The sequence below is a fragment of the Chiloscyllium plagiosum genome, unplaced genomic scaffold (genome assembly GCF_037043375.1).
Source record: "Chiloscyllium plagiosum isolate Xiang-an unplaced genomic scaffold, Cpla_swu_hap1 HiC_scaffold_33, whole genome shotgun sequence".
Taxonomy (NCBI): domain Eukaryota; kingdom Metazoa; phylum Chordata; class Chondrichthyes; order Orectolobiformes; family Hemiscylliidae; genus Chiloscyllium; species Chiloscyllium plagiosum.
Window position 1 is genome coordinate 2,401,768 of NW_028270171.1, and position 564,592 is coordinate 2,966,359.

Sequence of the window (564,592 nt, forward strand, 5' to 3'; positions counted from 1 at the left end):
AATGCTATTATCATAAAGGTACCTTACAAAACACAGTTATTATTAGTTTCTTTATTACAGATAAGTGACCTGGACTTTTGTATTGGAAATACAATTTCAAAGTTTGAGAAAAATACATTTGACCAAATAATAAATAGCAAGCAGGATTGCAGCAGCAAGGACAGAGGCAAAATGGTGAAATGGGGAGACAGGCAGCAATTTATTACAAATTATTGAGGGAGAAATAGCAGAGGTAGTGTCATCGAAATGATAGTATTCTGGGATGGGAAAGGAAGAGGGAATGAAGGTGCAAGGACATGGACGTGTATATTCACAAATCTGAGGTGACAGGACAAATTGATCAACTGAAAATGCATGTTGGGACACTTGGCTTTGGAAATAGAGGCCATTGAATAGAAAACCTTCCTAATACTGGCAAGGCTTCAGTTGGAGTACGACATACCAGTCTGGACAGCATCGTCAGGAAGTCAAAGCCTTGTAGGCACTGCAGAGGACATTTCATAATTGGTATGAGGAACTTCAGGATTATTCTCAGAGTAGAGATGGATAAGGGAAGATTTAATGGAGGTGATTACAATAATGAGGATTATTGAAGGAGGGCAAAGAATGCAAATTGTTTTCCACTGTAATGCCATTTTGAAGTTGAAAATTATTGTGACCCTTGAGTTAGGATGGGGATGGGGTGGGTGCAAGGGGAGGTGGAGGCTAGAGTTGTGAGAGTGAGGTGGGGTTACAGATGTATGGTGTGGAGGTTCCATCATGGAGGTGGAAAATAGAACTGTGAGAAACGCTAACGGAGGAAGCTGTGGGAAGTACAGGAATGGAGGAGGAGGAGTTGTTTGGGGGGATAGAGCTGTGAATTGGTGTGGGGGGAGAAATGGGGAGAGAAACAGTTTCCTTTGGCAGGTGAGAGTTAACCAGAGGTCATAGATTTTAAAAGGTTGACAGAAGAACTGGAGGAAACAGAAGTGAACTGATTGTAAATAGCAATTTGTAATCTGGGACACAGTGAATGAATATGCTAGAAGGAGATTTCTTTGGAAAGTTTGAAATATAAATGTGCAGAGTTTTGCCTGATTACCTTCCTGTTTCCTACCCTAGTGTGGCCCTGGGTGATAATACTGACTATTCCATTGGCTGTTATTGTTATCCTACACCTGGTTGTGATCTTGGTGTGGTGCAGGAAACCTGGCAACAAGAAAGATCTGAAGATTCAAGGGACCTACATGCAAATGAGTGAGCTTATATCAAGTGAACTGAAACAATCTGAAAATGAATACAGCATAATGACGAAATAGTTAATCTCTTTAAATGTTTGTTGATTCTGGTGGCACTCACAATATGCCTTCAAGATGAAATAATTTAACAAACATTTAAAAAGTTCAAACTGTATAGTGCTGTAAGGCTTGGCGACAGTATTATGAAATCTTACTGTCTTAACATTAGCGCTGCCGCTCTGTTCTTCAGAAGGATAAGTGTGGCTGAATGGCCCAGCAACAGTTAACAAAACTGAAAGCAAGATGTGAATGTTCAGTGTTTGCGTTTTACAAAAAGATTCAATTCTGAAAAGCTGTCAATAACATTCTCAATGTAACCGCTAGCTTGGTCAATAACTTGGAACATAGGAATGCATTAATACTGGAACATCATGAAGAAAAATGTGCCCAAAACTGACCTATTCTAATATACATCAAGGTCTCGTTAGAAATTGCTGGAGAAACTCCATAGGTTAGGCAGCATTTGTGGAAAGAAATCAGAAGTTTCTCAGAAGAAGTTCTGAAGAAGAATCACTGGACTTGAAACGTTACCTCAGTTTTCTCTCCACAGATGCTGCCAGACCTGTTTCTCCAGCAACTTCTGTTCTTGTGTTTTCAGAACTTCAGTATTTGCAGTTCTTTGTTTTAGTTTAAAGCCCATTTGGTGTCTGTGAAGATTGACAATGGTAACTATACCATAAGCTTAAGTAATTATCACACTTTTCAAAGATTAACTGAGATATAATCATTTATGATGTTGAGCTTGATATGGAATAAAACGACATTACTGCATAATTGAATCATATTTCTTCAATCACAATTGAGAGGTAGAAGTTTACAGTATATTCATTATACTGTGGCAGGTTGTCTATGATCAGTGTAATCTGGACTAACAGTTAACTTTGGCTTTTTTTAATCATTAAGCAATGAATAATTGATTAAAGTCCTGTCCATACTGCTGAAGATGTGTAACACATCTTTTGAAGGTTCAAAATCTGCATAGTCCTGTAATCATTTTAATGAAAGAAAACACAAGAAAAGGAACGCAATCTATGTGGTTGATCAATTCCCTTTTTTTGTGCCCCCCACTGCAGCTGAGTTTCACCATAACTGTACAGTTTATTAACGATGACCAGAAGGACATAGATGGGAAAGACTGCTGACAAAAATGGAATTATAACAGATGTGTTCAAATTTAGGATGGATTTGCCATATTGATGCAGCACTCACATCAGATGCTAGAGCATTTATTGGGTTAATGAGCAAGGTATGATGATCACAATGTCAAATAGGTCACAACATGCGTTGGGGGAATAGCACAAGACAGGTTTGTTGGTCAGGTCGATAAATGGTGGTAAGAAAATGCAGCAAACTAGATTAAAGAGTCAAGATGATCAATTAACCCCATAATTTGATTTGATCAGTGTTCATAGACAGGAGAGTGCACAGAAGCCTCAGATATTTGCAACTGTCCAACAGGTTTGAGGCTCTTTCAGCTTGTCTAGATGAGAGGGGCATGAGCTAACTGACCATGGCACTGTGGCACAGGAAACTACTCAGAAGAGGGCAGTAATAAGGAATGTAGCAGTAGTTGGAGCAGTATAGCGAGGGGATTGACATTGTTCTCTGTAGCAAACAACATGAATCTAAATTTTAAACATGAGTCTGAACAGCAAAGTACCTGTCTGGTGCCCAAGGTTTGGGACATTGGTGTAGGGCTGGAGAGGAGCTTGGAGTGGGAGGAACAGGATGCAGTTGTCATGGTCCATATTGTTACAAACAACACAGGCATGACAAAGAAAGAAAGACACAGCATGAGGAGCTAGGTGTCAAGTTAAGCAGCAGAAGCCAGAGGTAAACATCTTGATTACAACCTGACTGACAAGTTATTTAGCATAGGGTAAATCAGATAGAGAGATGAATACCTAGCTCAAAGACTGGGGTCAGAGGAGTGGGTCCTAGTTCATGAGACATTGGCACCAATACTGGAGGGAGTGAGATGTTCCAATGGGATAGTCTTGATCTGAATCATGCTGGGACCAATGTTCTGGTTGATTGCATAACTGGAAAGTATCGAGGATTTTAAATTGAAAGTGGAGGCAAGCAATTAAATTTAGAAAGATGTGATAAATCAGAATACAGTCAAGGCCAAAGAGAAAGGTCTTCATAATGGGAAATGATAAACAGATCATGATAGGAAGACATAGAGAGTTTTCACCAACCAGCAGATAAGACCAAAATTTACAGACAGTGAAAGAATAAAAGCAAAGGCTCTGTATGTGAATGCACATAGCATTAAAATAAAACGGATGATCTCTCAGTGCAAATTGAAATAAAAAAGAGCAAACTGGTCACCATTACACAGACATGGCTGCAGGATGACATGAATTGTGAACTGAATCTTGAAGGTACAGAATATTAGAAAATGACAGGAAAATAGAAAACGTGGAGGGATGGCTTTGTTACTTAATGATTGTATTAGTACAAGAGGGAGGAATAACCCAAGTTCAAGAAACCAACACATGGAAACAGTTCAGAAATAATAAAGCCAAGAAGTCATTTATGGGAATATGTACAGGCCCTTTAACAGTAACCACACATCAGGCTGGTGCATAAGGAAGAAATAATGACAGCTTGTTAGAAAGGTATGGTAATAATCACAGGAAAATTTAATAATCACAGGAAAACTTAATCTGTAGATCAACTGGAAAATTAGATGGACAAAGGTAGCTTAGATAAGGAGTTCAGAGTATGGTTTCAGCAGAGTTTCTCAGACCAGCACGTTCTGGAGCCAACCAGAGAACAGATCTGACTACACACAGTGTTGCACAGTGAAATATGATTAAATTTTGACCTCACAATGAAGGTGCCCCTAGGAAGCAGTGATTATAATATGATTGAATTTCACATTCAGTTTGAGGGAGACAGAAGTGGGGATTATCTCTTCAAATTTAAATCAAGGTGATTATGAAATCATGAAAGCAGAGAGACTAAAGTGAATTGACAAACTAGGTTAAAGAGTAGGTTAGTAGAAATGTAATGTCAGTCATTTAAGGGGACATTTCAGAATAAATAGAATAGATACATTCCATTGAGTGAGAAAAATCCCAAGGGACAGACCCACCGTGCATAGTAACTACAAATGTTAAAGATAGAATCAAATCAAAAGGAAAAGGAAATAATGAGCAGACAGGTGGCAGGTCAGACAGTTGGACAAAATATTTTTAAAAAGTTAAAAGAGGGAAAATCTAGAGTACAACAGAAAGCTAACCAGAAGTATAAAAGCAGATAGTAAGTGTTTCTATAAGTATTTAAAGTAAAGTTATCAAAATGAGTGTTGGTCCTGTAGAAAATGAGAATGGAGAATTAATAATGAAAAATAAATTCATGACAGATGAATTGGAGAGATATTTTGCATTAGCCTTCACTATGGTGGAGGAGCAAGTGAGGTCTGCAGATGCTGGAGATCAGAGCTGAAAATGTGTTGCTGGAAAAGCGCAGCAGGTCAGGCAACATCCAGGGAACAGGAGAATCGACATTTCGGGCATAAGCCCTTCTTCAGGAATGAGGAAAGTGTGTCCAGCAGGCTAAGATAAAAGGTAGGGACTTGGGGGAGGGGCATCGGAAATGCGATAGGTGGAAAGAGGTCAAGGTGAGGGTGATAGGTCAGACTGGGGTGGGGGCGGAGAGGTCAGGAAGAAGATTGCAGGTTAGGAAGGCGGTGCTGAGTTCGATGGATTTGACTGAGACAAGGTGGGGGGAGGGGAAATGAGGAAACTGGTGAAATCCGAGTTCATCCCTTGTGCTTGGAGGGTTCCTAGGCGGAAGATGAGGCGCTCTTCCTCCAACCGTCGTGTTGTTGTGGTCTGGCGATGGAGGAGTCCAAAGACCTGCATATCCTTGGTGGAGTGGGAGGGGGAGTTGAAATGTTGAGCCACAGGGTGGTTGGGTTGGTTGGTCCGGGTGTCCCAGAGGTGTTCTCTGAAACGTTCCGCAAGTAGGCGGCCTGTCTCCCCAATATAGAGGAGGCCACATCGGGTGCAGCGGATGCAATAGATGATGTGTGTGGAGGTGCAGGTGAATCTGTGGCGGATATGGAAGTTTCCTTTGGGGCCTTGGAGGGAGGTGAGGGGGGAGGTGTGGGCGCAAGTCTTGCACCTCCTGCGGTTGCAGGGGATGGTGCCGGGAGTGGAGGGTGGGTTGGTGGGGGGTGTGGATCTGACGAGGGAGTCACGGAGGGAGTGGTCTTTACGGAATGCTGATAGGGGAGGGGAGGGAAATATATCCTTGGTGGTGGGGTCCGTTTGGAGGTGGCGGAAATGACGGCGGATGATGTGCTGTACATGGAGATTGGTGGGGTGGTAAGTGAGGACCAGTGGGGTTCTATCCTGGTGGCGCTTGGAGGGGCGGGACTCAAGGGCGGAGGAGCGGGAAGTGGAAGAGATGCGGTGGAGGGCATCGTCGACCACGTCGGGGGTGGAAGTTGTGGTCCTTGAAGAAGGAGGCCATCTGGGTTGTACGTTTTTGGAACTGGTCCTCCTGGGAGCAGATGCGGCGGAGACGAAGGAATTGGGAGAATGGGATGGCGTTTTTACAGGGGGCAGGGTGGGAGGAGGTGTAGTCCAGGTAGCTGTGGGAGTCAGTCGGTTTGTAGTAGATGTCCGTGTTGATTCGGTCGCCTGAGATAGAAATAGAAAGGTCGAGGAAGGGGAGGGAGGAATCTGAGACTGTCCAGGTGAATTTGAGGTCGGGGTGGAAGGTGTTGGCGAAGTGGATGAACTGTTCAACCTCCTCGTGGGAGTACGAGGCGGCGCCGATACAGTCATCAATGTTCCGGAGGAAAAGGTGGGGGGTGGGGCCAGTGTAGTTGTGGAAGATGGATTGTTCCACAAATCCTATGAAGAGGCAGGCATAGCTGGGGCCCATGCGGGTGCCCATGGCTACTCCTTTCGTTTGGAGGAAGTGGGAGGATTGGAAAGAGAAGTTGTTCAGGGTGAGGACAGTTGAAGGAGGGTGTCAGTGGAAGGGTACTGGTTGGTACGGCGGGAAAGGAAAAAGCGGAGTGCTTTGAGTCCTTCGTGATGGGGGATGGAGGTGTACAGGGACTGGATGTCCATGGTGAAAATAAGGCGTTGGGGACCGGGGAAGTGAAAATCATGGAGGAGGTGGAGGGCGTGGGTGGTGTCCTGAACGTAGGTGGGGAGTTCTTGGACTAAGGGGGACAGGACCATGTCGAGGTATGCGGAGATGAGTTCGGTGGGGCAGGAGCAGGCGGAGACAATGGGTCGGCCGGGGCAGTCGGGTTTGTGGATTTTGGGCAGGATGTAGAAATGGGCAGTGCGGGGTTGTGGGACTATGAGGTTGGAGGCGGTGGATGGGAGATCCCCCGAGGTGATGAGGTTATGGATGGTCTGGGAGATGATGGTTTGGTGGTGGGGGGTGGGGTCATGGTCAAGGTGGTAGTAGGAGGAGGTATCTGCGAGCTGGTGTTTGGCCTCAGCGGTGTAAAGGTCGGTGCGCCAAACTACTACCGCGCCTCCCTTGTCAGCTGGTTTGATAGTGAGGTTGGGGTTGCAACAGAGGGAGTGGAGGGCTGCGCGTTCCGAGGGTGAGAGGTTGGAGTGGGTGAGAGGGGTGGGGGAGTTCAGGTGGCGGTTAATATCGCGGCGGCAGTTGGCTATGAAGAGGTCGAGGGCAGGTAGGAGGCCAGCACGGGGTGTCCAGGTGGATGGGGTGTGTTGGAGGCGTGAGAAGGGGTCGTCAGAGGGTCGGCGAGAGTCTTGGTTGAAGAAGTAGGCACGGAGGCGAAGGCGGCGGAAGAATTGTTCGATGTCACGCCGTGTGTTGAACTCATTAATCCGAGAGCGTAGGGGAATGAAGGTGAGGCCTCTGCTGAGGATTGATCTTTCATCCTCAGAGAGGGGTAGATCTGGAGGGATGGTAAACACACGGCAGGGATGGGAGCTAGGACCTGGTGTGGGGCTGGAGCTGGGTGTGGGGGCGGGGTTAGGCCTGGGGGCGAGGACGGAGATCGGCGTGGGGGCGGGGTTTGGCGTGGTGATGGAGATCGGCGAAGGGGCGGGGTTTGACGTGGTGACGGATATAGGCGTGGGGGCAGGGTTAGGCATGCAGTCGGAGATCGGCGAAGGGGTGGGGTTAGGCGTGGTGACGGAGATCGTCATGGGGGCGGTGTTAGGCGTGATGACAGAACGCGGCGGAGGGGCGGGGTTAGGCGTGGAGATCAGCGTGGGGCCGGAGACACATGCGGCGTTGTGGTCGCGTAGGTTAGTAACGTCACTGGGGGCGGAGGTGGCTGTGGCGACCGCAGAGATAGAGTTATTCCCCATAGCTGCGGAGGTCGCGAATCTGTCGGCGATTGTCTTCATGGCGATCGCGGAGGTGGTTGTCTGAGCGGCAATCGCGGAGGCGGTTGTCTGGGCGGCGATCGCGGAGGCTGCGAGGTCGGTGGGGCGGAAGTGACGTCATCGGTGGAGTCAGGAGTGTGGTGCTAGAAAAGCACAGCAGGTCAGGCAGCATTCGAGGAGCAGGAGAATTGACATTTCGGACATGAGCCCTTCATCAGAGTTCCTGATGAAGGGCCCATCAGAGGCAATGGCAACGGATGAAGTGACACCGCATAACAATCAACAGACAGGAGTGTTCCCTCCCAGTCGGACAACACTTCAGCGCTCGGGGACATTCGACCTCGGACCTTCAGGTGACCATCCTTCAAGGCGAGCTTCAGGACAGGCAACAATGCAAAGTGGTTGAGCAGAGGGTGATAGCCAAGTTCGTTACCTTTGGGGATGGCCTCAATTGGAACCTTGGGTTCATGTCACACTATAGGTGACCCCACTGCACTACATACTCACTCACTCACATACAGACACACACACACTTCTACAGACCCATACACTCATGCAGACCTTCTCTCATACACAAGCTCTCTCTCATATGCTCACATATACACACCCACACATGCACCCTCTCACAGACCTTATACCCCTTTACACTCACACATAAACACATACACACACTCTCTCACAGACACTCATACTCTCCCAGACACACACACCCACATGCACTCGCACACATTTACGTTTGTGGGGTGAATTTGTACTTGCAGAATTAAATATTGTTTTGCACAATGTAAGATTATGTAAATCCCTTTTTTAGAAACAGAATCAGGCTGAACATTAGGGCACAGACAGCCTCACACAGGGCACCTCACACCTTCAGTGCGTTATTTGAGCTGACATGACACCTATTGTTGAAGTTCACTTGAGAATGTAACTTTAAAAAAATATTTCTGGGATGTACATATGGAAGAACTGAAACCAACAGTCATTCTAAAAGATGAGAAAGTTAACAAACAATCCAATTATTTTTCAATATACAATTTCAGTTGCGTTACGTGGTAAACTTTTGCTATAAATTTTGTCTCTTACGATCCTTTACTCCACAACCACCTAACGAAGGAGCAGCGCTCCAAATGCTAGTGCTTCCAAATAAACCTGTTGGACTATAACCTGGTGTTGTGTGATTTTTAACTTTGTACACTCCAGTCCACCACCGGGATCTGCAAATCTTAATTATACAGAATAGTGATGAGTTTGTACCTGGAGTACGGTGTACAATATGGGTCAGCTTATTTAAGAAAGGAAGGAGAAGTAAATGCTTTGGAGCCAGTTCAGGTAAGCTTAACTAGATGAATGTACAGAATAGGCAGGTTGTCTTATGCGGACAATAAGGGCAGTCCAGGCTGTATCTGCTCGAGTTTAGAAAAGAAAGAGCGAGATTGAAACATGTAAAATCCTGCAGGGTCTTGACAGGGTAGATGTGGAAAACGTGTTCTCTTGTGGGAGAATCTAGAACTCGGGATTGACAGTTTAAAAATTTGGGTAGCCCATTTAAAATAAAGATGGGATGATATTTTTTCTCCTCTCAGTGAGTCATGATCCTTTGGAACAAGGTGATGGAAGGTTATCAGAGATAGGCAGCAAGGTGGATTGGATGATACAATCAAATCAGCCAGACTCTTATTAAATGGAGGAGTAGCCTCGAGGCGATGAATAACAAACAACTGCTCCTAATTCATCTGTTCGTTTGTAAATCTCTAAACCCCTACTTCATTCATGAAAAAGGCAAAATTATAAATGTGCTAACTACAAAACAGATTTATGGAGAATAGGATCACTGCAACACGTATAGAACAAGTGGAGAAGGTACTTCATAGAGCATATCCCTCCACTACACGGGATAACACAATGTTATTACAATATGCAAGAGTCGGATTCTTTCTTGAGACTCTACCCTAACTGGGTGCTCTAACCAGGAGGAAGTGAGGACTGCGGATGCTTGAGATCAGAGTCGAGAATGTGGTGCTGCAAAAGCACAGCAGGTCTGGCAGCATCCAAGGAGCAGGAGGATCGACGTTTCAGACATAAGCCCTTCATCAGGAATCAAGGGCTTATTCCCAAAACATTGATTCTCCTGCTCCTCGGTTGCTGCCTGACCTGCTGTGCTTTCCCAGCACCACACTCTTGACACTGGTTGCTCTAACTGCAAAGCTAAGAAAAGAAATTTCTATTAAGAAACTCCATTTCATTAAGGACGCCTCAGGTTAATCCACATTGAACAACCAACTCTGAAAACTCTGCCCATACATTGACAGCTGTGACAATTTTTACCACAGCAGCCAATACAGACACAACATTCTAAAATAATCAATAACACCCAAATAAAATAACCCACAACATCCTAAAAATAATTCAATTTTACCTTATTTCATAATGTTAACGGGTCCTTTTAAAAATTTCAATTTCTAATCTGCATCCAGATTGGTATATTTGATAAAAACTAACTCCTGTAGTCCTTTCCCTAATTTGTGTAGTCAAAATTGTCCACTTGCTTTTGAGATATACTGTTTACAAAACAGAAACAGGACTCAAAGCTTTATCTCTGCCTCCCCTCCGTGGTGGAGCAAAGGACACTTGCTTGGGGCTCAGCCTATGACTGAGCAAACTGGGCTATGTAAAACAGTTTGCGTATGAGATAAATAAGAACACTTCCAAGACAACATATGGTGCAAAGAAATTCCTTGCTACAGAAGTGTGGCTGAATTGAACTCAGGGATATTACTCAGCTGCCACAAAAAGTGACCATTTCTAATGGTGAAGTTTCTCCCAAAAAAAAGAGACTTTGTAGTTTGCAGATTTTATCCCATATTAGGTAATCTGACAGAAATGGACAACTCTCGTGCTTCACTTGGGATGTAAATATGATTTATCATGTATCCATTTAAAGTACTAGTATTATATCAGCTAACAATTTATATGTAAAAGATGTGTTTACCAAAATAAAATGCTGTTATTTTTTCACTCAAATCTGTAGTTTAAATTACGATTACTGAAGATTAAAAAAAGCAAAGGAGAAATCTAAAGGAACAACTACAGCACTGTCTTACATAATATCCTTGAATATTAAGCATTTCCAAAACAAACTTTCCTGCCACAATTGTCTGACTTTTACAATCTATTTTAAACATTAACTGGAATATATTATGGCAAAATTATCACTTATTAACTATTTAACACCTTAGTATTTTACATAATTAGCTTCCATACAGAAAGACATGTCAAGAATCTGTTGAGCAATTTTGAACCTGATTCCTACAATTTGTCAATAAAAGCTTCGGGTACATCTCTATGACTTCATCTCTGCTTCTCACCACTACTGCGATTCACGATGGCTTGATAGATACTATAGTGAACAAGTCCCCCAGAAAGAGTTTTTTTCAAGAAACAGATATAAAATTTTGTTTGCACCCTTTCACAATTCCTATCTTAGGATTGTCTTGATGATTTGATTTTACAATATAGACATACATCCTGGAATTTCAGCGAAAATCAAACATCGGTGTCAACAAAATCATAGTCCAGATACTAAGTTAATACTAATGATGCTTTTAGTATTCAACCATAAAATATTAAATCAATCCCTGTTATTACCTCTCACCAAAGTACTTGAGTTATGCTCTTAATTTGTAAGAATGACAAAATCAGTCATTTAGCCCATCAGGTCTATGTTGGTTCACTGAATGACCTATTTACTTACTGCCATCCTGTAACCCTGAACATTATTCAGTTTCAAATATTAGTCTAAATCCATTTTGAATGTCTCAACTGTACTATATTCTCAGATACCTGTGGCATTCAGGTTTGGGTAGTTCACTACCACTAATCCCCCTTCCTTTATGCTGAGGCAAGGACATGCAGAACCATTCCAATTAATATTTTGTGAATTGTTTCCATCGGGTTTGACAAAGTTTCTGTATCTTGGCATGTTATTGTTGTTGATGACCCAGGGGATTCTGGGATAACATGAGACATTGACTGTGCCTGAGGAACCGGAACCGGAAACGGAAAGAGCCGGGGGAGGTGAAAGGTCGTCACCAGGCAGAAGATGGCGGCGGGGTTGTTGTGAGTGAGGCTGAATTTGAACATTGAGGCGGATTACAGTTACTCTCGTATTCGCGGAGAAAGAGTGAGAGATACACCGCCAAGATGGGGCGGCGGTCCACCAGCTCCACTAAGAGCGGGAAATTCATGAACCCGACAGACCAGGCCCGTGAGTACCGGGAACGGAGAGAGAGAGAGAGAGAGATATACGGCGGAGGCTGCTTTAGGGAGATGTCTTGAGGGGGGAGGTTTTTTGGGTGGTTGTTTTGGGGACAGGCGTTTTGGAGGGGAGGGGTTTTTTGGAGGGCTATTTTGGGACAGGTCAGACACGGGCGCAATGGAAAGAGATACATGTTCCCACCATCCCCACAACATCACAGGATAAGAGGAAAATCTGAATTCGAAGGAAATGCCTCAGATCTCCTTTAATAACTGAATTCAACATTGCATCAGTGAGTGCATTTCAAAGAGTGCTGTATTTGCTGGAAAGAACTTTGAAATGATTTGAGGATGCAAAATATGTTATCTCCCTCTCTTACTTTCCTGCCTAAATCTAACCTGGTCCACGTATTTTTTTTTAAACAGGAAAGGAGGCCAGGAAACGGGAACTGAAAAAGGTGAGGCATTTGCTTTACGTTGTTTGCAGCATGCTTGTTCTTTGCTACTTCAATGTCTGCCTGTTCTGTTCTTTATTGCCTTTTGTTTTCCTCCCTCTCTTTAATCCTGTAACTTAATTTCTTTTCTATTGTCTTGACTTCCAAAGGTTTTACTGTGATATCTCTCCACCCACCTCCTTCATCTTAGTTGCCCTTCTCATCCTCATGGTCTCAAACAGTAAAGAGAAGATATAGGATCAGAAATGTAATCAAATTTCAGAGAAGTGTAAGAATAATAGGGCAGTAATAGTAAAGAATTCTATCTATGCAAATATTAAAAGGGCAAGTTTTGGTGTGCAAGGTAGGGAGAAAGCAAAATTCTTAGTCTATCCAGGAGAAGATTTTTAGTTAGTATATATAAAAAAAACAACAAAGGTCGGGGGGAATTTTGGACCTAGTATTTGTGAGTTGAACTTGACCATTGGAAGGTATTTAAGTGGGGGAACATTTTGGAGATAGTGACCATAATTCAATTAGATTTAGGATAGTTATAAAAGAGGATAAGAATAGGTTGGAAATAAAAGTTCTAAAATGAGGAAAGGCTAATTTTATTGAGGTGAAATCGAAGTGCATTAGATTATACTGGCAAGTAAACCTGTCGAGAGTAGTGAGATCTGTTTAAAGAGGAAATCAAGAGAATACAGGGTGCACTATGCTCCCATAAAGACAAAGGATGGGAGGGAGACTACATACCCTGAATGCCAAAGGACATAAAGATTAAGCCAAGAAAGAAAGAAGCCTTTGGCAGGTACAGATGGCACAACTTTGTAGGGTCCCTAGGGGGATATAAAAAGTGGAGGTGGAACTTCAAAAAAAAAACAGTTAGGAAAGTTAAGAGAGTGCATGAGAAAGAATTGGTGGCAGAATAAGTGAAAATCCATTCAATCTAATTCATATGCAAGTTACAGCAAAGGAATGTACCATTCATCCCATAATCAATGTCATCACTTTCTTTGTATGCTTGTAAAGGTTCTAGTCTAATTTACTCAGCATATATCCAGATCCCTGAACCTCTTTTCAATCTCCATTTTTCCTGTATAATCTTGTGTTCATATTGCTGCTGCCTCAACTAATAACTTTCTGTAAGATGTTCCTTCTGGCCTCTGTTCTAAATTTGTCATATTTAATGTTGTGTTTGTGCCATTCCTTTTTAAACCTCCAGCTATATAACATTCTGTTCAAACTGACAGCTTAAAGGCAACTAACTGGCATGATTCTGAGCCATTCCCGATGTGAAGATTGAAGGCTTACTCCTTCCATTATGCTGAATTATCTGATTTGAGCTTGAAAAGCAGTCAAGGACTTAAGTTGTCCTTCATCTTCCTAGACATGAATGGTTAAAATAGATTGAGCAAGTGTTCTCACTCCTGGTTGTTATTCCAATGATTGCTACTAGGTGAGGACAGAATCAAACTTGACTGCAGTCTCCTCCAGATACTGTCTTCCCTATCATTGTCATGAAGAGAAGGAACTTGCTATCAGCCTCAATTTCAAGGTCGTGGTGGGAGAATTACAGGGAAGAAATGCCATTGGTGTATGGAGAGCAAAGAAACCAGATACATTATAAATGGAAAAGAAGAGATTGAGATTAAACAGTTGCCTATCAGGTTAAATACACTAGGTTTGTTGAACACAGAAGAATTAGCCATCGTAGCTTCCTGTTTCTTCAGTTAAATTGCCAGGGATTCTTTTGTTAAATCAACTGCAAATCATGAAAGTGTTTTTGGTGTAAATTTGAATTATTGATTGATTCCTGTGTAACTTTTATGCCGACAGAACAAGAAGCAGCGAATGATGGTGCGAGCTGCTGTGCTCAAGATGAAGGATCCCAAACAGATAATCAAAGATATGGAGAAACTGGATGAAATGGGTAAAGCAGAGGAATTAGGATATTCCAGATGAATCACTGTGCATTTGGTTTTCCTTTTTAAAGTTACTATTGTATTGGAAAACATGGTTGCTTCCCAGTTGCATTCTTGGGGATATAGGGGTTTAATTTTGATATCTTTGTGTGCAATTCAATATTCCAATCACCTTTGAACTACACAATTCCAATTGATTAGATTAGATTAGATTACTTACAGTGTGGAAACAGGCCCTTTGGCCCAACAAGTCTACACCGACCCGCCGAAGCGTACACCACCCAGACCCATACTCCTACATTTACCCCTTCACCTAACACTAAGGGGCAATTTAGCATGGCCAATTCACCTAACCTGCACATTTTTGGATTGTGGGAGGAAACCGGAGGAAACCCACGCAGACACGGGGAGAATGTGCAAACTCCACACAGAGAGTCGCCTGAGGCGGGAATTGGTGACTGAGCAGCATCCTTTTCGAAACTGGTGGTTTTAGAATTTCAAATGGTCCGATAAGACTTATGAGCAGTGTAGGCTTTTTGGCCCTTCAAACTTGCTCCACCACGAAATAAGATCTTGACTGATTTGTGATGGTCTCATCTTCACTTTCCTATCTTACTACACAACCCTTGATTCCCATGTCTATAATCTTGAATAAATTTAAGGACCCACCATCCATTGATATAGAGTAGACAATTGCATACCCTTAACAACCTTTTAGTGAAGGATAAGAATCTCTATTATTGGAGAGCTTTCATTGTTTTAGCTCTCCTCATGAGAAAATGTTCTACTGGTATCTCACCACATCCAATCCCCTGAATATCTTGTATGTCTCAGTAAGTCACCTCTCATTTTTCTAAATTCCAATGCTTATAGCCTAACTTGTGTAACTTTTCTTCATAAGATAAGCCATTCATCCTGGGATTGTTTCCTGTTTGCTTGTAATTGAAAATATCAAAATGTTGATGAATTTATATCAAATCTTTGTGTGAACCAAAATGCATTAGGAGATCAAAGGGATTTATCACATTTCTGGGCAAAGATTAAGATTTGAATTTAGTGAATTTTATTTTAATATGCTGCAGGAACTTTTAAAAATTGTGTCTAACATTCAGTGTGATGCTCAGTGCTGTGAATATGCTCAAGTGATGTTGTGAACTGCATGCTCTGCTTTGTTTATTCCTTCACTCCCTTTTGTCAGAATTCAATCCTGTGCAGCAGCCACAACTTAATGAGAAGGTGCTGAAAGACAAACGGAAAAAGTTACGAGAAACATTTGAGCGGATCCTGCGTCTGTATGAGAAAGAAAATACTGATTTTTATAAGGAACTGCGGAAACTTGAGACCGAATATGAACAGAAGCGATCACAGCTGTGCCAGTTCTTTGATGCTGTCAAGGTGAGGGTTGAGTTGAACTACTTGTGTTCTGTATCACAGAAATGCTTGTGCATAAATCTTTTATTAACAAAATGTCCCTCCTTTTAATTTCTGTGGAATGAATAATAGTCCTTCATAGCACAGTTCAGAATAGATAAATAACAACAAAGCTTGATTTGTTGCATTAAATATGGAAGTGGCAATGTCCAGTAATTGACGATCGCTCTGGTTTTGTGCAACTCCACACGTGGCCTTGATCTCCTAATGTTAGTTGATCCGTATGTTGGGGTGGAGTGCATTAATTCAAGAAAGGTGTGAAACAAATGTGCTGGAGAAACTCAACAGGACAGGCAGGTCTGTGAGAGAGAAACACAGCCAACATTTTGAGCCTCATCTGACTGATCATACAGACTCAACAATAACTTTGTTTTGCTAACCATGGATGCTTCCAGTCCTGCTGAGTTTCTCCTGCTTTTTATGTTTGTTTCAAATTTCCAGCATTTGCAGTACTTTGTTTTTATTGAAGAAATGTTTGAGTTTGCTGTAAAGTTTCTAGGGAGTTTAGGCCAAATTTGACACTAACAATTTTGCTGACAAAAAGGGGCATCTGATGTGAAAACTTTCTGCCCTAATGCAGTGAACTGTTTCTCTTAGAGTTGGGCAAGTAACAGAAAATTGCTGTGGCAATATTTTTGGGTTCATGCACAGGATATAGGCATCATTGGCAGGACTAGCACTTATTGTCCATCCTGATTATCTTGGCAAATTTAGTCCATTTAGTGTGGGTATATCCATAATAATGTTAGGGAGGAGTTACAGGATTTTGATCCAGTGATGCTGAAGGAGCGGCGCTATCATTCCAAGTCAAGATGGTAGGTGCCTTGGAGAGGAACTTACAGGTGATTTGATTTTGATTTTATTGTCACATACTCAAATACAGGAGTACAGTGAAAAGTATATGTTTCCACACAAGGTGCCATCTTCTGTACAAGTACCTAGGTACAGAATCTTAAGATCAAAGTCAAAAGTTAGGTGTTGAGGTAATTATAGTATAATGTAACACATATAAAATAAGGTTAAAAGTTGCACATTGCAGACCCTCTAAGTTTTAAGTGGAAATTAAAGAAATGAAACTGGTGATTATGGCATTGACTGAGAGATGATAATATTTTCTTTTAAATCTAGTGCTCTCCCTTTTAAGTGTCTGATTTCATCTTTATATAAGCTCGTTATTACTGTGCTCCAAAAAATACTTTTTAAGCTAAATGCTGCATGGTTGAGAACACCTTGGATGGATGTTCCATTTTCTCTTGCTTTTGGAGCAGTATTAATCCTTTATCCAAACAGGGAAGTATCTGAAATTTAACTGGTAGTTAAAATCGGAGAGTCACTGGCAAATAGCTGGTGTCCTCTGATTCTATTATCAACAGTCCCCAGGGATGTGCCACCACTGACCCTGAGTCTAGTCTGTCCAGGGATTGTGGAGCTTTGGTCTGAATTTGCTCCCAATACCTTTTGTTTTGCTTTACACAAATTGTCAATTAAACAACTGCCATTTACAAAGCAGCTGCAGTGACACAAATAGAGCTGATGAATGGATCTCTTGTTACTCTGTCAGCAGACAGCATTTTGTTAATGCATTTGCTTCTGTTCATGGTACTCCCCTCCTTTTCCACCATCTTTTGTTAAAAATGGGTAATGCTTTGATCTGTACTGGTGAAAGATGATAAGTCCATAGTAAGATTGTCTCTTACAGTTACTACCAATAGTCCTTTGGCAGAGCTATCAAATGAAGTGCAGGAGCTACAGAAAACAAATCCTGTATGGGTTTCACTTGCATCCTGGGGTTGAAGTGCTGACCTATCTTTTGTTACCTTTCAGTTCAAGACAGATATAAACAGACTTGGTGTTTTGAAAGAGGAATTACACTGAAATCAGTGAGATGAGTGCAGCTTTCTGTAGAATGGCTCTGCTGAACACAGTTCAATGCTGAGAATTCAATAAACAAAGACATTTCAAACAATCTCAGGGCCTTATATGAAGCAGCAAGAACTGGGGAACTTCTTAGGTGATGCTGAGATAAAAGTGCAGGAAAGTGTTTTCTTCAAAAAAAAATTTCAGCTGACATTATAAAAACAGAACTAAACTGTACTTTCTGTCTGAGAAAAGGGTAGATTCGTTCTAAGGTGTCTATTTAAAACAAATTCTCTTTTGTTTGGAGAGTCTGTAACAGTATCAAGTGTCTGGACTCATCTGAATATTTGCTATTAACTTGAGTTATTTTCTGACAAATTTGCAGTGCAATTGGCAATTCACAAGACTCCCCAAAACTGACCTTACTGCCATCAGATATTTATAATTCCAAACGCAGCTATTGTTAGGGGTAGTGCACACACATCATCTTTGTCTCTTTTGTAATAGTCTATTGACTAAAGACATAACTCTTCTTGCGGTAGGAAGCCAAAATAGATGAATGAAGGACCATACTTATTCAAGATGCTGTAATTCTGTATTCATTCATACTGTGTAAGCATGCAGGTGTTTTCTTGTTTGTACAGAATGCCCAGCATGTGGAGGTAGAGAGTATTCCACTGCCAGACATGCCTCACGCTCCATCAAACATCATGATTCAGGATATCCCTCTCCCTGGAGCACAGCCACCGTCCATATTGAAAAAGACATCAGCTTATGGGTGAGCAGCAACTTATTTGTAACAAGAGCCTCTTTATATACAAAATACGGAGACGTGGGAACGGGGGTGATTTAGCTGTTTGAATCAGAAGTTGCCTAGCTGAAAGATGACAGAGGGTGGTGGTTGATGGGAAATATTGATCCTGGAGTTCAAGTTACTAGTGGTATACTGCAAAGATCTGTTTTGGGGCCACTGCTGTAGATGAGGGCATAGAAGGATGGGTTAATAAACGTGAGGGTGTCACTGAGGTCAGTGGAGTTGTGGATAGTGCTGAAGGATGTTGCAGATTACAGTGGGACATAGATAAGCTGCAGAGCTGAGCTGAGAGGTGGTAAGTGGAGTTTAATGCAGAAAATTGTGAGGTGAATCACTTTGGAAGGAGCAACAGGAATAAAGAGTACTGTGCTGATGGTAGGATTCTTGATAGTGTCGATGAGCAGAGAGATTAGATTAGATTCCCTACGGTGTGGAAACAGGCCCTTCAGCGTAACAAGTCCACATCAAACCTCCGAAGAGAGGTTTCCCTCTGACTAATCCAGCTAACGCTATGGGCAATTTAGCATGGCCAATTCACCTAACCTACACATCTTTGGACAGTGGGAAGAAACCGGAGCACCCGGAGGAAACCCACGCAGACACGAGGAGAATGTGCAAGCTCCACACAGACAGTCGCCCGAGGTTGAAATTGAACCTGGGTCCCTGGCACTGTGAGGCAGCAGTGCTAACCATTGAGCCACCGTGCCGCCCCCTCGGTGTCCGTGTACATAGATCCCTGAAAGTTGCCACCCAAGTTGATAGGGTTGTTAAGAAGGCATACGGTGTGTTAGCTTTTATTGGTAGAGGGATTGAGTTTTGGAACCACGAGGTCATACTGCAACTGTATAAAACTCTGCTGCGGCCGCACTCGGAGTATTGTGTACAGTTCTGGTCGCCACATCATAGAAAGGCTGTTTAAGCTTTGGAAAGGGTTCAGAGGAGATTAACTAGGATATTGCCTGGTATGGAGGGAAGGTCTTATGAGAAAAGAATGAAGTACTTGAGGCTGTTTTCGTTAGAGAGAACAAAGTTGAGAGGTGACTTAATTGAGGCATAGAAGATAATCAGAGGGTTAGGATGGTGATGGCTCGCACGAGGGGACATAGTTTTTAAATTGAGGGGTGATAAATATAGGACAGGTGTCATAGGTAGTTTCTTTACTCCGAGAAATAGGGGGCGTGCAATGCACTGCCTGCAACAGTAGTCAACTCACCAACTTTAAGGAAATTTAAATGGTCAGTGGGTTCCAGAAGCAGAAGCCAATGAGTCACCATGAATAGAACTATGCAGCAGTCTCTCACCTCAGAGGGAATGTTGACTGTGGATGTACCTATTCCAGCAACTGCAGCATTTCATGTTAATTATTGTTTTCTATCATATCTACTGGTGGGAGGAAGGAATTACAAGGTACATTTACTTGGGCAATTTTCTATTATAAATGAAATCAGAAATTTGTAATGAAAACGACAAATGTAAAATGCGGATCTAGATTTATAATCTCTCCTGACCCACTTGGGAAAGGTTACTGATTCTCAAGCCTCACTACTCACAAGGTCTGTGTAGGAGTTAATGATCCAATCAAAGTGCACAAAGTCCATTGGATTTAAGCTAATACAAAACACTGAACAGGTTCTTGAATTTAACAAGAATGACTGGGTTTCCTCCGGGTGCTCCGGTTTCCTCCCACAATCCAAAAATGTACAGTTAGGTGAATTGGCCATACTAAATTGCCCGTAGTGTTAGGTGAGGGGGAAAATGTAGGGGAATGGGTCTGCGTGGGTTGCGCATCGGCGGGTCAGTGTGGACTTGTTGGGCCGAAGGGCCTGTTTCCACACTAAGTAATCTAAGTAATTACTGCTTAGTAGAAATAAGTAAATTGTAATCACAAGTAGGCAACAAGAGTTCTCAACATTTGGCTGTGTTTGTTAACACTTTAACCCCCTTTTTAAAACCCCTACACATATAGCAGAAAAATTGAGTTATGGAGAGAGGGAAAAGTCTGGGACCAGTAGTTCTTTCGGGTTCACTGAGATGATCCATTTGCTGACCATGATTTTTGGTTCTTCAGTTTCCTTTCTCCAGGTTCATACACTTTCCACAGGAAGCACACCAAGATCAATACATTTGCAAAGCTCTTTTCAGTTTAATAGTGACAGTTTTACAGAAATTGGTGGAAAAAATAGCTAGCTTTCTCCAGGTGTATTTTCACTATAGAGAGACACAGTAGCTTTTCAGCAGTCTGAATGTTTCTCACTGTATCATTCATACCCACAGGCTGTTCAGCTACCCAGGAACCAGTCAGAGCTACCACCAGGCTGATGACTTTCGGCATCCTCCCCTGGTCACAATTGCCCAAACCAATCTGCTGCATGTTGCTGACCAAATCTTGTTCTGCATTCCCCCTGGTGCTGGGCTATCCACAAACAGAGCCTCAGTATGAACACTACACGCAATGAGGTTCAGTAACTTGTTTTTAATAGTGCAGCAATTCCTTCCACGATCTTGGTTTTAGTCCTTGTTCCATTTCAGTCCACAATCAAAAATGCAAAAAAATAAAATGATACAGTCTTTACAAATGTTGCTTCAACAGTGTCATAGAGATATACAGCACCGAAACAGACCCTTTGGTCCAACTTGCCAGTACTGACCAGGTTTTCTAAATTAATCTAGTCCTATTTGCCAGCATTTGGTCCATATCCCTCTAAACCCTTCCTATCCATATACCCATCCAGGTGTCTTTTAAATGTTGTAATTGTACCAACCTCCACCTGTACCAACTTCCTCCTGTACCAACTTCCTCTGGCAGTTCATTCCATACATGCACCACCTTCTGCATAAAAATGTTGCCCCTTAGGTCCCTTTTAAATCTTTCCCCTCACCTTAAATCTCTGCCCTCTGGTTTTGGACTCCCCTACCCTGGGGAAAAGGCCTTGACTATTCAGCCAACCCTTGCCCCTCATAATTTCATAAACTTCTATAAGGTCACCCCTCAGCCCCCGAGGCTGCAGAGAAAATAGCCCCAGCCTATTTGACCAATTTCAATAGTTTAAACCTTCCAACTCTGACAACGTCTTTCTAAATTTTTTCTGAACCCTTTCAAGTTTCACAGCATATTTGTGATTTTGGGTTTAATCTTCCTCATTTAAGATTGTACTTTGGTAATATATATCATGTTTGTTTGAATTTTGGAAGTTAACGATGTGTATCAAAATGTGTTGCAAAATTTGGATTGATACTTTTAGTGGACCTTTACTGAAAAGACCTTGATTCTTCTTCCCTGCAGGCCACCCTCTAAGCCTGTCACACTCATGCCTCCTCCTTCTCATGGCGTTCCTCGATTACCACCTGGTAAGAAGCCTCCTGGCCCACCCCCAGGGCCACCACCACCTCAGGTATTAGCGCTTTATGTAAGAAGGATGGGCCCTCCTCCAGGCTTACCTCTGAAAGGAAAAGATGAAGATAATATTTATGATCCTGAGACTGGTAAGATATCATTTACAGGTAAAACTGTATATTTCTAATAATATCCATTTTTACAGCAACATTGAGTTACTATAATTCTGTGAATATAGTTCCACAATGAATGAAGAGAGTTGTATACACAATCCTGATATTTACTTTGTCATTTTAGCGATTCAGGATATGCAAGAGGAGGATGAGGATGATAGTGCGGATGATGATTACCCTGTGGGCATGGAGCAGGATCAAGATGGAAATCGAGAAGATCAGGATGAAGACAGTGAAGATTCAAAGGATAAAGATAGTGATGATGACGATGATGATTTTCGGCATCGCGATGAAGATGATGAAAATTTAAGAGGAGATGATGATAAACCCGGTATGTTGTTGTTTTATTTGGTTTTTGCCAGGTGCGGTTCATGCACAGAATCGGGTCATGACCCGGACTGCTGCAGTAATGCACAATGTTCTCAATATACTGCAGCACCATGCTGTCTGTTGATTGTTCCCAGTCCGTAGACTGATTGATATCCAATATTGTTTCTGTAAACTTGATTTTTGATCAACCTCTTGTTAATGTAGACTTTGAGGTTGTTTGCTGAATTAATAAATTTGTTGATAGCCTTGCTGACTAGGTTGCTATTCAAAAACATTGAGAAGGACAAAAGATTCAATGACTATATTAAGATATAGTCGCGTATTTCCTTGTGTTGCTATTTACTAGAGCAAGGAGACATGTTGTTTGAGCGTGTTTTGCTTTCTCAAAGGGCGCATTGTGCGGTTTGCTGATGTGCAAGACAAACTAAAGAGAAAGAAGAAGAAAAACCTGAAGGAGCTGACTCCTCTACAGGCGATGATGCTTCGAATGGCAGGTGTGTAATCGATGGGCTTTAAGAGCTTCCGTTGAAGGCTGCTCCACTACAGACAGAGAATGCAAATGATCTGTAAATGATAAGGGTACAATACCTATGTCATCCACATTAGAGAAAAATATGTCTTAGATAAAGAGTCTAGTTTTCTCCAGAAGCTTAGAAAGACACTATTGCTAGTTTTTACATTGGTGGTTTTGGCGCCTGAGCATCCTGAATTTTAATCATTCCATTATTGGTAGCTATATAAATATATGTTGTTGCTAAGCCATATAGCCCAGAGGGGTCCTAAGCTTAATCCACAGCATATGCTGTTTTAGCTGACTTATGTAAGGCAGGACTGTTAGACATTACAAATCAGGAAAATTATAAAGGAACATTTGCAAATAGAAGTAAGCAGGAACTTGTAAGCAGATAGAATGGTCTTCCTTTATCTTACCTATTGTTACGTCAGGTGTGTCTATGTCCTGGGGCTAGAGATTTAAAGTCATTGGCAAAAGATCTGGAAGTGGAGATGAAGAAAATTCTTTCACTTAAGCAGATGTCATAATCTGAAACACCTTTGCCTGAAAGCATGTTGGAGTTAATTCCACAAATAATTTCAAATGTAAGTCAGACATTTAATTGAAGGTGAAGAATTTAACAGGTTTGTGGACAACAAGCAAGGACATGAGACTGAACAGGACTGCTTTTTCGAAGAACTAACAGAGTCATGTGTGACAGGCTAAATTTCCCTTCCTGTGCTGTAATTTCCCATTTTACTAGGAAATTTAAAGTCTGTCATGGTTTAAATGGAAGTTAACAAATTACAATTGAGAAATGGCCTCAGTTCCCCAGATTCTGGAAGTGTAAAATCAGCTGCTGTTCAATATCTAGTAACTCTTGTTAGAAATTGTGAGAGAGAATGTTGCTGAAAGTGAGTTTAAAGTCCAACTGATAATCTCACCATGGTGAACCATTTGTCACTCACGACCAAAACCTGAGGAATGTCCGATTATCCCTGCTGCCAAAGGTTTTCCAGGATTGGGTAACTGTAATGAGATGATAATTGGTCTTTTCAGGACAAAATATGGTTGTATGGGTCTACGATGAGAAGAACTGAATGATGTATCAAATTATCCTGAGCTAGATACCTACAGATCCCATTCTGAAGTGGCTGATACAAGACCCAGGGTCCCTACGTTTCCAGATGCTTCCTGTGAATTTAGCAGCTAAATCACCAAAGATTTATTTTTAAAATGCAATTTATGTTCCCAGTATTACAGAGGAAGCTCTAATGTAATTTCAGTGTAATGGCACTTTACACTCATGAAAAACTACTCACAATATACACCAGGACAGCATGTTTGGTAAAATGCCCAGGTGGCATTATTGACCTTGGGGTGACAGTTTGTCTTCTCTATACTAATATTTCACTGGTGCATGCTGAGTTTTAATTTTCTTTCCTGTGTTGCTGTAATGATGAGTGACTCGCCAGTAGCCATGTTGTCTCTATAAGAGGAATGTGTGGTTAACTTGAGTGGGGGCCTGTGTAGACTCTTGATTCTTTGGTAGCAAATCCATCAGTTTTGTATTTTTCAAAGTTGTGTGTGCAGAATATGAAGTTGATTCTGTACCTTCTAATAGGTCAGGATTTCCCCGATGAAGAGGAGGAGGAGGAGGAGGAAGCACATACTGAGGCAGCTGCAGAAGAGGAAAAGATGGATGCTGAAGAGCAGAATCGAGAAAAGCGGCAACGAGAGGAACCACGGCCAGAAGGGCCGCAGGTTCCACCACCGACTCCGATGCCCCCCCGGGCACCAATGCAGGCCCCACCAATGCCTGGGCCTCCACCTCTCGGTCCTCCTCCTGCACCTCCACTGAGACCCCCAGGACCACCATCTGGTTTACCACCAGGACCACCTCCAGGTAAGAAAACAAACACAATGGATGCTCCTCCAGTGTGACAGTATGATTAATGTCATTTGGAAAACAAACACTTAGAGGGTTAGTATAAAGATATAATTTGGAAGCAGAGGTGGGCTATTTGGCCTCTCAAGTTTGCTCTGGTATTTGTGATGTTGCCTGATCTATTTATGCTTTGAATTCTTGAATACCAACTAACCCCAATAATTTTTAATTCCTTAGCCTAATATGAATCTATCTACCATTGCCTTAAAAATATTCAGAGACCCAGCTTCCACTGCCTTCTGAGGCAGGGAGTTCCAAAACTGTACAACTTTTCTGAGAAAAGATTTCTCTTCCTCTCAGTCTATAAAATGGCAATCCCTAACTGTAGAGCAGTGCTGGATAGCTCTGAACTCACCCTCAAGAAGAAATGTCTGTTTAGATCCACTTTATTTTACACATTTCATTTAAGTCACACTTAATTAAGCTTCTTTTGTAAACTGCAGTGACAACAAAGCAAGTCTTTCCAACCTCTTCTCATAAGACATACCAGTCAATCTAGATATCAATCTAGTAAACCTCTTCTGAACATGTGTCCAATATATTTACATCTTTCTTTCAAAAAAAAGACCAAAACTTCAAACTCTATGAAATGTGGTCTCACTAAGGTCATTTCTAATTGATGCATACCATCATTACTTTTATGTTCAATTCTTCTAATAAATTCTATTTGTTGTCTTAATTACCTTGCTGTGACTTTGCATTAGAAAATTTCTATTGAAGTAATATTCTGGTTTATTGACATTTCTGTCAAAATGAGCAACTTCACATTTACCTACATTATTTTCCAGCTGCCAGTTTTTTGCCCATACACTCAATCTATTGACAGCTTTCTGCAATCTCCTTGTTTCTTTCACTACCTATGTTCCTATTTATACTTATGGGATTTACAACTTTAGCTATCATGCCTTTGCTCCCTTTATCTAAGTCATTGGCATAAATTGTAAAAAGCTGAGACCCCAGCACAGAGTCACCGCAGAGAATCCACTTGTCACATCCTCCCAGTCAGAAAGAGACCCATGTATAGATACTGATTACTGCCAGCCAATCTTACCATCCATTTTTGTGCCGCCTGTTAGTGGAATTTGAGTAATTGTTCAATTTGACGGAAAATACTTGCCACCGATGTGTTTAGGACATTTTGCAGAGTACTTGGCCTTGAGTAGCTGAAGGAAAACTTTTCAAAGTAGTTTGTTATTCCCTCCATGGAGATGCTGAAAAAGGAAGAAAAAGATTTTGTCCTGTCTTTCAGAGAAGTAGGTGAGAATCAGTTCTCTACAGTGGGCTAAGGGATACTAAGATGCGAATATTTGAATGGTGAGATAACTAATTGGATGGCAAAATGAGCAAGTGTATTTAAACTTTTTTGTCCTAAGTTGAATTTTTTATTGCAGTTCTAAAGCTAGGGATTGTTCTAGGAGCAGAGTAGAGGGATTTGTACTTTGCATTACTGATTGCACATGATGAAGAACTGCATCTTGCCAGAGGTGCTTAAAATAAAGCCCCTTGCCTTACTCAATTATCACAAAATTATATTAATAGAAAAATTTCCTGTCCCTAATAAACTTGCATTTGTTCCAGGATTAATAAATCACTTGGACTCTCAGGCTTTGCCACAAATGCAGAAACTGAATTTGTTTTCTAATTTTGTCTTCTTTGAAATAAACTTGAAATTTTGAAAATGTGTCAGAATTGTCATGGGACACTGACACTTTGTGAATATTTTTTGAAAAGGAGGTCCAAAATAATACCTCTGACAGGGAGGAATTTATTACTGTGATCAGTTATGTGCAGTCTGATTGTAATTGTTTGTCGTTGATTACAGGTGCACCTCCATTCATACGACCACCAGGATTGCCTGGCATTAGAGGGCCAATTCCACGATTGCTTCCTCCTGGGCCACCTCCTGGGCGACCTCCAGGCCCACCACCAGGACCCCCACCGGGCCTTCCTCCGGGTCCACCACCACGGGGACCTCCTCCCAGATTACCACCACCAGCACCCCCAGGTAAGATATTAAACTGATATTGATTCTGTTTGTATAACCTGTAGTGACAGTACTCTAAGGGTGTACCTGTAGGTGGGGCTGCATGAATCAGTTGACATAGTGAGACTGCCTGAAATGTTTTATAGTGGATTGCTGCATTTGTTTCAAGGTCCCTCTTCCATGACCCTCTATAGAATTTAGGGAATCCCATATAGAAGCAGAGATTTTTCCTACAGCTGTACTAATTTTCAGTAACCTGAAAAAACTTCAGAAATTCTCAAATCACTTTAAACATTGTTAAATTGACAAAAAGGGAAAATATTCAAGTGTACTTGCTGTTATCATACAGGAAACACGGCATCATATTTGCACGCAGCAAGCACCCACAAACAACAATTTGATAATGACAAGATTTTTTTTTGTTAATTGAGGGTTAGAAAACTTCTTTGAGATAGTGCTATGGGGTCTTTAGCATAACATAAGCTAGCAGATGTGACCTTGCTTTAATGTCTCATCTCATCTGAGAGACAACATTTCCAACAGTGGCAGCATTCTCTCGGTGCTGTATTGGAGCTGGTGATCTTGATTTTTGTATCAAAACCTGAGAGTGGACTTTAGTCCGAGTTGACAGTAGTATACATTATACCACAGCTGATGCTTCAGGAATTTGTAAAATACATTGAGAATTTTGAAAGTGCACGGAGACTCACAGTATTAATTCTTTTAATTTGCTGGGGCTGTAATATGTTGGGAATTACTGCTGTTTTCCAAAGATCATATTTTATTTCATTTTTTTGAAACTTCAATTTTAATAACCCTCCTCGGGGAATCTTAACAAAATCACTGATTTGATGACTCCTGCAGTTTATCAGATGTACATCAAAACAGCACCCTGACTGATGATTAACTGTGCTTGATAAACAGAGCTAGGCACCTATAAAATGATCTGTGGATGTAAATAGTTCATAGACTCAGAGATGTACAGCACGGAAACAGACCCTTCGGTCGAACTTGTTCATGCCGACCAGATATCCTACCTGCCCATATCCCTCCAAACCCTTCCCCATCCAGATGCCTTTTAAATGTTGCAATTGTACTAGTCTCCACTACTTCCTCCGACAGCTCATTCCATACACTTACCTCTGCATGGAAAAAGTTGCCCCTTAGGTCTCTTTTATATCTTTTGCCTCTCACCCTAAACCTTTGCCCTCTCGTTCTGGACTCCCCCACCACAGGGAAGTGACTTTGTCTATTTATCCTATCCATGCCTCTCATGATTTTATAAACCTCTATCAGGTCACTCCTCAGCCTCCGACGCTCCAGGGAAAACAGCCCTAGCCTATTCAGCTTCTTCCTATAGCTCAAATCCTCCAACACTGGCAACATCCTTGTAAATCTTTTCTGAACACTTTAAAGTTTCACAACATCCTTCCTATAGGAAGGAGACCAGAATTTCACGCAATAATTTAACAGTGGCCTAACCAATGTCCTGTACAGCTGCAACATGATCTCCCAACTCCTGTACTCAATACTGTGACCAATAAAGGAAAGCATACCAAATGCCTTTTTCACTATCCTATCTACCTGCGACTCCATTTTCAAGGAGCTATGAACCTGCACTCCAAGGTCTCTTTGTTCAGCAACACTCCCTAGGACCTGACCATGAAGTGTATAAGTCCTCCTCAGATTTGCTTTCCCAAAATGCAGCACCTTGCCTTTATCTGAATTAAACTCCATCTGCCACTTCTCATCCCATTAACTCATCTGATCAGGATCCCGTTGTAATCTGAGGTAACTTTCTTCGCTGTCCAGTACACCTCCAATTTTGATGTCATCTACAAACTTACTAACTATACCTCTTATGTTCACATCCAAGTCATTTTTATATAAATGACAAAAAGTAGTGGACCCAGCACCAATCCTTGTGGCACTCCATTGGTCACAGGCCTCCAGTCTGAAAACAACCCTCTACCACCACCCTCTGTCTTCTAACTTTGAGCCAGTTCTGTATCTCCCTCTATTCCATGAGATCTAACCTTGCTAATCACTCTCCCATAGGGAACCTTGTCGAATGCCTTACTGAAGACCATATAGATCATGTCCACCGCTCTGCCCTCGTTAATCCTCTTAGTTACTACTTCAAAAAACTCAATCACATTTGTGAGACATGATTTCCTATGCACAAAGCCATGTTGACTATCCCTGATTTTTCCTTGCCTTTCCAAATACATGTACATGCTGTCTCTCGGGATTCCCTCCAACAATTTGCCCATCACCGATGTCAGGCTCACTGACATATAGTTCCCTGGCTTGTCCTTACTATTCTTAAAAAGTGGCACCATGTTAGCCAACCTCCAGTCTTCCGGTACCTCATCTGTGACTATCGATGATACAAATATCTCAGCAAGGGGCCCAGTAATCACTTCCCTAGCTTCCCACAGAGTTCTAAAATACACCTGATCAGGTCCATTACACAAACATAGTGCTGATTGGGAATGGCATTGTTCTACGTGAAAACTAGCCTCAAAGACCAGTAAGATCCTAAATCCTCTGGGGCCTACAGACTTTGCTGAGTAAACTTATCCCACATAAGGATGTAGCAAGAGCTCTCCAAATGAACTCTTCGCGTCAAGCTAGCTATTTAGATATAACAGAAACGTTCAACATAATCAGGCAGAGTCGACATGGTTTTGTGTGAGGAGGAATAATCTATTGGAGTTCCTTCAGGAGGTAACATGCGCCCCAGATAAAGAGAAACCAGTGAATGTGTTAAACTTGGATTTTCAGAAGGCATTTGATAAAGTGCCACATAGGCTATTGCAGAAAATTAAAGTTCATGTGTAGTGGGTAGCTTTTTAACATGGGATAGAAGGTTGGCTGGTTAACAGGACATAGAGATTAGGCATAAATGGGTCTTTTTTAGGTTGGCAATATGTAACAATTGATGTGTCTCAGGGATCAGTCCTGGGACCTCAACTGTTTACAACTCATATAAATGACTGATGAAAGGATTGAAGGAATGATTGTGATATTAGCTAATGACATAAGGTTGGTAGAAAATTAAGTTGCAAAGAGGACATAAGGCTACAAAAGGATAAAGATAGGTTAAAGGAGTGGACGAAGTTCAGTTAAATAAAGTTTTAAATACAAACTTATGTCCATTTTAGTGTAATTTATTTTTAGTCATAATTGCATCTCACTGAAAGTTCCATGAATGACCCTTTTGCATCTTTTGCTTGTTGAAATGATATTAATTAAGAGAACAAGTGAGATACATCTGTTCAGTTGAACCTTCTAAATGTTCTTTGAAGGGTAGTGAGATTCTAATGATTTTCTGAAACTTTGTTGCCCAAATCTAACAAATTGGCTTTCTCCCCAGGTATCCCACCTCCTCGACCAGGTATGATACGTCCACCAATGGCCCCTCCACTGGGACCTGCGCCACCAGGATTGTTCCCCCCAGCGCCAGTGCCAAACCCTGGTGTCCTCAGTGCTCCTCCAAGTCTCATCCAGCGTCCAAAAATGGATGAGACTGTGACCACCATCGAGAAGAAAGCAATTGCCACCATCAGTGCGAAGCCCCAAATCACCAACCCCAAGGCTGAGATCACTCGCTTTGTCCCCACTGCGCTGCGTGTAAAACGAGAAAGCAAGAGTCAGGCACCTGTGAAGAAGGGAGAGGAAGAGATTGTTGCTCCAATAAAGCCAGTACCAAAAACCACACCTGCTGTCTCTATCCAAACAAAGGACGATATCTACGAATCATTCATGAAAGAAATGGAAGGACTTTTATAAGTAACCCAGATGTGTGCGCTCTTCTTGTCCTAGACCTACCAACGTCTTGGTATTTGTTTGAGATTTGTGTATATTCATTTCTGAGCCTGCTGTGTATTCTTTTCAAACATTTATGAAATCTGCTCATGTGATGTACAGACTGAACAAACATTATACATGCGGTAAAGCTCAGCCTGATGATATATTATGGTTGAAGTTCAGTAGTTGAGGGTGTACTCCCATTTGTGACTTTATAAACACTGTACCCGAAGATCAGACTTGCTGCCCGCTTATAGACTTCAAATGAGGGAAGAACTGGGGTTCAGTACATGTCAGCATATATAAAAATGTTTGTTCTGAGAATGCTCCTCCAGACATAGCCTAGTTTACTTAGACATTGTATGAGTATTTTAAGTATTTTCCCTTTCATATTATGGAAATTCTGGTGACAACATGCATTAGTCCATTATTCCATGGACCTGAACAGTAAGGCACTGCAATCCTAAAGAAGTTCATTGTGGTGAATTATTGTTGTATTATTTGATTCCTTTGGGTTTGTTTGAATAATCTACATGATGAAGTAAACCGAATTGGTCCAATGATGGTAGCTGTCAATTTTATTTATTTAAAGAATCAGGAGTTTGATCGCTCTCATAAAGTACTTGCCGTTTTTTGGTAATAGTATATTTATAACTTTCCTATGGGTGGTGTACTATACAAATATTCAAAGTTTGTGCGAAGATTTGTAGCTCGGGTGCTCGTTGTTGTGGTTCTGTTCGCCGAGCTGGAAATTTTTGTTGCAAACGTTTCGTCCCCTGTCTAGGTGACATCCTCAGTGCTTGGGAGCCTTCTGTGAAGCGCTTCTGTGGTGTTTCCTCTGGCATTTATAGTGACCTGTCCCTGCCGCTTCCGGTTGTCAGTTTCAGCTGTCCGCTGTAGTGGCCGGTATATTGGGTCCAAGTCGATGTGTTTGTTGATGGAGTTTGTGGATGAGTGCCATGCTTATATAGAACACTATATATAGGACAAACAGGAAGACCGCTAACGATCCGCATCCATGAACATCAACTAGCCACGAAACGCCACGACCAACTATCCTTAGTAGCCACACACGCAGATGACAAGCAACATGAATTCGACTGGGACAACACTACCATTATAGGGCAAGCCAAACAAAGAACAGCCAGGGAATTCCTAGAAGCATGGCACTCATCCACAAACTCCATCAACAAACACATCGACCTGGACCCAATATACCGGCCACTACAGCGGACAGCTGAAACTGACAACCGGAACCGGACAGGCCACTATAAATGCCGGAGGAAACACCACAGAAGTGCTTCACAGGAGGCTCCCAAGCACTGAGGATGTCACGTAGACAGGGGACGAAACGTTTGCAACAAAAATTTCCAGCTCGGCGAACAGAACCACAACAACTATACAAATATATTTTTAACTTTTCATTCTAACTGCACTTAATATTCTAGGTATCCAGATTTTATTTATAATGTAGGCTATGATGTTGTCTTTCATTTGTAATATTTTCCTCAAAAGGGCAGGAATGTTACAGTAAAATATAATTGCACTACTTTTGTTGCATATGTGGCACCTTTTACAATCTCAGCATGGCCCAAAGTGTGTTGCAGTCAGTGAAGTATTTCAGCAATAGTTTGGTAGTACAGAAATTCGGTACTATTTTGTTGAAGTTTTTAATCTTGAACTCTCCAGGATCATTTGCAAGAACACCAGTTTAAGGATAATACCAACATTTGCACTCCATGAAAGGAGAGTGCTGATTTGTTGGCAAGTATGTTATGACTGGTAGAGTTTTCCAATGCAGCTACTGTAGGTGTCGCTAAACCCAATCAATTGTAATGGTTCAAGAAGGCAGCTCATCACCACCTTCTCAAGGAGCAACTAGGGTGGCAATATATTCTGACCCAGTCAATGATACCCACATTCCATGATGATTTTAAAAGGTCTAGTCCAACAAAGGATAAACATGTAAAGAAACTCAACAGGTCTGGCAGCATCCATAGATAGAAAGCAAAGTTAAGTTTCAGCATTGGGTTCTGAGCATCTCTTTCACTTCCCGCTCCTCCGCCCTTGAGCCCCGCCCCTCCAACCACCACCAGGACAGAACCCCACTGGTCCTCACCTACCACCCCACCAATCTCCATGTACAGCGCATCATCCGCCGTCATTTCCGCCACCTCCAAACGGACCCCACCACCAAGGATATATTTCCCTCCCCTCCCCTATCAGCATTCCGTAAAGACCACTCCCTCCGTGACTCCCTCGTCAGATCCACACCCCCCCACCAACCCAACCTCCATTCCCGGCACCTTCCCCTGCAACCGCAGGAGGTGCAAGACTTGCGCCCACACCTCCCCCCTCACCTCCCTCCAAGGCCCCAAAGGAAACTTCCATATCCGCCACAGATTCACCTGCACCTCCACACACATCATCTATTGCATCCTCTGCACCCGATGTCGCCTCCTCTATCGTGGGGAGACAGGCCGGCTACTTGCGGAGCGTTTCAGAGAACACCTCTGGGACACCCGGACCAACCAACCCAACCACCCTGTAGCTCAACATTTCAACTCCCCCTCCCACTCCACCAAGGATATGCAGGTCTTTGGACTCCTCCATCGCCAGACCACAACAACACGACGGTTGGAGGAAGAGCGCCTCATCTTCCGCCTAGGAACCCTCCAACCACAAGGGATGAACTCGGATTTCACCAGTTTCCTCATTTCCCCTCCCCCCACCTTGTCTCAGTCAAATCCATCGAATTCAGCACCGCCTTCCTAATCTGCAATCTTCTTCCTGACCTCTCTGCCCCCACCCCAGTCTGACCTATCACCCTCACCTTGACCTCTTTCCACTTATCACATTTCCGACGCCCCTCCCCCAAGTCCCTCCTCCCTACCTTTTATCTTAGCCTGCTGGACAAACTTTCCTCATTCCTGAAGAAGGACTCATGCCCGAAACGTCGATTCTCCTGTTCCCTGGATGCTGCCTGACCTGCTGCGCTTTTCCAGCAACACATTTTCAGCTCTGATCTCCAGCATCTGCAGACCTCACTTTCTCTTCTGAGGAAGGGTCACTTGACACAAAATGTTAACTGCTGCCAGACCGACTGATTTTCATTAGCAACTCCTGCTTTTGTCTTGGATTTCCAGCATGTGCAATGCTTTGTTTTGTTTTTAAAATTTAAGATTCTGTCTGCGCTGCTTACTCTTGGAAAGTGTAGTTCTTCTAATACTGTGTCGATGTTACATTGCAAACTTTTGAATGGTGAGGAATATTTAGGGCTTTTTGGGGCCTTTATCTTCAAGACATTTAAGCAGTATTTAGGTGAATACTTGAAACACCATCAGGTAGACCATAAGAAATAGGAACAGGAGTAGGCTGCTCAGCCTATAGAACCTGTTAGTTACTCAATAGTCTTGTGATAATCTGATACTCCTCACTTCCACCTTCCTACCTTTCCCAGTAACTGTTGATCTCTCCCAGTGACTGAAGATACAACGCTGGAAAAAGGGGTGAGGATAGTCCTGGTCGCCCTGCTCGAGTAAGGGTGTTCTTAAATTGGAAAGGGTGCAGAAAAGATATACAAGGATGTTACTAGGACTTGAATTATAACGAGGATCTGGGAGCTTTTTCCCTGGAATGTAAGAGGCTGAGGGGCCTTTTTTAAGAGAGATTTGCAAAATCATGAGTATAGATATGGTGAATATCAACCTTTCACTCGGTAGGGAGGTTCAAACCTACAGGGCGTAATTTTAAGGTAAGAGTAAAAATATTTAAAAGGGCTGTAAGAGGCAGAGAGTGGTTAGTATATGGAATGAAATGCTAGCTCGGGTCTTTGTTCCGGTGGGCGGGGGTTGGAAGGAATATGTACCAGTTAGTTGGGGGGTGGGGTGCGGCGGAATGTCCCGATGAGGTGGTTTGGGGTGTGGGAGGGGACATATGTCAAGGTGAGGGAGCTGTGTGTCCTGGGGGGAGGGGAGGGGGAGGGGAGGGGGAGGGGCATAGCCGGGTGTGGGTGTGGCCTGATGACGCCGCGGTCTCCTTGGTAACGGAGATGCCGAGATGGTGAAGCTCCGTGAGGTAAAGGGTGGCGGGTTTCAGCCTTTTCACCGAATTGTTTACTTGGAGCGGAAAGCAAAGCGTCATCTGTGGCATGCGGTGACGGCGGGTGTTTCTCTCCGCTCGGGATTAACGAGTTAAATCGAATCCGCGGTTTCATTTCCAACCGGCAGGCCTCTGGCCCTGGTCCCGCCCTCACTGTGCTCCTATTGGACCGAGCGGCTGTCCATCGATTTCCGACCCGCCCTATCTTGTCCCTATTGGTCACATTCTGTGAATGGCGTCGGCACCTGTGTTCCCATTGGCTGCCGCCGGAGTGAACGTTTTACTCTTGTTTTGAAATTTCATCCAAAACCTCCACCACCCCCCACTACCGACTGTCTCCCAATTACCCCCCCAAACCACCAGGAACAGTCCCCCAATTACCCTCCAAAACCGCCAGGAACAGTCCCCCAATTGCCCTCCAAAACTGCCAGGAACAGTCCCCAAATTACCCCCCCCCCAAACCACCAGGAACAGTCCCCCAATTACCCCCCCCAAACCACCAGGAACAGTCCCCCAATTACCCCCCCAAACCACCAGGAACAGTCCCCCAATTACCCCCCCCCAAACCACCAGGAGCTGTCCCCCAATTACCCCCCCAAACCACCAGGAACAGTCCCCCAATTACCCCCCCCAAACCACCAGGAACAGTCCCCCAATTACCCCCCCCCAAACCACCAGGAGCTGTCCCCCAATTACCCCCCCAAACCACCAGGAACAGTCCCCCAATTACCCCCCCCCCAAACCACCAGGAACAGTCCCCCAATTACCCCCCCAAACCACCAGGAACAGTCCCCCAATTACCCCCCCCCCCCAAACCACCAGGAGCTGTCCCCCAATTACCCCCCCCAAACCACCAGGAACAGTCCCCCGAATTACCCCCCAAAACCGGCAGGGACTGTCCCCCAATTACCCCCCAAAACCGGCAGGGACTGTTCCCCAATCCCCATCCCTCCTGCCTTTGTTGGACTAACCGCCAACCTCGCCCTCCTGGGGGCGGTCCCTCGCACCCCCTCCCCTTGAAGTCTTATCCCCAGTTTTGACCCCCTCCCAAGATTGACCCCAATCCTCCACCCCATCTTTGAGGGACCGTCCCCAATCCCTGGACACTGCCCCCTATTTCCCCGTTCTATCCCGTGGTCTATTCCCCAATTTTCTCTCCCCCCAACAAGAAGTGACCAACAATCATGTTCCCAACCCCCATGCTCAAGAAATCACCCCCATCTTAAGGGACTGTCCCCCAATTCCTCCTCCCCTCCCGAGCCCGCCTCCACAGGACTGTCCTTTATCCGAGTAGTCCCCAGGGCATTCCCCTAGCACCTGGCCCCCAATGCTCATTGAATGGGATTGGGATCAGCCACTGCCATCCGACCTCTTCCCACGCCAGTTGGTGAGACCTGACTCCAGGGGACCCAGGGAGGGCATTGGGAGCGTGGGATCCATCCTGAGCTCCCAGCCCTGGGGGAGAGGGGTACCTGCCTTAGACCCCCAGCTCTAAGTACAATCTTTGGGAAGCTCGGTTTGATAAAACAGTATTTTCTGACACCATCTCGGTCTGTCTGCATCTCATTCTCTGTGAACACATGTTTACATTCCAGTCACTGCACGTTCACCGGGCAGTTTTAGCATGTTTTTTTTTAAGTTTAGGGAAGGCAAGAGTTGATACTGATGCACAATAAATTATTATTACTTGGCACAGAATGAATAGCTTCCTTTTGTGGCAGAGACAGATATAAATAAATACACGGATTGCAGGAAAAGCTCAGCAAGTCAGCGTTTGTGCAGAGAAATCACGGTTAACATTGCGGGTCCGGTGACCGTTCCTCAGAAAAGAGACATAGATTCTCGTTAAGCAAGGAGGTAAAAGATTTTGAGTGGAAAAGTAGGGTTGAGATTACAGTCAGATAAACCAGGACCTGTTAGGCGGAACAGGATCGAAGGGCCGAATGGTGTGCTCCTGTTCATATCCATTTGTTACAGTAATGCAGAAGACAGAAGATATATAAAGTTACATTTTTATGGCGTCAGATTCCAGCTCTCAGGCCTTCGCATGTAAATAACTTCGGCTTTTACGGGCGATTCGCCAGATTTTACCGGCTCGTACTCAAGGTCGTGAGCAAGATATGCAGTTGTTTTTGGTTACAAGTGAAACTAAACGAGGTTTAAGACGGATAGAAAATCATGAAGTTACATTGGTGATCGCCCAACCCAACCTACAGTGATGTTACCAGCAGTGTTACCGTCTCCGTCCATTCCAATACAACTTGTTAACGCTTTCATTTCCCCCCAATAGCAACAGCCAAGTCCACAGCAATCTCACATAGAGCAAGGTGAGTCATTGTACTACCTTTAATTTTGCCTTGGGTAGCATTCTTACCGATTGGAAGCGATACTTTTCATAATAAAAGTGTGATTTGCAGCAAGTGCTACAGTGTAATTTATTCTTAATTTATTTGAAATGAAAAACAAGTTGCTGTCATTTCCTTGGGGTTTCTGCTGATCGTTAACTTCGGTGGGTGATCGGATTAACGTTGTCAACAGTGGTGCAGCGTTTGTTTTACCGTTACTTGTATATTCATTGTTGAGGATATTATTGTAACAAAGTTTGGAAAAAAATCCTCCACTGGTTTTAAGAGGATGTAACGCTGTTTGGTAGCTTTGCTCTCCAGACTTTCTCCAAGAACAATCTTTCTGTGTGTGTGGGGGGGGGGGGGGGAGGTGTTTGTGTGCGTGTGTATCTGTGTATGGGTGTGTGTGCGTATATGGGGTGTGTGTGTGGGGGGGGATATGTGTATGGGTTTGTGTGTGCGTGTTATGGGGGTGCGTGTGTATGGGTATGGGTGTGTGTAGGGGCGCTGGTGTGTGCGTATGTATGGATGGGGATGTGCGTGTGTGTGCATATATGGTGGGGTGTCTGTGTATGTGTGTGTGGGGGGGGAGGTGTGTGTGTGTATACGGGGGTGTCTGTGTGTTTGTGCATGTGTGTATGGGGTATGTGTATGTAAGGGGGTTATCTGTGTTTGTGTATATATGAGGAGAAAGCGAGGTCTTCAGATGCTGGAGATCAGAGCTGGAAATGTGTTGCTGGAAAAGCGCAGCAGGTCAGGCAGCATCCAGGGAACAGGAGAATCGACCTGAATAAGCCCTGAAGAAGGGCTTATGCCCGAAACGTCGATTCTCCTGTTCCCTGGATGCTGCCTGACCTGCTGCGCTTTTCCAGCAACACATTTCCAGCTTTGTGTATATATGGGTGTGTGTGGGGGGAGGGTTTGTAAGCGTGTATGGGTGTGTATATGGGGGTGTGTATGTGTGGGTATGTAGATGTGTGCGTATATGGGGTATATGTGGATGGGGGTATATGAGTGTGTGTGTGGTTGGGGGTCTGTGTGCATGGGTGTGTCGTATATGGGGGTATGTAGGGGTGTGTGTGTATGGAGGTGGCGATGTGAGTGTCAGTGTGAGTATATATGTGTATGGTGGTGGGTGTGTAAGTGTCTATGGGTGTGTCTGGGATATGTGTGTGGAGAGTTTGTGTGTGTGTGTATGGGGTGGATGTGAGTGTGTATATTGGGGGGTGTCTCTGTGTGTGCGTGTGTATGTCTATCTGTATATGTGTGTGCAGAGGGAGTCTCTCTGTGTTTGTCTGTGTGTGTGTGTGTGGGGGGGGTGTCTCTGTGTGTTTGTCTCTGTGTGTATGGGGGGGGTGTCTCTGTGTTTGTCTGTCTGAGTGTGTGTGGTGTGGTGACTCTGTGTGTGGGGGGGGGGGAGTGTCTCTGTGTGTTTGTCTCTCTGAGTGTGTGTGCGGTGGTGACTGTGTGTGTGTGGGGGGGGGAGTGTCTCTGTGTGTTTGTCTCTCTGTGTGTGTCTGGGGGGTGTCTGTGTGTGTGTGTGTCTGGGGTGGGGTTGGGAGGAGGGAATAGGTGTCACTCCCAATTCGGAATCCCAGTCAGCGCAGTGCTGCCCTGCAAAGGTGTGTGCGCGGGGGTTTGACCATACCATACCGTTCTCGACCACGTAACACAGCTCCGATTGTTACGGGAATCCTGGTAGCGACGGATTCGGTGGAGCCCCTGCTCGTCCCATTGCTGTTGGGTCATTTACACTGAACAGGCAGAGGGGAGCTCGGCTTATTGTATTTCATCAGACAGCATCCAAAGCTCGATCAAGAGACGTCTAACCTTCCTGGCCGGTGCCTGCTCCTCTTAGTAACCAGCTGCACAAACATCAGGGCTAAGGGGCTGCCTGCCGTTCTCGGTCCATGAACCTGCAGGTATCCACACATTCCAACAACACAAACACTTCGGAAAGTAATTCACTGGCTGTGAAATGTTGTGGAATTGTGAGAGGTGTGCTAGACCTGGTGTGATAGTGTTCTGTGTGGTGTGCGGTTTTTGAAAAGGCATCTCCTGTGAATAACCCCCTGAAAGGGTTGCTTCATACCTCAGTCAGAAAGGATGCAAACTGCAATATTTCTTTCTCCTAGTCCCAGCCGCCCTTATTGAAGAGGAAGATGAGGAGGGGGCTGCAGGAGACCCACCAGACCACACACCGACCACAGGCCCCAGTCTGAGCCAAATGGGAATTGAAACAGCAACACACGAACCAGGTGAAAAGGGCACAGGGGCTTGCATGTGAATATTAGCTGTGTATGTTAACAGTGGCAAAGACTCCACTGAAAGCACCACTCCTCCCTCAAGCTCAAATCTGTTGTCACTCACTCATTTCAGAAACTTACTAGCATCTTTTTGAGTAAGTTTTGTTACTTTGCGTGCATCGACCAGCCTGAGAGTTTGAGGCTGGAGTGGAGTGAGTGCCAGGCAGAATGGGGCTGCCTGATTATAGACAGGGAGGTAGGCCTCACTAGCAGTCATGGAGCAATCCTTACTTCCATTGGATGTTCCAGTCAGTAATGGTGCCCTCGACCAGGGATAGCCCCGCTCCCTCATCATGGCGACTCTGTTCTGCTGAAAAGCACGTAATTGTTTCATTTCTCTACGCCATTGCAGGGATCAATCCTGGCACTCCTGCAGGAGAGGAGAAACTTTCTGAAGCTGTGCAAGAGAAGGAAATGGTCAGTGATGTGAAAGAAATAAACTTTCCTCCTCCCAGCGATGGAGCAAGCCCAGACATTCAGGAACAGAAAGGTGATGACATACCTGAAGAAATATTAAAGAGAAAAAGGGAACCAAGTAGCAATATAGATATGTTTGTCTGAATAAAGACAGAGAGCATTCAGAACCCCATCAGAGCATGGCAATGGCTGAGTGGTTGCTTTCTGCTGGTGACTTTTCCCTCCAAGTTTAGCTGTCAAACCAGCTAATGAAGGAGAATGTATTGACAGAATTCCCCTTTTCCACTTCGGATGCTGTTGATGTTCTCCTGTAAATCAGAGCGATTCCTGAGTTATAATAATGACTAAAGTGAAGGAATCTACTCGAAGATGTGCACAGGATAGGCGGAACAAAAAGGGCAGAAAGAGTAGAAATAATAGATACAGCATCTTGCATTCTCTACTGAAGGGACAATCGGTTGTTTAAATTCAGAATAATGACCTGTTTGATTTTTTAAAAAGTTAATGAACAAAAAAAAATCTTACATTAGTGAAATGTCATAATTATAATAACTTTATAAAAAAAACCTATATTAAATCTTTAACTAAGTCTGCAATTCCAGGACCAGCTGCAAGGTCCATGCTGTCCGTTCTCTGGAATATTTTGAAGCCACCAGGCTGAAGGTGAAGGCCAAAGGCATGATCCCGGCCACCAGCAAGATTGAAAAAGACAACATAAACAGACCTAGAGAGCTATGATTAAAATATTAGCAAGGCTTGAATCTTCTAAACATGTATATTATGGGGGAAGGAGAGGCTAAGTGAGCTGAGGAACTCCGTAGTATTGAGATGCGTGGAGAGATGTTAGACTGGGATGTAGAATGGTGGGTCTTGATTTCAATGTTGGAGACATCACAGAGAGGAGACAGAGAGCATGGTGTCAGGAGAGTAAGGGGCAAAATTGGTTGGACAAATTCTCCACAATATGATTTAATTATCTTTCAACTTGATTAATGTAAAAATAAAAATATTAATTGTGAGTCTTTTAATTCTGAAGGATTAACAACTGCTGAGCTGGAAATGACTGCTGTGAGTATTTGCTCTTGCTTTTACAACATATTCAAACAGTGATAAGAAAACATATCATCTATAAACAAATTCTTATGCACATGTTTATAATTACCTTGCCCATGATGATCTACCAGTCTATAATAATATTCGAGTGCCATTGTCTGCAACTCCTATCTCTTCAGTCAGTTGCCACCAGTTCGATCTCCCTAACCTCTGCAAGTTATGCCCTGCTGTTTCTGTATTTTTTGTCTGATATTTACTCCTGTATGAAATAAAATTCTCTCCAATTAAAAATTAAGAAGAACAAAGCTATTGCCTTTAGTATCTGCCACAAATTGTGTTCCCCTTTTCTGGCCACTGTCTTTGTCTGAACCAGAACAACCTCAGGGACCCATTTGTCCCTGACTGAACTGCTAAGCTGACAAGCCAATTCTCGACATGAAGAACTGCCTAATTCCACCTCCATAATACCACCCGTCTCAGTCGATCTCCTGCTGAGATCCTTACCATTTCTTCTGCTAAAAGTAAAAATTTTAAAAAGTTGGAAATTCAGGAAATACTGAGCAGATCCATGGAGAGATGTTTCAGGTCATTGAATTTTCATCAGAACTGTTTTCGCACAATTTTCGTGATGAGATTCCCAACCTGTTTAGCCTTTGCTCATAAGACAATCCCTCCATATCAGGGATCATCCTGATGAACCTTCTCTGAACTGTCTCCAATGAAATAATATCATCCCTTAAGTAAGGGCATCAAACCTGCTTGCACGACTTCAGATGTTGTCTCAACCAGCATCTTGCTCAGTTGCAGTAAGACTTCCCTAGTCTTTCTTGAAGTAAGGGCCAACTGTGTGGAGTTTGCACCTTCTCCCCATGCCTGCATGGGTTTCCTGCAGGTGCTCCATTTCCTCCCACAGTTGAAAGATATGCAGGATAGGTGGATTGGCATGGGAGGTGCAGGGTTGCACGGATAGGATAGAAGGAAGGAGTGGATCTGGTTGGGATGCTCTTCGGAGGGTTGGTGTGGACTCGATGGGTTGCTTCCACACTGTTGTGATTCTATGATTCCACTAACCCTCCTGATTACCTGCTGCACCTGTGTGTTCATTTTCTTCGTTTTGTGCACAGTACCCTCAAGTCCCTTTGTGTTGCAGCTTTCTACAGTTTCTCTCCATTTAAGTAATACCTTGTTCTTTTGTTCTCCCCCCAAAATGAGCAAGTTCATATTTTCCCACCTTTTATCTATTTGACAACTTTTTGCCCACTTACTCAACCTATCAAAATGTCTCTGTTAACTGTATCCCTCTTGCAACCTGACCTTCTACCTATTTTTGAGTATTCTGCAAATTAGCTCAGTACAATCAGTTCGTTCTTCCAAGCCATGAATATATATTGCAGACTGTTGTGGATCCAGCACTGATCCCTGTGGAACCCTACTGGTCACAGGTCACCAACCTGAAAAAAGAACCTCTTAGCCCCACTTGCTGTTTTCTGCCCACGAGCCTTTTCGCTATTAATGCGGATATGATTCCTCCAACACTTGGGCTCTTATGACTTAACTTTTTGTGAGGTACCTTGTCGAATGCCTTCTAGAATTCCAAATGCAACACATCTACTGTTCCCCTCTACCCAGTCTAGTCAGGACTTTGTCAGATGCGACACATGCTGGCAGTACATAATTAGGTTATGATTTTCCAAATGTTCTACAATTACTTCTTTAATAATTGGTTCCAGTACTATTCCAACAATCCTGTTTACCCAACACCCCTGATCACTGGCCCGACAAGGCTTCCATATTTTAACTTCTCATCCTTGTGTTCACATCCCTCCACGACATTACCCTCTGTACCTCTCTAATCTCCCCCAAGTCTATAACTTCTGAAATTGCTAACAATGTCTCACTTCATTTGTGAGGCAATTAGTGGACATGTATTCACACTTCTTGGTCTTAAGTTCTGCAATTGCCCCTCTAAGCTTCCCTGTCTCCCACTTCCTCATATCTTTTAAAATGCATTGTAAAGTTTATTGCTTTGCCTAATCATTGAGACTCACTACATCGTTGATTGACACCACATCAACAAGCATCTACTGCCTCCACCAACAATATTTCTTTCTTAGTTCAGTTGCCTGAGATTCCAGAATTTAAATTGGTCTTTAAGAGATCCTGCTCCAAAATTCTATTTGTCTGAAATCTGCAAACTGGTTGCTTTGAACATAGTTGCATCGTTAAAGCTATTATTGGTTTTAGTTACCAATGCATAGGCAGTGGCCATTGGTTTGCTAATAACTAACTTTACTATTGAAAGTCTGCCTGACAGACACAACACTGCCACTGGTGGGAATGCATCCCTTCAGTTTAATAACTGTGCATGGCTGTAGAAATTAACCCCAAGGTTAAACACCCAAAAAATGCTGTATGAACAAAATAGGCAATAGTTCAATAATATGTAAACTCCAAAAATCAGTATTCAAATGTGGTTGCTATGTATGTGCCAAGTATGAACACTATGCTAACATTACTAAAATAAAATGTCAATTTTTATATAAAATGCCCTAAGATGGTCATTGGTCATTATTATACTGGATTGGAGGAAGCCTGATATTCACTCCAATTCACACGCTGCAAAAGCATCTTTCAAATTCAGATTTCAACCCTGCTACCATTTCAATCAGTCTGATACACATTGTTTCACTCAACCTTTTCTATCATTAACTAGCCTGAAGAAACAAAAGAAATGGAGAAGACCACATCACCTTTGCCCACTAGTATGACTTTTTCAGAAGGGGAAAAGGAAGAACCACTGACTATAATCGGTGAAGATTTAGCACGTGATGATGATCCTGCAAAAGAGGAATTTTCAAATGGTCCACCAATCTTAGAACTTGGAACACCAGAGAGACAAGGTATGATTACATGGCAGAGGATGGTACTCTGAAAATTACATCAGTGCAAAGGTATGTCATACATTTGGATCAGATGGTAAGGTTATCATGAAAACCAGAACCACAATGATTGAATGGCATTAAGTTAAGGAAGGAAGGTACAGCTTGCAATGAATCGTGAAGGAAAGAGGATAATGTCTTGCACCTGGATGAAAATATCAACTTGTATTTAGAAGCACTATGGATATTGGGAAGAAATCAAGAGCAAGCCATGATTAATTTATTGGGAGCTATAACTTAGGAAAAAATTGCTGCCACAGTGATTTATTAAAAATGGATATTCTACCCATTAGCAGGTTTGAATGTAGGACCAGCAATAGGAGAATGATTTCAGGCACTTGGATTTTTAATAATCCCATAGTGGATTTTCCTAGTTCTTTGTCTGGTGTAGCGTAGTACACAAGAATGTCAGGCAGTAAGAAGCTCAAACACGTATGGGAGCTTATCTGAGATTTCATCCATCTAAATTAATAAGCACACATTGGTTGGGTTCCCTTACTGGCATAGATTGCTCCCTGATGAGGTGTTGTGTACAAACAAATGAAGCTGAATACAGGATCAGGAGAATTCATCATCCCATTTTGCTGAGCTTTGTAAGTTTGTCACTCATCTCCTCCACACTTGTTGAAGCTCTCCAGAAAAGAGTCTGACTTTATTTTACAAATCAGAACAAATGTTTCTAATGCTATTGCAAGGAACACACATTAGAATTCAAAAGAATTCTGATCAGATGCCATGACAGAAAATATATAATTTTAAAGGGTGTCTTTCATCTTCTGTTAGCGACACCCATCAATGAAGAAAAGATTGACGATGAGGTTGAAGATGAACAAGCAACTTTTGAACGAATGGAGATGGAATACAAATATCAAGTAAGTCCTTTTGTTTTTTGATTTGTTTTTCTCTTCTATTTACATTATTTCCCAGTCTTTTACTCTCTCAGTAGTTTGTTAGGTTCCCTATTTCACTCTCTCTTTATTTTAAACAACCTCTACTGTAGGGTAGTTGTGTGCGTACAAGATAACTGGAGCATTGTGAGTCACCATGGGTTTAAGTCCCAGTTCCTTCTTGAAGTAATGTTAGAGAATCAGCTGGCATACATTTCCAAATGCTCACTATTCTCTTTACCTAGGAAAATGAAAATGCCTAAAGTTCAGTCTATTCTTATTCTTACCTTGGTTATCTATAAATAGTGATGGAAATGTGTTGCTGGAGAAGCGCAGCAGGTCAGGCAGCATCTAGGGAACAGGAGAATCGACGTTTCGGGCATTAGCCCTTCTTCAGGAATGAGGAAAGTTTGTCCAGCAGGCTAAGATAAAAGATAGGGAGGAGGGACTTGGGGGAGGGGCGTCGGAAATGTGATAGGTGGAAAAAGGTCAAGGTGAGGGTGATAGGACAGATTGGGGTGGGGGCGGAGAGGTCGGGAAGAAGATTGCAGGTTAGGGAGGCGGTGCTGAATTTGATGGATTTGACTGAGACAGGCTGGGGGGAGGGGAAATGAGGAAACTGGTGAAATCCGAGTTCATCCCTTGTGGTTGGAGGGTTCCTAGCCGGAAGATGAGGCGCTCTTCCTCCAACCGTCGTTTCGCTGTGGTCTGACGATGGAGGAGTCCAAAGACCTGCATATCCTTGGTGGAGTGGGAGGGGGAATTGAAATGTTGAGCTACAGGGTGGTTGGGTTGGTTGGTCCGGGTGTCCCAGAGGTGTTCTCTGAAACGCGGTGTCCCAGAGATGTTCTCTGGTTGTTATGAAACAGATTCAACTGTACAAAATGCAAAGCTGATTAAAATCCTTGTTCCTCCCATTGTTGCTCAGGCATTATTTGTGGAACGGCAGACATTGAGGAACCATAATAACCAAATACAGAATAAGTTAGCAGATTACTACCGAAAGAAGATGACAGAGGAATCAAAGGCCGAGTTAAAGAAAGCCCATTCAGACTATGAGCAACGATATGTGAAGTTCATGGGTAAGGGAGATTGAGGTGTGAAGAGCATATCTGACATCATGTCAATTCTAGAAACGAATATAAATCCAATATTTGCAGAGAAGACTAAATTAATAGAGTATTTGTTCCCAAACAATAGATAACCTAGAGTGCTGTCATTAAAGCTAGTCAGTGAGATTGAACTGTGCATGCACAGTTGCTTTGGTGAACTATCTATATGGTGAAGTGTAGCTTGTAGTTTAAAAATTGCATAGTTTTGATACACTTTTAAACATTAATTTGCTTTTAAACAGAAGCAAACCCCAAGTTGTCTTTACTGCAATTTCTCTGAAAATGTCATGGATTTTAATGTTAAAGATTTCATGTAAAATATGGTCAGACTGATTTCAGCAGAATGTGCAAGTAGCTGTCTCCCAGAATAGCCTGATGTCGTAAAATTAAGGGCAAGGTGCAGAAATTGGGCATGTGCAGGACAAATAGGGCAGCCTCTTAATTGAGTTGGGAAATAAGAGTAAAGTACAGAATGCCCATAAAACACGATTGGTACAAAATTCTAAACATGGTCCACACTTCAAAAGATACTTTCAAGGGCTCGCCCCAAATGTATTTCATTGCTTTAGCCCTGGTGACCTTAATTACACTTACCTATGATCCACAAGGTGTTTGTGCTTTAAAATTAGGGATCACTCTTTCAGGTTTCACAATCCTGGTCCGCATGGATGAGTTGGACCAAAGGGCCTGTTTCCATGCTGTATACCTCTATGATAGATGAGAAGAATTTTTTCTCTGAGGATTGTATGACTTTGGAACCCTTTGCTTTAGATGGCAATGGAGATGGGTTTTTGAATATTTTTAAAGTAGATGTGGGTAGATTCTTGTTAGACTAAGGAATCAGGGCTTATTGGGTTAAATGGGAATATGGACTTTGAAACACAGATGTGCAGGCATAACCTTATTGACCGACAGAGCAGGTGTGAGGGTTCTGATAGCATGTATTGAGTATATGGTACTCCACATTGTGCCAAAATGAAACTATCTTGCGATGCTTCAGAATGCCAAAAGTAACCAGCTGAACATGAACAGGAAGTTGGTCACATACACAGCCTTAACCTAAAAATCCAAGAACCAACTGATGTGCTAGGTAAGGGCATGTCTATGGGTGTTATTTATATGGACCTTTTGAAGGCATTCAATAAGACATTCACATCAGAGAGTTATACTCAAGTTAAACAGTTCTAACAATGACTGCACTTCCTTTCAATTATCCCATCCCACCTAAGTCCACATCTTATTTAAACCTTTCAGTAAGCAGCTGTTTCTTAACAAAGGTCATGTTCAGTCAAGACCATGTTCAGCTGGTTACTTTTGGCATTCTGAAGCATCGCAGGGTAGTTTCATTTTGGCACCAAAAACCAAAGGGTGCAATAATAACTGGGCTGCAGGAACAGGTAGACCCGGTGGTGTAAGTTTATAGATCTGTGGAGATGGCATAACAAGTTATGATGGCTGTTAAATAGCACCAAGGAGTTAGTGAAGAGCCTGAATGAATGATACTAATTGAAGTTTGCTTGTTGGGCACAGATTCTCTGGCTAAATTGCAGGCCATGTATAGAGAGGAGGTTGAATCCTACCAGGAACAGATCGCTGATCTCTCTGCTCAATGTGAGGAGAAGCAGCAGCTGACAGAATATGCATGGAGAATGTTTACGTCTAGGAAGAGATCTGTGGCAAAGACCATAATAAACAAACGGCCGGGGAGACATGCAGCATTACTGGTAGGTCAACTTTTTTTTCTAGTGAGTAAAACAAAGAACTGTGGATGCTGAAGATCTGAAACAAAATCAGAACATGCTGGAGAAACTCAGCAGGACACAAAACGTTGCGCTGCTTTCTCTCTCCACAGATGCTGCCAAACCAGATGAATTGCTGGTTTGCTGGAAAAACTCAGCTGGTTTGGCAGCATCTGTGGAGAGAGAAAGCAGAGTCAATGTTTCAAGTCCTGCTGACTTTCTGCAGAAATTTATATGAGTAGTTTGCAGGAGTGATATTGCTTTTTAAATAGAAATTGGACAAATTCTCAGCTGCTTGCAAATATCATCTTATGCACCTATCCTTTCCTCTTCCCACCATTCCCAACTAGACAACTTCTTAAGGACCAGCTAAGATGGCTTCTTACATAAAAGCTCCATGTAATAAAATCAATGTTTCAATTCCAGTGTGTCTTTTCAAATTCAGAAAGTCGGATGAAGGGACAAGGTGTGTGATAAAGGACATCACCGAGGTTGAAGAGAGAAACCAAGATACATTAAAAGTGGTATTAATTTGGCTGATGGCTGAGGTTTTAAACATTCCATGGATGAAGGGAGAACCTAAAGATGATATGAGGCTCCACTGGTAGTCACAAGTCGGACTAGGCCTCACCTGGGCCTTCATTGTGTGGCAGTCTTTGTACCTGCATTAACTTAAATGATTATTTAAGTAGAAAAATGCATAGAATTATGGGGAAAAGGCAGTAGATTGGCACCAATCCAGAGAACTGGTGCAGACACAGTGGGCTGATGACATTCTGTGAATTAGACAAGAAAAACTGGCAAATGCCTTATGGGAGTGCGCTGCTCAGATATGCACCCAAACCTGAACCTCACTCAAATTCCCTAGCAGTATGCTGTAATTTGAATCATATATTCACCTTCTCATTGGGATTAGTCTTTTGCTTACCATCCAAGCTGCCCAGTCTGGCAGTTAAGACTGAATGAATGAGCACATGTGTCTGTACTGACTCTGTGAATTTGTGAAAAGCTATAAAAGCTGCTGCCTCATTTGTTTTTTCTGATCACTCCCTTCTGATCATGTACAAATGAGTGTGCCCAATTAGATGGTATACTCCATTCTTACCAAATCAAATTTGAATGCAGTGACAAGTTGGAGAGTGTAGTTGGAACTTAGTAGGAATAAGACTATAGCAGTGCAGAGAAGTTGGAAAAAGACAGGAACTATTGAGATAAAGATAGAATGGAGACAAGACATGAGAGAACAAGGCTTTCTTTGAATGTTATCATTGTTACTGAAGATGGTCCTGGTTATGGGTCAATATATTATTTAATGCCACCATTTAAGCTGTCTTCAAGGGGAGCAGAATCCAAACTCTAAAATAGGAACCTGCATTCCCTTACCTGATGCCCACATGGATGTGAGTTTCTGTGAGGGGCAGTAGGTCATGGAATCTCCCTTACTTGGTCTTCCACTGAATAAACCTATTAGAGAATTGACTGTTCTTGTTGAGGGACAAATTCAACTCCACTATTTTCATTTGGGAAAACTCCAAGGGTATTCACTGGTAATTTTACAATCTCGAGGGAGTTGCAGAATAATGGGAAGCTATTTCAATTAGCTTCCCATTTGTTCACTTGCAAGAAAGTAGAATAATGAGACCTAGACTCTTTGACATGGTCTCAAGCTGATCCTGGAACTAGAAGCTGCAAAATTTCAAAATTTAGTCATTAATCTTCAAAATTGATTGGGATCTCTTTGCCAGGATACTTTTTCTTTTGTTAATATTATGCTTATCAGCTGAGAATGAGGCAGTCTCTATTGTAGACTCCGCTGTCAGTATCAAACACTCTAAGCTCAAACAATACATGACTGAGAGCAAAGCTTCAATTCTCCCCCCACACCAATATTCATTCATTGTAAACTCATAAAAAGTAACTAACACCATTTGTGTCTGTAGGAATTGGAACGCATTCAGAATATTGAGGAGCAGAAAGAGAAGGAGATGAGGCAAATTCGATTCCTAACTATCAAGATGAAGAATAAACTGAAGTATTATGAGTATCAGCTGAAGGCGAAGGAGGAGCTGGCAGGTGGATTAAACCTGATTGACTACGAGCAGCTAAAAATCGAGAACCAGTCTTATGGGGAGAAAATTGAGGAGCGCAATGAGGTAAGGAGGAAGAGAGCTGTCAATGTCCTCCTCAAGCTGGATGGACTGTTTAAATTGCTGTTGTGAAACACTTGGATCAATACTCTCCTTACTTAATCAACAACTATTTCTTGCCCTCGGCCATCTGAACATTAAAGAGAGTTTCCTAATTGAAATGTCAGCCGATCTCAGCCTGACCTTTGGATTGTGGAGGGGAAGCAAAATCTGCCTGAATTTCACTGTCCACTGATGGGATTTGTTGATGTCAGGTGGGGGTCAAAATTTGAAGTACATCCAGATGAACAGAAGGACATGCCAGACAACAAGGGTTAACAAATTTAGGTGAAAGTGAGGATTGCAGATGCTGGAGATTAGACTCGAGAGTGTGGTGCTGGAAATTTAGGGACAGAGGAAACAGACCATAAAAGAGCATTAAATGTTTTCAAGGAATGTAAATATACAGATTGATACAAACAGGCTGTTCAGATGGGCTGAATGGTGGCAAATAGAATTTAATCCTGAGGTGATGCATTTGGAAGGACTACAAGGCAAGAGAGTACACATTGAATGATAGGACCGTGGGAAGTCTAAAGAAGTTTAGGTTCTTTGGTGTGCATGTCCATAGATCCCTGAAGACAGAGGACAGGTATATAAAGTGGTTAATAGGCCTTATGGGATTCATGCCTTTATTGATCAAGGCATAGAATAGAAAAGTGGTTAGTGGAGGTGGGGGGGGGGGGGGGGGGGGGCAGGAGAGGTGGTTATGGCAGAGTTGTGTAAGACATTAGGCCACAGCTGGAACACAATATACTGTTCTGGATTCCACACTATAGGAAGAATGTGATTGCACTAGAGAGGGTGCAGAAGAAATTCACCAGAATGTTGTCTGGAATGGAGCATTTCAGAGATGAAGAGAGTCTACACATGCTGAGATTGTTTTCCTCACAGCACAGAAAGCAGAGGGGAAATATGTTGGAGGTGAACAAACTTCTAAGGAGCATAGTTGGGTAGATAGGGAGAACCGTTTCCCCAGGGTAGAGAGTTTAATTCCCAAAGGGCACAGTTCTAAGGCATGGATCAAGAGGTTTAGAGGGAATTTGAAGAAAGTTTTTCACCTAGAGGGAACTGGAACTCATTATCTGAAAGGCTGGTAGAGGCCAGAGTTCTCATAACACTGAAGACACATTTAGATGAGCGTATGAAACACCATTGCAGACAAAGTTATGGGCCAAGTGCTGGAAAATGGGATTAGAATAGATAGATGTTTAATGACCAGAATGGACATCATGGACCGAAGGACTCTTTTTTCATGCTGTAAAAATCAACTCTGACTCTAAGTGTTGGATTAATAGTGAAACTCTTCTCGCTTTTAGCTCCTTTCTCTTTCTCTGTTCTTAAAAGTTCTAATGCTAGTGTTATGAAGATGTGGGTGTACTGTACCTTTAAGAGAGTAAAAGCCAGCAGTGACAGCACCAAGTGATCTCAACAAGACACAATGCAACATGTGCTCCAGCTACTGAAGTAGCTGGTTGCCTGGAAATGACAAAACAGATTTGAATTCGACCAATCAGTTTAAATTATTCCCTGAAAAATACCAAATTCCAATCAAGTTTGAATTGAGTATATTGACAATCTGAAAAGCTAATGACACAATCCGATGCTTTGGGGTATAAGACTGGGGAGAACTGAACAGGTGAAGGGGTGGGTGGAGAGGTACAGTGGCTCAATGGTCAGCACTGCTGCCTCACAGCACCAGAGACCTGGGTTCAATTCCCGCCTCAGGCAACTATCTGTGTGGAGTTTGCACATTCTCCCCGTGTCTGCGTGGGTTTCCTCCGGGAGCTCCGGTTTCCTCCCACAGTCCAAAGATGTGCAGATCAGGTGAATTGGCCATGCTAAATTGCCCATAGTGTCAGCTGCATTAGGCAGGGGTAAGTGTAGGGGAGTGGGTCTGGGTGGGTTGCTCTTCGGAGGGTCAGTGTGGACTTATTGGGCCAAAGGGCCTGTTCCACACTGCGGGGAATCTAACCTAATCTAAAGAACTGCCACCAGACCAACAGCTGTAGACCTCTCTCTGAGAGGTACCTGTCTAGAGAAGGAATTTGCCCAGAGAAAAACCTCAACACTGACCTGGAGAGCCAATCCACTGACGAAGATAAAGAGAAGATTTGACCGCTAGCTTGTTTTAAATATTGAATTTTCCCCTTAATCTTAATTGAGAGTTTTATCGGACCAGTACTATAGAAGGGAAAGTAAAGATAGGTTAGATAAAAGATGTGTAAATAGCTGTCAGTTAATTGTTCTCTGATTTACTTTAAGGAAGAAAGTTGCAAATTCTCACTTTAAATTGTTCTCGGCCTATCAAATTTTCACAGGTTACTGCACGGGATAAATCCTTTCTGTGTTGCAGGTTTAAATTAAGCAGGAGGGTTTATCCTGTGTTGTAACACTAGGGAAATCAGGTGAGGTTTTTCTCTCTCTCTTTAGTTTCTCAGTAAGGGAGGTTAGCAGGGATGGCAGCGCAGGCAGTGTGATGTTCCTCCTGTGGGATGTTTGAGGTGAGGGACATGACTAGTGTCCCAGCAGAGTACACCTGCCAGAAGTGCACCCAACTCCAGCTCCTTGAAGACTATGTTAGGGAATTGGAGCTTGAGCTGGATGAAGTCAGCATCATTCAGGAGGCAGAGACAGTTATAGATAAAAGCTACAGGGAGGTAATTACTCCTAGAAATGAAAATACTTATGTAACTGTTAGAAAGGCTAAGAAGCAGTTAGTGCAGGGATCCCCGTGGCCATTCCCCTGTGAAACAACATACCGTTTTGGATACTGTTGGGTGGGGAGTGGTACTTACCAGAGGTAAGCCATGGGGTAAGCCATGGGGTACAGGTCTCTGGCACAGAGTATGTCCCTATTGCTCAGAAAGGAAGTGGGGAGAGTAGTGGAGATTAGTCATTGGGGACTCTATAGTTAGGAGGACAGATAAGAGGTTCTGTGGGAACGAGAGAGACTCACGGTTGGTGTGTTTGCTTCCAGGTGCCAGGGTTTGTGATGTCTCTGATTGTGTTTTCAGGATTCTTACAGGGTAGGCGGAGCAACCCAAGTCATGGTCTACATGGGCACCAACGACATAGGTAGGAAAGGGGATGGGAATGTAGGACAGAAATTCAGGGAGCTAGGGTGGAAGCTGAGAGCTAGAACAAACAGAGTTGTTATCTCTGGTTTGTTGCCCATGCCATGTACTAGCGAGGCAAGGAACAGGGAGAGAGAAGAGTTGAACACATTGCTACAGGGATGGTGCAGGAGGGAGGGGTTCAGATACCTGGATAATTGGGGCTTATTCTGGGGTAGGTGGGACCACTGCAAACAGGATGGTCTACGCCTGAACCAGAGGGGTACCAATATCCTGGGGGGGGGAGGTGGTGGGAGGTTTGCTAGTGCTCTTCGGGAGGGTTTAGATTAATTTAGCAGGGGGATAGGAACCTGAATTGTAGCTGCAGTGTACAGGAGGTTGAGAGTAGTGAGATCATGAATAAAGTTTCAAGGTCGCAGGAGTATACCGGCAGACAGGAAGGCAGTTTGAAGTGTGTCTGCTTCAACGCCAGGAGCATCCAGAATAAGGTGGGTGAACTTGCAGCATGGGTTGGTGCTTGGGACTTCAATGTTGTAGCATTTCGGAGACATGGATAGAGCAGGGACAGGAATGGTTGTTGCAGGTTCCAGGGTTTAATATTTTCAGTAAGAACAGGGAAGGTGTGGCATTGTTAGTCAAGGACAGTATTACAGTGGCAGAAAGGATGTTTGACGAGGACTTGTCCACTGAAGTAGTATGGGCTGAGGTTAGAAACAGGAAAGGAGAGGTCTTCCTGCTGGGAGTTTTCTTTTGGCCTCTGAAAAGTTCCATCGATGTAGAGGAAAGGATTGCAAAGATGCTTCTGGATAGGAGTGAAAGTAACAGGGTAGTTGTTATGGCGGACTTTAACTGTCCAAATATTGACTGGAAATGCTATAGTTTGAATACTTTAGATGGGTCAGTTCCCTGACACAGTATGTGGACAGGCCAACAAGAGGTGAAGCCACATTGGATTTGGTACTGGGGAATGAACCAGGCCAGGTGTTAGATTTGGAGGTAGGTGCGCACTTTGGTAATAGTGACCACAATTTGGTTATGTTTACTTCAGTGATAGAAAGGGTAAGGTATATACTGCAGGGCAAGAGTTATAGCTGGGGGAAAGACAATTATGATGTGATTAAGCAAGTTTTAGGAATGCATAGGATGGGGAAGGAAACTGCAGGGGGATGGACACAATTCAAATGTGGAGCTTGTTCAAGGAACAGCTACTGTGTGTCCTTGATAAGTATGTACCTCTCAGGCCGGGAGGAAATGGTCAAGTGAGGTAACCATGGTTTACTAAAGAAGTTGAATCTCTTGTCAAGAGGAAGAGGGAGACTTATGTAAAGATGAGACATGTAGGCTCAGTTAGGGCGCTTGAGAGTTACAGGTTAGTCAGGAAGGAGCTAAATAGACAGCTAAGAACCAGGAGGGAACATGAGAAGTCACTAGCAGGTAGGATCAAGGCAAACTCTAAAGCTTTCAACAGGTATGTCAGGAATAAAAGAATGACCCAGGTAAGATTAGCGCCCGTCAAGGACAATAATGCGTCAAGGAAGTTGTGCATGGAGTCCGAGGAGATAGGAGAGGTGCTTAATGAATATTTTTCATCAGTATTCACATTGGAGAAAGACAATGTTGTCAAGGACAGTACTGAGATACAGGCTAGTAGACGAGATGGGATTGGGGTTCACAAGGAGGAGGTGTTAACAATTCTGGAAAGTGTGAAGTAGCTAAATCCCTGGGCAGGATGAGATTTATCCGAGGATTCTCTGGGAAACCAGGGAGGAGATTGCAGAGCCTTTGGCTTTGATCTTTATGTCGTCATTGTTGACAGGAATAGTGTCAGAAGAATGGAGGAAAGTAAATGTTGTTGCCTTGTTTGAGAAGGGGAGTAGAGATAGCCCTGGTAATAATAGACCAGTGAGCCTTACTTTGGTTGTGGGTAAAGTGTTAGAAAGGATTATAATCATTTAGAAAGGAATAATTTGATTAGGGATAGTCAGCATGGTTTGTAAAGGTCATGCCTCACCAACTTTTATTGAGTTCTTTGAGAAGGTGACCAAACAGGCGGATAAGGGTAAAGCAGTTGATGTGGTGTATATGGATTTCAATCAAGCATTAGATAAGGTTCCCCATGGTAGGCTATTGTGCAAAATATGGAGGCATGGGATTGAGGGTGACTTAGCAGTTTGGATCAGAAATTGGCTAGCTGAAAGAAGACAGAGGGTGGTTGTTGATGGGACATGTTGATCCTGGAGTTCAGTTGCTGGTGGTACATAGAACGTAGAACAGTACAGCACAGAACAGGTCTTTTGGCCCACGATGTTGTGCGAGATTTAATCCTAATGTAAAATATAGTAACAACCTACGCACCCCTCAACTCGCTGCTATCCATGTGCATGTTCAGCAGTCGTTTGAATGTCCCCAGTGACTCTGCTTCCATCTCCACCGCTGGTAACGCATCCCATGCATTAACAACTCTCTGTGTAAAGAACCTACCTCTGACGTCTCCTTTATACCTTCTTCCTAATATCTTCAAACTATGACTTCTCATACCAGTCAATCCTGCCCTGGGGAAAAGTCTCTGGCTATTGACTCTATCTATTCCTCTCATTATTTTGTACACCTCGATCAGGTCTCCTCTCTTCCTCCTTCTCTCCAGAGAGAAAAGTCCGAGCTTATTCAACCTTTCTTCATAAGGCAAGCCCTCCAGTCCAGGCAGCATCCTGGTAAACCTTCTTTACACCCTCTCCAAAGCCTCTGTATCTTTCCTATAGTAGGGCGACCTGAACTGGACACCGTATTCCAAGTGTGGCCTCACCAGGGACTTGTAGAGCTGTACCACAAGAATCTGTTTTGGGGCCATTGCTCTGTCATTTTTATAAATGACCTGGATGCGGTCGTAGAAGGATGGGTTAGTAAATTTGTGAATGACACTAAGGTCGGTAGAGATGTGGACAATGCGGAAGGATGTTGCAGGTTACAGAGGGACATAGATAAGCTGCAGAGCTAGGCTGAGAGGTGGCAAATGGAATTAAATGTGGAAAAATATGAGGTGATTCACTTTGGAAGGAGTAACAGGAATACAGAGTACTGGGTTAATGGTAAGATTCTTGGTAGTGTGGATGAGCAGAGAGATCTCGGTGTCCATGTGCATAGATATCTGAAAGTTGCCACCCAGGTTGATAGGGTTGTTAAGAAGATGTGCAATGTGTTAGATTTTATTGGGAGAGGGTTTGAGTTTTGGAGCCATGAGGTCATGTTGCAGATGGACAAAACTCTGGTGCAGCCGCACTTAAAGTATTGCTTACAGTTCTGGTCACCACATTATAGGAAGGATGTGGAAGCTTTGGAAAGGATGCAGAGGAGATTTACCAGGATGTTGCCTGGTATGGAGGGAAGGTCTTATGAGGAAAGGCTGAGGGACTCGAGGCTGTTTTCATTGGAGAGAAGAAGGTTGAGACGTGACTTAGTAGAGACATACAAGATGATCAGAGGATTAGATAGGATGGACAGTGAGAGCCTTTTTCCTTAGATGGTGATGGCTAGCATGAGGAGGTATAGCTTTAAATTGAGGAGTGATTGGTATAGGACAGATGTCAGAGGTAGGTTCTTTACTCAGAGAGTAGTAAGGTGGTGGAATGCCCAGCCTGCAACAGTAGTGGACTCGCCAACATTAAGGGCATTTAAATGGTCATTGATTAAACATATGGATGATAATGGAATAGTATAGGTTAAATGAGCTCTAGAATGGTTTCACAGGCCAGCGCAACATTGAGGGTTGAAGAGCCTGTACTGCCCTGTAATGTTCTATGTTCTAATGCTGAGGCTTATTTCCAGAACAGCTGTGTTTGAGCCTGGAAAACATGAAGGGAAAATAAAAGGTGTGTTTTTTCTCAGCACTATGTGTTTTTGGTAACAGATACCAGACTTGCTGTATGTAAAATAAAGTTTCAGCAGTACTGTCTCAATAAAGACGGTTTCTATAATTAAACTAAGGTCCTGCATTTCTTCCAGGAGTGAAACCTAATATGTCAGGAGGACAGGAAATCAGGTCGGATTGGTCTGCACTGGCCTGTCAACAAACAGTGAACCTGAGGGCCTGGCATGTAGGAAACCTGTATCCATTGTGTACGTGACCTGATTTGGACACCCTGACTTTATATACCACAAATAAACCAAGTTAGAACAATCTTTAGATTGTACTTAACTTCAACTGCTGCCTATCATCCTGGAACAGTGCAATACCATCTATGTGTAAAGATTAAATGGAAAACAACAGACACACCTTGATGCAAGGATTCCATCGTGGCCAGCACAGGACAATATAACTGGTGTCAGTGGAGCAGATGAGGCCAAGATTGTTGTTACTGGTGCTATTCTTGAATTGCTACTGGTAGAAGTATGTTCTGTCACTAACTCTAACTCATTGTCAGCCAGTACCTTCTCCAAAGTAAGAGGAAAGGGGAAGGATGGAAAATTAGATGACGTATGGAACATTTAGGTGTAAGCTGGAGTTCAAATTCTGAAGTGTCGAATTCAGACACAACTGTTTCATATGTTACTTCACTTTTAAATGGACTTTCAGAACAATGTGTTCATTTACAGGAAGTCACAAAGATGCGGAAGAAGATTGCAGTTACCGTTGGGATTATGACCCATATCAAGGAGAAGCTGGAGTATGTGGAAGCTGAGAATGTTGAGAAGAAAAACCAGCTCATGGACCTGGAGGCTGTCGTTGCCCAGGTAGCACGATGGGGCTGGGCGGGGACCACAGCTGAGGTGTTAAGGGTGGATATTTCAGGGTGGGGGCTGTGGGCAAGTGTCGCACTGTGGCGTGGGGGCATTGGGGAGCAATGAAAAGCAGGTACTGGGATGAGGGAATCAATGCCAAGGAGTGGGCTGGCCAAGAGTCTTCATTGGTCTACTCCTGCTCTTGAGTCCTAGGTTCCAGTATGGAATGAGCAGTATAGAATGGAGTGATAGAACACAGCAAAAACATGAGGTTGTCATGCAGTACGTATGGGGATTGTTTTTGTTATAAACTGGGGGTGAGGTGGACAATGGATCATGCACCACTGAGCACTGAATACTGTGTGTAGACAGAACCTTATACCTGAGCTCTTTGATACAAGGATATGCCATTAACATATATACCTCATGTCAAAGCAAGAACAGAACTGAAACAATTGCCCAGAGCAGAATGGGAGAGAACATTCAGCATCCAAAATGTATACCCAGTGTGCAACATTAGCAGAGACCCACATGGAAAGATTGAGAATTGCAGCTTTACTTTTTGACGTGTCTGAATAGTTTGCTCAAGAGGAAGAGTGCTAGAAATAAAAACAGAAAATACTGAAAAAACTCAGCAAGTCTGACAGCATCTGAGGAGAGAGGGAAATAGAGTAACATTTCAAATTGATGAGTTTTCACCAGAAAATTTGATGAAGAGCAATTGACCTGACACATTTACTCAAGTTTCTGTTCAAGAATGCTGCCTGACCTGCTGAATTTCTCCAGCACTTTCAGTGTTTATTTTAGAGTTTCAGCATCTACAGTATTTTGCACATGTTTTAGAGGGAGGGTGCTTGTGCTATGAATGGATCACTTCCCATTACTTCCCAGTGTCAGCATCAAGCGCTCCCTGGATAGCTACAACTGGTGAGATGGAGAGTGGAATTCCATCATTCTGCTCCAACAATATTCCTCCTTCTCAACTTCAGGAGAGGCTGACATGTTACTTCACTCAGTATGTCACCAACCATTGTTGTGGTTTCTCCGAATCAGCTGGAGTTGTTAGCAATATTAACAGGAAAACATTATTAGATTGTCAAAAATAAACCCTGTTAGAAATTTCTCAGAGAATGTGGCACTCATGCCCACAGAATGGCTTGATGTGAACAGCAAATGTATATTTAAGTTGTATAAACATGAGGGATAAACACACAATGGACAAAGCAATGGAAGGAGATGCTGATAGATGATGTGAATACATGGAAGGAACCTCATGTGATCACAGAGTGATTGGGCTAAATGCCCTTTCTGTTTGTAAACTTTGTCTAATTATCTGTGCCACTGAATGCGAGTGGAGCTTATATTCTTACCCCTATTTGTTAGTCTATTTGTCTATAAAAAAAAAATCACAAAATCTTTTCGATGGACTTCAGTGAAATTTAATACACAGATCAGGAAACATGGCCCAAGGAAGAACTGATTACTTTTTGCAAAGATGCACACCTGGATTCACTTAAAAATAAATTGAATTTGAAGATTGCAAATTGAGACTTTTTAAAAGAAAATTAAAGATGTCTTAGTGAAACTTGTTACAGTTGTCAAAATATGAACAGAGTTTTAAGAGCACATAGTTGTATTTAGATTGACCTGAAACCTCCCCAGTAAGATAGATGCACTTATTAAAATGATTTCTTGTTTCAGATTTGAGAGCATCGACCAGGGAAGGGCTCAAGCTACAGCTGCCCAGTTGTCACTTGGAAATATGATTGTTTTTCAGGAAGTTTTAATAATCCTTTTATCTTCTCTATGTTAATATCTGTGATAGAATCAAAGCCTATGCTAAGTGATACTGAAATCAGCCCAGTCATATTTCAGTTTTAATGAGAAGGAAAGGGTCTGCATTTCTACAGCATCTTCCATGAGTACTGGATACTCAAGAGCACTTTGCAGCCAGTACAGTACTTTTGAAAGATAATTGTTTGAAACATTGGAAACACTGCTTCATTATGAACAGGTTTGAGCAAAGATCAGACCTAGTCATTTTGGATAGCAACTGTATTTTTTTTCCAACATTATCCATTGATGTTTGATTTTGTGGTGTGGCTTTGCCTGCTATGACTCTGTAACTCTATTTGTGTTTGTTGTAGAAACGGGAAATTCTGACCAAAACCAAACAAGCACGGGACAGAGTCCGTGCAGCCAATTTCAAACTGAAGGAGAAGTGTGGCCTCCTGTGTAACAAAGTGCTCCTTCGTGACTATGAGGATAATGTAGACACCAGCGACAGACTGCGGCAAAAGCTGGAGGTGCTGAAACGGCAGCACGCTGATCTGACACTCGACTCCTACGGTATCAAGAAGAAAATTGAATGGGTGAAGATGGGACAGTTACAGACTCAGTAACAGCCCCTAGAGGGGAGCTTTTCCGTTTTATTCTGTTATGATAAATATTAAATCAACTGGCATCTACACATGGGTGTTTCCTTTTGTTGAAGTAAGAAACAGAGACAATGGGGCAGCTTCTAATGATGTTCATGATTTGGAGATGCCAGTATTGGACTGGGCTGTACAAAGTTAAACATCACACAACACCAGGTTATGGTCCAACAAGTTTAATTGGAAGCACCAGCTTTCAGAACACTGCAACCACCTGATGAAGGAGCAGTGCTCCAAAGCTAGTGCTTCTAATTAAACCTGTTGGACTATAACCTAGTATTGTGTGATTTTTCACACTATAATGTTGCAAGCCATGAGCACAGATCCAAGAGATCAGCTTCTAAACACTCTCAATGTTCTAGATTTGTAGACAGAGAAACAAACACCACCATCTTATTCAATCTGCAGTTTTCTAACCTGATTATTACCAATTCAAGCCCAGCATAAAATGTAAAGTTCATTCTTAAACTTCAGTAGATGTTAAAAATCACACAAGACCAGGTTATAATCTACCAGGTTTAGTTGGAAGCACTATCTTTTGGAGTGCTGCTCCCTCATCAGGTGGTTCCTTCAGTAGATGTGAATGTAATTGTCTTGACAGAGTGCTTCTTCCTATTTAGTTATAGTCACCGAATCAACTCATTGAGAAATTATATTCTATCTCTCTCATCTTGCAGGAGAATCTAAATTGACAGTTTTACAGAATGAATACAGATGATGATGATGATGATGATGCAAAGATGAATGTTTTGCAGGAGCTAGGAGTAACTGTTTAAGCTCACAACCAAATGTCACATAAGCAACATAAACGCACTTAAACTGTACAAACATTGTCTAAAAACTGACACTGACTTTTATGTTCATGCTAATGGAATTGAACAATAATGTGAAGTACTGTGCACAGCGACGTTAGTAGTAATCCAGCTTCATCTGCTTCACTGTAGTTGCTGTTTCAGCTGAAGTGTGGGCCAGTTACTAAGGCCTGTTTAGCATTACCCAGTATCAAACGATACCATACTGAGCCAGTTCATGCAGCTCCAAGTGGCTGAATGCCTCCCAAGGACAGATCACAGTGATATCTGTAAAAATTAGAGGTACTATTAAACACTCTTTTCTCTATCCATTTCTCCGTGCTGATTTTCAAAAGTGAGGACTGCAGATGCTAGAGATCAGAGTCAAGAGTGTGGTGCTGGAAAAGCACAGCAGGTCAGGCAGCAGCCGAGGAGCAGGAGAATCGATGTTTTGAGCATAAGCCCTTCATCAGGAATTACTGAGGCCTCATTCCTGATGAAGAGCTTATGCTCAAAACATCGATTCTCCTGCTCCTCGGCTGCTGCCTGACCTGCTGTGCTTTTCCAGCACCACACTCTTGACTCTGATTTTCAAAACCACCAACTCTGAGCCACAGAGCTCTCTACTGCCCTGTCTCAGGGGTCATTTAACATGTTTGTGTGTAAGTTCAGCACTAATCTGACCTACAGAGTGAGTGTGAGATCAGATTAAAATTCAGTGCTTTTGAGGGAGGGGTTGAGAATGATTTCTGTAACATACCTGTGCCAAGCCCCTCCATTCCAGGAATATCATCTCCAAACCTGCAGGAGAATGACAATCAGAGGCTGAAACCCCACTTAGCACAAAGCTGCTGAAAACAACATCGCATTGCAAAACTATCACATGCATTATTTTCATAAATTATAAAGACTGAGCTCATTCTACAAGTTATTTGTGTGATGTAACTTTATCAGGTGGGGTCCCTCCTCTGGTGAAGTAACAGGCAGAACAATGTCATGCAGGCACTTTAAATATTTGTCCATCGATATTGCAATCTTTTCTAGGTTAATGGCTGTATCAGTGTTTGGTGTTTAAATTAATACAGTTAGATTGTTCTTTTGATGCTAGAAATTGGAATCCTGCACTGTCCCAGTTTACAGAAAACAATCAGTTGCACTGTGTTGTTTCTAACACTGGCCCAACTCCTTGTGATGTGGTTTTACTGCTGGTGTTAACCCCGTTTATCTCTCTCCTAGCCTTAAAGTGAGCTAACAGAAAAATTCAGTGATACACCACAGTGACAATATGTAACAAACAGTTAATAACACTGTTAATAGCTCTGTTACTAGGCAGACACAACCCTGACTTCTGAATGGAACAGAACACGTTCCTGTCCCATTCTGGGGAAGTTGAATGGTATTAATGCCAGATTGTTAATCCAGAGACCCAGGTAAGGTTCTGGGGACCTGGGTTTGGAACAAGAACACGTTCCTGTTCCATTCTGGGGGAGTTGAGTGGTATTAATGCCGGACTGTTAATCCAGAGACCCAGGTAAGGTTCTGGGGACCTGGGTTTGAATCCCAACCATCTTAGTTGGTGGAATTTGAATTCAATAATTTTTTTAAAAATCTGGGATTAAGAGTCTAATGATGATCATAAATCAATTGTCAATTGTTAGAAAAATCCATCTGGTTTAGTAATGTACTTCAAGGAAGGAAATTGCCATCCTTCGTTGGTCTGGGCTACATGTGACTCCAGACCCACAGCAATGTGGTTGACTCTTAACCACCCTCTGGGCAATAAATGTTGGCCTACACCAGTGACACCCTCATCCTGTGAATGAATAAAAAAAACTAAGTAAACTCAGAGTTCAATTTTCATTTTAGTCTTAATGCTAAACATGGTTAGTGGAACAACAGACAAAATGTTACAACAATAATTTTAAGGAAAACATTACTGGTTACGTCTGGGATTATGGAGATAGTGGGAGAGTTTGACCAGCTAAGTTTTTGTTCCCTTTGCTGTGATTTGCACCTCTCTGATATACAAGAGATGTTGGTGAAATAGATAGGGCAGTCATTTCCAGACTGTCCACAACTTCAAAACTGGCTTTCATTGAGTTAGAGACACCAAGGGGTGTTCAGAATGTGGGCAAAAAAAGCAAAAGTTCACCAATGCCCCTGTATTGAGGAAGCTGCAACTTGTGTAGTACTGGTACACGGAGAAGGAGCAGTTTCACTGGAACAGAGTTCAATTTCACTGCTAAAGGGGTTAAAGAGACTCTGCCCAGGTCAACGATGCCCGTCTGTCCGCTGTGGATTGTGGGTAACCCTCCAACAATCTCATTCTGTCAGTCTGCCCACAGGGAGTGGGGCAGAAAGGCTGGTACTGACTCCAGTCTGTGTGTGTGTGTGTGTGTCTGTGTGTGTGTGTGTCTGTCTGTGCGTGTGTGTCTGTGTATATGTGTGTGTGTGGTTGTCTATGTGTGTGGCTGTCTGTCTGTGTGTGTATGTGTGCGTGTTTGTCTGTGTGTGTGTGTGTGGCTGTCTGCGTGTGTGCGTGTTTGTCTGTGTGTGTGTGGGGCTGTCTGTGTATTCCTGATGAAGGCCTCCGGCTCGAAGTGTCGATTTTCCTGCTCCTCGGATGCTGCCTGACCTGCTGTGCTTTTCCAGCACCATACTCTCAACTCGTGTGTGTGAGAGTGTGTGTATATGAGAGTGTCTGTGTGTGTGTGTGTGGAGAGAGGAGAAGATCCTAATGTCATTTCTATTAAAACTCCAGCAAAATAGTTCTCAGACCCTTGGATTCCAAGGCTCAACCTGTAAATCAAAATTTCTCAGTTATACCCTTTCACGCCTGCTTTGGGGGGTTTGCTCTTGAACTGTCGAGTCGCTCTTTGCTTGAACTTTGGTGGCCCCTTCCTAGGGGACGTGGCACCTCCAGAAATATTAGTTGGTGAAATATTCATTTCCACAGAACAGGGTTACTGAGACAGGAAACACTCACTGAAAGACAAAATGTCACAGTCAAACCAACGATTCTGGACACACCATCCCTGGTTAGAAAGGGAGGAATTTTCTGTCAATTATTTGTGGGGATTGAAGGTGCAACAGCTACTGTCTGATCCCTTCAGTAGCCATAACAAAGAGTTTATTCACAACTTACAAAACTGTCAAGTCAAGAACAGCCACCCATAATGTCCGTGAAGTGTGGCAGTATAGTATTACCAAAGAAATGCACTTAGACCTTGCTCAGTCATTTCAGCTGCAGCAGACCCTAACACTTCCAACAAAATGAATCAATGGCACAGAAACGTCTGGAGTGAGCCTTGACTCCACGGGAGCATTCTTGCCCAGAGTCTGGAATCCATTCCCGCCATCAGACATTGGGTAGAAAAGGTCTAATTCCTAAACACTGGGAAGGTATTCAGCAGATCACACCAACAATGTCAGGAAATCCATCTCTGTCTGGCACTGTAACACCCCCAGTCATAGAGGAGTACAGCACGGAAACAGACCCTTTGGTCAAACCTGTCTATGCCGACCAGATATCCCAACCCAATCTAGTCCCACAGTCGAGTTGTATTTTTGCCCTCCTGACCTAATTTGTAAATAACGAGTGGTAAAACTTAATACTGAGAAAGTTATTCTGCAAGCTGACACTTCCAAGTCCCACAGCCCCTCGTTATATTGGAAATGGACAGGCTGCTTTGTTTAAGATTCCTCTGACAGATGACATTGAATCCTCTTACAGGATGAGCTAAGTGCTTGAATTGGGCTTAGCCCAGTTGATCTCAGTGACATCTTATTCTGGTTCTTTCTTATTTTGCAATATTTTTCCAGGTGGGTCTCTGGACAAATAGCAACATTACAGAGTTAAAGTAAAGGGAATGTGATTGGGAGACAGCGGAACATTTTCTTTTTGTTTGCCAGCATGGGGTATTGAGCCCATTGGCTGTTTCTGTGCCACATCCCATGCATTCTATGTATAATATTTGGATACCATTGAATCTGTATACAATATGCTATACAGATCCTATATACACCATACATTATATATTTCCTTGGGGTCCTGTGGTTCAGTGAGGGCCTGGGTTCAAGTCCCACCTACTCCAGAGGGTGTCACAACCTCCTTGAACTGAATGATTTAAATTATTTACAATACTATCTGTACATGCTGGGAGAAATTACATTGTACATCTTGGCTTACAATGATTTTGTCTTTGTTGATTTTTTTTCTGTGTCATTGAATTACAGCAAAGGCTTACATTTATGTAACATCTTGGAAAATTTTCCAAAAGAACTTCACAGCAAAATGATCAAACAAATATCACCATGACCCCAAAGGTGGAGTTATTGGGGATGGGGAGTTCACTACACGTTCGGCTAAAAAGTGTTTTGTGGAGGTTGGAGGGATCAGATAAGGGACAAAGAGATGGAGTGAAGAAAGGGACTTTAGCGTTGAGACTGCTGGGGATTGGCCAGTAAAGGAGTGATGGGAAGAACTGCATAAAGGCTGGTTTTAAAGGAAGGACATGTTTCTGGAGGTTTGTATGCTGGAGAGATTTGCATAAATGCAATTTGCAATCTCCTTGGGAGAAGGAGAAAATATGATGGTCAGTAAAAAGTCACTTCTAACCTGTTTCATTACACACTGGGGATGTTTAATGAGGGGAAAGAAGCTAATATCAGGGAATGAATGTGTTTAGCTATTTTAAAAAGATTATTTAAAAGAAACACAGACACAAAAGCATACACACACGAACAAGCACTGATGGCTACACAGAGACAGAGATATGCATGCACAAACACACATCATTTTACTTACTAAAGTATAGAACCTCAATATCTACAAACTGGCTGGAAAAATATCATAAATCCTTTTGCATATATCACTGTTTGTTGAGAAGCTCTCAATCTAATGCATTTGTTCACTTCTTTGTATGTTCACACGTAGTACCTCTCTATTTAATCAATTGCTTATGGTGGTACTTACAGATTATGTAGCAGATTCCATCCCTAGTAAATTGCTTGAATGTAAACTGACAGCTACCCCTGCTGTACATTGATACTACAAGCTGATTTTCTTATGGAAGCAATCTCTATAAATACCATGAAGAAAGAGCACACAGGAAAATATGAACATAGAACAGCACGGCACAGTACAGCACAGCACAGGACCTTCAGTCCACAACGTTATGCGAAGCATTTTTCTTAATCTAAGATCAACCTAATCTACACACTTCTCAATTTACTGTCGTCCATGTGCTTGTCCAGAGGCATGATTCATCACAAATCTACCTCTCACTCAACTACTCAAGAAAAGAGTATGATGTTCAAAACATGTTACACTCTGCATAGGTGTTATTTTTCACATGAGCCCCCAGTCTAATCTCATCTCTATCTCACTCAGTGCAGCTTTCAATAATCATGAGAAAGTCAGAACCAGGAGTAGTTCAGCTGCATGAGCCTGCTCCCCCATTCTATCCCATCATGGCTGATCTCATCTCAGCCTCAACTCCATTTTCCCCTCTACCTTCCATAACCCTTCAATCTATTACTGATTAAAAATCTATCTCCTCCTCAAATTTACTTAATGTCCCAGCATCCACTATACTCTGAGGTTGTGAATTCCACAGATTCATAACTCTTAGAGAAATAATATCTCCTTGTGTCTGTTGTAAATCTGATACCCATTATCCTAAAACAAGTCCTTTTTTTGTATCCATCCACAGATGTATGTATTGCTGGCTGGGCCAGCACTTATGGCCCATTCCCAATAGCCCACAGGGCAGGAGTCAACCACGTTGCTGTGGGTCTGGAGTCATATGTAGGCCAGATCAGGTAAGGACAGCAAATTTCCTTCTCTGAAGGACATTAGTGAACCAGATGGATTTTTCCTGACAATGGTTTGATTGTCATCATTAGACTTTTATTTCAAGCATAGCCCCTTCGTCAGGTGAAGTGATAAAGGAGCAGCGCTCCAAAAGCTTGTGATTTCAAATACATCTCTTGGACTATAACCTGGTGTCGTGTAACTTAAGTCATAGAGATGTACAGCATGGAAACAGACCCTTCAGTCCAACCCATCCATGCTGACCAGATATCCCAACCCAATCTAGTCCCACCTGCCAGCACTTGGCCCATATCCCTCTAAACCCTTCCTATTCATATACCCATCCAAATGCCTCTTAAATGTTGCAATTGTACCACCTCCACCAGACTTCTGACTTTGTCCACCCCCCGTCATCTCCACATCAAAATTATTACTAAATTCAAATTCCAGCAATCTGCCATGGCTGGATTTGAACCTGCATCCCCAGAACATTACCTGGATCTCTGGATTAATGATATAATATTAATATCACTAGGCCATTACCTCCCCTGTCCATATTTTAATATTCCTTTTTTAGAAGCAAGTGTCTAATTTCATTTTCTTGGAACCATTGAAACTGGTGGCAAGAATTTTAAACAGAAACTATAAACCATAGAACAGTGCAGAAAGCTCACACAAACTACAAATCGACACCAAATTAATCCCATGATCCGTTCATAATTTACTTAACCCATATCTGGATATGCGAATGTTACAAGTAATGATAAGAAGTTAAAAAAAATGCAGTAAAAGGGAATGGGTAGTGCAGTGGTAGTGTACCTATTTCTGAACTGGGAGGTCTGCATTCAAGTCTCACCTGCTTCAGAGGTGTACAACAACATCTTAGAGAAGAATGATTAGGTAATAAATGTGAAGCATCAAAGGGGTGTGATTACAAAACAATCTGATGTTAGGAGAACCAAGTGGACGTGTTCTGTGGACTTGGATCTCGTTTCCCAGCCATTCATATTGCTTCAGATTTTGATTTGATTTGAATTGAACAGAATCATCAGCCCCCTCCCAGTTTGGTATACACAGCACTTCATGTTTCAGTAAAATTGGATTTACTAATCTTCTCACAGAGCTTCCCATTCAATATCTCAGGAGCACATGTTCGCTAATCGACTCAGTTCCTGATGATCCCAATTAGCAGCAGTGAATCCAAAAAGCTCCTGATGGACAGATACACTTGGATTGGGATTACTGCTACAGGCTGTCACTTGCAAGCCTGACTGTCACTGACACAAAAAGATGGAACACATTGGAAATACTCAGGAAATCAGGCAGCAGGAGGAATTCCAGTCTTTACCATCTTCTGATAGACACACGGCTGATCAGTGGGAATTTCAGATACAGGCACTGCAGGGAAGGTGTATTCCTCTAAGTAGTCCTGAAAACCATAATGGAAACAAATCTGCAAAACGTGCTACAGCTTATCATCTGAAGTGAAATCATAGACAAGTTCTGAGAATTAAACCCAATATTGCCGCTTCACTGAGCAAGATTGATTTGGAGATTCCAGTGTTGGACTGGGGTGTACAAAGTTAAAATTCACACAGCACCAGGTTATGGTCCAACAGGTTTATTTGAAAGCACTAGCTTTTGGAGCGCTGCTCCTTCATCAGGTGGTTGTTGTATCCTTGGCATGTTTTGCATTTCTACACAACAAACAGACTCCCCACAAATTCCCTGGGGAATCTCAGTGGAATTATGAAACAGTGGGACAAATAGAGTTGTGAACAAATTCTCGGTTAATGCTTTCATTGTTCATGAGCATTTCAACAATACAAGATTCTTTGGGGATGCGACAGGAGATGTTATTTCCCCTTGTGGGAGCGTCTAGGACCAGAGGCATAATAAGGAGTCAGCCATTTAAGACAGAAATAAAGAGGAAGTTCTTCTCTCAGAGAGGATGAGTCAGTGGAATTCTTTACTGGAGAGTTGTTGAGGCTGGGTCATTAAATACATTCAAGACTGAGATAGAGAGATTTTAGTCAGGAAGGGAATCGAAAGTTATGGGGGAAAGGCAGGAAAGTGGAGTTATCAGATCAGCTTTGAATGATACAGCAGACTTGATGGGCTGAATGGTGTAGAATCCTAAAATGTCTACAGTGCAGAAAGAGGTCATTTGGCCCATCAAATCTACACTGACCCTCTGAAGAGTATCCAGACTCACCCACACACCTTTTTAAACTATGGCTACCCCACCAAACCTGGACTGCACCATTCATACATCTTCTGGTCTGATTTCAATATTTGTGAATCTTGAAATCAGCATTTGACCCTTCATTGTTAATTGTTGATATTATATAAAAACTGGCAAGTGACCAAATTTAAGTCAGTAAATGTGGGATTGCACTGACATTCCACTGACTGGTCGCTGAGCTGAAGGGTACTGAAGGGTACCAGGATCCCAACACTGCAACCTCAAGGAGAACAATCAGGGGCATTGCAAATCCTCTCAAGATCAGCTGCTCAGGTCCCAGGAAACTGACCAAACTGAAGTCACGTAATTGATAGTCATTCAATACCAATAACATCTGTACATTACAAACATCATCAGCTTGAGAAGTCCCGCACTTTCAAAGGGTCAGTACCAAGGGAATTCTGCACTGTCAGAGGGTCAGTGCTGAGGGAGTGCCGCACTGTCGGATGGTCAATACTGAGGGGATGCTGCACCGTCAGAGGGTCAGTACTGAGGGAGTGCCACACTGTCAGAGGGTCAGTGCTGAGGGAGTGCTGCACTGTCAGAGGGTCAGTGCTGAGGGAGTGCTGCACTGTCGGAGAGTCAGTGCTGAGGGAGTGCCGCACTGTCGGAGGGTCAGTGCTGAGGGAGGGCCGCACTGTCGGAGGGTCAGTGCTGAGGGAGCGCCGCACTGTCGGAGGGTCAATGCTGAGAGAGTGCCGCACTGTCAGAGGGTCAGTGCTGAGGGAGCGCCGCAATGTCGGAGGGTCAGTGCTGAGGGAGCGCCGCACTGTCGGAGGGTCAGTGCTGAGGGAGCGCCGCACTGTCGGAGGGTCAGTGCTGAGGGAGCGCCGCACTGTCGGAGGGTCAGTGCTGAGGGAGCGCCGCACTGTCGGAGGGTCAGAGCTGAGGGAGCGCCGCACTGTCGGAGGGTCAGAGCTGAGGGAGCGCCGCACTGTCGGAGGGTCAGAGCTGAGGGAGCGCCGCACTGTCGGAGGGTCAGTGCTGAGGGAGCGCCGCACTGTCGGAGGGTCAGAGCTGAGGGAGCGCCGCACTGTCGGAGGGTCAGAGCTGAGGGAGCGCCGCACTGCAGGATAGATTGCTTCCTGTGACAATGTTCTGTCTATCTGCCAATATTTCAAATGATGTCTGCAAGTTTGTATTCTGAGCCAATTCTTATTCTTTTATTGAAAAGGGGATGAAAGTATCACTTTACTTACAAGAAGCAGCAGCAGCAGACAGTATTGAGGCTGGGCTCTGTCCCTTTCTCGCTGTCCCTGCAGATTCTCTGACTCCCTCTCCTTAAATCCTCTCTCAGTCACGCTATGCTTTCACAATCCTCTTCCAGCTGCCTTATTGGCTGCACCCTGAGCTCTCCATCCCACTTCAGGTCAAGCTTCATGAACCTTTCCAGAGAATACCCTCCACCCCCAGCCCCTCTGCTGCTGAACATGAGCAGAAAGCTGTTCTTAAACAGAGCAACGTGGAGGTTGGGGTGAGCCCCTGATCTTGGGGTTTGATACTCAGTGCAGCCCAGTTTCCCCTCCGCATCCACACTCTGGTTTTAGGGATCAGTCCTTGCCTTTCGAAGTCTGAGTGTATTAGAAGTGGGCTTTGACTCTGCTTTGATTGAGTTTCTGGGACTAGGTCTGAATTTTGTGAAATAGATGTGTGTTTGGAATAAAACAGTCAGATCCAGTGCTGGGAAAACACTGCTTCTGTGTGCAGATGTAACTCTGAATGTTTGATTTGAAACTGGAGACTGCAGAATGACATTACCAGAAAGTGGTCCACGCATCAGAGGCTGAATGTTTTTTTTAAATCTCGGTGTCATTAAGTTCAGTTGTACAATGTTAAACTCACAAGGATTAGCAGTGAAGCTTAGAAATGTTCTGACTGTGGTGGGTATGACGTCACAGTGAGTTGGTGTTGGAATGGTGTAACACATCCCATACTAGGGAAAATGTGACACTAATGGGTGCGACGCTGATGAGTGTGACACTAGTGACACAGACAGTCCTACACTTTGCTATACATTTGACAAGATCATTACATCTGCACTGAAGTGTAAGTGAATTCTGCACACTGTTATAGTGACCTGTGTAAATGGGATGATTATTAGAACAGTACAGCACAGAACAGGCCCTTCGGCCCTCGATGTTGTGCCGACCTTTTATCCTACTCTAAGATCAGACTAACCTACGTACCCTTCATTGTACTATCATCCATGTGCCTATCCAAGAGTGGTTTAAATGTCCCTAATGTATGACTTTGCAATCACTGCTCTTAGTGAATATTCTGATGGAGACTCTGTTAGTCCATTTACAGAGGATTATTGTTGCGACAATCACCTTACTGTTCAGGCAGATTAGTGAGGTGAAGCTGCTACTAATCTGTTTCAGCAGGAGAGGACATTACTGATTAGACAATCCCCAGCAGATTAAATCATGTCTCTGAGAGATTGGTTCATGCGATATCTGGCCAAGTCACTTTGTAAACAGTTGGTAACAAATCCAGAATGATGCTGCTCAGGCGACTCTATTTTACTGTGTTCCTGCGAGAAGATGAGTAACTGATGGAGATTGCCAGAGACCGTGGTGATATCAGGGCTGACCATTTATCAAAAAATCAATCCAGAGCAACATTAATTTCACAAATTGACTGACAGGTAGCCCCTCTGACAGTGCAGTATTCCCTCGCTGTTGGACAGAGCCCCTCTGACAGTGCAGTATTCCCTCGCTGTTGGACAGGTAGCCCCTCTGACAGTGCAGTATTCCCTCGCTGTTGGACAGAGCCCCTCTGACAGTGCAGTATTCCCTCGCTGTTGGACAGGTAGCCCCTCTGACAGTGCAGTATTCCCTCGCTGTTGGACAGAGCTCCTCTGACAGTGCAGTATTCCCTCGCTGTTGGACAGAGCTCCTCTGACAGTGCAGTATTCCCTCGCTGTTGGACAGAGCTCCTCTGACAGTGCAGTATTCCCTCGCTGTTGGACAGAGCCCCTCTGACAGTGCAGTATTCCCTCGCTGTTGGACAGAGCTCCTCTGACAGTGCAGTATTCCCTCGCCATTGGTTGGAGCTGTCATCTTAGACTCAGTATCTGTCTGGCAGTGGGATCAAAACAGATGACCGTCCGCTCCACAGCACCAGCTGACTCAGGAAAGAGCCATGCAGCAAACAAACTGATCCATGCAGATGTTCCTAGAACAGGAAATGGCTCTGGATAAATTCAAACTTCAGCAGTTCATGGAAGAATATAAACATGGGACTGGAAGGAAATACAGACACTGAAATCATCTGATTTGATTTGAATTATTATTGTCACAGGTATCAAGATACAGTGAAAAGTACTATTTTGCATGTTATCCAGACAATTCATATCTTAGATAAGTACAGAAGGGTAATAGAACAGAATGTACTATATAGAGAAAGATATTTGAGAGGTCTGCTCACAAGTCTGATAACAGCAGGAAGAAACTGTTCTTAAATCTGTTGGTACATGTATTTAAACTTTTGTATCTTCTGACTGATGGAAGAGGGTGCAAGAGTGTATAACTGGGGTGATTGTACTGGCCGCTTTCCCAAGGCAGTGGGAAGTCGAGATGGAGTCGATGGATGGAAGGCTGTTTTTCAGGATGGACTGAGCTATGTTCAGGACTCTCTGTAATTTCTTATGTTGTTGGGCAGAGCAGTTGCCATACCAAGCTGTGATGGACCCGGATAGGATGCTTTCTATGGTGCATCTATTAAAATTCCTAAGAGTCCTTGTGGACATGCTGGATTTCCTTAGCATTCTGAGGAAGTAGAGGCGATGGTGTGCTTTCTTAACCATTGTTGCAATCTCTCTTTCGATGCCATCCAACCTGCTGAGTATTCCTGACATTTTCTGTTTTGTATTTTCCAATGCTCACCATTTGGTTCGGGGGGGAGGCTGAACTCAGTCTCAGGTGAACTCTCCTCCAACTTATCTGAGAGCCAGGTTTAGTCAAGACAATCGCTTTGGAATTTTTAAAATGCCAACAGGTCTTGCAGAGAGAGTGATAACTCCATGGCAGAGTACATCCAGGCTGCAGAAACAAGCGAAATGCTGAAACCAGTTATTTATTACATTATACAGCATTATTTGAATTTCCGGAGGTTTTTGCTATAATTGTCAAGGGGATTGTTCAGGCCAACATTGAGATAAAATGCAAACAAAACTACAGATGCTGGAAATCTGAAAGATTGCTGGAGAAACTCCGCGGGTCTAGTAGTCTCTCTGGAGAGAGAAAGATTCTATAGAGCTGCGGAGTTTCTCCAGTAATACCTCTTTGACTCTAAGCTGGTGGGGCTCCTTCTACCTTCGTTCCCAGGACAGTCCCAGAGTCACAATGGTCCCAACACGACAGCAGGCTGCAGTGTCCTGACCGTCCGCTGGATGGCAGACGTGAGACGGGCTGCAGTTCTCGTTGTAGCCGTGGGAGGCGGCTGTGAGGCCGGGCTGTGGTTCCCCTGGTGTCCGCAAGGAGCGGGTGTGAGACCAGGTTGCAGTTCCTCTGGTGGCCTCGGGGAGCGGGTATGAGACCAGGTTGCAGTTCCCCCGGTGGCCACAGGGAGCGGGGCTGAGCCGAGTTGCAGTTCCCCCGGTGGTCGCGGGGAGCGGGTGTAAAGCCGGGCTGCAGTTCCGCCGGTCGGCGCGGAGAGCGGGTGTGAGACCAGGTTGCAGTTCCCCCGATGGCCGCGGGGAGCGGGTGTGAGACCAGGTTGCAGTTCCCCCGATGGCCGCGGGGAGCGGGTGTGAGACCGGGTTGCAGTTCCCTCGGTGGCCAGAGGGAGCGGGGCTGAGCCGAATTGCAGTTCCCCCGATGGCTGCGGGGAGCGGGTGTGAGACCAGGTTGCAGTTCCCCCGATGGCCGCGGGGAGCGGGTGTGAGACCAGATTGCAGTTCCCCCGATGGCCGCGGGGAGCGGGTGTGAGACCAGGTTGCAGTTCCCCCGATGGCCGCGGGGAGCGGGTGTGAGACCAGGTTGCAGTTCCCCCGATGGCCGCGGGGAGCGGGTGTGAGACCAGGTTGCAGTTCCCCCGATGGCCGCGGGGAGCGGGTTTGAGACCAGGTTGCAGTTCCCCCGGTGGCCATGGGGAGCGGGGCTGAGCCGGGTTGCAGTTCCCTCGGTGGCCGGTGGTGTCGCGCGTTCCCCTTGGTACAGGCACGCCGCCATTTTGTGACCGTGTCTCAGCCGTGGCCCCGGATCCGGCTTCTCCCGCTCGGTAAGTTCCGACGCCGCCACCCCGGGCCTCGCTTCTCCACGGTTCCAATTCCTTCTGCACCCTGGTGGCCATCTTGTGCCCGAACCTGGCTCATTGGTCGCAGGTCAGTGCTGCCCGGACGGGGCTCTCGAGCAGAGAGAATGGCAGAGCCTGAGGCCTGGGCCCTGGTCAGTTTGAGGGGCTAAGGCGGAGGGAGGGGGTGGTGTTGTGGAAATGGAGCGAGGCCAAGCCTTGGGTTTGGCATTGACTCCGATACCGTATACTTCTGGATCCTGAGTGTGAGCAACACGATTCAGCCCTTTATGCCAGCATGGTGTCGCCTTGGCAACGGTGCTTTCCAATCTGGAGTTATTGTTACCGAGAGCACCGCCGATGGGGGATGGGGGGGGGGTCGGGTCGTCCCACTACCCGTGGCTCCGTCCTCAGCCGGTAACGGCAGGGACCCGTGCTGTAGAAACGCCAGCACACAAAAAAAGGAAGGCCTCGGCCCCTCAACCAAAATCACCCGAAAACGGCCACTTCTCACCCGTCCCCCGGCGCTGCCTCAGTGCTGTGTAGCTCTGGCACTTTGGGTTTTAATTTATTTCGATGAGCGATAGGCCTGAGGAAGAGGAATTGGGGGAAAGTAGAGAGTGCCCAAGCTCTGCGCTGGGAGCCTGAAGGTCTTTGTGCGGTTTGTGCATTCGTGCTGGCTGCTTGAGGGAAGCTGTTGACAAAGGAAGATTCGTATCCTGTGCATTCGTATCACATCTTGCTGTCTGCAGAGATCTCGAAGTCTTTCATACAAAATTCATCACTTTCTAGACTGCAGGTTGCTATTATAGCAAAATCAAAGTTGACAAAATCCATTCTGTGCATCAGCAAATCATTAATGCGGTACTGTTACTTTCACAATAGCTCAACATTTTCACCAAGTGTTTCATAAACAAGCCCCTTCTTGTCAAATGTAATGAGTAGCTAGGAACTTTGTGATTTGGTTCAGTAAATTGGAGTATATACCTATGAAACCGTGCTAACAATACTGCTGCACATCACAGGCCCCACAAGTGAATTGTGTTGTTCGGCATCACTTATCCCTCTCCCCTTTTACGGTATTCAGAAAGCTTGTTGTCCCTGTAATGCATACTTGGCGTTACAACATTCTTAGATGTGTCCCTGCTTCTGTCGACATCTTAGCATCAAGGCTAAAGTGAAATTGGTGCTTTTCTCTCAGTTTTGTAATTTTTGCAACAGACAGCAGTTAGTTTTACAGAATTGAGAAGCAAGATTTAGATTTGATCTCATTCAGGGAAAGGGAGGTTGGTGAATCAATACAGAAGCTGATACTAGCTAGATCTTGTACTGATCGAACACACACATGGTGAGTCAAGTGCAACAATATTCAGAAGGGACTCTCAGTTCCTGCACATTCTACACTGAAAGCAGATGGTGGTAGGGGATGGGTGTGATGGCGATGCAAGGCACAAAATACTAACTTGAGGCAGTCTATTGCATGCCCAGTAACCAACTTGACATTGTGACCCTCTTAATGCCGATCTCTCATTTTTTTTTGTAGAGATCTTTCAGATCAGAGAGTGCTTTCTCTATTATCACAGAATTCTCCACAGAGTAGGACAAGGAGTGACTGCCCTAGTGTTTTTGTGGCTCAGTGGTTAGCACTGCTGCCTCACAGCGTTCAATTCCCGCCTCGGGCAACAGTTTGTGTGGAGTTTGCACATTCTCCCCGTGTCTGCGTGGGTTTCCTCCCACAGTCCAAAAATGTGTAGGTTAGGTGAATTGGCCATGCTAAATTGTCCGTAGTGTCAGGTGAAGGGGTAAATGTCAGGGAATGGGTCTGGGTGGGTTGCTGTTTGGAGGGTCATTGTGGACTTGTTGAGCTGAAGGGCCTGTTTCCACACTGTAAGTAATCTAATCTAAAAAAAAATGCCAGTTTTCAGGGCAGAGTTGGAGATTTTACTGGGAACTGAAATGAACAACAGTCTTATCAATGGATCTGTGATTACCTATAGCATATATCAATGAGAGCTGTGATTTGGTTCACACACACACTGTAAAATATGATGTGCAGGAACCGCTTTTGGACTAGGGTGGGCAAAGTTAAAAATCACACAACACCAGACTATAGTCCAAAAGGTTTATTTGGAAGCGTTTGCTTTCTGTTATGACATGCAGTAAATCACTCAGCTAATTTAAACCCGACACACAGAGAAGCTCATCTCGCGCTGTAATCTATTAAATTTCGAAAGGCAAAAAACTATCTCAGAGGTCGCTATTTAAAGTAAAAATTAACAATTTTATTCTTTAAGTCCAAAAGAGAACTTTAGATAACTATTTACAACACCTTTCTCTTAAACCTATCTTTTACCTGCCACTCTATAATACTGGTCTGATTTAAAAAAGAATCCCATTTAAATATTACAGAAAAAATCACGTTTCAAAACCAGTCAACTTTGTTGATTCGCCTTTATAGATTTTCCTCTGTAGACTTTTCTAGATCAGCTTTTCTTTGGTCTTCTGCTGCTCAACTTTTCTGATGGACAGATACTTTTCAGAGAGCTATTCAGCTAGCAGTCTATACTTGTTGATGTTCTTGACAGTTCTCCCCCTAACTGTTCAAAATGTCTGGTTTTATACCTCAGCATTAGATAATTTTGTTGGTTTGATGTCATCAAAACATTCAATTCAAATTCGATTGGATTTCGGTATCTGAGGCATAATTTAAACTGATTGGCAGAATTTGAATTTGTTTTTGTTCCATGGCATTTGAACCCCAGCGATTTGTTTCAACCAATGTTACATTTTTAAATTGTTCAGTACACTGTGCTTTCAGTCAGTCCTTGCTAGCTTCCTCTCTCTCTCGAAGGTATAGTACACACCTACACCTTCATAACACCTCCCTCTTAAGAAAACTTGAACGATCATAATGAAAAGATGGCTTCATTTTTTTCTCTATTCCTTAACCACATTACTATGACATACATAAGACTTTAAGTTCGTATTAATTTCTTCCCACCTATATAACATTGAATAGAAATCAATCTCATCTATACTTTCAGTTAAATCCATGATAACGCATCTGCGATTACATTCTTACAACCCGCTAAATGTATGATTTGTAAATTAAAACTCTATAACATAAGACTGCAATGAAATAGTCTCATATTCTTGTCTTTAAAGCGTTCCCAGAATATAAGAGGATTGTGATCCGTCTCCGACACATTGTTCGTGACGTACACATTAAAATGTTGTAAGGCCAGAACCAAACTCAATAGCTATTTTTCGATCGTGGAGTATTTCCTCTGGTGGATGTTGAATTTCTTCGAAAAGTGCTCAACTGGCAGTTCAATCCCATCATCTTCCTGTAGCAGTACAGCTCCAACTCCTGTGTCACTAGCATCGATGGCAAGTTTGAAGGTTTCAAAAAGATTGGTGTGGCTAAAACTGGTGCAGTGGTTAATATTGCTTTTAACTGGTCGAATGCCTCCTGGCATTGTTCTGTCCACCGAAACTTTGTGTTGTTCTTTAGCAAATCGGTTAATGGTGCCACTACACTGCTGAAGTTTGGAACAAACCTCCGATAGAATCTGCTTAGTCCCGAGAATCGAAGCACTTCTTTCTTTGAGGTTGGTTGTGGAAATTCCTCGATGGCCTTCATCTTTGTGTTCCATGGGGTCAACCTTCCATGTCTGATGTTATGTCCCAAGAACGTCATTGCTGCTTTCATGAATTCAGTTTTATTTAAGTTTATCACCAGTTTTGCTTCTTATAGGCGTTCAAAGAGTTTAACAACTGTACCACGTGATCTTTCCAGGACTTAGTAAAGATCACTACATCATCCGGATGTAACCCAGCCACAACTCTGTTCATAAGTTTTTGGAATATGGCAGATGCATTCTTCATTCCAAAGGACATCACTTTGAATTGATATAGCCCATTTGGGGTTACAAATGCAGAAATTTCTTTTGCCATCTCTGATAAAGGTACCTGCCAATAACCATGCTGTAAGTCCAACTTGGTGATGTAACTGGCTTGTCCAACTTTCTCCATATAGTCCTTCAATCTTGGTATTGGATATAAGTCCAATTTTGTAATGGCGTTGACCATCTGATAATCCTCGCCAAATCGTTAAGTCCTGTCCAGTTTGAAAGCTAAGACAATTGGCAAACTCCACTCATGCTACCTTGGTTCAATGATATCCTCACTGAGCATGGCCTCCACCTCCTAGACCTGTCCGGCTTTGAATGGATTAAGCCGATAGGGGTGTTGTTTTATTGGAACAGTATTCTCTATGTCTACCTCATGCACAATAGCATTATTCCTCCCCATCTGTTTCCTACATATGTCCTCATACTGCAGTAACAAACCTTTTAACTGTGTTCTATGCTCCTATTCCACTCCTCAAGGACTTCATTTTTTAACATATTTTGAGGCACATCAAACTCCACAATATATGGATTTGATCCTTCACTCTGCGGGGCAGTAACTAACACATGTTTCTCCAGTTCTTTCTTCTAGTTCTCTGGAGGGGACCTACACAATCAATTATTACCCGCGTGAAAGGTTCTTCGAATGCAGAAATTGGCAACAAAGGTGCTGGTTTTATTACCGTCTGTGGCTTACGTACCATTTGGTATATATGACACTATGGCAAAAGTTAACCACATCCTTGTGCATTCCCAACCAATAAAAATGTTTTTGTATTTTAGCCTGAGTCTTTCATACCCCTAGGTGACCTCATACAGGTAGTTCATGTGCTACCTATAACACTTCCTGTCTGTATGCTACTGACAATACAATCTGGTGCATTCAGCCCATTTTACCTCCGCACTAACCTGCTGTGGTCTCCATTTTCGTCTTAGGATTCTATCTTTCAGATAATAACCCTCAGGAATATTCTCCGCCTGCTTTTTGGAATACACAGCCACATATACATCTTTTATCATCTTGCCTTTCTGTTGCAAGTGTCTTAGCTCTTAAGGACTAAACACTTCAGTCTGACCCTCCTCCTGTTCAGGTTTTTCCTGCACCATTATGTCAAATAGGTAGTCTCTTAACTGAACCTCAACTCCTTCATCTTTCTCTTTAGTTTTTGCTTCATGATGTGACTTATGATTTTGGGATCTTGTTACTACACAGTCTGGGAAAATACCAGAGTATTTTTCTTTTAACTCCTCAGTTTCTTGTTCTTCCTTGGGCTTCTCCACAACAAGAGATGTCACTCCCACCTTGGACCCTGCTAAATCGTTCCCAAGATCAAACTGGATTCCTGGAACTGACACTCTGTCAATCACTCCCACTGTAACTTCCCCAGTCTTGAGTTCACACTCCAACCTGATCTTACATAGGGGAATGCTAAATTTCTGTACATCTATCTGACAAATTACCACTTTCTCGGGTAACGTCAGAAAGTGTGCAGATTCACTCATCTCTTACTAGTAGAGACCGGTTAGATCCTGTATCTCTCAAAATTTCTTGTGTCGTTGCCTGCCCCTCTTTCTGAGTAAACTTTACCCATCGAGGTGAATTCTTTATAGAGATCAGGTACTAACTCCATACCCAGCCCTTGCCGAGGCTGTGCACTCACCTGCAGCTCCTTGGCTCTTCTTGGGGTTTCCTTTACTACTTTCACTAATGCCACTGGCTTAGCTTCTTTTACCACATCTTTGCCCATTATGCCTTTCTTTAACGGCCAGCACTGTGACTTTACATGTCCCCCTTTACCACCATGGAAACATCTGAGGCCTTTCACCTACTTGCCACCCTCTTGGGCTTCTTTTTTAACCTGTTGTAAACACTTAGAAGTGTTCTCTATTCTTTGTTTCTTGTGTAGGATCTCCCCTTCTCCCAATTTCTATCCCTCACAGACAAAATTCTGCCCGGAATCTTGGCTTATGTACCAACATGTATTCATCTGCGAATTCTCCTGCCCTTCTCATTTCCTGAACTTCCTGTGAATTAAACTACCCCAGCAGAATAATCTGTCTTAGAGCCTCATAGGTCTTATCTATCTTTAATGCCCACACCCATCAATCAAAGTGACTATGTTTAATTCTTTTGAACTCAAAATAAATCTGACCTGGTTCCTCCTTTTGTGTTTCTGACCTGCTGTGTGTTTGCTTCTGGTACCAATTCATAAGCACTTGAAATAGCCTGTTTGACCACTTCATAATCTCTTGACCCCTCATCTGACAGCATGGCAAATACCTCACTAGCTCTGCATACCAGTTTAGTCTGAACTAGCATTACCCATGAATCCTCGGATCACCCCGTCTGCCTCGCCAATTTTTCAAATGAAATGAGGAAGGCTTTGATATCTTTCTCATCAAAATGTGGCAGAGTTTTGACATATTTGTATATATCACTACCTTCTCTTTTAATCTCCATCCTGTTAACTTGACTTTGCTTACTAAGTTGCAACTTCTCAAGTTCAAATTCTGTCTCCTTTTGCTCAGCTAAGAACCTTCCATCTCTTGCACCTTTCTTTTCTCTCCTCTCTCTTTCTTCTATTTCTCTTTCCCTTTTTTCTTTCTCTCTCTTTGCTCAACTAAAAACCTCCTCTCTCTTTTTCCTCTCTCTCGCTTTGTTTATCTTCTAACTCCATTTTCCTCAATTGTAATTTTTTTTTTAACTCTACTGTACTTATCTGTTTCTCTGGCATGCCTAAGTGTTTGAGTAATTCCCTACAATTTCAGCTTTGTTTTTGTCCTTGGTTAAACCCAATTCTAATCTCTTTGCTAATTATTAAAGTATGTCTTTACTTTTCTTTCTAAACTTTCTTGGCAAATTTGGGAATCATCTTCAAACCCCAGAACTTCTTTAGCAATTTTAACAGCCATTTCTCTCACTTTTAATTGAACCAACCACAAGTAACCGAAATTAAACAAATTGTCCCCCACGTTTTATTTAAAGATCTAGGACACTAATCGGCAAGTGTTTAAATGTGCTGGGCTTTTGTCAAACCCCAAATCTATTCAAATCTGTCTAAATCTCAGACTGGGTCTGTCTAAGCCTGTTCACTTCACGAATCCGAGACCCAAACTGTTCAAATCCTGGCATGGAGCCCCCAAACTGTTATGACATGAGGTAAAACCCTCTGCTAATTTAAACCTGACACAGAGAAGCTCACCATGCGCCATAAATCTGTTAAATTTTGAGAGGCAAAGAACTATCCCAGCGGTTACTATTTAAAGTAAAAATTAACAATTTTATTTTTTAAGTCCAAAAAAGAACATTAGAGAGCTATTTAAAACTGCTTTCTCTTAAACCTATCTTGCCTCCCACTCTACAATACTGTTTGGATAAAAAAAAATTACGTTTCAAAACCAGTCAGCTTTGTTGACTTGCCTTTGTAGGTTTCCTCTGTAGATTTTTCTAGAGTTAAGGAGATGTCCAGCATGGAAACAGACCCTTCGGTCCAACCTGTCTATGCCCCACCTGCCAGCACCCGGCCCATATCTCTCCAGACCCTTCCTATCATATATCCATCCAAATGCCTCTTAAATGTTGCAATTGTACCAGCCTCCACCACTTCCTCTGGCAGCTCATTCCATACACGTACCACCCTCTGTGTGAAAAAGTTGCCCCGTTGATCTCTTTTATATCTTTCCCCCCTCACCCTAAACCTATGCCCTCTAGTTCTGGACTCCCCGACCCAGGGAAAAGACTTTGTCTATTTACCCTATCCATGCCCCTCATAATTTTGTAAACCTCTATAAGGTCACCCCACATCCTCCGACGCTCCAGTGAAAACAGCCCCAGCCTGTTCAGCCTCTCCCTATAACTCAAATCCTCAAACCCTGGCAACATCCTTGTAAATCTTTTCTGAACCCTTTCAAGTTTCACAACATCTTTCCGATGGGAAGGAGACCAGAATTGCACGCAATATTCCAACAGCGGCCTAACCAATGTCCTGTACAGCCGCAACATGACCTCCCAACTCCTGTACTCAATACTCTAACCAATACAGGAAAGCATACCGAACGCCTTCTTCACTATTCTATCTACCTGTGACTCCATTTTCAAGGAACTATGAACCTGTACTCCAAGGTCTCTTTGTTCAGCGGTACTCCCCAGGACCTTACCATGAAGTGTATAAGTCTTGCTAAGATTTGCTTTCCCACAATGCAGCACCTCGCATTTATCTGAATTAAACTCCATCTGCCACTTTTCAGCCCATTGGCTCACGTGATCAAGATCCTGTTGTAATCTGAGGTAATCTTTTTCGCTGTCCACTACACCTCCAATTTTGGTGTCAACTGCAAACTTACTAACTTTACCTCTTATGCTTGCATCCAAATCATTTATGTAAATGACAAAATGTTCTAGGTCAGCTTTTCTTCGGTCTTCTGCACAACTTTTCTTACGTACAGGTACCTTTCAGTGAGCTATTCGGCTAGTAGTCTATACTTGTTGGTGTTCTTGGCAGTTCTCCCCCTAACTGTTCAAACTGTCTGGTTTAAACCCCAAAACATCAGATCATTTCATTGGTTTGATGTTATTTCAAATTTGTTTGGATTTTGGCACCTGGGGCATAATTTAAACTGATTGGCCGAATTCGAATTTGTTTTTGTTCCATAGCATTGGAACTCCAGCTACATGTTTCAGCCAAGTGTTACATTTTTAAATTGTTTAGTGCTGACTGTGTTTTCAGTCAGTCCTTGCTAGCTTCCTCTCTCTCTTGAAGGTACAGTACACACCTACACCTTCATAACACTTTTGGGACGCTGCTCCTTCAGGTAGCTGTTTAGCAGGATCAGGGACACAGAATTTATAGCAATGCATTACAGTGTCATGCAACTGAAATTATATATTGAACAAACCTAGATTGCTGTTAAGTCTTTCATTTTTTAGAATGGGTTACAGGTTCGGTTCTTTAATATGTAAATCCCAGAATTTTTTTAACTCACATTCTCAAGATAACTTAAAGTTTTATAAAACAAAGTGACATCTCAGCTCAGATAGTGCATTAAAGGTATGCGGTTAGAGTCTGTCTGTATCCCCATCTTGAGTTGGACTGGTTCTATTTCCAAAGTAGGAATTTATAAAATATTGCGTGGATTGATTGTGCCTGCATTGACTGCTTGTAGATTATGTGCTTTTTGAGCAAAATAGAACATATCTGCAAATATAATTCTGCAGATGCAAAACCCCCATAGACTTATATGTGTGTGTGCATGCATGAGAGACTGAGAGTGTGTGTTTGCATGTGTGCATACTTGGTAAAGTGTTTGTGAGTGTGATGGAGTATAAGCCTGTGACAGGGTGTGTGCATGGATGTGAGTGTGGAGGGTGTATGTATGTATATGTGTGTGTGTGTGAGAGCGTGTGTATATGAGAGAGTCATGTATATGGGTGTGTGAGTATGTAAGAGTGTGTGACAGAGAGAGAGTATGGTACAGTGGGGTCACCTGTAATGTGACATGAACCCAAGATCCTGGTTGAGGCCATTCTCATGGGTTCTGAACTTAGCTATCAGCCTCTGCTCCATGACTTTGCGTTGTTGCTTGTCCTGAAGTCCGCCTTGCAGGATGGTCACCCGAAGATCCAAGGCCGAATGTCCCTGACCGCTGAAGTATTCCCTGACTGGGAGGGAATACTTCTGTCAAGCAATCCGTTGTCGTAGCGTCTGCTTGGTCTTGCCGATGTACCATGCCTCAGGGCATTCTTGCCTGCAACATATGACATAGACAGCATTGCCCAAGCCTCATGAGTACCTGCCGCATACATGGTGGGTGTTGTCCCCACATGTAATGGTGTACATGTGGGGGCACCACCCACCATGTACACGGCAGGTATGCATGTGACTCGGCTAACCTTGTCTATCTCATATGCTGCAGGCAAGGATGCCTTGAGAAATGGTACATTGGCGAGACCAAGCAGACGTTATGACTGCGGATGAATGGATACTGTACAACAATCACCAGACAGGGATGTCCTTTCCTAGTTGGGGAATACTTCAGCGGTCAGGGACATTCGACCTCGGATCTTCAGGTGACCATCCTCCAAGATGGATTTTGGAATATGCAACAACGCAGGGTGGTCAAGCAGAGGCTGATAGCTCAGTTCCAAACCCATGAGAATGGCCTCAACTGGGACTTTGGGTTCATTCACAGTACAGGTGACCCCACCACACTATTTGCTCTCTCTCTCGTGCGCACACACACACACCCTGTCACATGCTTCTACTTCATCACACTCTCTCAGACACTTTACCAAGCATGCACACAAGCAAACACACACTTTCTAACGCACACACCTCTCTTGCTCATGCATGCACACACACTTAGAAGTCTGAGGTAAATTTGCATTTGCAGAACTATTTTTGTAGATATATTTTGCTCAAAAAACGTACACGTCTGCAGGCAGTCAATCCATGCAATATTTTGTAAATTCCTACTGTGGAAATAGAATCAGTTTGACTCAAAATTGGGATACAGACAGACTCTAACCTCACACCTTTAATGCATTGTCTGAGCTGAGATGTCACTTTGTTTTATAAAACCTTAAGTTATCTCAAAAATATGACTTAAATGAAGTTCTGGGATTTACATATTAATGAACCGAACCTGTAACCCATTCTAAAAGATGAAAGACTTAATGGCAATTTAGGTTTCTGTTGCATGACACTAATCTTTTGCTATAAATTCTGTCTTATGATCCTGCTCCACAGCCACTTAATGAAGGAGCAGTGATCTGAAAGTTAGTGCTTCCAAATAAACCTGTTAGATTATAACCTGGTGTTGTGTGATTTTTAACTGTAAAACATACCAATACACTATTTAAATGTCTAAAAATTGCAAATTATCTGTTAGTTTATTTCAGCATTACTTATGGGAGCTTGATGTTTACAAACTGACAACTGCTTTTTCTACATGACAGTAGTGACTGAACCTCAAAACAATAACATCTCATTGGCTGAGGTAGGATTTCCTGAAGCACTATATAAACAAATTCACTCTTTGGTCTTTTATCCAATGTAGTATTTGTGTTTATTTAATAATATTCAGTAAAGCCAGTTCTGCTTACTTACTGTTATTTGGTAAAGTGATTGTTTACTGAAGTAGTGAAAGTGAACTTCATTTGCTAGAGACAGCAGAGTTTAGAGATGAATTGACTGTTCGTTTCAAGAAAAAATATAAAGAATACCAGAAATGCTTCATTGCATTCATTGATCTGACCAAAACATTTGATTTATTAAAAATTAGGAGGTTCTGTGGATTATGTTCCCAGGATTAGGATGTCTAACAAACATCCTCACAATCTAGCAGCTGTTTCATGATGATATGACTGCAACCATCTTGAGTAGGAGATCTGAAACAGATGGCAAACTCTTTAACCGCAATCACCTCTGTGTCCCAAATTGAAATAACTACTGTAGACATGCATGATTTACAGTTTGTGGATGATTACTGTGAAACTGCTCATTCTGCACCACGTTTGCAGGTCACTCTGAATCTTTTCAACTTTGCACACAGGAAGCTTGGTTTGACCATGAGTGTTTCCAAAACAAAACTTATGTCAACCCATACCTGGTCAGACAAATATTCTACCTTCCTAATGTGCTCAATGAGGGAAATGTTGAGCATATGCCACCTTTGATGAAGAGATCCAACATAGGAGCGGTTGTGTCTGTTCAACTTCCTGCAAATTACAACAAAAGTGCTGACAGCAAATACCTCAACAAATTAACAGAAGTCCTAGTGTACAGAGCAATTGTATTCACCAAATCCCTATACTGCAGTGGGATTCAGATAGCATATTAGTCATGCACAAAAACATAAAAGAAATTCTGTCAGCAATCTCTCTGCCACATCCTTCAAATTCAATGGAAGGATTGTTGAATAAATGCAATGTCTTCCTTGAAGCCAGTTCCACAGCATTAAGTTAAAACTCTTGCAGAATAATGTTCCATGGGCTGGACATTCTATCTGAGTGACTGGAAACTATCTTCCAGATGAGGTTGAGGAAAATGCTTCAAAGAGACTCTGAAACTCTCTTGAAGAATGGCAGCATTGATCACCAGGTGGGGCTTTCTGCCAATCACTGGTGAAATTCATCTCTCGCTGTATCAGGTGTTGAGGCCAAGTGATGGTGAAGGAAAGAAAAGGAACAAACCAGGACTGTGGTTTACTTCGCTCGTTTTGTAAAATATTCTGTGGCACCTCTCTTGACCTCAAACCTAAAAATGATTAATTCAGCACTCTAGAATCTTGCTGTGCACGGATTGACCACTGCAGTTCCTATGTTACAATATCTTTGCTACTGCTCCCACATGGATATCCTACCCTGTCTGTCCAAAGATTGAAGGGTTGCGAATTGACCTGTGAAGTCAAATGAAAGCATCATCCACAAATGGAGGGACAACTAATGATGGCATCATGTGGTGAGAATTATGATAAATCATAATGTGTGGTGATCGATGATTTATTTACCAGACATATTTATTTGGGGTATTGACGACTGCTGCTCCATTCAGTACCTTAAACTTTCATTTCTTCCAATGTTTGCCCTCCACAAGATATACGGCAACAACTCACCAAGATTCTTTTGACAGTGTCTATATCATCTGGAAGAATAGGGCAGCAAGCACACACGCCATGTTGCCTTCATTGTTGCTGAAAAGCCTGGAACTTCTTCCTTAACAGAATTGCACACACAGCTGCATCAGATGGACTGCAGTGGTTCCAGAAGTTAGGTAATCCCCAACTTTTTAAGGACAATTAGGGATGGACAATGAATGCCTACAAGTGACATTGACATTTCAAGAACAAATAAAGTTGAAGCTAAAGATTGGAGGTATGGATAAGGATGTTAAAAAAAATGAGGTGAAAGGTTAGGAAAATGAAGGGCAGGAAATTGAGGTGAAGGAGAAAATGGAGGTGAAAATACTCATGTCTGAGTGAATGAGACAAAAGATTTGTTCATTCCTAGCATCTCATGGGAATGAAGTTTAGCATTGTTTTAGCATGAGACATTGAAGGATTCCTTGCAGCTATCGAATTTCCTTGAGAGATTAGGTCGTATGGAATATTTTGTCCCCAAATAAATTTGAGCAGAAGTTTAACCTGGATCCTACAATGCATCAGCACTGTCACAAAACTAAATCCTGTTTGATACTAACAGAATATGCATCACGCTAGTTACTTCTATGGGGAATTCTCAATTCCATTGAACTATGCTGGTCTGTTTGTGAAGTGGGAATATTTCTTGAATTATTTGGAAAATCCCTCACTTCAACCCTAAAGTGGAGATGCTGGTGTTGGACAAGGTGTTGGACTGTGTTGGACAAGACCTTGTGTGATTTTTGACCTTGTTGAACCCTGAAGTAAGCTACTAAATGACTTTTGTCTATGCTGGGAAGGTTGTTTCGATGATTTGGAAAGTGACTGTGTTATATCTGGAGATGTTGACTCACCTTACCCACAGCATGTACCTGTACCATCATTGAATCAAATTATTGTTTAGGTATCATGTTACCACTTAAAATTAGTAGTTATTTTTACAGCTCCACTGTGCTTTTGACACTACTTATAATGCAGTGTAAATGTGTGTGCACTTTGTTACACAGAGATGTACACGGATTGGTGACATAGCAGCTGATACTCCCATCATACTGCTCAAGCATTTCACAGCGTAAGATCACTTTTTACATTCTTTACCATTCTTAACCAAAGTTCAGTGGTTAGCATTCTCATCTGAGAGTTGCAGCATTTGAGAGGTCAAGTCCCACTCCCGGACCTGAGTACAAGAATATATACTCTGGCTCTGTAGCACTGACGTGAGAGAGTGCTGTACTGTCATATCTCAGATAAAATGTTAAACCAAAGCCCCATCTGCCCATTCAGATTATTGTCAAAAATCCCATGGTAGTATTTTGAAGAGAAGCAGGGAAGTTCACCCTTGTGTTCTGATCAGTATTTATGCCTCAGTTACCATCACAATGTGACAAATTATTTGAACATGGTTACATTGATTATGGGATCTTGCTGTTTGTATATTGGCTGCTGCATTTCCTACATTGCACCAAACAGGGATTACACTTCAGAAGTACTTACTGGCTGTAAATGATTATTAAATGTTTAGTAGCTATGAAAGTGCAGTATAAAATGTATTTTTTTCAATTGCATTATATACAGGGCTCTGTTTCTGTTGGTCCTGCCCCATGGAATTCATTTGTTCCTTCTTTGACTTGATGTTTTCTTCCCATGTCCAGTCCCTTTTCACTTTAATCCATAATTCCTCTGATGCTTTATATCAGTTTCAGAATTTCTAGATCCAGCTGCCTTCTCTTTACTATGAACATCCAAGCCCTTTACACATCCTTCCCCTCATCAGGATGGTCTCAGGCTGTCCGTTTTTTCCTGGAAAACAGGCCTGAACTGTCCCCATCCACCACCACCAACTTCCTTCACCTGACTAAGTTTGTCTTCTCTCTGAAGAACTTTTTTTAACTCCTCTCGCTTTGATCTGGTCTAAGGGATGGCCATGGGTACTTGGGCCCTAGTTATGCCAGTCTCTTTGTGGGTCATGTAGAACATTCCTTGTTCCAGTCTTACTCCAGCCCCCACTAATAACTCTTTCTGCAGCATATCGATGATATCATCTATGCTGCTTCCCTCTCTTGTCCAGAATTAGAGAAGTTTATCTATTTCCCTTCCATTTTCCCCCTTGCTCTCCCAGCTTCACCTGGTCCAACTCTGGAGAGAAGAACAGTTGGGCAGGCAAAGGAATTGGTAAAAGTCAGTTTGGGAGAATCAGTAAGTGTCAATGGGGACCAATAGTGGCTTGTTTGTGAATGCAGCCCATGTGATGACAACGTCTGGTGTGTGGCACTTGGGTGAGCAATTTGGAGAAGATGCTGAGGCCCTAAAATTATTGAACTCAATATTGGGTCCAGAAGACTCAAAATCGGAAAATGAGATGCTCTTATTCCAGCTTATGCTGAGCTTTGCTGGAATGCTGTAGCAAGCCTGAGACAGAGATGTTGGCCAGGGAATGTGTTAGTGGGTTGAAGTGGCAGGCAACAGGAAGCTCAGGATTATTTATTTATTTATTGCCACATGTATTTTGCTACAGAATACTGTGAAAAATGTTGTACAGTATCACTCCTCTCTCGCGCCATCTTAAAACACACAAATAAACCAAAAAATAGAACACAAATGCAGAAAATAAAGAAATAGTGTTCAACTTTACAGTCCTTCAAGTTAAGTGTTCTGCCATGATCCTGGTGGCCACGTGTGAGTTCCCTTCGCTACACTACTGCTGCTCTCGCAAGAGTCGCCACTCTTTGATGTCGTCTTGCCTCAACTGATGCCCTTGCCACTCTCGGTCCTCACTGGACATTGCCAGTACAGTCGTCACTGATGCTGATGAGTACTGCACCAGCCCAAACTTGACTCTGCTGCTGTGAATTCGCTTCATGCCCACCTCGTGATGCAGCCTCTGCCATTGGTTCTTGTATGGGGCCTAAACCCACCTCTGCTGTCTCCTCCATGAATCTGTGTGGAAAGCAAACGCCGCCAGGGACCCAAACTCGTCTCCGTAACACAAACATGAATCAATGCCAGGTCCACCTTGTCGATACAGAAGCTCTGGGCTCACTTCGAGTCCGCGCTGGGCTCACTTGCCAATGTCGTCTCCTCGACTGAGCAAGAGGTAAGTAAGAGAAAGGAGAGAAAAAGGAAAAGAAACGAAAACAGAAGCCGACAGAACAGGCAGTCCCCGAGTTCAGGAGCCCTACTCTACTGCCATCTTGGATCTATTTGCATTTTTTTTAGACAGAACGTAGGTGTTCTGCAAAACAGTTGCCCAGTCTGAATTTCACCTCCCCAGTGGACAGCAGACCACATTACAACCAGCGAATACAGTAGACTAGATTGAGTGAAAGTTCATGTAATGCTGTTGGAGATTGTGTACGTGTTTCTAGAACCTTGATAGCAGGAAGCCCATGACCAATATATTCATCACACTAACTTCAGTTTTTTGCCTCAACTTTATGCAAATTTCAACAACTTCAATTTAAAAGTACTGAAACTTCAGAACTCACTGATTTTGAGCAGACAGAGAATCAGCAAAAAAAAAGTCTGCATGCTTGAAAGTCAAGCAGGATAAATAAAGAAATAATGAAAAAGTGACTCTTCAGTTGAACAGAATAAAAGATACAGAGAGGTAGATGAGTGTGGAATGCAGTTAAGATTTGTGAGTTCTGAAATGAAGCATCCTGTATTTCTGCCCTCCACCTTCAGCAGTTTGCATTTGGACAGCACAGACGTGAAATCAGGCAAGAATGAATGGCAAAACAAAGAGGAGATTAGGAGAGGTGGTTGAAAGCTTCATGAACAAGATGGATTTTACAGGGCTTTAATAGAGAGGATTGAATAGGGGAGGAATTTTAAAAGAGATTCACTACATGTGTGGCCTAAACCTGTGAAGGAACAGCATTAGAAAATCCAGAGGTCTGAAGATTACAGATAAAACTGAAGGGATTTATACGTGCAAATAAGAATCCTAAACCTTTGCAAAACTGGCAACTATTGTTCCTTAACAGAGACAGTAATGGGTTGTGAGCAGGCTGGTGTAGTGTAAGATAAAGAAGAAAGCAGAGGTTTTGATGAAATGCAATATTGAAGTTAGGGAATGGCATTGTTGAGTGTGGGAGATAATATAAATCTGGAAGAGATTTTCAGTGGTAGTTGAACTGAAGCTAGGGTATGGCCTACGAATAAATTGGAGCTGGGTATTGCTGAAGATTCTCTGGCTACAATTGGATTGAGAAAAATGGAACCAAGTGTGAGTAGTTTCACCTTGCTGCATTATGGAGGAAATGATTGGTATGATCGAGTGTGTTGAGACTGCAGAGAGGTTCAGATGAGATAGTTCACCACACTCACAGTGGGTATCATGCTATTATGATTAGGACCATTTCAAGGCTACAGCAGTAACAGCACATTAGTTGAGTTCATTGGTCACAGGCACTGTGATTTTGAAGAAGCTAGGTTGTTAAAGACCTTTGTGGTGATCAGAATGTTGGAGGTGAAACATTAGTTTGCTACTTGTTATTGTCTGCATGCATACTTTACTTTAAATCTACTCTCTAACCCACTATACCCAAAGATTACTATTGGTCATGTCATCCTGTGTGGAGGGTCAAATGAGGTCAACCAGTACATTGACATAATCAATCAACAAATAGCATAGTTTAGTGTGGCTCTTTATCCAATTGTCAGAATGCCCTTAAGTAGCTGTTGAAGTGTAGTCACTTTATAACAGATAAGGTCCTATAAATCGCATTGCAGTGAAAGACCAGATGTATTTATTTTTGGCAATGTTGAAACAGGGGAAATGGAGGTCAGGATAGTGGAAGAGGTCCCTGGTCTACAAACAGTACTGTATGATCTTTATCATCCATTTGAATCGCTGGTCTAGGAAGATGGTCTCCATTTAAGGTTTCAACATTACTTCCTTTGTATTTCATTGGAACATCTGTTAAGATAATGTGCTTCAGTCTTAGAACACAACATTGCATCAGTATAACATTCCTATTTCTCAAGCCACTACTACTGAGATCTCTCCAAATGAGTGATCGTTTTGACTTAATTCTGAACAACATAAAAACATAGTATATAGGAGCAGGTGTAGGCCATTCGGTCCTTCAAGTCTGCTCCACTGTTCACTATAAGAATGGCTGATCATTCAACAGTCTCCTGTTACTGCTTTCTCTCCATATCCCTTGATGCCTTTAATCCAAAGCACTATATCTACATTATTCTTGTGAGTCTTCAAAACTTTGGCTTCAACAGTTTCCTGTGGCAGAGAATTCTACAGCACACTCTGGGTGAAAAAATTCTTCCTCGTCTCTGACCGAAAAAACCTACCCTAATCCTTAAGCCTGTGACCCTTTGTTCTGGACTCCCTGGTCATTGAGAACATCCTTCCCGAATCTAAGTTGTCCAAGCCTGTTAGAATTTTATAGGTTTCTACGAGATCAACCCCCCCCTCCCCCCCCCCGCCCCCAACCATTCGCTAGTGAATGTAGGACTAACCAATCCAGTCTCTCTCCAAATGGCACTCGTATCTCAGGAATCAGTCTGCCTAAATCTTCTTTACACACCCTCAATAGTCAGAATATCATTTTCAGATAAGGAGGCCAAAACTGCACACAGTACTTCAGGTGTGGTCTCGCCAAGGCACTATACAATTGCAGCAAGACTTCCTGGCTCTTGTACTCAAATCCTGTATGAAGGCCAACATACAATTTGCATTCTGCATCACCTGCTGCACCTGCATGCAAAATTTCAGCCAAAAGAACGGCGAATGCAGTAAAACAGAAACAAAAATAGAAATTGCTGGAAAAGCTCAGCAAGTCTGTCAGCATCTGTGGAGATAAATCAGAGTTAACATTTTGGGTTAAATGAAGGGTCACCCAGGTCTGGTTGCACCTCCCTCTTTCCCAAGATGCCTCCATTCAGATGATATTTTGCCTACTTAGCTTGTCCACATCTCACTGAAGCAGCTCTGCATCTTGCTCTCAAATCACCCTCTCATCCAGCTTTGTATCATTTGCAAAGTTGCAGATATTACATGTGGTTTCCTTATCAAAGTCATTAATAGATATTGTGAATAGCCACGGCCCAAGCAATGATCCCTGCAGTACCCCCACTAGTCACTGCCTGCCTTTTGGAAAAAGACCCATTTATTCCTACTCTGTTTTTTCTCTCTTTGCCAGCCAGTTCTCTACACATTTCAGTACATGACCTCCAATCCCATTCACTTTAATCTTACATGGGAATCTCTTATGTGGGTCCTTATTAAAAGTATTTTGAAAATCCAAGTAGATCACATCTATCGGCTCCCCCCTTATCCACTCCACTAGTCACATCCTCAAATGATTCCAGCAGATTTGTAAAGCATGGCTTCCCCTTGTTAAATCCATGCTGATTCTTTCTGATCTTGTCACTATCTTCCCAATTGTTCTGCTATTATATCTTTCTAATGAACTCGAGCATTTTTTTCCACTACCAATGTCAAGCTAACCGATCCATGATTGTTTTCTCTATGCCACCTTTCTTAAATAGTGGGGTTACATTAGGCATTCTCCAATTCAGAGGAACCCTTCCACAATCTATAGAATTTGGAAGGTGATTACTCGCCCCTCTGCTATTTCTCTGGCCACTTCCTTAAGTACTTTGGAATGAAGCATAACAGGCCCTGGGGATTTATCTGCCTTCAATTCTGTTCGTCCTTCAATACTATTTCACTACTAATATTAACTTCTTTCTGTTTCTTCTTCCAGTTAGATCCTGTAATTCCCCCATATTTTTAGTATGTTACTTATGTCCAAGTTCAGTATGAGCATGTTTGAGGGTTATAAACCTACCTTTACAGCCAGAAAAGAGAGAGAGGTTTTCACATTTTTTTTGTTGGAAGTTAGAGGTTCCCAGTTCAATTTGTATTTGACCAAAGACTCCTAAATGAAGGTTACGTGCTGATCCACCATATCAGCCAGTGCCTTTGTACCCCATGTCACCCTACGTGTCACCTCTGTGTCTCTGTAACCCATACTACATCATGTCTGTCTGACTTGTGTTGCCCAATGTCTCTATGACCCCTGTCACCTAGTGTTTTTAAATCAAAACAGACAAGTAATGATTTCTTATCGGTGGGCTTTATGATCAGTGTGACAGGGGAGAATGGGCTCAATTGCTAATATTCTACTAAAGCTCAGAGCTGAACAGGGAATGAACTTCCTGATAACATTATATAACACACTGTCCGGATCATTTTGAAAGGAAGCCAAGAATAAGCTGAGTTTTCCTGCCAGATCATTACATGAATATGGAACTTTGCTGTTTCACTTGTATATCCATGGGTACATTTCACTACACCAAGAAATGTATTTCACCCACATTTTCATTTCTTTCAGTCAACTGTCTGTGTTGGTTTGTGGTGTTTATCCATTTCAGTATGTGGAAATGCTAGATGTAATGCAGTATAATGTCCCAGACTCCTATTCCAAGCAATAGGAAATGTACAGTATAGTGTTGTATCCAGGGTGAATGAATAGAGTTATAGAGTCATACAGCAAGGAAACAGAGCTATCGGTCCAACTGGTCCATGCCAACCATAATCCTAAATTAAATGAGTCCCATCTGCCTTTGCTTTGCCCATATTCCTCCAAACATTTCTTATTCATGTACTTTTTCAAATGGCTTTTAAATGTTGTAACTGTACAACATCTTCGCACAAACTTTGAGTTGTAACTGTACTCTCATCCGCCACTTCCTCAGGAAGTTCATTCCACACACGAACCACTCTGTGTAAAAACATTGCCTGTCATGTCTTTTTAAATCTTCGTCCTCTCACCTTAAAAATATGACCCTTTGTCAAGGAAAAGATACCCACCATACCGTTAAATGATTTTATAAACCTCTATGAGGTCACCTCTCAACTTCCTACGCTCCAATGAAAGAAGTGCCAGCCTATCCCTCTTCACCTTCTAAGTCAAAACCTCCATTCCCAACAACATTCTGACACATCTTTTCTGGACCCTCTCCAGGTTAGTAATATCCTTCTTATAATAGAACTGGACCCAGCACTCCAGAAGATGCTTCACCAACACCCTGTACAACATCCATGTGACTTCCCAACTCCTGTACACCAAAGGACTGAGCAATCGTGCTAAACACCCTATTGACATGTGACGCAAACGTCAAAGAATTATGTGCCTGAACCCCTATAGGTCTCTCTGTTCTACAACACGACCCAGGGGCCTACCTTTAATTGTATAAGTTATTTGCCCTTATTTGTTTTACCAAAATGCAATACCTTGCATTAATCCAAATTAAACACCATCTGTCACTCCACAGCCTATTGACTCAACTGATAAAGATCAGTTTGTAATCTTAGATAACCTTCACACCAATTTTGCTGTCGTCCACACATTTACTAACCATGCCCTCTATATTGTCATCTAAATCATTTATATAAATAACAAACAAAGTGGACCCAGCACCAATACCTGTGGAACACCACTGGTAGCAGTCCTCCAGTATGAAAAACAACTGTCCATCACCAGTTTCTGTTTCCTGCCATTAAACGAATTTTATAACCAATTGGCAAGCTCACCTGGATTCCCATTTTTTAAAACTTTACAAATTAGTCTATCATGTGGAATTTTGTCAATGGCTTTACTAAAGTCCAAGTAAACAATGTTTACCACTTGTCCTCATTAATCTTCTTGGTTACTTCCTCAAAAAACTCAATCAAGTTTGTGAGACACGGTTTCCCTTTCACAAAACCATGCTGACTATCTCCCACCATTCCATTCCTCTACCAAATGCATATAAATTCTATCTTTCAGAATCACATGCAACAACTTGCCCACCACCAAAGGTTCCCAGGTTTTTCCTTACATCCCTTCTTAAATAAAGGCACAACATCATTTGACTCCTCACCAATATTTATAGATGATGCAAATATTTTTGCAAGAAGCCTCACAGTTTCCTCCCTAACTTCCTGCAAAGTCCTGGGATACATTAGATCAGGGCCCAGAGAATTATCCACCTTTATATTTTCTAAAATCTCCACAAATTCCTCTTCTGTAATGCGAGCTATTTTCAAAACATCAATGTTTATTTCCCCGAGTTCTCTAGCCTCCATTTCTTTCGCTGCAATAAAAAGTGACACAAAATATTCATTTAATATCGCCTCCCACGTCCTAAGGTTCAACAAAAAGATGACCTCTTTCATCTTTAAAAGGCCCTATTAGCTCTCTTGCTGTTAATGTATTTGTAGAATCTCTTTGGATTATCCTTAAACTTATTTGCCAAGACTGTCTCATATTCTCTCCTGGCCTTCCTGATCTCCTCCTCAAGAATGCCAATACACTCTATACTGTTCAAGCGATTCATTTGAAGCCAATTGTCTGTTGCTAAATGTGGTTCTTCTTTATTCTTATGTGATAAGCTCTTCATCCCTGTGGTAAATCTTGTGATTGACCCTCTGGACTCCCTCCAACACCAGCACGTCTTTCCTTAGATACAAGATACTACTCACAATATTCCAAATGAGGTCTGACCAGAGCCTTTTATAGCCTCAGCAGTACCTCTCTGCTCTTCTTTTCTAGCTGTCTTGATATGAATTCCCAGATAAGGACAGGGATTGGTCCATTTAAAAAAATCAAGTGAAAATTGTTTGTTCTTTGTGAGATTCTGGAAGAAGTTTGAGCATTTGGTAGAGTTTGATGGAATGGCACTATTATAAATTCTTTGTAATTTTGAACAGTTGGAGCAAACAAAATTAAACGACAATGCAAATATGTTAGCATACCAGGATTAATAGTGTGTCGGATATGCCAGACTTGATAATGAAAGTGTATATAAAATACAAGGATTGACAGTGTGAGTAACATCAGGATTGACCATAAGGCACAGGAGCAGAAATAACCCATTTCCAGCCCATCGAGTCTGCTGCACCATTCGACATTGCTGATATGGTTCTCAACTTTTTTTCCTGCCTTCTCCCAACCCTCAATCCCCTCACAAATCAAGAACCTATCTGTCTGTGTCTTAAATACATTCAAAGATTTGGCCTCCAAAGCCCTCTGTGGCGATGAATTTCATAGATTTACCACACCTTGTTTGAAGAAGTTCCTCATCTCAGTTCTGAAGGGTCTTGCCTTCATTTTGAGGTTGTGTCTTGGGTGGAAACATCTTCTCCGTGTTCACTCTATCATGGCCTCTCAGTATTCTGTAAGTTTCAATGAGCTCCCTCCCCTCAGCCTTCTAAACGCCAGAGATTATGTATTTATTAACCAGGATTGAAAGGCAGTGTATGGTATTCCAGGATTGATAATGAGAATATGGGATGTACTGTGATTAACAAACAGTATGGCATAATGAGAGTGTGTTAATAAATGAGAATTAACATTTATTGGTAAACCAGCATTAACAATGAAGTGACTTGGAAATCTAATACAGGGAGCTCATATTTTGTATGATTTTTGCATTTTATTAATCAAGAAAGTATTAGGAACGTGATTGACTGGAAGTGTTTTCACTTGAAGTGACTCTGAAAAAAATTCTCATATTTCAGTATACAGTGACTGCAGTAAATTGTGGTAACATAAATTCAATAAACCACAGGCACAGGAGATGATGTTGTTAGATATCCCATATATTTGAGGTTTATCAAGCCTTATGTTTATTTGGGACTGAGGGAACATGAGATATTTTAAAGTTTCAAAAGAAAACAACTCTAAAATCATGAGCAGCACACGAGCAATTTTCCTTTACTCCTTTTAAATGTTTGATTGTTTAAGGAATACTTTTAATGTGAACATTGCACAATTTTCATTGACACGGGGAGGGGGGGATCTTTCTGGGGTAAAGGGGTCCTGGACAAGAAGTGGGAAAGAGGACAGGGTTTGATTGCTGAGAGGAGGGTCTGGCCATAGGAAGACTTGGTTTTTTTGGGGTTTTTTTCCAGACAACTCTCTGTTTTAAGAAGCTGCAGACAGGAAGAAAACTTGAGGCCGCGTTTGTTTACAGAAAAGTTCCCTCTGGAGTTGAGCTTGAGCAATAAATGTGCATTATCTTGCTTGCAATTGAGGAAAAGCCAATCTGTGCAAATTAACCCAACTTTCCGATGGAGTCTGCTTTGTAGGCAGAGACTGGTATTTCTGACATTGTTGGTGTATTTAACTCATCAGATATGAGCTTTAAAACACGTATACTTCACAAGCATGCTCTTTAATCAGTACAGAGCAGACAATCACTTCGAGCAATAAAATAGCTGCTTCACCTGGGAAAAGGATTGTAGAAACAAAACATGCTAAAGCTTGCTTAACTACTGCAAAATAGGATTAGAATAATTAGGTGATTGTTTTTGACCAGCACAGACTCAATAGGCTGAAGGACCTTTTTCTGTGCAGTAGCCCTCTATGACTGTATAAGCACTCTGCAGTTTATCATTTCCCCTTTCAGTTGGATATTGTTCAGGAGATTTGGAAATATATGTAAGTCAGATGAGAACAGGAATGTGCTATTCTCATGGTTAAATAGCAATTGTAAATAGGGGAGACTTCATTCAGATATTGGTTGATTCATAGTAGCCATGGAACCATAAGCTTGCAAGGAATCAGGTTTGTAAGATCAAGGAAGGGAAAATAGGGATGCATTTAAGAATATAAGCATACAGTGGATGAAATTGCACAAACTGTTATGTGTCAAATCAGATTTTAGTGGCCATCATCACTGAAATCAGAAAGGAAAATGTACAACGGTGATTACGGTGTGGAGATTTCATTAAAAGTTGTTGCTGGAACAGGGTTAAGGATATTTTGTGAACAGAAATAATGCAGTTTAGTTTCAGGTGCTTTGGACCAAATGGTTCATGTGGAGAAAATGCTGGCATCTACTTCAAGATTATTGGACGATGTGTGTAACTTGATCCAAGTTACAACGTGTAATTAATCAGATGCTGAAGTTAGTTTACCTTAAAATTTGTTTATCTTATATGTGTAACTAGACTCTCAACAGTGTTGTTGTTTTTAACTGAATTCTGGAGACCCGTTTAAAGTGCACTCCATATTAATTAAAAGCACTAACACATCTCCAAGAAGAACTGGTAATTGTAAATCAGCTAACAGTGCAAAACCAGCCATAAATATATGCTTGTGAAGAAAACTGCTGATTTACAGATGAATAATTCACATTCCATTTGTATTAAGTGGGGAAGGGGGGATTTTGCAGGTGTTTTGGAATTGTAAGAGAAAGTGGTTCGTAAGCACAGACAGAACTTTCTACATAAACAAATTGGATGCACTCAATGGCCCCTTGTTCCTAATGTTCACCCCATTATATGCAGTCAGAGATCTAGAAATTTCTCAGTGTGAGCTTTGAAGGAATAAGATTTCTCATTACCCCAGCTTTACTTGCCCCACATCTAAAAAATATTTCTCTTGATACAGTTTGTAGTAGATTCAGATATACTTGCGCACGCACATTTCACCATCACAACAAAAGAATTTGCAAAACACAGCTGGCAGGAGGGAATTTTCTGATCAATATTACTGTGGATTACATTGGAGCACTGGTCTCCACCTGTCCATCAGTCAGAGATTTCACAACCAAACCACAGGCCAGACTGCTTTACAAATAAGGAATTTAAAGTGCAAGCTTATAATTTGAATATTAATTAATGGTAAATGACTCAATGCTAGACCAATGCACATTTTGAAATTGTGACAAGTTAGCAATCTTGTTTTAATATTTGAACAAGTTTTTAGTGTACTTGAATAAAGTATAGGAAATGCAATGAGTTTATAATGACAGAAACTGAACTAATACCAGGAAATAAAGAGACAATGTAAATCGATGTTTTAAACCTGAAAATGTTTAAACTTAAAAACAATCTGTTGTATATATTTTGTAGAATGTCTGTGTATTCTTCCAGAATCCTGTAAGTAAGATGTGAGGTAGTTGGCTGGACCTCCAGTACAATATTACTGGGTTCACATACTTATAAGTGGATTGAGTTAAAATTCACACAACACCAGGTTATAGTCCAACAGGTTTATTTGGAAGCACTAGCTTTCTGAGCGCTGCTCCTTCATTAGGTGGTTGTGGAGTATAAGATCGTAAAACACAGAATTTATAGCAAAAGTTTACAGTGTGATGCAACTGAAATTATATTTTGAAATTACCATGTTGGTTTCAGTTCCTGGTCATTCGAAAAGATGAGAGACTTAACAAACAATCCAGGTCTTTTTCAAAATATAATTTTAGTTGCATCATACTGTAAACCTTTGCTATAAATTCTGTGTCTTACAATCTTGTACTCCACAACGACCTGATGAAGGAGCAGCGCTCAGAAAGCTAGTGCTTCCAAATAAACCTGTTGGACTATAAGCTGGTGCGTGAATTTTAACTTTGTACACCCCAGTCCAACATTGGCATCTCCAAATTATAAGTGGATTGTAATTCACACAAGACAATTGACATTCAATTCAGTATCTTTCTGCACGTATATTGACTGGGAAAAAAAATCAGAATAAATTTAAATGTCCCAGTCTGGTTATTTCAAAATGTCCTCTACTGTGTCATTTTGGTGGGGTGAAAAAGTCTAAAAAAAGTAAACAGAAGATTAAATTGAAATCTGCTGCGCTGAGATGGTGGGGTGAAATGGCCATGGCATCTTTGGAGGACCCGATGAAAAGAATGGATTGGAGTAGGCTGGATCCAAATGGAATGACGACTGATGTTTTATTTGTATGGTTGAGAAAACAGTTGTGTTTTGAGATCAAATCCAATCAACAATTTCAGCTGGAGTGTGACTGGTTGTGATGTCATCAGAGTGGAACTCTCAGGTGCACGAGCTCTGTCTGTGTATAATGGCGTGTTTGATAGCTACCATCATGGTTTGAGCTATTGAGATATTCACCATCTTCCCGGCCACATCCTCAAGTGGTTAAGAGTTGTCCACAATTTCCTTAGAAGGTTGAAACCTGGATCTTCTCTATTCAGTTCGGTTACCAGGTTGTGACTGGTGATGTTTGTCGTCACCTAGATGGTAGAACATGGAAAGGCTGTCAACAGTTTGTAGGGTGAGGAGTATATTCCAATAAGAGCTCTGGGAATTCAGATGAGTACATGATTATTTTATGTGTTTCTGAATTATTGGGAGTGTTTTGTTAGCTGTGGCTGGTTGTGCTTTTGAAGAGGATGTTTCCCCCTTTGCACGAATGTAGTTCACTTTGATAAATACACAGATATTAGAGTGTCAGTTCTCCTGAAGTTATCACAAAAGTTAAAGATTTAATCAAATTACTCAGTTTAACTGCCAGATGGGCTTAGATTAATAGAAAACACGGTCCAGCTTTCTGTATTTACCATGGTGATATAGTGGACAGTGAAGAAGGTTATCTAAAATTACAAAGATATGTTGGTCAATTGGGTCAGTGGGTTGACGGGTGAAAAAATTGAGTTTAATTTGGATAAATGTGAGATACTGTTGGATTTTGGGTAATACAAACAAGGACAAGACTTACACAACTAATGGCAGGGCCCCAGATAGTTTTGTAGAACTGAGACACCTCAGAGTTCAGGTACATAATTCTTTTGAAATTTGTGTCACAAGTACACAGTAGTTAAGAAGACATTTAGCACATTTATCTTCATTGCTCAGACCTTTGAGTATAGGGGTTGGGGTGTCGTGTTGAGGTTGTACATGATGTTGGTGAGGACTCTGTGTGCAGTTCTGGTCACCCAGTTAAAGAAAAGATATTATTAAACTGGAGACGGTTCAGAAAAGCTTTATGAGGATGTTGCCGAGAACCAAGGGTTTGAGATAGAAAAATAGACCGAGCATGGGAGATTAAAGGATAACCTTATTGGAGTTCATAAAATCATGAGGGGCATAGATAAGGTGAATGATAAGGTATTTTTCGTAGGGTGATGGAGTTCAAAACTAGGGATATATTTTTAACGTGAAATGAGAAAGATTTAAAAAGGACATGTGGGGCAACTTTTTTACACAGAGTGATTCATGTGTGGAATAAACTGCCAAAGAAAGTGGTGGATGCAGCTACAGCATTTAAGAGAAATTTGGATAAGTTAATGAATAGGAAAGGTTTGGAGGGATATGGGCCAAGCGCAGGCAGATGGGACAGCTTCAGTTTGGGAACATCGTTGACATGGACTGGTTGGACCAAAGGGACTGTTTCTGCATTGTATGACTCTATGAGCTACTATTTATTGCAAGTAAATCAATTCTAACCACAAGCAATCACAAATGTGAGTAATCAACATATAGCTCTATGAGTTGAAATTCTTAACCTCTTCCGAAACCCTTACATACATGCAGACAAGCGCAATAAACATAATATTATTCGAAATGGAGGGAAAAGTATTGGGAGATGCAGGTGACAGGATTTGATAAGGCACCACTTCTGTTTCTAAGAAGTCTGATCTTCGATCTCCTTACTTCTGGATTTTTTCAGTTCTTTGCTGAAGGCACACAATGGTTGATGCATTAATTGCTCAGTTTTCCCATCACTGGATAGTCAACAGCTTACAGCAAATGGTGGAAGAGTATTGCTTGCTCTCTTCCAGTTTTTGATAACTTCACTGCAGGGAGAGAATAAGAAAGATGTAAAAAGTGCAGCAGCTCCTTCCATAGTGCTTGGTTTACAGCTGTTTCCTATGTCCATTTTGATTCACAGTCAAAAATAAAAAAAAATACAGTCTTTACAATATCAGGAGGCTCATTGCATCCTCGCACAGGAAGCTACACAATCTGTCTTGGTCTCAGTACTCCAGAAATAATCCTCGTGACTTCCTGGAGAGGGTTATCCACCATGTTTATGTAACCATTCCTGAGCCAGATTGAACAACAATACTCTGCTCTTGGATAAAACAATGCAAGTGAAGCAGAGTGTTCAGTCTGTTGATTCACTGTCCCCTATGATATACCTATGAACTTCCCAATATGACAGGCTGTGGCGATAGGTAACGTCTGAAGACAATATGCCCATTGCTCTTTAATTTAGACAATTAAGTACAATACACCTGAAACCAATAACAGATCTGCTCAACGAGGGAGTCAGCATCATCGTCTCCCTCCAGGATGGTACAAGCTTCTTCAGATTTGTTCCTGGCAAGATGACTAAATTGCTTCATGTAATCTCATTCGTCAGGGATGATGTGGAGGTGCCACTGGGGTGGGCAAATTGAAAAATCACACAACACCAGGTTATAGTCCAACAGATTTATTTGGAAGTACTAGCTTTCAGATGAAGGAGCAATGCTCTGAAAGCTAGTGCTTCCAAATAAACCTGTTGGACTATAACTTGGTGTTGTGTGATTTTTAACATTTTTAACCATACTGTGATTCTGTCATAATACATCCAACATACATCACTTAATTTCATGATGTTGAGCTGTTGTGAATAGTAACATGGTATTGTAGTCACACAATACTCCATTGCTTTAAATATAGTCAAGATGTTGCAGGGAGCAGTTGTAATTTAAATTTCTGTATGGAAAATGGTATAGTCATTGTGAGTGAGAATTATTTACAGCCTTCCTGTGGAGAACCCAGTCTGGTTAGAGCATTGTATTAGGTTTCATTTCACTGGTTTCTGTGCTGCTAAATTCAATAGTGATTGCTCTATCTCTGCATCACACATTCCTGTGCCTTTCACTTGGCTATCTGCCAAAGACAACTGGTCTCTCCACCAAGTGCAGCAATCATATAGCCCAGTAGTGTGAATGAAATAGAAAGCAGTAGCTCAGGAAATGTTCTGAACAGAAAGTTTGTACTTGTGTTTAGCAGCAAATGCAGATATTAGTCTGATATTTGCAAGCACAGATTCCATATTTAACTGATGCAATTGTTTATGGTGTCATTTTAACTAGAACTGTTTAACTAGTGATTCATGTTTAATTGGATACCTGTATATTTTTCTTTGTAGTAATGGAGAGTTTTTGATTGTTATCTGGCTGATAATGATTAAAGGTGTTTGCCAAGATTCGACTTTAGAGCTATTGCTTTTTCTGATATTTCTAAAAGCCTGTCTTGGGTTTACAGGGCATCATTGCAAAGTTTGTAGGTGGCACAAAAGTTCAGCAGTGCAGTAAGAAATGAAGATGCAGTAAGAAGATATTAACAGACTTTAGGAATACATAAACGAGTGGAATGAACAGGCATGTGGCAGATGTGATTCAGCACAGAGGTTTGTGAAGTGATATTTATTGATTGGAAGAATGGGAGAGGTAATATTAACTAGATGTAATGATTTTAAAGTGGGAGGCAGGCATAGAGAGACTTGGGTTATGTATACAAATCTCTGAGGTTGGCAGCACGAGTTGAAATAGCTGTTTAAAAAATAGACATGGATTTTGCAAGTTATCCTAAACTTTTATAAATTATTGATTTAGTTTTAGCTGGAGTATTGTGTCAATTTCTGAGCACCACAAATGTGTGAAGTCTGAGGGAGGTTGCAAAGAAGACTACTCAAATGGCGCCTGGGACTTGAATATGTATAGAGACTGGGTTGTTCTTCTTAGCAAAGAGCAAGTGAAGAAATTTAATATAGGGATTCAAGCTCCTTTTTTTGACAGAGTAAATAAGGAGAACCTGTTTTTACTCAGAAACCAGAAAACACAGGTTTTGATTTATATTATGCTAAAAGGGTGGTCAAAGCAGATACAGTAGGAATATTCAAAATGGAATGGGATAAATGCTTGAAGGGAAAGAACAGGGTCATGGGACTAAATGCATGTATCTTTCAAAAAACTGGTAGAACCACGATGGGCTGAATGGATACATCTTGTACAAATTGATAGTCAATGCAGAAAAATTATACTTTCAGGAATTTAGTTCCTGATATTGTAACAAGGAATCTCTGATATATTGTGCTTTTCTGATTCAATGGTAGATCTGATTCCTGGGCGTAATGCTGATTTGTTAATATTAGATAAGTCAGATCCTGGAGTGAATGTGGTCTCACAGGCTCTAACTTTGTTTTTTTAAAACTGTGGAGACTAGTTACTGAATTCATTCACAAGCATACTTAGAATAAAACATATATTACACTAGACAAATAGTTTGGAAAGATTTAGTTATGAATACTGAAAAGGTTTCAAGCTCACACAATTCCTTTTGTCCTGTGTCCAAAGACAATGAGATGTGGACACCATTCAGGCTTGGGCTGATAATTGACGAATAAAATCCACACCACACAAGTGCCAGGCAATGACCATCTCCAATGAAAATGAATCTAACCATCACCTTTGATGTTTAATGGCATTATCATAGCTGAACCCCACACCATCAACATCTTGGGAGTTATCTTTAATCTGAACCTGAATTGGACCAGCCATATAAATACTGTGTCTGCAAGAGTTGGTCAGCAGCTAGAGCTTCTGCAGAGTAATTCACCTGTTTCCCCAATACCATCCACAATCAACAAGGGTACAAGTCAGGTGTGATGGAATGTTGTGGTTCTGTTCGCCGAGTTGGAAATTTGTGTTGCAAACATTTCGTCCCCTGTCTAGGTGACATCCTCAGTGCTTGGGAACCTCCTGTGAAGCCAATGCTTCTAGGAATTCCCTGGCTGTTCTTTGTTTGGCTTGCCCTATAATGGTAGTGTTGTCCCAGTCAAAATCATGTTGCTTGTCGTCTACGTGTGTGGCTACTAAAGATAGCTGGTCGTGGCGTTTCGTGGCTAGTTGATGTTCATGGATGCGGATCGTTAGCTGTCTTCCTGTTTGTCCTATATAGTGTTTTGTGCAGTCCTTGCATGGGATTTTGTACACTACATTAGTTTTGCTCATGCTGGGTATCGGGTCCTTCGTTCTGGTGAGTTGTTGTCTGAGAGTGGCTGTTGGTTTGTGTGCTGTTATAAGTCCTAGAGGTCGCAGTAATCTGGCTGTCAGTTCTGAAATGCTCCTGATGTATGGTAGTGTGGCTAGTCCTTTGGGTTGCGACATGTCCTCGTTCCGTTGTCTTTCTCTTAGGCATCTGTTGATGAAATTGCGCAGGTATCCGTTTTTGGCGAATACCTTGTACAGGTGTCCCTCTTCTTCTTTTTGCAGTTCTGGTGTGCTGCAGTGTGTTGTGGCCCTTTTGAATAGTGTCTTGATGCAACTTCATTTGTGTGTGTTGGGGTGGTTGCTTTCATAGTTCAGGACTTGGTCTGTGTGTGTGGCTTTCCTGTATACCTTTGTGGTGAATTCTCCGTTCGGTGTTCTCTGTACCATCACGTCTAGGAATGGGAGTTGGTTATCCTTTTCTTCTCTCGTGAATCGGATTCCTGTTAGTGTGGCGTTGATGATCCAGTGTGTTTTCTCTATTTCTGTGTTTTTAATGATTACAAAGGTGTCATCAACATATCTGACCCAGAGTTTGGGTTGAATTTGTGGTAAGACTGTTTGTTCTAACCTTTGCATTACTGTTTCTGCTATGAGTCCAGAGATCGGTGAGTCCATGGGTGTTCCGTTGATTTGTTCGTATATCTGGTTGTTGAATGTGAAGTGTGTTGTGAGGCACAATTCCAGTAGTTTAAGTATGCCGTCTTTGTTGATAGGTTCACCGTCCTGTTGTCTGTTCTGTATGTCCAGCAGGTTGGCTATTGTTTCTCTGGCTAGGGTTTTGTCAATAGAGGTGAACAGTGCCGTTACGTCGAATGAGACCATAGTTTCTTCCTTGTCTATGTGTATATTTCTGATGATGTCCAAGAATTCCTGTGTTGATTGTATAGATTGTCTGGATCCGCTGATCAGGTGTTTCAGTTTCTGCTATAGTCCTTTAGCCAGTTTGTGTGATGGCTTCACAGGAGGCTCCCAAGCACTGAGGATGTCACCTAGACAGGGGATGAAACGTTTGCAACAAAAATTTCCAGCTCGGCGAACAGAACCACAACAACGAGCACCCGAGCTACAAATCTTCACCCAAACTGTGATGGAATGTTCTCCACTTGCCTGTCTGTGTGCAGTTCCAACAACACTTAAGCTCAAGACAATCCAAGCCAAATCAGCCTGCCTGATTGACATCAAATCTGCCAGCTTCAACATTCAGTCTCTCCACCACCAATTGACAGTAGCAGCCATTTAGAAGGTGACTCACTATCACCTTCTCCAAAGCAATAAGGATGGGCAATAAAACAAATTAAAAATAAACTCTCTGTTGCTTAAGATGTTAGGCATACATGAGTTCAAACAGTGTCAGTTTCCAGTAGTCTTGCAGGATTTCTTACTCGGGAGTTTAACATTTGTTCTTCTACTCTCATTACAAATTGAAGTGTCAAACTGTGGGCAGGATTGGAAGATATTAGTGAGGTTTTAATGAATCTTTTACACTTGTAATCACGATAGAGAACAACGATGTATGTTTCAAAGTCATGGAAAAGGCTGTGACATACTTGACCAAATTACATTTGGGAGGAAGGAGCTATTAGCGGTTTAGCAGACGCCCAGGTCCAACTGAGATGTATTCCCCACTGCTATGTGAAGAAAGGGAGGATAGGGAGCATAGGATGGCTTTTTGGAACAGCTTGTCATGGAGCCCACAAGAGAGCAGGCTATTCTGGACCTAGTGCTTTGCAATGAACCAGACTCTATAAAAGATCTTAAAGTAAGGGAACCCTTAGGAAGTAGCGACCATAATATGGTAGAGTTCAGTCTGGAGTTTGAAAGGGAGAAGGCAAAATCGGATGTAATGGTGTTACAGTTGAATAAAGGTAATTATGAGGGCATGAGAGAGGAACTGACTAAAATAGACTGGAAGCAGAGGCTAACCGGGAAGACAGTAGAGCAAAAATGTCAGGAGTTTGTAGGTATAATTGAGGACACTGTACAGAGGTTCATTCCCAAGAAAAGAAAGATTAACCGGGGAGGGATTAGACAACCTTGGCTGACAAAGGAAGTCAGGAAATGTATTAAAGAAAAAGAGAGATCCTATAAAGTGGCTAAGAACAGTGGGAAATCAGAAGATTGGGAAGGATACAAAAGCAAACAGAGGATAACAAAGAGTGTAATAAGAAATGAGAGGATCAAATATGAAGGTAGGCTAGCCAGTAATATTAGAAATAATAGTAAAAGTTTCTTTCAGTACATAAGAAACAAACGACAGGCAAAAGTAGACATTGGGCCACTTCAAACTGATGCAGGAAGCCTAGTGATGGGAGATAAGGAAATAGCAGGAGAACTTAACAAGTACTTTGCGTCAGTTTTCACAGTGGAAGACATGAGTAATATCCCAAAAATTAAAGGGTGTCACGGGGCTGAGTTGAGAATGGTTGCCATTACGAAAGAGATAGTGCTAGAAAAGTTAAAAAGTCTTAAAATTGATAAATCTCCTGGCCCCGATGGGATACACCCTAGAGTTCTGAGAGAGGTGGCTGAGGAAATAGCAGAGGCATTGGTTGAGATCTTTCAAGAGTCACTGGAGTCAGGAAAGGTCCCAGATGATTGGAAGATGGCTGTTGTAACTCCCTTGTTCAAGAAAGGATCAAGGCAAAAGATGGAAAATTATAGGCCAATCAGCTTAACCTCGGTTGTTGGTAAAATTCTAGAATCCATCATTAAGGATGAGGTTTCTAAATTCTTGGAAGAGCAGAGTCTGATTAGAACAAGTCAACATGGATTTAGTAAAGGGAGGTCATGCCTGACAAACCTGTTGGAATTTTTTGAAGAGGTAACAAGTAGGTTAGACCAGGGAAACCCAGTGGATGTGGTCTATCTAGACTTTCAAAAGGCCTTTGATAAGGTGCCACACGGGAGGCTGCTGAGCAAGGTGAGGGCCCATGGTGTTCGAGGTGAGCTGCTGGGATGGATTGAGGATTGGCTGTCTAACAGAAGGCAGAGAGTTGGGATAAAAGGTTCTTTTTCAGAATGGCAGCCGGTGACGAGCGGTGTCCCGCAGGGTTCGGTGCTGGGGCCACAGCTGTTCGCATTATATATTAATGATTTGGATGAGGGAACCGGGGGCATTCTAGCGAAGTTTGCCGATGATACGAAGTTAGGTGGACAGGCAGGTAGTACTGAGAAAGTGGGGAGGCTACAGAAGGATCTAGACAGGTTGGGAGAGTGGTCCAGGAAATGGCTGATGGAATTTAACGTGAGCAAGTGCGAGGTCTTGCACTTTGGCAAAAAGAATAAAAGCATAGACTACTTTCTAAATGGTGAGAAAATTAATAAAGCCAAAGCACAAAGGGATCTGGGAGTGCTAGTCGAGGATTCTCTAAAGGTAAACATGCAGGTTGAGTCCGTGATTAAGAAAGCGAATGCAATGTTGTCTCTTATCTCAAGAGGGTTGGAATATAAAAGCAGAGATGTACTACTAAGACTTTATAAAGCTCTGGTTAGGCCCCATTTGGAGTACTGTGTTCAGTTTTGGTCCCCACACCTCAGGAAGGACATACTGGCACTGGAACGTGTCCAGCGGAGATTCACACGGATGATCCCTGGAATGACAGGTCTAACATATGAGGAACGGCTGAGGATACTGGGATTGTATTCGTTGGAGTTTAGAAGATTAAGGGGAGACTTAATAGAGACGTACAAAATAATACATGGCTTGGAAAAGGTGGATGCTAGGAAATTGTTTCAGTTAAACGAGGAGACTAGGACCCGTGGACACAGCCTTAGAATTAGAGGGGTCATTTCAGAACAGAAATGCGGAGACATTTCTTCAGCCAGAGAGTGGTGGGCCTGTGGAATTCATTGCCACGGAGTGCAGTGGAAGCCGGGACGCTAAATGTCTTCAAGGTCGAGATTGATAGATTCTTGTTGTCTAGAGGAATTAAGGGCTACGGGGAGAACGCTGGTAAGTGGAGCTGAAATGCACATCAGCCATGATTAAATGGCGGAGTGGACTCGATGGGCCGAATGGCCTTACTTCCACTCCTATGTCTTATGGTCTAGGTTGCAGGGGCTATGACATTAATTTTCAAATCCTTACTGGACAGAGTGATGCCAGAGAATTGGGGGATAGCTCGTTCAAGGAAGGTGATATGGATCTATAGGCAGTGAGTCTAACATAAGTGGTGGGGAAACTCTTGGGAAAACAATTTCTGAGGGACAGAATTAACTCAACTTAGAGAGGCAAGAATTAATCAAGCATAACTTTGTTTGGGGAATCAGTATTTTGTGGGACTGCTAGATGTGTGCACGAGGATAGTGTAGTAGATGTAGTCTACATGGACTTTGGTAAGGCTTTTGGCAAGGTATTGCATAGGAGACTGGTCAATAAAATAAGAGTCCATGGGATCCAGGACAGTTTGGCAAATTGGATCCAAAATTGACTCAGCAGGAAGGGTGTGATTGTTGAAGGTTGTTTTTGTGACTGGAAGCCATGTGCATTGGTGTGCAGCAAGACTTGGGACTGGGTCCTTTACTGTTCGTAGTGTATTTAGACATGAATGTAGAAGGTTTGCAGATGACACAAAAATTGGTGGCGTGCTAAATAGCAAAGAGGAAAGCCTTAGACTACAGAAATATTTAGACAAGCTGGTCAGTTGGGCTGAATAGTGGGAAATGAAATTTAATCCTGAGAAGTGTGAGGTAATGTTCTTTGGGAAGACTAACAAGCCAACAGAGTACATGAAAAATGTGAGACCCTAAGAAGTGCAGAGGATCAGAGGTACCTCGGTGTATGTATCCACAGATCCTTGAAAGCAACACGTGAATAAAGTGGTTAACAGGGCATATTGGGATATTTGCTTTTGTTAGTCAAGCCATTGGAGGTTATGATGAATCTGTGTAAGATTAAAATACACATTATCCTGGCTTGGAATTATATCGCCATTCCTTCAGAATCTGTGGTGCACAGCTAGAGCACTATGTGCAATTCTGGTCACCAGGAGAGGAAGAATATGATTGCATGCGAGAGGGGATAGAGGAGATTCCCAGGATGCTGCCTGAAACTGCGGCGATTCAGCTATGAAGTGTGATTAGGTAGGTTGGGGTTGTTTTCATTATAGCAAAGAAGGCTGAGGGGTTCCTGATTGTGGTGTACATTTTTTTACTGTATCTTTTTCAAGACAAAACTACTAGTCCATCTCACTTCATTTTAAGAGTTGAAAAACCTCATTAAAAATTAATGTAACCAAACTGCCCTCAGGTTTCTCACCAAGCTTACAAGAGCAACTCTCAGAAATAAAACTATAATCTTGCCCCCACCCTCCCCCTTCTATTTAATACACACAATACAAAATACAAACAATGTTGTTGTGGTTCTGTTCGCCAAGCTGGGAATTTGTGTTGCAGACGTTTCGTCCCCTGTCTAGGTGACATCCTCAGTGCTTGGGAGTTTTGAGGATGTCACCTAGACAGGGGATGAAATGTCTGCAACACAAATTCCCAGCTCGGCGAACACAACCACGAGCACCCAAGCTACAAATCTTCTCACAAACTTTGAACAAACAATGTTCCTAATGGTACTCCAAACACAGAGTACACACACCCGAAACAAATTTGAATAAAGCCCAGTGTCAGGCAGTTTGTTTATGTGGTTATATATTGGTTCAATGTCACAGATTCTTGCATCAACTGAGTCAGAATGTTTAACGTCACTGGAATGCTTATCAACATTAAAGGTGCAAAACAAATTAAAATTGTGGTGTATAGGCCATTGGACCAGGCCAGTCTTTCTGCTGTGAGGCCATGCATGTTAAATAGAGACACATTTTTTCTTTTCACTGTTTTTGTGAAAAGTAAAATATGCAAAAATTTTACCTGTTTAACTTTACTGCATGGCAGATAAAATTATCATCGAACTGTGGAAAATTTGGTATCACTGAATTTCCTGTTAATTTGAAACTTTCCTGTTTTTGAACTGTCAGCCAAGAATGCAACCTTCAGTTTCTACATTTATATGCTTCAGAGAAAACATAAATCTCTGCTGTATGACAGTATTGTTATAAGTTTAGAACCAAGATTAATTGGAGAAACGTCCATTACTGACAACAGCCTGGTATAGTAAATTGAAATGGTGCTCTCACAACTTTTGTTACATAAGGAGTTCCAGTATTCCAATCCAGTGATGATTTTATTCAAGTCCTTGTGGTAAGCCAGAATGGGTTGGTTCATTTTTTTGTTTTGTTGTCAACTTTACTGCATTATGTGGTGCAGTTACAAACTTAAGATTCCACATTGGCGACTAGTTATTTCTCTCACTACAGGTTTGGTATTCTACATGCAGACTTTTTTTTATTTTCCATCTTCTGAAGTAAAAATATAAAATAACATTTTGATGTTTTTGAAGATGGCAATACATCTAAAAATATTGCTTGCAGGTTGCAATAGAACCAGCCACACCTGTTGGCAATTGCTTCTTCAAAAGAATTGGAGGATCTGAGCTAAAGTGAGAGGCTGAATTGGGTGGGGCTGTATTCCCTGGAGCGTCAGAGGCTGAAGGTGACCATATAGAGGTTTATAAAATCATGAGGGGCGTGGATAGGATAAATAGACACAGTCTTTTCCTTGGGGTGGAGTAGTTCAGAACTAGAGGACATTGGTTCAGGGTGAGAGGGGAAACATGTAAAATGGACCTAAGGGGCAACTTTTTCACGCAGAAGTGGTGCATGTATGGAATGAGCTGCCAGAGGAAGTGGTGGAGGCTGGTACAATTACAGCATTTAAAAGGCATCTGACTGGGTATATGGATAGGAAGGATTTAAAGAGATATGGGCCAGGTGATGGCAAATGGGACTAGATTAGGTTGGGATATCTGGTCGGCATGGATGAGTTAGACCAAAGTGTCTATTTCTGTGCTGTACATCTCTGTGACTCTATGATTGCTCAGGCAGTGGTCATATTAACCTTATAGGATCACTTGAAAGTCTATGATGGTCCCTTAAAGGCAACAATTTTCCAGGATGACCAGTGAACGTCACGGCAGTTTGGAAAGGCTGAGATAGGAAATGCTGGAGCACAAGCCACAGTCAGTCTGTCTTCTGACAGTTCATCCATATCAGAATAGCATTAATATCTTTTAAAGATGTTAAATCTTGTAGGGTCTTCTGTACGCCACGGGCAACATCATAGTGTTGCAGTCTATAATATGTTCATTCATGTAGGATTCTGAATGCACTTGTCAGCTCCCAGCTCCTGACCTAATGTAAAAGCTATGGTAATTGATGAAACAGCTTTCAGTGGTTGGTGCATGGAAACTTTGCTGAGGAATTTCTATAGTGATGCTGTGTAGATTGATGTTTGAAACATTTTCCTTTGGTTTAGGTAATAGCCCATGACAAAAGATTTTACTTTGACCTGCATTGACTTCATGTTTGAGATGAAGTGTTTTAGATTAGATTAGATTAGATTCCTTACAGTGTGGAAACAGGCCCTTCGACCCAACAGTTCCACACCGAAGAGTAAACCATCCAGACCTATTTCTCTCTGACTAATGCGCCTAAGACTATGGATAATTTAATATGGCCAATTCACCTGACCTGCACGTCTTTGGAATGTCGGAGGAAACTGGAGCACCCGGAGGAAACCCACACAGACACGGGGAGAATGTGCAAACTCCATACAGACTGTCGCCCATGGCTGGAATCGAACCTGGGTCCCTGGCGCTGAGAGGCAGCAGTACTAACCACTGAGCCACCGTGCCGCCCATTGAAACTGATTTTTTTTCTGTCTAATCAGGTGACTATAATTGATTCTATGAACAACAAGAAGAAAAACAAAGGAGTTTTAGAATCTTGGCTAGCATTCTTCCCAAATTGAATATCACCAGAGCTTTTCATTTGATAATTCATTTTGTTTCTGTTTATGGGATTTTGACTGTCACTTCTGCTTTGAACTGCTGCACTCTGTTTGGTGTAGGTACACCCATGGTGCTGTTAGGCAGGATTTTGCACCACAGATTCTGAAGGAATGGCGATATAATTCCAAGCCAGGATAATGTGTATTTTAAGAGGGACTTGGCAGTGATGGTGTTTTCATGTATCTGCTTCCCTTGCCTTTCTTGATGATAGTTGTCACTTGTTTGGGATATGCTGTTAAAAGAGTCTTGCCGAATTTCTGCAGGGCATCTTGTGGTAAACATTGCTGCTACTAAGCATCAATGATGCAGGGAATGAGTGAATGTGGATATGGTATCAGTCAAGCGGGTTGCTTTGTCCTGGATGGTGGCAAGTTTCTTAAGTGATATTGATCTGAACTTATCCAGACAAGTGGGGAGTATTCCATCATACCGTTATTTGGTGCCTTACAGATGATGGACAGGCTTTGAGGAGTTGGGAGTTGAATTACTTGCTGCAGTATTTCTAGCCTGTAATATGCTCTTGTAGCCGCAGTACTTATAGGCTGGTTCAATACATTTTCTGGTCAATGATAACTCCATGGATATTGATATTGGGAGATTTAGTAATGGTACTTCTACTGAATGTCATGGGACGTTGGTTAGATTCTCTCTTCTTGGAGATGGTCATTGCCTAGCACTTGTGTGGCAGAGATGTTATTTACTACTTATCAGCCCAAGCCTGGATTGTCCAGGGCTTGTTGCATTTGGACAGAGTCTACTTTCGTACTGAAGAGTTGTGAATAGTGCTTATCATTCTGCAATCATTAAAAAAATGATTCCTCATGATTTCATTAATCTCCAAAAATATGTAATCTGATCCTTCTGTTATTGAAGATATTTTCTTCTTATTTACTCTTGAAATCATTCAGGATGTTGAGCTCCTTCATCAAATTCTCTACTCCAAGGAGAACAACCTGAGCTTCTCCAGTCCCTCTTTAACTGTGGAGTGCCTTATCCCGACTAAATCCCATCAGCACGGTATCAAGGTCTTGATATCCTTCCAAACGTGTATTCCCCAAAAGTAAATTATTTACCCAGTTATTTTAATTCATTAAGAATAGGTTATGTTTGATCAATGAGCTTATTATGTATAATTACCCAGAATTTGGGATCAAGGAACTGTTTGAAAGGAACAGTTAACTGTGGGATAATTTGCCCACACATTTCGTAATTATGATCTCTCAATGTCAAAATGCCTGTTTATAACATACGTTATGTTGTTGAAAAGAGACATGTTGCCATAGGTTTTTGTCATGTCCGCATCAGGATTACACAAGAATGCAAAATTTCGAATGATCATAACAATTTATACTCGAGGAGAAAAGGTGCTGTTCGATTGATAGCCTGACAGCGATTGGCTCAGATGTTGCCAAGGAGAAAGCAACATGTTCCTCAAGCTCTCAGGTAATTCTCACAGAAATTGCAAGTTGAGAACATATTCCTTGAGAATATATGTCACTTCCAGAAGTGTAAATAAACTATGTTATGAGCTCAACTAATTGTCTAAATAGATTGTTAGTACATTCCGGACTACTCAGCAAATGCAGCCAAAATGCAGAATCACATCCAACAGTGCATGTTGTATTTTGGGTTTTGATTTTGCACTTGTGGGCTAATTGAACCAGGCTGTTGCTTATGAACAACAAAAGGGACCAGCAATAAAATGAAGAACTGTGGATGAAGACCTGAATCAAAAACAGAAATTGCTGGAGAAACTCAAGGTCTCAGTAGGACCTGCAATTGAATTTGACTCATGTACATGGTACTGCACACGTGTCAAATATATATAATATTTGGTAGGATCTGGAATGCATTGTCTATCACAGTGGTAAATGCAGTATTAATTGTGATTTTTAAGAAAGATTTTGACAATTATCTGGAAAAAGTTATTTACAGAGCTAGAGATAAAGGACACGATAATGGGATTAGGTGGGTAACTCTTTGCAGAGAGGATAAGTGGCCTATTTTTCTTTACTGTAGTCATTCTATGAAAATTATAAAAGATTGTAACTATTCAAGATGCTCTGGAAATAACTGCAGCATATGTTATGATGCTGTGCAACATAACTGAGATTTACTCTGCATTTATAGTGTAAACGTAACTGAAGGACAAAGGGAATGAATGATAAAAGTATTAGTCACTTGGCAGGAAGTCAATGCTCTTATTCAGTTGCAGGATTTAGATGGAAGTCATTGTAAAAGTTAGAAAAAAATCAATTAAGGAGGCTCAGGTCGCATCATATTCCAGGTTTATGATGCAGTTGATTCCCTGGATTGATTACCAAATCCCAGGAGACAGCCTCCTTCTGTTTATTCCCTCCCCTTCCAGTTGTAGACAATCATGCTCTGCATGAGATGAAAACTTATACGTGTACTTTCAGAGTCATCTCTCACGCAGCTTTCCTTTATAGACAAGTGTTATAGTGCTTCTGATTGGTACATCAATACCAAACATGTTAAATCTTTTTTCTGTTAGCATATATCTGATTGAAAATCTCTTCCAATCGATGCCATTGTGTAATCTGTTTCCCTAAATGTAATCTCCCTACTAACTCCTGTTTTCATCTAATCATGGCAGGCATCCCAATGGAATATCACAGTGTTTAAGTGGTAGAACTCATGTCTGTGAGGTTGGAGGTTGTACGTTAAAGCCCTGCTCGAAGATTCAAACAAATAACCTGAGCTGGCACCTGATACATTGCTAAGTTCTTGTCTTCCTTCTCTGGTGATTTCGGTGAATGTGAAAGTCTTAAAAAATAGTTTGAAGATGGTCAGGGTGTTCTCATGCTGTCTTGACCAATGTTATTCCCTCAGTGAACACCTGTATGATTTGCAACGTGTTGCAGTATTTGCTGTATTGACAATCACTTTTTTGCAGTGATTAGATTAGATTAGAATACATTCCCTACAGAAATGAAACAGGCCCTTCAGCCCAACAAGTCCACACCGACCCTCCGAAGAATGTCCAAACAAGACCTACTTCCCTACCCTATATTTACCCCCAAATAATGCACCTCACACTATAGGCAATTTAGCATGGACAATTCACCTGACCTGAACTCCTTTATGTATTGCAGGAGGAAACTGGAGCACCTGGAGGAAAGAGCTGAAAAATGTGTTGCTGGAAAAGTGCAACAGGTCAGGCAGCATCCAAGGAGCAGCAGAATCAACGTTTCGGGCACAAGCCCTTCTTCACGAATGAGGAAGCTGTACCAAGCAGGCTACGGTAAAAGGAAGGGAGGAGGGACTTGGGGGAGTAGTATTGGGAATGCGATAGGTGGAAGGAGGGTGATAGGCCGGAGAGGGAGTGGGGGCGGAGAAGTCGGGAAGAAGATTGCAAGTCAAGAAGGCGGTGCTGAGTCCGAGGGTTGGGACTAAGATAAGGTGGGGGGAGGGGAAATGAGGAAGCTGGAGAAATCTGCATTCATCCCTTGTGGTTGGAGGATTCCTAGGCAGAAGATGAGGTGTTGTGTTGTCATGGTCTGGCGATGGAGAAGGCCAAGGACCTGCATGTCTTTGACGGAGTGGGAGGGGGAGTTAAAGTGTTCAGCCACGGGGTGGGTGGGTTGGTTGGTGCGGGTGTTCCAGAGGTGTTCTCTGAAACATTCTGCAAGTAGACGGCCTGTCTCCCCAATGTAGAGGAGGCCACATCGGTTGCAGCGGATGCAGTAAATAATGTGTGTGGAGGTGCAAGTGAATTTGTGATGGATATGGAAGGATCCCTTGGGGCCTTGGGGGGAAGTGAGGGGGGATGTGTGGGCGCATGTCTTGCATTTCTTGCAGTTGCAGGGGAAGGTACCGGGAGTGGAGGTTGGGTTGGAGGGGGTGTGTGGATCTGACGAGGGAGTCGCGGAGGGAGTGGTCTTTCCGGAACGCTGATAGGGGAGGGGAGGGAAAGATATCTTGGTGGTGGGATCTGTTTGGAGGTGGCGGAAATGACGAAGGATGATACGATGTATCTGAAGGTTGGTGGGGTGGTAGGTGAGGACCAGTGGGGTTCTGTCCTGGTGGCGATTGGAGGGGCGGGATTCAAGGGCAGAGGAGCGGGAAGTGGAGGAAATGCGGTGGAGAGCATCGTCAACCACGTCTGGCCTCCTTCTTCAAAGACCGCAATTTCCCCTCAGACGTGGTTGACGATGCTCTCCACCGAATTTTCTCCACTTCCCATTCCTCTGCCCTTGAACCCCGCTCCTCCAATCGCCACCAGGACAGAACCCCACTGGTCCTCACCTACCACCCCACCAACCTCCAGATACATCGTATCATCCTTCGTTACTTCCGCCACCTCCAAAGAGACCCCACCACCAAGGATATCTTTCCCTCCCCTCCCCTATCAGCATTCCGGAAAGACCACTCCCTCCGCGACTCCCTCATCAGGTCCAAACCCCCCACCAACCCAACCTCCACTCCTGGCACCTTCCCCTGCAACCGCAAGAAATGCAAAACTTGCGCCCACCACCCCCCTCACTTCCCTCCAAGGCCCCAAGGGATCCTTCCATGTCCGTCACAAATTCACCTGCACCTCCAAACACATCATTTACTGCATCCGCTGCACCCGATGTGGCCTCATCTATATTAGGGAGACAGGCCGCCTACTTGCGGAACGTTTCAGAGAACACCTCTGGGACACACGCACCAACCAACCCAACCGCCTCGTGGCTGAACACTTTAACTCCCCCTCCCACTCCACCAAGGACATGCAGGGTCTTGGCCTCCTCCATCACCAGACCATGGCAACACGACGCCTGGAGGAAGAGCGCCTCACCTTCCACCTCTGAACCCTCCAACCACAGGGGATGACTGCAGATTTCTCCAGCTTCCGCATTTCCCCTCCCCCCACCTTATCTCAGTCCCAACCCTAAGACTCAGCACCGCCTTCCTGACCTGCAATCTTCTTCCCCAACCTCTCCGCACCCACCCCCTCTCTGGCCTATCACCCTCACCTTAACCTCCTTCCACCTATCACATTCCCAACGCCCCTCCCCCAAGTCCCTCCTCCCTACCTTTTATCTTAGCCTGCTTAGCACAGCTTCCTCATTCCTGAAGAAGGGCTTGTGCCCGAAACGTCGATTCTGCTGCTCCTTGAATGCTGCCTGACCTGCTGCACTTTTCCAGCAACACATTGTTCAGCCCTGATCTCCAGCATCTGCAGTCCTCACTTGCACCTGGAGGAAAGCCATGCAGACACGGCGAGAATATTTGAGATGTCTGTTATAGAGATGAACTGCTGTATAAAGCAACACCTTTTTAAATAATGCAGTGTCTATGTTGTGTGTCAGATTGCAATGTTGTGTGCTTGTTGCTGTGTTCAGTTAGTGTGTTGAATTGTGTCTGTTGCAGTGTCAGCCTGTAGTGTCCGTTGATTGCACAGTGTCGGCCTCTAGTGTCTATGTTGCAGTGTGTCGGGCTGTCTCTTTGTTACAGTCTGATACATTGTTCAATCTAATACTTGCACAGAACTATGCCTCTGTCACAGTTGTGTCTGGGTTATGTCTCTGTTTACAGTCCTTGTGTATTGGCTATCTGTTTAAAATTCTACTGTGTGCTTAATCCTAATGCTTATTTTTTAATGATGTTTTCCATGGTCACTAATTACAAATGTTTTATTTGTTACAGCGCTCTGGAGCATGGTTTTAAGGCATTGACTGGTCGTTCAGTCATGGCTGATAAAAGGAAGTTGCAGGGTAAGATATCAGTGGGGATTATTGTATTTTCTTGGGAAAGGAGGGAATTAACACTGTCAGTGCAGTCATTCTGGTTCTTGTCCGTCTGATCTGAAATCTTGTATATATGTTTGCATATTTGCATGTTGAATAGCTGACTTCTGAAGGAGGATAATATCGGATTCAAAATGTTAACTATTTCTCTTCCAATAGATGTTACCAGAACTGCTGAGATTTTCCAGCAGTTGCTATTTTTGAAAAAAACACTAAATCCTGAGTCTCAAATGTATTATTTGCAGTAAACATAAAACAGGGATAAGTATGTAAGTTAGCTCGCTGAGCTTGAAGGTTTGTTTTCAGATGTTTCATCACTATACTACATAACACCATCAGCAAGAGTCTCCAGTAAAGCACTGGTGGTATATCCCACCTCAGTATTTATAGGTCTTGGTTTCTTAAGGTGGGTGATGTCATTTCTTTTTTTTTCAGACAAGCAGACTCAATGCAACCAAAACCTATACCCACATTACTTTACATCAAAGACATATCGGAAATGACTTCCAGACTACTCAGACTCCTTGGCATAATGGTAGCCCACAAACCTACCAACACACTTAAACAGTGACTAATGAACCGAAATGATCCATTAGATACTACCAGCAAAACTAAAGTCATTTACATCAGACAAAACACTACATCGAACAAACTAGCAGGAAACTTGCCACCAGGATACATGAACACCAACTGACCACCAAAAGACACGACCCATATCACTAGTTTCTATACATACAGCCAAAGAAGGACACCACTTTGACTCAGACAACACACGCATCCTAGTTCAGGTGAAACAGAGACATGCACAAAAATTCTTAGAGGCATTCTAACCAGAATTCTATCAATAAACACATCAATTTAGATCCTATCAACCTTCCCTTGAAAAAAAGAGCCAGAAATGACTTCACCCACCTTAAGAAACCAAGACCTATAAATAGAGAGGCAAGACATAGCACCAGTGCTTCACCGGAGGCTCTCAGTGATAACGTTACCTAGTATGGTGACAAAATGTCTGAAAACAAACCTTCAAGCTCAGTGAGCTAACTTACATACTTATCATCAACATGAGCTACAAATCTTCTCAAAAATCAATAAAATAAAGATTTCAGTTGGATCCAAGGGCTCTGGGAAATATCCAGGTGTGCGGCGACAGTGACGAGGGGGTGAAAGACAGTGAGCCGGGGTTGAGGTGACAGTGAGGAAATGCTGCTGTTACTATGCGCAGGGAGTTGTGTGGATGTAGGCCCAGAGATTTTGAGACGAAGGAGCAGTGAGGAAGTGAGAATTATTTGTGTTCCAGTGAAGAAAAGCATGGTTTGCAAAAGAGTTTTAGTTTTTGGGATACTGTGGAATATTTCTGTGTATCTAAACTTTGAAAAAGTCCATTCTCCTTTGATGAAAGCAAAGTGGGCATTCATAACATGGTTGTGTGTACCTGGGGTTTATCTGAAAGTTTCCTTTAAGCGTTTGATTAGAGGTAAAGTCACCAGACTCGAAGTGTTAATTCTCCTTTCTTCCCACAGATACAGAATTGCTGAGTTTTGTCAACAATTTCTGTTTTTGCTTCAACTCTCTAGTATTTGCAGTTCTTTGTTTTATTAATTTTTTTCCATCGGTTTTAAGGTTAATGTAAAATATAATTAATGATATGAGCTCACAGTGGATACTGAAATTCAAAAGAAATGTTAACAACTTCAATTTGCTGTCATGCAGGGGAAATTGATCGCTGTCTGAAGAAAGTCAGCGAGGGTGTAGAAACCTTCGAAGACATCTGGCAAAAGGTAGAGTTGGTCAAAAATTGGCTGCTTCCATTTTGCGGCAGGGTGAGATCAGATCCCTCTCGGTTATTCACATGCGGATGTGCTTCTTTTCTGTTATCGTGATTGAGAACAAACCATTAAAGGTTTTACATCTCACAATAAGTAATTTCTTATATTTGTGTGTCTCAACAGCAAAATTAATAATCAAAATTTCTTCAGGAAAGCTAATTGCATCTGTTGATCCAGTCATCTCTTGTCATCAGCAGGCACTTTTGGCCCTGTTTCTCAAGAGTCCTTTCAAGAAGCAATCATTTTTGAAATTTAATAAATATTTTTGACAATTAACTGCTTACACAAACCACAGGCTTTGTTAGCAGCATTTTCTGATATTCTTGTCCCATAACATCAGGGTACAATTTGTGCTTTTTGTTGTAAAACAGAAAGAATTAACATTGCACCTATGATTTTTTTTTTTATTAAGGAAACTAAACTAGATACGAAAGGCTGAAGAGGGAAGTGTTACCACGTTTGAAGGAATCTCTTGTGTGACTAGAAAGAGAAAATTTGGTAGTATATAGAACTAAAAGCTGGTATATAACTCAACCAAGTTTAATTTGACAAAGGAAAAATTACTGATGACAAGAATTTCTGGAGAAACTCCCAGGAATATAGGGTGTTCTTCACCTCTGTTAGATTTGAAAGTTGCCCTGTGATGATCTAATATTGCGCTTTGAGGGCAAAGGACACCATTATTGGTGAGTCCAGGTTTTCTTCATCTCTGTGTCTTCCTTTTCTTTCAGTTGTCTTAAATCTCTGCTCTTTTTGTTCATTCTTTTTGCTTCACCCTTTTTCTCTTCTCCAACCTGGCTTGACATTATGGTGTGGGGCCTTACCCGATGACGGTGAGATTATGAGATCTGAGGGCAGAAAGAATAATTTGAATTGTTAAAATTAAATTCTGTTTGTGGTATTTCAGTCCTCTCTTGAAACTGCTATATGATTGTAGATGCCACAGAATTGTAAGAACTAGCTGCTCCCCAGTTACCGGTGGCTATAACTTTATGGTTTTGTATGATGGTATTCTGAGGTTCTTTCCATTTATTTTAAGTCGTGTATAATTTGTTGAGTTTGTACTTCATGGCTAATTTATTTTCATTTACCAATCTGAGTAATTTTACACAAACTCACTATTTTAAGGCTTCCAAGCTTATGTCCTTCCAGCAACAGATGCTGTTACTCCCTGATGTAGAATTAAGTTTACCCTCTCCTGTCTTGTATAGAATCAGGAAAACCTCTACAATCTCTAAACTAATGGCAGGTAAGTGACAGTGATGGAGAGCTTGAGGATTCTGATATTGAATATTAGAATCTCTATAGTGTGGAAGCAGGCCACTTGGCCTATCAAGTCCACACTGACCCTCCAAACAGCATCCATCCAGACCCAACCCCCACCCTATCCCTGTAACTCTGCATTTCCCATGCCTAATTCACCTAGCCTTCCCATCTCTATGGGCAATTTTCCTATGGCTAATCCACCTAACCTGCACATCTTTAGACTTTGGAAGGAAAGCGGAACACCCGGTGGAGACCCACGCAGACATGGGAAGAATGTACAAACTCCACACAGACAGTCACCCGAGGTTGGATTCGAACATGGATCCATTGTGCTGTGAGGCAACAGTGCTAACAATTGACCCACCATACCACTGTTACAATGTGGATTGTAACTAATGGGATTTCATTTATGGGTTGCATTCATGTCATAACTGGAAGGTAGCCAGAATGGACTGTCGAATATGGATGTGAGCAAAAATGCTTCTTCTATTTATTAAGGCCAGTAAAATATTCCAAATTCAGTTGCTAAATATAGTGTGTATTATCGATTCATACCGCTGAACATTTCATTAGCTTGCAAAGTGAGTGATTAACTATTCAGGTACAGACAGTTCAAGACTTCTGATGCAATGCACGTGAGCTTTAAAACTATCAGTCTGATAGTTTCATGTCAATTAAAGAATCCACAATGTGAGTTTTAGACAGAAGAGCGGTGTTCGCAGAAATTGACTGTGGAGGAAATCCAACTGGAAAACTTAAATATTAGTTAAGAGACAATTCTTAAATAACCAGTTGAAGTTTTTATGATGTCTAAATATAGCACAAACTAAAACACAGGAAACTGAATTGATCAATTTCATGTTTTTGTGATAGAAAGTCAGTGATCTGCTGTAAGCAGAGTCTTGGTGGCTTGATCTGGGTTGTCAAAATGCGATTTAGCTGTTCCTACTTCACAGAGCAAAGCTAAATACTGAACTAGTGACACATACCATTAAGGGTTTGGTTAACAGTGACAACACTGCCCATTTAACGGCATCTTCTTATAAACAGGTTCACAGTGCAGCGAACGCAAATCAGAAGGAAAAATATGAAGCTGACCTGAAGAAAGAAATTAAAAAACTACAGGTGAGAGGAAGGGCCCAAAGTGAAGGCTTTTATTTTGCAGAACATGACTCTACCAGAAGGAGTAATATGCAGTCAGGTCACTGCATTTACTCAGCTGATCGCTTCAAAACAGCTTGTATCTTTGTAAAAATAATGTTTCCTTATCTTCAAAGTTGGGTACCTTTTTAAATTCTTTAGAGCATTGTTGGTGAGGCCAGCTTCTGTTTATCTTCCATAATGCACTTGAGAAAGTGGTACTGAGCAGCCAAATTGAATATTGCAAGTGTGGGCATTCCCATGATATTTTTGAGGAAGAGAGGTACAGGATAATGATCCAGTGACAATAAAGGAATGGTGATATATTTCCAAGTAAGGGTTATGCATGTGGTTTGGAGAGGAATTTACAGGTAATGGTCTTCCCATGTGTCTGTTGCCCTTTCCTTCCATGTGGTAGAGGGTTGTGAGTTTGGAATAATGCTGTTGAAGGTGCCTTAGTGAAATACTCCAGTATATTCTATATATGGTATACACTGCTACCATTATGTGTCAGTGGTGAGGGCAGTGAATGTTTAAGTGGGTGGCTGGGCTGCCAATCATAGAGTCATAAAGAAGTACAGCATGGAAACACCCTTTGGTCCAACCCGTCCATGCCGACCAGATATCCCAACCCAATCTAGTCTTACCTGCCAGCACCCGGCCCATATCCCTCCAAAACCCTTCCTATTCATATATCCATCCAAATGCCGTTTAAATGTTGCAATTGTTCCAGCATCCACCACTTCCTCTGACAGCTCATTCCATACACATACCACCCTCTGTGTGAAAAAGTTGCCCCTTAGGTCTCTTTTACATCTTTCCCCTCTCACCATAAACCTATGCCCTCTAATTCTGGACTCCCCAACCCTAGGGAAAAGATTTTGTCTATTTATCCTATCCATGCCCCTCATGATTTTGTAAACCTCTATAAGGTCACCCCTCAACCTTCGACGCTCCAGGGAAAACAGCTCCAGCCTGTTCAGCCTCTCCCAATAGCTCAAATCCTCCAACCCTGGCAACATCCTTGTAAATCTTTAATGAACCCTTTCAAGTTTCACAACATCATTCCGATAGGAAGGAGACCAGAATTGCACACAATATTCCAACAGTGGCCTAACTAATGTCCTGCACAGCCGCAACATGACCTCCCAAGTCCTGTACTTAATACTCTGACCAATAAAAGAAAGCATACCAAACGCCTTCTTCACTATCCTATCTACCTGCGACTCCACTTTGAAGGAGTTATGAACCTGCACTCCAAGGTCTCTTTGTTCAGCAACACTCCCTAGGACCTTACCATGAAGTGTATAAGTCCTGCTAAGATTTGATTTCCCAAAATGCAGCACCTTGCATTTATCTGAAGTAAACTCCATCTGCCACTTCTTACCGCATTAGCCCATCTGGTCAAGATCCTGTTGTAATCTGAGGTAACCCTCTTCGCTGTCCACTACACCTCCAATTTTGGTGTCATCTGCAAATTTACTAACTGTACCCCTTATGCTCACATCCAAATCATTTATGTAAATGACAAAATAGTGGACCCAGCACCAAACAGAAAGTTTTCTCATTGTGTGTTGTCGAGTTTTTTTGTGGGGACTGTACACACCCAGGTAAATAGAAAGTATTCCATCACATTCCTGATTTGTGTCTTGTGGGTGGTGGACAGGCTTTATGGAGTCAATGATGAAATACTTCAGAATTTCTAAGCTCTGATCTTCTCTTGTAGCAACAGTATTTATATGTCTGGTCCAGTTCAGTCCCGGTTAATAGTAGTCCCCAGAATGTTGATGCTGGGGGATTCAGTGATGGAAATATCATCAGGAAGATCTTTTAAATCTCTCTTGTTGGAGGTGGGTGTTCTCGAGCGCATGTATGGTGTGAATGTTATTTGCCATTTATTAGCCCATACCTGAATGTTGTCGAGTCTTGCTGCGTTCAAACACGAACTGCTTCAGTATCTGAGGGCTTACTAATGGAGTTGAGCAACATCTAATGAAAAGTGACAGAGGAAAGGTCAATGACACAGTAGCTGAAGATGGTTGAATCAAGGTGCATTATGAGAATGTTTTGAAACTGATATGTTTGATCTCCAATAATCACAACTGTCTTCCATTGTGCTAGATATGACACCAACCAGCAGAGAGTTTCCCCTGATTCCTTGGTGCCATACTTGGTCCAATGCTGCCTTGTTTCAAGGGTAGTCACTGTCACTTCATGCCCCCGTCTCTTTCAGCTTTTATGTGGGGAGTTTTAAAGTATGCTGCAGCTCAGTGACAGCAGATTCAAAATCATTCTCACACTTTATACAATGAATTATGGTAAAGATTTACGATCAATTCAGCAGCTATTTCAAGCACAGCAAGCAAAATTCCAACAAAAATGGTAGAGACGGGTGATGAGCTGGTACGGTTCAAGTCTTCTTTAAATGTGACATATACTTCATTTTCTAGCATTGACTTCTTAGTTTTCTGCCACAATGTAAAGATGCCATTATGTTACACCACATGTTACTGATGAGTAAAATTAAAAGCTGAGTAGGAGAACTCAACAATGGGACAAACAGCTAGATAGATCATAAAAGGGGTTCCTTTCTTAGAGTGTAGCAGAGAATCAAGCTTCTAGTGAGAGTATGAATCGCTTGACCTTTGTCAGAATTAGTGAATTATGACACAACAGAGCAGCCTCTCAACATTCTATGATTCTCTTGGACTCATTGCCTTTGTGTGTATCAGAGGCTGATGAGTTGTGCTGAGGTGCTGCATCTGCTGCTTGGAGGTCTCACACACACGTCTGCAGCCTCTGGGTGACAGGTCCAGTTACTTCGGGGGATTAAAATTGAATTGGAAATGGATTTAATAAACAGGTAAGTTATTGACTAGATAAGCTTTCAAAGGTAGTAAAATGAACAATTAATTTACAGTCCATACCAAATCATTGATCTGGTTGTATTTTCTTATACAACTTTACTAAAAATGTAAAGTTTGAATTAACCTTTTTCTAAGTTTGAACCTATTTGAAATAAATGCTGCCTCTTAAAGTCAGTTTACACAGATTGGAAAAGAATCTGATATTATGAAAATAGTTTTTGTTACTTTAAATCCTGCTTTTTTAATCTCTAACTCAACTCAAGGTGAGTGTTGAATATCTACATTAAAACAAAATGAGATGCTGGCATCATTGAAACTGTACCACAGAAATATTTGTGAATGTGTTAATGCATTTGCTAAAAATAGCACACAGTGGAAATTATTGGCATTCAAACAAAATTACAAATAAGGAAACTTTTAAGTAGTCCTGCCAGTACAGAATAGTTATCCCAGGAATCCCCAGGGTTAGACCAGTCTCATCTGATTTTTCTGTTCAGCTTTAAAGTCTTGATGCAGTGCATTTACAGACTTTCCATTTCTTGAAAAGGCCTTGGATCAGTCTGTTGTAAGTTTGAATACAAGGGCAGCAAGTTTGATATCATTGTCTCCCTACCAGTGGTTTAACTTTGTTCTGTTCTGTCCGCAGAGGTTGCGAGACCAAATAAAGACATGGGTGGCCTCCAACGAAATCAAAGACAAGAGGCAGCTACAAGAAAACCGAAAGTTAATTGAAACGGTAATGTACCATTGCTGCACTTTACAGTGCCTGTTTGCTCTATCGCATCATTTGGAGTACCTCTGACACCGTTCTGTACCACACTCACATCATGTATTCTGTACAACAGCATGTCCTTACTCCACTGCAGGTGGTCAGGGCATTTTCTGGCAAGTCTTTGTGTTGCTTTACTGTGACTTTGTTTATGCATCAAACAGTAAGGCATAGATTGGAACACAGCGTCAACCAGAAAATTTGCTGGTTTCTATCTGCTCTTGTGCTGAATTTTGTAATTTTTTTCCTTGCTTTTTGGCTGTTGCATAAGAATATCTTCCCTTTAGTCCCACTAGCTACGCTGATATTGAATCATTTTGTGTCATCGCTTCATTATCTCTTTTCCTGAGCTCTATTTCTGCCTAATCCACACTGTAGTATTTAACACAGTTTCACTCTTAAACCAAGATACATTTTGTCGAAGTTTTTTGACTTGCACTCATCAGGACAATTCACAAATGGACCATTAAACGGAAAAACTAATGTTTATGCTTATTGAGAGGAGACTATTGATTGATTGGCAAATGGATGCTGATTGGTCAAGAACTTGCCATGAACAATGTAGAACTTAATACCATTCAATCAGCATCTCTTCTCGAATCAGCGTAAATGTTGGTTTTCCCCTTTATGGTACGTTTGCAAATTTTGGAAGTCAAAAAACTTCAATGTTTCTTGTTTCTGCAGTAATCAAGTTCTGTAGGACCAAATGATTTTAAATAATCCACTCTATTCAGCCCTACTTCCCGTCTGTTCTCAGGAGATTCACATGGACTTGTCCCTGCATTCCGTATGAAGTACACTGAATGGGATGTATTAGTTAAGGACAGTAGGAGAAAGTGAGGACTGCAGATGCTGGAGATCAGAGCTGAAAATGTGTTGCTGGAAAAGCACAGCAGGTCAGGCAGCATCCAAGGAGCAGGAGAATCAATGTTTCAGGTGAAACGTCGATTCTCCTGCTCCTTGGATGCTGCCTGACCTAGTTAAGGACAGTGTCAGTTTAAGTCAAAAATGCAAACTGAAACTGGGAAACTATGGTTTTGTTGTAGATCTCACTGAAACTGTAGGAGAAAAAGCCCAGAAACACATGGGTCCTGAGTACTAATGGCAGTGATGCATATGTGTGACATGATCACATGCTGAATTTTGGTTGGCCTTAACAAGGGGAATTCTTTAATTTCTGCATGTACTTTAATGCTTACGTTTTAATGAAGGATGAGTTTAATGCCTTACTGCAATGATAATTTATATATTTGTGTCCAGGTTTTTGGTTCCATTGCACCCTCAACGAGTGATATCCAGGTTTGAGTGCTGGGTGTCATCCTGACACTCTAATCCCTTATCCTCACCTATTGAGAGTTTGGTTGGTCTTCTTATTCAAAGGGAAGATATATTAGCATTGGAAGGAATCCAGAGAAGGTTAACTAGGTTGATCCTGGATATGGGGGATTTTCTTATGAGGAGAGGTTGCATAAGTTGGCCTTGTTCTCATTGGCGTTTAGAAAAATGAGAGGCGACCTTATTGAAATATATACGATTCTTAGGGGGCTTGACAGAATAGATGCAGAGAGATTATTTGCTCTTTGGGAGAGTGTAGGCCCTGAGGGCATAATCTCAGAATAGGGAGTCACTCAGATTTTTTTAGCCAATAAGACAATCAAGAATAATGGGGAAAAGTTGGGAAGGTGGAGTTGAGGATCATGAAATCAACCATGATCTCATTGTATGGCAGAGCAGACTCAGTGGGTTGAATGGCCTACTTCTGTTCTTACATCTTATGATCTCATGGTCTTGTTCTGTATTGCTTTGAGATTATTGAGTGAAAGGAGGAAAACTCACCACTTCATTGCAAGTATAACTCCATCAGCCAGTCGCCAAGAAATCTGTGGTTTGTCTTGGTCAACTGATATGAGGCAGTGAGTGTAAAGAATGAAGAGTGTGGTTTCTAAATCTCAATTTATGGTTCAAGTATTTAAATCTTCTCTATAAAGCAAATGGAAAGGTTCAAGATAGTGGAGAGAGAAACGAAGACCAAAGCCTATTCTAAAGAAGGGCTGGGATCAGCGACGAAGGTGGATCCCGCACAGAAGGAAAAGGAAGAAATCTGTCAATGGCTGACGGTGAGTGATGCCAGTGTAGTCCAGGTGCTTTTCAGTGGGCCAGTGCTAATGCAGCTCAGGCCAGCTCAATAAGTCCATTGCTGCTCCCAGTACTCTCATCTTGGAGCCGAAAAGAAAACAGTGTGCCATGTTTGAAGTCCTACGTTTTTGGGAGCACTACTAGATTCTCTGGCTGCTTTTTCTTCATTTGCATCTTTTTGTTAATTTTTTTCTATGTTTTGGGGGGTTGCTTCCTTTATTTTCTGTTATTTTGATTTTATTTATCCTCAGTTTTCTTTTATTAGTATTTTCTTTCTTGTACAAGTTTCTTCGGCATCATTGTTACCTCCTCCTTGCCCTGGGATAACTTACCAAATTAATGGCACTGCATAAATGTTTTTATGCACAGACCTGATGCCAGCAGTGCCTCTACACACTCAGCTCTGAGGCAGTTTCTTTGCTGCTGTCATTCAGGAAGTCTTCACTTCTAGTTTTACTCTGTGGAATCACTATCATCTTGTCTTTCCACAAGTGCAGCTGCAGAGGACAGTGACCAGCAGAGTGTGCATGAAGGAGAGGGTAATGAACTAACCATCAGTCAGAGTCCACAGGGGAGATGTTAGATGGGTTTTGCTGACTCAAGTTAAATGGTCCATGTCAACATTGTTATTATGTCACTTTCTAATTAGCTGGAATTATTAAAAAGTATAGATCAACAGAAATGTCAAATTTAAAACAGATTGCATAAATCTGGAAATGAAGAGGGTAGCCTGAGAGTTGATAAACTATTTCACTGATTTCATGACTAGCTGGTATATTGAGATGTTGGTTTAGTGCTTTGCCTATGACTTTGTTGCAATTATAGTTATTTTACAATTATAGTTATTTTAATCAACCTGTTTAGACATGCGATAGCACATAGCAGGCAGGTGAGGCATGAACCAGATCTTCTGGCCCTGAGATAAGGACACTGCTGCTGTGCTACAAGACACATCTATGTTGCAGTTATAAATGTTTTTAAACAACCTGTTCAGATATGTAATGACACCCCTGAAAAAGGTAGGACTAGAACCTGGCCTTCTGTCTTAGAGATAGGGACGTGACCACTGCAAGAGCACCAAAAAAAATCACAACAGGACCCAAATTTGCAATATTCTGATAACATCACAATCCACCCCAAAATCAGATGCATTATCCATTACGCCATGTGACATCAGATTAATGGCAAAGGCAGCAAATGTTGTTTTGGGAGTTATGAGACAGTAAATATCAGAGGATGATTTGAATCTATTGAGCTCTGACTTATGGACTCAGCACACTCCCGCTGCACCACTCTGCTAAAGTTAACCGGCTAGTTTGGACATGTAATGACACACTCTAGGGCAGGTGGGACATGAACCCAGATCTTCTGCTTGAGAAATAGGTAATATTTTCTAATTAACTAGTCTGGAGATGTTATGATACACCACTGAAGTGGGTGGGATTTGATCCTGGGCCTCCTGGCTCTGAGTTGGGGACCACTGCACCACTAGGCCCATCTGAGTTGTAATTATATCCCTACTAAATGGCAGATCAGTGTATGGTCTGTTTGCCTTGCAAGGCTTTTTGATGAGCAGTCCTGAGAGTAAAATATGTAAAATATTGACAATTGGAGAGGGATTCTAATTAATTGTGCAAACCTGTTTTTTCAAGATCTGTCTTTCATTTCAGAATACGATAGACACATTAAATATGCAGGTGAGTCAATTTGGCTAATTTAATTTTGAATTTCTTTTCAACACAGTTAATTTATTTTTGAGCCTCATGCAATGCCATGTAAATATGTGAAGATAATCATCTTTTTGCTCCCAGGTTGACCTTTTTGAAAGTGAAATGGAAACTTTGTCTGCGGTGACAAGGAAAAAGAAAGGTGAAAAAGAGGTAGGAATTCAGTAAATACTTTAGTACGCAGCCCACCATTAGTCAGAGACCCTGTGATGTATTTCACACTCCTGCAATACCCTGTGCAAAGGTACCACCTATTGAATATAACACCAGGCTTTCTGCGTATTCATTTTGTGATTGCAGTTTTCTTTACCTTGTTAACTCTGCATGTTATTAGTTATGGGTATTTCTAGTTTATTCAGCAAGTCACAGTTGTCACAAGAATGTATTGTTAACATGTTTTCTCCCATTAAACATTGAAGAGACTGAAGTCATTATCTTCAGTCCCTGTCACAATGCTGTCGCTTCCCTTTAACAACTTTGGTGCCCATTCTGTTCAACTGAACCAGGTTGTTTGCAATCTTAGCACAATATTCAACCTGCAGTTGAGCTTCTGACTTAATTCTGTTCCTCACAAAAATTAAGTACCTCCACCCTTGTAACATTGCTCATCTAACACTGAAAGCTTTTTTTTTATTTCCAATCTTGGTTCTTCCAATATTGGCCTTCCATTCTCCACAGTCCAAAAACTAGATGATTCAACAACCTTCTGCTCATGTGTTATCCCTCATCAAGTTTTGATTACTCATTGACCCTGTGTTACTGCTTCCAGTACTTCAGTGCCTCAGTTTTAAAATTCTTACTCATGTCTAAAGCTTTCCATGCTTGCCCCTGCCAATCTCTGAAATCATCACCAACTCAACAGCCTTTCCTCTCTTGCCCCGACCTCAAGCTCTTATGAACCTTTCATTCTTTGAGACTTCTCTCTTTATACACTCCTTTAGTTCCCATCTCTCACTCCCTTTAAGGCCATTCTCTTGAATGAATCTTTCATTAATCCTCCTAATATTTCCTCGTCTATTTCATAAAATCTAAAGTAGAAGGGACATTCAGCCTATAATGTCCATACCAGCTGTCTGTAAAAATTAGCGCAGCAAATCCCCTTGTCTTTTCCTGTCACTTTGGAATTTTTGTCTCTTCTTGAATACTCATGGTGTTTGTTTTTGTCTGATTGTGCCACTGAAACACTGAAAAATGTTTCTTTCCAGCAAAAAGTGCTGTATAAATGCAGTCATTGATAGCTTTAGTAAGAGCAATTGTCTAAACATTTGTTAAAAGAACCTTAAAACTTTCTTTACAAGACTTGTTTACTTCAATACTTTTAATGAATATGTTTTCAAACAGCTTTTAGGTCGGCAATGTGATTGCTGTAAATACTATTTGGTATGTCATACCAGTTTTAAAGGTACATCATGACTTTTTCGCCTGGCAGCCAAGCAACAGAGGATTGTTCACAGAGATGCTGTCAGAAACTCGCTGTGAAGCAGAAATATGTCGTGGATTTTAGGCTGTATCAGCTTGGCACAGACAGAGGCATCCTAACCTTTAAGCCAGAAGGTTGTGGGTTCAAGCCAAGTGCATAATCTAGGCTAGCACTATATTGCAGTACCATGGAGGACTGGAGTGTCAGTTGTGCAGTATCTCAGACAAAACATTGAACTGAGTCAGCACTTCCCTATTCGGAAAGATATCTAATATTCTATGGCACAGTTTTGAAGAAGAGTAGATATTTCTTCCAGTGACCTGACCAGAATCCATGCTTCAACTAACATCTCCAAAACAGATTAACCAACCATTCGTCTTGCTGCCGTTTATGGGACCTGGCTTTGTATAATCTAGCTGTGGCTTCTGCCGAGAAAACCACAGTAACAACACTCCAAAAGCAATGGCTGAGAGAACAATAAAAGTCAGAGAAATACATTGTTGATGTGATATGATTCGCAATCTATGGACTAATTATATTTTGATAGTTTATCTTATTACTGAGATAAAGTGTGTAAACATCCATTAATCTTGAAATAATAATGTAATCTTTTTCAAGTGTGATTTTCTAAATCTGAACTGATTGCTTAGCCCTTTATTTAACCCATGGAAATCTTTCTGCAGAAACAAGACAGGTTAGAAGAATTGAAGCAACACATCGAGAGGCACAGGTATCACATTAAAATGCTGGAAACTCTGCTGCGCATGTTAGACAACAGCACGATAGAAGTGGACCAGATTAAGAAGATCAAAGATGATGTTGAATACTATGTTGATTCATCTCAGGACCCGGACTTTAAAGAAAATGAATTTTTATACGATGATCTTGATCTTGAGGAGATAGGTAAGAGTATTCTCATTTTGCTGCATGTCAGGTGGTATGTCTCCAACCAATGGCAGAGCTGCTCTAAGCTGACCAATGGGAGGTGACTTTTACTGGCTAAAGCAGACATGTGCGGACTGTGTGCCTGTATTTAGAAGAAGATCTACAGCTTGGGTTTCTACCTGTTCAGTTTGGACTTGTCTGAGTTGGAGATTATTCCCTCAGAATTTTTATTTTAAAGATTTGGTATGTCTTATACTCTTTGTGTCATGTAAAGCCGTCAAGAAGTACTCCTTGTTGGTGGAGCTGGTAACAAGCGGTTTAGAATGAATAACAAAGGATAATCGGTGAGTTCCAAGGCTCATATTAAGTTATAGAAGCTATAAGCCCACTGATTATAGTGACTCAAGTTGGTCATAGCTTGTAGGCTGGCAGCTCATTGTATTGCAAGTAAATACAAAGAGATCAATATTTCAATAAAAGTAATGCTAAGGTGATAGTCTATGACTTTAGTCATCCCCATTAATGAGTGCAGGTGGAGTAAAGAGCAAAGTAATAGAAGTTCAAGGGATTCACAGACGTCGTAGCTAGACATGGAGAGTGCAAGGTGTTCTCTTGAAAAGTTTAGTAATTTCTCTTTAGAATAAGAGCAGTTGTGGTACAAATAAAGTATTAATTACTGAGTAATTTGAATGGAGTGGTTGACTGGACTGGATATTAATGGGAATTAGTCATTTCTAATTAACAAATGTTCACTAACATGATTAGCAAATGATTGGCAGCTGTTTGGAATAATCAATTGAGAAGTTAAAGGCATAGTGATGAGCACAAGTTAGATCGGGTAAAGAGCAGTAAACCAAAGTTGGGATTAAGAAGAAGAAAGAAGCATCTAAACCACCAAAGCCTGAGCACAATGTGTGATGTAACAAGATTCTGAATTGGCAGGTTTGACTTGAGAAAAATCATGTAGGCTGATTGGCTGCTGTACAGTGTCACTGACAAGCCAGCCATTTGAATCATTACAGCTGAGTCCTGCTTACCAATCAGGGAAAACAATTAAGTAACTCGTTTGGCTTAGAATACCTAAATTGGTATATGGCTTGGAGGAAGTGTCAGGTGGTAACTAAAGGGTGTGTCGAGTGTTAGGCCAGTAGGCCTGTTAACACTGAGTAAGGAGGGGCATACTCCTCCCTATTATGTCTCAGTAAGACTACTGTGCTTTGTTGTGGATGTATTTGAACCTGAGCAATTATATGCTGGTTGTAATGGGTCTCATTCCATTTTTCCAGCACAAACCTCAATAATGGCAACATCACCAGCAAGCAATAGTAACAGCAATGTGGAAGATGAACTTTTTAACCAGTGTAACAGCACTCCCACCTCTACAACCTCAAGTTCTCCTGTCCCGCTCAGTCCAGCCAATCAGTCTGTGGTGAGTAACTGTGCTTTGTGATAAATGTGAACCTTCTGCTTCTACGTCCACATTAGAGGCATACTGACATCTGCCCCTACTTAGCAAGTGGCTGTGAAGGTCAGACAGTAATTTATGTTAATGTGCGCTACATGCATCATCAAACCCTCCCCCCTCCACTAACTCCGTGGATCATACTTGGGCAGAGGATAAACTTTTTTTTACTTGCTAGTCAATGATGCTATAGTGCCAGTGAAATAATCAGCCTTGCTTAATTGTCCTGTGTAAGATGCTGGTTAGACACTGATTTTTCAATGTTTTGATGCATGTCCAAATTACTTTGATTTAGAATTGAGCTACTACATTTGGAGCAGGATTTTTTTTCCAGCACTCCCCTAGATGGTGTTTGCTCGGCTGTCCCATCCTACAGGCAGCAGTGTGCTACCAGAACCTAATCTGTAGAGGGTACTTTGTGTCTGAACGTTGGGTTTTTGGTCATTTGATTAGGTTTGTCACTGGCAAGTCTGCTTTTACCTACTCATGGCCTTTGGCCAACATTGGAAAATCTAGAAAATTTGGCACAGTTCAACTGGTGCAGTTATTTTGAAGCCCATTATGCCCCTATTGTTTGAGAGAATCTAATTCCCAACAGAATATGGATGGAACTTAAGTGATTCCTACTATGTTCTGTATGAAGGGAATATGTTAATCCAAAGAATCATCATTGTGGTGTTGAAATTTTTACCAGTGCTAACTTTGAAATGCTTCATTCACAGGAAAATCATGAAGATGAACGCAAGCGGAGTAGGTCAGACAGCGAAATGAGCTTGGTCAGTTTCTTTTCAAGCAAGTAATTTGCACATCTTTCACATGCGTTCTTTATAACAAAGTTCTATCTTGTGTAACATGTAATGACTGCAGCTATTCCTGGGGAAGAAAAATCATTATTGATTGGATTCGTTTTACTCATTCACGGGATGACGATATGGCTGGCTTGGCCAGCATTATTTGCCCATCCTAGAGGGCAGTTAATCAACCACGTTGCTAGCACATTTAGTCCAGACCAGGAAGGATGGCACTTTCCTTCTCTGAAGGGCATTAGTGAACTAGATGGGGTTTTCCAATTTGTTTCAGACTCTTAATTCCAATTTTTAAAGAAGTCAAATATGACTATCTGCCTTGGCAAGATTTAAACCAGCGTCTCTCGAACATTCCTGGGTTTCCCAATTAACAGTCCAGCGATAATACCAAGAGACCATTGCCTTCCCATAGGACTTATATAATTACAATGTGATTGTTTGTTTGTTTGTTTGTTTGGGCTGGATGCATCAGGCTGCTGATGAGGCTGCATCTGGAGGACTGTGCAGTTTTGATCCCCAAACTTAAGGATGTACTGGCATTGGAGGCAGTTCAGAAGAGATTCCTTGGGAAGAAGGGGTTGACTTATCAAGAACAGTTAAAACAAGCTAGGCCTTTATTCATCACCTTTTTAAAAGAATGAAGTGGATCTTAATTGAAATGTGCAAAATTCTGGGGCGGCTTGATGGTAAATGTTGAGATGTTTCTGTTCGTGGTGGAGTCTTGAACTAAGGGACATAGTTACTCAACAAAGCACTCAGTTAAAACTGAATTGCAAAGCAGTTTGAGGCTACTGAATGTCTGAAATTCCCTACCCCAGAGAGCTTTGGAGATTAGATGGAGTCGATAGGTTTTTGAAATATCAGGGGTTGAGGGCTGTCAGCTGGTATGAGAGGAATTGAGACCTTGCATGAATCAGTCATGTTGAATGGCAGGGCAGGTTTGAGGTGTCAAATGGTCCACTATTTATATTCCAAATTCCCTGCCCCATCACAACTAGATTTGACGGTAATTGTGTTTTTAAATTTTGCCAGCCGCTATTTGTCTTAAGAGTCCAGGCAGGGATCAAATCTTTGCCTGTAGCATACCTTAAGTGGCTACTGGGAGATGAGATGCATCCAAGAGCAGTTTGTTCTTTTAGTTCCTTTTGTCTCTGAGAAAGCATTCACTTTGCTTTTATTAGAAAATGCAGTGTACTGGAATGCCAAACACCCAAGGAAATAGAGAGTAGCAGGTCTGATTCCATCTGTGGAGAGGGAAATAGTTCATGTTTCAAGTCTAATCTGCCTTATTTCTTCTCCAAAGCTTCATCTTGGACTTAACATTTTAATTCTTGCTTCTCTCTCCACAGGTGCTTCCAGACCTCCTGGGTTTCTCCAGCAATTCCTATTTTTATTTCACTGTCCATTTTCTGTCTCCTTCAAGTAGCAGGTTAATGCTCAGAATTTGCACTGAAGCATTTTAAATTAGAATGTCTGAATACCTCTCCCATTGTGACTTTGAGATGCAGCTGAAATTCCCCCTGCTGTGAGGAACTGCAATGATCATTGAACCTTGCTATATCTTTCTCATCATATAGCATAGACAACTCATGAGCTTCACTATTTCCCAGTTTCTAATGTAAAGTCTGCCTTAAAAATATTGTGGATGCTGGGAATCCGACATAAGAGCACATGCTGGAAGCACTCAACCTGTCAGGCAGCATCTATAAAGAGAGAAAGAATTAATGTTTTATGTTGGTGATGTTATATCAGAACTGGGAGGTGAAAAATTAATAGATTTTAAACAAGTGCAGTGGCAGGGAAAAGTGAAAAAAGACTAAGGGGAAAAATTTGCCATCGGGTAAAAATTTCTCACTTGCGTTGTATTTATACTTTGCTTTTTTTTCCATCCTCAGTCTCCTGCAAAGGTTCTTGGCAGCAAGACTCACCATGGTAACAATCTCCCTCCATCCATTTCTATTTCCCAGAGTGCGCAGGGGTTGAACAGCACAAAAACACCGACCCTGCCCTCGAATGGATCCAGCAATGGGGGAAACAAGCTGCTGCAATCTAGCAAGACCTATTCTCTGTAAGTGCAGGCATTGTCCTGTCCCAGTATTGTCCTTTAGAAGTTGACACTACTTTTAACACCTTTTTTAAAGTGTCTTATTCTTTAACATAGCTTTAAGTGAAGAAGGATACCACATCAGTATCATACTTTGTGTCCATTGGAGAATTTGCCTTTTCATTGTATTAAAGTGAAAGGTGTACTTGGTAGTTCTGGTCAAACCCAGCTTCAGTCAGTCGATAGTTTTTTTTTGCATCAGTCAGAAGGTCAAATTCCAACCTCACTGTCGTGCCTGTCTAGAATCTGAAGGAGCTGCTGGGAGGTAACCTTCCTCTAAATACTTACCTTGTGAATAGGCGGAGCGAAGGCTCAACAGTAGAATACACAGACATGGGAATTGCTGGGCACGTGAACAGATGTTTGGGCTGTGGCTAAACCCAAGACGCTGCACGTGTAGTGTTTCCCACCCATCCTCACCTCTAAACAAAAATAAATACTGTGTGGAGGGTTAGTGAGGTAGGACTTTTTTGTTTTTCATTTATTCAATACCTCTTGGCAACTTGGAGCAGAAGGGATGGAGCCTAGGGCATTTGCGTGCTCCTCTTGCAGGATGTCGGTGGTGAGGGTCACCACTAGTGTCCCTACTGACTTCGTCTGCAAGAAGTGCACCTAACCCCAGCTCCCCTCAGACTGCATTAGGGAGCTGGAGCTGGATGAACTTCGGATCATTCGGGAGGCTAAGGGGGTTACAGGGAGGTTGTCACAACTAAGTTACAGGATAAAGGTAGCTGGGTGACTTTGGAGAGGAAAAGGGAATAGGCGCATTGAAGGGAACAGCCTCAGGGGCTCCCTGCACTAATAAGTATACAGTTTTGGATACTGTTGGGGGTGACCTACCAGGGGAAAGCCACAGCAGCCAGATTTCTGGTACTGAGCCTGGCTCTCTCTCTCAGAAGAGAAGGGGAGAAGAATAGGAGAGCAATAGTGATAATACATTCAATCGTGAGAGGAGAAGACAGGAAATGCTGTGATCGTGAGCAAGACTCCTGGGTGCCAGAGTCAGGAATGTCTCCAGTCGAGTCTACAGGATTCTTAAGGGGGTGGATAGCAGCCAGAATTTGTGGTACACATCAGTACCAATGACATAAGTAGGGAAAGGGAGATGGACCTGAAAAGACAATATAGGGAGTTAGATTGTAAGCTAAAGAGAAGTAATCTCAGGATTGCTACCAGTTCCACAAGCTATTGGGGCTGAGAATAGAGCGTGAGTACAGGTAAGCACGTGGTTGCAGGCTGGTGTAGGAGGGAGGGCTTTGTATTTGGATCATTGGGGTACCTTCTGGGGAAGGTGGGACCTGTACAAGAAGGACAAGTTGCACCTGAACTGGAGGGACACAAATATCCTAGGTGGGCGGATGGCTAGAGCTCTTTGGGAGAGTTTAAACTAGATTGGCAGGGGGTTGGGAACCTGAGCTATGGATCAGATGATGGAGTAGGTAGTGAACAGCGAGGTACAGCGTGCAGAGTCCCTGTGAGGAGGGATAGGCCCTTGATAGGGCAAAGGTTGTCAGTGTGATGGGTTGAAATGTGTCTATTTTAATGCAAGTAGTGAGAGGAATAAGGGTGACTAACTCCTGAGAGTGTGGATCAGTACTTGGAACTATGTGGTCATTATGGAGACTTAGGTATCACAGAGGCAGGTATGGTTGTTGGATGTTCACCTTTTGAAACATCAAAAGCCTGGTAGGGGTGGAGGAATGACTTTGCTAATCAGGATAGCATCACAGCTGCAGAAAGGGTGGTTGGTGAGGAGGGTTTGTCTACAGAGTCAGTGTGGGTGGAAGTCAGAAACAGGAAAGCAGCAGTCACTTTATTGGGAATTTTCTACAGGCCCCCTCATAGCAACAGACAGAGGAGCAGATTTTGGAAAGGTGCAGATGTAACAGGGTTGTTGACATGGGTGACTTTAAAGTTGATTGGAACCTACTCACCTATCAAAAACTGTCCCAAAGTGTTTGAACTATGTCCAGGAAGGGTTCCTGACATAATATATAGACGAGCTTATTAGAAGGGAGTCCATATTGGATTTCGTGCTGGGCAATGAACCATGCCAGATGTCTGATCTCTCAGTGGGAGAGCATTTTGTGACAGTGATCACAACTCCCTGACCTTTTACTATACTCATGGAGGGGGATAGTTGCAGATGGTGTGGGAAAGTATTTAATCGGGGGAGGGGGAATTTTACTATTAGGCAGGAACTGGGGTGCCTGAATTGGGAACAGATATTCTCATGGAAAAGCACGACAGAAATGTGGAAGTGTTTTAGGAAGCACTTGCTGATAGTGCTGGACAAGTTTGTCCCACTGAGGCAAGGAAGGGATGGTAGGTTGAAAGAACCTTGGGTGACAAGGATGTGGAACGTCTATTCAAGATGGAGGAAGCTTACTTAAGGTTGAGGAGGTAATGATCAGACAGAACTTGAGGGTTACAAGGTAGCCAGGAAAGAACTGAAGAATGGACTTTGGAGAGCTGGAAGGGGGCATGAAAATGCCATGGCGGGTAGGATTAAGGAAAATTCTGAAGGTATTCTCCACATGAGGAACAAGAGATGGCCAGAGTGAGGGTGTGGATAGTGGAGGGAACTTGCATCTGCAGTCAGAAAGTAGGGGAGGACCTTAATGAATACTTTGTTTTAGTATTCACTTAAGGGACCTTGAGTTTGAGGACTGATACGCTTAAACGTAGGAAGGAGGATGTGCTGAAAATTTTGGAAAACATGAGGATAAATAAATCCCTTGGAGCAGAAGGGATGTACCCAACGTTACTTCAGGAAGTGAGGGTAGAGATTGCTGCACCTTTGCTGACATTTTTTTTGTATCCTCACTGTCCACTGGAGTAGTGCCAGGTGATTAGAGAGTAGCAAATGTTATTCCTTAATGGGGATAATCCTGGGAATTACAGTCAGTCTTATGTCAATGGTGGGCAAAGTTTTGGAGAGGATTGAGGGACCGGATTTACGTTTACTTGGAAAATCATAGTTTGATAGCATGGCTTTGAGAAGGGCAAGTCATGCCTCACAAACCTAATTCTTTGAGAATGTGACAAAGCTCATTGAAGGTAGAGCAGTAGATGTGGTGTATGTGTATTATAGCAAGGTGTTTGATATGGTTCCCCAAGGAAGGCTGCTGTCTGGATACAGAATTGGCTGGCCCATCGAAAATAGGGTGGTGATAGATGAAACGTATTCAGCCTGGAGCTCGGTGACCAGTGGTGTTCCACAGGGATTGGTTTTGGGACCTCTGCTCTGATTTTTTTATAAAGGACTTGGATGAGGAAGTGGAAAGGTGATTTAGTAAGTTTGTGATGACATGAACGCTGGTGAGTTGTGGATAGTGTGGAGGGTTGTTACAGTTTGCAACGGGACCTTGACAAGATGCAGAACTGGGCTGAGAAGTGGCAGATGGCATTCAACCTGGAAAAGTGTGAAAGCATTCACTTTGGAAGGCTGAATTTGAATGCAGAATACAGGAGTAAAGGCAGGATTCTTGGAAGTGTGGAGGTTCAGAGGGCTCTTGGGATCCATGTCCTTAGATCCTTTAAACTTGCCACTCGAGTTGAAAGGGTTAAGAAAGCATATGGTGTATTGGCTTTCATTAGCAGGAGAACTGAGTTTAAGAGCCGTGAGGTTTGCTGCAGCTCTATAGATCCCTGATTAGAGCACACTTGGAATACTGTTCAGTTCTGGTCGCCTCATTGGAAGAATGTGGGAGCTTTAGAGAGGGTGCAGAAAAGATTTACCAGGAGGTTGCCTGGACTGGAGGGTGTGGCTTATAAAGAAAGGTTGAGTGAGCAAAGGAGGATGAGAGGTGACTTCATAGAGTGGATAGCCAAGACTTTTTCCCATGATGAAAATGTCTATCACAAGGGACATAATTTTAAGGTGATTGGAGGAAGGTTAGGGGAGGTATCAGAGGTAGGTGATTTACATAGTGGTAGGTGCATGGAATGCACTGCTGGTAGTAGTGGTGTAGTCAGAGACATTAAGGACATTTAAGCGACTCTTGGATAGGCATACGAAATGTAGTACAATAAATGGTTGGTCTGACCTTTAGAAGGTTAAAAATTCGGCACAACATTAAAGGCCAAAGGGCTTGTACTGTTCTAAAGTTGAAATCCGGTGCAGTACTGAAGGAGCACTGTTTTGTGTACTCCATGTGGAAATTTAAACTGAACTGTGTAATGAGTCAGTTGTTAAAGATCTTGTACATTTGTGTTCTTTTGGTACTTTGACTAGCTTTTCCTTCAAATGATATGACAATTTGAATAAGCACACTCATTTCTGCTATTTATGTAAAGGAACTGATGCACTTGTCTATGTAATGTTAACTGGATTTCAAAGTATTTTGCTGGGTATGGGGCTGTTTTGGAGATGAGGCCTGAAAGATACACCTGACTGTCCAGGATTTCCTCAGTATGCACTGGATTGTCAGCTTCATCTGCAAAATGAATCCTGAAGTGTGGCTTGCATTCACCAACATTTCTCGTTGCTCTCTGGTACTTGGGTTCAGAATCCGGTCCAGATAAATTATTGTAGTCTTTCCCTCTATCTGTGATTGTCTTAAGTGAAGTGAGTTATGCTGAAATTTTTCATCTTGCACTTAACTGGAATAAACAGGAAAAATGCAGAATTTCAAGCAATAGCAATTTATATGCCTTGAGAAAAGGGAACTGATTATTTGGCAAGTCAACTGAGAGGCAGTGGTTGCCATAGAGAAAGCAATGGAAAACTATAGACTTCCTAACCTGGGTATTTCAAAAGGCACAAGGTTGATGCAGCGATTGAATCTCTGCATGTGTCATTTGTAACAAGCACGAATGAGCCATGTTGCAATTTGAAACGTGTTTGAGCATTTGACCCAGTTCCTTAGGAAATTAGTCCACTCTAAACTCCTGACCAGGACAATGTATTATAAGTGGGTCTACAGCAGAGTTTGCAATTATTCAGCATTAAATGGCAGCTCTGATGATAAAAGGATGTCTGAGGTGAAAAGGGTTTTCTCTGATTTGGGGGATGATCACTCTATTTACCTTCTGGATTTGTACAGGCCAGTGTTTTCAGAAAGCTTCCAAGCCCACCTTCCTACAGTGAATTAAATGTGCAGAGATCTGAGAAAGGAATGAATTGTGTAGTGTTGTTTGTCCTCGGGGGTGGTTAGATGCCCTGATGTCCTAAGAGTTAAGTAAAAAATAGCTGTTTGGTGTACTAGATTTAATTAGTGGGACATAAGGCACATTTACATTGATTTTCTTTAAGATTGTTTGGACTCTGCTCCAAAATGATCCAGGTTTGATCCTATATGACCTTATCCTGACACCCTTTCTTTCAGCCCCACACCTATGGTCTCCCTCTGTATGAGGTTTTCATTGCAGTAATTCTTAATCTAGAATTATGCTTTGATTCCAATCAAGAAGAAAATAGTGAGACTGTCTCCTGATGAGAAGGACGTAAATGTTTGAGATTTAACAGTATTGTGTATTTGTAAGCTTCCTGAAACTTGAGATCCAATTTGAGGACCTGATACTGAAACTTGAAGTTTGAGGCTGTTATAATTTCATGCTTTAAACAATTACATTTTTTAAAAATGCAGGCTGTTTCCCCAGAGTTGGAGTATTGAGCTGCGTGCAAACACTGACAAAACCTGGTTCTTGCAGTCAAGGCAATGTAACCTTAATTAGGACCAGGTGGTTCAGCATTTCCCTCAAAAGGTCCATGAAATCTAGAAAGTTTTGCTGTTAAGGTTGGGTGTGGTTAGAAAGTATTTGATTGAAAACTTCAGATCTGAGATCTTTAACATTTTTAGAATTTTTAAGGGTTGTGCATTATGGAGTTTTTAATTCCCACACAGGATGTGGGTGTTGCTGGCTAGGCCAGCACTTAAGACCCATCCCTAATTGCCAAGAGGGCAGTTGAGTCAGTGCTATTGCTGTGGTCTGGAGTCATGTAGGCCAGACCTAGGTATGGACAGCAGAAGGACATTAGTGAGTCAGCTGGTTTTAAACAATCGGCCATGATTTCATGGTCATCATTAAACTCTTAATTCCAAATTTTTATTATTACTTCCAAGGGGCAGGATTTGAACCTGGGTTTCCAGAGCTTGGATCTTTGGATTGATACCACTAGGCTATCACCTCTCTGCTTCATCTGAGCAAAGATAGAGGCACAATATCTCATTGAACGTGGCGCAACTGAGGAGCTGTGTGATCATCTTTCCTTCCTGTAGAAGGTGATGACTCAGGCAATCTCCAAGAAGTAGATACGGTTGGAAGCATTCTTTTTTTTTTAAGAAAACAATTTGAAGCCAAAATTCATTACCTATGGCACTGGAGCAAGGCAGAGAGCAGTTCACTGGTTTACTCAGATACCAGGGAATGCATTGTGCAAATAGGATAGACTAGGTAGGTAGCATCAGAAAATCAGCCTGCTTGAACAATAGGTTGCTAAGAATCACTCTTTCAATTTAATTCAGTAATTTGAGGCAACAGTTATTGATGGGTTTTTTCTCCTTTGCAGGACACAAGGAACAAATTCAGCTTCTGCATATGCAGCAGCTGTGGCAGCAGGAACCACCACAATCAATACCACCAGCTCATTCCAGTCAAGACCTGCCAATGCTGTGCCTATTCCCACTAACAAGCAGCAAAATGGAACTGCAAGTACGTAATGCCTGCTTTCACTGCAGTTGTTTAATGTGTTAAATATCCATTCAGTGTTTCCTGCTAGCCTTAACAGTGTAAAATTGATTGGCATTGTCCATTGCATTAACCTTTCCCCTCTGGATCCGATCTTGTCTGATAGGCTAAAAGTCTCTTCTGATGAGTCCCACATCAAATCAATTTAAAACAGTCTCAAGCCACAACACAACTGACCCTAATTGGCACAAAATTGACTGACTCACTTGGGGAGGTAATGAATTAGTGACACAGGTTCAGAGAGGAGTTTTCTTCTGAAGTTTGGGCTGAGGTATGTTATTTGGAGCATGTTGAACCTGTAAGGTCTTAGTATTTCCTGAATATATACTATTTAGGATGTGACTGATGCTGTACCTATCGTCTTGGGTGATGCTTGAATTGAATTACTTTTTTTTAAAAATTCAGGTTATAGTGCAGTGGTTGCTGAGAACAGTGTGGAACATCAGAACAATTACAGTCTTCCTTCCAGTACAAACAGCCAGCCAACTGGTTCGACTCCAATACAGAATAATGTGTGAGTACTGCAAGCTTGTTCTTCAATAATTTGCTGTTTACTACAGCACTGATGCAGTAACACAGTGAGCTCACTGCTTCAATCATTTCTCTGGTACTGTTCTCCCCATCTTCTTCACATCATCCTGATCGAATTATGCTAGGTCTTTAGAAACTGACCAAAGAAAGCAGAGGTTTTGCCGTAGTTTGATATCAAAGAGCTTGAAGGTCAGAAACCCCAGTGTGATTCAATTCGACTGAATTGTGAAACCAAATCGATCGCAACTTCTACCTAAAATTTAATGACCTTTAAAGCTGTTTCACTTGCCCCTCTTGGTCGTCTTGTGACCCAATTTGCACACTGGGTGACTGATTCTTTCTAAACTGATCTTGCAAACTGCTCCATTGTTAGGGTGGGATAGTAAATGTACTGTTTGTATATGGAGAGCAAACTTACAAAAACATGTATTAAGATATTGCTTTTAGTTTTGCTGAATTTGTGGCTGCCTTTGTAAAGCAAATGAGGCATAGTTATCTGTGATGCAGTTGGTTGATTGAGATGATCAGTTAATGTAGGTTAGTGAATACGAATGTTCGTGTGCTTTCATTAAAGTTTTTTCCTAATTTATGAATGCTAGCTTTAACTGTGTGTCATGCAGGAAAGAACCAGTCAGTGTATCTGTAGCCAGCACAACAAACATCATCCCTGTGCTTGCAGCCAGTCAAGTCAACACTCAAGCCTCAAACTTCTCCGATCTTAAACCAACACAAGCCCTGATGAATGGTCCCTTACCTTTTGTCTCCCAGGATTTAAAGGTAAGCACAAAATGAGATGGGCTAGGTGAAGACATTTCACAACTTATTTTTTTTCTTGCAAAAGCTATAAAGCTCAAGCAGATATACTGTCTTCCTGATTCATTCAAGGGGAAGCCTATTTTTGTTATACCTGGGTTTCTTTGTGCGATAGCCTTCTCATCTGGTTTATATCAGTTATCAATGTATGAAAGTGTAGCCATCGTGCTACCATCTAAGCTGTGTCACTGTCAGCACATGGTAATGTGTGCCAACTCCATTTGCAGCATTGATTTCCATGCTGTGCATGGACCTTGGAGGTCTGCACAGAAGGGGAAAAAACATTAGCTGGAACACTGGTCTTGAACTCCATTTAAATTTAATCTACCTTGCAACATCCTTTATTCAGCAATCCTAGTGCTGATTTTTTACTGTTTCTCAAATAACACATAGGAGCAGAGATAGGTAATTTAACCCAGTAAGCCTGCTCCACGGTCAATAAGATCATGTTTCAATTGATTATGGCCTCAAGGTTAGAGTGGTGCTGGAAAAGCACAGCAGGTCAGGCAGCATCTGAGGAGCAAGAAAATCGGCATTTTGGGCGAAAGCCCTTCATCAGGAAGGGCTTTTGCCCGAAACGTCAATTTTCTACTCGGTTGCTGCCTGGCCTGCTGTGCTTTGCCAGCGTCACTCTAACCTTGACTAATCTCCAGTACCCACTTCTGCCTGATGATGGCCTCAGCCTGTTCCTTACAAGACAAGACAATTCCTTCATCCTAGGGATCAGCCTATTGAACCTTTCCAGAACTGCTTCCAAAATAAGTATATCCCTTCTTAAATAAGGAGACCAGAACTGTACACATACTCTACATACAATCTTACCAGTGCCCTATGCAGCTGTAGGAAGACTTTCTACTTCCTACTTTTTATAATCTATCTTTGCAATAAAAGCCGATATTGTTTGCTATTCCTAATACTTGCTAACCTTTTTTGTTGCTCTTGTTCAAGGGTACCCTAGTTTCTCTACTATAGCATTCTGCAGTGGCTCTCCATTTAAATATTCTGCTTTGCTAGTCTTCGTGCCAAAGTGGTCAAGCTTGAATTCTCTTTCTTGTCATTGTTTGACTGTTTATCCAATCTAAGTCCCTTTTGACTCTTTGTATTCTCCTCATGTTTGATTTTCCTCTTTACCTTTGCATCAAGTTTAACTACAGTATAGTCTGCTCTTCCATCTGCATTATTAATGTAGTTTAATTAGCCCTCAATACTACATTAGTTTGCCAAGCTGAAAATCAATTTATGCTGACTTTGCTGGTAGCCAATCTTCTGTACATGCTAATATCAATTCAGTGAGTTATTTACACTAAGTGCCATATTGAACCCTATTTAGAAATCCAGATATCTTTTATCCACCCTGCATTTTACACCAAAGAATTCTAATTGAATTTTAAAATTGATAACTCTGCCTAATTTGTATTTTGATTTGTCCTGCAACTATATCCTTAATGATGGATTCTAACAATTTCCCATTGACATTTTAGACAAAATTGACTATAGTTTCCTGCTTTCTATCTCTCTTTATTGAATAGTGATATTGTTTATGGTTTTTAAATTCACTGCCTTGTCAGAATCCTAGAGTATATATGTTAATATCAAGGTTATGTCACGCGCTTGTCATGGTGCAACTGGTTTTGGAACTCCAAACAAAATTGTGAAAACTGGGCTGAGTCAATGCAGTATTGTAAGCTGTCTCTATTTTGCACAAGTTACACTCCTCTAATTGTTTTTAGAGATGGGATAATTCAGATTTGCAATTGCACTGGGTTTCTCATTCTAGGGTGTTGATGCGGCATGGTACATGATCTACTCAATTTAATATTTAAAAGACTAGCTGTGTGCTTTTGCTTAATGTGTGGTTAATCACATTGTTAATTTTTATGATGTATTGGCTCTTAATTGCCTGAGTGCACACAGGGCACACCTGTAACACTGATGTTGGTGGGGAAGGAGCTGGAAGACTGAATCAATGAAGATTCCAGACTTTGTCTCAGCAACTGCTTGGATTTGAATTAATGCCTTCGGGCAAGATTCAATCCTGTACAACTGTCATTGTACCTATAGATCATGGTACTCGGGCTGTCATCAAAGAAAGCTTTCATTTTAATGAGTAAAGTTCTTTTTATGGTTTTCCAACAGCTTTCAGTAATGTTTAGAGCATGAAAAATGTATAAAGATGTTTTGGACATAAGGTCTCATGTTAATCTGGTGCGCTTGGCTTAATTCCATGCCAAAGTTTCAGCAAGTTTGATCCCGTGGGGTGGCCCTGAATTGGAGAAAAGTGCACAGAAGGTTAATTTTGTAATGTGTGTTGTCTATGGCCAGCGAAGTTGTGGTAATCACTAGGGCAGAGAGCATTTGTGGTCTGCTGGAGAGGCCACCTTACAAGGAGGAAAATGTCCAAAATGCTTCAGACCCTTTTGTCTAGAAGTGAAGTCTGTTTGCTACTTTTTGTCTTGGATTGTTCATGCAATTGAACATTTAATTTTTCCATCTAAAAATCAATCTGCCTCAGATGGTAAAACCTGGTATGCATCTTATGCAACCTGCTTCCAACAAATAAGAAGAAATGGAATATGAGGGAAAAGTTAAATATCTGTAGTCACTACTAAAGGGGCACTTCTTACACCTAAAGATCCTGTCTGGTGCAAGTTAACTGATTGGAAAAAGAACAATATTTGGTCTCTTTGTTTTATTATATTTCTTTGTATTTGCTTTGAAAAGGGTATTCTCAATGTCTAAATGTTAACCAGAGCCAATAGTATCTCCTCTTGAGCATGACTTTTAAAATCTTATCAATTGTTGTGAACATATGAAAAGTGGGAATAGTAAGTCTTTCAGTCCACTGCCCCACCTCATAGTGCACTTTAAAGTCAAGAGTGTTTGCTCAATTTAACTCCCAAATCATTCCCACAGATTCAAATTAGTGTTTCATTTTTGTCACTTAATCAATAAATATTTGAAATGATTGTGTTGGATTGTTTTGTCAAATTGTAAATGAAAAGGTTAATGTAAATTTAGAATGTCTAACTTGAGATGTGATTTTTTCACAAGGTAATTTCTCTTGCACACTTGCTAGAAACATCTGCACTGACCATGTATGGTTTCAGCCTAAGACTTGTACAGTTTACACTTTTGACTTGATCTTGTAGCGATGGATAGTGATAATCTCACTGGAGTAATAATCCAAGGATGAGACTGATATTTTGGGATATAAGTTCAAATCCTATGGCACTTTTTAAAATTCTACCAGCTAATTAATAATGCTGGAACCTACAGTCTAGTGATTTGTAAAATTGCCATAAATTGCCACTTAGTTCTCAGCCGTTTTTAGGGAAGGAAATCTGCTGTGCTTGTCTGGTCTGGCCTATGTCTTAAATCCACAATACTGGTTGTCTCTTGGCCACCCTCTGAACTAACCTCAAACCACACAGCTCAAGGGCAGATAGGGATGGGCAATGAATGCTGGCCTTGCAACCAATGCCCATAGCTACAAGTTTTCTTTATTTGTTTCAGATGCTATATGAACAAAAACTACAGTTTTTATTTGGGTATTATCAGGATTTCCTTATAGTCATCCAAGCACAGACAGGCTGAATTCCAGAGCTAAACTGAATAACTGACATTGACATCAAGGCAGCATTTGACTGTGGCATCAAGGAGCCTTAGTAAAATGATGGAAATTGGGCAATGGCCACAACCAGTCATCTCAGTCTTAGGATTTTGTTGTAGGATTGCCTACAGGCCAGGCATCATCGTCACTTCCCTCCTTCCCTTCATAATATTGAACAAGTCTACTTCTGATTTTTTTTTTCTTTACACTTTTCACAGCTGCTGAGAAAACAGAAGCATTCCATGTCCATGTGAAGCCAATCAGAAGTCACATTACACCAGGTTTATTTGAAATTGCAAGCTTTTGGAGCACTGCTCCATCAGGTGAAGGAGCCTGACAAAGGAGCAGTGCTGTGAAAGCTTAGATTTCAGATAAACCTGTTGGACTGTAACCTGATAACATGCGACATCTGACTGTTGACCCTAGTCCAACATCATCACCTCCACATCATAGGACGTAAGACTTTGACTAAATTCATGTTAAGGCTGATCGGTGGCAAATAACAATCTCAACTCTCATTGATAGGAAATTACCACCTCTAGTGGATGACTAAACAGATTAGAGGTAGGTAATTCTGCAATGACTAACTCCTTCTGTGACACCATCTGGCTGGGGCTTAGATCTACAAGGATGTTGTCTGGCCTGGAGATTTGAGTACTGGAGTGTAGGAGGTTGAGCAGTGATCTTAAGAGGTTTATAAAAATGAGGGGTGTAGAAAAGCTGAACAGAGGGTTTTTCTCCAGCACAGGAGCGTTCAAAACTAGGGGGCATATTTTGAAGGTGAGAAGACTGCAAAGGAATCTGAGGGGCAACTTTGTCATACAAGGTAATTTGAGTGAACTGTCAGAAGAAGTGATAGATGCAGGTACAGTAACAACAATTTAAAAGCCATTGAGCCGGTACATGAATAAGCAAGAGTCAGGGATATGGGTCAAAAGCAGGCAAGTGGGACTGGTTTAGTTTGGGGGTGAGTTTGACGGAAAGGTCTATTTTGGTGTTTTATGACTATCTGAAAGGCACAAAGTCAGCAATGTAATGGAATACTGTCTGCTGCATGTGTAGTTCCAACTATACTCAAGCTCTACACTGATCAGCACTACGTTCACCACCAACACCTGATGACTCATTGTGTGCTGTATTTACTGTATTGAAGCAACTGTTGAAAGATCCTTCATCAGATCTTTTCCAAACCTGTGACTTCTACCACCAAAAAAGAAAGGGCAACGGGCAAGTTGGAACATTTGCCTGTCATGTTCCCCTCCAAGTCTCAAACTTTGAAGTTGGAGCTTTATTGTCATGCCTTTGCTATTGCTGTTATCAGAATTCTGGCACTCCTTTCCGAACACCACTGGGTTTAGCTACATCACAGAATGCTAAAATGAAAAGACCATAGAACTGTCACATCTGTGCAGGCCCTCTGAGCCATTTAAGTGATGCCAATCCTGTGCCTTTTCCATGTTACCCTCCAAATGTTTTTCAAATAATGATCCAGTTTGCTTTTGAAAGCCTTCAGTGAACCTGCTTCCACCACACTCGGGTGGTGCATTTTAGATCCTAACTAGTAACAGCATGAAAAAGCTTTTCCTGCTTTATTGCTTCTTTTGCCAATTGCCTTTAAATCTGTCCCCTCTGGTTCACAATCAATAGGAACTGTTTTCCCCCATCTACTGTCTAGTCCCAAAAGATTTGAAAGATTGCTATCAAATTCCTCCTCTAGAGGAGACCAATCCCCAACTTTTTTAATCCATCTCATAACTGTTCCTCATTGCTGAAGCCCTTCTTGTAGATATCATGTGGACTATAGTTCAAGAAGGAAAACGGTAACAAGAAACCTTCAGTGAATTTGAGATGAGCTTTAAGTACTATTCGTAAGTGCTATCAAAATGCTCCCATCCCAAGAATGAATTCCAAGAACTCGAGTATAGAAGCATTCAGTTATCTAATTTGTTAATTGCATGTCAATGCTCTACCTTTAAAAGTGCAGGAAACAAACCACCAAGAGTGCCTTGGACAAAAAAAATTGCTGCCAAAACTTAGGTCTGGCAGCAAATCTGGGCAGAAAGCAGAGTTAACATTTGAGTCCAACATCAGAAGGCCCTATTAATCTTTTTTCATGTCAGCCCATGCGATGAGTATTATTTCTGTCTTAGCATGTTGGATTTTTTTTTTCCTGAACCCCTCAAGGAAATTTCCACTTTTGTTTCTGAACTCGCAAAGTTGCTTTTCTTTCAATCAGTCGGAAGTTCTGACCAGGGATTTAGTATCCTGTGTTCATCTTTTTTGATGTAATCCTCAAATTAGAATATTCATTCATCACAGTTGAGTTTTAAACCAAATGGTTTTACAAGTTCAGTCTCACTTTTGAGGAGGCTGTAAATAAGATCTGGCTGTGATTTTTGTTTGAAAGGGTAAGAACTGTTGGTTAGAATGTTAGGGTGTGTTAGGTCACAATCTCTGCATCCATGAGAGTTTCATTTTAAAGATAAACTCCAGATTATGCCCAACTCGCATATTCAGTGTGGGCTCTCCCAGTGACCAGCTTGTTGCACCACCTTACTGTTCCAAATGGTTTGTGTTGTGCTTTTTGACGGGATATTCCTTTTGTGAATATTCAGTGTTTTAACTTGGTTCCTCTTTCCACCTCTCAACCCACTTCCTAATTCACTACGTAATGCTGGTTCTGATCTTCATTCTTTGCCCTCTCATCTGGTTGCTCCATGAGCATGCAGCCGTGTTCCTTTCGGGCATCTACAATGGGACTAGAGTGCAAAGTCTAGGCTGAAAAGCAGCATAATGTGGAGGATTCTGCACTGTTGGAAGTGCTGTCTTTCAAATAGTCATTAGGCAAAAGATTCCATGGTCCTGTTCAAAACACAAGGTGTCCAGCTGCTAATTCCTCAAGTGATGCCACAGATTGATTGATTAATCTTAATTACTATTCGCAGGGTGATACTGTGTGCAGAAAATCACTTCACGACTGCTTCAGATTATTCATTGTATGTGAGGCAATTTAAAAATGTTTGAGATGTTTTAAGTTTTTTTTTACCCTCTGGTCATTTTTTAATGTGTACTTAATTTCTGCTCATACAGCAGGCTCCAGAGACACTCAGTTCCTTAAAAAGCATGGCAGAACGAGCAGCTGTAAGTGCAGGATTGGAAGAACAGGTTCAGTCTTTGCATTTGAATGAGAGAGGTGAGTAGTTCCCTGCTAGCATTTCTTTAAAAGGTATTGGGGAAGGAGCACTGACATCTCTAATGTCATTCTCTAATGTAATTCTTTTAGTCCTTGTTATGTGCCCGTGGGCAGGTTGGGTCAAGTTAGCACACCACATGCTTGTAGTTGACCATGGGGAGAGTTGAGGCAGAAGGTTGGCAAGCTGCCTGCTACTGGGAGAGTGGACTGAGTTAGCTGACAGCAAAGGTGGTACACATTAATTGTCTAAAATAAAACCAAAGAATTGCAGCAATTTGTGTTTATGCAATAATCGTCCTCTCTTGAGTTGAGACATTGATCTGGGAGTGAAAATTGAACAGCTTTCCAGCCCTGATGACTGGTCCCTCCTGGATGTTGGGTCAGGACCTACAGGCTCTGTAGACATATAATGTTTGTGCAAAATATCCATTTCCCAAGGGCAATATCACTGGCTGAATATTTGGCAGGATTTTTCTGGGATCGAATCTGTTGTAATCCACAAAAAAGCAAGGGTGTGAATGAGCCCAATATAATGCAACATGTCTAACTGAAGAAAACAACTGCTGAGACATTTATGGGCAGCTCTGCCATATTCCGATCAATATTTGATTGTCCTAGCGTGCAGCCCATTAATCCTGTTATCCTGATGCTGCAAGTCCAGCTGTCAGTTTTAAAGAGTGAATGTTAAGTTTTAATACTCTCCTGCAATGTGAACCAGGGCAGCCTCCATCAATCTGAGCCTGTAGGATTGCAGGGAACTAGACTACAATAAAGATGATGACTTAGATAACATGAACATAGTGGCTGGTATAGAGGGATGACTTCCTGTTGGTTCTGTAATTTATTTATAATTGGATCGTCCCAAAAAGTACACTTTGACAAAAGGTCAAATTTGAAAAGTCATGACTGTATCCAACAATTTACAATCATATGAACATAATATGGAAAATCTAGCCCAGGTTAGCATTTATCTGTTTGATTTGTGCGGTGAGCAAATCATTAAATTGACCTGCAATGGTATCCTGGTCTCTGCAGGTAGTTGAGGCCCAACTCAGCATTGACTTTTCACTGGATGGCAGACTGAGATCTAGAGCACATGCAGCTGCTTTCTTGTAGCTCCAAGCAGCCTCTTCAAAAGCAGTCTAGTTAGAAGCTGGGAGCTTTAAGATAGGAGCAATTTGAGTAGTGTAGGAATTTTTTAAAGAATTGTTTGGTCCATGTAATTATTTACTGACATTTTTATTCTCTCTTGATGTGATTGTGGAATGTTGGTAGGTCTATATGGGTAAGACTTAATTTCTTTATTTTAAGAACAAAGAACCATACAGCACAGGAACAGGCTTTTTGGCCTTGCAAGGCAACATATTTTGCCCTTCCATATTAAAACTATCTTCACTTAAAATCTGTATTCCCTCTCTTCCCTTCCTATTCATGGATTCATCCGGTGCTTCTTGAATGTTGCTGTTCTCGAAAGCCTTGTTAAAGGCTTTATTGAAGTCCATGTAGACGTCAACAGCTGCTTTTTCCTAGTCAATTGTTTTTGTTACAACCTCAAACAACATGATCAAATTACCTTGGCGCAACCCCCACCTGGCACAAAACAATGTCCATCTCTAACCAGCCCATTTGCTTTTAGTACGTATAGATTTTATCCCTAGAATCTTTTCCAATAATTTTGTAATCACTGATGTGAGGCTCATTGATCTGTGATTTCCTGGATTATCCCTGTTATCCTTCTTGATCAATGGGACAATTATTAGCTGTTCTCAAGTCCTCTGGGACTTCACCTGTGGCCAAAGAGAATACAATAATGTCTGTCAATACTCCAACAATTTGTTTTCTTGCCTCCCTCAATATTCTGGGATAGATCCCATCAGGCCCTGGGAACTTGCCTATTCTAATACCTTTATAAGGCTCTCAACACCTGTTCCTTTTTTTTAATAGCAACTTGGCTTAGAAATTTGACTTGACACTCCCCTCCCCTGAGATCGTCATCCTCCAGTTCTTTCTCTTCAGTGATTACCAATGCAACGTATTCACTTAGGACCTTTCCTACCTCTTCTGGTTCCACACATTTAATTCCCCCCTTTTATCCTTGACTGGGCCAACCCTTTCCCTGGCTACTCTCTTGCTTTTGATATGTGTATCTGACTGTGATCAGACTGGTTTCGGCCATCTGCATCCATTGTTAGTCATTCAAGGCGAAGGATAAAGTTGCTGCAAACTTCAAATGGTTCAAGTTTTTAATTTAAGATCTGTATTAAAAGTGGTGGGGTCTTTTCCCCCAGATCTCTTCAGCACCCCATCATCGCAGAGCAATTCAATGACTTCTAATGTTCCACAAACGACAGAAGTTCATCTTCAGCCAATGTTGGGTGTGTGCCCTCTGAGCCCAGTACATCTTTCGAAGGACCAAGAATATCAGCTACACATGGTGGAATCAGCCTGGCTTCATATGCCTCACCCATCAGACTCTGAGAGGATACGGTCAGTAGCAGGTCGAGCTAGAAAAAGTTGAATCCAGGGAATTAGCTATAAAATGTTTGTTGGCTTGCTATCTAGTTATTGTAATAGGATTTGAGAGTTAACTGAAGCTATGATTTTAGAAGTGACCCTATTGTATTTTATACTGTACACCCCAATTTCATCTATTTTAGTGTAATGTTTAACAGGGTGGTTACTGTAGTTGTTGGTATTGGAGTAAGAACAGTTGATAAACCTGGAAATAAAAATTTTGGATATTTAAAAATTGTTTTCACTGGCTGCTTATAAAGACCTATAAATTCAAGTCTTTATATAGCTTTGCTTTACTCTTCAGGTTATAAAATTAATGTATAAACAGGAAAAAGAGGTAAAATTGTCTGAATATAATGATCTGCCTTGTCTGCTGAATAGGATTTATGAACAGAACTAGACCATTCAGCTCCTTCAGCTTTCTCTTCCATTCAGAAAGATCATGGGCAATTTGATTGTGGCTTTATTTCCATGTTTTGTCTGCCCTCCATAACCCTAGATTCCTTTGTCTATATCAAAATTCAATCTAAAGCAGCTTCCATTAATTTCTTGGGCAAGTGAATTTCATAGACTACCAAGCCTTCAAGTGTTCTCCTTGTTTCCATTGGAAAGCAAGACTGCGTATATTCTTAAACAGTGCCTCCTAATTGTAGTATCTCTAAAAAGAGCAGATCAAATCCCCTTGGGATCTTGTGTTTCAAAAGATCACTTCTCATGCTGGCTAGCTGGCCAGCCAGCCAGTGACATATGTCCCACAGGTAAATACAAAAAAACCTTCAATATTTTAGTGGGTATTAAAATTTGAGTCTCTAGCCCTGGCAACAGGCAGACAATTCAGCCTTCAAGACTCTCACCCCACTGCAGAGAACTGTCTTTCTGACGAAACTGGCTCCTCCTAGCACCACATTGCTTTTGACTTTCACCTTCAATAGCTTCCTGAGCCATGGTGTCATGGTCAGGTCACCCATCCTCAAATTTTGCTTTCATCATTCAGGTACAAGAACCTTGAACTGTTCAGCTGTTGGACAGGCTGAGGCTATTCCACTCCTTTCTCAATCCCCATGCTTGCCTCACTTGCAGTGACACCCTCCTACTCTGATCATGGGCAAAATTAGAAGACCGTATCCTAGATATGACTGCCTTTTGGAGCAAAGCATCCAGGTAACTAACCTCTCCTCGATGTATTGCATTGGCTCAGCCTCCTGCTCATTGATTGAACTGAAGTTCCTCCAGCCATACGCACTTGCTGCACACCTGTTTGCCTTGCATTATGCCAGTACCAACAAGTCATTGCTTAACCCATCTCTCTCTTCTCCTCCTCCTCCTCCCCCCCCCCCCCCAGGTGTTATAGTCACGGCATGTAATTTGGCCTGTTTTCTTTTTAATTATCTAGCTGATTAAAATAAGGTGAGTATTTCCAATGTATCTTAACCAGAGACTTTCAATTGGAGCAGAAATAATGAGCATATGCAGGACTAGAACTTTTGTATATATTCTCAGCCACCTTGGGGGAAAAAAAATTTGTCTCCACTCCATGTGCTCATAATTTCAATTGGAGAGGAATGTTAATTGAAATATTACAAGAATCAGGCAATTGTCAGCCTATCTAATAAGCTTTAGTACAATTAGTTAATATCTACTGAAAACGCTTAGAATTACTAAAATTACCCAAGGCTCTGAAAGAGAAATTAGAAAGGTGCTTACCTAACAATCACCTGCCTATTTCCTTATCCTATTCCACCTGAATTTTCCAGAATATAGTTGGTAGGTTCCCTCTGGAGCAACAGTCTGGATGTAAGTTTGTCTCAGGATCTTCTCCTAGCCTAGTTAATTGCTGACTGCCTATCCTGGGGGTGGTGCTGACATGTGGCCCTGGTATTATAGATAAATGGAGACCATTGGCACAAACTGTCATGGGTATAAGAGGTGTTTAAAAGATTCCAGTTTTCAGCATCCTTTATTAGCTGAACATGTGACTGTTTGCATGTTTTGCAGCTAAATGAGTAATTAGAGAGAACGAGAGGCACTATTTAATTTATAGCTGCGTGTGCTGGAGTCAGTCAGATAACATGTAAACACCATTTGGTCCAACTCCATCAGACCACCAGCTGCTCTTGTGGTTAGTGATGTTGGTTTGGAATTCACTTGACCTCTGTCTATCCTGAGTTTCCCTGATATTACATTTATTGACCTATTTAGCTTTGAACTTGTGTAGAAAGGGAATTTGTAGGTAAAGAGCTGGAGTATTCTAGTGTCTGTAGATTGGCTTTTGCCTGTATTGATTACTGTACCTTTTAGGCTGGAGTTGTCGTCTTTTGCATTTTGCAGCAAGTGCTGGAATAGTTCATAGTTGGATTGGGACAGCACTGTTTAACACTTTGGCTTTCGTCTTTTGCCAAGGCTGTGACCCTCGGATTCTGGCGATGTCTACGAGGTTAAACAATTGGGTGGTTGATATTTTTGAGAATATAATGGCTTTTCTATCCAACACTTCTAAAAATGCTTTCTATATGTGCTTTTGCTATGCAAGTTTTACTAAGTCCTGTAGTGCGACGCTGTTTTAATTTTGATTTGTTTTGTTGCCTGCAGACACTACCTCCCACGAAACCCATGTCCCACACCACCTTATCACCATCAGATTCCCCCCGTCCATTCAGATACTTTGGAGTTCTACCAGCGATTGTCCACTGAAACTCTCTTCTTCATCTTTTACTACCTAGAGGTGAGTATTGGTCTGAGTTGTTCTGACTGTGCCATAAGGCCTTACTCTGGTTTTATGCTGGAATCCTGCATCGGGTGTGCTTGGGTACACCAAAACAGGGCCCTTTGATTTGGCAGTAGCACAAGGGAATTCCATGCTGACCTAACTAACCAGAGCCTATTTATTATTTTCAGATGTCCACAATTCACACAACTGTCCTCCTACACGGTGATGTGGAAGCCCGTTACCAGAGATTTAACATAACCCTGGGCAAAGCTTTAAGGATCTATGTTAAATCATTCTGATAAAAGTCCCTTTGGTTAATTCAGGATATTATTCCCTTACAGTTAACTATCCTGCCAGTGCACAATAGCCAGGCTACTGTGTGAAGAATGATTTTTGTAGGGCTCCCATTACCAATACAAATCTCCTAACCTAGTTAATTGCTGACTGCCTATCCTGGGGGTGGTGAGATGAGGAAGCAGTAATGTTTAGAAAAAGGTATTGGGTGTAAGTTTCCATCTTTAAGGAGACCTCTGACATGGAGTCTGTGTAAAATGTGTATTCCATTGTTCAGCCCCCATTTGCATTCATAATCTGCCAGGAAGAATTCCTCATCTGTGCCATTTTTGGTCTTTCTATCCCCTAATTCAAGCTGTGCACTGTAAATTAGCGACAGACATTAAAGGTTAATGTTTCAGCTGCAAATATCTGGTATCTCTGTGTTGTAAAGTCCCATGTCTCAAACACAACTCTTCCTATTGCAGTTGAAGAGTGTGGTGATGGAAAAGTACATCTGGTCAGGCAACATCAAGGAGTGCAGGAGGGTTGATGAGAGATAAATGGAAGGGCAACCCCCTTGGGCCATCTCCTTCATCCAGATGATGAGCTTATACTCGAAACATCGACTCTCCTGCTTGAATGCTGCTTGACTGGCTGCGCTTTTCCAGCACCACACTCTTTGTCTCTGATCTCCAGCATCTGCAGTCCTCTTTCTCCTCCCTATTCTAGTGCAGTTAGTTCTTTAGATGATGAAACTGTTTTGTACAGGTGTTCCAGCAACTGCAGCAAGTAATGTTGTGTTCTCAGCTTAAAAATTGGCCTGCACAGCTACTACCTTTTCTGAACTGTTGCATTGTGTGCTCTGTTGGCCACAAGGTCTCTACACCAAATACCTGACACTTCAACTTGAATTCTAAAACCTTTTCAAAGTTTGAAGTTTTTTTGGCTTCCTTTCATTACATCTTTAGCAATTTTGCTGAGAATTGGTCCCCAGGACGCACAGTATCTTGTAGGTTGCCCTCTTGTCCTACCATTCCATGTCTGTCAATAACCAGTACTGACTAGTAGGCTATTTGACAATGGGAGCAAGGGCCGCATCATAGCTGAGCTCAGTCTGCTGACTCACTATTAATAGACACCTGTTCTAGTGGATAATGAACTGCATTTTTCCACTCAGGCATGTACTTAGCCACCCACCCCAGACTACTGTTGTAGTGGCTATGCCCAAATATAGTAGGTCAACAGCAATTTTGTTCGTATGGTTCAAGTTTTGATTATATTCAATTTGATTAAATTCCCTACAGTATTGAAACAGGCCTTTCGGCCCAACAAGTCAACACCAACCCTCCGGAGAGTAACCCACCCAGACCCATTCCCCTACCTGATTAATTCATCTAACACTGAGCCATTTAGCATTGCCAGTTTACCTGACTACATATTTGGATTGTGGGAGGAAACTGGAGCACCCGGAGGAACCCCATGCAGACATGGAAAATGTAAACCCCCCACAGTTGTCTGAGGTGGGAATTGAACCCAGGTCCCTGGTGCTGAGAGGCAGCAGTGCTCACCACTTGGATTTTAAGAAAAATATTATTGGAAACTTAGGATTATCATTTGGGTTCTAATGCTTTTCATGTTTGTTCTTGGAGAGAATGTAACAATATTATAGAGCATGAATCCAGTTTCACTTCCTAGTTCAATTGTACAACTGTCAATTGGTTATTCCAGCTGTGAGGGAGAGAATATTCACTGGGTGGAGATTTCCCCTGGATTGGTCAGTAGATATTCAGGTGAAGATGTTGGGCTGGTGAGTCCCTTCACATAGTTTAAAGACTATTGGTTAAGTATATGAGGACCCATCACTTATGGGTTTGTACCTCAGAAATCTATCCCTTCAGGAGGGGAGAGAGAAGAGGAAAAATGACAGGTTAGCTAAGAACCAGTGAAGCTGGGAATGTTTCTTCAGAGCTGAGGGAGATTTAATAGAACTGTTCAGAATGTCTTTACAGAACAAATAGTTTGGGAGGAACGGTTTCCAGTGTCAGGTGCCTGTAACCTGAGAATACAGTTTCACAATGATTGGAAAAGAACTGACAAAAATTACTTTTACAAAGAGTCATTGTGATCTGGAATGTGCTGACTGTAAGGATAGTAGAAGATTTAACTGCAGTTTCCAAACACAATTAGGTAAATATTTAAATTAAAATTTGCAGGGTCAAGGGAATTAAGCAGCCGAATGGAATAGTTTGGAAAGCTGCTTCAATTAGCTGGCATAGGCTTAATCAGCTGAATGGCCTGCAATGCTGCATCTTTCCATGAATTGATATAACTCTGCTTTCAGCTTTCTTTTATATTTCCTTTTTGTTAGGGGACCAAGTCCCAGTATTTAGCTGCTAAAGCTTTGAAGAAGCAATCTTGGAGATTCCACACCAAGTACATGATGTGGTTCCAGAGACACGAAGAGCCAAAAACCATCACCGATGAATATGAACAGGTACAGTTTGCCTCTGGGCTCTCAGGGCCAATTTCAGATCATTTGGCCTCTAACAAATACTTGTGAAGAAAATTGACTGGTTTCTGTGCAATGAATTGTACTTTTAATAATTCCATACATTACAAATTGTGCTCATCTCTATGGAGAGAACAGAGAAACCTGGACAACTTGTTCTTACAGTAAAGGTTAAGGGCGATGGAATAAAAGTATTCAAAATTGAAAAATTTTGTTAAAGCAAATAGAGAGAAACTATTTTCATTGGTAGAATGGCCAGTAATCAGAGGATAACAACTTCTGGCAAAAGAAATGGGCAGAGAGATGAGGGACATTTCTTTTGAATGAGTTGTCTTAGACCATAAGATAAAGGAGTAGAATTAGGCCATCTGGCCTATTGAGTCTACTCCATTATGGTTAATCTGTTTCTCAACCCCAGTCTCCTGCCTTCTCCCTGTAATACTTGATCCCCTTATTAATCAAACGTCTCTGTTTTAAGTACATTGAGTAAACCTTCACAATTTTCTGTAGCAATGAGTTCCACACATTCACCACCACCTTGAAGTTCCTCCTTAACTCGGTTCTAAATGGTTGTCTCTTCAATTTGCGGCTATGCCCCTGAGTCATAGTCTGTCCTACAAGTGGCAGCATAGAGTCATAGTCATCTTCATGTCCACTCTGTCCAGGACTCCCGAGAATTCTATAATGTTCAATGAATTCCTCTTATAAACTTACAGATCCAGACTCCTTAAAATATTCCAAATATGGTTTGACCAGAACCTTGTACAGCCTCAGCTATACATCCCTCCTTGTATTCTAGCCCTGTTGAAATGAATAATATTGCATTTGCCTTTCTGACGACCATTGAATCTGCATGTTAACCTTCAGAAAATCCTGAACTAGGACTCCAAGCCCCTTTGTGCTTAATTTCTGAAGCCTTTTCCCATTTTAGAAAATTGTTTATGCCTGTACTTTTCCAAAGTGCAGAACCCCGCTCTTTCCCACATTGCATTCCATCTGCCGTTTCTTCTTTGCCCACTCTCCTCGTATATCCAAGTCCCTCTGCAGCCTTCCACTTCCTCAACACTACCTGTCTCTCCACCTATCAGTGTTATCTTGATCAGAGGAGCATGGCCACAATTGGTCAGTGGATGCAGATTCATTGGAACTTTGAAAAAGAAAATTGGATAAATACTTGGAACAATAAGAGTATAGGGAGTAGCTGGCAGCTTACCACCACCTTCTCCAAGGCAAACAGGGATGGGCTATCAATGCTGGCCAGCCAGTAAAGCCCAAGACCCACAAATGAATAAAGAAAAAAAAGTGGGTTTATTTAATATCTCTTTCAAAAAGCTAGTACTAATCCACTGAACTGAACAGGCTCCTGTGCTGCATGATTCTCCTTATTCGCATTCATCCTGTGCTGTTTCTGTAACTGGGGCTTGCTCCTGTGAAAGCTGGAGGCTGCATTCTGAGGTATGTCACTCAGGTTGTTGCGGCAAGTCTGAAGTTTGGCTCTTTATGTAATTAGTTCAGTGGCACCAACAAAGGCAGTTTTTGTCTTCAGGATGGAATGCTGTAGTAATCATGGGTTGCTCTGGAATAATTTGTTTCCTTTATATTTTCATCCATCTGAATATCAGAATCAAAATTTTTCTCCTTTTGAATGTTCTTGTTGCTGTAAGATCTGTGGAACATATCTGGGATTGGGCTTTTTGTCTGTCATCTGGTTAACCACCTCTTTCCTGTTCCCATGTGTAGGATTTTTTTCTAATGGTTAGAGTTACCTTGTAATGAGAATTTAAATATTGCCAAACCTTTGCACTGTTGCTGAATAATGCAATGATGATGTGAAACTATTCACTAAATTGCAGTCTGTGAAAGGGATGCACCCCAGTTTAGTGTTTAATGGGTTGGAGGTTCTGTGGCTGAATGTGAGGGTTCCTGTGAATCATGGAATCCTTATAGTGTGGAAACAGGCCATTCAGCCCAACAAGTCCACACCAACCCTCTGAGTATCCCACCCAGACCCATTCCCCTTCCCTATTACTTTACTTTTACCCCTGACTAACACACTTAACCTATACTTCCCTGATCACTCTGGGCAATGTAGCATGGCCATTTGAATTGTGGGAGGAAACCGGAGCACCCAGAGGAAACCCACAGACTGGGAGAATGTGCAAACTCCACACAGACAGTAGCCTGAGGCTGGAATGTAACCTGGGTCCCTGGTGCTGTGAAGCAGCAGTGCTAACCACTGAGCCACCGTGCTACCCCTATGGTTGCGTATTGGACAAGGTTTAATAGTGTCCTGGATTTCTGATAACTTTAATTAGACATCAGTACTTGCCTGAATTCAGTTCTGATTACTCCCCTCTGCACATCATTCTCTAACTAGTGGCCTCCAAATTAGGGATTGAATAAGTATTGAAATAGGTGATGAGACATCGTGACAAAGCGGATTGGTCAAACTTCAGACTCTTCATAACTTTATAAACTTATTCCCCGTACGGATGTTTACATCTTACTAGGCTTTCTTTCTGACCCAACAGGGAACATACATTTACTTTGACTATGAAAAATGGGGCCAGAGAAAGAAAGAAGGCTTTACGTTCGAGTACAGATACTTGGAGGACAGGGACCTGCAGTAACCAGGACGCATACATCCTGTGACAGGGTGAAGTTCTCTTCCCCCATGCTGCTGATTGACCCTCAGTAACCCAGTGTTGGGCTCACAGTCTGAACGAATGAAAGAACGCGCGCGCATGCACGCACATGTGCACATACACACGTTCTTGGAAGAGAGCTGTTGTTTAGAGACCTTGTATAATTTTGAGGAAAAAAGAAAATGACAAAGAAATCAAATGTTGTACATCATGTATTTTGTTCTAACCTGTGCATAAGATATTGTATTGGAAAATACTTTGTCAGGAATCTGTACAGTTCTGCGTTTAAGAAGCAGTTAGTGCTTGTATGAAAAAATAAAACATTTTTCATGTATACTTGTGGATGTTTATTCAATGAGGTTAGAGCACTTTTATTGGCTGTTTGGGTTGTCCGCTTGAACTTTGCATTTTACTGTGGGCCATTAAAAACCTGTGCGTTTGCATCTATATAAGATCAGCTGTTAGGGCATCTGTCTGCCTGTTGTCATGCCTGCTGTTTGCCATTGCATTGTTCTTTGACCCCATTTGAGACACCACATTTGTCCATTTTCCCTTGGCTGCAGTAAAATTCTCCCTTTTTGCAGCTTTGACTCCAACTTATCTCCGATTCTCCCATCTCAAGATCAGTCTTATTGGGCTTCCTCCTCATCTTGTACTGAAAGTGAAACTTTTATTAGATAGAGAATCAAGAAAGCATCTTTATAAATAATCCCAACAAGGAAGAATAATGAGCAATATCCACTGTCATGGGACTGCTGGGTCTATAATGTTATTGCAGAGTTGCTGCATATATAAGCAATGATGTCCTTCCATTTTTGGATGCTAAGGGACAGCTCTAAGTGAAAGAAGCTGGAATTGAAGATAGTCAGTTATGATCTAATTAAACTTTGGAGAAGTCTTGCAAATTCTCCATGCTCCGTTTTAATTTTGTGGAAACTTCAGCTGGAAGTTAGCTAGAGGGAGATACGAGCACGACTGTCCACTCTCCTTGAATTTAGATCCCCATGTATAAGTTTGTCCTTGCTATCAATGCTTTACTGTTTTCTATCTTATAAGATGGTAAGGATTAGTGTGGTGCTGAACCCTAAGGAAATTCTATCTCATTCACTTGCTCCAAGCTCTTCAAACCTTATTAAATCCTGGCCTTCCTTGCTTCACTGTAAACTGTATCTTGACTTTGTCCTTCCCTGTCCATTGTATCATTCTGGTAAATGCATTTACTGTCTGGTGTGAGTATCCTTCAAGTGTAGCACCCAAAGCTGCACACAACTTGCAATGGTCTGCTTAACTGAGAGATCAATCTTGTATTTTTGTGTAAGTGTATCATTTCATTCTTGTAGGATTTCCCATTTCTAAAGCTATTAGACCTGTATTGTATCCACCTGTCCATATATAGCTACATTACCTGTTTTATCTCCATATAACTTAAGCATACTGAATTGTATCTGCCTGAGCATGCCACTGATCTGTCTTGTACAGGCCTCATCAACAAGCCCTCCATCTTATGTTTACAATTGTGCTTCTTGAGCCTAAATCGTTCACATACACAGAAAAAAGAGATTTCTAGGTGGACAGCGTTGCTCAAATCTGAGCAATTTTTTTACTGACTACTTATCCTGAGATAAATAGATCAGCATTAAAGGGATACTGTTCAAATCTGTTACATCTGTGCGAATTACAGCCTGTTGCAGAATCAACTGCCATCAACTTTAAATATGCTCCTTCCTTTGCATATATCCAAAGAAATAAATTATATGCTCTCTCCCCTTGGTACCCTCTCTTGAAGCTGGTATCTTATCTACTTAATTCAAACTTTTTTTTCCTCCTTTTTACTTCCCAGGCTGAGTTGAGCATTCTCATTTTTCAAATCTGTAACAATGGTTTTTTTTCAAATGCTCGAATACTATTGAGTAGTCAATAGTATAACAAGGTAACACGTTTTTTACTCTAATACAAAAGCCAATGCAGAGAAACCTCGATTATCCGAAGGACACAGGTGGGGGAGTATTTCATTCGGATAGTCGAATGCTGGATAACAGAAGTTGGCCAAGCATCGGGACCTTGCCAGATAATCGAGATTCCTTTGTACTGCAATTGTTGAAAATACAAAATAAAAGCAATGCAGGTAATTGACCTGAAGCATTAACTCTGTTTGTCTTTCTACAGATCTGCCTGAACTGAGTATTTCTAGTTGAACACTTAGATCCCATTTCACCTGATATTAGATGAGCAGTCTGATGTAATTGCGGAGTAGATGAGTCTGAGGAGTTCCACCTTTCTTTGGTTTCTTTGCCAATGTTGAGGAAGGATTGCTGTTTAAAAATGAGAAACCCTTTGTCAGAAGCACTTCTGAACAAGAACTGCAGCTCCATTGATTTCTGATGCTGTCAGGGCTCTGTATCTTGATCTATAAAAGACAGTTGGAAGGAACTTCAATTTGGGGTTTAGTATTGGGGTCTGATTTAATTGGCATTTCTTGTAGCAGAACAATTTTGTTGTAATCTGTTCATGGCACCTAGGCCAGAGGATGTGTAATGTGCTTTGAGTGGCTACAGCAATTAAAAAGAAGCAACTTGGTGAGAGTCCAGGTGTTAGTCTCTGGGTGTATTTGTATGGTAAGGTTAAAAGATTCTCCATGTAAGAACTGGTGAGTTAAGCATAGCAATAACTGATCTGTCTAACCATTTGTGTTCTTTATTTTACTGGTATAGAGGAGAGTTGGGGGCTCTGTCCTGAGCAGCAAATTAAAGTTTTGAGTATGCAGCATATATTAATCCTAAATGTTTGTTTTTTCTGTGAAAATTAGTGAATTTTAATTTTTGTACTATTCACCCACAGACTTCTCTAAAATAGAGTGCTACTATCTGAGCGAGTGCTGTTGGTCAAAAGTTTCAGATTTTCAAAGACCAAAACAGAAAGTGATGCATGAGGAATTCCCAATCAAAGGAAATGTCAGGTAACCTTGAGCTCATCTGAAAGTTGAATGTATGATACACAGCTATTTCAAATCCAGTCTAATGTTTGAAATTTAACATTAGAGATGCCACATGTCTTCAACATCCTTTTGACCTATTACAGTATTAGTGGATCAGGAACAATCTTAACATAAGACCTAAGAGTAAAATTAGGCCATGTGACCCATCGAGTCTATTCTGCTGTTTGATCGTGGCCAATATGTTTTTCGTCCCCATTCTTCTCCCTTCCTCTTAGACTCTTGATCAGTTAGGAGATCAATCTGTCGGTCTTAAATGCACTGACACTTGGCCTCCATGGCCACCTTTTGCAATGAGTTCCATAAGTTCATCACCCTCCGTTTGAAGAAATTCCTCAGCTAAGTTCCTTTCATTCTGAGGCTGTACCCTCTGGTCCTAGTCTTTCTGACTAGTGGAAACATTTTCTTTGTTTCCACTCTAGCCAGTCCTCTCAGTATTCTGTAAGTTTCAATCAGATCCTCCTTCATCTTTCCCAACTCCGTTGAGTATAGACCCAGAGTCTTCAACTGCACATAAGACAAGCCTGTCATCTCCAGGATCATTCTTGTAAACCACCTCTGGAACCCTTTGAAGGCCATTAAATCCTCCTTTTTGATTTGGACCCCAAAACTGCTCATAATATTACAAATGGGGTCTGACCAGAGCCTTAGAGTCTCAGCAGTGCATCACTGCTGTCGTATTCTAGCCCTCTTGAAATGAATAATTTTCTCTCTTTTCCCCCCCCCCCCCACATACTATCCCAGTTCCAAGCCTCCAACTTGACCACCACCCCCCTGACCTATCCATCACCTTTCCCATCTATCCACTCCACCCTCCGACCTATCGCCTTCTCCCTCACCACCTACCTGTCACATTCTCAGCTACCTTCCTGCCAGCCCCACCCCCTCCCATTTATCTTTCAGACGACCCCCCCCAGATGAAGGACTTCTACCCGAAACGTCAATTCTCCTCAGATGCTGCCTGACCTGTGCTTTTCCAGTATCTCTCACTCAATTCTTGAAATGTGCGTTAATATTGCATTTGACGCCTTAACTGTCGTAGTCTTATCGATGTACAGCACAGAAACAGACCCTTTGGTCTAACTCGCCCATGCCGACCAGATATCCCAACCCGATCGAGTCCCACCTGCCAGCACCTGGCCCATATCCCTCCAAACCCTTCCTATGTAAGGAGGCCCCAGTGAGATCAACTGAATCTGCATCTTAAACATTAAGAAAATAATGAATTGGAACTCCTAAATGCTGTTGTGCTTCAGATTTCTGAAGCCTTTCCCCATTTATAAAATAGTCTGTGCCTCTATTTTCCAAATAAACCTGTTGGACTACAACCTACTGTGATTTTGATCTTTGTCCACCCCAGCCCAACGCTGGCACTTCCAAATCGCACTTTCCCACATTATATTTTATTTGCCATTTCTTTGCCCACTCCCCTCCATCTGTCCAAGTCCTCTGCAGCCGCCTCACCTCTAACACAATTGTTCCTCCACCTATCTGTCAACTTAGCAACAATGTCCTCCGTTCCTTTTGTCCAGATTGTTAGTGAATAGTTATGGTCCTAACACTGACCTTTGTGGAACACCAACTGCCATCCTGCAAAAGACCTCTTTGTCCGTACAATCTACCTTCTGCCAGTCAGCCAATCCTCTAACCATGCTATTGACTTGACCCAACGCTATGGGCTCCTATCTTATCTAGAGGCTTTCTGGAAATCTAAATAGATCATGTCCACTGGTTCTCCCGGCTTGTTACCACCTCAAAGCATTCTAACCCGTTTGTCAGGCATGACCTCCCCTTGATGAAGCTGTGCTGACTCAGTCCTATTTTACCATGTGCAACTTTTATCTATAAAACCTCTTGTTGAGATGTCCCAAGAAAATACTTGTGGCCAAGACACAACATAACATTGAGTCATGTTATGTACATGGTATTAGGGAAGATTCAAGTAAAGTGTCGTTTTAAAAAAAAAATTGGGGGTGCATTTTGGGGGAGGCGGGAAGTGAGGTGTATAATGGAAATCTGCAAGAGACCAATATTGAAGGAGTGAGATTTGAAACGTTGTAGGACTGGAGCAGATTGAGGTCATGGCGGATTTAAAAATGAGGGTGAAGAATTTAAAATGCAGTAGACTGGGTGGAAATGCTAATCCCCCAGCAGAGCAGTGATGTGAACAGAAAAGAGGGCAAACAACGGAGTTTAGTATTGAAGTTTAGAGCTTGGAATGTGGAAGGTTGACTGCAAGAATTGTCAAAACTGGATGTAACAAAGGCACAGGTGAGGGCAAGAATGAAAGCTTCTACTGATGGAGAAAGGCTAGAAGAATCTAACAATGAGAAAAGTTTGAGGGAAAGGTGGAAAGATCCAAACTGAGTCAAATAAAGACTGATCCACCGCTTTTCAGATGAGAACAAAATGAAGTTGGAAGGAATGTTTCATTTGAACATGGGATGCAGTGCCCTTAGCACATTGTAGCATCATTTGGGAATTGAATATAGAATTGAAAAGCAATGATCTTAAAGGATATAGCGAAGAAGTGAAATGTCTGTCATGAGGATAGTGTTCAGAACTGTTCAATTCTTGTTTATTCATAAGATGAATATTGCTGGCTGGGAGAGCATTTAATACTCATCCCTGTTGACCCTGAAGATGTTGGTGAATGCTGCCTAGTTTCCAAGTATGATAAATTGTAAACGTAAGGATTAAATATTTTGAGCCTTGTGGTAAAATGGGCGCTAAGGAAATGTTGAAGGCTGAATGTGGCTGGTATAGAGAAATGAAACCTAACAGGAATTTGGTTGAACTTTGCTTTAAAGTTTATTGGTTTAAGCTGTTCTTACATTAGACTTGGAGAAAATGGTAGTCTTGGGTTCCCATATGTATGATAGGAAAACTCTTCATGATGTTAAATCAGATTGTTATTAAGGACACAGATTTGGTACACCATTTGAAAAAGTTTGTTTTGACATTGGTTAGGCCACTGTTGGAGCATTGTGTACAATTCTGATCTCCTTCCTATTGGAAAGATGTTGTGAAACTTGAAAGTGTTCCGAAAAGATTTTCAAGGATGTTGCCAGGGTTTGATTTGAGCTAGAGGGAGAGGCTGAACAGGCTGGGGCTGTTTTGCCTGGAGCGTCGGAGGCTGAGGGGTGACCTTAGAGAGGTTTACAAAATTGAGGGGTATGGATAGGGTAAATAGACAGTCTCTTCTCTGGGGTGGGGGGAGTCTAGAACTAGAGGGCATAGGTTTAGGGTGAGGGGAGAAAGATGTAAAAGAGAACTAAGGGGCAAATGTTTCAGAGGGTGGTACACGTATGGAATGAGCTGCCGCGGAAGTGGTGGAGGCTGGTACAATTGCAACGTTTAAAAGGCATCTGGATGGATATGTGAAAGGAGGGGTTTGGAGGGACATGGACAGAGTGCTGGCAGCTGGGACTAGATTGGGTTGGGATATCTGGTTGGCATGGGCAAGTTAGACCGAAGGGTTTGTTTCCATGCTGTACATCTGACTCTGACAGTTGCCTTTGTGATAAGTTTTCATTGTGGTGAATTATTCCACAGCCTGATGTACCAAACCTGCACGAAATGTTCCAAGACCCAGGTCATCTGGTGAATTAAAAGATGCATTGTTTCTTAGTATAGGTATTTGCATTGTTCATTGGGATCCTCTGCTGTTCCAAGGATGGTACTGCAGAAGTTCTTTAGTAGATTTGTCCCTGCTATTTGGGGGTATTTGATTTATTTTGAATTTCTTTATTTACTCCTGGGATATTTGCATCCCTGGCTGGCCAGCATTTGTTACCCATCCCTAGGTACCACTTGAGAAGCTAATGGTGAGCCTTGGACCACTGTAGTCCATGTGTTGTAGATAGACCCCACAATGCCATTAGGGAGGGGATTCCAGGATTTTGACCCAAGTACGGGGTGGTTAGCCCCATGTCTGAGAAATTGGAAAAATTTCCAGACGTTGGTTTGCATTTGCAGCAGACCATACCAATATTTAAATGTATTCCAGTAACTACTGTTATTCTGTTCGTGTGAAGCTTTAATAAATTAACACCAATTTCTGGTCCAGTAGGTGGCACACTCAATCCACACAATAACAATGGAATCTTCTGTTAACTCAGGAGTTTATCCTCCAAGCTGAGCCTCATGCAGCCTAAGCGCAGAGGGTAATTATGGGTAATGGAGAGAGCTGTTTGATCCATGAACCAACACCGCAACATAATTTAATTGATAGGATGTTAGCAAAGCCTGCCAGGTGGTGAGCTACCATTCTAAACTGCAGCCCATGTGTTGCAGGGGCATCCACAGTGGTTGTTAGAAGGGAGTTCTAGGATTTTTACTCAGCAGTAGTGAAGGAAAGGCAATGTATTTCCAAGTCAGGGTGGTGTACAGCTTGGAAGGCAATTTGCATTGGCTAATCTTGTTCCTTTTAGCAGGTAGAGGTTATGGTTTTGAAAGGTACTGCCAATGGAGCCTTGGTGAGTTACTATTATGCATCTTCTGATGCCTCTATGCATCAGTGATGGAGGGATTGAATATTCATCTGACAGATAAGGTGCTGATTAAGTTCTTGTGGTTCCTGGATTTTAGCTTCCATATAGTCACTTTCAGAATTAATGCCTGACTTCAGGAAGTAGGTGGTCCTTTTGTATCTCTCTGAAATTTATATTTCCATCATATATGCGAGGATTGGAAAACTGTATACATCTTGGAGCATCGTATTGGCTGGGAGAGGTTATAGAGTCAAGTGTCTGGAGAGGTTGGAGTTAGATTATGAATAGCAGAGTTTTGGGGATGAGCTGAAATGTATTAGGAATGACGATGGGTGGATATGCAGGAGGACATCTCATGGTGGAGTTTGAACAAAGGCAGAATGAAGGTTTGGCAGCCAGGAACAGGATGATATAGGGCAGTAAAATCCTCTTGAGTTCCCTGCCCGAAGGTAGATCTGACCCAGTGTGCTGCAACCTTTGCCAAGGGTATGGTGTGGAAGTGGGAATAGTCTGGCTGGAACGTGGATTGAACCTCGTGCAGTTGGCTCTGAACTGATTTATACTGACTGACCAAGCCAGCAGGCCTCCAAGGAGTCTGAATTGCTGTGGCAACCTTTACCCATGTGTTGTAGTCAGGCTATTTATGGCAAATGCTCTTTTTTTTTCTGTCACACCAGGAATTGACCAGAAGTCTCCCATTCTTACTGCTTGCCATAGGTATTTGTTGGAAAGATTTGAGTTGATACTGAATCTAATTGGTTGTGTTGTGAAAACACCTTCTGTAGTGATCAAGAGGAGAGTGGGGCTCATCTGGCACTTCTGCCTCTGAGGCAGAGACACTGCCCAGTGTGCCACCAGACCTTCTATAGGGCAAAATGCAGCTGAAATTCAGGGGCATGGTGTAGATCTTTGAGAGTACCTTAGCTAATGGTTTGGGAGCAAGAAGAACTATTTAGGCTTTCAAGTTGACATAGTGGAATTAGGCAAGGACAATTCTGGAGAAGTCATTTTGGACTTGAAAAATTAACTTTTTCTCATTCTGCAGATACTGCCAGACCTCCTGAATTTCTCCAGCTTTTTCTGTTTTTGATTTCCAACATTTGCAGGATTTTGCTTTTATTATAATCTCTCTATTGAGTTGGGTGGGAACACCAGTCAGACATGTCAGTCTGTAGACAGTTCAAGCAGAAGGAAAATCTTGTATTTCTGCAGGGACTTCAGGGCACTCCAAAACTCTTGACACACACAGTATTTTGAAATACAATCCCTATTAGAGAACACAGCAACCAATCTGTGCACGGCTTTCTCTCAATTTCACAATGTGATCATGTTCTTAGTCATGTGGATTATTACAGGGGTATTCAGACCAGAACAGCTTTAGTGACTTCCTGTGATAGCAAGCATTGGACCTCCTGATGTCTGCTAGAATAACATCCTCTACAAAGAACATCACTGGCTGACAGCTCATGAAACATTTCGAATAATGTAGGACCTCAAATTTAACACAGCATCTACGTATCTGAAATCCCCGAGCCCCTACTGGAGCACGTTCTACAACCTACAGTCAGTGCTTGACTGGTAACTGACCTAATTGGTCAAAACCCAACCTTCTAGAGAAAATCTGGAGAAGCCTCAACTGCATGAGTGAGCTAGGGGCGGTGTGGTCACAAGTCCGCAAATGCAATAAGAGGAACCTCTCTCTCATTGTGACTGTAACTCTCCAAGAATATTCCCCACATAGTGAACTTCCCTGAGAGGTCCATCCATTCTGTTTGCAGTTGGTTTGCCAAATTTGTTGAATAAATAGTTGGTCGAAGTTAACAACCTACTTCCCCAGGCACAGGTATAGGAATCTTTCAGTGATGTTGGTTGATTGGCGAGTGTAGGGATAGATTAGCACTTTGCATTGGTTTGAGAAATTGGAATATGATAATTTTGGAAAAAATGGGCACAGGTTTGGGAATCTCCTGGTCCAGGATCCCATTTAACTTCTCTGGTCGTCATGTGCCTGCTGTCTTCAGTTAGATGCCAGTGATCATAAGTAAGCAAAATACCCAGTGCAAGTGGCTCACTTTGTGTACTTGTACACAAAACTAAAATAACACTTTCACAGTTATCATTGCCAAGGCCAGCATTTGTTCATCCCTAATTTCCCCTGAGAAAGTGTGAGCTGATCTCTTGAAATGCTACAATCCTCCTGTTAAAGGTAGGTATGAAGGGTATTGCTGGGTAACAACAGGCATAAGTGAAATCAGGAACAGGAGGAAGTTAATCTGCTTTTTGAGAGAGCTCTATTCAATTAGATAATGGCTGAAAGTCCCAGCAAAGCCTAGTCTGACTTTTTTTTTGTTTCAAAAAGGTGATAAAAAGAAAGCTTTTGTGTTCACTGAAATCAGTTTCCTTCCTGTGTGGTGGTTATTTTCTGACTCTATCTGATGTGATTTGAACAGAATGGAGAGAACGCTATCCTCCCAAGAAGAGGCAAGCCATTTTGTCTAAATTATTCTATACCTATTTGAAGCATGGTGAGATATTGTTAAGCTGTGTCTGGAGGCCTTGCTCTCAAATATTGACTAAATCAGCAGCTGCTGATCATGAAAGAGCTACCAAGGGAAATAACAACTTTTCCAAAACAACAAAAAATTGGCTAGCCATGCTCTACCTGTGGCAGCAGCTGCTCTGCTCCCTGTGGCAAACAGCTTCTGGTTCCAGACCAGGTGGGAATGTTTCCAAATAATGTCTTACCGCCAGATTCCTGCCATCATGTCATAGTCCCTGCCGTCTCAAAAGTCAATCGTTATTGATTGTCATCGGCAGCATTTTACTCATTGCTGATCCTGTTGGTTTGAGAATACCATGTTACACAGTACTGTGTGCAGTTCTGGTGGCAATATTATAGAGTAGATATGTTGTCAGTGGAGCAGTTACAGAGAAGATTTGAAATGATGATACCTGCAATGCATGAGTTTACATACCTGAAAAGGATTGACCGGTTCCTGCTTCTGCTTTAATTATGTCATCATCACAGGCTAATGTGTTCTGCTGTTTATAGGAGCTGATACTGATTACTATTGCAAATCTTTGATCAAGGATGCGGCACTGGTATATTTCCAAGTAGAATTGTGCAGCACGTGCTGGAATTCTGCACACAGCTTACTCCAATACCAGACTAACAAATGCTTGTTGAATTATAATTCTAACATTTTTGTTGCAATACTAAACATTCTTCCTCAGAACTTGGTCTCATTCTTCTTTTGAAGGAATAAGGCTGAGGGGTAACCTAGTAGAGGTCTTTATCAAAACTTTTCATAATTTTGTGTATTTTTTTTATTCATTCACAGGATTTGGGCTTCCCAAGCTGGGCTGGTGGCCCGGAGAAGGTTGTGGTGAGCTGGCTCTTGAAGAGCTGCAGTCTTTTAAAATATAGATATCCCCACGATGCTGTTAGGGAGGAGGACATTCTAGGATTTTGACCCATTGACACTGAAGGAACAAGAATGTTTCTAACTTGGGATGGTGATTGGCTTGGAGTGGGACTTGCAGGTGGTGGTCTTCCCATTTAGTTGGTGCCCTCGTTTTGCTAGATGGTAGTGTGTGTGGCTTTGGAAGGTGCTGTGTAAGGAACCTTGAAGATCTGCAGTCGGTCTTTTAGAAGGCATGTACTGCTTTTACAGTACATTGGTGGAGGGAAGGGATGTTTGTAGATGTCCCTTTCCAGCAGGCTGCTTTATCCTGGATAGTGTTGAGCTGTTTGTGTGGTTGGTGCTGCGTTCATCCAAGCAAATGGCGAGTATGCCATCACATTTCTGATCTATGGATAGCAGGTAGTTAGGTGAACAATTCACTGCTGACTTACTCTTGTAGCCACAGTATTTACATAGCTGATCCAGTTCAGATTCTGGTCATTGGTAATGCCAGAATATTGACAGTGGCGATTGAGTGGTTTTGCTATTGAATGAGAGGATGGAGGTTAGATTTTCTGTTATTGGGGATGGTCATTACCTGACACTGTCATGGAGAAATGTAAAGAATCACAAGAACACAGTTCTTCAAGAAGTAGGTCTTTTATTTGCAAACAAAAAACTGTGACACTGAGCAGATTCTTGAATGCCCCTGAACCTCTGGGTCTGTGGTTTTATATTTTATCATGTTTCTGTTAGCTTATCAGCATGTCCAACTATATTAATCAAAGTACCTCACTCTAGCTACACAATAAACCAGTGATGTTAGTTCCCATTATCTCTTTGGTTATACATTGTACTGAAAGTTATTCTAGTGTCACGGTTAAATATTTAGAGCTAACTTTTGCAACAATGGTCTTTCATTTCAAACCCTACTTAATATTTTCCTAATGTCATGATTAGATATTTATTATCACCTCTGCTACAGTGATCTTCCATTCTAGACTAACCTGTCATGATTTAGATATTTAGCTATTCCATCTATTACAATAGTCTCCTGTCTCAAGCTGACTCTACTAATTATTAATTAGATATTTTAATGTCATGTCCCAAATATTTATGGTCCCAATCTTGTCATAACGACACTTAACAGGGAGACTATGTTTACTAACTGTTACCTCATCTCGCCATAGTGACCTTTCAGCCTCAACCTTACTCTGCTAATTGGTGTAAAAGCATTCCACTATTCTTATCCCATCCTGCCTTCCACAGACCACAGATTGCCAGTGGTCTTCATGCTTTAACCCTTCCCGGGCTTTCATGCTCTTTATTTTCCATAACACTTGTCATCCCAAACCTGGATATTGTCCAGGTCTTGTTGCATTTGGTGCTTGGTATGAGGACCACAGAGCTGAATCATCAGCAAGCATCCCCACTTGACCTTATCATGGAAGGAAGATCATTGATTAAACAGCCGAAGATGGTTGGGCCTATAGCATTACCCTGAAGAAATTCTGCAGAGATGTGCACCAGCTAAGATCTTCAGCCACAAATTTTTCCCCAATAGCCGCCATCAGTAGTTGAGGCTGCTTGATACTACATTTGGTCAAAAATGGTCTTGCTCAAGTGCTGCTGCACTCTTCACTCACTACCCCCTCGTGTTTGGATCAAGTACTAAAGAGGTCAGTAGCTGAATGGCCCCAACTGAACCCAAACTGAGCATCCGTAAGCAGGTTATTGTTAAGGGAGTATTGCTTGATAGCACTGATGACCTGAGAGCAGACTACTGTGACTGTAATGGACTGATTGGTTTGGCTTTGTCCACCTGAGCAGTTTTCCACAATGTCTAGTAGATGCCAATGTTCTAGCTATAGTGGAACAGCTCAACTAGGGGTCTGGCTACCTTTTAAAGCAGAAGTCTTCATGACTATTGCAGGAACATTGTCAGGGCCCATAGTCTTAGTTGTGTCCATTGTCTTCAGCCGTTTCTTGGTATCTCATGGAGTGAATGGAATTGGGTGAAGCTGTGATGGTGGGGGTGGTGTGCAGAGGAAAGATAATGAGAGCAGTTGTATCGTCCAGGGGGACTATAGCAATTTTACTGTTTTTTAAACAGGTAAATGAGAGAAATCATCCACGTCTGCCTGAAGATTATTGTGACTGCAGCAACCTTCTGTTTTGCACTGACGTGCGGGAACCCCCCAGCATTGAGGATGAGAGTATTTGGGGAGCCTACATTTAGTGAGTTGTTTAATTGTCCACTCCCATTCATGACTGGATGTTGTAGTGGATTGGAACTAATTTAATAGTGCTTTCAAAGAGCTGTTGCAGAAATGATGGGTTAAAAGGTCTGCGTTTATGCTGTACAATTCTAGTTGCATGTCCCATTTTAAATTGCATTGTTATCTCAGTGGTATTGTTAGAATGAAAGCAAACTGAGTAGCAGCAGAGTGGATGATTTTTATAGTCCCAGGTTGGATTTTGCTGATTTTAGAATACACTTATTTGACATTTGCTTATGTTGTAGATAATTTACTGGATCATTTATTACAAAGACCGATATTAGTTCAGATATATAAAAATCTAGAAGTAGAAGTTTGGGATCAGTAAAAAGGAAGCTGCCAGATTGTTCTTGCTTTCTCTAAAAATCCATCTGATCCATAAATATTCCCTTTCTTGAAGGAAGTCAGTCAATCTTATCCAGTCTGGCATGTGACTGTGGTTCCGCACCAAAGTGCTTGAGTCAACTGCCTTCTGAGTGGGAACAGTAAGTGGCATCAAACTGCGACAAGTTGTTCAAGCTGACTACCCATAATTAGTTCCTCAGGGCTATGAGGGATGGGCAATCCCCCTCAAAATGAAGAGAAAATCCAAGCAACAAAATGTTTACTAAATAATCAATGACATGTTTGTCATGATCTACTGGTACCAAGGCTTATTCTATTTTAAGTTGAGCCTTTTTAAGTTTGTATCTCTTGATATTTATTCAGCTAAGAATGTAAGCCAGAACCTGTTGAGCAATCAAAGTTTCTGTTTAGTCAATAATTAATCTGCCTTGTTAGTTTCCGATTATTCCAGCTCTCGTCTTGAAGGTGCTGAGTTTTGATAAAACACCCTTTTGCTGCCTCTGTCACTGACATGCCTACAAAGTGGATTTGGACAACAGAGCTGATCCTATCTCAAAATTGTTCACACCCTGTGAGCTCCAGTGGGAAGAGCAGAAGATTGAGAGATGGAACTATTGTTAAATTCCTCTTGTTTGTCACTGTCATTTTCTTGTTTTGATAACATGACAGTCACAATATTAATTAGAACAATATTCTGTCCTGGGCTTCCTTGTTGAGGGAGGCTGCAGAACAGTCAACAATGTCTTATGCTTTATTTCAGGCATCATAGGATTACCTGAAGGTCAAAGTGTCCTTCACAACTTTATATCCAAATATGCTGTTCTCCCCTGCAAGAGGAGTGAGTCATTCAAAAACCCATTTGCATATAGTTATGAGCGTTACTGCCTAGTGGAGGGTTTATGCTGAAATAAACATACAAACTGTTAAAACGTTTTAAAACTCTCTTCTGCTGCACCATCCTGCCTGGTCTCTGCCAAGTGGAGGTTTGTGGCCCTATCTGCACCTGATCACATTGTGTAGCCACCACTATCCACCCATCCTCTGCCAGTGATGGGGCATAACCTGGAGTCAGATGGTGAGGGCCACAGCATCCTGTCAGGTTAGGTTCAAGTAAGATATATAAGGGATTTAGAAATGAGGTCTGAGTTCTGGCGTCACAGGTTTTGGGGAAAAATATTGATTCTGCTGATTAACATTAAGCACTAATGGGGTCAACAGATGAGATTCCTGTAAAATATTCTGGTTTACTATATAGGACTTCACAAAGGACTTTGCAACTAACAAAGTATTTTTGAAATGCTGAATTCCTGTATTTAGGAAACCTGATGAGCTACTTGCACGGCTCCCACAAGCAGCAATATATTGCATCTGATCATCTGTTTTAGTGACATTGATTTGAAGAATAAAAATTGGTCAGGACACTGGGCAAAGAAACTCCCCTGTTCTTTTCAAAATTATGTACTGGCATCTTTTAATAGTCATTTGTGCCAGTGCAAGTCTCTTTCACCACGTTGGGAGATTCTGTATTCGAGTGTCTGCAGTGGGACCTGAACTGAATGCTTTGATTAGTTGTGTATGTATGTATTACCCACTGAGTCATTGCACAAATGGGAAAAGATGAATGTTTGCAGGAGTTTTTCTGCTTGCTACAGGATCAGAGGGTTGGGTCTATCTTGTCTTCAGAGTAATGCCATTAGAATTTTGTTGGAGTACTCTGTACAGCAAAGTGACTGAAAATACCTGATTGTAAAGTGATGGTTTCCTGGGAAACAACTGCTCACATTGTGGAGATTTCCAAATTCTGAAAATATTTGACTGAGAGATATCACCAGTTAGAAAGCCTTGAGCAGCAGCTAATGATAAGGTGTGTCTGCACCAACAGCAGCTAAATTGTCTCAAAGTCTGGATGATATGGGCACTAAGACTTTCTTTTATTTGTGGAGACCTCCGTATGTGAGGAATATCGATGCCTGGGGGGTACAAAATGGAAAAAAATTGCAAAACTGCAATTTTTAAAAATAAACTATTTGCAACAAGCTGTGCCTTTATTTAGCTTCTGTTGATTCTGTGGTTCAGTTTCTAGCAGTGATTCACAATGGTTTTCCATGTTCCCAGGTGTTTTCACGCCACTATTGGCAGCTGTGCCTTCAGCTGCTGAGGGTCTAATCTCTGAAATTCCCTCTCTTTGCCCCTCTGAAAGGGTGTCAATTGCCTCTGGGTGATGTGTAATACAGGATAATGCCAAGCGTGGGTTCAATTCTTGCACAGGCTGAAGTTACCATGAAGGACTCCTCCTCCACCTCTGCCCTCAGAGATATGCTCCTCGGGTTAAAACACCAACACCTCCACGTCTAATAAAAGAGCAGTGCTCTGGAGCTATGGTGATTTTTACTTTTTAACTTTACCTGTCTTGAAAGATTCTTGTTAAAACCTAAAACTAACTTCTGCCATCTGTTCTACTATCCCCTTGTATGCCTTAGTGTATTGAAGCTGCTGTGTAAACGCATGTTGTTCTAAGTCATGGGAATCCTGCACTCGATACTGTCACATGTTCCAGTAGCTCCCTAGCTTTCTGAAGTGGTTGGTTTACATTTATTTATTTGCAGTGATTGTTCTGTGGCTAGGCGTGATACACACAAATTGGGAAGTGTTGAATTGAGGATTACTAAAGGTGCAGGCATGAATCGGGCAATAACTTCAGGGTTTTTTTCCATGATCCTGTTTTCCTTCATTGTTCTGTTTGTTTATGCTGTGCCCAGTGCTGATGTTTGTGTTAAAACAGTGTGTTTTTGTGGCTGGGAGACCTAGTCACAAAGGCACATGGTGCAGAATATGCAGGTTTTGGATTCACTGAGGATCCGAAGTGCTTTCAGGCAAAATCTCCTTGCAGAGATACTCATGGCCTTTTCTTGACAGAGTAAACAAACCAAACATCAAAAATAGGCATTATGTTGGGATTTGACTGTAATTATTCTCCTTTTTGGGTGGCACAGTGGTTAGCACTACTGCCTCACAGCGCCAGAGACCTGGGTTCCATTCCCGCCTCAGGCGACTGTCTGGAGTTTGCACATTCTCCCTGTGTCTGCGTGGGTTTCCTCCCACAGTCCAAAAATGTGCAGGTCAGGTGAATTGGCCATGCTAAATTGCCCGTAGTGTTAGGTGCAGGGGTAAATGTAGGGGAATGGGTCGGGTGGGTTACTTTTCGGCGGGTCGGTGTGGACTTGTTGGGCCGAAGGGCCTGTTTCCACACTGTAAAGTAATCTAATCTAATCTTTTAAGGGCAACTGATAATCTGGTAGCTAAGCAAGCCCTCTGCACAGTTTTACTATTTTAACCCCTGCAGTTCTCTTATACCAACTTAAAAATGTTTTCTGTAAAACCACTTGCTTTCCCTTCGCTGTTTCCTACATTAAAGAAGTGAAGCACCAATTTTAATTAAACATTTAACCAATTACCAGAAGTCAAACCATAACTGAATAAGAATCTTTATAATGAAGCTACAACTGGATCTGGCCACTTAGTCAAACCAGTGCACTCTGATCCTGTTTATTTCTGAAAACACTGGGAGCAAAATAAAAGATAGGAAATGAGCCTCATTCCTGATGAAGGGCTCGTGTCCGAAACATCAATTTTCCTGCTCCTCAGATGCTGTCTGACCTGCTATGCTTTTCCAGCTTCCCAGTCTTGACTGATCTCCAGCATCTGCAGTCCTCACTTTCCCTAGGAAATTATCAGAATCAGAGTATAATACCAGTACGTAGGCCCTGCATTTAACAGGTGGGAGAGCATGCAAACAAAATTAAAGCAGGAGCTGCTGGTTGTAACCAACTCCAAATTGAACACCAGGTCAAATGGACCGCAAGGAACTTAGTTACTGTTTTCCGTTTTGACCTTGGTTGCTTGATAGTTGATTAAATTAGATAGGAGCATTAAATTTCTGTTGATTTATTTTAAGATGGTTGATATATAAATGTTCCCTCTAAGCTCCCGTGGGCGGCACGGTGGCACAGTGGTTAGCACTGCTGCCTCACAGCGCCTGAGACCCGGGTTCAATTCCCGCCTCAGGCGACTGACTGTGTGGAGTTTGCACGTTCTCCCCGTGTCTGCGTGGGTTTCCTCCGGGTGCTCCGGTTTCCTCCCACAGTCCAAAAGATGTGCAGGGTCAGGTGAATTGGCCATGCTAAATTGCCCGTAGTGTTAGGTAAGGGGTAAATGTAGGGGTATGGGTGGGTTTCGCTTCGGCGGGTCGGTGTGGACTTGTTGGGCCGAAGGGCCTGTTTCCACACTGTAATGTAATCTAAAAAGCTGCACTCATTCCAACAGTGAAGCAGACGCAAGGGGCTGAATGGCCTACTCCTGTTCCTATGGCAGTTAGTGAAATTTCAGTTCAATAAAACTGAAATGAAAGGGTAGTCTAACGATGAACATTGATGTACAACAGATTTAGTTCATTAAATCCTTTAGGGAGGAAATGTGACATTATCTAGTCAGGTTTACATGTGACTCCAGACTGATGGTGATGTCAGGTACATAATCTTCACTATCCTCTAAAATGACTTAGCAAGTTATTCAAGGACAACTAGGGAATTCACCAAATTAGATTAGATTACATTAGTGTGGAAACAGGCCCTTCGGCCCAACAAGTCCACACCGACCCGCCGAAGCGAACCCACCCATACCCCTACATTTACCCCTTACCTAACACTATGAGCAATTTAGTATGGCCAATTCACCTGACCCTGCACATCTTTGGACTGTGGGAGGAAACCGGAGCACCCGGAGGAAACCCACGGGGAGAACGTGCAAACTCCACACAGTCGCCTGAGGTGGGAATTGAACCCGGGTCTCTGGCGCTGTGAGGCAGCAGTGCTAGCCACTGTGCCGCCCACAAATGTTGGCATGAACAGTGGTGCTCACATTCTGTACAAGAATAAAGAAAAAATACATTTCCTTCTCTATTGTTGACCAGTGTTCATCTCTCCCGCTGTGAAGTGAAATATCTTTGCCTTTGTTCAAAATGCTCCTTCCTCCTGCTATATCAGTGTTCAACTTGGAGTGTTTCTATGGATTTCTGTCAATGTGGGATTTCCCTCTACACATGTGATTTCAAAGCTTTTGTCAACTCATTCCTACCCTGCCAACAACCCCTAACATGAGTTCTGCTCCAACCTCCATTACGTACTGATTGTGCAAGACATGAAAGCGAATGACTCAGTTTGAAACTGACTAGTTCCCTGCCTGAGGGTAATCCACTTGTGCTCATTGGGTTGGTAGAGTTTCAGGGTTGGTTAATTGTTAATCACTGGCCAGGCTGGAACTGAATCTTTTCCACCTTACAATCAATAAACAAGTACCCTACCCACAAGCAAATCTTGGCATGAGTGAACATCAGCATTAGTAACTATGGTAACTGCTATTTACAGTGCAAGGTATGTTAACGTTAAACGTGATAAGTGATTAAGACTGTTATAAATGCTGTTTCTTTGACTTACAGCACTTCCTGAAGTATGATGTCTGCACAGATTCTCCCATGACTCATTCAACCAGTTCCTATCTGTGGAAAATGAGATTTTTTTTTTGCCCCCCAAATGTTTCCTTCAAATCCTGTGAAACAGTTTCAATAAGCAGTGAGGAAAAAAAGGTCCGTTCTGAAAGATGTGATGGTAGAGCCTTGGATAACTGTGACAGGATTGGCCAGTCAGCATGGTTTTATAAAAGGGCCATTGTGCTTGGAGGAACAAACTGGGGAATTGATTGTGGCTTATGTACTTGGACTTTCAGAATGTTTTTGGTGAAGTCCCATGTAAGAGATTAACAAGAAAAATTAAAGCTCATGGTATGAGAGGTCATGTACTGGCATGGGTAGAGTACTGGTTAGCAGATGGGAAACAAGTAGGAATAAACAGGTTTTTTTCCCCTGAGAGGCAGGCAGTGACCAGTGGATACTGTTGGGATTGTTGCTTGGACCCGAACTATTCGTAATATGGTAATGATTTAGATGAGGAAACTACATGATAGATATCTAGGTTTTCAGATGAAAGAAAGCTGGCTGGTTGGCTGAACTGAGAGGAGGATCTAGAGATGTTTCAGTAGATTTGGACAAGGGAAGTAAGTGGGCAAGAATATGGCAGATGCAGTATAATGTGGATAAATGGGAGGTTCTGTTTTGGTGGCAAAAACAGGCAGGCAAATTATCTGAATGTAGATTAGCTTGAGGAAGGTGCAGCAAGACCTTGGTATCCTCGCACACTAGTCACTAAAAGTAAACATGCAGGGGCAGCAGGTGTTGAAGACAAATTGTATGACAGGATTGGAGTACAAGAGACAGGAAGTCTTGCTGCAATTGTATAGTGCCTTGGTGAGGCCACACCTGGAATACTGTGTGCAAGTTTGGCCTCCTTGTCTGAGGATAATGTTCTGGCTATTGGTAAGCTTTGACTGTTTACCAGCCTGATCCCTCAGCTGGCAGGAATGACCTATGAAGAGAGACTGAATCAGTTATGACTGTATTCACTGGAGTTTAGAATGAGGGGGACATCATAGAAACCTAAAATTCTAAATGGACTAGACATGGTAAATGCAGGAAGGATGTTTCCAGTGACAAGGGAGTGAGAACCAGAGGTCATAGTTTAAGGATAAAGGGCAGGCCATTTAGGACAGATGAGAAAAAATGTCTTCAGCCAGAGTGGGAGCCTGTGGAATTTTCTCCCACAGAAAGCAGTCAACACCAAAATACAAAATGTTTTCAAGGAGTTAGATATAGTTGTTAGGCAAAAGGGAATGGGGAGAAAGCAGGAATGAGGGGCTGAGTTGGGTAATCAGCCATGATTATATTGAAGGGTGGAGCAGGGTCAAAAGACTGAATAACTTACTCCAGCTCCTATTTTCTGTTTAATACAACTCTTCTCCACCCCATGCCCCACTTTCATATCCACTTCACATTAAATTGATCTTTAAAGTTCTGATAAAGGTAGGGACAAAGTTTCCAAATGTGAGATGGAGTACAGACCTGTCAGCTTTGGCCTGTAGTTGCCAAGGGTTAAACAACCATGGAGTTATATTTAAAAAAAATTGAGGATACATTCTATTTCCTACTGGGGGCACAATTTTTGTAAAGGACAAAATGAGAGAGAAAGAAAAACAGATGGTGGTGAATTTTACACACCTCCATTAAATCCTGTCTCCTCCAGTATCACCAAATTCAAGTGTCTCCTCGTAATTGCTGGAATCACCAGATGTCAATCTCAGAATAAGGAGAAGGCTGTTTTGGATGGAGATGGAATTCCTTTATTTAGAGGGTGATTTGATGAAATTATGGAAACTCGCCCTGAGTAAGACTCTGATTTATGTTCTGTCTGTAAATTTACTCCCAAAGCTTACATCCAGAACTTTGACCTGAGCTACAAATCTTAAAATTTGCTAACTCGGATTTCAACATATTACAGGCATTCAGGGATACAGGGATGGTACAGGAAAATAATGTTGAAATAAATTAGCCATGATCTCAGTGAATACCAGAATGGTATGAGGGGCTGAATGGCCACCTCTTGCTGTTATTTCTTATCTGAGCAAAGTAAAGAATGGGGAGTTTGAATGAAGACTTTTTAAATGACCTGTTTCCAACAAGAAGGTTTCTATTAGAAACGTGTGTGTCCCTCGACCACTTTATACAGAGACCACACAGTCAGAGATCCCTAGTTCCTGAAGTGAACTTTCTACAGTGGATGGTTTGGTCACTGCGCAGGGCTTTAAACAGACCAGCTTTCACTATTGCTGTGTTAGACTGATCATGGTTGGTGCAGCAGATGGGGATTGCTGGTTAATCAGCAATGCCCCAGACCCTGTGCATTTAAGTGGGCTGCTCCCAAGACTGGGGGTGGAACATTACTCCAGGATAAGAGAGTACACAAAGTGTAGATAGAGCAGCTGCCTGACCATCAGCTACAGAACAATCCAACCCCACATGCTTCCCTGTTCTATTAAGAAACCGATAGATGCACTACACAATTTAAATAAACTTTATTAAATCTACAAAAATGCTCTTTAGTTTAACGAACTAAAGTCATTTAAAATAAATATTTACATCAACATTACAAAGAATTGACAGTTATACATTAAATATATTCCATGAATTCTCCAAGTGGAGGGGTACTGAGAGCATGAGTGTCAGTACAATGTCACCTCTGACCTTTCATTTATAGAACTTTAATTTGGCTTGTGATCCCTCCGTTTGAATCACCAAAGGGGGAATGGGTTTTGTTCACAAGGCCTTAGTCTTGAGCTGGTAACCCAGTCCCCAGGGATGGTTCTCCTGTGATTTGGAGTCTTGCAGTTATAGTGCAGCCTTCAGCTTCTGAACATGGAGACACACCAGGTATCAACGTTCAGTTTTGTTTTTCAGTGCATTTGGTGGGTCAAATGGGTGCTTCTCTCTCTGATCCATAGGCAGTAACACACAAACAGTGACATATGGGAAATAACACTCAGGCAGACAGAGCCAGCACCAATGAGGGGCTAGTTTCACTGATTAAAAATATCTGGCAGTTATGAGTTACAAATCAAAGTAGAGAAAAAGGTAAAGTTCCTAAACACAGCAAGGTTATCAATGCCTCGACTGTGGGGGTTTGGGCAATAAGGCACTATGGTCCACCACTGCCCCTCGGGGTTTAGGGGAATGGTCAGAGACCAGGTACAGCGAAGAAAAAAACCCAGTAAAGACTGGATTTACAGCCAGAGAGAAACCGAAGGTTTGTTAGAGAGCAAGAGTGAGAAAAAAATTGTAAAACTAAAAAAGGTTATGCTAGCTTAGTGTTTCTAATCGATACACACTTGAATATCACCACCAGTAGCATATCTACTTGAATGAGTGCAATGCAGCAAAATACGTTTCAGGGTAGATAATCAAAGTCATTGTAGATTAAAACATTCATTTTGATCAAGTTTTTTGGTTATTGATAAATAGTATTGGATATATAAATGAAGCTTCTTCCCAGAATATTCAGCAATGAACAAAGCCATGCTTTTAGCCATAGGATTCACAGTTCCAGCACTTCCTGCCAATGAGCAGCAACCAGGAAATGAGTGAATGATTGTTGGCAGCTATCTAAATACTTCACGCATTAAAGGAGAAGTTTCCCATATCAATAAGTTGATATCACCAGGAACTGAAGAATTTTGTTGGAATCCAGCTGGAAATAGTGACCGAGTGGCGTGGGAAGCTCTGTAACAAAACCAGCCTGCTACTTCTATGTGAGGCTGTAATATACTAGAAGTTGGTCTGTCTGTTCTGGTAGTTGAGGTAAGGGTCTTGTAGGAGGGGTGTAGGAAGGTAGCTGGATCTGGTATGAGGGCGTGGAATTGTGAAATCCTGTGGTGCAGAATATACCTGAAATCAGATCAAAACATTCATTGTCAGTCATGGTTGAACATGTAACATTGGAACCACATCCCAGGATTCAGAACTTCTGACCTTAGTTCATCATCTGACAGTTGGTTTGTGACCCCTCAGTATGAAGCACTGAGGGGAGAATGCGTTTGTTCACAATGCATAGTTCTTCATTGTTCAGGAGCTGGTAACCCAGTTTTCAGGGATGGTGCTCCTGTGATTTGGAATCAGTTACAATGCACCTTTTAGCTCCTGAACATGGGACACACCATGTATCAAACAGCCTGATCTTTAGTGATCCACTTTAGAGGCAAGTGCCAGCGAGAGTTACTAATGCTTTTCAAAGTTAACAAGGAGTTTAAGTAGATTGGATACAGAGAAATCTGTTCTACTGATTGGAAAGTCAGTAAGTAGAGGGACATAGATTTAAGAGATATTGTAATTGGCAAACGAACCAGTGGAAAGAGAATTTGGTTTAAATCTAAACACAGATTGTGTATTGCACAGAATCAACGATCTGGCTGGTCTCCTCCTGTGCTTCTGTAACAGAATACTTTAATACTGAGAAATCGGCAAATGAGAATCTCCATTTAAAGCCAGCATTTTAAAAAAAAAAGACAAACCAAAATGTTTTTTAGAATAGCCCACCTCCTCCCCATAGAGACACAATGTCCCAATGAGGGTTCATTACAATCAGTTTTATTCATCTTGTCTGCCGTCAGAGTTAATGATTGGGTGGAAAGGTGAAGGATCTGAATTTTGTCTACAGCTATCCTGCTTGGTGACTGTATTTGATGTAATTTCAGGTCTCTAGTCCCAGTGTGAACAATTGAGAGCAGGTGAATTATCCCATACGATCCTTGAAAAACTAGACTGTGCTAAGTAGCAAGTTTGGAACTCTCTGCCTCAGAAGGCAATGGAAGTGGGTCATTGAATATTTTTAAAGTGGGGTAGATTTAGTCCATTGCCCAATGAGAAAGGAAGGTCAGTGGGAGTAGATGGAGATGTGAAATGCAAAACACAAACTGATCAGCGATGCTTTTTGAGAATGGTGGAGCAGGCTTGAGGGGCTGAATGGTCTATTTCTGCTCTTATTTTACATGTGTATTCCTCGATCTGGTAAATGTTGCGTTGACAGAGACAGTCACATTGACTGTTTGTGCAATAAATAGACATTAAAAGGGACTCTGGGACAACTGGTAACCCTCCAATCATTTAGTTTGATGTGCTGAGTAGGTGAAGATTTTTGGATGACCTGCAGTGGCCAATTAAAATCAATCCATGTGGGACAATAGCACAATACACAAGATAAAACATTCAATGACATTCGAAGGTAGCACTTACGTTGTGACCGATTGGTGAGTGACTGCGGTATGAAGGTGAGGGAACATTATCGTCAAAATTCCCAGAGAATCCTATGGAAGCAATAAAATCAGGTGAGGTAGAGCAGTTTTTAAAACCCAACACAGCCTTTCCATCTTCTTGATCCCTTCTCAACATTTACAAAGAGCCAGAGATGTCCTGGCATTCCTTTTACTCTACTAAAAGGGTACCAGGAGCAGTGGTAATGTCACAGCCCAATATATAACCAGAGGATTAAATCAAATAGCAATGATCCCTTTTCCACCTGCTTTTCTCTGGGATGTTCATAGCTCATCCCTTATTCTGGAGCACACCCAGGAGGATAATGTCTTGATCCAGATTTCAATTATTGTCTAATCTGCATATTAGTCCCTTGCCTGACAGCACCACAACTTCTGCTCCTTGTGCATTCTATTGTTAAAAAGTTACTTTGCAGAGACAAGTGATAAACAAGATTAAAAAATAAATTTGCTCTCACTAGAACGTCACAGACATTTCTAAACCAGAGTGCTTTTGAAACAGGAAGTGAACCTGCTTTGATGCATCAGGACAGCCTGTGTCCATAGTCAGAATCCATCCTGTGGAGACTCCTTGAAATGGGAGTCCGTTTAATGCTACTCAATTAATGAACCCTCAGATGAAACCAAATTAGGCTTGGGTAGGAGCAAGTCTAGTTGTAGCTAATCACAGGCCAACCTGTGTCTCACCTGAATTTCTTCACTACGAGAGTGGAAGAGCTATCAGGGTGGGGGTGCTCAGAAACTAATGCTTTGCCATTGTGCTTCAAAATTCAACCAGACAATCTCATGCCCCACCCTCCCCTGCAGGGCAAACATCATCAACACCTCATTAATATGCTTACACTGTATTTGGCATTGTTAAATTGAAGATTCTAAATTTGCCCAATTATCCAGCATCTGCAGCTCTTTTGGTTTCTTTTCTTAATATGCTCCTCATTTTCTTTCAGTGCAGCTTCACAGTTAACAGGTTCATCAGAATCAGGCAGTGTGGAAGGCAGCTATTTGGGCCATCCTGCCTGTGCTGGGTCTTTGAAAGTGGGTGTCCAATTTGACCTCTTCTTGGCAGCTCTGCAAGTACTTTTCCCACTAATCCCCACCCCATTAAAACACATTTTACAAAATTCTCTTCACATTGCACGTTAAAATGTTTCTTGGTCCTTATAGCAGTTTCAGTCCATTTTAAAAATACGTACAGAGCTAAGGGAAGTGAGGGACAAGTCTTCAGTAAATGAGAAGTATTCAGGTTAAAGTTAGCCAGTGATGAAGAGTCTTTCTCAAGCCTGGGAGAGAGGCTCCAATTTACATTCTGTTATTCAGATGGATTTTTATTGTTCTTCTCTTTATCTGGATGTACTCTCATGCTCCTGCTGCAGCAGGAATGACTCACCTCTGCTTGGCTCCTCCAAGAAGAAGACTTGGTTATCCAGACCTTTCATTCCTCTGGTCTGCTGATTTGGAGCAACACGGTCTTGTGGATCATCTTCGGACTTTGCGGGGCAGGTGATATGTCGGAGTTCCGGAAGCATGTACAACAGGATGAAGACCCAGCCATTGGCGACCAGAGCTATGCTGAGTGTGGGATCATCCCACTCAGGACTCCTGTTCAAAGCTGCATTCCCACGAACAAACATAACAATCCACACCACCCAGATAGCTATGGAGAAGAACATGGTCACGAATATGTGGGCACCGTGTTTCTTCCATTTTTTATAATGGCCACAAAACGTGAAGATGGAAAGGATGAATGTCAGTGCCATCAGGAACATAACATAGATCAATAACATGACAAAGTCTTTGTTCTCATAAGAACAGATCTTTGTGAACTGGACAGTGGTAAGCACTAGGTACTCAATGGCAATGATGACCTGCACCAGAGTCAGGATCAGAACCAGGCTGATCATGTTACAGATTGTGGGACCTTCCCCTGTACGCACCAACCTCAGCAGCCTCCAGACATGCATCAGCAGACAGGAGAAACAGATGGTGAAGAGGACTCCCCAGAGGAACAGCCTGGTTGGACACGTTCTTTCATCGAATTTGATAATGAAAGCAAAGGTCAAGCCAAAAATTCCCAGTGTGCCAGTTAGGAACAGCAATTGGATAGGGACACAAGCTTTCTTCCTCTTGTCTAGAATGAATGGCGTGATGCCCAACAGAACCACAATTAATATCACCGTGATGACAATTCCCACGGCAGCAATGGCTTCCAGAACAATCCCCCAAACAGCATCCAGGTCACACAGATTGAAGTAAACAGACAGCAAGTCAGAGCCACATCCTCTGGGAGCTGTCACCTGAGCAGATACACAGTCAAATGTGGACAAGAGAAGCAAAAGCGGCAACATCATTGTCTTCAGATCCATCCTGAAAAAAAAAGATTTATTATCAGCAAAATAAGCAAATATTAACAGTGAGTTTATCTGCCTGGGCAGGTTTCAAAGTCAGTAGAAGGGCCATTGCTAATCCAATAGTTTTGTTTATATTTTACTTTGCAATGCAGGCGGTGCCTAGCTCTAATTCCCCTTGAAGAGCTGACAACAACCTTTCTGCTAGATCACTTGTTGCCTTTTGTAGGACTTTTAAAACAAATAGTGAATGACCTTGGACTTAAAACACTGAGCATTGACCAAGAGAGTGCTGAGTGCTAGTCTCCTTTACTCAGTATTTCACTGCATCACTTTGTTTAGATTCTGTACTGTATTGCTATTTGCCTGAAGCTAAATTTCAGATTTATAAACAGACTCTGGATGTATTTTTAATCTTGTCTTTGGACTGTAAATCTTTTTCTAACTAGTCAATATCATAGCCATTGACTCTCGGCTCCCTTTTTACATAGAGACTGACATTGAGGTCCAGGCCAGGAGTCTAAGCACCTTATAGGTTCTCCACCCAGGAACCTTAACGAGGAGGGTTCCAGTATGAGAGTTGAGCTAAAACAGCCACATGACCCAATCCACTCGATGCCCATTTCATTAGGTAGCTGTCGCTCGCTTTAGGAAGCAGGAATTAGAATCATAGAATTCCTACAGTGTGGGAGCAGGCCATTCAACCCATTGAATCCACACAGGCTTTCCAAAGAGTATCCCACCCAGGCCCACTCGCAACCCTAACCCCATATTTCCCAAAGCCAATCCACCTGACCCGCACATCTTTGGACTGTGGGAGGAAAATTGGAGCACCCGGAGGAAACCCACACAGACACAGGGAGAATGTGCAAACTCCACACAGACAGTCGCCTGAGGCTGGAATCGAACCAACGTACCTCGTACTGTGAGGTAACAGTGTTAGCTACCATGCCACCTCTGGATAGTGTATTTCCCCCCACCCTCCCAAATTCAAGGGCACCAAGACTGAGCCTTGGGGTCATAAAGTCACTTGCAGGCTTGAACCAGTGGCCTGCCTGGTCAGGACAGAACAAGACTCTCGCTGGTCGCTCCGACACGGATGGTAATGCTGGAGCGAGTATGAGACCAGAAATACTGTTTGTCTAGCACCTGCTGAATCCTTGTGGGAATCATTCTGCAAAATCAGTTTTCCCTCAACCCAAAATAATGCAGATGCTGGAATTCTGAAGCAAAACCAGGAAATGCTGGAATGAATCAGCAGGAGACCTGGCAGTGTCTGACCAGAAAGGTCCAGCAAAGCCACTGGCTAGAAACATTAACTCTCTCTGCACAGATGCAGCCAGGTCTGTTCTGTCCAATACTCTCCAGGATATAGTTTCCCCAAGTGAAGAGAGACTTCAGATCATTTTAATTAAAACAGAGGACAAGGAGCTGATTAATTACACTAAAACTTTACATTTGCTAATTGGATAAAACTACAGCCAGAGACAGACAATCTGCACAGATCACTTTGGGTACTAGAGTGTGTCATATCCTGGATCAAACACTGAAATAGGAATCACTGCAGCAAGGGAGGGGGTTAAGGACAGACCGACAATGTTCAATAAAGTTTAAAATCACATCACACCAGCTTATAGCCCATCACGTTTATTTGGAAATACAAGTTTTCAGAGCATTGCTCCAACATCAGGTAGTTAGTGGAGCAGGATCATTGGACACAATTTATGGCAAGATCATAGTGTCCACATCAATATTCAATTAAATAGGTAAAAGATGGTGGAGTTGGCAGAAACAAGTAATTCGTGTAAAAACAAACACGAAGTAGCTCGCCACTCAAATTGTAATGATTGTTTTTTTTTCCAAAACATTATATCAACAAAAGTCTGCACAAGGACAGTGGGGAGGTGATGGCATTATCACTGAATTGTTCATCCAGAGAACCAGGTAATGTCGAGGAGACCCCGTACAAATCCCATCCTGGCCAATAGTGGAATGCGAGTTCAGTTAAACAATCTGTAAGTATGATTCTGAGGTGCCGGTGGTGTTGAACTGGGGTGGACAAAGTTAAAAATCACACACCAGGTTATAGTCCAACAGGTTTAATTGGAAGCACACTAGCTTTCGGAGCGAATGAATGGGCACCGCACAACAATCAACAGACAGGAGGGTTCCCTCCCAGTTGGGGAACACTTCAGTGGTCCAGGACATTCAGCCTCAGACCTTCGGGTGACCACCCTCCAAGGTGGACTTCGGGACAGGCAGCAGAGGAAAGTGGCCGAGCAGAGGCTGATAGCTAAGTTCGGTACGCATAGGGAGGGCCTCAACCGGGACCTTGGGTTCATGTCACATTACAGGTGATCACCATTGCACTACACACACACACAGACACACACAGATACACACAGACACGCACACAGACACCCACACATGCACCCCCTCACAGACTTAAGACACTCTGCACTCACTACACACACACTTTCTCACACTCACAACCCCCACCCCATTCAGACACACACACAGACAGACAAAGACCCACATGCACACATATTTTGTGTGGTGAATTTTTTTGGTACTTTCAGAGTTACATTGCACTTTGCTCAAAAACCACAAATTCATGTCAAATTCTGAGCTCAAAAACTGCATGAATTTATGTAAAACTGTTGTTATTTCACTTTTTAGATTAGAATCAATCTAAACATCAGGTCATAGACAGAGGACACAGGGGGCTAACACCTTCAACATATTGTCTAGCTATCACCATTGTTAACAGCTAACCCGAGAATGCAACTTTAAAAAAAGGGTTTTGTGATTTACACATGAAAGTAGTGAAACTATCACTGTATTCTAACAGATGAAAGGCTTAACAGACAATCAATTCTTCAATGTATAATTTCAGTTACATCACATTGCAAATTTTTGCTATAAATTCTGTGTTACGATCGAGCCCTCCACTATCACCTGATGAAGGAGCGTCGCTCCGAAAGCTAGTGTGCTTCCAATTAAACCTGTTGGAATATAACCTGGTGTTGTGTGATTTTTAAATCTGTAAGTAGGAACGAAGACTTGTTGATCAAGAGCGCGCACACGGTCCCCTACAGTTTACCCCAACTCACTGAGAATAACAAAGTGATTGTGGCTCAGACCGGCTCAGAGTTCAAGCGGACCTCTCCCTCCTCATTATTCCTCACTCAATCCCTCCCCCCGAGCTGTCTCTGTTTTCCTCCGGATCTCGGATTCAATAATTTGCTTCGTTTTATTTCAAGACCCACAAAACAGGCGGAAACGCAGAATAAAGAAGAAATATCGAATCCAGCGCCAGCTTCTGAAACATAGAAAATGAACTTATTTAACAAGAAACAAGTCACTAACTTTCCGAACTCTCCTACCTGGGAAGTTTCTGGGGCACCGTCTGTTCCCGAGCAGCGTCTTTAATAAGCTCTCCCTTTGCTGCTGCCTTTTTATATCCTCCAGGTGGGTCCACCTGTACGTCAGTCCTCTCTGACGCTGCTTAGCCTCAGGTCCCGCCTGGTCTCTTGCTGCTGCTGCTACAGACTCCGGTGGAACATGTTGGGAATTGAGAGACCAGCCCAATCCTCCAGGCAACTCTGCACTCATCCACAACTATTACCCACTCATTCCATAAAGGGGGAAAGACTTGCATTCACGTAGGCCCTGTCGCAATCTCCGCTGTCTCCTTGTGCTTTACAGACAATGAAGCATCCCACTGTGGTAATGTAGGGAGTGTGACAGCCAACTGTGCACAGCAAGCTCCCACTAACAATGATTTGATTTGATTTATTATTATCATATACCGGGATACAGTGAAAGGTATTGTTTTGTGTGCTGTCCAGACAAGTTATTCCTTACATGAGTACTTCAGGGTAACAGAACAGAATGCAGAATATCGTGTTACAGCTACAGAGAATGTGTAGAGAAAGATCAACTCTAATATATAAGAGGTCTATTCACAAGTCTGATAACTGTGGGGAAGAAGGTATTCTGGAAGCTGTTGATACATGTTTTCAAACTTTTGTATCTTCTGGTCAATAGAGGAGAGTGGAAGAGAGTTTAACCGGGGTGGGAGGGGTCTTTGATGATGTTGGCTGCTTCCCCGAGGCAGTGGAATATGTAGCTGGAGTCACTGGATGGAAGGCTGGTTTTCAGGATGGACTGGGCTGTGTTCACGACTCTCTGTAATTTCTGATGGTCTCGGCAGAGCAGTTACCATACCAGGCTGTGATGCTCTCTATGGTGCATCTGGAAAAAATGTTAAGAGTCCTTGTGGACAGGCTGAATTTCCTTAGCATCCTGAAGAAGTAGGGATGTTGTTGTGCTTTCTTAATTGTCGTGTCGACGAGGGTGGACCAGGACAGATTGTTGGTGGCCAACACTCCTAGGAACTTGACGCCCTCAACCATCTCCACCTCAGCGCCATTGATACAGAAAGGGGCACATCCTCATCTCCACTTCCTGAAGTCAATGACCAACTCCTTCATTTTGCTGACATTGAGGGAGAGACTATTGTCTTTACACTATGTTGTTAAGCACGCTATCTCTTGCCTGTATCCTGTCTTGTTGATGTTTGAGATCCAACCTACAATGGTGGTATCATCAACAAACTTGTAAATGGAGCTGGGGTGGAATTTGGCCCCAAGGTGAGTATCTGGGGAAGCTGCTTTGGTTCTTATGCCCCAAACATTTCACCAGGACCAGATTCTATTGGATGGTCTCCATGGCCCAATCTCAATGACTTGCTCCATCAAGAGTGTGTGATCGAGTCACCCTGCAGAGTGTGGGCTGGTACAACCCTACTGCTGTGTCACGTCAAGCTAACAGATCATAGCCATACATCACTTACACTCAAATTAAACCTCGATTTACTGGAGGTATTTAATAAAACATGAACAGTGGTATAAATTCAGTAGCTCTTTGGCAAAGCGCTTGGGACGAACTGTGGAATGTCAAACATTAAGAGGTGCCAAGGGAACTTCAAGGATCAACCCTTCGAGGATCAACCCTTCAAAGGGAGAGATGCATGGACTGGGGATAATGAAAAGCTGACTACTCTCTCATTCATCTCCTGTTGGTTATGTTACAAACTGCAGCAATGTTTATAGTTTAACCCTCTAGGAACATGCAAGAAAAGATGAAACATTTACTCCAATCCCTGGTCTATGTGCCTGATGTGCTGGATAGGTTACAGTTTGAGAACAGACATTAGACAGCACGCTCTGCAGGTCAAAAAAGATCAACTAGAAGAAAGTGAGGACTGCAGATGCTGGGGATCAGAGTTAAAAATGTGTTGCTGGAAAAGGGCAGCAGGTCAGGCAGCATCCAAGGAGCAGCAGAATCAACGTTTCGGGCATAAACCCTTCTTCAGGAATGAGGAAGCTGTGCTAAGCAGGCTAAGATAAAAGGTAGGGAGGAGGAACTTGGGGGAGGGGCGTTGGGAATACGATAGGTGGAAGGAGGTTAAGGTGAGGGTGATAGGCCGGAGAGGGGGTGGGGGCGGAGAGGTCGGGAAGAAGATTGCAGGTCAAGAAGGCGGTGCTGAGTCCGAGGGTTGGGACTGAGACAAGGTGGGAGGAGGGGAAATGAGGAAGCTGGAGAAATCCCTTGTGGTTGGAGGGTTCCAAGGTGGAAGGTGAGGCGCTCTTCCTCCAGGCGTCGTGTTGCTATGATCTGGTGATGGAGGAGGCCAAGGCCCTGCATGTCCTTGGCGGAGTGGGAGGGGCAGTTAAAGTGTTCAGCCACGGGGCGGTTGGGTTGGTTGGTGCGTGTGTCCCAGAGGTGTTCTCTGAAACGTTCCGCAAGTAGGCGGCCTGTCTCCCCAATATAGAGGAGGCCACATCGGGTGCAGCGGATGCAGTAAATGATGTGTGTGGAGGTGCAGGTGAATTTCTGATGGATATGGAAGGATCCCTTGGGGCCTTGGAGAGAAGTGAGGAGGGAGGTGTGGGCGTAAGTTTTGCATTTCTTGCGGTTGCAGGGGAAGGTACTGGGAGTGGAGGTTGGGTTGGTGGGGGGTGTGACGATCTGATGAGGGAGTCGCGGAGGGAGCAGTCTTTCCGGAACGCTGATAGGGGAGGGGAGGGAAAAATATCTCTGGTGGTGGGGTCTGTTTGGAGGTGGTGGAAATGACGAAGGATGATACGATGTATCTGGAGGTTGGTGGGGTGGTAGGTGAAGACCAGTGGGATTCTGTCCTGGTGGCGATTGGAGGTTGAACAGTTCATTCCCACAAGGAGGTTGAACAGTTCATCCACTTTACCAACACCTTCCACCCCGACATCGATGACTGTATCAGCACTACCTCGTGCTCCCACGAGGAGGTTGAACAGTTCATCCACTTTACTAACACCTTCCACCCCGACCTCAAATTTACCTGGACCATCTCAGACTCCTCCCTCCCCTTCCTAGACCTGTCCATTTCTATCTCGGACGACCGGCTCAACACGGACGTATACTATAAACCGACTGACTCCCACAGCTACCTCCTCCCACCCTGCCCCCTGTAAAAACGCCATCCCATATTCCCAATTCCTTCGCCTCTGCTGCATCTGCTCCCAGGAGGACCAATTCCAATACCGAACAACCCAGATGGCCCCCTTCTTCAAAGACCGCAATTTCCCCTCAGACGTGGTCGATGATGCTCTCCACTGCATCTCCTCCACTTCCCGCTCCTCCGCCCTTGAACCCCGCCCCTCCAACCGCCACCAGGACCGAACCCACTGGTCCTCACCTTCCACCTCCAGATACATCATATCATCCTTCGTCATTTCCACCACCTCCAAACAGACTCCACCACCAAGGATATATTTCCCTCCCCACCCCTATCAGCGTTCCAGAAAGACCACTCCCTCCGCAACTCCCTCGTCAGATCGTCACACCCCCCACCAACCCAACCTCCACTCCCAGTACCTTCCCCTGCAACCGCAAGAAATGCAAAACTTGCACCCACACCTCCCTCCTCACCTCCCTCCAAGGCCCCAATGGATCCTTCCATATCCGTCAGAAATTCACCTGCACCTCCACACACATCATTTACTGCATCCGCTGCACCCGATGTGGCCTCCTATACATTGGGGAGACAGGCCGCCTACTTGCGGAACGTTTCAGAGAACACCTCTGGGACACCCGGACCAACCAACCCAACCGCCTCGTGGCTGAACACTTTAACTCCCCCTCCCACTCCGCCAAGGACATGCAGGTCCTTGGCCTCCTCCATCACCAGACCATGGCAACACGACGCCTAGAGGAAGACCGCCTCACCTTCCACCTCGGAACCCTCCAACCACAAGGGATGAACTCAGATTTCTCCAGTTTCCTCATTTCCCCTGCCCCCACCTTATCTCAGTCCCAACCCTCAGACTCAGCACCGCCTTCTTGACCTGCAATCTTCTTCCCGACCTCTCTGTCCCCACCCCCTCTCCGGCCTATCACCCTCACCTTAACCTCCTTCCACCTATCGTATTCCCAACGCCCCTCCCCCAAGTCCCTCCTCCCTACCTTTTATCTTAGCCTGCTTGGCACAGCTTCCTCATTCCTGAAGAAGGGCTTGTGCCCGAAACGTCGAATCTCCTTCTCCTTTGATGCTGCCTGACCTGCTGCACTTTTTCAGCAACACATTTTTAAGGTCAAAAAAGACCCTCTTGTTCTGAGAGCGGGATCCCAGGCAAACCAGTGAGATCACTGTCAGAAAGGCAATAGGAAATAAGCCAATCAGTCACTTGAAGAGCAAGAGTCTGAAAATCAACTGTTTCACTATCCATGGCAACAATTTCCATATCATCCAATTTAACAGCAGCTACCATTCACCAGCAATACCTTACAGAGCTCAGAGAATGATCCGTGTTATTGTCGTGTCTCCTCAGTTCACATTTCTAAACTGGGGGAAAGTGAGGACTGCAGATGTTTGAGATCAGAGTCAAGAGTATGGCGCTGTCACATTCTCAGCGCTGATCTCTGCACCCCCCTCCCCCCCCCAGGTCATCTCCTCTGCCCTGAAGCAGACTTTCTACAACATCCTTCTTCAAAAACCGCAGTTTCCCTTTCCACATGGCCGACGATGCCCTTCAGTGCATCTCCTCCATTTCTTGCACCTCCGCCCTTGAACCCCACTCCTCCCAATGCAACAAGGACAGAATCCCCCTGGTCCTCACCTGCCACCCCACCAACCTCCATATACATCACATCATCCTCCAGCATTTCCGCCACCTGCAAACAGACCCCACCCCTAGGGATATATTTCCCTCCCCACCTCTATCAGTGTTCCAGAGAGACCATTCCCGCTGTGATTCACTTGTCAGATCCATGTTCCCCACCAGCCCACACCCCCCTTCACCAGCCCACACCCCTCCACCAGCCCACACCCCCCTCCACCAGTTCACACCCCCCCCACCAGCCCACACCCCCCCTCCACCAGCCCACACCCCCCTCCACCAGCCCACCTCCCTCCACCAGTCCACACACCCCCACCAGCCCACACACCCCCTCCACTAGCCCACACCCTCCACCAGCCTACCCCCTCCACCAGCCCACACTCCCCCCACCAGCCCACACCCCCCCTCCACCAGCCCACACCCTCCTCCACCAGCCCACACCCCCTTCCACCAGCCCACACCCTCCACCAGCCCACACCCCCTCTCCACCAGCCCACACCCCCCCACCAGCCCACACCCCGCTCTACCAGCCCACACCCCCTCCACCAGCCCACACTCCCCCTCCACCAGCCCACATACCCCACTAGCCCACACACCCCCTCCACCAGCCTACACACCCCTACCAGTCCACACCCCCCTCCACCAGCCCACACCCCCCCTCCACCAGCCCACACCCCCTCTCCACCAGCCCACACCCCGCCACCAGCCCACACACCCCCACTAGCCCACACACCCCCTTCACCAGCCCACACCCTCCCACCAGCCCACACCCCGCCACCAGCCCACACTCCTCCCCCCACCAGCCGACACCCACTCCCAGTACCTTGCCCTGCCACCACAAGAAGTGCAAACCCTGTGCCCATACTTCCCCATCCCCCCCCCCCACACCTCCAATCAAGGCCCCAAAGGATCCTTCCATATCATCAGAAATGTACCTATACTCCCACCAATGTCATCTACTGTATCTGCACCCACCACCCCTATTGCCCTGTGGCTGCACACTTCAACTCCCCCTCCCACTTCGCCGAGGACATGCAGGTCCTGGGTCTCCTCCATCGCCACACCCTAACCACCTGACGCCTGGAGCAACACACCTCATCTTCCGCCTGGGGACTCTCCAACCCCATGGCATCAATGTGGATTTTACCAGTTTCCTCAATTTCCTTCTCCCCACCTTATCCCAGTCCCAAGCCTCCAACCCGGCACTGCTCTCTTGATCTGTCCATCTTCCTTCCCAGCTATCCGCTCCATCCTCCTCTCTGACCTATCACCTTCTCCAGCACCGTTATCTACCAATTGTATTCTCAGCTACGTTCCCCCCAGCCCTAACCCCCCTCCTATTTATCTCTCAGTCCTCAGGCCCACAAGCCTCATTCCTGATGAAGAGCTTATGCCCGAAATGTTGATTCTCCTGTTCCTCAGATGCTGCCTGACCAGCTGTGCTTTTCCACACTCTCGACTCAAATTTCTAATCTGTCAACATGGTTTAGAATACTTGGTCAAAGGGCAATTTGGGCCAAAGAGCATGTTTCCATGACTCTGTGTTGAGTTTTATTATCTTTTATCCTGTTTAATAGTAACTCATCCTCTGTTCAATCGGAGACGACCTGGTTATATTGGCTCCTTTACCGACATGAGAGAGGGATCAGGTTTTAAATGAACTTTGTAGTGGCCAACCAAGAGAGGGGCAGAATGAAGAGGGGGAGCCAAGAGAGAAACCCCCATCTCCCCAGTGGGGACTGGTCACGACAATGCATCAGACCACAAAACCCGGGAGGCCATTCAGCCCCTTCGCCAACTCCATCCTAGATCCGGTCTGATCTTCAGCCTCAACATAACTGGCCAATCAGAAGCCCAGAAACCTTCATTCCCTAACAGATCAGAATGACAGTGATCTCAACCACAAATTGTTCTGGTCCAGAAGGAGAAGGAGACCATTCAGCCCATTGTATCCTCACTCTCTTTCTCTCTCTCTGAGCATTTTTATTCAGTGCCAATCCACTGTCTTTCTCCCCACTCAATTTCTCCCTAAATAACCATTCAATGCCCCTTTGGAATGTATCAAATGAACCTGACTCCCCCACATTTCCAGGCCGTATATTCCAGACCTTAACCACTCGCAGGGTTTTCCTCACGTCACATTTACTTCTTTCACACAACACTTCGCATCTCTGCTCTTTGCTGCTCAATCATTTTTCAACTGAGAACGGTTTCTCCTGTAAAGACCACATTTTTCATTATTCTTTAATTTTGATTTTGAACTAAAATAGGAAAGGCACTGTTTTAAAGCAAAGACTGTGGAAGGAGTTGCTGCACTCTTACAAAGCTGTTCCTGAAACTCATTGGGCACTGTGTTTACACTGCTGCTTCTTTCAAACACTGGGGCAAAATCTCCAATGCACCATGACACCATGGGACTGTGAGCAGAGCAAGTTTCACCCAGAAACAGCTTGCTGATTGGTTTGTACGCTCAGGACCAGTAGAGGCCAGGAGTCAGCAGCATGACAACAAAACTCTGATTGGCTCCTGGGCAGGTGGACAGAGAGTGTGTGACCAATAGAGGGAGAGATACTCCAGAGACTGGAGAAAAGACAAGGTCTCTGTCTCCATCTCTCGCTCTCTTTGTCTCTGTCTGTTTCGCTCTTTCAGTTTTTCTATCCCTGTCTCTCTGTCCCTGTCTGTCTGTCTCTGTCTTTCTGTCTCTGTCTCTTTCAGCAATGGAAGTAACCAAAGCCTTGGGGGCAGTTGGCTGTTCTCTCCCACCAATTGCTTGAGTCTGTTGTCTCTAATCAATGATTGAAAGACTGAACAATTAATATATCAACCACCCTGCATCTTCAGCAAACATTTGAAAGTATCTGGAAATAAGGAAACCGGAGATGAGGAGGTCTTGGGAAGGTAATGGGACTCCTCATTGAATCCTGTGACTGTGTTTCCCCGTGTTGATTTTCCCTGTACCCTGTATGTCTATTGGTGTCAGGGTTTAAGAAAGGGTTAGAGTTTCAGCTAGCAGAGTTACCTGGTGATAATCCAAAGTTTTGTTTTCCTGTAGTTAGAAATGATTTATTTGAAATGAACAATAGTTTCTACTTACATGCAGAAACCTGGTCAGGTCTTTTGTTAAATTCAGTCCAAAAGGTGGGCAGGAAAGTAGAGGACTTTGGATAAATCTTTAACTTTTGTGATGTATTTGGATCAATGCAGTGTTTCCCAAGTGGGTCCTGTTCCTCCCAATCTACCTCCATCTATAATCTTCATGGTTTTGAAAAAAATCTGTCATATCTCCTGTCCAAGGAAAGCCATCTCACTTGTCCCATCTTTCCTCACCATCCCTGGAACCAGGCTCCGGGGTGTTCACATCCTTTCCGAAGTGTGCCGCCCACAACCGTACACAATACTCAGTGTGAGGCCTAACCAGTTTCTTGTGTATGATCAGCATAATGAGGTTAATCCTAACCCTAACCTCCTTCCCATTGTCACGCCTTCAGTCTGTCATATATTATCCTGTTTTTACAGGTCAGTCCAGGCCAGCCACCAAACAATAGTTACTCAACACATTGGATATTTTCTTAAGTTTAACTCAAGGATCCTGAGCCTAATTGTGTTGCAATTGAACAAAGCTAACCAGGTACACAGCTGAAATAGAATCTGGGATCTTGCTGAACTTCTGGCACTCTCAGCTTTCTGACGTTCTTTGATGAAGAGAATGACTTGTCAAGCAGCGTGAGTTTTATTTTATTTGCAAAAATATATTTTATTTATTAATGAACTGTAAGTACATTACAAAGCAATTCAAATCGACTTTGCAAAAAATACAATAACAAAAATCACATTTCTCATTTGAGCATTTCACTTTTACGTGCCTGTATCCAAATGCAAAATCGAAATATCTACCAAATATGACCAGAAACCATTTACCTTGCAACACAAACTACAAGGAGTTCTAGGGGTTAACAGACCTTCATTATTTTACAGCTGAAAAGTAGAAAGCTTTCGGGTACAGTCAGTCAAGTTAAAGTAAACAAAGTCACTGCATCCAAAGATGTACAGTTTATGTGGATTGGCCATGCTAAGTTGTCCATAGTGTTCAAGGATGCGTAGGTTAGGTGCATTAGTCAGGGGTAAAAATAGGATACCAGGGTAGGGGAACGGGTCTGGGTGGGTTACTCTTCAGAGGGTCAGTGTGGACTTATTGGGTCAAGGGGCCTGTTTCCACACTATAGAGCCATACAGTTACTGTCTTATTTAGAGCGAGAGAAAAGAGTGGTAGTGAATTTAACCAGAGGGTCAACAACCCCTTAATAATTCATTTTCGGACTCAGATGCTCACATTGCAAAAAATACAATAACAAAAATCACATTTCTCTTTTGAGCACTCCACATAAACTCTACATCTTTGGATGCAGTGACTTTGTTTACTTTAACTTGACTGACTATTGAGGCCCCACTGGAGATATTTTCAAGTGGTTAGGGGCAGATCCTATAAAAGTCAGTTTTCCCCAGAAAGTCACTCTACCTCCACTTTCTGCTTCTCAGTCTGCTGCCATTAAACCCAGTTTAAACATATTGTTGAAAATTAATTCAGAGGGAGTTTCCAAATAAAAACTATGGCCCTCCAACCTGAAACTGAATTCCTAAATCTAAAAAAAGGAAATTACACAATTATGAGAGGCGCATTGATTACGACAGATGTTGTGTAACTTAAAAGTCAGGACAGTAGGTAAACAATGGTAAGTATTTCAGGAATGAATATGTTATTTTCTGGCACAAAAACAGATCAGGAAATGTGGCCCAACTGTGTCCAACACAGTAAGTTTAGGATTATATTAGATCCAAAAGGAAATAATATAAAGTTGCTTGAAAATATAACAAGCCTGGGATTGGGACCAGCTTAGAATTCAACAAAGGAGGAGTGAGAGAGCGATTAAACGAGGGAAAATAAAGTATGGGAATAAATTTGCAAAGGTAGCTAGGGAGAGAATACAGCCCCTCAAAGATCAGCAAGGCGGCCTTTGTGAGGAGCCGCAGTAGATGGGGGAGATACTAAACAAATATTTTGCATTAGTATTTACAGTGGAAAAAGACATGGAAGATATAGAATGTAGGGAAATAGATGATGACATCTTGAAAAATGTCCATATTCCAGAGGAGGAATTGTTGGATGTCTTGAAACGCATAAAAGTGGATAAATCCCCAGGACCTGATCAGGTGTACCCTAGAACTCTGTGGGAATTTGGGGAAGTGATTGCTGGGCCTCTTCTGGGATATTTGTATCATTGATAGTCACAGGTGAGGTGCTGGAAGACTGAAGGTTGGCTAACATGGTGCCACTGTTTAAGAAGGGTGGTAAGGACAAGCCAGGGAACTGTAGACCAGTGAGCCTGACCTCAGTGGTGGGCAAGTTGTTGGAGGGAATCCTGAGGGACAGGATGTACATGTATTTGGAAAGGCAAGGCCTGACTAGGGATAGTCAACATGGCTTTGTGCGTGGGAAATCATGTCTCACAAACTTGATTGAGTTTTTTGAAGAAGTAACACAGAGGATTGATGAGGACTTCAGTAAGGCATTCAACAAGGTTCCCCATGGGAGACTGGTTAGCAAGGTTAGATCTCATGCAATACAGGGAGAACTAGCCATTTGGATACAGAACTGGCTTAAAGATAGAAGACAGAGGGTGGTGGTGGAGGGTTGTTTTTCCAGACTGGAGGCCTGTGACCAGTGGAGTGCCACAAGAATCGGTGCTGGGTCCACTACTTTTCATCATTTATATAACTGATCTGGACATGAGCATAAGAGGTATAGTTAGTAAGTTTGCAGATGATGCCAAAATTGGAGGTGTAGTGGACAGCGAAGAAGGCTACTTCAGATTACAACGGGACCTTGACCAGATGGGCCAATGGGCTGAGAAGTGGCAGATGGAGTTTAATTCAGATAAATGTGAGGTGCTGCATTATGGGAAAACAAATCTTAGCAGGACTTATACACTTAATGGTAAGGTCCTAGGGAGTGTTGCTGAACAAAGAGACCTTGGAGTGCAGGTTCATAGCTCCTTGAAAGTGGAATCACAGGTAGATAGGATAGTGAAGAAGGCGTTTGGTTTGCTTTCCTTTATTGGTCTCACTATTGAGTACAGGAGTTGGGAGGTCATGTAGCAGCTGTACAGGACATTGGTTAGGCCACTGTTGGAATATTTTGTGCAATACTGGTCTCCTTCCTATCGGAAAGATATTGCGAAACTTGAAATGGTTCAGAAAAGATCTACAAGGATGTTGCCAGGGTTGGAGGTTTTGAGCTATAGGGAGTGGTTGAATAGACTGGGGCTATTTTCCCTGGAGCGCCGGAGGCTGAGGGGTGACCTTATAGAAGTTTACAAAATCGTGAGGGGCATGGATAGGGTAAATAGGCAAAGTCTTTTCCCTGGAGTCGGGCAGACCAGAACTAAAGGGGCATAGGTTTAGGGTGAGAGGGGGAAAATATAAGAGAGACATAAGGGACAACTTTTTCACACAGAGGGTGATATGTGTATGGAATGAGCTGCCAGAAGAAGTGGTGGAGGCTGGTACAATTACAACATTTAAGAGGCATCTGGATGTGTATATGAATAGGAAGGGTTTGGAGGGATATGGGCCGGGTGCTGGCAGGTGGGACTAGATTGGGTGGGATGTCTGGCATGGACGGGTTGGACCGAAGGGTTTGTTTCCATGCTGTACATCTCTGTGACTTTATGACTACATATAAAAGTGGCTTGTAAAAGTTTCTATAAGTATGTAAAAAGAAAAAGATTAATTAAAACAAATATAAGTCCTTTATGGTCTGAACCACAAGAATTGATAATGAAAAGCAAGGAAATGGAAGATCTTTTGAACAGTGTCTTTTGTCTGTCTTCACAGGCAGAGACACAAGAAACATCTCAAAAATGTGAGAGAAGCGAGGGACTGTTGGGAAGTAGGAAATTAATCTTAAAATAATAGTGCTTGAGAAAATATTGGGTTACAAATCACACAACAGCAGGTTATAGTCCAAAAACAGGTTTACTTGTAAGCGCTAGCTTTCGAAGTGCTGTTGCTTTATCAGGTGGTTGTAGAGTACCGGCATCTCCAAATTGAGAAAATACTGTCAGTACAAACTGAACCCAGGATCCTGAAGGAGCTGGCCATGGAGCTGGGATGTGTTGGTTATCAACTTCCAAAGTTCTGTCGATTCAATAACATTCCCAGCAGATTGGAGGGTGGTAATACAATCCCCCTTGTTTTAAAAAGGAGGGAGGGAGGGAGAGAGCTGGGAATTAAGAGAGTGCATAACCCGAACATCAGGAATGTGAAAAATGTTGGAGTCGATGGAAAGGATGTAATAACAGCATTCTTTGATAATACTGATGGGATTATACAAAATAAAGACGGATTTATATTGAAGTGGAATCATGTTTGACAGATCCACTGGAGAACCTTGATGATGTAACTCTTGTTTTGTGTCACCTGATACAATGAGTGTGGATCGAGACAGGCTGGCGAGGGAGAAAGCAAAGTCAAACTGTCTTTAGGCTTAGATTTTAGCCACTATTTACTATAAATTAAAATAAATACTGCTGTACAAGGTAATCTTGATACATCAAACTCTGACTTTTTGTTTCATTTGGTAAGGACTAATTTATCTTCTTTACGTCATTATGTTCTCTCAATCTTTCTAGTCTGTTCACACTCCATCCACACTGTGCTGTTTTCACTCAGTAATGTACAGCTTGCAAAATTGTTCCAGGTCCTGAAGCCCTTACACAGCCGTAATCAGTGGGATTGATGAGGGAGGACCAGTGGATGTGGTGTATTTGAATTTTCAGGAAGCTTTTGATAAGCTTCACAGAGGAGCTTAATGAGCAAGTTAAAACCCATGGGATTGGTGGCAAAGCCCTGGAATGGATTGAGAATCGGGTAACAGGCAGGAGACAGAATCCAGGAAGAAATGGGTCATTGTAGAAGTGAGAGGTGGTAACTAATGAGGTACCAGAGGGTCCAGAGCTCATTCCCTGGGTATTTGTGAGAATTATTTGGATAAAGGAATCAACTATAATGCTGACAGCACAAGACCAGGTAGGATTATGAGTGATGAGGAGGAAGTAAAGGGATTTTAAGATGATTTTGACAAGTTGAGTAAATTGACAGATGTAGTTTAATATGGATAAGAGTGAAGCTACACATTTTGATAGGAAAAATGGAATGACTATATTTTTAAAAAGTGATATGTTGGAAAATGTGGATGTACGAAGGGACCTGGGTGTCCGTGTGGAGAATGTGTTGTATTGGAAAAGCACAGCAGGTCAGGCAGCATCTGAGGAGCAGGAGAGTCAACATTTCAGGCAAGAGCCCTTCGTATTTCTGATGAAGGGCTCTTGCCTGAAACATCAATTCTCCAGCATCTGCAGTCTTCATTTTCTCCTGGATGTCCGTGTGCACCAGTCACTGACAGTGAGCATGCAGGGGCAGCAGGCAGACAGGAACACACATTACAGGAGGGTGTGAGTACGGGAGCAGAGATGTTTTACTGCAGCTGTACAGGGCCCTTGGAGAGACCATGCCTGCAGTATTGTGTGCAGTTTTGGTCTCCTTTACTAAGAAAGAATATACTTGCTACAGAAGAATGTAGTGAAACCTCACCAGGCTGATTCCTGAGATGGCATGTTTATCGTATTGGGTCAACTGGGCCTGTATTCACTGGAGTTTTGAGGAATGAGGGAATCTGATTGAAACGGATCAAATTCTGTCAGGGCTGGACAGACTGGAGGCAGCGATGATGTTTCCCCTGTGTAACTGGGGGGGAGGGGTGGGGAATGGGGTTATAGAACAAGGGGCTGCACTCTCAGGATGCAGGATAGACTGCTTCAGACTCAGATGAGGAGAAATGTCTCCATTCTGAAGGTGGTGAGCCTGTAGAATTCTCTCCCACAGCAGGCTATGAACGTCAGGTCACTGAATATGTTTGAGAAAGAAATAGCTAGATTTCTGTAAAATAACAGGATACAGGGAGAATGTGGGAGCATGGTATTGAGATAGAGGATCAGCCATGATCATATTGAATGGTGGAACAGGCTCGATGAGCTGAATGGACTATTCCTGCTCCTAGTTTCTGTGTCTTGATGGAGACTGATCTTTTCAATTTGTAATCTCTCCATTGCACAACAGCTCCAAGCCCATCATCAGTAACTTTGAGAAAGCTATACTCCCCTGAGGCATCAATCGTCCCATTTGTCTGGAGTGAAAACCGAAATTACTGGAGAAATTCAGTAGGTCTGGTAGTATCTGTGGAGAGAAAGCAGAGTTGATGTTTCAGATCCAGTGACCCTTCCTCATAAGGCTGAAGAACATTCTGTTTTGTTTCTGATTTTTGGAATCTGCAGGTTTTTGGTTATTAGTTTGAAATGTCCTGTCTCTGTATCACCCTCCAGAAATTGTACCTCCCTCCCACCATCTCCCCACCATCCAGCGGCGTTTAACTTCCGAGAGTCTCAATTCCCTTCCCAAAGTCCTCAACCTCTCCAGCTCTGTCTGTCTGTTAAAACACTCCGTACAGCCTTCATCTTTGACCCGGTGTCTGGTTGCTCTGGGTCTGATATTCTTTTTTGTGTCTCAGTGTCTGGGTTTGATCTCTGTTCTTGTGAAACACTAGGTTGTTTCTCCACATTGACAAATAATTGGGAAGTGCAACACCTTGATTTCTCTCCCTCATTAACAGGTGTGGACAGTCTGGTTCTGTCAGTTCTCTGTCGGCCTGTTTGTAACTCTCCATCTTACATCATGTGAGAGGCTGGGCCAGGAAATAATTAACGTCATGGCAAATTGAGAAATTCTGAGTCAGAAATTGTGAATGTCCTCAGGTTTACTCTAAAGTTATTTCAGGAAAGTGGGTCGGAGTTAATAAAAACCAATTGCCCACGTGTGCAACTCCCAGTCTTGTTCCTGCGGATGATTCACACAATGTCCATGACAACACTGAGTAAGCAGCAAAACACTGACTGAGGTTAGACTCCACGTCAGACTGTGATTACACAAAGAACAAAGTGGCAAATTCAGAAACAAAGACTGACTGTGACGGCAGACATCAGGCCTGGAAAACAGTGGGTTAGAATAATTTGCTCTTAAAGCATGGGAGAGGGCCATTCATCCTGACCTGATTGTACTAGCTCTTTGGAAAACCCATCCAAGCGGTTCCCTTCTCCAAATGTTCCCCTTATTCACGGCAAATCCTCGGGATACAGAGTAGGCCCATTCAGACTGAGATGAGGGTGGAGGGCACAGCCTGTCCGGGGCAGCCTCCAAGTCTAGTCTGGGGCCAATGGGAGCACTTCCCGAGTCAGGATGCCCTCCACAGTGGGGGTGAGGAGACAGATATTGGGCAGGCCAACATTTCCTGAGTGTTTCTGCTGCCCCCACTCTGGGCTTCCTTACAACTGGAATGAAAGGCAGGCGGGAACGGAGGGAGATGGAAATGGGTGGCATGTCTGTTACTGTCAGTGCCAGTGGGGAGGTGCCCCGAGTGAGTGAGCTGCACAAGGGTTAAGGGTGTCAGGGTTGGGATGGTGACAGCGATGGGGTGGAAGAGTTTGCAGGGAACAGTGAGAAGGAGAGATTTTGAACCTTTCTGGGAGGTGGGTACAGTGGCAGAGAGAGAGAGAAGGGGTGAGGGGGATCAGAGAGGAGATGGTGACACTGACCCTGGCAGAGTGGGGAAGGCCCTAAAGCTCATTCCTAGACAGGTCACGATTCCTCCAGGCAGCTGAGACTACTCTAACCCCAGGGTGGGGAGGGAACCCTCAGCCCAGATCAGGGTCTGGTGTTAGGGCCTCCCGTGCTGCCCCTGGGGAAGACAACGCCCCGTATTTGCACCAGCTCCCTCCCCCCCACGATCTCTGTGTCTCTGCCCACTGTGTGGGTCATTGATACACCCCAGTCTGTAACATCCGGGGTAAATATCAGGAACTGGCCAGGGCAGCTCTGGACTCACAGGGTGTGTCTGGGTACACCATGGGCTTTTAAAGATGGCACAGGAGCAGAGCGTGGTGGTAAATCCCAGATATCCTGGTCAAGGTGAGTTATTCTGGGAATGGCATGTGATGAGGTGGGAATTAGGGTCTTTTTTCCTTTGTGGTTCTTTAACTCAACCTATACAGATTCTACTCTATGTCACTTCTTGCTATTAATATAATTTAATTCCAGGACGAGAGGCCATAGTCTTAGGATAAGGAGAAGCAAATTTAAGACAGAATTGAGGAGAAACGACTTCTCCCAAAGGGCTGTGAATCTGTAGAATTCACTACCCCATAGTGCAGTGGATGCTGGGACAGGGAGTAAATTTAAGGAGGAGTTAGACAGATTTTTAATTGGTAATGGGTTGAAGGGATATGGGGAGAGGGCAGGAAAATGGAGGTGAGGAGCATATCAGCTATGATCGAATGGGGGAGCAGAGGCGATGGGCCAAATGGCCTAATTCCACCCCCTGTATCTTATGAAGTTATGAATGGAATCAGATGTGAGGGATGCTATAGGGCAGGGTGGGTAGTTACTGACCGGAAGTTTTTAAGCAAAATTTACCAGGTTTCATGGATAGAAACTTTCCCAAAAGCTCGATGCACCTCAAATGGAGCCAAAAAAAATGAGATTGAAACCATTGTCCTTATTTCTTGGACTTATTCAAACACATTCAGAATGGAGCATTTTAGGCCCTTTCATCATCTCCTGACATCTTCCTGCTATAATGAAAAGTTATTGATCTGAAATTTAAATCTTTCTCATCCTCAAAAATAACAATGTACATTTATACACAGCAGTGCCTTCAATGTCATAAAGCTGCTCCAAAAGCACTTCACAAACAAAATTTGTCACTGTTCAGAGCAAAATATAGTTGGCTTTAAGTTTAATTTACATTTTTCGTTTTTGTGTTAAAAAGGGGGAGACAATGGTTTCCACAATGTACCCCTCTTTGTGCAGTGAACACCCCTGATTGATGGGGTTAATCTGAGGGCTCACTTGCCTGAGTGTGGAATGATAGCTCAGTAATGCTCCCTGCTGGTGAATGGCTGAATAGCATATTGAGAGATGTGAAGATGGAGTAGCCATTTCATCCCAATCCGTTGATCAGATGTAACTGTGACCTCGTTTGCAGTGTTTAAATTCTAGGTAATTCCTTCCTTCTGCATTTTCCAAGCTGCCTCAGTCAGGATGAAGTGTAGGAATGTGGGATTTGCTGCTGTTCAGCAAGACTGAGAGTCTTTGAGCAGCTAGTTCATGGGAGTGGGCTGAGAGACAAAGGATTTTGACCTGAAATAGGTTTAACAGAGGAATTAGAAACAGAAAATGCTGGAAAATTTTTGTAGGTCAGGTCGCATCCCTGGAAAGTACATTCAGCCGTCTGTGCTGTAATTCCCTACACCAACCTGGTTTTCCCAGGCCACCTGCATATTGCAGTCCCGATGACTATCGCATGACTTTCTGACATGCCTTTTCTATCTCTGATTTATCTTCTTCCTCATATCTCGACTACCGTTAGGAGGCCTGTACACACCTCCCGTCAGGGTCCTTTTTTCCTTTGTGGTTCCTCAACTCTGCCCACACAGATTCTACTCTTTCCAACTCTATATGTCACTTCTTGCTATTGACATAATTTCATTTCTTACTGATAAGTAACCCTGCTTCCTCTGCCCATTGGCCTGTTTTTTCTATAGAACGTAAATCCTTGGATATTTAGTTCCCAGCCCTGATCCTCTTGCAGCCACGTCTCTATAACACCCACAAGATTGAACATGCCAATTTCACTTTGTGCTACAAGCTTATTTATCTTGTTTCATACTCATATACCACATGTATTTAAGATCAATACCCTCAGTGCTACAGTGACTGCCTCCTCCCCAGTTGTTCCTATTGCTGTTCCTGAAGTTAGATTCCTGACTCTTTCCATACTCTGTCCAATTACTTGTTCTGGAAACTTTAAAAACTTCTGCTGCTCCCCCTTAATGTTTTTCATAATTTTCCAAGCAACTGCTGCCCCCAATACCTCCCCACCATGACCCCAGCTCCCCATGACCCCAGCTGCCCATGACCCCAGCTCCCCATGACTCCAGCTCCCCATGTCCCTCCGAAACCCCCATGTTCCCCAGCCCCCCGTATCCCCAATATCCCACTGATACGCCCGATGTCTCCTGACGCCCCTCCCCCCCCACCATTGAACTGAAATGAATTCACGTTATTGTCACGTGTACTCAATGAGTGCAGTGAAAAGTTTATAAGTCACCACTTGTTGTACGAGGATACCTAGGTACAGAATCTGATACAAACCTCAAAAATAAAGACACAAAGTTAAAACGTTAAACATGACAGTCCTTCTCACTGAGGAGTAGAAAAATGAAGAAACACAATCTGTGACAGTGTGGCCACACTGGGCTCACACTCCCAACAACAGCTCTGGCTCAACCTTCACCTCACTACCCTCACTGACCCCACCCCCCTCAGCAACCCTGCCCCCTCACCGCCCTGCCCCATCATTGACCCCAGCCCCCACACTGATCCCACCCCCCTCATTGACCCCACCCCCCTCAGCAACCCTGCCCCCTCACTGCCCTGCCCCATCACTGACCCCAACCCCCACACTGATCCCACCCCCCTCATTGACCCCACCCTCCCACACTGACCCCACCCCCTCACTGACACCAGCCCCCTCAGCGACCCCACCCCCCTCACTGACCCCGCTCCCTCACCAACCCCACCTCTCACTGACCCCAACCCTCACCGACCCTGCCCCCTCACTGACCCCACCCCCCCACTGACACCAGCCCCCTCAGCGACCCCACCCCCCTCACTGACCCCGTTCCCTCACCAACCCCACCCCTCACTGACCCCAAACCTCACCGACTCTGCCCCCTCACTGACCCCCGCCCCTCACTGACCCTGCCCCCTCCCCGACCCTGCCCCCTCACCGACCCCGCCCCCTCACCAACCCCCCCTCGCCACCCTCCTGTCACCGACCCCCTCCTCACTGACCCTGCCCCCAGACTGAACCTTACCCCCTCCTCCTCCCCGCCACCAACATCCCCCAGGCTGCCTGCTCCCACTGCCCTCATTCTGCGACTGGCCAGGCCTCTGGTCCCAGCCTAATTCACGTGGTTCCTGATCCATTGGAACAGCCCCCACCTTCCCCAGTCCTGGGGCCTGTGTCTCACCAATTTGAACCTGTGTCTCACCTTATTCCTCTTTGAGCCACACATTTACCTCTTTAGCCTCACTAACCTCGTGCCCATTAGCTCATCCAAGATGATTATTTTGGGTCTGCTTCTTAGTTTAGGTCCGATCTGCTAATATTCCCACATCAGAATCTCCTTCCTCTTTCTCCCGATATTGTTGGTTCTCAGGATGGACTTTGACGACTGGATCTTTCCCCTCCCACTCCAAGTTCCTCTGCAGCCCAGATGAGAAATCCCGAACCTGGGGACCAGACAGGCAACACAGCCTTAGGGACTCTCAATCCTGGCTTCAGAGGACAGTGTCAATTCCCCTGACTATACTACCCCCCATTACAGCTACATTTCTCTTTTCTCTACCCTCCCCTGCCCAAATGGCTCCCTTTCCCACGGTACAGTCACTTACTGATGACATCAAAGTCCATGGGGACACAGTGATGAGTTAGCTGTGAGGGAGAGGATCAGTCATGAGGCAATGATGTCATGACTTGTTATCTAGAGACCCAAGAAATTCCCTGAGAACCTGGGTTCAAATCCCAACATGGCATTAAGGCCTACCTGGTCACTGATGCCCTTTAGAGAGAGAAATCTGCCTTCCTTACCTGGTCTGGCCTACATGTGACTCTAGACCCACAGCAATGGGGTTGACAGCAAAAGCTGTTGTCTAGTTCCTCCTTCAAACAAGTCCTGAACTCCAAAAAAATGTTATGAATGAATTTTATTAGGAAACAAGTTATTCTAAAACAATACAATCTCAAATCCTGTGTGGCCCCTTTAAGTTTACAATATTTCCCAAGTCTCTTGTAGATTTGCACAGCCCCTCTCTGTCTCTCTCTCTCTCTTTCTCCCATTCTCTCTCTTGCTCTCTATATATCTCTCTCTTTCTATCACTCTGTGTGTGTCTCTCTCTCTGTCTGTCTGTCTCTCTCTCTCTTTCTCTCTGTCTCTGTGTGTGTCTCTCTGTCTGTCTCTCTCTGTCTCCCTGTCTCTATCTCTTTCTGTCACTCTCTCTCTGTCTCTGTCTCTCTCTCTTCCTGTCTCTCTCTGTCTTTGTTTGTCTGTCTGTCTCTCTCTCCCCATGTTTCTGTCTCTGTCTCTGTCTCTCTCTGTGTCTCTGTCTCTCTCTGTTTCTGTCTGTCTGTCTCTCTCTCTCTGTCTGTGTCTGTGTCTGTATGTCTCTCTCTCTCTCTCTCACCCTGTCTCTCTCTGGATGGTGAACGGGTCTCTGCCTTTGGCCTTGTTTGTCTCCTCAGAAGGTCCAAGAGAGTGGTCAGCTGGGAAACCCTGTTTTTATACTGTTTTAGATAGCTTTCTGGAACTGTCTGTAGTTTTGACCAATTAGGGAGACTCAGTTTGAAACAGTGTCAATCATTTGTGTAGCAGGAGCCAGTGCCTTTCTGTGTGGGCTCTTCTTTGTTTTGTGGGTAAGTTGTTGGGGGATGGTCTATTCAGGATAACTGTCACCTTTTACATCGTGCTGATATCATTAACACCTGCCTGCTGTGTTTGCATTGTGTCTGGTGTACGGGTTTTCTGATTTCAGTGTTTTACTTGGCCAATGTACCCAGCATCCCTTGGCCAAGTTAACAATCTTATCTGTGTTTTATCAGCCAGGAGACTGCTACAGGGCCCTCCGACGTGGCTGAGTGAGCACGTCAGTATTAACCACTTTAAAAATCTTAAAAACAGGAATAAAACCAGACAGACCACCTGGCATTAACTAAGGCACCAGAAAAGACAATATCGAACACAGCCCTGGAGACCCCACATTTGTGCTGAGTGGTGCTGATTTGGAAATATATCCTTCCTTGTCCAGTACTTCCCGGGAGCATAGAAACTATGCCATGTTCTTTGCAGCCTGCAACACATTATCGATAAGGATGAGCATCTCGCCAAGACATTCCCCATGCCTCCACTTCTCACCTTTAAACAACCTCAAACAGACCATTGCTCACAGCAAACTGTCCAGCCTTCAGGACAACTTGGACCACAACACCATACAACCCTGTCATGGCAACCACTGCAAGACATAACAGAGTGTCGACACAGATACCACCATTGCACGAAGGGACACCACCCACCGTGTACGCGGCAGGTACTCATGTGACTCAGCCAACGTTTTCTATCTCATACGCTGCAGGCAAGGATGCCCTGAGGCATGGTACATTGGTGAGACCAAGCAGATGCTATGGCAACAGATGAATGGACATTGCATAACAAATCGCCAGGCAGGGATGTTCCCTCCCAGTTGGGGAACACTTCAGTGGTCCAGGACGTTCGGCCTCGGACCTTCGGGTGACCATCCTCCAAGGTGGACTTCGGGACAGGCAACAACGAAAAGCGACCGAGCAGAGGCTGATAGCCAAGTTCGGTACCCAAAGGGTGGGCCTCAACCACGACCTTGGGTTCATGTCACACTACAGGTGACCACCATTGCACTATACACTCTGTCTCACATGCACACACTTACATACTCACACACTCACGCAGACCATCTCTCATACACACTCTGTCAGACACACATGCACTCACACCAATGCACACACCCTCTCACAGGGTTATACTCCATCACACACACACTCACACACACACTCTCTCTCTCTCTCCCTCTCTCCCAGTCACTCTCTCACGTGCACACACACATACATATAAGTCTATGGGGTGAATTTGCATTAGCAGAATTATATTTGCAGATACATTCAATTTTGTTCAAAAAGCACACAATCTGCAGATTTTATTTTGGTCTCTAACCAAGTTTATTCCACTGTGAAGCCTCTTCAAAGCATGCCCACGTTGAAGACGCTCTCTGCCTCCCTCAGACGAGCACTCACTGAATCCCTTTTTCACTGCCACAACACCGTGACCTCCTCTGCCCTCCAGCTCCTCCCAGTAATCAACCAGGTCGTAGCCTCTGTCTGTCTCCACTTATCCCACCTCACCACCCTGTCCCCACCACCCCCTTTATCTGCAGCTCCCCCCCACCCACCCCCAGACCTGAAGAAGGGTTATACCTGAAATGTTGACTTCTCCCCCTCCTGATGCTGCCTGGCTTGCTGTGTTCTTCCAGCCTCCTGCCTGTCTACACAATCTGTCGGCAGTTGATATTTTTGAAAATCCATGTGATATTTATATATTCTGATTTGGAAATAGAATGAAATGAAATCTGACTCAAGAACGGAATACAGACAGACTCTAAGCTCACACCTTTAATGCGTTGTCTGAGCTGTGATGTCACTTTGTTTTATAAAACCTTGTTATCTCAAGAATGTGACTTAAAAGAAATTTTGGGATTTACATATTAATGAACCGAACCTGTAACCCATTTGGATGGGTATATGAATAGGGAGGGTTTGGAGGGATATGGGCCGGGTGCTGGCAGGTGGGACTAGATTGGGTTGGGATACCTGGTCGGCATGGACGGGTTGGAGCGAAGGGTCTGTTTCCATGCTGTACATCTCTATGACACTGTGATCTTTTACTATAAATTCTGTGTCCTATTATCTTGCCCTAGTTACCTGACAAAGAAACAGCGCTCCAAAAGCTAGTGCTTCCCTATAAACCTATTGGACTATAACCTGGTGTTGTGTGATTTTTAACTTTGTCTACCCCAGTCCAGCACCAGCTCCTCCACATCATTGAAATATATCGTCATTCCTTCACTGTTGCTGGGTCAGACTCCTGGCATTCCCTCTTGAATGGCATTGTAGGTCACCTACAGCACATGGACTGCAATAAGAAGGCAGGTTCTCACCAAGAGATGGGTAATAAATGATGACCAGCCAGTGACACCCACATCTCTGAATGAATTTTAGAAGGATCTGGAATTGGCGTGTGTGCGCTGACTGTGGAGGACAGCACAGTGGAAAGAAGATAATGGGGGTGGGGAGCATTACATGAGGGGTTGAATGGCCTTCTGTGTTTCTGTGTTGAAGACTGGGAGGAGATTTGATCAAGAGGTTTCTGGCCAGAGGACATTGGGAGAAACTGTTCCCATTGATGGAAAGATCAGCAAATAGAGGTTTAAGATGATTGGCTAAAGGGTCAATACCAGCCTGAGGAAAAAGACCATTTCAATGCAATGATTGGTTCACATGGAGAAGGTCTGAGAGTGTGGTGGAGGTGGTTCATACTCCTATAGCGTGGAAACAGACCTTTTAGTCCAACTCATCCATGCCAACCCAAACTAAACCAGCCGCACTTAACTGCATTTGGCCCACGGTTGTTGTGTCAGAGGCTGAAGGGTGACCTGATCGAGGTTTATAAAATCATCAGGGGCATGGCTGGGGTAAATAGAGTCCCCAGCGGACTGGTGGGAAACAGTAAAAGGGAACATCAAGAGGTTCTTCATCCTCAAAGGTGTTCAGGAGGCGAGAGACAGGCGGGGAAAACTGTCCCAGTTCCAGGAAAGTATGCAGAACCTGCTCCTGCTGCAGACGATGGGGGTGGATGTCACGGAGGACCTCAAGGAGGTGAAGGGCCAGCAAGCCTCGCTCTTTGCTTCGGAGGCCTCCAAGATAATCTTCCGGTCCAGGGTCCGCTCGGTGGAGCAGGACGAGACGTGCTCACGTTTCTTCTTCCAGAAGGTGCACAAAGAGAGCTCTGTGCTCAGCAGCCTGAAGGAAGAAGATGGCTCGCTAACGTCATCTCAGGCTGACGTCATGAGGATCAGTAAATCCTTCTATGCCAGTCTGTATGACGCGAAGCCGACCGACAGCACGGCCTCCCAGTCGTCCTGTCCTCTATCACGGAGGTCTTAGACGACAGAATACGGGAGAGGCTGGACCAGCCGCTATCTCTGGACGAGCTGACCAAGGCCGTCGAGTCCTTCGAAAAGAATAAAACTCCCGGAAGCGACAGCTTACCGGTCGAGCTCTATTCTGCTCTGTGGGACTTGATTGGCCAGGACCTGCTGGAGGTGTATGTCAGTATGCTTCGGGCAGGTACCATGAGTGAATCCATGAGGAAAGGCATCATCACCCTCGTCTACAAGCGGAAGGGGGAGAGGGAGGAAATTAGAAATTGGAGACCAATCTCACTATTGAATGCGGATTACAAAATTCTGTCAAAGGTCATCGCCAACCGGGTCAGGTCTGCTCTTGGGTCGGTGATTCACCCTGACCAAACCTGTGCTGTGCCGGGCAAGAAGATCGCTGAGAGTCTCGCACTCCTCAGGGATACGATCGCCTACGTGCAGGACAGAGGGTTGGACACCTGCCTGATCAGCCTGGACCAGGAGAAAGCCTTTGACAGGATATCACACACGTATATGAGAGATGTTCTCTCCAAAATGGGCTTTGAGGAAGGAATCTGCAATTGGATCAGACTGCTCTACACCAACATTGTCAATGCAGTCTCAATCAATGGGTGGGAATCAGATAGCTTCCCAGTCAGATCTGGAGTCAGGCAGGGCTGCCTTCTCTCTCCTGCCTTGTTTGTGTGCTGCATAGAGCCATTTGCCGAGTCCATCAGGAAGGATGCGAGCCTGAGAGGGGTGACTATTCCTGGCAGCGGGGGCCTGCAGGTTAAGGCCTCCCTGTACATGGATGACGTCGCCATTTTCTGCTCGGATCCGCTGTCTGTGCGCAGACTCATGTGCATTTGTGACCAGTTCTAACGGGCCTCGGAGGCCAAGGTGAACCGAGGCAAGTGCGAGGCCATGCTCTTCGGGAACTGGGCCGACCAATCCTCGATCCCCTTCACCGTCAGGACCGACCACCTGAAGGTGCTGGGTATTTGGTTCGGGGGGGCTGGGCCGTGTGCCAAGTCTTGGGAGGAGCGTATCAGCAAAGTGAGGCAGAAACTGGGCAGATGGAAGCTACGGTCGCTCTCCATCGCGGGAAAAAACCTGGTCATCAGGTGTGAGGCACTGTCATTGCTATTATACGTGGCACAGGTCTGGCCTATTCCCAGAACCTGTGCCGCTGCAGTCACCCGGGCCATCTTCCAGTTCATATGGAGGTCAAAGATGGACCGGGTCCGAAGGGACTCGCTGTACAAAGATCTGGGCAACGGGGGAAAAAATACACCCAATGCCGCCCTCACCCTGATGGCCACCTTTGTGTGTGGCTGCATCAAGCTGTGCGTGGATCCCCGGTACGCAAACACCAAGTGTCACTACGTACTGAGGTTCTACCTGTCCCCGGTGTTGCGAAGGATGGGCCTGGCCTCGCTGCCGCGGAATGCTCCGAGTAGTTGGACCGTTCCGTATCACCTGTCCTTCGTGGAGAAATTTATGAAGAGAAACACCTTTGACCACAAGTCCATCAGGAGGTGGTCAGCACATAGTGTCCTTGAGACCCTTTGGGAAAAGGAGAAGGCGGATCCTATCGAGCGGTTCCCTGAGCAGACTGTCAAAGTCATTTGGCAGAATGCCTCATCGCCAGAACTTTCCAACAAGCACCAAGACATGGCTTGGCTGGTGGTGAGAAGGGCTCTGCCTGTGAGATCCTTTATGCATGCCCGGAATCTCAGCCACACCGCACGCTGCCCTCGAAGCGGCTGCGGGGTGGACGAGACTGTCACACACCTCCTTCTGGAATGTGCCTACGCAGAGGAAGTCTGGAGAGGAATGCAGTGGTGTTTGTCGAGGTTCGTCCCGAGCAGCGCCGTGACGCGGGACTCCGAGCTCTACGGCCTGTTCCCCGGGACGCACACCGAGACGCACATCAACTGTGCCTGGAGGATCATCAACTCGGTGAAGGACGCTCTCTGGGCGGTCCGAAACCTGTTGATCTTCCAGCTGAAGGAGTTGACCCCGACTGAGTGTTGCAGACTGGCACATTCCATGGTCCAGGACTACGTGTTGAGGGACGCGCTGAAGCTTGGGGCAGCTGCTGCCAAGGCGCGGTGGGGAAAGACCACTGTGTAAAGTCTGCCTGCCTAACGAAGAACAGGGGGCCCATGCAGTCATTTGGGCTCCGCTGACGCCTCAGCTAATTATATGGGCATATGATCAAAAAATGTACAGACCTGTGAAAAAATGATACGTTTTGATCTCTGTATGTACATGTTTACGTATGTATGGCATGACCAACTGTATAGACCATCAAATTATTTTATGAATACAGTATATTTTTGAAATAAAAAAAAATGGCTGGGGTAAATAGATAAGGTCTTTTCCCCGGGGTAGGGGAGTCCAGAATTAGGGGCATAGTTAAAAATCACACAACACTAAGTTATAGTCCAACAGGTTTATTTGGAAGCCCCTGTTGGATTATAATCTAGTGTTGTGTGATTTTTAACTTAGTCCACCCCAGTCCAACACTATCCACCACATCTAGGTGGCACAGGTTTGAGGTGAGAGGGGAAGGATATAAAAGGGACTTAAGGGACAACTTTTTCACTCAGAGGGTAGTGTGTCAATGGAATGAGCTGCCAGAGGAAGTGGTGGAGGCCGGTACAATTACAGCATTTAAAAGGCATCTGGATGGGTATATGAATGGGAAGGGTTGAGAGAGATATGAGCCAAATGCTGGCAAATATGACTAGATTAATTTAGGATATCTGGTTGGCATGGACGGGTTGGACCGAACGGTCTGTTTCCATGCTGTACATTTCTGTGACTCTATGTTAATGGTGAAATGGCAAGGGGGAAGGACAGCTCATTCTCCCCGTGTCTGCGTCGGTTTCCTCCAGGTGCTCCGGTTTCCTCCCACAGTCCAAAGATGTGCTGGTCAGGTGAATTGGCCATGCTAAATTGTCCCGTAGTGTTAGGTGAAGGGGTAAGTGTAGTGGGTTGCGCTTCGGCGAGTCGGTGTGGACTTGTTGGGCCGAAGGGCCTGTTTCCACACTGTAGGTAATCTAATCTAATCAATGAGATGGAGTGGCACTGGGCTCAGAATAATCCTGAGAACTGCCACATTCTCAACGATGAACAGAGCCCAATAACAGAAACGACATGCAGTAACTGCTGCGGAGTGGGTCCTCTTCCAAGGACAGCTCATTCCCATGGAGTGAGACCCTTCCTGAATGTAACATCAGAAAGATAGGATGGAGTTGTAATCAGAACAGCATGCAGTGAGAAAGTAAAGATAGAGAGAAGGAGAGGGGAGAGAGAGGGAGGGGGGAGGAGAGAGCAGGACAGGGAGAGAGCGAGAGAGAAAGAATGGGGAGAGAGATAGTGGGGGGAAGAGAAATGGAGAGAAAGAGATGACAGGGAGAGAGACAGGCACGGGGGAGAGAGAGGGAGAGTGAGAAAGAGGGATAGTGGGTGGGGAGAAGGAGAGAGAGAAAGAGAGGGTGAGAGATGGGGGGGCAGAAAAATAGAGAGAGGAAGGGGGAGAGAGGGAAAGTGAGAGAGGAAGGGAAAAAATAGAGACAGGGAGAAATAGGGAGGGAGATAGTAGGAAAGAGAGTGACAGATGGAGGAGGAGGGGAAAGGGAGATTGTAATCTGTTGCAGTGACTCCCCAGTGGGTAAATGATGTAGGCTGATCATTCGCCCAGGATACAGTACAACAAAGAAAGGAAACACAACAACCAGTTTGTACATAGTATGATCCCAATAAGCAATGAGGTATTTGTGACTGCTTTGTGATGTTCCCTGAGGGAGGCTGGGAGGAATTTTCCACTCGGAATATCAGTCTCCATTTGAGATGGTCTAGACTGTCCCTGGGTGTGGACATAGATTCCTGATGAAGGGCCTTTGTTCGAAACGTCAATTTTCCTGCTCCTCAGATGCTGCCTGGCCTGCTGTGCTTTTCCAGCACCACTCTAATTTAGAAATAGATTACTGCTGAGGCTGCTTGATCACTGAAAAAGCCTCTTCAACGTCTGTGACATCCTTTTATTGCCATCTCTACAAAGCAGCTCTCTAGTGTGGTGTCTAAACTCTCCTTCTCTCTCCTCAAATGCCCCCGTTCTGGCCTGGGCTGTTCTCCCTTCCCAATGACCGTGTGACACCTCCTCCCATTCTGCGTCACACTGTGCAGTCTGTGCTGCGAGTCACAGGGTTCACTCACATCCAGCTCCATGTCGAGTGAAGCAGCAATAGACACAGACGCGAGCCTGACCTTGCTCTGGTCTTGGAGCCCAGCTCACTGCCAGCTGTGATGATAGCAATGACACACCTGTGTGCTCATATACACCTGCTATTTCACTCAGGGTGACAGTGTCAACAGCTCTGCAGCTGCTCTGAAAACGCCTGTGACTAAGTCCCACACAGACCTTTGCACCGAACCCCACATCCTGACAGCCCCTCACTGTCTCAGTACATCAGTAGCATGGGCCTTCACACCTTCCCGGGCAGTCACCGTTTCGCTGCTGAACGCTGGGACTTAGTTACATGGGAACAGAATCCCAGTAGAGGCTGCAAGTATCCAGTCAAATCCCTGAGTGAATGTGAGAGAGGAAGTGCATTTGTGAGAGAGAGAGAATGTGTGTGATTGAGAGAATGAGTGTGAGCGAGTGAGTGTGAGAAAGTGTGTGTGACTGAGTGTGTCTGTGTGTATATGTGTGTGTATGAGTGAGTGCATGTGTGTGAATATAAGTGAATTGAGCGTGACAGTGTGTCTGTGTGAGTGTGAATGTATATCAGTGAACGTGAGAGAGTATGAGAATGTGTGTGAGAATACATGAGTGTATGTGTGAGAGTGTAGGTGTGTGTATGTGTCTGAGTGTAAGTGTGTATCAGCATGTGTGTCTGTGAGTCTACATGTATCTATAAGTGTGAGCGAGTGTGTATCTGTGTGAATGTGAGTGTGCATATGTGCTGTGACACTATTCAGGGTTTCACCATGAAGGTGGAAGCTGATTTTAGCCCAGAAACACCCTCAGGCTTTTCCAACTGAGGATAATTGCAATTGAGTAGCGAGACCAATATCAAATTGAACAGCAGATACATTTGAGGGGCTGATTAGCCATTGCCTTGTATTTTTGGGAGCAGGAACTCTGGCTGCAATAAAGTCCATGGGAGCTGGCGAATGTCTGTCTGGCTACACACTGAGGGATGGCCTCTGTTTCCAGAGAGTATGGCTGTGTTCTGCATTCAGTGAATAACTGACTGAAGTATCCTCTCACTGACAGTCAAATTGGGGATCACTTCTTCACTCACACATTTTATATTTAACAAATATCACAGCACTCAGATTGTAAAGAGAATGCTGGAATATCCATTATAGCGCATTAAAGAGAGGCTCTCATTCAAAGTGAGTGGTGCGCAGTCAGAAGGTCAGTGCTGAGGGAGTGCCGCACTGTCAAAGGGTCAGTTTCTGGATCAGTGGTGCTGGAAGAGCACAGCAATTCAGGCAGCATCCGAGGACAGGCAAAATCGACGTTTCGGGCAAAAGCCCTTCATCAGGAATAAAGGCAGAGAGCCTGAAGCATGGAGAGATAAGCTAGAGGAGGGTGGGGGTGGGAGAGAGTGGCATAGAGTACAATAGGTCAGTGGGGAAGGAGATGAAGGTGATAGGTCAGGGAGGAGAGGGTGGAGTGGATAGGTGGAAAAGGAGCTGGGCAGGTCGGACAAGTCCGGACAGGTCAGGGGATCGAGTTTCTGGAGGTTAGAAGCTAGGATGAGGTGGGGGAAGGGGAAATGAGGAAACTGTTAAAATCCACATTGATGCCCTGGGGTTGAAGTGTTCCGAGGCGGAAGATGAGGCGTTCTTCCTCCAGGCGTCTGTTGGTGAGGGAGCGGCGGTGGAGGAGGCCCAGCACCTCCATATCCTCGGCAGAGTGGGAGGGGGAGTTGAAATGTTGAGCCACTGGGCGATGTGGTTGATTGGTGCGGGTGTCTCGGAGATGTTCCCTAAAGCGCTCTGCTAGGAGGCGTCCAGTCTCCCCAATGTAGAGGAGACCGCATCGGGAGCAACGGATACAATAGATGATATTAGTGGATGTGCAGGTAAAACTTTGATGGATGTGGAAAGCTCCTTTGGGGCCTTGGATGGAGGTGAGGGAGGAGGTGTGGGCGCAGGTTTTACAGTTCCTGCGGTGGCAGGGGAAAGTGCCAGGATGGGAGGGTGGGTCGTAGGGGGGCGTGGACCTGACCAGGTAGTCACGGAGGGAACGGTCTTTGCGGAAGGCGGAGAGGGGTGGGGAGGGAAATATATCCCTGGTGGTGGGGTCTGTTTGGAGGTGGCGGAAATGTCGGCGGATGATTTGGTTTATGCGAAGGTTGGTAGGGTGGAAGGTGAGCACCAGGGGCGTTCTGTCCTTGTTGCGGTTGGAGGGGTTGGGTCTGAGGGCGGAGGTGCGGGATGTGGATGAGATGCGTTGGAGGGCATCTTTAACCACGTGGGAAGGGAAATTGCGGTCTCTAAAGAAGGAGGCCATCTGGTGTGTTCTATGGTGGAACCGCTCCTCCTGGGAGCAGATACGGCGGAGGCGGAGGAATTGGGAATACGGGATGGCATTTTTGCAAGAGGTAGGGTGGGAAGAGGTGTAATCCAGGTAGCTGTGGGAGTCGGTGGGTTTGTAGAAGATGTCAGTGTCAAGTCGGTCGTCACTGATGGAGATGGAGAGGTCCAGGAAGGGGAGGGAGGTGTCAGAGATGGTCCAGGTAAATTTAAGGTCAGGGTGGAATGTGTTGGTGAAGTTGATGAATTGCTCAACCTCCTCGCGGGAGCACGAGGTGGCGCCAATGCAGTCATCAATGTAGCGGAGGAAGAGGTGGGGAGTGGTGCCGGTGTAATTACGGAAGATCAACTGCTCTACGTAGCCAACAAAGAGACAGGCATAGCTGGGGCCCATACGTGTGCCCATGGCTACCCCTTTGGTCTGGAGGAAGTGGGAGGATTCAAAGGGTCAGTGCTGAGGGAGTGCTGCACTGTCAAAGGGTCAGTGCTGAGGGAGTGCTGCACTGTCAAAGGGTCAGTGCTGAGGGAGTGCTGCACTGTCGGAGGGTCAGTGCTGAGGGAGTGCCGCACTGTCGGAGGGTCAGTGCTGAGGGAGTGGGCACTGTCGGAGGGTCAGTGCTGAGGGAGTGCTGCACTGTCGGAGGGTCAGTGCTGAGGGAGTGTAGCACTGTCGGAGGGTCAGTGCTGCGGGAGTGCCGCACTGTCAGAGGGTCAGTGCTGAGGAAGTGCTGCACTGTTGGAGGGTCAGTGCTGAGGGAGTGCCGCACTGTCGGAGGGTCAGTGCTGAGGGAGCACTGCAGTGTTTTTAAAGCAAAGACATATTTTTGAACAGTAAAGGAATTAAGGGTTATGGTGAGAGGGCGAGTAATGGCCTACTCCTGCTCCTGGTTTTCATGTTCTTAAGCTTTGTGACAGATTCTGAGCTGATGAAAGACATTGTATAAATGGAGTACCTTTACATTCCTCAGCCCAGGACATTCTAATTCTTTTGTCTGCCAATGAAATTCTGTTTGAGGTCCCATCATTTTTGTAAAGTTGGAAATACAGCAATCAGTTTGCAAACAGCCAGCTCTCACCGATAACGATGTGATAATGACCAAGTAATTTGTTTGGCTGATGTTGAAATTATATTGACCACAGGATGTCTAGATGAACACATATGCTGTTTGGTTTATTAAATGGCTTTAAATATCCAATCCGAATGATTCTGTGTCTTTGTGAGGAGAATGAACTCACCGGATTCAAGGTGGAAAATGTGGGGGATTTCTGCTCAGCTTTGTCTATCATGTAAACAGGGCAAATTCGAGCCTCAACAGTCCCAGCTTTACACCAGGGTAATCATTCACATGTTCATGAACTCCTCCCCTTTGTAACTGTCATTACAAACTGTGTCAGACACTCTTTATAAAGACCAGCATCTGAACTGAGTATAAATACAAGTGCTCTTGGCTACCTGCCCTAGACTCAGTAGATCGTGAGAGGTAAGTGATTTTTCATCTTGTTTGCTGAATTACCTGGAGAAATGTACTGAACAGATTAATATGGCACAGCTCTGTGGAATGTGGTAACGAGTTAACAATGAAATCTTCCCAACAGGATTTAGATCCAAACTGTTCATCATGTTCTTCAGCAGAAGGGATTTATCTGAAGGGTTTATACTTCTCAATTAATTTTTTGTTTATGTCTCTCATGGGACATGGGTGTTACTGACTGGGTCAGCATTTATTGTTCATCCCTAGTTGTCCCCTTGAGGAGGTGGGAATGAGCTGCCTTCTTGGACTGCTGCAGTCCATGTGCTGTAGGTAGACCCACAGTGCCCTCAGGGAGGGAATTCCAGGATTCTGACCCAGTGACATTGAAGGAATGGCAATGTATTTCCAAGTCAGGATGGTGAGTGGATTGGAGGGGAACTTGCAGGGGGTGGTGTTCCCATGTTTCTGCTGCCCTTGTCCTTCGAGAAGGAAGTGGTCATGGATTTGGAAGGATCTTCAGATCTTCGGAGAATTTCTGCAATGCATCTTTAAGATGGTACACCCTGCTGCTGCTGAGTGTCGGTGGTGGAGAGAGGGGATAGTACACCCTGCTGCTACTGAGTGTCGGTGGTGGAGGGAGGGGATAGTACACACTGCTGCTGCTGAGTGTCGGTGGTGGAGGGAGGGGATAGTACACACTGCTGCTGCTGAGTGTCGGTGGTGGAGGGAGGGGATAGTACACACTGCTGCTGCTGAGTGTCGGTGGTGGAGGGAGGGGATAGTACACACTGCTACTACTGAGTGTCGGTCGTGGAGGGAGGGGATAGTATACCCTGCTGCTACTGAGTGTCGGTGGTGGAGGGAGGGGATAGTACACCCTGCTGCTACTGAGTGTCAGTGGTGGAGGGAGGGGATAGTACACATTGCTGCTACTGAGTGTCGGTGTTGGAGGGAGGGGATAGTACACACTGCTGCTACTGAGTGTCGGTGGTGGAGGGAGGGGATGTTTGTGGATGTGGTATCAATCAAGTGGTCTGCTTTGTCCTGGATGGTTTCAAGCTTCTTGAGTGTTGTTGGAGCTGCCCGCATCCAGGCAAGTGGGGGGTATTCCCTCACCTGGACTTGTGCCTTATAGATAGTGGACAGGCTTTGGCGAGTCTGGAGGAATATTACCTGCCACAATATTCCGAGCCTTTTACCCACTTTTGCAGCTACTGTGTTTATGTGGTGAGTCCTGTTGCGTTTCTGGCCAATGGTAACCCCCACGATGTTGATAGTGGAGGATTCAGTGATGGTACCAACGTTGAATGTCAAGGGGTAGTGATTAGATTATCTCTTGTTGGAGATAGTCATTGCCTGGATTTGTGTGGAGTGAATGTTACTTGCCATTTGTCAGCCCAAGCCTGGATATTGTCAGAACTTGCTGCATTTGAACATGGACTGCTTCAGTATTTTAATTACAGAAACACAGGATTACTCAGAATCTCACTGATGATGAGGAGTTCATTGCAGCTTTGTGTTCCCTGTGAGATTCATGGAAACTGCAGTGAGGTCTGAGGGAGAGTGTGAAAGTAACTAGAGAGCCAGAGAGAGAAACGCTACTACTAAGGTAATCGGAGAGAACGTTAAGGGTTCAGATGTGTTCAGTGAATAAATACAACAGGCAGGTTGTCTCAGCTTGTAATTACTGGACAGTAATGTGTGTGATCACATTAACAGGATTACAATGAAGATCACAGACTTCCTCGCTGCTGGGGATGTGGCTGCTGCTCTTGCTGAATGTAAAGGTAAGACCATACGCTGCGGCTCTGCTAAAACTCTCCTGTTCACCAGTGTTCCTGTCACCTGCAGTTTCACAGCATTCTCAACTCCTTGGTCTGTCTGTGAGAGCTCACTGAGGCTGACCTCCCCTTCCCCTGGAGCTCAGGTCAGTGCTCCTTAATGGATAAGAGTCCTTAAGACCATAAGAGTTGGAGCAGAAATTAAGCCATTCAGCCCATCGAGTCTCCACTGCCATTCAATCATGATTGATAAGTTTCTCAACCCCATTCTCCTGCTTTCTCCCTGAAATCCGTGATCCCCTTGATACTCAAGTACTTCTCTATCTCAGTCTTAGATATACTCAATGACCAGGGCTCTAGAAGCCGTCTGTGGCAGTGAATTCCATAGATTCCCTACTCTCTGGGTCAGTGCTCCTCAATGGGATTTCAATGCTGCCCCATAGATCCACATAAACTGCAGAAGGAGCTCACAGGTCACTGACCACAGCTGTAATCTGTAACTGCAGCATTACAGATCCTTGTCTCACTCTCTGGGTCTATACTCAATGGAGTTTAGAAGGGTGAGGGATCATACAGAATACTGAATGGCCTGGACAGAGTAGATGTTGGGAAGATGTTTCCATTGGTCGGGGAGACTAGGATCCAAGGGCACAGCCTTACAGTAAAGGGAGGACCTTTTAGAACGGAGGTAAGGAGAAACGTCTTCAGCCAGAGAGTGGGGAATCTATGGAATTCACTGCCACAGACGGCTGTGGAGCCCTGGTCATTGAGTATATCTAAGTCTGTGATAGAGAGGTTCTTGAGTATCAAGGGGATCACGGATTTCAGGGAGAAAGCAGGAGAATGGGGTTGAGAAATTTATCAGCCACGATATAATGGTGAGGCAGACGTGATGGGCTCAATGGCCGGATTTCTGCTCCAAATCTTATGGTCTTGTGGACTCTAAACTGATGTGGAGTCATTGCCAACCGTATTTCTTTAACAATATGATCAACAATTGATTGACACTGCTCACACACTGAGATCATCTAACTCAGCTCAATGCTGAAGGCTTTTCAATATATACAGCTCAACATCCCTGCCTCTATCACCCTGACCCTGTGTGTAACACACTGACCCTGTATCACCCTGACCCTGTGTGTAACACTGACCCTGTATCACACTGACCCTGTATCACCTTGACCCCGTGTGTAACACTGACCCTATATCACCCTGACCCTGTATCACCTTGACCCTGTGTGTAACACACTGACCCTGTATCACCCTGATCCTGTGTGAAACACTGACCCAGCATCACCCTGACCCTGTATCGCCCTGACCCTGTGTGTAACACTGACCCTGTATCACCCTGACCCTATGTGTAACACTGACCGTGTGAAACACTGACCCTGTGTCACCCTGACACTGTGTAACACACTGACGCAGCATCACCCTGACCATGTGTCACCCTGACCCTGTGTGTAACACTGACCCTGTATCACCCTGACCCTGTGTGTAACACTGACCGTGTGAAACACTGACCCTGTGTTACCCTACACTGAATAACACACTGACCCAGCATCACCCTGACCCTGTATCACCCTGACCCTGTGTGTAACGCTGACCCTGTATCACACTGACCCTGTGTCATCCTGACCCTGTGTGTAACACACTGACCCTGTATCACCCTGACCCTGTGTGTAACACTGACCCTGTATAACACTGACCCTGTATCACACTGACCCTGTGTCACCCTGACCCTGTGTGTAACACACTGACCCTGTATCACCCTGACCCTGTGTGTAACACTGACCCTGTATAACACTGACCCTGTATCACCCTGACCCTGTGTGTAACACACTGACCCTGTATCACCCTGACCCTGTGTGTAACACTGACCTTGTGTCACCCTGACCCTGTATCACCCTAACCTTGTGTCAACCTGACCCAGTGTGTATCACTGACCCTGCATCACACTCACCCTTAATCACCCTAACCTTGTGTCACTCTGACCCTGTATGTAACACTGATCCTGTGTCACCCTGACCCTGTATCACCCTAACCTTGTGTCACCCTGACACTGTGTGTAACACTGACCATGTGTTACCCTGACACTGTGTAACACACTGACCCTGTATCGACCTGATCCTGTGTGTAACACTGACCCTGCATCACACTGACCCCGTATCACCCTGACCCTGTGTGTAACACACTGACCGTGTGTGTAGCACACTGACCCTGTATCACACTGACCCTGTGTATAACACAGGCCCTGCATCACATTGTCCCTGGGTGTAACACACTGACCCTGTGTCACCCTGACACTGTGTGTAACACACTGACCCTGTGTGTAACACACTGACCCTGTATCACCCTGACCCTGTGTGTAACACTGACCCTGTATAACACTGACCCTGTATCACACTGACCCTGTGTCACCCTGACCCTGTGTGTAACACACTGACCCTGTATCACCCTGACCCTGTGTGTAACACTGACCGTGTGAAACACTGACCCTGTGTCACCCTGACACTGTGTAACACACTGACCCAGCATCACCCTGACCATGTGTCACCCTGACCCTGTGTGTAACACTGACCCTGTATCACCCTGACCCTGTGTGTAACACACTGACCCTGTATCACCCTGACCCTGTGTGTAACACTGACCGTGTGAAACACTGATCCTGTGTCACCCTGACACTGTGTAACACACTGACCCAGCATCACCCTGACCATGTGTCACCCTGACCCTGTGTGTAACACTGACCCTGTATCACCCTGACCCTGTGTGTAACACACTGACCCTGTATCACCCTGACCCTGTGTGTAACACTGACCTTGTGTCACCCTGACCCCGTATCACCCTAACCTTGTGTCAACCTGACCCTGTGTGTATCACTGACCCTGTATCATCACACTGACCCTGTATCACCCTAACCTTGTGTCACCCTGACCCTGTGAGTAACACTGACCCTGTGTCACCCTGACCCTGTATGTAACACTGACCCTGTGTCACCCTGACCGTGTATCACCCTAACCTTGCGTCACCCTGACTCTGTGTAACACACTGACCCTGTATCACCCTGATCCTGTGTGTAACACTGACCGTGCATCACACTGACCCTGTAACACTGACCCTGTATCACACTGACCCTGTATCACCCTGACCCTGTGTGTAACATACTGACCGTGTGTGTAGCACACTGACCCTGCATCACACTGACCCTGTGTGTAACACAGGCCCTGCATCACATTGTCCCTGGGTGTAACACACTGACCCTGTGTCACCCTGACACTGTGTGTAACACACTGACCCTGTGTCACCCTGACACTGTGTGTAACACACTGAACCTGTGTGTAACACACTGACCCTGTATCACCCTGACCCTGTGTGTAACACTGGCCCTGCATCATCCTGAGCCTGTATGATCCTAACCTTGTGTCACCCTGACCCTGTGTGTAACACTGACCCAGTGTCACCCTGACACTGTGTAACACACTGACCCTGTATCACCCTGACCCTGTATCATCCTAATCTTGTGTCACCCTGACCCTGTGTGTAACACTGACCCTGTAACACACTGACCCTGTATCACCCTGACCCTGTGTGTAACACTGACCCTGTGTCACCCTGACACTGTGTAACACACTGACCCTGTATCACCCTGACCCTGTGTGTAACACTGACCCTGTGAAACACTGACCCTGTGTCACCCTGACACTGTCTGTAACACTGACCCTGTGTCACCCTGACACTGTGTAACACACTGACCCAGCATCACCCTGACCATGTGTCACCCTGACCCTGTGTAACACACTGACCCAGCATCACCCTGACCCTGTATCACCCTGACCCTGTGTGTAACACTGACCGTGTGAAACACTGACCCTGTGTCACCCTGACACTGTGTAACACACTGACCCAGCATCATCCTGACCATGTGTGTAACACTGACCCTGTATCACCCTGACTCTGTGTGTAACACTGACCCTGTGTCACCCTGACCGTGTGTGTAACACTGACGTTGTGTCACCCTGACACTGTGTAACACCCTGACCCTGTGTGTAGCACACTGACCCTGTATCACACTGACCCTGTGTGTAACACAGGCCCTGCATCACATTGTCCCTGGGTGTAACACACTGACCCTGTGTCACCCTGACACTGTGTGTAACACACTGACCCTGTATCACCCTGACCCTGTGTGTAACACTGGCCCTGCATCATCCTGAGCCTGTATCATCCTAACCTTGTGTCACCCTGACCCTGTGTGTAACACTGACCCATTGTCACCCTGACACTGTGTAACACACTGACCCTGTATCACCCTGACCCTGTATCATCCTAACCTTGTGTCACCCTGACCCTGTGTGTAACACTGACCCTGTGTCACCCTGACACTGTGTGTAACACACTGACCCTGTAACACACTGACCCTGTATCACCCTGCCCCTGTGTGTAACACTGACCCTGTGTCACCCTGACACTGTGTAACACACTGACCCTATATCACCCTGACCTTGTATCACTCTGACACTCTGTAACACTGACCCTGTATCACCCTGACCCTGTGTGTAGCACTGACCCTGTGAAACACTGACCCTGTGTCACCCTGACACTGTGTAACACACTGACCCTGTATCACCCTGACCCTGTATCATCCTAATCTTGTGTCACCCTGACCCTGTGTGTAACACTGACCCTGTAACACACTGACCCTGTATCACCCTGACCCTGTGTGTAACACTGATCCTGTGTCACCCTGACACTGTGTAACACACTGACCCTGTATCACCCTGACCCTGTGTGTAACACTGACCCTGTGAAACACTGACCCTGTGTCACCCTGACACTGTCTGTAACACTGACCCTGTGTCACCCTGACACTGTGTAACACACTGACCCAGCATCACCCTGACCATGTGTCACCCTGACCCTGTGTAACACACTGACCCAGCATCACCCTGACCCTGTATCACCCTGACCCTGTGTGAAACACTGACCCTGTGTCACCCTGACACTGTGTAACACACTGACCCAGCATCATCCTGACCATGTGTGTAACACTGACCCTGTATCACCCTGACTCTGTGTGTAACACTGACCCTGTGTCACCCTGACCGTGTGTGTAACACTGACGTTGTGTCACCCTGACACTGTGTAACACCCTGACCCTGTGTGTAGCACACTGACCCTGTATCACACTGACCCTGTGTGTAACACAGGCCCTGCATCACATTGTCCCTGGGTGTAACACACTGACCCTGTGTCACCCTGACACTGTGTGTAACACACTGACCCTGTATCACCCTGACCCTGTGTGTAACACTGGCCCTGCATCATCCTGAGCCTGTATCATCCTAACCTTGTGTCACCCTGACCCTGTGTGTAACACTGACCCATTGTCACCCTGACACTGTGTAACACACTGACCCTGTATCACCCTGACCCTGTATCATCCTAACCTTGTGTCACCCTGACCCTGTGTGTAACACTGACCCTGTGTCACCCTGACACTGTGTGTAACACACTGACCCTGTAACACACTGACCCTGTATCACCCTGCCCCTGTGTGTAACACTGACCCTGTGTCACCCTGACACTGTGTAACACACTGACCCTATATCACCCTGACCTTGTATCACTCTGACACTCTGTAACACTGACCCTGTATCACCCTGACCCTGTGTGTAGCACTGACCCTGTGAAACACTGACCCTGTGTCACCCTGACACTGTGTAACACACTGACCCTGTATCACCCTGACCCTGTATCATCCTAATCTTGTGTCACCCTGACCCTGTGTGTAACACTGACCCTGTAACACACTGACCCTGTATCACCCTGACCCTGTGTGTAACACTGACCCTGTGTCACCCTGACACTGTGTAACACACTGACCCTGTATCACCCTGACCCTGTGTGTAACACTGACCCTGTGAAACACTGACCCTGTGTCACCCTGACACTGTCTGTAACACTGACCCTGTGTCACCCTGACACTGTGTAACACACTGACCCAGCATCACCCTGACCATGTGTCACCCTGACCCTGTGTAACACACTGACCCAGCATCACCCTGACCCTGTATCACCCTGACCCTGTGTGTAACACTGACCGTGTGAAACACTGACCCTGTGTCACCCTGACACTGTGTAACACACTGACCCAGCATCATCCTGACCATGTGTGTAACACTGACCCTGTATCACCCTGACTCTGTGTGTAACACTGACCCTGTGTCACCCTGACCGTGTGTGTAACACTGACGTTGTGTCACCCTGACACTGTGTAACACCCTGACCCTGTGTGTAGCACACTGACCCTGTATCACACTGACCCTGTGTGTAACACAGGCCCTGCATCACATTGTCCCTGGGTGTAACACACTGACCCTGTGTCACCCTGACACTGTGTGTAACACACTGACCCTGTATCACCCTGACCCTGTGTGTAACACTGGCCCTGCATCATCCTGAGCCTGTATCATCCTAACCTTGTGTCACCCTGACCCTGTGTGTAACACTGACCCATTGTCACCCTGACACTGTGTAACACACTGACCCTGTATCACCCTGACCCTGTATCATCCTAACCTTGTGTCACCCTGACCCTGTGTGTAACACTGACCCTGTGTCACCCTGACACTGTGTGTAACACACTGACCCTGTAACACACTGACCCTGTATCACCCTGCCCCTGTGTGTAACACTGACCCTGTGTCACCCTGACACTGTGTAACACACTGACCCTATATCACCCTGACCTTGTATCACTCTGACACTCTGTAACACTGACCCTGTATCACCCTGACCCTGTGTGTAGCACTGACCCTGTGAAACACTGACCCTGTGTCACCCTGACACTGTGTGTAACACTGACCCTGTGTCACCCTGACACTGTGTAACACACTGACCCAGCATCACCCTGACCCTGTGTGTAACACTGACCGTGTGAAACACTGACCCTGTGTCAACCTGACACTGTGTAACACACTGACCCAGCATCATCCTGACCATGTGTGTAACACTGACCCTGTGTCACCCTGACCCTGTGTGTAACACACTGACCCTGTATCACCTTGACCCTGTGTGTAACACAGACCCTGTGTGTAACACTGACCCTGTGTCACCCTGACCCTGTGTGTAACACTGACCCTGTGTCACCCTGACCCTGTGTGTAACACACTGACCCTGTATCATCCTGACCCTGTGTGTAACACTGACCCTGTGACACCCTGACCCTGTGTGTAACACACTAACCCAGCATCACCCTGACCATGTGTCACCCTGACGCTGTGTGTAACACTGATCCTATATCACCTTGACCCTGTGTGTAACACACTGACCTTGTATCACCCTGACCCTGTGTGTAACACTGACCCTGTATCACACTGACCCTGTGTCACCCTGACCCTGTGTGTAACACACTGACCCTGTATCACCCTGACCCTGTGTGTAACACTGACCCTGTATCACACTGACCCTGTGTCACCCTGACCCTGTGTGTAACACACTGACCCTGTATCACCCTGACCCTGTGTGTAACACTGACCCTGTATAACACTGACCCTGTATCACACTGACCCTGTCACCCTGACCCTGTGTGTAACACACTGACCCTGTATCACCCTGACCCTGTGTGTAACACTGACCGTGTGAAACACTGACCCTGTGTCACCCTGACACTGTGTAACACACTGACCCAGCATCACCCTGACCATGTGTCACCCTGACCCTGTGTGTAACACTGACCCTGTATCACCCTGACCCTGTGTGTAACACACTGACCCTGTATCACCCCAACCCTGTGTGTAACACTGACCTTGTGTCACCCTGACCCCGTATCACCCTAACCTTGTGTCAACCTGACCCTGTGTGTATCACTGACCCTGTATCATCACACTGACCCTATCACCCTAACCTTGTGTCACCCTGACCCTGTGAGTAACACTGACCCTGTGTCACCCTGACCCTGTATGTAACACTGACCCTGTGTCACCCTGACCCTGTATCACCCTAACCTTGTGTCACCCTGACTCTGTGTAGCACACTGACCCTGTATCACCCTGATCCTGTGTGTAACACTGACCGTGCATCACACTGACCCTGTAACACTGACCCTGTATCACACTGACCCTGTATCACCCTGACCCTGTGTGTAACATACTAACCGTGTGTGTAGCACACTGACCCTGTATCACACTGACCCTGTGTGTAACACAGGCCCTGCGTCACATTGTCCCTGGGTGTAACACACTGACCCTGTGTCGCCCTGACACTGTGTGTAACACACTGAACCTGTGTGTAACACACTAACCCTGTATCACCCTGACCCTGTGTGTAACACTGGCCCTGCATCATCCTGAGCCTGTATGATCCTAACCTTGTGTCACCCAGACCCTGTGTGTAACACTGACCCAGTGTCACCCTGACACTGTGTAACACACTGACCCTGTATCACCCTGACCCTGTATCATCCTAACCTTGTGTCACCCTGACCCTGTGTGTAACACTGACCCTGTTTCACCCTGACCCTGTATCGTCCTATCATTGTGTCACCCTGACCTTGTGTGTAACACTGACCCTGTGTCACCCTGACACTGTGTAATACACCGACCCTGTATCACCCTGACCCTGTATCACTCTGACACTCTGTAACACTGACCCTGTATCACCCTGACCCTGTGAAACACTGACCCTGTGTCACCCTGACACTGTGTGTAACACTGACCCTGTGAAACACTGACCCTGTGTCACCCTGACACTGTGTGTAACACTGACCCAGTGTCACCCTGACACTGTGTAACACACTGACCCTGTATCACCCTGACCCTGTATCATCCTAACCTTGTGTCACCCTGACCCTGTGTGTAACACTGACCCTGTTTCACCCTGACCCTGTATCGTCCTATCATTGTGTCACCCTGACCTTGTGTGTAACACTGACCCTGTGTCACCCTGACACTGTGTAATACACCGACCCTGTATCACCCTGACCCTGTATCACTCTGACACTCTGTAACACTGACCCTGTATCACCCTGACCCTGTGAAACACTGACCCTGTGTCACCCTGACACTGTGTGTAACACTGACCCTGTGAAACACTGACCCTGTGTCACCCTGACACTGTGTGTAACACTGACCCTGTGTCACCCTGACCCTGTGTGTAACACACTGACCCTGTATCACCTTGACCCTGTGTGTAACACAGATCCTGTGTGTAACACTGACCCTGTGTCACCCTGTCACTGTATAACCCTAACCTTGTGTCACCCTGACCCTGTGTGTAACACACTGACCCTGTGACACCCTGACCCTGTGTGTAACACACTGACCCTGTATGTAACACTGACCCTGTGTCACCCTGACCCTGTATCACCCTAACCTTGTGTCACCCTGACTCTGTGTGTAACACTGACCCTGTCACCCTGACCCTGTGTGTAACACTGACCTTGTGTCACCCTGACACTGTGTAACACACTGACCCTGTATCACTCTGACCCTGTGTGTAACACTAACCCTGCATCACACTGACCCTGTAACACTGACCCTGTATCACACTGACCCTGTATCACCCTGACCCTGTGTGTAACACACTGACCGTGTGTGTAGCACACTGACCCTGTATCACACTGACCCCGTGTATAACACAGGCCCTGCATCACATTGTCCCTGTGTGTAACACACTGACCCTGTGTCACCCTGACACTGTGTGTAACACACTGACCCTGTGTCACCCTGACACTGTGTGTAACACACTGACCCTGTGTGTAACACACTGACCCTGTATCACACTGACCCTGTATGTAACACTGGCCCTGCATCACACTGACCCTGGTGTAACACTGACCCTGTGTGTAACACAGGCCCTGCATCACATTGTCCCTGGGTGTAACACACTGATCCTGTGTCACCCTGACACTGTGTAACACACTGACCCTGTATCACCCTGACCCTGTATCATCCTAACCTTGTGTCACCCTGACCCTGTGTGTAACACTGACCCAGTATCACCCTGACCCTGTATCATCCTAACATTGTGTCACCCTGATCCTGTGTGTAACACTGACCCTGTGTCACCCTGACACTGTGTAACACACTGACCCTGTATCACCCTGACCCTGTATCACTCTGACACTCTGTAACACTGACCCTGTATCACCCTGACCCTGTGTGTAACACTGACCCTGTGAAACACTGACCCTGTGTCACCCTGACACTGTGTGTAACACTGACCCTGTGTCACCCTGACACTGTGTAACACACTGACCCAGCATCACCCTGACCCTGTGTGTAACATTGAACCTGTGTCACCCTGACCCTGTGTGTAACACACTGATGCTGTGTCAGCCTGACTCCATGTGTAACACTGACCCTGTGTCACACTGACACTATGTAACTCACTGATCCTGTATCACCCTGACCCTGTGTGTAACACTGACCCTGTGTCACCTCTACCCTGTGTGTAACACACTGACCCTGTATCACCCTGACACTGTATAACCCTAACCTTGTGTCACCCTGATCCTGTGTGTAACACTGACCCTGTGTCACCCTGACACTGTGTAACACACTGACCTTGTAGCACCCTAACCCTGTGTCACCCTGACCCTGTGTGTAACACACTGACCCTGTATCACACTGACCCAGTGTGTAACACACTGACCCTGTATCATCCTGACCCTGTGTGTAACACTGACCCTGTGTCACCCTGACACTGTGTAACACACTGACCCTGTATCACCCTGACCCTGTGTGTAACACTGACCCTGTGACACCCTGACCCTGTGTGTAACACACTGACCCTGTATCACCCTGACCCTGTGTGTAACACTGACCGTGTGAAACACTGATCCTGTGTCACCCTGACACTGTGTAACACACTGACCCTGTATCACCCTGACCCTGTGTGTAACACTGACCCTGTGACACCCTGACCCTGTGTGTAACACACTGACCCTGTATCACCCTGACCCTGTGTGTAACACTGACCCTGTGTCACCCTGAGCCTGTGTATAACACTCTGACCCAGTATCACCTTGACCCTGTGTGAAACACACTGACCCTGTATTACCCTGACCTTGTGTGTAACACTGACCCTGTATTACCCTGACACTGTGTGTAACACTGACCCTGTGACACCTTGACCCTGTGTGTAACACTCTGACCCTGTATCACCCTGACACTGTGTAACACACTGACTCTGTATTACCCTGACCTTGTGTGTAACACTGACCCTGTATTACCCTGACACTGTGTGTAACACTGACCCTGTATCACCCTGACCATGTGTAACACTGACCCTGTGACACCTTGACCCTGTGTGTAACACTCTGACCCTGTATCACCCTGACCCTGTGTGTAACACTGACCCTGTGACACCCTGACCCTGTGTGTAACACTGACCCTGTGTGTAACACACTGACCCTGTATCATCCTGACCCTGTGTGTAACACACTGACCCTGTGTGTAACACACTGACCCTGTGACACCTTGACCCTGTGCATGACACTCTGACCCTATGTCACCCTGACACTGTGTATAATACTGTGAGCCTGTGTGTTATGCACATATCTGAGATTATGTTCAGTTTAATGATTTGATTAAAGTTCCCAGTTTAAATGCATTGTAGTCGATGACGTTCAGTGCACAGCTCTCTGCTCCTTTGTTCAGGCTGGTTTGATGCAATGAAAAAGACTGTGAGCAATCCCTCTCTATAGGAAGTTTCTCAGGTGCTCTTCTCTGACCAACTCTGTCCTCTTTCAGATCCTGGATCCTTCCAGCTCAAGAAATTCTGCAAAACCTCCGGCTTGGCAAAAAAATCTGTGAAAGAAATTGAGCAAATCTTTGCAATTCTTGATGACGACAAGAGTGGCTTCATTGAGAAAAGTGAACTCAGGTAGGAACTTACTCACTTCTGTCTCAATGTTAACATAGTACACTGAAGGGTCAAGGACAGGGAACGACCCTTAAGACAGGGAGTGTAACAGGGAAAACGGGAAAGCTTCAGACTGCGATGGATCCTCCCTGTCCTGACAGCCGTTGATAAATGTACTGCAAACACCAGCAGGATACCCAATTATCACAGCCCAGACATACATATCACACAAATATACACACTCATCTCCTGACCAACTGTGTTAATCTCTCTTAGGGGTTTGATGCAGGGCTCATCTGCTTTTTTTCATTAAAGGTCGTTCCTCCAGTATTTCGTTCCTCAGGCCCGTAAGTTGAGTGACTCCGAGATGGACAGTTTTGTATCAGCGGGAGATGCAGATGGAGATGGAAAAATCAATCTTTCTGGTCAGTGTTTAAACATTTACAAATAACTCAATTATCGTTCAGTTTCTAACCAAACGCAGCCTTTGCCGGAATTACTTAGACTCGAAGCAGGAGGGTGTTTATCAGAGAAATGATAGGGATGCACAATTATTTCACAAACAATTTAATTATGACACAAGTGTGTGTTATTTCTCTCATTTCATTCCACCATCCCAGAAGGAGCTGATTCTCAATGGGATACGGTTCCTGAAGGGACTGACTCTCACTGGGATACAGTTCCTGAAGGTGCTGACTCTCACTGGGATACAGTTCCTGAAGGGACTGACTCTCACTGGGATACAGTTCCTGAAGGGACTGACTCTCACTGGGATACAGTTCCTGAAGGGGCCGACTCTCGTTGGGATACAATTCCTGAAGGTGCTGACTCTCACTGGGATACAGATCCTGAAGGGTCTGGCTCTCACTGGGATACAGTTCCTGAAGGTGCTGACTCTCACTAGGATACGGTTCCTGAAGATGCTGACTCTCACTGGGATAAAGTTCCTGAAGGGGCTGACTCTCACTGGGATACGGTTCCTGAAGGTGTTGACTCTCACTGGGATATGATTCCTGAAGGTGCTGACTATCACTGGGATATGATTCCTGAAGGTGCTGACTCTCACTGGGATACAGTTCCTGAAGGTGCTGACTCTCACTGGGATACAGTTCCTGACGGGTCTGACTCTCACTGGGATACGGTTCCTGAAGGTGTTGACTCTCACTGGGATACGGTTCCTGAAGGTGTTGACTCTCACTGGGATACAGTTCCTGAAGGGGCTGACTCTCACTGGGATATGATTCCTGAAGGTGCTGACTCTCACTGGGATACGGTTCCTGAAGGTGCTGACTCTCACTGGGATACAGTTCCTGAAGTAGCTGACTCTCACTGGGATACAGTTCCTGAAGGTGCTGACTCCCACTGGGATACAGTTCCTGAAGGGACTGACTCTCACTGGGATACAGTTCCTGAAGGTGCTGACTCTCACTGGGGTACAGTTCCTGAAGGGGCTGACTCTCACTGGGATACAGTTCCTGAAGGGGCTGAATCTCACTGGGATATGATTCCTGAAGGTGCTGACTCCCACTGGGATACAGTTCCTGAAGGGACTGACTCTCACTGGGATACAGTTCCTGAAGGTGCTGACTCTCACTGGGGTACAGTTCCTGAAGGTGCTGACTCTCACTGGGATACAGTTCCTGAAGGGGCTGACTCTTACTGGGATACGGTTCCTGAAGGGGCTGACTCTCACTGGGATACGGTTCCTGAAGGGGCTGACTCTCACTGGGGTACAGTTCCTGAAGTTGCTCTCACTGGGATACAATTCCTGAAGGGGCTGAATCTCACTGGGATACGGTTCCTGAAGGTGCTGACTCTCACTGGGATACAGTTCCTGAAGGAGCTGACTCTCACTGGGATACAGTTCTTGAAGGGGTTGACTCTCACTGGGATACAGTTCCTGAAGGAGCTGACTCTCACTGGGATACGGTTCCTGAAGGTACTGACTCTCACTGGGATATGGTTCCTGAAGGTGCTGACTCTCACTGGGATACAGTTCCTGAAGGTGCTGACTCTCACCGGGATACAGTTCCTGAAGGGGCTGACTCTCACTGGGATACAGTTCCTGAAGGGGCTGACTCTCACTGGGATACAGTTCCTGAAGGGGCTGACTCTCACTGGGATACAGTTCCTGAAGGGGCTGACTCTCACCGGGATACAGTTCCTGAAGGGGCTGACTCTCACTGGGATACAGTTCCTGAAGGGGCTGACTCTCACTGGGATACGGTTCCTGAAGGGGCTGACTCTCACTGGGATATGGTTCCTGAAGGTGCTGACTCTCACTGGGATACAGTTCTTAAATGGTCTATAGTCAGTGGGTGTATGTGCTGTGCCTTTATCATTATCACTTCCTAATTCTGGGTTAGGAATGGAACAGAAATTATTGCCAGGAACAAACAAGTGAAAGTAGCTGTCCTGAAATTGCAGAATTCCAGAATCTGCTCACTACGTAAGGAGAATTGAAGTGCAGACCAGAGGAGTGTCAACATCTGAGGAACCTGCCGCTGGATGTGTGCCCTACCATTTGCTGGACACTGACGGTGTGATCGCTGCTTCTACAATGTTAACCTGGTCACTAACCTCTTCATTTGTGGTGATTCAGTTCATTCATAATAATAAAAGTTTCTTTTTGAATTCTTGACCAGTTTTACTTTGTCACTGGGAAGGATGAGTGAGAAATGGGTATGGCTATGTGGTGCACAGTATCAAGTCTCAGGGATAATTGGGTGACTTGGAGACGATCCTGAGTTACCGTCAACGAGAACACAGTGCAAACTGAGAAATATGTCTGAATTCCACACACACTGGTTACCGGCTGCGAACCCCATCTACCTGTCAGCTTGAGCCATCAGTAACATGATTAAATCTGATGTTCCTGTCCCCTACCAATGATCTGTTTGAATCACTTGCTGTGATAAAAAGATTCAGAATGGTTTACCCTGAAGATATCAGGAGAATGCCAAACCTGAGGATACTTTGTAAAGACAGAGGAACTAGAGGTCATTCAGCTCCTTGAGGCCATTCTACCATTCGTAGGTGACCTCTGTCTAACCTCTAGCTGCCCTAGTTCTATAACTGTCAATATCCTTCATATCAAAATCCTCAAGATCTCAGCTTTTCATTTGTTACCTAACTCCCAGCTTCTTGTGAAGTTTTAGATCCTGTTCCTTGGTCTAGACCTCGCTCGAATTTTAAAACCTCTTCTCGATTCGTCCTCCCACACCAAGGAAATATTTTGTTCAAAAGAACACAAATTAACATGAAATGGTAACTCTTTCCACAAACGTTGCCAGACCTGCTGAGTTTCTCTGGCTCTTTCTGACTTTATTTCAGATCTCCAACACCTGCAGTATTTTGCTTTTGTCATAAAGGAAATAATTTCTCGGTCTGCTCCCATCAATACACCGTTCGATCGGTCCACGTTTCTTTTATTTTTAAACTTTCCCATGGAGCCCTCCTCTTTCTAAAACACTTGTGCCCTAATCTTCCAACTCAAGCTCAGTCCATGCAACTGTTGGCTTTATTCCCCATCACTTCATTGGAGGTCTGGGAGGGGGGGGACAATGTTTGTGGCTGGTGATGGGATATGAAACCAGCAGCCAATCTTACACAGAGATACTTAAGCCAATGTAATGGTCCCTGGTCCCGGCAGATTATTCAGAGTGGATCAATGAGGTATTGTGTTCACCATCTGGATAAACTCACAAAGTCAACAGGGAACTCCAGTTTGTTTATTACGGTTTATAATCAAAATAGAACAAGGTTCAAAGATACAGACAATAATTACATAATGCACAAGATCCTGCAATTGCACTGGGAAGACAGATGCACCAACACCAGTGTCCTCGACCAGGCCACCATCCCCAGAATCGAGGCACTGACATCCCGTACCCCCTACCCTGATGGGCTGCGATGGTCTGGGCACATCGACCCCATGACCAACACGAGACTCCCCAAACAGGTGCTCTACTCCCAGCTCCGAAACGGCAGGTGAGCCCCAGGGTGGATAGAGGGAATGCTTCAGGGATATCCTCAAGGCCTCACTGGCAAAGTGCAGCATTCCCACAGACATCTGGGAATCACTGGGCCGGGAGTGTCCAAAGTGGAGGAGCAGCATCCAGGAAGGTGTTTGAGCACCTCGAGACGTTCCAGCAGGGAAAATCTAGAACCAGGCAAAAGCATCGTGCTGGCACACGAACGCTCCACCCATGCCTCCCCGCCACCACCTTATCCAAGTGTAACAGAGCCTGCTATAGTCCGATCAGTCTGTACAGCCCGACAGACTGACCCTGAGAACAGAACAGCATCACCCTTGTCTGCGAGGGAACGCCAGTGATGATGATGACATTATGGAATGTATGATTAAAACTACTCAGCCTGTGCAGTGATGGTATTTGTGGTCTGCATCCAAAAAGTTACATGTATTTGATAATCAGCAATATGATTATACCTACCGAGCTGAGGAGGTCTAAAGCGAGGTTAACGAGTAGAGTAAGCTTTTATCGGGTGTTGGTCAACAAACACTGGACCCGCCCTTTGATTGGAATCGGGAGACAGAGAAGACAAAGCCTTTTCCTGACCTCCCACCTCCCCAAAGGTGTGGATGTGGGAGGAGATTCATGAGCTGCTATTAAAACCTCATCAGCAAGTCTTTGATTATCATCACTCAATGCTCTATTTACAAAAAAAATTCTAAACAAGTTAGATAAATGCAAAACATTTGAGATTATAATTAAATGCCTTCCCTCTATCAGCTAAACAATCTAAAAAACCACTGCAATCCCTTTCACACATTTAATCAGCTACCTGAACCACGTGACAATTTCCACTGAGAGGATTGGTCCTGCAGAATTCAATTGGACAGTAGTGCTGGAACACTTGCCATATGTCCTGCAATCCCATTGGTCAAGATAATCAAAGCCTTGGTGCTGAGCCAATGAAGAGTAACCAATTAATGGTCACCATGAGACACTATCGTCCAATAGGAATGGGGAGCCACAAATTACCACTTCTTTTAACCAGTTTGAAATTAAGCATAAGGGAATATGTTCAAACATTGGAATGTTTCAAAGGAATGTAGGAGAATGAAATGACACTGAGTGCCCAGTGCCAGCACATGTTCAAAAGGGGAGGGCACTCTAAATTGGTCCCAGGCTCCATCACTGAGAAAATCCTTGGTTATGCAGTTTACAAATACTAATCGAAAGTTTATCACATTGAACTAGGTTTGGAATGAACAATTCTGAGATTTCTCAAATTTCTGTCAAGACTGGGCAGGATTTAGAATCACAGAATCCCTACAGTGTGGAGGCAGGCCATTTGGCCCATCAAGTTCACACCAACCCTCTGAAGAGCATCCTACCCAGACCCAAGCCCCCCACCCTATCCCTGTAACCCTGCATTTTCCATGACTAACCCACCCAGCCTTCACATCCCTGGACACTATGGGCAATTTCCCATGACGAAAACACCCTGACCTGTACATCTTTGGACAGTGGGAGGAAACCAGAACACTTGAAGGAACCCCATACAGACATGGGGAGAATATGCCAACTCCACACAGGCAGTTACCTGAGGGTGGAACTGAACCCGGGCCCCTGGCACAGTGAGGAAGCAGTGCTAACCACTGAGCCACCGTGCAATTAATGGCTATGAGGTCTTGCTTGCTGGTGGATGTCTTGTTCTGCCTAATGAAGGGCCTCTTAGCAAGGGTCAGGGACTCTGTGGGCAGAAAGCCCACCCATCGACAACAAACAGCCAATCGAAAGTCAGCAGCTGTCAAGACTCACAGTAATCAGAGAGGCCAAGGATCAGCCTGGATCCCAGGTCAACAGGCACACTGTCCTTGAGGCTGGTGGGAGAAGCTGGGGTGCATAGGCTTGTTTTTCAGGGTTGGGAGGAGGTTGGGAAGGTCACCCATGAGCCTTCCTTCTTCCAGCCTCATTTTGACCAAGGTAGGAAAGTGGCAGAGAGTGGCCACCTCTTATTCTCCACTGGATTGTAAACCTGGTTTTGGGACGGCCATATAATCTTGAACAATCACTCTCCAAACCCCAGCAGCCCCCTGCAAACCATGCCCAGCATCCTGCTCCCTGTCCAATTTATTTACAAAGTCAGCCTTTCAGTCCAATGCAATGGATTAGCCTCTCAATTTTGGAAGCCAGCGAGTGATATTGTCCCCCAGCCTGATTCACATTGATTTTCATTCAGGGGAGCAGGAAATGGTTACTCTGAATCCTACCCCAGGCAGCAATGCTACTAATCCACAGTCAATGCATACACATAAACAAACCTGCTGTCTTGGACTACAATCAGATTGTCATCTGGATCGATGGTAAGGACCCGTGGCTTGGAAAGGCCATCGGCCGTGCTCAACAACTGCCTCTTAAAACTTCCCATAGGTGAAAACACCAGGATCCTGTTGGGCTCAGTGACATAGATATTGTCATTTGCATCAACACAAACACTGAAAGGATTAAGAGGCCTCTGTATCCCATTCACGAAGCTCTCACTGCAGACGGTGACAAGGTCTCCGTTTCGAGTAAAAATAACAACACATTTCTTCCCACAGTCAGATACAATGAATTCTTCTTCACTGTTCACTGCAATGAAAAGAAATCTAATGCCATCATAACCCTTTGGCTTAATCCTGCCAACTACTTGGCCATTGAGATCATATAGAGATACAGAACATAATGTCCCTTCACTCACAGCCACATATTCATCCTCATACGCAGCGATAGGGTATGCTGACTCCGAACCTCGGAGCAAAAAGTTTTTCACCAGCGATCCATCCATTTCCAAGTAGTAAAGCCTGTTTTTGGCAGAACATGCAATAATATTGTCACAGACGGCCACACTGCACGGGTCATCATCTTCATCTGGCAGCGAGATAATCTGATTCAATGATCCACCATTCCAGTAACACTTCAGCACCGCATTCTCTTCATCTGCAACAATGATGTCCCCATCTTCCGAACAACAGATGCCCGTCAATTTGGGCATCGTGTTATACTCCAGCATGGTGTCAAAGTAATATCTCTGAACTGCCCATTGTGTGGGCTGAGCAACAGGCTGGTTTGGCGGGTGGGTTTCTGGAATGTGTGAAGCCTGCCCAATACTAGGGACAGTCAGCTCAGACTCAGTAACTGCACCGTCACCCAAGGTGACTGTGAAGAGATGAGTTTCTGATATCATACTCCGGACAGATTTGTTAACCATTAGCCTGGGCCAGGATTTGTTTAATTCTTGGATGTTGACTGGCTGCAATGCATGGATCTGATCTTGTATAATGCTCTCCAAACACACCATCTCTTTCACATCAGAGCCCATTATAACCCTCACACCAAGTTCTTTCATGCTCTTTGTCTTCTCCTTCTGAAGCTCAAGGTTAGATTTGGCGGCTTTGATTAACTCTTCCTGTTTCTTCACACACTCCGAAACAGTTTTTTTGATGGCATCTCCCTGTTGAAACAGATCATTTATAACCTCTGTCAGAGTGCTCTCTAAGTTGGAAATTATAGACAACTCTGTCGCTTTCACTTTGTCCATTGCTTCATTCAGTTCCCCCTCTTGTTGGGCCAGTGACTGGAGATCAGTGCCGAGTCTTTCCACAAGTTTTATCACGGTGGGTTTCTTCAGCTTGGCTGCCTCAGCAATCCCAAGCCGTTTGTGTTTGATGCAGTCGAGTGAGTAACATTGGAAACAAATGAGTCGGTCACACGTGCTGCAGTAATGACAGACTTGCTCCTTGGGGTGAAATTGGCAGGAGAATCTTTGCTGCAGAATCATCCCTGCATCAGCTTTATCCAGTGGGGTTGGGGCCAGGTCCAACACCGTGTGGGTGCTGTGGCTAATCCGATGACTGTCCCCACAGGCTCTGCACAGGTAACATGGACAACTGATACACTGGGCCACTGCAGAGTTCTTGTCTTTCCAGCCTTGGGGACACAGGCTGCATCCCATCGCCTCCTTCTCCTGGCTTTGTAAGATATCCAGAAGGGTGTTAATATGGAAGTTTGTCTTCAAACTGCTAATGCCTGCACTCACGTCAACAATGACCCTACACTCCGGGCACTGGATCATATTGGCCCTCACCAGCTTCTTCAAGCATCCTTGGCAGTAAGTGTGTAGACAAGGCAACATTTTCGGTTGTTCCATTGTATTAAGGCAGATTTTACAATTTAAAATATCACTTTGGATTTTATCAGTAATAGTGGATGAAGTGGCCATAGCGTCATACACAGCCTGAAAGGAAAAGCACAGTAAAACCTCACCAGTCAGATCTGGAGGAGCTGTGATTCGAGCACACGGTGTCGGGTGACTGCATCTGAACAAATTTCAGTTTAAGTTTTGCTGAAACGAAACTGAAACTAAAGGGGGAGGGGGCACAGCGCCTGGAAACAAACACAAGAGATTGAGTAAAAAGGGTCAGCTTCCGGAGTTCAGAGCACAGCCCATCCCCCCCCACCCCCAAACAAAATGCAAGAAGCTGCAAGGGGGCACATGCTGTTGCTGGCCTCAGGTGGAGGGTGGTACACAGAGAGTGAGAGGAGGCTGGGGCAGAGGGAAGGGGAGGGGTGGGGGGGTGGTAAACAGCCTGGCTCAGTCCGGGGAGAGGTTACTGCCCCCTCCCTCTGAGAGCCACTCAGTTTCCCCCTCCCAGGGAGAGGGGGAGCGGGTGCAGGGTCTCTGTGGCTGGGACTTACCTGCGGCTCTCCCTGTCAGACAGATCGTCCAGACTCCGCCTGCCTGACGCTCACCCAGAGAGAGAGAGAGATCCACTCCGAGCCCTGGCTGCACACACACACACACACACAGCAACGTGAGACAGTCAAGGACAGTGTGAAACTAACCCTTCCCTCCTCCGCCCCAAACAACGCAGCAACCACAAAACTCTACTCTCGCCTCACGTGTACTTCCAAAGAACAGCAAATGTTGAAAGCTGTTTGCAGCTTTAGTTCAATAAAACTTTATTGAACTAATCGACGGAGTGAAACTGTAGGATCATAGTCCATTATCGCATTTTGTAAAGTGATCTATCGTTATAACAGCACAGGCATTTGGGAGTCCCAGCACATCAATCACAAAGTTCTAGCACCCCGCTTCAGTCAGGAATAGGGAAGGCTAATGGAAATGTTAGCCTTTATATCAATGGACTATAAAAACAGGGAAGCCTTGCTAAATCTGTACAAGTTGTAGTTAAACCATAGCTAAAACAGTTTTGATTTTATGTAAGGAAATTGTATTGTATTTTTATTGCAAAAATATACTTTACTCATAAAAGATCTTTATGTACAGAAACCAATACAGTCTTTGCACATTCACAGACAAACATTGATCTGACGTTGCCTAGCATTTCTGACTTATATGGGACAATATTTACCTACAATTGAAACACCAAGAGGGTCCAATAACTGAACGGGCCCCCATTTACCCTCAGACAGGGGTCTTTCTCCACTGTGCCTTGGTGCTATGTCCTAAATTTTAGTGCATCCTTCAGCACGTAGGCCTGAATATTGGAATGTGCCAGACTGCAACACTTGGTCAGGGTCAGCTCCTTGCTCTGGAAGACCAATAAGTTTCGGGCAGACCAAAGAGTGTCTTTCACTGACTGATGGTCCTCCAGGTGCAGTTGATGTTTGTCTCGGTATATGCCCTTGTGAACGGACCTTAGAGCACAGAGTCCCCTGTCATGGAGCTGCTCGGGATGAACCTTAGCACTGCATCTCTCTCCAGACTTCCTCTACAAAGGCACATTCCAGAGGGGATGTCTCTACCCACTGCAGCCCCTTTGAGGGTAGCACATGATGGTGCACAGAGTCAAGGTGTACATGAATGATCTCACAAGTAAAGCCCTTCTCACCACCAGCCAAGCAATGTCTTGGCACTTGTTCAAAAGTTCTTCAGGAAGAAGGGCTTATGCCCAAAATGTCGATTCTCCTGTTTCTTGGATGCTGCCTGACCTGCTGCGCTTTTCCAGCAACACATTTTCAGCTCTGATCTCCAGCATCTGCAGTCCTCACTTTCTTCAGGAAACAACCCAACAGTATCTACCATTTCCTTTTCACATAGCGTCTCAAGGATGCTACATGCTACCACTTCCTGATGGACTTGTGGTCAAAGGTGTTTTTCTTTGAAAATTTCTCCACAAAGAACATGTTTTACATGCCGCTGAGCACAGTCCCTCCCTTTGCAACACCAGGGCAGGTAGAACCTCAGTACGTAGTGACACCTGTGTACCCAGGAACTGCGCGCAGCTTAATGCAACCACACACCACACAAAGGTGTCCATCAGGATAAGGGCAGCGTTTGGAGTGTGTGTGTGTTCTCCCCCTCCCCCCATCTATCTTAAACCTCCACATGAAGTGGAAGATGGCTCAGATGACTGCAATGGCACAGGTTCAAAGAATGGGCCAGACCTGTGCCACATACAACAATAGAAAGTATCTCATACCTGATGACCAGGTTTTTATTTGCAATGGGAAAGGGAAAGGAAGTTCTTACTCCTGATCCTAATGGCCTAGATGATGAATTAAAGTTGGAAAAATACACCCTATGGAGAGTTTGCTATCAATTTTAATTAGCTTGTCTGAATGAATCCTTTGCTCCTTTACATGACCCCTCATCCCTTTTGCTCTTTAATCTCTCCTGCCCTCCACCTGAACACACATGGTGGGAGAGGACAGTGATAGGTGAAGTGTAAACACAAAACACTCTGGATTCTGAAATAAAAACAGAAACAGAAAATGCTGGATATACTCAGCAGAGACAAAAAAAACTGCAGGTGCTGGAATCCAAGGCAGACAGGCAGAGGCCGGAAGAACACACTAAGCCAGGCAGCATCAGGAGCTGGAGAAGTTAATGTTTTGGGTATAACCCTTCTTCAAAACTGGGGATGAATGTGGGGGAGAGGCTGGTGAGGTGGGAATAGGTGAACACAGGTAGAGGGTACAACCTGGTTGGTTAATGGGAAGAATGAATCCAGTCACTGCTCATTTTAATTCCCCTTCCTACTTCCTTTCCAACATGACCACCCTTGGCCTCCTCCATTGGCACAACGAATAAGACCGCAAATTGGAGGAACAACACCTCATCTTCCACCTGGGCAGCCTACAGCGGAGGACTCAACACTGAGTTCTCCAATTTCACATAACCTCTCCCCCGACTCCCTTCCCAGCCCCTTCCCCTCCCTTCCATTCCTCTGATTGACCCTTCCTTCCTGCCACCAACCAGATTCGTTCCTCCCATTGACCAACCAGGTCATACCCTCTACCTGTCTCCACCTACCCCCACATCACCACCCTGCCTCACACACACATTATCTGCAGCACCCCCCACACCTACCCCCCAGTCCTGAAGAAGTGTTACCCCCGAAACGTTGACTTCTCCACTTCCGGATGTACTCAGCAGGCCTGGCAGCATTAGAGGAGAGACATTGAGAGTTTATGATCTCCTCTTCAGGTTTTCCCAGTAGAATAAAAGTAGCAGTAAAGGTGATAAGGTTGTAAAGAAGGTGGACTGTTGGAGGTGTAGAGTCGAGAGTGTAGTGCTGGAAAAGCACAGCAGGTAAAAACAATGACTGCAGATGCTGGAAACCAGATTCTGGATTAGTGGTGCTGGAAAAGCACAGCAGTTCAGGCAGCATCCGAAAAGCACAGCAGGTCAGGTCGCATCTGAGGAGCAGGAGAATTGACATTTTGGGCATAAGCCCTTCATCAGGAAGGGTTTATGCCCGAAACATCGATTCTCCTGCTCCTCTGATGCTGAGTGACCTGCTGTGCTTTTCCAGAACCATACACTCCATTCTGATCTCCAGCATCTGCAGTCCTCACTTTCTCTTAGAGGTGTTGAGTACAAATATAGGGATATGATGATGAAACTGGATAAGACATTGGTGAGGCCACAGCTGGAGTATTGTGTGCAGTTCTGGTCACATTAGAGAGAGGACATAATTGATCTGGAGAGAGTGTAGTTAAGATTTACTAGACTGTTGCCAGGCTGGAGAATTGTAGCTATGAGGAGAGATTGGAAACTTTGGTGTTGTTTTCTTTGAAATAAAGATGACTGAGGGGTGACATAGAGTCATAGAGATGTACAGCATGGAAACAAACCCTTCGGTCCATGCCGACCAGATATCCCAACCCAATCTAGTCCCACCTGCCAGCACCCGGCCCATATCCCTCCAAACCCTTCCTATTCATATACCCATCCAAACGTCTTTTAAATGTTGTAATTGTACCAGCCTCCACCACATCCTCTGGCAGCCCATTCCATACATGCACCACCCTCTGCGTGAAAAAGTTGCCCCTTAGGTCTCTTTTATATCTTTACCCTCTCACCATAAACCTACGTCCTAGTTCTGGACTCCACCATCCCCCTAGTTCTGGACTCCACCATCCCAGGAAAAAAGCTTTGTCTATTTATCCTATCCATGCCCCTCATAATATTGTAAACCTCGATAAGGTCACCCCTCAGCCTCCGACGCTCCAGGGAAAACAGCCCCAGCCTGTTCAGCCTCTCCCTATAGCTCAAATCCTCCAACCCTGGCAACATCCTTGTAAATCTTTTCTGAACCCATTCAAGTTTCACAATACCCTTCCGATAGAAAGGAGACCAGAATTGTACGCAATATTCCAAAAGTGGCCTAACCAATGTCCTGTACAGCTGCAACATGACCTCCCAACGTCGGTACTCAATACTCTGACCAATAAAGGAAAGCATACCAAATGCCTTCTTCACTAGCCTATCTACCTGCGACTCTACTTTCAAGGAGCTATGAACATGCATTCTAAGATCTTTGTTCAGCAACACTCCCTAGGACCTTAATGAAGTGTATAAGTCCTGCTAAGATTTGCTTTCCCAAAATGCAGCACTTCACATGATACGAAAGTCGGAGGAGTTGTAGACAGTGAGGAAAGATATGGCAGGTTACAGCGGGATATAGATAAGCTGCAGAACTGGGCAGAAAGGTGGCAAATGGGGTTCAATGTAGCTAAGTGTGAGGTGATTCACTTTGGTCAGAGTAATAAAAAGATGGGGTACTGGGCTAATGGTCGGATACTTGGTAGTGTGGATGAGCAGAGGGATCTTGGTGTCCATGTACACAGATCTCTGAAAGTTGCCACCCAGGTAAATAGTGCGGTGAAGAAGGCATATGGCATACTGGCTTTTATTGGTAGAGGAATTGAGTTCCGGAGTACTGAGGTCATGTTGCAGTTGTATAAGACTATGTTGCGGCCGCATCTGGAGTATTGTGTGCAGTTTTGGTCGCCATATTATAGGAAGGATGTGGAGGCACTGGAACGGGTGCAGAGGAGGTATACCAGGATGTTGCCTGGTATGGTAGAAAGATCGTATGAGGAAAGGCTGAGGCACTTGGGGTTGTTTTCATTGGAGAAAAGAAGGTTTAGGGGTGACTTGATAGAGGTGTACAAGATGATTAGGGGTTTAGATAGGGTCGACAGTGAGAATCTTTTTCCACGTATGGAGTCAGCTATTACAAGGGGGCATAGCTTTAAATTAAGGGGGGGTAGGTATAGGACAGATGTTAGGGGTAGGTTCTTTACTCAGCGAGTCGTGAGTTCATGGAATGCCCTGCCAGTAGCAGTGGTGGACTCTCCCTCATTATGGGCATTTAAGCGGGCATTGGATAGGCATATGGAGGATAGTGGGCTAGTGTAGGTTAGGTGGGCTTGGATCGGCGCAACATCGAGGGCCGAAGGGCCTGTACTGCGCTGTATTCTTCTATGTTCTATGTTCTATCAAAATTAAACTCCATCTGCTACTTCTCAGCCCATTGGCCCATCTGATCAAGAACCCGTCTTAATCTGAGGTAATCTTCTTCGCTGTCCACTACACCCACAATTTTAGTGTCATCTGCAAATTTACTAACTATACCTCTTCAACTCACATATAAATGACAAAAAGTAGTGAACCCAGCACCAATCCTTGTGTCACTCCCCTGGTCACAGGCCTCCAGTCTGAAAAGTAACCATTCACCACCACCCTCTATTGTCTACCTTCAAGCCAGTTCTGTATCTAAATGGTTTGTACTCCCTGTATTCCATGAGATCTAACCTTGCTAACCAGTCTCCCATGGGGAACCTTGTCGAATGCCTTACTGAAGTCCATATAGAACACATCTACTGTTCTGCCCTCATCAATCTTCTTTGTGACTTGTTCAAAAAATGATTGAGATATACAAAATTGTGAGGGGTGAAGATACACAGAGGAATGTGTTTCCCTTAGCTGAAAGTTAAAAAACCAGGGATCATAGATTCACGCAAAGTGGCAAAAGGATAAGAGGTCATGTGAGTAAAAACGTTTTTACACAGTTGGTGGTGGGTGTCTGGAATTCACTACTCCTGAGTTGGTGATGGAGGCAGAGACCCCAAATAATACCTGGATCTGCACCTTGAGTGCTGGAAGCTGCAGGGCTATGGACTGTGTGCATGAAGGAAGGGCATTGGGGTGTCTTTGGGTCAGCATGGACAAGATTGGTCAAACGGCCACCTTCTTTGCTGGATCATTTCGATGGTTCTATGAAGTGTAGGTAATAAAGGTGTGTGTAAACAGCAGAAAATGCGGCAGCTCTCCTGAGACATTTCTGATGAAGGGCTCATGCCTGAAACCTCGATTCTCCTGCTCCTTGGAGGCCGCCTGACCTGCTGGGCTTTTCCAGTGCCACACTTTTCAATCCCGATCTCCAGCATCTGCAGTCCCCACTTTCTTAGAGCTCTCCTGAGACCAAACCCATGAGATATGTCTGGCAAATGAGATGGAGCTTGGGGTTAATTGAAATGGAGGAAACAATTCAGAGAACACCCTCATGCCCCAGGGTGCACCTCCATACCAAGGGTACACCTCCATACCCCAGGATATAGCCCCCATGCCCCAGGGTACACGTCCATGCCCCAGGTGACACTTACCTAGGGTACACCCCCATGTCACAGGTGACACTCACCCAGCGTACAATGTCATGCCCCTGGGTACACTCATACAGAGTACACCTCCATGACCCCTGGAACACCCACACAGGGATACCCCCATCCCCTGGGCACACTCACCAGGCTACAACCCCATGCCCCATGGTACACCCCATGCCCCATGGTACACTCACCCAGGGTACACCCTTATAGCCCAGTGTACACTCACTCAGGGTACACCCCCATGCTCCATGGTCCATGCACCAGGGTACACCCCCATGGCCCAGGACACAGCCCCAATGCCCCATGGTATACTCATCCAGGGTACACCCTTATAACCCAGGGTACACCCTTATAGCCCAGTGTACATTCATCCAGGGTATATCCTTATGGCCCAGTGTACACTCACCCAGGGTACACCCCCATGCTCCATGATACACTCACCCAGGGTACACCCTTATGGCCCAATTACACTCACCCAGGGTACACCATCATGCCCCAGGACACAGCCCCAATGCTCCTCAGTCTCAGGACTACATCTCCCAGAATCCGCCGCGCAGCGCATGTGCGGAGTGTCTCCGGGAGGAAGATGGCGGCGGCGGTGGAAAGCGAGGCCGAAAGCAGTTTCCGAGACCTGGTACCGGGGGGGGGGGTACACCGGGGGGGGGGCGGGGAAGGGAGAGGGGTACACCGGGGGGGGGGGGGGGGGGGGAGAAGGGAGAGGGGGTACACCGGGGGGGGGGCGGGGAGAAGGGAGAGGGGGTACACCGGGGGGGGGGGGGGAGAGAAGGGAGAGGGGGTACACCGGGGGGGGAGAAGGGAGAGGGGTACACCGGGGGGGGGCGGGGAAGGGAGAGGGGGTACACCGGAGGAGGGGCGGACACCGTGAGGCCACACTGGGGGCAGTGCCCCCCCCCACCAGGCGGTGTCCCCCCCCCCCCCCCCCACCAGGCGGTGTCCCCCCCCCCCCCCCCCCCACCCCCCCCACCCCACCAGGCGGTGTCCCCCCCACCCCCCCACCAGGCGGTGTCCCCCCCCCCCCCCCCCCCACCAGGCGGTGTCCCCCCCCCCCCCCCCCCCCACCAGGCGGTGTCCCCCCCCCCCCCCCCCCCCCACCAGGCGGTGTCCCCCCCCCCCCACCAGGCGGTGTCCCCCCCCCCCCACCAGGCGGTGTCCCCCCCCACCCGGGGATGACTAGGAGATGCTGGGGCCCCCGCTCTGTCATCAGGTGGTTTGAAGCGACGCTCCGAAAGCTCTTGCTTCCCAATAGACTAGCACCTGGTGTTGTGTGACTTTTAACTTTGTACACCCCAGTGATGAGGGTGTTTCCCCCCAACCCCCCCCCCGGGTGATGAGGGTGTTTCCCCCCAACCCCCCCGGTGATGAGGGTGTTTCCCCCCAACCCCCCGGGTGATGAGGGTTGTTTCCCCCAAACCCCCCGGGTGATGAGGGTGTTTACCCCAATCCCCCCGGGTGATGAGGGTGTTTCCCCCAAACCCCCCGGGTGATGAGGGTGTTTCCCCCCAAACCCCCCGGTGTTGAGGGTGTTTCCCCCCAACCCCCCCCGGGTGATGAGGGTGTTTCCCCCAACCCCCCCCGGGTGATGAGGGTGTTTCCCCCCAACCCACCCGGGTGATGAGGGTGTTTCCCCAAACCCCCCGGTGATGAGGGTGTTCCCCCAAACCCCCCGGTGATGAGGGTGTTCCCCCCAACCCCCCCCGGGTGATGAGGGTGTTTCCCCCAAACCCCCCAGTGATGAGGGTGTTTCCCCCAACCCCCCCGGGTGATGAGGGTGTTTCCCCCAAACCCCCCGGGTGATGAGGGTGTTCCCCCCAACCCCCCCCGGGTGATGAGGGTGTTTCCCCCAAACCCCCCAGTGATGAGGGTGTTTCCCCCAACCCCCCCGGGTGATGAGGGTGTTTCCCCCAAACCCCCCAGTGATGAGGGTGTTTCCCCCAACCCCCCCGGGTGATGAGGGTGTTTCCCCCAAACCCCCCAGTGATGAGGGTGTTTCCCCCAACCCCCCCGGGTGATGAGGGTGTTTCCCCCAACCCCCCCGGGTGATGAGGGTGTTTCCCCCAAACCCCCCCGGTGATGAGGGTGTTCCCCCAACCCCTCCGGGTGATGAGGGTGTTTCCCCCAAACCCCCCGGTGATGAGGGTGTTTCCCCCAAAACCCCGGGTGATGAGGGTGTTCCCATGCAGTGTAACCATGTGACGGTGTATAATCTTGTCTCTTCCCCCAGGGAGTCACAGAGGTTCTCTGTGAGGCCTGTGAGCAGCTGGGCTGGAAATGCCCCACCAAAATCCAGAAGGAAGCTCTGCCAGTCGCTCTGCAAGGTGCGTCCCATTGGGTTGGATATTGCTTCATCTCTGCGTGGTCACATCACACCCGCTTCCTAATTGCTTAATGTTTACATATTTGAACTCTCCTTTTGCTTCTTTAAGTGGACACTAACGATCCTGTGTTTTTTCTCTGAAATCAGGGATAATTTTATTTGGTGTTCCTGGGCCAATATTCATTAATATTATTGAAACATTTAGCCATTCATTGTGAAATTGCTCCTGCTAGGCTCTTGCTGTGCACCACTGACTGCTCCGTTCCTACCTTAACAACAGTTGACTACACCTTGGCTGGAAAGAAGCTGACATGTTTTGAAATGGTGATGGGTATTCACAGAGGCTCAACTAAACTAATTCCTGGAATGAATGGCTTGCCTGATGGGGAAAGGCTAGACAGGATAGGCCTGTGGTCTCCGGAGTTTTGAAAAGTCATAGAGTCATAGAGATGTACAGCATGGAAACAGACCCTTCAGTCCAACCCGTCCACGCCAGATATCCCAACCCAATCTAGTCCCACCTGCCAGCACCCGGCCCATATCCCTCCAAACCCTTCCTATTCATATACCCATCCAAATGCCTTTTAAATGTTGCAATTGTACCAGCCTCCACCACGTCCTCTGGCAGCTCATTCCATCCACGTATCATCCTCTGCGTGAAACAGTTGCCCCGTCGGTCTCTTTTATATCTTTCCCCTCTAACTCTAAACCTATGCCCTCTAGTTCAGGACTCCCCGACCCCAGGGAAATACTTTCTCTGTTTATCCTATCCATGCCCCTCATGATTTTATAAACCTTTATAAGGTCACCCCTCAGCCTCTGACGCTCCAGGGAAAACAGCCATGTTTCTGTTTTCAGCCTATTCAGTGCCTCCTTATAGCTCAAACCCTCCAACCCTGGCAAGACCCTTGTAAATCTTTTCTGAACCCTTTCAAGTTTCACAACATACTTCCGAAAGAATTGCACGCTGTAGGAGAAATTACCCAATTGAACAGAGACCACACGATTTCAGATCGGTTGACGTTGACAAGCTGTTTATTACAAGCAATATCACTGAAAGAGAAATTGACGAGGCTGACACAGAACTGACTGTCTGTACAAGTAGATCAAAGGTTCTCTTCCCTGAGCGGTGGGCCCAGGCAGTTTTTTCGGGGTGCAGTAATGTGGTGTGAGTTAGAGTACAATCAAGAGTAAAACACAATCAATGGGAGGACAATCAGCCGTCCGGTAGCAGCAATCAGTCCGTGATTGAGTTAGGAGATCCCGATCCTCTGTGAGAGTAGGTGCTAATGTCTCTCATCCTGGCATCAATGGGTTTCCATTGTGGTTAGTCCGCAAGTGAGGTATCTTGGTGCCTTTCAGTCTGTGCATCCTTTGAGGAGTTCCAGTATGTGTGAGGAGTGAGGCCGCCCCTAGGGAATTGGGAGCAGTTGTGCTTACTGAGGGCGAGGAAGTCTATTGTTAGTCTGTCTCGGAAAGTGTATTCCCCAGTCTGGAAGGGGCTTGAGTCATCTCCTGTTTGCTGCCTTGTGTCTTAGTTAGCCTGTTTGGTCAAGGCTGAGGCACTCTGGGTAGTTTCTATTGTGGCTTAGGCAGACATGGTTCTTTATGCTCTTTGTGGCCATGCTGTGGGAGGATAGGGAAGTGGATTTTCTTCCACAGGATATGAATAGCAAAGATTTGGAGGGATATGGGCAGGGTGCTGGAAGGTGGGATTAGATTGGGTTGGGATATCTGGTCGACATGGATGGTTTGGACCAAACGGTCTGTTTCCATCTCTATGACTCAAAATCAAGAGGCTGACTACTCTTGTACAATTTTGAGTTCCTTTACTCATCAGGTGACAAGAATGTGGAACTGAGAGAAATGAAGCTTCATATAGTAAGAACTTTGTTGATTTTTGAGACTGGGGCATGTGAAAAGACTTGGAAATAGCCTGCTTTGTGATCACTCCATGCAGATTCCCTGCACACACAACATGATGTTAGGACTGGGGAAAATGAGTACTGTTCTGCAGGAAACTTTTGAAACAAGACTGAATTAAATTAATTGTCAGACAATGTCTGGATTGCTGCATTTCTGCACATGCATGTTCTTTTGTTTTGCCTTCTGGTAACTTTGCCCGTAAACACATCCTGAGCTGAAAGGCTCATAATGATCAAGAGATGGTCATTCAGTCATTGAACCTGCCCGTCTAGTCACTTAGGTCACCATTGGTAATGTATCTCAATCAGTCCATCTTAATTGAACAAATCTTCATATTCTGCTCATGAGAAATCCAGAACAGCAAAAACAATGGTCTGTGGATCATAGAATTTTAAGTGGAAAAAAGAAAATGCTGGAAATACGGAGTAGATCAGGCATTGTTTGTGGATCGGAATCTGAGTTAATGTTTTCAGGTCTGTGACTTTATATAAGAACTGATTTAAGGTGATGACAGAGCATCAATCTGAAATGTTAACTTTCTCTCCACAGAAATCTGATCATTTGTTTTGAAATTTTCAGTTCTCTGCCCTAATTGTTGAGGGGGAGAATGGGGCAGGTTCTCACTGCCCTTTGAGTAAAGAGGGGCTTCCTGCCATCATCCCAAATGGCCCGACTCAGAATAGAAGCTTCAGCTTCTCCTTGTTCAATAACTTGGGAAGGCTAGTGAGAGGGGTACAGGAAGTGAGAACCTCGGGGTGTGTCCACACGTCCCTGAAGATGGCGTGTAGACAGGTAGACAAAGTGGTAAAGAACGCAATTGGAATACATTCCTTCATTGGGTGAGGATTGAATACAAGACCAGGGATGTGATGGTGGAACTATATAAGATACTGGTTAGGCTACTTGTGGAGTTTTGTGAACAGTTTTGGTCACCGCGTTACAAGAAGGACACAATTGCTTGAGTGCGTGTGTCAGGGAGATTTATAAAACTGCTGTGCTTCATGCCTGAGTAGCAATAAGGAGAGATTGGACAGGTTCGGGTTGTTTTCCTGAGAATAGAGGAGGATGAGGAGTGACTTTGAGGTCCAAAAAAAAATGATGAAGGGCTTTGATAAAGTGGACAAGAAGGACTGGTTTTCCCTGAACAGAACATTCCAGCGCAGTACAGGCCCTTGGTTCTCAATGTTAGATTAGATTAGATTAGATTAGATTAGATTAGATTACTTACAGTGTGGAAACAGGCCCTTCGGCCCAACAAGTCCACACCGACCCGCCGAAGCGTAACCCACCCATACCCCTACATTTACCCCTTTACCTAACACTAATTTAGCATGGCCAATTCACCTGACTTGCACATCTTTGGAGTGTGGGAGGAAACCGGAGCACCCGGAGGAAACCCACGCAGACACGGGGAGAATGTGCAAACTCCACAGTCAGTCGCCTGAGGCGGGAATTGAACCCGGGTCTCTGGCGCTGCGAGGCAGCAGTGCTAACCACTGTGCCACCGTGCCGCCCACAAATGTTGCGCTGACCTGTGAAACCAGTCTGAAGCACATCTAACCTACACTATTCCATTCTCATCCACGTGACTATCCAATGACCATTTAAATGCTCTTAAAGTTGGTGAGTCTACTACTGTTGCAGGCAGTGTGTTCCACACCCCTACTACTCTCTGAGTAAAGAAACCCACCTCTGTCATCTGTCCTATGTCTATCACCCCTCAATTTAAAGCGTTGTCCCCTCGTGCTAGCCATCACCATCCGAGGAAATAGGCTCTCACTGTCCACCCGATCTAACCCTCTGATTATCTGATATGTCTCAATTAAAGCACCTCTCAACCTTCCTCTCTCCAAGGAAAACATCCTCAGGTCCCACAGCCTTTCCTTGTAAGACCTTTCCTCCGTACCAGGCAACATCCTAGTAAATCACCTCTGAACCCTTTCCAAAGCTTCCACATCCTTCCTATAATGTAGTGACCAGAACTGTACGCATGTTTTAAAAAATTCTCAAGGTCAGGTTCGTAGGAGAGTAGTCTGACACAGAACAAACGACCAAGAGGCGAGTCTGCTAGAATATGAGCATTTTATTCCCCGCAGCGTCGCCACAACCAGGTCTCATCTTACAACGGGTCTGGCTTATACTCACTCTACATGTTACCGGAACTGGGAGCCGTCAGTTCTCGTAGAGCGGTTGCCAACAACCCACGCTCGGCGGTTAAACGTAACCCCGGAGCAGACTCCCGGGTCTGGCTTATACTCACTCTACATGTTACCGGAACTGGGAGCCGTCAGTTCTCGTAGAGCGGTTGCCAACAACCACGCTCGGCGGTTAAACGTAACCCCGGAGCAGACTCCCGGGTCTGGCTTATACTCACTCTACATGTTACCGGAACTGGGAGCCGTCAGTTCTCGTAGAGCGGTTGCCAACAACCCACGCTCGGCGGTTAAACGTAACCCCGGAGCAGACTCACCGAACTGGAGACTTTTCCAGCTGATATACTCTTTTCCAGATATAAACATTCATGTGAACAGCAGAGCAAGGCTAAAAAACACATTCCATTCTGGTTACATACAGATAAGAAGATTCACACGGGGAGGTGTGTAATAAGATTCACACGGGACTAAGCAACACCTCCATTCCGGTTAGATTCACACATGTATTGGGACATAATTTTTAACCGTTTCACCACAACGCAATACTCTGCGGTCACACCAGAGTTCTGTACAGCTGCAGCATGACTTCAAGGTTCCAAATTCAATCCCTCTACTAATAAAAGCTAGCACACCACATGCCTTCTTAACAACCCTATCAACTTGGGTAGCAACTTTCAGTGATCTATGTACACGGACATAGAAATCTCTCTGCTCATCTACACTATCAAAAATCTTATCATTAGTCCAGTACTCTGCATTCCTGTTACTCCTTCTAAAGTGAATCACCTCACACTTTTCCCCATTAAACTCCATTTGCCATCTCTCAGCCCAGCTCTGCAGCTTATCTATGTACCTCTGTAACCTCAGCACTATCCACAACTCTACTGATGTTAGTGTCACCCGCAAATTTACTAACCCATCCTTCTACGCCCTCATCTAGGTCATTTATAAAAATGACAAACAGCAGTGGCCCCAAAACAGATCCGTGTGGTACCCCACGAGTAACTGAACTCCAGGATGAACATTTCCCATCAACCACCACCCTCTGTCTTCTTTCAGCTAGCCAATTTCCGATCCAAGCCGCTAAATCACCCTCAATCCCAAGCCTTCGTATTTTGTACAATAGCCTACCATAAGGAACCTATCAAATGCCTTGGTGAAATTCACATACATCGCAACAAATGCTTTACCCTCATCCACCTGTTTGGTCACCTTCTCAAAGAACTCAATAAGGTTTGTGAGACACGACCTACCCTTCAGAAAACTGTGTTGACTATCCCTAATCAACTTATTCCTCACTAAATGACTATAAATCCTATATCTTATAACCTTTTCCAACACTTTCCCACAACCGAAATAAGGCTCACAGATCTATAATTACCAGGGTTGTCTCTACTCCCCTTCTTGAACAATGGTAAAAATCACACAACACCAGGTTATAGTCCAACAGGTTTAATTGGAAGCACTAGCTTTCGGAGTGCCGCTCCTTCAAACAATCACCTGATGAAGGAGTGTCGCTCCGAAAGCTAGTGCTTCCAAATAAACCTGTTGGACTATAACCTGGTGTTGTGTGATTTTTAACTTTGTACACCCCAGTCCAACACTGACATCTCCAAATCTTGAACAATGGGACAACATTTGCTATCCTCCAGTCTCTGGGCATTATTCCCGTAGACAACGACGACATAAAGATCAAAGCCAAAGGCTCACTAATCTCCTCCCTGGTTTTCCAGAGAATCCTCAGTTAAATCCCTTGTGACCCAGGGGACTTATCAATTTTTACACTTTCCATAATTGCTAAAACCTCACTGTGAACCTCAACGGCAGCTTGGTGGCATAGTGGTTAGCACTGCTGCCTCACAGCGCCAGGGACCTGAGTTCAATTCCCGCCTAGGCAACTATCTGTGTGGAGTTTGCACAATCTCCCTGTGTCTGCGTGGGTTTCCTCCGGGTGCTCCGGTTTCCTCCCACAGTCCAAAAATGTGCAGGTCAGGTGAATTGGCCTTGCTAAATTGCCCGTAGTGTTAGGTGGAGGGGTAAATGTAGGGGAATGGGTCTGGGTGGGTTGCTCTTCAGAGGGTCGGTGTGGACTTGTTGGGCCGAAGGGCCTGTTTCCACACTGTAAGTAATCTAATCTAATCTAATCTAGTCTAGTATCCTGTTTGTCAGTATTCTCCTTGACGCCACTTCCTGGTGCTTAAGATGATCAGTAGGAGAATTAGAGGGGACGTGAGGGAAACTGTTTTCCCACAGAGGGCGATGAGTCTGGAATTTGCTGCTTGAGGCTGAAACTCTCAGCTGGTTGAAAAAGGGAACCTGGATCTGACCCTGAGGCACTGGGGCCTGCAAGGGGAGGGGGATGAGAATAAGGAACTAGTTTATTCAACTGGCGCAGACATAGAACATAGAACAATACAGTGCAGAACAGGCCCTTCAGCCCTTGCTGTTGCACCGGTCTGTGAACTATTCTCAGCTCGTCCCCCTACACTATCCCAAAATCATCCATGTGCTTATCTAAGGATTGTTTAAATCTCCCTAATGTGGCTGAATTGACTACATTAGCAGGTAGGGCATTCCACACCCTTACCACTCTCTGTGTAAAGAACGTGCCTCTGACAACTGTCTTAAATCTATCACCCAGGGTTAGCTGAATGACCTCTTTGTGTAGTGAAACCTTTCTGTGGTTTGTTCTGGACTCTCTCTTGCCTTCACTTGAGGAAATTATTTCCCTGTGCAGGTGAATCTGTGAGATGCTCCTGTGAGTGGTAAGTTATAGCAATGTTTGTTAATGCTAGAAAGCATTGAGCTGAGAAACAGATTGGGAAACAGATTTTGGAAAGGTGCAGAAGCCACAGGGTCGTAGTCATGGGCGACTTCAACTTCCCAAATATTGATTGGAAGCTCTTTAGATCAAGTAGATTGGATGGGGCGGTGTTTGTGCAGTGTGTCCAGGAAGCTTTTCTAACGCAGTATGTAGATTGTCCAACCAGAGGGGAGGCCATATTGGATTTGGTACTCGGTAATGAACCGGGACAAGTGGTGGGCTTGTTAGTGGGTGAACATTTTGGTGATGGTGACCACAATTCTGTGACTTTCACCTTGGTTATCGAGAGAGGTAGGTGCGCACAACAAGGTAGATTTTATAATTGGGGGAAGGGAAATTACGATGCTGTAAGGCAGGATTTGAGGAGCATACGTTGGGAGCATAGGCTGTCAGGGAAGGATGTGGTGGAAATGTGGAACTTTTTCAAAGAGCAGATACGACGTGTCCATGATATGTATGTACCTATCAGGCAGGAAAGAAATGGTCGTGTGAGGGAGCCTTGGTTGACGAGAGAGGTTGAATGTCTGGTAAAGAGGAAGAAGGAGGCTTACATAAGGTTGAGGAAACAGGATTCAGACAGAGCAGTGGAGGGATACAGGATAGCCAGAAGGGACCTGAAGAAAGAGAGCTAAGAGAGGGCATGAAAAATCGTTGGCGGATAGGATCAAGGATAACCCCAAGGCATTTTATGCGTATGTGAGAAACCTGAGAATGACGAGAACGAGGGTAGGTCCGATCAAGGACAGTAGTGGGAGACTGTGTATTGAGTCGGAAGAGATAGGAGAGGTCTTGAACAAGTACTTCTCTTCAGTATTTATGAACGAGAGGGACCGTATTGTAGAAGAGGAGAGTGTGAAATGGACTGGTAAGCTAGAAGAGATACCTGTTAGGAAGGAAGATGTGTTGGACATTTTGAACAACTTGAGGATAGACAAGTCCCCCGGGCCTGACGGGATATATCCTAGGATTATGTGGGAAGCAAGAGAGGAAATTGCAGTACCGTTGGCAATGATCTTCTCGTCTTCACTGGCAACGGGGGTGGTACCAGGGGACTGGAGAGTAGCGAATGTTGTGCCCCTGTTCAAAAAAGGGAATAGGAATAACCTTGGGAATTACAGGCCTGTTAGTCTTACTTCTGTGGTAGGCAAAGTAATGGAAAGGGTACTGAGGGATAGGATTTATGAGTATCTGGAAAGACACTGCTTGATTAGGGACAGCCAGCACGGATTTGTGAAGGGTAGGTCTTGCCTTACAAGTCTTATTGAATTCTTCGAGGAGGTGACCAAGCATGTGGATGAGGGTAGAGCAGTGGATGTAGTGTACATGGATTTTAGTAAGGCATTTGATAAGGTTCCCCATGGTAGGCTTATGCGGAAAGTCAGGAGGCATGGGATAGAGGGAAATTTGGCCAATTGGATAGAAAACTGGCTAACTGGTCGAAGGCAGAGAGTGGTGGTAGATGGTAAATATTCAGTCTGGAGCCCAGTTACAAGTGGAGTTCCGCAGGGATCAGTTCTGGGTCCTCTGCTGTTTGTAATTTTTATTAATGACTTAGATGAGTGAGTCGAAGGGTGGGTCAGTAAATTTGCAGATGATACGAAGATAGGTGGAGTTGTGGACAGTGAGGAGGGCTGTTGTCGGCTGCAGAGGGACTTAGACATGATGCAGAGCTGGGCTGAGGAGTGGCAGATGGAGTTCAACCCTGCCAAGTGTGAGGTTGTCCATTTTGGAAGAACAAATAAGAATGCGGAATACAGGGTTAATGGTAGGGTTCTAAGTCAGGTGGAGGAACAGGGGGATCTTGGGGTCTATGTACATAGATCTTTGAAGGTTGCCACTCAGGTGGATAGAGTTTGTAAGAAGGCCTATGGAGTATTATCGTTCATTAGCAGAGGGATTGAATTCAAGAGTCGTGAAGTGATGTTGCAGCTGTACAGGACTTTGGTTAGGCCACAGTTGGAGTACTGTGTGCAGTTCTGGTCGCCTCACTTTAGGAAAGATGTGGAAGCTTTGGAGAGGGTGCAGAGAAGATTTACCAGGATGTTGCCTGGAATGGAGAGGAAGTCGTACGAGGATAGGTTGAGAGTTCTCGGCCTTTTCTCGTTGGAACGGCGAAGGATGAGGGGTGACTTGATAGAGGTTTATAAGATGATCAGAGGAATAGATAGAGTAGACAGTCAGAAACTTTTTCCCCGGGTACAACAGAGTGTTACAAGGGGACATAAATTTAAGGTGAAGGGTGGAAGGTATAGGGGAGATGTCAGGGGTGGGTTCTTTACCCAGAGAGTGGTGGGGGCATGGAATGCGATGCCCGTGGGAGTGGTAGAGTCGGAATCATTGGCGACCTTTAAGCGGCATTTGGATAGGTACATGGATGGGTACTTAATCTAGGTTAGAAGTTCGGCACAACATCGTGGGCCGAAGGGCCTGTTCTGTGCTGTATTGTTCTATGTTCTATGTTCTATCATAAGATCCAGTTGCCCTAAAAGTTTACTCCTCACAAGGAGAATTTACTGACTGGTTTCCTGGGTTTCCACAGCGTTATCCTTCCTTCTCTACTGGGACATTAACTTCACAAATCTAATTTAATCTAGTGACAGTCTGTGTGTCAAGCCCTGTTTGATCTTGTCCTACCCTCTCTCTTTCAGGACGGGACATTATTGGACTGGCTGAGACGGGCTCTGGGAAGACAGGAGCTTTTGCTCTCCCAATCCTGCAGGCCCTCTTGGAGAAGCCCCAGCGACTGTTTGCCCTCGTCCTGACACCAACTCGGGAGCTTGCCTTTCAGATCTCGGAGCAATTTGAAGCTCTAGGCTCTTCCATTGGAGTGAAATCCGGTGAGTACTGACTTGTTTCAGGCGATGATGGGGAATGAGATGTGGGGTCACGTGAATTTTAATCGGATGCTGTGGTTGAGTGGCGAGGTTCTCACATGTGGCATTGACGGTAATTTGATTACAGTCTAACTCTAATGCAGCACTCGCTAACTCCAATTAACAACTGTCCTGATCTAAAAACTATTAATAACTAAAGATAACGACAGACCAAACCTGACTCCCTTTATTTAAGTAATGAAATATAGAGACTGAGTGATAACACGCGAAGCAACCCTTGCACCCCACCACACACAGTCATAGAGATGTACAGCATGGAAGCAGACTCTTCGGCCCAACATGTCCATGCCGACCAGATATCCCAACCCAATCTAGTCCCATCTGCCAGCACCCAACCCATATCCCCCCAAGCCTTATTCATATACCCATCCAAATGCCTTTTAAATGTTGCAATTGTACCAGCCTCCACCACATCCTCTGGCAACTCATTCCATACACTTACCACCCTCTGCGTGAAAAAGTTGCCCCTTAGGTCTCTCTTATATCTTTCCCCTCTCACCCTAAACCTATGGCCTCCAGTTCTGGACTCCCCGACCCCAGGGAAAAGACTTTGTCTATTTGTCCTATCCATGCCCCTCAAAATTTTGTAAACCTCTATAAGGTCACCCCTCAGCCTCCGACGCTCCAGGGAAAACAGCCCCAGCCTGTTCACCCTCTCCCTGTAGTTCAAATTCTCCAACCCTGGCAAAATCCTTGGAAATCTTTTCTGAATCCTTTCAAGTTTCACAACATCTTTCCGGCAGGAAGGAGACCAGAATTGCACGCAATATTCCAACAGTGGCCTGACCAATGTCCTGTACAGCCGCAACATGATCTCCCAACTCCTGTACTCAATACTCTGACCAATAAAGGAAAGCATACCAAACGCCTTCTTCACTATCCTATCTACCTGCGACTCCACTTTCAAGGAGCTCTGAACCTGCACTCCAAGGTCTCTTTGTTCAGCAACACTCCCTAGAACCTTACCATGAAGTGTATAAGTCCTGCTAAGATTTGCTTTCCCAAAATGCAGCACCTCGCATTTATCTGAATTAAACTCCATCTGCCACTTCTCAGCCCATTGGCCCATCTGGTCCAGATCCTGTTGTAATCTGAGGTCACTCCACCCTTCAGGCACTCTGCCTGTATTCCTGATGAAGGGCTTTTGCCCGAAACGTCCATTTTACTGCTCCTCGGATGCTGCCTGAACGGCTGTGCTTTCCCAGCACCACTAATCCAGCAATCTGAGGTAACCCTCCTCACTGTCCACTACACCTCCAATTTTGATGTCATCTCAAACTTACTAAGTGTACCTCTTATGCTCGCATCCAAATCATTTATGTAAATATCCCATTTAATAAGATTGTGTTTATTTAGCACATTCTTTGGTTAAAAGTACCCAAATGTTTTGGTTTTGATTGAGTGGTTTGACCTCAGTGTGATGGTGAGGTTCTGCTTTCCATGGTAATCTGAAAAATTGTTTTTCTTTTTGCTTACAGCGGTGATAGTGGGTGGAATCGATATGATGTCACAAAGTCTCGCTCTGGCAAAGAAGCCTCATGTTATTATCGGTGAGTGTTTACATCGCCTCCACTTGCCGAGGTCACTGCTGTATGTGATGGAATGCTGTAGCTCTATACCTGCTCTTTACTCATGTGCATGCAGTCGGCTCTGGAGTGCTTCACTGCTGAACCTCCTCCTGTTTAACTGTAATAAGACCATACCCACAGGAACAGGAGGCGGCCCTTTGGCCCCTCCAGCCTACTCCACTATCCAATAGGATTATGGCTGATTCGTGACATTCCTCACGTCTACTTTCCTGCTGTCATCTGTAACCCTTGATTCCCCGACTGGTCAAGAGTCTATCTCAGACTTAAAAATCCCACAGCTTTCTGTGGCAAGGAGTTCCAAAGACTCTCCATCCTCTAAGAAAAGAAATTCCTCCTCATCTCAGCCTTAAATTCGCTCCCTTTATTCTGAGATTATGCCTGCTGCTGCTAGACTCTCTCATGAGGGAAATATCCTCTCAGCATTGCCTTTGTCAAGCACCTTAAGGATCCTGTATGTTTCAATGAGATCACTTTATACTATTCTAAACTCTAGAGAGTAGAGTCCCAACCTGTTTAATGTTTGCTCATAAAATGATCCCTCCATACCGAGGACCATTGAGTGAATCTTCTCCAAAATGCCTCCAATTTAATACCTTTCCTTAAATCCTTATCTTCCCTTGCCTGCCAACTTCCAGAGGTATGGTCAGAGGTAAAACCCTTGCAGCTCCTGTCTCCCTCTGTCCCGCCATTCCATCTAACCCTAAACCAGATATTGAGGTCAAAAGGAGTATCCAGCCCCCAGACCTGAGTGAGGTCAGCTATCAGTTTCTGGGGAGAGAGCCTGGACTCCGGTTCTGTGTCAGTGTGATCTGTCCGAATGAGCCTGTGGACCACGATGACTGTCTTTTCAATTCCTTTGTGATGGAGTGCAGGAAGTGAGTGTTGGAGGTGGATTGTAACTGGAGTATTAAAGATTGTGGTTCTTATCTTCATATTTGTCATGTACCTGGGAATTGGTATGCCTGATGTTTGAGAGTTTGGTGGTGCTTTCTTTGCTGTTGTGAAGGTGGGATATACTGTTCATTCACCCATATGTTTTATTAGAGTGTTCATGGGGAGTGCTAATGGACTGTGGGCTGGGAGCAAGGTGAGGTACCTGGCAGTGGGGAGGTGGAATGTTGCACTCCCCTCGCCTGATGTTTAAGTATATGCTTCCCGACAGGAATCACTGCCTCCTGTTCAGGAACTGTTTGCTTGTTCTGAAAAATGCAGGATTGCTGAGCCCTGTTGTGGTAACAAATCCCATCTCCTTGATCCCAGAGAATAGCTAACAGGATGAGGGAGGAATAGACCTTCCTTATGTCTCTTGAGGCCCGTGGTACTGAGCTGGACACAGACTTTGGTGACTTCTGCCCAGACAAATCTCCCACAGCAGCCTGTGCCTGTGACCCTGGTTGACCAGGTAGACACTGAACAGATTACTTTAGTGATCTGGGACAGCTTTGGACAGGTTACTGAAAGCAAGTTATCCTGGTTAACTAGGAAGACATTGGATAAGATAGCCTGGTTAACAGGAATGACACTGACCAGGTGAAGCATTTTATCCAGGAGAACAGTGAACTGATTACTCCAATTATTTGGAAGGACACTTTTTTTTTTCTCTTCACTGAAGGGATGTGACCATTGTTGGCGAGGCCAGTATTTCTTCTGCACCTTATTGCCCCTGAGGGGATGGGAGGTGCCCCTGAGGGAGTACCCACGGTTTTATTAGGGAGAGAGTTTGAGGATTTTGACTTGGCAATATTGAAGAAAAGGTGATATTCTTTCAAGTCAGGATGGTCTGTGGATTGCAGGGGAATGTACAGGGTGTAGTGTTGCCATGGATCTGCTGCCTTTATCCTTCAAGATGGCAGAGGTTGTGGGTTTGGAAGGGGCTGACTAAGGAGCCTGGGGTAAGTTACTGCAGTGCAGCTTGTAGATGGTACATACTGCTGCTCCTGCAAATCAGTGACGACGGGGAGCTGGTCAAATGGGCTGCGTTGTCCTGGATGGTGTGAAGTTTCTTGAGTGTTGTTGGAGCTGCCCCCATCCAGGGCAAGTGGGGAGTATTCCATCACATTCCTGACTTGTGCCTTGTAGATGGTGGATGGGCTTTGGGGAGTCAGAAGGTGAGTTACTCACTGCAGGATGCTTAGTCTGTAACCTGCTCTTGTAGCCAATGTATTATTGACTGATCCAGTTCAGTTTCTGGTCAGTGGTAATTCCCAGGATGTTAATAGTAGGGGATTCATTGATGGCAATGCTGCTGAATGTCAAGGGGAGATTCTATCTTGTTGAACAGGGTCATTGTGTGCCACACGTGTTACTTGCCACTTGTCAGCGCAAGCCTGGATATTGTCCTGATCTTGTTGCATTTGGACATGGGCTGCTTCAGTATCTGACAAGTCGTGAATGATGCTGAACATTGTGCAATCATCAGCAAACATCCCCACTCATGACCTTAACGATGCAGGGAAGGTCATTGCTGAAGCAGCTGAAGATGGTTGAGTCTTGGACACCACCCTGAGGAACCCCTGCAGAGATGTCCTGGAGCTGAGATGACTGACCTTCAACAACTACAACCGTCTTCCTTGTGCCTGGTATGACTCCAGCTAGTGGAAAGTGTGCCCCTGATTCCCATTTATTCCAGCTTTGCTCTGGCTCATTGATGAGAAAATGAGGTCTGCAGATGCTGGAGATCAGAGATGGAAATGTGTTGCTGGAGAAGCGCAGCAGGTCAGGCAGCATCTAGGGAACAGGAGAATCGACGTTTCGGGCATTAGCCCTTCTTCAGGCTCATTGATGCTGCCCTCAGTCAGGTGGTGACTTGCTATGGATGATAGCCTCTTTCAACTCAGCTCTAGGACTTAGCTTTTCTGTCTGTGTTTGAATATTGAGTGGCCCTGGGGATCCCAAACTGAGCAGGTTATTGCTGAGCAGTTGCTGCTTGATGGCACTGTTGATGCCACCTTCCATCACTTTAGAACATAGAACGTAGAACAATACAGCGCAGAACAGGCCCTTCAGCCCTCGATGTTGCACTGACCTGTGAACTATTCTCAGCTCATCCCCAACACTATCCCAGAATCATCCATGTGCTTATCCAAGGATTGTTTAAATCTCCCTAATGTGGCTGAGTTGACTACATTGGCAGGTAGGGCATTCCACACCCTTGCCACTCTTTGCGTAAAGAGATGATGACTCAGTGTATTGCTCAGGTTGAATTGTGAAAAAACCCTAGACTTTTCCATGTTGGCTAGCTGCCAGTGTTATCCTGTACTGGGCTGAAAATGTGTTGCTGGAAAAGCGCAGCAGGTCAGGCAGCATCCAAGGAGCAGGAGAATCGATGTTTCGGGCATGAGCCCTTCTTCAGGAATGTTCCATTATCCTGTACTGGAACACCTTGGCTAAAGGCTTTACAAGTTGTTAGTGCTGTTGTGGGAATATTATCAGGGATTACATCCTTTGCAGTATCCAGTCCCTCCAGCTGTTTCTTGAACCAAATTGGCTGAAGACTGGCATCTCTGGTGCTGGGGACCATTGGAGGAGGATGAGATGGATCATTCACTCAGCACTTTGGCTGAGGATTGTTAGGAATGCTTCAGCATTGTCTTCTGCTTCACTGTGTTGGCCTCCCACCGCATTGAGCATGGGGATATTTATGGAACCTTCTCCACCTGTTAATTGTTTAATTCTACACCATCATTCACTGGTTACCACTGGCTTACTCCAGTTATCCAGGAGAACTCTGCACCAGTTAAAGATATTGTGGACCAAGTGGATAAGATGGTAAAGAAGGCATATAGCACGCTTGATTTTATCATAGTGTCATAGAGATGTCCAGCACAGAAATAGACAGGATGCAGAGCTGGCAGATGGCGTTCAACCTGGATAACTGCAAAGTGACTCATTTTGGAAGGTCATATTTGAATGCAGTATACAGGGTTAAAGGCAGGATTCTTGGCAGTGTGGAGGAACAGTGGGATCTTGGCGTCCGCGTACATAGATCCCTCAAAGTTGCTACCCAAGTAGATACGGTTGGTAAGAAGGCAAATGGTGTTTTGGCTTTCATTAACAGAGGGATTGAGTTTATGAGCTGTGAGGTTTTACTGCAGCTGTATAAAACCCTGGTTAGACCACACTTGGAATATTGTGTCCAGTTCTGATTGCCTCATTAGAGAAAGGATGTAGATGTTTTAGACAGGGTGCAGAGGAGATTTACCAGAGTGCTGCCTGGACTGGAGAGCATATTTTATGAAGAAAGGTTGAGGGAGCTCGGGCTTTTCACACTAGAGAGAAGGAGGAAGAGAGGTGACTTGGTAGAGGTGTACAAGGTAATGAGAGGCATAGAGTCGATAGCCAGAGACTTTTCCCCAGGGCAGAAATGGTTGTTACGAGGGGTCATTATTTTAAGGTGATTGAAGGAAGGTATAGGGGAGATGTCAGAGGTAGGTTCTTAACACAGAGTGGTGGGTGTGTGAAATGCACTGCCAGTGGTGTTAATAGAGTCAGAGACATTGGGGACATTGAAGCGACTGCTGGACATGCACATGGATGGCAGTAAATTGAAGAGTGTGTGGGTTAGGTTGATCTTCGATTAAGATAAATGCTCGACACAACATCGTGGAGTGAATGGCCTGAACTGTTCCGTACTGTTCTAAACTGATCCTTTGATCCAACTCGTCCATGACAACTTGATATCCTAACCTGATCTAGTCCCATTTGCCAGCATTTGGGCCATATCTCTCTTAAACCCTTCCTATTCATATACCCATCCAGATGCATTGTAAATGCTGTAATTTTTGTACCAGCCTCCACCACTTCCTCTGGCAGCTCATTCCATACACACACCACCCTTTGTGTGAAAAAGTTGCCCCTTAGGTCATCAGTTGAGGCATTGAGTGTAAACTGTATAAGACTTTATTTGGAATACTGTGCTAGTTCTGGTCTCCACAGTGTAGGAGGGATGTGGAGGTTTTGGAGAGGGTGCAGAAGAGATTTACCAGGATGTTGTCTGGATTAGCGTGAATTATCTGTCAGGTGAGGTTGGCAAAACTTGGATTGTTTTTGCTAGTGTCAGAATCTGAAGCTCCGACTGATAGAGGTTTAGGAAATTGCTGGAGTCTTTTGCCCAGGGTGGAGATTTCAAATACTAGGGGGGGGCATAGGTTTAACGTGAGAGCAAGGAAGTTTAAAGGAGCTGTGTGAGAAGATGGAAGGTTACCCTGGTTATCCAGGAGGACACTGCCTGGTGTTAACGATGTGTATCCTCTTCACCAGCTACCCCAGGCCGCCTGATTGATCACCTTCAGAACACCAAGGGCTTCAATCTGCGAGCGCTCAAATACCTGGTGATGGATGAGGCAGACAGGATTCTCAACATGGATTTTGAAACTGAGGTGCGTGAACTGTGATATTCAGATTTTCTCTAGGTTTGTTTTGTTATCTCCTAAGGTGACTGAGGTGTCCACAAGGACAGAGCAAACATGTGGATTCCTGGAAGGTGGTGGAGCAGAGATTGACACTCTCTCTCTGTGACAGTAACGTACTCCCAAAGACCCTCTGAAAATACCGTTGAGCTCAGGAACCTCCCTGCTTCATCACCAAATCCACTGACGCCACCAGGAAAAGGATGATATCTAGTTCTCACTGTTGCTAGGACATTATCTGGCTGTCATGCTGTTGGTTGTGGGATCTTGCTATGCACATTGGCTGCCTTGTCATAGAGGCATAGATAAGTACATCACAGAAGTAGATTCTTTGGTTTAACTCGTTCAGACTGACCTAACCTAACCTAATCTAGAGACTAGAGTTGAGTGGTGCTGGAAAAGCACAGCAGGTCAGGCAGCATCTGAGGAGCAGGAGAATGGACGATTCAGGTAAACTGTTGGTGCACTGACCTCTACACTGACCTCTATACTGCTGAAGCCAGGCGTTAATGCAAAGCCACCTCCTACCGTCCCCTTGACCATGACGTCACCCCCTACAACCACACCATCATCTCCAAGATCATCCACAACCTCACCACCTCAGGGGATCTTCCCCACACAGATTCCAACCTCATAGTTCAGGAATCCCGCACCACTGATTCTACCACCTGACTACCCCAGCCGACCCATCGTCTCGGTCTGCTCCTACCCCAACAAATTCATCTCCACCTCTCCACCCACCTCGTTACTGTCCTATCACCCCCTCCCCCCACCCCACCAGTGCAGGAACTCCCCATATACATTCGAGACACCACCCACGCCCTCCCCCTCCTCTAAGACTTCTGTTCCCCCAGCTCCCAACACCTCTTCACCATGACATCCAGTCCCTCTACACCTCCATCCATCATGACCACGGCCTCCAAGCCCTCCGTTTCTTCCTCTCATAGTGTCATAGAGATGTACAGCATGGAAACAGACCCTTTGGTCCAACCTGTCCATGCCGACCAGATGTCCCAACCCAATCTAGTCCCACCTGTCAGCACCCGACCCATATCCCTCCAAACCCTTCCTATTCATATACCCATCCAAATGCCTCCACCACTTCATCTGGCAGCTCATTCCACACATGTACCACTCTCTGTGTGAAAAAGTTGCCCCTTAGGTCTCTTTTATATCTTTCCCCTCTCACCCTAAACCTATGCCCTCTAGTTCTGGACTCCCCGACCCCAGGGAAAATACTTTGTCTAGTTATCCTATCCATGCCCCTCAAAATTTTGTAAACCTCTATAAGGTCACCCCTCAGCCTCCGACACTCCAGGGAAAACAGCCCCAGCTTGTTCAGCCTCTCCCTTTCGCTCAGATCCTCCAACCCTGCAACATCCTTGTAAATCGTTTCTGAATCCTTTCAAGTTTCACAATATCTTTCCGATAGGAAGGAGACCAGAATTATACACACTATATTCCAACAGTGGCCTAACCAATGTCCTGTACAGCCGCAACATGACCTCCCAAGTCCTGTACTCAGTACTCTGACCAATAAAGGAAAGCATACCAAACGCCTTCTTCACTATCCTATCTACCTGCGACTCCACTTTCAAGCAGCTCTGAACCTGCACTCCAAGGTCTCTTTGTTCAGCAACACTCCCTAGGACCTTACTATGAAGTGTATAAGTCCTGCTAAGATTTGCTTTCCCAAAATGCAGCACCTCATATTTATCTGAATTAAACTCCATCTGCCAATTCTTAGCCCATTGACCCATCTGGTCCAGATCCTGTTGTAATCTGAGGTAACCCTCTTCGCTGTCCACTACACCTCCAATTTTGGTGTCATCTGCAAACTTACTAACTGTATCTCTTGTGCTCACATCCAAATAATTTAAGTAATTGACAAAAAGTAGAGGCCCCCACCAGTACCCTTCCACTGACACTCTTATTCGTTTAGCTGAACTGGTGCTCACCCTCAACACTTTCTCCTTCCAATCCTCCCACTTCCTTCAGACGAACGGTGTAGCCATGGGCACCCGCATGGGACCCAGCTATGCCTGTCTCTCTGTCGGCTACGTAGAACAGTCCATCTTCCGGAGTTACGCTGGTGCCATTCCCCACCTCTTCCTCCGCTACATCGATGACTGTATCGGCACCACCTTGTGCTCCCGCAAGGAGGTTGAACAGTTCATCAGCTTCACCAACACATTCCACCCCGACCTAAGTTCATCTGGTCCATCTCTGACACCTCTCTCCCCTTACTGGACCTCTCAATCTCTACAAGGACATTTTCTATAAACCCACCGACTCCCACAGTTACCTGGATTACATCACCTCCCACCCTGCCTCCTGAAAAAATGCTATCCCTTATTCCCAATGCCTCTGCCTCCACTGCATCTGCTTCCAAGAGGACCAGTTACACCACATGACCTCCTCCTTTGAAGACCAAAATTTTCCTTCCCATGCGGTTGAAGCTACCCTCCAACGCATCTCATCCACAACCCGCACCTCTGCCCTCGAACCCCAGCCCTCCAACCGTAATGAGGATAGAACTCCCTTGATCCTCACCTTTCTTCCACCCACCAACCTCCGCATAAACCTCATCATCCGCCGACATTTCCACTACCTCCAAATGGACCCCACCACCAGGGATATATTTCTGTCCCCACCCCTATCCACCTTCCGCAAAGACTATTCCCGCTGTGACTACCTGGTCAAGTCCATGCCCCCCAACAACCCACCCTCCCATCCTGGCACCTTCCTTTGCCACTTCAGGAATTGCAAAACCTGCGCCCACACCTCCTCCCTCACCTCCATCCAAGGCACCAAAGGAGCCTTCCACATCCATCAAAGTTTTACCTGCACATCCACCAATATCATTTATTGTATTCATCGCTCCCGATGCGGTCTCCTCTACACTGGGCCTTCTTGCAGAGCCCTTCAGGGAACATCTCCGGGACACCCGCACCAATCAACGCCACTGCCCCGTAGCTGAACATTTCAACTCCCCCTCTAACTCAGCCGAGGACACGCAGGTCCTGGGCCGCCTCCACCGCCGCTCCCTCACCACCCGATGCCTGGAGGAGGAACGCTTCATCTTCCGCCTCGGAAAACTTCAACCCCAGGGCATCAATATGGACTATACCAGTTTCCTCATTTCCCCTCCCCCCACGTTACCCCAGTTTCAACCTTCCAGCTCAGCACCACCCTCATGACCTGTCTCATCCATCAATCTTCCTTCCCACCTATCCACTTCACCCTCCCCTCCGACCTATCACTTTTACACCTATCTCCATCCACCTATTGCACTCTCAGGTACCTTTCCCCCAGCCCCACCCCCCTCTCATTTATCTCTCCACCCCCGAGGCTCCCAGCCTCATTCCTGAAGGAGGGCTCCAGCCCGAAATGTCGATTTTCCTGCTCCTCGGATGCTGCCTGACCTGCTTTTCCAGCACCACTCGAATATTGACTCTAATCTCCAGCATCTGCAGTACCCACTTCTGCCTAACCTAATCTAGTCCCATTTGCCAGCACTAGGCCCATATCCCTCTGAACCCTTCCTATCCAGATGCCTTTTAAAGGGGGCAGGGGGCAGCACGGTGGCTCAGTGGTTAGCACAGCTGCCTCACAGCACCAGGGTCTCGGTTCAATTCCCGCCTCGGGCAACTGTCTGTGTGGAGTTTGCACATTCTCCCCATGTCTGCGTGGGTTTCCTCCGGGTGCTCCGGTTTCCTCCCACAGTCCAAAGATGTGCAGGTCAGGTGAATTGGCCATGCTAAATTGCCCGTAGTGTTAGGTGAATTAGTCAGAGGGAAATGGGTCTGGGTGGGTTACTCTTCGGAGGGTCATTGTGGACTGGTTGGGCCGAAGGGCCTGTTTCCACACTGTAGGGAATCTAATCTAAAATGTTGTAATTGTACCAGTCTCCACCTCTTCCTCTGGCAGCTCATTCCTTACATACACCACCATCTGCATGAAAAAGTTGCCCATTAGGTCCCTTTTAAATCTTTCCCCTCTCACCCTAAACCTATGCTCTCTAGATCTGGACTCACCCACCCTATTTACCCTATCCATGTCCCTCGTGATTTTGTAAACCTCTATAAGGTCACCCCTCAGCCTCCGACGCTCCAGGGAAAACAGCCCCAGCCTGTTCAGCCTGTCCTTGTAGCTCAAACCCTCCAACCCTGGCGACATCTTTGTAACTGTTTTGTGAGCTCTTTCAAGTTTCACAACATCCTTCCGGCATACAATATTGCGAAAGTGGCCTAACCAATGTCCTGTACAGCCATAACATAACCTCCCAATTCATATACTCAATAAAGGAAAGCTTACCAAATGCCACCTTCACAGTGCCATCTACCTGCCATTCCACTATGAGCCTGCACCCCAGTGTTTGTTCGTTCAGCAACACTCCCTAGTGTATACACCCGCAAGGGTATAAGCCCTGCGCTGATTTGCCTTTCCAAAATGCAGCACCTCACATTTAGCTAAATTAAACTCCATCTGCCCATTGGACCATCTGATCAAGGTCCAATGGGCAGATGTTGTCTTCCACATTAGTTCAGAAATATCTCATTAGCTGTAAAACATGCCCCAAGATCAGGAAGGGTTTTGAATATAAATACCAGTTCACCTTTGCTGTGGAAGTGTTCAGAGGGAACATCAAAAAAAACCTGCCGAATCAATATGGAGCACTGAGCTGTGGGAGGCAGGGGGAATTAACCTGTCATCTGTACAGGAGCCAGCAGATGGAGCCATTGCCTAAGAAGCAGCGACTCGTCAAAGACAAAACTCTCAGATTATTCTGTGCATCAGTTCCAACCCCTTTCAGATTGTGTGAAGTGAGCAAATATATTTTAATGGAAGATTTAAAAGAACCAGTCCATGTTCTGGTGCTCACAGCTACTCTCTGCCTGTTAGTTATGATACTCTGGAATTGTTCTTTGTCCTGTGATTTATTGTTCATGTCGGCCCACACCTTATTTTGCAGGTTGACAAAATTCTCAAAGTGATTCCAAGGGAGCGGAAGACCTATCTGTTCTCTGCAACAATGACTAAGAAGGTTTGTTGCAGAACTTTTATTTAATATATCTCTGTGGGTGGGGGGGGGGTCACTGTGGAGCCTGATGGGTGGAGGTGTGTTTCCAGGGGGTGGTGGGGAATAGGGATTTACTGTTATGAGCAGCAAGATCCAGTCTCTGATCTGTGCTGAATGAATTGCTTACAGTGTCTCACTGCCATAGCAAATACAGAAATAGAATGGTATTCAGGAGTCCTAACAAACCTCCAGCTTTGCACAGGTTAACATTCTGAGTCAACATCATTGAGTCATACAGCACGGAAACCGGCTAAAAGAGAAAATGCTGGAAAATCTCAGCAGGTCTGGCAGCATCCGTAAGTCACCTTGCTATCTGGATGACAGCTCTTCTCACCCTACGTCCTGTAAGGACTCTATCCCTTTCTCTCAGCCCGAGCTTTGACAAAGGGTCAGTTAGACTTGAAACATCAGCTCTTTTCTCTCCTTACAGATGCTGCCAGACCTGCTGAAATTTTCCAGCATTTTCTCTTTTGGTTTCAGATTCCAGCATCCGCAGTGATTTGCTTTTATACGGAAACCGGCCATTTGGCCCAACTCATCCAGCATCTGTACTCCTCACTTCCTGCAACTCTTCCATGTCAAACAGGTTTCCTAAATTGAACTAGTCTCATTTTCCTGCGTTTGGCCTATATCCCTCTAAATCTTTCCTATCCATGTGTCTGTCCGCATGTCTTTTAAATGTTGTAATTGTACCAGCCTCCACCACTTCCTCTGGCAACTCGTTCCATACACGTACCACCCTCTGTGTGAAAAAGCTGCTCTGCAGATCCCTTTTAAATCTTTCCCCTCTCATCTTAAACCTATGCCCTCCTGTACCATGGGGAAAAGACCTTGGCAGTTCAGAGCGGTCTATTATGAATTTAAAAGCTGCTTCAGTATTTCAGGCTGAAATTGGTCTTCCCTTGCTCTCCATCAGGTACAAAAGCTCCAGCGAGCAGCACTGAAAGATCCCGTGAAGTGTGCTGTTTCGACCAAGTATCAGACTGTGGAGAAACTGCAGCAGTATTATGTGTTTATTCCCGCAAAGTTCAAGGTAACGACTGTCATTGGAGCCCTGGAAAACTGCTGCTGTTAGATACCAGGCATTATCGGATAAATGTAAATGATTATCGCAGATACTTCCTTTAAATTAGCTCTTTGTCAGATTCCTTTCAAATCCAAGTCCTACCTTTCTGATGAGATCTTCTGGCAGGTAGGAAAGGGTCATGGGGCAGCTCTGTTAGCACAGGATGGAACAAGCATAATTGCAGGAATAATCTTACATCAGACAATGTAGGTTCCATGTGGATATGGTCTGCAGGAATGTCTGAGACCTGAAGCAATGTGATGGATATATTAGTTAAGGGTTAATTGGGTGTGAATTGGTTAGATAATCATGGGTTTTTGTGGTGTGTGGTAACTGAAATAAAGATCTCACTGGTGATTGACATTGGAGGCAAGAGAAAGTTCACTTGAATCATACTGTATAGGAAGGAAGGAATTTGTGAGGCAAGATTTAGTTAATTTAACCTGTACCCGCTTGAAATTGAAAGATTTAGAGGTGACCTGATTGAAACATGAACATTTTTAGGGGTAGATCTGGAGAGATTATTTCCAGTTGAGGGAGACCGGTGGGTGTAATGTTGGAATAAGGGTTCACTCTCAGAATTTTAATCTGAAAGAGAATCAAGGATTATAGGGAAAGTGGACTCAGAGATGAGGAATTTCTTCTCCCAAGAGCAGTGAAGGTTTGAAATTCATTAGGCAGGTTAGTGGAATTGAGGATTATCAAATCAGCCATGATCTCATTGAATGGTGGAGTAAACTGGATGGGCTGAATGGACACTGACTCAATCTTTGCCCCCTCAGATGGGCCTCCTGGCCCATAAGGGCTGCCTCCAATGCCAACATATTTCTCTTCAGATAAGGGCACCTAAACTGATGAAAGTATTTTTAATGTGATTGGGCTAATGTCTTGTATCTTTTTTGCAAGGCCTCCCTATTTTTACCGTTCATTCCCTTGGGAATGAAGACCAGCATTCAGTGCAGGGTGCACTCCCATATCACTGTGTTGCAGCTTTTTCAACTTGTATAATGGAAAAGATTTTATTTTAGTGTGAATCACTTTCCCTAAATTGTATGAGTGCACATTTTAAAAATTATATCTGAACCTATTTTTAAAGGATATCTGCTTATTTCTCAGTCTTGGCCTCAGTAAATGTAATAATGTTTTACACAAGATGGAGTTGAGAGAAATTGCAGAATTTTGTTCAAAGTGGCATCATTTCGCTAGAAATGATCACATAGCAACTTACAGTAGCCACAAGTGTCATGACTACAGCATGTAGTTCTGTGGGCAGAGCTGAGTTCCCTACACAAAAGAAGCTGGAGAGTTTTATAAGGTGTACATGATTGGAAGCTCTTGTTTCTAAGTTGTAGGTTGTTTCAAAGTTTGCTGCTTCTCTCTGTAGGATTGTTACTTGGTTTCCATTCTCAATGAGCTGGCTGGAAATTCCTTCATCATCTTCTGCAGCACATGTAACAACACACAGCGGACAGCGCTGCTGCTACGCAATCTCGGCTTTACTGCTATTCCCTTACATGGCCAAATGAATCAGGTGGGCTGCTGCTTTTTGTATGCTCTCACTGTTGTTCTGTGGTTTAAAAGCTATTCACTCACTTTCTTTACAAATTACAGAACAAACGATTGGGAGCTTTGAATAAATTCAAAGCGAAGTCTCGGTCGATCTTACTGGCCACGGACGTAGCGAGTCGCGGCCTTGATATTCCACATGTGGATGTAGTCATCAACTTCGATATTCCTACCCATTCCAAGGTAAGCTTTCCAGAATTGGAATGGGGGAACCAAACGGAGCTAAAGGCACTTCAACCTGTTGAGTAGCTGTGGGCTGTCTACATTTCCCTGTACTGGAAGATTTCATGCATGGTGTCTGTTGGTCACTATGCTGAATAAACTGATGCCAACCTGTGCATTGTACACAGTACTGACCCACTGCACCCGAGAGTGCAGAGAAACACCAGCCAGAGGTTAGGCTGCTGCCATGTTGTCCTCGGGCTCTCATGCAAGGTCAGGACAGGATCTGCTGTCATGTTCAGGCTTCAGAGACTCAGCGCTGGAGCTTTCCAGTGAAGAGGGGAGGTAGCAGCTTCTGACAGGGTATGGCTTCACTGACTCTACCCTGGGTATTCTCCCCGCTGTCCCCAGCCCATCATCCCTGACTAGGCTCCTTCCCCACACACATCTCTCCCTGGCACCACCTTGCATTGCTCTTGCCTTACCCCCCCTCCCCAGCAGATATCCCCCGTGCTTTCACAAACAGTGCTCACACTGGGTGCTGTTATTGCACTGTTATGTACTAATCTCAGTCACTCCATCTCAGTGCTTGCCCTCTCTGGGCTAGGCAGCTGCTCTTTCCTGCCCGTGCCCTGGGTTTAGCTGCCTGTTGTTTCTCTTTCAGGATTACATTCATCGCGTGGGGCGGACGGCCAGAGCAGGACGGGCAGGCAAGTCCATCACTTTCGTTACCCAGTGAGTTCCACTTTCATTATCGAGTTTCCATATTCCAGCTTCCCGTTCACTCCCTGCTGCCCCTGCTACAGTGTGCCAGACTGAATGGGGATACACCCTGATTAGTTCCTCTGCGAATGTCACTCACCCCCGTTAATGCAGGGCAGTTGTCTGAAGAAAGTGAGATTTTAGAAGCATCCTGCACAGTAACCTGTCAGCGAATAAACAGCCTGCATTCATATTACTGCTGTGTCCTGGGAATCCAGACTCCGAATTTCACTTGTACCTTATTAAGTCTCAAATCAAGTAAATCGGAGCATTAGAAGGTTCTTAAGGACTCTAGTGTGATCACAGTTTGGTAGTCTGACCTGGGACCAATCTATTTTTGAGATTTGAGGATTATTTCAGACTGTCGAGGTAGTTGTGACAGCTACTGGCTTGGGACAGAGCTGAGGATGCATCATCTGAGCTTTAAATTCGCCTTGTGGGCTAGTCTCGTGAACACTGCAGAATTTCTTGACTGAAGCTGGATCCCCCCCTACCCCCACATGATCCACAATGCCCAACTCCCTTCATTGCCATGCCCAAATTAATCTCATAAGCTTGGGCAGAGGGTGACTGGCTATTCGCCTATGTGAGCAGCACAGTTGAGTTCAGTCTTTTCTGCCCCTGCTCCATAGGAGCTGAGGGAGACTGCAGTCAGTGCACAGTGTTCAGGAACATGAACTGTCATGTTTCTTACTGCTGAATACAGATGGATTGATAGCGTCTGGACAATGTCTCTTATTTAATCACTGAACCCAACTCTCTCAGTGCCTGGATTCACTCAGTCAGCTGCTGGAAAGGCTGCCTGTCGGCTCCTTGTGATCTATTCATTGCTGACGTTAAACATTGAAGACCTTTCTTTTCAGAAGTTATAGAGTTGACCAAAACACACCCACTGCTTCCAGTCACAGAGGACCCGTGCCCCACTCTGCCCCAGAATGCCTCCTCAGTGACTTGCCTTCTGTTGATTAGACTGTGATTTTGTTCAGTTTATCTGTCTCTTGTGCTAGTGCCATGTGGTTCCAAAGGCTCTGACTCAGATTGTAGAATGCAACACCTCACTGGATTGCTACTGATTCCAGGTTTGACAGTTTATTTTACCCTCTGTACACTCGGTTGCCATGGGGAGCAGAGGTTGCTGCTGTGGGTGAGTGGCTGAGGAGGGGACAGTATTGACTATGGTCAGCCTGGCCCCAGCTGGTCTACAGTTAGATCCCACATTCCCACCACACCACCAGGTTATTTGTAAAGTCTTGCAACTTCTGTCACTCCCCATCAGGGAGACCTGTATTTATATAGTGCCTTAACTGACCTCAGGATGTCCCAGAGCACTGAACACTCAGTATTATAGTCACGATTCCACTGTAAGGTACAGGTAGTTGATTGTTACAGAATGCTGTGAGGGCGTTCCCTAAGATTGAGGTGTTAAACTGCTAAAGCTACACAGCAGGATATCTTGTGGGTCAAACAGATGAAGTACTATGAGACAGATGGGGCTAAGCAGTCCTGCAGCCAGTGGCTCTGATCTCAGCTCTGCAGTCATACAGTTGTAGAGAGATACAGCGTGGAAACAGACCCTTTGGTCCAACCTGTCCATGCCAGCCAGATATCCCAACCCAATCTAGTCCCACCCGCCAGTACCATATCCCTCCAAACCTTTCCTATTCATATACTCATCCAAATGCCTTTTAAATGTTGCAATTGTACCAGCCTCCACCACATCCTCTGGCAGCTCATTCCATACACACACCACCCTCTGCGTGAAAACATTGCCCCTTAGGTCTCTTTTATATCCTTCCCCTCTCACCCTAAACCTATGCCTTCTAGTTCTGGGCTCCCCCACCCCAGGGAAAAGGCCTTGCCTATTTACCCTCTCCATACCCCTCATGATTTTATAAACCTCTATAAGGTCACCCCTCAGCCTCCGACGCTCCAGGAAAAACAGCCCCAGCCTGTTCAGCCTCTTCCTATAGCTCAAACCCTCCAACCCTGGCAACATCCTTGTAAATCTTTACTGAACTTTTTCAAGTTTCACGCCATCCTTCCAATAGGAAGGAGACTAGAATTGCACGCAATATTCCAACAGTGGCCTAGCCAATGTCCTGTACAGCCGCAACATGTCCTCCCAACTCCTGAACTGCTGATACATCCAGCTGTAAATGCTTGTGGACTGTAAAACAACTAACAGGAGTTGGGGGCTCCCTAAATAACCCCATCCTTAACAGTGGGGGAGGCCAGCACATTGGTGTAAAAGTCGATAAGTGTGGTGCTAGAAATGCACAGCATCTGAGGAGCAGGAGAGTCCACGTTTCAGTTATAAGTCCTTCATCAGGAATGTGTAAAAGACAAGACTGTGATATAAGCATCCATCTTCAGCCAGACGTGCTGAACGGATGATCCATCTTGGCTTCCGCCTGAAGTTCCCAGCATCAGCCAATCACTTGCCATAATACCACGCAACAGCTGAAGACACTGGATAACACACAGGCTCTGAGCTCCGAAGACATTCTGACAATACTGACGGTTTATGCTCCAGAGGAGGCTATGCCCCCCGGCAAACTGCCCCCAGATAGATACAAAGCTGGCATCTCCCTGGACAGCTATATTGCTGGCATCTGCCAAATGATGTGGAAGATTGCCCAGATAGGTCCCCTGCACAAAAATCAGGGCGAATTCAAGCGGACAATTATTGCCTCAGTAGTGAATCAAAGACAAAGTGATGGGAGGAGTTATCGACAGTTCTATTGAGTGTAGCTTGCTCAGCAATAACCTGCCCATTGGAACTCCAAATCCCCCAAGACACCCACCTGCTGACCTTACTTCAACCATGCTCCATACAGACAATGGGAGGCAATGGTTTAGTGGCATTGTTGTTGGTCTAGAGTTAACGCCTGAGAATCTGAATTCAAAAATGATCTGGAATTAAAAGTCTAATGATGGCAATGAAACCTTGTTGTAAAAGCGCCTTTTTTAGGGAAGGAATTTGTCATCCTTGCCTGGCCTGGCCTACATGTGACTCCAGTCCCGCAGCAATGTGGATGATTCTCAAATGGCCCACCAAGCCACTCTGTTGCATCAACTTGCTACAATGCATCCAAAAAAATGGGATCAGTTGGCACTGACCTAGGCATTGAAGGGAGAATTGCAACCACAGCTTAGCCAGCCCTGCAGGGTCTTCCTCACTAATGTCGAGGGGCTAGACCCAACATTGGGAGAGCTGTCTCACAGACTAGTCAAGCAATAGCCTGACAGTCATACTCTCAGAATCATACCTTACAGACAATGTCCTGGGCACCACCATCACCGTCTCTGGATATGTCCTGTCACATTGGCAGAGGTGGTGACATTATAGTATATAATCAGGATGGCGTTACTCTGAGAGTCCTCAACATTGACACCAAGCACCGTGAGGTCTGATAGCATCAAATCAAAAATGGGCAGTGAAACCAATGTCAACACCACTCCAAGTTGAATGTCACTTGGAGGAAGCACTAGGGTGCAGAATGTATTCTCACTGGAAGCCTTCCCTGTCCATTACCCAGGGTGGCACATCAGGGCGACTGACCAAGTTGGTCGGGTCCTAAACTGTCATATGAGGAAGATAGTAGCCAGAGCCTTGCTTAATGTATCTTTTGAAATTTGGCACCCCCCAGTCTGGCACTCCCTCGGCGCTGACCCTCCGACAGTGCAGTACTCCCTTGGTGCTGACCCCCTGACAGTGCGGTGCTCCCTCAGCGCTGAACCCCCCGACAGTGCGGCGCTCTCTCAGCGCTGACCCTCCGACAGTGTGGTGCTCCCTCAGCGCTGACCCCCCCGACAGTGTGGCGCTCCCTCAGCGCTGACCCCCCCGACAGTGCGGTGCTCCCACAGCGCTGACCCCCCGACAGTGCAGCGCTCCCACAGCACTGACCCTCAGACAGTGCCCCGCTCCCTCAGCGCTGAACCCCCCGACAGTGCGGCGCTCCCTCAGCACTGACCCTCCGACAGTGCGGCGCTCCCTCAGCACTGACCCCCTGACAGTGCGGCGCTCCCTCAGCACTGACCCCCTGACAGTGCGGCGCTCCCTCAGCACTGACCCCCTGACAGTGCGGCGCTCCCTCAGCACTGACCCCCTGACAGTGCGGCGCTCCCTCAGCACTGACCCCCTGACAGTGCGGCGCTCCCTCAGCACTGACCCCCTGACAGTGCGGCGCTCCCTCAGCACTGACCCCCTGACAGTGCGGCGCTCCCTCAGCACTGACCCCCTGACAGTGCGGCGCTCCCTCAGCACTGACCCCCTGACAGTGCGGCGCTCCCTCAGCACTGACCCCCTGACAGTGCGGCGCTCCCTCAGCACTGACCCCCTGACAGTGCGGCGCTCCCTCAGCACTGACCCCCTGACAGTGCGGCGCTCCCTCAGCACTGACCCCCTGACAGTGCGGCGCTCCCTCAGCACTGACCCCCTGACAGTGCGGCGCTCCCTCAGCACTGACCCCCTGACAGTGCGGCGCTCCCTCAGCACTGACCCCCTGACAGTGCGGCGCTCCCTCAGCACTGACCCCCTGACAGTGCGGCGCTCCCTCAGCACTGACCCCCTGACAGTGCGGCGCTCCCTCAGCACTGACCCCCTGACAGTGCGGCGCTCCCTCAGCACTGACCCCCTGACAGTGCGGCGCTCCCTCAGCACTGACCCCCTGACAGTGCGGCGCTCCCTCAGCACTGACCCCCTGACAGTGCGGCGCTCCCTCAGCACTGACCCCCTGACAGTGCGGCGCTCCCTCAGCACTGACCCCCTGACAGTGCGGCGCTCCCTCAGCACTGACCCCCTGACAGTGCGGCGCTCCCTCAGCACTGACCCCCTGACAGTGCGGCGCTCCCTCAGCACTGACCCCCTGACAGTGCGGCGCTCCCTCAGCACTGACCCCCTGACAGTGCGGCGCTCCCTCAGCACTGACCCCCTGACAGTGCGGCGCTCCCTCAGCGCTGACCCCCTGACAGTGCGGCGCTCCCTCAGCGCTGACCCCCTGACAGTGCGGCGCTCCCTCAGCGCTGACCCCCTGACAGTGCGGCGCTCCCTCAGCGCTGACCCCCTGACAGTGCGGCGCTCCCTCAGCGCTGACCCCCTGACAGTGCGGCGCTCCCTCAGCGCTGACCCCCTGACAGTGCGGCGCTCCCTCAGCGCTGTCCCTCTGACAGTGCCCCGCTCCCTCAGCGCTAACCCCCTCGATAGTGCGGTGCTCCCACAGCGCTGACCCTCCGACAGTGCGGCGCTCCCACAGCGCTGACCCCCTGACAGTGCGGCGCTCCCTCAGCACTGACCCCCTGACAGTGCGGCGCTCCCTCAGCACTGACCCCCTGACAGTGCCCCGCTCCCTCAGCGTTGATCCCCGACAGTGCCCCGCTCCCTCAGCGCTGTCCCTCTGACAGTGCCCCACTCCCTCAGCGCTAACCCCCTCGATAGTGCGGTGCTCCCACAGCGCTGACCCTCCGACAGTGCCCCGCTCCCTCAGCACTGACCCCCTGACAGTGCCCCGCTCCCTCAGCGTTGATCCCCTGACAGTGCCCCGCTCCCTCAGCGTTGATCCCCGACAGTGCCCCGCTCCCTCAGCGCTGTCCCTCTGACAGTGCCCCACTCCCTCAGCGCTAACCCCCTCGATAGTGCGGTGCTCCCACAGCGCTGACCCTCCGACAGTGCGGCGCTCCCACAGCGCTGACCCCCTGACAGTGCGGCGCTCCCTCAGCACTGACCCCCTGACAGTGCGGCGCTCCCTCAGCACTGACCCCCTGACAGTGTCCCGCTCCCTCAGCGTTGATCCCCGACAGTGCCCCGCTCCCTCAGCGCTGTCCCTCTGACAGTGCCCCACTCCCTCAGCGCTAACCCCCTCGATAGTGCGGTGCTCCCACAGCGCTGACCCTCCGACAGTGCGGCGCTCCCTCAGCACTGACCCCCTGACAGTGCGGCGCTCCCTCAGCACTGACCCCCTGACAGTGCGGCGCTCCCTCAGCACTGACCCCCTGACAGTGCGGCGCTCCCTCAGCACTGACCCCCTGACAGTGCCCCGCTCCCTCAGCGTTGATCCCCGACAGTGCCCCGCTCCCTCAGCGCTGTCCCTCTGACAGTGCCCCACTCCCTCAGCGCTAACCCCCTCGATAGTGCGGCGCTCCCACAGCGCTGACCCTCCGACAGTGCGGCGCTCCCACAGCGCCGACCCTCCGACAGTGCGGCGCTCCCACAGCGCCGACCCTCCGACAGTGCGGCGCTCCCACAGCGCCGACCCCCCGACAGTGCGGCGCTCCCACAGCGCCGACCCCCCGACAGTGCGGCGCTCCCACAGCGCCGACCCCCCGACAGTGCCCCGCTCCCTCAGCGCCGACCCCCCGACAGTGCCCCGCTCCCTCAGCGCCGACCCCCCGACAGTGCCCCGCTCCCTCAGCGCCGACCCCCCGACAGTGCCCCGCTCCCTCAGCGCCGACCCCCCGACAGTGCCCCGCTCCCTCAGCGCCGACCCCCCGACAGTGCCCCGCTCCCTCAGCGCCGACCCCCCGACAGTGCCCCGCTCCCTCAGCGCCGACCCCCCGACAGTGCCCCGCTCCCTCAGCGCCGACCCCCCGACAGTGCCCCGCTCCCTCAGCGCCGACCCCCCGACAGTGCCCCGCTCCCTCAGCGCCGACCCCCCGACAGTGCCCCGCTCCCTCAGCGCCGACCCTCCGACAGTGCCCCGCTCCCTCAGTGCCGACCCCCCGACAGTGCCCCGCTCCCTCAGCGCCGACCCCCCGACAGTGCCCCGCTCCCTCAGTGCTCCTTCAGCACTGTATCTGGGTTCAGAGCACTGTTGGGCCTGGGACTCGTAAGACTTTTCAGGTCTTTGTTTGGACCCAGCCGTGCACTGACCCTCTGCGAGGGTTAGCTGGCTCACAGCACGGAGTGCAGCCCGAATGTGTGCTGCTCTGGCTGCAGTGTTTCCCAGGCTTGAAACATAGGCGGACCCACTAATGACTGCAATGTCACCGCTGCTGTTTGCACCCAGATCTTCTTTTGATCAACTGACTGAGGGCAGCTAGTGACTTCCCCAGGCTCCCAACCGAACAAAGTATAGATTAAATAGAAAACAAACTGGGAGACTGAACAAAGTCTGTTTGTAATTTACTGCAGTCAGTTAACTCACCTCAGCCCTGCCAGCTCTAGGTTCAACCCCTGTCGTGGCTACAAGCTGCACTGTGTGACTGGGCTGGAGTGAGGACTGGAGTAAACAAAACAACATCTTGTTTTACAATGGAAACTTCTATTTCTTCACAAGAAAAATCCCCAAGCAGCCCCCCATTCTCTGAAGTCCTTGATTTCACACTGTGGCTTGGCCTTGTTCATGTTCAAAACTATGTGGCTGATTACTGAATGAGGTCAGTTTGTTTTTCCCCCCAATATTTCTCACAGCAGGGCAACGTTCCCTCCAACAACATCACTGCCACTTTTTGGCTGTGTTTTTTTTAAAACTGATAATCACAATGAGGTCATTTTGTTTTTTTAATTTAACCAGTTTTTCTGCTCGGCCTGTTTGGAGATGTTAATACACATCTCTGGAACAGGTGGGCCTTAAACCTGGGCTTCCCACTCGAGAGGTGGGGATGCTGCTGCCACTGTGTCACAAAAGGCCCATAATGAGAAATTCTGAATGATAAAGGAGCCAGAGCAGAAACCGAGTTAATCTTTCTCCCGACATCCGGTCACCCAGGGTTCAGGCCTTTAGGTATTTGATAGCTCGTGGCTGGGAATGAGTTGGATTTTATCTCAGAGTTGGAAGGCAGTGCAGTTTGATTGCAGGAGCCTGAAGTTTGTGCAGTACCGTGTTTGATGCAGAGCTGAATTCACACCCATGCTGTTGTCAAGAACACTTGTTTCAAACACAGATGTAGCTGCCCTTCTCTCGTTTCATCTCTTCTGATTCCTCACAATTACCTTGAGTGCAGCTGAGTTTCCAGTTTATTGAAGTTTGACAGTGAGACTAGCTGGTGGGGACCAGCTGGGGGAGACTGGCTGGTTCCTGATGGCATGGATTAGTTGTGCCTGAGATGTATCAATGCTCTCATTCTCTTTCTCTCTCGATGCCTAAATATTGTCGTCATTCATGGAACTGATTGACACAACTCAGTGGGTGGAACTCCAGGAGCTGAAAGACGACAACTCGCACCAATAAAGCATTTTTACTGTAGTGAACCAACTGAAACACTTCACAGCAGCAAATGAGAAACAGAACTTGACACTGAGTTGTGGGTGACAGTGGTGGGAAGGGTGACCAAATGCTCAGTCAAAGAGGCAGATTTCAAAGAATATCTGAACGGAGGAGAGCAATGCAGGGAATCTATCCCAGTGAGGAGAGCTTTCCACAGCAAGGGGACAGGATGAAGTCACATAATCTTGCCTCCAATGAAAGTTCATGGAACTGATATTGAGAGTTAGGGTGAGGACCAATAGTCCACTGAGATTGGAAGAATCATTGAAACATGTTAAGTTCTCAATTGGTTTACAGGATGCTATTCCCCCCCTCCTCCAAAGTTGGGGTATATAGAACATGATGTCACGTTCTCAGACTAAGGGGGTTGGCTGCTTTTGATCAGAGGTTGGAAATGTGTGCACTGAGAGGGTGGTGAAACCTTTGAACTTTTTGATCAGAGGTGGCCATGCTCAGTTGCTGAGTGTATTCAAGGTGGGGTCTGATACGTGTTCAGGCACAAACCAACTGGGATGCTGCAGGAAGCGAAGAGATCAGCATCATCTTACTGATTCACAGAGCAGACTCCAAGGGAAAGACCGCCAATGTTATACTTCAGAAGATGACTCTGTTTAAACAGAATTCTTGTCCACACTTTTAATGAGAACTTTATTTTGGTTAGCCAGACTCCATAAAGCTCTGAAGGTCTGGCAGCATCTGTGGAGAGAAATCAGAATTAACCTTTCAGTTTTAAGGTAGCATCAGTCGACCTGAAACGTTAACTTTTGATTTCTCTCCACAGATGCTGCCAGACCTACTGAGTTTTTCCAGCAATTTCTGTTTTTGTCTGATTTAGAGCATCTGCAGTTCTTTCGGTTTCCATCCAACCCCTCACACACACCCACCCACTCACTCTGTCACTCTCACGTGCATACTCTCTTACACTGTCACACATACGCGCACTCTCACACTCTCTCTCGCACTCTCACACGCACAAACTCATTCACACTCCCGCGCGATCATGCGCACTCTCACGCACGTGAGCTTTCACCCACTCACTCACACTGTTGTGCACTTGCATGTTCTATCACACGCTCTCGCTCTCGAACTTGCTCTCACTCACAAGCTCCTAGTGTTTTTAGAAGTGACTCTTAAGTGATGAACCCTAATTATTTGATGGATCATCTGTTAGACCTTGTTAGATAATAAAGATATTTTCCATCTCTCTGTAATGTTGGCAGTTAGTTGTTGATTTGATGAGCAGTAATTTTCTGCTGCACTTTGTTATTGATGTGCTGATGTCGTTGTCAGGTATGACGTGGAACTGTTCCAGAGGATTGAGCACCTGATCGGGAAGAAGCTTCCAGCCTTCCCCACGCAGGAAGAGGAAGTGATGCTGCTGGTGGAGCGAGTGTCAGAAGCACAGCGATTCGCTCGCATGGTATGAAGACTTCTCATTTCAATCCCATGCTTGACAATACCATTGTATGTGTAAGGGAGGAGGGGGATAATCCAATCAATCAGCATTCCTCCGTCTAGGTCCCCTTAATCAGCTTTAGCCCAGACCTCTTAGATCTGTCTTCCCAGTGTAACTCAGATACAGGCATGGAGCCAGGTTTTAGTATTCCTGTTTTCCCATTGCCTACAATTGGTACCAAGCTCAGTATACAGTGCTTTGGCCTAAAGTTTTAATGTAAGGTCAACATTCTATTGAAGAGGCAAAAACCAAAGACTTATTACATGCTTGCTGTTAGGTTTGTTTTAACATGAGCATTGATTCTTCAATCTGCGGAGGAAGATATTGTGCCTCTTCTCGCTGTAGAGTCCTGATAATTAGGTGGAATGTCATGACCCTGCTCGAACAGCACTGATTCACTTTGTTCTGTGGTGAATTTCATCGCTCTGCCCTGGAAGAATGTTAACTTGTAAAAATATATCTTCAGCAACACAATTTTTCCAAAGCATGTTATCCTAAATAAGCCAAATCTCAAAGCTGCTGTAACTGTTTTGTGAAGAGTTTCGGTTGGGGCCTACATTGTTTAGGGCGAGTTTGGAAGTGGTTGCAATCCCACAGTGGAAGTGGTTTGGCTGACTGGAAGTTTCCATTGTGTAAATTATCTGCTCCTTATGAATTCTATCTGAATCATTGTTGTGTTAGACTCTTGTGCTGAACTGTAAGTTCACAGAGTTGACCATTCCAAATGAATGACTATAATAATTTTGCAGTTTGCAGCAGCTCCAATATATTTTTATAAGACAATGGAAACATTTTTTTTTAACTTCCCCCACCCCGGTACTGAGCACTCAGTTCAGGATGAGGTTTAATCCCTTGGCATCTGCTCAGTTTATCTTGCTTCCTGTAGCACTGCATTGAGCATGTGTTAAACGGATTGAAGAGGCAGGAAATTAGCCAAGTGTCCTTCCCTAATCACTACCTTGTGACTGCTGCTCGATGCTATGTCTGTGGATGTCAGGATTGGGCGTGATGGCTGATGCCTGTGAGCACGTGTCAGAATTCCATGTGTGAATGATCACAAGTGCGGGGTGCCTGAGGGTAGCTGGTGTCAGTGGAACTGAACCTCAGTAAGATGCAAAATCACAGAGATAGAGATAGAGATAGAGATAGAGATAGAGAGCATGGACTCTTGTTTGTCTGCAGCAACATTTGAGTGCTGACAGACAATTGAACCTTCTCCAGACCCTAGTGGGAAATCTCCAGTGAGCTTGGTAATTTGTGAAATCATTGTTTTTTTTCTCTAACAGCAGCCTTGGTATTCAGCTCTAGTGCCAAAGCAGAAATGCCGAGCTCTTTCTGGTTTGTGTAAATTGTGCCGGGCTGTAGACATTCTGGATTTGATCTAATTTAACTAGAACAACATCATCTGCAGTCCAAGCCAGTGGCAGCCATCCTGTCTGGCCCAGGCCGTCATATCCTACCTCAGCTGCTTCAGCCTCCGCTGCCTTTCCCACTCCGTTTACCACGTGCTGGGAAAGTTCATTCTGGGACGTGGTGTACACAGTGTCCATTATGTAATCTGGATCTGCCAGACGCCTTATTGGCACTCTGGTCAGGAGTCCTGCTGGTGAATTCATCCTCGATGAGACATTCCCCTGTTATAGATCATGCTGCTGTGCCAAATCAGGAATATCACAACATTTCTTCAACGGATTAGAATTTTTGTGACCAAGTAGCTAAAGCCACTTGTTTTAATTATTAGTTAAACCGTGAATCTGATTTGGTATTGGGAAGAGTGTTTGTGCATCTGAGGTATGTGTGTGTGCATTGTGCGTTGTTGTAGTGTTTACCCCTCAGTGGCAGATGATGGGTTTGTGTTGGATATCTCACAAGGCCGCCGGTGAAATTCATTCACTGATGAATGGGACAGCAATGGTCCAGTGGTTAGCGCTGTGGCAGAATGTTTTGTGATTTTCAGTGGGAATAAGATGTTATTTTTGATTGTGACAAACTTACAGAGCCTCTTCCCCCGCTACCCCCCCACAATATGAACAAGGGTTTGGGAACCAGCACAATGTGATTAAGGTTTGTGACATTGTTGGGACATTGCCATTTGTTGATGTTCATAGGAACTTGGGGGCACCTTTCATACCTGCTCAGGCACATGGGATAGAACGATGGGATTCGGTGTGAGGCTTGTGCCGTTTCATTGTCTTGTGCATCTTTCAGGATTGACCTTAATGAGTGGTGAATATTTGTGTCTCTTGGTAACTGATCAGAGGCTATGCTGACCAGAAAGTAACATCACAATTATGGGCAGTTTACCCACTGCTCACAGGCAGTGTGGCTGAAGCCATTTACCCGAGACAGTGTTCCATACTGGAACCAGTCGATGCATTAGGGTGTGTTGCAGATGTGACTGTTGGGGATCTAGGTGATTACTGTCACTCTGAATGTGTGTACTTGCAACAGGAACTGCGAGAGCAGGGAGACAAGAGGAAGCGCTCACGTGAAAATGCCGATGATGACACAGAAGAATCTTTGGGTATCAGACAAAAAGTACCAGGAGGTAAAGCAAGGAAAAGGCCACGTTAAAGAGCACAATGTGCTAAAATTCCTTTCAAATTGGATGTGACATTTATATATTATAAACTGGACTACAACTGAATTCTATCAGTTTGATGCATCTGTTTAGATATCTGTTGTGAAGACTATAACTGACGGACTAAACTGATGAGGATGTGTCCTTTATGATGACATGCTCCCATTTATCCAGCAACTCAATGTTCTCTTTATCCGATTCCATTTCCTTCAGTAAATAGCAGCAGATTCTGTTACTATTTAAAACAAATGCTCCACCTGCAAAGTGTCATTTGAGAAATGTTCAAAACTGTACAAGTTTTAAAAAATTTCTTAAATAAATGCTGCAAATTCTATCTTGTTGCCATTAATGCTTCCATGGTCTTTGGATGTGCCAGATACAATATTTATCCAGCAGTGAAATTAAATAACACATGAAAACTGGTGTCTGAGAGTTATCCTGCAGTCTGCTTCTCTTGTTTACAGACCCTTTTATGGCTGCTTGCCTCCTTATCTCTGCAAATTCCCCCAGCCCTATCTGCTGCTCCTGCCTGACTTGGATCTCTTCTTGCTGGTGTCTTTGACCACTTTGCCCCATTCTCTTGATTTTTCTTTCTAAACAATTGCCTTTCCCACAGCAAGATCTTTGTGTACCCCACCTCTTCAGTCACCCCCCTGAGCCCCACTGCCCACTCCCAGTAATACCATAAGCTTTGGAAACAGAAGCAGGCCTTCAGCCCATCAAGACTCTTCCACCATTCAATGAGATCACGACTGATCTGATAAACGTCAGCTCCACTTTCCTGACTTTTCTCCACTCAAATAATATTCAGCTCCTCAATTCTTCCTGCCAAAGTGCATAACCTCACATTTTCCCACATTATATTCCATCTGCCAATAAAATGCCTCAATCAATGGGGGCACAAATCAGGAAGGATATTTGTTTAGTTGCAGGCAGTTTGGTAAATTTCCCCAACTGCTGTCCTTGCCCACTGCAGATGCAGGGAAGCCAATGTGTACATGGAGTTGGAGCCAGGTTCTGCCTCACCGAGCCGCCCACACTTGGTGAGCAACTGAGACCAGTGTTCAAACCGCTTGAATGTAATATCCTGACAGGCACAGACAATTTGGAAAGATCTGCCAGTATTTCTGCTCCTCTTGTCTTCATCTCAGCTCCGTCATTATGTCTTTATCCAACTTGGCCTTTGTGCCTGCAGCACTCTATCAAAACGTTCCCTTTGGAAGTGTGTTCCACATTCCTACTGTACCCTGTGTAAAGATGGTTCTCCTGAAATTCCTTAATGGATTTAGGAGTGACCATCTTATTCCAAGCTTCCAGTTCTGGATTCCTGCCACAACCTAAGACAGTTTATCCACGTTGCCCTTTATTGCCTCTCTCTTTGGTTTACCCCACCTCTTTTTGGAGAGAGGTGTCCCAGCTGGTTGATATGCTGCTGATGGCTAGCCCTCTCAGGTCTGGTCAATAAATGATTGGAGGGTAATAGCCCTGAAGAGGTGTGGTTGGTGGGCGTAGGGTCTTCAGGATGATAACTTGGTTGATGAAAGGGGAGTTACACAATGGAACATTAATAACTGTGAACATGACTCTGTCAGGAGCACAAGTGATGGGAACTTGTCGTGATCTTGTCAAATGAACTGTATGGAATGAGCTGCCAGAGGAAGTGGTGGAGGCTGGTACAATTGCAACATTTAAAAGGCATTTGGATGGGTATATGAATAGGAAGGGTTTGGAGGGATATGGGCCAGGTGCTGGCAGGTGGGACTAGATTGGGTTGGGATATCTTGTCAGCATGGACGGGTTGGACCGAAGGGACTGTTTCCATACTGTCCATCTCTATGACTCTATAAATGCATTTGTTGAAAGAACAAGCAATCCAGAATAAAAGTGAATTACTTTTGTTTATTTTTATTGTTATCATATACAGACATCAGAAACTACAGCCTTTTGCTTAACAAAATAAGAAAATAAATTGCAATTATTTAAGCACAGTATCTTCAGGTACAACAAAGCAGTGATTGATTGTTACTGTCATGTGAAATTAATTTAACTAAAGACACTTGCCTCCCCTTGTCTGATCCACTCCTCCCCCACCTCCAACCCTGCTCCAAAACACTTACTCACTTCATTGAGAATGTCTTACTCCTCCAAACATTGTTGGACCATTTTCAAACAGGAAAAAAGTTTCATTTGTAAACCTTTTCCCAAGCATTTTATCCTCTGAACTGTTTTAACGTGTGATGGAAATGAGGATTGATACCAACAACAATAACCCTCCTGACTGGAATATGTTTAGTTTCTTTTTGGAAGGTAGAAGATTGAAGATGACCATCTTTTGCAGCCTTGGATCATAGCTTCTGAGAGAAAAAAATTCAAAACTTCATTCCATTAAATTTCTGCAAAACTTTAAAATTGGAACAAAAGTGATTTTCAAAGCCAGTGGCAGGGTTAGTTCTGAAACAACATTCTGATTCTCCTTGTCTGACATGAGTGTTCATTTCCACAACATGGAGACAATTTGCAACAACAGCAAATATTAATTTACAAAAGAAAGCCTAAAATTCAGCTATGATACAACTGTACAGTCAATATTGCGGTTTGGAGCAATGAAGGGACTAAGTGCCTTTAGTGTTTAAATTATAATACATCTGTGCCTTAGACAAAAGTAAACATTAGTGTTGAGTTATGAGAGATGTGGGACAGTGTGATGGAACCCAGTCAACTCAGTCACCGAGGCTGCACGGCGTGTGGGCTAGTTGGATCTCCGCCTGTGTGACATTATTGCATAAAGACTTGTGTTGGTATATTATTGCACAAAGTAATTGTAATGTGAATCTCCTCTTGGCTGCAAATTTAACAGTGGTTAATCTGTTTATTTCCTTTAATGCAGCAGCCAAAGAGGTTTGACAGAAATATAAATGTTTGGTGCAATAATTGAGTACCTGCTCAATTAGAACTTGCTCTTCTCCCGATGAAGGCATTGACTGGATATAACAGCTCACTCTCCAGCGTGTACGTTTACACCACACAGAATATATTCACAGTGACTCAAGCATATTCCTCTTTAAAGAACTTCTTTCACTTTAAATCTTTTTGTTTTAATCGATTCGATCTGATTGTTACGGAATAATCCCTCAATTTCCCATTTGACCTCCTCCTGACTGAGATCTCAGTGTTTCTGGTTGATGGGTTGGAGATAACCTTGTTGGCCTTTGATACAAGGGTGTGGGGATGGATTATTGGAAGAAGTAGAATAATGTAATTACTTTTTATATGAAGTTTATTTTAGCTGAATATAGAAAGCATTACATTTCCTGTTGAAATCAAACATAAGCAGGTTAGGTCCAACACAGGTGCTCTATATTATGAACGCTGCTTCTATTCATGGTGAATAATGTTAATCATATTCGCAGAGAAAAATTAATTTATATGTAAGCTGCTCTGTTCCCTTTGACAGGGACCATGTAAGAAGTCCATTCCTGTTAATAACAGTAGGGACTGACCCAAATCTTTTCATGTAGACTTCAACTTGCAGCTGGAGAGGTTAGACTGATAATCCGATCCCCTGGGGTGAAGCTCTGTTGAATAGCTGCCACAGAGAATAGAATGTTGAAGAAAAGGTTTTCTTGAGATGTTTTATTCCCCCTTTTTAAGACAATGTGAGCAAAAACAATGAGGTGAGGTAGACTCAGAACCTTGGATAGAATATTTCAGTTTTCCTTAATTATTTGTAAAACTAGCAGCATTGAAGGAAAAATGAAGATGGAAAAGGAGCAATTGTATTTGGGGAATAAAATCAGGCATGTCAAGGATCTGGAGATAATTCAGAGAAACAGGGTGGTACATTCAAGTGGAAGGCTTCATTGCAGGGAACGTGAGCTAAGTAAGTTTGGGTAAGGAGGGAACTCCGTGGAAGTGAGTAGGGAATGAGTTAGTAATAAAAGACAGTCGAAAGGGGGTGAACAGATATGTGTTTGGGGGGGGGCTGCGGGGGGAATCTTATTGAGATCTGTGGCAAAGTTTGATTAATCTTTAAGCTGGTGGGAAGCTTTTTGTCTGTTGGCTGTACTGAGGACCTTTTGAACCATGTTATGAGCAGCAGAACTAGATTGAAATACACTACTGAAGCTCTTCCTAAATTCTTGAGCAGCATTGCAAATTATGCAGCTTGATCAACTGTCTCTGACATTTTGTGTGGTGTAAAGTACTTTGATGTTAATAATGTTTCTGTCTGACTGTGTCATTATTAATAGTATCCAAAGTATTGTATGTAGGCGTTCTGAAATCCAATTCTGTCAGCCAGGTAGTCACAGGGATAGTAGGACTCGCATATCTCCCTGCGCTTCTCGTATGGTGTCTTATAATAATATTCACGGTGCCTGCAATTAAAACAGATTAACATTAACATAATAAAGAGCCCGAAGGTTTAATCCTTAAGACAACTAGAATCTGGTTTGGATAGGCTGACAGAGTGCTCTCTGAATTGAGCATGAGTTTGGATTTTCCAGATTAATTATTTCACAGAAATAACCCCAGGGTCTGAATTGTTGGGTTCAAACCCCACTTCAGTAAGAATCAAAGTCATTGTCTGGCTGAGGAGTCCTTTCAGGAGAATTTCAACAATTTGTGGAGTGTGGGGGAACAGAGATATGAGATTTAATTGGGAAGTGTATTGGATAGGTTTGTTGGTGAAATCCATTCATAGTGTCACAGAATTTGCCTGATTGTTAGGATTATAATGGCATGGAAGAGGCCATTCAGCCATCAAGTCAATACCAGCTCTTGGAAGTGTAAGCCAATTAGTTGTACTGTCCCACTCTGCCTCCCAGCTTTATTTCCAGAGCACTTCCCCAGATTTGCCTGAGATTTCCCAGGAATTGGTGTTACAGATGGTCAGTGCCACAGAGTTCAACAGCTGGAAGGGTGTGGGGAGTGGACGAGGTGTTGGGATCTCGGGGTGGGTAGGTTAGGCGAGGTTGTTCACCTTTCCCTCCCCATTTCAGCTGTTGTCGCTAATTAAACACAGTTGCTCCAGAACATTGACCTAACGAGAGATGTATCCTGATTAATTCTTTGATTTGTAAAGGGATATATAGTGAGAGTCTCTCAGACATGACACTGAGGTGTAAATATGGGCTGTATGTTCTTTGGATGTTGACTCTTGGCAACAGGTGTTGGAGTGAAAGCAGTGAGGTGAAGTACTGTGTTTAAAATGGCAGCACTGTTGTAATTCTGAACTGACTGACTTGCCGTGCCCATTGCCAACAGTGACCTGGCACAGGCCAGTAAACAAACTGCAGCCACTTCATTCCTCAGCAGATGGACTGCACGTTTTTGGGAGGTGATCAGAGACATTCTTGAGGTGAGCAAGGCAGTGTTTCTGGGGGCAAGCCAAGGTAAGTGTTCCACACAGCTCCCAGTTTCCAAGAAGCAGCTTTGGAGCGTGTCCTGCCCACCGTCCACCCAAACAATGCCCAGTGACCAGGAACACTCACCCGGGAAATGGGGATTCGGAGAAGTGAGAATGTGACACTGCTGCTCTCATCCTCACAGGTGATTCCCTCACTGTGACATTTTAGAAACCAGCAGCTATTGTTAATGATGCCTCAGTTTAAATCAAATTAAATGGCCTCAGTTTTTTAAAAACTTTGAGCCTGCTGGTCAATGATTAGTCCTACCTCTAGTGCAAATACCCAGCATGTATCTCTATGTCTTCATTGTGAGCTCCCTGTCTGTATTCGTCTATGTTGTCCTGGTCAAAACCTCCATATTTTCACCACTTAATCCGTTGACCACTGACGAATGCTGGTCTCCCAAAGTTTACAATGTAAAACCTCAACTCTCTCTCTCCCCCCCCCCCCCCCCCATTTTAAATAGCCCTCTGGTCTCTTCCTTTCTCATTTTCAGAGCCAGACTCTCCTCCAAAACCTCAATTCCACCCACTTGACAGCCTCTCAGCTTTTTGGATTTTACGTAGATACATGCAAAATAAGAGGACCAGGCCATTCAGCCCTTAGAGTCTGTTCTGTCATTCAATATGATCATAGCTGATTGTCCTACTCTGATCCCCCTTGTACAGCCTGGAGTCCCCTCCTAAAATCAACTCCACTTCAGTCTCTCTCCTTTAATTCTCCTCTAACCTTACCAAACCTTTGGCCATCTCTCCTCATCTCAGACTGTCTCTGTTGCCAACGTCCTGGATGTGAAGCATTTTCACACATCAGTGATAAACATTTGGTGCTGAGTGCAGTGGAGTCCTGTGCGGGTACATCATTACAAACAACCCATTGAGGTAAGAACTAATTGAATGACCTTTCATAGTATTCCCGAATTGACCTCCTGGACCTCTTCACAACAGAATCAGCTTCATGTTTTTCAAGAAAAGGACCTGGAACAAAAGTTGTGGCAATGACAGCAATATGAGAAAATGGAGGGCTGGAGAGTCAAAGTGTTATCAAACCCTGCACACTACGCTCTCCTACAGCCCATTCCGCACGTTCTTTGATTAACAATATTTATAATTTTAAAAAGGCAGTCTTTATTTATTTTTAAAATTGACAAACCTTTCCTGTTGCTGCAATTGCTTTCTGATAAACCTGGAAAAATCAGTTCATTGCGCTTTGCCAGAAACCAGGTGCTGGTGGATGCACAGATTTGAATCTGAGGGCAGGGATGGTCACCAGGAACATATAGGCTGGGAAGGGGGGGGGTGGTCTGGGTGGGAATTGGAACATGGGTCATGGGGGACTGGTCGAATTGGGAGTGGGGGTGGTTGCTGGGCTTGGAAGGAGCTAGACATTTGGGAAGTGGGGGCTGTTGGGTGAGTTGGGGCTCGGGGAGCTATGGGAGCAGGGTCCATGGTCGGCAAAGGATCCCACTGATTCAATTCATCTCTCACAGGATAGGACTGTCTGCTTCCTGGGGCCGAATTGAACTGTTCTCAACAACAGCGAACACTGACTGTCTGGCTCAGGGAGGAATTTATCCAAAATTGGGAGACTACTGGCTGCAATTCATTGTCTCCTCCCAATAAAACACTCTCCTTGTTGACATTCTTCCGTTCGGTGGTTTTACATTTTCAAAGGCCATTATATCGCAACAGCTGGGAGCCAGATGTTGGTTCTTCCACTAGAAACCATTAAACTGTGAGAGCAGTCAGCATTCAATAGAAATCATTTAATAAATCTCATCTGTCAACCTGGCAATAAAGAGCGAGTTGACACCCCTTAAGCATCCTCTGAAGGTTAGCAGTGAGATTCCCCTCTCAGTTGCTGCAGCAGTTCGGCCTGTTTCTGTCCCTAGTGTATGGCTTTCAGCTTGGGCACTGACTGGGCCTCAAACCACGACCTAGTGGAGTCACTCAGCCAGGGATCTCATCATGATCGCTGGGCTCCTTTGGCCTGGGAACCATTTGCAGATGGATCCGGGTGAGTGTCTGATTTTAGAATGTTAATGGCTGAACTGGTTCCCAGACAAATTGATGTGGAGGAAAGAGAGAAGTGTTGAATTGGGAAGGGAAGGTGAAAAAATGTAGATCAGGCACAATGATCACCAGGAGAGCGACATCTGAATTCTGCACAACATAAAAGGACCCAGTGTCTTTGGGCCTGTTTCTTTGGCCATGTCCTATTTCATTTGATTCTGAATCAACAGTTGAAAGATGGGAGTTGCCAATAAGATTATGTTCTAAAATAACAGCATGAACGTTGTACTCTGACCTGTTTTAAGTTTTTTGTGGGTCAGTCATTGGGTAAACCAGGACTTGTCTCACTTACCTCAGTATTGCTGTCCAACTCTGCAAGAGCAGTGGATTGGGATTAAGAAATTACTGAGTGCATTGTGACAGTATACGAACCACTAACATGGCAGTATCTGTGACTCACCATTTTCATGAGGGAATTAACGCTGTTACAGAGAGCAATCAGCTCAGGGTAGCCGGGATAGACAAAATGGTTTGGGTAGGAAGCTTCAGACTGTCACGTTCAACACAGCTGAAGGCATAGCCTCCAATGACAGAACAATGCTAATGAGTATTGCTCGGGAGGCCAGGATTGGCAGAACAAATGATAAACACAGGCAGCAACTGCGGATCATCTTTAACATTAATATATAACATGGGAACCTAATTATCGGAGCTGAGATTATCCCTCAGCCACACTCTCTGGCCTCCTGGATCTTCAGATACAGGAACAGTGAGCTGACCCCTGACTCCGGGCTCTGAGCTTTGACCTTCAAGCCAAGGCCAATGGATCCAAACAGATTCCCAACCATTAGTACAGTTGTCAATAGATTACTCAGCAATGATTGTTAGAAACTGGGACAGATTAAAATAGAAATATTGATACCTTGAGCCTCCGAGTGACTCGCTCTTTGTGCAGAATCTAGAACAGAAAGAAGAGAATTTCACAGGAGAGTCTCTGTGTCCCGTTATCAGAATAGGTTTAAACCTGTCCCTCCTGTTTTAATGAAATTTAAATCTGTAATTGTGACATGTTGTTGAAAGATGGGGATAAATACCTTTAGTATCAGGCGCACTCTCATTCTCCGCTGAGTCTGAAACAGAGGGAACAGGATTTTAGTTTCAAGACCACATGTCCCGATATCCAAATGGTTTTCAATGATCCCCCTCCCACTGTAAACCCACCCCCCACACTCAGCACTTGGACAGTGGACAGTTCCTGGTGTGAGTTGAAGCAGAATGACAGAGCATTGAGAACATGGAACCAATGAACTGCTGTGTGCTGGTGTTTCTCCTCAACAAGAGCATCCTCCCATATTTCTTTACCTCACAGACTTCACATTCCCTTCCATTACTGTCAGCACCCTCCATTCCCTACTGGACTTTTCTGCAATTGTCGAACAGTTATACCCAAGATCTGGGCTCCCATTGAACGGGAAGGAGTTTCTCTCTGTGAACCCGGTCAAACATGAGTTTTTATTGTAATGGCCTGTGTCAGGGACTAATCCTCAATCATCTGTCTCCCAGTGAAATGATCCTGAACCTGTTCAGTCTATGTTGATTGTTCTAACCTCCCAGTTCAAGGATTACCCTGGGGAATGGACACTGTGTGCTCTCCAATGCCTCTATTTCTCTGGGGAACATGGAGATGGGGACTGTGTGCAGATGATACCTGGGGCCTGACCACCAATTCCTCATGGGACACCAGGGATGGGCAATAAATACTGGGCTGAAAATGTGTTGCTGGAAAAGCGCAGCAGGTCAGGCAGCATCCATGGAACAGGAGAATCGACGTTTCGGGCATAAGCCCTTCTTCAGGAATGAGGAAAGTTTGTCCAGCAGGCTAAGATAAAAGGTAGGGAGGAGCGACTTGGGGGAGGGGCGTCGGAAATGTGATAGGTGGAAAGAGGTCAAGGTGAGGGTGATAGGTCAGACTGGGGTGGGGGCGGAGAGGTCAGGAAGAAGATTGCAGGTTAGGAAGGCGGTGCTGAATTCGATGGATTTGACTGAGACAGGGTGGGGGGAGGGGAAATGAGGAAACTGGTAAAATCCGAGTTGATCCCTTGTGATTGGAGGGTTCCTAGGCGGAAGATGAGGCGTTCTTCCTCCAACCGTCGTTTTGTTGTGGTCTGACGATGGAGGAGTCCAAAGACCTGCATATCCTTGGTGGAGTGGGAGGGGGAATTGAAATGTTGAGCCACAGGGTGGTTGGGTTGGTTGGTCCGGGTGTCCCAGAGGTGTTCTCTGAAACGCTCCGCAAGTAGCCGGCCTGTCTCCCCAATATAGAGGAGGCCACATCGGGTGCAGAGGATGCAATAGATAATGTGTGTGGAGGTGCAGGTGAATCTGTGGCGGATATGGAAGTTTCCTTTGGGGCCTTGGAGGGAGGTGAGGGGGGAGGTGTGGGCGCAAGTCTTGCACCTCCTGCGGTTGCAGGGGAAGGTGCCGGGAGTGGAGGGTGGGTTGGTGGGGGGTGTGGATCTGACGAGGGAGTCACGGAGGGAGTGGTCTTTACGGAATGCTGATAGGGGAGGGGAGGGAAATATATCCTTGGTGGTGGGGTCCGTTTGGAGGTGGCGGAAATGACGGCGGATGATGCGCTGTACATGGAGATTGGTGGGGTGGTAGGTGAGGACCAGTGGGGTTCTGTCCTGGTGGCGGTTGGAGGGGCGGGGTTCAAGGGCGGAGGAGCGGGAAGTGGAAGAGATGCGGTGGAGGGCATCGTCGACCACGTCGGGGGGGAAATTGTGATCCTTGAAAAAGAAGGCCATCTGGGTTGTGCGTTTTTGGAACTGGTCCTCCTGGGAGCAGATGCGGCGGAGTCGAAGGAATTGGGAGAATGGGATGGCGTTTTTACAGGGGGCAGGATGGGAGGATGTGTAGTCCAGGTAGCTGTGGGAGTTGGTCGGTTTGTAGTAGATGTCCGTGTTGATTCGGTCGCCTGAGATAGAAATAGAAAGGTCGAGGAAGGGGAGGGAGGAATCTGAGACTGTCCAGGTGAATTTGAGGTCGGGGTGGACCTCAAATTCACCTCAAATTTCCACAGTCTGAAATTCCATCTAATTTCTGACACTAAATTGTTCTGTAAATGGTGACCAACAGTGATCCCAATGTGGAACATCATCTCTCACATTGCCACCAGTCTGTGTAACATGCTTTTACCCCCCACTCTGTGTTTGCTGTTTTGTAACCAGCTTGCTCTCCATCCTGCTCCTTGTCCCCTGCCTCCACATGTATTTGAATCATTTCAATAAAGAGCTTGTTAATCCTCATGGACCCAGCTCCCATATATTAGCCCAGTCAATAACGCCCCACACAGAGAGATCTACAAACCATCATCTCGTCCTGAAGCGATCACTTTGATTTTCCTTTCACTGCTTTCTTTGGAATCTGAAATGGAAATGGGTTTTTGATGATCAAATGGAAAATGAGTGTGAATGTTCACAACTGAAAAGAGTGTCCCTGTCACATGCTGCTTTTTGCTCACACTCACACATTGCAGCAGCCACTGGATGGCTCAGCTCACCATGAGCCGCATTCCCATCACAAGGAAACTGCAGGTTGAATCCCAGAGTCTCCAGTGTGAGTGTGAGTCTCACTTCCTGCCCGGGACTGAGACTGTCCTGAACCCACATTCCCTGGTCTCCTGGCTGTTCCGATACAGGAACAGTGAGCTGAGTACGGACTCTGGGCTCTGAGCTATGGCTTTCCATCCAAGGCCAATGAATCCAAACAGGTTCCCAGAATCATTAGTGCAATCATCACAAGATAATTCAGCAGGGATTGTTAGAAACAGGGACAGATTAAAATAGAAATATTGACACTTTGAGCCTCTGAGTGAGTTGTTCTTTGTGCAGAATCTGGAAGAGAATTTCACAGGAGAGCCTCTGTGTTCCATTATAAGTGTAGTTTTAAACCTATCTTTCCTGTTTCAATGATATTTAAATCTGTAACTGTGAGATGTTGTTGAAAGATGGGAATACGTACCTTCGGTATCAGGTGCACTTTCATTCTCCGCTGAGTCTGAAACAGAGGGAACAGGATTTCAGTTTCCAGACAACACATTCCAATATCTGAATGGGTTTCAATGAGCCCCGTCCCACTGCAAATATCCCCACAGTCTTCACTTGGGTAGGGTACAGCTCCAGATATGGGTTGAAGCTGAATATGAGATCATTACTTAATACATGTAACACCTTTTTTCCAAAATTAATGGAGCCTAAGAGCAGGGGGTTAGAAGACAGTATCTTAGCATCTGTCCGAGGGAAATTGTTGGAAGTAATTCATTAAAACAGTACGTCCCGAAAGGTCAGAATAATGCCAGCAGTGTTACTGTGTACATGGAGGATATGCAGCCCATTGTGTCTGCACACCTCTCCAAATGACCAGCATGGCTTCAAGTCCTTCTCCTGCCTTTTCCCATTCACCTCACACATTCTTCTCTATTTTAGTTATCATCCACTGAATGTTTTAGGGCGAGACACCAAAGTCTTGACACGTTTAACAAATTAATTGGGGTGTATTGAGGGAGAACCATGTGCTGCGGATAATGGGGAGGTGCTGGATGTGCTGTTACTGGGATTTTACAGGAAGATGATAAGCTGTAACATCAAAGGTCATTGTGGAAAATAAATGCCCATGATGGGGGATCACATGGTGGTGCAGTGGTTAGCACTGCTGTCTCACAGCATCAAGGATCCAGGTTTGATTCGGGCTTTGGGTGACTGTGTGGAGTCTGCACATTTCCCCCATGTCTGCGTGGGTTTCTGCCGGCTGCTCCAGTTCCCTCCCACAGTCCAGTGCTGTGCAGACCTGGAAAATTAGCTGATGTAAATACAGGGATCGCCTGGGATGCACTTCAGAGGGTGTGTACAGAACTGTTGGACCAAATGGCCTCTTTCTGCACTCTAGGGATTCTATGATTCAATGTCAGACACATCAATGTCAAACAAGAAAGAGAGGCCCGTCATAAATGGGTAATTTCAGATTGGTATGATGTAATGATGAGTGGTAAGAACAGGGATCAGTGCTGGAACCTGAATTTTTTATAATTTTTAGAAAAGACTTGGATGGAGGGAGGGATGAGATGGTGATGAAATTTGCTGCTGAGTTAAAAATTTTTGAGAGGGATTTGCAAAATGGATGTGACAAAGGAAGAGGTTCGTAAATGTGCAAAGAGCAGACATATTATTGTAAGTAGGTAGGGGAAACCCTAAATGAGTTTTTTGTTTCTGTCTTTACTAAAGAAAAGGACCTTGTAGTGAATGAAACCATGAAGAGCAGGTAAGCTTGCTGGAACGGATAGAGATTGAGGAAGCTAATGTGCTGAAAAGTTTGACAAACATTAAGATTGACAAGTCACCAGTGCCTAACCAGATTTGTCCTCGGCTGCTTTGGGAAGCGAGAAGTGTGATTGCTTCGCCGCTTGCGAAGATCTTTGCATCCTCGCTCTTCACCGGAGTTATACCTGAGGACTGGAGGGAGGCAAATGTAATTCCTCCGTTCAAGAAAGGAAATAGGGAAATCCCTGGCAATTACAGACCAGTCAGTCTCACGTCTGTCGTCTGCACGGTGTTAGAGAGGATTCTGAGGGATAGGATTTATGACCATCTGGAAGAGCATGGCTTGATTAAAGGCAGTCAGCACGGCTTTGTGAGGGGCAGGTCATGCCTCACAAATCTTACTGAGTTCTTTGAGGATGTTACTAGACAAGTTGATGAGGGTCGAACGGTGGATGTGGTGTATATGGACTTCAGCAAGGCATTTGATAAGGTTCCCCATAGTAGGCTTGTTCAGAAGGTCAGGAGGAATGGGATACAGGGAAATTTAGCTGTCTGGATACAGAATTGGCTGGTCGACAGAAGACAGCGAGTGGTAGTGGAAGGAAAGTATTCTGCCTGGAAGTCAGTGGTGAGTGGTGTTCCACAGGGCTCTGTTCTTGGCCCACTACTATTTGTAATTTTTATTAATGACTTGGATGAGGGGATTGAAGGATGGGTCAGCATGTTTGCAGATGACACAAAGGGTTGGAGGTGTCGTTGACAATATAGAGGACTGTTGTAGGCTGCAGCAGGACATTGACAGGATGCAGAGCTGGGCTGAGAGGTGGCAGATGGAGTTCAACCTGGATAAATGCGAAGTGATGCATTTTGGAAGGTCGAATTTGAAAGCTGAGTACAGGATTAAAGACAGGATTCTTGGCAGTGTGGAGGAACAGCGGGATCTTGGTGTGCAGGTACATAGATCCCTTAAAATTGCCACCCAAGTGGACAGGGTTGTTAAGAAAGCATATGGTGTTTTGGCTTTCATTAACAGGGGGATTGAGTTTAAGAGTTGTGAGATTTTGTTGCAGCTCTATAAAACTTTGGTTAGACCGGACTTGGAATACTGCGTCCAGTTCTGGTCACCCTATTATAGGAAAGATGTGGATGCTTTGGAGGGGGTTCAGAGGAGGTTTACCAGGATGCTGCCTAGACTGGAGGGCTTATCTTATGAAGAGAGGTTGACTGAGCTTGGACTTTTTCATTGGAAAAAAGAAGGTAGAGAGGGGACCTAATTGAGGTGTACAAGATAATGAGAGGCATAGATAGAATTGATAGCCCTTTTTCCCAGGGCAGAAATTGTTAACATAGTTTTAAGCTGTTTGGCGGAAAGTATAGAGGGGATGTCAGAGGTGGGTTCTTTACGCAGAGAGTTGTGAGAGCATGGAATGCGTTGCCAGCAGCAGTTGTGGAAGCAAGATCATTGGGGACATTTAAGAGACTGCTGGACATGCATATGGTCACAGAAATTTGAGGGTTCGTACATTAGGTTTACCTTACATGGTAAGGCACAACATCGTGGGCTGAAGGGCCTGTTCTGTGCTGTACTGTTCCATGTTCTATATTCTAAATGGAGCATATTTGGGAAAATCTGAAATCATCCATTGTGGCAGAAAAAATATGAAAAAAGAACATGATGTAGATGGTGAGAGATTGCAGAGCTCTGAGCTGCAGAGGGATCTGAGTGTCCGTGTGGATAAATCAAAAAGATGCTGGTGCGGCAGTACGGCAAGCAATTAGGAAAGACGACAGAATGTCCTCCTCATTTATTGTAAGAGAAATTGAACACAAATGTCAGGTTAAAGTCCAAAATATATTGGAGAAACTCAGCATGTCTGGTAGTATCTGTGGAGAGAGAAACAGAGCTAAAGTGTTGAGTCCAGTCTGACTGTTCTCCAGAACTCAATTTCCCTCAATTCTATTTCTCTATCCATAACTGCAGTCAGACCTGCTGAGTTTCTCCAGGAATTTCTATTTGCTGTTTTGTAACCAGCTTGCCCTCCATCCTGCTCCTTGTTCCCTGCCTCCATGTGTATTTGAATCATTTCAATAAAGAGCTTGTTCATCCTCATGGACCCAGCTCCCATATATTAGCCCAGTCAATAACACCCCACACAGAGAGATCGACAAACCATCATCTCGTCCTGAAAGGATCACTTTGATTTTCCTTTCACTGCTTTCTTTGGAATCTGAAATGGAAACGGGTTTTTGATGATCAAATGGAAAATGAGTGTGAAATGTTCACAATTGAAAAGAATGTCCCTGTCACACGTTGCTTTTTGCTCACACTCACACATTGCAGCAGCCACTGAATGGCTCAGCTCACCATGAGCTGCATTCCCATCACTCGAAGGGCCAGCTCAGGGTTGGATTGGGGTCAGCTCATTTCACCAGGAGACTGTGGGTTCAATCCCAGTGTCTCCAGGGTGAGTGTGAGTTTCTTACTGCCCGGGGTGAGCCTGTCCCTAAGATGGTTTTTCAGATACAGGAACAGTGAGCCAAGCACTGATTCGAGGCTTTGAGCTTTGGCTTTCCATTCTTTGAGCTTTGGAAGCATTAGCAGTGATTGATAGTAACAGGGAGAGATTAAAATAGAAACATCGATACCATGAGCCTCTGAGTTAATCGTTATTTGTGCAGAATCTCAGAAGAGAATTTCAGTTCCCTAATCCCAGGAGAGCCTCTGGGGCCCATTATCAGAATTGGTTTAAACCTGCCCCATCTGTTTTAATCTATTTAAATCTGTAACTGTAATGTGTTGTTGAAAGATGGGGAAAAGTACCTTTAGTATCAGGCCCACTTTCATTCTCTGCTGAGTCTGAAACAGAGAGAACAGGATTTCAGTTACCAGACCGCACAATCCGATATCTGAATGGTTTTCAATGATCTCCCCCTCACCCACCCCTCCCAACACTGCAAACTGACCCCACACTCAGCACTCGGGCAGGGGGCAGCTCTTGATATGAGTTGAAGCTGAATATCAGACCATTACTTAGTGAATGTAACTCTACTATTCCAAAATTAATGGATCCTGAGAGCAGAAACGTAGAGGACCCAATTGAATTCTCTGATCCAATGTAGGAGGTAACATACTGGCATCGATATATGTTTGGCTCAGGAAGTTGAAATATAGTGCCAATGTAAATGGGTCATTTCAGGTTGGTATAATGTAATGATGAGTGGTATACCACAAGGATCAGTGATGGAACCTCAACTTTTCACAATTTTTAGAAACGACTTGGATGGAGGGAGGGATGAGATGGTGATGAAATTTGCTGCTGAGTTAAAAGCGTTTAGGAAAGGGAGTCATGGAATGAACATAACAAAGGAAGTTACAAATCACACAACACCAGGTTATGGTCCAACAGGTTTGTTTGGAAGCACTAGCTTTCAGCATGTTGCTCCTTCATCACTGACACCTGAAGAACAACCACCTGATGAAGGAGCAGTGCTCCGAAAGCTAGTGCTTCCAAATAAACCTGTTGGACTATAACCTGGTGTTGTGTGATTTGTAACTTTGTCCACCCCAGTGCAGCAGGGTTCTGAGATACAGAGGGATCTAAGTGTCGATGTGGATAAATCAAAAAATGATGGTGCGATGGTGCAGCAGGTAAATAGGAAAGAGAACACAATGTTCTCGGGAAAGGTGAAGGGAATTGAGCATAAATGTCTGGATAAATACCAAAACTTATTGGAGAAACTCAGCAGGTCTGGCACATTCCGTGGAGCAATAAACAAAGCAGAATGTGTTGAAACCCATCGGAGTGTTCTTCATTATCCTATTTCCCTCAATTCTATTTCTCTGTCCATAACTGTTGTCAGACCTGCTGAGTTTCTCCAGGAATTTCTATTTGCTGTTTTGTAACCAGCTTGCTCTCCATCCTGTTCCTTGTCCCCTGCCTCCACGTGTATTTAGATTACTTTAGATTACTTACAGCGTGGAAACAGGCCCTTCGGCCCAACAGGTCCACACCGTCCCTTCGAAGCGCAACCCACCCAGACCCCCTACATTTTACCCCTTCACCTAACACTACGGGCAATTTAGCATGGCCAATTCACCTAAACTGCACATTTTTGGATTCTGGGAGGAAACCGAAGCACCCGGAGGAAACTCACGCTGACTCCCATGCAGAATTATTTCAATAAAGAACTTGTTGATCCTCATGGACCCAGCTTCCATATATTAGCCCAGTCAGTAATGCCCCACACAGAGAGATCTACAAACCATCATCTCGTCCTGAAGCGATCACTTTGATTTTCCTTTCATTGCTTTCTTTGGAATCTGAAATGGAAATGTGTTTTTGATGATCAAATGGAAAATGAGTGTGAAATGTTCAGAATTGAAAAGTGTGTCCCTGTCACATGTTGCTTTTTGCTCACACTCACACATTGCAGCAGCCACTGAATGGCTCAGCTCACCATGAACAGCATTCCCATCGCTTGAAGGGACAGTTCAGGGTTAGATTGGGGTCGGCTCATTTCACCAAGAAATTGCGGGTGAGGTAGAGTCTTACTTAAAGTTTACACTCAGATTTTTTAGGGAATGTGTGTAATTCATTTTCCTCCAGCTTAAAGCCGAACCCCTCATTCCCTTTATCCTGAAATCTCTGAATCCTGGAAATCCCTCTCTCCCGAACTGCACTGAGTGGTCCCAAGCCACATCTTAAAATATATAAAGCTGGAGAAATTCCTAGGACTGGATCAGGTGTTACCCAGAACTCTGTGGAATGCTCAGGAAGTGATTGCTGATCCCCTTGCTGGGATACTTGTATGATTGATAGTCATGTGTAAGATGCCGGAAGACTGCTGGCTGGGTATCGTACTGCCATCGTTTAAGAAATGTGGTAAGGAAATGCCAGGAAACTATAGACCGGTGAGCCTGATGTCAGTGGTGGATGGGTTATTGGAGGGCTCCTGAGGGACAGGATTTACATGTATTTGGAAATGCAAGAACTGACTAGAACGAGTTCACATGGCTTTGTGCATGGGAAATCATATCTCACTAACTCAAATGAGTTTTTGAAGAAGTGACAAAGAAGATTGATGAAGGCAGAGCGGGAGATGTTGTCTGTATGAAGATCAGTAAGGCATTTGACAAGGTTCCATATGATAGACTGGCTAGCAAGGTTGGATCACAAGGAAATCTAGCCATTTTGATATAAAATTGGTTTGAAGGTAGGAGACAGACGGTGGTGATGGAAAGTGAGGCCAACAGCGTGGGTTCAATTCCTCCACCAGCTGAGGGGACCAAGTAGGTGCCTCCCTCTCAACGTCTCCAACTGCCTTCGGTATGTTGGCTCTCAGTTTAAAGCACCTCCAGTCGTCTCTCTGTAATGAGCGAGTAGCCCTTTTGGGTCCTCTGGGATTATGGCAACCTCCCCAATAATATAATCTCAAACGTTACTGCAATATGAATTTTATGCACATTCTGGCTCCCCCCCACAGTCTGAAATTCCATCTAATTTCTGACACTAAACTGTTCTGTAAATGGTGACCAACAGTGATCCCAATGTGGAACATCATCTCTCACATTGACACCAGTCTGTGTAACGTGCTTTTACCCCCCACTCTGTGTTTGCTGTTTTGAAACCAGCTTGTTCTCCATCCTGCTCCTTGTCCCCTGCCTCCACGTGTATTTGAATCATTTCAATAAAGAGCTTGTTAATCCTCATGGACCCAGCTCCCATATATTAGCCCAGTCAATCACTTTGATTTTCCTTTCTTTGCTTTCTTTGGAATCTGAAATGGAAACGGATTTTTGATGATCAAATGGAAAATGAGTGTGAAATGTTCACAATTGAAAAATGTCTCCCTGTCACACGTTGCTTTTTGCTCACACTCACACATTGCAGCTGCCACTGAATGGCTCAGCTCACCATCAGCTGCATTCAGGAAACTGCAGGTTGAATCCCAGAGTCTCCAGTGTGAGTGTGAGTCTCACTTCCTGCCCGGGACTGAGACTGTCCTGAACCCACATTCCCTGGTCTCCTGGCTGTTCCGATACAGGAACAGTGAGCTGAGTACGGACTCTGGGCTCTGAGCTATGGCTTTCCATCCAAGGCCAATGAATCCAAACAGGTTCCCAGAATCATTAGTGCAATCATCACAAGATAATTCAGCAGGGATTGTTAGAAACAGGGACAGATTAAAATAGAAATATTGACACTTTGAGCCTCTGAGTGAGTTGTTCTTTGTGCAGAATCTGGAAGAGAATTTCACAGGAGAGCCTCTGTGTTCCATTATAAGTGTAGTTTTAAACCTATCTTTCCTGTTTCAATGATATTTAAATCTGTAACTGTGAGATGTTGTTGAAAGATGGGAATACGTACCTTCGGTATCAGGTGCACTTTCATTCTCCGCTGAGTCTGAAACAGAGGGAACAGGATTTCAGTTTCCAGACAACACATTCCAATATCTGAATGGGTTTCAATGAGCCCCGTCCCACTGCAAATATCCCCACAGTCTTCACTTGGGTAGGGTACAGCTCCAAATATGGGTTGAAGCTGAATATGAGATCATTACTTAATACATGTAACACCTTTATTCCAAAATTAATGGAGCCTAAGAGCAGGAAGTTAGAAGACAGTATCTTAACATCTGTCCGAGGGAAATTGTTGGAAGTAATTCTTTAAAACAGTACGTTCCGAAAGGTCAGAATAATGCCAGCAGTGTTACTGTGTACATGGAGGATATGCAGCCCATTGTGTCTGCACACCTCTCCAAATGACCAGCATGGCTTCAAGTCATTCTCCTGTCTTTTCCCATTCACCTCACACATTCTTCTCTATTTTAGTTATCATCCACTGAATGTTTTAGGGCGAGACACCAAAGTCTTGAGACAGAGAGGGAAATGATGTTTAACAAATTAATTGGGGTGTATTGAGGGAGAACCATGTGCTGTGGATAATGGGGAGGTGCTGGATGTGTTGTTACTGGGATTTTACAGGCAGGTGATAAGCTGTAACATCAAAGGTCATTGTGGAAAATAAATGCCCATGATGGGGGATCACATGGTGGTGAGTGGTTAGCACTGCTGTCTCACAGCATCAGGGACCCGGGCTTTAGGTGACTGTGTGGAGTCTGCACATTTCCCCCATGTCTGCGTGGGTTTCTGCCGGCTGCTCCAGTTCCCTTCCACAGCCCAGTGCTGTGCAGACCTGGAAAATTAGCTGATGTAAATACATGGGTCGCCTGGGATGCACTTCAGAGGGTGTGCACAGAACTGATGGACCAACTGGCCTCTCTCTGCACTCTAGGGATTCTATGATCCAATGTCGGACGTATCAATGTCAAACAAGAAAGAGAGGCCCATCATAAATGGGTCATTTCAGGTTGGTATGATGTAATGATGAGTGGTAAGAACAGGGATCAGTGCTGGAACCTGAATTTTTTACAATTTTTAGAAAGAACTTGGATGGAGGGAGGGATGAGATGGTGATGAAATTTGCTGCTGAGTTACAAATGTTTAGGAGAGGGATTTGCAAAATGGATGTGACAAAGGAAGAAAGGGATAAAGGGAGGTTCATGAATGTGCAAAGAGCAGACAAATGGAGCATATTTGGGAAAATCTGAAATCGTCCATTGTGGCAGAAAAAATATTAAAAACGGACATGATGTCGGTGGTGAGAGATTGCAGAGCTCTGAGCTGCAGAGGGATCTGAGTGTCCGTGTGGATAAATCAAAAAAATGTTGGTGCGGCTGTACAGCAAGCAATTAGGAAAGACGACAGAATGTCCTCCTCATTTATTGTAAGAGAAATTGAACACAAATGTCAGGTTAAAATCCAAAATGTATTGGAGAAACTCAGCAGGTCTGGCAGTATCTGTGGAGAGAGAAACAGAGCTAAAGTGTTGAGTCTCGTCTGACTGATCTCCAGAACTCCATTTCCCTCAATTCTATTTCTCTGTCCATAACTGTTGTCAGACCTGCTGAGTTTCTCCAGGAATTTCTATTTGCTGTTTTGTAACCAGCTTGCTCTCCATCCTGCTCCTTGTCACCTGCCTCCATGTGTATTTGAATCATTTCAATAAAGAGCTTGTTAATCCTCATGGACCCAGCTCCCATATATTAGCCCAGTCAATAATGTCCCACACAGAGAGATCTACAAACCATCATCTCGTCCTGAAAGGATCACTTTGATTTTCCTTTCACTGCTTTCTTTGGAATCTGAAATCGGAACAGATTTTTGATGATCAAATGGAAAATGAGTGTGAAATATTCACAATTGAAAAGAATGTCCCTGTTACACGTTGCGTTTTGCTCACACTCACACATTGCAGCAGCCACTGAATGGCTCAGCTCACCATGAGCTGCATTCCCATCACTCAAAGGGCCAGCTCAGGGTTGGATTGGGGTCAGCTCATTTCACCAGGAGACTGTGGGTTCAATCCCAGTGTCTCCAGGGTGAGTGTGAGTCTCTTACTGCCCGGGGCTGAGCCTGTCCCTAAGATGGTTTTTCAGATACAGGAACAGTGAGCCAAGCACTGATTCGAGGCTTTGAGCTTTGGCTTTCCATTCTTTGAGCTTTGGAAGCATTAGCAGTGATTGATAGAAACAGGGAGAGATTAAAATAGAAACATCGATACCATGAGCCTCTGAGTTAATCGTTATTTGTGCAGAATCTCAGAAGAGAATTTCAGTTCCCCAATCCCAGGAGAGCCTCTGGGGCCCATTATCAGAATTGGTTTAAACCTGCCCCATCTGTTTTAATCTATTTAAATCTGTAACTGTGATGTGTTGTTGAAAGATGGGGAAAAGTACCTTTAGTATCAGGCCCACTCTCATTCTCTGCTGAGTCTGAAACAGAGAGAACAGGATTTCAGTTTCCAGACCGCACAATCCGATGTCTGAATGGTTTACAATGATGCCCCCCCCCACCCCACCACTGCAAACTGACCCCACACTCAGCACTCGGGTAGGGGACAGCTCTTGATATGAGTTGAAGCTGAATATCAGACCATTACTTAGTGAATGTAACTCTACTATTCCAAAATTAATGGATCCTGAGAGCAGAAACTTAGAGGACAGGGTCCTTACATTTGTCAGAGGGAAGTTGTTGGATGCAACTGTTTAAGACGTGAAACCTGGACACTTGGAAAAGGTCAGGATAATCCCAAAAGTGTTACTGCGCACATGGAACGTATCCAGCCCATTTTGTCTGCACACCTCTCCAAAATACCAACATGGCTTCGAGTCCTTCTCCTGCCTTTTCCTATTCGCCTCGCACATTACTGTCTGTTGAAATAATCATCCCTTGAGTGCTTTCGGGAGAGTCAAGGTCTTGAGACAGGGAAATGATGTTTAACAAATTAATTGGAGTGAGTTGAGAGAGAACCGAGTGCTGTGGATAATGGGGAAGTGCTGGATGTGCTGTTACTGGGATTCCAGAGGCAGGTGATAAGCTGCAACCTAAAGGTCTTTGGAACTGAGAAGGTCATGTTAGGGGTGGCACAGTGGGTTGTTGGTTAACACTGCTGTCTCACAGTGCGACAGACCTGGATTTGATTCTGGCCTTGTGTGTCTCTCTGTGTGAAGTATCCACATTCTCCCTGCGTCTGCTTGGGTTTCCACTGGGTGTTCCGTTTTTCTCCCACAGTCCAACGCGGTGTGGGCTAAGTACGGGGTAGGGTGGGATACTGTTCAGACTCAATGGGCGAAGAGACCTCTTTCTTGACACGAGGGATTCTCTGATCCTAGGTAGGAGGTAACATACTGACCTCGATAGACATTTGGCTCAGGAAGTTGAAATATAGTGCCAATGCAAATGGGTCATTTCAGGTTGGTATAATGTAATGATGAGTGGTATACCACAAGGATCAGTGATGGAACCTCAACTTTTCACAATTTTTAGAAACGACTTGGATGGAGGGAGGGATGAGATGGTGATGAAATTTGCTGCTGAGTTAAAAGCGTTTAGGAAAGGGAGTCATGGAATGAACATAACAAAGGAAGTTACAAATCACACAACACCAGGTTATGGTCCAACAGGTTTGTTTGGAAGCACTAGCTTTCAGCATGTTGCTCCTTCATCATTGACACCTGAAGAACAACCACCTGATGAAGGAGCAGTGCTCCGAAAGCTAGTGCTTCCAAATAAACCTGTTGGACTATAACCTGGTGTTGTGTGATTTGTAACTTTGTCCACCCCAGTGCAGCAGGGTTCTGAGATACAGAGGGATCTAAGTGTCGATGTGGATAAATCAAAAAATGATGGTGCGATGGTGCAGCAGGTAAATAGGAAAGAGAACACAATGTTCTCGGGAAAGGTAAAGGGAATTGAGCATAAATGTCTGGATAAATACCAAAACTTATTGGAGAAACTCAGCAGGTCTGGCACATTCTGTGGAGCAATAAACAGAGCAGAATGTGTTGAAACCCATCGGAGTGTTCTTAATTATCCCCTTTCCCTCAATTCTATTTCTCTGTCCATAACTGTTGTCAGACCTGCTGAGTTTCTCCAGGAATTTCTATTTGCTGTTTTGTAACCAGCTTGCTCTACATCCTGCTCCTTGTCCCCTGCCTCCATGTGTATTTGAATCATTTCAATAAAGAGCTTCTTAATCCTCATGGACCCAGCTCCCATATATTAGCCCAGTCAATAATGTCCCACAGAGAGAGCTACAAACCATCATCTCGTCCTGAAAGGATCACTTTGATTTTCCTTTCACTGTTTTGTTTGGAATCTGAAATCGGAACAGATTTTTGATGATCAAATGGAAAATGAGTGTGAAATATTCACAATTGAAAAGAGTGTCCCTGTTACACGTTGCGTTTTGCTCACACTCACACATTGCAGCAGCCACTGAATGGCTCAGCTCACCATGAGCTGCATTCCCATCACTCGAAGGGCCAGCTCAGGGTTGGATTGGGGTCAGCTCATTTCACCAGGAGACTGTGGGTTCAATCCCAGTGTCTCCAGGGTGAGTGTGAGTCTCTTACTGCCCGAGGCTGAGCCTGTCCCTAAGATGGTTTTTCAGATACAGGAACAGTGAGCCAAGCACTGATTCGAGGCTTTGAGCATTGGCTTTCCATTCTTTGAGCTTTGGAAGCATTAGCAGTGGTTGATAGAAACAGGGAGAGATTAAAATAGAAACATCGATACCATGAGCCTCTGAGTTAATCGTTATTTGTGCAGAATCTCAGAAGAGAATTTCAGTTCCCCAATCCCAGGAGAGCCTCTGGGTCCCATTATCAGAATAGGTTTAAACCTGCCCCATCTGTTTTAATCTATTTAAATCTGTAACTGTAATGTGTTGTTGAAAGATGGGGAAAAGTACCTTTAGTATCAGGCCAACTCTCATTCTCTGCTGAGTCTGCAACAGAGAGAACAGGATTTCAGTTTCCAGACCGCACAATCCGATATCTGAATGGTTTACAATGATCCCCCCCGCCCCCCCCAACCCCACCACTGCAAACTGACCCCACACTCAGCACTCGGGTAGGGGACAGCTCTTGATATGAGTTGAAGCTGAATATCAGACCATTACTTCGTGAATGTAACTCTACTATTCCAAAATTAATGGATCCTGAGAGCAGAAACTTAGAGGACAGGGTCCTTACATTTGTCAGAGGGAAGTTGTTGGATGCAACTGTTTAAGACGTGAAACCTGGACACTTGGAAAAGGTCAGGATAATCCCAAAGGTGTTACTGCGCACATGAAACGTATCCAGCCCATTGTGCCAGCACACCTCTCCAAAATACCAACATGGCTTCGAGTCCTTCTCCTGCCTTTTCCTATTCGCCTCGCACATTACTGTCTGTTGAAATAATCATCCCTTGAGTGCTTTCGGGAGAGTCAAGGTCTTGAGACAGGGAAATGATGTTTAACAAATTAATTGGAGTGTGTTGAGGGAGAACCGAGTGCTGTGGATAATGGGGAAGTGCTGGATGTGCTGTTACTGGGATTCCAGAGGCAGGTGATAAGCTGCAACCTAAAGGTCTTTGGAACTGAGAAGGTCATGTTAGGGGTGGCACGGTGGGTTGTTGGTTAACACTGCTGTCTCACAGTGCGACGGACCTGGATTTGATTCTGGCCTTGTGTGTCTCTCTGTGTGAAGTATCCACATTCTCCCTGCGTCTGCTTGGGTTTCCACTGGGTGTTCCGTTTTTCTCCCACAGTCCAACGCGGTGTGGGCTACGTACGGGGTAGGGTGGGATACTGTTCAGACTCAATGGGCGAAGAGACCTCTTTCTTGACACGAGGGATTCTCTGATCCTAGGTAGGAGGTAACATACTGACCTCGATAGACATTTGGCTCAGGAAGTTGAAATATTGTGCCAATGCAAATGGGTCATTTCAGGTTGGTATAATGTAATGATGAGTGGTATACCACAAGGATCAGTGATGGAACCTCAACTTTTCACAATTTTTAGAAACGACTTGGATGGAGGGAGGGATGAGATGGTGATGAAATTTGCTGCTGAGTTAAAAGCGTTTAGGAAAGGGAGTCATGGAACGAACATAACAAAGGAAGTTACAAATCACACAACACCAGGTTATGGTCCAACAGGTTTGTTTGGAAGCACTAGCTTTCAGCATGTTGCTCCTTCATCATTGACACCTGAAGAACAACCACCTGATGAAGGAGCAGTGCTCCGAAAGCTAGTGCTTCCAAATAAACCTGTTGGACTATAACCTGGTGTTGTGTGATTTGTAACTTTGTCCACCCCAGTGCAGCAGGGTTCTGAGATACAGAGGGATCTAAGTGTCGATGTGGATAAATCAAAAAATGATGGTGCGATGGTGCAGCAGGTAAATAGGAAAGAGAACACAATGTTCTCAGGAAAGGTAAAGGGAATTGAGCATAAATGTCTGGATAAATACCAAACCTTATTGGAGAAACTCAGCAGGTCTGGCACATTCTGTGGAGCAATAAACAGAGCAGAATGTGTTGAAACCCATCGGAGTGTTCTTAATTATCCCCTTTCCCTCAATTCTATTTCTCTATCCATAACTGTTGTCAGACCTGATGTGTTTCTCCAGGAATTTCTATTTGCTGTTTTGTAACCAGCTTGTTCTCCATCCTGCTCCTTGTCCCCTGCCTCCACGTGTATTTGAATCATTTCAATAAAGAACTTGTTAATCCTCATGGACCCAGCTCCCATATATTAGCCCAGTCAATAATGTCCCACACACAGAGAGATCTACAAACCATCATCTCGTCCTGAAGCGATCACTTTGATTTTCTTTTCACCACTTTCTTTGGAATCTGAAATGGAAACGGGTTTTTGATGATCAAATGGAAAATGAGTGTGAAATGTTCACATTTGAAAAGTGTATCCCTGTCACATGATGCTTTTTGCTCACACATTGCAGCAGCCACTGAATGGCTCAGCTCACCATCAGCTGCATTCCCATCGCTCAAAGGGCCAGCTCAGGGTTGGATTGGGGTCAGTCATTTCACCAGGAAACTATGGGTTGAATCCCGGAGTGTCCAGGGTGAGGGAGAGTCTCACTTATAGTTTACACTCAGATTTTTAAGGAATGTCTGTAATCCATTTTCTTCTATCTAAAGTCAAACTCCTCACTCCCACTATCCTGAAACCTCTGAATCCTGGAAATCCCTCCCGAACCACACTGGGTGGTCCCAAGACACACTTTAAAATATTTAAAGCTGGAGAAATTCCCAAGACTTGATCAGACAAACCCCAGAACTCTGCGGGATGCTCAGGAAGTAATCACAGCGCCAGAGACCCGGGTTCAATTCCCGCCTCAGGCAACTGACTGTGTGGAGTTTGCACGTTCTCCCCGTGTCTGCGTGGGTTTCCTCCGGGTGCTCCGGTTTCCTCCCACAGTCACAAAGATGTGCAGGGCCAGGTGAATTGGCCATACTAAATTGCCCGTAGTGTTAGGTAAGGGGTAAATGTAGGGGTATGGGTGGGTTTCGCTTCGGCGGGTCGGTGTGGACTTGTTGGGCCGAAGGGCCTGTTTCTACGCTGTAATGTAATAATAAATAATAATAATAAAATAATAATTGCTGACACCCTTGCTGGGATATTTGTATCATTGATAGTCACATGTGAGATGCCAGGGGACTGGTGGATGGGTATCGTACTGCCATCGTTTAAAAAAGCTGGTAAGGAAATGCCAGGAATCTATAGACCGGTGAGCCTGATGTCAGTGGTGGGTGAGTTATTGGAGGGGATCCTGAGGGATAGGATTTACATGTATTTGGAAAGGCAGGGACTGATTAGGGATATTCAACGTGGCTCTGTGCATGGGAAATCATGTCCCACTGTCTTGATTGCGTTTTTGAAGATGAGACAAAGATGATTGATGAAGACAGAGCGGGAGATGTTGTCTGTATGAAGATCTGTAAGGTGTTCGACAAGGCTCAGTTTGGTAGACTGGTTAGCAAGGTTAGATCACATGGAATACGGGGACAACTTGTCATTTGGATACAGAATTGGATCGAAGGTAGGAGACAGAGGGCGGTGGTGGGGAGCTGCTTTTTGGACTGGAGGCCTGTGACCAGTGGTGTGCCACAAGGTCCGGTGCTGGGCTCACTGCTTTGCCTCATTTATATCAATCGTTTGGATGTGAATATAGGAGGTACAGATACTAAATGTGCTGGTGAGACCAAATTGGTGGTGTAGTGTGACGATCCTGTGGTGTATTGCTGAACAAAGGGACCTGGGGGGAGTGAACAGAGTTCCTTGAAATTTGGAGTTGCAGGCAGACAGGATAGTGAAGGCGGCATTTGGTATGCTTGCCTTTATTGGTCAGTGCGTGGAGTGTAGTGATTGGGAGGTCATGTTGTGATTGTACAGGACATTGGTTGGGTCACTTTTGGTATGCTGTGTTCAATTCTGGTCTGCCTTCTAGAGAAAGATGTTGTGAAACTTGAAAGGGTTCAGAAAAGATTTACAAGGATGTGGCCAGGTTTGGAGGGTTTGATCTATAGGGAGAAGCTGAATAGGGTGGGGCTGTTTTCTCTGGATTTTCGGAGGGTGAGGGTTGATGTTATAGAGGTTTATTATAATGAGGGACATGGATATGTTGAATAGACAAGGTCTTTTCCTCAGAGAAGGGATTCCCAACCTAGAGGACATAAGTTTAATGTGAGAGGGAAAAGATGAAAAAGGGACCTAAGGGGCAACTTTTTCACTCAGAGATTGTTACGTGTATGAAATGAGCTGCCAGAGGAGGTGGTGGAGGTTAGTACAATTGCAACATTTCAAAGGCATTTGGATGGGTGCATGAATAGGAAGGGTGTAGGGAGGATATGGAGCCAATGCTGGCAAATGGGATATCTGTTGGCATGGATGAGTTGGACCGAAGGGTCTGTTTCTGTGCTGCACATCTCAGTGACTCGAACAGTTACAAATGAAGAAGGCAGCTCACCACCACTTTCTCAGAGGACACCGAGGATGGGCAATAAATACTGGGCCGAGTCTGCGACACCGGTGACCCATGGAGAATATAACGTTAATCCGATAACAAATAAGAATGTCTCGTAATGGTTCCTCAATACTGATGAATACCCTCAGTTTGGTGTCATCAACAGGTTTTGAAATTGTATTTCTGATTCCCCAGTCCAAGTTGTTTCTGTAAATGGTGACCAACATTGATCCCAGGCACTGATCCCTAAGGAACACCACTTCCCACACTCATCCCAGTCTGAGTAATGTGCTTTAAGCCACACACTGTGCTTCGTAACCAGCTTGCTCTCCATCCTGCTCCTTGTCCCCTGCCTCCACGTGTACTTGAATAATTTCAATAAACAGCTTATTAATCCTCATGGACCCAGCTCCCATATATTAGCCCAGTCAATAATGCCCCACATAGAGAGATCTACAAACCATCATCTCGTCCTGAAGTAATCACTTTGATTTTCCTTTCACCGCTTTCATCGGAATCTGAAATGTAAACAAGTTTTTGATGATCAAATGGAAAATGAGTGTGAAATGTTCACAATTGAAAAGTGCGTCCCTGTCACATGTTGCTTTTTGCTCTCACTCTCACATTGCAGCAGCCACTGAATGGCTCAGCTCAACATCAGCTGCATTCCCATCACTCGAAGGGCCGGCTCAGGGTTGGATTGAGGTCAGCTCATTTTACTTGGAAACTGTGGGTTGAATCCCGGAGTGTCCAGGGTGAGTGTGAGTCTCACTTCCTGCCCGGGGCTGAGATTGTCCTGAAGCTGCACTCTCTGGCCTCCTTGCTCTTCAGGTCCAGGGACAGTGAGCCGAGAACTGAAACTGAGCTCTGAACTTTGCCAAGGCCAATGGATCACCAGGTATGTCCTGTCATCTAAGTCCACACAGTACCAGGCCAAATACTGTCCCGTCAGTCGACTCTCAATCATCGGTGAAGTGTCATCAATACTGCTATCAAGCAGCACGTGCTCAGCAATATCCCACTCAGTGACGCCCAGTTTGGGTTCTGCCAGGACCACTCAGCTCCTGACCTCAGTTCAGCCTTGGGTCAAACATGGACAAAGAGCTGTATTCCAGAGGGGAGGGGAGAGGGATAGCCTTGACATCAAGGCTGCATTCGACCAAGTGTGGAGCCTGACCAAATCTGGGGGCAATGGGTATTGGGGGCAAACCCTCCAGTGGTTAGAGTACAAGCTGGCACATAGGAAGATGACCGTGGTTGTTGGAGGTCAGTTATCTCAGCTCCAGGACAGATCTGCAGGAGTTCCTCAGGGCAGTGGCCTTGGCCAACCATCTTATGCTGCTTCATGACTGACCATCACAAGGTTAGAAGTGGGAATGTTTGCTAAGGATTGCAGGATATTCGGCCCAATTCATGACTCCTCAGATACTGAAGCAGTGCCTGTACAAATGCAGCAGTTTCTGGACTGTATCCAGGTTTGGGCGACAAGTGGATGCTGACAGTTGCACCACACAAATGGCAGGCAATGACCATCTCCAATTGGAGGGAATCCAATCACCGCCCCTTGGCGGCACACGTCAGGAATCTGGTGGAATATTCCCCACTTGGCTGGATGAGTACAGTTCCAAAAATACTCAAGATGCTCGACATCATCCAGGATAAACCAGCCTGGTTGATTGGTACCATATCCACAAACATTCACTTCCTCTATCACCAATGCTCAGTAGCAGCGGTGTGTACTCGCTACAAGATGCACTGCAGAAATTCACCAAAGATCCTCAGGCAGCACCTTCTAAACCCATGACCACTTCCATCTAGAGGCACCAGGGGAGCAGTTACATGGGAACACCACCCTCTGTATATTCCCCTTCAATCCACTCACCATCCTGACTTGGATATATATCGCCGTTCCTTCAGTGTCATTGGCTCAAAACCCCGGATTCCCTCCCTGAGGACATTTGGATCTATCTCCAGCATATGGACAGCAGCGGTTCATAAAGGCAGCTCACCCCCACCTTCTCAAGGGCTGACTGGGGATGGGCAATAACTGCTAGCCCAGCCAGGGACACACATGGCCCCTGAGAGAATAATAAGAAGATTCAAGAAGGTAAAAATCTAAACACATCTCCAGTGTTAATGCAGTTGTCAATGGATTAATCAGCAATTATGTGGTAGAAATAGGGACTGGTTAAAATAGAAAGAAAGACCCCTTGAGTGACTCGCTTGTTATGAAGAATCATGAACAGAAAGAAGAGAATTTCAGTTCCCCAATCCCAGGAAAGTCATTGCGTCTTGAACTTGGAATTGCTTCTCCTGAGAATTGGGTTCAATTTTCCCCTCAGCCTCCACACGCACAAACTGAGCTCTCGTCTAAAGTATAGTTCACACTCACACCGTGATTCCTAGCTTTGGATTAGGCAACTGTTCACTCACTGGAATTGTGGTTGTTTCTGTTCCACTTTGCAATCTCATCCGATCCTGAAACAGAAAGAAGAGAGTAAGTGTTGCCCACTGAAGATTATATTTGAAAGAGAAAGATTTGAGAACTGATGACATCATTGATTACACAGTAATTGGGGGGAAAGGGGCAGGGAGTGAGGGATTGTGTATGTCCCACACTGACCCCATGCTGACCTCTCCTGGGTGATGGGACCAGTTTGGCTCGGACTTTGTTCCTGAGACATCACCTCAGGGTTCAAATAATCCAGGATCTCAATCCAGAACCTGGACTGGATCTGGAGGGGCCGTCCGGGTCTGCGCTGGGATTGGATTGGAATCAAGTAGCAGCAGACGCGAACCCCATTTGGAAGAAACAGTGACCAGTCAGACTGTGGTCTCTGGTTAATTCCTGACTCGGGATGATGTGATACTGAAATCTCTGTGAGGTACCTGCTGTCTCTGCAGAGTGACTCTCCTTCTGGGAGGATCAGGGATAGTATGAAGAGAATTTCAGTTCCCCAATCCAAGGAGAGTCTCTGTGTCCAATTATCAGAATTATTTGAAAAGCCCTTGTTTTAATGATATTTACATCTGTAACTGTGACGTGTTGTTGAAAGATGGTGATAAATACCTTTAATATCAGGCTCACTCTCATTCTCCGCTGAGTCTGAAATAGAGGGAACAGGATTTCAGCTTCCAGAGCACACATTCTGATACCTGAATGGTTTTCAATGATTCCCTCCCACTGTAAACCCTCCCCCCTCATTCAGCACCCGGGCAGGGGACATCTCCAAAATCGAGCTTCAGTTGGAAATGCACACAGGTTTTCAAGGAGAGAGGCAGGCCATTCAATCCAGGACTCTCAGCTGGGATTGACCTTCTACACAATTTGCTTTAAACCCTCTTCATCCTTGTTTTCCCCAGTTTGTGTGCTTTTCCAGCTTTTTATTAAATCTGTTGATATCATTGACCTCAGTCGCTCTCTCTGATCATTCTCAGAATAAACACATTTCTCTGAATTCTGTCTTGCATTTATTACACAAAGTGTTGTATTTGGTGTTTCCACAGGAACAGATATCAAGACCCTGTCACCATATTAAGGTGTAATTTGTTGGTTGAGTCCTCAGTCAGGTCACACTTTAGTCCTCAGTCCTTCAGGAAGGGCTCATGCCCGAAATGTCGATTCTCCTGCTCCTTTGATGCTGCCTGACCTGCTGCGCTTTTCCAGCAACACATTTTCAGCTCTGATCTCCAGCATCTGCAGTCCTCACTTTCTCCTTCTGTTCGATAGAACAAAGCCAATCTCACAACTGGTTTGTAGATCCTTCCTTTCACTTTCAATGAAACTTTCCTGTCAAATAATGTTCCCGGTAATCTCCCCCGAATCCTCCAGACCAGACTGAACCCATTGTTTAACTTTCATTCCCTGCTGCCATCTCATGCAACCACAGGCCCCAATGACATGAAGCTGTTGATTTAGTGCCAGTCTGCTCCCAGAATCTTCACTCTGAACCTCTTTCCTCAGCTCAAACTGACTGTCCATGAATTGTGCCGTCGGTTTCCTGATTGTCATCGCCCTGTCACCAGGAGCTTGCCTCCTCTTCTCCAGATGTTCACATGTTCCCCTCATCCCTACCATACAGCTCCATCGGCTGGGCAGCTGGTTTGTTGTGGAAAGTGAGGCCAACAGCATGGGTTCAATTCCTCCACCAGCTGAGGTGACCAAGTAGGTCCCTCCCTCTCAATGTCTCCAACTGCCTTTGGTATGTTGACTTTCAGGTTAAAGCACCTCCAGTCGTGTCTTTGTAATGAGCGAGTAGTCCTTGGAGCCTCTAAAATTATGTCAACTTCCCCAATAATATAATCTCACAAGTGACTGCAATATGAAGTTCATCCCTTGTCTCCGGCTCCTCTTAAATTTTGAAATTCCACCCAGCTTCTGACACCAATTTCTTTTTCTCCAGATGGTGATCTACAGTGATCTGTGCATTGATCCCTGAGGAACACCACTTCCCACATTTCTCCCAAATCTGTGTAAATCGCTTTCACCCCCCTCCACTCTGTGTTTGCTGTTTTGCAACTATCCTGCTCCTTGTCCCCTGCCTCCACGTGTATTTGAATCATTTCAATAAAGAGTTTGTTAATCCTCATGGACCCAGCTCCCATATATTAGCCCAGTCAATAATGTCCCACACACAGAGAGATCTACAAACCATCATCTCGTCCTGAAGCGATCACTTTGATTTTCCTTTCACTGCTTTCTTTGGAATCTGAAATGGAAACGTGTTTTTGATGATCAAATGGAAAATGAGTGTGAAATGTTCACAATTGAAAAGAGTGTCTCTGTCACATGTTGCTTTTTGCTCACACTCACACATTGCAGCAGCCACTGAATGGCTCAGCTCACCATGAGCAGCAATCCGATCACCAGGAAACTGCAGGTTGAATCCCAGAGTCTCCAGTGTGAGTGTGAGTCTCACTTCCTGCCCGGGACAGAGACTGTCCTGAACCCACATTCCCTGGTCTCCTGGCTGTCCCGATACAGGAACAGTGAGCTGAGTACGGACTCTGGGCTCTGAGCTATGGCTTTCCATCCAAGGCCAATGAATCCAAACAGCTTCCCAGAATCATTAGTGCAATCATCACAAGATAATTCAGCAGTGATCGTTAGAAACAGGGACAGATTAAAATAGAAATATCAATACCTCGAGCCTCTGAGTGACTTGTTCTTTGTGCAGAATCTGGAATAGAAAAAAACAGATTTTCAGTTTCCCAACTCAGTACAGCCTCTGTGTTCCATTATCAGAAGTTTTAAAACTGTCCCTCCTGTTTTAATGATATTTAAATCTGTAACGGTGATGTGTTGTTGAAAGATGGGGATAAATACCTTTAGTATCAGGTGCACTCTCATTCTCCGCTGAGTCTGAAACAGAGGGAACAGGATTTCAGCTTCCAGAGCACATGCTCTGATATCCAAATGGTTTTCAATGATCCCCCTCCCACTGTAAACCCTCCCCCCTCACTCAGCACTTGGGCAGGGGACACCATCAGAATCAAGCTTTAGTTGGAAATGCACACAGTATTTCGAGGCGAGCGGCAGGCCTTTCAATCCAATACTGTCTGCTGGGATTTACCTGCGACACAATTTCCTTTAAACACTCTCCATTCTTCTCTTCCTTTTCTATGGTGTGTTTAGCCAGCTTCTTGTTAAATCTGTTGATATTATTGACCTTAATCGCTCTGACTGGGAGCGAGATCCACATTCTGATCATTCTCTGGATAAACAAGTTTCTCTGAATTCTGTCTTGCATTTATTACAGAAAATGTTGTATTTGGTGTTTCCACAGGAACAGATATCAAGCCCCTGTCACCATATTAAGGTGTAATTTGTTGGTTGAGTCCTCAGTCAGGTCAAACTTTAGTCCTCAGTCCTTCAGGAAGGGCTCATGCCCGAAACGTCAATTCTCCTGCTCCTTTGATGCTGCCTGACCTGCTGCGCTTTTCCAGCAACACATTTTCAGCTCTGATCTCCAGCATCTGCAGTCCTCACTTTCTCCTTCTGTTCGATAGAACAAAGCCAATTTCACAACTGGTTTGTAGATCCTTCCTTTCACTTTCAATGAAACTTTCCTGTCAAATAATGTTCCCGGTAATCTCCCCCGAATCCTCCAGACCAGACTGAACCCATTGTTTAACTTTCATTTCCTGCTTCCATCTCATGGCAACACAGGCCCCAATGACATGAAGCTGTTGATTTAGTGCCAGTCTGCTCCCAGGTTCACTCTGAACCTCTTTCCTCAGCTCAAACTGACTGTCCATCATGTGTGCCGTCGGTTTCCTCACTATCATCGCCCTGTCACCCAGAGCTTGCCTCCTCTTCTCCAGATGTTCACATGTTCCCGTCATTCCTACTATACAGCTCCATCTTTTGGGCAGCTGGTTTGTGATGGAAAGTGATGCCAACAGCATGGGTTCAATTCCTCCACCAGCTGAGGTGACGAAGTAGGTTCGTCCCTCTCAATGTCTCCACCTGCCTTTGGTACGTTGACTCTCAGGTTAAATCACCTCGAGCCTTCTGTCTCTAATCAGAGGGTAGCCCTTGGGTCCTCTGGGATTATGGCATATTTCCCAACAATATAATCTCACAAGTTACTGCAGTATGAAGTTCATCCCCATTTTGTTGTCCTTTGCACAGTTTGAATCTCCATTGAATTACACCGCCAAATTGTTTCTGTAAAGGATGATCCTCAGTGATCCCAGCACTAATCCCTGAGGAACTGTTTTTGTTGTTTTGTAACCAGCTTGCTTTCCATCCTGTTCCTTGTCCCCTGCCTCCACGTGTATTTAGATTACTTTAGATTACTTACAGCGTGGAAACAGGCCCTTCGGCCCAACAGGTCCACACCGACCCTTCGAAGCGCAACCCACATTTTACCCCTTCACCTTACACTACGGGCAATTTAGCATGGCCAATTCACCTAACCTGCACATTTTTGGATTGTGGGAGGAAACCGGAGCAGCCGGAGGAAACTCACACAGACACCCATGCAGAATTATTTCAATAAAGAACTTGTTAATCCTCATGTACCCAGCTCCCATATATTAGCCCAGTCAATAATGTCCCACACACAGAGATCTACAAACCATCATCTTGTCCTGAAGCGATCACTTTGATTTTCCTTTCACCGCTTTCTTTGGAATCTGTTTTTGATGATCAAATGGAAAATGAGTGTGAAATGTTCACAATTGATAAGTGTGTCCCTGTCACATGTTGCTTTTTGCTCACACTCACACATTGCAGCAGCCACTGAATGGCTCAGCTCACCATCAGCAGCATTCCCATCGCTCGAAGGGCCAGCTCAGGGTTAGATTGGGGTCGGCTCATTTCACCAAGAAATTGCGGGTGAGGTAGTCTCACTTAAAGTTTACACTCAGATTTTTTCGGGAATGTGTGTAATTCATTTTCCTCCAGCTTAAAGCCGAACCCCTCATTCCCTTTATCCTGAAATTTCTGAATCCTGGAAATCCCTCTCTCCCGAACTGCACTGAGTGGTCCCAAGCCACGTCTTAAAATATATAAAGCTGGAGAAATTCCTAGGACTGGATCAGGTGTTACCCAGAACTCTGTGGAATGCTCAGGAAGTGATTGCTGACCCCCTTGCTGGGATACTTGCATCATTGAGAAACGTGGTAAGGAAACTATAGACCGGTGAGCCTGATGTCAGTGGTGGATGGGTTATTGGAGGGCTCCTGAGGGACAGGATTTACATGTATTTGGAAATGCAAGAACTGACTCGAATGAGTTCACATGGCTTTGTGCATGGGAAATCATGTCTCACTAACTCAAATGAGTTTTTGAAGAAGTGACAAAGAAGATTGATGAAGGCAGAGCGGGAGATGTTGTCTGTATGAAGATCAGTAAGGCATTTGACAAGGTTCCATATGATAGACTGGCTAGCAAGGTTGGATCACAAGGAAATCTAGCCATTTTGATATAAAATTGGCTTGAAGGTAGGAGACAGACGGTGGTGATGGTAAGTGAGGCCAACAGCGTGGGTTCAATTCCTCCACCAGCTGAGGTGACCAAGTAGGTGCCTCCCTCTCAACGTCTCCAACTGCCTTCGGTATATTGGCTCTCAGTTTAAAGCACCTCCAGTCGTCTCTTTCTAGTGAGCGAGTAGCCCTTTTGGGTCCTTTGGCAACCTCCCCAATAATATAATCTCAAAAGTTACTGCAACATGAATTTTATGCACATTTTGCCCCCCCCCCCCACAGTCTGAAATTCCATCTAATTTCTGACACTAAATTGTTCTGTAAATGGTGACCAACAGTGATCCCAATGTGGAACATCATCTCCCACATTGACACCAGTCTGTGTAACGTGCTTTTACCCCCCACTCTGTGTTTGCTGTTTTGTAACCAGCTTGTTCTCCATCCTGCTCCTTGTCCCCTGCCTCCACATGTATTTGAATCATTTCAATAAAGAGCTTATTAATCCTCATGGACCCAGCTCCCATATATTAGCCCAGTCAATAATGCCCCACACAGAGAGATCTACAAACCATCATCTCGTCCTGAAGCGATCACTTTGGTTTTCCTTTCACTGCTTTCTTTTGAATCTGAAATGGAAACGGGTTTTTGATGATCAAATGGAAAATGAGTGTGAAATGTTCACAATTGAAAAGTGTGTCCCTGTCACATGTTGCTTTTTGCTCACACTCACACATTGCAGCAGCCACTGGATGGCTCAGCTCACCATGTGCCACATTCCCATCACTGGGAAACTGCACGTTGATCCCCAGCGTCTCCAGTGTGAGTGTGAGTCTCACTTCCTGTTCGGGACAGAGACTGTCCTGAACCCACATTCCCTGGTCTCCTGGATGTTCCGATACAGGAACAGTGAGCTGAGTACGGACTCTGGGCACTAAGCTATGGATTTCCACCCAAGGCAAATGAATCCAAACAGCTTCCCAGAATCATTAGCGCAATCATCACAAGATAATTCAGCAGTGATTGTTAGAAACAGGGACAGATTAAAATAGAAATATCAATACCTTGAGCCTCTGAGTGACTTGTTCTTTGTGCAGAATCTGGAATAGAAAAAAACAGATTTTCAGTTTCCCAATCTCAGTACAGCCTCTGTGTTCCATTGTCAGAACAGTTTTAAAACTGTCCCTCCTGTTTTAATGATATTTAAATCTGTAATGGTGATGTGTTGTTGAAAGATGGGGATAAATACCTTTAGTATCAGGTGCACTCTCATTCTCCGCTGAGTCTGAAACAGAGGGAACAGGATTTCAGCTTCCAGAGCACAATCTCTGATATCCAAATGCTTTGCAATGATCCCCCTCCCACTGTAAACCCTCCCCCCTCACTCAGCACTTGGGCAGGGGACACCATCAGAATCGAGCTTTAGTTGGAAATGCACACAGTATTTCGAGGCGAGCGGCAGGCCTTTCAATCCAATACTGTCTGCTGGGATTTACCTGCTACACAATTTCCTTTAAACACTCTCCATTCTTCTCTTCCTTTTCTATGGTGTGTTTAGCCAGCTTCTTGTTAAATCTGTTGATATTATTGACCTTAATCGCTCTGACTGGGAGCGAGATCCACATTCTGATCATTCTCTGGATCAACACATTTCTCTGAATTCTGTCTTGCATTTATTACACAAAATGTTGTATTTGATGTTTCCACAGGAACAGATATCAAGCCCCCTGTCACCATATTAAGGTGTAATTTGTTGGTTGAGTCCTCAGTCAGGACACACTTTAGTCCTCAGTCTCTCAGCTACAATCTTCACTGAGCCCCTGAAGCTGGGCCCTGACTTTGTTCTGTCTTGTTATTGCACCCATCCACGTCTGCATCACTCCTCATTATTATCCAGCCCCTGTTCCTCTCTTCATGGTGTGTCCCAGGTTCCTGTTCGATCGAACAAAGCCAATCTCACAACTGGTTTGTAGTTGCTTCCTTTCAATTTCAATGAAACCTTCCTGTCAAATAATGTTCCCCGGGCCCTCTTCCGAATCCTCCAGACCAGATTGAACCCATTGTTTAACTTTCATTCCCTGCTGCCATCTCATGGCAACACAGGCCCCAATGACATGAAGCTGTTGATTTAGAGCCAGTCTGCTCCCAGAATCTTCACTCTGAACCTCTTTCCTCAGCTCAAACTGACTGTCCATCAAGTGTGCCATCGATTTCCTGATTGTCATCGCCCTGTCACCCAGAGCTTGCCTCCTCTTCTCCAGATGTTCACATGTTCCCCTCATCCCTACCATATAGCTCCATCGGCTGGGCAGCTGGTTTGTGATGGAAAGTGATGCCAACAGCGTGGGTTCAATTCCTCCACCAGCTGAGGTGACGAAGTAGGTTCCTCCCTCTCAATGTCTCCAACTGCCTTTGGTATGTTGACTCTCAGGTTAAACCACCTCGAGCCTTCTGTCTCTAATCAGAGGGTAGCCCTTGGGTCCTCTGGGATTATGGCATGTTTCCCAACATTATAATCTCACAGTATGAAGTACTGCAGTATGAAGTTCATCCCCATTTTGTTGTCCTTCGCACAGTTTGAATCTCCATTGAATTACACCGCCAAATTGTTTCTGTAAAGGTTGATCCTCAGTGATCCCAGCACTAATCCCTGAGGAACTGTTTTTGTTGTTTTGTAACCAGCTCGCTCTCCATCCTGTTCCTTGTCCCCTGCCTCCACGTGTATTTAGATTACTTTAGATTACTTACAGCATGGAAACAGGCCCTTCGCCCAACAGGTCCACACCGACCCGTTGAAGCGCAACCCACCCAGACCCCCTACATTTTACCCCTTCACCTAACACTACGGGCAATTTAGCATGGCCAATTCACCTAACCTGCACATTTTTGGATTGTGGGAGGAAACCGGAGCACCCGGAGGAAACTCAGGCTGACACCCATGCAGAATTATTTCAATAAAGAACTTGTTAATCCTCATGGACCCAGCTCCCATATATTAGCCCAGTCAATAATGCCCCACACACAGAGATCTACAAACCATCATCTCGTCCTGAAGCGATCATTTTGATTTTCCTTTCACCGCTTTCTTTGGAATCTGAAATGGAAACGTGTTTTTGATGATCAAATGGAAAATGAGTGTGAAATGTTCACAATTGATAAGTGTGTCCCTGTCACATGTTGCTTTTTGCTCACACTCACACATTGCAGCAGCCACTGAATGGCTCAGCTCACCATCAGCAGCATTCCCATCGCTCGAAGGGCCAGCTCAGGGTTAGATTGGGGTCGGCTCATTTCACCAAGAAATTGCGGGTGAGGTAGAGTCTCACTTAAAGTTTACACTCAGATTTTTTCGGGAATGTGTGTAATTCATTTTCCTCCAGCTTAAAGCCGAACCCCTCATTCCCTTTATCCTGAAATTTCTGAATCCTGGAAATCCCTCTCTCCCGAACTGCACTGAGTGGTCCCAAGCCACGTCTTAAAATATATAAAGCTGGAGAAATTCCTAGGACTGGATCAGGTGTTACCCAGAACTCTGTGGAATGCTCAGGAAGTGATTGCTGACCCCCTTGCTGGGATACTTGCATCATTGAGAAACGTGGTAAGGAAACTATAGACCGGTGAGCCTGATGTCAGTGGTGGATGGGTTATTGGAGGGCTCCTGAGGGACAGGATTTACATGTATTTGGAAATGCAAGAACTGACTCGAATGAGTTCACATGGCTTTGTGCATGGGAAATCATGTCTCACTAACTCAAATGAGTTTTTGAAGAAGTGACAAAGAAGATTGATGAAGGCAGAGCGGGAGATGTTGTCTGTATGAAGATCAGTAAGGCATTTGACAAGGTTCCATATGATAGACTGGCTAGCAAGGTTGGATCACAAGGAAATCTAGCCATTTTGATATAAAATTGGCTTCAAGGTAGGAGACAGACGGTGGTGATGGAAAGTGAGGCCAACAGCGTGGGTTCAATTCCTCCACCAGCTGAGGTGACCAAGTAGGTGCCTCCCTCTCAACGTCTCCAACTGCCTTCGGTATGTTGGCTCTCAGTTTAAAGCACCTCCAGTCGTCTCTCTGTAATGAGCGAGTAGCCCTTTTGGGTCCTCTGGGATTACGGCAACCTCCCCAATAATATAATCTCAAAAGTTACTGCAATATGAATTTTATGCACATTCTGGCTCCCCCCCACAGTCTGAAATTCCATCTAATTTCTGACACTAAATTGTTCTGTAAATGGTGACCAACAGTGATCCCAATGTGGAACATCATCTCTCACATTGACACCAGTCTGTGTAACGTGCTTTTACCCCCCACTCTGTGTTTGCTGTTTTGTAACCAGCTTGTTCTCCATCCTGCTCCTTGTCCCCTGCCTCCACGTGTATTTGAATCATTTCAATAAAGAGCTTGTTAATCCTCATGGACCCAGCTCACATATATTAGCCCAGTCAATAACGCCCCACACAGAGAGATCTACAAACCATCATCTCGTCCTGAAGCAATCACTTTGATTTTCCTTTCTTTGCTTTCTTTGGAATCTGAAATGGAAACGGATTTTTGATGATCAAATGGAAAATGAGTGTGAAATGTTCACAATTGAAAAATGTCGCCCTGTCACACGTTGCTCTTTGCTCACACTCACACATTGCAGCTGCCACTGAATGGCTCAGCTCACCATGTGCCACATTCCCATCACTGGGAAACTGCACGTTGATCCCCAGCGTCTCCAGTGTGAGTGTGAGTCTCACTTCCTGTTCGGGACAGAGACTGTCCTGAACCCACATTCCCTGGTCTCCTGGATGTTCCGATACAGGAACAGTGAGCTGAGTACGGACTCTGGGCACTAAGCTATGGATTTCCACCCAAGGCAAATGAATCCAAATAGCTTCCCAGAATCATTAGTGCAATCATCACAAGATAATTCAGCAGGGATTGTTAGAAACAGGGACAGATTAAAATGGAAATATTGATATTTTGAGCCTCTGAGTGAGTTGTTCTTTGTGCAGAATCTGGAAGAGAATTTCACAGGAGAGCCTCTGTGTTCCATTATAAGAGTAGTTTTAAACCTATCTTTCCTGTTTCAATGATATTTAAATCTGTAACTGTGAGATGTTGTTGAAAGATGGGAATACGTACCTTCGGTATCAGGTGCACTTTCATTCTCCGCTGAGTCTGAAACAGAGGGAACAGGATTTCAGTTTCCAGACAACACATTCCAATATCTGAATGGGTTTCAATGAGCCCCGTCCCACTGCAAATATCCCCACAGTCTTCACTTGAGTAGGGTACAGCTCCAGATATGAGTTGAAGCTGAATATGAGATCATTACTTAATACATGTAACACCTTTATTACAAAATTAATGGAGCCTAAAGCAGGAAGTTAGAAGACAGTATCTTAACATCTGTCCGAGGGAAATTGTTGGAAGTAATTCTTTAAAACAGTACGTTCCGAAAGGTCAGAATAATGCCAGCAGTGTTACTGTGTACATGGAGGATATGCAGCCCATTGTGTCTGCACACCTCTCCAAATGACCAGCATGGCTTCAAGTCCTTCTCCTGCCTTTTCCCATTCACCTCACACATTCTTCTCTATTTTAGTTATCATCCACTGAATGTTTTAGGGCGAGACACCAAAGTCTTGACACGTTTAACAAATTATTTGGAGTGTATTGAGGGAGAACCATGTGCTGTGGATAATGGGGAGGTGCTGGATGTGCTGTTACTGGGATTTTACAGGCAGATGATAAGCTGCAACATCAAAGGTCATTGTGGAAAATAAATGCCCATGATGGGGGTTCACATGGTGGTGCAGTGGTTAGCACTGCTGTCTCACAGCATCAGGGACCCGGGTTTGATTCAGGCTTTGGGTGACTGTGTGGAGTCTGCACATTTCCCCCATGTCTGCGTGGGTTTCTGCCGGCTGCTCCAGTTCCCTCCCACAGTCCAGTGCTGTGCAGACCTGGAAAATTAGCTGATGTAAATATAGGGATCACGTGGGATGCTCTTCAGAGGATGTGTACAGAACTGATGGACCAAATGGCCTCTTTCTGCACTCTAGGGATTCTATGATCCAATGTCGGACGTATCAATGTCAAACAAGAAAGAGAGGCCCATCATAAATGGGTCATTTCAGGTTGGTATGATGTAATGATGAGTGGTAAGAACAGGGATCAGTGCTGGAACCTGAATTTTTTACAATTTTTAGAAAGAACTTGGATGGAAGGAGGGATGAGATGGTGATGAAATTTGCTGCTGAGTTACAAATGTTTAGGAGAGGGATTTGCAAAATGGATGTGACAAAGGAAGAAAGGGATAAAGGGAGGTTCATGAATGTGCAAAGAGTAGACAAATGGAGCATATTTGAGAAAATCTGAAATCGTCCATTGTGGCAGAAAAAATATTAAAAAAGGACATGATGTCGGTGGTGAGAGATTGCAGAGCTCTGAGCTGCAGAGGGATCTGAGTGTCCGTGTGGATAAATCAAAAAAATGTTGGTGCGGCTGTACAGCAAGCAATTAGGAAAGACGACAGAATGTCCTCCTCATTTATTGTAAGAGAAATTGAACACAAATGTCAGGTTAAAATCCAAAATATATTGGAGAAACTCAGCAGGTCTAGCAGTATCTGTGGAGAGAGAAACAGAGCTAAAGTGTTGAGTCTAGTCTGACTGATCTCCAGAACTCCATTTCCCTCAATTCTATTTCTCTGTCCAAAACTGCTGTCAGACCTGCTGAGTTTCTCCAGGAATTTCTATTTGCTGTTTTGTAACCAGCTTGCTCTCCATCCTGCTCCTTCTCCCCTGCCTCCACGTGTATTTGAATCATTTCAATAAAGAGCTTGTTAATCCTCATGGACCCAGCTCCCATATATTAGCCCAGTCAATAACGCCCCACACAGAGAGATCTACAAACCAACATCTCGTCCTGAAGCGATCACTTTGATTTTCCTTTCACTGCTTTCTTTGGAATCTGAAATCGGAACAGATTTTTGATGATCAAATGGAAAATGAGTGTGAAATATTCACAATTGAAAAGAGTGTCCCTGTTACACGTTGCGTTTTGCTCACACTCACACATTGCAGCAGCCACTGAATGGCTCAGCTCACCATGAGCTGCATTCCCATCACTCAAAGGGCCAGCTCAGGGTTGGATTGGGGTCAGCTCATTTCACCAGGAGACTGTGGGTTCAATCCCAGTGTCTCCAGGGTGAGTGTGAGTCTCTTACTGCCCGAGGCTGAGACTGTCCCTAAGATGGTTTTTCAGATACAGGAACAGTGAGCCAAGCACTGATTCGAGGCTTTGAGCTTTGGCTTTCCATTCTTTGAGCTTTGGAAGCATTAGCAGTGATTGATAGAAACAGGGAGAGATTGAAATAGAAACATCGATACCATGAGCCTCCGAGTTAATCGTTATTTGTGCAGAATCTCAGAAGAGAATTTCAGTTCCCCAATCCCAGGAGAGCCTCTGGGTCCCATTATCAGAAAAGGTTTAAACCTGCCTCATCTGTTTTAATCTATTGAAATCTGTAACTGTGATGTGTTGTTGAAAGATGGGGAAAAGTACCTTTAGTATCAGGCCCACTCTCATTCTCTGCTGAGTCTGAAACAGAGAGAACAGGATTTCAGTTTCCAGTCCGCACAATCTGATATCTGAATGGTTTACAATGATCCCCCCCGCCCCCCCCAACCCCACCACTGCAAACTGACCCCACACTCATCACTCGGGTAGGGGACAGCTCTTGATATGAGTTGAAGCTGAATATCAGACCATTACTTCGTGAATGTAACTCTACTATTCCAAAATTAATGGATCCTGAGAGCAGAAACTTAGAGGACAGGGTCCTTACATTTGTCAGAGGGAAGTTGTTGGATGCAACTGTTTAAGACGTGAAACCTGGACACTTGGAAAAGGTCAGGATAATCCCAAAAGTGTTACTGCGCACATGGAACGTATCCAGCCCATTGTGCCAGCACACCTCTCCAAAATACCAACATGGCTTCGAGTCCTTCTCCTGCCTTTTCATATTCGCCTCGCACATTACTGTCTGTTGAAATAATCATCCCTTGAGTGCTTTCGGGAGAGTCAAGGTCTTGAGACAGGGAAATGATGTTTAACAAATTAATTGGAGTGTGTTGAGGGAGAACCGAGTGCTGTGGATAATGGGGAAGTGCTGGATGTGCTGTTACTGGGATTCCAGAGGCAGGTGATAAGCTGCAACCTAAAGGTCTTTGGAACTGAGAAGCTCATGTTAGGGGTGGCACGGTGGGTTGTTGGTTAACACTGCTGTCTCACAGTGCTACGGACCTGGATTTGATTCTGACCTAGTGTGTCTCTCTGTGTGAAGTATCCACATTCTCCCTGCGTCTGCTTGGGTTTCCACTGGGTGTTCCGTTTTTCTCCCACAGTCCAACGCGGTGTGGGCTAGGCCGAATCGGCACAGTAAGTACGGGGTAGGGTGGGATACTGTTCAGACTCAATGGGCGAAGAGACCTCTTTCTTGACACGAGGGATTCTCTGATCCTTGGTAGGAGGTAACATACTGACCTCGATAGACATTTGGCTCAGGAAGTTGAAATATTGTGCCAATGTAAATGGGTCATTTCAGGTTGGTATAATGTAATGATGAGTGGTATACCACAGGGATCAGTGATGGAACCTCAACTTTTCACAATTTTTAGAAACGACTTGGATGGAGGGAGGGATGAGATGGTGATGAAATTTGCTGCTGAGTTAAAAGCGTTTAGGAAAGGGAGTCATGGAATGAACATAACAAAGGAAGTTACAAATCACACAACACCAGGTTATGGTCCAACAGGTTTGTTTGGAAGCACTAGATTTCAGCATGTTGCTCCTTCATCATTGACACCTGAAGAACAACCACCTGATGAAGGAGCAGTGCTCCGAAAGCTAGTGCTTCCAAATAAACCTGTTGGACTATAACCTGGTGTTGTGTGATTTGTAACTTTGTCCACCCCAGTGCAGCAGGGTTCTGAGATACAGAGGGATCTAAGTGTCGATGTGGATAAATTAAAAAATGATGGTGCGATGGTGCAGCAGGTAAATAGGAAAGAGAACACAATGTTCTCGGGAAAGGTGAAGGGAATTGAGCATAAATGTCTGGATAAATACCAAAACTTATTGGAGAAACTCAGCAGGTCTGGCACATTCTGTGGAGCAATAAACAGAGCAGAATGTGTTGAAACCCATCGGAGTGTTCTTCATTATCCTATTTCCCTCAATTCTATTTCTCTGTCCATAACTGTTGTCAGACCTGATGTGTTTCTCCAGGAATTTCTATTTGCTGTTTTGTAACCAGCTTGCTCTCCATCCTGCTCCTTGTCCCCTGCCTCCACGTGTATTTGAATCATTTCAATAAAGAACTTGTTAATCCTCATGGACCCAGCTCCCATATATTAGCCCAGTCAATAACGCCCCACACACAGAGAGATCAACAAACCATCATCTCGTCCTGAAGCAATCACTTTGATTTTCTTTTCACCACTTTCTTTGGAACCTGAAATGGAAACGGGTTTTTGAAGATCAAATGGAAAATGAGTGTGAAATGTTCACAATTGAAAAGTGTGTCCCTGTCAGATGATGCTTTTTGCTCACACATTGCAGCAGCCACTGAATGGCTCAGCTCACCATCAGCTGCATTCCCGTCGCTCAAAGGGCCAGCTCAGGGTTGGATTGGGGTCAGTCATTTCACCAGGAAACTATGGGTTGAATCCCGGAGTCTCCAGGGTGAGGGAGAGTCTCACTTATAGTTTACACTCAGATTTTTAAGGAATGTCTGTAATCCACTTTCTTCTATCTAAAGTCAAACTCCTCACTCCCACTATCCTGAAACCTCTGAATCCTGGAAATCCCTCCCGAACCACACTGGGTGGTCCCAAGACACACTTTAAAATATTTAAAGCTGGAGAAATTCCCAGGACTTGATCAGACAAACCCCAGAACTCAGTGGGATGCTCAGGAAGTAATTGCTGACACCCTTGCTGGGATATTTGTATCATTGATAGTCACATGTGAGATGCCAGGGGACTGGTGGATGGGTATCGTACTGCCATCGTTTAAAAAGCTGGTAAGGAAATGCCAGAAAACTATAGACCGGTGAGCCTGATGTCAATGCTGGGTGAGTTATTGGAGGGGAGCCTAAGGGATAGGATTTACATGTATTTGGAAAGGCAGGGACTGATTAGGGATATTCAATGTGGCTCTGTGCGTGGGAAATCATGTCCCACTGTCTTGATTGAGTTTTTTGAAGATGTGACAAAGATGATTGATGAAGACAGAGCGGGAGATGTTGTCTGTATGAAGATCTGTAAGGCGTTCAACAAGGCTCAGTTTGGTAGACTGGTTAGCAAGGTTAGATCACATGGAATACGGGGACAACTTGTCATTTGGATACAGAATTGGATTGAAGGTAGGAGACAGAGGGCGGTGGTGGGGAGCTGCTTTTTGGACTGGAGGCCTGTGACCAGTGGTGTGCCACAAGGTCCGGTGCTGGGCTCACTGCTTTTCCTCATTTATATCAATCGTTTGGATGTGAATATAGGAGGTAAAGATACTAAATGTGCTGGTGAGATCAAATTGGTGGTGTAGTGTGACGATCCTGTGGTGTATTGCTGAACAAAGGGACCTGGGGGGAGTGAACAGAGTTCCTTGAAATTTGGAGTTGCAGGCAGACAGGATAGTGAAGGCGGCATTTGGTATGCTTGCCTTTATTGGTCAGTGCGTGGAGTGTAGTGATTGGGAGGTCATGTTGTGATTGTACAGGACATTGGTTGGGTCACTTTTGGTATGCTGTGTTCAATTCTGGTCTGCCTTCTAGAGAATGATGTTGTGAAACTTGAAAGGGTTCAGAAAAGATTTACAAGGATGTGGCCAGGTTTGGAGGGTTTGATCTATAGGGAGAAGCTGAATAGGGTGGGGTTGTTTTCTCTGGATTTTCGGAGGGTGAGGGTTGATGTTAGAGAGGTTTATAATAATATGAGGGACATGGATATGTTGAATAGACAAGTTCTTTTCCTCAGAGAAGGGATTCCCAACCTAGAGGGCATAAGTTTAATGTGAGAGGGAAAAGATGAAAAAGGGACCTAAGGGGCAACTTTTTCACTCAGAGATTGTTACGTGTATGGAATGAGCTGCCAGAGGAGGTGGTGGAGGTTAGTACAATTGCAACATTTCAAAGGCATTTGGATGGGTGCATGAATAGGAAGGGTGTAGGGAGGATATGGAGCCAATGCTGGCAAATGGGATTAATTAATTTGGGATATCTGTTGGCATGGATGAATTGGACCGAAGGGTCTGTTTCTGTGCTGCACATCTCAGTGACTCGAACAGTTACAAATGAAGAAGGCAGCTCACCACCACTTTCTCACGGAACACCGAGGATGGGCAATAAATACTGGGCCAAGTCTGCGACATCGGTGACCCATGGAGAATATAACGTTAATCCGATAACAAATAAGAATGTCTCGTAATGGTTCATCAAAACTGATGAAGACCCTCAGTTTTGTGTCATCAACAGGTTTTGAAATTGTCTTTCAGATTCCCCAGTCCAAGTTGTTTCTGTAAATGGTGACCAACAGTGATCCCAAGCAATGATCCCAATTGAACACCACTCCCCACACTCATCCCAGTCTGAGTAATGTGCTTTAAGCCACACACTGTGCTTCGTAACCAGCTTGCTCTCCATCCTGCTCCTTGTCCCCTGCCTCCACGTGTATTTGAATCATTTCAATAAAGAGCTTGTTAATCCTCATGGACCCAGCTCCCATATATTAGCCCAGTCAATAATGTCCCACACAGAGAGATCTACAAACCATCATCTCGTCCTGAAGCAATCACTTTGATTTTCCTTTCACTGCTTTCATCGGAATCTGAAATGCAAACAAGTTTTTGATGATCAAATGGAAAATGAGTGTGAAATGTTCACAATTGATAAGTGTGTCCCTGTCACATGTTGCTTTTTGCTCACACTCACACATTGCAGCAGCCGCTGAATGGCTCAGCTCACCATCAGCTGCATTCCCATCACTCAAAGGGCCAGCTCAGGGTTGGATTGAGGTCAGCTCATTTCACCAGAAAATTGTGGGTTGAATCCCGGAGTGTCCAGGGTGAGTGTGAGTCTCACTTCCTGCCCGGGGCTGAGACTGTCCTGAAGCTGCACTCTCTGGCCTCCTTGCTCTTCAGGGCCAGGGACAGTGAGCCGAGAACTGAAACTGGGCTCTGAACTTTGCCAAGGCCAATGGATCACCAGGTATGTCCTGTCATCTAAGACCACACAGTTCCAGGCCAAACACTGTCCCGTCAGTCGAAACTCAATCATCGGTGAAGTGTCATCAATACTGTATCAAGCAGCACGTGCTCAGCAAATCCCACTCAGTGACGCCCATTTTGGGTTCTGCCAGGACCACTCAGCTCCTGACCTCATTACAGCCTTGGGTCAAATATGGACAAAGTGCTGTATTCCAGAGGGGAGGGGAGAGGGACAGCCTTGCCATCAAGGCTGCATTCAACCAAATGTGGAGCCCGACCAAATCTGGGGGCAATGGGTGTTGCGGGCAAACCCTCCAGTGGTTAGAGTACAAGCTGGCACACAGGAAGATGACAGTGGTTGTTGGAGGTCAGTTATCTCAGCTCCAGGACAGATCTGCAGGAGTTCCTCAGGGCAGTGGCCTTGGCCAACCATCTTATGCTGCTTCATGACTGACCATCACAAGGTCAGAAGTGGGAATGTTTGCTAAGGATTGCAGGATATTCGGCCCAATTCATGACTCCTCAGATACTGAAGCAGTGCCTGTACAAATGCAGCAGGTTCTGGACTGTATCCAGGTTTGGGCGACAAGTGGATGCTGACAGTTGCACCACACAAATGACAGGCAATGACCATCTCCAATTGGAGGGAATCCAATCACCGCCCCTTGGCGGCACACGTCAGGAATCTGGTGGAATATTCCCCACTTGGCTGGATGAGTACAGTTCCAAAAATACTCAAGATGCTCGACATTATCCAGGATAAACCAGCCTGGTTGATTGGTACCATATCCACAAACATTCACTTCCTCTGTCACCAATGCTCAGTAGCAGCGATGAGTACTCGCTACAAGATGCACTGCAGAAATTCACCAAAGATCCTCAGGCAGCACCTTCTAAACCCATGACCACTTCCATCTCGAGGCACAAAGGGAGCAGTTACATGGGAACACCACCCTCTGTATATTCCCCTTCAATCCACTCACCATCCTGACTTGGATATATATCGCCATTCCTTCAGTGTCATTGGCTCAAAACCCCGGATTCCCTCCCAGAGGACATTTGGATCTATCTCCAGCATATGGACAGCAGCGGTTCATAAAGGCAGCTCACCCCCACCTTCTCAAGGGCTGACTGGGGATGGGCAATAACTGCTAGCCCAGCCAGGGACACACATGGCCCCTGAGAGAATAATAAGAAGATTCAAGAAGGTAAAAATCTAAACACATCTCCAGTGTTAATGCAATTGTCAATGGATTAATCAGCAATTATGTGGTAGATATCGGGACAGGTTAAAATAGAAATATAGACCCCTTGAGTCTCCACGTGACTGGCTTTTTATGAAGAATCATGAACAGAAAGAAGAGAATTTCAGTTCCCCAATCCCAGGAAAGTCATTGCGTCTTGAGCTTGGAACTGCTTCTCCTGAGAATTTGATTCAATTTTCCCCTCAGCCTCCACACGCACAAACTGAGCTCTCATCTAAAGTATAGTTCACACTCACACCGTGATTCCTAGCTTTGGATTAGGCAATTGTTCACTCACTGGAATTGTGGTTGTTTCTGTTCCACTTTGCAATCTCATCCGATCCTGAAACAGAAAGAAGAGAGTAAGTGTTGCCCACTGAAGATTATATTTGAAAGAGAAAGATTTGAGAACTGATGACATCATTGATTACACAGTAATTGGGGGGAAAGGGGCAGGGAGTGAGGGATTGTGTATGTCCCACACTGACCCCATGCTGACCTCTCCTGGGTGATGGGACCAGTTTGGCTCGGACTTTGTTCCTGAGACATCACCTCAGGGTTCAAATAATCCAGGATCTCAATCCAGAACCTGGACTGGATCTGGAGGGGCCGTCCGGGTCTGCGCTGGGATTGGATTGGAATCAAGTAGCAGCAGACACGAACCCCATTTGGAAGAAACAGTGACCAGTCAGACTGTGGTCTCTGATTAATTCCTGACTCGGGATGATGTGATACTGAAATCTCTGTGAGGTACCTGCTGTCTCTGCAGAGTGACTCTCCTTCTGGGAGAATCAGGGATAGAATGAAGAGAATTCCAGCTCCTCAATCCAAGGAGAGTCTCTGTGTCCCATTATCAGAATTATTTGAAAAGCCCTTGTTTTAATGATATTTACATCTGTAACTGTGACGTGTTGTTGAAAGATGGTGATAAATACCTTTAATATCAGGCTCACTCTCATTCTCCGCTGAGTCTGAAATAGAGGGAACAGGATTTCAGCTTCCAGAGCACACATTCTGATACCTGAATGGTTTTCAATGATTCCCTCCCACTGTAAACCCTCCCCCCTCATTCAGCACCCGGGCAGGGGACATCTCCAAAATCGAGCTTCAGTTGGAAATGCACACAGGTTTTCGAGGAGAGAGGCAGGCCATTCAATCCAGGACTCTCAGCTGGGATTGACCTTCTACACAATTTGCTTTAAACCCTCTTCATCCTTGTTTTCCCCAGTTTGTGTGCTTTTCCAGCTTTTTATTAAATCTGTTGATATCATTGACCTCAGTCGCTCTCTCTAATCATTCTCTGAATAAACACATTTCTCTGAATTCTGTCTTGCATTTATTACACAAAGTGTTGTATTTGGTGTTTCCACAGGAACAGATATCAAGCCCCTGTCACCATATTAAGGTGTAATTTGTTGGTTGAGTCCTCAGTCAGGTCACACTTTTGTCCTCAGTCCTTCAGGAAGGGCTCATGCCCGAAACGTCAATTCTCCTGCTCCTTGGATGCTGCCTGAACTGCTGCGCTTTTCCAGCAACACATTTTCAGCTCTGATCTCCAGCATCTGCAGTCCTCACTTTCTCCTTCTGTTCGATAGAACAAAGCCAATCGCACAACTGGTTTGTAGATCCTTCCTTTCACTTTCAATGAAACTTTCCTGTCAAATAATGTTCCCGGTAATCTCCTCCGAATCCTCCAGACCAGACTGAACCCATTGTTTAACTTTCATTCCCTGCTGCCATCTCATGCAACCACAGGCCCCAATGACATGAAGCTGTTGATTTAGTGCCAGTCTGCTCCCAGAATCTTCACTCTGAACCTCTTTCCTCGGCTCAAACTGACAGTCCATCAAGTGTGCCGTCGGTTTCCTGATTGTCATCGCCCTGTCACCCAGAGCTTGCCTCCTCTTCTCCAGATGCTCACATGTTCCTTTCATCCCTACCATACAGCTCCATCGGCTGGGCAGCTGGTTTGTTATGGAAAGTGAGGCCAACAGCGTGGGTTCAATTCCCCCACCAGCTGAGGTGACCAAGTAGGTCCTTCCCTCTCAATGTCTCCAACTGCCTTTGGTATGTTGACTCTCAGGTTAAAGCACCTCCAGTCGTGTCTTTGTAATGAGCGAGTAGTCCTTGGAGCCTCTGAAATTATGTCAATTTCCCCAATAATATAATCTCACAAGTTACAGCAATATGAAGTTCATCCCTTGTCTCCGGCCCCTCTTAAATTTTGAAATTCCACCCAGTTTCTGACACCAATTTTTTTTTCTCCAAATGGTGATCTACAGTGATCTGTGCATTGATCCCTGAGAAACACCACTTCCCACATTTCTCCCAAATCTGTGTAAATCGCTTTCACCCCCCTCCACTCTGTGTTTGCTGTTTTGCAACTATCCTGCTCCTTGTCCCCTGCCTCCACGTGTATTTGAATCATTTCAATAAAGAGCTTGTTAATCCTCATGGACCCAGCTCCCATATATTAGCCCAGTCAATAACACCCCACACAGAGAGATCTACAAACCATCATCTCGTCCTGAAGCAATCACTTTGATTTTCCTTTCACTGCTTTCTTTGGAATCTGAAATGGAAACGGGTTTTTGATGATCAAATGGAAAATGAGTGTGAAATGTTCACAATTGAAAAGTGTGTCCCTGTCACATGTTGCTTTTTGCTCACACTCACACATTGCAGCAGCCACTGAATGGCTCAGCTCACCATGAGCCACATTCCCATCACTGGGAAACTGCAGGTTGAACCCCATAGTCTCCAGTGTGAGTGTTAGTCTCACTCCCTGCCCGGGACTGAGACTGTCCTGAACCCACATTCCCTGGTCTCCTGGCTGTCCCGATACAGGAACAGTGAGCTGAGTACGGACTCTGGGCTCTGAGCTATGGCTTTCCATCCAAGGCCAATGAATCCAAACAGCTTCCCAGAATCATTAGTGCAATCATCACAAGATAATTCAGCAGTGATTGTTCAAAGTTTGTGCGAAGATTTGTAGCTCGGGTGCTCGTTGCTGTGGTTCTGTTCGCCGAGCTGGAAGTTTTTGTTGCAAACGTTTCGTCCCCTGGCTAGGCGACATCATCAGTGCTTGGGAGCCTCCTGCGAAGCGCTTCTTTGATGTTTCCTCCGGTGTTTATAGTGGTCTGTCCCTGCCGCTTCCGGTTGTCAGTTTCAGCTGTCCGCTGTAGTGGTTGGTATATTGGGTCCAGGTCGATGTGTTTGTTGATGGAGTTTGTGGATGAATGCCATGCCTCTAGGAATTCCCTGGCTGTTCTCTGTCTGGCTTGCCCTATGATAGTAGTGTTGTCCCAGTCGAATTCATGTTGCTTGTTGTCTGCGTGTGTGGCTACTAAGGATAGCTGGTCGTGTTGTTTCGTGGCTAGTTGATGTTCATGTTTGCGGATTGTTAGCTGTCTTCCTGTTTGTCCTATATAGTGTTTTGTGCAGTCCTTGCATGGTATTTTGTACACTACATTAGTTTTGCTCATGTTGGGTATCGGGTCCTTCATTCTGGTGAGTTGTTGTCTCAGCGTGGCTGTTGGTTTGTGTGCCGTTATGAGTCCTAGGGGTCGCAGTAGTCTGGCAGTCAGTTCCGAGATGCTCCTGATATATGGTAGTGTGGCTAGTTCTTTTGGTTGTGGTATGTCCTCGTTCCGTGGTCTTTCTCTTAGGCATCAGTTGATGAAGTTGTGCGGGTATCCGTTTTTGGCGAATACCTTGTATAGGTATTCCTCTTCTTCTTTTTGCAGTTCTGGTGTACTGCAGTGTGTTGTGGCCCTTTTGAATAGTGTCCTGATGCAGCTTCGTTTGTGTGTGTTGGGGTGGTTGCTTTCATAGTTCAGGACTTGGTCTGTGTGTGTGGCTTTCCTGTATACCCTTGTAGTGAATTCTCCGTTCGGTGTTCTCTGCACCATCACATCTAGGAATGGGAGTTGGCTATCCTTTTCTTCTTCTCTCGTGAATCGGATTCCTGTGAGTGTGGCGTTGATGATCCGGTGTGTTTTTTCTATTTCCGTGTTTTTAATGATTACAAACGTGTCATCGACATATCTGACCCAGAGTTTGGGTTGAATTTGTGGTAGGACTGTTTGTTCTAACCTTTGCATAACTGCCTCTGCTATGAGTCCCGAGATTGGTGATCCCATGGGTGTTCCGTTGATTTGTTCGTAAATCTGGTTGTTGAATGTGAAGTGTGTTGTGAGGCACAAGTCCAGTAGTTTAAGTATGCCGTCTTTGTTGATAGGTTCAGCGTCCTGTTTTCTGTTCTGTATGTCCAGTAGGTTGGCTATTGTTTCTCTGGCTAGGGTTTTGTCAATCGAAGTGAACAGTGCCGTTACGTCAAATGATTGTTAGAAACAGGGACAGATTAAATTGAAATATCAATACCTCGAGCCTCTGAGTGACTTGTTCTTTGTGCAGAATCTGGAATAGAAAAAAACAGATTTTCAGTTTCCCAATCTCAGTACAGCCTCTGTGTCCCATTATCAAAACAGTTTTAAAACTGTCCCTCCTGTTTTAATGATATTTAAATCTGTAACGGTGATGTGTTGTTGAAAGATGGGGATAAATACCTTTAGTATCAGGTGCACTCTCATTCTCCGCTGAGTCTGAAACAGAGGGAACAGGATTTCAGCTTCCAGAGCACATGCTCTGATATCCAAATGGTTTTCAATGATCCCCCTCCCACTGTAAACCCTCCCCCCTCACTCAGCACTTGGGCAGGGGACACCATCAGAATTGAGCTTTAGTTGGAAATGCACACAGTATTTCGAGGAGAGAGGCAGGTCATTCAATCCAATACTGTCTGCTGGGATTTACCTGCTACACAATTTCATTTAAACACTCTCCATTCTTCTCTTCCTTTTCTATGGTGTGTTTAGCCAGCTTCTTGTTAAATCTGTTGATATTATTGACCTTAATCGCTCTGACTGGAAGCAAGATCCACATTCTGATCATTCTCTGAATAAACACATTTCTCTGAATTCTGTCGTGCATTTATTACAGAAAGTGTTGTATTTGTTGTTTCCACAGGAACAGATATCAAGCCCCCGTCACCATATTAAGGTGTAATTTGTTGGATGAGTCCTCAGTCAGGTCACACTTTAGTCCTCAGTCGCTCAGCTACAATCTTCACTGAGCCTCTGAAACTGGATCCTGACTTTGTCCTGTTTTGTTATTGCACCCATCCACGTCTGCATCACTCCTCATTATTATCCAGCCCCTGTTCCTCTCTTCATGGTGTGTCCCAGGTTTCTGTTCGATCGAACAAAGCCAATCTCACAACTGGTTTGTAGTTGCTTCCTTTCACTTTCAGTGAACCCTTCCTGTCAAATAATGTTCCCCGGGACCTCCTCCGAATCCTCCAGACCAGATTGAACCCATTGTTTAACTTTCATTTCCTGCTTCCATCTCATGGCAACACAGGCCCCAATGACATGAAGCTGTTGATTTAGTGCCAGTCTGCTCCCAGAATCTTCACTCTGAACCTCTTTCCTCAGCTCAAACTGACTGTCCATCAAGTGTGCCGTCGGTTTCCTCACTATCATCGCCCAGTCACCCAGAGCTTGCCTCCTCTTCTCCAGATGTTCACATGTTCCCCTCATCCCTACCATACAGCTCCATCGGCTGGGCAGCTGGTTTGTGATGGAAAGTGATGCCAACAGCATGGGTTCAATTCCTCCACCAGCTGAGGTGACCAAGTAGATTCGTCCCTCTCAATGTCTCCAACTGCCTTTGGTATGTTGACTCTCAGGTTAAATCACCTCGAGCCTTCTGTCTCTAATCAGAGGGTAGCCCTTGGGTCCTCTGGGATTATAGCATGTTTCCCAACAATATAATCTCACAAGTTACTGCAGTATGAAGTTCCTCCCCATTTTGTTATCCTTTGCACAGTTTGAATCTCCACTGAATTACACCGCCAAATTGTTTCTGTAAAGGTTGATCCTCAGTGATCCCAGCACTAATCCCTGAGGAACTGTTTTTGTTGTTTTGTAACCAGCTTGCTCTCTATCCTGTTCCTTGTCCCCTGCCTCCACGTGTATTTAGATTACTTTAGATTACTTACAGCGTGGAAACAGGCCCTTCGGCCCAACAGGTCCACACCGACCCGTAGAACCACAACCCACCCAGACCCCCTACATTTTACCCCTTCACCTTACACTACGGGCAATTTAGCATGGCCAATTCACCTAACCTGCACATTTTTGGGTTGTGGGAGGAAACCGGAGCACCCGGAGGAAACTCACGCAGACACCCATGCAGAATTATTTCAATAAAGAACTTGTTAATCCTCATGGACCCAGCTCCCTTATATTAGCCCAGTCAATAATGTCCCACACACAGAGATCTACAAACCATCATCTCGTCCTGAAGCGATCACTTTGATTTTCCTTTCACTGCTTTCTTTGGAATCTGAAATGGAAACGTGTTTTTGATGATCAAATGGAAAATGAGTGTGAAATGTTCACAATTGATAAGTGTGTCCCTGTCACATGTTGCTTTTTGCTCACACTCACACATTGCCGCAGCCACTGATTGGCTCAGCTCACCATGAGCAGCATTCCCATCGCTCGAAGGGCCAGCTCAGGGTTAGATTGGGGTCGGCTCATTTCACCAAGAAATTGCGGGTGAGGTAGAGTCTCACTTAAAGTTTACACTCAGAGTTTTTAGGGAATGTGTATAATTCATTTTCCTCCAGCTTAAAGCCGAACCCCTCATTCCCTTTATCCTGAAATTTCTGAATTCTGGAAATCTCTCTCTCCCGAACTGCACTGAGTGGTCCCAAGCCACGTCTTAAAATATATAAAGCTGGAGAAATTCCTAGGACTGGATCAGGTGTTACCCAGAACTCTGTGGAATGCTCAGGAAGTGATTGCTGACCCCCTTGCTGGGATACTTGCATCATTGAGAAACGTGGTAAGGAAACTATGGACCGGTGAGCCTGATGTCAGTGGTGGATGGGTTATTGGAGGGCTCCTGAGGGACAGGATTTACATGTATTTGGAAATGCAAGAACTGACTAGAACGAGTTCACATGGCTTTGTGCATGGGAAAGTGAGGTCTGCAGACGCTGGAGATCAAGGCTGAAACTTTATTGCTGGAACAGCACAGCAGGTCAGGCAGCATCTAGGGAACAGAAGATTCGACGTTTCGGGCACATGCCCTTCCTCAGGAATGAGCAGAGAGTGTTCAGCAGGAGAAGATAAAAGGTAGGGAGGAGGGACTTGGAGGAGGGGCATTGGAAATGTGATAGGTGGAAAGAGGTCAAGGTGAGGGTGATAGGTCGGAGTAGGGTGGAGGCGGAGAGGTCAAGAAGAAGACTGCAGGTCAGGAAGGCGGTGCCGGGCTGGAGGGATTCGGCTGAGACAAGGTGGGGGGAGGGGGGATGAAGAAACTGGTGAAGTCCAAGGTCATCCCCTGTGGTTGGAGGGTTCCCAGTCGGAAGATAAGACGCTCCTCCTCCGACCGTCGCGTTGTTGTGGTTTGGCGGTGGATGAGTCCAATGACCTGCATATCCTCGGTGGAGTGGGAGGGGGAGTTGAAATGCTGTGCTACAGGGTGATTGGGTTGGTTCGTCCGGGTGGCCCAGAGGTGCTCTCTGAATCGCTCCGCAAGTAGGCGGCCTGTCTCCCCAATATAGAGGAGGCCACACCGGCTGCAGCGGATGCAGTAGATAATGTGGGTGGAGGTGCAGGTGAATCTGTGGCGGATATGGAAGTGGGGCCTTGGAGAGAAGTGAGGGGGGAGGTGTGGGCGCAAGTGTTGCACCTCCTGCGGTTGCAAGGGAAGGTGCCGGGAGTGGAGGTTGGGTTGGTGGGGGGTATGGATCTGACAAGGGAGTCGCGGAGGGAGTGGTCTCTACGGAAAGCTGATAGGGGAGGGGAGGGAAATATATCCTTGGTGGTGGGGTCCGTTTGGAGGTGGCGGAAGTGACGGCGGATGATGCCCTTGAGCCCCGCCCCTCCAACCGCCACCAGGACAGAACCCCACTGGTCCTCACCTACCACCCCACCAATCTCCATGTACAGCGCATCATCCGCCGTCACTTCCGCCACCTCCAAACGGACCCCACCACCAAGGATATATTTCCCTCCCCTCCTCTATCAGCTTTCCGTAGAGACCACTCCCTCCGCGACTCCCTTGTCAGATCCATACCCCCCACCAACCCAACCTCCACTCCCGGCACCTTCCCTTGCAACCGCAGGAGGTGCAACACTTGCGCCCACACCTCCCCCCTCACTTCTCTCCAAGGCCCCAAAGGAAACTTCCATATCCGCCACAGATTCACCTGCACCTCCACCCACATTATCTACTGCATCCGCTGCAGCCGGTGTGGCCTCCTCTATATTGGGGAGACAGGCCGCCTACTTGCGGAGCGATTCAGAGAGCACCTCTGGGCCACCCGGACGAACCAACCCAATCACCCTGTAGCACAGCATTTCAACTCCCCCTCCCACTCCACCGAGGATATGCAGGTCATTGGACTCATCCACCGCCAAACCACAACAACGCGACGGTCGGAGGAGGAGCGTCTTATCTTCCGACTGGGAACCCTCCAACCACAGGGGATGACCTTGGACTTCACCAGTTTCTTCATCCCCCCTCCCCCCACCTTGTCTCAGCTGAATCCCTCCAGCCCGGCACCGCCTTCCTGACCTGCAGTCTTCTTCTTGACCTCTCCGCCTCCACCCTACTCCGACCTATCACCCTCACCTTGACCTCTTTCCACCTATCACATTTCCAACGCCCCTCCTCCAAGTCCCTCCTCCCTACCTTTTATCTTCTCCTGCTGAACACTCTCTGCTCATTCCTGAGGAAGGGCATGTGCCCGAAACGTCGAATCTTCTGTTCCCTAGATGCTGCCTGACCTGCTGTGCTGTTCCAGCAATAAAGTTTCAGCTTTGTGCATGGGAAATCATGTCTCACTAACTCAATTGAGTTTTTGAAGAAGTGACAAAGAAGATTGATGAAGGCAGAGCGGGAGATGTTGTCTGTATGAAGATCAGTAAGGCATTTGACAAGGTTCCATATGATAGACTGGCTCGCAAGGTTGGATCACAAGGAAATCTATAGCCATTTTGATATAAAATTGGTTTGAAGGTAGGAGACAGACGGTGGTGATGGAAAGTGAGGCCAACAGCGTGGGTTCAATTCCTCCACCAGCTGAGGGGACCAAGTAGGTGCCTCCCTCTCAACGTCTCCAACTGCCTTAGGTATGTTGGCTCTCAGTTTAAAGCACCTCCAGTTGCCTCTCTGTAATGAGCGAGTCGCCCTTTTGGGTCCTCTGGGATTATGGCAACCTCCCCAATAATATAATCTCAAACGTTACTGCAATATGAATTTTATGCACATTTTGCCCCCCCCCCCCACAGTCTGAAATTCCATCTAATTTCTAACACTAAATTGTTCTGTAAATGGTGACCAACAGTGATCCCAATGTGGAACATCATCTCCCACATTGACACCAGTCTGTGTAACGTGCTTTTACCCCCCACTCTGTGTTTGCTGTTTTGTAACCAGCTTGTTCTCCATCCTGCTCCTTGTCCCCTGCCTCCACGTGTATTTGAATCATTTCAATAAAGAGCTTGTTAATCCTCATGGACGCAGCTCCCACATATTAGCCCAGTCAATAATGCCCCACACAGAGAGATCTACAAACCATCATCTTGTCCTGAAACAATCACTTTGATTTTCCTTTCTTTGCTTTCTTTAGAATCTGAAATGGAAATGGATTTTTGATGATCAAATGAAAAATGAGTGTGAAATGTTCACAATTGAAAAATGTCTCCCTGTCACACGTTGCTTTTTGCTCACACTCACACATTGCAGCTGCCACTGAATGGCTCAGCTCACCATCAGCTGCATTCAGGAAACTGCAGGTTGAATCCCAGAGTCTCCAGTGTGAGTGTGAGTCTCACTTCCTGCCCGGGACAGAGACTGTCCTGAACCCACATTCCCTGGTCTCCTGGCTGTTCCGATACAGGAACAGTGAGCTGAGTACGGACTCTGGGCTCTGAGCTATGGCTTTCCATCCAAGGCCAATGAATCCAAACAGCTTCCCAGAATCATTAGTGCAATCATCACAAGATAATTCAGCAGTGATTGTTAGAAACAGGGACAGATTAAAATGGAAATATTGACATTTTGATCCTCTGAGTGAGTTGTTCTTTGTGCAGAATCTGGAAGAGAATTTCACAGGAGAGCCTCTGTGTTCCATTATAAGAGTAGTTTTAAACCTATCTTTCCTGTTTCAATGATATTTAAATCTGTAACTGTGACATGTTGTTGAAAGATGGGAATACGTACCTTCGGTATCAGGTGCACTTTCATTCTCCGCTGAGTCTGAAACAGAGGGAACAGGATTTCAGTTTCCAGACAACACATTCCAATATCTGAATGGGTTTCAATGAGCCCCGTCCCACTGCAAATATCCCCACAGTCTTCACTTGGGTAGGGTACAGCTCCAAATATGGGTTGAAGCTGAATAAGTGATCATTACTTAATACATGTAACACCTTTATTCCAAAATTAATGGAGCCTAAAAGCAGGAAGTTAGAAGACAGTATCTTAACATCTGTCAGAGGGAAATTGTTGGAAGTAATTCTTTAAAACAGTACGTTCCGAAAGGTCAGAATAATGCCAGCAGTGTTACTGTGTACATGGAGGATATGCAGCCCATTGTGTCTGCACACCTCTCCAAATGACCAGCATGGCTTCAAGTCCTTCTCCTGCCTTTTCCCATTCACCTCACACATTCTTCTCTATTTTAGTTATCATCCACTGAATGTTTTAGGGCGAGACACCAAAGTCTTGACACGTTTAACAAATTAATTGGAGTGTATTGAGGAAGAACCATGTGCTGTGGATAATGGGGAGGTGCTGGATGTGTTGTTACTGGGATTTTACAGGCAGATGATAAGCTGTAACATCAAAGGTCATTGTGGAAAATAAATGCCCATGATGGGGGATCACATGGTGGTGCAGTGGTTAGCACTGCTGTCTCACAGCATCAGGGACCCATGTTTGATTCGGGCTTTGGGTGACTGTGTGGAGTCTGCACATTTCCCCCATGTCTGCGTGGGTTTCTGCCGGCTGCTCCAGTTCCCTCCCACAGTCCAGTGCTGTGCAGACTTGGAAAATTAGCCGAAGTAAATACAGGGATAGCGTGGGAGCTCTTCAGAGGGTGTGTACAGAACTGATGGACCAAATGGCCTCTTTCTGCACTCTAGGGATTCTATGATCCAATGTCGGACGTATCAATGTCAAACAGGAAAGAGAGGCCCATCATAAATGGGTCATTTCAGGTTGGTATGATGTAATGATGAGTGGTAAGAACAGGGATCAGTGCTGGAACCTGAATTTTTTACAATTTTTAGAAAGAACTTGGATGGAGGGAGGGATGAGATGGTGATGAAATTTGCTGCTGAGTTACAAATGTTTAGGAGAGGGATTTGCAAAATGGATGTGACAAAGGAAGAAAGGGATAAAGGGAGGTTCATGAATGTGCAAAGAGCAGACAAATGGAGCATATTTGGGAAAATCTGAAATCGTCCATTGTGGCAGAAAAAATATGAAAAAAGGACATGATGTCGGTGGTGAGAGATTGCAGAGCTCTGAGCTGCAGAGGGATCTGAGTGTCCGTGTGGATAAATCAAAAAAATGTTGGTGCGGCTGTACAGCAAGCAATTAGGAAAGACGACAGAATGTCCTCCTCATTTATTGTAAGAGAAATTGAACACAAATGTCAGGTTAAATTCCAAAATATATTGGAGAAACTCAGCAGGTCTGGCAGTATCTGTGGAGAGAGAAACAGAGCTAAAGTGTTGAGTCTCGTCTGACTGATCTCCAGAACTCCATTTCCCTCAATTCTATTTCTCTGTCCATAACTGTTGTCAGACCTGCTGAGTTTCTCCAGGAATTTCTATTTGCTGTTTTGTAACCAGCTTGCTCTCCATCCTGCTCCTTGTTCCCTGCCTCCACGTGTATTTGAATCATTTCAATAAAGAGCTTGTTAATCCTCATGGACCCAGCTCCCATACATTAGCCCAGTCAATAACGCCCCACACAGAGAGAGCTACAAACCATCATCTCGTCCTGAAGTGATCACTTTGATTTTCCTTTCACTGCTTTCTTTGGAATCTGAAATCGGAACAGATTTTTGATGATCAAATGGAAAATGAGTGTGAAATATTCACAATTGAAAAGAGTGTCCCTGTTACACGTTGCGTTTTGCTCACACTCACACATTGCAGCAGCCACTGAATGGCTCAGCTCACCATGAGCTGCATTCCCATCACTCGAAGGGCCAGCTCAGGGTTGGATTGGGGTCAGCTCATTTCACCAGGAGACTGTGGGTTCAATCCCAGTGTCTCCAGGGTGAGTGTGAGTTTCTTACTGCCCGGGGCTGAGCCTGTCCCTAAGATGGTTTTTCAGATACAGGAACAGTGAGACAAGCACTGATTCGAGGCTTTGAGCTTTGGCTTTCCATTCTTTGAGCTTTGGAAGCATTAGCAGTGATTGATAGAAACAGGGAGAGATTAAAATAGAAACTTCGATACCATGAGCCTCCGAGTTAATCGTTATTTGTGCAGAATCTCAGAAGAGAATTTCAGTTCCCCAATCCCAGGAGAGCCTCTGGGTCCCATTATCAGAATTGGTTTAAACCTGCCCCATCTGTTTTAATCTATTTAAATCTGTAACTGTAATGTGTTGTTGAAAGATGGGGAAAAGTACCTTTAGTATCAGGCCCACTCTCATTCTCTGCTGAGTCTGAAACAGAGAGAACAGGATTTCAGTTTCCAGACCGCACAATCCGATATCTGAATGGTTTACAATGATCCCCCCCGCACCCCCCAACCCCACCACTGCAAACTGACCCCATACTCATCAATCGGGTAGGGGACAGCTCTTGATATGAGTTGAAGCTGAATATCAGACCATTACTTCGTGAATGTAACTCTACTATTCCAAAATTAATGGATCCTGAGAGCAGAAACTTAGAGGACAGGGTCCTTACATTTGTCAGAGGGAAGTTGTTGGATGCAACTGTTTAAGACGTGAAACCTGGACACTTGGAAAAGGTCAGGATAATCCCAAAAGTGTTACTGCGCACATGGAACGTATCCAGCCCATTGTGTCTGCACACCTCTCCAAAATACCAACATGGCTTCGAGTCCTTCTCCTGCCTTTTCCTATTCGCCTCGCACATTACTGTCTGTTGAAATAATCATCCCTTGAGTGCTTTCGGGAGAGTCAAGGTCTTGAGACAGGGAAATGATGTTTAACAAATTAATTGGAGTGTGTTGAGGGAGAACCGAGTGCTGTGGATAATGGGGAAGTGCTGGATGTGCTGTTACTGGGATTCCAGAGGCAGGTGATAAGCTGCAACCTAAAGGTCTTTGGAACTGAGAAGCTCATGTTAGGGGTGGCACAGTGGGTTGTTGGTTAACACTGCTGTCTCACAGTGCTACGGACCTGGATTTGATTCTGGCCTTGTGTGTCTCTCTGTGTGAAGTATCCACATTCTCCCTGCGTCTGCTTGGGTTTCCACTGGGTGTTCCGTTTTTCTCCCACAGTCCAACGCGGTGTGGGCTAAGTACGGGGTAGGGTGGGATACTGTTCAGACTCAATGGGCGAAGAGACCTCTTTCTTGACACGAGGGATTCTCTGATCCTAGGTAGGAGGTAACATACTGACCTCGATAGACATTTGGCTCAGGAAGTTGAAATATAGTGCCAATGTAAATGGGTCATTTCAGGTTGGTATAATGTAATGATGAGTGGTATACCACAGGGATCAGTGATGGAACCTCAACTTTTCACAATTTTTAGAAACGACTTGGATGGAGGGAGGGATGAGATGGTGATGAAATTTGCTGCTGAGTTAAAAGCGTTTAGGAAAGGGAGTCATGGAATGAACATAACAAAGGAAGTTACAAATCACACAACACCAGGTTATGGTCCAACAGGTTTGTTTGGAAGCACTAGCTTTCAGCATGTTGCTCCTTCATCATTGACACCTGAAGAACAACCACCTGATGAAGGAGCAGTGCTCCGAAAGCTAGTGCTTCCAAATAAACCTGTTGGACTATAACCTGGTGTTGTGTGATTTGTAACTTTGTCCACCCCAGTGCAGCAGGGTTCTGAGATACAGAGGGATCTAAGTGTCGATGTGGATAAATCAAAAAATGATGGTACGATGGTGCAGCAGGTAAATAGGAAAGAGAACACAATGTTCTCGGGAAAGGTGAAGGGAATTGAGCATAAATGTCTGGATAAATACCAAAACTTATTGGAGAAACTCAGCAGGTCTGGTACATTCTGTGGAGCAATAAACAGAGCAGAATGTGTTGAAACCCATCGGAGTGTTCTTAATTATCCCCTTTCCCTCAATTCTATTTCTCTGTCCATAACTGTTGTCAGACCTGATGTGTTTCTCCAGGAATTTCTATTTGCTGTTTTGTAACCAGCTTGTTCTCCATCCTGCTCCTTGTCCCCTGCCTCCACGTGTATTTGAATCATTTCAATAAAGAACTTGTTAATCCTCATGGACCCAGCTCCCATCTATTAGCCCAGTCAATAATGTCCCACACACAGAGAGATCTACAAACCATCATCTCGTCCTGAAGCGATCACTTTGATTTTCTTTTCACCACTTTCTTTGGAATCTGAAATGGAAACGGGTTTTTGAAGATCAAATGGAAAATGAGTGTGAAATGTTCACAATTGAAAAGTGTGTCCCTGTCACATGATGCTTTTTGCTTACACATTGCAGCAGCCACTGAATGGCTCAGCTCACCATCAGCTGCATTCCCATCGCTCAAAGGGCCAGCTCAGGGTTGGATTGGGGTCAGTCATTTCACCAGGAAACTATGGGTTGAATCCCGGAGTCTCCAGGGTGAGGGAGAGGCTCACTTATAGTTTACACTCAGATTTTTAAGGAATGTCTGTAATCCATTTTCTTCTATCTAAAGTCAAACTCCTCACTCCCACTATCCTGAAACCTCTGAATCCTGGAAATCCCTCCCGAACCACACTGGGTGGTCCCAAGACACACTTTAAAATATTTAAAGCTGGAGAAATTCCCAGGACTTGATCAGACAAACCCCAGAACTCAGTGGGATGCTCAGGAAGTAATTGCTGACCCCCTTGCTGGGATATTTGTATCATTGATAGTCACATGTGAGATGCCAGGGGACTGGTGGATGGGTATCGTACTGCCATCGTTTAAAAAAGCTGGTAAGGAAATGCCAGGAATCTATAGACCGGTGAGCCTGATGTGAGTGGTGGGTGAGTTATTGGAGGGGATCCTGAGGGATAGGATTTACATGTATTTGGAAAGGCAGGGACTGATTAGGGATATTCAACGTGGCTCTGTGCGTGGGAAATCATCTCCCACTGTCTTGATTGCGTTTTTTGAAGATGTGACAAAGATGATTGATGAAGACAGAGCGGGAGATGTTGTCTGTATGAAGATCTGTAAGGTGTTCGACAAGGCTCAGTTTGGTAGACTGGTTAGCAAGGTTAGATCACATGGAATACGGGGACAACTTGTCATTTGGATACAGAATTGGATCGAAGGTAGGAGACAGAGTGTGGTGGTGTGGAGCTGCTTTTTGGACTGGAGGCCTGTGAACAGTGGTGTGCCACAAGATCCGGTGCTGGGCTCACTGCTTTGCCTCATTTATATCAATCGTTTGGATGTGAATATAGGAGGTACAGATACTAAATGTGCTGGTGAGACCAAATTGGTGGTGTAGTGTGACGATCCTGTGGTGTATTGCTGAACAAAGGGACCTGGGGGGAGTGAACAGAGTTCCTTGAAATTTGGAGTTGCAGGCAGACAGGATAGTGAAGGCGGCATTTGGTATGCTTGCCTTTATTGGTCAGTGCGTGGAGTGTAGTGATTGGGAGGTCATGTTGTGATTGTACAGGACATTGGTTGGGTCACTTTTGGTATGCTGTGTTCAATTCTGGTCTGCCTTCTAGAGAAAGATGTTGTGAAACTTGAAAGGGTTCAGAAAAGATTTACAAGGATGTGGCCAGGTTTGGAGGGTTTGATCTATAGGGAGAAGCTGAATAGGGTGGGGCTGTTTTCTCTGGATTTTCGGAGGGTGAGGGTTGATGTTATAGAGGTTTATAATAATATGAGGGACATGGATATGTTGAATAGACAAGGTCTTTTCCTCAGAGAAGGGATTCCCAACATAGAGGACATAAGTTTAATGTGAGAGGGAAAAGATGAAAAAGGGACCTAAGGGGCAACTTTTTCACTCAGAGATTGTTACGTGTATGAAATGAGCTGCCAGAGGAGGTGGTGGAGGTTAGTACAATTGCAACATTTCAAAGGCATTTGGATGGGTGCATGAATAGGAAGGGTGTAGGGAGGATATGGACCCAATGCTGGCAAATGGGATATCTGTTGGCATGGATGGGTTGGACCGAAGGGTCTGTTTCTGTGCTGCACATCTCAGTGACTCGAACAGTTTCAAATGAAGAAGGCAGCTTACCACCACTTTCTCACGGGACACCGAGGATTGGCAATAAATACTGGGCCCAGTCTGCGACACCGGTGACCCATGGAGAATATAACGTTAATCCGATAACAAATAAGAATGTCTCGTAATGGTTCATCAATACTGATGAATACCCTCAGTTTGGTGTCATCAACAGGTTTTGAAATTGTCTTTCTGATTCCCCAGTCCAAGTTGTTTCTGTAAATGGTGACCATCAGTGATCCCAGGCACTGATCCCTATTGAATACCACTTCCCACACTCATCCCAGTCTGAGTAATGTGCTTTAAGCCTCACACTGTGCTTCGTAACCAGCTTGCTCTCCATCCTGCTCCTTGTCCCCTGCCTGCACGTGTATTTGAATCATTTCAATAAAGAGCTTGTTAATCCTCATGGACCCAGCTCCCATATATTAGCCCAGTCAATAATGCCCCACATAGAGAGATCTACAAACCATCATCTCGTCCTGAAGTAATCACTTTGATTTTCCTTTCACCGCTTTCATCGGAATCTGAAATGTAAACTAGTTTTTGATGATCAAATGGAAAATGAGTGTGAAATGTTCACAATTGAAAAGTGCGTCCCTGTCACATGTTGCTTTTTGCTCTCACTCTCACATTGCAGCAGCCACTGAATGGCTCAGCTCACCATCAGCTGCATTCCCATCGCTCGAAGGGCCAGCTCAGGGTTGGATTGAGGTCAGCTCATTTCACTTGGAAACTGTGGGTTGAATCCCGGAGTGTCCAGGGTGAGTGTGAGTCTCACTTCCTGCCCGGGGCTGAGATTGTCCTGAAGCTGCACTCTCTGGCCTCCTTGCTCTTCAGGTCCAGGGACAGTGAGCCGAGAACTGAAACTGAGCTCTGAACTTTGCCAAGGCCAATGGATCACCAGGTATGTCCTGTCATCTAAGACCACACAGTACCAGGCCAAATACTGTCCCGTCAGTCGACTCTCAATCATCGGTGAAGTGATGGAAAGTGTCATCAATACTGCTATCAAGCAGCACCTGCTCAGCAATATCCCGCTCAGTGACGCCCAGTTTGGGTTCTGCCAGGGCCACTCAGCTCCTGACCTCAGTTCAGCCTTGGGTCAAACATGGACAAAGAGCTGTATTCCAGAGGGGAGGGGAGAGGGATAGCCTTGACATCAAGGCTGCATTCGACCAAGTGTGGAGCCTGACCAAATTTGGGGGCAATGGGTATTGGGGGCAAACCCTCCAGTGGTTAGAGTACAAGCTGGCACATAGGAAGATGACCGTGGTTGTTGGAGGTCAGTTATCTCAGCTCCAGGACAGATCTGCAGGAGTTCCTCAGGGCAGTGGCCTTGGCCAACCATCTTATGCTGCTTCATGACTGACCATCACAAGGTCAGAAGTGGGAATGTTTGCTAAGGATTGCAGGATATTCGGCCCAATTCATGACTCCTCAGATACTGAAGCAGTGCCTGTACAAATGCAGCAGTTTCTGGACTGTATCCAGGTTTGGGCGACAAGTGGATGCTGACAGTTGCACCACACAAATGATAGGCAATGACCATCTCCAATTGGAGAGAATCCAATCACCGCCCCTTGGCGGCACACGTCAGGAATCTGGTGGAATATTCCCCACTTGGCTGGATGAGTACAGTTCCAAAAATACTCAAGATGCTCGATATCATCCAGGATAAACCAGCCTGGTTGATTGGTACCATATCCACAAACATTCACTTCCTCTATCACCAATGCTCAGTAGCAGCGATGAGTACTCGCTACAAGATGCACTGCAGAAATTCACCAAAGATCCTCAGGCAGCACCTTCTAAACCCATGACCACTTCCATCTAGAGGCACAAGGGGAGCAGTTACATGGCAACACCACCCTCTGTATATTCCCCTTCAATCCACTCACCACCCTGACTTGGATATATATCGCCGTTCCTTCAGTGTCATTGGCTCAAAACCCCGGATTCCCTCCCTGAGGACATTTGGATCTATCTCCAGCATATGGACAGCAGCGGTTCATAAAGGCAGCTCACCCACACCTTCTCAAGGGCTGACTGGGGATGGGCAATAACTGCTAGCCCAGCCAGGGACACACATGGCCCCTGAGAGAATAATAAGAAGATTCAAGAAGGTAAAAATCCAAACACATCTCCACTGTTAATGCAATTGTCAATAGATTAATCAGCAATTGTGTGGTAGATATAGGGACAGGTTAAAATAGAAATATAGACCCCTTGAGTGACTCGCTTGTTATGAAGAATCATGAACAGAAAGAAGAGAATTTCAGTTCCCCAATCCTAGGAAAGTCATTGCGTCTTGAGCTTGAAATTGCTTCTCCTGAGAATTTGATTCAATTTTCCCCTCAGCCTCCACACGCACAAACTGAGCTCTCGTCTAAAGTATAGTTCACACTCACACCGTGATTCCTAGCTTTGGATTACGCAATTGTTCACTCACTGGAATTGTGGTTGTTTCTGTTCCACTTTGCAATCTCATCCGATCCTGAAACAGAAAGAAGAGAGTAAGTGTTGTCCACTGAAGATTATATTTGAAAGAGAAAGATTTGAGAACTGATGACATCATTGATTACACAGTAATTGGGGGGAAAGGGGCAGGGAGTGAGGGATTGTGTATGTCCCACACTGACCCCATGCTGACCTCTCCTGGGTGATGGGACCGGTTTGGTTTGGACTTTGTTCCTGAGACATCACCTCAGGGTTCAAATAATCCAGGATCTCAATCCAGAACCTGGACTGGATCTGGAGGCGCCGTCCGGGTGTGCACTGGGATTGGATTGGAATCAAGTAGCAGCAGACACGAACCCCATTTGGAAGAAACAGTGACCAGTCAGACTGTGGTCTCTGGTTAATTCCTGACTCGGGATGATGTGATACTGAAATCTCTGTGAGGTACCTGCTGTCTCTGCAGAGTGACTCTCCTTCTAGGAGGATCAGGGATAGTATGAAGAGAATTTCAGTTCCCCAATCCAAGGACAGTCTCTGTGTCCCATTATCAGAATTATTTGAAAAGCTCTTGTTTTAATGATATTTACATCTGTAACTGTGACATGTTGTTGAAAGATGGGGATAAATACCTTTAATATCAGGCTCACTCTCATTCTCCGCTGAGTCTGAAATAGAGGGAACAGGATTTCAGCTTCCAGAGCACACATTCTGAGACCTGAATGGTTTTCAATGATTCCCTCCCACTGTAAACCCTCCCCCCTCATTCAGCACCCGGGCAGGGGACATCTCCAAAATCGAGCTTCAGTTGGAAATGCACACAGGTTTTCGAGGAGAGAGGCAGGCCATTCAATCCAGGACTCTCAGCTGGGATTGACCTTCTACACAATTTGCTTTAAACCCTCTTCATCCTTGTTTTCCCCAGTTTGTGTGCTTTTCCAGCTTTTTATTAAATCTGTTGATATCATTGACCTCAGTCGCTCTCTCTGATCATTCTCAGAATAAACACATTTCTCTGAATTCTGTCTTGCATTTATTACACAAAGTGTTGTATTTGGTGTTTCCACAGATATCAAGCCCCTGTCACCATATTAAGGTGTAATTTGTTGGTTGAGTCCTCAGTCAGGTCACACTTTAGTCCTCAGTCCTTCAGGAAGGGCTCATGCCCGAAACGTCAATTCTCCTGCTCCTTGGATGCTGCCTGACCTGCTGCGCTTTTCCAGCAACACATTTTCAGCTCTGATCTCCAGCATCTGCAGTCCTCACTTTCTCCTTCTGTTCGATAGAACAAAGCCAATCGCACAACTGGTTTGTAGATCCTTCCTTTCACTTTCAATGAAACTTTCCTGTCAAATAATGTTCCCCGTAATCTCCCCCGAATCCTCCAGACCAGACTGAACCCATTGTTTAACTTTCATTCCCTGCTGCCATCTCATGCAACCACAGGCCCCAATGACATGAAGCTGTTGATTTAGTGCCAGTCTGCTCCCAGAATCTTCATTCTGAACCTCTTTCCTCGGCTTAAACTGAACGTCCATCAATTGTGCCGTCGGTTTCCTGATTGTCATCGCCCTGTCACCCGGAGCTTGCCTCCTCTTCTCCAGATGTTCACATGTTCCCCTCATCCCTACCATACAGCTCCATCGGCTGGGCAGCTGGTTTGTTATGGAAAGTGAGGCCAATAGCATGGGTTCAATTACCCCACCAAATGAGGTGACCAAGTAGGTCCCTCCCTCTCAGTGTCTCCAACTGCCTCTGATATGTTGACTCTCAGGTTAAAGCACCTCCAGTCGTGTCTTTGTAATGAGCGAGTAGTCCTTGGAGCCTCTAAAATTATGTCAATTTCTCCAGTGATATAATCTCACAAGTTACTGCAATATGAAGTTCATCCCTTGTCTCTGGCCCCTCTTAAATTTTGAAATTCCACCCAGTTTCTGACACCAATTCTTTTTTCTCCAAATGGTGATCTACAGTGATCTGTGCATTGATCCCTGAGAAACACCACTTCCCACATTTCTCCCAAATCTGTGTAAATCGCTTTCACCCCACTCCACTCTGTGTTTGCTGTTTTGCAACTATCCTGCTCCTTGTCCCCTGCCTCCACGTGTATTTGAATCATTTCAATAAAGAGCTTGTTAATCCTCATGGACCCAGCTCCCATATATTAGCCCAGTCAATAATGTCCCACACAGAGAGATCTACAAACCATCATCTCGTCCTGAAGCGATCACTTTGATTTTCCTTTCACTGCTTTCTTTGGAATCTGAAATGGAAACGGGTTTTTGATGATCAAATGGAAAATGAGTGTGAAATGTTCACAAATGAAAAGTGTGTCCCTGTCACATGTTGCTTTTTGCTCACACTCACACATTGCAGCAGCCACTGAATGGCTCAGCTCACCATGAGCCACATTCCCATCACTGGGAAACTGCAGGTTGAACCCCATAGTCTCCAGTGTGAGTGTTAGTCTCACTCCCTGCCCGGGACAGAGACTGTCCTGAACCCACATTCCCTGGTCTCCTGGCTGTCCCGATACAGGAACAGTGAGCTGAGTACGGACTCTGGGCTCTGAGCTATGGCTTTCCATCCAAGGCCAATGAATCCAAACAGCTTCCCAGAATCATTAGCGCAATCATCACAAGATAATTCAGCAGGGATTGTTAGAAACAGGGACAGATTAAAATGGAAATATCAATACCTCGAGCCTCTGAGTGACTTGTTCTTTGTGCAGAATCTGGAATAGAAAAAAACAGATTTTCAGTTTCCCAATCTCAGTACAGCCTCTGTGTTCCATTATCAGAACAGTTTTAAAACTGTCCCTCCTGTTTTAATGATATTTAAATCTGTAATGGTGATGTGTTATTGAAAGATGGGGATAAATACCTTTAGTATCAGGTGCACTCTCATTCTCCGCTGAGTCTGAAACAGAGGGAACAGGATTTCAGCTTCCAGAGCACATGCTCTGATATCCAAATGCTTTGCAATGATCCCCCTCCCACTGTAAACCCTCCCCCCTCACTCAGCACTTGGGCTGGGGACACTATGAGAATCGAGCTTTAGTTGGAAATGCACATAGTATTTCGAGGCGAGAGGCAGGTCATTCAATCCAATACTGTCTGCTGGGATTTACCTGCGACACAATTTCCTTTAAACACTCCAGCAACACATTTTCAGCTCTGATCTCCAGCATCTGCAGTCCTCACTTTCTCCTTCTGTTCGATAGAACAAAGCCAATTTCACAACTGGTTTGTAGATCCTTCCTTTCACTTTCAATGAAACTTTCCTGTCAAATAATGTTCCCGGTAATCTCCCCCGAATCCTCCAGACCAGACTGAACCCATTGTTTAACTTTCATTTCCTGCTTCCATCTCATGGCAACACAGGCCCCAATGACATGAAGCTGTTGATTTAGTGCCAGTCTGCTCCCAGAATCTTCAATCTGAACCTCTTTCCTCAGCTCAAACTGACTGTCTATCATGTGTGCCGTCGGTTTCCTCACTATCATCGCCCTGTCACCCAGAGCTTGCCTCCTCTTCTCCAGATGTTCACATGTTCCCCTCATTCCTACTATACAGCTCCATCTTTTGGGCAGCTGGTTTGTGATGGAAAGTGATGCCAACAGCATGGGTTCAATTCCTCCACCAGCTGAGGTGACCAAGTAGGTTCGTCCCTCTCAATGTCTCCAACTGCCTTTGGTACGTTGACTCTCAGGTTAAATCACCTCGAGCCTTCTGTCTCTAATCAGAGGGTAGCCCTTGGGTCCTCTGGGATTATGGCATGTTTCCCAACAATATAATCTCACAAGTTACTGCAGTATGAAGTTCCTCCCCATTTTGTTGTCCTTTGCACAGTTTGAATCTCCATTGAATTACACCGCCAAATTGTTTCTGTAAAGGATGATCCTCAGTGATCCCAGCACTAATCCCTGAGGAACTGTTTTTGTTGTTTTGTAACCAGCTTGATTTCCATCATGTTCCTTGTCCCCTGCCTCCACGTGTATTTAGATTACTTTAGATTACTTACAGCGTGGAAACAGGCCCTTCGGCCCAACAGGTCCACACCGACCCTTCGAAGCGCAACCCACCCAGACCCCCTACATTTTACCCCTTCACCTTACACTACGGGCAATTTAGCATGGCCAATTCACCTAACCTGCACATTTTTGGATTGTGGGAGGAAACCGGAGCACACGGAGGAAACTCACACAGACACCCATGCAGAATTCTTTCAATAAAGAACTTGTTAATCCTCATGTACCCAGCTCCCATATATTAGCCCAGTCAATAATGTCCCACACACAGAGATCTACAAACCATCATCTCCTCCTGAAGCGATCACTTTGATTTTCCTTTCACTGCTTTCTTTGGAATCTCAAATGGAAACGTGTTTTTGATGATCAAATGGAAAATGAGTGTGAAATGTTCACAATTGATAAGTGTGTCCCTGTCACATGTTGCTTTTTGCTCACACTCACACATTGCAGCAGCCACTGAATGGCTCAGCTCACCATCAGCAGCATTCCCATCGCTCGAAGGGCCAGCTCAGGGTTAGATTGGGGTCGGCTCATTTCACCAAGAAATTGCGGGTGAGGTAGAGTCTCACTTAAAGTTTACACTCAGATTTTTTAGGGAATGTGTGTAATTCATTTTCCTCCAGCTTAAAGCCGATCCCCTCATTCCCTTTATCCTGAAATTTCTGAATCCAGGAAATCCCTCTCTCCCGAACTGCACTGAGTTGTCCCAAGCCACGTCTTAAAATATATAAAGCTGGAGAAATTCCTAGGACTGGATCAGGTGTTACCCAGAACTCTGTGGAATGCTCAGGAAGTGATTGCTGACCCCCTTGCTGGGATACTTGCATCATGGAGAAACGTTGTAAGGAAACTATAGACCGGTGAGCCTGATGTCAGTGGTGGATGGGTTATTGGAGGGCTCCTGAGGGACAGGATTTACATGTATTTGGAAATGCAAGAACTGACTAGAACGAGTTCACATGGCTTTGTGCATGGGAAATCATGTCTCACTAACTCAATTGAGTTTTTGAAGAAGTGACAAAGAAGATTGATGAAGGCAGAGCGGGAGATATTGTCTGTATGAAGATCAGTAAGGCATTTGACAAGGTTCCATATGATAGACTGGCTCGCAAGGTTGGATCACAAGGAAATCTAGCCATTTTGATATAAAATTGGCTTGAAGGTAGGAGACAGACGGTGGTGATGGAAAGTGAGGCCAACAGCGTGGGTTCAATTCCTCCACCAGCTGAGGTGACCAAGTAGGTGCCTCCCTCTCAACGTCTCCAACTGCCTTCGGTATATTGACTCTCAGTTTAAAGCACCTCCAGTCGTCTCTTTCTAGTGAGCGAGTAGCCCTTTTGGGTCCTCTGGGATTACGGCAACCTCCCCAATAATATAATCTCAAACGTTACTGCAATATGAATTTTATGCACATTCTGGCTCCCCCCCACAGTCTGAAATTCCATCTAATTTCTGACACTAAATTGTTCTGTAAATGGTGACCAACAGTGATCCCAATGTGGAACATCATCTCTCACATTGACACCAGTCTGTGTAACATGCTTTTCACCCCCACTCTGTGTTTGCTGTTTTGTAACCAGCTTGTTCTCCATCCTGCTCCTTGTCCCCTGCCTCCACGTGTATTTGAATCCTTTCAATAAAGAGCTTGTTAATCCTCATGGACCCAGCTCCCATATATTAGCCCAGTCAATAATGCCCCACACAGAGAGATCTACAAACCATCATCTCGTCCTGAAGCAATCACTTTGATTTTCCTTTCTTTGCTTTCTTTGGAATCTGAAATGGAAACGGATTTTTGATGATCAAATGGAAAATGAGTGTGAAATGTTCACAATTGAAAAATGTCTCCCTGTCACACGTTGCTTTTTGCTCACACTCACACATTGCAGCTGCCACTGAATGGCTCAACTCACCATCAACTGCATTCAGGAAACTGCAGGTTGAATCCCAGAGTCTCCAGTGTGAGTGTGAGTCTCACTTCCTGCCCGGGACAGAGACTGTCCTGAACCCACATTCCCTGGTCTCCTGTATGTTCCGATACAAGAACAGTGAGCTGAGTACGGACTCTGGGCTCTGAGCTATGGCATTCCATCCAAGGCAAATGAATCCAAACAGGTTCCCAGAATCATTAGTGCAATCATCACAAGATAATTCAGCAGGGATTGTTAGAAACAGGGACAGATTAAAATGGAAATATTGACATTTTGAGCCTCTGAGTGAGTTGTTCTTTGTGCAGAATCTGGAAGAGAATTTCACAGGAGAGCCTCTGTGTTCCATTATAAGAGTAGTTTTAAACCTATCTTTCCTGTTTCAATGATATTTAAATCTGTAACTGTGAGATGTTGTTGAAAGATGGGAATACGTACCTTCGGTATCAGGTGCACTTTCATTCTCCGCTGAGTCTGAAACAGAGGGAACAGGATTTCAGTTTCCAGACAACACATTCCAATATCTGAATGGGTTTCAATGAGCCCCGTCCCACTGCAAATATCCCCACAGTCTTCACTTGGGTAGGGTACAGCTCCAAATATGAGTTGAAGCTGAATATGAGATCATTACTTAATACATGTAACACCTTTATTACAAAATTAATGGAGCCTAAAGCAGGAAGTTAGAAGACAGTATCTTAACATCTGTCCGAGGGAAATTGTTGGAAGTAATTCATTAAAACAGTACGTCCCGAAAGGTCAGAATAATGCCAGCAGTGTTACTGTGTACATGGAGGATATGCAGCCCATTGTGTCTGCACACCTCTCCAAATGACCAGCATGGCTTCAAGTCATTCTCCTGCCTTTTCCCATTCACCTCACACATTCTTCTCTATTTTAGTTATCATCCACTGAATGTTTTAGGGCGAGACACCAAAGTCTTGACACGTTTAACAAATTATTTGGAGTGTATTGAGGGAGAACCATGTGCTGTGGATAATGGGGAGGTGCTGGATGTGCTGTTACTGGGATTTTACAGGCAGATGATAAGCTGTAACATCAAAGGTCATTGTGGAAAATAAATGCCCATGATGGGGGTTCACATGGTGGTGCAGTGGTTAGCACTGCTGTCTCACAGCGTCAGGGACCCGGGTTTGATTCGGGCTTTGGGTGACTGTGTGGAGTCTGCACATTTCCCCCATGTCTGCGTGGGTTTCTGCCGGCTGCTCCAGTTCCCTCCCACAGTCCAGTGCTGTGCAGACTTGGACGATTAGCCAAAGTAAATACAGGGATCGCGTGGGATGCTCTTCAGAGGGTGTGTACAGAACTGATGGGCCAAATGGCCTCTTTCTGCACTCTAGGGATTCTATGATCCAATGTCGGACGTATCAATGTCAAACAAGAAAGAGAGGCCCATCATAAATGGGTCATTTCAGGTTGGTATGATGTAATGATGAGTGGTAAGAACAGGGATCAGTGCTGGAACCTGAATTTTTTACAATTTTTAGAAAGAACTTGGATGGAGGGAGGGATGAGATGGTGATGAAATTTGCTGCTGAGTTACAAATGTTTAGGAGAGGGATTTGCAAAATGGATGTGACAAAGGAAGAAAGGGATAAAGGGAGGTTCATGAATGTGCAAAGAGCAGACAAATGGAGCATATTTGAGAAAATCTGAAATCGTCCATTGTGGCAGAAAAAATATTAAAAAAGGACATGATGTAGATGGTGAGAGATTGCAGAGCTCTGAGCTGCAGAGGGATCTGAGTGTCCGTGTGGATAAATCAAAAAAATGTTGGTGCGGCTGTACAGCAAGCAATTAGGAAAGACGACAGAATGCCCTCCTCATTTATTGTAAGAGAAATTGAACACAAATGTCAGGTTAAAATCCAAAATATATTGGAGAAACTCAGCAGGTCTGGCAGTATCTGTGGAGAGAGAAACAGAGCTAAAGTGTTGAGTCTCGTCTGACTGATCTCCAGAACTCCATTTCCCTCAATTCTATTTCTCTGTCCATAACTGTTGTCAGACCTGCTGAGTTTCTCCAGGAATTTCTATTTGCTGTTTTGTAACCAGCTTGTTCTCCATCCTGCTCCTTGTCCCCTGCCTGCACGTGTATTTGAATCATTTCAATAAAGAGCTTGTTAATCCTCATGGACCCAACTCCCACATATTAGCCCAGTCAATAATGCCCCACACAGAGAGATCTACAAACCAGCATCTCGTCCTGAAGCAATCACTTTGATTTTCCTTTCTTTGCTTTCTTTAGAATCTGAAATGGAAATGGATTTTTGATGATCAAATGAAAAATGAGTGTGAAATGTTCACAATTGAAAAATGTCTCCCTGTCACACGTTGCTTTTTGCTCACACTCACACATTGCAGCTGCCACTGAATGGCTCAGCTCACCATCAGCTGCATTCAGGAAACTGCAGGTTGAATCCCAGAGTCTCCAGTGTGAGTGTGAGTCTCACTTCCTGCCCGGGACAGAGACTGTCCTGAACCCACATTCCCTGGTCTCCTGGATGTTCCGATACAGGAACAGTGAGCTGAGTACGGACTCTGAGCTATGGCTTTCCATCCAAGGCAAATGAATCCAAACAGGTTCCCAGAATCATTAGTGCAATCATCACAAGATAATTCAGCAGGGATTGTTAGAAACAGGGACAGATTAAAATGGAAATATTGACATTTTGAGCCTCTGAGTGAGTTGTTCTTTGTGCAGAATCTGGAAGAGAATTTCACAGGAGAGCCTCTGTGTTCCATTATAAGAGTAGTTTTAAACCTATCTTTCCTGTTTCAATGATATTTAAATCTGTAACTGTGACATGTTGTTGAAAGATGGGAATACGTACCTTCGGTATCAGGTGCACTTTCATTCTCCGCTGAGTCTGAAACAGAGGGAACAGGATTTCAGTTTCCAGACAACACATTCCAATATCTGAATGGGTTTCAATGAGCCCCGTCCAACTGCAAATATCCCCACAGTCTTCACTTGGGTAGGGTACAGCTCCAAATATGGGTTGAAGCTGAATATGAGATCATTACTTAATACATGTAACACCTTTATTCCAAAATTAATGGAGCCTAAAAGCAGGAAGTTAGAAGACAGTATCTTAGCATCTGTCCGAGGGAAATTGTTGGAAGTAATTCTTTAAAACAGTACGTTCCGAAAGGTCAGAATAATGCCAGCAGTGTTACTGTGTACATGGAGGATATGCAGCCCATTGTGTCTGCACACCTCTCCAAATGACCAGCATGGCTTCAAGTCCTTCTCCTGCCTTTTCCCATTCACCTCACACATTCTTCTCTATTTTAGTTATCATCCACTGAATGTTTTAGGGCGAGACACCAAAGTCTTGAGATGTTTAACAAATTATTTGGAGTGTATTGAGGGAGAACCATGTGCTGTGGATAATGGGGAGGTGCTGGATGTGCTGTTACTGGGATTTTACAGGCAGATGATAAGCTGTAACATCAAAGGTCATTGTGGAAAATAAATGCCCATGATGGGGGATCACATGGTGGTGCAGTGGTTAGCACTGCTGTCTCACAGCATCAAGGATCCAGGTTTGATTCGGGCTTTGGGTGACTGTGTGGAGTCTGCACATTTCCCCCATGTCTGCGTGGGTTTCTGCCGGCTGCTCCAGTTCCCTCCCACAGTCCAGTGCTGTGCAGACTTGGAAAATTAGCCGAAGTAAATACAGGGATAGCGTGGGAGCTCTTCAGAGGGTGTGTACAGAACTGATGGACCAAATGGCCTCTTTCTGCACTCTAGGGATTCTATGATCCAATGTCGGCCGTATCAATGTCAAACAAGAAAGAGAGGCCCATCATAAATGGGTCATTTCAGGTTGGTATGATGTAATGATGAGTGGTAAGAACAGGGATCAGTGCTGGAACCTGAATTTTTTACAATTTTTAGAAAGAACTTGGATGGAGGGAGGGATGAGATGGTGATGAAATTTGCTGCTGAGTTACAAATGTTTAGGAGAGGGATTTGCAAAATGGATGTGACAAAGGAAGAAAGGGATAAAGGGAGGTTCATGAATGTGCAAAGAGCAGACAAATGGAGCATATTTGAGAAAATCTGAAATCGTCCATTGTGGCAAAAAAATATGAAAAAAGGACATGATGTCGGTGGTGAGAGATTGCAGAGCTCTGAGCTGCAGAGGGATCTGAGTGTCCGTGTAGATAAATCAAAAAAATGTTGGTGCGGCTGTACAGCAAGCAATTAGGAAAGACGACAGAATGTCCTCCTCATTTATTGTAAGAGAAATTGAACACAAATGTCAGGTTAAAATCCAAAATATATTGGAGAAACTCAGCAGGTCTGGCAGTATCTGTGGAGAGAGAAACAGAGCTAAAGTGTTGAGTCTCGTCTGACTGATCTCCAGAACTCCATTTCCCTCAATTCTATTTCTCTGTCCATACCTGTTGTCAGACCTGCTGAGTTTCTCCAGGAATTTCTATTTGCTGTTTTGTAACCAGCTTGCTCTCCATCCTGCTCCTTGTCCCCTGCCTCCACGTGTATTTGAATCATTTCAATAAAGAGCTTGTTAATCCTCATGGACCCAGCTCCCACATATTAGCCCAGTCAATAATGTCCCACAGAGAGATCTACAAACCATCATCTCGTCCTGAAAGGATCACTTTGATTTTCCTTTCACTGCTTTCTTTGGAATCTGAAATTGGAACAGATTTTTGATGATCAAATGGAAAATGAGTGTGAAATAGTCACAATTGAAAAGAGTGTCCCTGTTACACGTTACGTTTTGCTCACACTCACACATTGCAGCAGCCACTGAATGGCTCAGCTCACCATGAGCTGCATTCCAATCACTCGAAGGGCCAGCTCAGGGTTGGATTGGGGTCAGCTCATTTCACCAGGAGACTGTGGGTTCAATCCCAGTGTCTCCAGGGTGAGTGTGAGACTCTTACTGCCCGAGGCTGAGACTGTCCCTAAGATGGTTTTTCAGATACAGGAACAGTGAGCCAAGCACTGATTCGAGGCTTTGAGCTTTGGCTTTCCATTCTTTGAGCTTTGGAAGCATTAGCAGTGATTGATAGAAACAGGGAGAGATTGAAATAGAAACATCAATACCATGAGCCTCTGAGTTAATCGTTATTTGTGCAGAATCTCAGAAGAGAATTTCAGTTCCCCAATCCCAGGAGAGCCTCTGGGGCCCATTATCAGAATTGGTTTAAACCTGCCCCATCTGTTTTAATCTATTTAAATCTGTAACTGTAATGTGTTGTTGAAAGATGGGGAAAAGTACCTTTAGTATCAGGCCCACTCTCATTCTCGGCTGAGTCTGAAACAGAGAGAACAGGATTTCAGTTTCCAGACCGCACAATCCGATATCTGAATGGTTTACAATGATCCCCCCCGCCCCCCCCCAACCCCACCACTGCAAACTGACCCCACACTCAGCACTCGGGTAGGGGACAGCTCTTGATATGAGTTGAAGCTGAATATCAGACCATTACTTCGTGAATGTAACTCTACTATTCCAAAATTAATGGATCCTGAGAGCAGAAACGTAGAGGACAGGGTCCTTACATTTGTCAGAGGGAAGTTGTTGGATGCAACTGTTTAAGACGTGAAACCTGGACACTTGGAAAAGGTCAGGATAATCCCAAAAATGTTACTTCGCACATGAAACGTATCCAGCCCATTGTGTCAGCACACCTCTCCAAAATACCAACATGGCTTCGAGTCCTTCTCCTGCCTTTTCCTATTCGCCTCGCACATTACTGTCTGTTGAAATAATCATCCCTTGAGTGCTTTAGGGAGAGTCAAGGTCTTGAGACAGGGAAATGATGTTTAACAAATTAATCGGAGTGTGTTGAGGGAGAACCGAGTGCTGTGGATAATGGGGAAGTGCTGGATGTGCTGTTACTGGGATTCCAGAGGCAGGTGATAAGCTGCAACCTAAAGGTCTTTGGAACTGAGAAGGTCATGTTAGGGGTGGCACGGTGGGTTGTTGGTTAACACTGCTGTCTCACAGTGCTACGGACCTGGATTTGATTCTGGCCTTGTGTGTCTCTCTGTGTGAAGTATCCACATTCTCCCTGCGTCTGCTTGGGTTTCCACTGGGTGTTCCGTTTTTCTCCCACAGTCCAACGCGGTGTGGGCTAGGCCGAATCGGCACAGTAAGTACGGGGTAGGGTGGGATACTGTTCAGACTCAATGGGCGAAGAGACCTCTTTCTTGACACGAGGGATTCTCTGATCCTAGGTAGGAGGTAACATACTGACCTCGATAGACATTTGGCTCAGGAAGTTGAAATATAGTGCCAATGTAAATGGGTCATTTCAGGTTGGTATAATGTAATGATGAGTGGTATACCACAAGGATCAGTGATGGAACCTCAACTTTTCACAATTTTTAGAAACGACTTGGATGGAGGGAGGGATGAGATGGTGATGAAATTTGCTGCTGAGTTAAAAGCGTTTAGGAAAGGGAGTCATGGAATGAACATAACAAAGGAAGTGACAAATCACACAACACCAGGTTATGGTCCAACAGGTTTGTTTGGAAGCACTAGATTTCAGCATGTTGCTCCTTCATCATTGACACCTGAAGAACAACCACCTGATGAAGGAGCAGTGCTCCGAAAGCTAGTGCTTCCAAATAAACCTGTTGGACTATAACCTGGTGTTGTGTGATTTGTAACTTTGTCCACCCCAGTGCAGCAGGGTTCTGAGATACAGAGGGATCTAAGTGTCGATGTGGATAAATCAAAAAATGATGGTGCAATGGTGCAGCAGGTAAATAGGAAAGAGAACACAATGTTCTCAGGAAAGGTAAAGGGAATTGAGCATAAATGTCTGGATAAATACCAAAACTTATTGGAGAAACTCAGCAGGTCTGGCACATTCTGTGGAGCAATAAACAGAGCAGAATGTGTTGAAACCCATCGGAGTGTTCTTAATTATCCCCTTTCCCTCAATTCTATTTCTCTGTCCATAACTGTTGTCAGACCTGATGTGTTTCTCCAGGAATTTCTATTTGCTGTTTTGTAACCAGCTTGTTCTCCATCCTGTTCCTTGTCCCCTGCCTCCACGTGTATTTGAATCATTTCAATAAAGAACTTGTTAATCCTCATGGACCCAGCTCCCATATATTAGCCCAGTCAATAATGTCCCACACACAGAGAGATCTACAAACCATCATCTCGTCCTGAAGCGATCACTTTGATTTTCTTTTCACCACTTTCTTTGGAATCTGAAATGGAAACGGGTTTTTGATGATCAAATGGAAAATGAGTGTGAAATGTTCACAATTGAAAAGTGTGTCCCTGTCACATGATGCTTTTTGCTCACACATTGCAGCAGCCACTGAATGGCTCAGCTCACCATCAGCTGCATTCCCATCGCTCGAAGGGCCAGCTCAGGGTTGGATTGGGGTCAGTCATTTCACCAGGAAACTATGGGTTGAATCCCGGAGTGTCCAGGGTGAGGGAGAGGCTCACTTATAGTTTACACTCAGATTTTTAAGGAATGTCTGTAATCCACTTTCTTCTATCTAAAGTCAAACTCCACACTCCCACTATCCTGAAACCTCTGAATCCTGGAAATCCCTCCCGAACCACACTGGGTGGTCCCAAGACACACTTTAAAATATTTAAAGCTGGAGAAATTCCCAGGACTTGATCAGACAAACCCCAGAACTCAGTGGGATGCTCAGGAAGTAATTGCTGACACCCTTGCTGGGATATTTGTATCATTGATAGTCACATGTGAGATGCCAGGGGACTGGTGGATGGGTATCGTACTGCCATCGTTTAAAAAAGCTGGTAAGGAAATGCCAGGAAACTATAGACCGGTGAGCCTGATGTCAGTGGTGGGTGAGTTATTGGAGGGGATCCTGAGGGATAGGATTTACATGTATTTGGAAAGGCAGGGACTGACTAGGGATATTCAATGTGGCTCTGTGCGTGGGAAATCATGTCCCACTGTCTTGATTGCGTTTTTTGAAGATGAGACAAAGATGATTGATGAAGACAGAGCGGGAGATGTTGTCTGTGTGAAGATCTGTAAGGCGTTCGACAAGGCTCAGTTTGGTAGACTGGTTAGCAAGGTTAGATCACATGGAATACGGGGACAACTTGTCATTTGGATACAGAATTGGATCGAAGGTAGGAGACAGAGTGTGGTGGTGTGGAGCTGCTTTTTGGACTGGAGGCCTGTGACCAGTGGTGTGCCACAAGATCCGGTGCTGGGCTCACTGCTTTTCCTCATTTATATCAATCGTTTGGATGTGAATATAGCAGGTACAGATACTAAATGTGCTAGTGAGACCAAATTGGTGGTGTAGTGTGACGATCCTGTGGTGTATTGCTGAACAAAGGGACCTGGGGGGAGTGAACAGAGTTCCTTGAAATTTGGAGTTGCAGGCTGACAGGATCGTGAAGGCGGCATTTGGTATGCTTGCCTTTATTGGTCAGTCCGTGGAGTGTAGTGATTGGGAGGTCATGTTGTGATTGTACAGGACATTGTTTGGGTCACTTTTGGTATGCTGTGTTCAATTCTGGTCTGCCTTCTAGAGAAAGATGTTGTGAAACTTGAAAGGGTTCAGAAAAGATTTACAAGGATGTGGCCAGGTTTGGAGGGTTTGATCTATAGGGAGTAGCTGAATAGGGTGGGGCTATTTTCTCTGGATTTTCGGAGGGTGAGGGTTGATGTTATAGAGGTTTATAATAATATGAGGGACATGGATATGTTGAATAGACAAGGTCTTTTCCTCAGAGAAGGGATTCCCAACCTAGAGGACATAAGTTTAATGTGAGAGGGAAAAGATGAAAAAGGGACCCAAGGGGCAACTTTTTCACTCAGAGATTGTTACGTGTATGAAATGAGCTGCCAGAGGAGGTGGTGGAGGTTAGTACAATTGCAACATTTCAAAGGCATTTGGATGGGTGCATGAATAGGAAGGGTGTAGGGAGGATATGGACCCAATGCTGGCAAATGGGATATCTGTTGGCATGGATGAGTTGGACCGAAGGGTCTGTTTCTGTGCTGCACATCTCAGTGACTCGAACAGTTACAAATGAAGAAGGCAGCTCACCACCACTTTCTCATGGGACACTGAGGATGGGCAATAAATACTGGGCCCAGTCTGCGACACCGGTGACCCATGGAGAATATAACGTTAATCCGATAACAAATAAGAATGTCTCGTAATGGTTCATCAAAACTGATGAAGACCCTCAGTTTGGTGTCGTCAACAGGTTTTGAAATTGTCTTTCTGATTCCCCAGTCCAAGTTGTTTCTGTAAATGGTGACCATCAGTGATCCCAGGCACTAATCCCAATTGAACACCACTCCCCACACTCATCCCAGTCTGAGTAATGTGCTTTAAGCCTCACACTGTGCTTCGTAACCAGCTTGCTCTCCATCCTGCTCCTTGTCCCCTGCCTCCACGTGTATTTGAATCATTTCAATAAACAGCTTATTAATCCTCATGGACCCAGCTCCCATATATTAGCCCAGTCAATAATGCCCCACACAGAGTGATCTACAAACCATCATCTCGTCCTGAAGTAATCACTTTGATTTTCCTTTCACCGCTTTCATCGGAATCTGAAATGTAAACAAGTTTTTGATGATCAAATGGAAAATGAGTGTGAAATGTTCACAATTGATAAGTGTGTCCCTGTCACATGTTGCTTTTTGCTCTCACTCACACATTGCAGCAGCCACTGAATGGCTCAGCTCACCATCAGCTGCATTCCCATCGCTCGAAGGGCCAGCTCAGGGTTGGATTGAGGTCAGCTCATTTCACTTGGAAACTGTGGGTTGAATCCCGGAGTGTCCAGGGTGAGTGTGAGTCTCACTTCCTGCCCGGGGCTGAGATTGTCCTGAAGCTGCACTCTCTGGCCTCCTTGCTCTTCAGGTGCAGGGACAGTGAGCCGAGAACTGAAACTGAGCTCTGAACTTTGCCAAGGCCAATGGATCACCAGGTATGTCCTGTCATCTAAGACCACACAGTACCAGGCCAAATACTGTCCCGTCAGTCGATTCTCAATGATCGGTGAAGTGATGGAAAGTGTCATCAATACTGCTATCAAGCAGCACCTGCTCAGCAATATCCCGCTCAGTGACGCCCAGTTTGGGTTCTGCCAGGGTCACGCAGCTCCTGACCTCAGTTCAGCCTTGGGTCAAACATGGACAAAGTGCTGTATTCCAGAGGGGAGGGGAGAGGGATAGCCTTGACATCAAGGCTGCATTCGACCAAGTGTGGCGCCTGACCAAATCTGGGGGCAATGGGTATTGGGGGCAAACCCTCCAGTGGTTAGAATACAAGCTGGCACATAGGAAGATGACCGTGGTTGTTGGAGGTCAGTTATCTCAGCTCCAGGACAGATCTGCAGGAGTTCCTCAGGGCAGTGGCCTTGGCCAACCATCTTATGCTGCTTCATGACTGACCATCACAAGGTCAGAAGTGGGAATGTTTGCTAAGGATTGCAGCCACTGAATGGCTCATCTCACCATGAGCCACATTCCCATCACCAGGAAACTGCAGGTTGAATCCCAGAGTCTCCAGTGTGAGTGTGAGTCTCACTTCCTGTTTGGGACAGAGACTGCCCTGAACCCCATTCCCTGGTCTCCTGGCTGTCCCGATACAGGGACAGTGAGCTGAGTACGGACTCTGGGCACTAAGCTATGGATTTCCATCCAAGGCCAATGAATCCAAACAGCTTCCCAGAATCATTAGCGCAATCATCACAAGATAATTCAGCAGTGATTGTTAGAAACAGGGACAGATTAAAATAGAAAAATCAATACCTCGAGCCTCTGAGTGACTTGTTCTTTGTGCAGAATCTGGAATAGAAAAAAACAGATTTTCAGTTTCCCAATCTCAGTACAGCCTCTGTGTTCCATTGTCAGAACAGTTTTAAAACTGTCCCTCCTGTTTTAATGATATTTAAATCTGTAATGGTGATGTGTTGTTGAAAGATGGGGATAAATACCTTTAGTATCAGGTGCACTCTCATTCTCCGCTGAGTCTGAAATAGAGGGAACAGGATTTCAGCTTCCAGAGCACATGCTCTGATATCCAAATGGTTTGCAATGATCCCCCTCCCACTGTAAACCCTCCCCCCTCACTCAGCACTTGGGCAGGGGACAACATCAGAATCAAGCTTTAGTTGGAAATGCACAGTATTTCGAGGCGAGAGGCAGGTCATTCAATCCAATACTGTCTGCTGGGATTTACCTGCTACACAATTTCCTTTAAACACTCTCCATTCTTCTCTTCCTTTTCTATGGTGTGTTTGGCCAGTTTCTTGTTAAATCTGTTGATATTATTGACCTTAATCGCTCTGACTGGGAGCGAGATCCACATTCTGATCATTCTCTGGATAAACAAGTTTCTCTGAATTCTGTCTTGCATTTATTACAGAAAATGTTGTATTTGGTGTTTCCACAGGAACAGATATCAAGCCCCCTGTCACCATATTAAGGTATAATTTGTTGGTTGAGTCCTCAGTCAGGTCACACTTTAGTCCTCAGTCTCTCAGCTACAATCTTCACTGAGCCCCTGAAGCTGGATCCTGACTTTGTTCTGTCTTGTTATTGCACCCATCCACGTCTGCATCACTCCTCATTATTATCCAGCCCCTGTTCCTCTCTTCATGGTGTGTCCCAGGTTTCTGTTCGATCGAACAAAGCCAATCTCACAACAGGTTTGTAGATCCTTCTTTTCACTTTCAGTGAACCTTTCCTGTCAAATAATGTTCCCCGGGACCTCCTCCGAATCCTCCAGACCAGATTGAACCCATTGTTTAACTTTCATTCCCTGCTGCCATCTCATGGCAACACAGGCCCCAATGACATGAAGCTGTTGATTTAGTGCCAGTCTGCTCCCAGAATCTTCACTCTGAACCTCTTTCCTCAGCTCAAACTGACCGTCCATCAAGTGTGCCATCGGTTTCCTGATTGTCATCGCCCTGTCACCCAGAGCTTGCCTCCTCTTCTCCAGATGTTCACATGTTCCCCTCATCCCTACCATACAGCTCCATCGGCTGGGCAGCTGGTTTGTGATGGAAAGTGATGCCAACAGAATGGGTTCAATTCCTCCACCAGCTGAGGTGACCAAGTAGGTTCGTCCCTCTCAATGTCTCCAACTGCCTTTGGTATGTTGACTCTCAGGTTAAATCACCTCGAGCCTTCTGTCTCTAATCAGAGGGTAGCCCTTGGGTCCTCTGGGATTATGGCATGTTTCCCAACAATATAATCTCACAAGTTACTGCAGTATGAAGTTCATCCCCATTTTGTTATCCTTTGCACAGTTTGAATCTCCATTGAATTACAACGCCAAATTGTTTCTGTAAAGGATGATCCTCAGTGATCCCAGCACTAATCCCTGAGGAACTGTTTTTGTTGTTTTGTAACCAGCTTGCTCTCCATCCTGTTCCTTGTCCCCTGCCTCCACGTGTATTTAGATTACTTTAGATTACTTACAGCGTGGAAACAGGCCCTTCGGCCCAACAGGTCCACACCGACCCGTTGAAGCGCAACCCACCCAGACCCCCTACATTTTACCCCTTCACCTAACACTACGGGCAATTTAGCATGGCCAATTCACCTAACCTGCACATTTTTGGATTGTGGGAGGAAACCGGAGCACCCGGAGGAAACTCACGCAGACACCCATGCAGAATTATTTCAATAAAGAACTTGTTAATCCTCATGTACCCAGCTCCCATATATTAGCCCAGTCAAAAATGCCCCACACAGAGAGATCTACAAACCATCATCTCGTCCTGAAGCGATCACTTTGATTTTCCTTTCACCGCTTTCTTTAGAATCTGAAATGGAAACGTGTTTTTGATGATCAAATGGAAAATGCGTGTGAAATGTTCACAATTGATAAGTGTGTCCCTGTCACATGTTGCTTTTTGCTCACACTCACACATTGCAGCAGCCACTGAATGGCTCAGCTCACCATCAGCAGCACTCCCATCGCTCGAAAGGCCAGCTCAGGGTTAGATTGGGGTCGGCTCATTTCACCAAGAAATTGCGGGTGAGGTGCATTCTCACTTAAAGTTTACACTCAGATTTTTTAGGGAATGTGTGTAATTCATTTTCCTCCAGCTTAAAGCCGAACCCCTCATTCCCTTTATCCTGAAACTTCTGAATCCTGGAAATCCCTCTCTCCCGAACTGCACTGAGTTGTCTCAAGCCATGTCTTAAAATATATAAAACTGGAGAAATTCCTAGGACTGGATCAGGTGTTACCCAGAACTCTGTGGAATGCTCAGGAAGTGATTGCTGACCCCCTTGCTGGGATACTTGTATCATTGATAGTCATGTGGAAGATGCCGGAAGACTGCTGGCTGAATGTCGGACTGCCATCGTTTAAGAAACATGGTAAGGAAACTATAGACCGGTGAGCCTGATGTCAGTGGTGGGTGGGTTATTGGAGGGCTCCTGAGGGACAGGATTTACATGTATTTGGAAATGCAAGAACTGACTAGAACGAGTTCACATGGCTTTGTGCATGGGAAATCATATCTCACTAACTCAAATGAGTTTTTGAAGAAGTGACAAAGAAGATTGATGAAGGCAGAGCGGGAGATGTTGTCTGTATGAAGATCAGTAAGGCATTTGACAAGGTTCCATATGATAGACTGGCTAGCAAGGTTGGATCACAAGGAAATCTAGCCATTTTGATATAAAATTGGCTTCAAGGTAGGAGACAGACGGTGGTGATGGAAAGTGAGGCCAACAGCGTGGGTTCAATTCCTCCACCAGCTGAGGGGACCAAGTAGGTGCCTCCCTCTCAACGTCTCCAACTGCCTTCGGTATGTTGGCTCTCAGTTTAAAGCACCTCCAGTCGTCTCTCTGTAATGAGCGAGTAGCCCTTTTGGGTCCTCTGGGATTACGGCAACCTCCCCAATAATATAATCTCAAACGTTACTGCAATATGAATTTTATGCACATTCTGGCTCCCCCCCACAGTCTGAAATTCCATCTAATTTCTGACACTAAACTGTTCTGTAAATGGTGACCAACAGTGATCCAAATGTGGAACATCATCTCTCACATTGACACCAGTCTGTGTAACATGCTTTTAACCCCCACTCTGTGTTTGCTGTTTTGTAACCAGCTTGTTCTCCATCCTGCTCCTTGTCCCCTGCCTCCACGTGTATTTGAATCATTTCAATAAAGAGCTTGTTAATCCTCATGGACCCAGCTCCCATATATTAGCCCAGTCAATAATGCCCCACACAGAGAGATCTACAAACCATCATCTCGTCCTGAAGCAATCACTTTGATTTTCCTTTCTTTGCTTTCTTTGGAATCTGAAATGGAAACGGATTTTTGATGATCAAATGGAAAATGCGTGTGAAATGTTCACAATTGAAAAATGTCTCCCATTCACACGTTGCTTTTTGCTCACACTCACACATTGCAGCTGCCACTGAATGGCTCAGCTCACCATCAGCTGCATTCAGGAAACTGCAGGTTGAATCCCAGAGTCTCCAGTGTGAGTGTGAGTCTCACTTCCTGCCCAGGACAGAGACTGTCCTGAACCCACATTCCCTGGTCTCCTGGCTGTTCCGATACAGGAACAGTGAGCTGAGTACGGACTCTGGGCTCTGAGCTATGGCTTTCCATCCAAGGCAAATGAATCCAAACAGCTTCCCAGAATCATTAGTGCAATTATCACAAGATAATTCAACAGTGATTGTTAGAAACAGGGACAGAATAAAATGGAAATATTGACATTTTGATCCCCTGAGTGAGTTGTTCTTTGTGCAGAATCTGGAAGAGAATTTCACAGGAGAGCCTCTGTGTTCCATTATAAGAGTAGTTTTAAAACTATCTTTCCTGTTTCAATGATATTTAAATCTGTAACTGTGACATGTTGTTGAAAGATGGGAATACGTACCTTCGGTATCAGGTGCACTTTCATTCTCCGCTGAGTCTGAAACAGAGGGAACAGGATTTCAGTTTCCAGACAACACATTCCAATATCTGAATGGGTTTCAATGAGCCCCGTCCCACTGCAAATATCCCCACAGTCTTCACTTGGGTAGGGTACAGCTCCAGATATGGGTTGAAGCTGAGTAAGTGATCATTACTTAATACATGTAACACCTTTATTCCAAAATTAATGGAGCCTAAAAGCAGGAAGTTAGAAGACAGTATCTTAACATCTGTCCGAGGGAAATTGTTGGAAGTAATTCTTTAAAACAGTACGTTCCGAAAGGTCAGAATAATGCCAGCAGTGTTACTGTGTACATGGAGGATATGCAGCCCATTGTGTCTGCACACCTCTCCAAATGACCAGCATGGCTTCAAGTCCTTCTCCTGCCTTTTCCCATTCACCTCACACATTCTTCTCTATTTTAGTTATCATCCACTGAATGTTTTAGGGCGAGACACCAAAGTCTTGACACGTTTAACAAATTAATTGGAGTGTATTGAGGGAGAACCATGTGCTGTGGATAATGGGGAGGTGCTGGATGTGCTGTTACTGGGATTTTACAGGCAGATGATAAGCTGCAACATCAAAGGTCATTGTGGAAAATAAATGCCCATGATGGGGGTTCACATGGTGGTGCAGTGGTTAGCACTGCTGTCTCACAGCATCAGGGACCCGGGTTTGATTCGGGCTTTGGGTGACTGTGTGGAGTCTGCACATTTCCCCCATGTCTGCGTGGGTTTCTGCCGGCTGCTCCAGTTCCCTCCCACAGTCCAGTGCTGTGCAGACTTGGAAAATTAGCCGAAGTAAATACAGGGATCGCGTGGGATTCTCTTCAGAGGGTGTGTACAGAACTGATGGACCAAATGGCCTCTTTTTGCACTCTAGGGATTCTATGATCCAATGTCGGACGTATCAATGTCAAACAAGAAAGAGAGACCCATCATAAATGGGTCATTTCAGGTTGGTATGATGTAATGATGAGTGGTAAGAACAGGGATCAGTGCTGGAACCTGAATATTATACAATTTTTGGAAAGAACTTGGATGGAGGGAGGGATGAGATGGTGATGAAATTTGCTGCTGAGTTACAAATGTTTAGGAGAGGGATTTGCAAAATGGATGTGACAAAGGAAGAAAGGGATAAAGGGAGGTTCATGAATGTGCAAAGAGCAGACAAATGGAGCATATTTGGGAAAATCTGAAATCGTCCATTGTGGCAGAAAAAATATGAAAAAAGGACATGATGTAGATAGTGAGAGATTGCAGAGCTCTGAGCTGCAGAGGGATCTGAGTGTCCGTGTGGATAAATCAAAAAAATGTTGGTGCGGCTGTACAGCAAGCAATTAGGAAAGACGACAGAATGTCCTCCTCATTTATTGTAAGAGAAATTGAACACAAATGTCAGGTTAAATTCCAAAATATATTGGAGAAACTCAGCAGGTCTGGCAGTATCTGTGGAGAGCGAAACAGAGCTAAAGTGTTGAGTCCAGTCTGACTGTTCTCAAGAACTCCATTTCCCTCAAATTCTATTTCTCTGTCCATAACTGTTGTCAGACCTGCTGAGTTTCTCCAGGAATTTCTATTTGCTGTTTTGTAACCAGCTTGCTCTCCATCCTGCTCCTTGTCCTCTGCCTCCATGTGTATTTGAATCATTTCAATAAAGAGTTTGTTAATCCTCATTGACCCAGCTCCCATTTATTAGCCCAGTCAATACTGTCCCACACAGAGAGATCAACAAATCATCATCTCTTCCTGAAGTGATCACTTTGATTTTCCTTTCACTGCTTTCTTTGGAATCTGAAATCGGAACAGATTTTTGATGATCAAATGGAAAATGAGTGTGAAATATTCACAATTGAAAAGAGTGTCCCTGTTACACGTTGCGTTTTGCTCACACTCACACATTGCAGCAGCCACTGAATGGCTCAGCTCACCATGAGCTGCATTCCCATCACTCGAAGGGCCAGCTCAGGGTTGGATTGGGGTCAGCTCATTTCACCAGGAGACTGTGGGTTCAATCCCAGTGTCTCCAGGGTGAGTATGAGTCTCTTACTGCCCGAGGCTGAGCCTGTCCCTTAGATGGTTTTTCAGATACAGGAACAGTGAGCCAAGCACTGATTCGAGGCTTTGAGCTTTGGCTTTCCATTCTTTGAGCTTTGGAAGCATTAGCAGTGATTGATAGAAACAGGGACAGATTAAAATAGAAACATCGATACCATGAGCCTCTGAGTTAATCGTTATTTGTGCAGAATCTCAGAAGAGAATTTCAGTTCCCCAATCCCAGGAGAGCCTCTGGGTCCCATTATCAGAATTGGTTTAAACCTGCCCCATCTGTTTTAATATATTTAAATCTGTAACTGTAATGTGTTGTTGAAAGATGGGGAAAAGTACCTTTAGTATCAGGCCCACTCTCATTCTCTGCTGAGTCTGAAACAGAGAGAACAGGATTTCAGTTTCCAGATAGCACAATCCGATATCTGAATGGTTTACAATGATCCCCCCCGCCCACCCCACCCCACCACTGCAAACTGACCCCACACTCATCACTCGGGTAGGGGACAGCTCTTGATATGAGTTGAAGCTGAATATCAGACCATTACTTCGTGAATGTAACTCTACTATTCCAAAATTAATGGATCCTGAGAGCAGAAACTTAGAGGACAGGGTCCTTACATTTGTCAGAGGGAAGTTGTTGGATGCAACTGTTTAAGACGTGAAACCTGGACACTTGGAAAAGGTCAGGATAATCCCAAAAGTGTTACTGCGCACATGGAACGTATCCAGCCCGTTGTGCCAGCACACCTCTCCAAAATACCAACATGGCTTCGAGTCCTTCTCCTGCCTTTTCCTATTCGCCTCGCACATTACTGTCTGTTGAAATAATCATCCCTTGAGTGCTTTAGGGAGAGTCAAGGTCTTGAGACAGGGAAATGATGTTTAACAAATTAATTGGAGTGTGTTGAGGGAGAACCGAGTGCTGTGGATAATGGGGAAGTGCTGGATGTGCTGTTACTGGGATTCCAGAGGCAGGTGATAAGCTGCAACCTAAAGGTCTTTGGAACTGAGAAGGTCATGTTAGGGGTGGCACAGTGGGTTGTTGGTTAACACTGCTGTCTCACAGTGCTACGGACCTGGATTTGATTCTGGCCTTGTGTGTCTCTCTGTGTGGAGTATCCACAGTCTCCCTGCGTCTGCTTGGGTTTACACTGGGTGTTCCGTTTTTCTCCCACAGTCCAACGCGGTGTGGGCTAGGCCGAATCGGCACAGTAAGAACGGGGTAGGGTGGGATACTGTTCAGACTCAATGGGCGAAGAGACCTCTTTCTTGACACGAGGGATTCTCTGATCCTTGGTAGGAGGTAACATACTGACCTCGATAGACATTTGGCTCAGGAAGTTGAAATATTGTGCCAATGTAAATAGAACATATAGAACATAGAAGAATACAGCGCAGTACAGGCCCTTGGGCCCTCGATGTTGCGCCGATCCAAGCCCACCTAAACTACACTAACCCACTATCCTCCATATACCTATCCAATGCCCTCTTAAATGCCCATAAAGAGGGAGAGTCCACCACTGTTACTGGCAGGGCATTCCATGAACTAACGACTCGCTGAGTGAAGAACCTACCCCTAACATCAGTCCTATATCTACCCCCCCTTAATTTAAAGCTATGCCCCCTTGTAATACCCGACTCAATACGCGGGAAAAGGTTCATACTGTCGACCCTATCTAACCCCCTAATCATCTTGTACACCTCAATCAAGTCACCCCTAAACCTTCTTTTCTCTAGTGAAAACAGCCCCAAGTGCCTCAGTCTTTCCTCATACGATTTTCCTTCCATACCAGGCAACATCCTGGTAAACCTCCTCTGCACCCGTTCCAATGCCTCCACATCCTTCCTATAGTATGGCGACCAAAACTGCACACAATATTCCAGATGCGGCCGTACCAGAGTCTTATACAACTGCATCATGACCTCAGGACTCCGGAACTCAATTCCTCTACCAATAAAAGCCAGTACGCCATATGCCTTCCTCACCGCACTATTTACCTGGGTGGCAACTTTCAGAGATCTGTGTACATGGACACCAAGATCCCTCTGCTCATCCACACTACCAAGTATCCGACCATTAGCCCAGTACCCCATCTTTTTGTTATTCTTCCCAAAGTGAATCACCTCGCACTTAGCTACATTGAATTCCATCTGCCACCTTTCTGCCCAGCTCTGCAGCTTCTCTATATCCTGCTGTAACCTGCCACATGCTTCCTCACTGTCAACAACTCCTCCGACTTTCGTATCATCCGCAAACTTGCTCACCCAACCTTCTAACCCCTCTTCCAGGTCATTTATAAAAATGACAAACAGCAATGGTCCCAAAACAGATCCTTGCGGAACACCGCTAGTGACGGCACTCCATGAAGAAACTTTGCCATCAACTACTACCCTCTGTCTTCTTCCATCCAGCCAATTCCTAATCCAAACCTCCAACTCACCCTCAATGCCATATCTCCGTATTTTCTGCAGTAGCCTACCATGGGGAACCTTATCAAACGCCTTACTAAAATCCATATATACCACATCTACCGCTTTCCCCTCATCAACCTCCTTCGTCACCTTTTCAAAGAATTCAATAAGGTTTGTGAGGCACGACTTGCCCTTCACAAAACCATGCTGACTATCCTTGATCACATTATTCCTATCCAGATGTGCATAAATCCTATCCCTTACAATTCTCTCTAAGACTTTGCCCACAACAGAAGTGAGACTCACCGGCCTATAGTTACTAGGGCTATCCCTACTCCCCTTTTTGAACAAGGGAACCACATTTGCTATCCTCCAGTCTTCTGGGACTACTCCTGTAGACAAAGAGGACATAAAAATCAAGGCCAATGGCTCTGCAATCTCCTCCCTTGCTTCCCAGAGAATCCTAGGATAAATGCCATCAGGCCCAGGGGACTTATCTATTTTCACCTTTTCCAGGATTTCCAACACCTCTTCTCTACATACCTCAAAGCCATCCATTCTACTTATTTGTGCCTCAGTATTCTCATCGACAACAATGCCCTGTTCCTGAGTGAATACTGAAGAAAAGTATTCATTCAGTGTCTCCCCAATCTCTTCCGCCTCCACACGCAACTTCCCCCTACTATCCTTGACTGGACCTATTCCTACCCTAGTCATTCTTTTATTCCTAACATACCTATAGAAAGCCTTAGGGTTTTCCCTAATCCTATCTACTAAGGACCTTTCATGTCCCCTCCTTGCTGCTTTTAGCTCTCTCTTCAGGTCCTTCCTGGCTACCCTATAACTCTCAATCGCCCCAATTGAACCTTCACGTCTCATCTTGAGATAGGCCGCCCTCTTCCATTTAACAAGGGATTCCAATTCCTTATTAAACCACGGCTCCCTCGCACGACCCTTTCCTTCCTGCCTGACAGGTACATAATTATCAAGGACACTCAATAGTTGCCCCTTGAACAAGTTCCACATATCATTTACACTCTTGCCTTGGAGTCTACTTTTCCAAGCCACACATCCTAAGTCATGCCTCACCGCATCATAATTTCCCTTACCCCAGCTATAATTCTTGCCCTGTAGTACACACTTATCCCTCTCCATCACGAGTGTAAAAATCACCGAATTATGGTCACTATCCCCAAAGTGCTCACCTACCTCTAATTCTAACACCTGGCCTAGTTCGTTACCCAGAACCAAATCCAGTATGGCCTCACCTCTTGTTGGCCTGTCTACATATTGTGTCAGGAAACTCTCCTGCACACATTGAACAAACACTGACCCATCTAACGAACTTGAGCTATAGCTTTCCCAATCAATATCAGGAAAGTTAAAGTCCCCCATAACAACCACCCTATTACTGTCACTCATCTCCTGAATCACCTTCCCAATCCTTTCTTCAATGATTCTAGGACTATTAGGAGGCCTGTAAAAGACTCCTAACAGGGCTGGGTTATTTCAGGTTGGTATAATGTAAATGGGTTATTTCAGGTTGGTATAATGTAATGATGAGTGGTATACCACAAGGATCAGTGATGGAACCTCAACTTTTCACAATTTTTAGAAACAACTTGGATGGAGGGAGGGATGAGATGGTGATGAAATTTGCTGCTGAGTTAAAAGCGTTTAGGAAAGGGAGTCATGGAATGAACATAACAAAGGAAGTTACAAATCACACAACACCAGGTTATGGTCCAACAGGTTTGTTTGGAAGCACTAGCTTTCAGCATGTTGCTCCTTCATCACTGACACCTGAAGAACAACCACCTGATGAAGGAGCAGTGCTCCGAAAGCTAGTGCTTCCAAATAAACCTGTTGGACTATAACCTGGTGTTGTGTGATTTGTAACTTTGTCCACCCCAGTGCAGCAGGGTTCTGAGATACAGAGGGATCTAAGTGTCGATGTGGATAAATCAAAAAATGATGGTGCGATGGTGCAGCAGGTAAATAGAAAAGAGAACACAATGTTCTCGTGAAATGTGAAGGGAATTGAGCATAAATGTCTGGATAAATACCAAAACCTATTGGAGAAACACAGCAGGTCTGGCACATTCCGTGGAACGATAAACAGAGCAGAATGTGTTGAAACCCATCGGAGTGTTCTTCATTATCCCATTTCCATCAATTCTATTTCTCTGTCCATAACTGTTGTCAGACCTGATGTGTTTCTCCAGGAATTTCTATTTGCTGTTTTGTAACCAGGCACTGATCCCTAAGGAACACCACTCCCCACACTCATCCCAGTCTGAGTAATATGCTTTAAGCCACACACTGTGCTTCGTAACCAGCTTGCTATCCATCCTGCTCCTTGTCCCCTGCCTCCACGTGTATTTGAATCATTTCAATAAAGAGCTTTTTAATCCTCATGGACCCAGCTCCCACATATTAGCCCAGTCAATAATGTCCCACACAGAGAGATCTACAAACCATCATCTCGTCCTGAAGCAATCATTTTGATTTTCCTTTCACCGCTTTCATCGGAATCTGAAATGTAAACAAGTTTTTAATGATCAAATGGAAAATGAGTGTGAAATGTTCACAATTGAAAAGAGTGTCCCTGTCACATGTTGCTTTTTGCTCACACTCACACATTGCAGCAGCCACTGAATGGCTCAGCTCACCATGAGCTGCATTCCCATCACTCGAAGGGCCAGCTCTGGGTTGGATTGAGGTCAGCTCATTTCACCAGGAAACTGTGGGTTGAAACCCGGAGTGTCCAGGGTGAGTGTGAGTCTCACTTCCTGCCCGGGGCTGAGATTGTCCTGAAGCTGCACTCTCTGGCCTCCTTGCTCTTCAGGTCCAGGGCCAGTGAGCCGAGAACTGACTCCAGGCTCTGAACTTTGCCAAGGCCAATGGATCACCAGGTATGTCCTGTCATCTAAGACCACACAGTACCAGGCCAAATACTGTCCCGTCAGTCGATTCTCAATGATCGGTGAAGTGATGGAAAGTGTCATCAATACTGCTATCAAGCAGCACCTGCTCAGCAATATCCCGCTCAGTGACGCCCAGTTTGGGTTCTGCCAGGGTCACGCAGCTCCTGACCTCAGTTCAGCCTTGGGTCAAACATGGACAAAGTGCTGTATTCCAGAGGGGAGGGGAGAGGGACAGCCTTGACATCAAGGCTGCATTCGACCAAGTGTGGAGCCCGACCAAATCTGGGGGCAATGGGTATTGGGGGCAAACCCTCCAGTGGTTAGAGTACAAGCTGGCACATAGGAAGATGACCGTGGTTGTTGGAGGTCAGTTATCTCAGCTCCAGGACAGATCTGCAGGAGCTCCTCAGGGCAGTGGCCTTGGCCAACCATCTTATGCTGCTTCATGACTGACCATCACAAGGTCAGAAGTGGGAATGTTTGCTAAGGATTGCAGGATATTCGGCCCAATTCATGACTCCTCAGATATTGAAGCAGTGCCTGTACAAATGCAGCAGGTTCTGGACTGTATCCAGGTTTGGGCGACAAGTGGATGCTGACAGTTGCACCACACAAATGACAGGCAATGACCATCTCCAAGAAGAGAGAATATAATCACCACCCCTTGACATTCAATGCGGAGACCCCACTATCAGCATCTTTGGGGTTACCATTGACCAGAAATTGAACTGGAGTCACCACGTAAACTCACTTGTCACAAGACCAGGTCAGAGACGAGGAATCTGACAGGAGTAACTCACCTCCTGACTCCCTGAACCCTGTCCACTATCTACAAGGGAAAGTCAGGAATTTGGTGGAATATTCCCCACTTGGCTGGATAAATACAGCTCTGACAACACTCAAGATGCTCAACATCATCCAGGATAAACCAGCCTGGTTGATTGGTACCATATCCACAAACATTCACTTCCTCTATCACCAATGCTCAGTAGCAGCGATGAGTACTCGCTACAAGATGCACTGCAGAAATTCACCAAAGATCCTCAGGCAGCACCTTCTAAACCCATGGCCATTTCCATCTAGAAGCACAAGGGCAGCAGTTACATGGGAACACCATTCCCTTCAAGTTCCCCTTCAATCCACTCAGCATCCTGACTTGGAAATATATTGCCGTTCCTTCAGTGTCATTGGGTCAAAATCCTGGAATTCCCTCCCTGAGGACATTTGGGACTATCTACAGCATATGGACAGCAGTGGTTCAAAAGGCAGCTCACCCCCACCTTCTCAAGGGCTGACTAGAGATGGGCAATAACTGCTAGCCCAGCCAGGGACACACATGGCCCCTGAGAGAATAATAAGAAGATTCAAGAAGTTAAAAATCTAAACACATTTCCAGTGTTAATGCAATTGTCAAAGGATTAATCAGCAATTATGTGGTAGAAATAGGGACAGGTTAAAATAGAAATATAGACCCCTTGAGTCTCCACGTGACTCGCTTTTATGAAGAATCATGAACAGAAAGAAGAGAATTTCAGTTCCCCAATCCCAGGAAAGTCATTGCGTCTTGAGCTTGGAATTGCTTCTCCTGAGAATTTGATTCAATTTTCCCCTCAGCCTCCTCACCCACAAACTGAGCTCTCGTCTAAAGTATAGTTCACACTCACACCGTGATTCCTAGCTTTGGATTAGGCAATTGTTCACTCACTGGAATTGTGGTTGTTTCTGTTCCACTTTCCAATCTCATCTGATTCTGAAACAGAAAGAAGAGAGTAAGTGTTGTCCACTGAAGATTATACTTGAAAGAGAAAGATTTGAGAACTGATGACATCATTGATTTCACAGTAATCAATTTTCCTTTCACTGCTTTCTTTGGAATCTGAAATGGAAATGGGTTTTTTGATAATCAAATGGAAAAGGAGTGTGAAATGTTCACAATTGAAAATTGTGTCCCTCTCACACGTTGCTTTTTGCTCACACTCACACATTGCAGCAGCCACTGAAAGACTCTGCTCACCACAAGCTGCATTCCCATCGCTCGAAGGGCCAGCTCAGGGTTGGATTGCGGTCAGCTCATTTCACCAGGAAACTGCAGGTTGAATCCCAGAGTCTCCAGGGTGAGGGAGAGTCTCACTTACATTTTGCACAGATTTTTTATGGAATGTGTGTAGTTCATATTCTTCCCTCATTCTCTTCATTCTGAAATCTCTGAATCCTGGAAATCCCTCCCAAATTGCACTGAGTGGTCCCAAGTCACATCTTAAAACAGACAAAGCTCGAGAAATTCCCAGGACTTGATCAGGTGTATCCCAGAACTCTGTGGGATGCTCAGGAAGTGATTGCTGACCCCCTTGCTGGGATACTTGCATCATCAATAGTTAAAGGTGAGATGCCACAAATGAGCTCCCAGAGGAAGTGATGGAAGCTGGTACAATTAGAACATTTAAAAGGCATCTGGATGGTTACATGAATAGGAAGGGTTCAGAGGAATAAGGAATAAACCGTGGCAAATGTGACTAGATTAATTGAGAATATTTAGTTGGCGAGGCATGGATGAGTTAGACAGAATGGTCTGTTCCAAGCTGCTTTCTCTGTGACTCTTACGGTTGTTCAAGAAGGCAGCTGTTTCTGTAAGTGGCGAGCGACAGTGGTCCCAGCACCGCCCCCTGAGGAATAACACTTCCCACATTGCCTTCAGTCTGAGTAATATGCTTTAAGCCCTCCTCTGTGTTTGTAACCAGCCTGGTCTCCATTCTGCTCCTTGTCCCCTGCCTCCACGTGTATTTGAATCATTTCAATAAAGAGCTTCATCCTCATGGACCCAGCTCCCATATATTAGCCCAGTCAATAATGCCCCACACAGAGAGATCTACAAACCATCATCTCGTCCTGAAGAGATCACTTTGATTTTCCTTTCGCCGCTTTCTTTAGAATCTGAAATGGAAACAGGTTAACATGCAGGTTTAGTTGGCAGACAGAAAGACAAAAACAAAGTTAGCATTCATTTCAAGAGGGTAGAATACTAGAGCAGAGATGTAATGCTGAGGCTGTATAAACAAGTGGTCAGATTGCATTTTAAATATCGTGAGCAGTTTTTGGGTCCCATGTCTAAGGATGGATGTGCTCGCAGAGGAGGGAGTCCAGAGGAGATTTACAACAATGATCCCATAGGCGAGGGGCTTCTCATATGAGCAATGGTTGAGGAATCTGGGTCTGTGCTCGATGGAGAAAGAACAGAACAACTCACAGTACAAGAACAGGCTCTTTATTAACCTGTCTCTCTAGGTTCAATGGTTTAATGTGTCTGGAACCCCAGATCTCTGTGTTCCTCCATTCAATTTCACTTCAGCGTTTTAAAAGAATCTTGTGTCATCCATGTTCTTCCACCTAAAGTCTCACCCTCATTCTCATTATCCTTAAATTTCAGTGACCTGTGTTAGAACACTCACCAATTTTTCAATAGTTTTAATCCATTTACCAATTTTGAATTATGACCTGGAATTTTACAGATGGAATTTGGAACAGCCTGTGGGAGAAAGAAAGGAACAGAACAAACAAGCCTTGTTTGCTTGTGAGAGCAGACCTGGAGTTAAATTGCAGGATGATTCTTGATTAAAGGCATTCCAACAGACACAGTGACCGTAGGAAAAGCATTGTGTTTAAACAGACTGCAGGCGTAGGCGATGAATAAGCTTAGTATCTGGGAATTGGTTCTGCCAAGTCTGGAAGAGACTTGATGTTCAATCAGATGACACATTTTGAATGGGAACTGTGGTCTCAGGAAGAGGTAATCAGACTATCAGTGTGAACACAGAATTAGAATTGCTTTTGAACTGTGTTTTTCAGGAGATGGTTCTGGGCTGCTGCTGAGACAGCAGGCAGATTGGAAAGCTCCCTGCCTAATCTGCTCCACAGTTTCCGGACTCCACAGAGTCGGAAGCTGAGTTTGAAATATCGCTGCTTTCCCATGGGTGAACTCAGAAGATGACCCTGATCAACATTTCAGATATTCAAACAGTGCATAAAAATGCCTGTGAAACAATGTAATCTGAAATGTATCTGAATAATCTAGCCAAGAACAGAGGTTATGAACATGTCCTCAACACAAACAAAACACTCAGTTTGATGTCACCAACAGGTTTGGAATCTATTTCTGAGTCTGAGTCCAACACTGATCCCAGCACGGATCCCGTAGAAACACCATTTCCTACATTCCCCTGCAGTCTGAGTAACTCACTTTTACCCCCCACTCTGAGTTTGCAGTTTTGTAACCAGCTTGCTCTCCATCCTGCTCCTTGTCCCCTGCCTCCACGTGTATTTGAATCATTTCAATAAACAGCTTGTTAATCCTCATGGACCCAGCTCGCATATATTAGCCCAGTCAATAACACCCCACACAGAGAGAGCTACAAACCGTCATCTCGTCCTGAAGCGATCACTTTGATTTTCCTTTCACTGCTTTCTTTAGAATCTGAAATGCAAACGGGTTTTTGATGATCAAATGGAAAATGAGTGTGAAATGTTCACAATTGAAAAGTGTGTCCCTGTCACACGTTGCTTTTTGCTCACACTCACACATTGCAGCAGCCACTGAATGGCTCAGCTCACCATCAGCTGCATTCCCATTGCTCAAAGGGCCAGCTCAGGGTTGGATTGGGGTCGGCTCATTTCACCAGGAAACTGCGGTTTGAATCCCGGAGTCTCCGGGGTGAGGGAGACACCCACGTACAGTTTACACTTAGATTTTATAAGGAATGTGTGTAATCCACATTCCTCCAGCTAAAGTCGAACCCCACACTCCCTTCATACTAAAATCTCTGAATCCTGGAAATCCCTCCTGAACTTCACTGAGTGGTCCCAAGCCACTTCTTAAAACATATAAAGCTGGAGAAATTCCCAGGACCTGATCAGATGCACCCCAGAACACTGTGGGATGCTCAGGAAGTAATTGTTGACCCTCTTGCTGGGATACTTGTATCATTGATAGTCATGTGTGAGTTGCCGGAAGACTGGTGTCTGGTTATAGTACGCTATTGTTTAAGAAAGTTGGTAAGGAAATGCCAGAAAAGTATAGACCAATGAGCCTGATGTCAGTGGTGGGTGAAGTATTGGAGGGGATCCTGAGGGACAGAATTTATATGTACTTGGAAAGGCAGGGACTGATTAGGGCAAGTTCACATGGCTTTGTGCGTGGGAAATCGTGACTGAGCATTTTGAAGAAGTGACAAAGAAGATGAATGAAGGCAGAGTGGGAGATGTTGCCTGTATGGACACCAGTAAGATATTCTGCCTGGTAAACTGGTTAGCAAGGTCAGATCACATGGGATACATGGATAGCTAGCCATTTGAATACAGAATTGGATCGAAGGTAGGATACAGGTGGTGGGGAGCTGCTTTTTGGACTGGACCCCTTTGACCAGCAGTGTCCTGGAAGGATTGGTGCTGGGTCCACTGCTTTTCATCATTTATATCAATCGTTTGGATGTGAATACAGGAGGTATGGATACTAATTTTGCAGATGAGACTAAAATTGATGGTGTAGTGACAGTGAAGAAGGTTAGCTCAGAGTACAATGGGATCTTGATCAGATAGGTCAAATGGGCTGAGGAGTGGCATAGATTGGGTTGGGATATCTGGTCGGCATGGACAGGTTGGATCGAAGGGTCTGTTTCCATGCTGTACATGACTATGACTATGACTATAACTTAAACAAATGTGAGGTGCTGCATTTTGGTAGGATAAATCAGGGCAGGACTCATACACTTAATGTGAAGATTGTGGGGAGTATTGCTGAACAAAGGGACCTTGGGGTGCATGTACAGAGCACATACAGGGTCCTGTGAAAGTGGAGTCACAGGTAATTAGGAACAGAAATTGGAACAGAAGTTAGGCCATTCAGTCCATCAAGCCTGCTCCACCATTCTATCGTGGCTGATACATTTCTCAACCCCATTCTCCTGCTTTCTCCCTGAAATCCCTGATCCCCTTGATACTCAAGAACCTCTCTATCTCAGTCTTAAATATACTCAATGCCCTGGCTTCCACAGCCTTCTGTGGCAGTGAATTCCATAGATTCCCCATTCTCTGGCTGAAGAAGTTTCTCCTTATCTCTGTTCTAAAAGGTCTTCCCTTTAATCTAAGGCTGTGTCCTTGGGTCCTAGTCTCCACGACCAATGGAAACATGTTCCCAACATCTACTCTGTCCAGGCCATTAATTAATCAGTTTTTGTCAATTAGATCCCCCCTCATCCTTCTAAACACCATGGAGTATAATCCCAGAGTCCTCAAAAGTTCGTCATATGTTAAGTTTTTCATTCCTGAGACCATTATCGTGAACCTCCTCTGATCACGCTCCAGGGTCAGTACACCTTTCCTGAGACAAGCCTGCACACAATACTCCAAATGTGGTCTGACCAGAGCCTTATAGAGCCTCAGAAGTACAAGCCTGCTTTTATATTCGAGTCCTCTCAAACTAAATGCCATCATTGCATTTGTCTTCCTCACTACTGACTCAACCTGTAAGTTTACCTTGAGAGAATCCTTTACTAGAATTCCCAAGTCTCTGAATTTTCTCTCCATTTAGAAAATAGTTCTTGCCTATATTCTTCCTGCCAAAGAGCATGACCTCACACTTTCCCACACTGTATTCTATCTGCCACTTCTTTGCCTGCTCTCCTAACCTGTCCAAATCCTTCTGCAGCATTCCAGCCTCCTCAATGCTACCTGTCCCTGTACTGAACTCTGCATCATCTGCAAGCGTAGCCAGAATGCACTCAGTTCCTTCATCCAGATCGTTAATGAAGAAAAGGTAGACAGGATAGTGAAGAAGGCTTGATATGCTTTCCTTTATGGGTCAGTGTATTGAGTATAAGGGTTGGGAGGTCATGTTGCGGCTGTGTAGGACGTTGATTAGGCCACGTTTGGTATATTGGCCTGCCAGCTATAGGAAGGATGTTGTGAAACTTGCAAGAGTTCAGAAAAGATTTACAAAGATACTGCTGGGTTGGAGGGCTTGAGCTATAGGTAGAGGATGAATAGGCTGGGGTTATTTTCCCTGGAGTGTGGGAGGCTGAGGACCAACATTATAGAAGTTTAAAAAATCATGAGGGACAGGGATGGCTAAATAGACAAGGTCTTTACCCCTGAGAAGGGAGCCCAAAACTAGAAGGCATAGGTTTTAGGTGAGAGGGGAAAGATTTAAAAGGGACCTAATAGGCAACATTTTCGTGCAGAGTGTGTCTCGTGTATGGAATCAGCTGGCAGAGGAAGTGATGGAAGCTGGTACAGTTCCAACATTTAAAAGGCATCGGGATGGTTACCTAAATAGGAAGGGTTCAGAGGAATATAGGCCAAATGCTGGCAAATGGGACTAGATTAATTCAGGGTATTTAGTTGGCATGGATGAGTCAGACTGAATGGTCTGTTCCATGCTGCACATCTCTATGACTCTAACAGTTGTAATTCAAGAAGGCAGCTGTTTCTGTAAACGGTGACCAACTGTGATCCCAGCACCAACCCCACCGAAACAACACTTCCCACAATGTACCCAGTGGGCGGACGGTGGCACAGTGGTTAGCACTGCTGCCTCACAGCGCCAGAGACCCGGGTTCAATTCCCGCCTCAGGCGACTGACTGTGTGGAGTTTGCACATTCTCCCCGTGTCTGCGTGGGTTTCCTCCGGGTGCTCCGGTTTCCTCCCACACTCCAAAAATGTGCAGATTAGGTGAATTAGCCACGCTAAATTGCCTTTAGTGTTAGGTGCAGGGGTAAATGTAGGGGAATGGGTCTGGGTGGGTGCGCTTCGGCGGGTCGGTGTGGATTGTTGGGCCGAAGGACCTGTTTCCACACTGTAAAGTAATCTAAAGTAATATAATCTAATCTAATCAGTCGGAGTAACATGCTTTAATCCCTACTCTGCGTTTTGTAACCAGCCTGTTGGTTACAGGCCACTAAAGGTTTGAATAATTTTCAACTCCATTCTCCATCCTGCTCCTTGTCCCCTGCATTATTGAATCATTTCAATAAAGAGCTTGTTAATCCTCATGGACCCAGCTCCCATATATTAGCCCAGTCAATAACACCCCACACAGAGAGATCTACAAACCGTCATCTCGCCCCGAGCCGATCACTTTGATTTTCTTTTCTTTGCTTTCTTTGGAATCTGAAATGCAAACGGGTTTTTGATGATCAAATGGAAAATGAGTGTGAAATGTTCACAATTGAAAAGTGTGTCCCTGTCACATGTTGCTTTTTGCTCACACTCACACATTGCAGCAGCCACTGAATGGCTCAGCTCACCATGAGCTGCATTCCCATCACTCAAAGGGCCAGCTCTGGGTTGGATTGGGGTCGGCTCATTTCACCAGGAAGCTACGGGTTGAATCCCGGAGTCTCCAGGGTGAGTGCGAGCTTCACTTCCTGCCCGGGGCTGACATTGTCTCTAAGCCGCACTCTCTGGCCTCCTGGCTCTTCAGGTACAGGAACAGTGAGCTGGGCACTGACTCTGGGCTCTGAGCTTTGGCTTTCCATCCAAGGTCAATGGATGCAAACAGCTTCCCAGAATCAATAGGACAATCATCAATAGATTATTCAGCAGTGATTGTTAGAAACAGAGACAGATTAAAACAGAAATGTAGATTCCTTGAGCCTCCGAATGACTCGTTCTTTGTGCAGAATCTGGAATAAAGAGAATTTCAGTTCCCCAATCCCCAGGAGAGCCTCTGTGTCCCATTATCAGAATAGTTTAAACCTGTCTCGCTGGTTTTAATGATATTTAAACCTGTAACTGTGATGCGTTGTTGAAAGATGATGATAAATACCTTTAGGATTAGGCGCACTCTCATTCTCCGCTGAGTCTGAAAGAGAGATCAGGATTTCAGTTTCCAGAGCACATGTTCCAATATCCAAATGGTTTTCAATGCTCCCACTCCCACTGTAAACCCTCCCCCCACACTCAGCACTTGGGCAGGGGTCAGTTCCCAATTGTTTCAGTTGGAGCCATTAGTTGTGATCTGTCAGAAATCATGGAGTCAGGGAACGTTTCAGAGGACTGAAAAGTGGCTAAGGTAACAACCCTGTTTAAGAAGGGAAGGAGACAGGAGACAGGAAACTATAGGCCAATTAGCCTTACCTCAGTTATTGGTAAGACTTTGCAGTCCATTATTGAGGATGAGATTGTGGAGTACTTCGGTATGCATGGTAAAATAGAGCTGAGTCAGCACAGCCTCATCGGGGCTGGTCATGCCTGACAAATCTGTTAAAGATCTTTGAGGACGTAATGACCACATTAGAAAAGGACAGCCAGTGAATGTGATCAATTTGGATTTCTGGAAGACCTTTGACAAGGTGCCACATAGGAGGCTGCTAAATAAGACAAGAGCTCACGGTGTTACCGACAAGGAACTGGCATGGTTAGAAGATTGGCTGACTGGAAGACAGTAGGATGAAATGAGTCTTTATCAGGATGGTAGCTGGTTACTAAAGGGGTTCCGCAGGACCACAACTATTCACATTATACATTAATGATCCAGACGAAGGATCTGAGGGCAATGGTGTATACGTGTGCAGATAGGTGGAGGGACAGGTAATGCTGAGGAAGCAGGGAGGCTGCAGAAGGACTTGGACAGGCTAGGAGAGTGGACAAAGAAGTAGCAGATGGAATACAATGTGAGAAAGTGTGAGTTTATGCTGTTTTGCAGGAGGAAGATACGCATAGAGTATTTTCTGAATGGGGAAAGGCTTTGGAAATCTGAAGCACAAACGGACTTGAGAGTCCTAGTTCAGAACCTGCTTAAGGTTAACATGCAGGTTCAGTTGGCAGATAGGAAGACAAAAATAAAGTTATCATTCATTTCAAGAGGGGAGAATACTAGAGCAGAGATGTAATACTGAGGTGGTCAGATTACATGTTAAAGTTTGTGAGCAGTTTATGGGCCCCATATCTAAGGAAGGATGTGCTGGCACAGAAGGGGGTCCAGAGGAGATTTACAACAATGATTCCTTGGATGAAGGGCTTCGCATGCAAGGAATGGTTGAGGAATCTGGCTCTGTGCTTGATGGACAACGAACAGAACAACTCTCAGCACAGGAACAGGCCCTTTATTAACCTGTCTCATGAGATTCAATGGTTTAATGTGTCTGGAACCCCAGATCCCTGTGTTTCTCCATGCAATTTCAATTCAGTATTTTAAAGGAACCTGTGTCATCCATGTTCTTACACCTAAAGTCTCACCCCCACTCTCATTATCCTGAATAGCAATGACCTGTGTTAGAACTTTTGCCAATTTTTATTCTTTTATCAATTTTGAATTGTCAGCTGGAATTGCCTCGTGGAATTTGGAACAGCCTGTGGGAGAAGGAAAAGAACAGACCTGGAGGTAATTTGCAGGATGATTCTTGTGTAAAGGCATTACAACAGACACAGTGATCCTGGGAAGAGCATTGTGTTTAAACAGACAGCAGGAGTTTGGTGATGAATGAGCTTAATATCTGGCAATTGGTTCCGGCAAGTATGGATGAGACTCGATCTTCAAGCAGATGGCATATTTGCAATGGTAACTGAGGTCTCAGGAACAGATGATCAGTCTATCCGTGTGAAAACAGAATTAGAATTGCTTTTGAACTATGTTTTCTGGGAGATGGTTCTGGGCTACTCCTGAGACAGCAGGCAGATTGGAAAGCCCCTGCCTAATCTGCTCCATCAGCTTCCGGAATCCCACAGGGCACGAAGCTGAGTTTGAAGTATTGCTGCTTTCCCCTGGGTGAGCTCAGAAGGTGACCCTGATCAACATTTCAGAAAATCAACCAAGGACTCCAAATTGGTGCCTGTGAAACGATGCAATCTGAAAGGTACTTCAATAATTTGTCCAAGGACAGAGTTCATGATCATCTCCTCAATACTGACTAAACACTCTGTTTGATGTCACCAACAGATATGGAATTCTATTTCTGATTCCCAAGTCCAAGTTTTTTCTGTAAATGGTGACCAAAAGTGATCCCAGCACTGATCCCTGAGAAGCATCACTTCCCACACTCCCCCCAGGCTGACTGACTCACTTTTACCCCTACACTGTATTTGCTGTTTTGTAACCAGCTTGCTCTCCATCCTGCTCCTTGTCCCCTGCCTCCACGTGTATTTGAATCATTTCTCTAAACAGCTTATTAATCCTCATGGACCCAGCTCCCATATATTAGCCCAGTCAATAATGGCCCACACAGAGAAATCTACAAACCATTATCTCGTCCTGAAGCGATCACTTTGATTTTCCTTTCACTGCTTTCTTTAGAATCTGAAATAAAAATGGTTTAGAAACAATGGCAGATTAAATCAGAAATACAGATAGCTGAATTCTCCAAGTGACTAATTTTTTCTAGAGAATCTGGAATAGAAAGAAGAGAATTTCAGTTCCCCAATCCCCAGGAGAGGCTCTGTGTCCCATTGTCAGAATTGCTTTAAACCTATCCCTCCTGTTGTACTGATATTTAAATCTGTAACTGTGACATGTTGTTGAAAGATGGGGATAAATACCTTTAGTATCAGGTGCACTCTCATTCTCCGCTGAGTCTGAAACAGAGGGAACAGGATCTCAGTTTCTGGATGACATGTCTCGATATCCAAATGGTTTGCAGTCATCTCCCTCCCAGTGCAAACAAACCCGACACTCAGCAATTGGACTAGGGATAGCTCCAAACATAAGTTGAAGCTGAATTTCAGACCATTACTTGGTGATCGTAACTCTTTTATTCCAAAGTTAATGGAGACCGAAAGCAGGGATTTTGAGGACAGTATCTTAACATGTGTCAGAGGGAAGCTGTTGAGAGTAAGTGATTAAAAGCAGGAAGCTGGACACTTGGGCAGGTCAGCATAATGCCAGCAGTGTTACTGTGTACATGGAGGATATGCAGCCCATTGTGTCTGCACACCTCTCCAAATAACCAGCATGGCTTCAAGTCCTTCTCCTGCCTTTTCCCATTCACCTCACACATCCTTCTCTATTTTAGTTATCATCCACTGAATGCTTTAGGGCGAGACACCAAAGTCTTGAGACAGAGAGGGTAATGATGTTTAACCAATTAATTGGAGTGTATTGAGGGAGAACCATGTGCTGTGGATAATGGGGAGGTGCTGGATGTGCTGTTACTGGGATCCTAGAGGCAGGTGATAAGCTGCAGCATCAAAGGTCATTGTGGAAAATAAATGCCCATGATAGGGGTTCACATGGTGGTGCAGTGGTTAGCACTGCTGTCTCACAGCACCAGGGACCTGCGATCGATTCAACCCTTGCTGACTGTGTGGAGTTTGCACGTTCCCTCTCTGTCTGCATGGATTTCCGCCAACTGCTCTGGTTTCCTCTGACAATCCAAAGATGTTTACGTTAGGAAGATTAGCCATTGTAAATACAGAGAGAGAGTGAGATAGTCTTCAGAGGGTGTGTACAGACCTTAAGGGCCAAATGGCCTCTTGGTGAGATCTTGGGATTCTATGTAGGAGCTGTCATGCTGGGATGGGTAGATGGTTGGCTAATGAACAGCAAGTAGAGAGTCATCATAAATGGGTCATTTCTGTTCAGTAAGATGTAAAGTGGTGTCACAGGGATCAGTGGTGGGACCTCAACCTTTCACCACTTATAGAAAGGATTTGGATGGACGGAGGGACGATACAGTGACTAAATTCACAGCTGAGTTAAAAATGTGGAGGAAAGGGAGTTCCAAAGTGGTCACAACAAATGAAGAAAGGGATAAGGGGAGGTTTATGAGTGCATGAAGACCAGGCAAATGGAGTATAGTGGGAAAAAGCTGAAATCGTCCATTTTGGCAGAATATATGTGATGAAAGAATCACATGCTGTAGATGGTGAGAGATCGTAGATCTGTGAGGCACAGTGGGATCTGAGTATCCGTGCGGAAATAAATATTTAAAAAATGTAGGTATGTGAATGCAGCAAGTATTTTGGAAGGAGAACACAATGCCCTTGTTTAATGTGAGGGAAATTGAACACAAAAACCAGTAAATATTGTAGAAACTCAGTAGGCAGTATCTGTGGAGAGAGAAATAGAACTAAAGTGTTGAGTCCAGTCTGACTGTTCTCAAGAACTCCATTTCCCTCAATTCTATTTCTCTGTCCATAACTGTTGTCAGACCTGCTGAGTTTCTCCAGGACCTTCTATTTGCTGTTTTGTAACCAGCTTGCTCTCCATCCTGCTCTTTGTCCCCTGCCTCCACATGTATTTGAATCATTTCAATAAAGAGCTTGTTAATCCTCATGGACCCAGCTCCCATATATTAGCCCAGTCAATAACGCCCCACACAGAGAGATCTACAAACCATCATCTCGTCCTGAAGCAATCACTTTGATTTTCCTTTCACCGCTTTCTTTGGAATCTGAAATGGAAACAGGTTTTTGATGATCAAATGGAAAATGAGTGTGAAACGTTCACCATTGAAAAGTGTGTCCCTGTCACATATTGCTTTTTGCTCACACTCACACATTGCAGCAGCCACTGGATGGCTCAGCTCACCACGAGCTGCATTCCTGTCACTTGAAGAGCCAGCTCAGGGTTGGATTGGGGTCAGCTCATTTCACTAGGAAACTGCGGGTTGATTCCCAGAGTCTCCAGGGTGAGTGAGTCTCATTTTCCGTCTGGGCTGGAGACTGTCCCTAAGCTGCACTCTCTGGTGTCCTGGCTCTTCAGATACAGGTACAGTGAACCGAGCACTGACTCAGAACTCTGAGATTTGGCTTTCCATCCATGGCCATCAATCGCCAGGTGTGTCCTGACCTAAAAGAGCAGGAAAACTCCAGGTCAATTACCATCCCATAAGTCTAATCTCAATCATCAGTGATGGAAAGTGCTATCAAGCAGCACCTGCTCAGCAATAACCTGCTCAATGACGCCCAGTTTGGGTTCTGCCAGGGCCACTCAGCCTTGCTTCAAATATGGAATAAAAGCTGAATTCCAGAGGGGAGGTGAGAGTGACAGCCCTTAACATCATGGGTGCATTCAACCAAGTGTGGTATATAGGAGCCCGAGCAAAACTGGAATCAATTGGTATTAGGTACAAATTCTCCTCTAGTTGGAGTCAGGCTTGGCACATGGAAGATGGTTGTGGTTGTTAGAGGTCAGTCATTTCAGTTCCAGAACATCTCTGTAGGCATCCCTCAGGGTCATGTCCTAGGATCAACCATCTTCAGCTACTTCATCACTGGCCATCATAAAGTCACTAATGGGGATGTTCGTTGATGATTGCAGAATATTCAGGCCCCTTCATGACTCCTCAGATACTAAAGCAGTCCATGTTCAAATGCAGCAAGATCTGCACAATATCCAGGCTTGGGCTGACAAGTGGCAACTACCATTCATACCGCACAAAGACCAGCTACTGACCTCTCCAATCAGAGAGAATCTGCCCCTTGACATTCCATAGAATCATTGAGCTGGACAGCATGGAAACAGATCCTTCAGTTCAACTCATCCATGCTGGCCAGATATCCTAAATTAACCTCGTCCCATTTGCCAGCATTTGTTGAATATGCCTCTAAACCTTTCCTCTTCATATACACATTCACTGCTGGGTCAGACAGCTGGGCACATTTACTTCTCCATTTGTTTCACTTCCCACGTCTTCTCTGCTTTGACTCTCTTTTTTCCTCCTTTTTTAAAGTGCTGTTGTTTGATCTCTTCTTTTTCTATAGTGTCATAGATCTGCACAGCATGGAAACAGATCCTTCGATGCTGAATTTCCCACTATTGACATCCTTGAGGTTACCATTGATCAGAAACTGAACTGGATTCACCACAGTAAACACACTTGCCACAAGACCAGGTCAGAGGCTTGGAATGCAGCAGTGAATAACTCACCTCCTAACTCCCCGCACCCTGTCTAACAGCTCCAAGGTACAAGTCAGGAACCTGATGGAATATTCCCCAGTTACCTGGATGGGTGCGGTTCCAACAACACTCAAGAAGCTCGCCATCATCCAGGATAAAGCAGCCTGGTTAATTGGTACCACTTCCACAAACATTCACTTCCTCCACCACTGTTGCTCAGTTGCAGCAGTATGTACTATCTCCAATATGCAGTGCAGAAATTCACCAAAGATCCTCAGCCAGAAACTTCCAAACCCACGTCAACATCCATCTAGAAGGACAAGAGCAGTAAATAGATGGGAACAGCACAGCCTGCAAGTTACCTGCCAAGGAACACACCACCTTCACTTGGAAATATATTGCCAGTCATTCACTATTGCTGGGTCAAATACCTGGAAATCCCTCTCAGGGCATTGTGGAACTGTTTGCAGCGCATGGGCAACAGTGGTTCAAAAAGGCAGCTCACCTCCACCTTCTCAAGGGCTGACTGGGGATGGGCAATAAGTGCTAGCCCAGCCAGGGACACACATGGCCCCTGAGAGAATAATAAGAAGGATCAAGAAGTTAAAAATCCAAACACATCTCCAGTGTTAATGCAATTGTCAATAGATTAATCAGCAATTATGTGGTAGATATAGGGACAGGTTAAAATAGAAATATAGACCCCTTGAGTGACTCGCTTGTTATGAAGAATCATGAACAGAAAGAAGAGAATTTCAGTTCCCCAATCCCAGGAAAGTCATTGCGTCTTGAGCTTGGAATTGCTTCTCCTGAGAATTGGGTTCAATTTCACCCTCTTCACACACAAACTGAGCTCTCGTCTAAAGTATAGTTCACACTCACACCGTGATTCCTAGCTTTGGATTAGGCAATTGTTCACTCACTGGAATTGTGGTTGTTTCTGTTCCACTTTGCAATCTCATCCGATCCTGAAATAGAAAGAAGAGAGTAAGTGTTGTCCACTGAAGATTATACTTGAAAGAGAAAGATTTGAGAACTGATGACATCATTGATTACACAGTAATTGGGGGGAAAGGGGCAGGGATTGAGGGATTGTGTATGTCCCACACTGACCCCATGCTGACCTCTCCTGGGTGATGGGACCGGTTTGGTTTGGACTTTGTTCCTGAGACATCACCTCAGGGTTCAAATAATCCAGGATCTCAATCCAGAACCTGGACTGGATCTGGAGGGGCCGTCCGGGTCTGCACTGGGATTGGATTGGAATCAAGTAGCAGCAGACGCGAACCCCATTCCTGACTCGGGATGATGTGATACTCAAATCTCTGTGAAGTACCTGCGGTCTCTGCAGAGTGACTCTCCTTCTCGGAGGATCAGGGATAGAATGAAAAGAATTTCAGTTTCCCAGTCCCAAGACAGCCTCTGTGTGGCACATTATCAGAATAGTTTAAACCTGTCCCTCTTGTTGTAATGATATTTAAATCTGTAACGGTGACGTGCTGTTGAAAGATGGGTGTAATTACCTTCAGTATCAGGCGCACTCTCATTTTCTGCTGAATCTGAAACAGAGGGAACAGGATTTCAGTTTCCAGAGCACAGATTCCAATATCTGCATGGATTTCAAAGATACCCCTCCCACTGCAAACAGCTCCAAGACTCAGTATTTGGGCAGGGGACAGCTCTGGATTTAGGTTTGAGGGGAATTGCAGAATATTACTTCTTGAGTCTAACTCTTCAATTCAAAAGAGAATAATTTTAAAAGCTGGATATTATGGACCACTGGGTTAACATCTGTCACAGAGAAGGGGTTAGGAGCAACTCTTTTGGATGTTACAGCATAACACTTATAAAGGTTCAAGATCATAACAGCAGTGAATCAACCTCAGCAAGGCCACTCAGTATTTTTGGTCTGCAGTGGCTCTTTGAATGATGATTATGACTTTGTGCCATTCTTTGCCTTTTCTGAATGCCCTTCAGATTTTGTTCTGTTGAAATAGTGATCTCTAGAATGCTTTAGGGAGAGTCAACAAAGTCTTGGGACAAGGAAATCATGTTTAACAAATTAACTGGAGTGAATTGAGGAAGTATCATGAGCAATGGATGATGGGGAAGTGCTGGATGTGCTCTTACTGGGATTCCAGAGGCATGTGATAAGATGCAACATCACAGGTCATTGTGGAAAATAAAATTTCATTAAGGAAGAGGTAATATGCTGGGATGGGTAGATGATTGGCTAACAAACAGGGAATAGAGGGTCATCATAAATGGGTCATTTCTGGTTAGTGAGATATAATGAATGGGGTGCCACAGGGATCAGTGCTAGAACCTCAACTTTTTACAATTTATATAAAGGACATGGAGGAAGGGACCAAAAGTACAGTGACTAAATTCGCTGATGAGTTAAAAGTGGGAAGGAAAGGAAGTTGGGAAGCAGACATAACAAAGGAGAAAAGGGATAACAGGAGATTAATGAGTGCATAAAGATAAGGCAAATGGAGCATGTCTGAGAACACATGAAATCATCCTTTATGATAGAAAAAAAATGAAAGAAGGACATGATGTAGATGCTGAGAAATTGCAGAGCTCAGAGATGCAGATGGATTTGAGTGTCCAAGTGGATAAATCAAAAATGTTGGTGTGGCAGTACCGCAAGTAATTAGGAAAGAGAACAGAATGTCGTCATCTATTGTGAGAGAAATGAAACACAAATGTCAGGATAAAATCCAAAATATATTGGCAGTATCTGTGGAGAGAGAAAAACAGAGCTAAAGTGTTGAGTCCAGTCTGACTGTTCTCCAGAACTCCATTTCCCTCAATTCTATTTCTCTGTCCATAACTGCTGTCAGACCTGCTGAGATTCTCCAGGAATTTCTATTTGCTGTTTTGTAACCAGCTTGTTCTCCGTCCTGCTCCTTGTCCCCTGCCTCCATGTGTCTTTGAATCATTTCAATAAACAGCTTGTTAATCCTCATGGACCCAGCTCCCATATATTAGCCCAGTCAATAATGTCCCACACAGAGAGAGCTACAAACCATCATCACGTCCTGAAGCGATCACTTTGATTTTCCTTTCACTGCTTTCCTTGGAATCTGAAATGGAAACAGATTTTTGATGATCAAATGGAAAATGAGTGTGAAATGTTCACAATTGAAAAGTGTGTCACTGTCACACGTTGCGTTTTGCTCACACTCACACATTGCAGCAGCCACTGAATGGCTCAGCTCACCATGAGCTGCATTCCCATCACTCGAAGGGCCAGCTCAGGTTTGGATTGGGTCGGCTCATTTCACCAGGAAACTGCAGGTTGAATCCTGGAGTCTCCAGGATGAGGGAGAGCCTCACTTTCTGCCAGGAAGCCGCACTCTCTGGCCTCCTGGCTCTTCAGATACAGGAACAGTGAGCCGAGCACTGACTCTGGGCTCTGAGCTTTGGCTTTCCATCCAAAGTCAATGGATCCAAATAGCTTCCCAGAATCATTAGTACAATCATTAATAGATTATTCAGCAATGATTGTTTAAAATAGGGACAGATTAACACCGAAATATCAATACCTCGAGCCTCTGACTGACTTGTTCTTTGTGCTGAATCTGGAATAGAAAAAAACAGATTTTCAGTTCCCCAATCCCAGGAGAGCCTCTGTGTCCCATTGTCAGAATAGTTTAAACCTGTCCCTCCTGTTTCAAAGCTATTTAAATCTGTAACTGTGACATGTTTTTGAAAGTTGGGGATAAATACCTTCAGTATCAGGTGCACTCTCATTCTCCACTGAGTCTGAAACAGAGAGAACAGGATTTCAGTTTCCAGAGCACACGTTCTGATATCCAAATAGTTTTCAATGATTTCTCTCCCACTGTAAACCCTCCCCCCACCCACTCAGCACTTGGGCAGGGGACAGCTCCCAAATGTTTCAATCAGTTACATTGTTGGTGATCTTTCAGGGATCACTGGAGTCAGGGAGAGTCCAGAGTCAAGAGTTATAGCTGGGGGCAGGGAAATTATGATGCAGTGAGACACGACTTCGGATGCGTGGCTTGGAAAAGTTGGCTTCAAGGCATGGGCACAATTGATATGTGGAGCTTGTTCAAGGAGCAACTATTGAGTGTCCTTGATAAGTATGTACCTGTCAGGCAGAGAGGAAAGGGTCGTGTGAGGGAGCCGTGGTTTAATAAGGAATTGGAATCCCTTGTTAAATGGAAGAGGGCGGCCTATGTAAAGATGAGGCGTGAAGGTTCAATTGGGGCAATTGAGAGTTATAAGGTAGCCAGGAAGGATCTGAAGAGAGAACTAAGAGCAGCAAGGAGGGGACATGAAAAGTCCTTAGTTGGTAGGATTAGGGAAAACCCAAAGGCTTTCGATAGGTATGTCAGGAATAAAAGAATGACTAGGGTAGGAATAGGTCCAGTCAAGGATAGTAGTGGGAAGTTGCGTGTGGAGGCTGAAGAGATTGGGGAGACACTGAATGAATACTTTTCGTCAGTATTCACTCAGGAACAGGACATTGTTGCCGATGTGAATATTGAGTCACAATTAATTAGAATGGACGGCTTTGAGGTATGTAGGGAAGAGGTGTTGGAAATTCTGGAAAGGGTGAAAATAGATAAGTCCCCTTGGCCTGATAGCATTTATCCTAGGATTCTCTGGGAAGCAAGGGAGGAGATTGCAGAGTCATTGGCCTTGATTTTTATGTCCTTGTTGTCTACAGGAATAGTGCCAGAAGACTGGAGGATAGCAAATGTGGTTCCCTTGTTCAAGAAGGGGAGTAGGGATAACCCTAGTAACTATAGGCCGGTGAGTCTCACTTCTGTTGTGGGCAAAGTCTTAGAGAGAATTGTAAGGGATAGGATTTATGAACATCTGGATAGGAATAATGTGATCAAGGATAGTCAGCATGGTTTTGTGAAGGGCAGGTCGTGCCTCACAAACCTGATTGAATTCTTTGAGAAGGTGACTAAGGAGGTAGACGAGGGTAAAGCGGTAGATGTGGTGTATATGGATTTTAGTAAGGCGTTTGATAAGGTTCCCCATGGTAGGCTACTGCAAAAAATACAGAGGTATGGCATTGAGTGTGAGTTGGAGGTTTGGATTAGGAATTGGCTGGTTGGAAGAAGACAGAGGGTAGTAGTTGATGGTGAAGGTTCATCTTGGAGTGCAGTTACTAGCGGTGTTCCGCAAGGATCTGTTTTGGGACCATTGCTGATGTCATTTTTATAAATGACCTGGAGGAGGGGCTAGAAGGATGGGTGAGCAAGTTTGTGGATGATACGAAAGTCGGTGGAGTTGTTGACAGTGAGGAAGGATCTGGCAGGTTACAGCGGGATATAGATAAGTTGCAGAGCTGGGCAGAAAGGTGGCAAATGGAGTTCAATGTAGGTAAGTGTGAGGTGATTCACTTTGGTAAGAGTAACAAAAAGATGGGGTACTGGGCTAATGGTCGGATACTTGGTAGTGTGGATGAGCAGAGGGATCTTGGTGTCCATGTACACAGATCTCTGAAAGTTGCCACCCAGGTAAATAGTGCGGTGAAGAAGGCATATGGCGTACTGGCTTTTATTGGTAGAGGAATTGAGTTCCGGAGCCCTGAGGTCATGTTGCAGTTGTATAAGACTCTGGTGCGGCCGCATCTGGAGTATTGTGTGCAGTTTTGGTCGCCATACTATAGGAAGGATGTGGAAGCACTGGAACGGGTGCAGAGGAGGCTTACCAGGATGTTGCCTGGTATGATAAGAAGATCGTATGAGGAAAGGCTGAGGCACTTGGGCTGTTTTCATTGGAGAAAAGAAGGTTTAGGGGTGACTTGATAGAGGTGTACAAGATGATTAGGGATTTAGATAGGGTCGACCATGAGAACCTTTTTCCACGTATGGAGTCAGCTATTACGAGGGGGCATAGCTTTAAATTAAGGGGTGGTAGGCATAGGACAGATGTTAGGGGTAGATTCTTTACTCAGCGAGTCGTGAGTTCATGGAATACCCTGCCAGTAGCAGTGGTGGACTCTCCCTCTTTATGGGCATTTAAACAGGCATTGGATAGGCATATGGAGGATAGTGGGCTAGTGTAGGTTAGGTGGGCTTGGATCGGCGCAACATCGAGGGCCAAAGGGCCTGTACTGCGCTGTATTTTTCTATGTTCTATGTTCTATGATTGGAAAATGGCAAATGTAACCTTGCTGTTTTAGAAGCAATAGAGGCAGAAGACAACAAACTATAGGCTGGTTAATCTAATGATCATTGGTAAGGTTTTTCGCTCCATTATTAAGGATTAGTTTGCAGAGCACCTGGAACTGCATGATAAAATTGGGCTGAGTCAGCATGGCTTCATCAAGGGGAGGTGATGACTGGTATATGTGTTAAAAATCTTTGAGGAGATAATGAGCAAGTTAGAAAAAAGGAGAGTCAGTGGACATGATGTATTTTGATTTCCAGAAGGCCTTTAACAAGGTACTGAACAGGACGCTGCTAAATAAGATAAAAGCCTGTGGTGTTAGGGGCAAGATACTGGCATGGATAGAGGATTGGGTGACTGGCAGAAGGCAGACAGCAGGGACAAAGAGGTCTTTTTCAGGACAGCAGCCCATGACTACTGGAGTTCCGCAGGGATCGGTGTTGGGACCACAACTATTCATACATCACCACAGGAAGTAATTGATGCCAAAACATTGAATGCATTCAAGAAACAGCTAAATATATCACTTGGGGCAAATGGGATCAAAGTTCATGGGAGAAAGCAGGATTAGGCTATTGAGTTGGACAATCAGCCATAGTCGTGATGAATGGCAGAGCAGGCTTGAAGGACTGAAAAGCCTTCTCCTGCTCCTATCTTCTATGTTCCTATGTTTCTCTGTTATACATTAACGCTCCGGACAAAGGAACTGAGAGCAATGTTGCTATGTTTTCAGATCACACCAAGATAGGTGGAGGGACAAGTAGTATTCAGGAACTGGGGACGCTGCAGATGGACTTGGACAGGCTAGGAGAGTGGGCAAAAGATTGGCAGATGGAATACAATGTGGGGGAGTATGAGGTTATTCTCTTTGGTTGGAAGAATAGAGATGTAGACTATTTTCTAAATGGGGAAAGGGTTTGGAAATCCGAAGCACAAAGGAAATTGGGTGTCCGAGTTCAGAATTCTCCTAAGGTTAACATGCAGGTTCAGTTGGCAGTTAGGAAGGTAAATGTACTGTCAGCATTCATTTAAAGACAGCTAGAATAGAACAGCAGAGATGTACTGCTGAGGCTGTTTTAGGCTGTGGTCAGACCACATTTAAAATATTGTGAGTTGTTTTGTGCCCTGTATCTAAGGAAGGATGTGCTGGTAAAGGAGGGAGTCCAGAGGAGATTTACAACAATGGTCCCACGGATGAAGGGCTTCTCATGTGAGGAACGATTGAGGAATCTGGGTCTGTGCTCGATGGAAAAAGAACAAAACAACTCTCAGCACAGCACAGGAACGGGCCCTTTATTAACCTGTCTCACTAGGTTCAATGGTTTAATGTGTCTGGAACCCTAGATTTCTGTGTTCCTCCTCACAATTTCGATGCAGAGTTTCAAAGGAATCTGTGTCATCCATGTTCTTACAACTGAAGTCTCGCCCTCACTCTCACTCTCATTATCCTGAAATAGCAATGAGCTGTGTTTGGACCCTCACCAACTTTTCATTAATTTTATCCTTTTATCAATTTTGAATTATGGGCTGGAATTGATTGATGAGATTTGGAACAGCCTGTGGGAGAAGGAAAGGAACAGAACAAACAAGCCTTGTTTGTTTGTGAGGCCAGACCTGGAGGTTAATTGCAGGATGATCCTTGATTAAAGGCATTCCAACAGACACAGTGATCCTGGGAATAGCATTTGTTTAAACAGACAGAAGAGGCTGGCTATTAACATGGTCAGTATCTGGGAATTGATTCTGGCAAGTCCGGAAGAGACGTGATGTTCAAGCAGATGGCACATTTTGAATGATAACTGAGGTCTCGGGAAGAGATGATCAGTCAATCAGTGTGAAAGTACAACTATAATTGTTTCAGAACAAAAAACTCTGTTCTGAGAAGGGGTCACCAGACCTGAAACGTTAACTCTGATTTTGCTTCACAGACATTGCCAGACCTACTGAGCTTTTCCAGTTATTTTTGAATGATGTTTTCTGGGAGATAGTTCTGGGCTCCTGCTGAGACAGCATGCAGATATCCCTGCATAATCTTGTCAACCAATATCCGGAATCCACAGACTAGGAAGCTGAGTGGGAAATTTGCTCCTTTTCCCCGGGTGAACTCTGAATGTGACCCTGGCCAAACTTTCAGAAAATCAACCATGCAGCCCAAATAGATGCCTGTGAAGCAATGCAATTTGAAAGGTATTTAAATAATCTGTCCAAGAACAAAGTTCATCATCATCTCCTCAATACTGCCAAAACACCAGGTTTGATGTCACATACAGGATTTGTAATTTTGTTTCTGATTCCTGAGTCAAGTTGTTTCTGTAAACAGTGACCAACAGTGATCCCAGCACTGATCCCTGAGGAACACCACTTCCCACATTCCCCCCAGTCTGAGTAACATGCTTCAACCCCTACACTGTGTTTGCTGTTTTGTAACCAGCTTGCTCTCCATTCTGCTCCGAGGAGCAGGAAAATTGACATTTCGGGCAAAAGCCCTTCATCTGGGGTGGAGAGATAAATGGAAGTGGGGTGGGGCTGGGGAGAAGGTAGCCAAGAGTACAATAGGTGGATGGAGGTGGGGATGGAGGTGATAGGTCGAGTTTGTTTCAGGACATGGTTGAAGAGCTTCAGGGCACAGGAGATGACCTGGGGGTTGCAGTGAGAGAGAGACTCACTGAGATTCTTGTAGAGAGAGGAGGGGAACTTTTTCAAGGTAGGCATCCTTGCAAGAGGATTCGCAGTAAGATTAAAATCAACTAGGCAAAAGTGAGTCTAGACTCCGAACTTTGACTTTCCATCCAAGGCCAATGGATCCAAACAACTTCCCAGAATCATTCGTACAATCATTAATAGATTATGCAGCAGTGACTGTTAGAAATAGAGACAGATTAAAATACAAATATTGACACCTTGAGCCTCTGAGTGACTTGTTCTTTGTGCAGAATCTGGAACAGAAAGAAGAGATTTTCAGTTCCCCAATCCCAGGAGAGCCTCTGTGTCCCACTATCAGAATAGATTTAACCTGTCCCACCTGTTTTAATGATATTTAAATCTGTAACTGTGATGTGTTGTTGAAAGATGGGGATAAATACCTTCAGTATCAGGGACAGTCTCATTCTCCGCTGAGTCTGAAACAGAGGGAACAAGATTTCAGTCTCTGGACCACATGTTCCGATATCTGAATGGTTTTCACTCATCATCCTCCCATTGCAAACACCTCCCACACTCTGCACTCGGGCATGGGACAGTTCTGGATATGAGTTTAAACTGAATATCAGACCATTACTCAATGATCTTAACTATTTTATTCCAAAATTAATGGAGACTAAAAGAAGAAACTTAGAGAACAGTATTTTAACATCTGTCAGAGGGAAGTTATTGAAATTATTTGTTCGGATGTGAATCAGGACACTTGGGAAGGTCAGAATAATGCCAGCAGTGTTACTGTGTACATGGAGGATATGTAGCTATTGCGTCTGCACACCTTTCCAAATGACCAGCATGGCTTTGAGTACTGCCCCTGCCCTTTCCCCTTTGCCATGCATATTTTTGTCTATTGAAATAATCATCCCTTAAATGCTTTTGAGAGAGCCAACAAAGTCTTGAGACAGGGAAGTAATGATAACAAATTAATTGAAATGTATTGAGGCAGTAGTAAGCACTGTGGATAATGGGGAGGTGATGGATGTGCTGTCACTAGGATTCCAGAGGTATGTGATAAGATGCAGCATCAAAGGTCATTGTGGAAAGTATACGTTTATAATGAGGGCAGCATTGTGGCTCAGTGATCAGCACTGCTGTCTCAGAGCGCCAGGAACCCGGGTTCCATTCCACCCTGGGGCGACTATATGGAGTTTGTGCAGTCCCCCAGTGTCTGCATGGGCTTCCTTAGGTACTCCAATTCACTCCCACAGTGCAAAGATGGGTAGGATAGGACAATTAGAGCTTGTCAGAGTTCTTTGATGAAGTGACTAGGAAGGTTGATGAGGGCAGGGCGGTAGATGTAGTCTACATGGATTTCAGTAAGGCCTTTGATAAGGTTCCACATGGTAGGCTGCTCTGGAGGCTAGATCACATGGAATCCAGGAAAACCTGGAAAATTGGATATAAAATTGGCTTGATGGTAGGAAGTGGAGTGTAATAATGGAAAGATGGTTGTCGGACTGGAGACCTGTGACTAATGGAGAGTCTCAGCGGTGGGTGCTGAGCCCATTACTGTTTGTAATCTATATCATTGATTAGGATGAGAATGTACAAGGCATGATTAGTAAGTTTGCTGATGACGCTAAAATAGGCAGCATCGTGGACAGTGAGGAAGATTATCAGAACCTTGATCAGCTGGGAAGTGGGCTGAGAAATGGCAAATGGAGTTTAATATCGATAAGTGTGAGGTCTTGTATTTTGCAAAGGCCAATCAAGGTAGAAGTTTTATGGTGAATGGTAGGGCCTTAAGGAGTGTAGTGGAACAGAGGGACCTTGGAATTGAGATACACCATTCTCTGAAAGTGGAGTCCCAGGTAAACAGGGCAGTGAAGAAGTCTTTTGACAAATGGGCCGTCATCAGTCAGTGCACTGAGTATAGAGGTTGGGAAGTTATATTGCAGTTATACAGGAGTTAGTGAGGTCGTACTTGGAGTATTATATTCAGTTTTAGTCACCTTGCTATAGGAAGGATATTATTAAACTGGAAAGAGTGCAGAAGAAATTTACAAGGGTGTTGCCTGGACTCAATGGTCTGAGTTATAGTGAGAGGTTGGAAAAGTTAGGACTTTTTTCTTTAGAGCATAGAAGACTGGGGGGGGGGGACCATATAGAAGTATATAAGTTAATGAGAGGCATGGATAGGGTGAATGCACTTAGTCTTTTTCCCAGGGTTGGGGAATTGAGGACTGGAGGGCATGAGTTTAAGGTTAGAGGGGAAAGAATAAAAGGGGCTGCTTTTTCACACAGATGGTAGTATGCACATAGAATGAGTTGCCAGCAGACGTAGTTGAGGCAGGTACAATTAACAACATTTAAAAGGCATTTGGATTAATGCATGGATAGGAAAGGATTAGAAGGATATGGGCCAAGTGCAGGGAAATGTGGCTAACATGGATGGACATTTTGATCAGCATGGACCATTTTGGGCCAAAGGGATTACATCCATGCCATAGGACTCTAGATACAAGGCTAATCTGGGATGCCCTTTGGACAGTTTGAGCAGACCCGATGGACCTAATGACCTCTTTCTGCACTCTAGTGATTCTATGATCCTACATAGGAGGCAGCATACTGGGATGGATAGATTGTTGGCTAATGAACAGAACATATAGGGCCATCGTAAGTGGATCATTTCTGGTTGGTATGATGTAATGATGAGTGGTGTGCCATAGAGATCAGTGCTGGGACCTCATCTTATCACAATTTATAGAAAGGACTTGGTTGGAGGGAGGGATGATATGGTGATGAAATTCGCTGATGAGTTAAAAATGGATTGGAAAGGAAATTGTGAAGTGCACATAACAAAGGAAGAACAGGAAAAAGGGAGGCTAATCAGTTTGCAATGACTTGGCAAATGGAGTATAGTTGGGAAAACCTGAAATTGTCCATTTTGGCAGAAAAAAATGAAAGAATCACATTATGTAAACGGTGAGGATTTGCAGAAGGATCTGAGCATCTGCATGGAAAAATCAAAAAATGTTGGTGTGCCAGTATTGCAAGTAATTACGAAAGACAACACAATGCCCCTGCTTTTTGTGAAGGAAATTGAATACAAATGTCACATAAAAACCAAAATAAATTAGAGAAACAGCAGGTCTAGCAATATCTGTGGAGAGAGAAACAGAGTTAAAGCATTGAGTCCAGTATGAGTGTTCTCCAGAACTCCATTTCCCTCAATTCTATTTCTCTGTCCATAACTGCTGTCAGACCTGATGTATTTCTCCAGGACCTTCTATTTGCTGTTTTGTAACCAGCTTGTTCTCCATCCTGCTCCTTGTCCTCTGCCTCCACGTGTATTTGAATCATTTCAATAAAGAGCTTGTTAATCCTTATGAACCCAGCTCCCATTTATTAGTGCAGTCAATAATGCCCCACACACAGAGAGATCTACAAACCATCATCCTGTCCTGAAGCGATCACTTTGATTTTCCTTTCACTGCTTTCTTTGGAATCTGAAATGGAAACAGGTTTTTGATGATCAAATGGAAAATGAGTGTGAAATATTCACAATTGAAAAGTGTGTCCCTGTCACATGCTGCTTTGTTCTCACACTCACACATTGCAGCAGCCGCTGAATGGCTCAGCATTCCCATCACTTGAAGGGTCAGCTCAGGGTTGGATTGGGGTCGGCTCATTTCACCAGGAAACTGCAGGTTGAATCCTGGAGTCTCCAGAGTAGCGTGAGTCTCACTTCCTGCCCGGGGCTAAGAATGTCCCTAAGCTGCACTCTCTGGCCTCCTGGTTCTTCAGATACAGGAACAGTGAGCAAAGCACTGCTCCGTGCTCTGATCTTTGGCTTTCCATCCAAGACCTATGTATCGCCAGGTATGTCCTGACCTAAAAGAGAAGAAGAAATCCAGGCCAATTACCACCCCATTAGTCTATTCTCAATCATCAGTGATGGAAGGTGTCATCAACAGTGCTATCAAGCAGCACCAGCTCAGCAATAACCTGCTTAGTGATGCCCACTTTAGGTTCTGCCAGGACCACTCAGCTCCTGACCTCATTATACCCTTTGCTCAAATATGGAACAAGAGCTGAATTCCAGAGGTGAGGTGAGAGTGACAGCCCGTAACATCAAGGAGGCATTTGAGTGAGTGTGGCATCAAGGAGCCCAAGCAAAACTGGAATCAATCGGTATCGGGGGCAAACTCTCATCTCGTTGGAGTCAGGCTTGGCACGTAGGAAGATGGTTGTGGTTGTTGGAGATCAGTCATCTCAACTCCAGAACATCTCTGCAGGAGTTCCTCAGAGAACTGTCCTAGTCCCAACCATCTTCAGCTGCTTCAAAAATTACATTCCCTCCATCATAAAGTCACAAATGATTGCAGAATGCTCTGTCCCATTCATGACTCCTCAGATACTGATGCAGTCCATGTTCAAATGCAGCAAGACCTGGACAATATTCAGCCCTGGGCTGACAAATGCCTACTAATGTTCTCACCATACAAATGCAAGCTATTGACCTCTCCAATAAGGGAGAATCTAATCACCGCCCCTTGATATGCAATGCGGAATCCCCCACTATCAACAACTCTTGAAGTTACCATTGACCAGAAACTGGCCATGTAACTGACCATAACTCACCCCCATATAAATACACTGGCCTCAAGTCCAGGTCAGAGGCTAGGAATCCTGCAGTGAGTAACTCTCCTCCTGACTCCCCAAAGCCTGTCCACAATCCATAAGGCAAAAGTCAGGAATCTAATAGAATATTCCTCAGTCGCCATGCAGGACAAAGCAGCATGATTGATTGGTACCACATCCGCAAGCATTTACTCCCTCCATGCAGCTCAGTATTAGCAGTGTATACTATCTACAAGATTCACTGCAGAAATTCACTGAAGATCCTTAAACAGCATCTTCCAAACCCACAACAACTTCCATCTGGAAGGACAAAGGCAGGAAATACTTGGGAACACCACCATCTTCAAGTTTCCCTCCAAGCCACTCATCGTCCCGACTTGGAAATACATCGCTGCTCATTCAGTGTCACTGGTTCAAAATCCTGGAATTCCCTCCTGAATGGCATTGTGTGTCTTCCGACAGCACATGGACTACATTGGTTCAAGAAAGCAGCTCACCACCACCTTGTCAAGGGGCAACTAGGGACAGGAAATGAATGCTAGCCCAGCCAGTGACACCCATGTCCCACAAGAGAATTACATATTAAAAAAAAGTTAAAAATCTAAATCAATCTCCAGAGACGTTAATGGAATCATCAAAGGTTAGAACATAGAACACAGAACAGTACTGCACAGCAATGGGCTCTTCAGCCCAATTTGTTGTGCTGAACATGATATCAAATTAAAATAATCCCTTCTTCTTGCCCTTAGTCCATATCCCTCCAGTCTTTACATATTCTTGTGCTTATCTAAAAGTCCTGTAAATGCTCCTATCGTGTCTGTCTTCCCCACCACCCCTGGCAGTGTGTTTCAGATTCTTACTACTCTTAGTGGAAAAAAAACTTTCCCCTCACATCTCCTTTGAACTTTTCCCCTCTCACCTCAAATGCATGTCCCCTTGTATTAGAAGTTTCAACTCCAGGAAAAAAGATTCTGACAGTCAACCCTATCCATGCATCGCAACATTTTATAGACTTCTATCAACTCTCCCCTCAGCCTCCATCGCTCCAGATCCCATCAGGCCCTGGGGGTTTATCCAGCTTAATGCTCTTCAAGAGACCCAACACTACTGCTTTATTGCTCTCTTATTTATTCAGCAATTATTATCAAAATTGGGAAAGATTAAAATAGAAATGTATATACCTTCAAGTGACTCATTTTTTCTGAAGAATCTCAAACAGGAGGAAGAGAATTTCAGTTCCCCCATCCCAGGAAAGCTACTGTGCTTGAAATTGCTTCTCCTGAGAATTGGGTTTAATTTTCCCCTCACGCTCCTCACACACAAACTGAACTCTTGTCTAAAGTATGGAACACACACACTAGTTTTGGGTTTGGCCTGAAATTTCAATGGACGAACAGAGAGTTTGGAAAAAAAGGCATAGGAGATAGACTGACATTGGCTTGGAACTCAGCTCGAATCAATAAATCCGAGAATTGTTCACTCACTGGAGTTGTGGTTGTTTCTGTTCCACTTTCTAATCTCATCAGATCCTGAAACAGAAAGAAGAGAGTAAGTATTGTCCATTGAAGATTATACTTGAAAGAGAAAGATTTGAGAACTGATTATATCATTGATTTCACAGTAATCGGGGGTTGGGTGGGGTTTGGGGTGGAAGGGGCAGGGAGTGAGGAATTCTGTATGTCTCACACTGACCCCATGCTGACCTGAACTGGGTGATGGGTCCGGTTTGGTTTGGACTTTGCTCCTGAGACATCAACCCAGGATTCAAATAATTCAGGATCTCAATCCAGAGATTGAGCGGCACGGTGGCACAGTGGTTAGCACTGCTGCCTCACAGCGCCGGAGACCCGGTTCAATTCCCGCCTCAGGCGACTGACTGTGTGGAGTTTGCACATTCTCCCCATGTCTGCGTGGGTTTCCTCCGGGTGCTTCGGTTTCCTCCCACAGTCCAAAAATGTGCAGGTTAGGCGAGTTGGCCATGCTAAATTGCCCGTAGTGTTAGGTAAGGGGTAAATGGTAGGGGTATGGGTGAGTTGCGCTTCGGCGGGTCAGTGTGGACTTGTTGGGCCGAAGGGTCTGTTTCCACACTGTAATGTAATCTAAAACAAAAGATCTAGAGGGACTGTCCAGCTTTGCACCAGGATTGGATTGGAATCAAGTATCAGCAGACACGAACCCCACTTGGAAGAAACCGTGACCAATCAGACTGCGGTCTCTGGTTAATTCCTGACGCGGGATGATGTGATACTGAAATCTCTGTTAGATACCTGCTGTCTCTGCAGAGTGACTCTCCTTCTGGGAGGATCAGGGATAGAATGAAGAGAATTTCTGTTCTCCAATCCCAAGGTAGCATCTTGTCCCATTATCACAGTAAGTTTAATCTATCCTTCTTATTTGAATGATATTTAAACCTGTAACTGTGACCTATTGTTGAAAGTTGAGGAACATGGTGATGGGGTTGATATACTGCAGACTGACCAAGGCTCAGGACATTTTTAATACAACTGCTCAGCTTCTTAATTCTGTCAAAATGAACATCAATTGCATTGAATGATTTGCTATTTGTGAATTTATTAAGCTGTGTTATTGTTTTAATGAAATGTCTGTTTTAAAGCCCGAATTCCTATCTTCCACCTTGCAGTTTTCACTCGGATTTTTCCAGGCTTATGAGTAATTAATTTTCCTCCAGCTAAACACCTCACTCCCTTTATTCTGAAATCTCTGAATCCTGGAACTCCTTCCCTAACAGCACTGTAAACGGCCACAAACCGCACCAACAGTTGCAGTTCAAGAAGGCAGCTCACCACCACTTTCTCACGGGGCACCAGGGATGGGCAATAAATACAGGGCCCAGTTTGCAACACTCATGTCCCATGGAGAATATAAAGTTAATTTGGTAACAAAACAGAACATCTCGTGATGGTTCATCAATACTGATTAAGGCGCTCAGTTTGGTGTCACCAACCGTTTTGGAATTCTATTTCTGATTCCCAAGTCCAAGCTGTTTCCATAAATAGTGATCAACAGTGATCCCAGCACTGATCCCTGAGGAACACCAATTCCCGCCAGTCTGAGTTAAGCACTTGAACCCCTACTCTGTTTTTGCTGTTTTGTAACCAGCTTGCTCTCAATAATGCCCCACACAGATAGATCTACAAACCGTCATCTCGTCCTGACGTGATCACTTGGATTTTCCTTTCTTTGCTTTCTTTGGAATCTGAAATGGAAACGGGTTTTTGATAATCAAATGGAAAATGAGTGTGAAATTTTCACAATTGAAAAGTGTGTCCCATCACATGTTGCTTTTTGCTCACACTCACACATTGCAGCAGCCACTGAATGGCTCAGCTCACCATGAGCCGCATTCCCATCACTCAAAGGGCCAGCTCAGGGTTGGATTGAGGTCAGCTCATTTCACCAGGAAACTGCGGGTAGAATCCCGGAGTCTCCAGGGTAAATGTGAGTGTCCCTCCCTGCCCGGGGCTGAGATTGTCTCTAAGCCGCACTCTCTGGCCTCCTGGCTCTTCAGATACAGGAACAATAAGCCAAGCACTGACTCTGGGCTCTGAGCTTTGGCTTTCCATCCAATGCCAATGGATCCAAACAGCTTCCCAGAATCATTTGTACAATCATCAATAGATTATTCAGCAATAATTGTTCGAAACAGGCTCGGATTACAATTGAAATATCACTCTATGGAGCCTCCAAATAACTTGCTCTTTGTGCAAAATCTGGATTAGAGTAAAGAGATTTTCAGTTCCCCAATCCCAGGAGGGCCTCTGTGCCCCATTGTCAGAATAGTTTCAGCCTGTCCCTCCTGTTTTAATGCTATTTAAATCTGTAACTGTGACATGTTGTTGAAAGATGGTGATAAATACCTTTAGTATCAGGTGCACTCTCATTCTGCGCTGAATCTGAAACAGAGGTAACAGGATTTCAGTTGGAATGGACCACACATTCCAATATCCAAACGGTTTCCAATGATTCCCCCTCTCACTGTAAACACCGCCCACACTCAGCACTTGGGTAGCCCTTGATTATTTCAGTTGGATACACTGGTGGTGATCTTTCAGGAATCACTGGTGTTGGGGTCGTCCCAGATGACTGGAAAATGGCAAATGTAACATCCATTGTTAAGAAGGGAGGGAGGCAGAAGACAGGAAACTATAAGCCAATTAACCTGTCCACAGACATTGGAATGATGTTAGAGTCCACTATCAAGGATGAGATTGTGGAATACTTGGAAGTGCATGGTAAAATAGAGCTGAGACAGCATGGTTTTGTCAAGGTAAGGTCATGCCTGACAAATAGTTTACAATTCTTTGAGAAGGTAATGTGCATGTTAGATTCAGTAGAACCAGTGGACATATTGCACTTAAGGCCTCTGAGCAGATGATGCATAGCAGGCTGGTAAATAAGAGGCCATAGTGTTAGGGGTAAGATATTGGCATGGATAGAGGAATGGCAGACTGGCAGAATGCACAGGATCTTTTTCAGGATGGCAGCTGGTGACCCGCGCAGGGGGCCGTGCTCGGACCATAACTGTTCACATTATATATTAACAATGGGTAACAGAACTGAGGACATTGTTGTTAGGTTTTCAGATGACACCAAAGATCGGTAGAGGGGAGGTAGTGTTGAGGAATTGGGAAGGCTGCAAAATGAATGACTCTAGGAGAGTGGACAAAGAAGTGGCAGATGGGATACAATGTAGGAAAGTAGGAGGTTATGCCATTAGGTAGGATGAATACGTAGATTACTTTTGTAAATGGGGAAAGGATTGGGAAATCTAAAGCACAAAGGGACTTGGGAGTCCGAGTTCTAGATTCGCAAAAGGTTAACACACAGGTTCTGTTGGCATTTAAGAAAGCAAAAACAATGTTAGCATTAATTTCAAGACAGCTAGAATACTAGAGCAGTGGTGTCCTGCTGAAGCTATATAAGGCTCTGGTCAAACCACACTTGAAATATGAAAGCGGTTTTTGGCCCCGTATCTAAGGAAGGGTGTCCTGGTATTGCAGGAAGTCCAGAAGAAATTTACAACAATGGTCCCATGGATGAAGGACTTGTCAAACAAGGAATGGTTGAGGAATCTGGGTCTGTGCTCGATGGACAAAGAACTGATCAACTCTCAGCACAGCACAGGAACAGACCCTTTATTAACCTGTCTCAATAGGTTCAATGGTTTAATGTGTCTGAAATCCCAGATCTCTGTGTTGCTCCATGGAATTTTAATTCAGCATTATAATGGAATCTGTGTCATCCATATTCTTACACATAAAGTCTCAACCCTCACTCTCATCATCCTGAAATAGAAATGACCTGTGTTAGAACCCTCACCAATTTTTCATTATTTTTTAATCTTTTATTAATTTTGAATTATGGGCTGGAATTGACTGGTGGAATTAGGAACAGAACAAATAAGCTTTGTTTGTTTGTGAGGCCAGACCTGCAGGTAAATTGCAGGGTGATTCTTGATGAAAGGCATTCCAACAGACACAGTGATCCTGGGAAGAGCATTGCGTTTAAACAGATGGCAGAGGTTGGCTATTAACAAAGTCAGTATCTGGGAATTGGTTCTGGCAAGTCTGGAAGAGACTTGATGTTCAAGCAGATGGCACATTTTGAATGGTTACTGTGGTCTCAGGAAGAGATAATCAGATTATCTGTGTGAAAACAGATTTTGAATTGCTTTTGAACTACGTTTTCTGGAAGATGGTTCTGGGTTGCTCCTGAGACAATGGGCAGGTTGGAAAGCTCCTGCCTAATCTGCTCCACAGCTTCTGGAATCCCACAGAGTAGGAAGCTGAGTTCGAAATATCGCTGCTTTTCTCATGGGTGAACTCAGAAGATGGCCCTGATCAACATTTTAGAAATATAATCAAGCAGTCCATATAAATGCCTGTGAAACAATATAATCTGAAATGTATTTCAATAATCTAGCCAAGAACAAAGGCTATGACCATGTCCTCAACACAAACAAAACACCCAGTTTGATGTCACCAACAGGTTTAGAATCTATTTCTGATCTCAGCACGGATCCTGGAGAAACACCACTTCCCACATTTCCCCCACTCTGAGTAAGTCACTTAAAGCACTAGTCTGAGTTTGCTGTTTTGTAACCAGCTTGCTCTCCATTCTGCTCCTTGTCTCCTGGCTCCGTGTGTATATGAATGATTTCACTAAAGAGCTTGTTAATCCTCATGGACCCAGCTCCCATATGTTAGTGTAGTGAATAATGTCCCACACAGAGAGATCTACAAACCATCATCTTGCCCTGAAGCGATCATTTTGATTTTCCTTTCGCCGCTTTCTTTGGAATCTGAAATGGAAACAGTTGACAAACAATGGCAGATTGAAACAGAAATATAGATAGCTTGAGCCTCTGAGTGACTCATTTTGTTTTCCAGAGAACCTAGAATAGAAAGAAGGGTATTTTGGTTCTCCAATCCCAGGAGATTGTGTTCCATTATCAGAATAGATATAAACCTGTCCCTCCTGTTTTAATGATATTTAAATCTGTAACGGTGATGTGTTATTGAAAGATGGGGATAAATACCTTTAGTATCAGGTGCACTCTCATTCTCTGCTGAGTCTGAAACAGAGAGATCAGGATTTCAGTTTCCAAACCACACGTTCCAATATCTGTATGGTTTTCAATTATCCCCCTCCCACTGCAAACAACACCCCTCCCAACCATCCAACACTCAGCACTGGAGCACAGGACAGCTCCAGAACAGAGCTTTAGTTGGAAATGTCCAAGATATTTAGAGAAAGGAAGGAGGCCATGCAATCCAATACACTCTGCTGATTTTTACAATTTGTTGTAAACACTCTTCATTTCATGCAAATCTGTCAAAACAATTGACCTCAGCCTCTCTCTCTCTGGGAGTGAGTTCCATATTCCCATCGTTCTCTGAATAAACACATTTCTCTGAATTCTGTCTTGCATTTATTACAGAAAGTGTTGTATTTGATGTTTCCACAGGAACAGATATCAAGCCCCTGTCACCATATTAAGGTGTAATTTGTTGGATGAGTCCTCAGTCAGGTCACATTTTAGTCCTTAGTCTCTCAGCTACAATCTTCATTGAGCCTCTGAAGCTGGGTCCTGACTTTGTCCTGTTTTGTTATTGCACCCATCCACGTCTGCATCACTCCTCATTATTATCCAGCCCCTGTTCCTCACTTCATGGTATGTCCCAGGTTTTTGTTCGATAGAACAAAGCCAATCTCACAACTGGTTTGTAGATCCTTCTTTTCACTTTCAGTGAACCTTTCCTGTCAAATAATGTTCCCCAGAACCTCCTCCGAATCCTCCAGACCAGATTGAACCCATTGTTTAACTTTCATTTCTCTGTTTCCATCTCATGGCAACACAGGCCCCAATGACATGAAGCTGTTGATTTAGTGCCAGTCTGCTCCCAGAATCTTCACTCTGAAGCTCTTTCCTCGGCTCAAACTGACCGTCCATCAAGTGTGCCGTCGGTCTCCTGATTATCATCGCCCTGTCACCCGGAGCTTGCCTCCTCTTCTCCAGATGTTCACATGTTTCCCTCATCCCTACTATACAGCTCCATCGACTGGGCAGCTGGTTTGTGATGGAAAGTGATGCCAACAGCATGGGTTCAATTCCTCCACCAATTCCTCCTCCTCAAAGTCTCCCCTTGTCTTTGAATTGGTGACTCTTAGGTTAACAACCTTCAGTCATTTCTCTGTAACAAGGGAGCAGACCATGGATCCTCTGCTCTCAAATACAAAATTGCAAAATCACTGCAATATGAAGTTTGTCCCCAGATTGGTGTCACCAACAAATTCGAAAATTGTATTTCTGATTCCTTAGACCAAGTTGTTTCTATAAATGTTGACCAACAGTGATCCCAGCACAGATCCCCCCCCTCAGTCTGAGTAATGAGCTTCAACCCCCATTCTGTGTTAGCTATTTGTAATCAGCTTGCTCTCCATCCTGCTCCTTGTCCCCTGTCTCCACGTGTATTTGAGTCATTTCAATAAAGACCCAGCTCCCATATATTAGTGCAGTCGGTAATGCCCCACACAGAGAGATCTACAAACTATCATCTTGTCCTGAAGTGATCACTTTGATTTTCCTTTCTCTACTTTCTTTAGAATCTGAAATGGAAACAGGTTTTTGATGACCAAATGGAAAATGAGTGTAAAATGTTCACAATTGAAAAGTGTGTCCTTGTCACATGTTTGCTTTTTGCTCACACTCAGCAGCCGCTGAATGGCTCAGCTCACCATGAGCTGCATTCCCATCACTCAAAGGGCCAGCTCAGGGTTGGATTGGGGTCAGCTAATTTCACCAGGAAGCTACGGGTTGAATCCCGGAGTTTCCAGGGTGAGGGAGAATCTCACTTTCTGCCCAGGGCTGAGATTGTCCCTCTGGCCTCCTTGCTCTTTAGATATAGGAACAGTGAGCTGAGAACTGACTCTGGGCTCTGAGCTTTAGTTTTCCATCCAAGGTCAATGGCTCCAAACACCTTCCCAGAATAATTAGTACAATCATCAATAGATTATTCAGCAGTGATAGTTAGAAACAGGGACACATTAAAACAGACATATGGATTCCTTGAGCCTCTGATTGATTTGTTCTTTGTTCAGAATCTGGAATAAAGAGATTTACAGTTCTCCAATCCAAGGAGAGCCTTTGTGTCCCATTATCAGAATAGTTTAAACTGTCCCTCCAGTTTTAATGATATTTAAATCTGTAACTGTAACGTATTGTTGAAATATGGGGATAAATACCTTTAACATCCGGCTCACTCTCATTCTCCACTGAGTCTGAAACAGAGGAAACAGGATTTCAGGTTCCAGACTCCATATTCCAATATCTGAATGGCTTTCAATGATTCCTGTCTCACTGTAAACACACCCCACACTCAGCACTTGGGCAGGGGACAACTCCTGTTTGTTTCAATTAGATACATTGGTCGTGATCTTTAAGGAATCACTGGAATCTGGAAGAGTCCCAGAGGACTGGAAAATGGCAAATATAACCTTGCTGTTTAGGAAAGGAGGCAGAAGACAGGAAACTATAGGCCACTTAGCCTGACCTTGATTGTTGCTAAGAGTTTGGAGTCCATTATTAAGGATGAGTTTGCAGATTATTTAGAAATGCTTGGTAACATAGGGCTGAGTTTAGCATAGTTTCATCGAGGGGCGGACATGCCTGGCAAATCTGTTAGAATTCTTTGAGCAAGTTAGACAAAGGAGAGCCAATGGACATGATGTGTTTGCATTTCCAGAAGGACTTGGACAAGGTGTTGCACAGGAGGCTGCTCCATCAGATAAGAGTCTATGGTGTCAGGGACAAAGTACTGGCATGAACAGAGGATTGGCTGACTAGCAGAAGGCAGAGCATCAGGAGAAAGGGGTCTTTTTCAGGATGGCAGCTGGTGACTGGTGGAGTTCCATAGAGGTCCGTGTTGGGACCACAACTATCCATGTTATACAGTAACAATCTGGAGGAAGGAACTGAGAGCATTGTTGTTAGGTTTTCAGATGACACAAAGATTTATGGAGGGACAGGTTGTGTTGAGGAGTGAGGAGACTGCAGAAGGGCTTCACAGGCTGAGAGTGTGGGCAAAGAAGTGGCAGATGGAATACAATGTGGGCAAGTGTGAGGTTATGCTCTTTGGTTAGAATTCAGACATAGAGTATTTTATAAATGGGGTAAGGTTTTAGAAATCTGATACACAAAGTGACTTTGAAGTCTTAGTTCAGGATTTGCTTGAGTTTGACATGCAGGTTCGGTTGACAGTTAGGTCGACAAATACAATGTTAGCATTAATTTCGAGAGGGTTAGAATACAAGAGCAGTGAAGCACTGCTGAGGCTGTATAAGGCTCTGGTCAGAACACATTTGGAATATTGTGAGCAATTTTAGGTCCCATATCTAAGGAATGATGTGCTGGCCTTGGAGGGGGTCCAGGACAAGAATGATCTCAGGGATGAACAGCTTGTCATACAAGGAACGGTTGAGGAATCTGGGTCTGTGCTCAGTGGACAAAGAACAGAACAATTCATAGTACAGCACAGGATCAGACCCTTCGGCCCAACAAGCCTACGCGACACATGAAGCCTTTGTAAGCTAAAATCCTTCTGCTTCTATGTGGTCCATATCCTTTATTCCCTGCTTATTGATGCACCTGTCAAAGTTACTATTGTATCTTGTCTACCATGTCATCTGGCAGCATATTCCAGACACTTACCAGCCTCTGTGTAAGATTCTTGTCCCTCACATCTCCTTTAAACTTACTCCCTTTTACCTTAAACCTATGTCCCCTAATAATTGACATTTCTACCCTGGGAAAGAGACTCTGACTATCCACTCTATCCATAACTCTCATCATTTTGTAAACTTCTATCAGGTTGCCCCCTCATCTTCCAACATGTCAGTGAAAACAAACCAAACTTGTCCAATCTCTCCTCACAGCTAATACCCTCCAAATCAGGCAACATCCTGGTAAGCCATTTCTGTACCCTCTCCAAAGCCTCCACATCCTTCTAGTAGTGTGACAAGTTTAGAAGGATGGTGGGAATATCAGATGAAAACTTACAGAATACTGAGAGGTCTGGATATAGTGGATGTGAACAAGATGTGTTATCTGTCGCTTTCCTCCAACTTTCCCTCTGTCCCAATATCTAAATGAAAGATATCTTTTCCTAGGAATCTCTAAACTCCCAATACTTTCTGTCAAAATGCACAACCTCACGTTGACCTTGACAGAAAATCATTTAACAATTACATCCCGTGTTTAGTAATATCTTATAGTCGAGCAGCAGTCTCCTCCATATTAAATAATCAAAAATTTGATGTCGCCAACCGAGGATGAAATTATGTATCTGATGACCAAGACCAACTTGTTCCTGTAAATGGTGGCCAACAGTGATCCCAGCACTGATCCCTAAGGAACACCACATTCACACGAGTCTGAGTAAGTCACTTTAACCACTAATCTGTGTTTGCTCGGGTCTCGCTCTCCAGAACAGGAGAGGCCGAGCAAAGTTTTAGAAGGTAAGGAGAAGAGAGCGGACAGAGGGCACGGAGGTTGTTGTGTGCTCAGGGAGTTGTGCACAAGGTTACCGCCGCCATCTAGGTTGGTAAGATGTCAAGCTGAGTGGTGTGCCACAGGGATTAGTATTAGGACCTGAAGTTTTCACAATTTATTGAAAGAACCTGGATGGAGGGATCAAAGATACGGTGACTAAATTCAATGCTGAGTTAAAATTGGCAGGAAAGGAAGTTGTGAAGTGAACATAACAATGAAGGAAAAAACGGATAAAGGGAAGTTAATGATTGCGCAAAGACCAGGTAAGTAGAATATCGTTGGGAAATTGTTCATTTTGGTCGAAAAAAATAAGAAAGAAGCGCATGATGTAGATGGTCAGAGATTGCAGAGCTCTGTGATGCAGAGGGATCTGGGTTTCCATGTAGATACATTTTTAAAAATATAGGTGTGTGAATACAGCAAGTAATAAGGAAAGAGGACACAATGTCCCTGTTTATTGGGAGGGAAATTGAACATGTTAGGATAATTAGCAAAAAATATTGGAGAAATTCAGCAGGTGTGGCAATATCTGTGGTGAGAGAAACCGAGCTGAAGTGCTGATTCAAGTCTGACTGTTCTTCGGTATCCTGTTTCCCGCAATTCTATTTCTCTGTCCATAACTCAGCAGGGAAATGGGAACCTGAGGTACCATTACATAGGAGGATGAGAGTAAGGAGGACATGGACAGGATTTTATGATCACAGGCACATGCTGGCAGTCAGCAAAGCTGGTTTGAGGTGTGTCTACTTCAACACCAGAAGTATCTGAAATAAGGTAGGTGAGCTTACAGCAAAGGCAGGTGCCTGAGACTTCGATGTTGTGCCATTTTGGAGACATGGCTAGAGCAGAGTTGGGAATGGATGCTGCAGGTTTCAAGATTTAGATCTCTCATCAAGAACAGAGGGAGGTGTGGCCTTGTTAGTCAAGGACAGTATAACAGAGGCTGAAAAAACTTTTGACAAGGATTTGTCTACTGAGGTGATATGGGCTGAGGTTTAGAAACAGGACAGGAAAGGTCACACTGCTGGGAGTTTATATAGACCTCTGCAGAATTCCAAGGATGTGGAGGAGAGGATCGGCAAAACTATTCTGGGTAGGAGTGAAAGGAACAGGGTGGTCATTATGGGGTCTTTAACTTCCCCAACATTAACTGGAAATGCTATAACTATAGTACGTTGGATGGATCAATTTTTGTCCAATGTGTGCGGGAGGGTTTTCTGACACGAAGGGCCAAGAAGAGGGGAGGCCACATTGCATATGGTGCTTGGTAACGAACCAGGCCAGGTGTTTGATTTAGTGGTAGGTGAGCACTTTGGAGAGAGTGACTGTAATTCGGTTATGTTTATATTAGCAATGGAAATGGATAGGTACATGCCACAGGGCAAGAGTAATGAATGGGGGAAGGGAAATTATAATGCGATTATGCAAGACAGGATGCATAGAATGAGCTAGCAAAATGCAGGGGGTGAGGACAATTAATGTGGAGCTGGTTTAAGGAACAGATATTGCATATCCTTGATAAGCATGTCCCTGTCAGGCAGGGAGGAAGTAATAAGGTGATGGAACTGTGGTTTACTAAAGAAATTGCATCGCTTGTTAATCGGAAGAAGGAGGCTTATGTGACGTTGAGACAAGGTGGTTCAGATGAGGCGATGGAGCATTACAGATTAGCAAGGAAGGATTTAAAGAGAGAGTCAAGAGAAAGGAGAGGACATGAGCAGTCTTTAGCAGGTAAAATAAAGGAGAACCCTAAAGCTTTCTGTACATATGAGGAATAAAAGGATGACTGGGGTAGGAATAGTGTCAGTCAAAGGCAGAAGTGGGAAGTGTATGTGGACCCTGAGGAGATCGGAGAGGTGCTAAACAAATATTTCTGATCTGTTTTTCACTCAGGAAAAGCAGAATATTGTAAAGGAGATATTAGACTGGAAAGAATCAAGGTTAGTAAGGAGGAGGTGTTATCAATTCTGGAAGGAGTGAAAGTAGACAAGTCCCCTGGGCCAGATGGGATTTACCCAAGGATTCTCTGGGAAGCTAGGGAGGAGATGTTGGAGCCTTTGGCTTTGATCTTGGAATCGTCATTGTCTACAGGTTTAGTTCCAGAGGACTGGAGGATTGCAAATATTGTGTTCTTATTCAAGAAGGGCAGTAGAGATGACCCAGGTAATTATAGACCAGTGAGCCTTACATCTGTTGTAAGAAAATGTTTGGAAAGGATTATAAGAGATAGGATTCATAATCATCTAGCGAGCAACATTTTGATTGCAGATAGTCAACATGGTTTTGTCAAGGGCAGGTCATGTCTCATAAACCTCATTGAGTTTTTTGAGAAGGTGACCAAGCATGTGGATGAGGGTAGGGCAGTTGATGTGGTGTACATGGACTTCAGTAAAAGCTGAAATTATGTATCTGATGACCAAGACCAAATTGTTTCTGTAAATGGTGGCCAACAGTGATCCCAGCACTGATCCCTGAGGAACACCACTTCCCACATTCCCACCAGTCTGAGTAAGTCACTTTAACCATTACTCTGTGTTTGCTGTTTTGTAACCAGCTTGCTCTCCATCCTGCTCCTTGTCCCCTGCCTCCACATGTGTTTGAATCATTTCAATAAAGAGCTTGTTAATCCTCATGGACCCAGCTCCCATTTATTAGCGCACCCAATAATGCCCCATACAGAAAAATCTACAAACCATCATCTAGTCCTGAAGCAACCACTTTGATTTTCCTTTCTTTGCTTTCTTTGGAATCTGAAATGGAAACAGGTTTTTGATGACCAAATGGAAAATGAGTGTGAAATGTTCACAATTGAAAAGTGAGCTGAGTACGGACTCTGGGCTCTGAGCTTTGGCTTTCTATCCAAGGCCAATGGATCCAAACAGCTTCCCAGAATCATTTGTACAATCATCAATAGATTATTAAGCCATGATTGTTAGAAACAGGGACAGATTAAATTAGAAATATTGATACCTTGAGCCTCTGGATGACTTGCTCTTTGTGCAGAATCTGGAATCAAAAGAAGAGGTTTCAGTTCCCCAGTTCCAGGAGAGCCTCTGTGTCCTATTATCAGAATAGGTTTAAACCTGTCCCTCCTGTTTTACTGATATTTAAATCTGTAATTGTGACATGTTGTTGAAAGATAGGGATGAATACCTTTCACATCAGGTGCACTCTCATTCTCTGCTGAGTCTGAAACAGAAGGAACAGGATTTCAGTTTCCAGAGCACACACTTTCTGATCACTGACTGGTTTTCAATGATTCCCCCCTCCCTCTGCAAGCACCCTCCACACTCAGCACTTGGGCAGGGAACAACACCAGACATGAGTTATAGATGAATATTCAACCATTATTTAATAAATTTAACTATTTTATTACAAAATTAATGAAACTAAAAGCAGAAAGTTAGGTGACAGTATCTTAATATGTCAGAGGGAAGTTGTTGGAAATAATTATTTAAAACATGAAAGTAGGACACTTGGAAAAAGGTGTTACTGTGTAAATGGAGGATATCCAGACACCTCTCCAAATGACTATCATGACTTCGAGTGTTTCTCCTGCCTTTTCCCCTTTGCCTTGCACATTTTTTCTGTTGGAATAATCATCCTTTGAATGCTTTAGGAAGAGTCAATAAAGACTTGAGACAGGGAAATCATGTTTAACAAATTATTTGGTGTGTATTGAGGGAGAACCATGAGCTGTGGATAATGGGGAGGTGCTGGATGTGCTGTTACTGGGATTCAGAGGCAGGTGATAAGCTGCAACATCAAAGGTCATTGTGGAAAATAAAACCTCATGATGAGGGTTGCACTCCTATTGCAGTGGGTTAGCACTGCTGCCTCACAGCACCATGGACCTGGCTTCGATTCCACCTTGTGGCAACTGTCTGCATGGAGTTTGCACAATCCCTTCCCCCATGTCTGCAAGGGTTTCTGCTGGGTGCTCCAGTGTCCTCCCAAGTAAGATTAGCCATATTAAATACGGGGATAGGGTTGCATGCGCTTTGGACAGTTGGTGCAAATCTGATAGCCCAAATGGCCTCTTTGTGCACATGAGGGATTCCAAGAAGAAAGTACAATACTGGGATAGGTGGACAATTTGCTAAAGAACAGGAAATGGAGGGTTGGCATAAATCATCATCATCAGCAGTCTCTCGCAGATGAGGAAGACTCTCTTCCACTCTCAGGGTGAGTCTGTAGGTGGCTGTACAGACCGATGGGGCGACCACAGGCTCTATTACACTTGAGGCAAGTGGTGGTCACAGGAAGGGAGTGGGTGATTGGGCCATTGGGGTGGCAGTGTTCTCCTTTTGCTGTTTTCACCTGCCTTCAATTTTTTTTCCTGATAGCAAGTCTCAAGATGCTTGACTCCTTCCCGGATACTTCCCCTCCACTTTGGATAGTCTTGGGCCAGTGATTCCCAGGTGTCTGTGAATGTTGCACTTTGCCAATGAGGCCTTGAGGGTATCACTGAAGCACTTCTTCTGTCCACCTAGGGCTTGCCTGACATTTTGGGTCTGGGAGTAGAGTACCTGCTTGGAAAGTCTCATATTGGTCATGTGGATGACGTTCCCAGCCCATTGCATCCGAACAAGGGTGTTCAGTGCTTCAACAATGGGGGTGTGGGTGAGGTTGGAGATGCTTGTGTTGCTGCAACGTTAGTACCAATGGATTTGTAGGATCTTGCACAGGCAGGTTTGGTGTTACTGCGCCAGCACCTTGAGGTGTCTGCTGTAGACAGTTCATGTCTCAGAGCCATTTTGGAGGGCAGTACCCACAACAGCTCTGTATACCATGATCTTGGTGTTGGATCTTGTTATCCTCCAACACCCTTTTTCTCAGGCGGTTGAAGGCTGCAGTAGCACACTGGAGGTAATGCTGGATCACTTCATCAATATCTGCTTTGGTCAACAGGACACTTTCGAGGTATTGGAAGTGGTCAATATTCTCTAAGACTTCCCCATGGACCTTGATGATTGGGTGTTTGCTTCATAATGCCAGACCAGCTTGATGGAAGACTTTCATCTTGACAATACTAAAGGTGAGACCCCTGCTTTCGCAGACCTCCATAAAGGTGCTGACGATGATCTGGAGTACACACACAAGCATCATCTGTGTACTGCAGCTCGACGCCACTGGTTGGGGTGACTTCACTTTTGGCTTGAAGGCAGCAGAGGTTGAATAATTTCCTGTGGTTCTGTAAGTTAGCTCCACTCCAATGGGGAGCATGTTGGTGATGAGGTGAAGCATTGCAGTGAGATGGATTGAGAACAGTGTTGGGGCTGTGATGCAGCACTGCATGATACCAGTCTGAACGGGGAAGAGTTTGGTGGTGGAGCCAATTGTCATTACCACAACTTCCATGTTATCGTGGAGCAGGCAAAGGATGATGGCAAACTTCATAGTGCAACCAAAGCAGAGAAGGATGCTCCATAGTGCTTCAGGATTCACCATGTCAAAGGCCTTTGTACCACGTACACAGGTATGTTCTTTTCTCTGCATTTCTCCTGCTTCTGTTGTGTGGTGTAAATCATGTACATTGTACCCCACCATGGCCAAATGTCACACTGCTATTGCAGAAGGAGTTCTGCAGCCACATGGAGGAGATAGCAGAAGAGGACCTTGGCAGCAACGAAATTCCCCTGTAGTTGCCAGAGTCAGACTTGTGACCTTTTTGGAAAATAAGCACGATTGTGACATCTCGGAGCTCTCTCGGACATTCTCCTCCTTCCAGATAAGGCAGGTAGGGCATGTAGCTTCAGTAGGAGCTCTTCACCCCCACACTTCAATGCCTCGGTGGGAATACTATCTGCTCCAACAGTCTTGTTGCTCTTAAGCTGGTGGATGACCCTCTCTACTTCATGCAAGGCTGGGTGTTGCTGAGCTTCTGATGTGCAGAATGCTGTGTTCAAGAATGCTCAGATCAATGACAGAGCACTGGTTGAGGAAGTCTCTGAAGTGCTCCTCCCAGCATTTTCGAATGGCTTCTTTATCTTTGATAAGAGTCGTTCCATCCTTGGCAGAGCAGAGAGGTGATTGCCTTGAGTGTTTGGTCCACATGTAGTCTTGACAACACAGAAGAAACCATACATGTCAATGTTGTCAGCCATTTGTTGGAGCTCCAGTGCTTTCTCCACTCACCACCTGTTCTTTAGGTCGTGGGTTTGTTGTTGTTCCTCAGCTTTCAGTTGTCTGTAGGCCTGCCTTTTTTCTTCTGATGCAGTTGCTGTTTTACACCCAGAAATGCCATATGATTCTGGCTTAATAGTTCCTGGACATCATGATCATTCTCATCAAACCAGCCTTAGTGTTTCCTGGTTGAGTGGCCGACCGAGGTTTTGCAGGCATTGATGATCACGGTCTTAAGGGCGTACCAGAGACTGTTGGGATCCTGCAACTCGGTGTAGCTGAGGACCACTAGGGTTTTGGAGAGAAGTTGGTTTGCTGAAGTTATTTTTTCTGGGCCTTTAAGTTTCTCAATGTTAAACTTTTTGCAGCATTGCTTCTGTTTTCTCTGCTATGGCAGGACTATGTTTATGTTGATCCTGGCTCAGATCAGGCGATAGCCTGTACAGCAGTCATTGCGTCCTGTCTTGGTACGTGTGATTTTAATGTCTTTCCGATCCCTCGCTCTGACGATGATGTAGTAAAGGAGGTGCCTGTGTTTGTAGCATGGGCGCTGTCATGTTATACTGTATTTATTCCTTTGGCATAACAGTGTGTTGATGATGAGGATTGTGGCATTTTTTGAAAGGTGTGGTGCTAAAAAAGCACAGCAGGTCAGGCAGCATCCAAGTAGCAGATGAGTCATCGTTTCGGGCATAAGCCCTTCATTAGGAACGTGATGAAGGGCTTATGCCCGAAATGTTGACTCTCCTGCTCCTCAGTTGCTGCCTGACCTACTGTGTTTTTCCAGCACCACACCTTTTGACTCTGACTCTTCAGCATCCTCACTTTCTCCTTCGGGGCATTTGGTCAGGAGGTGCCACTGGAATTTTGCTTCCCAATTCCCTCTTTCCTGATTACCTTGCTGCAAAGGTCTGCACTTTTGTCGAATCATGCGTTGAAATTTATGAGAATGATTAGTTTGTCCACTGCAGGAACCTGTAAGAGAGATTGGTCAAGGCTGGAGCAGAATTTCTCCTTGTCCTCAGCTGCTGCATCAAGCATTAGTGCATATCCACTGAATACTGTGACATATTGGTTGCGAGCAAGGGTGAATCAGAGTATCATGAGCCGTCACACTTATTCCGCAAGGGGAGTCTCTGAGTTGGTCAGCCAACTCCATGGATATAATACCCTTCTTTGGCCTTGCCTTTCCAGAAAAAGGTGTAACAATCACCTTGCTCTCGAGCTGTCCTTCCTCTGCCTGCTAGGTTTCATTCCGGTCAGCGATGCCAATATTATAGTGACTGAGTTCCTGAGCAATGATGGCAGTATGGTGTTCTAGTCTGTATCTGGAGGGACTGTCTATAAGGGTAGTGATGTTCCAATTCCTGAACTTCATCCTCAGCCTGTCTGAGAGGTCTTTTAACATGAGGAAACCATTGCACACTGGTTACCGCACAGGCTTAGCATCACAAGGTCTTGGTCCAGTGGTAAGGGGTGTCCAAGATAATGGGAAACCAGGCACTTGATTTGTCTTAGACTGCTTGCAGTGGAGTGCAGTTAAACAGTTTGGCACTGGGTAGCACCTCATGCTGGGTTATTGCGAGGTCTGATGTGAGGAGAGTAGGAAGAAGGGGAGAGAACGAGAAGGACAGAGCAGTTGCTGTCATTGTGCTGGTTATTCTCAGTCTGTAACTGTGGAACCACTGGGCTGGGAGTGTGGTTTTGTAAGATCACTGGGGTAGGGGGGTTGTAAAAATCAATGTACTGGCAGTTGAGGTGAGTTTATATTTTTAAAAAATTAAACAGGGTTGGAGGTTTTATAAAATCACTGAACTGATGGGTGAGTAGTTTATAAAATTACTGGGTTGATACGAGTTTATGAAAGTACTGAGTTGGGAGGGTGTTATAAAATTATTGGGCTGGGTGCATTTATAGGGCTAGGTAGGGGTGTTTTATATAACCTTGACATCTCAAGGGTTGTTAATAAAAAAGGATCACTGGGCTTGGAGGGTGTTATAAAATTACAGAGCTGGGAAGTGTTATAAAGATTACGGGGGAGGTGGTTTAAAAAGATACTGGCATGGAAGGTTACATAAATTACTGGAAGTTATATAAACATGGACTGGGGGTTGTTAGAAGTACTGGGCTGGGGAGAAGTTATAAAAATTACATGGCTGGAAAGTGTGATAAAACACTGGGTTGGGGAGTCATATATGCACTGGACTGGGGGCATTATTATAAAATTACTGGGTGAGGTTATATAAACACTGGGCTGGGGGTTTGTTGTAAAATAACTTGCGGGGGGGGGGGTTGTATTATATAAACGCTGATCTGGGGGTGTTGTCACGGGGGTTATGAAAACACTGGGCTGGAGGGTTGAAAATAAAATCATTAGGAGTTATTAAAAACGCTGGGGAGGTTGTTATAAAAATTATTCGTGGAGTTATTACAAAAAATCACTGGAGGTGTTGCACAAACATTAAGCTGGGGAGTTGTTATCAAATTATTTGGGGTTTATGTAAACACTGGGCTGGGAAGGAGGTTATAAAAATGATTGGAGTTATTAAAAAAAAAGGGTGATAGAAAACGCTGAGGAGGGTGGTATAAAAATGGTGGGGTTATGTAAACACTGGGCTGGGATAGAGGTGTTACGAAAATCTGGTTGCAGTTGCAGCAGCTCGAGCTCTGGCCCACTCGCGTGACCTGCGGCAGTTGCTGCTAGGACCCGCTTCCCGCGCCCGAAGAGCCTGCTCGGAGGCAGCAGGAGACGGGGAACAAGCGGTGCTCGGGTCTCGTTCTCCAGAGCTGTGGGAACAGGAGTGGCCGAGCGAAGTCTGAGAAGAAGAGAGAGGAGAGAGCGAAATATGTGAAGGCAAGGAGAGAGCGGACAGAGGGCAAGGAGGTCGTTGTGTGCTCAGGGAGTTGTGCACAAGGTTACCGCCGCCATCTTGGTTGGTAAGATGTCAGGCTGAGTGGTGTGCCACAGGGATTAGTATTAGGACCTGAATTTTTCACAATTTATTGAAAGAACCTGGATAGAGGGACCGAAGATACGGTGACTAAATTCAATGCTGAGTTAAAATTGGCAGGAAAGGAAGTTGTGAAATGAACGTAACAATGAAGGATAAAAATGATAAAGGGAAGTTAATGATTGCGCAAAGACCAGGTAAGTAGAATATCGTTGGGAAATTGTTCATTTTGGTCGAAAAAAATAAGAAAGAAGCGCATGATGTAGATGGTCAGAGATTGCAGAGCTCTGTGATGCAGAGGGATCTGGGTTTCCATGTAGATACATTTTTAAAAATGTAGGTGTGTGAATACAGCAAGTAATAAGGAAAGAGGACACAATGTCCCTGTTTATTGGGAGGGAAATTGAACGTGTTAGGATAATTAGCAAAAAATATTGGAGAAATTCAGCAGGTGTGGCAATATCTGTGGTGAGAGAAACTGAGCTGAAGTGCTGATTCAAGTCTGACTGTTCTTCGGTATCCTGTTTCCCGCAATTCTATTTCTCTGTCCATAACTCAGCAGGGAAATGGGAACCTGAGGTACCATTACACAGGAGGATGAGAGTAAGGAGGACATGGACAGGATTTTACGGTTACAGGGATGTGCTGGCAGATAGCAAACTGGTTTAAAGTGTGTCTGCTTCAACGCCAGAAGTATCTGAAATAAGGTAGTTGAGCTTGCAGCATAGGCAGGTGCCTGAGACTTCGATGTTGTGCCATTTTGGAGACATGGATAGAGCAGAGTCAGGAATGGATGCTACAGGTTCCAGGATTTAGATCTTTCATTAAGAACAGGGGGAGGTGTGGCCTTGTTAGTCAAGGACAGTATAACAGTGGCTGAAAAAACTTTTGACAAGGATTTGTCTACTGAGGTGATATGGGCTGAGGTTTAGAAACAGGACAGGAAAGGTCACACTGCAGGGAGTTTATATAGACCTCTGTAGAATTCCAGTGATGTGGAGGAGAGGATCGGCAAAACGATTCTGGGTAGGAGTGAAAGGAACAGGGTGGTCATTATGGGGTCTTTAACTTCCCCAACATTCACTGGAAATGCTATAACTATAGTACGTTGGATGGATCAATTTTTGTCCAATGTGTGCGGGAGGGTTTCCTGACACAATATGTCGAAGGGCCAAGAAGAGGGGAGGCCACATTGCATATGGTGCTTGGTAACGAACCAGGCCAGGTGTTTGATTTAGTGGTAGGTGAGCACTTTGGAGAGAGTGACTGTAATTCGGTTATGTTTAGTTTAGCGATGGAAAGGGAAAGGTACATGCCACAGGGCAAGAGTTATGAATGGGGGAAGGGCAATTGTAATGCGATTAGGCAAGACAGGATGCATAGAATGGGGTAGCAAAATACAGGGGGCGAGGACAATTAATGTGGAGCTGGTTTAAGGAACAGATATTGCATGTCCTTGCATGTCAGGCAGGGAGGAAGTAATAAGGTAATGGAACTGTGGTTTACTAAAGAAATTGCATCGCTTGTTAATCGGAAGAAGGAGGCTTATGTGACGTTGAGACAAGGTGGTTCAGATGAGGCGATGGAGCATTACAGATTAGCAAGGAAGGATTTAAAGAGAGAGTTAAGAGAAAGGAGAGGACATGAGCAGTCTTTAGCAGGTAAAATAAAGGAGAACCCTAAAGCTTTCTGTACATATGTGAGGAATAAAAGGATGACTGGGGTAGGAATAGTGTCATCTTCTGCCTGGGAACCCTCCAACCACAAGGGATGAACTCAGACTTCTCCAGTTTCCTCATTTCCCCTCCCCCCACCTTGTCTCAGTCAAATCCCTTGAACTCAGCACCGCCTTCCTAACCTGCACTCATCTTCCTGACCTCTCCGCTCCCACCCCACTCCGGCCTATCACCCTCACCTTGACCTCCCTCCACCTATCGCATTTCCAAAGCTCCTCCCCCAAGTCCCTCCTCCCTACCTTTATCTTAGCCTGCTGGACACACTTTCCTCATTCCTGAACAAGGGCTTATGCCCGAAACGTACATTCTCCTGTTCCTTGGATGTTGCCTGACCTGCTGCGCTTTTCCAGCAACACATTTTCAGCTAGGAATAGTGTCAGTCAAAGACAGAAGTGGGAAGTGTATGTGGACTCTGAGGAAATCAGAGAGGTGCTAAACAAATATTTCTGATCTGTTTTTCATTCAGGAAAAGGAGAATATTGTAAAGGAGATATTAGACTGGAAAGAATCAAGGTTAGTAAGGAGGAGGTGTTATCAATTCTCGAAGGTGTGAAAATAGACAAGTCCCCTGGGCCAGATGGAATTTATGCAAGAATTCTCTGGGAAGCTAGGGAGGAGGTGCTGGAGCCTTTGGCTTTGATCTTTGAATCGTCATTGTCCACAGGTTTAGTACCAGAGGATGAGAGGATTGCAAATGTTGTGTCCTTATACAAGAAGGGCAGTAGAGATGACCCAGGTAATTGTAGACCAGTGAGCCTTCCATCTGCTGTAGGAAAAGATTTGGAAAGGGAGCCTCCGGAGTGGAAAGATAAATCTGGGGGGGGGGGGGGGGGAAAGGGAGGGAATGTAGGAGCAACAGGGTAGTGGTGATGGTAGATTTTAATTTTCCCAACATTGACTGGGATTCACTTAGTGTTGGAAGTTTAGATGGATCAGAATTTGTAAGGACCATCTAGGAGGGTTTTCTAGAACAGTATGTAAATAGTCCAATTCAGGAAGGGGCAATACTGAACCTTGTGTTGGGGAATGAGCCCAGCCAGGTGGTTGAAGTTCCAGTCGGGGATTACTTTGGAAATAGTGATCACAATTTCATAAATTTTAGAATACTCATTACCTAAGACAGGAGTGGTCATAGAGATGTACAGCTTGGAAACATACCCTTCGGTCCAACCCGTCCATGCCGACCAGATATCCCAACCCAATCTAGTCCCACCTGCCAGCACCCGGCCCATATCCCTCCAAACTCTTCCTATTCATATACCCATCCAATGCCTCTTAAATGTTAGGGGAAAGCCAACTATACCAAAATTCAGTAGGAGCTGGGGAATGTAGATTGGGAGTAGCTATTTGAAGGTATATGCACATTTGATATGTGGAAAGTTTTTAAAGAGCGGTTGATTAGAGTTCAGGAGAGACATGTTCCTGTGAAAATGAGGGATAAAAATTGTAAGATTAGGGAACCATGGATGACAGGTAAAATTTTGAAGTTGAGACTAGCTAAGTGGAAAAAGGAAGCATACATAAGGTCTAGGAGACTGAAGATAGATGAAGCTTTGGAAGAGTATCGGAAATGTAGGACCAATCTGAAATGAGGAATTAGGAGGACAAAAGGGGGTCATGAGCTATCTTTAGCAATCCGGAAAATCCCAAAGCATTTTATTCATATGTAAGGTGCAACAGGTTAACTAGAGAAAGGATTGGCCACTCAAGGAAGAAACTTATGTGTGGAGTCAGAAAATGAATGAGATTCTTAACGAGTACTTTGCATTTGTATTCCATGACGAGAGGGACATGATGGATGTTGAGGTTAGATGTTTGATTACTCTAGGTCAAGTGGGAATAAAGCAGGAGGAAGTGTTGAGTATTCTAAAAGGCATTAAGGTGGTCAAGTCCCCAGGTCCAGATGGGATCTATCCCAGGTTACTGATGGATACAAGAGAGGAAATAGCTGGGGCCTTAACAGATATTTTGCAGCATCCTTGAACGTGGCTGAGTTCCCAGAGGGCTGGTGAATTGCTAATGTTGTCTGCTTGTTTAAGAAGGGTAGCAGGGATAATCCAGGTAATTGGATAAGATACTGAGGGATAGGATCTATTCCCATTTGGAAGAAAATGTGCTTATTAGTGATAGGCAACATGGTTTTATGCAGGGAAGGTCATATCTTACCAACTTACAGAATTCTGATTGGAATAGAAGGGGTGTAGATGTCATATCCATGAACTTGAGTAAGGGGATTGATCAGGTTCCCCATGGTAGGCTGATGGAGAAAGAGAAGTGGCACGGGGTCCAAGGTATACTAGCTAGATGATAAAGAACTGGCTGGGCAGCAGGAGACAGAGTAGTAGTGGAAAGGAATTTCTCAAAATGGAGAACTGTGACCAGTGGTGTTCCACAGGGATCCGTGCTGGGACCACTGTTGTTTGTGATAAACATATATGATTCTGGAGGAAGGTACAGATGGTCTGATTAGCAAGTTTGCAGATAGAGTCATAGAGATGTACAGCAGGGAAACAGACCCTTCGATCCATGCCGACCAGATATCCCAACCCACTCTAGTCCCACCTGCTAGCACCTGGCCCATATCCTTCCAAACCCATCCTATTCATATGCCCATCCAAATGCCTTTCAAATGTTGCAATTGTACTAGCCTCTACCACATCCTCTGGCAGCTCATTCCAAACCTATGCCCTCTAGTTCTGGACTCCCTGATCCCAGGGAAAAGACATTGTCTATTTATCCTATCCATGCCCCTCATAATTTTGTAAAGTTCTATAAGGTCAACCCTCAGCCTCCGATGCTCCAGGGAAAACAGCCCCAGCCTGTTCAGCCTCCCCCTGTAGCTCAGATCCTCCAACCCTGGCAACATCCTTGTAAATCTTTTCTGAATGCTTTCAAGTTTCACAACATCTTTCCGGCAGGAAGGAGACCAGAACTGCACGCAATATTCCAACAGTGGCCTGACCAATGTCCTGTACAGCTGCAACATGACCTCCCAACTCCTGTACTCAATACTCTGACCAATAAAGGAAAGCATACCAAACGCCTTTTTCACTATCCTATCTATCTGCGACTCCACTTTCAAGGAGCTATGAACCTGCACTCCAATGTCTCTTTGTTCAGCAATACTCCGTAGAACCTTACCATTAAGTGTATCAGTCCTGCTAAGATTTGCTTTCTCAAAATGCAGCACCTCGCATTTATCTGAATTAAACTCCATCTACCACTTCTCAGCCCATTGGCCCATCTGGTCCAAATCCTGTTGTAATCTGAGGTAAACCTCTTCGCTGTCCACTACACCTCCAATTTTGGTGTCATCTGAAAATTTACTAACTGTACCTCTTATGGTCCTATCCAAATCACTTATGTAAATGACAAAAAGTAGAGGGGCCCAGCACCGATCCTTGTGGCACTCCACTGGTCACAGGCCTCCAGTCTGAAAAACAACCCTCCACCACCACCACCCTCTGTATTCTGCCTTTGAGCCAATTCTGTATCCAAATGGCTAGTTCTCCCTGTATTCCATGAGATCTAACCTTGCTAATCAGTCTCCCATGGGGAACCTTGTCGAACGCCTTACTGAAGTCCATATAGATCACATCTACTGCTCTGTCCTCATCAATCTTCTTTGTTACTTCTTCAAAAAACTCAATCAAGTTTGTGAGACATGATTTCCCACGCACAAAGCCATGTTGACTATCCCGAATCAGTCCTTGTCTTTCCAAATACATGTACATCCTGTCCCTCAGGATTCCCTCCAACAACTTGCCCACCACTGAGGTCAGACTCATTAGTCTATAGTTCCCTGGCTTGTCTTTACCGCCCTTCTTAAACAGTGGCACCACGTTTGCCAACCTCCAGTCTTCAGGCACCTCAACTATGACTATCGATGATACAAATATTTCAGCAAGAGGCCCAGCAATCACTTCTCTAGCTTCCCACAGAGTTCTCGGGTACACCTGATCAGGTCCTGGGGATTTATCCACCTTTAACAGTTTCAAGACATCCAGCACTTCCTCCTCTGTAATCTGGGCATTTTGCAAGATGTCACCATCTATTTCCCTACAATCTATATCTTCCATATCCTTTGCAACAGTAAGTACTGATGCAAAATATTCATCTAGTATCTCCCCCATTTTCTGTGGCTCCACACAAAGGCCGCCTTGCTGATCTTTGAGGGGCCCTATTCTCTGGGGAGAAAGTGAGGTCTGCAGACGCTGGAGATCAAAGCTGAAACTTTATTGCTGGAACAGCTCAGCAGGTCAGACAGCATCTAGGGAAAAGGAGATTCGACGTTTCGGGCACATGCCCTTCCTCAGGAATGAGCAGAGAGTGTTCAGCAGGAGAAGATAAAAGGTAGGGAGGAGGGACTTGGAGGAGGGGCGTTGGAAATGTGATAGGTGGAAAGAGGTCAAGGTGAGGGTGATAGGTCGGAGTAGGGTGGAGGCGGAGAGGTCAAGAAGAAGACTGCAGGTCAGGAAGGCGGTGCCGGGCTGGAGGGATTCGGCTGAGACAAGTTGGGGGGAGGGGGGATGAAGAAACTGCTGAAGTCCAAGTTCATCGGGCCCTATTCTCTCCCTAGTTACCCTTTTGTCCTTAATATATTTGTAAAAAACCCTTTGGATTCTCCTTAATTCTATTTGCCAAAGCTATCTCGTGTCCCTGTTTTGCCCTCCTGATTTCCCTGTTAAGTATACTCCTACTTCCTTTATACTCTTCTAAGGACTCACTCGACCTATCCTGTCTATACCTGACATATGCTTCCTTCTTTTCCTTAACCAAACCCTCAACTTCTTCAGTCGTCCAGCATTCCCTATACCTACTTGCCTTCCCTTTCACTCTGACAGGAATATACTTTCTCTGGATTCTTGATATCTCATTTCTGAAGGCTTCCCATTTTCCAGCTGTTCCTTTACCTGCGAACATCTGCCTCCAATCAGCTTTCGAAAATTCTTGCCTAATACCGTCAAAATTGGCCTTTCTCCAATTTAGAACTTCAACTTTTAGATCTAGTCTATCCTTTTCCATCACTATTTTAAAACGAATAGAATTATGGTTGCTGGCCCCAAAGTGCTCCCCCACTGACCTCTCAGTCACTTGCCTTGCCTTATTTCCCAAAAGTAGGTCAAGTGTTGCATCTTCTCTAGTAGGTACATCCACATACTGAATCAGAAAATTGTCTTGTACACACTTAAGAAATTCCTCTCCATCTAAACCTTTTAACACTATGGCAGTCTCAGTCGATGTTTGGAAAGTTAAACTCCCCTACCATAGCTACCCTATTATTCTTACAGATAGCTGAGATCTCCTTACAAGTTTGTTTCTCAATTTTCCTCTGACTATTGGGGGGTCTATAATACAATCCCAATAAGGTGATCATCCCTTTCTTATTTCTCAGTTCCACCCAAATAACTTCCCTGGATGTTTTTCCAGGAATATCCTCCCTCAGCACAGCTGTAATGCTATCCCTTATCAAAAATGCCACTCCCCCTCCTCTCTTACCTCCCTTTCTAACCATCCTGTAGCATTTGTATCCTAGAACATTAAGCTGCCAGTCCTGCCCTTCCCTGAGCCATGTTTCTGTAATTGCTATGATATCCCAGTCCCATGTTCCTGACCATGCCCTGAGTTTATCTGCCTTCCCTGTTAGGCCCCATGCATTGAAATAAATGCAGTTTAATTTATTAGTCCTACCTTGTCCCTGCCTGCCCTGACTGTTTGACTCACTTCTGTTCTCAGCTGTACCCATCTCCGATCGATCTCTTTCCTCACTATCTCCCTGGGTCCCACGCCCCCCACCTTACTAGTTTAAATCCTCCCAAGCAGTTCTAGCAAATTTCCCTGCCAGTATTAGTCCCTTTCCAATTTAGGTGCAATCCGTCCTTCTTGTACAGGTCACTTCTACCCCAAAAGAGATTCCAATGATCCAAAAATGTGAATCCTTCTCCCATACACCAGCTCCTCAGCCATGCATTCATCCTTCTATTCCTGCCCTCAGTAGCTCGTAGCACTGGGAGTAATCCAGATGTTACTACCCTTGAGGACCTCCTTTATAAATTTCTGCCTAACTCTCTGTAATCTCCCTTCAGAATCTCAACCTTTTTCCTTCCAATGTCATTGGTTCCAATGTGGACAATGACCTCTTGCTGGCTCCTCTCCCCCATGAGAACATTCTGTACCCTCTCTGAGACTTCCTTGATCCTGGCACCAGGGAAACAACACACCATTCTGCTTTTTCTCTGCTGGCCACAGAAACGTCTGTCTGTACCTCTGACTACAGAATCCCCTAACAGAATTGATCTCTTGGAAGCCCACATACCCCTCGTTGCTTTAGAGCCAGTCTCAATACCAGAAACTTGGCTGTTCGTGCTACGTTCCCCTGAGAATCCATCACCCCCTACATTTTCCAAAACAGCATACCTGTTTGAAATGGGTATATCTGCAAACGACTCCTGCACTAGCTGCCTACCTCTCTTTCCCTTCCTGGAGTTAACCCATCTATGTGACTGTATCTGAGACTTTCCCTCCCTTCCTATAACTGCCATCCATCACATACTGTTGCTGTTGCAAATACCTCATCGCTTCTATCTGTCTCTCCAACCGATCCACTCAATCCGATAAGATTTGCATCCAACAGCATTTATGGCAGCTATAATCCGCAGTAACCCTTAAACTCTCTTTAAACTCCCACATCTGACAAGAAGTACATATCACTGCAAAGGCCATTTTTGCTCCTTCACAATCTACAGACCCAGAAAATAATACCGTCTTATTCCTATACAAACACTGCCCCAGGTTAAATTAATAGCTATGGCTTATATTTTAAGTTTAATCAAGAGACTTATCTCCAAAAACATAATCAAGAAAGAATCCACTATACTCCCTACTGCAGCCTTTCTCTTGGACAGACTTAAAACAACAATTAACTTAGCTGATGACATAAAGATTGGTAGAGTAGCAGGTAGGAAGGGGACTGTCAGAGAATACAGTAGAATATAGATAGATTGGAGAGTTGGGTGGAGAAATGGCAGATGGACTTCAATCTGGGCAAATGCTAGGTGATGCATTTTGGAAGTCCAATTCGAGAGTGAACTATACAGTAAATGGAAAAGTCCTGGGAAAATTGAAGTACAGAGAGATTTGGGTATTCAGGTCCGTTGAACTCTGAAGGTGGAAACACAAGTCAGTAGAGTGGTCAAGAAGGCATACGGCATACTTTCCTTCATTGGACAGGGTATTGAGTACAAGAGTGGGTAGGTTATATTACAGTTGTATAAGATTTCGGTTCAGCCACATTTGGAATACTGCATACTGTTGTGGTTGCCACATTACCAAAAAGACGTGGATGCTTTGGAGAGGGCGCAGAGGAGTTTCACCAAGATGTTGCCTGGTAGGTAGGGTGCTAGCTATGAAGAGAGGTTGAGTAGGTATAGGATTATTTTCATTAGAAAGGTAGAGGTTGTGGGGGGACCTGATTTGAGGTCTGCAAAATCATGAGAGGTATAGACAGTGTGGGCAGAAGGAAGCTTTTTCTCAGAGTGAGGGACTCAATTACTAGGGGTCATGAGTTCAAAGTGAGAGGAGAAACTTTTAAGGGAGATATGTGTCAAAAGGTTTTTATGTGGAGGTTGGTGGGGGCCTGGAACGTGTTGCCAGCGGAGGTGGTAAAGGTGGGCATGATAGCATCATTTAAGATGCATCTAGACAGATACATGAATGGGCAGGGAGCAGATCCTTAGAAAATAGGTGACAGATTTAGATAGAGAATCTGGATTGGTGCAGACTTGGAGGGCTGAAAGGCCTGTTCCTGTGCTGTAATTTTCTTTGTTCTTTGCAACAAAAAGGAGCAGGAATGGGCCATCTGACCCATCGAACCTGCTCCACTATTTGCTCAGATTATGGCTAATCATCTTGTGGACTCAGCTCCACTTACCTGCTCGTTCATCATAACCCTTAATTTATTTACTATTCAAAAATCTATTTTTGACTTACAAACATTCAATGAGGTTGCCTCACTGCTTCATTGGGCAGGGAATTCCACAGATTCACAACCCTCTGAGTGAAGAAGTTCCTCCTGAACTCAGTCCGAAATCTGCTGCCCCTTATTTTGAGGCAGTGTACCCTAGTTCTAGTTTCACCCACTAGTGGAAACAACCTCTCTGCTTCTAACTTATCTATTCCCTTCATAATTTTATTTATTTCTGTAAGATTATCCCCTTTCTTCTAAATTCCAGTGAGAATAGTCCTAGTCTCCTTAATGTCTCCTCATAAGCTCACCCTCTCAACTCCAAAATCAACCTAATGAACCTCCTCTGCACCCTGTCCAATGCCAGTACATCCTTCCTCAAGAAAGGAGACCAAAACTGGACACAATACAGGTGTGTCGTCGCTTTCACCCCATACGGCTGCAGCATAACCTCCCTGCTTTTAAACTCCAGCCCTTTAATTCTTTTATTCCAAAATTAATGGAGACTAAAAGGAGGAGCTTAAAAGAATGTATCTTAACATCTGTCAGATGTGAAATCAGGACACTTGGAAAGGTCTGGACAATCTCGTTAGTGTTACTGTGCACACGGATAATATACAGCCCATTGTGTCTGCACAACTCTCCAAATGACAATCATGGCTTTGAGTCCTGCTTCTGCCTTTTCCCCAATGCCTTGCACACTTTGTCTATTTTACTAATCATCCCTTGAAGAGGGAGAGTCAACAAAGTCTTGAGAGAGGGAAATGATGTTTAACAAATTTAATTGGAGTGTGTTGAGGGAGTACCATGTTCTGTGAATAATGGGGAGGTGCTGGATGTGCTGTTACTGGGATTCCAGAGGCATGTGATAAGCTGCAACATCAAAGATCATTGTGGAAAATAAATGTCCATGATGGGGGTGGTACAGCGACTCAGTGGTTAGCACAGCTGCCTCACAGCACCATGGATCTAGGTTCAGTTTCGGCTTTTGGTGACTGTGTATGTGGAGTTTGATTGTTCTCCGTGAGTCTGCAAAGTTTCTGCTGGGTGCTCCAGTTTCCTCCCACAATCCAGGTTCTGTATGACTTTGTGATTCTATGTGTAAGCTAGGAGGATTGGCCATTGTAAATGCGGAAATAGGGTGGGATGCTCTTCAGGGGGTCGGTCAGACTCAGTGGGCCAAATGGCCTCTTTCTGCACACTAGGGATTCTGTGATCCGACTTCGGAGATTGTCTACCCATACCCTATTGGGATGGGTAGACGATTGCCTAACGAACAGGAAATATAGGGCCATTGTAAGTGGTTTATTTCTGGTTGGTATGATGTAATGATGAGCGGTGTGCCACAGGGGTCAGTGCTAGAACTTCAACTTTTCACCATTTATAGAAAGGATTTGGATGGAGGGACGGAAGAAATGTTGAATAAATTCGCTGCTGAGTTAAAAATGGGGAGGAAAGGAAGTTGTGAAGTGAACATAACAAAGGACAAAAGGGATAAAGGGAAGTTAATGAGTTCAAAAATTCCTGGCAAATGAAGTATAGTTGGGAAATTGTCCATTTTGGGATATAAAAAAATGAATGAATCCCATTACGTAGATGGTGAGAGATTGCAGAGCTCTGAGAGGCAGAGGAAAAATATTCGAGAAGCTCAGGAGGTCTGGCAGTATCTGTGGAGAGAGAAACAGAACTAAAGTGTTGAGTCCAGTCTGACTGTTCTCCAGAACTCCATTTCCCTCAGTTCTGTTTCTCTGTCCATAACTGCAGTCAGACCTGCTGAGTTTCTCCAGGACTTTCTATTTGCTGTTTTGTGACCAGCTTGCTTTTCATCCGCCTTGTCCCCTGCCTCCACATGTATTTGATCTATTTCAATAAAGAACTTGTTAATCCTCATGGACCCAATTCCCATATATTAGCCCAGTCAATAATGCCCCACACAGATCTACAAACCATCATCTCGTCTTGAGCCAATTACTTTGATTTTCATTTCACTGCTTTCTTTGGAATCTGAAATGGAAACAGGTTTTTGATGATCAAATGGAAAATGAGTGTGAAATATTCAGAATTGAAAGGTGTGTCACTGTCACATGTTGCCTTTTACTCACACTCACATTGCAGCAGCCACTGAATGGTTCAGCTCACCATGACCTGCATTCCCATTGCCCAAAGGGCCAGCTCAGGGTTGGATTGAGGTCAGCTCACTTTACTAGGAAACTCCGGGTTAAAACCAGGAGTCTCCAAGGTGAGTGTGAGTCTCACTTGTTACCAACTCTGGCACACATGTGATCTGGATGCTGATGTACCCACACTTGTGGCATTATGAACTGAACTTCACTGCTTCCAACCAGAGAATGGCTGGTCCATCATGAGCGTAAGTGTGAGATTATCTATGGGCTGCCTTCTCAGGTGCAGAGCATTGTCACTGGTGGCAGGTGCAGTGACTCTGTGCAAGTCACTGATGAGAAGCTTTTGGTTTACTCTGTTATTGGACAAGGGATGGCAGACACCTGGTATGGTGGGACCTGGACCTGGATCTTTCTACCCAAAAGTAGAAAGACTGTAGCAGGGTGTGGCACTGGAGACCAATGACCAGGTACTGAGCTGATTGTGAAAGTTGACATCCTCCGTTCAGTAATTATGGTACTTGAGTAAAACCTTTAAAAGACTAACCTCGAGCCTCAGAGTGCGTCGGATTCTGTATCAGATCTGGAACAGAATCAACAGCAAATTAGTGGCACATTACAACAGTGCTCGTCCTTCTAAATGTACAGAGGTACTAATGTAGTATCAACAGAAGAGGAAGTTCAAATATTGATTTGTTGAATATTTCATATGGTTTTTAATCATCCTTATGAATCATAAGTCAGTTTTTTGATATTAAAAGGTGTTGTTTATGTACAGGGTGACAAGCTCTACAACACAAAGAAAGGCAGAATAGGCTGGGTTTTAGGAGGTTAAGAGCTGACCTTATAGAGGCTTATGAATTCATGAGGGGTAAAGATAAGATAAATAGTTGGTATTTTTTCCCTAGAATGGGGGATTTAGAATCCCTACAGTTTGGAAACAGGCTGTTTGGCCCAACAAGTCCAGACCAACCCTCCGAATAATATCCCACCCAAACACATTCCCTACGTTTACTCCTAACATGTCCCTGAACACTATGGGCAATTTAGCATGGCCAATTCACCTAACCTGCACATCTTTGGACTGTGGGAGGAAACCCAACAGACACTGGGAAAATGTGCAAACTCCATACAGTCATCCAAAACTGGAATCGAACCCAGGTCCCTGGTGCTGTGAGGCAGCAGTGCTAACCACTGAGCCACCATTCCACCCATATTTTTAACATGTGAGGAGAGAGATTTAAAAAAAGACACGAGTGACAATTTTTTTCCAAAACAGTGGTTCGGGTGTGGTCCGAACTTCCTGACGTGGATACGGGCACAATTAAACATTTAAAAAATGCTTTGATTAGTACGTGAATAGGGAAGGTTTGGAGGGATATGGGCCAGGAGCATTCAGGTGGGAGTGTTTAGTTTGCGATTATGTTTGGCATGGACTGGTTGGACAAAATTCCATGCTGTATGACTCTGTGTTCCTTTAAGAAACAGCTGATAGTCAGTGTTCACAGCTTGGTAGGGTTTGTTCTGGAAAGTTCTTTGACATTAGCAGCCTATCAGAGAATCGGACAACCTTGAAATTTCTACCTTTTAACATGAGTGACTTCTCTAAAATGGGTAGATCTTGAGGAGGTGCAGAAACTGTTTAGTCACTTCTTTTGTTATCGAGCAGCCCATGAGGAAGGTTTGACATTACTGCAGGATACTGCCTGGCGCAGACTGAGGGAAAGTCAAGCAGGGTAGTTTAGTGCCAGGCCTCTAGTTTAGGATTCACTTCTGAAGAAGGCAAGGCTGAGGGAGGCCAGAAGGTGAGTCGTTTGGAAGTTGGGGATTCAGTTTGAGTTTTGTTGAAGGGATAGTGAGTTGTACCACAGGGGATTGGAAGCAAGGTTCCTGCCCAATGAGAAGGCCCAGGATTCAGGCCTGCTCTGTACTCCGTTTACAAATTTGTGGACCAGGCATCAATAGTGTTAGAATGGTGACCACCGGCCTGGCCAACTGGGATATGGGAAGTCAATTTGGAGCTGATAATGTGTTGCTGGAACAGCGCAGCAGGTCAGGCAGCATCCAGGGAACAGGAGAATCGACGTTCCGGGCATAAGCCCTTCCTCAGGAATGAGGAAAGTGTGTCCAGCAGGCTAAGATAAAAGGTAGGGAGGAGGGACTTGGGGGAGGGGCGTTGGAAATGCGATAGGTGGAGGGAGGTCAAGGTGAGGGTGATAGGTCAGACTGGGGTGGGGGCGGAGAGGTCAGGAAGAAGATTGCAGGTTAGGAAGGCGGTGCTGAGTTCGATGGATTTGACTGAGACAAGGTGGGGGGAGGGGAAATGAGGAAACTGGTGAAATCCGAGTTCATCCCTTATGGTTGGAGATTCCTAGGCGGAAGATGAGGCGCTCTTCCTCCAACCGTCGTGTTGTTGTGGTCTGGCGATGGAGGAGTCCAAAGACCTGCATATCCTTGGTGGAGTGGGAGGGGGAGTTGAAGTGTTGAGCCACAGGGTGGTTGGGTTGGTTGGTCCGGGTGTCCCAGAGGTGTTCTCTGAAACGCTCCGCAAGTAGGCGGCCTGTATCCCTATAGAGGAGGCCACATCGGGTGCAGAGGATGCAATAGATAATGTGTGTGGAGGTGCAGGTAAATCTGTGGCGGATATGCAAGTTTCCTTTGGGGCCTTGGAGGGAGGTGAGGGGGGAGGTGTGGGCGCAAGTCTTGCACCTCCTGCGGTTGCAGGGGAAGGTGCCGGGAGTGGAGGTTGGGTTGGTGGGGGGTGTGGATCTGACGAGGGAGTCACGGAGGGAGTGGTCTTTACGGAATGCTGATAGGGGAGGGGAGGGAAATATATCCTTGGTGGTGGGGTCCGTTTGGAGGTGGCGGAAATGACGGCGGATGATACGCTGTACATGGAGATTGGTGGGGTGGTAGCTGAGGACCAGTGGGGTTCTGTCCTGGAGGCGGTTGGAGGGGCGGGGCTCAAGGGCGGAGGAGCGGGAAGTGGAAGAGATGCGGTGGAGGGCATTGTCGACCACGTCGTGGGGGAAAATTGCAGTCCTTGAAAAAGGAGGCCATCTGGGTTGTACGTTTTTGGAACTGGTCCTCCTGGGAGCAGATGCGGTGGAGACGAAGGAATTGGGAGAATGGGATGGCGTTTTTACAGGAGACAGGAGGTGTATTCCAGGTAGCTGTGGGAGTCGGTCGGTTTGTAGTAGATGTCCGTGTTGATTCGGTCGCCTGAAATAGAAATAGAAAGGTCGAGGAAGGGGAGGGAGGAATCTGAGACTGTCCAGGTGAATTTGAGGTCGGGGTGGACGGTGTTGGTGAAGTGGATGAACTGTTCAACCTCCTCGTGGGTGTACGAGGCGGCGCCGATACAGTCATCGATGTAGCGGAGGAAAAGGTGGGGGGTGGGGCCAGTGTAGTTGCGGAAGATGGACTGTTCCACATATCCTACGAAGAGGCAGGTGTAGCTGGGGCCCATGCGGGTGCCCATGGCTACTCCCTTCGTTTGGAGGAAGTGGGAGGATTGGAAAGAGAAGTTGTTCAGGGTGAGGACAGTCGAAGGAGGGTATCAGTGGAAGGGTACTGGTTGGTACGGCGGGAAAGGAAGAAGCGGAGGGCTTTGAGTCCTTCGTGATGGGAGATGGATGTGTACAGGGACTGGATGTCCATGGTGAAGATAAGGCGTTGGGGACCGGGGAAGCGAAAAGTCAATCTGGACTCCAGTTGTGCAAGCAGAGTCCTTGTATATATTTAGGGCTGAGATAGATTCTTGATCCATTGGGGAATTAAGAGTTAAGGGAAGGGGCAGGAAAGTAAATGTGAGGAATATCAGATCAGCCATGATTGTATTGAATGATAGAAGGCTTGCAGGATCGAATGGCCTATTCCTGTTCATATTTGTTATGGTCTTATGCTGTTGTGTCAATCAAGCAAGCTGGTTTGTTCTGGGCAGTGTTGAAGGATCTGGGTGAGGAGAGTGCACTATTCCTGACCCTGGGAGACTATCTGTTATTGTCAGGGGAAAGAGTTAAAGCTCAGGAGTAAAACTGATTTACTGACCATCACCCAGACTCTCATCAGAACGGCTTGAAATCACTACAAAACATAGAGAGAAAGTGTGATTAAAGAAATACGTCTTGTAGGAGGGAGCATAGTCAGTGATGTTGACACCCTTGCATCTAAGTATCCCTCAGTCTTTTTGACTTTCTTACTCTGTCTTTCATTCTATTCATTTGCTGTTCTTCTGCCTTTCGTATGGAGGATAGGTTAGTGCAGACATTATAATAAACAAACAGGAACAACGTTTCTACTATCCTTGTCCTTTTAGATGGAAGTAGTCATGGGTTTGGAAGCTGCTGTGTGAGGATTTTTGATAGTGCATAGTGCTGCTATGGAGTGAGGAAGTGGATGTTGAAGGTTGTGGATATGTTGATAATCTCCAATCTCTCCATCAAGAGAGAATCTAACCATTACCTCTTGATGTTAATGATATTCCCATCACTGAATCTCCTCCTATTAATATTCTGAGGGCTTACTATTAACCAGCCATATAAAAGCAATTGTAATGATTGTAACAAGGTCAACCAGCTGGACCTCATAGTATGAGTTCTCTGTTTGGGCTGTTAGTCTGGTCCAATTAGGGATCCCTGGCCTGCTCAAGTGTAACTAAAGAGTGACTTGGTGACAGATATTGGCCACTGTGGAGTTATCTCAACAGTGGTTACAAGAGAAAATTTGAGACTTGGAGTCCTGCAGTGAGTAACTCACCGCCTGACTCCCCAAAGTCTGCCCACCATCGACAAAGCACAAGTAAGGAGTGTGATGGAATACTGCCCATTTGCCTGATGGGTTCATCTCCAAGAACACTGAAGGTATGGTTTTTACTCTACTTGCTGATTGCCATGGAGTTAGAGAGGTTTAAACTAACCTCTTGTCACATTAGGCATTCAGAAAGGAGGAGATTAGGCAGAATTCCTGTTCTGTGCCATGGTCTCGTGACCCCTGACAGGGACCTGTGCTGGCACTGGGTGGCATCAATCACAGACTGGATTATGTAACCCAGTTAACCCTTGAAGATCAGTAACTGTGTCACCCGTGAGGAGCTGGCCCTGAGTGAGTGTTGCTTAGTCTGAGGGTTCTCAGGAGAGGACAGTGGGAGGAGAATGAGGAAAGGTAATATACTGAACATCACTGAGACTCTCCATAGAATGCCCTGAAACACCTGTTAAAAACAAAACAGAGAAACAATGAGCTTAAAGAAAAAATTCCTTCAGGAGTGGTGTTGTCAGAGGGATTCACATCTCAGTATGTATGCAGGAGCAAGGAGTAGGCCACTGTGACAGTGGGAGTTCATGAGGAACTCACTGTGTCCCTGTGTCAGAGACAGTAAAATAGGCAGGTCCAGAACATCCTCAAATAGGAGGGTTTATTCGGCTGATCCTGGGGATGAATGGATTGTGTTACAAGGTGTGGTTCAGTGGGTTGGGCTTCTACTCTTTTTGGAGTTTAGAAGAATGAGAGCTGACCTTATAGAAACAGACAAGATTCTTAGGGGAGTTGATATGGTAGATGTGGATAGGCTATTTGCCATCCTGGGAGAGTCTAGGACCAGAGGGAGGGTATCTCAGAGGAAGGGTGTTGCATATTTCCACAGATAAAGAAGAAATTTTTCTGTGTTGTGAATCCATGGAATTCTTTATTGCAGAGGGGTGTAGAAGGTGGGTCATTAAGGATATTCAAGATTGAGATAGATTTTTAATCAGGAAGGGAATCAAGGATTATGGGGAAAAAGCAGGAAAGTAGAATTGAGCATTATCAGATCAGCTATGATGTCATTGAATGGCAGAGCACATTCGATGGGCTGAAAGGTCTACTGCTGCTCCTGTGTCATATTACCAGAAAGTCAGGGAGCACTAAGTTAAGATCCTGCATGAAAAATACACTTGCTGTTTATCAGCCTCTCTGTCTGTGTGTCTGTCAGTCTCTCATTCTGTCTGTTAGTCTTGATCTGTTTGTTTTCCCCAGATGGAGGACAGAACAGTGGAAATAAATAGTATAAAGCACCTTGGCCTGTCATTTTGTTTCTCTGCCTTGTCTCTCTTTTATATTGTCTCTGTCTTATTCTGCCTCAGTTTCTTTTGCTGCACTATCTCCCTTGTTCTGTCTGTCACTCCTCTCAATTTTCTCTTTCTGCCTCTCTCAATAATCAATGTATTTCTGTAATGCAGATAACGTGCTCATCCCTCCTTTAGATCTGCTCATGTCAGACTCCGCTCTGATCAGTGAGACCCTGTGCATGAGAGCTGCTTGCTTCTGTAACTGGTCATTACTAGAATTTGTCAATTTAACCAAGGTTATTAAGAATCCTGTTCAAATATTAAGACATACAAACCTTCAATATCAGCAGCTTCTTGTCTATCTGTAGAAACAAAAAAGTTAATTAAATATGAAAATAAAATCACATTGAAATTACAATAAAATCTCAGAGAGGAACATGTTGGAAAATGAAGAAGAAAGTCAATAATACTGACCATCAGCCAAACTCTCATCAGAACGGCTTAAAATAACTGCAATAAACAGAAAGAGAGAGAGAGAATCAGATTTGAACAATCTTTCACAGAATCACAGGAGCATTAGGGAGCAGAAGGAGGCCATTTTACTCATTGTGTCTGCACTGGCTCTTCAAATGAGCATCATTCCCCCAGTGCCGATTTCCTACTTTTTCTCTAACCCCTTGCGTTTTATTTCCATCCAATGTGCACTTGGATGCCTCAGTTGAACCTGCCTCCTATTGGATCAATTCTCCTCTTGGCCTTCTTCTCTCCAAGGACAACAGTCTCAACTTCTTCAATCTATCCTCATTGCTGAAATCCGTCCCCACTGGAACCATTCCTGTAATCACTTCTGCACTGGCTCCAACACAGCCACATCTCTCCTGTAACATGGTTGCCAGAACTGTACAGAATCTTCCAGCTGAGGTCCAACAAGTATTGTTTACAAGTTAAGTATTACCTTCTTGCTCTTAGGCTCAATGCCCTGTCTATAAAACCAAGAATACCGTATGCTTTATTTCATACATTCTCATTCTGGCCTGTCACCTTCAGTTATCTACACTGATGCACCCAAATCACTCTGCTCCTTAATCCCCTTTAGAATTATACCCCTTATTGTGTATTCCTGAAAGGGCAATTAGTAAAGCTCAATGTCAGTAAATTATTCAATGAATGACTTCCCAGTTGGTCTGTCTGTCTGTCACTCTATCCGAATGGGGCTGGGCCTCCTGAGAGATGGAAGGTCGTCCCAGGTTGGCTGCAGGAAGCTGCATGCTGCTGCAGCCCTTATTTCCCTGCGGCACTTGTTCATGTGCCAGCTTTGTGTCAAAGATCCTTTACCTGTTCTCACTGCCTGATGTGTGACCCTGCTGGATTCAATGTCGCATTGCCTTCTCTAGCTCCCTACTATGCAGGAATGGAGGATTTAGCCCTTTCCTGTTTCCATTGCCTCTTGCCTGCATGAAGAGGATGCTGCAGGAAATAGAGGCACTGATCATGGGGCCTGTGGGAAGGAGTCCAAGGAGAGTAGGATCAAGAGGTCACAGGGTCAGCATCCATGGCCACAGAGTCACTGTAAAGTGCCTCTATCCTGAGTTGATGTTTATGGGGATCTAAAGGCCTTGTGTTCTTTTTATGTTACCCATTCACATAATGTCAGCTTCACTGGCCAGCCCAGCATTTATTGCTTGTTCCTAATTGCCCAGACAGCAGTTAGGAGTTTACCACATTGCTGTTCGTCTAGAGTTACATGTAGGTCAGACCAGGTAAGGATGGCAGATTTCCTTCCTCTAAGGACATTAGTGACCCGGATGGATTTTTACAACAATTGACAGCAGTAACACAGTTATCATTGGGCTAATGTTTTATTCCTGATTTCAGTTTAATTCACAGTGGGATTCAAACCCATAACACAAGCCTGGAGTTCTAGATTACTCAGAGATAGTGAGGACTGCAGATGCGGGAAAGTCAGAATGGATAAGAGTGTGGAACTGAAAAAAAGCAAGGCAGGTCACACAGCATCAGAGGAGCGGCAGAGTTGATGTTCCGGATCAGAACCTTCCATCAAGATTGGGAGGGGAAAGGGGGTTGAGAAATAAATAGAGGGAGGGGGGTTGGAGTTCAGGGAAAGGCAGGTCGGATGGTGATAGGTAGATATAGGTAGGAGGTAATTGTGATTTGTCAGTGGGAAAAGTGGAGTGGATAGGTGGGAAGAAAGCAAGACAGGTTAGGTCAGATAAAGGGGTGAGATGTAGAGGGAGAACTGGACCTGGGATGAGGTGGGGCAGTAGGGAGATTTGAAAGCTGTTGAATTCTGGATTACTGGAAACGCAAACAGAACTAGAAAAACTCAGCAGGTATGGCAGCATCTATGGAGAGAGATAAACAGAGTTAACATTTCAGCTCCAGTTATTCTTCTTCAGAACAGATCTCCACAGATGCTGCCAGATTTGCTGAGTTTCTCCAGAAATTTCTTTTTCTATTTCAGATTTCCAGCATCTACAATTCTGAGGGTTTTTTGTATTGGGTTACTAATTCAGTGACTTTGCCCAAATTCTAAAGCTTCCCCGTTACAGAATATTGGACAGGGAGGGATGGCTGTGTGGGTGGGTGTGGGAATCAGTCCCAGTAAATAACCCTACAGCCTTGACATTGAGAGCTTTCTAACTGTATTAGGGATGGGAGACTGCAAATATTAGTGTTCAGCCCCTTTCTAATAGTTACGGAAATAGTTAAATAAATTACAAGATTATAACAGCGATTACACATTAAAATGATTAATTAACTGGCAAATGCTCGAAGGGGACATTCTACGTTTGAAAGGTTTTTGTAGAAATTTTTCTAAGCTGTAGGTTTGAATATTAACCTGCACATTAGACCCTTTTCTCACTCGCAGCTGAACATTTGAAGCTGCTGAATTTATTAGCTAAGACAGAATTCCCTACCTCTGCAACAGGACTGGCCTAAGAGCCCGAGGATAGCGAGCAGAAACAGACTCTTCATCTTCACTTGACCTTGCTTTGAATGCAGAGAATCCCAAAGCCAGGCGGTTCTGTGATTGTTGAGGAGTTGCAGGTCAGCTCAAGCGTTTTATACCATTCCTATCGACAGTCACAGGGAGCCACGTGATATTGTGGTTGCTACCATCTGCTAACAGGAAGGACCAAAGGTAACCACACAGAGCAGTTCCAAAACAACCCCCTGCCCCAATTACAATCCCGACAGGACCAGGAGTCAGAGATCACAATGTGTAATACTGAGTGACTGGTGATTCAGACAAATCATTCCACCTCTCTTAGCTGTTATTATTCCGGGAGGTTGTGGTCATTCTGGATTTAGCCCATATTTCTATTTGCACAAAAATTACTCTTTCATATTTTGGTGCTGGGTCCAGTTCTAAGCATCCTTTTCTGTGCTGCAGCCAGGATTCCGATCTGCTGTAACAATCTCGTGGCTTTGAATTGCCTGCTTACATCACAGGCACTGGCAACCGGCTTTCCATCTGATTTCCTACTGCCTCAGTGCCTCTCCTTTCACACAGACCCCCGTCCCCCTGCCCCACCGAGCACACTGATACCACTCCTGTCCCCTCTTCTTTCACAGCAGCCCCTGTTCATCTATTCCCCCATTACCCTGCTCTCTTATTCTCTACCCACCCCAAGCACACCGATACCATTCGTACACCCCCCTGCAACTGCCTGTTCTACCCACACAAAGCTGGGTAACCAAGGTGGCTGAGCTATTCTACCCTGATTCCTTCACAATTATAACTGTGTTCCTAAAGCTTTAGGAGGTGAGTATCACTGGCTGGCCCAGTGTTTGTTGTCCCACTCCTAAATGCCCTGGAGAAGAGGTTGCTGAGCTTGATCAGGACGAGCCCTTGGGCTGGTTTCTGTTTGGCCCACTCAGGACAAGAGATCTCTGTATCAAACATTTACCTGACGACAAGGGTCTGATCTCATTCTGTGCAAAATCAAGCAGCACAGGGAATCTCAGAAGTTATCTAAAAAAAAACTATGAAACCTCTATTAAGCAAACCTGAATCATACCTCTGAAAGTTGCACACCATTCAAAATGAAATTCCTGGAGACAGCAAAGAGGAGAGCAGTCTCACAGCATTCGAAGGTTGGCTTAGCTCCTTCCATTGAATATCCCAGGCACACACTGTCTCAGACTGTGTCGGAGGGTCACTGCTGAGGGGGCGCCGCACTGTTGGAGGGTCAGCACTGAGGGAGTGCTACCCTGTCAGATGAGCCATCTTTCACATGAGGCATTAATCAGGTATCTGCCCTTTCAAGTGAATTGATGCGATCTGACAGCCACAGTATCAACGAAATGCAGGATTTTCCCATCATTTCCAGGTCAGTACATATCCCTCGGTCACCATCATGAGAAACAGGCAGTCTGTTCATTATTAATAGTTTTTGTTTTCTGGAATCTTGTTGTGCACATGGTTTGCTGCCCATTTTCCTCCATTACATCTCTAATTAAACTTCCAGAATGTTTTCATTGGCTGCAAATGTACTACCCATTGCTTTAGTGTATCCATCTGAAACAGCCAGGGTATCATGAGTGTAGATTAGTACCTGGTCATTACTAGGATCAGTGTGAGTGTGGGGGCCAGTAAAAGTGCAGCCTCAGTCAGTGTAGTGTCAATCTCTGGCAGGCAGGACAGGGGAGAATTTGAGGTAAGTTAGTTGACGTGACCCTCCAACTTTGCCTATTGTCTGTGGGATCTGCCTCTGTCCTTCAGATGCACCTTTAAACCTCTTTCCACAACAAAACCTTTATTGCCTTGAGGTTATTGTTCCCTTTTGTGGTTCAGTGTTAGACTTGGTCCAATAACTCTCCTGTAAAGGGTGCTGGGATGTTTGACCTATGTTGAGAGTGCTATCTGACTGCAGGTTTTTGTTCCAAAACAGAGGGTTTTGTAACAAAATAGTCCACGATGACTCAGGGTCTTACCCCGGACTCAGACACTGGTCAAGGCTCTGACTTCACTTGGACCTTACCGCTGGTTCGGGAAATTAGGGAGGAAACTGGGGACCCATTGTAGAAATATTTGTCACCTGTAGCCATGGGTGAGGTGCCAGATGACTGGGGAGTGGCTGACATTGTGCCTTTCCTGAAGAAAGGTTGTAAGGAGATGCCTGGAAACTATAGACCTGTGAGTCTGACAGCACTGGTGGGTAAGTTAGGATTTATATGTATTTGGAGAGGCAAGGAATGATCAGGGGTAGTCAGCATGGTTTTGTATGAGGGAAATTGTGTCTCACAAATTTGGTTAAGTTTCTTGAGGTAACCAAGAGCAGCAGGCAGAGTGCTAATATTGTTTACTTGGACTTTGGTAAAGCCTTTGCCAAGGTTCTGCATGGTAGACTAGTTAGTTACGTTAGATCACATGGGATTCGGGCTGAGGTTGCCAATTGCATACAAAATTGGCTTAGCAGGAGACAGAAAATGGTGGTGGAGGTTTGCTTTTTGGTATGGAGACTGTTTGTCATTTATGTAAATGATTTTGAGAATATAGAGGCATGGTTAGTAAGTTTATGGATGACACCAAAGTGGGTGGTATAGCAATCAAGAGGATTACCTAAGATTACAAAGAAATCTTGATCAGTTTAGTCAATGGACTCAGAGGGGCAGATGGAGTTTAATTTGGATAAATGTGAAGCATTGCATTTTGGTAAAATAAAAGAGTAGGGCTTATTCAATTAATGCTAGGGCCTTGGATAGTGCTGTAGAACAGAGGAACTTAAGGGTTCAGGTACATAATTCTTTGAAGTTTGGTTCATATATAGACAGGGTGTTTAAGAAGGCTTTTAGCACATTTACCTTCATTACTCAGACCTTTTGAATATTGGAGTTTGGATGTCATGTTGTGATTGTACAGAATATTGGTGAGGTTTCTTCTGAAGTGCTGTGTCTAGTGTAAAGTCATTCTGTTATAGGAAAGATATTATTGAGCTGGACAGTGTTCAGAAAAGATTTACCAGGATGTTGCCAGGAATGGAGAGTTTGAGTTGTAACGAGAGGCTGGATAGGCTGGGATCTTCTTCACTGGAGTGGAGGAGGTTGAGGGATGACCTCGAGGTTTATAAAATTATGAGGAGTATTGATTATGGTGAATGGCAGGTGTCTTTTCATTGGAGTGGGGGATTTTGAGACTCATGGGCATATTTTTAAGTTGAGAGGCGAAAGATTTTAAAGAAGACGTGAGGAGCAACATTTTAATACAGACAGCAGTTCATGTATAGAATGAACTGCAAGAGGAAGTTGTAGATACAGGTACAGTTACAATATTTAAAAGGCATTTGGATAAGTACATGAATAAGAACTATTTGGAGGAATATGGGCCAAATGCAAGCAGCTGGGACTAGTTTAGTTTGGAATTATGGTTGGCATGAGAGCAATTGTTCCACAGAAAGGGCACAGCAGACATGTGGAGACTATTTAAGGAGCCGTTGTTGCGAGTGATGCACAAATTTGTGCCTGTGAGACAGGTAAGAAGGGGTAAGATTAAGGAATCTTGGATGACGAGAACAGAGGAACTTCTCGTCAAAAGGAAGAAGACAGCTTACGTAAAGTGGAGGAAGCAAGGATCTAGCACAGCTTTAGAGGATTACAGGCTTGCTAGAACGGATCTCAGAAATGGACTGAGGAATGCCAGAAGGGGACACGAGAAAGGCTTGGCAAGAAGGATTAGGGAGAACCCAAAGGCATTTTACTCATATGTGAGGAATAAGAGAATGATCAGGGAGAAGGTAGGGCTAATCAGGGATAGGGGACAGAACTTGTGTATGGAGTCTGAGCAGACAGGGGAAGCCCTAAATGAGTTTTTTGCTTCGGTTTTCACCAAGGAAAGGGAACTTGTTGTAAATGAAAACTTTGAGGAGCTGGGATACAGTCTTGACCAGATCAAGGTTGATGAAGTTGATGTGCTGGAAATTTTGGAAAGCGTTAAGATTGATAAGTCCCCAGAGCCAGACCAGATTTATCTTAGGCTGCTCCGGGAAGCGAGAAAGGAGGTTGCTAAGCCGCTGTCGAGGATATTTGCCTCCTCACTCTCCACGGGAGTCGTCCCAGAGGATTGGAAGGAGGCAAATGTTGTTCCTCTTTTCAAGAAGGGTAATAGGGAAATCCCTGGCAATTGCAGACCAGTCAGTCTTACATCTGTACTCAGCAAAGTTTTGGAAAGTATTCTGAGGGATAGGATATATAACTATTTGGAAAAGCATAGTGTGATTAAAGGCAGTCATCATGGCTTTGTGAGGGGCAGGTCATGCCTCACAAATCTTATTCGAGTTCTTTGAGCAGGTGACGAGACAGGTTGACAAAGGTTGAGCAGTGGATGTGGTGTATATGGATTTCAGCAAGGCATTTGATAAGGTTCCCCATGGTAGGCTCATTTGTAAAGTCAGGAAGTTTGGAATACAGGGAGGTTTGGCTATCTGGATTCAGAATTGGCTGGCTGATAGAAGGCAGAGAGTGGTTGTAGAAGGAAAGTATTCTGCGTCGAGGTCAGTGTTGAGTGGGGTCCCGCAGGGCTTTGTTCTTGGGCCTCTGCTCTTTGTAGTTTTTATAAATGACTTGGATGAGGAAGTTAGTAAATTTGCAGATGACACAAAGGTTGGAGGTGTCATCGAAAGTATAGAGGGCTACTGCAGGCTGCGCCATAGACAGGATGCAGAGCTGGGCTGAGAAATGGCAGATGGAGTTCAACCTGGATAAATGCGAAGTGATGCATTTGGAAGGTCGAACTTGAATGCTGAATATAGGATTAAAGACAGAATTCTTGGCAATGTGGAGGAACAGAGGGATCTGGATGTGCAAGTACATAGATCCCTCAAAGTTGCCACCCAAGTGGAAAGGGTTGTTAAGAAAACATATGGTGTTTTGGCTTTCATTAACAGGGGGATCAGGTTTAAGAGCGCGACGTTTTGCTGCAGCTCTACAAGTCCCTGGTAAGACCACACTTGGAATATTGTGTCCAGTTCTGGTTGCCCTACTGTAGGAAAGATACAGAGGCTTTGGAGAGGGTGCAAAGAAGGTTTACCAGGATGCTGCCTGGACTGGAGGGCTTGCCTTATGAAGAAAGGTTGAATAAGCTCGGACTTTTCTCTCTGGAGAGAAGGAGGAAGAGAGGAGACCTGATCGAGGTGTACAAAATAATGAGAGGCATAGATAGTCAATAGCCAGAGTCTTTTCACCAGGGCAGGATTGACTGGTACAAGGAATCATAGTTTGAAGATATGAGGAGGAAGGTATAAATGAGACGTCAGAGGTAGGTTCTTAATGCAGAGAGTTGAGAATGCATGGAATGTGTTGCCAGCTGTGGTGGTGGAAGCAGAGTCATTGGGGACATTTAAGCAACTGCTGGACATGCGCATGGATAGCAGTGAGTTGAGGGTTGCGTAGGTTAAGTTACTATAGTTTACATTAGAATTAAACCTTGGCACCACATCATGGGCCAAAGGGCTTGTTATGTGCTGTACTTTTCTATGTTCTATGTATTGGTTGGATCGAGGGGTATGTTTCTGTGCTGTATGACTGACTCGATAAGCAGTGATCAATGAGATGACCATGATGCCGTGGTGAAGTGTAGGACAAGAAATGGAAAAGGCAGTAGCTCCAGCTCCAGCTCAGCTTGTTGCCAACTCCCTTCAATTTTTGAAGGAGTAAATTTGAAACCTGTTCTCACAGACTCTCAATGTCCCTCATGTGAGTTACAAACTGAGTTTCATACAGTGGTAACCCTTGATTGAGTCTCTGAGGCACAGCCTAGCTGAAAACTGAGCCAAACTAATGCAAGGTCTGGTGTTTGATCCTGATCAACCCTCCATCTAATCCACTAAGAAACCTCAATCTGTTCCACTCACTCCTCCCTCTCTGAGTAATATAAATACCAGCATTTCCAGCTCCTGACACTTCTGAAGAAAGACTCAAAATGTTAACTCTGTTTCTCTTTCCAGAGATGCTGCCAAAGTTGCTGAGTTTATCTAGCAGTTTGATTTTGTTTTTACCCTTTGTCATATTGACTGGTCTCTGAAATTAAGATGACACAGACAGTGACACAGTCCAAGGTGAGGGAAAGAGACAAATCCAGCATGGTTTCCACTCCTGATTCAGATCCAGATCTAATGGGACCCACTGCAAAGTGTGAATGCCATATTGTGATGCACCTTATTGGCAAATAGCTTGATGCTCTATACGATAAAGGTAAAGTCACCATAGTCCTACACAGTATTTCTTCCCGTCGGGGAGAGAGAGAGAGAGAGAGAGAGAGACAGTTGGTGGTTTAATGTGAGGGTCACCACATCTCAGGCAAGGGGAGTGGGTGTGAAGTTTTTGTTAGACTGGCACACTGACTCTGGCCTGACACTGTATGAAGCAGCTGTGAAAAACTCAGTAGCTTCAGGATACTAAGCGCAGGAAGTGAATGCCCTCGTATTCGTTAATATAAGATTTCCAATTATTTATTCAAGAAGTAACAGTGAAGTGACTGATGGAACATCTACCACATTTACACAAAATACCTCACAACCTGAACAAATGCTGCTGGATTTAGGACGGAATTTTACTCAGACAATGTGAAATTCTTCCTCCCATCATTTTAACAAAACAGTCAATCTGCTCAAGACAACACATGTTGCAGTTTTCTTCTCCAGGGATGCTGTTGTATTAATGTATTCACTAGTTCCATCTTTCTCGAAATACCTCATTTACATTGGACTGACTCACTGCTTCTGCTGGTCTCAGGAGAGACCTGACTATTTGGGGTTTTCTCCAGTGTGACCTATTTCCCCTTGCTGGAATCAACATATGTACACAGGATCCTGTACTTTGCAAGCAAAAGGAATGTGTCCATATGTTACATTTTTACCACTGACAAAAGAAAATGGTGCCTATCAATCATGACTGCATTCCCCTGAGATTTCTCCTGCCTGGCCTATGTTTAACCAGCTAATTAAGATTGACTGGTCACAGTTCCTATTGCAACTATACACTAACTATAGTCTAACCAATCAGCACCCTCTTCTCATACTGTATAAATTGTAGTTCCCTTTCTAAATTTGGCTGCTTGCATCCCGGTCCTGATGAGGATGAGATGAAATCATTCATTTTGATAGGCGTAACAACAAAATGGACTTTTATTTAAATGGTGAAAAATTGTAGCATGCTGCTTTGCCGAGTGACTGGGTGTCCTTGTGCATGAATCACTGAAGGTTGATCTGCGGCTGCAACAATGGAATATTGTCCTTCATTGCTAGAGGGATGGAGTTTAAAAACAAGGAGGTTATGCTACTGGTGAGGCCACACCTGGAGTATTGTGTCCAGCTTTGGTCTCCTTACTTGAGAAAGGATGTACTGGCACTGGAAGGGCTGCAGAAAACATTCACTAGGTTGATCTGGAAGTGAGAGTAAGTAGACTGGGACAGACCTCATTGGAATTTAGAAGAATGAGGGGAGATCTTACAGAATCATAGAGAATTATGAAGGAAATAGATAGGATAGAAGCAGGGAGGTTGTTTCCACTGGTGGGTGAAACTTGAACTACGGGACAGTCTCAAAATAAGAGGGAGTAGGTTTAGGACTGAGTTGAGGAGGAACTTCTTTACCCAAACGGTTGTGAATCTGTGGAATTTCCTGCCCAATGAAGCAGTTGAGGCAACCTAGGTGAACATTTTTAAGGCAAAGATATATTTTTGAACAGTAAAGGAATTAAGGGTTATGGTGGGTAAGTGGAGCTGAGCCCATGAAAAGATCAGCCATGATCTATTGAATGGCGGAGCAGGCTCGATGGGCCAGATGGCCTACTCCTGCTCCTAGTTCTTTATGTTCTTCGAAAAACTCTGATAAAAGTTGTTTTGGGGTCTTCACTAAAACCAATGGAAAAGACAGTCCTTCGAGTTGTACAGGGTCCTCCCAGTATTATAAAGAGGATTTCCATTGAAGAATCACAAGCACTGAATGGTTCTCAGACTCATCTTATTCGTTCAGTCCTGAACCATATTAAACTCTTCATTCCCCTCACCCTCAACTCCGGTCAAACTTCTACCCAAAGCTGCTTCTTTCAGGTGTACAAAGTCAAAAATCACACAACACCAGGTTATAGTCCAACAGGTTTTAATTGGAAGCACACTAATTGAAAGCTAGTGTGCTTCCAATTAAACCTGTTGGACTATAACCTGGTGTTGTGTGATTTTTAACTTTGTACGTCCCAGTCCAACACCGGCATCTCCAAGACATGACTTCTTTCAGGTGTGTGAGAGTCCAGCCCAGTTGCGTCCAGATATATTTACCTTCCAGACCAAGCTAAAGGAACAGGAGGAGCCATTGAGCCCTCAAACTGACCTGCTCTCTTAGGACTGCAATGCATGTGTAGATATCTGCTGTCTAACTCCAGTCTGGCTTGTTCCTGAGATGCAAGGTAGAAAATGTTGGAATCTTTCTGTGTCTCATATTGACATCATCAAACTTACTAATCATGCCTTGAACATTCTCATCCAAATCATTGATGTAGATAACGAACAGCAATGGGTCCAGCATCGACCCCTGAGGCACTCTACTAGTCACAGGCCTCCAGTCCGACCAGCATGAATAGGACTATGAATACAGTAGTTTTAAGCAGTTACAAGGATAGGCTCAGTTTTGTTCCCAATTTGTATCCTCTGGGCAAGGTGAAATAACTCTGGTCCTGAGGAGTAATTGAGTTAATGTTTGGAGTCTGATATGGGTTCTGAAGAAGACTGTTACCAGATTTGAAATGCTAACTCTGCTTCTCTCCAACAGACACTGCTAGATCTGCTGAGTTTCTCCAACATACCCTGTGTTTGTTTCAGATTTCCAGCATCCTTAATATTTCAGGGGATCCACTGGGAATCTCATTCCTGATTACTAACCTGCTGGGAAGTTTCGGAGGGGACAGAAACACGGAAAAAGAAAATTCTGATCCCACACAAATATTCAGCAATCTATAGTCAGCCCTTGCAGCCTCAGAACCATGAACAGAAATTAAAGCACAGGCTAATTCAAAGTAAAAGATCAGCAAAATTCCTCTCCGACCCCATTCAGTGATCAAAGCTGCACGGTCTCACATTGGCTGTGGTTAATGCTGCACAGTAACTCCCTTCCTAATGTCACAGTCACACCGGCAGCGGTTCAATATGGTAGCTCACCACCACCTTCTCAAGGGGCAACTAGGGGGTGGACAACAATTGCCAGCAGTGCCCACACCCCTGGGAAGGTGATAAAACCCTTGGGTAGTGTTGGTCTCTCCTCTACATTAACACAGTGGGTGGGGAGAGGGAAAGCACGTTGCTAACTGTCTGAAAACATTTCCGAGTGGAGTTGGACTGTGAACCTCTGTAAGTGGAATGAATGAAATGAGAACATATGGGAGAACGATAGGAGAGGTTTGGAAACACTGTTGAGAATTGGGAAATGACTTTGTGGGAATGGAGTAAAGTGTGTATCTGGTCAGGCCAGGTAGTGAGTGGGTGGAAGTCCCATTCTACTGACAAGGAAGTGTTAACCACATGTTCCACTGCAGCATTAGTCACTGGAATGTGGGAGATGACACAAGAAACCTTTATATTTTGTGGATTGTAGGCTGTACTGGACTATTTCACTGGGTAAATATCTCTCTCCTACCATTAGAGACAAACAGTAACAATCATCAGGTTTACTGTCCAGACTTGTGCATGTGATATAGAGGAAAGTGAGAATGGCTATGAACATTCAAAAGAATCTGTCTGCAGTTAACCAGATGTGGAATGGGGCTGTTTTGCACATGGAACTTGCTGCTGTTAGTTATCCATAAAGTGTAGCCTCCTTAGCAACTATTTTGGGCTACAATAATATTGCAGTGACTATGACAGACATTTTAACCTCACTGCATTCAGAGGCCCCTGCTCTCCAGAAATGATGGACAGAGCAGACAGTGTGAAAATGTGTAATTGGGTACTGGACTGAAATCCGACATAATCTGCTCCAGCGAATCAGGCTGTTTGATATTCTATCTGCTGTACACCAGCCTCATTGCACCTCTCATTATCTCAGCAGAGCAGCACATCTCCTGATCAACATGAAACATTCACCTTATTTCCCTCCAGAGACACTGTTCACCTTGCTATACATTTCCAATGTTTTGTGCTTTTGCGTCCTTCTACACCTCTCTCCCTCAGGTTTGTATCTGGCTTCCTCTTAAATATATCCACATCATTTCACCTTGACTGTCCCTATGGGAGCAAGTCCCACATTTTCACCACAGTCTGCATAAAGAGCTTTCTCCTGACCTCCTTCAACTGAGTTTGTTATATATTTATGGCCCCGAATTTCAGTCTCCTCCACAAGTAACAACATCTTAACTATGTTGACCCCATCAAACCCAACCATAATTTTAAAGGCATCTTATCAGGTCACCCCCTCAGTCTGGATGTTATCCAAGTCTTGTCACATTTGGTCTTGGACTGCTTCAGTATCTGAGGAGTTGTAAATGAAAATTGTGCAATCATTGGTGAACATCCCCACTTCTGATCTTATGATGGAGGGAAGGTCATTGATGAAGCAGCTGAACTTGGTTGGGCCTGGGACTATACTCTGAGGAACTCCTGCAGAGATGTCTTGGAAGTGAGATACTGACTTCCAACAAGCACATCCATCTTCCTATATGCTAAGTACGATTCCAACTAGCAGAGAATTTACCCCCAGATTCCCCTTGATTCCAGATTCCTAGGGCTTCTTGATGCCACCCCCACTAAAGGCACATATGAGGCAGTCACAGTGATATAAAATCCATTCAGCCCATCACTGCACCTGCTTCCACACTCCATTTTCCCACTTCCACTTCCCTGACTCTCGAGTGCCTCTATCCTATCTCCCATTTGCCTTACCCCCTTGGTTTATTCCTTTGTATCTATTGCCACAGTCCTCCTTACCCTATCTCTTCATCTCCATTGTCTCACTGTACCACCACATACTCGCTCACTGTTCACCAGATTGACATGGAACCTGGTCCCACACTCCCCTTGGGCTGATGATTATTTGGTGGGGACCAGGGATCTGAATGAGAGACTCTAGCATTTTGCTGGTGGTTTATGTTTCCCTAAATGAAGAAACCCGTGTAATACTTTTAAAAGCAAAGCACAGTCAGTAATTGTTTCCTACATTGGATTCTTCTTCATTGATACCCGAGTCCATCTGCTTCCAATCATCAGTCACTAAGTGGCAAGATGGCGGCGGAATAGGATGCTTCAGCAGGAGCTCATCTGCTCCGTCTGTTTCGTTCTTGTGTCTTTTTTTTTGCTCTTTTTCTCTCTTGGTGTTTCTATTCTTCTTTACTTCACTCCTGGCCTCAGTGCGGACCCAGTGAGGTATCCTTATCCCACCTGGCCCAGCCCATGGTGGCCTCTTGGCCTGGTCTCCTGACGTGGCTGTCTTTGCCGGCCTGCTGAAGTGGTCTCTTGGCCTGGCATGGCGGCCTCTCGGTGTGTGAATGGGTCCAGTCTGGGCATATTCTGAAGGCACTAGGAGGAGTTCAGGGAGGTGCTAGCTTCAGCAGCAATGGCATTGTGGCGCAATGCGGAAGAGTGAGCGGTGAGGGAACTCCCCCCAGCATCTGCAGTGGCAGTGTCGAGAGCAGGCAGCTGAGGTCTCATGAAGAACAAGATAAATGGAGGACTCATGAAAGACTGTTGAACTTCTAACTTTTTTTTTCTACTTATTCTATGAATGAAATGCTTAATTTTTAAATTTTGTTTCTTTCACTACTTTCTACCTCAGATGGAGCGGTGTGTGATGATGTTACACTGTTCGCTGTACTCCTGTATTTGACACGTGACAGTAAAATCTTTAAAAAATAGATGGTCCAGCATTGGTCAGGGGAATGCCAGCACTGACCAAACTGGGAAGCTGTGTTCACAGACACACAGGGACTGTTTATCTCAGATTCATTCACTGCCTGCACTTTGAGTGCAGCAATCAGCTTCCCAATTGTATGCTATAATGCCTGGTGTTGGTCACACTGTGCAGTTTTTGCAGCTTTGTATTACAGATTATGTGAATAACATGGGAGAGACAGAGAATATACTGGAAATGCCCAATAGGTTGGACTGCAGCTGTGGTGAGAGAAACTGAGTTAATCTTTCCAATCTGTGGGATGCCACTTTTGCCATTTACACATTCTTTAAACCCATCTTGTTTCTTGTCTGGTACCATCTCCTTTTTCCTTGCAGCATCATTGTCTTTATCCTATAAGCTGTTCCCATTTACTCAACCCTCCCCATTGTTTGCCTGAACTGGCTTAAAATGTTTTGCATCTCAAAGTTTTTTCAGTTTGGAAATCTTTTCGATCTGAAACATTGATTTCCCTATTTTTTCTCTCTCACTCTCCACAGATGCTGCCAGACCTGTTGACTATTTCTAGCATTTTCTGTTTAAATTTGTGTGTTCCAGCAGCTGCAGTAAACTTCCAGATATACACAGATGCCCCAGATACTATGTCAGCTCAAAATGTGAATAGCGGAATTGTGTGTTACTTCTGCTATCTTGGGGCCAGTCTTTTAACTTAATAAAACTTCAGACAAGACAGAAAATGGCATTAAACAGAACAGGCAGAAATTGTGACAGTGTTTGTTATTGTCATATTTATAGAGGAAACATGAGAGAAAGTTTAAGGAACTAACTGAACCACTGCTGTCTTTAGTAGCATCCACCTACGATATGGGTCTTCACTGTCAGCTCAGAAGCAAAACTGAGCAAATAATCATCAAAGTGATTTCAGTCACTGACTGAAAATATCCGGGGCTGAACATCCTGCAGGTTTAACAGTGTCAACACGGCACAACCAGAATCTCCTGTCAGAGGCTGGGCACCCTCAGTCAGTGCAGCTTTGATCAGGATCCCAGCTGAGCTCAGGAAATTTCCAACTGGCAACATTTCACACTAGTTCCAGTTCAGCAAAGGCATCCATTTGGAGGTGGGGGGGCTATGGGAAAACCTCAGAATTGGCAGTGATTCTGTCATACACTCCCTCAGGCTGAACTAAGCTCTCTGTCAGTCAAGGCCATCAGCCACAATACAGGGTCCAGTCACTGTGTAACCTTCCTCAGGATCATTACCATCAATTCAAACTTGTAATTTCTCAATGATAGACAGTGTTTGTCTGTGTGACAGATTGTTTGAGAGATAGTGTCCATGTGTGTCTGAACAAATGTGTGTTTGTGAGTGTGACAGCACATTAAGAGAAAGTGAGGGCTGCAGATGCTGGAGATTAGAGCTGAAAAAGTTTTGCTGGAAAAGCGCAGCAGGTCAGGCAGCATCCAAGGAACAGGAGAATCGACGTTTCGGACATAAGCCCTTCTTCAGGAATAGCACATTAATCCATGTGAGTGTAGGAGTGACATTGTGTTGTGAATCTGTTGTCTTTTGTGACCACGACCCAAAGCAGACAAGGGACCTCCTGTAATGCTGAACCAGAGAAAAAGGACATTGAATACTATACCAATCCCTCAGTACTGATCCTCTGACAGTGCAGCCATCCCTCTACCACTGACCCTCAAACAATGAGGCACTCCCTCAACATTGACCCTCTGACAGTGCAGCACTCCCTCAGTAGTGCATTGGGACTAGGTAAAAACAAAGACTGTAGATGCTGTAAACCAGATTCTGGATTAGTGGTGCTGGAAGAGCACGGCAGTTTGGGCAGCATCCGAGGAGCAGTAAAATCGACGTTTCGGGCAAAAACCCTTCAGGAATACAGGCAGAGAGCCTGAAGTGTGGAGAGATAAGTGAGAGGAGGGTGGGGGTGGGGAGAAAGTAGCATAGAGTACAATAGATGAGTGGGGGAGAGGATGAAGGTGATAGGTCGGGGGGGAGGGGGTGGAGTGGATAGGTGGAAAAGAAGATCGGCAGGTAGGACAAGTCATGGGGACAGTGCTGAGCTGGAAGTTGGGAACTGCGGTGAGGTGCGTAAGGGGAAATGAGGAAACTGTTGAAGTCCACATTGATGCCCTGGGGTTGAAGTGTTCTGAGGCGGAAGATGAGGCGTTCTTCCTCCAGGCGTCTGGTGGTGAGGGAGCGGCGGTGAAGGAGGCCCAGGACCTCCATGTCCTCGGCAGAGTGGGAGGGAGAGTTGAATTATTGGGCCACAGGGCGGTGTGGTTGACTAGTGTGGGTGTCCCGGAGATGTTCCCTAAAGCGCTCTGCTAGGAGGCGTCCAGTCTCCCCAATGTAGAGGAGACTGCATCAGGAGCAACGGATACAATAAATGATATTGGTGGATGTGCAGGTAAAACTTTGGATGTGGAAGGCACCTTTAGGGCCTTGGATGGAGGTGAGGGAGGAGGTGTGGGTGCAGATTTTGCAATTCCTGCGGTGGCAGGGGAAGGTGCCAGGATGGGAGGGTGGGTTGAAGGGGGGCGTGGACCTGACCAGGTAGCCACGGAGGGAACAGTCTTTGCGGAAGGCGGAAAAGGGTGGAGAAGGAAAATATCCCTGGTGGTGGGGTCTGTTTGGAGGTGGCGGAAATGTCGGCGGCTGATTTGGTTTATGCGAAGGTTGGTAGGGTGGAAGGTGAGCACCCCAGGGGCGTTCTGTACTTGTTACGGTTGGAGGGGTGGGGTCTGAGGGCGGAGGTGCGGGATGTGGACGAGATGCGTTGGAGGGCATCTTTAACCACATGGCAAGGGAAATTGCGGTCTCTAAAGAAGGAGGCCATCTGGTGTGTTCTGTGGTGGAACTGGTCCTCCTGGGAGCAGATACGGCGGAGGCGGAGGAATTGGGAATATGGGATGGCATTTTTGCAGGAGGCGGGATGGGAAGAGATGTAATCCAGGTAGCTGTGGAAGTTGGTGGGTTTGTAAAAAATGTTGGTATCAAGTCGGTCGTCATTAATGGAGATGGAGAGGTCTAGGAAGGGGAGGGAGGTGTCAGAGATGGTCCAGGTAAATTTAAGGTCAGGGTGGAATGTGTTGGTGAAGTTGATGAATTGCTCAACCTCCTCGCGAGCGCACGAGGTGGCGCCAATGCAGTCATCAATGTAGCGGAGGAAGAGGTGGGGAGTGGTGCCGGTGTAATTACGGAAGATCAACTGCTCTACGTAGCCAACAAAGAGACAGGCATAACTGGGGCCCATACGGGTGCCCATGGCTACCCCTTTGGTCTGGAGGAAGTGGGAGGATTCGAAGCAGAAATTGTTAAGGGTGAGGACCAGTTCGGCCAAACGTATGAAAGTGTCGGTGGAAGGATACTGTTGGGGACGTCGGGAGAGGAAGATACGGAGGGATTGGAGGCCCTGGTTATGGCGGATGGAGGTGTAGTGGGATTGGATATCCATGATGAAGATGAGGCGTTGGAGGTCAGGGAAACAGAAGTCTTGTAGGAGGTGGAGGGCGTGGGTGGTGACTCGAACGTATGTGGGAGTTCCTGAACTAAGGGGATAGGACAATGTCGAGATAGGTAGAAATGAGTTCAGTGGGGCAGGAGCATGCTGAGACAATGGGTCGGCCAGGGTGGTCAGGCTTGTGGATCTTGGGAAGGAGGTAGAACCGGGCAGTGCAGGGTTCCCAGACTATGAGGTTGGAAGCTGTGGGTGGGAGATCTCCTGAGGTGATGAGGTTCTGTATAGTCTGGGAGATGATGGTTTTGTGATGGGGGGGTGGGGTCATGGTCGAGGGGATGGTAGGAAGAGGTGCCCTTGAGTTGGCGTTTGGCTTCAGCGGTGTAGAGGTCAGTGCACCAGACTACCACTGCGCCCCCTTTATCTGCTGGCTTGATGGTGAGGTCGGGATTGGAGCAGAGGGATTAACAGCTCAGATTTGTTGTGAAGGTGGTGTTGCAAGTCCAACGTCTGACTCAGTGAGAAGGGCAATGGTAGGATAGTCCTGTGTTGATAGATTTCAGGGCTTAGTGTTTGAGAAATGGGACTGAATGTGCAACTGGAGTGGTGGAAGGGATTTTGAGAGTCAGTGATAACAGCAGAGAGCTCATGCTGCTGGTGTCTGTGACTGGAATAGAACACATCGACATTCCATCCTGGAAATCTTTCGTCATGTTTATGAAATAGTGCATGTGCCAACTTAGATGTAGCATCTGTTTGGAATGTAATCCACCCCCAGACAGCTTGATGCATTTCCAAACATTATCGCTTTATGAACTGTAACAAATGAAACCTCACTGCCAGAGTGCAATTGAGAAGAATCTCTGATCCCAGACCACAGGCTACAAATAGCAACCTTCCAAATCAGAGCCAGGGTTAATTATCAAGAGGCCCAGAGTCCAGACACTGACTGTTACGTCCAGATGCAGAAACATGCACTCAGATAGATGTTGATTGAGTTGAAAATTTTCCACAGTGGTGTGTGCCCCTGTTTTAGGAGAAGTCACAATGGTGAGGGTGGAAGCTGATAAAGAGAATGTCTCTACAATGCCATACCACTCTTGAGCTGCCCATTATTGCAATGTAAGCCAGCTACTGCCCCATGTACACCACATCTCTGCTAAAGCGAGAGAATCACAGCCACAGGCAGCTGTTACCGGAGCCTTCTCCACCAATAGGATAGACTGTACCCCCTCAGAGTGCTGCGCACCTCCTTCTTTCTGATCAGCCAGGGATCAGTGGGTAATCCCTTTATAACAGAGTCAACTCTCCATTCACAACCACCACAAGAAATTCCAGCCTGACCTCCCCAGTGCAGCGCTGAGGGAGTGCCACACTGTCGGGGAGTCAGTGCTAAGGGAGTGCTGCAGTGTCAGAGGGTCAGTACCGAAGGAGTGCTGCATTGTAGGTGTTTCAACACCAAGGGAGGGCTGTACTGTTGGAAGGTCAGTACTTTTGGAAGGTCAGTACTGTCGGAAGGTCAGTGAGGGTGTGTTGCACTGTTGGTGTGTTAGCACTGAGGAAGTACTGCACTGTTGGAGGTTCAGTACTAAGGGAGTGCCGCACTGTCAGATGGTCAGTAGCAAGGGGTGCTTCAGTGTTAGAGTTCTTATATGTTGGTGTGAATAGGTTAGTGCTGAGGAGTGTATAAGGACCTTGCTCAGTTGATGTCATTTGGACTTATGGACAGGACAGTCAGAAGGGAGTGCGTCTTAACATTTGGTCCACCTCCTGATCAATGTAACAGTGGTGATCTTATCAATGTATTGGACATCTCAAGAGAAAATCATTTCTGAGGTACAGATTAGCTTCCAAATTACTTGTTAAGTCAGAAGCTGAACAAGTAAATACAACTTTCTGTGAAACTGGGAATATAGTTCATGATGTTATAGTAAAAGAAGTATCAGATAATTTAGAAAAAGTTACTGAATGCTTTTAACAGTTACTTCAATATCAAATAAATAAAGTTCTTGAAGGAGTACGATTTAACAGAAGTGGTCGGCATGTAGGTCAGACGATTTCATTAATGATCTCTGCAGATTCATGGAGAAATACAATGAAGGTAACTTTACATCAGAATTCATAAGAAACAGAATTGTTGTGGTGATATCTGATGAATCTTGTCAGATGTATTAAAGTCCAAAGAAGACCTGACTTTGGAGAAAACTGTTTAGATGATGAGTGGAAAGAAAAATCAGGAAGCAACGCAGATCCATACCAAGAGATTAAGATCAATCTTGGCAAAGGAGTTCAGTAAAATCAATCCAATTTTTAAAGTACAAAATCAGAAATGACGCACATAGGAAACCAGGACTAGTGGAAAGAAACTTCATAGGCACAGTCAGTGTTCAGCTATTACAAGTGCTTTCTCATGAAGTTGGTTACTTGAAGAAAGTAGGACACAGTTTCAGAAAAGCAAGAAAACAATAAACTACAGGTATTCTTCTTCTGAGGGAGTCTGTCAGGGTCAGGGTTGACTTGTTTCCAGTCCACAGTGTGAGTGACACAGATCCTGTGTCAGGTGGGCTATGTGCTGTTTGAGGAGGTGGGCAGGAAGCTCAAGTTTTCATCCTCTCCTTTCAGAATTTGCTATAGGGCCTGGCCTAGGCCTGTCATAGATGCTCAAGGCAGTTGGAACTTTTGTGGATATTTCTTCTGCAGTTAATCATCTTTTGGTTAGAGATTTCCACCAGTTGGTGGGATCATTGCATCTTTCACAGATGTTTTAAGGGTGTCCTTGAAGATTTCCCTCTGTCCCTCTTCCTCCACCACCCTCTGTGATGGGGCTCAGAGCAGAGATCTACTTGTGAAAGTGTGTAATCAGATGATGTGGTTGAGGTGACGGTTAAAGCTGCTGGTTGAGAATAACTAGTGCTTCAATGCTAAGGGTCTGGCAGCACCTGTGGAGAGAGAGATAAGCAGAGTTAACATTACAGGTTATAAACACAAAAAGTGTTGTAGAATCTCAACAGGCCTGGCAGTATCTGTGTGGGGGGAGAGAGAAAGAGAGAGAAACAAAGTTAATGTTTTGAGTGTGTTGACTCTATATCAGTCCTCCTGCCTTGCTGTCAGATAAGGAGTTTGCTGTGTCAACTGATGAGGCTTTGTTCCTTTTCCTTTTGAGTTTCAGTTGCAAGCATTCCATTAGACTTGTCTATGGGCGGTTAGTGTCATTTCCTGTTCCCTCTAACCCAAGGTCATCCCACAGACACTACTAGAGTTTCCCTGTGACCCTGCAGCCAAAGTTTCAGAGCTGCAAACCGATTTGCAGAAGCCGAACCGTGATCACCCCCTTTAGATTGCATCCATGGTTCCTGGGGTGGTGGTTAGAGGGGGTGGTGTTAGTCCATTGAGGGACATGTACCCTTTGGAAAGACTGTGCACAGGTAGGTTATGTTTGGCTGGCTTACTGATGGGAGAGAAAGGGTAAGGTAGACTGGAAGCAGTTCACTTTCAACGTGAATCAACTGGGGAGATTGATCCTCGAGAGAAGTCCTCTAATGAACAAAACAGAAATGCCTCATGCTACAGGAAGGATAGTATTAAACTAGAAAGGGTGCAGAAAATATTGACAAGGATTCACTGGGACTGGACATTTTGAGTTATAAGGAGAAGTTGGATAGGCTGGGTCTTCTTTCCCTGGAGTGTTGGAGGCTGAGGGTATAAAATCATAAGGGGCATGGATAGGGTAAATAGCCAAGGTCTTTTCCCTGGGTTTGAGAAGTCTAAAACTAGAGGGCATAGAAAGGGGAATGATTTAAAAGGGACCTGAGGGGCTACTTTTTCATATAAAGGGTGGTGCGTGTATGGAATGAGCTGCCAGAAGTAGTGGTAGAGGCGGGTACAATTACACCCATTTAAAAGGCATCTGGACAGACACATGGATAGGAATGATATAGAGGAATTGGGCCAATGCAGGCAAATAGTTCAGTTTGGGAAACCTGGTCGGCATGGATGAGTTGGGCCGAATGGCCTGTTTCAGTGCTGTATGACTCTGTTGGCCTGAGAAAAGACACTTCTATTGAAATGTCTTCCTTAATGTCACAAAAGCTAGCCATTATCTCTTGAGCAGGATCCTTCAAAGCCTCTTCATAAGCCACAATGTCTGTGCACTGAAGCCAAAAACTGTCTCACTGATCCAGTCACTAATTGGATGTTTCTGGCAGGCCTGGGAGCTGATTGTTTTGAAGATTGAAGTTCATTTGGTCAGCATTGGGTAAACGTGGTCTTTCTGTGGTAAGCAAAACAATGATTCTGCTACCAGTCAACCCATGTACGAACAATTATGCTCCACAAACTACACAACTTCAGACGGACTCTTGAGAACACTAAGTCTGCAAAAGTAACTCAAAGGTAGAAACACTTTCATATATCATAAGTAAGCAGCCCAACTCATCTGGTGAGAACACTGAGATTAATCTTCTGTGTTGGGCCGGAGCATAATTCAACCAGGTTGTAATTTAATTCTTGGAGAAAGTGAATACTGCCGATGCTAGAGATCAGAGTCAAAAGTGTGGCACTGGAAAAGCATAGCAGGTCAGGCAGGAGTTCCTGATGAATGGCTTATGCTTGAAACGTCAACTCTCCTGCTGCCTGACCCACTGTGCTTTTCCAGCTCCACACTTTTAACTGTAATATATCTGTCAACATTTTAAAAGTTTCTTTCCAATTCTTTCATGTTTAGCCTTAAGGAAGGTGAAGAGTTTTTTTTGATGAATGTAGGTAATGAAGAACTTTGCCTTTCAGTGCCTCTGCTGGTGGGACATTGCAATTACACCGTGACGGATTACGTGGACTATTCCTATTGTAAACACAGATATTTGGATTTACTATGAAAAAGCTGACATAATATACAATTAAACATGAGAATGGAGAGTAAGATTTTGTTGATTATAAATACTCAACTCATATAACATCAAGGAACTGTAGCCTCGACCATCTTAGCCATAGGAATGTGCCTCAGTTTATGCTGGTTACATGATGATTATTGTGACTCCAGAGGCTATGAAACTGTGTTAGGAGGTGTCAGTGATTGCACTTTGCCTAGCTGGCTGAGTGACTTCATACAAAACACTTAGTGTTTTCATCTTTGAAACAAGTTCTGAAACCGAGAATCAGAAAGCATCAGAGGACTAAGCAAGGCAGGAAGGGTGTACATGCTAAAACAGTCTGTGTATTCAGGGTCTGAGGGGAATACACACAGTCGGAGCCCTGGATAGAGCTGGGGTTATGGAGGGAGCAGTGTGTTCAGAGTCAGGCAGGCTGAAGGGGAATTGTTGATTGAAGGAAAGATGCAAAGGCAAGAGGAAAAAAACAAAAATATCTGTGGTGAAAGTTTACTGTCATGTCTGTGTGTTTATTACAGACTTGGTCTGGAAGCATTCCTTCAGGTTTTAATTAAACAGGTGGATAGTTCTGTTGGTCACTCCATCCAGCCCTCAGGGAGTTGATATATTTGGCTGTGTCACTGTGGCTTACACCATCAGACCACCACTAACCTTTCGAATGGGGTAACTCCAATATTTATTTAGCCATTTTGACTCTCTGTGTAAACAAAAGCTGTTTGGGTGAGTGAGATGCTGTCTGAAAGATTTATTTTGCTCTCTTTGCCAATGTTGCAATCTCGCTTGTCTCAGGGTGTTTCAGTGGCTGACAGACACACTGAGGATACAACTGAGAGATCCAAATATATGTCTCACCATGAGCTAGCTGTCCTGCCTAAGGAGCTATTTGCTGCAGAAACTGGAATCTGTACTGAAAACAAAAAATGCTGGCGATCACAGCGGGTCAGACAGCATCCATGGAGAGAGAGAAAGCTAATATTTTGAGTCTGGATGACTCTTCATCACAGCTGAAGTGAATTCACATCAGCTCTGATGAGGAGTCATCAAGACTTGAAATGTTAGCTTGCTTTCTCTCCATGGATGCTGCCTGACCTGCTGTGATTGCCAGCATTTTTTGTTTTAAGCTCTCCTGCTGGTCAGCTCAGAACTTCTCTGCCCAGGAGGGAGGTGGCAATATGCAAAAACTCTGTTAATCCCAGATAAGGGAGGTAGAATCAGCATTTACTGCTTATTGTAAAATATGCAAATCATAAGGAACAAGTTACCACTTAGAAATAAATGATTCCCATTGCTTTACTGTACATATTCCGTCCAGTCTAATTCCACTCTTCCCCTCACACTTGCACTCTTTAATATCCCACCAAGTCTTATCTCACGCTCCCACTCACTCCCGGCATCCTTTAATATTCCCCCAGTCTAATCCCACTTTCCCCCTCACTCCCCACACCCTTTATAATATCCCACCCAGTCTTCTTTCACACTGCCCCTCACTTTCTCCATCCTTTAACATCACACCCAGTCTAATCCCACTCTCCACCTCACTCCCCACTTCCTTTAATATCCTACTCAGTCTAATCCCACTCTTTCCCTCCACCCTTTAATATTTGTCCTATATCAAGTAATATTCTGATTCTGTTTTAATTATAAAGTATCCCAGATTCATCTGGGGAAATGAGGCACTGAGTCGGTCTTTTGAATTACCCAGTCTGATCTCTAGGTAGTAGTGTCCCAGTCACTGTCCTCATGTAACCTGCATTATAACTGAGATCCTGTATCTGACTGAGAATATTTTTGATGTCAGTGATAAGTGTTTTGAGTTTTACCAAGCCCAGGGTCTGTTTAATGATTTCATACTGACTGACTCCCATGGCCCTGTTCTCCAGCTCGTCCCTGGTTTCAAGCCCCTCCCTCCTCTCTATTTCTGCCTATAGAACGTCGAGTGGAAATGCTGCGCTCATGATTGCTTGTAACTGCTTTGAACTAATTTGTTGAGACAGATTTGCATGACAGCTCTGGGGCACATGGCACTAGAACCCCAGATGTGTAGCCCAGAGGCAGGTACATTACCACTGCAGCCCTCTGTGACTGTGTATTGGGCCCTGGTTGAAAACACCCAGGAAGACGACACTGCCTGAGTTTCAGACACCTGGAGATTGCATCAAATCCAACTGGCGCCACCTATACTGCCCTAATCGCCACATCCACTGGCACTAATACTCATAGCTCAGATCCCTGAGTTAGGAATTCACTTAAAAGGCACACCTATTTCCAACTCTGTAATTTCCCTGCCTTTCCGCTGACCCTGACCTACTACCTTCTGATGCCCATGAACTTAAAACGTAGAACAGCACAGATGTTGTGCCGATCTTTTATCCTACTCTAAGATCAAACTAACCTACATACCCTTCATTGTACTATCATCCATATGCCTATCCAAGAGTCGCTTAAATATCCCTAATGTATCTGACTCTACTACCACTGCTGGCAGTGCATTCCACGCACCTACAATTCTCTGTGTAAAGAACCTACCTCTGACATCTCCCCTAAATCTTCCTCCAATCACCTTAAAATTATGCCCCCTCATGATAGCCATTTCCGTCCTGGGAAAAAAAAGGCACTCCATGTATGCCTCTCATCATCTTGTACACCTCTATCAAGTCACCTCTCATCCTCCTTTGCTCCAATGAGAGAAGCCCTAGCTCCCTCAACCTTTCTTCATAAGTCATGCCCTCCAATCCAGGCAGTATCCTGGTAAATCTCCTCTGCACCCTCTCTAAACCTTCCACATCTTTCCTATAATGAAGCGATCAGAAATGAACACAGTATTCCAAGTGTGGTCTAACCAGGGTTTTATAGAGCTGCAGCATAACCTCATGGTTCTTAAACTCAATCCCCCAGCTAACGAAAGCCAACACACCATACACTGTCTTGACAACCCTATCTACTTGGATGGCAACTTTGAAGGATCTATGGGCATGGATCCCAAGATCCCTTTGTTCCTCCACACTGCCAAGAATTCTGCCTTTAACCCTGTAATCTGCATTCAAATTCAACCTTCCAAAGTGAATCACTTCACACTTTTCCAGGGTGAACTCCGTCTGCCACTTCTCAATCCAGCTCTGCATCCTGTCAATGTCCTGTGGCAACCTACAATAGCCCACCACACTATCCACCACTCCACCAACCTTCATGCCATCAGCAAACTTACTAACCCACCCTTCCACTTCCTCATCCAAGTCATTTATTAAAAAAAAATCATAAAGAACAGAGGTCCCAGAACTGATCCCTGTGAAACACCATGCTCACCAAGCTCCAGACTGAATACTTCCCATCTACCACCAGCCTCTGTTTTCTGTATCCAGACAACCATATTTCCCTGTACCCAAAATCTCCTTACTTTCTGAATGAAGCTACCGTACGAAGCTTATCAAATGCCTTGCTAAAATTCATGCACACCACATCCACTGCTGTGCCTTAATCAATGTGTTTTATTGCATTCTCAAAGAATTTAATAAGGTTTGAGAGACATGCCCCTCACAAAGTCATGCTGACTATCTCTAATCAAACTGGTTTTCCAAGTAATCATAAATCCTGTCTCTCAGAATCCTCTCCAATATTGTTGTGGTTGTGTTCGCCGAGCTGGGAATTTGTGTTCCAGACGTTTCATCCCCTGTCTAGGTGACATCCTCAGTGCTTGGGAGCCTCCTGTGAAGCGCTTTCGTGATGTTTCTTCCAGCATATATAGTGTTTTGTCTCTGCTGCTTCCGATTGTCAGTTCCAGCTGTCTGCTGCAGTGGCCGGTATATTGGGTCCTGGTTGATGTTTGTTGATAGAATCTGTGGATAAGTGCCATGCCTCTAGGAATTCCCTGGCTGTTCGTTGTTTGGCTTGTCCGATAATTGCCATACATCAAGAACGTTTCTGAACTGACAGCCAGACTACTATGACCACTAGGACTCATAACAGCACACAAACCAACAGCCATTCTCAGACAACAACTCACCAGGACAAAAGACCCAATACCCAGCATGAGCAAAACCAACGTAGTGTACAAAATCCCATGCACAAAACACTACATAGGACAAACAGGAAGACAGCTAACGATCCGTATCCATGAACACCAACTAGCCACGAAACGGCACGACCAGCTATCCTTAGTAGCCACACACGCAGATGACAAGCAACATGAGTTTGACTGGGACAACACTTATAGGACAAGCCAAACAATGAACAGCCAGGGAATTCCTAGAGGCATGACACTCATCCACAGATTCAATCAACAAACACATCGACCTGGACCCAATATACCGGCCACTGTAGCACTCAGCTGGAACTGACAACCGGAAGCAGCAGAGACAAACCACTATAAATGCTAGAGGAACATCACAGAAGCGCTTCACAGGAGGCTCCCAAGCACTGAGGATATCACCTAGACAGGGGACGAAATGTCTGCAACACAAATTCCCAGCTCGGCGAACAGAACCACAACAACGAGCACCTGAGCTACAAATCTTCTCACAAACTTTGAATCCTCTCCAATACTTTATCCACGACAGACGTGAGGCTGACTGGTCTGTAATTTCCAGGATTATCCCTATTCCCTTTCTTGAACAAGGGAATAACATTTGTCACCCTCTAATCATCTGGTACTACTCCAGTGGAAGTGAGGAAGCAAAGATCATTGTAGAAATCTCTTCCCTCGGTTCCTGCAGTAACCTTGGGTATATCCCGTCTGGCCCAGAGGATTTATCTATCCTTATGTTTTTCAAAATTCTCAGCACATCCTCCTTCTTAACATCAACCTGTTCAAGCATTTCAGTCTGTTTCATGCTGTCCTCAGAAACATCACGGTCCCTCTCAGTAGTGAATACTCAAGCAAAGTATTCAATAGGACCTCCCCTACTTCCTCCGACTCCAGGTGCAAGTTCCCTCGACTATCCCTGACTGCCCTACCCTCACTCTGGCCATCCTCTTGTTCCTCACATAAGTGTAGAATGCCTTGGGGTTTTCCTTTATCCTACCCACTATAGCTTTTTCATGCCCCCTTCTAGCTCTCCTAATTCCATTCTTCAGTTCTTTCCAGGCTGCTTGTAATCCTGCCTGTTCCTTGCCTCCTTGATCTTAAGAGTCGAAGAGTGTGATGCTGGAAAACAACAGCAAATAAGGCAGCATCTGAGGAACAGAAGAATCAACGTTTCGGGCATACACCCTTAATCAGGAATGAGGCTTGTGGGCCGGGGGGCTTAGGGGTAAATGGGAGGTGGGTAGAGCTGTGGGAAGGTAGCTGTGAATGGCATAGGTAGATGAAGGTGGGGGTGAAAGTGATAAGTTGGAGCAGATAGGTGGGAAGGAAGATGGACAGGTGGGACAGTTCAAGAGGGTGGTGCCAAATTGGAAGGTTGGCCCAGGAATAAGGTTGGGGGCGGGGTAGTCTTGTGAAATCCACATTGATCTCGTGTGGTTGGAAGGTTCCAAAGTGGAAGATTTTCTTCTCAACCTTAAGTAAGCTTTCTTCTTCCTCTTGACTAGATGTTCCACATCTCTTGTCACCCAGGGTTCTTTCAACCTACCATCCCTTCCTTGCCTCAGTGGGACAAACCTATCAAGCACTATCAGCAAGTGCTTCCTAAACAACCTCCATATTTCTGTCCTGCATTTCCCTGAGAGCATCTGTTCCCAATTTAGGTGCCCCAGTTATTGCCTAATAACATTGTAATTCCACCTCCCCCAATTAAATACTTTTCCATATCATCCACTCCTATCCCTTTCCATGAGTATAGTAAAGGTCACAGGGTTGTGATCACAATCACTGAAATGCTCTCCCACCAAGAGATCTGACAACTGACCTGGTTCATAGCCAAGCACCAAATCCAATATGGCCTCCCCTCTAGTTGGCCTATCTACATATTGAATCAGGAACCCTTCTTGGACACATCTGCCAAAAACTGCTCCATCCAAACTATTTGAACTAAAGAGGTTCCAATCAATACTAGGGAGGTTAAAATCACCCGTGGCAACAACTGCATTACTTCTGCACCTTTCTAAAATCTGTCTGCTTTATATTTGACCTTTCAACTGGTTTGGATCACCTTGGCCTCACTGACTTACACTAGCTGTCACCTCAGCTCAATTCCTCCATCATCAATTGCCTCTCTCTATCTCTTTCGCTTCCTCCAGCCCCAACAGCCATCCGACATCTTAGTGCTCATTAAAATCTTTTTGTGCTTCCCAGATTTGAATTGTTTCGCTGTTGGTGACCATGCCTCCTTTATTTGCTCTTTATCCATTCATGGGCTACGGGCATCGCTGGTAAGAGCAGTATTTGTTGCCTATCCTGATTGCTCCTTGAGCCCAGGGGCTTGTTCAGCCATTGCAGAGGGACAGTTAACTGTCAGCCACATCGCTGTGGGTTTCAAGTAACATGTAAAACCTGAAGAAATAGGAACAACTGTAGGCCATTCAGCCCCTTGAGTCTGCTTCACCATTCAATAGGATTACAGCTGATCCAATATTCCTTATCCACTTTCCTACCCTTTCTCCATATCTTTTCGACTGATCAAGCATCTATCTCAGCCTTAAATATACATAAGAACTCTGCCTCCACACAGCTCTCTGTAGCAAGGAGTTCCAGACACACTCAGCCCACCGAGAGAGGCAACACCTCCTCATCTCAATCTTAAATTGGCACCTCTTTATTCTGAGATCAGTCTGTGGAGATAAGGCAGATTTCCTTCTCTTAAAGCACATTAGTGAATCAGGTGGAGATTTTTACAACAATTGACGGTAATATTTTGGCACAACTGCAGTTCTGCCAGTGAGTCCTTTAATTCTAGAATTCCACTCTCTCTCTCTCTCTCTCTCTCTCTCTCTGTCTGTCTGTCTGTCTCTCTGTCTGTGTCTCGCTGTCTCTCTCTCTCGCTGTCTGTCTGTGTCTGTCTCGCTTCCTTCTTTCCTCAAAATCTCCCTCATTCAGCTGCACCGAAATGTTTTACTCTATTGAGGGTGCTGAACAGATATAGGTGGTTGTTGTTGTTGTTGGAGAATGATTAAGAACTGCAGAGTTGGGAACTGTCTCTGCCAACTGCCTGCCCCTCTTCCGCATTTATGTTCAAGCCCAGGTGTCCCTGGAGAGGGAGCATGTGGTGTCCAACAATACTCGTGATGCCTTTAGGGAGAGATGGGCACCCCGGGGTGCAGAGTGTTTTATTCTCCCTTCCAACTCCATTTTGATTTATTCCTCCCCCTCCCCCTTCCCTTTTATTTTTCACATAAGTATTAGCCTCATTGGGCCTTGCTTGTTGCTAGTCCTCAGGCCACATGGGTGTTTTTCCTGGTCGTGGAAAATTTAGCATAAAGATCTTGCCCACTAGTGTTACTGAGTCACTGCACACATAACCATGGGTGATGTAGGGAAAAAATAAACACTACTGGTGTACAGTGGTAATGTGGGAGATAAATGCAAAGAAAAAAGAAAAAGCGTGCAAAAGAAATAAACTGGATTCAAAGTCTCGTCACTTTTTAAAAAAAATGCAGAGTTTATTCCCAGCCCTCTGATTGGCCTGTTCTCATTACGGGAATAGGTGGAGATTGGGTTCAGTTTCCATCAGGACTGTGTGGGTTAATTTAGAGAGGAAACCAGTCTTGCACATTTGTACAAAACCATGTTTTGGATTGAGGTTTGTAATCTCCTGACTTACTCCATAATTTAATTATTCACAGACACAGTGGATTTTGGCCAGCACAACAAATTGCATTGGAATCGGCAGCAGGTTATTAAACACAGACACTTGGGAAGTGACAACGCACTTTAGAATGTGTTTTGCACAAACACAGAGAATGATTGACAGCAGCATTGACCTCAGAATGATTGACAGTTGTACTGACTGTCCTTGACATCAAGTCATCGTTTGACCAAGTGTGGCATCAAGGAGCCTAACAAAACTGGAATCAGTGGTATCAGGGAACAAATGCTGTTTGGAATCATATCTGGCCCATAGGAAGATGGTCGTAGTCGTTGGAGGTCAGTCATCTGAGCTCCAGGACATCTCTGCGGGAGTGCCTCTGGGTGGTGTCCCAGGCCCAACCATCTTCAGCTGCTTCATCTATGATCTTCCCTCCATCATAAGGTCAGAAGTGGGGTTGTTCACCGATGATTGATTGCACAATATTCAGCGCCATTTGCAACTCCTCAGATACTGAAGCAGTCCATGTTCAAATGCACCAAGGCCTGAACAATATCCTAGGCTGACAAGTGGCAAAGTGATATTCATGCCACATAAATGCCAGCCTATCACCATCTCCAGCAAGACGCAACCTAACCACTTCCCCTTGACATTCAATGGCATTATCATCACTGAATTCCCCACTGTCAACATCCCATTGACCAGAAACTGAACTGGGCTAACCATATAAATACAGTGGCTACAAGGTAGTTAGTTGCTGGGAATACTGTGGCGAGTAACTCGCTTTCTGACTCCCAAAGCCTGTCTACCATCTACAAAAACACAAGTCAGGAGTGTGATGGAATAATTTCCACTTACCTGGATGAGTGCATCTCCAACAACAGTCAAGATGCTTCACACCATCCAAGACAAACCAGTCCATTTGATTAGCACCACACCTGCAACCATTCACTCCCTCCACCACCAGTGCTCAGTAGCAGCAGTGTGTACTAGCTACAAGATGCACTGCAGAAATTCAACGAGTGCTCCTCCAACAGCACTTTCCAAACTTGTGATCTCTCCCATCTAGAAGGAACAAGGGCAGCAGGTACATGGGAACATGACCAGCATTCCCTCTGTGTTTATGCAGCTGCTCCAAGGTTCCATACATGGCATTCTGTATCAACACATCAATCATGGCATTGACTTCTGCTTATGGACATTGTTGGCTTGTGTAATTGGACAGGGAATGAGAGGGAATGCTGTGCACATGCCCTTGCAAGTCCCCTTCTGCATCTTACACCATGAGGGCTTTATCTCATTCTGTCTAGGAGTTACCTTCTGTGGAGAAAGAATTACAGTCCAATCTCCTGCTTCATAACTCTGTCACAGCAATGCCCCTAATTCCTCCAGTATCTGAGCTAGGTTCAGGGACTTGCCATTCCAGTTTGGCGAAAGAAGGCTCTGTAGGTGATTGTAGTGTTATTGTCCAAGTGATATCTCAGGCATTCTGCCACAAGAGTGACCAGAAGCAGGAAATCTGTTGGACTCATCACGTCAGGGGCCAGGTACACATTGTAGCCACAGTCTCAGCTCTGTGCTGAGTGTGGTCTTAGACTGTACTGAACTTTGAGAAGGGACATTGTCCGGGTGATTTTGGAATTCACTCTATTTGAGAATGTTACTAATCCAACATAAATGTTGTGATCGAGTAGGAGTGAGACAGACAATACAATATATTCAACATGATAATGAAGAATTGGACAGCACACAGAGAGAGTTCCTATAATTCTTTATTATATATCTCTGTAAATGTCATTGCAGATTCACATGACTTTGTGAATAATGATGAGGCAGGAAGCTTCAGGCATTGATAGGAACAATATGAGTTGTGAGGCTGCAGGCTTTATTTACACAATATATCCTTGCTGACTATAGTCTCTGGTTTTCTTCCAGCACCACTAATCCAGAATCTGGTTTTCTCTGCTGATATAATGCAGGCTGCTTTGATTATAGATATTTAGCAAGAAGGATATTGTTACCAGGAGCAAGGAGCCCAAGGGATCTGTCACCCAGCAATCAGGTTTCAAGGGAGAGGATATGATGTTGGAATTGGTAATATATTGAGAGATGGTTCCCGCTGGTAGTGTGGCCTCTAAACTCTAACCCACACCCTCACCCCCAATTCAAAATGTAACCTCAAATCCCAGTCTCTGCTGTGATATTTCTCTGAATAAATTGCCTTTCTAACAAAGTGGAGTTTTCTGCAGAGTGGTGATCAGAGGAAGTAGACAAGTCTTGCCCGGCAGGACTCTAGGACAGCTTTACATTTCAACCTGTTTCCCCACTTTACATCAAGGCTTCAGCTAAGGGCATTCCTCATCCCTGGGCCTGAATATCTGTGAGTGGTCCCACCTTTCCTCATTCTGTCTCCCACTCTTGGCCATTGCCTGATGGTTTGCCCATCTCCCCATAGCCTCCCTCCCCAGCTGAGTGTCACATCTTTCTCTCGGCTAGTGCCAAGGTTCTGACAACTAGTGGGAGGCTTCCTGAATGATCTTCCTAACTGCCGGGCCTGGCATCAGCCTGTTATGAATCAAAAAGATTTTATTTCCAGGTGCAGGGGGACATGTGGTGGGAATGTCAAGTCTGTTAGTGAAATCACTCACAACTTTAGGGGAAGTTGGATCAGGCCAGACCTTTATTACTCAGCCAATCACTGTTCTTGTTAGGTCTGGAGCCTCTCCCTGAGCCATAGTTATCTGTTTGATTCAATTCGCCTGGTTCACAGATCACCTCAGAGAGCACTTGATGGTCAACCTATTGGTGTGGGACTGGAGTCACAGGCCCAGACTGCAGCTATTGATGGAAGGCATCCTTAAATCCCTAAACGGCATTAGTAAATCAATTTTTTACAACAAACAATAAAGACTGAGTTTGTATTCACAACATAGAGCTAGCAATTTCAGGATCATTAGTCCAGCAACATCACCTGAGCTAGACTCCCTCAGAGTCTCCTTCTGGGATCACAACTGAGCTTGTGAGCTGCTACATTTGAATTACCCACAACTTGTATTGTGGTGAAGAGGAATTGCCTTACCCCTTGTGAGCTTTCACAGCTCACTCTCAGTGACAGCTGAATCCTATCTCTCATTGACCTCCAGCTGTATGTCACCCCCTCAGACATTCTCAGGTAGGTTTCTCTTTTGTGAATCTACAGAGGAGTAAGCCTGGCTGAGAAGGGGCTGAGGTTAGGGTGTGGGGTCAGTGCCTGGGGTAGTGGGATCTAAGTGGGAGGTATAGTCAGGGTTGAGAGGATGTGATGGATGCAATTGAAGGGGAGTGGGATGATGGAGTACAGAGGAGCTCTAATGGTGGTCTCAACTTTGGGAGCTGGACTTTGTGTCAGTGCCAGTTTGCGGTCTCTTTAACATCAGTCCCGAAACAGCTTGCCTCCAGTCCAGCCAGGCTACATTGCTGACCATGACACCAAGTAAAGACCAGATGAATGATACTAATCAGTGCCCACCAGGTGAGGGAGTTGTGATACCAAGGCAGGGGAAGAGATTTTTTCCAATCCATTCAGATCAGAACCTGGAGTTGATGTTTAGGCTGGGCCTCTCAGATTCAGTCACTGTGATCCAGGTGCCAAGCCCAGGTAACATTATCCTGCTAATTGCAGATTTAACTTTTAATTGTATGTATTTTTTTTTAGCAATGGTTCCATAGGCAATGTGGCCTAGTATCTGTAATGATGTCTCCTGTTTCGTCTTCCTCGATGTCTCCTGGGCTTCGATCTCCCATAGCCACTGGGACGTTGTCTCCTGTTACTGAAATACTTGCCAAAGGCCTGTTTGAGGCCCACTTGCCTGGACAGACGCTCACATGGCTGAAACTCCTCACACTTCTCCCGGTTAATCTCATATGGAGACTTGAATCGGTCCCTTCTGCCGGAATACATCAGAAACAATTAGCTGTTTCATCAATCAAAATTCCATTTTGTGGAGAATTACACAGAGATGACAGATGCTGGCCACTGGTCCAACCCTGTGTTTCCGTACCATGTGAGCCTTCTCTATCGCACCCTGTTAACGTTTCTCTCTATTCCTTTCCTGTCATGTTATTATACACATCCCCTTAAGAACCTTAAAAAGTATGCCATTCAGACCCATCAACCCTGTCTGCCATTCAACAGGAGCAGAGTTGATCCAGCCCCTCAGTTCCAATTTCATGTTTGATTCCCACACCCCAAGTCCCTTTAACCAGTCCATTCAGTTCAGCTCGACCATTTCCTGTTGGGGATGGTGATGTCCACAATCTCCCCCCTCTGGATAAATGATGTTCTCCTGAATTCCTGATTGGTTTCATGAGTGACTGCCTCATGTTTATGGCCCCAGTTTTGTCTCCTTTACAAATTGAATCATTTTCATCATGTTTACTCTGTTGATATCTTTCAGCGTTTATTTAATTTATCAGATAACCTCTCGGTCCTCATTCTTTCTTGATTTGTACTTTGAGATCACATTGATCCAAGACTAGAGTTTATAAAACAGCATTTGGTAAAATGCTGGCATGATCTCCTGAGATTGTAAAGGAAGTTACACACCTGCCCCAGTGATTGGGAAGTCGCGGTTGTCTCATAAAGGAGTTTGCATCTCTTCTCCCGAGGAACAGAACTGCAGGATTGAAGATGAATGGAGTCAATTAATCAGAAAAGACACTGACTTTAGAAATGTAGCTACCTTCCATCAGTCCATCTGATAATTCTGTGTCACTCCCCGCATTGCCTATAACCATCCCCTTCCAGAGCACTCCCCCCAGAGTCAGCCACCTATCCCCCCGCCTCCCCTGTCTTTGGTGTCAGTCCCTCCAGGGTCACTCCCTCAGTTGCTGAACCCCACCTCCAGTGCCAGTCCCCCCCCCATTCTTACCCAGCGTTACTCCCACCAGGTCACTCCCCATTTCCCTCCACCCCCCAGGATTCATCCCCCATGTCACTGCAATGGTCTCTCCCTCCAGTGTGAGCCACCTTCTGATTTCACAATTTGATGAAGATCAATGTTTCCATAAAGGTCTGGTCACAAAGAGGCTGTTAGGAAAGTTTCACTTACGATCATCTATTTCATTGGATTCGGAGGAATCTGTGAGGGAAAATATCCATAATTAGCCAATTCAGCAAAGATCTACTAAATCAACAAACCTTAACTAATTACACCAGTAAACTGTAATGATTAAATCTGAATTTCTACAGCCAGGGAAAATGAAATACCACAAAGAATTGATAAAAATGAGAAATCCCTGGGATTTTAAACAATATCAATGAGAATGAATCCTGGTGTTGTAACAGGCATGTTTCAGTCAATAAGGTGTGTTCACATTGATATAGCCAATGGGCTAGCATTTTGCTCAAGGGTCCCTCCTAAAGGTGGTAGGACAGGTTAGCAGGGGGGTTAAGGCATCATACAGGACACGTATCTTTATCAGTCATAGCATAAATTATAAGAGCAATGAGGTTATGTTGGAGCTGGACAGAACTTTGGTGAAGCTACAGCAGGAGTATTGTGTACAGTTCTGGTCACCACACTGTCGGAAGGATGTGATTGTACTGGAGGGGGGGGCAGAGAAGATTCCCCAGGATGTTGCCTGGGATGGAGCATTACAGTGATGAAGACAGGCTGGATAAGCTCGATTTGTTTTCTTTAGAACAGAAGGGTGAGGAGGACCTGAGTAAGATTATGTAAGATTAAATGTGTAAGATTATGAGGGGCATGGACAGGCTGGATAGGAGCAGCTGTTCCTCTTAGTTAAAGAGGCATAATTTTAAAATGAAAAGCAGGAGGTTTAAAAGGGGATTTAAGGAAACCATTTCTCACCCAGAGGGTGGTGTGGAATGCACTGCCTGGGAGGGTGGGTTTGAAGCGGGAAACCTCACAACCTTTAAAAAGTCCTTGAATGAGCCACTTGTGGTATTGTAACACTCAAGATTATGGGCTTAGTGTGGGAAAGTGGGGCTAGTGTAGAGTTGAGAGTAGTTTTTGTTGGCACAGGCTCAATGGGCTTAAGGGATACTTCTGTACTGTCAGATGCTATGCATGGCTTCGAGATTTCACCCTCTTCTGTCTTTCACATTTCTGTTACTCAAATAGGAACTCCACAGCCGGAGATTGGAGAATTTGTCCGGACCATTGCCAGAATATTCAGATTTCCAAAATATTGGGATATTGCTGGAATATCCAAATTGCAGGAATATCAGGATTGTTGGAATATCAAGAGTACAGAGATATCCAGTTTGTAGGAGTTTCGAGATTGTTGGAATATCCAGAGTGCAGGAATATCCGGATTGCTGGAATTCTCAGATTGCCAATTCTCCTGAGTCCGGGACAATTTATTGTAGAAAAGGGCTTCCTGCAAAACACTCTTTTGCAAGAAACCTGTTTCTACAATAAATCGTCCTGGACTCTGGAGAATTTGGCAGAATCCCGTGGATTACATGATCTCCAAGAGGAATTTTGTATGTGCATGTTAACCACCTCTCCCCATTCATTAATAACATCAACACACTCATCTTATACTTGTCCAGCTCGCATTCCAAACATATTGCATTCTGCATATAACCAAGAGTTTTAATATTTCACATTCCCAACTCAATGGAAATGGTCTCTGTCTGTGTTTCACTTTCCTGACTCTCTCCTGAAAAAGCTCACTTGAGCACACTGTTCTGTTCACCCCCATGAGCTCAGTCCAATCACTGTAATAACTCTCCCAAGTGAACACTGTGGGTGCTCAGAGCCAGAGCCGGGAACTGTTTGGAAATCTCCGAAGGCATCTGGATGGGTATATGAATAGGAAGGGTTTAGAGGGATATGGGACAAATGCTGGCAAATGGTACTAGATTAATTTGGGATGTCTGGTTAGCATGGCCAAGTTGGACCAGAGGGCCTGTTTCTGTAATGTAAATTTAGATAACTTTATGAGAAAAAGAGAGAGAGAGGGTAAGAGGAGGGAGAGAGAATGGGAAAAGTGAGAAGGGGGGAAGGGTAGAGGAAAGGATCAGATCCCCAGGGACTAGACTGCAGCTTGGAGTGAATGGGGAGTCTGTATTTGAGCCAGATGTTGTCTATATCGGTCTCCGATCTCTCTCCTGTTGGACATACCTCTCATGTCCATTCCAATTTGGTGACATCAGCTCAGAGAATCTATAGAATAACTGATGAATAGTGGCTTCAGGATTAGAATGAAGGTGATTTTCTGTCATTTCAAATCTCACAGCTTGATCTCAGTTTCTGGGGGAGATCAGTTTAAGTTTGCTGTTCCCTAACTCAGTGCACACTCAACCTCTCCACTGGCCTGACTTTCTGATCATCTGGAACTAATTGCTGGTCAAACCACCAGCACCACAACAAGGTCCTTGTAATTTGTACAGGCTGTCACTTGTAAATTTGGAAATTACTTGGACATGGAAGTAACTAACCATGAAGCTTTAACTAATTACACTAACACTGGTCCTCTTTAAATTTCAGATAGATAGTCTCAGCTCACAGCAGCCAAGCCTGCCCAAAGTGAACGATGTGCATCTGTCTGGACCCTAGTCGTTGGTGAGGTATATGAGTCTGTTTCTTCGATGATGTTTTGGGATGAATGTTAAACGAATAATGGCCTCACAGACAGTGGACTGAGGGAATGTTTACATCTGCCTGAGATGGCACACAGCCCTTGGCTTCAGATGTTATCCATAAAATCTAACTCTAACATGTAGCACTTCCTCAGTAATGTCCTTCTGAAAGTGCGATCCTCCGTCAGTAATGTCCCTCAGACAGTGCGACACTCCTTCAGCACTGGCCCTCCGACAGTGCAGCACTCTCTCAACACTGATCCTCTAACAATATGGCACTCCCTCAGCACTGACCTTCCGACAGTGCAGCACTCTCTCAACACTGGGTTTGTTTGTCACAAGGTGCTTTGTTCTTCTAAGACAGAAATGAGGTTTTAAATACACATCCATCTAGGTCAGAGTTGGGAGTGAGACTCATTCTGCAAAGAGTTGTATTCTCAGGCTATACTTTTAACCCCAGCATTGAAACATCTCTACATTAAGCAACAATGTTCCATCAAACATTAAGATAAACTTTCTTGTCCTGAACATTTAGTTTTCAACGCTAAGCTATCTCTCTGTGAAATCCCCCTCAATATGTAGTTCGAGAGATTTGAAGGAAATTTGTTATTGTTAGACAGGAGTTCCTACCTGCAACACAGACAACTGCCAGAGCACAGAGACTGAGCAGAATCAGGATCCTCATCTTGTTCAGCACTTGGTCTGATTTTGTTTCCGTTACACCCACAAGATCAGCCAGAGTGTGTGTCTGAGGAACCCTGAGCTCAGGGACAGTTATAAGAGTCAGTTTATTTACAAAGTGATGACGAAGCTGATGATGATGGGTGTGGGCATTTTGGCAAAGAGTCACAGTAGGACAGAAGAGCTATTATGAAATCGGCAGCTGCTGCCAAACTTGCTCTCTTCAAGATTCTTTTCTTCAGAAAACGATTTGTTTCAGGTAACAAGAAGTCCTGAATTCACAGAATCCTGAAGGTGTGGGTTCCACTGGGTCAAGTTTTGGATTTGGGCACAGGGAAGGCATTGTCATTCCTGCAGACATTTGGGTTATTAGCAGTGATGTACAGAATGTCAACCTCACAACCTCTGGCTGTAATCTCAGTCGGGGAGTGTGGGAGGCTACAGCAGAGTCAGGGTGGGGAGGTCAGGGGAGTGGCAAGTGACACATTTTGGTGAATATGGGGCTAGCACTGAAAGTTAAACATTACCCTGAGCAAATCCATAACCAGTGAACTTGTATAACGCCTATCACAATTGCAGGAGCACCCGAGGCACTTTACAGTCAATGGTGTATTTTTGAAGTGTAATCATTTGTGCACTGTGGGAAATGTGAGGCATTTTTTTTACCAAAAGGTCCCACAAATAGCACTGAGTAAACGGGCAGGCTTTGTGGTGGGTCACTGAGTATTTAGCATTGTCCAGGACTGGAGAGAAGACCATAAGTTGCAGTTGCAGACCATTTAGCACATCAAGTCTGCTCTATCATTCAGTGAGGTTATGGCTGATCAGATAATCCTCAACCCCACTTTCTTGCCTTAACCCAATAACCTTTGGTTCACCTTCTAATCAAAAATCTGTCCTTCTCAGTCTTAAATATACTTAATACCCAGCCACGACAACCCTCTGTGGTAAAGAATTCCACAGACTCACTCTCCTCAGAGAGAAGGAATTCCTCCTCGTCTCTGTCATAAATGTGCAACCCCTTACTCTGAGATGATACCCTATGATCCTAGACTGTCCCACAAGGGAAAACAACCAGTCCACATCCACCCTGTCAAGCACCCTAAGAACCGTGTAAGTCTCAATAAGGTAATTGCTCATTCCCCTAAACTCTAGTGAGCACAAGCCCAGATTACTCAACCTTTTCTCATAAAATCCCTCCAAACGTGGAATCAGTCTGATGAATATTCTCTGAACTGCCTCCAATGCTAATCTTTTATCCATTGTTGAGGAGACCAGAATTGTTCATGGTATTCTAGGCAAGGTCTGATTATTGCCTTGAGTAGTTTTAGCAAAATCTCCATACTTTATACTCGATTCCTTTTGAAAGAAAGAACAACATTACGGAGATAAGGAGACACTTCTTCAGCCAGAGAGTGGCGAATCTATGGAATTCATTGCTACAGAAGGCTGTGGAGGCCTGGTCATTGAGTATATTTAAAACTAAGATAGATAGGTTCTTGATCATCAAGGGGACCAAGGGTTATAGGGGGAAAGCAAGAGATTGGGGTTGAGAAACTTATCAGCCATGATTGAATGGCAGTGCAGACACGATGGGCTGAATAATCTAACTTCTGCTTCTATGTCTTATCATCTTATAATATTCCATTCCAGGACTTGATTACGCTAGTGATCATTTACATTCACCAGAGAGAGACAACAGCTCTTCGGATTTAATAGCACTCCCTCAATACTGACCCTCCAACAGTACGGCACTCCCTCAATACTGACCCTCTGACAGTACGGCACTCCCTCAATACTGACCCTCCGACAGTGGTGCGCTCCCTCAGCACTGACCCTCTGACGGTGCTGTACTCCCTCAGTACTGACTCTCCGACAGTGTGGCACTCCCTCAGAACTGACCCTCTGAAGGTGCAGCACTGGTTTTATCTTTTTTACTGTTTTGGGGAACTGCTGTGTGCAAATTGGTTTCCAAATTACAAAGAGTGAATTTGAAAAGTAGTTAATTGGATGTAAAATACTTTGAGACATTCTGAGAGTGTGATCGGTACTACATAAATGCAAGTCCTATTTCCTTTGGATTCTCTGACACAATAGGGCATCCTAGTGTTCCATGTTTAGTTGGTTCATGTTGAATGCTTGGCATTCATGGTCCAATGAATTAGTTCAGCACACTGTGTCCGTTTAAACTACTTCACGTAAGAATGTTCCGTAATCCCAAACGATTTGAAAACATGTTTAAAAATGTTCACCACAAGTTCTCATCTGATAACATTCCCAAACAGAATAAACATCCTGGTATTCCATTCTGGGCTCAGGATCCATTATCGGGGTTAGATCTCTACAGGCAGTTACTAGTTACAAGTAGAAAACTCCTCCATGGCATCTTGAAATAGCTCAGTGTGGGGTACAGAAAGGTACAGTCCTGGTTTCCTACCCCTGGGACTTGCAGCAAGGCTCCAAGTCCAGCCTGCCTCCTGAGGAGCAGACTCGGTTTGCCTGGAGCAGGCTGAAATGAGTTTGAGTGAGATGAATCCACATCTTTTCAATGCATGGTCTCAATATGCAGAGAGTGAGAGACTGAAAGCTGGGAGGCAATTTCCCCAGGGGTAGGGAATCACAGGGTGCAGTGTCAGGATCAGGGGATGATCATTTTGGACTGACAAAGGGGACATTACTTCACTTCAGAATTCTCTCTTCCTCCACCTCTCCCCGCCCTTCCCTTCCTGGGGATTGTGGAGCCTCCACCACTGAAAATATTTAAGTCTGGGATTGTTGGATTCCTGATCTCTCAGGAAATTTTCGGAGATGGGGATTGGGTGAGAAAGTTAAAGACTGATCGTGTTGAATGGGGGATCGGCTTTGATGGGTAAATTTTGTTTACACTGAGAATGTAAATGAGAATTATCATTTCTGGAAATTCAGTTAGTGTCAGCTCAGATAATACACATTTTAGCATTTGCTGATATTTAGTAATTGGCATAAAGTCATAGAGAGCTGCAGCTCAGAAACAGGCCCTTCAACCCATCAAGTTTGCACCAGTCAAAACAACCACTGATCACTGGAGCATAGGAAGTTGAGAGAAGTTTATAAAATAATGAGGGATATTGATAGAGTTAATGGTAGTTGTCTTTTCCCTAGGTTGGAGGGTTTCAAGACGAGGGGGCATATTTTTATGGTGAGAGGGGAGACATTTGAAAAAGACATGGGCAAATTTTTTACATAGAGGGTGGTTCATGTGTGGAATGAATTTCCTGAGGAAGTGGTGGATGTGGGTACATTTACAACGTTTAAAAGAGATTTAGATAAGTTATTGTATAGGAAAGGTTTGGAGGGGTATGGGCCAGGAGCAGCCAAGTGGAACAAGTTTAGTTTGGAAGCAAATTCCTGCAGATGCTGGAATCTGTACTGAAAAACAACAAACACTGGAGATCTCAGCAGGTCGGACAGCATCCATGGAGAGAGAGCAAACTAACATTTCGTGTCCAGATGACTCTTCATCAGAATTTCAGCTTCAGCTCTGATGAGCAATCATGTAGACTTGAAATGTTAGCTTGCTCTCTCTCCATGGACGCTGTCTGAACCCGCTAGTTTAGTTTGGGATTATATTCAGTGTGGATTGGTTGGATTGAGGGTTCTGTTTTCTTTCTGTATGGCTATTCCTATCCCACTTCCCAGTACTTGGCCCATAGCATTCCCCTCCAAAATTTATGATCTCCTCACCATAACAGGATTTCTCTTGAGCTCTTAGCAGCCAACAAGACGCTTTATTTTTCTGAAGTGCAGTCATTGTCTTGAAGGGAGAGAGTGCACTCACCTTGTACACAGCAGGATCCCACAAGCACCTATGTGATCAATACCCGATCAGTGTGTGTTCACAAGTCGCTGCCTGAGGCATCTGGAGCAGGCTAATTGAAGATTCCCATTGGTCACCTGTGACTGTGGTAGATGATTGAAACAGTGGACCATTTACCCCAGAATAGAGAGGAAACAAAATCAAAGTCAAGAATTATGTCCTCAGCAATACATGGTCGCAATTGTCAGGAATGGCAGTTTTTTGTTATTCGTTCCCAAGATGTAGGTGTCTCTGGCTGGGTTAGCATTTATTCCCCATCACTTATTGCTCACAGGGTAGTGAAGGGTCAAAAGTTGAGGGTCCGGAGTCATATCTAGTCCAGACCGGGGAAGGATGGCAAATTTCCGTCCCGAGAGGACGTTGCTGAAGCAGGTGGGTTTTTATGACAGTGCAGCACTTCTGGTGCAGCAACTGTGACAGTGCTATATTTACATACATTGAGGCACGGGGAGGGTCTGTAATTGAATGGATCTCAATTTAACTTTGGCAGAAGGACCTCCAGATACCATTTACAGTGTAGCTACTGCAACTGTGCTGCGCAGCATTACGAGTCTGGCTTGATGGCTGAGGTCCTGCAGTAATGTTTCAATCTCCTGTTTCAGAGGTGAGGGGGTTCGCACTGATCCAAATTTAAATAATTCTAACAGAATGAATGGAAAGGACCTCATTAAAATTACAGAACTGTACAAATGTCTGTCCCTTTAAATTGTGCTCTACAATACATCAGACTTTCTTATCTGGCTGATTGCTAATTTTTCTGTTTAATGACTTCCTTCTATAATCAATGGAAACTTGGTTGAAAAGCATCCCTTTGATGTTCAGTTTCTTTGCCATCTCCTGTTTGTTGCAGGATCCCTGGAGGAAATGTTGTGTCTGAATCAAAGCTTTTTTTTCCATCTGCCAAAATGATGCAACATTAAAACATGTGGTTTGTTTTAATTTGCTAAATTCTGTCATTCCACAATGGCACGAATGGGAAAGCATTTGTTTAACTAACTCCAACTGTCATTCCACCCAGTCTGGATATTAATCCCTTAGTTTCAATCAGAATCCTTCCTCTTTGGAGGAATGTTCCTTTCAGTCTTTAACATAAATTACTTTAAAGGCAAGTAGTTAATCTTCAGAGGCTTCAAAGGAGTGATAGCTAGAATCTGACATCAGCTCACGTCAGGAAATACTCAGAGAGTCCACCAAAAACTTGCTCAAAGAGTTTGGTTTTGAGCAAGTTACAGACAGAAAGAGGTTAAGGGAGGGAATTCCAGAGTTCAAAATCAGGGGACTAAGGCACAGCCATTGGAGCGATGAGAATCAGATCCACAGGGTGGGGTGGGGGTGGGTGGGGGTGTGAGTGAGAGAATGTGACTCTTGCAAACCTCTCAACATCTCTGGACAGTCCTGAGTATTGACACACCAGATTGAATAAAGCACACCAGATGTCAATCCTACACTTGTGTTCCTGCAGTGAGTAACGCACTTCCTGACTCCCCAAAGCTTGTCCTCCATCTACAAGGCACAACTCAGGAGTGTGATGGGATACTTCCCACTTGCCTGGATGAGTGCAGCCCCAACAACGCTCAAGAAGCTCGACACCATCCAGGACAAAGCAGCTGCTTGTTTGGCACCACATCCACAAGCATCCACTCCCTTCACCACTGACCCTCAGTAGCAGCAGTGTGTACTGTTTACCAGGGCTCCTTCAACGGCACTTTCCAATTCACAACCACTTTTTCAAATGCACCCCTGGGCTTTGAGTGTTGCTATCTGGCGAGCATTTATAACCTTTCCCTAGCTGCCCTTGAAATGACTGGGTTAAATGGCCATGTCTTAGGCCAGTTAAGAGTCAGCCACATTGCTATGAGTCTGGATTCACTAGACCAAGTGAGGATGGCTGTTTTACTTTCATGAAGGGTATTAGTGAACCAGATAGGTTTTTCTCGAAAATTGACAGTGGTTTCATGGTCATCAGCGGATTCTTAGTTCTTAATTTTGAATTCAAATTCCACCATCTGCTGTGGCAGGGTTTGAGTCAGAGATCCCAGAACATTTGCTTAGTTTTTGGATTAATTGCCTAGCAATGATAACACTTGGCTATTGCCTGCATCTAGAAGAAGAAAAGGCAGCAGGTAGACAGGAACCCTCACACATAGACACATTGAAAATAGGACCAGCGGTAGGCCATTCGGCCCTTTGAGCCTGTTCCTGTATTCAATATGATCAAAGCTGATCATCCAAATCAGTCCCATGTTCCTGCTTTCTCTCCATACCCTTCAAACTCTTTAGCCCTAAGAACTATGTCTAACTCCTTGAAAATATTCAATGCTTTGGCCTCAACTGTTTTCTGTGACAGAGAATTCCACAGACTCCCCACTCTCTGAATGAAGACACTTCTCTTCATCTCAGTCCTAAATGATTCACCCTGTATCCTTACAGTGTGAACCTGGTTCTGGACTCCTCTTGTCATCTTCCTGAATTTACCCTGGCTGTCTTGTTAGAATTTTATACGTTTCTATGAGATTCCACTTCATTCTTCTAACCTCCAGTGAAACAGTTTTAATTGATCCAGTCTCTCTTAATACATCAGTTCTGCCAATCCAGGAATCAGTCTGGGAAACCTTTGATGCACTTCCTCCATAACCAAAACATCCAACATCCTTCCTCCGATAAGGAAATTGAAACTGCCTACAATATTCCAGGTATGGTCACACTGAGTTGTTGTGTAATTGCAGCAAGACATCTCTGCTCCTGTACTGGAATCCTCTAATTATGAAGGCCAACATTCCATTTGCCGTCTTCACTGCCCACTACACCTGCAGTGCTGTATAAGGACATCCAGGTCTCATTATACCTGTCTTTCCCAAGTTATCACCATTCAAGTTTCCATATCACCTGCAAGTTCCCCTCCAAGTCATTCACCATCCTGACTTGGAAATATATTGTCATTCCCTCATTTTTGCTGGGTTAAAATCCTGGAACTCCCTCCCTAATAGCAATGTGGGTGTCCCTACACCAAATAGACTCCAGTTGTTCAAGGCAACAGTTCACCACCACCTTCTCCAGGGCAACTAGGCACAGGCAATAAATGTTGGCCCAGCCAGACATGCCCGTGTCCCATGAATGAATTTTAAAATCTGTTGGTGATGCCATTGAATGTGGAGAGGTTAGATTCTCTCTAGTTAGAGATTGTCATTAAATACTGCATGTGTCCCCTTTCTCAGTTCTGCTTTTCTCTGGCTCTCATCAAATATTTCATCATATCCCCCAATTCCACAAATAAATTGCTATGATCATTCTTATAATTGAGAAAAATCCTCACTGGAACCACTAATTAGGAGGTGGTGTGGTTGGAACACATATGGGATGCCTTTGTATGTACTCACTGACTTGAGCTCTCTTTACTGGAAATGGTCTAATCTACTAAAACCAAGAGGACAAGGATATCCACACAAAATTTTCTTTAAAAGAGATGGGTTCAGTCTTGATGAATAATGATAGTCTTTTACTTCTTCCTTACTGTCTTGTTATGTAATCTTTGATATACATAATGGTGTCTTGTGAGTAAGTTCACCTCCTGAATACAAAAACAACTGAACAACTCAGCAATGTACTGAAAACAACAAATTCTAGAGATCACAGCGAGTCAGACAGCATCCATGAAGAGAGAGCAAACACACTAGTTAGCTCTCCCAGGAACTGTCCTTTAAATCCAGATGAATAGAGCAGATCTCGTGATGACAGTTAATCCTTTCAGGCACTAATTGCCTTAAACAACATCCTTCTCCCAATATGCCTCAGCTCCATCCATCCCTAACTTTACACAGTTACACTCCAGTCTCTTTCTTCCCGGTTGTTCCCAGGAATTTATTGTTGATATTACACATAGTCCTCTGTCCTCTGGTTTCAAGTCTTACCTTTTTTCATTTGGGCTGGTTTTAATACTTCTAGAGACCAATCGAAGAGGGGGTGGTGCTTCTTTTCAACTGATGGTGAACTTTGCACAGTCTATAATGACATCAGTGAACATTTATACACCTCACACAGTTTGGATGATTTATTTTTCACTATCCTGGCGTGCCTTAACCAAATGGTGAACATTGTGAACCAGCTGAGGCACACACTCTTTTTGCTGCTTAGGCTGATCTTTTATTTTCTACCCAGAGACGCTGTGACACACCTTTGATTTTTAATTTCCAACATTGTTCAGAAATGTTATGACACACCTCTGGACTTTAACTTGGGCCTCCTGGCTCAGAAGCAAGGATACTACTTGGTCCCATTCTCTCATTGCCTTCTCTCACACACATAAGCCCTTCCTGATGAAGGGAAATGTTGATTCTCCTACTCCTTGGATATTGCCTGACCTGCTGTGCTTTTCCAGAACAACACTCTCGACTTCTCTCACACACACCAACTTTCAATTTTACTGAGCAAACACCCCAACTGAACAGCTGAGACTTGGAGATACCTGTGTGGTTATGTACTTTAAATGCATTCAAGGTCCAGTTCCCTTTCCCAAAGCTCAGAGTTGTTTTTATTCATTCACAATGTGTGGGTTTCAATGGTTAGGCCAGCATTTATTGCCTATCCCTCGTTGCCCAGAGAGTACTTAAGAGTCTGAGTCACATGTAGGCCAGACAAGATAAGGAGGATAGATTTTTGGGCGCACAGTGGCTCAGTGGTTAGCTCTGTTGCCTCATGGTTCCAGTGACCCGGATTCAATTCCAGCCTCAGGTGATTGTCTCTTGGAATTTGCACATTCTCCGTGTGTCTGCATAGGTTTTGTCGGGGTGCACAGGTTTCCTCCCAGAGTTGTGCAGGTTAAGTGCATTGGCTATGCTAAATTGCCTGTAGTGTCCAGAAATGTGCAGGCTAGGTGGATTATCCATGGTAAAAACAAGGACTGCAGATGCTGGAAACCAGATTCTAGATTAGAGTGGTGCTGGAAAAGCACAGCAGTACAGGCAGCATCTGAGGAACAGGAAAATTGACATTTCGGAATAGAGCCTTTATTCCTGATGAAGGGCTTTTGCCCGAAACGTCGATTTTCCTGCTCCTTGGATGCTGCCTGAACTGATGTGCTTTTCCAGCACCACTCTAATCTAGGATTAGCCATGGGAAATGCATGGTTACAGGGATAGGGTATGGGGGTGGGACTGGTTGGTACGCTGTTCGGAAGGTCAGTGTGGACTCGAATGGCCTGCTTCCACACTGAGAAGATTCTATGATCCTCTTCCCTTAAATGATGTTAGTGAACCAGGTGGGTTTTTAACAACAATTGACAATGGTTATTATATCCTCTTCATTCCAGGTTCTTACAGAATCCAAATTCCACCATTCCTGGGATTCAAACTCAGCTCCCCAGAACATTAGCTGTGTTTCTGGATCAATAGTCTGGCGATAATACCACTAAGCTGCCACCTCCATTTAATTTTGATTATTGGATTGAAACGTGCCTTCTTTGATTTTTTCAAAAATGCCGAGCAACCTAAAGCCTTTCAGAATTCACAAGTTTAAGCTCAGAGTTGAATAGCATTAAGTTAGTGGGCACTTGTGTTGTGGGACTATCCCATTAGATCTTATCATGTGGTTAGTCAGTATGCAAACATTTACGTAATTTTAATGAACATGGTGTTGAGTGGGAGTCGGTTCCATTCCTGTGTTTAATACAAGCCGGGATTTTGTGGTTCTGACAGCTCCTCGTGATTTTGGAGCTTGTGTGTTTTCCATTCCTCCTGACGGTCTAACAATCTCTTGTCTGTTTCTGGCTCTGTAGCTGAGGCAGTTCATGCTTCCTGTTCTGTTTATTTTGGGAGTTGTGTGGGATGAATGGGGCTAATAAATCAGATCATTAACTTATCATTGACAGTGTTCAGCAATATGTAACAAAATGATACGTTTTAGATTGAGAAACAGAGACACATTCTTGAGTGTATCCCATTCCTTTCCTCTTTACCCCAGAGAGCAAGACGGAGTTTGCTTTTCTAGAACACATTCCAAAGCCAGAATTCAATGAATTTTTCAGAGTTGTCTTACAGGCAGGTGAGGACGGGTGATCGGTTCCCTTCTTTTTAAACCACTCTCGGTTGATATTTTTATTTTGTTTTTAACACACTTCAGTTAAGGCTTTATTAGCTAGATTCAGATGAAAGAGCCAAATTCCAAAGTTTTCTTGAGTGAAGGAAAGAGGATTGTTATTGCCTGCTACCCTGAAAAACTAATAACACAATGTCAAACATGAACTAGAGGGCATAGGTTTAGGGCGAGAGGGGAAAGATATAGAGTCATAGAGATGTACAGCATGGAAACAGACCCTTCGGTCCAACCCGTCCATGCTGACCAGATATCCCAACCCAATCTAGTCTCAACCTGCCAGCACCCGGCCCATATCCCTCTAAATCCTTCCTATTCATATACCCATCCAAATGCCTTTTAAATGTTGCAATTGTCCCAGCCTCCACCACATCCTTTGGCAGCTCATTCCATACATGTACCACCCTCTGTGTGAAAACGTTGTCCCTTAGGTCTCTTTTATATCTTTCCCCTCTCACCCTAAACCTATGGCCTCTAGTACTGGACTCCCCGACCCCAGGGAAAAGACTTTGTCTATTTATCCTATCCATGCCCCTCATAATTTTGTAAACCTCTATGAGGTCACCCCTCAGCCTCCGACGCTCCAGGGAAAACAGCCCCAGCCTGTTCAACCTCTCCCTGTAGCTCAGATCCTCCAACCCTGGCAACATCCTTGTAAATCTTTTCTGAACCCTTTCAAGTTTCACAACATCTTTCCGATAGGAAGGAGACCAGAATTGCACACAATATTCCAACAGTGGCCTGACCAATGTCCTGTACAGCCGCAACATGACCTCCCAACTCCTGTACTCAATACTCTGACCAATAAAGGAAAGCATACCAAACGCCTTCTTCACTATCCTATCTATCTGCGACTCCACTTTCAAGGAGCTATGAACCTGCACTCCATGGTCCCTTTGTTCAGCAACACTCCCTAGGACCTTACCATTAAGTGTATAAGTCATGCTAAGATTTGATTTCCCAAAATGCAGCACCTAGCATTTATCTGAATTAAACTCCATCTGCCACTTCTCAGCCCATTGGCCCATCTGGTCCAGATCCTGTTGTAATCTGAGGTTACCCTCTTCGCTGTTCACTACACGTCCAATTTTGGTGTCATCTGCAAACTTACTAACTGTACCTCTTATGCTCGCATCCAAATCATTTATGTAAATGACAAAAAGTAGAGGACCCAACACCAATCCTTGTGGCACTCCACTGGTGACAGGCCTCCAGTCTGAAAAACAACCCTCCACCACCACCCTCTGTCTTCTACCTTTGAGTCAGTTCTGTATCCAAATGGCTAGTTCTCCCTGTATTCCATGAGATCTAAACTTGCTAATCAGTCTGGGACCTAAGGGGCAACTTTTTCACGCACAGGGTCACGCATGTATGGAATGAGCTGCCAGAGGAAGTGGTGGAGCTGGTACAATTAAAACATTTAAAAGGCATCTGGATGGATATATGAAAAGTTTGGAGGGATATGGGCCGGGTGCTGGCAAGTGGGACTAGATTGTGTTGGGATATCTGGTCTGCATGGACGGGTTGGACCGAAGGGTTTGTTTCCGTGCTGTACATCTCTCTGACTGTATGTGCACAAACACAGGTAATAAGCTAAAATGGAGCGGTGAAGTGGGCAGTGTCCAATACTGATAGGAAGATAAAGACAATTACAGTTTTTTTAAAGAGATCCTTAAGTGGTGAGAAGGACCTGAACCCAGACAGTTTCCTTGGAATTAGAATGAGCTTTATTGTCATATGTGCTCACATGAGTACGATGAAAAATTTACAAGTCACTACTAATGGCACCATCTTAGGTACCATGGTACACAGGCACAGATTCATAAGTATAAAGTCTTCGGGGAAACAATTGGAAAAATAAAGAAATAAAAAGTCCAGGAATAAATTAGAAAAATAGAGGTATAAGAGTTCAGAATAACAGTCCTTCCAAGCCAGACTGCACTGGACTTCAACTCGATGCCAGGAGTCCACACTGAAGCTGGGAATCAGATCCATGCTGAGTTTGGAGTCCACGTTCATGCTGAGACCGGGAGTTTGAGTCCACACTGAGGCTGGGAGTCCGAATCCACTCTGGGGCCGGGAATTTGAGTGCCCCCTAGGCTGGGAGTTCAAGTCCACACTGAGGCTGGGAGTTCAAGTCCACACTGAGGCTGGGAGCCCGAAACCACACTGAGGCCTGGAGACTGAGTCCACTCTGAGGCCGGGAGTCTGAGTCCAGTCTGAGGGCAGGAGTTTTAGTCCATGCTAAGGCCGGGATTCCGAGTCCACGCTGAGGCCGGGATTCCAAGTCCACGCTGATGCCTGGAGTTTGATTCCACACTGATGCCGAGAGTTTGAGTCCATTCTGAGTCCACGCTGAGGCCGGAAGTTCAGGTCCACGCTGAGGCTGGAATAAAAGAATGACTAGAGTAGGAATAGGTCCAGTCAAGGATAGTAGTGGGAAGTTGCGTGTGGAGGCTGAAGAGATTGGGGAGACACTGAATGAATACTTTTCGTCAGTATTCACTCAGGAACAGGACATTGTTGCCGATGTGAATACTGAGTCACAATTAATTAGAATGGATGGCTTTGAGGTATGTAGGGAAGAGGTGTTGGAAATTCTGGAAAGGGTGAAAATAGATAAGTCCCCTGGGCCTGATGGCATTTATCCTAGGATTCTCTGGGAAGCAAGGGAGGAGATTGCAGAGCCATTGGCCTTGATTTTTATGTCCTCGTTCTCTACAGGAATAGTGCCAGAAGACTGGAGGATAGGAAATGTGGTTCCCTTGTTCAAGAAGGGGAGTAGGTATAACCCTAGTAACTGTAGGCCGGTGAGTCTCACTTCTGTTGTGGGCAAAGTCTTAGAGAGAATTGTAAAGGATAGGATTTATGAACATCTGGATAGGAATAATGTGATCAAGGATAGTCAGCATGGTTTTGTGAAGGGCAGGTCGTGCCTCACAAACCTTATTGAATTCTTTGAGAAGGTGACTAAGGAGGTGGACGAGCGTAAAGCGGTAGATGTGGTGTATCTGGATTTTAGTAAGGTGTTTGATAAGGTTCCCCATGGTAGGCTACTGCAAAAAATACGGAGGTATGGCATTGAGTGTGAGTTGGAGGTTTGGATTAGGAATTGGCTGGTTGGAAGAAGACAGAAGGTAGTAGTTGATGGTAAAGGTTCATCTTGGAGTGCAGTTACTAGCGGTGTTCCGCAAGGATTTGTTTTGGGACCATTGCTGTTTGTCATTTTTATAAATGACCTGGAGGAGGGGCTAGAAGGATGGGTGAGCAAGTTTGCGGATGATACGAAAGTCGGTGGAGTTGTTGACAGTGAGGAAGGATCTGGCAGGTTACAGCGGAATATAGATAAGCTGCAGAGCTGGGCAGAAAGGTGGCAAATGGAGTTCAATGTAGGTAAGTGTGAAGTGATTCACTTTGGTAAGAGTAACAAGAGGTTGGGGTACTGGGCTAATGGTCGGATACTTGGTAGTGTGGATGAGCAGAGGGATCTTGGTGTCCATGTACACAGATCTCTGAAAGTTGCCACCCAGGTAAATAGTGCGGTGAAGAAGGCATATGGCGTACTGGCTTTTATTGGTAGAGGAATTTAGTTGTGGAGTCCTGAGGTCATGTTGCAGTTGTGTAAGACTCTGGTGCGGCCGCATCTGGAGTATTGTGTGCAGTTTTGGTCGCCATACTATAGAAAGGATGTGGAGGCACTGGAACGGGTGCAGAGGAGGTTTACCAGGATGTTGCCTGGTATGGTAGGAAGATCGTATGAGGAAAGGCTGAGGCACTTGAGGCTGTTTTCATTGGAGAAAAGAAGGTTTAGGGGTGACTTGATAGAGGTGTACAAGATGATTAGGGGTTTAGATAGGGTTGACCATGAGAACCTTTTTCCACGTATGGAGAAAGCTATTACGAGGGGACATAGCTTTAAATTAAGGGGTGGTAGGTATAGGACAGATGTTAGGGGTAGATCCTTTACTCAGCGAGTCGTGAGTTCATGGAATGCCCTGCCAGTAGCAGTGGTGGACTCTCCCTCTTTATGGGCATTTAAACAGGCATTGGATAGGCATATGGAGGATAGTGGGCTAGTGTAGGTTAGGTGGGCTTGGATCGGCGCAACATCGAGGGCCAAAGGGCCTGTACTGCGCTGTATTTTTTCTATGTTCTATGTTCAGGTCCACGTTAAGGCCGGGATTCCGAGTCCAGGCTGAGGCCGGGATTCAGAGTCCAGGATGAGGCCGGAAGTCTGAGTCAACTGTTTTCTTGTTATTTTCTCTATCATTCTCTTTCTCTTTGCCTATTTCTCCATCTCTCTCTGGCAAAGGAGCTTGGTTTGTAATGAAATAGGTGAAATGCCAGTACAGCCCAGAGCTCCCAGAGGGCAGCCAAGCACCTGACTGTAAGAGTGGCCACTGATAGGCTCCTGTGCTAGACAATCCTGTCTCAGCAATACCTCACTAAGACCACTCCCCCTCCTCGAATATTGTGTTCAGAATCTGTACACAAATATGCGTGGCTATTGGACAGAAGGTCATGCATCATTGAGTCTTGCAGGGAGAGAGTATGAGAGTTTTCATGATTGCTTCTGTTAGGGTCACTGTTTTGGATACGTGTATGTGAAGAAGATCAAGGAAGTATAGCTGACTCAATCCGTCAGCGTATTGTCACTTGATCAGACAGATCCTGGCTGGTTTGTACAGAGGCACTATTAACAAGCTCTCTTTTGAATGTGGCCAGGTTCTTTATTCTCTGGGAATGTTCTATCCTCCCATATAAACAAAACCCCAGTCATAGTATTCGCAATATGAACAAAAGTGCTCTTTACTCTATATCTAACCCCGTGTTGTCCCTGTCCTGGGAGTATTTAATGTGGGACAATTTAGAGGAAGCTTCACTCTCTATCTAACCCAGTATTGTCCCTGTTGTGGGAGCGTTTGATGGGGACAGTGCCGAGGGAGTTTTACTCTGTATCTAACTCCGTACTGGGAGTGTGTTCTCAAAATATAAATTATTCCTTCTCTTTATATTCATGAGTGAAAGAAACACAAAATATGGAGCAAAAATAACCAAATAATGTGCCTTTGCTGTTTGCTGGAATATTCGCTGTCGTGTTTTGAGTTTTGTTTTGTCATGCTTCTCGCTGTCACACAGTTAACGATGGGACACCTGCCGGAAATGAAACAACAGGAACTGGATGGGAATGAAATAAAATACAGCGAAAAGCAGTGAGTGTATAACATGAAGGTAATAGGCATTTTATAGAAAGATATTGGAAAAGTAACCAGAAGATAATGAGAGTGTAACTGGAATTCACTGAGTGTTGAATGGAAATAAAATAGGAACATGATGGGATTGTAACAGGAAAGTAACGGTTTGTAGTTGAAAGCTCTTTGGTAGTTAATGACAATGTTCGTTTTTGGACCTGGTTGAATTTCTCTTTAAACACCAAGGACTTTATTAATTTGTTGTGTAGGTGGATGAAGGCTGTTTATTTAGTATTTGAGTTTCCCAAGGATAAATCAAAATTGTCGTCTTAAGCCTCACCCAAACCCATCAACTCCTACTCACATCCTAAAATACACAACCCAGAAAACCAAACTCACCCACTACAGCTGGCTCCCTCTCAAAGCTGGAGTGGTTTTCATGCAAAAAAAATCTTGTCAGCAACATTCTAACCACCTCGGACAGGAGACAACAGATTTATTCAGGCCCTATATGAATATTGGACAAGTGGATCTCAGTCCTTGCAAATGCTAGGTCGATGTTAACCCCTTTATGGCTGTGCTGGGCTCAGTCTGTGCTGATTGTGGGGCAGGTGAACAATGTTGGAAAATCAGCAGAGCCTGCTTAATGAGGAAATAGCGTTTAATTGACAGTGCGATGGTACAGAATCCTGATAAATATAACAGAAAGAATTTCCACATTTATCAAATCAGACTGTTCAGTGTCACCACAAGGAGTCAACAGAATTATACTGCTCTGGAGTGCGATTCATGAAAGGGCACCAGGGGCAGATCCCATGGGAACTTGCCAAAATAAATTGGACAATTATTGAAGATAAATAATTGCAGGGCTCTGGGGAAGTGGGTTTTAATGGACAGCTCTTTCAAAGGCATAATGGGCTGAATGGCCACCTTCTGTACTCACTAATTTATGATCTCATGAGTGGATATTTCCTCCAGTGTGGGATACTGGAAGAGAGAAAGGGAGAGATCATGAGAGTAGAGCAGTGTAGTATGAAGAGTTAATGACTATGATGTCAATAGTCAGCGTGATGTCAAGGTGACATCAGACGACATGTATATGGAATTTGGGGACAGACCTTTCTCGTAGAGTTTGGTTAAAGTCTGTCCTGTAACTAGTGTCAATATTCAGTCCATGCTCACAGGGTGCACCGAGGTGGTGTCCAGCTCTTTACTAAAGTCAACCAGAACCCAGTTGACACTTAGCAATAAATTCAGAAACACCATCACTCACAAAAACTGCAAGATATAGGACACTCTGTCCAGGAAAAAGCTACACATCCTGGTGGTCCATTAAAATGGGTTTACATAAAGATTTCCATCATAAAAGTCCTGCAGATGATGGAAATCTGAAACAGTAATTGAAAGTTGCTGCAGAAACTCAGCAGGTCTGGCACCATCTGTGGAGAGAGAAACAGAGTTAATATCCAGCCTGACATTTTTTACATTGACAGGTTTACAATCTGATCATCTGCTTTTGTGGGTGAGAGCTGAACTTTTGATCTTTGTTTCTTTGAATATGATCTCCCATCAAAAACAAGGTCAATGTAATTCCCTGAAAGAGAGAAGAGAAGCTGAATATTAATTCAGACTGGAACCTTGCTCCCTTCCTTCAGTTTCTGTCATAAGACTGACTGGTTGGAGAATGTACATTACATCTGCAACTTCTGGTTACCTGAGAAAGTGCTGACTTTGTAATGAGTCACAACTTAATCCTGGATGTCCCATTCCAGAGAGGAAGAGGTTTGGTACAGTAAGATTGCCATAGTCCCAGAAGACCATGGGGCTGCTCTCTCATTACAGAGGACAACTGGTGGTGGTTTAGTCTGAGGGTCACTGTGCCTCAGTAAAGAGAAAGGTTGAGAAAGAGAGTCCTTCACGGTAACCTCAGCTAGAGTGGGAATTGAACGCACTCTGTTGGTATCATACTATATAACATAAAAGTTAGGTAGTGATATCCTAATAGCAGCAATGCTGACTTTCACTGTTTGACATAATACACGACCCACTTGGATACAAAGCCGAAGGCTGGAGATGCCTGTAAAGTTAATTCCTAGCTTGCATCAGAAACTTCATGAGAAATTAAATCAAAAGTCATGTTGGGGGTGCAGTTTGCAATTAAAATTTAAAAAGACGTGTGGGGTAACTTTTTCACACAAAGGGTAGTGTGTGTATTGAATCAGCTGCCAGAGGAAGCTGGTACAATTACAACATTTAAAAAACATCTAGATGGGTATATGATAGGAAGAGTTTAGAGGGATATGGGCCAAATGCTGGCAAATGGGACATGGTCTGATTGGGATTTCTGGTTAGCATGGACAAATTGGTCTGAAGGGTCATTTCTATGCTGTATGACTGTATGGACCAACAGCCTCTGGAGACTTACCCGCAGCAAGAAAGAGCAGTACTGAGGCCTCAGCTTGAGTCTTGACATGTGTCAGAACTCCAGCTGTTCCCACTCTGTCCGGGGCGAGACTGTAAACAGGATAATGTGTTCGCAATGGCTAAAGCTGCTTGCTGGGGCTCACAGTGAAACATGCTAATGTGTGTTATTGCATGAATTTCTCCAAATGTAAGGCTCCACTGGAAATTGAGTGACAAGCTTCACCATTGATCAGTGATAAACAGCAAAAGACCTTGCCAAATAATTTGCTGCTGCAATTAGCATTCCACTAACTGCAGCAAATGTTTGTCAGCTGGCCAACCATAATCCCCAACAAAACCCACTGGATTGTTAATTCAACAAGTCAATATAAACAGCAAAATCAGCTCAAAGATTTGATTCCACACAGCCCTGAGCTGATTGCTAAAGGCTGAAATTTGACGGTTGCATTTACAGCTATACATCGGGAGCTGAGAATGTAAAGCCAAATAATTATGAATACTTCAGCCTTGAACCAAGAGTGTCACAACATGCATATCTTCTAATAGTGTAGTGAGGGAAGCATTGACTCCTGTAGCATGACCTATTGGAAATGAGACAGACCAAGAGCCCATTTATTTTCTTTTGAGTGTACTGGTGGCAGTTGGGACTGGTTTAGCACAGTTGGATGTCAGTAACTTCACTGTCATGGTGGTGCTTGATGACACATTCAGATCATGGTTTTTTGAAAGAACAAAAAGCTAATGAGTTTAGGCTAATTGAGAGGAGGAGAAGAACATTAATGAGGTAGATATGTCTCAGAAGGTCAGTAGTGAGGGAGTGTGGCACTGTCAGAGTGTTGAGGGAGCGCCGCACCATCGGAAGGTCAGTGCTGAAGGAGTGCCGCACTGTCGGAGGGTCAGTAGTGAGAGAGCACCGCACTGTTGGAGGGTCGGTACTGAGGGAGCGCCACACTGTCGGAGGGTCAGTGCTGAGGAAGTGCTGTACTGTCGGAGGGCCAGTGCTGAGGGAGTGCCGCACTGTCAGAGACTCAGTGCTGAGGGAGTGCTGCACTGTTGGAAGGTCAGTCCTGAGGGATGCCACATTGTTGGAGGGTCAGAACTAAGGGAACGCCACACTGTCGGAGGGTCAGTACTGAGGGATTGCCGTGCTGTCGGAGAGTCAGTATTGAGGGAGTGCTGCACTGTTGGAGGGTCAATACTGAGGGATTGCCGTACTGTCAGAGGGTCAGTACTGAAGGAGCGCCACATTGTTGGAGGGTCAGTACTGAGGAATTGCCGTACTGTCGGAGGGTCAGTGCTGAGAGATTGCCGCACTGTCAGAGAGTCAGTGCTGAGAGAGTGCTGCACTGTTGGAGGGTCAGTACTGAGGGATTGTTGTACTGTTGGAAGGTTAGTACTGAGGGATTGCTGCACTATTGGAGGGTCTGTACTGAGGGAGCATCACACTGTTGGAGGATCAGTACTGAAGGAGTGCCACAATCCAGAGCATTAGTGCTGAGGGACTGCCACATTATTGGAGAGTCTGTTCTGAGAGATTGCTGCACTATTGGAGGGTCAGCGCTAAGGAAGTGCTGCACTGTTGGAAGATCAGTACTGAGGGAGAGCTGCACTGTCGGAGGGTCAGAAATGAGGGAGTGCCACACTGTTGGAGAGTCAGTGCTGAGGGACTGCCACACTATTGGAGAGTCGGTACTGAAGGAGTGCCACACAGTCTGAGGGGTCATTGCTGAAGCAGTGCTACGCTGTTGGAGAGTCAATATTGAGGGATTGTCGCACTGTTGGTGAGGTCAGTGCGGAAGGATTGCCATGCTGTTGCTGCCTTCTGGTGTGACTTCAGAACACAGCCGTGTCTGGTGGGTGTTGAACATTCTGTGGAGGCTTCCCCAGTACAGGATGTCAGCTCATTCTGATATTGCTGTTTAAGAGTCTTGGAGTTTTCTAATGACCCATTGCTTTTCCTACATGATAGCAGAAAGTATACCTCCAAAACAAAAATCCATTTAGTCAACTGTAAAGCTATTGGGAACATCCTGAAGTTGTGGCCGATGCTGTGGGATCTGATCTGATTTGATTCTTTATACCAAAGTACAGTGACAAGTTTTGTTTTGGGTGGAGTACAGCACAACATAACACACAAAGACACAAAAATCATAGGGTGATTGAACAGAGTGAGAAATACCAAGTTATTGCTGCAGAGAAGGTGCAAAGAAAAAAAGATCAACATTAGATTTGAACATAGAACATAAAGTACAGCACAGAACAGGCCCTTTGGCCCACGATGTTGTGCCAAGGTTTAATCCGAATGTCAAATATAGTAACTTAACCGACACACCCCTCAACTCACTGCTATCCATGTGCATGTCCAGCAGTCGTTTAAATGTCCCCAATGACTCTGCTTCTACCACCACAGCTGGCAACACATTCCATGCATTCACAACTCTCTGCGTAAAGAACCTACCTCTGACATCTCCTTTATACCTTCTTCCTAATATCTTTAAACTATGACTTCTCTTACCAGTCAATCCTGCCCTGGGGAAAGTCTCTGGCTGTTGACCCTATCTATTCCTCTCATTATTTTGTATACCTCGATCAGGTGTCCTCTCTTCCTCCTTCTCTCCAGAGAGAAAAGTCCGAGCTTATTCAACCTTTCTTCATAAAGCAAGCCCTTCAGTCCAGGCAGCATCCTGGTAAACCTTCTTTGCACCCTCTCGAAAGCCTCTGTATCTTTCCTACAGTAGGGCAACCAGAACTGGACACAATATTCCAAGTGTGGTCTTACCAGGGACTTGTAGAGCTGCAGCAAAACTGCAGCTCTTAAACCCGATCCCCCTGTTAATGAAAGCCAATTTGAGAGTTCCATTCAGAAGTCTAATTACAGCAGGAAAGCAATTGTTCTTGAACCTGTTGACATGTGTTTAAGCTTTTGAATCTTCTACCTGATGTAAGAGGTTGCAAGAGCTTCCTCCCGGGGTGGGAGGGGTCTTTGATGATGACGGCTGCCTTTCTGTGGCAACGAGAAGTGTGGATGGAGTCAATGGACAGAAAGTTGGCTTGTGTGATGGTTGGGCTGTATTGACAACTTTCTGTAGTTTCTTACGGTCTTTAGCAGAGTAGTTGCTGTACCAAGCCATGATACATCCAAATAGAATGCTTTCTGTGGTGCATCTGTAAAAATCAGTGAGGGTTCTCATGGAGGTGCTGAATTTCCTTAGCCTCCTGAGGAAAAAGAGGAGTTGTGCCTTCTTTACTGTCGCTTCTACGTGGGTAGTCCAGGACAGATTGTTTGTTACTGTCACTCTTAGGAACTTGACACTCTCAACTCTTTTCACCTCAGCATAAGCCCTTCTTCAGGAATTAAGTTTAAGTTTAAGTTGCTGCTTTCTTTATGGAATTCACATTGGAATGACAAAAGATCTTTAGGAATTTCCTGATCCCTTTAGCCCCAAGAACTATATCATTTTTAAAAACATTCAATGTTTTGGCCACAACTGCTTTCTCTGGCAGAGAATTCCACAGACTCTCCACTCTCTGGATGAAAACATTTCTCCTCATTCCTAAATGGCCTGGCCTATATCCTTAGACTGTAACCCCTGGTTCTGGATTCCCAGGTAATCAGGAACACCCTCCCTGCATTTATCCTGTCTGGTCATGTTAGAGTTTTATATGTTCCTGAGAGATCCCTCATTCTTCTAAACTCCAATGAGAGCAATCTTAACTGATTCTGTTTCTCTTCACATGTCAATCATGCTATTCCAGGAATCAGTCTGGTAAACCTCAGTTGGGATGCACTCCCTCCATAGCCAGAACATCCTTCCTCAGATGAGGAGACCAAAACACAATACTCCAGGTATGATCTCACCAAGAGTCAAAATTAGAGTGGTGCTGGAAAAGCACAGCAGGTCAGGCAGTATCCAAGGAGCAGAAAAATCAACGTTTCGGCAAAAGCCCTTCATCAGGAATGACCTCACCAAGACCGTGTACAGCCATCTGCAAGTTCCCCTCCAAGCCACTTGCCATCTTGACTTGGAAATATATCAGCGTTCCTTCACTGTCCCTGAATCAAAATCCTGGGATTTCCTTGGGCATTGTGGGTCCACTTCAGCAGGTGGACAGCAATGGTTCAAGAAGGCAGTTCACCTTTACCTTCTCAAAGGGGCAACTAGAGACAGGCAATAAGTTCTGGGCCCAGCCAGCAACACCTGTGGCTCATGAAAGAATGAAAATGAATAAAACAAATGAATGAAAGAACACATCTGTGGCTTAAAGGAAGTGAGATACATTATCCTTAGATCATTGGTGAAATTTGCCCTAATTTCAGAGCATTTCAGAAAATGAAAGCAAAAATAAAAATATTTTTCTCCTGTGCTGTTAAATTTCTGAAATATCGTTGGGTAAAATGTTTGATTTGTTTAGCTGGGAACGGTTCCTGGGGGTTGTGTGGGCAGTGTTGAGCACAGGCTGCGGTGTCAGTCAGATCCACATTTCTGAGTAAAGCTTCTGATATTAAACAGCTCCATGTGCTCAATGTTACTGCCCGTCAGCAATGAAAGGCTGTTTACTTTATAAGGTCAGGCTTATCTTGGCAATGATTTAGAATGTTGGTTTGCAACTCAAATTCTTTTGAATAGCCCTGGTTCACAGAGAGACCCTGCACTCCCTTTCCAAAATGTTTCATCATTCACCTTTTCTGCTCGTTGACAGGTAGCCTTATCCTGTCAATTTTGCCTCAGAGAATTCCATGTCCATCCTGGAGTAGGTGGGAGGCGAGTACAGAGCAGATTTGTCGTCCGCTGACAACACAGCACTGTTTCCAGGATCCAAAGAAGCTGTATAATTTATCAGAGATCAGCTCTTCCCAATCCTTCACTATTTCAAGGCTTGAAAATTGCTATTGACCCCGCACTGTGAGGATCATGAGAGTGGGTGCATAGATTTGGTGAGGGATGGGTGATGCCAGGGTGACATTGGTAGGGGTGGGTGAGTATGGATTGTGTGGCAAAGTGTTTAATCTATAGGGTTTTTGGAGAAAGTAGTTGGGTGGCATGGTGGCTCAGTGGTTGGCACTACTGCCTCACAGCGCCAGGGACCCACCTTTGGGTGACTGTGTGGAGTTTGTACATTCTCCCTATGTCTGCTCCAGGGTTCCTCCCAGTGCTCCGGTTTCCTCCCACAGTCCAAAGATGTGCAGGTTACTTAGATTGGCCATGCTATGGTGTCCAGGGATGTGTAGATTAGGTGGATTGACCATGAGAAATGTGGGGTTACAGGGAAAGGGTAGGATGCGCTTTGGAAGGTTGATACAGACTCGATGGGTTGAATAGCCTCTTTCCGCACTGTAGGAATTCAATGATTAATTTTCCTTGGACTTTTATTTGGTGCAGGAATGGGGTCTGGAAGGTGGGTCAATGTACTCACCATTATAAAACACACTCAGGGCTCACACAAACACTGAATCTGACATCTGCAGCCACCAATATCTGCATCAAAGTACAGCGAGCTGGGAACTTTGGGAAGACCTGATGTTGATCAAGTAAAATCTAGAAGTTTTGGAAATGAGTTGAATACAAACACTAAAAATACAAAAATAACAGTGGTTGGAAGGAACACACTCAAAAGCAATTTAGAGAAGATTGCAATAGATGGTGTTACATTGGAATGAGTTGAGATTGACTTGTTTATTTCGAACAAATGATAACCGAAGATGGCAGATGTGGCACTGAAGTTTGAAGAAGGATAGAGACAGCCAAAAGTAACTTTGTGGAAATGGGGGATGTGTTAATGACCAGAAAATGCAAACTTGCAACAAGAAAAAAGATACAGCATGCACCTACTTTCTTGTTTATTTCAGAAACGTGGACAATCAGTAAAGATCTGTGGAAAATAAATACCTTTGAGATTTGGATGCCAAGCACAATCCATATGAGATTGTTGTTGTGTAAGGTGATAGTTCAGAAAGAGTTAATGATGAACCATGAGCTACACCCAATCAGATGCTGTAATCCACTCTGAGTGGAGAATTGGGCAGTCTTGCATGAGATCCCAGGAGAGACAAACATATAATTTCTGCTTTGTGATAGCTATAATTATACCTAAGTAGTTAATGTTAACCATACTGATTGTGATCATGTGATAAACTTGGTCTTATTGGGGTTAACCCAAATACTATTGCCCCTTATTGAGGATCTCTAGTGGTTTGTTTTCTACCCCTGGTAATTATACAGACCTGTAGATTCAGATTAGAAAAGAGGATTGGTAGCCAGCTTTTTTTGAGCTGAGGTAGTGTCCCTACTTCTGGGCCAGGAAGCCTGGGTACTAATCCCACCCACTGTGGACATTGGTCAGAAACTAGCTGGAGAAGGATTAGTGACAGAGAACTCCTCTGACCACCATCCCTAGTGTTTGGTACCCAGGACCCGGTACAACATGATAATCAGGTAGGCAAAAATGAGGACTGCAGATGCTGGAAACCAGAGTTTAGATTAAAGTGATGCTGGAAAAGCACAGCAGGTCAGACAGCATCCGAGGAGCAGGGAAATCGACATTTCGGGCAAAAGCTCTTCATCATCCATTCCTGATGGGTACTGTTCTTGAAAGAATTTAAGGTAACGAGTGGAGGAAGGCCTCCAGTCTGAAAAAAAGTAGAAATATCTTCTTCACATCCGCTCTATCCAGGCTTCTCAGTATTCTGTAAGTTCAAATTCAAATTCCCCCCTCGTCCTTCTAAGTCCATCCGGTACCACCCCAGATTCCTCAACTGTTCCTCATATGACAAGCCCTTCATCCATGGGATCGTTGGTTAAATCTCCTTTGCACTTCCTCCAACGCCAGCACATTTTTCTTTAGATATGGGGCCCAAAATTGCTCAGAATATTCCAAATGTAGTCAGACCAGAGCCTTATACAGCCTCAGTAGGACATCTCTGCTCTTGTATTCTAGCCGTCTCGAAGTGAATACTGACATTACATTTGCCTTCCTAGCTGCCAACTGAACCTGCATGATTACCTGAGGAGATTCCTGAACTAGGACTGTCAAGTCCCTTTGTGCTTCAGATTTTCAAAGCCTTTCCCCGTTTAGAAAGTAGCCTATACCTCTATTCTGCCTATCAAACAGCATAACCATAGTTTTTCCACATTGTATTCCATCTGCTACTTCTAGGCCCACTCTCCTGCCTGTTCAAGTCCTTCTGCAGCCTCCCTGCTTCCTCAACACTACCTGTCTCTCCACCTAGCTTTGTGTCATCTGCAAACTTAACAACAATGCCCTTAGTTCCTTCATCCAGATTGTTAATGCATAATGTGAATAGTTGCAATCCCAACAGAGACCACTATGCAACTCCACTAGTCACCAGCTGCCATCCTGAGAAAGATTCCTTTATTCCCACTCTCTGCCTTCTGCCAGTCAGCCAATCCTCTATCCATGCTGATACCTTGCCCCTAACATCGTGGGCTGTAATCTTATTTAGCAGCCTCCTGTATGGCATCTTATCAAAGGCCTTTTGGAAATCCAAATGGATCACGTCCACTGGCTCTCCTTTGTCTAACTTTCTCATTATCTCCTCAAAGAAGTGTATCAGATTTGTTAGGCATGACTCAGCCCTATGTTACTAAGCACTTCCAAATACTCCGCAATCTCATGCTTAATAATGGACTCAAAAATCTTAGCAACAACTGAAGTCAGGCTAACCGGCCTATAGTTTCCTGCCTACTGCCTCCCTCACGTCTTATCCGGGGTGTTGCATTTGCTATTTTCCAGTCCTCCGGGACTCTCCCTGACTCCAGTGTTTCCTGAAAGATCACCACCAATGCCTCTACAATCTCCTCAGCTATCTTTTTCAGAACTCTGGTGTATAGTCCATTGATCCAGGTGATTTACCCATTTTCAGACCTTTCTGCTTCCCCAGCACTTCCTTCGGTATGGCCACCGCACTCACCTCTGCCCCGACTGTCTTGAAGTTCTCGTAAGTTGCTGATGTCTTCCACTGTGAAAACTGATAAAAATACCTATTCAGTTCCTCTGCCATTTCTTTGTTCCCCATTACTACTTCTCCAGCCCTCATTTTCCAATGATCCAATATCCACCCTTGCTCTCTCTTAGCTTTTATATATTTTTAAAAAACTTGCAATCTTCTTTTATATTAATAGCTAGCTCACCCTTGTATTTCATCTTCTCCTTCCTTACTCCTGTTATAGTTAGCCTCTGTTGGTTTTTAAAGGTTTGCCAATCCTCTGGCTTCTCACTGATCTTCACCACATTGTATGCTTTTCCTTTTGCTTTTATACTCTCCCTAACTTCCCGTGTCAGCCACAGTTACTTCATCCTCCCCTGAGTATGTTTCATCTTCTTTGGGATGAATTTCTGCTGTGCCTGCCGAATCACCCACAGAAACTCCTGGCATTGATGCTCCCCTGTCTTCCCTGCCAGATTCCCCGTCCTATCACCTCCGACCAGCTCCTCCCTCAACTCTTTGTCGATACCTTCACTCAGTTGTAATACATTTACATCTGATTCCAGCTCCTGCCTCTGAAAATTCAGGGTGAAATCTATCATGTCATGGTCACTGCCCTCTTGTGGTTCCTTCACCTTCAGCTCCCTAATCAAGTCTGCCTCATTACACATTCCTAATTTCAAATGTGCCTGTACCCTTTGTGATGTGGAAGTGCCGGTGTTGGAGTGGGTGGACAAAGTTAAAAGTTGCACAACACCAGGTTAGTCCAACAGATTTATTTAGAAGTACAAGCTTTCGGCGCACTGCTCCTTCGTCAGGTAACTAGTGGGGTAGGATCATAGGACACAATTTATAGTAAAAGATCAAATTGTCATACAACTGATGTGATGTATTGAACAAACCTAAATTGCTGTTAAGCCTTTAATCATTTAGAATGGGGTTGCAGGTTTCGATTCATTAGTATGTATATCCCAGAACTTCTTTTAAGTCACATTCTTGAGATAACTTAAGGATTTTTTTAAAAAAGATGACATCTCAGCTCAGACAATGCATTAAACGTGTGAGATTAAAGTCAGTCTGTATTCCAACCTTGAGACAGACTGGTTCTCTTTCCAAAGTGGGAATTTATAAAATGTCACATGGACTGCCTGCCTACAGATTGTGTTTTTTGAACAAAATAGAATGTATCTGCAAATATAAATTCACCCCATAGTCTTATCTGTGTTTGTGCATGCATGTGAGGGATAGAGGAAGTGTGTGAGAGAGAGAAAATGTGTGTGTGTGTGTGTATACACATGTTTGATAGAGTGTGTGTACGAATGTGATGCCTGTGAGAGGGTGCGCGCTACAATTCCTTAGTACTTTGTTCCCTTTGCGGCTTTACTACAAGTTGCTCCAAAAACAAAATCTCACAGACGTCCCATGAATTTCTCTCCTTGAGATAAGACCATAAGACATAGGAGTGAAAGTAAGGCCATTTGGCCCATCGAGCCCATTTAATCATGGTTGAAGGGCATTTCAACTCTACTAACATGCAGTCTCCCCCATAGTCCTTAATTCCTTGCGAGATCAAGAATTTATCAATCTCTGCCTTGAAGACATTTAACGTCCCGGCCTCCACTGTGCTCTGTGGCAATGAATTCCACCACCAACCTGATTTGCCAAGTCCACCTGCTTCTTAAAGTCCCCCATGATTATTGTAACAGTGTCTTTCTTACATGCCTTTTATAGAGTCATAGATGTACAGCATGGAAACAGACCCTTCGGTCCAACCCGTCCATGCTGACCAGATATCCCAACCCAATCTAGTCCCACCTGCCAGCACCTGGCCCATACCCCTCCAAACTCTTCCTATTCATATACCCATCCTGATACCTTTTAAATGTTGCAATTGTACTAGCCTCCACCACTTCCTCTGGCAGCTCATTCCATACATGTACCACCCTCTGAGTGAAAAAGTTGCCTTTAGGTCTCTTTTATATCTTTCCCCTCTCACCCTAAACCAATGCCCTCTAGTTCTGGACTCACCCACCCCAGGGAAAAGACTTTGTCTATTTATCCTATCCATGCCCTTCAAGATTTTATAAACCTCGATAAGGTCACCCCTTAGCCTCTGACGCTCCAGGGGAAACAGCCCTAGCCTAGTCAACCTCTCCCTATAGCTTTAATCCTCCAACCCTGGCAACATCCTTGTAAATCTTTTCTGAACTCTTTCAAGTTTCACAACATCTTTCCGATAGGAAGGAGACCAGAAATGCACACAATATTCCAACAGTGGCCTAACCAATGTCCTGTACAGCCGCAACATGACCTCTCAACTCCTGTAGTCAATACTCTGACCAATAAAGGAAGGTATATCAAACACCTTCACTATCCTAACCATCTGCAACTCCACTTTCAAGGAACTACGAACCTGCACTCCAAGGTCTTTCTGTTCAGCAACACTCCCTAGGACATTTACATTCAGTGTATAAGTCCTGCTAAGATTTGCTTTCCCAAAATGCAGCACCTCACGTTTATCTAAACTCCATTTGCTACTTCTCAGCCCATTGGCCCATCTGATCAAGATCCCATTGTAATCTGAGGTAACCTTCTTCACTGTCTACTGCACCTCCAACATTGGTGCCATCAGCAAACTTACCTCTTATGCTCACATCCAAATCATTTATATAAATGATGAAAAGTAGTGGACCCAGCACAGCAACAATCCTTGTGGCACTCCACTGGTCACAGGCCGAAAAGCAACCCTCTACCACCACCCTCTGTCTTCTACCTTTGAGCCAGTTCTGTATCCAAATGGTGAGTTCTCCCTGTATTCCATGAGATCTAACCTTGCTAACCAGTCTCCACGGGGAACCTTGTTGAACGCCTTACTGCAGTCCATATAGATCACATCTATCGCTCTGCCCTGATCAATCCTCTTTGTTACTTCTTCAAAATGTATTTGTAAAAACCTTTTGGATTCTTCTTAATTCTGTTTGCCAAAGCTATCTAATGTCCCCTTTTTGCTCTCCTGATTTCCCTCTTAAGTATACTCCTACTGCCTTTATACTTTTCTAAGGATTCACTCGATCTCTCCTGTCTATACCTGACATATGCTTTCTTCTTTTTCTTAACCAAACTCTAAATTTCTTTAGTCATCCAGCATTCCCTGTACCTACAAGCTTTTCTTTTCACCCTAACAGCAATATATTTTCTCTGGACTCTCATTATCTCATTTCTGAAGGCTTCCCATTTTCCAGCCGTCCCTTTACATGTGAACATTTGCCCCCAATCAGCTTTTGAAACGTTCTTGCCTCATACCGTCAAAATTGGCCTTTCTCCAATTTAGAACTTCAACTTTTGATCTGGTCCATCCTTTTCCATCACTATTTTAAATCTAATAGAATTATGGTCGCTGGCCCCAAAGTGCCCCCCACTGACACCTCAGTTACATTCCTCACCTTATTTCCCAAGAGTAGGTCAAGTTTTGTATCTTCTCTAGTAGGTATATCCACATACTGAATCAGAAAATTTTCTTGTACACACTTAACAAATTCCTCTCCATCTTAACCTTAAACTATGACAGTCCCAGTGTACGTTTGGAAAGTTAAAATCCCCTACCATAACCACCCTATTATTTTTACAGATACCTGACATCTCCTTACAAATTTGTTTCTCAATTTCCCTCTGACTATTAGGGGTCTATAATACAATGGATTATGCCCGAAACGTCGATTCTCCTGTTCCCTGGATGCTGCCTGACCTGCTGCGCTTTTCCAGCAACACATTTTCAGTCTATAATACAATCCCAATAAGGTGATCATCCCTTTCGTGTTTCTCAGTTCCACCCAAATAACTTCTCTGGATGTATTTCCGGGAATATCTTCCCTAAGTACAGCTGAAATGCTCTCCTTTATCAAAAATTCCACTCCTCCTCCTCTCTTGCCTCCCTTTCTATCCTTCCTGTAGCATTTGTATCGTGGAACATTAAGCTGCCAGTCCTGTCCATCCCTGAGCCATATTTATATAATTGCTATGATATTCCAGTCCCATTTTCCTCACTATGCCCTGAGTTCATCTGCCTTCCCTGTTAGGCCTCTTACATTGAAATAAATGGAGTTTAATTTATCATTCCCACCTTGTTCTCTGCTTTGTCCCTGCCTGCTCTGACAGTTTAACTCACCTTTGTTCTCAACTGTACCAGTCTCGATTGAAATCTTTCCTCACTATCTCCCTGGGTTCCCCCCGCCCCCACCTTACTGGTTTAAAGCCTCCCGAGCAGTTCTACCAAATCTCCCTGCCAGTATATTAGTCCCCTTCCAATTTAGGTGCAATCCGTCCATCTTGTACAGGCCACAACAACTTCCAATAATCCAAAAATGTGAATCCTTCTGCTGTACACCAGCTCCTCAGCCATGTGTTCGTCTGTTTTAATCTCCTATTCGTGCCCTCACTAGCTCATAGCACCAGGAGTAATTCATATATTACTGCTCTCAAGGACCTCCTTTTTAAATTCCCGCCTAACTCTGTAATCTCCCTTCAGAATCTCAACCTTTTCCCTTCCTATGTCGTTGGTTCCAATGTGTACAATGACCTCCTGCTGGCCCCTCTCCCCTAGAGAACATTTTGCATCCTCTCGGAGACATCCTTGATCCTGGCACCAGGGAAGCAACACACCAATCTGATTTTCCGCTGCTTTTCTATCTCCTGATTCATTTTCTTCCACTCATCCTGACTACTGCTAGATCCAGGATCATGGATTCATTGTGGATTGGTGTAAAAACCCATCTAGTTCGCTAATGTCATTTAGGGAAAGAAATTTCCATACTTACCTGGTCTGGCCTACATGTGACTCCAGGCCCACAGCAATAAGGTTGACCTTTAACTGTCCTCTGGGCAATTAGGGATGGGTAATAAATGCTGGCCTAGCCTATGAATGAATAAAACAAAGTAGATGAATTAACAGCACATATCATCGTTAATGGGTCTGATGTTATAGTAATTCAGAGACATGGTGACAGGAGTTTGAAGCCGGGAACTGGGTATACAGGGCTCAACACGTTAACTTTCTCCCCAGATGCTACCAGACCTGCTGAGTTTTTCCAACACTGTCTATGTTGGTTTGTTGCATCAAGCAAGGAGCCAGACTGATGTTCATAGCAGGCACATGCTCACAGCTTGTTTTTATACTCATTCATGGGATGTGGGTGTCACTGATTGGTCCTGGGGTGCTATGGAAATGGAAAGTTGTCTTTTCCTCACCATCTCAGGGATACAAACCAGGAACATGAGCCCACTCGGCCCATTGAGCCTGCAGTTTCATTCAATGAGATCGCTGCTGATCTGATTTTAACCTCAACTCTACATTTCTACATATCCCCCAATAATCTTCCATCCCCTCAGTCATCAAATATCTATCTACCTCAATCTTCAAATTATTTAAACGATTTGCATCCCCTGCCTTCGAGGGAATTCCAAAGACTCTCAAACCTCTGAGGGAAAAATGATGACACCTGGCTCTAGGTTCTCTAAGAGATGAAGTATCGTTTGCACTTCCACCTGGTCACGTTCTCTCTGGACCTGGATCAGGAGCATTTGGGGATGCAGGAATGTGCCCCCGCCCCCCCGGAACTCCTGTGCAGGCTGCAGATTTTAAACTGCAGCAGAAACTGAAATTCTGCTGCCCTCTCCTGGGCCGGGCAAAGCATGGCAGCTGAAAATGAGCTGCTGATCTGTTAATTGCCAATGATATCTGTGCCTGTGTTAGAGGATGCTTGTGGTAGTGTCCCCTCTTCTGATCCATGCAGCCCAGGTTCAAGGCCCACCTGTTCCAGAGCTGTAATGACTTCTTTGACCACTCTGCTTAAAGAAGTAGGGAATCATTTTTTAAAAGATCTATGCCCCTGTGTCAAGAAAAGCTCACAGAATACTCGGATCATTTGTATAGCACCTGTCACTATCACAGGATGTTCAAAGCTGTCTAAAAGTCAGTGAGGTATTTTTAAAACATAGTAAAATAGGAAATGCCCCACAGAAATATCCCAACAGAAATATCCCACAAGCAGGTGTGAATTAATGTAGATTGCTCTGATGATGATTGGGCTTGGTTTAAAACCTCATCAGAAAGACAACTCTTCTGACAGTGCAGCATTCCATCAGCACTGACCCTCTTACAGCGTGGCACTCCCTCAGCACTGACCCTCTTACAGCAAGGCACTCCCTCAGCACTGACCTTCCAACAGTGCGTCACTCTGTCAATACTGACCCCCTGACAGTGTGGCACTCCGTCAGCACTGACCCTCTGACAGTGCAGCACTCCCTCAGCACTGACCCTCCCACAGTGTGACACTCCCTCAGCACTGTCCCTCCAACAGTGCGGCACTCCCTCAGCACTGACCCTCTGACAGTGCGGCACTCCCTCAGCACTGACCCTCTGACAGTGCGGCACTCCGTCAGCACTGACCCTCCAACAGTGCAGCACTCCCTCAGCACTGACCCTCCCACAGTGTGACACTCCCTCAGCACTGACCCTCCGACAATGCGGCATTCCCTCAGCACTGACCCTCCGACAGTGCGACACTCCTCAGCACTGACCCTCCGACAGTGTGACACTCCTCAGCACTGACCTTCCAATAGTGTGACATTCCTCAGCACTGACTATCCGATCGTGCGGCACTGACCCTCCAACAGTGTGGCATTCCCTCAGCACTAACCATCTGTCAGTGTGGCCCTCCCTCTGAGTTTGTTAATGGGTGTGAGGTCCTGGTATCTGTCCTGGGAAATCACCTGCTCCTTTGGCTGTGAGCTGACGGAACCCTGTTGGAAGGATTCACGATGTTCAGGAGCTCGCTCTGTGCTGAGAGTGATCACATTGTGGAGAAGCTGAGAGCAGATGACCTGTTAGCTGTTTTTCCACTGATAAATGTAGTTCTGCTGTTTTCGTTTTCACTCAGGCAGTAACGCTGAGCTGTGGTCAGGGGTTGAGCACATTGAAGTTGTTTTTGGGTTGGTGTGTTGCTGGAGGTGGTGAGGAATTGGATAAATGAAACTGTTTGAGAATGTGATTATTTCTCTGCTTTTGAATTTACTGCAGCTCTGGCTCAAAATGTCTGGGAAAGATCTGGAATCTTCCAGATCTCACTACCTCCATTATACCAAAATAACTTGCTGCTGATTCTGGGAAACTGAAATGAAACAGAAAGTGCTGGGTCCTCTCACTGTCACTGGCAGCATTTGGACAGAAAGAGTTGGTAATTATTTTCTGATGTGCCTGTGTTAGGTTTTAAGATAGGTTTTAAACAATTGAGAGACAGAGTGGGCAGTACAGGACTGAGGTTTAGATTAGAGTAGTGCTGGAAAAGCACAGCAGTTCAGTCAGCATCAGAGGAGCAGTAAAATCGCGTTTCGGGCAAAAGCCCTTCATCAGGAATACAGGCAAAGTGCCTGAAAGGTGGAGAGATAAATGAGAGGAGGATGGTGGTGGGGAGAAAGTAGCATAGAGTACAATAGGTGAGTGGGGGAGGGGATGAAGGTGATAGGTCAGGGAGGAGGGTGGAATGGATAGGTGGAAAGGAAGATAGGCAGGTAAGACAAGTCATAGGGACAGTGCTAAGCTGGAAGTTTGGAGCTGGGGTGAGGTGGGGGAAGGAGAAATGAGGAAACTGGTGAAGTCCACATTGATGCCCAGGGACTGACAAACTGACTATAACCGGGTGGATGACCAGACAGATGCTGGTGAAGAGGTGTTGGGAGGCAGTTCTTGTGGTCGTTTATTTTACAAAATAATCTCAGGAACCTCATAACACTCGTTTATTGAGTCAATGTGGGAAGAGTCCAACCCAGAACAGATTCCAATGTAATGCACTAACTCAATGAGGATTCTTCAGATATTTATACATTATAAATCACATAGACGGTACTCTCAACCAGATTCCGATATAATCTGTTTTAGACAAACACCTTGTTTCTCACATATTCCGAAAGTGGCAGGGCACCTATTAGCCTTGGTCTGCCCTTTCCTGATCTTCCCAGGGGACAGTCTATCTCCTTCCAGAGCTAGAACTTCATTCCTGCCCCTGGCTAAACACCACTGCTTAGTCCTTCTCACTGTGGGACACCGTCACGTCCCATTCCCAAATCCCACCTCAGGGTTAATGCTGGACTGGCCACATTGCATTTCCCAGAAGCTGTCTGTCTGCTGCTCCAACATCTCAGGGTGATTGTGCAGTTTAAATTATTTTCCTTTTGAACCTGACTCCTTCCTTGAATAAGAATAAATGAAAATGAATCTTAAATGATTGATATGATTATTGCGAATGAGGTTAACCAGAATTCTGGACCTCACTCTAATCCCAGCTGAACCCATGCTATCCCCAAACTGCCCCTGAGCACAATGAGGTCGGAAAGGATAAAGTCAAGCACAACATAGGAACAGGCCCTTTGGCCCACCAAGGCTACGCGGACACATAATGCCTTCCCAAACTAAGAACCTTTTGCCTCTATGTGGTCTGTATCCCTCTTTTTCCTGCCTATTCATTTATCTGTCAGGATGCCTCTTAAACATTGCTATTGTATTTGCCTCCACCACCTCCTCTGGCAGTGCATTCCAGGCACTTACCACCCTCTGTGTAAAAAACCTGTCCCTGGCATCTCTTTTAAACTTACCCCCTTTTACCTTAAACCTATGTCCCCTGGTAACTGACATTTCTACCTTTGGAAAAAGACTCTGACTATCCACTCTATCCAGGCCTGTCATCATTTTATAAACTTCTGTCAGGTCGCCCCCTCATCCTTCAACGTTCAAATGAGAACAAACCTAGTTTGTCCAATTCCTCTTCATAGCTAATACCCTTCAAACTAGGCAATATCCTGCTGTACCCTCTCTAAAGTCTCCACATCCTTCTGGTAATATGGCAACCAGAACTGTACATAATATTCCAAATATGGCGTAGCTAAAGTTCTATACAGCTGCAACATGACTTGCCAATTTTTAATCTCTATGTTCTGACTGATGATGGTAAACATGCCTTGCACTGCCTTAACCACCTTAACCATTTGTGTTGCCACTTTCAGAGAAATGTGGATCTATATGCCTAGATCCTTCTGTGTTGATGCTACTAAGGGTTCTGTCATTTACTGTATATATCCCTTCTGCATTAAATCTTCCAGAATGCATCATTGCATATTTGTCTGGATTAAACTCCATTTGCAATTTCTCCACCCAAGTCTCCAGCCTGTCTATATCCTGTTGTATCCTCTGGCAGTCCTCCTGACTATCCGCAACTCCTCCAATCTTTGTGTCTGCAAACCTATTAATCAGGTCACCTACCTTCTCCTTCTATTCATTTATATATCTTAGAAACAACAGGGGTCTCAGCACTGATCCCTGTGGAACACTAGTAATCATAGATCTCCATTGAGAAAAATACCCTTCCCCCACTTTTCTGTTTTCTGTGACTAAGCCAGTTCTGTATCCATCTTAGCATCTCAGTGTGGATCCCATGTGATTTTACCTTTTGTACCCGCCTGCCATGAGGGATCTTGTCAAGGGCCTTGCTACAATCCATCTTGACAACAGCTACCGCCCTGCCCTCATCAATCATCTTTGTCACTTCCTCCAAAGGCTCAATCAAGTTCGTGAGATATGACTTGCCCAGTACAAAACCATGTTGCCTATCGATAATAAATCCATAGTTTTCCAAGGAGAAACCCCAGTCAAAGATAAGGAAGTACTGGTACAGAACGAGGCATTACCAGAACATTGTGACAAAGGCAGAGATAGCAAGAGAATAGAGTCCTTACAGGGGGCAGGATAGTGGGACGAAGCCATCTCTGAGTGTCAGTGTGTTGATGATAGGCATTAATCAATAGTCTATCCCCAGAAACGGAGACAGAGAAGTTGAGGAGTTGGAGATGAAGGGAAGGATGGACATGAGAAGCGAAGGAGATGACGTTGTTCAGACTGGGAGGGGATCAGCAATCTGCAGTCTCCAATATTCCGGACATTGAGGGGTTTCCCGGCATGGGGATGGTGGTGATGGAGGGGATGGTGGTGGGGATTGGTTTGGAGTAATGAAGGTTCCATACACCCCATGAGGATGTGCGTGAAGTTAGGGGCGAAGTTTTTCAATGTGAGGATGAGCTCAGATCCAGCAGAGGAGAGCAGGTTGATGGGAGTTGTGCCTTTGTACAAGGGAGAAGCAGAGAGTCGGCTGACCATCCTGGTGGGGGATGGAGACATGGAGAGATTGGATCTTCACGATGAGGTGAGTAAGCACTAGCAAACTGTGAATCCTTAGAAGAGTATAAAGGAAGTAGGAATAAACTTATGAGGGAAATCAGGAGGGCAAAAGACGGACATGAGATAGCTTTGGCAAATAGAATTAAGGAGAATCCAAAGGGCTTTTACAAATATATTAAGGACAAAAGGGTAACTAGGGACAGAATAGGGCCCCTCAAAGATCAACAAGGCAACCTTTGTGTGGAGCCGCAGAAAAGGGGGGAGATACTAAATGAGTATTTTGCATCAGTATTTACTGTGGAAAAGAATATGGAAGATATACACTGTAGGGAAATTGATGGTGACATCTTGAAAAATGTCCAGATTACAGCGGAGGAAGTGCTGGAAGTCTTGAAACACATAAAAGTGGATAAATCCCCAGGACCTGATCATGTGTATCCCAAAACTCTGTGGGAAGCTGGGGAAGTGATTACTGGTCTCTTGCTAGATATTTGTATCATCGATAGTCACAGGTGAGGTGCCGGAAGACTGGAGGTTGGCTAACATGGTGCCACTGTTTAAGAAGGGTGGTAAGGACAAACCAGGGAACTATAGACCAGTGAGCCTGACGTCAAGTTGTGGGTAAGTTGTTGGAGGGAATCCTGAGGGACAGGATGAACATGTATTTGGAAAGGCAAGGACTGATTCGGGATAGTCAACATGGCTTTGTGCGTGGGAAATCATGTCTCGCAAACTTGATTGAGTTTTTTGATGAAATGACAAAGAGGATTGATGAGGGCAGAGCAGTAGATGTGATCTATATGGACTTCAGTAAGGCGTTCGATAAGGTTCCCCATGGGAGACTGATTAGCAAGGTTAGATCACACGGAATACAGGGAGAACTAGCAATTTGGATACAGAACTGGCTCAAAGGTAGAAGACAGAGGGTGGTGATGAAGGGTTGTTTTTCAGATTGGAGGCCTGTGACCAGTGGAGTGCCACAAGGATCGGTGCTGGGTCCTCTACTTTTTGTCATTTATATAAATGATTTTGGATGTGAGCATAAGCGGTATAGTTAGTAAGTTTGCAGATGACACCAAAATTGGAGGTGTGGACAGCGAAGGGGGTTACCTCAGATTACAACAGGATCTTGACCAGATGGGCCAATGGGCTGAGAAGTGGCAATGGAGTTTAATTCAGATAAAGCGCGGTGCTGCATTTTGGGAAAGCAAATCTTAGCAGGACTTACACACTTAATGGTAAGGTCCTAGGGAGTGTTGTTGAACAAAGAGACCTTGGGCTGCAGGTTCATAGCTCCTTGAAAGTGGAGTCACAGGTAGATAGGATAGTGAAGAAGGCGTTTGGTATGCTTTCCTTTATTTGTCAGAGTATTGAGTACAGGAGTTGGGAAGTCATGTTGCGGCTGTACAGGACATTGGTTAGGCCACTGTTGAAATATTGCGTGCAAATGTGGTCTCCTTCCTATCGGAAAGATGTTGTGAAACTTGAAAGGGTTCCGAAAAGATTTACAAGGATGTTGCCAGGGTTGGAGAATTTGAGCTATAGGGAGAGGCTGAACAGGTTGGGGCTGTTTTCCTTGGAGCGTCGGAGGCTGAGGGGTGACCTTATAGAGGTTTATAAAATTATGAGGGTCATGGATAGGGTAAATAGACAAAGTCTTTTCCTTGGGGCCAGAACTAGAGGGCATAGGTTTAGGGTGAGAGGGGAAAGATATAAAAGAGACCTACAGGGCAACTTTGTCACGCAGAGGGTGGTACGTGTATGGAATGAGCTGCCAGAGGAAGTGGTGGAAGCTGGTACAATTGCAACATTTAAGAGGCATTTGGATAGGTATATGAATAGGAGGGTTTGGAGGGATATGGGTCGGGTGCTGGCAGGTGGACTAGATTTGGTTGGGATATCTGGTCGGCATGGACGGGTTGGACCAAAGGATCTGTTTCCATGCTGTACATCTCTATGATTCTATAAGTGACGGAAGAGGGCACTGACAGAGCTGCAGGCAAAACCGGGAAGAGAACCAAGAGACGGAAAGAACTTCACAACTTTTCCAAAAGGAAATTCTCTGTCTCACATCAGAACACAGAGGCCAGATCCAGACTTGAGAAAGAGAGTCATGCTTTACAAAAACAATATCTTTTTGTTGAAGTCTGTATCTTGCTTCCCAGTTCTCAGGAGAGAAGCTTCAATCTCATCTTCCTTTAGAAACATTGAAGGGAACATTGGGAGAAACAAGCTTCAGTCAGGCAGGACACGGTCTGGGACAATGTCTCCAGTTGGTTTCTGTATCTTTGGAAGGACTGAAAGTGAGCTGTTGGATGATAGAGGGATTGGCCTAGGGAGTTCTGGTCAGTGATAATTCTCAATACTTTGTGCTTAATATTTGGTAATGGGCTCACAGCCCAAAGGAAGGTAAATCAATGTGTAATGGAGTTAGTGTTCAGCCTCTGCTGATAAGGTCATTTTTAAACAACCTCTTCAGGGATGTTAACACACATTTTTGGGGCAGGTGGGACCTGAACCTGGGGACCATGGCTCAGATGTAGGGATACTACCACTGTCTACCAGAGATCTGTCTGTGATGGAGGTCAGTTTGCTGAACAGTGGTGGTGTCAGTCTTATTGGAAAATGTGATGACAATGTTAGGGCTGGACCTGAAAACGCAGCAGGGACAAAATCAGACAGAGAGAGAGAGGGTGAGAGCAGCATAAAGGGGCTGATTCTCAATGACCCAGTCAGGGAGGGTCAGGCCAGAGGGAGGGGTGAAGATGAGGGGTGAAATTTGGAGACGGATAAAGAGATATATTAAATGGAGGAGGAGTCCTGCTGAGAGATATAGCTGCAGAGGTGGTGATGGAGGAGGAGGAGCTTAGTGCTGTTGCTGTGCTCTCACCTGCTGAGGTGAATCTGAATCTGAGGAGGTTGAGGAGGATAATCAGGGTCTGAGGGGTAAGGTCACAGGTGATCATGAATGCACTGCAAGACCTCCGAGGTCATGAAGGGGAGTTAGAGGGAGGAGCCAGAACTTTCTAGATGGAGGTTGGCACTTGTGACTTGATAAGTATGGAATCCTTCACACTAGGAAGACTGATTATAAAGTTATTGTCTGGGACAAACAATGAAATAAAACTGTGGAGCAAGACAGCTTTGAGCTGAAGCAAGAGATTAAGAGTGTACATGTGACAGAGCAACAAGAGAGAGTCACAGGCTGCACACGGCTAGACTTTGAACATTTGGGTGATCTATGCCTCAGGCTGCTCAGCATTATGAGAACCACCAGAGGTCAGCAACACACCAGTATTGCCACAGCGACAAGAAATTGCTCAGCTCTGAACACAAGTCTCCAAAACTACCCACACCAATCTCCAAAATGATTCCAGTCGGTGAACACCTGGAGATGGGAGGAGGAGAGGGGTGTGTCGAAGGGGTTTGCTGTTTTTTCTGATTCCTTCACAGGGTGTGACTGGGTCAGCATTTATTGTCAGCCCCTAGTTGCCCCTTGAGAAGGTGGGGGTGAGCTGCTTTCTTGAATCGTTGCAGTTCATGTGCTGCAGGTAAACCCATAATGCCCTTGGGGAGGAAATTCCAGGAATTTGACCCTGTGACCGTGAAGAAATAAAGATATATTTCCAAGTCAGGATTGTGAGTGGCTCAGAGAAGAACTTGCAGGGTGTGGTGTTCCCATTTATCTGCTGCCCTTTTCCTTCGAGATGGAAGTGGTCATGGGTTTGGAAGGTGCTGTCTGAGGATCTTTGGTGAATTTCTGCAGTGCATCTTGTAGATAGTTCACACTGCTGCTGTTGAGTGTCAGTGGTGGAGGAAGTGGATGTTTGTGAATGTGGTGCCAATCAATTGCTTTGTCCTGGATGGTGTCAAGCTCCTTGAGTGTTATTGGGTCTGCTCTCATCCAGGCAAGTGGGGAGTATTCCATCATATTCCTGATTGTGCCTTGTAGATGATGGACAGGCTTTAGGGAGTCAGGAGTGAGTTACTCATTGCATTCCTCATTTCTGACCTGTTCTGACTGTATTTAAAAGACTCATTCGGTTGAGTCTTTGGTCAGTGGTAGCCCCCAGGATGTTGATAGTGGGGGATTCAGTGATGGTAACACCATTGAACGTCAAGAGGCGGTGGTTAGATTCTCGCTTATTGGAGATGGCCATAGCCTGGCATTTGTGTGGCATGCATGTTACTTGCCATTTTTCAACCCAACCCTGGATATTCTACGCACCTTGTTTCATTTGAACATGCACTGCTTTAGTATCTGAGGAGTTGCGAATGGTGCTGAACATTATGCAATCATTGGCAATCATCCCCACTTCTGACTTTATGATGGAGGGAAGGTCGCTGATGATGTTTGGGCTGAGGACAATGTTTTATACTGTTTTTTTAAGCAGGATTCTGTACAGGTTCTGCCATCTTCAATGATGAATGCCCATGTACTCTCAGGCCTCTCTATGTCTGCTTCCCACTTTAAAATCATAATGTCCAGTTTATACTACCTCTCTCATTCTTCTAATCAATAATTGTCAATTCACAAATCTCTGTATGGAGCCTCATCTACACATAAATGTTCTGCTTATGAATTCCTAAAGAATTTTCCTGTCTTGCTCACCTTTTATTGTGTTTCTGAGCTATGGTGCCATTTCCAAACTGATGTCCTGTAACCCCAGGGCCAGGTCCTCTCCAAGTCAGTGAGGTTATCCAGGGAATTCACCAATTCCCATTGGATAACCAGCCTTCTGTGGGAGAATTCATCCTCAAGACTAGACTGATTGTCTTCAGGTCACTTCCCACCCCCTACACACACCTTTTATAAACATGGGCATATTCTCTAGTCCCTCAAATCCTCCAAATGCCTAAACAATTGGGGCTGGAGCCTTGACTATTTCCCTCATCATTCAGGACTTGTTCTCCGCACTCCGTCCCCCTAACCCCTCACTGATTCTGAATTCCCTCCATTACTCCCACTCTCTCACTCACATCCCCTCCCTCCCCAAAATTCCACATCTGAACCCCAACCCCCACTCTGCCCACATCCACCCACCACAGACGGACGTTTCCTCACAACCTCACTGAGACCATCCAGAGAAAGAGAATCTTCAAAGGCACTGACTTCCCCCTTCTCCACTCACTCCTCATCTCCCCTCCCCCATTTCCCCCAATCCCATCCCCACTCCCCTCCCCCCCCCCCAAATCCTCACTCATTCCGCCTTCCCTTACTCCCCCATTGCCCCACTCTGTGTTTGTGGTGAGCTGTTTGCCTCCCCCAGTCTATGGGCAAATGGATTGGTGGGGGATGTGGCGGTAAAGATGAACTCTTGGGGATGGGAGCATCTACAAGAGAGAGCAGAGGGTCTGGTTCACACAAACATCGCTTTATTGCATTGTACACAGGCAGAAGGACCATAACATAGACAGGGATTGCACACATTCCCAGGAGGGATTGACATTCAGGATGAAGCGGATCAAGGGGAACCTGGGATTCACACGACGACCACAAAACTATTAACAACAGCACGCAAGGAGGTGAGAGGTCAGGCACAGACAGAGAGCTGCCTTCTCACCAGCTCCTCACCGTTTGTTTAATTCTTCTTGTTTGATTTCTTTGCTGATTTACCTGCAAGAAAAGAACAGTAGCAATTACAGTGAGCTTTCGGAAAGGCAGGAAAAGGTCACAGAGGGGAGTTGAGGAGATAACAGAGGGACCAGGGTCAAGACAAGGAGCAGAAAGATTTCCTGTGTTGTTTAAAGTTAGGAAGAAACTTCACACATTCTCGTGTTCAAATCCAGCTCAAATCGTCTATTGGAAAAGGCACCGAATCACAGTCTCATTACCCCTTTCTATAGACATGTTACTCGGCTCAGGTACAAAAAGGCAAATTAAAGGGAAGCATTCAGTCGCACTCACCTGAACTCACCATTCAAAAAAAGAAGCAAACTGCATTGCTTTAGCATCTTTTATGATGTCCCAACATAGCCAGTTGCTATTGTTGTAAAGTGGAAATCTGTATTCAGTATTGGGCTGTTCCTCTCACCCCACAGTAACCATATAATCTGAGCTTCAGATCCCCAGAGTATTCCCTCCTCAGGACCCTGGCTTGTTGGAGAGGAGACTTCTAGATTTCGTAAACCGTTGCTGTGGTTTCAATTCTTCATCAGTTAGCAAAACCTGAACTTTTCCATTTGGAGCGGGCACTGTAACAGTGAGCAAATGGAGTACCCCAGCAGGAGCGGGCAGCTTTAGTAAAGTTAGTTACAACTAACTTTCATTTTCACCAAATTGTTCAATCGAGGAGCTGACTTTGCAAAGAGGGATCTCATGTTCCCACTCCCTGCCCCCACACTCCTGGCTTGATTCTCTCCATTCTACTCTCCCTTTCTTTCTCTCTCACACACACACCCTCACCTTCTCTCTATTTCTCTCTTCCCTTTTCTCTCACCCCCTCTCCACTTTTCCCCTCGTCTCTCTCACGCTCCTCTCTTTCATCTTGTCTCCCCCATCCCACTATCTCTCACTGCCTCTTTCTACCCTAATCTCTCTTTGTCCATATCTTTCACTCTCTCTCCCTCACCCTGTCCTCTCTCACCTCCTCTTTCTTCTCCTTCTCTCCTTCCTACTCCTTCCTGTTCAGCATTCATCAATTATTTGCTGTAGGTTCTCAGCTACCTGCAGTTCAAAGAAGGTTCAATCAGATAATCCTTGGTACGGAGAGATTGTCTTATGACTAAAGGCTAAACAAATTGGGACTGCACTCAATGGAGTTTAGAAGAATGAGAGATGATCTCATTGAAACATATCAGATTCTTAAGGGTCAATACTGAGAGGATATTTCCCCTCATGGGAGAGTCTAGAACCAGAGGGCACAGCCTCAGAATAAAGGGGCAGCAATTTAAGGCTGAGATGAGGAGGAATTTCTTCTCTCAGAGGATTGTGAATCTTTGGAACTCCTTGTCACAGCTGTGGGGGCAGAGTCTATGTGTATATTAAGGCTAAGAAAGTTAGATTCTCGGTCAGTCAGGGAATCAAGGGTTACAGGGGAAGGATAGGAAGGTGGATGAGGAAATTCGGAGCAGGCAGGATCCTATTGGCTGGTGAAGCAGGCTGGAGGGGCCAAGTGGACTACACCTGTGCCATTGTCTTCTGGTCTTCCTCAATTGTATTAATGATGGAGCAGTTCTCTGACCATTCCCAGATCCGCCCTGGGAATAATCTCAACCTTTTCCAAGTCAGATTACAAAACCTCATGATGGTGACTGGAAACTGGAACAATCTACTGTAGAGAATATTTTACAATATTTTTAGAACGTTGCAGGAGCAGAATTGTCTTTTGGGCTTTTGGGGGCCAATGGGAAGTTCAAACTCATTCCTGAATGAAAAGATCCAAGAGCTGGAGAGAGAGAGAGCCCAGGATTGGTGGTTGGGAGAGAATCAGTAAACCGATTGCCCAATGGTATCTCTGAGGTCAGGCTGGAACCAAATTGTCTGAGGGGATCAGGGAGGATCCAGTCGTTTTCTTTAACATTGCTGGCTATGGAGATTATGAGATTGTTGAGAGAGTGTGTGGGAAAAGTGAGGTAGAGGGAGTACAGAGGAAGCTTGATGTCCTTGTGCATGAATCACAAAAAGTTGGTTTGCAGGTACAGCAGGTAATTAAGAAGACAAATGGAATATTGTCCTTCAATGCTAGAGGGATGACGTTAAAAACAGGGAGGTTATGCTGTAGCTGTATAGGGTGAGAACAAGGCGACAATTGGAGTACTGTGTCCAGTTTTGGTCTCCTTACTTGAGAAAGGATTACTGGTACTGGAGGGGCTGCAGAAGATGTTCACTAGGTTGATCATGGAGTTGAGAGGGTCAACTTATAGGAGACAATGAGTAGACTGGGACTATTCACGCTGGAATTAAGAAGAATAAGGGGGGAATCTTATAGAAACATATAAAATTGTGAAAGAAATAGATAAGATCCAAACAGAGAGGCTGTTTCCACTGGCTCAAAGAAGAGGGAGCAGGTTTAGGACTGAGTTGAGGAGGAACGTCTTCTCCCAAAGGGTTGAGATTCTTGTGGAATTCCCTGCTCAATGAAGCAGTTGAAGCTGCCTCATTGAATTTTTTTTAAGTAAAAGATAAATTTTTGAACAGTAAAGAAATTAAGGAATATGATGAGAGGGCATGTAAATGGATCTATGTCCATGAAGAGATCAGCCATGATCTTATTGAATGATGGAATAGGCTCAAAGGGCCAAATGGCCTACTCCTGCTCCTAGTTATTATGTTCTTAGAAGTGATGAAGATGAGGTGAATTTCTGGTTTAGACAGCAACATTAGTGAATGTTCTTTGGTCTAACCCTTTTACCCTGAGATCGGGAAATGTCCCTGTCTCCACTTTTATCTGAAAATGAGTTTCTAAAATGCCCTCTATTCTGCCTATTGCTCACTCTCAGTTGTTGAAGATCGGACATACCATTCTTCAGGCAATTCATCTATTCTAGGCATCACAGTAAAGCTCAATCCTTTCTTTCATTCAATGAATAAATAAAAGAATGAATAAACCTCACTCCCTGCCTCCCAGCCCTCTCACTCCCCTGCCCCTCTCCACCCACAGTCCCTGCCCCTTTCGACCCACATCCGTCCCCCTCCCCATCCCTCCTGACATTACCTTTTACCCCTTGGGTAGAGAGGGCTCCCCAAGACCCTAATAAGGGAATGATTCCCTTGAGTGGCTCATTCACATGGAGAGCAATTGGAGGAACCTGCCATGAGGCTAGAGGTGTTACTGCCCTCTCTGTCTCTCTCCATCTCTCCCTGAGCCCCTTCACCCTTCCCTATCCCTGTAACTTTACTGTATTCTAGTGAGAGTCAGCACCTTCAGGAACTGTATCCCAGTGAGAGTCAGCCCCTTCAGGAACTGTATCCCAGTGAGAGTCAGCCCCTTCAGGAACTGTATCCCAGTGAGAAGCTGCAATTTTAATGACCTCAGTAATAAATGTTAATGACTATCTCATTATATGTTTGCTTTTAAATAACATGATGTAAGTTTCACATTACGTATGATTGTATAAGCTATCTAATGAACTGAAAGAATGTACTCAACCAGAATTACTGTTTCCGTTGGAGTCGCTGGAATCACTGGAGTCACTGGAATCACTGGAGTCATCTGAGTCACTGGAATCACTGGAGTCATCTGAGTCACTGGAGTCATCTGAATCACTGGAATCACCTGAGTCACTGGAATCTTTAGAGTCACTAGAGTCATCGGAGCTGTCAGAATCACTGGAGTCACTGGAATCACCGGAGTCACTTGAATCATCTGAGTCACTGGAATCACTGGAGTCATCAGAGTCGCTGGAGTCGTTGGAATCACTGGAGTCATCAGAGTCACTGGAATCACTGGAGTCATTGGACTCGCTGGAGTCATCGGAGTCACTGGAATCGCTGGAGTCACTGGAATCGCTGGAGTCATCAGAGTCACTGGAATCGCTGGAGTCACTGGAATCATCAGAGTCACTAGAATCACTGGAATTACTGGAGTCATCAGAGTCACTGGAGTCACTAGAATCACTGGAGTCATCAGAGTCACTGGAATCACTGGAGTCATCAGAGTCACTGGAGTCACTAGAATCACTGGAGTCATCAGAGTCACTAGAATCACTGGAGTCACTAGAATCACTGGAGTCATCAGAGTCACTAGAATCACTGGAGTCATCAGAGTCACTGGAATCACTGGAGTCATCAGAGTCACTGGAGTCACTAGAATCACTGGAGTCATCAGAGTCACTGGAGTCACTAGAATCACTGGAGTCATCAGAGTCACTGGAGTCACTAGAATCACTGGAGTCACTGGAATCATCAGAGTCACTGGAGTCACTAGAATCACTGGAGTCACTGGAATCATCAGAGTCACTGGAGTCATCACTGTCACTGCTATCACTTGAGTCACTGGAGTCACTACTATCACTAGAACTACTGGAATCACTGCTGTCGCTGGAATCACTGGATTCGCTAGAACTACTGGAATCACTGGAATCATCAGCTCCAGCACCTACAGAACGACAGCAAGCAAATTTTAGATGATAATATATTTCAAGGTGGTAATTAGTCAAAATAGATGTACGTTCCTTGAGTTTTGGAGACCGACCTATACGGTTTAAAAGTCAGCCCAACAGCAGAGTTGGGGTAAACAAGGAAAGAATCAACTCCTCAGCCCACTCAGACATTGAAGTCTGTCCATTTCTTCAACCTTCACATGGAGAGCTCAATCCCTGTCTCAGGAACAGGACACCCAGCCTCACGGAAGCTCAGGGAGTCCCTGACCTCCACGGGATTTTGGAGCCTGAGGCCTGGAACCTGAGGCCTCTGAGTCCTCAATATCCATGGCAACATCTAGCTGTCACACCCAGAAAAGCTGCATGCTCACAGACTGCCAGCACCAGCCTTTTTCTTGCATGTTAACAGCCATGCTTTCAGCTGCCTGGGACCCTGGGCTCTGGAATTCCCCCACCCCACCTTAGGATGGTCCCTTTGGTCTCCCTTTTTTTAACAACAGGTCATTAAGTTAGCTTTTTACTTGATTCATTTTTAAAAAATGAATACAAAATTCACCACCTGCCATAGGATTTGATCCCTTGTAGCCCAGAACATTAGCCCTGGGGGCTTTGGATGACTGGCGCAGGGACATTACTGTGATTCTGTGCCCTCCCCATGTCTCCATGAAATTTCTTCACCATTCCACACACCCCCCCAACCCAACAAGACCCTTCAACCTTCATCTCCCTCATGTCACTGGATAGCTCATCCCCTGTCATTCTCCTTTCCTTCACTCTAACCAATCAACTGACATCTCTTTGAAGGACAAACCCATTCGTAAATGATAGCCCCCAGCCCCCAATGATGAGATGTCTTTCTTTCCCTTCAATTGGGCAATTACAGGATCTTCCAATTTCAGCTGGACCAGATGCTTTGCTTTTGTAGATCAACTCCAGTGGAGCCAAATGTCTCCCCCCCCCCCCACCCCCCACCCTTGGAGATGCCCCCACATTAGGCCCACAATGGTCAGTCCTGAATATTCCTCGATGTTTCCTGGGATTACTGGCAGGGACAAGCTTCTCACTTTATGGAATTACCCCTGAACCTCATCAGTGACTCCTCCTCTGGCTCATTCTGCTGAAGGTCTATGTTCTTAGGTATCTGTCCTCTCTCTCAGCAGTCACTGAATTCCAACACTCAACTATTGCCATGGACTGACTGGCCAAGAGACATCTCCATTTCGAACAACATTCCTGCTAGTATTTTGAGAATTGCTACTTTTCTATTACAATCAGTAAGGATATAACCTGACTCTTGTGAAGAGAACAGGAAAGGAAATGAAAAACACATACCTCCATTCCCATTGCCATTTCCGGCTCCTTTCCCATGACCATTCTGGTATCCCTTGGCATCTCCGATGCTGAGTCCATTCCCATTTCTTTTCCCATTTCCGTTTCCATCTCCATTACCGTTTCCATTCCCGTGTCCATTTCCGTTTCCATTCTTGTCTCCATTCCCATTTCCATTCCCATGTCCATTCCCATTTCCATTCTTGTCTCCATTTCCATTTCCATTCCCGTGCCCATTCCCGTTTCCATTCCTGTCTCCATGCCCATTTCCATTCCCGTCTCCATTCCCATTTCCGTTCCCGTGTCCATTCCCATTTCCATTTTTGTCTCCATTCCCATTTCCATTCCCGTGTCCATTCCCATTTCCAACACCATGTCCATTCCCATTGCCATTCCTGCCTCCATTCCCATTTCCATTCCTGAATCCATTACCATTGCCTTTCCCGTATCCATTCCTGTCTCCATTTCTGTGCCCATTCCCATATCCATTACCACCTTCATTCCCATGTCCTTTCCCATTTCCGTATCCGTCCCCACGTCCATTCTCATATCCAAGTTCATTCTTGTGCCCGTTCCCAGCCCCATGGCCATTTCCATTCCAATCACCATTTCCGTTGGCCTCTGAAATAGAAGAGGACATCATTTTGGAATTGAAGGTTATTTAAACACCAGCAGCACAGTATTTTGTAAATTTATGACATGTATTTGGTATGCATGGTTCTGCCATTGCCTGCAAGCTCAGAAGCTGTCAGCACCACATTAAGGTCCTGTTGACATGCCCAATGCAGCGAGTCATATCCTAATAATAGATTCTAAAGAAACTTTGAGAAAATGAATTGTGTACACTCACCGTTGCTGTCACTGTCATCACTGTCGCTGCTTTTTTCTTCGTGTCCATTCTCATAACCATTCTCGTCACCATTGCCGTAACCGTTGTCATAACCATTATCATATGTGTTATAACCGCCATCATAGCCATTGTCATGTCCATTACCGTATCCATTATCGTATTCACTGTTGTAGCCATTGTCAAATCCATTGCCGTATCCATTATCATAGCCACTGTCGTAGCCGTTGTCATAGCCATTGCCGTACCCATAGCCGTACCCATTGTACCCATTACCGTATGCTTTGCCATACTCATCGCTGTTGTCACTGTTGCCACCATTTCTGCCCCATTCGCGGCTGTTGCTCTCGGCACTGCGCCGAACCACAGCATGTCCAAGGTCTGAAACCAAACAGAGGAACGTATCAGAGGTGTGGCTCCAACAGCTACAATTAGCTTTCCGCAACCTTGTGGCCCCACCAGAACCAGATGAGCCAGTCACATTTCAGTGTTACTACTTAACTGCAATCTCAATCAATGAGCAGCACAATCCACAACTTGTTTCTGATTATTGCTGGCTACCATAGTCTGGGCTGTTACTAGCCGTGTCCAGAGAAAGATTCATTTGGCTGAACCTGGATACAGAGGTACTGTCTTCTAAGTTGGTTGGATCTATACTCACTGGAGTTTAGAAGGATGTGAGGTGATCTTATTGAAACATACAAGATTCCTGAGCATTTGTCAGGGTAGAAGCTAAAAGCAGGAGTCTAGGACCAGAGGGCAACAGAGTAAGTGGTTACCCAGTTAAAACAGAGATGAGGAATTTTCTTCTCTCAGATGGGAATGATTCTGTGGAATTCTTTAATCGTAGAGGGCTATCAAGGTTGAGTCAAGGCTGAGAGAGAGATTTTTAATCAGGATGGGAATCGAGGGTTATGGGGAAAAGGAAGCAGAGTGGAGTTAAGGATGATCAGATCAGCCATGGTGTCATTGAACATTGACGCAGACTCAATGGGCTGAATGGTCTACATCTGCTTCTGCATCTTAAGTCATTATAGTGTTAGAACACCACTATCCATTATCCCAAGGATATCTGTGCGCATGTGTAATCACATAAATATCATCCTGGAGTTTTAGATAATTGAGGTTTTGATCTGAGTGAGGTTTTGAAAATTATCAAAGAACTAAATAGCGAAAAATCCTTTTTTCAGAGAAAGAACTCCAAAGTAAGAGGATCATCACATTAAGGTGAGAGGCAAGTATTTAGTCGTGAAATCAGGAAGTGCTTCCCACAGAGTGGGATCTGAGAATCTGATCCCTGCTCCTCCAAAAAAAAACAAGCTGCTGATTGTGGAGACAGAGAGATGGAGCCTACAGTCCCAGAATCAGTAGATCGATGATTGACCTGGGTATAGAGGATAATTGAACAAAGGAAAGTGAAATTGAGATACAGGAAAGTCTTGTCTAACTCTACGTTTATATTCACTTGTGGGGTGTGGGTTTTGCTCACCTTTAAAATGGTGAAAGGGGGTGAAACAGGCTGTGTGGGTTGAATGGTCTTCTTCTCTTCTAATGTTAAGATCCTACTGAAATGATTCTGTGCAATATGATAGCTAACATACCAGGGACCCAGGTTCAATTCCAGCCTCAGCTGACTGTCTTTGTGGAGCTTGCATGTTCTCCCTGTGTCTGCATGGGTTTCCTTCCACAGTCCAGAGATGTGCAGATTAAGGTCGATTGGCTGTGGGAAATGTAGGGTCTGTGGGTGGATGGTCCTTGGAGGGTTGGTGTGGACATGATGAGCTGAATGGCCTGTTTTCACACTGTAAGGATTCTTTTTTTTTTGCTGTCTCTATGCTTCCCTTTATGGTAGACAAAGGCAACATTTCAAACTCTCTACCCTCATCACTTTCAGACCCACTCCCCCTTCTCTGGATCACGCTCCCAGATTTTTAATTTGTTTTCAATGAAAGTGTTTTGAATCGACAATGTGATGCTGACAACTGAATCACTCAAGCCGTATGTGTATGTTTGTTTAAGTATGTTTATTTGTGTGTGGGTGTACGTCTGTATTTGTATGTGTCTTTGTCTGTATTTGTGAGTGTTTGTGTACATTTGGGTGGTTTAAACCTCAGTGGATCCACAGTTGGAGTTCTGTGGTCAGTATGTGACTCCATACTGGATGATGGATGTTATGTTAGAGATGGAGGGGGTCTGGGAGGGGCAATGGACAGAAGGAAAGGTTGGGGGCTGTTGGGAGCAGATTGTGTGTTAGGAGCAGGGTGATGGATGTGGCAGAAGTGTTTCAGATTCTGAAGGGATGTGGCAATGTAAGGAAAACCACCAGATTTTTTCAAATTGAAGAGTGTTGGGTGAGAAGGTTCCAATGGAACATTAAGGGAGGTTTGAGGCAGAAAACAGAAAGACATCTTTCCTCCCTCAAGTTTCTGAAGCTGTGATACCTCTGAAGGAGACTGAAATGACTAAGAACAGGTTAGAAAGCCAACTGTGAGGCATGGCAATGAGAGGAACAGAGTGTATGTGGGATCCTCATCAACTGGATAGGGATTATGCATGAATGAATAAAGAAATACTTACTTCAGTGGTACCGATCAAAGGCTGCACTCTGGGATCAGGCATGGCTGGCTCATTTTGTGTCAAGATTAGCATGGTGCTGGAGAAGCAAAGCAGGTCAGGCAGAATCCGAGGGGCAGGAAAAATTGACGTTTTGGCTGAAACATCGATTTTTCCAGCTCCTCAGATGCTGCCTGACCTGCTGTGCTTCTCCAGCACCACTCTAATCTTGACTCTGATATCCAGCATCTGCAGTACCCACTTCCGTCTGGCTCATTTTGTGGTTGGCACAGACATAGATGGCAGATTGGCCACTTTCAGTGCTGTTACCATTCTGTGGTGGGACTGGCTGTATGGACCGATGTGGTTCCAGAGGTTAACCAGGGTCCTGGGGAGATCATGATCCCTGGGGCAATGATCTAGTGCGAGTGGCTTGTGAATGATTATGGTGTACACACCAGAAAGATTGCTCCACCAATTGAAAACTTTCCTCAGATACCCTCTGACAGTGCAGCACTCCCTCAGCACTGATCCTCCAACAGTGCAGACTCCCTCTCCCTCCACACTGACCCACTGACAGTGCTGCACTCCCTCAGCACTGACCCCCCGGACGGTGCGGCACTCCCTCGGTACTGATCCTCCGACAGTGCGGCACTCCCTCAGCACTGACCCTTCGACAGTGCAGCACTCCCTCAGCACTGACCCTCTGACAGTGCGGCCTTCCCGTCAATACTGACCCTCCGTCAGTGCAGCACTCCCTCAGCACTGACCCTCTGACAGTGCTGCACTCCCTTAGCATTGACCCTCTGACAGTGCAGTACTTCCTCAGCACTGACGCTCTGACAGTGCAGCACTCCCTCAGCACTGACCCTCTGTCAGCACGGCACTCCCTTGGTACTGATCCTCCGATAGTGCGGCCCTCGCTCAGTACTGACCCTCCAACAGTGCAGTGCTCTCTCAGCATTGACCCTCTCACTGTGGTGATCACTCAGCACTGGCCCTCCAAAAATGTGGGGCTCCCTCTGCAATGTCTCAGGAGTGTAATTTCTGGATTATTTCTGTGGTCTCTCAACTGTTACTTGAACACATTAACTTTGTGAGAGATAGTTTAGGCAGCTCCAGTCTGATGAACAGCTGAGTGACAGTCTCCTGGGAGCTGGTGAATCTGGAGACTTCCACTGGGGGTTAAGGGGGAATGTGGTCAGTTCCCGGCTAGACTGTTTGAAGTTGCAGATATGTGATGTTGAAGTGGGCCAGATGACAGCAGATTAGAGCCCTCTAGTGGGTCAGTTTTCTCCTCAATGAACCCACCCCCATGGATTTGGAATTGACACAGGGTCTGGACAACTACAGCTCCTCTCAGAATCAACAACAGAAATTAGTTATATTTATTTAGGGCCTTTAACTAAGTGATACCGCCAGACTAATTCCTGAAATGAGCGGATTGCTGATGAGGCAAGGCAAGTCAGGATGGATCTTGTATCCTCTGGAGTTTAGAAGAGTCAGGTGACTTAAATGAAACATCCAAGATCCTGAGGGGAGTTGACCGGGTGGAAAGGATGTTTCCTCTTCTGGGACAATCTATTGAGACTCTTGTGAGTGTCACGGTGGCTCAGTGGTTAGTACTGCTGCCTCACAGCACCAGGGACCCAAGTTCAATCCCACCCTCAGGTGACTGTGTAGAATTTATACATTCTCCACATGTCTGTGTGGGTTTTTCTGAGTGCTCTGGATTCCTCCCATGGTCCAAAGATGCACAGGTTCAGTGAATTGGCCATGCTAAAGTGCTCATAGTGTTCAGAGATGTGCAGGCTAAGTGGGTTAGCCATGGGGAAATGCAGGCTTACAAGGATAGGGTAGGGATTCTCTTTAGAGGGTCTGTTTGGACTTGATGGTAGAATGGCCTGCTTCCACAGAGTAAGGATTGTGTGATGTAGGGGTCTCTGTTTAAAACTAAGGGTGCACCTATTCAAAACAGAGAGGAGGAAATAGGAAATGTTCTCTCAGAGGGTTGAGAAACTTTGGAATTCCCTTCCTCAAAAGGCAGTGGCTGCAGAATCTTTAAACATTTTGGTGGCCAAAGGAGATAGATTCTTGATGGCCACGGGGAGGAAGATTATCAGTGATATGCAGGAATGTAGAGTTGAGGTTAAAATCAGATCAGCTGTGATCTTATCAAATGGGGCAGCAGGTTTGAAAGGCCTGAGTGGCCTCCTCTTGGTCCTGGGTTGTAAACGTCTCCATTCTCTTCACTGAGTGTAATCGGATTTTTAAGAATTAGCCCAAAATTCCCAAAACAGACGACCAAACTTCTGGTCATGACAATGTTTATGTGGAGCATCATCAATGGGAGAGGATATGTGGAGGGAGGAATTCCACAGCTGCTGCTCAGCGTGGGATGGGGTGGCATTCAGAGGTGGAGCATTGTCATGGAGAATTCAGAAGGTTCCACGACTCTCTCCCAGATCGCTAGAAACCTACAACACTCATATATTACAAACTCTCCTTACTAGTTAATCAGTGACGCTGGATCAATATCCTTTAACCCTCCCTAACAGCATTCTGGGTGGCCCTACAGCACATGGACTGCAAAGATTCGAGAAGTCAGCTCACCACCACCTTCTCAAGGGGGCAACAAGGGACAGGCAATAAATGGTGGGTCCAGTCAGCAAAGCCCATGAATGATTTTTTTAAAAACCCACTAATGATACCAAGGGCTTATCTTCCTATTGTTGTCTGAATTAGTGAGACCATAAGACATAGGGGCAGAGTAGGCTATTTAGCCCATCACATCTACTCCACCAAGCAATGAGATCATGGCCAATCTAATAATCCTCAACTTCACTGTCCTGCCTTTTCCCCATGATCCTCAATTCCTTTCCTGATTAAAAATCTGTCCATCTTAGCCTCGAATATCCTTAATGACCCAGCCTCAACAGCCCTCATGGTAATGAGAAGACCATAAGGTTGCAATGCTTTATTGAGCCAGACAGAATGGAGCAACAGGGCAGGAGGGGGGGCAATCACTAAGCTTCTCTTTCCTCTGTATTCATTTTTTTGACCTCCATCCATTCCCTCTCTCTCCTGATCTCTATCCATTCCCCCTCTCCTGCTTTCTATCCATTCCCTTTCTCCTGACCTCCATCCATTCCCTCTCTCCTGTTGCCTATTCATTCCCTCTATCCTGATCTCTAACTATCCCTGTCTTGGTTGCTCTCAAACAATCTACTCGTGAGTTTCAGATGCTGAGCTTGGATGATGTAGATTAGTTGCGATGCTCTCTGTCGTTCAATAGCCGCTAATGGCCGAGGCCTGCACTTTGACCAAGGAGAGTCACTAGGCACCATCCCTGTCAGTCTCCATGGCCTTGGCGTCCCATTTAGAACCAATATGTTCTGAATTGAACAAAACTGGGGGAGTGAATTGCATGTGCCTGGAAAGTATTGAATTAAATGTTCGCGATCAAAGGGATTGAGGTAAGCTCCCAGAGCAATGCCTCTGTGATGTTACTGAATGATAATTTCTCAGGCTGTGAGAAATTTTCTCAGAAAGTGATCAGATTACATGTCAAACACTCATTACAGACTCCAAATCAAACTCTTACTCCCACATGACATTCGTCTATCACCATTTGGGACCATTCAATTATTTTAGATTGGAGATTTTCCAAGGGACAAAGTAAACTTCCTCACTCTCAGATTCGCTCAATAACCCCTACACCAAGGCATGAGATGCCGAGCCATTCAGGACTGTGCCTCCAAACTCTTCCTGCTGTTAATCTGATTCATGTCTGGGTAAACGTCTAACAATCTTGTATAAACATTGCCAGTTTTCCACGGCTAACTCTGTAAATAGTCCTTGCAAAGCTACAACTCGTAAAGGGGCAATTTCCAACCTCTCTCCCATGGGTTTGTAAATGCACCATGCAACTCAAAAGGTGCACCTTTGCATTAACAGTGGTCAATCAAGGCAGTTTCCCAACATCCTGGACAACCGCACCCCGCTAGGGCCACGGTGGGTAACCCACAATTGGGCGATGTGCCAATCACTCAGATACGACTTCTGGGTGGGGAGAGAAATCAATTGGAAATGAGGGTACTCACGTCGACATTGACACACAGCGAACAGACCAAGCAGGGCAAGGAAGAGTAACGTCTTCATTGTCTCTGTCTCTTTCTCTCTGGTCTTCTTGCTCAATCAGAGATGGGCAGTGTTCAGAGTTCTGATGGTTCAGGGCAGACGTCTCGCCATTTATACTCTACCAGTTCACAGATGCTCATTGACACAGGGTGGGTCACGTGCCACTTGTGGCCAGAGAATCCCGGAGGCGGAAGGACTGTGGTTTGCCACAGCAACAGACATTCCAAAAAATCCCAAATGCTAGCTGGTAATGATAGGCTCGCGAGAATCAGCCTGACCACCAGCTCCCAGGGAGAAACAAGTGGCCAGGCTGAAATTAACGAGGACAATCAACCAACACAATCGTGTTGTTTTGGGAGTCTGTGAATTTCCATTGTTTAAATTTCAGACACATCCTTTCATCAAAACGGCATGAAACACCTGATCAGGTTAAATACCTGTCACCTCGTATTCCATGCAGAGCCGCTCAGTACTGACCCTCCAACAATATGACAATCCCTCAGTACTGACTGTCTGACAGTGTGGAACTCACTCAGTACTGGCCTTCTGACACTGCGGTACTCACTCAGCACTGACCCTGTGACATTGCGGCACTCCTTCAGCACTGATCCTCCTACAGTGCAGAACTTTGTCAGTACTTATCCTGCAACAGTGTTGTACTCTCATTACTAACCCTGTGAGATTGAGGTATGTCCCTCAGCACAGATCTTCAAAAGTGATACACTCCCACAGTGCTGACCCTCTGACAGTGCGGTGCTCCCTCAGCACTGACCCTCATACAGTGTGGCACTCCCTCATTACCGACTCTCCAAAAGTGCAGCCTTCCCTTAGTAATGAACCTCCAACAGTGCAGCGCTGTCTCAGCGCTGACCCTCCGCCTGTGCAGCACTCCCTCAGCACTGACCCTCTGACAGTGCAGCGCTCCCTCAGCACTGACCCTCCAATAGTGCGGCACTCCCTCAGCACTGACCCTCTAACAGTGTAGCACTCTCTTGGCACTGACTCTCGTACAGTACAGCACTCCCTCAGCTCTGACTCTCCAACAGTGCGGCATTCCCTCAGCACTGACCCTCATACAGTGTGGCACTCCCTCATTACTGACCCTTCAATAGTGCAACCCTCCCTTTGTAATGAGCCTTCAACAGTGCAGCACTGTCTCAGCGCTGACCCACCGGTGGTGCACTACTCCTTCAGCACTGACCCTCTGACAGTGCAGCACTCCTTCAGCGCTGACCCTCTGACAGTGCTGCACTCCCTCAGCACTGACCCTCTGACAGTGCAGTGCTCCCTCAGCACTGACCCTCCAACAGTGCAGCACTCCCTCAGCACTGACTCTCCAACAGTGTGGCACTCCCTCAGCACTGACTCTCCAACAGTGCGGCACTCCCTCAGCACTGACTCTCTGACAGTGCGCCACTCCCTCAGCACTGACCCTGTGACGTTGCGGCACTCCCTCAGCACTGACCCTCTAACAGTATAGCACTCTCTTGGCACTGACTCTCGTACAGTACAGCACTCCCTCAGCTCTGACTCTCCAACAATGCGGCATTCCCTCAGCACTGACCCTCATACAGTGTGGCACTCCCTCATTACTGACCCTTCAATAGTGCAGCCCTCCCTTTGTAATGAGCCTTCAACAGTGCAGCACTGTCTCAGCGCTGACCCACCGACAGTGCAGCACTCCTTCAGCACTGACCCTCTGACAGTGCAGCACTCCTTCAGCGCTGACCCTCTGACAGTGCTGCACTCCCTCAGCACTGACCCTCTGACAGTGCAGTGCTCCCTCAGCACTGACCCTCCAACAGTGCAGCACTCCCTCAGCACTGACTCTCCAACAGTGTGGCACTCCCTAAGCACTGACTCTCCAACAGTGCGGCACTCCCTCAGCACTGATTCTCTGACAGTGCGCCACTCCCTCAGCACTGACCCTGTGACGTTGCGGCACTCCCTCAGCACTGACCCTCCAACAGTGCAGCACTCCCTCAGTACCTACCCTGCAACAGTGCAGCCCTCAGCACTGACCATCCAACAGTATGGCACTCACTCAGCACTGACCCTCCGACAGTGCGGCACTCCCTCAGCACTGACCCTCCGACAGTGCAACACTCCCTCAGCACTGAACCCCCAACAGTGCAGCACTCCCTCAGCACTGACCCTCTGACAGTGCGGCACTCCCTCAGCACCGACCCTCTGACAGTGCAGCACTCCCCCAGCACTGACCCTCCCACAGTGCAACACTCCCTCAGCACCGACCCTCTGACAGTGCAGCACTCCCTCAGCATCAACTCTCCCACAGTGCAGCACTCCGTCAGCACCGACCCTCCCACAGTGCAGCACTCCCTCAGCACCGACCCTCCCACAGTGCAGCACTTCCTCAGCACTGACCCTCCGACAGTGCAGAACCCCCTCAGAATTGACCCTCCAACAGTGCAGCAGTCCCTCAGGACCCAAGTAACAACCAGTGTCACACCATTCGGTTTCAAGTCCCACATCAGAACATTGCAATACTTTAATTTATGTTCCTCCATTGGACGGTGAGCAGGGCTATGACTGGACAATGGTCAGGAGTCACTGCCTGATAGTCAGGGAGTCACGGGATGATGATCAGGGTAACACTACGTTGGCCAGGTGGTCACTGGGAAATGGTCAGGGGGTCATTGGGCAATGGCCAGGCAGTCACTGGGCAATGGTCATGGGGTCATTGTGCAATGGTCACGGGGCCACTGGGCGATGGTCAGGGAGTCACTAGATATTGATCGATAGGTCACTGGGTGTTGGTCAGTGGGTCACTGGGTGTTGGTCAGGGGGTCACTAGATAATGGCCAGTAGGTCACTGGGTATTGGTCAGTGGGTCACTGGGTGATGGTCAGGGGGTCACTAGATAATGGTCAGTAGGTCACTGGGTGTTGGTCAGTGGGTCACTGGGTGTTGGTCAATAGGTCACTGGGTATTGGTCAGTGGGTCACTGGGCGATTGTCAAAGGGTCACTGGGTGATGGTCAGTGGGCAATGGTCAGTGGATGCTGGTCCAGAGCAGAGAGCCTGTCTGGTTTGCTTCAATCTCCACTGTGCCTGGCTGAGTTTGGGAAAGCTGAGCTGTGTCAGTTCTCTCCGAGCAGGAATTGAACCTGAAATATTGGCCTCTGCAGGTGGATCTTACACCCAGCACAGAGTCACTGCACAATCTGTGTAATCATATTCCAGAGACTAATTCTTATTTTTTTGTTTTAAATGAGAGGCTTTGAGTTTTTGAGTTGATTAGAAGGTTGAGTATGCTGAAAATTACAGAGTGGTAACTTCCTGAGGTTAGCTGGGACTCTGTGTTTAGTTACAGTCAAATTATAACTGCAGCATTTCGGAAACCGCAGTTACTCTGGCTGTGAGAAACACTCAGAGCTGCCGGTCGGTTAACACTTTCTCCACACTCTCACACTGAAGTGATTCCTTCACTGAGCAGGAAGAGCTGGAATCAAACCTGACAATCATTTCAAGAAAAAAAGCAGTGTCCTCTCTCCACGTGCAGGAATGATTGTGGGTGGGTATATTTCTGTAATAGAGAGGGACTGGACTTGTGCAAGTGCAATGCAGACATTGAGCGGAGCAGGATGGGAATGAATGAGACTGGTGCTGTCTCTGATATATTCACCTGATCCCCATTTCTAACTGTGTCAGATTGGAGGGAGCTGAAACAGACGCTGGAGGAGGGTAGACACATTGTCAAGGGGGAAGCTGGTTAAAGACATGTGAAAGAGGAATAGAAAAGTATGACTATGGGATGAAATGTGGAGGGAACAGGAGGAGATTCGCAAGAGCTAGCATGGACCAGTAGGGCTGAATGGACAGTTTCTGGAAAGTCTATGTGCAGTTGGATGAGCAGCTTAAGCCTGAAGCTAGGAATAGTGACAGCACAAGGGATAGCAATCACGGAGTCGATACATTAAGGGAATGCTGCACTGTCATAGGGTCAGTGCTGAGGAAGTGCCGCACTGTCGGAAGGTCAGTGCTGAGGGAGTGCTGCACTGTCGGAGGGTCAGTGCTGAGGGAGTGCTGCACTGTCGGAGGGTCAGTGCTGAAGGAGTGCTGCACTTCATAGGGTCAGTGCTGAGGGAGTGCTGCACTGTCGGAGGGTCAGTGCTGAAGGAGTGCCACACTGTCAGAGGGTCAGTACTAAGGGAGTGCTGCACTGTCGGAGGGTCAATGCTGAGGGAGTGTTGCACTATGGGAGGATCAGTGCTGAGGGAGTGCTGTACTGTAGGAGGGTCAGTGCTGAGGGAATGCCGCACTGTCGAAGGGTCGGCGCTGAGGGACTGCTGCACTGTCGTAGGGTCAGTGGAGTTCTCCTGTTACCTTGGGGCCATTATATTTTCATAATACAAAGCACTAAAACCGAATTTCTGATCATTGCCTGGCCCCTGTTTGTGGGATCTTGTTGTCTACTCATTAATCCTTGTGCTTCCCATATCTGTAACAGTCAATGCTCAAATGACTCCTAAGTACCTTGGGACTCAAGGTTTTTCTTTTCACTAGCCGGCCATGAACAGTTCAGTTCTCACCTTCCTGTTCTGGTGACAATAGTCTTGGGATCCCATTAACATGAGCATCTGGGAACAATTATTATTAGAGTCATACAGTCATAGAGATGTACAACATGGAAACAGATCCTTCAGTCCAAATTGTCCATGCCAACCTGATATCCCAAATTAATCTAATCCCATTTGCCAGCAAATGGTCCTTCTCCCTCTGCACCCTTCCTATTCATAAACCCATCCACATGCCTTTTAAATGTTGTAATTGTACCAATCTCCATCACTTCCTCTGGCAAATCATTCCATACACACACCACCCTCTGCGTGAAAAAGTTGCCCCTTAGGTCCCTTTTAAATCTTGCCCCTCTCAACTTAAACCTACACCTTCTAGTTTTGGACTACCTCACCTTGGGGAAAATACCTTGTTTATTTACTCTATCCATGGCCCTCATGGATAGAGTAAATCTCTATAAAGGTCACCCCTCAGCCTATTCAGGCTCTCCATATAGCTCAAACTCTCCAACACTGGCAACATCGTGGTAAATCCTTTCTGAAATTTTTCAAGTTTTAAGGCTTTTTCCTCTAGCAGGGAGACCAGAATTGTTGTTCGGTAACAGAGTCGATTAGAATGAGACCTATTTTGATGAGTGAGTGAGCAAGTGGATTTGGAAAGGTTCAGTGATGCCTTGTTCTTGAGTATCTGCCCTCCTGCTGAAGGAATATTTGTCACAGGAAACAATTATAACTTAGTTTGTTATGGTTTCCTCATCTGTAATTTATTTCCACAAACTGCAAGGCCTTTTTTCTTCTTGAGGAGTTTGCCAATCTGCGATGATGTGCTCAGTTCAGACATTGTGTTTTCCACGGGGCCCCTGTTGGGGAGGGAGAGAGAGAGGGAGAGGCAGACACTCGAGTTAGTTTGGCTACGAAATGACCGTGTCTACAGCTGTGAGGAGAGAGTTATAAATACTGAGCTGCCTCAGTCAGTAACTGTGCAGCAGAGCTGACTGGAGTGAGTGCTGCTTATGAACATCTGTCAGAGAACAAGAGGGGGTCAAATGGTTTGTGAGTATCCCACCCAGGAGCACGATATGTAACGTCTTCAGATCTCTTTAGATGTTCTCAATTTTTGCTAGTCATGGGATGTGGGTGTTCCTGACTGGGTCAGCATCTATTGCCTGTCTCCCATTGCCCCTTAGAAGGTGAGGGTGAGCTGCTTTCGAGAACGGCTGCAGTCCATTATTGTGGGCTGTCCCACAATGCTATTAGGAAGGAGTTCCAGGATTTTGACCCAGCAACACTAAAGAAGCAGCGTCAGGATGGTCAGAAGCACCTTTTATTAATTCCTTCTGAGCTGCAGAGTTACCCAGCAATGCTTCAGTTGTACAATTCACATCGTTATTGTCAAATCTCTTTGTAGCTTCATCCCTGGAATCACAGCCCTCCGTTATCTCTGCACCTCTCCAGGCCGGCCTCGCGTGTCACAATGATTTTCATTTGCGCCTTTGCAAGCAGTTGCCTGAGCCCTGGAATTCCCTCTCAATATGTGCAGGTCAGGTGAATTGGCCATGCTAAATTGTCCGTAGTGTTAGGTAAGGGGTAAATGTAGGGGTATGGGTGGTTTGCGCTTCGGCGGGTTGGTGTGGACTTGTTGGGCCAAAGAGCTCTCTGTAAACTAATCTAATCTAATCTAAAAAAACCCTCTCCTCCCTTCTCTCTGTCTCTCTAAACCTCTCCTCCCTTCTCTCTGTCTCTCTAAACTTCTCTTCCCTTCTCTGTAAACCTCTCCTTCTTCCTCTCTCTCTCTTCTCCCACTCCACCAAGGACATGCAGGTCCTTGGACTCCTCCATCGCCAGACCATAGCAACACGACGATTGGAGGAAGAGCGCCTCATCTTCCGCCTAGGAACCCTCCAACTACAAAGGATGAACTCAGAATCCTCCAGTTTCCTCATTTCCCCTCCCCCCACCTTGTCTCAGTCAAATCCCTTGAACTCAGCACCGCCTTCCTAACCTGCAATCTTCTTCCTGACCTCTCCACCCCCACCCCACTCCAGCCTGTCACCCTCACCTTGACCTCCTTCCACCTATCGCATTTCTAACGCCCCTCCCCCAAGTCCCTCCTCCCTACCTTTTATCTTAGCCTGCTGGACACACTTTCCTCATTCCTGAAGAAGGACCCATGCCTGAACCATCGATTCTCCTGCTCCTTGGATGCTGCCTGACCTGCTGCACTTTTCCAGCAACACATTTTCAGCTCTGTCTGCAGTCCTCACTTTCTCCTCAAGTCACTATGGAACCCATGCATCCTAATCTTCTGGATGAGTCTACCATGAGGAACCTTGTTGAAAGTCTTACTAAAATCCATGTAGACAACATCCACTGCTTTACCCTCATTGAGCACCTTCATCACCTCTTTGAAAAATTTGTTCAAGTTAGTAAGACATGATCTGCCCTGCACAAAGCCATGCTCACTGTCCCTAATTGGGCCATGCTTTTCCAAATGCACATAAATCCTATCCCTAAGAATTCTCTCCAATAGGTTCCCAACCACTGATGGAAGACTCACTGTCTATAATTTCCTGGATTGTCTCTGTTTCCCTCTTGAACAGAAGAACAATATTTGCTATTTGCTAGTCATCTGGGACCGCTCCAGTGGCTACCAAGGATACAAAGATCTTGGTTAAGGCCCCAACAATCTCCTCTCTTGCCCTTTTTAAAAACCTGGGCTGAATCTACCTTAATGCTCTTCAAGAGACCCAACACCACTTCTTTCTTGATTTCAAACGCAGTAGCATATTAGCAGGCTCCACACAAATCTCATGACCCTCCATAACCTTTTCCTGGGTAAATACCGATGCAAAGTACTCATTTAGGATTTCATTGTAGGCCTCCAAGCACAAGTACTCTCCTTTATCCTTGAGTGATCCTACCCTCTCCCTATTAATCCTCTTGTTTTTAATGTGTGTATAAAACGCCTTGGCATTCTCTTGAACCCTACATGCCAAGGTTATTTCATGACCCCCTTCTTGCTCTTCTAATTTTCTGATGAGTTCCCTGAAGCTTCTGGTTCAGAGGCAGGGGCACTACCCAGTGCCTCCTACCACCCTCCCCCCCCCCAATCTGAAACTCACCCCAGGGGCTGCACTAATTGCAGTTCAAAATTGTCCATTTATAGGGCCTGAGATTTACCACTAGCTGAATTTTAATCAATCTGCCTCTTCTTCTACAAACTGCACAGAGTTTTAACTCTCTTTAACTGCTACTGCTGTTAGTTTTTGTCAATGGGGCACATTTGACACTGGCAGAGTATTTGTGACATTTCCTACTGCAAGGGCTGGTGATAACAACCCTACCTGCATTTTACTTGGGAACAAAATGTGAGTTGCAGTTAGATGCCATCTGCCATAAGAACTCCAGTGCTGCAGTGCCAGTAACAGTACCTCTGGGCTTGAAGGTCTGGATTCAGGCCCCACCTGCCCTGTCAGAGATGTTAAACACCATGCCCCATCATCACGGGCTGATGCAAGACTGATTACAGGATGTCTGTAGGTAAGGCAGATGGGGAAGGGGATGTTAGTACTGGGTACAGGGTGAACACATTCCTCCTGCTGTGCTCTCTGCCACTTTACATTTTCACAGCAACTTCTATCTCCCAAGGTCCCAGGCTGAGGGGAAATTGCCCCTTGCAATTTGGAATTCTGTCCAGCTGGATATACTTACCGGAGGCCCAGCTCTGTGCAGGAATGTGAAACAGGATGACCGACCCACATTTCACAACGTGTCAATGTAAGAACTGCCACATTGAAGAGTCCACAGAGTTAGCACAGGACCCAGGTAGACACTCACAGTGCCATACTAAGGGAGTGCCACACTGTTGGAGAGTCAGTGCTGAGGGAGTGGAGCACTGTCGGAGGGGTTAGTGCTGCACTATCAGAGGGTCAGTGCTGAGGGAGTCCTACACTGTCGGAGGGTCAGTACTGAGGGAGTGCTGCACAGTCAGAATGTCAGTGCTGGGGGAGCCCCGCACTGTTGGAGGGTCAGTGCTGAGGGAGTGCCGCACTGTCGTAGGGTTAGTGCTGAGGGAGTGCTGCACTGTCGGAGGGTCAGTGCTGAGGGAGTGCTGCACTGTCGGAGGGTCAGTGCTGAGGGAGTGCCGCACTGTCATAGGGTCAGTGCTGAGGGAGTGCTGCATTCAGATGAGTTGTTGAATCCCCTCTGCTTCCTTGTTACAACAGTGACTACATTCCAAAAGTGCTGTGGTTTATAAACCTCATCGAGATGTGCAGAAAACATGAACTGTGCTGGGTGGTGGTATCAGGCAGATTATTTACACATCTCTGACAGCTGATTGATTGATGCTCTTCAATGTCTCCTGCTGTCCGAGTGCATTGAGGTTTCATTGGTATAGTCAGAGGGCTAGGATTTAGCCACAGCGCTGTTTGGGATCAGTGATCAGTCACAGCTTTCCCATCTACTCATGGTCCTGTTCGTTCAATAAACACGTTCGGTCTTTCCTTCCATGGAGGTGCAGGTAGAGAAATACCTTAATGTGATCTGATTCACCCGACACTGCTCTTGTCTATTGCCTCTTCCCTTTATGGGGAATGTCGGAATTGGAGTAGATGATTCAGACATTGATGAATGTGAATCAGTACACATTTGGCCACTTCAGCCTGTTCCATCAATCAATAAGATACATTTAATCAGATTATTGTACATTTCCACTTCGCCCTGATAATGTTTCACACTCTTGCCTTACAAGAATCTAATCCCATGTCTGTCCATCCCCTTCAGTGAAACGGTACATGCAAAATCCCATCTGATGTTAACATGAGATAAGTCAGATCCCAGAATGAAATCTGGCTTGATGAAGCGATCTTTCACTGCAGAATAAGCGCAAAAGGCTGCAGATTTTGTTTTAACAATCAAACTGAAGCTTATTTCACAAAAGAGATAAAAATCAAATAAAATAAACCAATGTTTCTAAATATTATACTGTTTGAAAAATTTCAAAACATGCAGCAAGGCAAAATCTTTATTACTCCTTTCACCTATCACATTGCAGTTAATCCAGAGAAAGTCTTCTTTTCTTGACCAATCTGGAAACTTGTTTCTTTTCGATTTCGATTCCATGAGCTGTGGAAGTCTTTGTAATCAAGTCTGCACTCAATGTAAACTTTCTCAGTCTTTTAATAATCTCCAGGGTTCTAACTAACTGTCAATCTCTGGAACTTCCATAAACTAAATTCTTCATCAGAGGTAACTTAATTTCCTAAAGACTCCTTCTTTCTTACATGTGACCCCAGTCACATGCCGGAGGAAACAATACAGAAGCGCTTCATAGGAGGCTCCCAAGCACTGAGGATATCACCTAGACAGGGGACGCAACACAAATTCCCAGCTCGGCGAACAGAACCACAACAACGAGCACCCGAGCTACAAATCTTCTCACAAACTTTGAACCCAGTCAGTTATCCTTTGAAATACAAACCTTTCCCATCTCTGGGTTTCTCTAAACAAAAATTAATTTTACTTAATTTTAAAACCAGAAGCAAGTTAATGTCTTTCAATATTTTATCTTTCCCATCATAAACCCCCACAATATGAACAAGCTCCTACTAACCCTCATGGAGACACACACTGGTTTAAAACCATGATTGCAGAAAAACTAACCTAGTAATGTTGAAATTGCTTCTCAAAATTAGTTCAAACCTGCATGATTGGAATTGGGAGGATCTCATTGACTGTGAGATCCTTGATTGGGGTTTTTCACCTGGGCCAAACAGGGAGCCCAGGATAACAGAGATAAACAAGAGAGTCAGAAAGTCTCCTGACTTCAGGGACTGTCTACCAGCTGGCTGGCCACAATCGGAATACTGTGCACATGTAAATAAAGGGTAACTTGGTGATGGGATACTGGCCTCTGTGCAGTTATTTCAATCCTCATATGCCACCAGTTTAAAATCCATGCTCAAAGCAATGTTATATTTGTGTATATAAATCACATTTTGTGCATTCCTTGTGTAAAATTGCATCATGCGCTCTTTCTACAGTCCACCCTCTAACATAACACAAAGTCATTCCATGGAAACTGCCAGGTTGTGATTTTTGAGAAGATTTGTAGCTTAGGTTGAGGTTCAGGTTGTACGTTTGCTCGCTGAGCTAGAAGGTTTGTTTTCAGAAATTTCATCACCATACTAGGTAACATCATCAGTGAGCCTCCGGTGAAGCGTTGGTGTTCTGTCCTGCTTTGTATTTATGTGTCTTGGTCTCTTAAAGTGAGTGGTATCATTTTCAGTTCTTTTTCTCAGAGGATGGCAAATAGAGTTTAAATTGATGTGTTTATTAATGGCCTTCTGGTTTGAATGCCAGACCTCCAGGAATTCCCGTGCTTATCTCTGTTTAGCCTGTCCTAGGATGGATGTGTTGTACCAGGTGAAATGGTGTCCTTCTTTGTCTGTATGTAAGAATACTTGCGTGAAATGGGTCATGTCTTTTGGTGGCTAATTGGTGTTCATGTGTCCTGGTGGCTAGTTTTCTGCCTGTCTGATCGATGTAGTGTCTGTTACAGTCTTTGCAAGGTATTTTGTAAATGACATATGCTTTGCTGATTGTTTGTACAGGGTCCTTCAGGTTCAACAGCTGCTATTTAAGTGTGTTGGTAGGTTTGTGGGTTACCATGATGTCAAGGCGTCCGAGTAATCTGGTCATCATCTACGAGATGCTTTTGATGTATTGTACTGTAGCTAGGGTTTCTGGGCGGATTGTTTGGGTTTGTTGTTTAAGAATTGGTGGACTGTGTTTATTGGTGCCCGTTGTTCTTGAATACGCTGTATAAGTATTTTTCTTCTGCTGCTCCTAGTTCCTGAGTGATGCATTGTGTTGTGGCCTGTTTAAATAATGCCCTGATGCAGCTCCATTTGTGGATGTTGAGTATCCTGTAGTTGAGTATCTGGTCTGTGTGTGTTGCTTTCCTGCAGATGCTGGTTTGCAGTTCTCCATTAACTGTTCGTTCCACTTTGACATCTAAGAAGAGGAGTCTTTTGTTGTTCTCCTCCTCTTTTGTGAATTTTATGCCAGTAAGGATGTTGTTGATGATATTGTAGATTTCCTCTAATTTGTTCTGTTTTGTGACGACAAAGGTGGCATCCACGTAGCTGACCCAAAGTTTGGGTTGGATAATGAAGAGAACTGTTGGTTCGAGTCTCTGCATTACTGCTTCTGCTAAGAGTCCTGATATTGGTGATCCCATGGGTGTCCTGTGGATTTGTTTGTAGGTCTTGTCATTGAAGGTGATGCGGGTAGTGAGGTACAGGTCTACTAGCTTCATGATACTGTCCTTGCTGATGAAATTGGTGCTGTCTTTTGGTGTTTGTGTCCTTGATTCGTTTAGTAGTGCGGTTAGTGTTTCTTTGGCCAGGCTGATGTTAATTGATGTGAATAGGACAGTTACGTCAAAGGAGTCCATTATTTCGTCCTATTCTATTTTGGTGTCTTTGATGACAAAATGTCTGAAAACAAACCTTCCACCTCAGTGAGCAAACTTACAACCTAAACTCCCAGGTGTTCCCATTTTCATTTCCATGTTTTATTGGCATTCAGCCAAACTGTAATTTGCTAGCCAGTTGCACTGATACCCATTGTTCTGGGAAGTTGTTACACTCACTGGGAACCCAGGGAGAATAGGAATGAACACGATTGTCACTACCCACTGCTGTGGTTCCTTTCCTGACTGGCACACAGGGCAGCAACAGAGAGAGGGGAAATTGAGGATTTTCAAGTGAATCTGCTTCCTGTGAGTGGTCACAAAATGTGCATTATCCACCCAGTCAACAGGTGCTATGGTTCAACTGGGCCCTGGATGCAGAGGGACAGGAGCCAGGGCTGGAATGGGACCAAACTTCTGACATTAGATTAGGCAGGGACCACACACTAGCAAAACCTTCTAGAACTACGAAGTGCAAGAGAGAAACTACTGGCTCCACCAGTAGTTTTTCCAAACACACTTTCCCAAAACCAAGTTTGTAGAGATGCACATGATCACTGGATTTATCTTGAGAGATTGTGTCACTCTCTGTTCAAAGAAGTCTACATGACATCACGTGTAAAGAGACAATGGTATGATCTAATATTCCACATCCTTTTGGTCAGAGCCCTTTCTTAGAAAGGCGTTTGTCCCTTTGGCTGTAGGTGCTATTTATAAGGCAAGAAAACAATTTAAAATAATCACTGATATCATGTGTCATGTCTTGTGGAGATTGGTATGATTCCACAATAAGATCCCAGACAAGCAATGGATAGCTACTTTCTTCAAACCTGTGAGATTTAAGGTTGAAATCTCATATTCTGTAAACCTTTCTGAACCAATCCTTTTTTAAAAGCACTTCTCATTTTCTGAAAGTGGAGACTCTTGTTCAACTTTTCACTCCCCTCAGCCTGGCCCTGTGAGCTTTGTATCTGTTTGACTGTGAGCATTGTATCTGCCTGACTGAGTGTTGTATCTATCTGACTGTGAGCATTGTATCTATCTGACTGTGAGTGTTGTATCTGTCTCACTGTGAATGTTGTATCTGTCTCACTGTGAGTGTTGTATCTGTCTCACTGTGAGTGTTGTACCTACCTGACTGTGAGCATTGTATCTATCTGACTGAATGTTGTGTCTGACTCACTGTGAGTGTTGTAACTATCTGACTGAGTGTTGTATCTATCTGACTGTGAGCATTGTATCTACCTGACTGTGAGTGTTGTATCTATCTAATTGTGAGAATTGTATCTGTCTCCACTGTGAGTGTTGTATCTGTCTGACTGTGAGCATTGTATCTACCTGACTGTGAGTGTTGTATCTATCTAATTGTGAGCATTGTGTCTGTCTCCACTGTGAGTGTTGTATCTGTCTGACTGTGAGCATTGTATCTGTCTGACTGTGAGTATTGTACCTATCTAATTGTGAGCATTGTGTCTGTCTCACTGTGAGTGTTGTATCTGACTCACTGTGAGCATTGTATCTGTCTCACTGTGAGCGTTGTATCTCTCTGACTGTGAGCGTTGTATCTGTCTGACTGAGTGTTGTATCTATCTAATTGTGAGCATTGTGTCTGTCTCACTGTGAGTGTTGTATCTGTCTCACTGTGAGTGTTGAATCTGTCTGACTGTGAGCGTTGTATCTATCTGACTGTGAGTGTTATACCTGTTTTTTTTTTACTGTGAAGTTGCAATGCCATAGACTAAAACTATTGTTGTGATTGGGGTTTTGTTGTCAGGAGTCCAGTGGTTTAACATGTTAATTTTCTGCCTATAGCGATTGGGACAAATTGATCCTGGGATATCCTATCTCCACAGACACATTCCCAGATCTTCAGGGAGGATCTATACAATGGCCATTTTGGAAAAGCCCCTCTGGCATCACCCGGCTCTGACCTGTGACTGTCCCTGAGACCAGCTGAGTTCACCTTTGTTATCCAGTCCTTTGCCCAACCTCTCTGCAGTTGCAAGTGCTCCCTGGGGTCAGAAGGCCGTGGCTCTCAACATGCCCTGAGGCCACAGCCTCTGTGACATCCCTGTGCAGTACTGGGGGAGTGCTGCTCTGTCATAGGTGTGGTCCCGTCCACGCAGCATTAAAATGCAGCCCTGTTTGTTTCAGTTGCCATGAAAGACCTTTGGACCAATGAAGGGAAGGGCAGTGAAATATCCCAGGTACCTGGACAGAAACACCAGAGAAGAAAAGGATTCTCTGGCTAATTATCTCTTTGTTCTTTGCACTGGCTTGCTGTGCTGTAACAACAGTTATTGCTGTAACAACAGTAATTGCTGTTCATAAGTTGAGAAACATATTACAATGCCCTGAGGAGGTATGTAGCGCTATTTAAATTCAAGTATCCTTCTTTCTTGACTTGGTGCATTAGCCAAGAGTGGTACCTGACAAGAGTCAGATAGTTAGGTAAAAACAATGACTGCAGATGCTGGAAACCAGATTCTGGATAAGTGGTGCTGGAAGAGCAGTTCAGGCAGCATCCAAGGAGCAGTAAAACCTTCTGGATTAGTGGTGCTCCTCGGATGCTGCCTGAACTGCTGTGCTCTTCCAACACCACTAA

General features: G+C 44.7%; 12 protein-coding genes and 1 long non-coding RNA gene across 30 annotated transcripts in view; 6 read left to right on the forward strand and 7 right to left on the reverse strand.

The window, feature by feature from the left end:
- LOC148141180 (uncharacterized) overlaps positions 1 to 2,051 on the forward strand; it is an 8,497-nt gene extending 6,446 nt beyond the window's left edge. The window contains exon 4 of the mRNA XM_087978189.1: positions 1,102 to 2,051. Coding sequence (XP_087834315.1) covers positions 1,102 to 1,298 — 197 coding nt within the window. The 3' untranslated portion in view covers positions 1,299 to 2,051. The remainder of the gene's footprint in view (positions 1 to 1,101) is intronic.
- A 9,655-nt stretch (positions 2,052 to 11,706) lies between these two features.
- On the forward strand, positions 11,707 to 30,974 carry wbp11 (WW domain binding protein 11). The gene is made up of 11 exons (XM_043679412.2): positions 11,707 to 11,885; positions 12,302 to 12,333; positions 14,149 to 14,242; positions 15,433 to 15,629; positions 18,167 to 18,300; positions 21,620 to 21,819; positions 21,968 to 22,174; positions 22,563 to 22,667; positions 24,291 to 24,572; positions 26,437 to 26,619; positions 29,978 to 30,974. Exons 1-11 carry the CDS (start codon positions 11,822 to 11,824, stop codon positions 30,391 to 30,393), a joined length of 1,914 nt encoding a protein of 637 aa, XP_043535347.1. The 5' UTR covers positions 11,707 to 11,821; the 3' UTR covers positions 30,394 to 30,974.
- Positions 30,975 to 34,427: 3,453 nt separating this feature from the next.
- Positions 34,428 to 59,691, forward strand: cfap184 (cilia and flagella associated protein 184). The gene is made up of 12 exons (XM_043679414.2): positions 34,428 to 34,488; positions 36,803 to 36,839; positions 38,993 to 39,115; positions 39,516 to 39,653; positions 40,617 to 40,648; positions 43,347 to 43,533; positions 44,356 to 44,444; positions 45,388 to 45,541; positions 47,102 to 47,295; positions 49,251 to 49,463; positions 57,164 to 57,301; positions 59,437 to 59,691. Exons 1-12 carry the CDS (start codon positions 34,471 to 34,473, stop codon positions 59,689 to 59,691), a joined length of 1,578 nt encoding a protein of 525 aa, XP_043535349.2. The 5' UTR covers positions 34,428 to 34,470.
- On the reverse strand, positions 58,706 to 70,315 carry pde6hb (phosphodiesterase 6H, cGMP-specific, cone, gamma, paralog b). Of its 3 annotated transcripts, none has more exons than XM_043679419.2 (4): positions 69,775 to 70,315; positions 63,342 to 63,500; positions 61,276 to 61,316; positions 58,706 to 60,803 (listed from the first exon to the last, which is right to left on the reverse strand). In XM_043679419.2, exons 2-4 carry the CDS (start codon positions 63,461 to 63,463, stop codon positions 60,727 to 60,729), a joined length of 240 nt encoding a protein of 79 aa, XP_043535354.1. In that variant the 5' UTR covers positions 63,464 to 63,500; positions 69,775 to 70,315; the 3' UTR covers positions 58,706 to 60,726. The 3 variants fall into 3 exon arrangements, with proteins under 3 accessions (XP_043535354.1, XP_043535355.1, XP_087834320.1); XM_043679420.2 differs by lacking the exon at positions 69,775 to 70,315 and adding an exon at positions 67,679 to 67,764; XM_087978194.1 differs by lacking the exon at positions 69,775 to 70,315 and adding an exon at positions 65,491 to 65,603.
- A 3,412-nt stretch (positions 70,316 to 73,727) lies between these two features.
- LOC122542084 (CCR4-NOT transcription complex subunit 3-like) lies at positions 73,728 to 163,063 on the forward strand. Of its 6 annotated transcripts, none has more exons than XM_087978191.1 (20): positions 73,728 to 73,798; positions 118,727 to 118,794; positions 120,541 to 120,608; positions 122,973 to 123,047; positions 126,576 to 126,665; positions 128,687 to 128,815; positions 130,487 to 130,531; positions 130,646 to 130,714; positions 132,665 to 132,884; positions 134,153 to 134,295; positions 135,051 to 135,104; positions 137,030 to 137,202; positions 143,753 to 143,895; positions 144,337 to 144,445; positions 145,083 to 145,239; positions 151,976 to 152,078; positions 154,367 to 154,565; positions 157,182 to 157,314; positions 159,944 to 160,069; positions 162,616 to 163,063. In XM_087978191.1, the coding sequence occupies exons 2-20, from the start codon at positions 118,770 to 118,772 to the stop codon at positions 162,712 to 162,714; spliced, it is 2,160 nt and encodes a 719-aa protein (XP_087834317.1). In that variant the 5' UTR covers positions 73,728 to 73,798; positions 118,727 to 118,769; the 3' UTR covers positions 162,715 to 163,063. The 6 variants fall into 6 exon arrangements, with proteins under 6 accessions (XP_087834317.1, XP_087834318.1, XP_087834319.1 ...); XM_087978192.1 differs by lacking the exon at positions 73,728 to 73,798 and adding an exon at positions 73,817 to 73,901; XM_087978193.1 differs by lacking the exon at positions 73,728 to 73,798 and adding an exon at positions 84,647 to 84,717.
- A 2,586-nt stretch (positions 163,064 to 165,649) lies between these two features.
- Positions 165,650 to 240,780, forward strand: LOC122542087 (oncomodulin-like). Of its 4 annotated transcripts, XM_087978071.1 has the most exons (6): positions 165,671 to 165,685; positions 201,033 to 201,239; positions 226,220 to 226,287; positions 238,035 to 238,167; positions 238,462 to 238,571; positions 240,513 to 240,780. In XM_087978071.1, exons 2-6 carry the CDS (start codon positions 201,214 to 201,216, stop codon positions 240,548 to 240,550), a joined length of 375 nt encoding a protein of 124 aa, XP_087834197.1. In that variant the 5' UTR covers positions 165,671 to 165,685; positions 201,033 to 201,213; the 3' UTR covers positions 240,551 to 240,780. The 4 variants fall into 4 exon arrangements, with proteins under 4 accessions (XP_087834196.1, XP_087834198.1, XP_087834197.1 ...); XM_087978070.1 differs by lacking the exon at positions 201,033 to 201,239 and having other exon boundaries at positions 165,650 to 165,685; XM_087978072.1 differs by lacking the exon at positions 201,033 to 201,239 and having other exon boundaries at positions 165,663 to 165,685; positions 240,574 to 240,780.
- On the reverse strand, positions 184,245 to 192,824 carry LOC122542086 (G protein-coupled receptor family C group 5 member B). The gene is made up of 4 exons (XM_043679429.2): positions 192,741 to 192,824; positions 188,397 to 189,373; positions 186,972 to 187,042; positions 184,245 to 185,627 (listed from the first exon to the last, which is right to left on the reverse strand). Exons 2-4 carry the CDS (start codon positions 189,370 to 189,372, stop codon positions 185,508 to 185,510), a joined length of 1,167 nt encoding a protein of 388 aa, XP_043535364.2. The 5' UTR covers position 189,373; positions 192,741 to 192,824; the 3' UTR covers positions 184,245 to 185,507.
- A 1,083-nt stretch (positions 240,781 to 241,863) lies between the features above and the next one.
- Positions 241,864 to 246,989, reverse strand: LOC122542085 (E3 ubiquitin-protein ligase TRIM56-like). The gene is made up of 2 exons (XM_043679428.2): positions 246,855 to 246,989; positions 241,864 to 246,393 (listed from the first exon to the last, which is right to left on the reverse strand). Exon 2 carries the CDS (start codon positions 246,376 to 246,378, stop codon positions 244,405 to 244,407), a length of 1,974 nt encoding a protein of 657 aa, XP_043535363.2. The 5' UTR covers positions 246,379 to 246,393; positions 246,855 to 246,989; the 3' UTR covers positions 241,864 to 244,404.
- A 6,655-nt stretch (positions 246,990 to 253,644) lies between these two features.
- Positions 253,645 to 293,508, forward strand: ddx47 (DEAD (Asp-Glu-Ala-Asp) box polypeptide 47). 2 transcript variants are annotated; one of them, XR_015752553.1, is made up of 12 exons: positions 253,645 to 253,710; positions 255,319 to 255,412; positions 264,963 to 265,151; positions 266,687 to 266,758; positions 272,057 to 272,175; positions 277,181 to 277,252; positions 278,205 to 278,321; positions 279,739 to 279,885; positions 279,966 to 280,103; positions 280,747 to 280,792; positions 290,339 to 290,468; positions 292,956 to 293,095. XR_015752553.1 is itself a non-coding variant. In XM_043679430.2 (12 exons), exons 1-12 carry the CDS (start codon positions 253,663 to 253,665, stop codon positions 293,076 to 293,078), a joined length of 1,320 nt encoding a protein of 439 aa, XP_043535365.1. In that variant the 5' UTR covers positions 253,647 to 253,662; the 3' UTR covers positions 293,079 to 293,508. The 2 variants fall into 2 exon arrangements, 1 of the variants encoding a protein (XP_043535365.1); XM_043679430.2 differs by having other exon boundaries at positions 253,647 to 253,710; positions 280,747 to 280,817; positions 292,956 to 293,508.
- Positions 293,509 to 294,964: 1,456 nt separating this feature from the next.
- On the reverse strand, positions 294,965 to 459,358 carry LOC122542090 (uncharacterized). 6 transcript variants are annotated; one of them, XM_087978195.1, is made up of 86 exons: positions 459,103 to 459,358; positions 456,638 to 456,673; positions 456,499 to 456,525; positions 454,167 to 454,202; positions 450,664 to 450,699; positions 449,944 to 450,000; positions 432,374 to 432,409; positions 432,191 to 432,226; positions 431,914 to 431,970; positions 426,916 to 426,951; positions 424,709 to 424,744; positions 424,415 to 424,471; positions 422,028 to 422,063; positions 421,310 to 421,366; positions 419,634 to 419,678; positions 416,958 to 417,014; positions 413,952 to 413,987; positions 413,769 to 413,804; positions 408,442 to 408,477; positions 408,258 to 408,293; positions 407,739 to 407,795; positions 406,230 to 406,265; positions 405,630 to 405,674; positions 403,202 to 403,258; positions 401,406 to 401,441; positions 401,110 to 401,166; positions 398,698 to 398,733; positions 397,983 to 398,039; positions 394,293 to 394,349; positions 392,756 to 392,812; positions 391,587 to 391,631; positions 389,433 to 389,489; positions 384,879 to 384,914; positions 372,173 to 372,229; positions 370,400 to 370,435; positions 369,760 to 369,816; positions 367,984 to 368,019; positions 367,337 to 367,393; positions 365,898 to 365,954; positions 364,468 to 364,503; positions 364,283 to 364,318; positions 363,791 to 363,847; positions 362,217 to 362,252; positions 361,580 to 361,624; positions 359,598 to 359,654; positions 357,241 to 357,297; positions 355,365 to 355,400; positions 354,714 to 354,770; positions 352,938 to 352,973; positions 352,291 to 352,347; positions 348,987 to 349,043; positions 347,204 to 347,239; positions 347,019 to 347,054; positions 345,151 to 345,207; positions 343,571 to 343,606; positions 342,934 to 342,978; positions 340,956 to 341,012; positions 338,585 to 338,641; positions 336,691 to 336,726; positions 336,040 to 336,096; positions 334,264 to 334,299; positions 333,609 to 333,665; positions 332,170 to 332,226; positions 330,382 to 330,417; positions 330,197 to 330,232; positions 329,705 to 329,761; positions 328,287 to 328,343; positions 326,530 to 326,565; positions 326,348 to 326,383; positions 325,856 to 325,912; positions 324,274 to 324,309; positions 323,637 to 323,681; positions 321,665 to 321,721; positions 319,015 to 319,071; positions 314,623 to 314,658; positions 313,972 to 314,028; positions 312,192 to 312,227; positions 310,088 to 310,144; positions 308,645 to 308,680; positions 307,995 to 308,051; positions 304,529 to 304,564; positions 303,875 to 303,931; positions 301,600 to 301,635; positions 301,428 to 301,463; positions 299,395 to 299,470; positions 294,965 to 297,461 (listed from the first exon to the last, which is right to left on the reverse strand). In XM_087978195.1, the coding sequence occupies exons 1-86, from the start codon at positions 459,158 to 459,160 to the stop codon at positions 297,329 to 297,331; spliced, it is 4,077 nt and encodes a 1,358-aa protein (XP_087834321.1). In that variant the 5' UTR covers positions 459,161 to 459,358; the 3' UTR covers positions 294,965 to 297,328. The 6 variants fall into 6 exon arrangements, with proteins under 6 accessions (XP_087834321.1, XP_087834322.1, XP_087834324.1 ...); XM_087978196.1 differs by lacking the exon at positions 365,898 to 365,954; XM_087978198.1 differs by lacking the exons at positions 354,714 to 354,770; positions 355,365 to 355,400; positions 357,241 to 357,297; ... (5 more) ...; positions 364,468 to 364,503; positions 365,898 to 365,954 and having other exon boundaries at positions 459,103 to 459,357.
- A 29,460-nt stretch (positions 459,359 to 488,818) lies between these two features.
- Positions 488,819 to 495,406, reverse strand: mgp (matrix Gla protein). 2 transcript variants are annotated; one of them, XM_043679453.2, is made up of 4 exons: positions 495,284 to 495,406; positions 492,153 to 492,182; positions 491,648 to 491,717; positions 488,819 to 490,988 (listed from the first exon to the last, which is right to left on the reverse strand). In XM_043679453.2, exons 1-4 carry the CDS (start codon positions 495,336 to 495,338, stop codon positions 490,781 to 490,783), a joined length of 363 nt encoding a protein of 120 aa, XP_043535388.1. In that variant the 5' UTR covers positions 495,339 to 495,406; the 3' UTR covers positions 488,819 to 490,780. The 2 variants fall into 2 exon arrangements, with proteins under 2 accessions (XP_043535388.1, XP_087834328.1); XM_087978202.1 differs by having other exon boundaries at positions 488,819 to 490,991.
- An 11,602-nt stretch (positions 495,407 to 507,008) lies between these two features.
- LOC148141181 (uncharacterized) lies at positions 507,009 to 527,814 on the reverse strand. The gene is made up of 3 exons (XR_015752528.1): positions 527,607 to 527,814; positions 525,653 to 525,750; positions 507,009 to 507,663 (listed from the first exon to the last, which is right to left on the reverse strand). It is a non-coding gene; the product is annotated as an uncharacterized LOC148141181 (long non-coding RNA).
- Positions 527,815 to 536,414: 8,600 nt separating this feature from the next.
- LOC122542089 (uncharacterized) lies at positions 536,415 to 550,057 on the reverse strand. The gene is made up of 5 exons (XM_043679431.2): positions 549,937 to 550,057; positions 543,284 to 543,661; positions 542,437 to 543,054; positions 540,153 to 541,100; positions 536,415 to 536,677 (listed from the first exon to the last, which is right to left on the reverse strand). The coding sequence occupies exons 1-5, from the start codon at positions 549,992 to 549,994 to the stop codon at positions 536,643 to 536,645; spliced, it is 2,037 nt and encodes a 678-aa protein (XP_043535366.2). The 5' UTR covers positions 549,995 to 550,057; the 3' UTR covers positions 536,415 to 536,642.
- Between the last annotated feature and the right edge of the window lie 14,535 nt (positions 550,058 to 564,592).

Coding starts and splice junctions, on each gene's coding strand:
- LOC122542084 (XM_043679423.2), top strand. CDS start 114,474: ATGTTGCCAAGGAGAAAGCAACATGTTCCTCAAGCTCTCAG. Junction 120,609..122,972: donor TCGAAGACATCTGGCAAAAG/GTAGAGTTGGTC, acceptor TCTTATAAACAG/GTTCACAGTGCAGCGAACGC. Junction 137,203..143,752: donor TCTAGCAAGACCTATTCTCT/GTAAGTGCAGGC, acceptor TCTCCTTTGCAG/GACACAAGGAACAAATTCAG.
- LOC122542086 (XM_043679429.2), bottom strand. CDS start 189,372: ATGGATCTGAAGACAATGATGTTGCCGCTTTTGCTTCTCTTGTCCACA. Junction 187,043..188,396: donor CTTGGAGGAGCCAAGCAGAG/GTGAGTCATTCC, acceptor TTGCTTCCATAG/GATTCTCTGGGAATTTTGAC. Junction 185,628..186,971: donor ACTCACCAATCGGTCACAAC/GTAAGTGCTACC, acceptor ATCTGATTTCAG/GTATATTCTGCACCACAGGA.
- ddx47 (XM_043679430.2), top strand. CDS start 253,663: ATGGCGGCGGCGGTGGAAAGCGAGGCCGAAAGCAGTTTCCGAGACCTG. Junction 253,711..255,318: donor AAAGCAGTTTCCGAGACCTG/GTACCGGGGGGG, acceptor CTCTTCCCCCAG/GGAGTCACAGAGGTTCTCTG. Junction 272,176..277,180: donor ACATGGATTTTGAAACTGAG/GTGCGTGAACTG, acceptor CTTATTTTGCAG/GTTGACAAAATTCTCAAAGT.
- LOC122542090 (XM_087978195.1), bottom strand. CDS start 459,160: ATGAAGAGTCTGTTTCTGCTCGCTATCCTCGGGCTCTTAGGCCAGTCC. Junction 394,350..397,982: donor CGGCTCGGGGCGAGATGACG/GTTTGTAGATCT, acceptor TTTGCATTTCAG/ATTCTAAAGAAAGCAGTGAA. Junction 343,607..345,150: donor TGCTTCAGGACGAGATGATG/GTTTGTAGATCT, acceptor CCTCTATTTCAG/ACTCAGCGGAGAATGAGAGT.
- pde6hb (XM_043679419.2), bottom strand. CDS start 63,463: ATGAATATTTCACCAACTAATATTTCTGGAGGTGCCACGTCCCCTAGG. Junction 61,317..63,341: donor CCCAAAGCAGGCGTGAAAGG/GTATAACTGAGA, acceptor ATTCTCCTGCAG/GTTTGGAGATGATATTCCTG. Junction 60,804..61,275: donor AATGGAGGGGCTTGGCACAG/GTATGTTACAGA, acceptor TAATTTTTACAG/ATATCACTGTGATCTGTCCT.
- LOC122542087 (XM_087978070.1), top strand. CDS start 165,651: ATGCATGAGGAATTCCCAATCAAAGGAAATGTCAG. Junction 165,686..226,219: donor CCAATCAAAGGAAATGTCAG/GTAACCTTGAGC, acceptor TCACATTAACAG/GATTACAATGAAGATCACAG. Junction 226,288..238,034: donor TGCTCTTGCTGAATGTAAAG/GTAAGACCATAC, acceptor GTCCTCTTTCAG/ATCCTGGATCCTTCCAGCTC.
- LOC122542089 (XM_043679431.2), bottom strand. CDS start 549,994: ATGAAGACGTTACTCTTCCTTGCCCTGCTTGGTCTGTTCGCTGTGTGT. Junction 543,662..549,936: donor CGCTGTGTGTCAATGTCGAC/GTGAGTACCCTC, acceptor GTTTGGTTTCAG/ACCTTGGACATGCTGTGGTT. Junction 536,678..540,152: donor CAACGGAAACAGTAATTCTG/GTTGAGTACATT, acceptor CTTTTCTTGCAG/GTAAATCAGCAAAGAAATCA.
- wbp11 (XM_043679412.2), top strand. CDS start 11,822: ATGGGGCGGCGGTCCACCAGCTCCACTAAGAGCGGGAAATTCATGAAC. Junction 14,243..15,432: donor GGAGAAACTGGATGAAATGG/GTAAAGCAGAGG, acceptor CCCTTTTGTCAG/AATTCAATCCTGTGCAGCAG. Junction 18,301..21,619: donor AAAAAGACATCAGCTTATGG/GTGAGCAGCAAC, acceptor TCTTCCCTGCAG/GCCACCCTCTAAGCCTGTCA.
- LOC122542085 (XM_043679428.2), bottom strand. CDS start 246,378: ATGGCCACTTCATCCACTATTACTGATAAAATCCAAAGTGATATTTTA.
- mgp (XM_087978202.1), bottom strand. CDS start 495,338: ATGAGGATCCTGATTCTGCTCAGTCTCTGTGCTCTGGCAGTTGTCTGT. Junction 492,183..495,283: donor GGCAGTTGTCTGTGTTGCAG/GTAGGAACTCCT, acceptor TTTCCCTCACAG/ATTCCTCCGAATCCAATGAA. Junction 490,992..491,647: donor CTTCCCAATCACTGGGGCAG/GTGTGTAACTTC, acceptor GATGTATTCCGG/CAGAAGGGACCGATTCAAGT.
- cfap184 (XM_043679414.2), top strand. Junction 39,654..40,616: donor AGACATTCAGGAACAGAAAG/GTGATGACATAC, acceptor TTAATTCTGAAG/GATTAACAACTGCTGAGCTG. Junction 43,534..44,355: donor TGGAACACCAGAGAGACAAG/GTATGATTACAT, acceptor ATCTTCTGTTAG/CGACACCCATCAATGAAGAA.